Raw genomic sequence first — 538,502 nt, forward strand, 5'->3', positions numbered from 1 at the left:
ATCGCTAAAGCCTGGAAAACTCATACCCTGATATTAACTGAAACTAATTGTAGAATTAATCAAGCCATGGTTCATGCCAAAACATAGGGTATAACACATGAAACAATTCCTAAATTCAAGAATATATGGCTCCCTTGGACGACACATTACCTGTCTTCTAATTTTGATGCAACCTTATTGATGCCTGGGTAAATTTCTCATGCATTTTCATTTTCTCATATTAAATATATGATTGGAAATACACCTTGTCTCGGAGATCCCTTCCCTTTCCTCTCTCCTCTCCTTTCCTTTCTTTTCTAACTCTTTCGCTATTTTACCTTTCCTTTTCCTTTCTTATATTTTTCTCTCTTTATCAGGTTAACATAGCGTTACTCATAATTGCATTTCCTGTTTTTTATGACGTTATTAACAGTTGGAATTTTCTCTTACTTGGAAAATTACTCGATAATCCCTTAAAGCCCTGTACACACGATCGGTCCATCCGATGAAAATGGTCTGATGGACCATTTTCATCGGTTAACCGATGAAGCTGACTGATGGTCAGTCGTGCCTACACACCATCGGTTAAAAAAACGATTGTGTCAGAACGCGGTGACGTAAAATACAACGATGTGCTGTAAAAAACGAAGTTCAATGCTTCCAAGCATGCGTCGACTTGATTATGAGAATGCGTGGATTTTTAACCGATGGACGTGCCTACAAACGATAGTTTTTTTTCTATCAGTTAGGTATCCATCGGTTACATTTAAAACAAGATTGCTTTTTTTTAACCTATGGATAATTAACCGATGGGGCCCACACACGATCGGTTTGGTCCAATGAAAACAGTCCATCAGACCGTTCTCATCAGTTTGACCGATCATGTGTACGCGGCATAACGCTTTGTTTATTAAAAACTTTAGATATTACTAAATTATAATTATTTTGCGACCGCGTTTATTCTACCATAGTCTGTGTTTAAACACATTTGTTTTCTTAACACAAAAGGAAATGTCTCTCTGAATTGACAATCTCTTGATTAAAGTATGAGACAACTTTATTTTTAGTCATATTATAATGTACCTTACTATTGTATATACCTGTATCGCTTTTGAACCTGTTCACTGACTTGTGAAATTTCAGTGTGGGTGACAGATTCAGGTACATACCTGTTGTACATAGGTACATAACGCTGGGGCACACACCAAGTGTGGAGGCACACTGAGAGTGCAGTGTCCAAATAAACACTTTGACAGTGCTTCCTCCCTGCTGTTGAAGCTATCACACAGATGGGGGGGGGGGGGGGGTTCTGTACACAAGGGGCAGTACCTGATGAGAATCTACAGACACTAGTTCCCATAGGCCAGCCTCCCTTGTAATTGACAACAGGGTGGATTCTTAGCCAATAGACAGTCTGCTCTGTTTTCTTTCTTTATTGAATTCTCCTCAGTGCTTGGAAAAAAATCAATTGACAGAAATGTCCTCAATAAAAGGGTTAAAGTAACAGCTTTAGCAAAAAGATTAGAGCATAGACAAACATATTTGGGCTGATTTACCAAGAAGTTAAGAATCCTTACACAATAAATTGTGTGAATATTCACTTTAACCTCTTCTCTACCGAGTCATAGTAAAATGACGTCGGCGGTAATCTCTCGTCTTTCAGACTGGACGTCATATGAAGTCCTTGCTTTTCCTGCCGCTAGGGGGCGCGAGCGTGCCGCCAACGGCGCGCGCGCCCCCACCGCATTGCTCGGGACCCGGAGCGCGTGCCTGGCGGCCGCGATGTCCGCTGGGCACCCGCGATTGCACGCAATCAAGGCAGGACCATGGATCTGTGTTTGTAAACACACAGATCCAATTCCTGTCTGCGGTGAGGAGACTGATGTGTGTTCCCAGTACAGAGGAACACACATCGATCTCCTCCCCTTGTGAGTCCCCCTCCCCCTAACAGTTAGAACACACTTTAGGGAACACATTTAACCCCTTCAGCGCCCCCTAGTGTTAACCCCTTCCCTGCCAGTCACATTTACACAGTAATCAGTGCAGTTTTATAGCACTAATCGCTGTGTAAATGTGAATGGTCCCAAAAATGTCAAAAGTGTCCGATATGTCCGCCGCAATGTCACGGTCACAATAAAAATCTCAGATCGCCGCCATTACTAGTAAAAAAATAAAAATAAATAAAAATGCCATAATTCTATTCCCTATTTTGTAGACGCTAGAACTTTTGCGCAAACCGATCAAATACGCTTATTGCGATTTTTTTACCAAAAATATGTAGAAGAATACGTATTGGTCTAAATTGAGGAAAAAAAAATTTTTTTCAAAAAAAATTATGATATTTATTAAATCAAAAAGTAAAAGATATTGTGTTTTTTTTCAAAATTGTCGCTCTTCTTTTGTTTATAGCGCAAAAAAAACCCCGCAGAGGTGATCAAATACCACCAAAAGAAAGCTCTATTTGTGGGGAAAATAGGGCGTCAATTTTGTTTGGGAGCCACGTCGCACGACCGCGTAATTGTCATTCAAAGTACGACAGCGCTGAAAACTAAAAATTGGTCTGGGCAGGAAGGGGGTGAAAATGCCCGGTATGGAAGTGGTTAATTATCCAATCAAAGGTAAACAGCAATTTGCTTTTCACAAGAATGAATAACTGAAGTGAATATTTGCACAATTTATTCTGTGAAGATTTCCAACTTTTTTAGTAAATCTGTCTCATTTTCTTTCACGTTCTATTTAATGAGTGCTGTCTGTGTCAACGACTGGAGTCTGTTCCATCCTAGTAGTTGCAGCGGCAGAGCTCTGCCAGTGCGTTCGGCTACAAAGGAAACAGAGATCATTACAAACAGTCTGGGATGGGCTGGATATCCATAGGCACTGGTGGGAGAACCCAGTGTGCCCACTTGACAGTCGAGGTGAAAGCCCCTAGAAGGGCAGAGTCTAAAAAGCCCCCTAGTTTTCACCAGAGCTCATGAATGTGGAGATGAGTTAGCAGCAGGCAAATCCCCAGGTTGCGGCCTTTTGACTCACCTGAGTAGGCAGCTACTAGGAACTAAGAGTAGGTGTGCAGGAGAGAGTCCCCTCCAGTGTGCTGAGCTCATTGATCAGTAGGTAAAACACCCCAAGCAGACAGATGCACAAAACACATGATGCTGTGTTTTATCAGCAGCTTAATCTAAACACATCTCAGCAAATGGATGACACAGTGCTTCAGTACTGAAAAATCTTTCAGTAATTATGAATGAGCAATCAGCATTGTTGAGCTGTGTTATTTACAGCATCAGCTAGACACTGGGGATCCCTCATTCATAAGTGAAACCACACACAGCATTGCAACACTATGGGGGTTATTTAATATAGGCAAGTGCAAACTACAAGTGCAAAGTGCACTTGGAAGTGCAGTCGCTGTAGATCCGAGGGGGACATGCAAGGAGAATAAAAAAACATTGCACATGATTGGATGATAAAATCAGCAGAGCTTCCCCTCATTTCAGATCTACCCCCTCAGATTTACAGCGACTTTGCACTTGTAGTTTGCACTTCTAGTGCAAAGTGGATTTGCCTTTTGTAAATAACCCCCTTTGGCCGGGTACACACGAACAAACATGTATGGTGAAAGCGGTCCGTCGGACCGTTTTCACCATACATGTCTGCCAGAGGGCTTCTGTAGGATGGTTGTACACACCATCGTACAGAAGTCCGCGCGTAAACAATACGCGGGGCGTGTCCGCGGTGTCGCCGCGTCGATGACGCGGTGTTGCCGCGACAATGACGCAGCGACGTGGGCGGCCCGCCTTTAAAATGCTTCCACGCATGCGTCGAAGTCATTCGACGCATGCGAGGGACGGCGGGCGCCTGGACATGTACGGTAGGTCTGTACTGACGACCGTACATGTCCGAGCGGGCAGGATTCCAGCGGACTGTTTTAAAACAAGTCCAGGAATATTTGTCTGCTGGGAAAAGGCCCGGCGGGCAAATGTTTGCTGGAATTCGGCCCGCTCGCGCCCACACACGACCGAACATGTCTGCTGAAACTGGCCCGCGGACCAGTTTCAGCAGACATGTTTGGTCGTGAGTATGGGGCCTTTGTGTTCCATTAGCTTTGTTGTGTAAAGTATGTGTAAAAACAGCAGCTGATGGACACACAGAGCTGCAGTGAATTGTGATTTAACTATTAGGGCTGCATGTGCATTCATAATAGTAAAATAGCACATAGAGCTGTGTAATGTATCTGTGACTGCTTGAACACATGCAGTGCATTGGCATATATTTTACACAGAGCCACAGTTCTGAGTGATGTTTTACAATCACAAATGAATCAGCAGCACTGATCATTCATTCATAACAGTGAGGCCTCGTATACACGACCAAGGAACTTGTCGGAAAAGACATATCGTTTTCCTCGACGAGTTCCTTGTTAGGCTTGTAGAGGAACTCGACAAGCTTGCTTTGCGTACACACAGGCAAGACAAAATCTCCTCGTTCTCAAACGCGGTGACGTACACAGGGCCGCTGATAGGCCAGTACAACTGGCCCAGTTGTACCGGGCCCAGCCAGCAGGGGGGCCCGGCAACCTGAACAAAATAATAGTTAAATGTAAAAAAAAAAAAACATGACCGATCAGGATCTCTTAAAAACATCCAGCTCCAAAGATCACAACCCACCCTCTCCCCCCGTACTTTTTAAGTTTTTTTTTTATTATTTGCTATGTTAATTTTTATGTGTAGCGACAGTTGCGGCCGCTGCAGGGGAGGGACTATTTCTCGTATTTCGGGCGCGGAAGAATACCACATCCGCGCCCGCTCCTAGTGCCATGCTAGCTCAAGTCTTCAAGACTTCTGTAGTGCCGTCACCTCCTGGCTCCTGGCGCGGCAGAGAGATTTTGATTCCTCTCTCACCGCGTGAAGAACGAGCAGTGAGGCAACTACGCCGTTCAGAAGCTCCAACATGTTTTCCGAATTTCTCTCTCTCCACCGGAGTTGGAATCTTATCTATAAGGTAACCTGAGGGAAAACATTTTAGCATGTGTACTCTGCCATTAGTTCTCAGATTATTGAACATGCGGTGAAGATTTGGCACTCAGCAAAACTAAATAATTGCAAAGTAGTAAAACTGTTGATTAAATGAAACCTAGAGTTCGAGTAACAGAGAAGCCTCTCCTGAAAACATTAGCTTTCTGTCTGTTTTGCTTCCATAATTTGAGTCCCAAGAATGCAGATCAAAAGTTTTAGCACCAAATTGCTGCATGCATGATCTAAGCCTGTGACAAGGAAAGTTTTAAGCCAAAACGATCAGCCTGAAAACTAGTATTTTCTGAAGCAGGTCAGCAACAAGAGCCCCATATTACTTTCAGCCTAGGTTTCCCTTGCATGCTAAGGTAGATGTACAGCACTATAAGGTTAAAAACAAAGGACAAAGTTGCCGTAAAAAGCACACACCCGGGATCACATGCAGGCTACAATCGTGAATTATAATGAACTGCAGGCAATACTGTAAATAGATAAGTGTGTGGGGGATTCCGTTTTAGTGAGATGGCATGAAATCTCAGTGTTGTTAGCCTAGATATGGCTATACAGATACACTGTGGACGTCTGCTCTCAAATAGAATGGGCTTCAAGATCTACTACCACTTTTTTTTTGTAGCATGGCACCTCTAGTAACACTGCATTACTCTGCTATTTGCTTTTTTTCTGGTAATGGCACCTATACATTGTGGCATTGGTGGCTTTATCTGCCCATAACACGTGCTGCCTGCAGAGACAGTGCCACCCATGCTGCCAAATCGCCTATGCCGTAATGTGCTGCAGACAGTGCCACCCATGATGCTAATTCCATAACGCATGTGCTGCCTGCAGAGACAGTCCCACCCATGCTGCCAATAGAATTATGCCATGGGTGGCAGCGTCTGCAGCACATTGCAGTATTGGCGGCATGGGTGGCACAGTCTGCAGCACAATATGGCATCTGGGGAGGGGCCATGGGCGGAGCCAGGGTGGGGCTGAAGGAGGGACCAGGGGTGGAGCTGAAGGGGGGCCCCATCAGGTAGGCTGTACGGGGCCCCATGATTTCTATCAGCGGCCCTGGACGTACAACACATACAACAGCAGGGGAAGTTTGATTCCACTGGCACACCTCTTGGGGCTGGTTTTGCTAATCTCATGTGTTTGCGTGTTAGATAAAAGTTTGGTAAGAGACGATTTGCACTTTTCAGCCTGTTACAGCTTTAAAAATGTGTTATCTCCATTACAAATGCTGCTTTTATTCCCGTCTCATACTTTATTCTGAGCAAGCGCGGGTTTCTTAGCATACACACGCTCAAATTTCTCGTCGAAAACCAGCCCGACTAGGAACACGACGAGCAAATTCAGACTCCCGTCGAGGAAATAGAGAACTTGCTCTTTTTTTTGGGTGCACGTGGGTAGGCACCCACCACGTGGGTACCTGCCGGAGCATGATGGGACGGTGATGCCTATATAAATGGGATGCAAGGCGCGCTTCCATCATTGCAGTGACAAGAGGCGACGAGTCAACATCGGAAGAGGGGAGAAGAAGAACCTGACGTCACAGAAGACCGCGTTGGCTGCCTGCTAGTAATTGAGCTAACACACGAAGATAGCAGGCAGCCAGCGCTGAAGAAGAGGGCACCGGACAGCTGCAGAAGAACCGGGGTTCGCCGAGTCAACAGCGGAAGAGGGGAGAAGATAGAAGAAGACCCCCGGAGAGTGGAGAAGCCCCCCCCGGAGAGCGGAAGAAGAAGCCCCCCCCCGGAGAGCGGAGAAGACCCCCGGAGAGCGGAAGAAGAAGCCCCCCCTGGTATTAGAGCTAATAAAGAAGACAGGGGGGGCCTCCGGAGCAGAATAATAAATTATTTTAAAAACCCTTGTGTTGTGTGTTTACTAACTTTAACTTTTTGCCTCCAGGTGAATGGGTAGGGGTACGATGTACCCCATATCCATTCACTTAGGGTGGTGGGCCGGTATCTGGGGGCCCCCTTATTTGAGGGGACTCCCAGATTCTGATAAGCCCCCGCCCGCAGACCCCGACAACCAACGGCAAGGGTTGTCGGGAAGAGGTCCTGTCCTCATCAACATGGGGACAGGGTGCTCTGGGGTGGGGGGGCCCGCAGTGCGCCCCCCTGCCCCAGAGCACCCAACCCCCCCATGTTGAGGGCATGCGGCCTGGCACGGCTCAGGAGGGGGGGGGGCGCTCGCTCGTCCCCACTCCCATTCCTGACCGGCCGGGTAGCGTGCTTTGGATACGGGTCTGGTATGAATTGTAGGGGGACCCCCTACGTCGATTTTTCGGCGTAGGGGGGGTCTCCTTACAACCCATACCAGACCTAGGGGCCTGGTATGCTCCTGGGGGGGAACCCATGCCGGTTTTGAATTTACAAATTGCTGTGGAGTTCTCCCTCGGGAATGCATACCAAATGCCGTCGCTTGAATGGGCCTTTACAAGGTGTGACTAACTTTCCACATTGTAAAACCAGCCCTAGTTTTGCGCAAGCAAATCAGAACTTACGCAGAAATCACAAGGATGAAAAGCTGATGAAAAGCGTTGTGGATCTGCTTAAGTCCTCATTTGCATACTCAAAGCTGCATTTCAATGAGAAATGCCCCCAGTGGCGGATGCGGTACTGCATCCTAAGATCTGACAGTGTAAGTGTCTTACACATGTCAGATTTTCTGCCTAACTTTGGAAAAAGCCTTTTGAGGATCGTTACCAAAGTTAGGCACAGACTGAACAGCAGTTCCGCCTGCGTATCTCTTTTGGGAATCAGGCCCCGTGTCCCTAATCACCACCACATCATTCATATTGTCCCTAATTACTATTATACCAGTTATAGTGTCCTTGATCACCACCACACCAGTTAGGCCGCGTACACACGATCGGTCAAAACCGATGAAAACGGACTGAAGGACAGTTTCATTGGTCCAAACCGATCATGTGTGGGCCCCATCGGTCAGTTATCCTTCGGTCAAAAAAATGAGAACTTGCTTTAACCGATGGACGCCTAACCGATAGGTCAAAACTGATCATTAGTATGCAAAAGCATCGGTTAAAAACCCGCGCATGCTCAGAATCAAGTTGACGCATGCTTGGAAGCATTGAACTTCGTTTTTTTCAGCACATCGTTGTGTTTTACATCACCGCGTTCTGACATGATCGGTTCATTAACCGATGGTGTGTAGGCACATCAGACCATTAGTCAGCTTCATTGGTTAACCCGTGACAACAGTCCTTCAGACCGTTGTCATCGGATGGACTGATCGTGTGTAACAGTATTCCTGATCACCGCCACACCATTCTCACTGTCCCTGATCACTGCCACACCAGTCCTAGTGTCCCTGATCACCACCACATCATATGGTGCCTTATCACTGCCACACTAGTTACAGTGTCACTGATCGCCACCAAACCAGTTAAAATGTCCTGGTCTTTATTAAATGCATCATTTATGCCCCTGGATAGCCTGAAGGATCTCCCTGGATATTGAGCTTCTCTACGTGGCTAGGCTGTGAAAAAGTCTCACACATATGCTGCCATTTGAGGGCCTCAAAAATTAGATAGGCAGTCAGTACATCAGGACTAATCGGGTTTTCAAATACCATAGATTGTAGACTCTGTAACTTTCACATAGACTAAATATTATACACTGATTTCAGTAATTTTTACCAAAGAAATGTAGCACAATATATTTGGCCTACATTTATGAAAAACAGGGAATATTAATTTAAGAAAATGTATAACAAAAACTAAGAAATCTATCGGAATTTTTTAATTTGTATAGCAAAAAAAAAAAAAAGTCAGTGGTGAATAAATACCACCAAAAGAAAGCTCTATTTTTTTTTTTAAATGTAAAACATTGGATGTTCTCAGGAGGGAGGGGCCTGATGAGAGAGCAGAGACGCCGCTGCTGCTGCTGAGCGTGTCCTATCCACCTCCGGGCGGCATGAAGATCTAACGCTGCCGCCGACATCCATCCAGTCCATGCGTCCTCGCGGTGCTGCACGGTGCTGCACCCTCCTCGTCCTCCACAGCGTCTGGGTTCTCGAGCTTCGGGCTTTCGGGCGGAGCGGAACAGAGGCTGATCAGAAGCTGGGAGAGCCGGGAGCCGGGAGCCAGGAGCCGCCATGCTGAAGTTGCGGTCGGGTATCGTAAGGATAAGATACCAGATAAGATAAGACAATCAGTATGATTAGCCGTAGGATAAGTAGTAGCATAAGCAGCATGATGAGCCGTGTGGTAAACTAACTCTGCCTAACGTTGTATCCCATGTACCCGCCCTACCCGAGCCCAGGCAACAGACATAGCGTTACACATACCAGCATACCAGCACGTCCTTTTTTTTTTTTTTCTGTTTTTCATCCCAAACCCGCAGCGGGCTCGCTGCAGACTCGGACTCAGGCTGTCAGAACCTGTACTCACCGAGACCGAGATGCTGAGGGCGGCTCACCTTTGCGACCCTGTGCAGACCACTCCCTGGAGTTGGGACAGAGGAGGGACGGCACAAGGAGGCACCGGCGCCGGGAGCTGGCAGGAAGACTTGGTGCAGCTGACAGAAGCAGGGCAGGTGCAGAAGACTGGAAACAAGCGTTGGTCAGGCAGGAACTGGTAGGTGAGTCTGGTAGGGTCCACAGGAGATGAGGGCAAATCCGAGTCACAAGCCGAGGGTCAAGGGTAGGAGAGTTCAGAGGGAGTCCATGAGAGCAAGCCAAGGTCAAGGGGCAGGAGACAACAGCAATCCAGGTAACGTTAGCCAAAGGGTCAGAGGTTCCAGGTGAGAGGAGAGTCGTCAGGAATTCCGGGTCAAAACAGGCAGGTACGGCAACAGGTAAACACATAGGAGCTGAAGACAAACCAGCAACCTGTTGAGGGAAGGCTGCTGGTTTAAATAGGAATGTCCGGCCTCTGATTGGCCCCAGGGTTGCCGCATACGTGCACGTGCGCGCTTCCACGCACACGGCGCGCTGCCGTACCGCACATGCGTGCGCGCAAACCACGCACAGGCATGTGCCGAAATGTCATTCTACTGGGCATGTGCGGGAATCTGTCAGAGATGGAGCTAGTACCCTGACACAGGCTCATTGTATTTGGGGTTTGCATGTTGGCACAGCTCCTGGGACCCCACACATCCACTCCGCCCGCAGTTGTTTCACCCGTCTCCGGGGGACTCTGAAAATGCCGGTATCTAGAGTATAGCGGTAGTGCCATGCGGGGTTGTGTGAGCCCTATGAGTACTACCTATCTATAGAGAACTTTAGACGGGGAGGGCAGGCGACCGGGCTGGGGGGGAGCACGGTTGGGCGCCGCCAGGTGATATTTCCTGGCCCCTCTGCCCCTTGCCGGCCGATTGCCATATTCCCATTCGCTGCTGGTTTGTTTCTGTTGATATCCCTGTCGCTATTGTAGCTATTGCTACTAAAGCCACTGGTTCACCCAGAGAGATTCATGAAGATCATGAAGATCTATTATCTCAGAGCACTAGAGAACACATTCTAAGCCAATTGTAAATTAAATAGAAGTCTTGTGCAAACTGACTGTCTGACACTGTCTGATATCTGCAACAATTTGGACTGAGCATCGCAGAGTATTGCTTAATACAAATACTAAGTTATTGCCTAAGATACGTATAGGCTCAGAATAACGTTACTGTCACCACTCCTGTTGCGATTGCAGCTATTGCTACTAAAGCCACGGGTACACCCAGAGAGACGCATGAAGAGCTACTATCTCAGAGCACTAGAGAACACGTCTAAGCCAATTGGGGAGATGGCAGAAATGCTAGCAAGTATGGAACTAAGATGGGAATCCTCTATAAAAGGGGAAATAAACAGCTTACGGGAGGACATGAAACATATGCTTGAAAGAGTGGAGGAAGTAGAAGAAAGAATGGATAGCCAAAATTCAGAATTAAAGGAGTTAAAGAAACAAGTGGAAGATTTACGTAAAGAACAGAGATATGCGAGATATAAAATCGAGGACCAGGAGAATAGGAATAGAAGAAAGAATATCAGGATCAGAGGCATACCGGAACAACAAGGAGAAGATAACTTACAAGAACAAATGGACAAGATATTTGGTCATATGCTGGGAAATAAAGATGCCCCAAGGAAAATTAAGTTTGAAAGGATACACCGGATCAGAAAGCCACCAGAAGTGGGGGCAGAGGCCCCAAGAGACGTGATAGCTAGATTTCAAAATTTTCAAGACAAGGAGCAGATAAATAGTTATATGAAAGCGAACCAACCGACCAAATATCGTGAGACCAGCTTACAGATTTTCCCAGATTTATCAGGAGAAACGCTATCGCGTAGAAGAATACTGAAGCCACTACTGGAGCTTCTTAGATCAAACAATATTCAGTATACATGGGGTTTTCCTGCCTGCTTGACTGGCCGTAAGGAGGGCCGATCGGCAACACTAAGATTTCCAGAGGAGACCCCAAATTTCTGTAGGAGATTGAATATAGATCTAATTGAGATTCCAGGATGGTGGGAGAATCAAGAGCAAATTCATAACTCAGAGGAAGCACAGGAATGGCAGCCGGTTTGGAAGAGACCACAGGGGAGAAAGAAAATGTAGGGAAAGATAGAAAGGGCATGAAAGGGTATGGGTCAACCGGGAGAAGGAAGGGAGGAAAGGGGAAAAGAAAAAAAAAAAAAAGAAAAAAGAAAAGATTAAGTCGCTTGCTTAGGGATACATAGGTGGAGGTAGCATATGTGAGGACGCTTCGGAGGGATGGAGCTGGAGGGGGTGGACACGGGTGGGCAGGGTGATCGGTTTCTGCCCTCCTTCAGAGCTCAACCTCGAGGAGGAGAAGCCGGGGGCCGGGAAAAGGAAAGGAGGGCCACGGCCAATGGTCTTAGAGAGACCAGTATTTCCTCCAAGGGAAAGGAGGGTGGGGATGGAAGAGGGGGGGGGGAAGGGGGGAGTGGGATGTAAGTAGGGGGGGTGAAGACAGGGGAGGGGGGGAGGAGGGGGGGATTGGTAGTAGGGAAGAGGGTACCCCAGAAATCCACGAAATACCAAGATTATCTTACAAAAAATGTCAGAGATAAATATAATATCTTATAATGTGAGAGGCCTAAATGCACCCATTAAGCGCGCAAATATAATGAAGGAGCTTAGCTTATTGAAGGGGGATGTGATTATGTTGCAGGAGACCCATCTTACTATAGAAGCAAATCGCAAAAATATGACACAATTTTACCAGGTATGGTATTTCGGAGACTCCCCAATTAGTCGAGCGAAAGGGGTCGATATTGGTTTTGCCAAAGAGATCAGGTTTATAATAGATGAGAGAAGGACAGATCCAGAGGGCAGATATTTGTTCCTGAGAGGAAAACTCAATGGAGTAGAGACCTCATTGGCAAACATATTCTCCCCAAACAAAAATCCTATCCGCTATGTAATGAAAATGATAACGGAGTTTATGGAATTTAAACGAGGAATCGCTATAATAGGAGGGGACTTTAATTTCCACATGGACCCAGATTTAGATAGTACGTCTCGTGCACAGGGGACCGGAATGGCATGGAGAAACAAACTGAAAAAAAAACTCCACCAGTTTTAATTAGTTGATGTATGGAGGATACAACATAATAAACAGCAGGATTATACATTTCGTTCTCCAGTGCATGAGACCTACTCGAGGATTGATTTCTTTCTGGCAGAGCATAGGTCTTTGGAAAATATAAGTGATTCCAGTATAGGTATAGCAACCTTTTCTGACCACTCGCCAGTTTTATTACGACTAAAAATAGGGGTGAAACGGGTTAATAATATGAAGTGGAGGCTAAACGAAGAACTCCTGTAGGACAAAGACATAGAAATCAAAGTAAGAAGGGAGCTGGAGGAATTTTTTGAAATAAATTTGACAGAGGATGTCTCAGAGGCTATAGTCTGGGATACACATAAGGCTTTTGTGCGCGGAGTATTAATTAAGATCGGGGCGGAAAAAAAAAGAAAAAACAATGAGAATAGATTAACTCTCACAAAAGAAACCTATAAATTAGAACAGCAATTCAAACAAGATAGAAATAAAGAAACTTTGTTAAAATTAAACATTAAGAGAGAAGAGTTAAGAGAGGAAATAGAACAAGAAACTAGAAGTACTTTTAATCAAGTAAAGAAAGAGAGGTACTTATGGGATAACAAACCAGGGAAACATCTTGCAAAATTATTAAAAAAGAAAAAAAATCTTAACTTTATTGAGAAAATACAAACAATTCGGGGGTAAGTAGTGCACAAATCTACTGAAATAGTAGAGAGCTTCAAGGAATATTACGAAAAACTTTATTCAATTAATAAACAGGAAAATATGGATGAGCAAAGATTAAAAGGAAAAAAAACATATGAATTTTTAAAGGAAATAGAGTGGGATGAAATTTCTGAAGATAATCTCAACAAGCTAGAAGCTCCGATCGCAGAAAGAGAAATCAGAGAAATAATTAAAAACATGCCAAACGGTAAGAGCCCGGGACCGGATGGCTTAACTGTGCTATATTATAAAAAGTTTATCGACATTTTGGCCCCGAAAATGTGTTCGTATTTTAATGGCTTAGGTGTGAAGTGGGACATGAGTAAAGAAGCTACTGAAGCTACTATCACCTTAATTTTGAAAGAGGGGAAGGATAGCACATTATGTGCGAATTATAGACCAATTTCTTTACTAAATTGTGACACTAAGATCTTCTCCAAAATCTTAGCAGAGAGAATGAAAGGTATAAGGAAGGATCTGATCCACCCCGACCAGGTGGGTTTTGTACCAGGACGGGAGGGGAGAGATAATGGGATAAGAACGTTGCTAGCCATTCAGAAAATAAGTGATAGCGGTGCCCCAGGCCTACTCTTATCGATAGACGCGGAAAAAGCGTTCGATAGAGTGGCCTGGGGCTTCATATACAAGACGCTAGAGAGAATAGGAATAGGCCCAAAAATGTTAAACTGGATCAAAGCACTGTATAATAAACCTGTAGCCAGGGTAAAAATTAACGGGATCCTCTCAGGGGCGTTTGAACTCCATAACGGCACAAGACAGGGCTGTCCCCTATCCCCCCTTTTGTTTGTTCTAGCATTAGAACCACGTCTTAGGAGAATAAGGAAGAATTCTGACATAAAGGGCATAGAAGTAGGAAGTGAGGAACACAAACTCGCGGCATACGCGGATGACATCCTGTTCTACCTAACACGCCCAAAAACAACGTTATCAAATTTATTAAAACTAATGAAAAAATATGGAGAGCTTTCTAATTTTAAAATGAATCCAACTAAATCTGAAACTATCTCTATCAATATAGCTAAGAATGACCAAAACACCTTTTAAAAGGAGTTTCCATTTGTGTGGGGGAAAAAGGAAATAAAATATTTAGGGGTAAAAATAGCCACTTCAAAAGACAGGATCTATAAAGAAAATTTCGCACCTTTGCTGGATGATATTAAAACAGAACTCAGTAGACTCTCTGCAGGTCAGATATCCTGGGGGGGGAGAATGAATATTTTTAAGATGGTAATCTTGCCTAAAATTATGTATAAGATACAGATGTTACCTATCGCTCTACCTCAGAAGTACTTTAAGACCCTACAAACGATTTTATTAAAATTTGTCTGGCAGGGTAAAAAAGCGCGCATCAGCTGGGCAACTTTAAAAAAAAATAAGACACAAGGGGGATGGGGAGCACCAGATATCAGAAGTTATTATGAAGCAGTAATTCTCACAAGAGTGATTGACTGGATTAGGGACACTAAGCAAAAAAGGTGGGTAAGCATGGAATACCATATGAGCAAGGCTCGTTTAGGGAGTATTATCTGGATTCCAGATAAATATAGGGAGTTAGATATACAATCACATAGCATTACACGGCATGCTATCAAAACCTGGGATAGAGTTCACAAGAGGGAAAAATGGGATTTTAACTCACCATTTATGCCATTAAATTATTCAAAATATTTTACACCAGGGTTAGAGAAAATTTCTGGGAAATGGATCAAAAAAAAATGCTCAGCTGAAGGATGTCATGACGCAAGACAAATTAGGTACCTATGAGGAATTAAAGGCCAGAGGGGAGGTAATAGAGATAAACGAATGGCGATATGGCCAGTTAAAACACTTTTTTGAGGCTCTCCCACAGCCACATAGATCTGTGGAAAACCTACGTCCCCTGGAGAAAATTTGTCAGGGGGATTCAGGGAAAGGTGTTATCTCAAAAATGTATAAATGTCTAATAGAAGTGGGTCACTTGGACAGTCCACCATATATCAAAAAATGGGAGGAAGAATTGGGATCCTCAGTGAGTCTCCTCGAATTAAAACAAATATGGAGAAGAGTGCACACCTCGTCAGCTAATAGTAAAATAATTGAACTAAATTACAAATGTATGATGCGATGGTATATCACTCCAGACAAGGCTCATAAATATAAAAAGGAAGCCTCAGAAATGTGCTGGCGAGGATGTAGACAGATCGGAGATATGGCGCATATATGGTGGCAATGTCCAAAAATTAAGTGGTTCTGGAGAAGGATTAGACAGTTAATCACTAAAATAACGGACATAGAGATTCCAGATGATCCATGGGGATGCTTGCATCAAAGGATCAGACTACCTATGAAACAATATCAAAAAAGTCTTTTACCCCATCTTTTAACAGCTGCTAAAAGCCTAATAGCTAGTCGCTGGCAAGACAAGGAAAGTCCCCCCATTAAAGAATGGTGCAACAAAATAAACCTGATTCAAAACTTAGAATCCCTAAGGCTAAGTGACACAGATGGCGTAGAGGAATATGAAAAGACATGGTCAAAGTGGTCAGAGTTCAAACATTCCATGGTATTTGCAGAGTTAATGGGTGCATAGGGCATAGGGTTTGAGTATGTAAGATTATTTAGATATCCAGGGCGGGATACAATTTAAGAAAGCAACTAGATAGAAGATAAGACTGAATAGAAGATACAGAAAGGAAACTGGAGGTACAGGGGGAGGGGAGGGGGGCGGGGTGGGGAGGGGAGGGGGTTGAAGGGCCACAAAGGCACTAAAGGGTTAAAGTGTTATTTAAAAAAAAAAAAAAAATCCTACATTAGTAATGGAGGTATCTATTTGCTCCTTGTGGATCGGGGAATAAAGGAATAAAACGAAGAACAACAAACAAAAAACAAAATATATAAACTTATAAATAAAAACTACCACATATGATGCAAAACCAGAAGGAGATTTGTTGGGCAAATGAATGGCGGGAAAATCTCGCCACCTTCCTCCGGTAAATGGTTAAGTCTGAAGTGGGAAAAAAAAAAAATTAAATGTAAAACAAAAGGCAATTTTATGCCATTGGTACCCATCAAAAATGGGTCTAGTCAGGGATACCCTCTTTCACCATATCTATATTTCCGTGCTGTTCAACACATGCCATTGTAATTGAAAGTAACCCTTCCATCCAAGGTCTATTACTGGGAGGTCCAAACCATACAATGGATCTTTATTCAGATCATGTGTTATTATATGTATCCAACCCCTATAATGCCTTCCCCACATTACTGAAGGAATTCCTGGGAATTGTAATTTTAAAGTCAATTACTCAAAAGCTGAACCGCTTGATATTTTCCTGTCCAGTGGGTAAGAATTATTCCCTGCAATGCTGATCTTGCTGATACCTGCACACTAAACACTTATAGCACAAAAACAAGAAAACCTTGAATACTTGGAAACTCATGAACTGCTCTTTCATTGCTGATTAGGGAGGGCAGGTGTTTTTGAAATTACATATTCCAAAGGTATATTTCCTTTTTTCAGACTATACCAGTGAGAATTGCTAGGTCCTTCTTTAAACAAATCTGATTGGCTATGTTATAGTAAATCAAGCCAAATAAGGCTGTATATTAAGATCTGACATATTAGTTAGGCATAAATGAGTGGGAAAGGCCTTAAAAACCTGGAACTCTACTACTAAAATAGCTTGCTCACTCATATCCTGAATTGCTCTTATAATAATGATGATAAACTATGGGTTGGTATAATCTTTGCTAACCATTTCTCTAACCTAGATAATTTTGTTAGATAGGCTTCACACTCATTCTTCCCAATATACCACGCCCTAGGAGACAATTCCTTGAAACCTTTTATATATACAATCAGTTCAGATGCCCCCTCATAAAACTTGGCTTTTTTAAATTTGCATTTCTTAGATTTTTACCACCCTACAAAGAAACGTGCCCTCTACATGAACCTCGTGTGGCTTTCAAAAAGATATGGCATAAAACAGAGAGCCCTGCCCATACAATATCTTGCTTTATGACTTACTGAGAATAACACATACATCTTGCCCATATTACAGTATATTGTTGTCTGTGAAGAGGAGTTGAGAACTGAGTTATCCCAGCATAACATTGATAAAGTCCTTATAATGGCCTATAAATTGACTAGGGTCCTGGACTACTCAAGGACTGTATTGCTTGCATTACAATATCTGAAATGTAATTTTTGCATAGTGCTATCCATCATTACCCCAATAAATGTTAAGTATGTAAAAAAGTTCAGAAAATACATACTATGGTTATTATGCAATAAAAGCCTTCTTATGTGTGCATCTCAGATAGGCAAAGATGTGGAACTGCAAAAAAAGGTAAAATTGAAATTCATTAATGTAATTTTCTAAATCAACAGTTTGAAAACACATTTATGGCTACTTCATGATACAAAGGGTATAATATATAGACATTACACTTGGTACAAATGCAGTATATTTATTACATATCATGTATGATTGGTTTTCTTTTGCCATTATGATAACTAATTGGGATCTGATTTTTAGCATTTGGTAACACATAATTTGAAATCTTGGCATGATAGCAGATGTTTCAGTTTTTAATTTCCAATGTGTCACATCTATTGAAGGTGGAAATGAAAACATTAACAGATGGAGGATTCTAAATAATTGGTGAGTCTCCATCAAAAATGACTGCTGCAACATTAAGTAATCTTACTGATTTTTCTGATTGCTAGACCAAGTATGGTGTTGTTGCAACCTATAACAACTAAAAATAAAATACTTGCCAGAATTTTGTAAGAATAAAATCCTAAAATTATGTCAACCCTAACAATGGACCTTTTTTATTTCCTCCCTTTTGGTTTGGTTATAATACCATTAAACATGTTATGCTATATTTAAAAATGAAAATGAATGCAGCCACCACAGCTATGGATTGAGAAACTGCAACATATGACAATTTTGTTCCATGGTTTAGGTAATATTCTTGTGTGTATAATTATAGTCTTTTCATGCAGCTACCTTTGTGTTTGTCTCATACTGTATTATTTTCTGTTGTAAATAAGACTAGAGCTGTTTGTTGTTTGCATGTTGTCTGAATTATATTCCCTTTACTCTTTGGCAATTAGAGTCCACCAAAGGTCTCCAGGAAATAAGTAGATGACCACAAAGTTCAGAGGGTCTTTAAACTTCAGCCACTTTCTTGCTGCTCCACTTATGTTGATTTACAAACAAAATAGATCACTCTGTGCTAACACATACAGTACAAGCAACCAGCAAATAACAACAATATATAAAGTCCTTGCATACAATCTAATGTGAAATGCAGCACTTTAAAATAGACTACTTAAATGTCACAAAATGCATTTCATATTAATTTATGTTAATTATTAATACAATCTATTAAATAATAAGCAAATTAAAACAAGCCAGCTAAACCATACAGAGGAAGCTGTCAGAAGGACTCCTGAGAGCATGTGATGTTAGTCTGCCAGAGCTCTGCAGGGGTGAAGCTTTTTTGTATGTTTTCCTTTGGATTAGGAGTGCATTTTCAATCCCTCTGCACTGGGGAACAATGGGAAGTGTGAAGTTCTGAAGCTTTTCCATGTTGGAAACAAACATGCATTGACCTCTAAATGTGAGATTCTACTGTCTGGTGAGTGTTCACCCAGATCACTTGGTGGTGTTTGGTGTCTATCATGCACTTAAAGACTTTAGTGCATTCATTTCCACATATCTTGAAGGACAGATCACCAGGCTTGGAATTTTTAGGATTGTTTTTGGTGCTCCAGGGCCTTCAAAAGTGTAATAGGTAGTCAGGAAATTAGATGTGTAATTTATGGCACTGTAGGGCACTGATGGGACTGTATTGGCACGGAGGGCACTGTAGGGCACTGATAACACTGAGGGCACTGTAGGACACTTATGTCACTGTAGGGGCACTGATGGCACTGTAGTGGCACTGACGAGAACTGTGATGGCACTCATGTGGCACTGATGATCATAAATTTGATCATAAAGGATCAGCACTCACAGCCTCATTGAATCATTCTCCAATAGGGTCATGTGTAGGAAGCAAGGGAGAGACTCATAGCGTATTACAGCAGGATAAACTTTATTTAAAAAGAGAATTCCACTTACATTTAGGCTGTGAAAATCAGGCTTCAGCCAAGGTATCTCCCAAGCAGTGACATCTCAGACACATTCCGCCCGATGCGTTTCCCGAAAATGGTGTCTTCTGGGATTGGAGGGTTTGTGTGCAATGTCAGCAGTCACCATTTAAAACAGCTGTGGCACCTGAAATGCCCGACTGACAAAAGCAGCCTCTTGAGATAGAGATCACTTGTGCAAGGCTGCGGATTACACCAGTTCCACTAAAATGATTCATGAGAACTGACTAAAAAGTACTGTATAAATAGTAAGATCTTGAAATCCAAAAATGAATAATAGAATAAATAGTAATATGCAATCTTGCATAAAAGAGCTCCCTCTTGTGGCTGTATATATTTTAACAACATTGCATGAAAAATATATATATACTACATTACATAAACAAAAACTATACAAAAAAAACATTAAATCCACATGAGCAAGGAAACCATACAAATGTACTTACAATAAAAGTAAAAGCACAATTAGAGAGACAAACAAATCCCTTCTGAATCTATTTCTAAAAAAGAAAAAATATAAATGAAAATAAAAATAAACATGAACATTAAAGATAAAAACAGTAGAGTAAAAAAGGGAATAATACTCTGATATGGTAACGAGATGTACACTAACTGTTATTAGGAAAGGTGTTCACATCTCATTCAACGTTCAACCCACACGGTTGGTAGGTTTGAGGCTGTGTTCCGACATGCTGCAGCCACGGCTCACAGCAAGGTGTTCAGTGAGTTCCTGTTCTCTGATTCATGTGTGAATCAGGTCCGAAATGTCTCCCTAAATCTGCACCTGACTAGGAGCCAAAGACACAACAGGACACTTTCCAAACCCAGACCGCAGCCGTCCCGGGGGGGGGGGGGGGCGAGGGGGGTGTGAACCGGCTCCACTGAGAGCTAAATTGACTTCTTAAATATTTGTTTATATTATTAAAAGTGCTAAATTGCCCTAAAAGACTGCATGCCATTAACCCTAATCAAAGCCCTAGGACTAGAGTATAGTAATTGAACCCATTGACAGAGTATACCCCCCAGACCAAATTTATCCAGAATGACCCAAAGATAGAGCCATTCTACACTATCGAAAGCCTTAATGGCATCCAATGCCAGGAGGGCCCGATCCGTATAGTTAATTGTTGGGATTTGCATATTAAAATAAACTTGCCTAATATTAACATCTGTTGACATGTTAGGGATAAAGCCAGCTTGATCAGGATGAATGATATGTGTTATCACCTTTTTCAATCTATTGGTTAAAACCTTGGCTAATATATTCACGTCTGTTGATAATAAGGATGCCCATCAGTGCCACCTCTCAGTGTCCCCTCTCAGTGCCCACCTCTCAGTTCCCACCAGTGCCACATATCAGTGCCCACCAGTGCCACCCTATTGGTGCCCATCAGTGTAGCCTATCAGTACCCATCAGTGTAGCCTCATCAGCGTACATCAAGAAGGAGAAAAATCACCTTTTTCCAAAATGTTATAACATAATATAAAACTGGTTTGTATTCTTTTTTTCATTTGGTCTTTTTAATTTTTTTTAACAAAAAATAAAAACCGCAGGAGTGATCAAATTTCACCAAAAGAAAGATCCCTTTGTGGGGAAAAAAATTATAAAAATTTCATTTGGGTACAGTGTTGTATGACTGCGCAATTGTCATTCAAATAGTGAGAGCGCTGAAAGCTGAAAATTGGTCTAGGCAGGAAGGAGGTTTAAGTGCCCAGTTAGCAAGTGGTTAAACTGTAATCTAAAAAAATATGGCTTCAGCCGCTAGCACTTCCCCCTTGACCTGTTCAATCTCTCTCTACGTGAGGATGTTTTTTTATAGTAAGCTTGTCACCTTACTGTTAGACATCAGCTATCTAGAAAGCAGAGTGGTGATGTTTCTAAAGATACTTGATAATGTTTTGCATGGCAAAGTGATAGGAATCGGAAGGATGTGAAAGAACTGACATTTTATTTTGACAATTGTGCCATGCATGCATTTAATTAATTAATTAATTACATGAATGATAGCAGATGTATTAGAATAACTGAACGTTAAATTATCCTGCAGCTTGAACATGGTAAAAGTCACAAATACCAAAAAAATGGTCTGGGCAAGAGGGCGGGGGGTTAAGTGCCCAGTAAGCAAGTGGTTAAACTGTAATCTAAAAAAATGGCTTCAGCCGTCATCGCCTCCCCATTGACCTCTTCAAGCTCTCTACGTGAGGATGTTTTAATAATACTGACTTGTTTATTCAAAAGTTCTCTCAAGTAATCCTTGAGAGCATCCCATACTATTCTAGCATGTGCTGACCCTGCATTCTGAGTAATAAACATTCCCAGATGGTCCAACAGGTCTCTCTCCTGAGAAAGTAAATCCAGAATGGGTTTAGATGCCAAGGGATAATATATATTGAACGGCCAAAGGTCATACTAAATATTACATGGGAGTGGTCAGAAATACCTCTTGGTTCTATTACCACATCCTTAGCCATAACAGAGTCTGAGGAGCAAAACACCAGATCTATTCTTGATAACAAACCAAATGTTTTAGAATGACAGGTATATGAGTTTTTAGTAGGATGTAACCTCCGTCACATATCATGTAGCCCTAATTCCCTAAAATATAAAGAATAAACTGCGCTGCGTATAATACAAATATAAGCCGCCACACAACTTTGGAATAGAATAAATAAGGTAAATTGGAACAATGTAGCGCTAATATCTGTGTAAAGATATGGAAAGAACCCACATCTAAAAGATAACAAACCAAATCTACATATATTAATACATGACTAAATCTTAAAGTGTCACCACGTGACCTTACTAAACATATTAGTGTGCCAACATATAGTAAAGGCTTGTAAATAATAACAATGAATTGAGAACGTGCATAAAGTGACTGGAATCCAAACAAATGGAAATAAGGGTGACTTCACCATAGGGAAGTGCATGAAGTGACTAGAGTCCAAATGATTGTGGATAAAGATGGCTTCACCATAAGGAGTTTTTGAAGATGGAACAACAACAAAGCCCCCCTAAAGAAGAGAGGCCATCTATTGGTAAAGAGCGAGGAGATGGAAATCTATCCTGTTCTGGGTTAATTACATTATTAAGATTGCCAGTCACCAATATTGCAAGTGAGGGGGAGGAAGAGGAATATAAATAGCAGAAATTATCAATTCAAAGTCAAATATCTGACAAGGAAGAAAAATAAACCTGCCATTCACGTCCACTAGCGTCCTGGTGCAGGAGAACGATATATCATTAATAATTATTATAGAACCCCCCCCCAAAAAAAAAATTAGCTGAAAAAAAAAAAGAATGGTATCCCTCCCTAACCCCCCTGCCTGACTTGCTTTTTTGTAGATATTTGGCAATCTGTACAGATTAGTTATACATGCACATGTGTGTTAATAAACTTCTGTTGCTGTCTATTCCACCATAAGATAAGGGGTTTTGCCTGAATTCTATAAAATGCCCCATGATATGTAGTTAGGCATCAGGTGTTGATTGAAAACATTTGTTTTGGAAAATATAAATATTATACTCATTTATTTATTGTACACAAAGATTCAACTTTAGTTGCTCCACATCCAGCAGAATATTAACATTTGTTTTTAAGGATCCATATTATAAACTATAGTTAATCATTTTTCCATCGATCACATTTTCCAGGATCTTATTTAGAAAAGATATGTTATTTTACATTTTTCATCTGAATATGTTTGGTCAATAACAATTAACATTTTTTTTATCTGGAAATATATTTTCACAATATTATCACTTAACAGTAACAAAGCAATCTTGGAAATTATTAATGGAATTTAACAGCAATTTTGCTTGTCATCTTACTATTAGACATCAGCTATCTAGCAAGCAGAGTGGTGATGTTTCTAAAGATACTTGATAATGTTTTGCATGGTAAAGTGATAGGAATCTGAAGGATGTGAAAGAACTGACATTTTATTTTGACAATTGTGCCATGCATGCATTTAATTAATTAATTGCAATACATGAAGACATATTAGAAAAACTGAATGTTAAAGGATCCTGCAGCTAGAACATTGTAAAAGTCACAAATACTTAATAAAAGAGACCAGTAGAAGTCGTGAAGAATGCACATATACATATGCCAAAATCCTTGGGATTAGTCCTGGACAGGATGTCATGTCCTGTCTGTGGCTTTTTCTGGACTGAGAAGTCTACCCTGGGTTTTGGCTCCTCACTGGGAGGTCATGGGTGCTCGATTGGAGTGCACACAGGATCTGTCTGTAATAGTGGAGTCAACAAAGCTCTGGAATGCTTATATGGTGCCATGTTTATGTTTAACTTGTGAAGTACCCTGTGAGGGAAGGTTTTTTGTTACTTTGTGGAAGATGCTTTAAACTCTTGAACTGACATTACTTGTGGACCTATCTTCTCCCTTTTTCACAGGTGTTTGGATTTTCATGATAATATCCCAGCATTTTGATGTTAATAACAATATTTACTCAAACAAGAATAGAAGGAAGCCAAGCTGTAAGGCCGCGTACACACGGTCGTTCCAAACCGATGAGAATGGTTCGACGGCCATTTCCATCGGTTCACCGCTGAAGTGGCCTGATGGTCTGATGTGCGTACACACCATTGTTCCAAAAAATGATCGTGTCAGAACGCGGTGACGTCAAACACATGACGTCTTGAATAAAACGAAGTTCAATGCTTCCAAGCATGCGCCGACTTGATTCTGAGCATGCGCTAGTTTTGAACCGATGCTTTCTGTACTAACCATCGGTTTGGACCGATCGGGCAGCGGGCCATCGGTTCAATTTTAAAGCATGTTTTAAAATTTTGGACCGAAGGACAACAGACCGATGGGCTATACACACGGTTGGTTTGGACCGATGAAACTGACCTCGGGCCATTCTCATTGGTTTTGTCTGACCGTGTGTACGCGGCCTGAGAGAGTTTATGGAGAAATTGTATTAAGAGAAATATAGGGACTTTTATTTATGACCTCCTAAAAATACTACGGTAATGGCCTGTGTGCTTTTAACTGCAATATAAAAGTCAGTAACCCAAAAACAAATAGTCATCTTTGTCATTTCCAAGCTTGTCAAATTGAAGTCAGATCTCCAGATTATTATACTCTTCCACGTATTGAATCCATTACATCTGCATTATACCCAGGCAGTTAGGGCCTGATCCACAAAAACCGGCAGTAACTTAACTTTTGCCATTTAAGTTACACCGCCGCAAAATCTCTACCTAAGTGCCTGATCCACAAAGCACTTACCTAGAAATTTTCAGCGGTGTAACTTAAATCCGTCCGGCGCAAGGCGTGCCTAATCTAATGGGGCGAGTCCCATTTAAATTAGGCGCGCTCCCACGCCAGACGTACTGCGCATGCTCGTGACGTTATTTTCCAGACCTGCTTTGCGCGGATTTACGTTGCGCCGGGTTTTAAGAATCTCGACGGGCGTAAAAAAAAAAAAAGAGTTGCGACGGGAAAAAAAAAAAATAAATGACAGCGACGCGGGATAGAAGGGTATACTTTTACAAGGTGTAAACAGTTTACACTTTGTAAAAGCAGCCCTAATTTTGCGACAGCAAACTAATACTTACGGAGAAAAAACGAAGCGTAAAAGCTTCGTGGATCTCCGTAAGTGCTAATTTGCATACCCGACGCTGGATTGCGACGAGAAATGCCCCCAGCGGCGGCTGCGGTACTGCATCCTAAGATCCGACAGTGTAAGTCCCTTACACATGTCGGATCTTCTGCCTATCTATGAGAAACTGATTCTGTGGATCAGTTCCATAGATAGAAACAGGGATACGATGGTGTATCAGTAGATACGCCGGCGTATCCCCTTTGTGGATCAGGCCCTAAGTCTTTTTTAAAAGGAAAGGTCAACAATGGCAGCCTCCATGCCCTGGACAAAGGTATCCATTTTCAAAGCAGTGTAAAACATCCAGTGCTCAGTTCTCCAGCATTCACAGAGATCTCTCTTCTGTGTGCCTGTTTATGAAGTGATGTAGAACGCTTCTCCTTTTGTGAAGTGAAGCAATCTACAAATGCTTGGAACAGGGGAGAACGCCCCCTGATACTGGAATCTCATGAGACATAGTGAGATTACAGTACCAGAAATTCACTGAAACACAGAGATGTTCGTTTATTAAGCAGTCTATATAATGAGATTCAGGAACTAACTTGTTTAGCTAGATTCAGGTAGGGGCGCACAACGTTAGGCAGGCGTATCGTATGGCATTTACACTACGCCGCCGTAAGTTAGATAGGCAAGTGCTGTATTCACAAAGCACTTGCCTCCTAAGTTACGGCGGCGTAAGCGTGCCTAATTCAAATGAGGATGTGGGGGGCGTGTTTTATGTATATTAACTGTGAACCGACGTGCTTGACGTTTTTTACGAACGGCGCATGTGCCGTCCGTGTACATATTCCAGTGTGCATTGCTCCAAAGTATGCCGCAAGGACGTATTGGTTTTGACGTGAATGTAAATTACGTCCAGCCCTATTCACGGACGACTTACGCAAACGTCGTAACATTTTCAAATTTCGACGCGGGAACGACAGCCATACTTAACATTGACTAGTCCAGCTATTTGATGGAATAACTTTACGCCTGAAAATGCCTTACGTAAACGGCGTATATTTACTGCGACGGGCGCACGTACGTTCGTGAATAGGCGTATCTAGGCATTTACATATTCTACGCCAAACTCAACGGAAGCGCCACCTAGCGGCCAGCCTAAATATTGCACCCTAAGAAACGACGGTGCAGGCTGTCGTATCTTAGATAGGTTTAAATGTATCTCAGTTTGAGAATACACTTAAACTTAGGACGGTGCAGATTCCGAGTTAGGTCGGCGTATCTACTGAGTGTTTTCAGTGAGCATGTGTTTAGAATTGTTGTTGTGATATTTACTTTAACCACTTAAGGACCCCTTCATGCCGATATACGTCGGCAGAATGGCACAGCTGGGCACAATCACGAACCTGTACGTGTCTCTTTAAACCCAGCCATGGGGTCGCGAGCGCGCCGGCGGCGCCGTCTGAAACTCTGTGACCGCGGAGCTTCGTACAGGGTCACGACCCACAGCTTGGCACTTAAAGAGGACGTACATGTACGTGCTTGTGCCCAGCCATGCCATTCTGCCAACGTATACGTGTAGGAGGCGGTCCTTAAGTGGTTAAAATGTTCTGACGGTTAAAAAAATGATAGAAAAAAACGATCGTCTGTGGGCATGTCCATCGGTTAAAAATCCCTGCATGCTCAGAATCAAGTCGACGCATGCTCAGAAGCATTGAACTTCATTTTTCTCAGCAAGTCGTAGTTTTACGTCACCACGTTCTGACACAATCGTTTTTTTAACCGATGGTGTGTAGGCACGACTGATGAAAGTCAGCTTCATTGGATATCTGATGAAAAAATCCATCGGTTTAGATTCCATCAGATATCCGATCATGTGTACAGGGCATAACTTTGGAAAGTATTATTTTAATGAAAGATTAGTTGATGTTTGGAAGAGACATTTAGCAGAGGTAATGAGTCAGTCAACAGTAAGTGGAATCAAACATGCTTGGGACAAACATAGCCTTATAATCCGACAAAAATAAATAAAAAAGTGTCAGACTCCATGAACCACTTTATCTTTCATTGTCATAACTCTTTATATTTCTAAACATAGCTGCCCTCATCTGCTCCTGGCTACCGAACTGGAGTGGAGAGTATTGACCCCACCTGCGACGTGCAGCCTTTTCTTCAAACATGCTGAATTTTGCTCACTTGCCCTCCTAGCTTTAAAGTTGTCCCAAACCAGTTGTAACCCCCTTGTTAATATGCTATTCTCCATTCATCTCCCCTCCCCTGTTTTTTTTTCTTTCTTTCACGGCACATAAGAATCAAGGGCCAAATCCACAAAGACCCGGCGTAACGGCGAAATTCTAATTTAAGTTACACTGCCTTAAAATTTCTACCTAAGTGCCCGATCCACAAAGCACTTACCTAGAAATTTCTGGCCGTGTAACTTAAATTCCGCCGGCGCAAGGCGTTCCTCATTTCATGGGGGCGATTCCCATTTAAATGAGGCGCGCTCCCGCGCCGGCCGTACTGCGCATGCTCGTGACGTCATTTTCCTGACGTGCATAGCGCGAAATGACGTTACGCCGGGCTTTGTGGATTGCGACGGGTCAATAAAGTTGCGTCGAAAAAAAAAAAAGATACGGCGTGAAAAAAAAAATTCAAATTCGAAAAAAAACGCGTCGCTAGACAGAAGGGTCTGCTTTTACATGGTGTACTAACTTTACACCATGTAAAAGCAGCCCTAATTTTGCGTATGCAACTTAATACTTACGGAGAAAAAACAAAGCAGAAAAGCTTTGTGAATGAATGAATGAATGAATGAAAAACTTATAAAGCGCGGCGCATGCGAACTGAATCGCTTCTGGGCGCTAGTTGTTCGTGTCTCATGACATCAAAAGAGCAGAGTTTTGATCTGTCTTCTGAAAGTCAGGTGGTTTTCCTCCAACCGAATGCTGGTTGGTAAAGCGTTCCATAGTCTAGGACCCTGAAAAGCAAACCTTCTTTCTCCTTTGGACTTGTATTTGGTTTTTGGTACCCTGACCAGATTTTGGTCGGTGGATCGCAGAACGCGATTCGAATTGTGAGGTTCTATCTTGTCGCAAAGATATTGCGGAGCCTTCCCATGGATGCACTTATGTGTCAGGCAGAGTGCTTTAAATGCAATTCTGTCTTTTACTGGCAGCCAGTGAAGGGTTCTCAACGAAGGTGAGATTGATTCCCATTTTTTTTTCCCAGTCACCAGTCTGGCGGCCGTATTCTGAACGACTTGCAGACGGGAGATTTGGTACTTTGGGAGTCCGAGGTACAGGGCGTTAGCATAGTCCAGTTTGGAATTCACGATTGTTCCCACCACGACTGCTACGTCTTCTTTGGGGATAAATGGAATAAGTCTGCGTAGTAGGCGCAACAGATGGTGCGCTCCGCTGACTACTGACCCTATTTGTGCATCCATTGTCATGAAGGTGTCGAAGATGACCCCGAGACTTTTGACTTTGGAGCTAGGGGTGATGATTTGGCCCAGAATGGGCGGCGGTGTCCAGGTTGTTGCCAGTTGACTCTTTCGGCTGGCGTGAAACATAAGGAGTTCTGTTTTTGAACTGTTGAGTTTAAGATAACTCTTTGTCATCCAGTTTTCTATCAAAGAGAGACATTTCTCTAAACTGGGATGATGATCCTTTTTGTTGCAGATGCGAAAATACAGTTGCGTATCGTCTGCATAAGAGTGATAGAGTAGTTCTTGGCTACTGATAATATCAAAGAGAGGGCGAAGATAGATGTTGAAAAGCACCGGTGACAGGGGGGATCCTTGGGGGACTCCACATGACACCGTGCGCTTTTCCGACATGAAAGAACCCAATTTAACTGTTTGTGATCGGTTTTCAAGAAAGGAAGAAAACCATGGTAAATCACCTTCTGCGACTTCTGCTACCTTGGCTAGTCGCATCAGTAACAGTTTGTGGTCTACCGTGTCAAAGGCTGCGCTTAGGTCCAGCAGAACCAGGAGACAAGATTCTCCTTCGTCTGTGGCCTCGAGGGCATCGTCCCATATTTTGAGTAAGGCCGTTTCTGTCCCGTGTCCGGGACGGAAGCCTGATTGTAATGGATCCAGTAGATTGTGGGTATCTAGATGCTGTTGCAGCTGTTGTACCACTACTTTCTCCATTATCTTGGAGAGAACATTTAGGCCTGTTATGGGACGGCGGTGAGTTGGGTCCTTGGGATCCAGGTTAGGTTTTTTCAAGATGGGCTGGATTGTGCCCTCTTTCAACAGGGATGGCACTGTGCCTTCCTTAAATGACTGGTTTATAAACTGTGTGATGGGTGGTGCCAGGATGTCGGCACATTCCTTCAGCAGTTTGGTGGGGATGATATCATTGGGCGATGTGCTGTTCCGCAAAGCACCAATGATATTTTTTGTGGTATCGATGGAGATCGGTTCCAGAGTGAACTTTGTTGATTGTAGAGCGTTTCTGTGGGTGTTTTGTGGTTGATTGACGGTGGGGTTGAGGGGGGTATTGTTTTGCAAGATGCTTTCCCGGATTCTTTCAATTTTGTTGATGAAGAAATCCGATAGTTCATTACAGAACTCTTGGGTGTCTGAGTTGGGGACTTCAAGACATCCTGGATTCATGGTCTGGGTGACCATCTTGAAGAGTTTGCGGGGGCGGTTTAGGGCGCTGTTAATCGCCATAGAAAAATGATGTTTCTTGGCTTTGAAGATTTCTTTATGATATCGTGTTGTTATTGCCTTGTAGATGATGAGGTTATCCTCTGCAGGGCTTCTTTTCCAGGCGGCTTCCGCCCTTCTGTGCTCTTGCTTCAGAAGCGACAGCTGGTTGTTGAACCAGCCAGACTTTCTTTTTCGGATTCAGGCTTTGCGTTTCGGTGCTACTAAATCGGCTGACTGTAGCAGGGCTGCGTTTATGGCATCCAGTGTATCTGCGGCTGTTTGATGTGGATGGATTGTTTTGATTCTGTTTCCCAAGGTAGATTTAAAGAGTTCCGAATGGAGCTTCTTCTGAGATCTAGCCCAGTGTATTGTCACCGACTTGGGTGCTTTTATCACTGGGGGAATTTTGGAGATTATGAAATTGATTGCATGGTGGTCTGTCCATGGCAATGGTTCATTTTCTAAAATGCTTATTTTCAGATTTTGTCTGAAAATTAGGTCGAGTGTGTGACCTGAAGCATGTGTTGGCCCGCATATAAGTTGCTGTAGCCCTAATCCCTCCAGGTGATCGATGCAGGCGTCCGCAATGGGATCCTGTGCGGAGTTGGCCCACAGATTAAAGTCCCCGAGCAGCAAAAGGTGTTTGCTGTTAAGGGTATAAGTGGATATAAACTCCGTTAAAGATGGCAAAAACTGCGATTTTGGCCCAGGTGGCCTATAGCAGAGGAGAATGTGAACAGTCTCCTGGGGGGAAGTTTGAAGTTGAAGCGTAAGGGTTTCCATGAATGGAAGAGGATTTTGAAGGGCTGGCTTAGTGATTGTAATGTGATTCTTGTGGATCACCGCCAGGCCTCCTCCTCTTTGCCCTATTCTGTTTTCCGTTATAATGCGATAGTTTTCTGGCACCAATTCTCCGAGAATGGTATTGCAGTCGTCTGAGAGCCAGCTTTCTGTAATAAAGAGGCAGTCTAGATCGTTTTGTAGTAAGAAATCGTGGATTTCTAATCGGTGTTTTACAGCCGATCTTGTGTTGATCAAAGCACATGATATGTGCTTGAGCTGGGTTAAATAGTTTACATTTTTGATGGTCGATCGTCGATCGAATCTCAAAAGTTGCTCTATTTTTAGGGCCTTTTTGGTGACGGCTGGTAATGCTGTTGCGAATTGTCTCAGACCCCGAATAGAGTCCGCAGAGTATCGCAGATTAGCCATTGTCGTCAGTCTTTCCTAATTGCGGCGGCCGCGAATGAGGCCTGGTCTGGCGCGGATGCGGGAAGAGCCGCGAGACGCCGGACGTGATGGGTGGAAGACTGTCCAAGTGAGCCGTCACTCGTTGAGTCTTCTCTCCCCGATTGGTCCAGAGGAAGGCGAAAAACCCCAGGCGTGCTGTGCCAATCTGCAGCGATCGGGGGAAAAAATTCCTTCCTGACCCCTTAACGGCGATCGGTGCAACCCTGGATCAATTGGCTAGGGGGGTGTGGGGGGGGGGGTCTTAGTCCTGTTTTTTTGAGCTGTGTCTGCAGCACCTGAGAGCTGGGAGGACCCTGCCTGGCTGCACTATCCCTGGGGAGAGCCGACTCGTTTGAGAGCGTCCTGCTCTCACTATCCCTGGGGTGAGCAGACTAAGATGAGAGCGTCTGCTGCACCGCTGAATCTATATAGCAAGAGTTCCAACTTTATTAGCTGCAATCTTGTTCTGGATCAGTGATTGAAAAAAAATAATGAAGACTCCTGTCTTACCTCCTGTTTCAAACTCCTGGTTTTTAACTCAGGCACTTTTGATCAAAGAATGCACTTCTGATCAGAGAGTCCACATGTGAAGCCACCATCATTGGGAGCCAGCTCCTCTGGGAGCTTGTACAGCCACTTTATACTCACCTGTGAAGACCTGTGAACAAACACACACCTGTGAACAATTAAACCCTCCCCTTAATTAGCAGAAAGGAAAAAGAAAAAAAGCTGTTTAAAAAGTGTCAGAGAAAAAGAGGGGGAAAAAAATCTGCAAGCAGAAGCAGATAATAGCCAACTCCTGGTTTTTAACTCAGGCACTTTTGATCAAAGAATGCACTTCTGATCAGAGTCCACATGTAAAGCCACCATCATTGTGGATCTCCGTAAGTGCTAATTTGCATACCCGAGGCGGCATTTCGACACGAAATGCCCCCAGCGGCGGATGCGGTACTGCATCCTAAGATCCGGCAGTGTAATTCAATTACACTGCCGGATTTTCTCCCTAACTATGGAAAACTGATTCTGTGGATCAGTTCCATAGTTAGGACCAGGGATACGACGGAGTAACAGCAGTTACTCCGTCGTATCTCTTTTGAGGATTTGGCCCCAAGCTCTGAATTTTACTTGTAGGTTTTTTCTTTTTTGCAGCGATCTGGATTGTTGCTATTATGGACCTAGGCAAGCTGGGCTTTTTCACAGGGCTTTATTTAATAATTAAAGTGTCATTTACCAAGGTATAGCTTTTTTGAAGTTCAGTTCATTGGTAATCCTAATTGTTGATCACTTTGTGTGTATATTACATATATATTTTCAGTATTGTATCTTGACCAGTTTAACTGTTTTAGTAGTCTTGCCTTTGCTCACTTTTTTGAAAGTTATACTTGTCAGAAGATGTGCAGTGACAATGATCACATTCTTTTTTGTTATACTTTGTATTCTTGTAAATTTATAATAAAGCTTTTATGGAATAAAAAAAACTATAGCTACCCTTATGTACATATATAATTACACACTATGCATAGAAATATTTTAAAAATATTAACATACATTGACACTATTGTCTATGTCTAGCTGATCTCCTTTACCTATCTAATACACCAAAGTGACAATTATTTAATTTTATGGGATGGCTTAATGAAAATATATAGGGTTAAATTGGGATATTTTGTTTTAAAATACTAGTACAACTTTTTCACTGTCAAGTTATAAGAGCTAGAAAGTTAGTTTCATTTTAACTTAAGGACTGTCACATTTTATATCCTGTTTGAAAAATGCTGGCACACCGGTAGTGATGAGAAGAACAATAAAAAGAATGAAAAAGAATAATGAATGACACCAGAAGGCAATTAGACATATTATAGAATTGCTGATTTATGAACGGCATGTTTTATAGCTCAATCACTAACCATTTTATAGTTCTCATTACATGTAAAAGGCACAATGATGAATATAAAGGTTAAAACAAATAATGAAAAGATTAGCAGAGCATTTACAAACAATGCTGACTATATCTAATGAAGTGTGTATTATATTTATTTTCATCAATCTATATATATTCTCATGCAAATAACCTTCTGTATGAGGCACACAGGCCAGATCAAATCATCATATTTGTAATGTCCATCTCCCTATCTTAGCCCACATGCATGTTAAGAGTGAGCGGTAGCTTTTATATTCAAAAAGATTTTATATTTACAGCCTAACTCCAACTATTGGTTTAGTTAGGGAAGAGTTAGGCCTTGTACACACGATAGGTTAACCAGAGGACAACGGTCTGAAGGACTGTTGTCCTAGGTTAACCTATGAAGCTGACTGATGGTCCGTCGTGCCTACACACCATCAGTTAAAAAAACTATCGTGTCAGAACGCGGTGACGTAAAACACAACGACGTGCTGAAAAAAATGAAGTTCAATGCCTCCAAGCATGCGTCGACTTGATTATGAGCAATTTAACCAATGGTTTTGCATACTAACGATCGGTTTTGACCTATCGGTTAGCAATCTATCGGTTAAATTTTAAAGCAAGTTTGCATTTTTTTAAACGAAGGTTAAATAACCTATGGGGCCCACACATGATCGGTTTTGACCGATGAAAATGGTCCGTCAGACCGTTGTCCTTTGGTTAACCCATTGTGTGCACGAGGCCTAAGACATTTTGGCAGGTTTTAAATGCTTTTTGTGTCCCCTTTGGAGAGATTTCTTAGTTAGATTTTGATTGCTGTTTGTGTCTCCTATGGGGACAAGGGCAGCAGAAAATAGTTGACAGATGTACTAATCCATCCACATTTTTTTTAAAACTAAGAAAAATGGAAGTGCAAAATGTCAAATAGGTAGTTTTTTTTAAAAGTGTTTTGAAGCTCTTTTTTGAAGGGGTTATACAATAGAAATGTTTAACGGTATACAATTGCACGCTCCCTCAAAATGTGCGACAGCTGTGGCATTGTGCTATGTGATAAAACTGCACATTTTAGAATGGCCTTTTTTTTGTGGCCAGCCTAAGGCACACCTCTGCAATAATCATGCTGTCTAATCAGCATCTTGATATGCCACACCTGTGAGGTGGGTGAATTATCTCAGCAAGTGCTCACTAAAACAGACTTAGACAGATTTGTGAACAATATTTGAGAGAAATAGGATTTTGTGTAAAGTTGAGCTCATGATATAGAGGGGCAAACACAAAAGTGTTGCGTTTTATAATTTTGCTCAGTGTATATATATATATATATATATATATATATATGTATATATATATAGAGATATATATATGTGTGTATACACACACTCTCTCTCTCTCTCTCTCTCTCTCTCTCTCTCTCTATATATATATATATATATATATATATATATATATATATATATATATACAGTGCCGATCCTGGCCTGTATATGTAAAATCACATTAAAGTTAAGAAGCGGGGGGGTCACATTAAACTGACATCTTACATTAAAGTGAGAAGCAGGGGGTGCTGACTTCTTACCTCTTTTCCCATGCAGCCAGCGAGTTGAGAAGCGGGGGGGGGAGTTGAAAATTACTTCTGACCAGGTGGGGCCTCTAGTAATTTGGGGTGGATCGGCCCTCTATATATATATATATATATATATATATATATATACCACACACACACTATATATATATATATATATATATATATATATATATATATATATATAGATGTATGTATGTATGTACAGTATCTCAAGTAGTAAGTATACAGCTTGTATAACAGTGTAAATTTGCTGTCCCCTCAAAATAACTCAACACACAGCAATTAATGTTTAAACTACTGGCAACAAACGTGAGTACACCCCTAAGTAAAAATGACAAAATTTGACCTAAGTAGCCATTTCCCACCCAGGTGTTATGTGACTCGTTAGTGTTACAAATTCTCAGGTGTGAATGGGGAGCAGGTGTATTAAATTTGGTGTTATCGCTCTCACTCGTACCTGTCACAGGAAGTTCAACATGGCACCTCATGGCAAAGAACTCTTTGAGGATCTGAAAAAAAATGGTGCTCTACATAAAGATGGCCTAGGCTATAAGAATATTGCCAAGTCCCTGAAACTGAGCTGAAGCACGGTGGCCAAGACCATACAGCGGTTTAACAGGACCTCACCATTGTCGACCAAAGAAGTTGAGTGCATATTCTCAGCGTCATATCCAGAGGTTGTCTTTGGGAAATAGACGTATAAGTGCTGCCAGTATTTCTGCAGAGGTTGAAGGGGTGTGGGGGTCAGCCTGTCAGTGCTCAGACCATACGCCGCACACTGCATCAAATTGGTCTGCATGGCTGTCATCCCAGGAAACCTCTTCTAAAGATGATGCACAAGAAATCCCACAGTTTGCTGAAGACAAGCTGACTAAGGACATGGATTACTGGAACCATGTCTTGTGGTCTGATGAGACCAAGATAAACTTATTTGGTACAAATAGTGTCAAGCGTGTGTGGCGGCAAGCAGGTGAGAAGTACAAAGACAAGTATGTCTTGTCTACAGTCAAGCATGGTGGTGGGAGAGTCATGGCCTGGGGCTGCATGAGTGCTGCTGGCACTGGGGAGCTACAGTTCATTGAGGGAACAAAGAATGGCAACATGTATTGTGAAAAACAGCCCATTCCCAACAAACAAGCACTCATGTGGCAGTGAAGTTCAAACAAACACACCCTAACTGGGCCTAAAAAAGGACTAAAAATGTCAATTAAGACTACAGCTGCTACCATAAAACTAGCCCAGAGGCAAGTAAAGAAATTAAAACAAAACAAAATACAACAGACCCAGGCAGCTCCATGTACACTGTGATGTTAACTATGTACTTAATAGTAATTCGTCAAGACACTTAAACATGCATTTTTGTCCATAATCTGTTTTGGAAGGGTGCTGTATAAAACACCCTTAAGCAGATGAGAATTTCCAGTAATTTTCCGATAAAATCAGACTGCTGTCGCCAACACCTCCATGCGTGCACAGAAATAGGGGGGATGTGCAAAAACCGCCCTCTTATAAAAACTCTTACTAGAGAATACTTGAACTCTTCACATAAATCTCAGAATGTTAAATGGACACTCTCCCCAGGAATTTTTCCTTTCCAAGTCTCGTTGATGCTAGACAGCTAGATCTCTCAATCATGAAGTCATTCAAAGAAAAAGGGGGAAACACCATAGCGTGATCCTGTTTAAAAACCCTTTATTTTACTTCAAACACACTTCCCCTTTAGGACTTGCACTTACAAAATATCCATAAAACATTGGCAATAATCACATAAAGACAGCAGACTTGGTAAAAGTGTCTTTAGAGGAAGGTGATGGGGTAATAAGGACCTATAAGTTATAGAGGGGTCAATGGCTTTTTAGAAGCCTCATATTTAATAGGTCACAAAGGAGAATTTTTTTGGGGCATTTGGAGGGGGGAGAGAGCTGCGGGGAATAAGTGAGGGTGGGGGGATAATTTCTCTCCCCTTTTTTTCGTTTTTTTTCCCCTTTCTTTTTTTATTTCCCCGGGGGGGGGGGGGTTATGGGATACAGATAAGGATGTTTATTGTATAATGGTGTGATATATTGTAATACATTGTTAAATGGAAATGTTGGAAAATTAATAAAAAATGTTGATAATAAAAAAAAAGACAGCAGACTCGATCGGGTATCAGTACGATGTCTCCTACCCAGCAGAACTCGTTTGAACAGCTACCCCAAACAACGTGCTGACGTCACTACTATTTGTCGTATGGCTCCACCTTGATGCGTTTAGTTCTTCACGACATCATCTGAGGGTGTAATACTATAAAGTACATAGGGCCAAATTCTCAAAAGAGATACGCAGACTTAACTGCTGTTCAGCCTGCGTATCTCTGTGCCTAACTTTGGAAACGATTCTCAAAAGGCTTTTTCCAAAGTTAGGCAGAAAATCTGACATGTGTAAGGCACTTACACGGTCAGATTTTAGGATGCAGTACCGCATCCGCCACTGGGGGCATTTCTCATTGAAATCCAGCTTTGCGTATGCAAATGAGGACTTAAGTAGATTTTCAAAGCATTTCAGCACTTTGATTTCTGCCTAAGTTCCGAATTTGCCGGCGCAAAATTAGGGCTGGTTTTACAATGTGGAAAGTTAGCCAAACCTTGTAAAGGCCCATTTCAGCGACGGCATTTGGTATGCATTCCTGAGGGAGAACTCCACGGCAATTTGTAAATTCCAAACCGGCATGGGTTCCCCCCCAGGAGCATACCAGGCCCTTAGGTCTGGTATGGGTTGTAAGGAGACCCCCCCACGCCGAAAAATTGACGTAGGGGGTCCCCCTACAATCCATACCAGACCCGTATCCAAAGCACGCTACCCGGCCGGCCAGGAATGGGAGTGGGGACGAGCGAGCGTCCCCCCCCCTCCTGAGCCGTGCCAGGCCGCATGCCCTCAACATGGGGGGGTTGGGTGCTCTGGGGCAGGGGGGCGCACTGCGGGCCCCCCCACCCCAGAGCACCCTGTCCCCATGTTGATGAGGACAGGACCTCTTCCCGACAACCCTTGCCATTGGTTGTCGGGGTATGCGGGCGGAGGCTTATCGGAATCTGGGAGTCCCCTTTAATAAGGGGGCCCCCAGATACCGGCCCCCCACCCTAAGTGGATGGATATGGGGTACATCGTACCCCTATCCATTCACCTGTAGGCAAAAAGTAAAATGTAGTAAACACACAACACAAGGCTTTTTAAAATATTTTATTATTCTGCTCCGGAGGCCCCCCCTGTCTTCGTTATTAGCTCAATTACCAGGGGGGGCTTCTTCTTCCACTCTCCGGGGGTCTTCTCCGCTCTCCGGGGGGGGGGTTTCTTCTTCCGCTCTCCGGGGGGGGGCTTCTCCGGACTCCGGGGGTCTTCTTCCATCTTCTCCCCTCTTCCGCTCTTGACTCGGCGAACCCCGGTTCTTCTGCAGCTCTCCGGTGCCTTCTTCTTCAGCGCTGGCTGCCTGCTATGTGTGTGTGTTAGCTCGATTTCAAACAGGCAGCCGGCGCGGTCTTCTGTGGCGTCAGGGTCTTCTGTTCTTCCGATGTTGCCTCGTCGCCTGTTGTCGCTGTAATGATGGAAGCGCGCCTTGCATCACATTTATATAGGCATCACCGTCCCATCATGCTCCGGTAGGTACCCACGTGGTGGGTGCACGTGGGTAGGCACCCACCACGTGGGTACCTGCCGGAGCATGATGGGACGGTGATGCCTATATAAATGTGATGCAAGGCGCGCTTCCATCATTACAGCGACAACAGGCGACGAGGCAACATCGGAAGAACAGAAGACCCTGACGCCACAGAAGACCGCGCCGGCTGCCTGTTTGAAATCGAGCTAACACACAAACATAGCAGGCAGCCAGCGCTGAAGAAGAAGGCACCGGAGAGCTGCAGAAGAACCGGGGTTCGCCGAGTCAAGAGCGGAAGAGGGGAGAAGATGGAAGAAGACCCCCGGAGTCCGGAGAAGCCCCCCCCCGGAGAGCGGAAGAAGAAACCCCCCCCCCGGAGAGCGGAGAAGACCCCCGGAGAGTGGAAGAAGAAGCCCCCCCTGGTAATTGAGCTAATAACGAAGACAGGGGGGGCCTCCGGAGCAGAATAATAAAATATTTTAAAAAGCCTTGTGTTGTGTGTTTACTACATTTTACTTTTTGCCTACAGGTGAATGGATAGGGGTACGATGTACCCCATATCCATTCACTTAGGGTGGGGGGCCGGTATCTGGGGGCCCCCTTATTAAAGGGGACTCCCAGATTCCGATAAGCCTCCGCCCGCATACCCCGACAACCAATGGCAAGGGTTGTCGGGAAGAGGTCCTGTCCTCATCAACATGGGGACAGGGTGCTCTGGGGTGGGGGGGCCCGCAGTGCGCCCCCCTGCCCCAGAGCACCCAACCCCCCCATGTTGAGGGCATGCGGCCTGGCACGGCTCAGGAGGGGGGGGGACGCTCGCTCGTCCCCACTCCCATTCCTGGCCGGCCGGGTAGCGTGCTTTGGATACGGGTCTGGTATGGATTGTAGGGGGACCCCCTACGTCAATTTTTCGGCGTGGGGGGGTCTCCTTACAACCCATACCAGACCTAAGGGCCTGGTATGCTCCTGGGGGGGAACCCATGCCGGTTTTTTCTTTGAAAATTGGCATGGAGTTCTCCCTCTCAGGAATGCATGCTGAGCGACGCTGTCATTTTTTTTTATAATTAATTGTTTTCCCGGCGCGTCTTTTTTTTTCACCCGTCGCAACTTTAGTGTCCCGTCGAAATTCTCAAAGCCGACCGGCGTTAATTACGTTCGCGCGCTGCACGTCGGGAAAATGACGTCACACGCATGCGCAGTACGGCCGGCGCGGGAGCGCGCCTCATTTAAATTTAAAACGCCCCCAGGAGAGGAGGACCGCCTTACGACGGCGGCACTTAAGTTACACAGCGTGTAATTTCTACCTAAGTGCTTTGACGATCAGGCACTTAGGTAGAAATTTTAAGTCAGTGTAACTTAACTGCTGAAATTTAAGTTACGCCGAGTTTTTGAGAATTTGGCCCATAGTTAACATCCCAGTGTGTACATAGTTAACATCACTTTGATGTTAACTATGTACTTAATAGTAATACACTATCAGATGATGTCATGAATGATGAAACGCGTCATGGTGGAGCCATACGATGAATAGTAGTGATGTTAACACGTCGTTCGGGGATACAGTAGTGACTACCACTGGACAAACGCGTTCTGCTGGGTAGGAGACATCGTACTGATACCTAATCGAGTCTTCTGACTTTATGTGAATATTGCCAATGTTTTATGCATATTTTGTAAGTGCAAGTCTTAAAGGGGGTGTGTGTTTGAAGCAAAATAAAGGGTTTTTAAACAGGAGGGGAGTTTTTGCACATCCCCCTATTTCTGTGCACGTGTGGAGGTGTTGGTGACAGCAGCCTGATTTTATCAGAAAATTACTGGACTTTCTCATCTGCTTCAGAGTGTTTTATACGGCACCCTTCCAAAACAGATCACAAGTCAGAGACTCGATCAGGTATCATTACAATGTCTCCTACCCAGCAGAATTTGTTTGTCCAGCGGTAGTCACTACCTTATCCAAACAACGTGCTGACGTCACTACTATTTGTCGTATGGCTCCACTCTGACGCGTTTCATCATTCACAACATCATCTGAGGGTGTATTACTATTAAGTACAACATCACAGTGTACATAGCGCTGCCTGGGTCTGTTGGGCTATGTACTGTGACATACTGAAGCAGAACATGACCCCCTCCGTTCGGAGACTGGGCCACAGGTCAGTATTCCAACATGATAACGACCCCAATTACACCTCCAAGAAGACCACTGCCTTGCTAAAGAATCTGAGGGTAAAGGTGATGAACTGGCCAAGCATGTGTCCAGACCTTAACCCTACTGAGCATCTGTGGGGCATATTCAAATGGAAGGTGGAGGAGCATAGGTTCTCAAACATCCACCAGCTCTGTGATGTCATCATGGAGGAGTGGAAGAGGACTCCAGTGGCAACCTGTGAAGCTCTGGTGAACTCCATTCATAAGAGGGACAAGGCAGTGCTGGAAAATAATGGCGGCCACACAAAATATTGACACTTTGGGCCCAATTTGTAAACTTTCACTTAGGGGTGTTCTCACTTTTGTTGCCAGCGGTTTAGAAATTAATGGCTGTGTGTTGAGATATTTTGAGGGGACAGCAAATTTACACGGTTATACAAGCTGTTCACTCACTACTTTACATTGTAGCAAAGTGTCAGACGACGGCACCGCGATGTACCTCTGCCACATATTACTGTGGCGGAGGTACATCGATGATGTTCTGCTCATCTGGACAGGGACAGCCAAGGAATTGGCAGAGTTTATGACTTTCATCTCTCGCAATACCTTCAATTTGAAGTTTACCATTCAATCAGACTCCTCAAATATTCCTTTTTTGGATTTAAGACTTTTCCTTGACATAAATGGCTCAATACATAGTAGCCTTTATAGAAAGGAAACAGCAGGCAATACTATCCTGCACTATTCAAGCGCCCATCCTCGCCCCCTTGTCCATTCGGGCAATACCTGGGAATACGCCGGAATTGTGCCAAGGAAGAGGATTTTGAAAGTGAAGCAAAAGCACTATACTCAAGATTGCTACTAAGAGGTTACAGTAAGAAAGTACTTAAAGCGGTGGTTCACCCTCCTTCGCATCATTAGACCATTACTTTCGGCATTGTAGCGCGAGCTACGGTATGCCGGTCTTAAATTTTTAATCCCCGTACTCACTGTGCTATCGATGATTGAAGATTCTGACTCCCGCGGGGAATGGGCGTGCCTACGGAGAGGGAGGATGATTGACGGCCGGCTCTGGCACGTCACGCTCCCCGAAGACAGCCGGAGTAGGTCTCGGCTATTCACGGCGCCTGCGCACAGGCTATGCGCAGGCGCCGTGAATAGCCAAGCCTATTTCGGCTATTTCCGGAGAAGCGTGACGTGCCAGGGCCGGCCGTCAATCACCTTCTCTCACCATAGGAACTCCCATTCCCCGGATTCTTCAATCATCGATAGCACAGTGAGTACGGGGATAAAAAATGTAAGACCGGCATACCGTAGCTCGCGCTACGATGCTGAATGTAATGGTCTTATAAAAAAAAACATTTTTTTTTTTTTTAACAGGGTGAACCCCCGCTTTAAGCAGGCATATCAAAGAGCAAAGTCTAAGACAAGGGAAACACTGATTTTCCAACCTAAAATTAAGGAGAAGATGTCCACCACTAAATATATTACAACGTTTAGCTCAAACCAGGAAATTTTCCGTAACCTTATAGCCAATAATTGCCACTTTTTGGCCGAAGATCCAATCATTTCTAAATATGTTGCAGCAAAGCCCGAAATAGTCTATAGAAGGCCACGTCTACCCCTGAACTACCCTGTCTCCATCAGAGACAGGGTAGTTCACAGTCACCTTACCCCTGATCCCCCGATTGCAGCTGCAACGGGGGGGCAAAGGAACTTTCCAATGTGGGAGATGTGATCAATGCCCCTGGGTTAAGGAGGAGACGGGATGCCCTCTGCCGAGAGGGGGTTATCATAGGTCAAAGTCATACGCTGATTGCACTACAATCGGAGTGATATACTTAGCTACATGCCTATGTGGCGCATTCTATATTGGCAAAACAAAACATCCATTTGCCAAGCGCATACAAGATCATCTATATTACCTAGATGCAGGGCTATTATATACCCCTATATGCAAACACATTGGACTACAGCACAGCTATGACCCGTCCTATATCTCCTTCTTTGTATTGGAGGTCATCCCTGAACAGGAAAGAGGAGGTGATTTTGACAAAAAAGTTCTTCAACAAGAAGCAAGGTGGATATTTAACCAACGGGCCACCTATGCACCAGGGCTCAATACAGCCCTATCATTCAAACCATTTTTGTAAACATTATGGGACTAGTTACAGCGAAAATGCTTATTTTCCAAATATGTACCAATCTAGACAATTTTCAATTACTGTTCCACGGAATGTGACCCCAGTATGCCATCTAGTGGTCATCTCTATGTTAAACAATAGTGAATATCTAATTCTAATTCCTTTTACTTTGTATGTTCACATACTAAGTTTTGTGATGTACACTAAAATATTATAATTTCGTTTTCTGCCCTTAATACATGTAAATGCAAGTATCTTTTTTTATATTTAATACATTGCTTTTGTCTTTTGTGCGGATAGGTACAGTAATAGGGCACCTGGTGCTCTTTCAATTGTGGTCGATCGACATTTGAGGACACACCGCTAGGTGGAGCTGTATAGCTAGATCCTATGGTCGGGAGATACACTTCCTCCCCACATCCTGATCCGCATTATATGCGGATTGCGACGCATGTACGTTGTGACCGGCACCTATGCTCCACCTGCGCATGCGCCGCCTAGGAATAGCCGCCAGAAGTGGTGTCAGGGGTCAGTTATGACCCTTCACTTCCGGGTGGACCATACGATTTAGGACGCCGATGCGCACGCATGATCGTCAGATGCGTCCGGTGGGCTTCCTATGAAGGCAGGAGACGGCAGGATTACACAGCGGGGAACCCTAATATAGTGCTTCTAGAAGGTAAAATGGCCACTGGGATTTTCCAGTTTTAATTAGTATTTAAATACCCTCTGTATCTTGCAATAAGCAAGCATCAGTAACGGATATGTTTGATTAGGAGAGCGGTTTGCTTTATATAGCAACACTTCCTTTCCTTCCTCTCCTTGTTTAAGGAGTTGAATTTATATACTATTTGGTTTATACTTTTTATACACCTTGTATTATTATCCTTTACTTTTAGAGCACTACCATCCGGTGGCCCCAGCCCTCCACCAGTCCTAGGCCTCCTATAAAAATATCCACCTAATTCTGGGTAAAATATCTATGTGGAACACCAACTATTTAATCAGTAGGTACTTCAAGAATTACCAAACGTAATATAGATCCCTGCGTTGGATTCAATTATCTAATGCAAACCTATATTATTATTATATTAATTATCATTATATAAATTATTTTTAGACACTGGAAACCACATATCTCGATAAGTGCTTACAAGGTCCTGCAGCTCCACAGCAACCTGATGGGTCTGGCTCCCATCAGTTGTGTGTCCTTTTGTGTATGATCGTTACTGCCTTTGATGTCCACGAGTCGCCTTATGCAGTCCCTATAAAAATCCGACAGAATAGGTGAGCATGAAATCGTAATTAGATTACTAGTATAAAAAAAATTATAATTGAAAAATGTTATTATACCCTGTAATGTGAATCTATAATAGTAACATGCCTTGTGCTTTGTTTTGTATATGACTAAATAGATGGATGCGGCGCCCTGATGACGCTTAACTGTGAAACATGTTGGTGACCAGCACTATCTCCGTCTAAATAATTCTGTCATCAGCACTATATCAGGGCAAAACTGATTTTATTATCATTTTTTTTTATTTAAATAAATTTATACTTTTGATTCAAAACTTTGTTGTTATCCTTGCTCGCCTATAATAGACACACTTTTCTCCAAAAGTGTCTATTTTTCCCCAATTTTCTTGTAGCAAAGTGTCATTTTTTCAGTGTTGTCACATGAAAAGATAAAATAAAATATTTACAAAAATGTGAGGGATGTATTCACTTTTGTGAGATACTGTGTATATATACCATATTTATCGGCGTATACCGCGCACTTTTTTGCCCTGAAAATCAGCGCAAAATCGTGGGTGCGCGATATACGCCGATACTCGCTTCCCGTGCTGTGTTTGAACCACTGCGCTGACATATGCCAAGCGCAGTACACTCGGGTATAGTCGGGCAGGCTCGGCTCCGCTCGCGGTCACGTCCTGTACGTCCTTTACACGAGAGGAGCCGAGCCTGCCCGACTATACCCGAGTGTACTGCGCTCGGTATATGTCGGCGGAGTGGTTCAAACACAGCGCGGGAAGCGGGATCGAGCGGGGAGGACACCACGATGGCCGCAGAAAGACGCCGGACCAGACAAGGCCGCCGATGGATGCGATGGTTGGTGGGCAAGACACCGACGAGGGGCATCCAAACTGTAAGTATTTTTTTCCCAGGATTTTTCCTTCTAGGTTGGGGGTGCGCGCTATACGCCGGGGCGCGTTATAGCAAAATAAATACGGTATATATATATATATATATATATATTGTGACAGGAAGTCAGGTAAATCTGTGGGTGTTGTCACAGACGGGACATACATTTCTGCCTTGTTTAGACAATACACCAATTGTTATTAGGCGTCGGCTGCAACAGTAGCCAGAAAGGGCCTAAGGGCGTTGGAGAACTTTAGCTGTTCAGAATGAGGCAATTAAGGCCTCTATAAGTAGTCCAGAGGATTACCACTGATTTGCTGCATGCTGAGGCCTTCTGAGTGAAAGAGAGCAGTAGCTGAAGGTCTTCTGAGGAGGTAATTGATTTTTCTGTGTGATAAAAATCAAAAGACTATTGTTTTTCTGCTGTATGACCAGCAGTGTCTGCCCAGCACTAGGTTGTGCCAGACTCCATAGATAGGTTCCTGTGTGGTGAAGGTAGACGCCCAAGTGGCCAGGGTTTATTGTATGTTTGATTTTGTTTATGCTGTTTGGTTGCTTGCACTTGTTTCCAGCAAGATGGAAGAATAAACCAAAATCTGTGTTTTCAACCGTCTTCGACTGCCTGTCTGTATAAATTCAGTGTGTAGTGAAACAATCCAAGGGGTCACACACCCTGCTACCGAGCTAACCCCTTACAATATATATATATATATACACACACACACAATTGTTATGACAAAGTAATGCTGCTGACATGTTTTTGCTTGTTTATATGTCAATAACTGCCGTTTCTTCAAGTCTAGCTCCTGGCCACTTTGGTTTAGGAAACTGGAGGGATTAAGCTTGAGAATGTCAGGTTTTGCAAAGTGAATATTATCCACTTATTTTGTAAATCAACTTTGTTGCATTTAGCTGTTAGCAAATCCAAGAAGCAAGTACTGTTAAAAAATGTTTTTTTTTAAAAAACAATATTACCTAATATTTATATCCCACAAAGTGGCAAAAGGCTGAAAAACGTTGTCTAGGGTACAAACATTGTGTAAAAGAATTGTCTGAGTAAAGCAGTGTTTCTCAACTGGGTTGCCTTAAAGAGTTTTCAGGGATGCGGCATAAGGAAGAAAAATTGTCCCAACCTCTGCACATTCAGATCTGATAGTGATTCTGTGTTAACTCCTGTATACAGAGAGGAGGGAGAACACAGCCCTTCTGCTATCTGTACTAAAGTCAGCAACCTAGAAAGCTGTGTGAGTAGCCCATCCACATCCTACCAACTGATGACATCATTGGTTGCTAAGGACATTTTTAGGCAGCTCACACAGCATTCTGGGTTGCCGACTTTACTACAGATAGCAGCAGGCAGGATAAGAGCACCGGGAGGAGAGCAGGCTGTGCTCTCTCCCTGCTGTCTGTATACAGGAGATAACACAGAATCACTCTGAGATCCAAATATACAGAGATTTATTACTGCCCTCTAGCTCTTCCTCACACTGCTCCTGTCCTGGCAGCAGAAATTGTGGGTGGGGGAAGTAGTAATCAGAAGTAATCAGACTCTGTACATTCAGATATGAGAGCTATCCTGGAGCAAGAGGGAGAGGAGCTTGGAGGGGCAGCCAATACCTTCTTCCAGCTATCTCCTCTTCTATGCTGCTGTCACTGGGGGTATTTTTTCTAGGAGGGGTCAGTTTGGGGGAGATTTGTGCTAGGAGGGGGGAATTTGTGCTGGCAGGGGATATTTTGGGGGAGAAGATTTACAACCTACAGACCACTCAAAAATGAAGTATAGCCAAAACGCCTATGGATCACAGGAGTGCAGTTTATTTTGCACACCTGTGACCCACTTTCAATCAACAGCAGGCTGTAGCCCATTGTCAGCTGATGTCACAGAGCTGGTCCACCCAGAACCCTGGACCAGCCCCTGGCTAAGCCTCTCAGTGATCTGCCAGCCTCTCCTGCCCCCTCCACAGCTCGGTGCTCCAGTGAGTGTTGGGGGGGGGAGCAGAGAGCCACTGACAGTCATGGCTCTCTGCTCAGAGCAGAGGCAGAGAACTGAATGACCGACAGTGTTTGATAGATCAGTTCTTACTACAGAGCCAGCAGGGGACAGATGCAGCTTCAGATCAATTCTGCATCCACCTAGGTAAGTTTAATGTTTTTATTAAAAGCTATGCTTCTCTTTCCACTCTGCCTCACAGACTACAGTTTAGGGCTTGTTCACACCAGGTGCAGTAACACATGTGAAATTGCAAGTTTTCCTGTACCATACCAAATAGTGCTTCCATTTGCTGATACACATGGGCGGCATTAATTCTTAATGCAGCAACCACACATCTAGCAAATGCACGTAAGTTTGCGCCTACTGAAAGACATGATAAAACAGTACCATGTGTTTTGGTGGAGCACAATTTTAAGAATCTTGCTGGCCTCTTTTTGTGTGTTTAACACACAGAGCAGCCCATTGAAAAATGCGATATGTGGGAACCTGCACATGCTCATATGCACCTCATGGTGTAAATGAGCCCTCAGACTGGTGTGCCTCAAGATTGTGCACAATTCTACAGAGTGCTTTGACTGAAAAAAGGTTGTGAAACACTGGTATACAGTATAGTAAGGGCTAATAGGATAGATTTGTTTTGGATTGTTTTGTTTTTGCATAAAGCAGGTTGAGGACATTTTTAAACATCTTGGTTTTGTCTGCTGTGCTGATCTGTTCCATAGGCTCTCTCTCCCAGAGGAGACAAGATCTATTCTACAGCCTCCAATATCCATGGGCAGCCTAAGCAAACCTTATGCCGCGTACACACGATTAGGCTTTTGCCTGGCCAAATCACTTGGAATACCGACGTAATTTTCTATATCTAAAGTCTGATAGAATTCATCGGAATTTCCAATGAAAAAACTTTGACGGGGCTACACACGATCGGAAAATCCGATGGAAAAAGCCCATCGGAGTTTCCGATTGTGTGTACGGGGCATTAGAATGGCTAAAGTTTTCCTCCAACATGATTGGGTATTGAAAATTAACAAAGTTCAAAATAATTTAAATAATTTACACGTTCTTATTATTTTCTTGTTGGAGTTGTACCATATATATATATATATATATATATATATATATATATATATATATATATATATATATATATATATATATACATACATTATATATATACATTAATAAGTAAAATATTCCTTTGTATGCTTTATTAACCACTTCCCGCCCGGCCTATGGCCGATTTACGTCCGGGAAGTGGTTATGAAATCCTGACAGGACGTTCTAGAACGTCCTGCAGGATTTCATGCCGCGCGCGCCCGTGGGGGCGCGCATCGCGGCGATCGGTGATGCGGGGTGTCAGTCTGACACCCTGCATCTCCGATCTCGGTAAAGAGCCTCCGGCGGAGACTCTTTACCACGTGATCAGCCGTGTCCAACCACGGCTGATCACGATGTAAACAGGAAGAGCCGTCGATGGCTCTTCCTCACTTGCGTCTGACAGACGCGAGTAGAGGATAGCCGATCGGCGGCTCTCCTGACAGGGGGGGTTAGCGCTGATTGTTTATCAGCGCAGCCCCCCCTCGGATCGCCACCCTGGAGCACCAGGGATGCCCACCCTGGAGCACCAGGGTGGGCAAAAAAAAAAAAAAATGGCAAAAAAAAAAAAAAGTCTAAAAAAAAAGTCTAAAAAAAAAAAGCATAAAGAAAAAAGATGCCAGTCAGTGCCCACAAATGGGCACTGACTGGCAACCTGGCAAAAATAAGTGCTGCCACCCCAGTGTCCATCAGCGCCACCCCAGTGTCCATCAGCGCCACCCCAGTGTCCATCAGTGCCACCCCACAGTGCCCATCCATGCCCAGTGCCCACCTATCAGTGCCCATCTGTGCCACCCATAAGTATCCATCAGTGCCGCCCATCTGTGCCGCTTATGAGTGCCCATCTGTGCCGCCCATGAGTGCCCAGTGCCGCCTATGTGTGCCCATCAGTGCCGCCTATGTGTGCCCATCAGTGCCGCCTATGTGTGCCCATCAGTGCCGCCTATGTGTGCCCATCAGTGCCGCCTATGTTTGCCCATCAGTGCCGCCTATGTGTGCCCATCAGTGTCGCATACCAGCGCCGCCAATCAGTGCCACCTCATCTGTGCCCGTCAGTACTACCTCATCGATGTCCATCAGTGCCATCTCATCGGTGCCCATTAGTGCCGCCATATCAGTGCCCGTAATTGAAAGAGAAAACGTATTTACAAAAAAATTAACAGAAAAAAATAAAAACGTAATTTTTTTTCCAAATTTTCAGCCTTTTTTTAGTTGTTGCGCAAAAAAAAAATCGCAGAGGTGATCGAATACCACCAAAAGAAAGCTCTATTTGTGGGGAAAAAAGGACGCCAATTTTGTTTGGGTACAGTGTAGCATGACCGCGCAATTGCCATTCAAAGTGCGACAGTGCTGAAAGCTGAAAATTGGCTTGGGCGGGAAGCTGCGTAAGTACCTGGTATGGAAGTGGTTAACTTACCAATCTCTAGTGTCTGCTCTGGAGCAGTAGAGACATCTGTCCCACTCAGGTCTTTTCCACTAAATATTAATTAATTCTCCATGTTGTCTCCAAGAAATTTAAAGCTCTATAAGATACATAAGATAATTGGTGTCATTACACATTGCAAGATTGATATTATTGTTAATTTTATAGGCAATGTATGGTGGTTTTGGATGTTTCTTTGTTTATGTAATTAGTTCAGGACTGCAAATATTTTATGTTTATTACTTATATTCTGTTACCTATGTAGCTAGCAAGCTCCTCGCAAGACTATCTTCTTTATGAAGGCTAAACAGATTTTGTTGTTTAACTAGAAAATGCATTCCCTGAGGAAAATGCGAGTGGGAATGCTGAATTGCTGAGCCCGCACCAAAGCCATTCACCATAACCACTACACTATCTTTAGGACACACAGCTCCTTTCTCTATCTGCAAAGTAGAGAGTATGCTGACTTCCTGGTCGCCCCTCCCCCCTCAAGAGGTTTCCCCTCCCCCCAGGTCAGTGAGGAGGAATATTGCACTGAGGTAGAAAGCTATTTATGGAAAGAAATTCCATTACAAACGCCTTTTAATTCACAGACCAATACATTAATTACGCCTCCAAACAAAACGTAATAAATCCACAACCGTACATGCGATCGATACAGCGACTTCACCGTTTGAAAGACACGGCCCTTGTGAACGCATCGATATGAAATTTATGTTGATAAACTTAAAATTGTGGCCATGCCAGCGATTTAGAAAAGAGCGTCTTTGTGTGTTTTGCAGGAAAATTTTTAAAATTTTTAACATGGACGGTCAATGAGAGTGGTTTTGTCACTCTTGTCCTTTAGAAGCTCCTGGAACTAAAACTAAAATACGTATCACAAAACTGATCACATTGCCTGAAACCAGACAAGCATACCTACGTTTTGATATATAAATTGTGTATGACAAGTAGATCTTGTGGGCGTGAGAGCAATTTGTTCGCCCTTTTTTTAAAGATAATTTTTGTTTTCAAAGATCTCCACTCTAAAGGTCACATGACACACTCTAAACCTGCTCCATAGGATTACATTATAACCGATAAAAAAATCACTAAACGTAAATTGCGTTTTCACAAAAACCGTATAAGATATCAATCTAAAAAGTCATGTTTGGATAGCTGAATATTTTGTGACCGCTTTAAAGTTTGTTTGGTGTCTGTAAGTGAAAGTATGAAGGAGCTGAAACTTTTGGCAGAACGTGTGTTTTGAAGCAGGAAAAAGGATGTTCTCATTGACTTCAATGTTAAAAAAAAGTGTCTAAAAGCTTAATATTTTAAAAAGTATAAATAGTACAAAAAAACTTGAAGAAGTCCCATCGTTAGCTGAATGAGACGAACATTTTAAAAGTTAAATGGTCTCAATAGCTGAAAGTATGCAGAAGTTACGCAGAGCCAAAAAACGTACGGAATAAAATTAAAATTAAGAAGAAGAACTAGAAAATGCATTTCCTGAGGAAAATGCGAGTGGGAATGCTGAATAGCTGAGCCCGCACCAAAGCCATTCACCATAACCACTACACTATCTTTAGGACACACAGCTCCTTTCTCTATCTGCAACGTAGAGAGTATGCTGACTTCCTGGTCGCCCCTCCCCCCTCAAGAGGTTTCCCCTCCCCCCAGGTCAGTGAGGAGGAATATTGCACTGAGGTAGAAAGCTATTTATGGAAAGAAATTCCATTACAAACGCCTTTTAATTCACAGACTAATACATGAATTACGCCTTCAAACAAAACGTAATAAATCCACAACCGTACATGCGATCGATACAGCGACTTCACCGTTTGAAAGACACGGCCCTTGTGAACGCATCGATATGAAATTTATGTTGATAAACTTAAAAATGTGGCCATGTCAGCGATTTAGAAAAGAGCGTCTTTGTGTGTTTTGCAGAAACATTTTTTAGACTTTTTAACATGACTCTTGTCCTTTAGAAGCTCCTGGAACTAAAACTAAAATACGTATCACAAAACTGATCACATTGCCTGAAACCAGACAAGCATACCTACGTTTTGATATATAAATTGTGTATGACAAGTAGATCTTGTGGGCGTGAGAGCAATTTGTTCCCCCTTTTTTTAAAGATAATATTTTTTGTGGATGATCTGCACTCTAAAGGTCACATGACACACTCTAAACCTGCTCCATAGGATTACATTATAACCGATAAAATATCACTAAACGTAAATTGCGTTTTCACAAAAACCGTATAAGATATCAATCTAAAAAGTCATGTTTGGATAGCTGAATATTTTGTGACCGCTTTAAAGTTTGTTTGGTGTCTGTAAGTGAAAGTATGAAGGAGCTGAAACTTTTGGCAGAACGTGTGTTTTGAAGCGGTAAAAAGCATGTTCTCATTGACTTCAATGTTAAAAAAAAGTGTCTAAAAGCTTAATATTTTAAAAAGTATAAATAGTACAAAAAAACTTGAAGAAGTCCCATCGTTAGCTGAACGAGACGAACATTTTAATAGTTGAATGGTCTCAATAGCTGAAAGTATGCAGAAGTTACGCAGAGCCAAAAAACGTACGGAATAAAATTAAAATTAAAATTAAGAAGAAGAATAATAACTAGAAAATGCATTTCCTGAGGAAAATGCGAGTGGGAATGCTGAATTGCTGAGCCCGCACAAAAGCCATTCACCATAACCACTACACTATCTTTAGGACACACAGCTCCTTTCTCTATCTGCAAAGTAGAGAGTATCCTGACTTCCTGGTCGCCCCTCCCCCCTCAGGAGGTTTCCCTCCCCCCCAGGTCAGTGAGGAGGAATATTGCACTGAGGTAAGGAAAGATATTTATGGAAAGAAATAACATTACAAACGCTTTTAATTCACAGACCAAATACATGAATTAAGCCTTCAAACAAAGCTTAATAAATCCTCAACCGTACATGCGATCGATACAGCGACTACACCGTTTGAAAGACACGGCCCTTGTGAACGCAGCGATATGAAATTTATGTTGATAAACTTAAAAATGTGGCCATGTCTGCGATTTAGAAAAGAGCGTCTTTGTGTGTTTTGCAGAAACATTTTTTAGATAATTTAACATGAGAGTCTATGACAGATAATTTCAGGCTGTTGTCCTTTAGAAGCTCCAAGAACTAAAACTAAAATACGTATCACAAAACTGATCACATTGCCTGAAACCAGACAAGCATACCTACGTTTTGATATATAAATTGTGTATGACAAGTAGATCTTGTGGGCGTGAGAGCAATTTGTTCCCCCTTTTTTTAAAGATAATATTTTTTGTGGATGATCTCCACTCTAAAGGTCACATGACACACTCTAAACCTGCTCCATAGGAATTCATTATAACCGATTACATTTTCTGAAAATATCACTAAACGTAAATTGCGTTTTCACAAAAACCGTAAAAGATATCAATCTAAAAAGTCATGTTTGGATAGCTGAATATTTTGTGACCGCTTTAAAGTTTGTTTGGTGTCTGTAAGTGAAAGTATGAAGGAGCTGAAACTTTTGGCAGAACGTGTGTTTTGAAGCAGGAAAAAGGATGTTCTCATTGACTTCAATGTTAAAAAAAAGTGTCTAAAAGCTTAATATTTTAAAAAGTATAAATAGTACAAAAAAACTTGAAGAAGTCCCATCGTTAGCTGAACGAGATGAACATTTTAAAAGTTGAATGGTCTCAATAGCTGAAAGTATGCAGAAGTTACGCAGAGCCAAAAAACGTACGGAATAAAATTAAAATTAAAATTAAGAATAATAAAAAACGAATATCAATACTGGGAATGCTTATTAAAGCATTCCCACTAAAAAACGAATATCAATACTGGGAATGCTTATTAAAGCATTCCCACTAATAAACCTGAATAGCATGGATATCTGATTTCACACGTTATACCACTACAAATTCTTTCTCATCAGAGTAAAGTCAGATATAACCATCTAAATAACTCATTTTCACAAGCTTGCATGTAATGCTGTTTTTTTTTATTAGAAAAACATGCTTATTTAACAAATTAATGTTTAAAAGAATAATTAAAACAATTAAATTCCCTTAAATTAAGCATACAAATTTGCCATGTTTTGTTTCATCACTTCAGCATGTTTAATACAGTTAAATTGACATATTTTTTTATTTTACAGAAATGGGATGTCAGGATTATATCAATGTATTATTTATTCCAGGCAAATCAGCTGCCATTCATTTTTTTTACAGATAGCTTGTATAAATGATCTTGTTGCCATCTGTACTTGTCTGTGGATGGGAGAAAGTGTCTGTAAAAATTTCCCATTAGACAGTGGTAACCACACTGTGCTTGCACGATTCGCCAATAAGGTGCCCATTTTGAACCCCCTGAGGAGACTTTTGCACTGTTTACTCCATTCTGTTTGGTGAACTTGTAAATGCTTGCATACTCAATTTGTTATATATAATCATGAACTTATGATTTATTGCACATCACCAGGGGAGACCAGGGCTTAATTTACATGTAGAATAAGTTGTTTTAGGCATGTGTAGCATACCCAATGTCTACAACTTGTTAAAAAAATAAACAAGTAACCCATGGTGTTTTTGATTCATTATATCCTCTTCATCTTAAAAAAAAAGATGCTTAAGGGTTCTTTATTGGAGGACCAATTATGCTCTCTTGTTACTTGAATGCAAAGTGACTACTGTTGCTTTATGGGTTCATGTGAAATATTATTCACGGTTAACACTATTGTATAATTCTCTGTTGGGAATCAATATAGTAACACTGACTTACAGGATCATGGGACATTCTCATGGTTCATTTTCTGTTCTGCCATTGTTTTTAGGTAATCAATTTAGTAGGAACTAATGCGTTTAAAATGTGTCATTATTCCTGTTGAAAGAATGGACAATTAAACAATCAGCAACTAAACTATGGGATTTTTTCACTATACCATAGTCCAATACAGCTGTAGTGCTTCCCAACATATTAAAGGAGTTGTAAAGGAAAATGTTTTTTCACCTTAATGCAATCTATGCATTAAGGTGAAAAAACATCTGATGCTGCCTCCCCCCCCCAGCCCCCGTTATACTTACCTGACACCTCGAAAGTCCTGCGCGGTCCCGATATCCTCTTCGCCGCTCAGCCTGGCCGCTGATTGGCTAGAGCGGATGGATTGAGAGCACAGTCAAGCTCTCGCATGACTGTGGTGACTAATTGCGGGGAGGACCAGAGACAGACGCCGAGGGACCCCAGAAGACATGGATCGGGGGCACTCTGTGCAAAACTAACTGCACAGTGGAGGTAAGTATAACATGTTTGTTATTTAAAAAAAAAAAATCCTTTAGTGACCCTTTAAAACATGTGGATTAGACATCGCCCATGAAAATAGACTACTGCAAATAGCTTTAGAATAGTAAAATCAGTTGTCAGTCATTAGGTACTCATACAAAAAGCATGGTATCTCTGTACTGGGTAAACATTCCATCCAAACCCTCCTCTATTTTTTTCAGCGCTTCAACTGATTGTTCACCTTCACTGTCTAAAGTACTTAGTTCAGAATAAACCCTCAGTTTAGAAAGAGTTCAATGTGACATAGTGCTGACATAAAAAATAAACATGCATGTAAAATAACAAATGCATTATTAAATTATATACATTACTTATTTTGTGATATAACATTATCATAAGGTAAACTTACTTGTTTATTAGCTTTTTCTTTTTCACTCGTTTTAACAAAGTATCTGAAATGGAGAATTAATAGTAGTGATTTTAACAAACAGTATACAACATTATTGTTTTTATTATTCTTCTTTAGTGCATTCAAATAAAATAATTATTCTAAGTGTATTTCTAGCTATTACTAAATTAGCATGCAACTCCAGCTGCAATGTGATATAGAGTACCATATATTATTTGGTATATACAAAATTATAAAAATTTGTTAACTATTCTCATCAAAAAAGTAAACCAATCACAGCAATAAAAAGCCAGCAATTAAGATTCAACGAAAATAAATATTTACAATATAGGTAATTTTGGCAGCCCTATTTCATTTTTGGTTTTCACTTTCACAAAATATTAGGTTAGATATCTGATGTTAGCAAGAGTTGCATTACTATTATGGTTAATTTAAGATCTGTTTAGTTACTTGATATTTAGAATTTTGATTTGACTAGTTAAGATTAATTATTGGTTTAATAGCCTATGGTCCTATTTGTTATAATCTTGCAGGTTTACTTTTTTAACTATAAGTAACTTAATAATTGGAAATATTTAACATTTGCTCGCATACTGAAAATTACATAGTTACTATTAGTGTTACCTGGTTATGGTTTAGTCATCCTTTGAGTCCTGCGACACTTTTCCTTAATAAGCATCAGCCATCAAGTCTGATAGTCTCAAAAGAAATATCAGCCCTTTAAACTGCTTTCAACGTTCGCGATATTTAGCACTGGAAATTACAAATAAAGTTTTTGAAGTTGAAGTTAAATAGCAACATCTGGGCAGTGACACTGATGATTATTGGTAGAGATAAATAGTTATTAAGCAAATGCAACCAACACACTCCTAAGAGTGAAAACCAAAAACCTAGACAACGGTTACATGTTAAGTAAGGTATTTAATGTTTGGGGTGATTCAAAGTTCTAGGCATTAGTACAGTCTAGCGGTTGGTTGTAAGTGATAATCTTACCTCTTTTAACTCCATTACATTTTCAGGAGAGAGAGGCTAGTAATGTAAACAAGTCAGAGTTTTTGTTTAGCAAGATGAAGCTTAAAAAATAATTTAGAAGCATTTATTGTTCTATGTCCATTTTCCCATTAATATGATATGCATTAATATTTTCTAACCGCGAATCAAATGACAGTTTAGGTTAATTTTTAGAAAATTATTTAGCCAAAGCCAAAGTTATTAAAACAAATTTTAATTCTTGCACAAAATACTTAAAACAAGCTTGGGATCATTTTGTAATTTTAATTGTGAAACATTTTAGGCATCCCTAGAAATGAAATACAAAAGTGATTGCAAGTTTAGTTTCTTAACAAAAATTTCAGCTTTATTGACAAATTTGAGCAAACATATTTGACAAGTTATAATTTCCTATTTAGAGAATGTTACACATCGACCTTTATGTGATCTTTTAAACAAATACAGATTAAAACACTGACAGATTCAGTTAGCTACATACATTACAGTAGCCATTTACTTCTCAGTCCCCTTAAAACAGCATTTTAAGTTAAATTTACAAACTTAATACTGAACATTTTGTTTCTTACAAAAATCCATTTGGAAACACCCTCTCTACACTTTGATTATATTATATTCAAAAATCATATTACAATAATTTAGCAACCCTACACAAAAAATCAAGGCCTGATATGTTGTGTATTTATCAAGACTTCAGCATTTTCACACTTTCATGCTTTTAAAAAAGGTATATACCACGATGAATAACAGCCAAGAAAACATTATCCCATTTGATGGTTTGCAACAAAATGATCCTGCAACTATTGTTTTTCAGTCCATGTTAATAAAATAAAGTTTAAAGCCAATGCTACACCGATGTCATCGCAAATAAAGGAAGTACATAAGGAAACCACAAGCAGTAATCCCAAGGTAAAAATGGACTATTACTTGTCATGTTGTTGTTTTATGCAGCGCCAAAAGGCAAATAATTGTCTGTAAGAGGAGGTCACATATGTAAAAGACCTTCAGTATCTACCATATGGATGTTCTCTATATATTCCTCTAGTTGATCTTTGAATTGATGCTTTTAAGGTGGGTCGGGATGATGAGGACCATTCTTCAGGCCCTACAATCAAAACACAAGGAAAAAAAGGGCATGTTTGAGGGCTTCCTATATGTAAAGTATGATCACTTCAGAAAACCTTTTTCTACAACTTGCACAGTATCAACAGATGGTTTTAAGTCTCAAGGACAGTTATGGTAGCTAGAACTCATCATTGTCTACTTTTTTGACTCATTAAACATGTAGCTTAGTTGAACTCTCTGCACTGGCTAAATATGAAACTTTATGGATACACTACTTGATATCACTCCTTTTCCCCTAAGATATAAGTTTACTTTCCCAGTCATAAAGGGGTTGATTTACTAAAACTGCAGAGTGCAAAATCAGGTGCAGCTTTGCATAGAAACCAATCAGCTTCCAGTTTTCCAGTCAAAGCTTAATTAAAAAAGCTGAAGTTAGAAGTTGATTGGCTACCATGCACAGCTGCACCAGATTTTGTACTCTCCAGTTTTAGTAAATCAGCCCCAAAGTGCACTTTTAAACTTAGCTCTTAACCCAAACCTTCAAACTTTAAGCATGCAATAAGCCATCTTAATCTGAGTGGTATTCCCGAGTGTGGCTTGGGGTGAATTTTTCATACCAAAAGCGGTAACCCCGAGCCACACTCGAGATTGCATCGCAGGATTCGTGTAGAGGTTACTTACCTTGTCCCCTGGATCCTGCGATGTCTCCCTGCTGTGATCTGCGAGCCGCCGTGTCTCGCTCGATTCACAGTGCCAAGCTCTGTTCCATGTGAGCGATGCGACGCACGGGGACCATGGAGATCAAATGTTAGCCATCCTCTAACAGGAAGTTGTATCACAGCATCAAAAAAAAAAAAGTAAGAAAATTGGAGATTTGAAAGAAACCGAGAGCAATAGAAGGTACTCTTTTAATAAGAATACATACTTGAATATATATTTTTTTAAACCAGAGTTTAGTGTCACAATAAAATCAACTATTAACACTGATCCTAAAAGCTAACTTTACAATTAACCATACTAAAAATAACCTTTAAAGACAATCCCTAAAAATTTACTCTATCCATACATGGATGAAAATTTGGCCAGCATGGAACAACCACATTTCAATTCATGTATAGGCAGGCTGGTTGTTAATCAACTTTTATACGACCAACATGTTAAGAAAAAAAACTTTTCTCTTGATCTGCACCACCAGCTATACCCGGCATACCCGACACTGCTAATGAGTATATTCTGACAGCAATATTCCTCTTCCATATGTCCCCCATACCTGCTGACACTATAAAGAGTATCAGAGAAGTTAAACACTGCACTGACCTCATAAACTGGGCAAATCAATCTACACTTATTTTTTTAAAAGGAGAACACTTATATTTACAGTTTGGTGGCATAGTTTTGTTATTGTGGACACAGAGTTCTTTAAAGCTATACTATACAGGCAAAGGATTTTTGAGAAGATGTGCCTATTTTCTCATAACTGTATCTATAGTTTATTTTGCAATATAGATAATTAAACATTCTTTAGTTTAAAAACATGGAGATGTAGATTTTTCAAATAATGCCTCTTTAATTGTATCTAGGTTATGAATTCTAAGGCTGCTAAATGTAAGTCTTTCCATCTCTGCATGAAATTAGCTTTTTCCTCATGCACAAACTTTCCAGTAAGGAGCTTTGTATGATTTTCACACTTCAATTTATTTTTGTATTTTCATATGTCCTTTGAGATTTGTAATCCTTTTCTTTTTCACGTGCATTCTTTTTCCTTTTCCTTTTATTTCTCAGATAGGCTTCTTAAACATTCCACTGTACTTTATTAAGTCAGATCAGAGTCTTACAACAAATATTTATAGGCTGTTTGGTCAAAGCCAATAAGCAAGCTTGTCTCTGGATTACAGAAGATTGCAGCTAGCTTGAATTAAAGGATTTGATTGTGTAGCCGGAGAATTTTACAAATTGTTCAAAACTTTAATTTGCTAGCTGCACCCTGGAGTCCAGTATAAATATTTCATGTTTCAATTACTTTGATGATGTTATTAAAATCAGGCCAGTTCATTAACACTTCAAGATAGTAATTTCACTACTTATCCACTTGAAAATATAGAAATAACATTTTAAGGTACTGCTGATGATTTGATACAAAATGTGAGTTGCTATTTCCATAATGCAGAGTTACAAGTATCACTGACAGTGGACTGTAACACAGACACTCAAAATTCACTTTTTTGTAGTGTTACTACAAACTAATTTGAATGATACAAGCTGAAAGTTGATAGGGTGCTCTGACTATGTGTGCCTTGCAAGTTTTTTTTTAATTAGTAATAATAATAATAATAATAACAACGTTTTTTTTGTTTTTTTATTATTATACTTTAAAATTATTATTGACTCTGTATATTTTACAAAAGGTAGTCTGATTTACTCTACGTTATTTATGCTTCAGCTGAAACTGTTATAGGTAAATTCTTTGACATTTTTTTTACTCTTTCCAGAAGTAAACCAAGGTACATACCAGTAGCACAAACCACAAATATTTTTTTTTAAATGAGCAGGCGTTTGTGTACAGGCTATTAATAATCATTATAAACAACAGTGGACTATAACACAGACACTCAAAATTCACTTTTTTGTAGTGTTACTACAAAACTACTTTGAATGATACAAGCTGAAAGTTGATAGGGTGCTCTGACTATGTGTGCCTTGCAAGTTTTTTTTTTAATTCGTAATAATAATAATAATAACAACGTTTTTTTTTTTATTATTATACTTTAAAATTATTATTTACTCTGTATATTTTACAAAAGGTAGTCTGATTTACTCTACAATATTTATGCTTCAGCTGAAACTGTTATAGGTAAATCCTTTGACATTTTTACTCTTTCCAGAAGTAAACCAAGGTACATACCAGTAGCACAAACCACAAATATATATTTTTTAAATGAGCAGGCTTTTGTGTACAGGCTATTAATAATCATTATAAACAAACATACATTTGTCAAGCACACTACCTTTTACATGTCACTGTTGGCCGATGTGGAGCCCACTTACCTTTGCAAACAAAGGTGTCACAGTAAATAATATAAATTAAATAGAATTTAATGAAAATTTGGTTATTTGCCAGGGTATTTTATTGCTCAAGAAGGAAAAAATAACATGTTAAATGATGAAAAACAGAATTAAGGTACAGAGTAAGTACTTGCAACTCTACAAATTGTACACCATATAAAAATATAATTCACACATGCATATGGATTCCTGGTCCTAAGCTTCCTACTGTACATATTAAAGTATAATTCACAGTATTCCAAAATAATATCTTTCTGGTAAGATGTGCTTAGTAGATACATCCTCATGGTTAGCAAGAAAGTAGATTTAATTTTAAACAAAATAATTATTAGAGTAGAAAAAAAAAGCAAATGGTGTCACTACTAAATTTCATAAATAGCTGCCCTTTTTCATTGAGCATCATCATGTTCCCAGAAAAAAATACAAAGTTACCATTCACCAAGTTATCAAAGACTGCTGCACATCACTATGAAAACTGTGATGCACATTACAAGAACAATGATCACAAAAGTTTCAAAATTACCCAAAAGACTGCCATTAGAACTGCACATTATCTGAGAGACTTATGAGAACTATACATCACCAAATGCATGTCACTATAGTGAGAGTTGCAACTCTTGAGAGTTGCACAGTTATTACCTATAATTGTGTGTCCATCTTTTTCAAACTATTTCTTATGTTTTTGAGGACTACAATATTCCTTTTCATACTGGCTGTATACTTTATATGATTTTTTATTTGTTACCAATCTTACTTGCTGCTATTAACTTACTGTATCAAGCAGAAGTGCCCTCTATGGTATACATACTACTGTTTAAGAGCACGGGGATGATCTACTAAAGACAAATAGGCTGTTCACTTTGCAAGGGAAGTTGCATTTTACAGTGAATTTCCTCCATAGCGTATTAAAAGTAATCAAATTTTACTTTGCAAAAAAAATCCAATGCAAGGAAAAGACAAAAAAAAATGAATTTTTGCTTGCACATGATTGAATGATGGAAGTCAGCAGTGTTTTGCCTTATTCACTAAGCTCTGGGGAAAATCTGCCTGTAAAGTATAACCTGCCTTGTAAAATGAACAGTCTATTTGCTTTATTAAATCAACACTCCTATGTTCCAAATATTTAATTGCTTTACACTGTTGTTTAGTTCACACCTGTTATTAAATCTGCAAATTTGCTGGGAATTTGATTGGTGTCAGGAAGACAATTGGGGTATATTGGATGGAATGGACATTAAACAAACATTCACTGTGGGTGAATCTCCCAGGTGCCTGTGTTTTCAATGACAGTGTTTGAATTACCACCAGTGAATGTTTGATGAAAGTCATATTCACTGCTGTGTGAATATGCTCCTTTATGGTAGGTGTCTGTTTAATTTAGTTTAACAGTATGGAATACAATATATATATATATATATATATATATATATATATATATATATATATATATATATATATCAATCAAAATCAGAGAGGGACTGAGAGCGCAATGCAATTATGAAGAATTTCAATACAAAAATATCCTTATGCAACACCATGAACATATATATGATGGATGGGTGTAATGTCTTAAAACATTACACGTTAGTAAAATCTAAAGCATTCATGAAAAATAAGTAGCAGCTAGTCCAAACATAGAAACATTGGCCCGGATTCACAGACACTTACGCCGACGTATCTTCTGATACGCCGCGTAAGTGCACTGATGCGGCGTCGTATCTATGCGCCTGATGCTTGAAATAAGATACGCCTGAATTTTGGCTCCACCCGACCGACGTAAGTCTCCTACGCGTCGTATCTTGGGCGCATATTTACGCTGGCCGCAAGGGGCGCTTCCATTCATTTACACTTCGAATATGCAAATGACCGAGATACGCCCATTCACGAAGTACTTCCGCCCTTCACTGTAATCTACGCCGTTTACGTAAGGCGTAGTCCGGCTTAACATTAAAGCACCATATAGGAGGCGCAGCCCATGCAAAGGTATGGACGTCAGAACAGCGGTCATATTTTACGTTGTTTACGTAAGTCGTACGTGAATGGTGCTGGGCGTAGGTTATGTTCACGTCGTAGGCATTGAGCCGTCAAATCTTAGGGAGTATATGCAACGTGATTCTAAGCATGCGCGTGCATGCGCCGTTCTTGGGCCCTTCATTTACATGGGGTCCCGCTTCATTTTAATAAATCACGCCCACTACCTTCCTACTTTGAATTAGGCGGGCTTACGCCAGCCAATTTACGTTACGCCGGCGCAAGTTTGGGAGCGATTGCTTTGTGAATACTGTTCTTGCCTCACGGATTTACGTCGGCGTATCGCATATGAGATGCGCTACGCCGGTCTAAAGATGCGCCGCTCTACGTGAATCCGGGCCATAGTACATTTTTATCCACTTTTATTTATGTTTGCAAGATCTCTTCTCATATTCTGGTATGTCTTTAGACAGTACATGAAAGAAAACCTTTCCAATTGTGTCATGGTCAGGGTTGCCAACTTTCAGTAAACTTACAGTTTGCAAAATCTGTAATTTTTGCATCTGCCCATGAATGTCCATTATGGACATGCACTCTGCATGTCCATAATGGACATTCACAGACAGATGCAACAATTACGGATTTTACAAACTGTTTATACATTTACTGAAAGTTGCCAACCCTGACCATGGTGTCATAAAAAATGTGTCAAGGCAGATATTGGTTGTTCAAAAAAACACGATGGAAAGTTTGAGAACTTGTGAAATACCCTGACCAAAAGTATTAGGGCAGACTGTACAGTGTTAAGTCATTTATTTTATTTACCATGAGCTTTTGTTCTTACATCACTGGATTACTGAGAAAAGGGGTTCCAGTGGAGTACTGCACTACAACAAGGCCTAGATGAAAAACTGAAGTAGAGCGCAAGTAAACTGTACCCCCTATATGCATCTTAAATCCTCAATTTTGATTGGAGTTTACTTTAACATTGTGCAACTTCAACTTATCTTACAGAGCTTTACAAAACCTGTTCCAGCAATCACTTAATTTCCCGAACCAGTGCAGTTACTAAATAAATTTACTTACCATAGTCAAAGAGTGAAGATTGTAATAGAAAGCTAGCTGAAGAATTAAAATTATGTGAAAGAAAAAGGTATTCTGTACTGCCAGTAAAAAGCCCTGTTTCATTTCACCATTTACATTTTTCATTTAGCAGTCCTATTTCATGCCATAAGCTGATATTAATTTATAGTGACATCCTTCAAGGGAGAAAGGGGAAAAACATCTGCAAATATCTGACATTTGCAAGATTACTCTCTGATATGAAGATTAATCATTGCAACACTACTATGTTTTCTACAATTTGCTTTATTTCATTTCTGAGGCTCAACTAATGGTGAAAGATGTTTATCAAAGATGATTTTACACTACGAGTTAGGCTGTGATTCCATGCCATATTTTCCTAGTGATATTGGATCAGTTTAGCAGTAACTTATGGAGGCTGATAGGAAATGATAAAGCAATTTTGCAGCTTTCTTGTGCCTATAATAGTATCCTTTATTTTTTACATCTACGCCCATGGAGCATAGATTAATGTAAATAGACACAGCTTTCTATTAGCATTGCATTTCTTTGGCTTGCTCAGGTATCTAAAGATTACCAGTGATTATTGCAATAAATTCTACTGAAGAACCATTAAGATCTCAGAAATGGGCTGTGGTAAGGCATGGGTGAGGTCTGGGGAAATTTTAACTATAGCTAACCTATCTTAGGCTTAAGTGGATGTTTCAGTTTTCACTAGGTATATTTAACCACTTCATTACCGACCCATTGTAATATGACGTCCACAGATGGGATCTCCCATCCCGGGTGGACGTCATATGACGTCCTGGGCTTTGTGCGGTGATATCTGAATGATACCTGCAGCTAGAGGCATCATTCAGATATCATTCTTTCGTGCCGGAGATTCTGTGCACGATGAGAATGATCATAGCAGCAGTTTTCTCGCTTGATCATTGTTATAGGCGGCAGGAGGGGACATCCCCCCTCCTGCCGCCATCCGGTGCTTCTCTGGGCTCTCCCGTGCCATCAGGGGCCAGGAGAAAGAATCGTCCTGGTGCTGCATGGGAAGCATAGAGATGACTGGAGACCAGATGGTCACCAATCATCTCTATGACCGGCGGAGGTCCGGGCGCGATGTGATGACGTCACGCCCGGGTACCCGGAAGTAAACAAAGCAGCTATCACGGTTGGTAAGCATGATATTGGTGAATTTTTTTTCACAATCTCATGCTTTCCAGCCTGGAGGAGGCCCTTATTGACCCCACATCTCTCTATAAAGAGGACCTGTCACACACCATTCCTATTACAAGGGATGTTTACATTCCATGCAATAGGAATAAAAGAGATAAAACATTTTAAAAAGTTTAAAAATAAAAAAATTATAAAAAAAAGAAGCGAACGCACACGTAAGTCCCGCCCACATATGTAAATGCCATTCAAATCACATATGTGAGGTATCGCTGCATGCATTAGAGTGCCATCAACAATTCTAGCACTAGGCTTTCTCTGTAACTCTAAACTGGTAACCTGTAAAAAAATTCAAAGCGTCGCCTATGACGTGACATGTTAGGTATCTATTTACTCGGCGTAACATCATCTTTCATATTTTACCAAAAAATTGGGCTTACTTTCCCGTTTTGTTATTTCTTTTTTCATGAAACGATTTTTTTTCCAAAAAAAGGCATTTGAAAAATGATTGCGCAAATACCATGCAAGACAAAAAGTTGCAATGACCGTCAATTTATTCCCTAGGGTGTCTGCTATAAATATATAATGTTTGGGGGTTCTGAGTCATTTTATAGCAAAAGAATGATGATTTGTACATGTAGGAGAGAAGGGCCAGAATAGGCCCGGTATTGAGGTGGGTATACAAGCCCTGTATTGAAGTGGTTAAATCTAAAATCCAGATAACAGTGAAATACATCTCTGAAATAAGTATGCCTGAAATCATTGCTGCCAAAGAATTAGTAATTTTGTTATGGTAATCCTCCAAACAGGCCCACTGCCAGTACAGTCAACCCTCCTGTATACCAGCTGTACTGCCCTATTGCTGAAACTGATCCCCCTGTGTGACCCCCCCAATGGCACTACCAGCTCCTCCTCCTCATCCACCCACCAGCTGTCAGCTACCAATGGCACACAGGAGGATTGTATTCAGCTGCTGAAGGCAAACAGGTTGATTGGGTTCAGGATGGAGAGTGGGGGGGCTGATAAATATTGAAGTTTACTATGAAAACAACTTTTTTACCTGAATGAAGTGGGCAATTGGTGCCAATTGCTTCTGTGTTCATTCATAAAAGAAGCATAGTAAACTGTGTGTATTATGCTTCAGTTTGTGAATAAACAAGAAATCTCTGCACAGAGCACTGTCTGTTGATTTACTCAAATGTGGCTTGCTCTTCAGAGAGCAGTTGACAGGTAGTGAGTAGGTGTTGTATCGGCTCCTCACCACCTGTTTTAATTCTTTTCAACTCTACACTAGTACACCACAACCACCTACATTACACACAGTAGCCTTATGCAGAGCAGAGCCATTCAATTAAATGGGTTGCATTTGACAAGGGGTATAATCTTGCTGCAGCTTCAAAGAAAAGCATTGCAGGCACAGCATGGATACACCCTTAAAATATTATAAAACATCTGCGCTCAGACCATAAAACAATAAATAAATCAGCAGCTATCACAAATTTGTGGATTTCAAATTATGGAAAAGTTGATGTACAGTGCTTAGTCCAGTACAAATTAATAACATTCAGGTAAGCCCATTGAAGATGGTTGTTTGATAGTGTAGAATCCCCACACCAGCTTCAGTTTCTTTTTTTTTCTAATTATAATAGATTGCTATACTTCCAATGTTTACACAACATGATATAAAGACATATTTTCTGTAGTTCAAATTATGTTCTTTTTGCTAATACTTTATAGAGAATTAAAAGAAGGTCAGATGGGATTTACTTTTTGATACCTATGCTATATATCCTATTTATGAACCTCCTGTATCACCAATCACATTCAAATTTTAAACATAGGTTTCCATCGAATTGGGGGCTGTAAAAAAAAAAAAACTCATTATTTTACATTACGCTTTTTTTTGTGAAAGGCTGTAAGCAAGGGGGTAGATTCAGATAGATCAGCGGATCTTTAGATCCACGTAATCTATCTGATTTACGATCCGCCGGCGCAAGTTTTAGAGGCTAGTGCTGTATTCAGAAAGCACTTACCTCAAAACTTACGGCAGCGTATTGTAAATCCCCCGGTGGAATTCAAATTCCGCGGCTAGGGGAAGTGTACTATTTAAATCAGGCGCGTCCCCCGCGCCGATTTAACTGCGCATGCGCCGCCGGCTAAATTTCCCAGCGCGCATTGCTCTAAATGACGTCGCTAGGACGTCATTGGTTTCGGCGTGAGCGGAACTTGCGTCCGGCCATATTCTGAATTGACTTATGCAAACAAAGTAAAAATTCAAAACTCGGCGCGGGAAGGACGGCCATACTTAACATAGGATACGCCGCATATAGCAGGGGTAACTATCCGCCGGAAAAAGCCGAACGCAAACAACGTAAAAAAAAAGCGACGGCCGGGCGTTAGTTTCTGAATCAGCGGAAATCCTCATTTGCATATTTGTCGCATGTAAAAAATGAAACGCCACCTAGCGGCCAGCGGGAGAATGCAGCCTAAGATCTGACGGTGTAAGTCACTTACACCTGTCGGATCTTAGGGAGATCTATGCGGAACCTGATTCTATGAATCAGCCGCATAGATCGGACCGTCGGATCTCAGAGATGCGACGGCGTATCAGGAGATACACCGTCGTATCTCTATCTGAATCTGCCCCAAGATGTTCCGAAATCACTAGATGCTTATTTCAAGATCACCAGATTACAGACACAGTGGGAAGTGAGGTGAACTGGTGCACTACAGCAATGTCTGGGTAAAAAAAATACTGAACTACTCAATAGGCAGACATGATCCCTTTATACCTCCCAAAGTTAATTTTTAAAAAAATTTACTTTTATAAAAAAAAAAACTTTTTTTTTTATAAAGTTTAGTTTACGCTTATTTTGCAACATTAACAACAACAGTCCAATACACATATCAACAGGAAAGTCAACACCTTACATAAGCCTGGTACACACTATGATTTTTTTTCTGGGTTGAACGGAAAAAAAACTGTCAGCTCCGGTCGGAGCTACTGTACAAACGATACAATGTTAGTACAGCGATCTTCCCCGCTAAGCTGTTGTGTTCTGACAGGGGCGTGGCCCCCAGCCAGAACACTCCAGTCAGCACTCTCAGCCATTGGCTGAGAGTGCTGATCTGGAGTTGACCAGCTTCTGGCTTTCCAGCATGCTAATCCGACAGACGCTTGCCAAATGGCGGGCTTCTGTCCGACTGGTTGCCATACCCATGGGCTGAATGTCACCCGACATTCGACCCGTGTGTACAGGGATTACGTTTTAGCAACTTAATTTATACTAAATAAAGACGAATAGCTCTATGATGTACCTCTTAGGTTTTAAACAACCAAGGACTGCTAACTTCTGCATGGCTCTAGGTTTCAGAAGGATATACTTTTCAGTTTGTAACCTAGAACTTTTGTGAAAATGTATTTATTTACAAATGTGTTTTATCTTTTTTTCAAGGTATGTAAATCATGTAAATGAGTCTGAAAAATATGTTTAAAAATGTTGGCCTTACCATAATTGTTGTATTTTTCTTCCTTTGTCCCAAGGCCATATTCATAATATTCTGGTACACTGCAGTAGGGAAAAACAGTTAAAGTGTACATGCAGTAACACGATGGCATTAAAATAAACTGAATAAAGAGAGGGCGTATGCTGAGATCATATAAAGATGAATCTCATGCAACCGAATGAATACACAGTTGAATTTCACAAACATGAACAATTTTATCTACCAAAAAGTTAATATTTCAACTCAACAACTTTTGCCATTTATCTCTGAAAAACAGCGCAGCTTGAAAGGTGCCAACACTATCTCCGTTGAACTTAATAAATATGGTGGTGTCACCTCCTGCTCATAGCTTGCTAACTGAATAATAAAGGACCAGAAACAAATTGATACATTGTCAACTCTGCTCACTTATTCTTCTCATATCTGCATGCTCCCTGTCAGCACATGTGCAAACAGAAGAGCCTAATGGGATCCTAATGCTGTACTTTTCAATCTAAAGGCTGCTATGCAGAGGAAGGCAAGAGTTTCACTCATAGTAAGACTTCAGGTACTTCTGTTAGTTGCATGCAAAATAAATTGAATTATTTTAAATAAAATTCACAAATTCTTTGAATGCTGTTCTACTTTAACAAAGACTTATTATGAAGGGTCTGAATTGCCTGTAAAAACATAGTTATAAGTAGAACTAAACTAATTGATTCATGTGAGTCAGGACTTGCAGTGAACAGAACCAGTTCACACTGACCGGGGTGTGCTAAGAATGAGCAAATTATTTTGCGGGTGAGCCTTATTGATAAACTTGTTCTGGATCTTTCGAACTCTGCATGCAGTAGACCCCAAAGGTGATTATGTTTTAAGGCAATAAGGAGTTATGGAATGAGATTCCTCACCCTCAGTTTTGTACATAGCCTAATAGAGTCGTATAATAATATAAGTAGTATACTTCTTATTAGGTGCCACCCTTTTAAGGAAGTACAGTATTTCTTTTTTGGGAAATTGCCTTTTTAAGGCAACATCTCAGATCTTGGAGCTGTGTCTGCCTAGTTTGCACACCTACCACCTGTCAGACCCCAATTATAGCAGCAGTGCAGAGTGGAGGAAACTGATAGACTCCTCTACAGCTCTGATGTGTTACATGACACAGGCAAAGATAAAGCCTGCAAGGACTTCCCTCAGTCTTCTGGGAACCCATGTTTCTGTGTTCTAGCCAGTAAATTTTAGGACGGGTTAGGATGGGAGGGAGCAATTTTTGCAGGAGACAATAAAGGACTGGGCTTGGGTTGGAGGAAGAGGAGATTTGCGCTGTAGGGATATTTGCTTGGGGTCAGTAAGGAAAGTGGGAGATTTTTTGTGCTGCAGAAAATGTTTGCTTCGGAGGGGGTCGACTTTTCAGGGGAGGGAGTGGGTATATGTGTGCTAAGGGGCTTTTTGCTATGGGTAAGAACATTATATTCAGAGAAACTTTTTGCGAGTTGGGGTATAAATGAGCTATCAGTGCTAAAAAAATATGCACTGCCACTGTACTAATGACACTGGCAGGAAAGGGGTTAACATCAGAAGCAATCAAAAGGTTAAATGTGTCCCTAGGGAATCCGTTCTCACTGTGTTTGTTGGGGGGGGGGGGGGGGCTTGTACTGTGAGAAGACAGAGATGTGTGTTTTTGTTAGCAGGATCTCTGTCTTACTAGTCACAGAACGGACATCTGCCTTGTTTACATAGGCAGACTGCCGTTCTGCCTCTGTCAGGAATGATCAGTGGACCCGCTGATTGGCTCCCGATATGTCCAAGCACAGTGGTAGTTGGTAGCTGGCGGCAGACATGCGAGCTGCAAACCAAGAAGTGAAAAAGACTACAGGCATGTGATTCTGCCTGTAGGAGCCGCTGCCCCACAGTACATGTACGTGGGGCAGTCGGCAAGCAGTTAATATAGGCTTTGTGCAAAAAATCATATGTAATAGAAGAGTTTATTTTTTTTTTGAAGAATAAGAAGGAGAATTGTTCTAAAGTTCAAGGTGTCTGTGAGAATTTTGCGTGTGCCACAGTAATAAAAAGAGTTGTAAAGGCAGAAGATTTTTTTTATCTTAATGCATTCTATGCATTAAGATAATCAAACTTCTGTGTGCAGCAGCCTTCCCAGCACCCCCTAATACTTATCTGAGCCCCATTGCTGTCAATCAAAGACAGTTAGCCAATCAGGAGAGAGAGGTGGCCAAATGTCTGAATGGGCATACGGAGCCACAAACAATACAGTTGCAATACAAAGTATGTGAAATATCTTGGAATGATATGGATTTCTGCACAAATTGGTCATGAATTGTGATCTGATCTTCATCTAAGTCACAACAATAGACAATCACAGTCGGCTTAAACTAATAACACACAAAGAATTAAATGTTACCATGTTTTTATTGAACACACCATGTAAACATTCACAGTGCAGGTGGAAAAAGTATGTGAACCCTTGGATTTAATAACTGGTTGAACCTCCTTTGGCAGCAATAACTTCAACCAAACGTTTCCTGTAGTTGCAGATCATACGTGCACAGCGCTCAGGAGTAGTTCTTGACCATTCCTCTTTACAGAACTGTTTCAGTTCAGCAATATTCTAGGGATGTCTGGTGTGAATCGCTTTCTTGAGGTCATGCCACAGTATCTCAATCGGGTTAAGGTAAGGACTCTGACTGGGCCACTCCAGAAGGCATATTTTCTTCTGTTTAAGCCATTCTGTTGTTGATTTACGTCTATGCTTTGGGTCGTTGTCCTGTTGCAACACCCATCTTCTGTTGAGCTTCAGCTGGTGGACAGATGGCCTTAAGTTCTCCTATAAGTCTTTAGCTGACACTCTAGGATTCTTCTTTACCTTACTGAGCAGTCTGCACTGTGCTCTTGCAGTCATCTTTACAGGACGGCCACTCCTAGGGAGAGTAGCAGCAGTGCTACACAAGCCCCAACCCGCTCAGTGAGCAGAGAGGGACTTGTCATCCGCCGGCTCAGCGGAGACCTGCGGATAGATCTCCCACTGAGCTGGCAGGAGCTGGCAGACTACGTTGAGACGTGAAAGGGGCCTAAGAGTAGAGAAATAGAGAAGAGGCTCTCTGGTGCAGTATGTTTTAAAAACTTAAGGGTGTTTATTCGACATAAAACAAACAGTCAGATACTCACATTGGGTTAAAACAGTGTATGCAGTGTATTCCACAAACGAGTAGCGAACTTGTGCTGTTACGTCACTTCCGGTGTCCTGTGTATAACGTGTATCATCGCTGTCATATGACTTCATCTGGGAATACACTGCATACACTGTTTTAACACAATGTGAGTACCTGACTGTTCGTTTTATGTTGAAGGAACAAAATCCTAGGACCAGCATTACCGTATTTGCCGGCGTATAAGACGACTGGGCGTATAAGACGACCCCCTAGTTTTCCAGGAAAAATGTTGGTTTTGGGATATACTCACCGTATAGGACTACCCCCTTCCTACTAGTCTTTCTGAAAGCTGAGGGGTAGCCAGAACAACCGCTGACAGAAACAGGCTTTTTTTCAGATCTCACTGTGCCATTACATTACATGCCTCACTGTGCCATCACATTACATGCCCCCACTGTGCCATCACTTGCCCCCACAGTGCCATCACTTGTCCTCCACTGTGCCATCACTTGCCCCCCATTGTGCCATCACTTGCCCCCACTGTGCCATCACTTGCCCCAACTGTGCTATCACTCACGTTTTGCAGCTTCTGGCTTCCAGGCCGGTGACAGTCTCCGTCTGCTGCGAGCGTCCATGATTTAAAAAGCTGCGCCTTCTCCTCAGACTGTCCTGTGATAGGCGGAACACAAATTTTTCCAGCAGGGCCTCTGTCCAGTGTTCTGCCTATCAAGGACATCCTCTCGTCCGAGGATGAGAAGGCATCTGTGATAGGAGGAACACAGAACAGAGGCGCTGCTGGGAAAATTTGTGTTCCGCCTATCACAAGACAGTCTGAGAAGAAGGCGCGGCTTTCAAATCATGGATGCTCGCAGCAGACGGAGACTGTCACCGGCGTATAAGACGACCCCCGACTTTGGATGCATTTTTTTGCTGTTGATATTTATTTGACTGTTATAATTATGAGCAAGTTGAAACTAGTCATGTGGAAGCATATGCAATCGAACTCTACTTAGGTAGGTCTGTTAAGGTTATGTGCAGCTCTTTTTGTGACACCTATTATCTGTGTGCCCGTATTTGCAGTCTTTGACTTTGTCTGACAACTGCACTTCAGGCTGAGACAAGATTCTGGATGAAATATGTTAACTGTGGTTGCATTTTATCTAACCTTTACTTAATTTGATCTATAAAAAGTAACAAGTGTATTGAACCTGTTAATAAAAGGGTCTAAAACTTGTGCAGGGAAATAAAATAGGTTAATTGCTTGCAATAAAGCATGTCTCTTTGCTGCCCAAGGGGAGCTTTGTGGTAAGGAATCTTTAGCAAGCCTGAAGCAAAAAAATTTCCTAAGTAGATGCAAAGAAAAGAAGCACATACTGAAAAGTAGATGTGTCCTGAGATTAGCTTGAACTAGTAAGTGTGAGCTGAGTTTTGTGAACCTTTTCATGAGGTTTGTGTGAAAAGTATACTCAAAATGTACAAGTATGACCAAAAACCCTTTTGGCTCATTATCTAATCAATAAATATGTGATGCAATCAAATGTGTGCTTTAAATAAAAGACTAACGAAGCCTAGGTTCACAATGATGGGATTTGGCATTCGATTTGAATGGTGTTTTTTCCTATGTTGCCCTTGAAGTCACAATGAAATATATAAAATAATCTCCCTGCTACACAGTTTTTCCTTTTTATTTCAATTTGCTACATGTCCCCAGTAGCAGTGCTCAGCATCCTGTGGCCTTTTGTGTTAACCGCTTGCTTATTAACCTGGAAAATTTCTAAAATTGTTTATTATTTTTGGTAGGGATGCATGGCGCCGATACTAGCCATTTTCATGAGTATCGGTACTTGCGAAAATGCTCCGATACCAGTAACCGATACCGAAAATGACATTGCATGGGCAGGGCCGGATTTGAGCGGCCCCAGCCCCATACTCCTGCGGCGACTTCTCAGCTCTCGCGGCCGCCCCCGGCGGCGCCGGCACGGCACTTGCTTCTTGCTACGGGAGCAACAGGCGCGCAATGACTTCCTGGTACAGGAGAAAAAAGCAAGGTAACTGGTGGAGGCGGAACCTAATTCCCTGCCTACCCTCCTCTGCGCGGCCAGCATCATCTTCTCCCCCAGGCCAGGAGCGGGGGTCTGTGACCAGTGACGTGACTCGTGAGGAGAAGGGACAAGTGTCACGAGTCACAAGAAAAAGAAGGGGAACACTACCCTCCTCTGCGCGGCCGGCATCATCTCCCCCAGGCCAGGAGCGGGGGTCTGTGACCTCACCACCAGAAAAAGAAGGGGAACCCCCAGGCAGCAGCAGCCAGCAGGGATTTGCACTGAGTGCAGCCTAACAGGTACATACTCTTGAATATGATCATCATGTTGTGCATGTGCGTGTGCCACTGTGCCAGGCCCAAGAAGAAGCAAGCAACCAGTTAAATATAGTGCTAAATATGGATTATATAAATATGCATAGCAGCCATAGATATCACAAATAAAGTGTCATAAAGTGATTTGTGCAACAGGCTGTTGCACCATTTTTTAGATTAACCCCTAGGAGTAGGAAGATGCAACCTAAAGTGCATATTTTGAAATCACATTAGATAAATTCAGGGATTGTAGAGACTGAGCCATCAATATTAACCACTTAAGGACCCGCTCACGTATATATACGTCATTTTTTTAAAGATGTATATCTCGGTAACGGCAGCAGCTGCTGCCACAACCGAGATATCCATCTTTTTTAGTGAGCAGTCCTGTAAACGATAATAGTGGTCTCCGCGGCGGATTTGCCGCAATATCACCGTTATCAGCGGCGGGAGAGTGGCCCCCCTCCCGTCGCTCTCCCGCAATCTCTGCCTCTTACTGGAGCTTTTGGCAGCGGCGGAGGCGATAGGTTCCTGTCCCCTGCTCGGCTGGGATACAAGTGAGGGCAAGATGGCCCCCACCCGTCTCCATAGCATAGCAGGGCGGAAGCAACGTCAAAATCTCACTTCCGCCCATGCTTCTTAAAGGGACATTTTCTTGTTGTCATTTTTTAAAATGACAATTTTTTTTTGCATTATAGTCTAAATATGGGATCTGAGGTCTTTTTGACCCCAGATCTCATATTTAAGAGGACCTGTCATGCTTTTTTTCTATTACAAGGGATGTTTACATTCCTTGTAATAGGAATAAAAATGAACTTTTTTTTTTTTTTTGTGTGTAAAAATGTATAAAATAAATAAAAATAAATAAGAAAACAAAAACATTTTTTTTAAATCGCCCCGTCCCGACGAGCTTGCGCACAGTAGCGAACGCCTACATGAGTAGCGCCCGCATATGAAAACGGTGTTTAAAACCACACAAGTGAGGTATCACCGCGATCGTTAGAGCGAGAGCAATAATTCTAGCCATAGATCTTCTCTGTAACTCAAAAGATGCAACCTATAGAATTTTTTAAACGTCGCCTATGGAGATTTTAAAGGGTAAAAGTTTGACGCCATTCCACGAGCGGGGGCAATTTTGAAGCGTGACATGTTGGGTATCATTTTACTCGGCGTAACATTATCTTTCACAATATAAAAAAAATTGGGCTAACTTTACTGTTGTCTCATTTTTTTAATTCAAAAAAGTTTTTTTTTTTTCAAAAAAAAGTGCGCTTGTAAGACCGCTGCGCAAATACTGTGTGACAAAAAGTATTGCAATAACCGCCATTTTATTCTCTAGGGTGTTAGAAAAAAATATATATAATGTTTGGGGGTTTTAAAGCGGGGGTTCACCCTAAAAAAAAAATGTTTTTTGTCTACCATGCCATCCAGCATACTAGCGTGAGCTACAGTATGCCTTTATTTATTTTTTTGTGCTGTACTCACAGTTTAATACGGTAGTTAAGTTTTAGACTTTAGTAGGCGTTCCTATGAAGAGGGGAACATGATTGACGGCCCGCTATGGCGCGTCACGCTTCCTGAAAATAGCCGAAATAGGACTTGGCTCTTTACGGCGCCTGCGCAGTCAGCTCCTAGTCTGTGCGCAGGCGCCGTATAGTGACGTGAAGAGCCGAGTCCTACTCCGGCTATTTTCGGGAAGCGTGACGCGCAATAGCCGGCCGTCAATCATGTTCCCCTCTTCATAGGAACGCCTACTCCCCGCCGTGAGTCTGAAACGAACTAATCGATTAAACTGTGAGTACAGCACAAAAAAATAAAATAAAGGCATACTGTAGCTCACGCTGGTATGCTGAATGGCATGGTACAACGTTGTATTTTAGGGTGAACCCCCGCTTTAAGTAATTTTCTAGCAAAAAAAATGTTTTAATCTTGTAAACACCAAATCTGAAAAACAGACAAGGTCCTTAAGCGGTTAATAGTTACCAAGAAAGGAAATTGTACTCTGCATGTAAACACTAATGATCTGCAAACTCATCCTATAAAAAATCTGACCTTTGCTTCCATGGTCAAGAATAATTCTACACTTAGCTGTCCGTTTATGAAGCAGTGAACAGCAGTGATCCTCAGTCCATAAACAGTTTATGAAACAGAGATAATCGGGGGGAGAATATGTGTGATTCCCCAATTCACCAGCTCAGAGGTGGAGAATCTGGGAGTGAAGAGAGAATCTGGGGGGATCGGAGGGGGAAGAAGGAAGATTATTAACTTCCTTCTACTTCGATCAGACCCCCCAAGACAGTAACCATGTGTATACATATATACAGTATGTATAATGTATATATATATATATATATATATATATATATATATATATATATATAGTATATACTATGTAGGGGACTCCTTTTTTTTTTGCATTAACCACACCATCTGTCCGTGTACTGAGCAGTCATAATTTACCACTGCTTAATAAACTGACATTTCAGTGTTTCTGTGAATTTCTGGTACTGTAATCTCATAAAGTCTCACAAGATTCCAGCAGAGTCTCACAAGAATTCAGCTTCCGACCGAGTTTCTGGCTGAATTCTGCCGAGAAACCCGGCCGTGTGTACACTTTCGGCCGAGGAAGCCGACGAGGACCTCGGCGAGGAAATAGAGAACATGTTCTCTATTTCCTCGTTGTTCTATGGGAGAACTCGGCCCGCCGAGGTACTCGGTGGCTCCAGGACTGAACTGGCCGAGGAACTCGATGTGTTTGGCACGTTGAGTTCCTCGGCCGTGTGTACGAGGCCTGAGAATGCCAGAGAATGAAGCAGTGACATTTTTTCCCTGCTTCATAAACAGACACTATATAGTGAATTTTTCCATTTGATACCACTGTTTCACAGTCAGATCTTTCTCAGAACAATAAATCTGTAACTCTACAATAGCAATTTACATTCTTTTTTTTTCCAATAGGAAATAGAAAACCAGATATTCTCGAATTAAGGAAGGTTAGGAATGCCCTACTTATCAAAATACTTTCATGCAGCAGATTATCTCAACTCATAAAACTTCAGTACTATAAAACACACACAACCTGGACAATAATGAAACAGCACAAATGAAATCACTGTTCCTTTGTGCCCTTGTGCTCAGTGGTTTTATAATTATAAACCAGCTGCTGCAGAATCAGGCCTCTAATGAGGAAAGTTGCAGGGTCTGCATCCCTTTAAACGTTATTTCCTATTGGGAGTTTCTTACCAAAAATGAAAAGTTAGTGCAGACTTCTGGGAAAATTAGTGAGCAAATCACACAAGCAGGAAATTATGTTTCTGGGGGGGGGGGTGTGTTCTGTACTCATTGTGTGTATAGAACACCTGCAGGTGTACAGAAAATTACAGTGCTGCAGATTGAAAAGAAAATGTATACTTTAATAACATTCTATTACAATATGACTTGTGTCGCAATTGTATATGCTATATTGTTTTCTGTTTTTTTTGCATTTTTTTTGCATTTTTTTTACCATGAAAGTGGAGTTACCCTTTAATATCAATTCATGGGGTACCTGTCTAAAAATTGCAACATAATTCCTGGACTCATCTTACAAATTTACACCTCCAACCTCTAAAACAAAATAACTATACAAGATAAATTCAGACAAAACTGAAAATAAAGTGCAGACCAAATTCACCACCACCTGAATGTGAACTGCCTGCTCACCTCCCAAGGAAACCAATTAAGTTAAATGTCACTTTAAGACACATTATAAAGGTCAGTTCATGTACATTCGGATTCCAAGCAGTGGCCCACAGTACTGACCGGAACTCTCCTCATACAAAGATTCTTAGAACGATCAGTTCACGTACGTTTGAATTCCAAGCAGTGGCCCACAGTACTGACCAGAACTCTCATCATACGAATTTTCTAAGAATGATCAGTTCACGTACGTTCGAATTCCAAGCAGTGGCCCACAATACTGTCCGGGACTCTCCGCATAAAATGATTCTCAAATAAAACAAAATAAGATCATTGCTCAGGATTGCTAAAATATCTTTGAATCTAGTTCAACAGATAATCTTACTCACATTTGTTCAGTAATAAATGCATATTGTACGATCAGTTTCACAAGCAGCTTGTTCCTCCTCACTACACATCCAGTGTATCGAGTTACCGGTAGTGTCGTCATTGGCTCCTACTGACGCGTTGCGTCACAGGTCACGTGACTTTCTCAAGGGAAATTAAACATTTCAAACGTGCGTTTATTACTGAACAAATGTGAGTGAGATTATCTGTTTAATTAAATTCAAAGATATTATTGCGCGATGATCTTATTTTGTGTCCGGGACTCTCCGCATAAAATGATTCTCAAATAAAACAGAATAAGATCATCGCGCAATAATATCTTTGAATTTAATTAAACAGATAATCTCACTCACATTTGTTCAGTAATAAACGCACGTTTGAAATGTTTAATTTCCCTTGAGAAAGTCACGTGACCTGTGACGCAATGCGTCAGTAGGAGCCAGTGACGACACTACCAGTAACTCGATACACTGGATGTGTAGTGAGGAGGAACAAGCTGCTTGTGAAACTGATCGTACAATATGCATTTATTACTGAACAAATGTGAGTAAGATTATCTGTTGAACTAGATTCAAAGATATTTTAGCAATCCTGAGCAATGATCTTATTTTGTTTTATTTGAGAATCATTTTATGCGGAGAGTCCCGGACAGTATTGTGGGCCACTGCTTGGAATTTGAACGTACGTGAACTGATCATTCTTAGAAAATTTGTATGAGGAGAGTTCTGGTCAGTACTGTGGGCCACTGCTTGGAATTTGAATGTACGTGAACTGATTGTTCTAAGAATCTTCTTATGGGGAGAGTTTCAGTCAATACTGTGGGCCACTGCTTGGTATCCGAACGTACGTGAACTGACCGATCTAAGGTGTCTTAAAGTGACATTTCACTTAATTTGTTTGCTCAGAGGTGAGCAGGCAATTCACATTCAGGTGGTGAATTTGGTTTGCACTTTATTCTCAGTTTTATCTTCACGGAGGAAGGTGTTTTTGCTTTATATATTTTTGCTCATACTTCCTGTTGCATCCCAAGGACAGAAAGCAAAGTGAAATCTCCCCACCAGGATGAAGATAGCAAAATAGAAACTGACAGGGGTTTTTGGCCTTTTTCTCCGCTATTCAAAAACAAATAAATGAATACGTTTTGGTTTTATGTACATTTTACTAGCGGTATTTGAAGAATAATGAACATGTTGAGAGTAATTTTAGCGAGACTAATACAAATGTCTAGAAGCTATGCCCTTCCAGCCTCTTCCGGCCTTTTGAAGTTATGCCGCGTACACACGATCGGTCAAACCGATGAGAACGGTCTGATGGACCATTTTCATCAGACCAAACCGATCGTGTGTAGGCCCCATCGGTTATTTATCCATCGGTTAAAAAAATTCAATCTTGTTTTAAATTTAACCGATGGATACCTAACTGATCGGAAAAAAAACGATCGTTTTTAGGCACATCCATCGGTTAAAAATCCACGCATGCTCAGAATCAAGTCGACGCATGCTTGGAAGCATTGAACTTCGTTTTTTCAGCACGTTGTTGTGTTTTACGTCACCGCGTTCTGACACGATCGTTTTTTTAACTGATGGTGTGTAGGCACGACTGACCATCAGTCAGCTTCATCGGTTAACCGATGGAAAAATCCATCAGACCGTTTTCATCGGATGGACTGATCGTGTGTACGCGGCATTACTCTCTCCTTCAATTCCATCAATAATGGTAACTAGGGTGTGGAACATGAATAAGTATGTAAGACTATTCATACACACCAGGATCTTTTCCAAACAAAGTAACCATTTTGAAAGCAAACTAAGACTATCATGACAATGTAAGCTCCCAGGCAATAAAAAGGACTGGAAAACATTGGAAGCCATCTAATAATGTTAAGTCCATTCCGTGTCCTTAGAGTAGAAAAAAAGGAATCCCCTCTGGGTGATCTATTTACATTGCAAGCATTTTAACAGGTTTAGTTACAGATTCCTATGTGTTGTTATTTTGAAGAAATAGCTGTTTGTCTGTGTCAATGGGCAAAGTGAATTTTATTATTTTCAGTCAGCTTCTGCACTTGCAGTGTTCTAATGTGGCTAGTGGCAGGGTCTGAATCCCTTTAGTCATGACTTCCCGTTGGCAGTTTCTCTCCAAAATTTAATTTTTGTTGAAGACAATGCCTCAAAATCTAACTTATATCTGAATTACATTTCTGGGAGCTTTCTCTACACCATCTGTGTACAGAACATCTTCAGGTTGTCAAATTGCATGGGATTTTACTGAAAATTACAAGGCTGCAGATTGAGAAGGAAAGGTATTTTTTTAATGACATTAAGCCCTGGTTCACACTAACGGTGTCCATGCAATCTTCTGTAAGTTTCAATGTTATCTTAACAACACCCCAAAACAGATGGCGATTGCCAGGTGCAGGGGAAAAAAGGTTCCTGCACCATTTTGTAATGTATGGCTGAAATCACACCGCAAAGACATCACATGTGATGTGCACACAAATCGCATGCAGTGTTTTCCAGGCACCAGTGTGAACCTAGGTTTAATTAAAATATTACTTAAGTAGCAACTGTAAATGCTATATTCATTTTTTTATTTGTTATTTTGTTTTTCCTACGAAAGTGGAGTTACCCTTTAATAAAAGGTCAAGATTTATGTGTATGTATTTAGCTACATTACTTACTATGTACTTGTCAACACTTTAATAAAACACATTGAACATTCTGTAATTGTTCTCCCTTCTTTGTACACATTTCAGAATTTCAAAAGCGTGTTTATCTTACCATCCAGGAAGCACAACGTGTAGGTCTTTTTGGATTCAACAATTTTATAGGGCTTAATCCATGCAAAGAGCACTTATGGACTTGCTCAGATTTGCACCTTGTTTCAACTATATTACCTTTTAATGCAGTAATTCTGCTATAATGATTTGGGCATCAGAAAATAATCAGAAAATAATAATTATGAGAACAAAATAATTAATACATTATGATCCTTGAGCATGTAACAGCTGAGATGTAAATATTTCAAATATACTGTATATTTAAACTTCAGCTAGTTATCCTAAATAAATAAACGAAAATGTTACAGGTCAACATGAACATCATTAAATTCTGTTTTATCCACAATAGAGAGAAGTGGCTAATTAAGTGCATAGACTTTCCTATTTGCTCACTACAGCTTTTATTAACCTATACCAGTCCTTAGGGATGCTGGTTTAGAGGTGACTTAGCACAATAAAACACCATTGACATAACCTAGCAACATCAGCACTTTTTATCTCCCTCGATCAAAAGTTGTATCCATTGATCACATTGTTCTTTTGTGTGATGACATCAGTTTCTAAAACAAGAAACCCGAGGTTCACTTTGTATTATAGTGATTCTATCACAAAAGCAAAGCGTTCAATATATTTATTCCCTAGTGATGTGGAGATTGTTATTAAAGCAATGTTTCAAGATTTTTGCTGAATAGCAGAATAGAAAAGCAAGAGAATGTACTGAACCAACTCACATGAATTAGCTTCCTTTGTGTTAGGTAACTGTGCTTTTGATGCACGTTGCAGATAAGAGGTGAGAAACATAGGCTTTCAGCTCTACACTGTAATTAGCATTATACACTATATTATTAAGCCTTTAATCAATTATTTCCTTTGTGTGTTCTGGGTAAGAGAACTGGCACTTAACTCTAACATAAAAAAGAAGAAAGCTAACAACTTCCGGCTTATGAGCAAGAAAAGAATAAAAATTAAATAATAGCAGCAAAATTGTCAGTTTATTACACTACTGCTGTTAAAGGTATTCCACGTACTTTAGCAATTAAAAAAAAGAAGTAAATAGAGAATTAGCTTCAAAAAAATATTACAAAAATATTTGTAAATAACAGAATCTCAGAAAAAGAAAGATGATTAAAATAATGCTGCAATCAGGAGCTAAAAAACAGGAGTCATAGCAGCTGTTATTTCATAACCATAGAGGCACTCATGGTACTAGTGTCATAGCATGGAGAAAGGTAAAAATAATGCAGAGGTAGTGGGTGGCAAACAAAAAAAAATACTGGAGCACCCAGGGAATAATACATGTAAACACAGCGGGCCAGATTCACAGCTGAGATACGACGGAGTATCTCAGATACTCCGTCGTATCTCTCAGAGTATCTATGCGACTGATTCATAGAATCAGTTACGCATAGATATCCCTAAGATCCGACAGGTGTAATTGTTTTACACTGTCGGATCTTAGGATGCAATACCGCGGCCGCCGCTGGGGGGAGTTTGCGTCGTAAACCAGCATCGGGTATGCAAATTAGCAGTTACGGCGATCCACAATGGTTTTTCGCGTTCGCTACGTCGCCGCTACTCTAGTTTCCCGTCTCAATTTTAGTCCTCGTTTGACCTGCCCTAACTTTACACAGCAATCGTATTGCTGTATAAAGTATGGCCGTCGTTCCCGCGTCGAAATTTAAAAATTAACGTCGTTTGCGTAACACGTCCGGGAATACGGAAGTACGCTGCGTGCGTCGCCGTTCGAAAAAATGACGTCACTTCGCGCAAAGCACGGTGGGAGTTACGAAACGGAGCATGTGCAGTAGGTCCGGCGCGAGAGCGCGCCTAATTTAAATGGCACACGCCCATTTAAATTACACGGGCTTACGCTGGAGGCCGCCGGCGTACTTTTCATCGCAAGTGCTTTGTGAATCAGGCACTTGCGATGAAAACTTGCGGCGGTGTAACGTATCTACGATACGTTACGCCGCCGCTAGTCTACGTGAATCTGGCCCAGCATGCCCTGCATCATACTTGATTACTATACTGTAAATAAATCTATACGTAAACTATATAAAAAAAATTACATTGTACTGCCGAGTTTTAAAGTAAAAAAGGCTTGCATTTCAAGGTTATCAGATTATAAGTAGCTTTACAGTGAACCAGTGTATTCCAACTAAATCTGCAGTGTCATAAATTATGTCTCAAAAAATGCATCTTTGTCGTTGCCCCTCACTAACAAAATGTCACCAATTTGCATTTTTGTAGTGAATTCTCAATACATAGTTCATGGGAGCTGCACAGTAGTGCTGCATGAAGAGAAATTAAAACATGAAAAAAAAAAAAAAAGATTGGCATATATTATTGATTAAAGTAACACAGCAATGTTGCATAAGGCTACCATGCATTTCCTAATTAGCCTGAGATCTTGATGTGAGTGTGCTCACTTACATCCTATATAGCAGTGGTCATCAACCCTGTCCTGCAGGGCCCACTAACAGGCCAGGTTTTATGTATTACCTTGGGGAGATGCAGTCTGGGAATACTGCAATCACTGAGGAGCAAATGATATCAGCTGTGATGTATTTCAGTTATCTTGCAAACCTGGCTTGTTAGTGGGCCCTGCAGGACAGGGTTGATGACCACTGCTATATAGTTCTAGCAATGATAGGTTTATATTCACTACCTGTCCTGTTCCATCTTTTTTATCATAAACCCCTTCATGTAGCTGTCTCCTGGCCCTTTTAGGGGTTCTAAATGCCGGGATGCAGAGGAAGGCATTTCGATCATGTGAGCGCTGTGATTAGTAGTCACAGCGATTGCATGATCAGAAAGCTCCTGATCGCAAGTATGCACTGTGAACTTTCTGGTAGCTACCAGTTACACTTCTGAGTGTGTGCAGAGAGCACCCTCTCAGCACATCACAGCACATTTATGTGTTCAAATAGGGCCACATATATGCAGCCTCTCTGCGTTAAAGTCCATCCGCCAAGAGGCTGCATATATGTGTACGGCCAGCAGGAAGGTTTTCAGAATACCAAAAGTGACACGAGTACAGTATAAATCATAAGTTACAGTACAATGTAGCCCACATAAAAGTTCAAGCTGTATATATTATATGGCTTGATGGAGGTCTTCTACATTGTATCGATTGTATAGGTCAAGGAGGTTTCTATCAAAATATGCAGATAAGAAAAGGGTGATCCAGTCCAGTGCAGTCTGGATGTAACCTCTCAAAATGTGGAAGGTCCCAGATATCCATGGAAATTGTTTGTTTCATGGGTGTTAGGACATGAGTATAATCTGATGCTTAGTAATACAATCAAGTTTTACATTTAGAAGTGCTTTTCATGGGGTTTTTGGGGACCAGTTTGTTAAAGAGAACATTCAGTAGCTAATAAACCTGTGCTTGTGCCAATCAGAATCTCAAATACCTTGTAGAATGTGTGCCACTAGGTTTACATTGCTGTGTTTCATGTATAGTATATTCATTTTTTGACTAAATAACATACCTTTGTGGTTGTGTTGTGTAGGTGCTGTCATAATCCTCATAACCTAATTCATCATAGTCATCTCCAAAATCATCATCATAACTCTGCAAATAAATATGAAAATGCAATATTAAAGCATGAAAAATAAATAGATAGAAAAGATGAGGTTATTACACATGCTTCAGAACAAGGCATTTCAGGCACAAACTCAATTTTTTTTTGACTACATAACCATTTCCAATAACTACTTCGTTTTACTCCCTGCCAAAGATCAACAAGCACCAAACAAAAACACCAGGACGCCCCATTGTGGCTATAATTCAATATTTTTGCTTCAATAAGGAATATCAAGGCATAGCTAAAAAGTCCAAAGTGGCCCCTAGCTATGCTAATCTCTTGGTAGATTTCAAGGAGAGATATCTACATGGTTATCCATAGTACATGGAACGTGTACATACATGGTTCAGGTACATAGATGATATATTCCTCAACTGCACAAAGGTAGATTTACAAGATTTTAAGGCAGAACTGGATGTACGTCACCTCATGATTTCTTTCACTTTGGAATACAGCTACCAACTTTTCAGATGTTCTTTTGACACTGGAGAATGGTGCTTTGCATACAAAAAAACACACAGATTCCAAAAGAAAAAGTTTCCACACAAAAATATAAAATATAAGTTCCCATACTGCCAATTCATCAGAATCAGTAGATTACCATTGGAAGATGGTGGCTACCAATGATGGTGGCTTCACATGTGGACTCTCTGATCAGAAGTGCATTCTTTGATCAAAAGTGCCTGAGTTAAAAACCAGGAGTTGGCTATCATCTGCTTCTGCTTGCAGATTTTTGTTCCCCTCTTTTTCTCTGACACTTTTTAAACAGCTTTTTTTCTTTTTCCTTTCTGCTAATTAAGGGGAGGGTTTAATTGTTCACAGGTGTGTGTTTGTTCACAGGTCTTTACAGGTGAGTATAAAGTGGCTGTACAAGCTCCCAGAGGAGCTGGCTCCCAATGATGGTGGCTTCACATGTGGACTCTCTGATCAGAAGTGCATTCTTTGATCAAAAGTGCCTGAGTTAAAAACCAGGAGTTGGCTATCATCTGCTTCTGCTTGCAGATTTTTGTTCCCCTCTTTTTCTCTGACACTTTTTAAACAGCTTTTTTTCTTTTTCCTTTCTGCTAATTAAGGGGAGGGTTTAATTGTTCACAGGTGTGTGTTTGTTCACAGGTCTTCACAGGTGAGTATAAAGTAGCTGTACAAGCTCCCAGAGGAGCTGGCTCCCAATGATGGTGGCTTCACATGTGGACTCTCTGATCAGAAGTGCATTCTTTGATCAAAAGTGCCTGAGTTAAAAACCAGGAGTTTGAAACAGGAGGTAAGACAGGAGTCTTCATTATTTTTTTTCAATCACTGATCCAGAACAAGCTTGCAGCTAATAAAGTTGGAACTCTTGCTATTTAGATTCAGCGGTGCAGCAGACGCCCTCATCTTAGTCTGCTCACCCCAGGGATAGTGAGAGCAGGACGCTCTCAAATGAGTCGGCTCTCCCCAGGGATAGTGCAGCCAGGCAGGGTCCTCCCAGCTCTCAGGTGCTGCAGACACAGCTCAAAAAAACAGGACTAAGACCCCCCCCACACCCCCCTAGCCAATTGATCCAGGGTTGCACCGATCGCCGTTAAGGGGTCAGGAAGAAATTTTTTCCCCCGATCGCTGCAGATTGGCACAGCACGCCTGGGGTTTTTCGCCTTCCTCTGGACCAATCGGGGAGAGAAGACTCAACGAGTGACGGCTCACTTGGACAGTCTTCCACCCATCACGTCCGGCGTCTCGCGGCTCTTCCCGCATCCGCGCCAGACCAGGCCTCATTCACGGCCGCCGCAATTAGGAAAGACTGACGACAATGTGACTGGCGACAATGGCTAATCTGCGATACTCTGCGGACTCTATTCGGGGTCTGAGACAATTCGCAACAGCATTACCAGCCGTCACCAAAAAGGCCTTAAAAATAGAGCAACTTTTGAGATTCGATTGACGATCGACCATCAAAAATGTAAACTATTTAACCCAGCTCAAGCACATATCATGTGCTTTGATCAACACAAGATCGGCAGTAAAACACTGATTAGAAATCCACGATTTCTTACTACAAAACGATCTAGACTGCCTCTTTATTACAGAAAGCTGGCTCTCAGACGACTGCAACACCATTCTCGGAGAATTGGTGCCAGAAAACTATCGCATTATAACGGAAAACAGAATAGGGCAAAGAGGAGGAGGCCTGGCGGTGATCCACAAGAATCACATTACAATCACTAAGCCAGCCCTTCAAAATCCTCTTCCATTCATGGAAACCCTTACTCTTCAACTTCAAACTTCCCCCCAGGAGACTGTTCACATTCTCCTCTGCTATAGGCCACCTGGGCCAAAATCGCAGTTTTTGCCATCTTTAACGGAGTTTATATCCACTTATACCCTTAACAGCAAACACCTTTTGCTGCTCGGGGACTTTAATCTGTGGGCCAACTCCGCAAAGGATCCCATTGCGGACGCCTGCATCGATCACCTGGAGGGATTAGGGCTACAGCAACTTATATGCGGGCCAACACATGCTTCAGGTCACACACTCGACCTAATTTTCAGACAAAATCTGAAAATAAGCATTTTAGAAAATGAACCATTGCCATGGACAGACCACCATGCAATCAATTTCATAATCTCCAAAATTCCCCCAGTGATAAAAGCACCCAAGCCGGTGACAATACACTGGGCTAGATCTCAGAAGAAGCTCCATTCGGAACTCTTTAAATCTACCTTGGGAAACAGAATCAATACAATCCATCCACATCAAACAGCCGCAGATACACTGGATGCCATAAACGCAGCCCTGCTACAGTCAGCCGATTTAGTAGCACCGAAACGCAAAGCCTGCATCCGAAAAAGAAAGTCTGGCTGGTTCAACAACCAGCTGTCGCTTCTGAAGCAAGAGCGCAGAAGGGCGGAAGCCGCCTGGAAAAGAAGCCCTGCAGAGGATAACCTCATCATCTACAAGGCAATAACAACACGATATCATAAAGAAATCTTCAAAGCCAAGAAACATCATTTTTCTATGGCGATTAACAGCGCCCTAAACTGCCCCCGCGAACTCTTCAAGATGGTCACCCAGACCATGAATCCAGGATGTCTTGAAGTCCCCAACTCAGACACCCAAGAGTTCTGTAATGAACTATCGGATTTCTTCATCAACAAAATTGAAAGAATCCGGGAAAGCATCTTGCAAAACAATACCCCCCTCAACCCCACCGTCCATCAACCACAAAACACCCACAGAAACTCGCTACAATCAACAAAGTTCACTCTGGAACCGATCTCCATCGATACCACAAAAAATATCATTGGTGCTTTGCGGAACAGCACATCGCCCAATGATATCATCCCCACCAAACTGCTGAAGGAATGTGCCGACATCCTGGCACCACCCATCACACAGCTTATAAACCAGTCATTTAAGGAAGGCACAGTGCCATCCCTGTTGAAAGAGGGCACAATCCAGCCCATCTTGAAAAAACCTAACCTGGATCCCAAGGACCCAACTCACCGCCGTCCCATAACAGGCCTAAATGTTCTCTCCAAGATAATGGAGAAAGTAGTGGTACAACAGCTGCAACAGCATCTAGATACCCACAATCTACTGGATCCATTACAATCAGGCTTCCGTCCCGGATACGGGACAGAAACGGCCTTACTCAAAATATGGGACGATGCCCTCGAGGCCGCAGACGAAGGAGAATCTTGTCTCCTGGTTCTGCTGGACCTAAGCGCAGCCTTTGACACGGTAGACCACAAACTGTTACTGATGCGACTAGCCAAGGTAGCAGAAGTCGCAGAAGGTGATTTACCATGGTTTTCTTCCTTTCTTGAAAACCGATCACAAACAGTTAAATTGGGTTCTTTCACGTCGGAAAAGCGCACGGGGTCATGTGGAGTCCCCCAAGGATCCCCCCTGTCACCGGTGCTTTTCAACATCTATCTTCGCCCTCTCTTTGATATTATCAGTAGCCAAGAACTACTCTATCACTCTTATGCAGACGATACGCAACTGTATTTTCGCATCTGCAACAAAAAGGATCATCATCCCAGTTTAGAGAAATGTCTCTCTTTGATAGAAAACTGGATGACAAAGAGTTATCTTAAACTCAACAGTTCAAAAACAGAACTCCTTATGTTTCACGCCAGCCGAAAGAGTCAACTGGCAACAACCTGGACACCGCCGCCCATTCTGGGCCAAATCATCACCCCTAGCTCCAAAGTCAAAAGTCTCGGGGTCATCTTCGACACCTTCATGACAATGGACGCACAAATAGGGTCAGTAGTCAGCGGAGCGCACCATCTGTTGCGCCTACTACGCAGACTTATTCCATTTATCCCCAAAGAAGACGTAGCAGTCGTGGTGGGAACAATCGTGAATTCCAGACTGGACTATGCTAACGCCCTGTACCTCGGACTCCCAAAGTACCAAATCTCCCGTCTGCAAGTCGTTCAGAATACGGCCGCCAGACTGGTGACTGGGAAAAAAAAATGGGAATCAATCTCACCTTCGTTGAGAACCCTTCACTGGCTGCCAGTAAAAGACAGAATTGCATTTAAAGCACTCTGCCTGACACATAAGTGCATCCATGGGAAGGCTCCGCAATATCTTTGCGACAAGATAGAACCTCACAATTCGAATCGCGTTCTGCGATCCACTGACCAAAATCTGGTCAAGGTTCCAAAAACCAAATACAAGTCCAAAGGAGAAAGAAGGTTTGCTTTTCAAGGTCCGAGACTATGGAACGCTTTACCAACCAGCATTCGGTTGGAGGAAAACCACCTGACTTTCAGAAGACAGATCAAAACTCTGCTCTTTTGATGTCATGAGACACGAACAACTAGCGCCCAGAAGCGATTCAGTTCGCATGCGCCGCGCTTTATACGTTTTTCATTCATTCATTCATTCAAGATACAATGTTCTATGAACAGGAAGATAGAAAGCTGAAATACTTTAACCACTTTATTACCGGTTCATAACCGAAAGACGATTACAGTGCGGCTCTCTTGTTCTGGTAGGGCATCCATCTAGTGAAGATTTCAGATGCGACTTGAGTCACACAGAATCACATTGCAATGGAAATCACATTATTCTCTATGGTGGTCATTCACATTTATGCTGCTCAGCATGGCACATTTTTGGGAAAAGTGTCCAGTGCTACTTTGGTGTGATTGCAAGGCAATTTTGGCCTCATAGACTTCAATGGAAACTTACAAAATTGCTGGCACATGAGTATTTGCAATGTTTTTTGCTGCATTTTTTCAGGTTGTTAAAACTCCTTAACATCCAGTCTCCCTCCCCTACCAAAAAATGCAGTATTTTGAAAATTTCATCAAAAACGCAACCAAGTCACACTGAAAACCAGATCAAATCACAGCTACACTAGAGTGAACCTAGCCTTAGTGGATTATTGATAGCTCCGCTCCCTCTATTCCTAGATCCTGCTTTATTCAGTAAGCAAAAGAACACTCATCTCAAAGCTATGTTCTTTAAACAGCTAAATTATACATATAATTGTGCACACTAGATGCATCTATTTAAGTACACTGATTTGAAAACTACAGTTGCTAGGTATTCCATGTGCACAATAAAACCTATTGTATTGCACTAAAATCATATATTATATAGCCTCTTCTCAGAAAATTATCAAGGTGTAAAAAACTGCACTTCCTACATACTGTGAAGATTGTTGACATAGGAATTGTTAAGTTGATCTGCACATACAACGTATTACAAAACAGTACTTAAAATTAAATACATGAAATTTTAAGAAAAATATGTTTCATTACATAAAGTTGACTCTTCAACAGCAACTGCAGTGCTATTGTGCCTACTAGTTGAGTAATGTCTATATATCGCATTCTATTTGCCATCACACTACAAATACATTAAAGCCACTCTGTTGCTTAAATGTTTTAATGCTAATAAGATGGTAAATACTTATCTTTCTTGAAACCCACACTGCTGAATTGAAAAGGAACAGGTGCCTGATACTTCTTCAGAAAGTGACACATTCAGGAGTACCTCTAGTGCGGTAGTAGTTAGTCACATTCAACTGATTGTGACTAGCTACAAGGTCTGGATAAATGAGATGAATAAACTACTAGACCAGGATAAAAAAGAACCTTCTCAGACATACTTCCAAGAGTATCACCAGCCCTTACTTCACTACTGGGCACTACCAGAAGTGACAGGTTGTGAGAAGTCTTCAGCTGACCGTTTCTTTTCACTATAGAGCAGATTGTCAGCACGAGCAGAAGAGGTAAGTACTTATGATCTTCTTTGCAGGGCAACATGTTTTTAGAACTTTCATTTTAGCAACAGAATTGTTTTAAAGGGAACCTGTGCTTTTCCCATGCAGAGCATAGCAACAGCTTCATTATGATAGACCTCTCCCCAGAAGAACACACTCAGATTTCCATTGCATTGCTGCTCTGTCTCTATCTTCCCACAGGACACAAAGGCAGCAGCAGGAGCCATTGGCTCTGGCTGCTGTCAATAAAATCCTGAGAGGAGGGAGTGGGGGACAGGCACAAGCTGCACTGTGTGTGTCTATGGATGCAACTCGCCATGGTAGCACACACAGGAGGAGGAGGAGGAGAGGAGGAGCCTAGAGGGCCAGCAGGGATCCCAAAAGAGGAGGTTCAGGACCACTCGGTGCAATTCCATTGCACAAAGCAGGTAAGTATAAATTGTTTATTATTTTACGAAAAAATTGCTTTTACAAGCACTCTAAGTGTACTGCAGTGTAAAGGCTTTGTTTGCCTGCACTGGGTTCACAGGTATAGGGGTAGTCCCATTCATGTCATTATTGATGCAGCTGCTGCATGGACACAGCTGCTGTTGCCAAGTTGACACCCCTGTGGTTGGGTTTTTCCCCGAATGCAGACAACGTGAGTGTCGTGACACGCCCCTGTATGCACTTGCAATCACACAAATGTCAAATTGAGAGCAGAGGCTGTGTCCATGAAGCGTCTGAGTCCCAACTGACATTAGTGGAACTGTGTGCAGGTGGATGCATAGAACACCTGGGCATCCTGTGCAAGCAAACACAGCCCTAGTATGCCTGTATAAATGAGGCCATATAGTTAATTTCCTGATACATGTCAATATTTAATTGCCATTACTTTAACTTCCAAATAGTTTTTTTTTGCCATTGAAATGCCTTCTGTGAATAAGGACTTTATTATTATTATTATTATTATTATTATTATTATTATTATTATTATTATTATTATTATTATTATTATCAGTTTTAGAATAAAAACTATACAGCATATGACTGGATATTTGTGTTAATCTTTAAATTAGTTTACAAGTCACATAGGAACTGCAAGAACAATATATCAAATTTCTACATTTTTAGTGGATAAAGTTAGCCCATGGGATGATCGTTACAACTCTGGTTTACAGATGTGGTTACAACTTGCATGCATTGATCCACTTGGTTATCCTGTTAAATGCCTTATTCTTAACAAATTCAAACCTATTGATTTGCACTGGGCTTCAGATGAAAATTATATTTCAAAACCTTTGTGGTATGCTTTAAGTCCATGTAATCTAAAAAGCAATTATTTTTTCCTGTTGATTTTGTGTGGACAAGGAAATCTACTTTTATGTTAGTGTTAATGGAAACCTGACAGAAGGGATGTAAACATTATACTGAAACATTAGGAATTGCCTTTGTTGCATCAATGCTTTCAAAACACAGGGAACTGAACGCTGTGGTTAACGCAGTTGTATGCCTCGCTTGCACATTTATACATACAGGTAAGTCTATAATAAGGCCTGTATGGCTTAGGAGATTCACCTTGCATGCAGCTGCTGACGTCAGCGGTGCATGCGTTCTGAAGGTCCAGTGGATCCTGCCGGACCTTGCCGGAAAGAGGACTCTCACATGCATTCGAGGGAGTGATGTGATCTCGGCTTCGGACACTCACAGCTCCGGAGCTTCGAACCCAGCAGAAACGCAGAGGAAACATGTCAGCTCCCCCAGCGGTGACCGGGAGGAATTTTTTCATTTTCCAATTTTACAGTTTTACCATTGCAATTCCTTACACGGTATTCTTTCTAAAGTGATTTTTCACTACATTCCCCTGCTCTACTCCTGTTGTAAATCACCTCCATTATTTCAGGTTTTCAGGAGTAGAAATCAAGACAAAAATGACTGGTAAATACTTTAAAACGTAGGTATAGGAACCCTATTTCTGTCCTGTATTTATGAATAGATTACTTGGTAGCTATTTACAGCAGCATAGTTTGTACATAAGACCATATATGAATGCTGTTGAAAATATTAATCTACATTATGCTACATTCCATGCAGGCAAAAATGTATTTTACTTTTAGGCAAAGGCTTGTGGTGCTTCAAGCTAAGTTTAGCATAAAGCATTGTATAGTGTTAGACATCAAAGCAATCAATGCATAAAATGTGGAGTTTAAGTGATACTCTTTATTGGTTAACCTAAGTCATGTATCCAGAAATATATGGTTTATAGACAAAATAGTATTTCATGATTAGATATTTCCAACTATAGAAACATAGAAACATAGAAATGTGACGTCAGAAAATGACTGAGTAGTCCATCAAGTCTGTCCATTTTTTTTTGCTTGTTTGTTTTTTGTTTTTGTTTTTTTGTTAACTTTTTTGTCTGAGTATAGATCTATGTTTGTCCCAAGCATGTTTGAAGTCATTTGCTGTTGACTTTCTAAGATTTGTTTTGATCTTTCCTCCAGTTAGTTTGAGGTCATGTTCCCGTGTTCTTGATTTTGGTTTCATATTGAAAAGACTGCCCTCCTGAACATTATTTACCCCCTTGATGTATTAAAAGTGGTTGTAAACGCTATTATTTAAAAAAAAAAAAACCTGAAAGACAAAGGCATAATGAGCTAGTATGCATAGCATACTAGCTCATTATGAATTACTTACCTTACATCGAAGCACCCGCACCGGTGCTCGTACTCCCTCCAGCTGGCGACATCTCTCCTGGAGTGAATTCTGGGTATTGAGGGCCCCGGTGCTGTGATTGACCGGAGCAACGATGACGTCACTCCCGCGCATGCGCGCAGGAGCCACCAGTAACAGCACACTGACTGAAGCAACGGCACATGCGTGCCATTGCTTCAATTTACTTTAGTGTGCATGTGCCGATGACATTGGCACATGTAGGGGACAGGGGATATCTCCTAAACTGTGCAGGTTTAGGAGATATCCTGGGTAGCTACAGGTAAGCCTTATTATAGGCTTACCTGTAGCATAAAGTGGTTGTAAAGGGTTTACAACCACTTTAAAGGTTTCAATCATGTCTCCCCTTTCCCTTCTTTACTCCAGACTATACATATTACGTTTCCTGAAGTCGCTCTCAATATGTTTTATTCCCCAGACCTTTCACCATTTTTGTTACCCAGGTCGGGACTCTTTCTATTTTATCAATATCTTTTTGTAAGTGTGGTCTCCAGAACTGGACACAGTATTCTAAATGAGGTCTTACTAAAGATCTATATAGGAGAATCAGGACTTCCTTCCTCCTGCTGATGATCCCTCTAGTGATGCATCTTAGAATTCTCTTCACTTTTCCCACTGTCTGGTCACACTTTTTGCTCATTTTGCAATCATCTGAAATAAGCACCCCCAAATCTTTTTCTTCTATAGTGCTGGCTAACACCGTACCCCCAATGTTGTACTCTTTTAAGAAATTATTTTTCACTGGGTGATTTTTTTTTACATTTAGAAACATAGAACTGCACTTTCAACTATCATACCTTCCCAATTTAATATGCATGATTCCATCTAAACCCTTTTATGTATCTAAAGCCGATTATTTGGAGAGATAAATTATGCCAGATTCAGAAACTTTACTTGAAATGGAAAGAGCCTGAGAACATGATTTGCTTACAGTGTATAACATTATAAATAGGATTTCTGCTGTGCAGGGGATTGTAAGAAGATAATATAAAGATAGATATCAGACAGCTCTACTAGCAGTATTTTAGAACACATTTAACAATTTGGAAAGAAGGCACAGCTGGATTAAAAGTATACATATATTCGCCTGGTTTTCTGACTTAATGGTTATGTTCTTTAGCACTTTGCATAAGTTGATTTTTGAGTAAGCTGAAATTTCTTTTAAACAGCCAAAGCTATTTAGAAAACCAGTAAATCCTGAAGTACTTCTTGGCATCCGAGGATAGAGTAATCCAGTGTGCTATATGCACCATCAGAGCTGTAATTTCAGATTTGCAGTGAAGTGAAGTTGTTGACTTGCATTCCATTAGCATTCAGTGACCTAAACAGCTCCTTATTTTATATCATTATTTAGATTTGTTCAGAAAGTGCATTGTGCAGTGATATTGTGAACATATTATACAGACTTCTAATGTTCCTTTTCAAGGTATAATATATAATACAAAATATACATTTAAACCCTGCTAGAACATCCTTTTTAAACCCCCCCCCCCCCCCAAAAAAAAAATTAAAAACTAAAAAAGGTTTAGAGAAACCCCTGCTTAAAGCATTTCTTGGGTCAGTGTGAAAAATGAGCCTTACATTGGTGAGTAATGGGAAGAATTAAATCCTTACAGTAATGGGCAGAATTCCACCTTACAGACAGCTAAAACAGATAATTATTGTCATGTTGCTGGCTCTGTTTAGTAGCCTTGGTGGCCAGTCAGGCACTCTAAAAACATCTGGAGGAACACTGGTTGAGAATTGCTGTTTTAAAGAAATGTGATCAATGACAGTACTATTATATTCTCTATATGGGATTCAAGTCCAGACTGGTATAGAGTAATCTATGGGTATACAAAAAAATGGATTAATAATCCACAATTAGCTGTATCCAAAAATATATACAGTAAAACCTTGGTTTGCAAGCATAATGTGTTCCAGAAACATGCTTGTAATCCAAAGCAGTTGTATATCAAAGCATTTTTTTTAGAGGGTATAGAAGAGAAGAGAGGTGCCTCTAAGTGTAGCATTAAGTTGCTAAATGTTGTACCTTCATTAAATGTAACCATATTGCTACACTTTGAGGCAACTCTTCTTTTTTATACTCAGTTGTGACATGACGCTACTTCTATATCAAGACATCGCTTGTATATCAAGGCAACAGTTCTTAAAACATTTTGCTTGTCTTGCAAATTGCTCTCAAACCAAGTTACTCTCAAACCAAGGTTTTACTGTACAATAATTATATTTAACTGCATTATATGTGTCATTGAGTTATAGCTAGAATTTACAGTCTGTACAAGAATTTCAAACTTTTTCATAATGTCTATTCAAATTTTTAGGGTAAAATGTGGACAATTTGTTTACTGGGAGTTCGCAATAAGGACTACTGGTGCCTCATTTGTACACATAAATATATGTTTTTGCACCATTATCATTCACAGTGCAATACAAACCTTCACAAAATATATTACCCATGTGACATATTGTATTTCACTGTGCAGTTTGACTTGTTTGGAAATAATTTTCTTATAAGAACCAAGCACATAATTGCCTAAATAGGCATTAATTATTCTAGTCACTTATAAGTACATTATACCACATCTCTGCTCTTCATAGTGTTTTGTTTTCTTGTTTCTTAATCATTTAATTTCCCCAATCTCCATTTTAAAGGCTGAACTGTTATGCCAGATTCAATTAGTATTCATTTAGTAGATGAAAATAATTTTCATATCGATGAAAGAGGAAATTATTGACACTTAAAGATGTTGGTTCTTGAAATGAATCTGATGAGAGCACTTAAATGAATAAACAGATCTCCTTAATTGGGGATATCTGTCTCAAAATCAAATTAAAGCTAGCTATTTTGTTCCAAATGCCAGTGTTGATGCTATTGATGTTGACACCACATAAATAACTGGCATATGTGATTTATCTACAGTATTTATAGTCTCATAAAGATATTCTAGATACCAAACCACAACAGGAATACTGTGTGCAATTAGTTTTTAGTTAGGCTCTGAGGAAGGTGGGGGGAAAACCCGAAATGCATTTGCTGTACCCCATGTTCTGTGCATGTCCATGCACTGTGTTTATGGCCTTTTGTCAGTTGTATTTTGTGAGTACCCACTTTTACAAAAACATTTCTTATTATTCAATTATCTCTGGTAATGCACTAGGTGTGCATGCCTTCCATTCCTGTTTTTCTTGATGTACCATGTACTTGTATAACAAAGTATCTTTTTCTCTTTGCAATGCTTTCTTTGTGTGGTGTTCCTGCCAGTACCTATGCTTTCAAAAACTGACCACATGAGTCATAAGAGTACAGTGTGGTCAGTTCTCTATCTGTGCTCTCCTCTAAAGAACAGACTTGTCCTGGCACCCCCTCCCCACAGCCATCCACTGGGAAGACCAGTGTGATGCTGTTTCTCCTCCTGAACCTCTTATGATACTAAGAACAGAAATCATGTGATCACGTATAAAAAAGGGAAAAATATATACTGTATAAATATATATATATATATATATATATATATATATATATATATATATATATATATATATACATATATATATATCTATATATAGATATATATATCTTTATATACATATATATATATATATATATATATATATATATATATATATATATATATATATATATATATAGATAGATATATAGATATCTATATCTATATATATATATATATATATATATATATATATACACACTGAGCAAAATTATAAACGCAACACTTTTGTGTTTGCCCTTATTTATCATGAGCTGAACTCAAAGATCTACGACTGTTTATATGTACACAAAAGGCCTATTTCTCTCAAAATATTGTTCACAAATCTGTCTAAGCCAAGGTTCACACTGGACTGCAGGAGTAAAGCCGTGCAAGTTCAGCTGTTCGCACGATTTCACTCCTGCTGGTATTCCCGATTTCGGCCGCAATTACAGAGACATCTGTACAGGTTTCTGCACAGATGTCAATATAAATCGCGGACTGGCCACAATCACAAAATGTAGTACAGAAACTACTTTTTAAAATCGGTGCAGCGCCGCACATGCCGTGTCACACCGATTAGGACAATGTCATTGCCGGCAATTGCCGGTAAATGCCGCCGATTTGAAATGCGATTTGACATGTCAAATTGCATGTCAAAACACAGCAGTGTGAACCAGGGCTAAATCTGTGATAGCCGAGATAATACCACCACCTCCCAGGTGTGGTATAACAAGATGCTAATTAGACAGCATAGTCATGCTGTCTAATCAGCATCTTGATATGCCACACCTGTGAGGTGGATAGATTATCTTAGCAAAGGATAAGTGCTCACTTAGAGCCCTTTCACACTTATACAACTTGTCTTACGATTTTGGACTGCAAAATCGTATGACAAGTCATTCTCCATTATTTTCAATGACTACCATTCATACTGGCACGACTTTAAGTAGTGCCGACTTCAAAGTAGTCCTTGTACTACTTTGGTCCGATTTTGATGCCACTTACACAGGCATTCATTGAAATTGCGGCCGCGAGTCGCGGCAAAATCGCGGTAAAATCGCGGCCGCAAAATCGTGGTAAATCGTGCGACTTTGAAGTTGTACAAGTGTGAAAGGGGGCTTACACAGATTTAGACAGATTTGTGAACAATATTTGGGAGAAATAGGCCTTTTGTGTACATTGAAAAAGTCGTAGATCTTTGAGTTCAGCTCATGATAAATAGGGGCAAACACAAAAGTGTTGTATATACAAATGTGTTTGCCTTTCATTTCTCTTTTAACCTCCCTGGCGGTCTTCCCGAGACTGACACGGGGTTAGATTTTCTTGCTACTATCGGTAACCCCGTGTCAGTCACGGGCTTGCCTCGCTAGATCCACAGGCACTTTTTACTCACCTTGTCCCTGGATCCAGCGATGCCACCGCGCTGTGTGAGCGAGCGGGACCTCGCTCGATTCACATAGTGCCTCCGTGTGACGCCGATCTCCGTTCCCTGCGACGTTACGACGCACGGGGACGGAGAACGGCGCCAAATTCAAAAACGTAAACAAACACTTTACATACAGTATACTGTAATCTTATAGATTACAGTACTGTATGTAAAAAAAACACACCCCCCTTGTCCCTAGTGGTCTGTCCTGTGTCATGCATGTCATTTTATATAATAAAAACGTTTCTTTCTCCCTGCAAACTGTAGATTGTCCATAGCAACCAAAAGTGTCCCTTTATGTCAAAAATAGTTTTAGATCAGCTAAAAAACAGCGATAATAAATTATAATCACTTGCAGAATTGTGCGATAGCGATTTGTGGGGAAATTCGTCATAAAAAAAAAAAAATAATGACAGCGACAATTCTGCAACTGAGCAAATTTCAGTGATTTTAATTTGATTACATTATTGAATAATTTTTATTATAATTATATTATTATTTGTTATAATTATTTATAATTATTTATTATATTATAATTTATAATTTTGTTTTTAAAAAAATGTCATACCCGGGATGCCTATTAGAATCTTGTTTGGTCAGATTTAAGTGAGTTATTTCTAAAAATGACAGACCTACAATATAAAACGCCAAATTTCCTTGCAAATAATGGTACCGCTTTCAGCACCTTTTTTCTGACAGAATCATACCGCCAGGGAGGTTAAACTGAATGGGTTGTTTCACAAGGTGAGAGTTTACATATACTTTAGGGCTATTCTTTATAAGGGTTCTATAAATGCCCTTGTCCAATAGTTGTATAGCCAAAAGCAGGGCCAAAGCAGCTATTTCAGGTATATTGAAGCTCATCAAGGCAAGACATGCAACAATAGTTTTTACAGATGACAACCATTACACCTTAGGTGAGCTCGACTAAAATTAACTAAATGCTCTCCACTTTAGATCATTTACAAAATTGCCTTTGTACAACATAAAGCATTCAGAGTCCCTGTCTTAAATACTAGCAACTTTGAACATAAAACCCAAATGATAATTCCACAAGAAATACCCTGATAACAAAAAAAGGAAAGAGATGGCATTAGATCTTTTTGGCTAAACAATCCTAATTGTTTTTTTGATTGTTGATAATAACAGATAGATTTTGTTAGATAGATATATCTCAATTTCTCAGCATCTAACCTCTTTCTTTCTAGTTATTTGGAATTCTATGAGAATTGGTATGAGACAATGGCCCTTAGTTAATGTGTTGTCATCCTTTCCCAGTTCACCGGTTATGGAAATAAATACTATACAGTAAGTCACCATAGGTCAAAAATTGTGCTGCTGGCTGGATCACCAGGTAAAAATAAAGGGAAAAAAGCCTGAATAATAAAGGAACACAGATAACACATCAAAGAACTGACAAGCTACAATATTCTATTTTTGTTGGGTTTGGATATGCTTTAAGAAATAGAAAAGAGTTGACTAAAACCAACATATCACTGCTTTAGGGAAGTAAAGATGGGCGCTATGGGTTAAGTGAAGACAGTTTGGTGGATGTAATATAAGATTCCATTCACATAAGCATCTCCCATGTGGTATTTAGGTGTCCGAATACATTTTCCCTAAACATCACATGCAATCCTGCAACTGTCAATTCACTATATTGTTTTGCAAGATTTACCGCAAAAACACTCAAAACTGTCAGTAAATGCCACATGAAAAGGGGTTAAACTCAATTCACAGAAGGAAATAAATAATTAAATGCATGCGGTAACTCAGCAGTTTTCCAGGCATGCAGTATTTAAGAAATGTAAAATTACAATAGCCAATTTATAGTCTATGCCTATGCCTTCTTCAAGACAGTAATGCATAGAAACCTAAATATGGAAATATGGAAATCATTGAGGTTCATTTCCTTAACCTCCCTGGCGGTATGATTCTGTCTGGAATTACGTACCAAAAGCGGTACAATTATTTTGCAAGGAAATTTGGCGTTTTATACTGTAGGCCTGTAATTTTTAGAAATAACTCACTTAAATCTGACCAAGCAAGAGTCTTGTAGGCATCCCGGGTATGATTTTTTTTAAAACAAAATGATAAATTATAATATAATAAATAAGTATAAATAATTATAACAAATAATAATATAATTATAATAAAAATTATTCAATAATGTAATCAACTCAAAATCACTGAAATTTGCTCAGTTGCAGAATTGTCGCTGTCATTATTTTTTTTTGTTATGACGAATTTCCCCACAAATCGCTATCGCACATTTCTGCAAGTGATTATAATTTATTATCGCTGTTTTCTAGCTGATCTAAAACCATTTTTGACATAAAGGGACACTTTTGGACAATCTACAGTTTTTAGGCAGAAAGAACATTTTTTATTGTATAAAAGTACATGCAGGGCACTGGGCAGACCACTAGGGACAAGGGGGGTGTGTATTTTTTACATACAGTACTGTAATCTATAAGATTACAGTATACTGTATGTAAAGTGTTTGTTTACTTTTTTGAATTTGGTGCCGTTCTCCGCCCCCGTGCGTCGTAACGTCGCAGGGAACGGAGATCGGCGGCACACGGGGAGACTGTGAATCGAGTGAGGAGGTCCCGCTCGCTCACACAGCGGGGTGGCATCGCTGGATCCAGGACAAGGTAAGTAACTTGCCTGTGGATCCAGCGAGAAGGTAAGCCGCGCCGCTGCACACTCTGCACGTCCACCCCGAGCGTGACTCGGGGATACCGATCTTATCATTGAAAACCAACCCCGAGTCACGCTCGGGGATACCGTCAAGGGGGTTAATGCAACTTTTTTTAGTTTTAGATAGAGTGGAAGTGATTTAGAACACCTGTCAGGTTTGTACTGTCTTTTACCCCATTGGGGAGATTCACTCTCTCTTATTGTCCTGTTTACTATTATCGTTGGAAGTAAAAGAAAAACCCAAATTTTGGGTTGTCCCCAGAAAGGTAATATAGGGGAAATCTTCTAATGTGAAACAGATGAAAACAAATAATAATAAAAAAAACAGGGATTATAGCCCTGCCTTACTCTATCCATAATGCAAAAAAAATTGTGCCTATAGTTCTACTTCAAGGTAAATAGACTATGCAATTTGCAAGTTGCTCCATAGCTAAGTAAATTAGGTGAAGCTTAACTTTACAAAGAATACCCAAGCAAGGGAAATAAAACAAATGAATTTTTGCTTGCACATGATTAGATGATGGAAGTCAGCAGAGCTCCCCCTCATTTACTAAGCTCTGGAGTAACTACACTTGTCGCCTGCAAAAACTGAGATTGAGCTATATATACCAAGTTCTATGTCCTTTATGAATAAATTAAACAGAATTGGTCCCAAGACAGAGCCTTGGGGTACCCCCACTTACCACTCCAGACCAGTCTGAGTACCCGTTATTTATTACCAGCCTTTGGATATGCCCCTGAAAGTTTCTATCCAAGAACAAACCCTATGGCCCATACCTACAAACTTCAATTTGTAGATTATGTGTTTATGGGGACCTGTATTGAATGCTTTTGCAAAATCCAGATACACCACATCCACAGGCCTTCCCCTATCTATATGTCTGCTCACTTCCTCGCTAACAGATTGATCTGGCAGGAATGCTGATTACTGCTAATGATACTTTTTTAATCAGCAAATTCTTGGATATAGTCCCTTATCAACCCCTCCAATAATTGTCATACCATTGATGTTAGGGTGACTGGCCTGTAATTTCTAGGTATATGCATCTGCCCTTTTTTAAATATTGGTACCACATGGGCTTTTCTCCAATCGGCTGGTACCATTCCTGTCAATATGCTGTCCATAAAGATTAGGAATAATGGTCTAGCTATAACCTGACTGAGTACTTTGAGGGCTGTTTATATATGTATTACATTTTTATACTATTGTCATTAAATATTTTACATGTTTAAAGATATTTTGTATTAACTTAATTGAACGTGTTGTTTTTGATACACCACATGTGTCTTGTGAAATCAGCTTCCCTTCAACTGTTATTCTAGTCAACTTTTTTATTTTATACATATGCTGCAGGGACCACACTGACTTAGTAAGTTGGCATATTTCTACAATTTAATCAATTGTATCTCTTTATTAGTAATATAAACTGACAGTTCTAATTCTTCCCCACTGTATTCATCCCACTGGATATTGCATGAGATAAAATACTGCATTGTTTCATGAGATAAATACGGCATATTTTGATTAAATACTGCATGCAATATTTTAGTAGCATTTTAGTTTTTGTAAATTGCTAAACATTTTTAGAAAAACGCTATTAGCTATTTTACCACAAATTTTAAGGGGGAAAACACTGCTTTGTGAATGGAGCCCATTCGTGTTTGTCAGTTTGGGGTGTGGTTTAAGATATCCTGTTAGATGCTGAACATACGGTTGTTACAACAGTATGGCTTCTGTGTCAGATGCCAAGCACAGTAACATTACAAAATCATACCCTTGAATTGTAAAGCAGCTGATACTTTTTTTGTTGTTGTTTAATAACAAATGTACTAGCATTGGATGTTATATTATCAGGATGACAGTGCTGTGTGACAGAAAGTTATTTGTGTATATTACTCTTATTTGTGCTTAAATATAATATAATATAATAATAAATAATAATAATTGTATAATAATATACTATTTAACAAGTGTGTAATACTTACTAGCTGATTTTAAGATACAATAGTGTAACAAAGATAAGAGGGACTGAATTCTCTCTCATATGAGTGGCAGTGTGCTAGATAAAACAAATGATATGTGTGTATTCGTGAAACAGGGAATCAATATAGCGCAACAAATACAAACATGTATCCCAAAATTACAGTGATATACAGTAACAAACGTATTAAACATGTTATAACTGAACAGGTGCCTAGTATTAGGCACCTGTTGCTCACCTCTTTTATGCCACAAATCTACCTGCATCCTAAGATTTGGCAGTTCTATTACCACAACACCCACAAAATTAAAGTATTTTTTTAATTTATAATACATTTCAGGGCAAATTAATATTCACCAAAACTTTCCCCATCCTTGTGTGGGAAAATTACCTTCAGAAGGCATACACAGAATCCCAATGGGTTCATGGCTACCCCATTTTTTTGTTTGAATCTCTTTTTGTTTGCATACCTGTATGTGGATCCTATATTTTATGTTTACTCTCTAGTATCCCCTGCAATTGCGTTTTTTTTTTATTTAAAATTTTCAATAAAGAATTATGAAAACAAAACATGTTATAAGAAACACAAGCCACATCTGCCTTAACTGGTTGTTGTACCAATATATGAGATTTTCAGAGTTCAAACTGTCTGTTGGTAATCTAAGTCCCAAACAATATTAATTCAACTGGTACTCTTTCTATCATAATGGGTTGTACACAGCTACAGAGGACTTGATTCCATTTATAGTTTTATTTAGCATGGGATGACTTTATTTTATGTTGCATATGACTATTCCACCCATTTCCTTTGCTTGTACACTGCAATTTCTATTTTACATTTGTTGTTCTATTGGTAATTATGCTCTACATCTCTTACTAAAGGTGTCTTCAGTAAAGAAGCAACAAATAATAGTAAAATAGAAAAGCGTGTATCTCAGATTTAAGAAAGGTTCTTTGGTAATGTACTAAATTACAATGAGTGTAAAATAAAATATTTTAGGGCAAGCATTTACTTCTATTGCATCCTCTTGATGTAAGTTTTGCCTAGAGACTGATTTGCTATTTTTTACAACTGTGATTTTTGAGTGATAATAAAGAGATTCATTTTATAAGATTAATCCCGCATGGGTATACTTGAATGAGAAAAATTACCCAACAATCTCATAAAAGAATGATTGTTGAGTAATTAATCTCCTACTTTGATTCAAGTCTATGAAGGAGTGAAGATTAATCACTAATAAATTATGCTATGCAATCAAAGTGCAGTTTTTTTTGGTGGGATAAGATCGATTGCTCAGCAGCATGTCTACAGATGTTTTGTGTAGCAGCTCCCTAGAAAAATAATGTGACACAATGAAAGTTATCGATTGTACAAAATAATATTAGCATGATTGAGCAGGTGAAAATTGCCTTGTACCCTAGACTTACCCTTTTATTTTGCAAACTGAATACACCTAACATGCCAAATAAACACAATAGAGCATTCAAGATGTAATTGGTAACAAGGAAGAAAAAAACACACTCACTCTGCTTTTGCTTAAGCAAAATATTGTTATCATTGTATCTTCTTTGGTAACTCTAAAGCCTTTCATTGTTACTTAAATCATCAATTTTGTTTAGAACTATTTGAATTAGTAGGTCTAGCTCTGGTAATTGTTTATCTATAGGTCATCTCAACATAGCTTATACAAATAATATGAGCCTGTGGGTGGATTTAACAATTGATCTGTTGACATAATTCAATAAGGCAAACCAGGGAGAAAGTGTTAAGTTACAAAAAAAAATTATCTATTGATCCTTTTGTTCAATGTCTTTGATTACAAAATGCTTTTCTCTTTACATTGTTAATACGTTGCCTGTACATGCTAATAAATTATATAGGTTCAGCAATATTAAAAGATCAGTGGACTATATGAACGACTTTAAAACCCTGCTATATCTTCTATGCAAAAAGCTTCCCTCCCCACCTCTATTATTATTATTATTATTATTATACAGGATTTATATAGCGCCAAAAGTTTACGCAGAACTTTACAATATAAAAGGGTGACAATACAGTTTTAATACAATAAAATACAAGAGGATTAAGAGGGCCCTGCTCAGAAGAGCTTACAATCTAATAGGGTGGGGCAGATGGTACAAAAGTTTGTAAATGTGGGGAATGAGCTCATGGAAGTGGTAAAAGATTAGTTGGAGTTGTGTTCAATTGTATTGCTAGCTGTGATTGGCCACAGTGATCACATGGTACATACAGGGCCAATCACAGCCTATCTGTGCCACGTGATTAGCTGTGGTCAATCACAGCTAATTACAACAATCATAATGTGTAAAAACAAAATCCTGATCACTTCCCTAGAGAACTACAGTTACAATGGTAACACTGTATTGCCAGTGTCCCTGATCACCACCACACCTATTAAACTATTATATGATAACATTGTACTGTACTGGTGACATTTCTTAATTTTCCCCCAAATTATGACAAAAATGACATCTTAAAAAAAAATCAGCATGCCTCTTACTGAATACCTTGGATTGTCTACTTTCCAAAAAGGGGTAATTTGGGGGATATTTGTACTGTCCTGGTGTTTTTGGGCCTCAAGAAATGAGCTAGGCTGTCATCAGGGTTGATTGATTTTCAGATATATACCATAGTTTACGAATGCTATTGATTTCCTACAGACTAAATAACATACACCAATTTGGGTTATTTTCACCAAAAAATGCAACAGAATACATTTTGCCCTAAACTTATGAAGAAAGAATATTTATTTGCAAAAAATTTTAACAGAAACAAAGAAAAACATACCATAGTTTTTAAAAAAAATCCGTTATTTTTAGTTTATTTAGCAAAAAATAAAAGAACCCAATGGTGAGTAAATATCACCAAAACAAAGCTGTTATAGCTGTTGTGTGATAAAAATGTTTTATTTGGGTACAGTGTTGCAGCGTGCAATTGTCAATCAAAGTGCAACAGTGCTGAAAGCTGAAAATTGGCCTGGGCAGGAAGGGGGTGAAAGTACCGGTATTGAAATGATCAATAACACTTAATTTTTAAATATTATAGTAACACTGGATTTAAAAAAAATACCAAGTGTCAAACTGGAAAAAAAGGTTTTACGTATATAGAAAACAAAATGTTTTGAAAACCAATAGCACCAAAAGAAAATCCTTGTTTGCCCCTTGAAAATTGCTGTGGTCCATAGCAGTCATACGGGTGCTAGAGTTTAACCACTTACTGCCCACCCACAGTACATTTACAGCAGGTAGGCGGCAACTCCAGGCTAAATGTCGTACTGGTACGTCGTGGCCTACTCCTTTTTTGGGGGGGACACTGTGCATGCCCCCTGCTGACCAGTGCTGTGATTGGCTATACATGAGTCTGTCAGTGATATATTTTTGGCTGGATCAGCTGTAGCAAATCACAGCAGAGACATCTGTTTGTTTGTAAACAGAACATACAGGATCTGACCAATTTCTTCCTCCCTGATCTCTTTTCTTTCAGGGATAGAAGCCAGCTGGATCCTGTGTGAGTTCAAGTAGCACATGTTCACTTGCAAAAACAAGTTTGTTAGGCACATTTAAACCCTTCATTGGCCTCCAACGTTAACCTTTTGATTGCCCTGTCACCCAGCCAGTCATTAGTACAGTGACAGTGTACAGTATTATCACTAATCACTATATTAGTGTCACTAGTGACACCAGTGTCAGTTAACCTCCCTGGCGGTATGATTATTTCAGATTTTAGCTGAAAGCGGTACAATTATTTTGCATGGAAATTAGCCTTTTTATATTGTAGGCCTGTAATTCTTAGGAATAACTTACTTAAATCTGACCAAACAGGAGTCTAGTAGACATCCCGGGTATGATAAAGTTTGAAACACAAAATCATAAATTATAATATAATAAATAACTATAAATAATTATAACAAATAATAATATAATTATAATAAAAATTATTCAATAATGTGATCAAATCAAAAACACGGAAATATGCTCAGTTGCAGAATTGTCGCTGTCATTACTTTCAGTGTTTGATGACAAATTTACCCAGAAATCACTATCGCTCAATTCTGCAAGTGATTCTAATTTATTATCGCTGTTTTCTAGCTGTAAGATTACAGTGTACTGTATGTATACTGTGTTTTTACTTTTTTTAATTTGGCGCCGATCTCCACCCCGTTTGTCACAACGTTGCAGGGAATGGAGCTCGGCTGTACTGTGTGAATCGAGAGAGGAGACAGCTCACTCACACAGCAGGGAGACATCCCAGGATCCAGGGGACAAGGTAAGTAACTCTCCCTGTATCCTGCGATGCAATCCTGAGTCTGGCTCGGGGATACCGCTAATGGTACTGAAATTTCACCCCGAGCCAGACTCGAAATACCGCCAGGGAGGGTAATACCAATCCTTATCAGTGTCAGTTATGCACGCCACACTATAAGCCACTGACCACCGCCATTACTAGTGTAGTGTCTGTATGGATCATTGTCCCCAATAGTATATTGTCCACAAAAAAATTGGTCTTTTACCAAACACGTGTAGCAGAATAAATTTTGGCCTAAATTTATGAAGAAATTTAATTTGAATAAATATGTTTTATAACAAAACATAGAAAATATTGTATTTTTCAAATTTGTCCGTATTTTTTTGTTTATATAATAATAAATAAATTACCCAGCGGTTATCAAATACCACCAAAAGAAAGCTCTATTTGTGTGAAAATAAAAAAATAAAAATTTCATTTATGTACAGTGTTGCATAACCGAGTTGCCAGTTCAGGTAGCACAGTGCTGAACAGCAAAATATAAAAACTGGTTATGAAGGGGGTAAAACATTCTGGAAGTGGTTAAAAAATGGCTGACGCATTAAATATAGGCAACACACAAAGAAATGGCACAGCATCATTTAAAAAAATAGATCGGTTGTGCACGTGTGCCGATGTACATTAAAACACAAGGATGTTATTAAGTTTTAAAGTAAACCTGTGGTTTGTTATCGCTGACTTTTTTTCTGAAATGCTAGTTGTTGGGCTGTTATGTTGATCCGTTAGTACTTTTTAAGTCATCGACCTTGAACAAGTACACATGTTAAGAAAGTCAGAGTAAAGTCAGACCTTTATAATTGCCTACTTGCTTTAGTAAGGCCCCTTTCACACTGGGGCCGGAGGTGCGGTGGCTGTAAATCGCCGCTATTTTTAGCAGCGCTTTATCATCGGAATTGCGGTGTATTGGGCCGCTAGCGGTGTGCTTTTACCCCCCACTAGCGGCCAAAAAAGGGTAAATATCGTTCGCAATGCACCTCTGCAGAGGCGCATTGCCGGTGGTATTGCCGCGGTTTGCCATTGCTTTCAATGGAAAGGAGCGGTGGAGGAGCAGTAAATACACCGCTCCTTCACCGTTTAAAAGATGTGGATAGCAGGACTTTTGGAGTGGTCCTTCTAGGCTTTCACACTGGAGAAACAGCAGCTGCTGTTTCAGGTCTGTTTGCAGGCGCAATTTTTAGCGCAATAGCGCCTGCAAACCGCCCCAGTGTGAAAGGGGTCTTAGTGACTTTAAGTGGAACATTATAGGGAATGTTATCGGGAATATTTAGAAATGTTAATGGTGCCCTAGCAGTACAGTACTCTGAAATATGTAGCTTTTGATGAACTACCTCCTGAGAATAGCAAAATAATTCCTGGTATTTGAGTATGTCTAAAATATCCTGTGCCTATAGCATCATAGCTGTATATCTGCAGTGTGAGATCTAATGCATTACTGCCTCATGATATCTGGAATGAGATTTAATGATGACATCACTCTTGTTCTTGCTGGAGGATCTGACATACGTACACAAAAGCCTTGTCTCTACTAAGATGGTCACCTCCACACAGAGACACAGTGCAGAACAAGGCATTGTTATTCATTAAAAGTGAAATATACCCTGCAAAGAGACCACTGACAATCCTGGTGACTATTCTGTTTGTCGACCTTTTTTGAGCACAGCTTCCAAAGTTCAATTCCTGTTTAAGAGTTTCAGGGGCATGTTTTAGTGGTGCAAATAGTTTAGTTATAACAGGGAAAAGCAAATTTCATGCACCTGACTCTAGATATACAACAAAGGTAGCAAACTTGGAAGAATACAGAAATTGCTTTGAAAATTAGTCCAATTGGACACTCAATATTGTCTTATAAATGAATTTGGCACTGAATAATGAAAATATAGAAGCTAATATGCATTGCCAATGTTCCTCTAAGGTATATCTTTATTATCATTCTGGTGTGAATATTTTCTATAATTGTTTGAATTCCAGGTGGTTCTCTTTAGATACCCATGGTTGTGTTAACCCAGGCTAGACTGATTGGTTAGCCATAACCATTCAAATTTTTGTTAGTATTTTAACCACTTAACGACCGCCGCACAACGATATACGTCGGCAGAATGGCACGGCTGGGCAGATCGACGTACCGGCATGTCGTTTACATCTACCCAGCCGTGGGTCGTGGGCGCGCGCCCGCGACCCGGTCCGAAGCTCTGGGTCCGGGAACGCAAGACCCGCGGACCCGATCACCGCTGGGGTCCCGCGATCGGTCCCCGGAACTGAAGAACGGGGAGAGCCGCGTGTAAACACGGCTTCCCCGTGCTTCACTGTGGCTGCTGCATCGATTGTGTCATCCCCTTTATAGGGAGACACAATTGATGAGGTCACTCCTACAGCCACACCCCCCTACAGTTGTAAACACACACTAGGTGTAACATAACCCCTTCAGCGCCCCATGTGGTTAACTCCCAAACTGCAACTGTCATTTTCATAATAAACAATGCAATTTAAATGCATTTTTTGCTGTGAAAATGACAATGGTCCCAAAAATGTGTCAAAATTGTCCGAAGTGTCCGCCATAATGTCGCAGTCACGAAAAAAATTGCTGATCGCCGCCATTAGTAGTAAAAAAAAAAAAATTAATAAAAATGCAATAAAACTATCCCCTATTTTGTAAACACTATAAATTTTGCGCAAACCAACCGATAAATGCTTATTGCGATTTTTTACCAAAAATAGGTAGAAGAATACGTATCGGCCTAAACTGAGGGAATTTTTTTTTATATATTTTTGGGGGATATTATAGAAAAAAGTAAAAAATATTGCATTTTTTTCAAAACTGTCGCTCTATTTTTGTTTATAGTGTAAAAAATAAAAACCGCAGAGGTGATCAAATACCACCAAAAAAAACCTCTATTTATGGGAAAAAAAGGACGCCAATTTTGCTTGGGAGCCACATCGCACGACCGCGCAATTGTCTGTTAAAGCAACGCAGTGCCGAATCACAAAACCTGGCCTGGGCATTTAGCTGCCTAAAGGTTCGGGGCTTAAGTGGTTAAGATCCTTTTTTCTCATGCTTGCTTTTGATATATTGTTTACTTCTGTATTTCTGTATCTCTCCCAATACAAGCACAACAATCTTTTCACAATTTTGATTATGATTATTTGCTGTATTAGCTACAGCATCCTTGTTTTCTAGCTACTCAATTTTGTAGAAGAAACTGCAAACTGTGTATGCGCTGCCATTTAACGTCTTTTATTGGTCAAACTTTAATAGAAATACAATTATTAAAAAAAAGTATATGAGCTAAAGCAGAAGCAGAAAATTAAAATGTACTAGTTTTGTAATTAGCATTATATAGCATTTTGTAGGACAGAGCAATTTGGAATGTACAGGTGTCTATAATGTGATCCTGAAACAATTCACACTATTGGCTGTCATTTGTGTAAACTTTATCACTCCATCACTTGCCAATTGTCTTACATATCTTTCCACATTGTACTCTTTCAGTCTGTGGGAATATATCAGTACAGTTAGCAAGGATTACAAGATGTGTTTTCATAATAAAAAAACACTTTTTACACATTTCTTTAAAACACTCTGAAATTGCAAGCTAAAAATAATGCATGCATGCACACTTGCAAAACTATGGAGTTTATACAAAGAGCAGAGAATTTGACTTTTACAAACATTTGCCTATGGAGAAGCAATCATTCCCATTTCAAATTCCCATTTCAAACACATGCACCTGGATAGTCTCCAGGTTTTTGAAAGTCACATTTGCTACTTTATAAACAAATCCCTAAACTCCAAAGGGGCAGATCCACAAAGGTATTACGCCGGCGTATCTCTTGATACGCCGCGTAATTTCAAATTTTGCTCGTCGTATCTTTGTTTTGTATCCTCAAAACAAGATACGACGGCATCTCGGCTAGATCCGACAGGCGTACGTCTTAGTACACCGTCGGATCTAAGCAGAAATATTTCGGTGGCCGCTAGGTTGCGTTTCTGTCGAATTCCGCATCGAGTATGCAAATTAGCTAGTTACGGTGATCCACGAACGTACGACCGGCCGGCGCATTTTTTTACGTTGTTTGCGTTCGGCTTTTTCCAGCGTATAGTTAAAGCTGCTGTTATGAGGCGTACTCAATGTTAAGTATGGCCGTCCTTCCCACGTAGAAATGTGACATTTTTACATCGTTTGCGTAAGTCGTTCGCGAATAGGGATTTGCGTAGAATGACGTCACCGCCGGAAGCATTGGCTTGTTCCGGGTTAATTTCGAGCATGCGCACTGGGATACCCCACGGACGGCGCATGCGCAGTTAAAAAAAAACTTTGTTTACGCCGGGTCACAACGTATTTACATAAAACACGTCCCCATCACAGCCATTTGAATTCCCCGCCATTACCCCGCCAAAGATACACTACGCCGCCGTAACTTACGACGTGGATTCTTTGTGGATTAAAAATAAAAGTAAGTTACGGCGGCGTAGTATATCTTAGATACGCTACGCCCGGTGCATAAATGAGCCGCTGTACGAGGATCTGCCCCAAAGTGTCTTGTGGATTTTTCAAAAGGCCTCCCAGCTACTGTACAGGTACAGTGCAGGATCTGATATTCTCTATGACCTCTGGTTTTCAGTTCTGCTCAGTGAACATGCCAGAGCTCATAGGCTTTCCACACCTCTCTCTCTCTTAGTATGTCATTATGCAACTACATTTACATGGGGCAGAGGCCCTCACTGCAAAGAACAACGTAGCTCCTCTCAGTCCTGTCTTGTGTTTTCCTTTCTCTTTGTATTTTTTAAGAGAAGTAACACATACTGTAAGTAAGTACCGTATGAGGCGGCTGGGCATATAAGACGACCCCTTAATATTCACCGTATAAGACGACCCCCTTGCGCGGTAATACCATTGTTCAAAAACTAAGAGGCGGCAGCCTGCTAGGTGCTCTGTAAAGCTGTATGTATTACCAATTCCGGCAGGCGATGCACTCTGTTGATGACTACAGAGCCTGCAAAGCCTGCTCGGATTGGAGTAACAACCTCTGCTTGGCACCCGGTGGGATGATATCCACCCGGCAGCTGCTTCACCTGTAAAATAAGGTAAATGTGAAAATAACAGGAACAGGGGGGATTAGCATGCTATAAAACTGCTTTTTTTAAACACCAAGCTTCTGGCAAAGAATATAATAAATAGTCTCCAAAAAGCATGTCCCTTTATATCCCTTTCCTCAAACAGTATCACCTCTTCCTTACCTATCTCTAATGCTGATGAACAGGCTAGGCATTATGGTATATGGAAAATATGAAATATGGATAATCCAAGGGTAACACAGATTTGCAAGAAAGTGAGCATGTTCTGCTTACATAGTGTTTATTGTGTCATATTTTGCCTGCGTAGCTACTTTATTCTACATTGATAAATACAAGAAACTTTAGGCTATCTCCCCTGTCAATCCCATTTTTATTCAATCTTCAGAATGTTTTTAGCAATTGTCTCTGCGTCTACACCCCCTACACAAAACCCCATTACAGCAAGCTTCCCTTTCAAATTTGATGATTTGCACAAGAAGCCAATGCTTTCAGTTTTGCTAACCTGTAAATGGACTCTAAACTCAGTGAAGCTTAATAACTGAAGCCTTCCTTTAATGAAGCCAGATCCTTATATTTTAACACTCATTCAAAAAACCAATTAACTCTAGCTCTATTGAACAAGTTGAACAGGAAATAAATCAAGTGTTAAAACATTGGTGAAGAGCCAGGCTTTCTGTAATTAGGTTACTGATGTAGCCAAGGCTGCCTCCGACATGCTCTTGTGGATTGACAGCTTCGACTGTCCAAAGCAATTAGAATTTATGTCCCTGGTTTCATTGGTGAAAGCTGAGCAGTGAAAATACAATACAATTACTTTACAATTTTTCTGGCCTTTTACTGTGACACATTTCAGATACATTCTAGTACTTGCCTCTGGAATGTCACACTAAATTGCACTACCTACATCACTTGGCAACTTAAGAAGATTCAAATCCTGACTATTTTGTAAGCAAATTCACTGAATTATGCAGTGGGTGACAACGCAAGCAAATTTGTAGCATATTTTATGCCCACTAAAATGACACTGTTTTTTACTTTAAAATAACAGTCTTTAGAAAACTGTTCTCAAAATGATTTCCCTTATCCCATTAAGGTTCATTAGTAGTCAAGGACATAGGCAGTATTTTATTTCATGAAGTGGCAGAAAGCTAAAAACCACTGGTTATAGCTTTTAAAAAGAACCTGTGATGACTGGGTTTTTGAAATATGAGGTAGAGTTTTAAATATGTAGTCTTTAATTGATATTTAATGAATAATTAATTAATCTCTTAATTATTTAAGTTATCTCTTAGACCATAAGCTCAAACCAGGAGGGCCCTCTGATTCCTCTTGTACCAAATTATATAGTAACTGTAATGTCTGCTTTCATTTTGTAAAATTCTGCGCAAACTCTTGGTGCTGTATAAATCGTGTATAATAATAATAATTCATATCATTTTGCACAATGTTGCCTTGCTGTACACACTATACATATATCATACCAACGGTGTACTCACAAACATAACTTAATTACTGTGCCACCAGCAAGGGTCTCACAGACACACATACATTTAAAAAAAAATATCCCCTTGAATTATATATAATTTTTGCACATGGAATATAGATGTAGACCTAACTATTTGCCAAAGCCTAATTTAAAGAAAACATTCTTTAAAATAGTTTGAGGCAATTTGGGAACCAGTAACTGTTGACAAAACAAACACTTTTGTCAGGACAGTCATGACTGTGTAGCATACAATATATGGTACCGCATGCAGTGCTCAGGAATATGTAAAGTTTGTGAACACTGTATAGAGTTCAGAGGTCAGAATTTTGTAATGTAGAACATAGTATTCAGAGTGCAAAGGCCGGCCCGTTACAATGGTGTCAGTGGGAGAAGAAATCCCTCCATATTGGGGATCAGAGGGGGAAGAGTGCCCCAACATTGGTGTTAGTGGGAGAAAGAATGCCTTTTACATTGGTGGGACTGGCAGCAGGAATATCTCAGTAGTAGGGTTAGTCAGGGGAGGACTGTCCATAACACTTGTGGCAGTTTAAGTAATGTGCAATTGGCAAACATTTCCACAGACACACTCTACACTCCATAAAATCTTGTGGAAATCCTTCACAGCAATGTAAAGGCTATTACAACTGCAAAGAGGGAAAGCAACACAATATTGCTGCCCATGCCCACAACCTTTTGGTCGTATATTTTAGTTGTACATCCTAGTAAGAAGAGACTTAAGACAATAGGATGTAGTGTATGATGGCTCTTAACCTACCCGTATAACCATGTGCACAAAAAAAGGATATAAGAATGCATTCCTTTTAAATCATTACAGTGTAACAGGAAATTAGGGGACATTGAACTTAACTGACTCCCATTTTATAATTGCTGTCCTTTAAATTTGATCACTTGCCAAAATTGTATTGCTTAAATGCTACTATGCTACTTTGGGTCAACGGTGGGATGGTGTAATTTACAATTTATGCAACTGCTAAATTGCCCTTGACTCAGCCCTGTGCATGAGGATCTGCACACTTTTCTGGATCCATATATTATGATCAAGTTAGTTCTAAATCCCAACCTGACAAAAGGAGGGTATCCCCCAAGTGGACTTTTAAGGCACTAACATGATTGGTAGAAAAAGCATATTTTATTGAACATAAGGAGCAAGATAAAAACAGAGTATATTGGAATGGTTACAATTACTGTGTACAAAGTACAGAATCACCACAAAGATTGACTGTAAAGTTCTCGCTAATTCACCCGATGCGTTTCAGAGTATCAATGTCTCCTTCGTCAGGGATGTTTATAAGAAGGTCAATCATATATCTGGATAATGCCTATAATCAATTTGGAATGTTTTTCCTAAGATATCCCTACAAAATATGTGAGTCTACACAAAATGTATCTGATTGTAACGTATATGTTATAAATAATGTTGTTTACCATATATTTTTATATAGCTTGTGTTTGATTTTTTGTTATCACTACATTGTAGATATATGATTGACCTTCTTATAAACACCCAGGTGATACCCTCCCTTTGTCTAGTTAGTTTGGATGTTGCACTTTACAGGGACACCTTCATCGATATAATTATTGAATCATACCTGATACTGAATCCCTGCAAAGCATTATTATACAAGCTATTCTCTGACCTTTCCAAATGTGAAAGGAAAGCAGTGAATTTTATATTTTTTGCTGCCAGGCAAATGTTAGCTAAAGCTTGGAAGCAACCAACCCTCAATTTTACATATGTTGAATAGAGAGTGATAGGCACTATGGTTCATGCAAAACTCAGTGCAATCCTTAAAGGCACTCGGTCTCACACCTGGTCTCCATTGCTAGAATACAACTGCCACATGAATCTAGATCATTCCCTTCTTTTACCCTAAAACTGCAACTCATGAAACCAAGGTAACCATGTTCTTGACTATACCCCATGGACCACCCTGCCGCTTATGGCCCCCAACCCCTCCCTATTCTTTTCCCCCAATCATCTTCATTGATTCCCTCTTCTTTTCTAATCCTTCTTCACTTTGTCATCCCTCAACTGGAACCCTCTTGGTCCATGCTCTTTCCTATTTTCTTCTAAACTTCTATTCTAGCAACACGAACAAATGGCAATCACTGTGCAATCCAACAACATGGAGACTGTCTCCATCTTTACAACCTCCAGCACATATAATCTTTGCATACACTACCATTTTATTCCAAAAGACAGCTGCCAGTTGTCTTCCCAATCTTCCAATTTATATTACCTTTGTCATACACTAATGTCTCTGTGACATTTATTCTCTCATTCCTTTTTGTTCTTATACTCCTTGCATTGTGCTTATTTGTAATCTTGACATCATGTTTCTGTAATACTAAAATGCTAATTTTTTAACTTTGTATACTTTTCTGAAATGCAAAAAAACTTGTGAAAGAGGATATGTATATTTGAACTTTGTTTGGGGTACCTCAGGCTTTACCTCAATGCCCATAGTGACAGTTAAACCGATGTATGCTAAACATTGCCACTCTATCATAACTAAGGATAAGATTATAGTTCAGGTCTGCTTCAGTCACCACCGTGATTCCATAGCACACTTCACTCTTCTGTGAGAGCCCACCACCACTAAGTTCAAGCAGCTTACCAGACAAACTGCAATAAACAGCATTGGGGTGTGACCCAGCCGCAGCCTTTGGGGAGAGATCCCACTCCCTGGATCCGAATCTGCACCTTTTGCTCCCACAGACGTGACAGAACACCACCGCCCGTTCATACACAAAGATAGCAAGATATAGTGTAATTATTTTATTCAAACCAAAAATAAGAGATGTACTCACATTTTTGACAGTAAAATCGAGCGTTTTAAAATTAGTTTGTTGCCGGCCGGCGAACACAAAGCGGAGCCCTTCCTCCTGAACGCGATGATGTCACTGCACGTCCTCCCAGACGCGTTTCATCATTGGACGTATATCCCTTTATACACTGCGCATGTGAGAAGCTCCGCACATTTCCCCGCACACAGGCAATACAACACGTTAGAGCACTGCAGCTAGCACAATCTACTGCCTGCCAAATAGGAATAGCTGATCTAGCTAAGCTATACAGTGTATAAATATATGTACAACTCCTAGGATGTATATATATCCTCTACACACTGTAAATTTAACTAAACTGACTAGCCTGCCTGCTCTATCTATCTATCTATCTATCTATCTATCTATCTATCTATCTATCTATCTATCTATCTGGTAGAAAAGACACTGGGCCAGATTCACAGAAGATACTCCGGCGTACTTTCAAATTTGCCGTGTCGTATCTTTAGTTTGAATCCTCAAACCAAGATACGACGGCTTTTGGCTTCAATCCGACAGACGTACGGCTTCGTACGCCTTCGGATCGTAGGTGTAATACTTCGGTGCCCGCTGGGTGAAGTTTGCGTCGTTTTCCGCGTCGGGTATGCTAATTAGCTTTTTCTGGCGATTCACAAAGGTACGCGCGGCCGTCGCATTCTCTTACGCAGTCGTCCGTGAATAGGAAAGGACGTAACTCACGTCAACGATCAAAAAATTACGTCGGTGCGGCGTCATTTCGCGCAAATCACGGAGGGAAATTTCAAAATGGAGCATGCGCAGTACGTTCGGCGTGGAAACGCGCCTAATTTAAATTATCCACGCCCCCTACCCGGATCATTTGAATTAGGCGGGCTTGCGCCGAAGGGATTTACGCTACGCCGCCGCAACTTTACAGGCAAGTACTTTGTGAATCAAGCACTTGCTAGTAAAACTTGCGGCGGTGTAACGTAAATGCGATACGTTACGCCACCGCAAATGTCTCTAAATCTGGCCCACTGTGTCTCTCTCTCTCTAACTGACTGACTGTCTGATCTGTTCTTTAACAACGCCGCAACACACTACACGCAGCCGACTTGCAAGTGGCCTTATATAGTGTGGGGCGTGTACTAAACCCCCGAGCCATAATTGGCCAAAGCCACCCTGGCTTTGGCCAATTATGGCTCTCCGTTTTTTGCGCGCTGTGATTGGCCAATCATGCAGGGTCATAGTGCATGCTTGACCAATCATCAGCGCGCAATGCCGCAGTGAATTATGGGCCGTTGCGCGTCACTCGAATTTGGCGCGAAAGACCCATTTTGTTCGAATTTCGTCGAACGTACTAACAGACGATGTTCGAGTCGAACATACGTTTGAGTCGAACACAAAGCTCATCCCTAGCTGTGATATAGAAAGCATAGGGTGTGCTTAAAATGAAGTGCATAGGGACAGATTAGTGCAGGGCTTGCAGGCACTGGCTGGTTTCTTAAAGTAAATGTAAACCCTTACTAAATGTCCTATAGATAGCAAAACGCTGTGTATCTTGTGAAATTTTTGGGTGGGGGAGGGTAATGTTTTTACATCTTAATGCAGCTTCTTAAAGCGGAGGTCCACCCAATTTTTTTAAAAAGCCAGTAGCTACAAACACCGCAGCTGCTGACTTTTAAAAAATGGACACTTACCTGTCTAGCGTGCCAGTGCAATTGCTCGTCTCTCGGCTGCCCCCACCTCCATCCTGAATGAGAGAATCAGGTAGTGAAGCATTGCGGTTTCACTGCCCGGTTCCCTACTATGCATGCACAAGCCGCGCGCCCTCACTGGTCCCCACTGACAGCGGGGGTGAAGCGATGGGGCGTTATTCCCACGGCAGTCTATTCCCAGAAGTGGGTGCAAATACCTGTATTATACAGGTATCTGCACCCCCTCCCCCCTGAAAGGTGCCAAATGTGACACCTCTGCTTTAATAGCCTGGTTTTGTGACCAATATTTGACTGCAACAAATGATGAATAGCTAGCTTTTTGATTATCAACACCCTAGCTACTAACTTGCGTTCTCTCCATTTTTTTGCATTGTTTGAAAAAAAAATTGCTAACACAGTGTGCACCTAAACTGTAATTGTCTTCTGTGGCTGTCAATCAAATTCAGTTAGCCATTTAGGAGAGAGAGGGGGTGGGGCGAACCATGGCTCTGTGTCTGAATGGACACAGGGCGCTGCAGCTTGCCTCGGGTGCCCCCATAGCAAGCTGCTTGCTGTCGGGCACTCGACAAGAGGGAGGGGCCAGGAGCAACGAAGAGGGACCCGAGAAGAGCAGAATCAGGGCTGCTTTGTGCAAAATCCTTTCACAGAACAGGTACGTATGGCATGTTTGTTATTTTTAAAGAAAGAAAATTAGACTTTAGTATCACTTTTAAAAGAAAAAATACCAATACAACAAAATTTTAATTTGAATCAAAATTATATAAATAAATAAATAATGAAAAAAAAAAAGTAATTGCTAATGGTTGGGTCTGGATCAGCATTTGGCTCTCAGCAGGTCAGGTTTCTGCCCTTTCTATCTTGTTTCTCCTTGACCAACACCTAATCTTGTTCGTCTGTGTTTCAGAAATGGCCTTTACAATACATTAGAAATATTCCTTCCTCTACTCTGACCTACAAGGTAACCATCATGTCTGTGAGGTGATTGTCTGAGCTGGCAGCTTTATCTTGCAGGAGACCCTTTATTGTTTTTACATAGATACAAGGTGGTGTTAAGACCTAGGACTTCCGTCTTACCTAAGTACCCAGTTTGCAATAATGTACTTGTCTGTGACAAGGACAGGGATGGCCTTATGAGGAACATATAAAAAAATAAAATAAAATGGCAAATTTAAGAAAAACTTAAATCTAAACATATGTTTAATAATGTTTAACAGAAATATATAATAATTAAAAAAATATTACCTATGCATGTAGCCCTTCTGCCTCTCGTTATTGACCTGCCTGACTTTTTTTATAAAGCTTTTTTTTATATATTTAATGACTTTGGCAATAGGGGGATAAATAAGCAATGAATACATAAGTATTCAGTGATCTGCTACAAACAAGGAATAACTTTTTCAGAGTCAGTAACAAGTCTACGATTTGTGTCCCCAAGGTTTAAAAAACAAATAAGATAAAATATACAACCACCATGCACTCTTTGGGAAAGGGTGGGCAGCCTCTAGCCATAGGATTTCCCTTCCAATTTAAACTTGCCTGCTATTCCACCTGCAGTATGGAAGGAGAGGCAGTATGGCCCAGATTCACAAAGACTTACGCCGACGTATCTAATGATATATTTCGAGCTCCATCCGACCGATGTAAGTCTCCTACGCCGTCGTATCTTGGGCACATATTTATGCTGGCCGCTAGGGGCGCTTCCATTGATTCCGTCGAATATGTAAATGACCTAGAAACGCCGATTCACAAACGTACTTGCGCCTGTCGCACTAAGCTACGACGTTTACGTACAGCCGTCGGATTTTACGTCGTTTGCGTGAGTCATACTTGAATGGGGCTGGGCGTTGGTTACGTTCACGTCTTATGAATTGAGCCAGCGTATCTTAGGGAGTAAATTCGACGTGATTCTGAGCATGCGCGCGCATGCGCCGTTTGTTCGGCCCTTCATTTACATGGGGTCACGGATAATTTAAATGTATCACGCCCACTACCTGCCTACTTTGAATTAGGTGGGCTTACGCCGGCTCATTTACGCTACACTGCCGTAACTTAGGGAGCAAGTGCTTTGTGAATACTGGTCTTGCCTCTCTATGTTACGTTGGCGTAGCACATATGAGCTGCGCTACGCCCGCTCAAATATACGCCTCTCTACCTGAATCCGGCTATATATGTCTGAAGTTAAAAGCTGATTGGCTACCATGCACAACTGCACCCAATTTTGCACTCTCCAGTTTTAGTAAATAAACCCCAAAGTGTTAATACAGAAAGAAAAAACAAACAAGTGTTTAGGAGACATACAACAGCTATAAACAAAGATCCCAGAAGTATGGGCTAAAGTTAATTAATATACTGCTAGCTACAGTATGTTTGGCTCTGCGAGGATGCCTTCTCAAATGAGCTGGGAACCTAGGAGCAAGTTTAGAAGTTTTCAGGCCTTGAAGTGACGCCATAGGGTCCTTTTTACGCTTTGCCTGTACTGCAGGCTAGGTGCTCTGTAATGCAGAATGGTACTGATGTCAGCTCTGCATTATTATACTCAAGGGGCAGGTCCATGGCACTCTGCACTCACAGCATATCTTCAGTTTTCCAGGGTAATTAATGCTCCATATTTGACCTAGAAAACATGTCACTGTACACCTTTACCACCTATGATTAACTCCACTGGTCTGGCATATAATTCAGGTGCAAGATCCAACAGTTCCTTTTTCTGCACTGTATAAAGTTCTTTACTCTTCATAGCTCAAACAGAAATAAAGAAAAGCCATCATCACGCTTTACCATCATTAAAACTCAAAAAAGAGAAGAGAAAAGCTAACCTATTTGTTAATGAGACAAATATATTATGTTTTATGCATAATTCTGTGTTTCCATAACTATGTATAGTCTTTCTTTAGCACCAGCCCCTTCATTGTTCCTTTGTGGTTAAGGTGGGGTTAATGTCAGGTAATTGGCAGCTTAGATTTATTCCCTAAGGTAGGGGCAGGAGTCCAACTGAGGAAGAAGGCATGGCTTGCATTTGAAACACATCTCCAAGTTGCTCCGGCATCCCTGACAGCTTACCTAATGGATCTCCTTGGTCGCTCCAGCAGCGACTCCACAGATCATTACTACAGTACCGGCCATTGCCTTGGTGGTTACAGCATTCTACATAAACAACATCTGTTGCCTCCTTGACCATGGGCACTGCTCTGCTGTGAAATGTTGTGACTAGTGGACATTTTGTGAGCAATTAATATTGTAAATGTTACTCATTCAATAAAATCCTTACTGCACCAACCCCACCTTTACAGTTTTTTTAAACTTCTGGCAAAATAACATTTGTAAGAAAACAGCTTATCAAGGTCTGGAAGCCCTATTTAAAAATAATGAGGCCCCCAGACATCACCCCCACGTGTTAATGAGTAAGGGGTACTATGCCCCCCTACCCATTTCCCAGAAAATAATATAACCTTCAAATAAAGATACCCAAACATTTGACAAGTCCTTTATTATTAAAATAAAAATATCCCAAAAAGTCCCTTAATGTAAATCCAGTGTAAATCATAATTCCCACCTCCTCCTGACCTGGCGATAGAAAAAAACACACGGACCCGACGCACGTGACTTATACCAATGCTCTTCTTTACAAAATTTTAGTTTTCAGAGCTGTCATAAACTCTATAAGGGAAAGATAGGGATAGTGGTGACATGATTTACCAAATATGGTTATGGCCATATTGGTCAGGGCCAGTGACCATATTTGGGCAGTGATGTGACCACTATCCTTGCCCTTTTGCTTATATGGGTGGGGATTCCCAGTTATGGTTTCAAATTTGCCCATGCCATCAGTTGCTAAGGACACAGCAGATGCCAGCACCTTCCCATTGAAAACGTCAACATATGACGAAATGCGTCTGTGACGGCGTGCAGTGACGTCACCGCGTTCACACAAGGAGGAAGGGCTCCTGTTACATGCCGGCCAGCATTTGTTTTTACTGTTCATATTGCACTTCTATTTTGTAAGTAGCATTTCACCTTTTTAAAAATAAACCAGTTTGTACCTACTACACCATGTTGCGGTCTCCTTCCCTACATGTTATACATCGTTGGGCTGCATGAGACGGTCAAAGGAGGAGTACTTCATATTAGATCTGGTTATATTCCGCCGTGGATTCCTTATGAGCTGTGGTCTGTGGTATATTCCTGATCCATCCTATGCTGTGATCCTACACTCTGGAGTATCCTGTTGTGGATTTTAAATAACGCTGTTATTTAATCACCCTCTGGTAAGCCTCAGTCCATGTGGTGGCAGCTCACATTATCATCAGTGCACTGGGTGTTGTCTGTCCTGGATTTCATCGTTTGGACTTTTTTTATCACTATATATATTTTTTTTTTTTACTTGTTTTTTCGCTAAGGACTTGATTGTAACAATCAAGTCCTTAGCGAAAAAACAAGTAAAAAAAAAAAATGCTGCGCGATTTTTTCTTTTTTCTATTCATGATTTCTTTATCCCATTTGGGTTAGCGCAATTTTTTCTGTTTTACAGATGCCAGCACCTACTGCTTCCTTAGGAACCTTTGACTGTGGGAAGCTGTCAATATAGAAGTGGTAGAAATACAACACCTGTATATGAATTTTGACTCCCAGTGGGTAGGGGGTTGAATGGGAAAAATGTTTGTCTGAACAACCAAACAGTTAAGTTTGACCCTAGGTTTAGACCAAACATTTGGCTCATCCCTAGTAATGGGCAATAAATCAAGTACAGGAGTTGGAAAAGGTCAGGATTGGGTTCCCAAGCCAGGAAAACTGATTGAAATTTGCATTGTAGAGATACTTAGAATACATATACCTAGGGGCTCTATGTGAAATATGACCTAGCATGTTGTTACCTGGGGGTGATTGCTAAATTGAAGCTAATAAGATTTTTGAACATATCTGCTTAACCCTACGCAGACAATCTAAGAAAAAACATCTACATTTCTTCTGATAATCTTTGAAAATCACTGCCAGGATAAATAAATTGTGTAATTTGAGTTTCTTTGTTAATTAAAATAGAAATGTGTGCATGACTTTACGGTTACATACTGCATGATACTATTCCAAATAAAGAATAATACAGGACTGGTTTACTGAAAACGTAGTTCTTCTTCAGGATTAGGGATGAGCCAAACACGCCCCCGTTCGGTTCGCACCAGAACCTGCGAACAGGTTCGTGTGAACTTTAGAACCCCGTTAAAGTCTATGGGACTTGAACGTTTGAAATCTAAAGTGCTGATTTTAATGGCTAATATGCAAGTTATTGTCCCAAAAAGTGTTTGGGGACCAGGGTCCTGCCCCAGGGGACATGTATCAATGCAAAAAAAACGTTTTCAAAATCTGCAGTTTTTTCGGGAGCAGTGATTTTAATAATGCTTAAAGTGAAACAAAAATATTCCTTTAAATTTCGTACCTGGGGGGTGTATAGTATGCCTGTTAAGTAGTGCTTGTTTCCCATGCTTACAACTGTCACAAAGTGTCATTTCTGAAGGAAAAAAGTCATTTAAAATCACTCGTGGCTATAATGAATTGTTGGCTCCCAGCAATATAGAGAAAAGTCCCCCCAAATTCAATTACCAGGCCCTTCAGGTCTGGTATGGATATTAAGGGGAACCCTGCGTCAAATTTTTTAAAAAAATGACGTGGGGTTCCCCCCAAATATCTATTCCAGACCCTTCAGGTCTGGTATGGATTTTAAGGGGAACTCCACCCCAAATAAAAAAAAAATGCCGTGGAGTTCCCCACAAAAATCCACACCAGACCCTTTATCCAAGCACACAACCTGGTAGGCCGCAGGACAAGAGGGGGGATGAGAGAGTGCCCTCCCGAACCGTACCATGCCACATGCCCTCAATATTTGGAGAATGCTTTGGGGATCTGTGACCCCTCAAAGCACCATGTCCCCATGTTGATGGGGACAAGGACCTTGGTGGTTGTGGGGGTCTTCGGGCAGGGGGCTTATCGGAATCTTTTAAGACCCCTTTAACAAAGGGGTTAGGGTTAGGGGTTAGGGGTTAGGGTTTCTCATTGAAGAATATGGCTAGGACTCAGGAATTGGAATTGGAACAGGAACCTCCCCCAGAAGTCAAAGGTCAGAAGGCGGGTTCCCAGAGGTCAATGGTCACAGGACGTGGCTGACTCTCCCCCACCAAAGTGTACCGCCTACCCTAACTAAGTCGGGGAATGAACAAGTCGGGGTAAGCAAACCTGCATTACATTAGAGGAGGCGGGGTCACCCGCACATTACTGGTAAAGCCTGGGCTTGCATCAGAGGGGGATCGGGGTCACGTGATGGGTGGACCCTCCCTCACCTACATAAGAGCTGTCACTGCTGAAGCCGCGTAATTTGCCGGGCTGTCTCCGGTGGAGACAGGTGATGCGTGCTTTGGATGGACATCTAATCGCTGGATCCTGGACCTGAATGAAGAGAAGATCACCCGTCGCAGGATACCGACACCGTTGGAGCGGAGACCGAGAGTGGATTACCACCGCTGGAATTTTTTTATTTTTTATTTTAATAAAGGACTTTCCCAACGGTGTCTGTTTTTTTGACAATTATTTACACTTTCTTTGTGAAATGGTAGAGGTACAATGTACCTCATTACCAATTCACATAAGGGGGGCGGGATTTTGGGGTCCCCTTCGTTAGAGGGGTCTTCCAGATTCTAATAAGCCCCCCTGCCCGCAGACCCCCACAACCAACGGGCAAGGGTTGTGGGGATGAGGCCCTTGTCCCCATCAACATGTGGACATGGTGCTTTGAGGATTCACAGACCCCCAAAGCATCCTCCCAATATTGAGGGCATGTGGCCTGGTACGCTTCAGGAGGGGGGCGCTCTCTTGTTCCCACCCTCTTTTCCTGCGGCCTGCCAGGTTGCATGCTCGGATAAATGGTCTGGTGTGGATTTTTGGGGGGAACTCCACCCCATTTTTTTTATTTGGGGTGGAGTTCCCCTTAATATCTATACCAGACCTGAAGGGCCTGGTAATTGAATTTGGGGGGACCCCCACGCTTTTTTTTTTTATGAATGACTTTTCTCTGTATTGCCGGGAGCCGACAATTTATTATAGCCGCGAATGATTTAAAAAAAAAATTCTTCAGAAAAGCACTACTTCAAAGGCATACTATACACCCCCCCTATGTTCGAAATTTAAAGGAATATTTCACTTTTATTGTTTCACTTTAAGCATTATTAAAATCACTGGTCCCAAAAAAACGTCTGTTTTAAAACTTTTTTTCCATTGATATATGTCCCCTGGGGCAGGACCCAGGTCCCCAACAACAAATGTTCGATGGGAGCTTTTGGTCAGAAATTCCGACCGTATGTAGGCCCCATCGGACATTTTCTGTCGGAATTTCCGTCAACAAAAATTTGACAGCTGATTCTCAAATTTTCCGACAGCAAAATCCGTTCTTGTAAATTCCAAACTTGTGTAGATAATTCCGAAGCACAAAATTTCACGCATGCTTTGAATCAAGTATGAGACATAAACGCTCGGTCTGGTAAAACTAGCGTTCGTAATGGAGATAGCACATTCGTCATGCTGTAACAGACTGAAAAGCACAAGGCTGAAAAGCGTGAATCGTCTCTCACCAAACTTCTACTAACAGGACTGGTATTGAACTTCCCTTTAATAGTGCCATCGTACGTGTTGTACGTGACCGCGCTCTTGCCGATTAGAATTTCTGACATTTGTGCGACCGTGTGTATGCAAGACAAGTTTGAGCCAACATCCGTCGGAAAAAAATCTATGGTTTTATTGTCCAAATTTCCGATTGTCTGTATGCGCCAATAGTTGTGATGTTTTTGTGGACAGTAGCATGCACAGTTATAATGGTACTAGTAAAGGATTGTGTAGCACAGAATATATTAACTGTGCCAGTTAGAAAGGATAAGTTGAGCTTACCTGGATCAGGGTTAAGTTTGCAGATAATGCTGCCCTAGGTATATATAAATGATGGTGTCCTGTACCTGATACCAATGCTTCACATCCCCCACATTGCTATCTAATATATTGAAAATTGAAACCAGCATGAGCTGAGCTGTCTTGTTTATAAGCTCAGCTACAGCTACTATTACACTGTACAGTCTATCAAAAAAAGGTCATACAGAAAAAATTGAGTCATCTTACTTAAGCTATCCATATGACTCCCCACAGAAGATATCGCTTTCCTTGTGTCCTGTTGCTGGCTTTATCCACACAGCGGTGGACAGACAAGATGCTTGTCTTAGTCACAGACTCATAATTGTTTATTGATAAAACAACAAAAAAACTGACTGTTTTAACATTGATTTTTAACAATGTAATTCTCAGTAAACTAATTATGAAAAAAAATCAAAAGTCTGTTTTTATCATGTGATTTACACAGTGGGATAATTAGCTGGTACTGTGATTTCAATTACAATCTGAGGAAAATAAACTGATTAGACACATCAAACTTTGTTGTCCTTTTGAATGAATTACTTTGGACATTGTTTGCCCGTGGGTGCAGTTTGTTCTGATTAACATAGCTAATCATTTATCAAAAAAGTTTCACAAAAGATTAAGAAAAATATGTTTTATATATAATATACCCATTGAAAGGTTTCAGAGTATTATTAATCTTTGCCATACAAAGGAATATAGAAACTTATGTAGCTATTTTTCACAAGATCATAGACATAGTACATGTCTCCAAAGACATGTAATTAGATCATTTAAAATTTTAAATTAATAACATGTACAAAAACACATCAGTACCACAATAGGAGTCCTAGGGCCAGATTCACGTAGCCCGGGCGCAGCGTAACGTAACCAATTTAGGTTACACCGCCGCAAATTTTCTGTTTAAGTGCCCGATCCACAAAGCACTTACCTGGAAATTTGCGGTGGTGTATCCTAAATCCGTCCGGCGCAAGGCGGGCCAATTCAAATGGGGCGGGTACCATTCAAATTAGGCGCGCTCCCGCGCCGGACGTACTGCGCATGCTCCCGACGCAAATTTCCCAAAGTGCTTTGCGCTAAATTACGATGCGCCGACGTTTTGTGAATCGCAACGTGAAAAAAAGACTTGCGCCGGGAAAAAAAAAAGAAAAAAAAATTCAAAAGCGACGCGGGAAAGACGGGTATACTTTTACATGGTGGAGTCATTTTGCACTTTGTAAAAGGTGCCCTATCTTTGCGACGGCAAACTAACACTTGCGGCGACGTAACGACGGGAAAAAGTTTTGTGGATCGCCGTAACTGCTAATTTGCATACCCGATGGTGGTTTACGACGCAAACTCCCCCCAGCGGCGGCCGCGGTACTGCATCCTAAGATCCGACAGTGTAAAACTATTACACCTGTCGGATCTTAGGGATATCTATGCGTAACTGATTCTCTGAATTAGTCGCATAGATAGAAACAGGGATACGACGGCGTATCAGCAGATACGCCGTCGTATCCCTTTTGTGAATCTGGCCCCATAGATCCTGGAGTAACTGCAGCATCAAAAGAGAAAACCTGCACCTTTCAGTGTATAGTATTTAGAGGTGTTCAGAACACTGTGAACATTTATCTCATATATTATAACCCAAACTGTCAGTCATTGTTTGTAAAACATAAATTCTGGAATTCTATTATATCACAGTAGAATTAATTGAATGTATAAGAATCAGGGGAAGCCAAAAGCTAATTATGGCTCCCTATTTAGTATTTTTGAAGCAATCAAAGTACTATAAGAAAACAAAGTAGTATATGTCCTTAAAACATTAAATATAAAATAGCGAAAACAGAGACAAATACTGGGGGTTATTTACGAAAGGCAAATCCACTTTGCAATACAAGTGCAAACTACAAGTGCAAAGTGCACTTCAAATTGCACTCAAAGTACACTTGGAAGTGCAGTCGCTGTAAATCTGAGGGGTAGATCTGAAATGAGGGAAAGCTCTGCTGATTTTATCATACAATCATGTGCAAACTAAAATGCTGTTTTTTATTTCCCTTGCATGTCCCCATCAGATCTACGGTGACTGAACTTCCAAGTGCACTTTCAAGTGAACTTTGCACTTGTAGTGCAAAGTGTATTTTCCTTTCGTAAAAAGCGTATTTATCGGCGTATAACATGCACAGGCGTATAACACACACCCTAACTTTAAGAGGGAAATTTCAGGAAAAAAAACTTTCCACAGCCCCCTGCGTATAACACGCAGGCACAGTTTACCCCCAATTTTCAGGGTAAAAAAGTGAGTGTTATACGCCAATAAATACAGTAACCCCCACTGTATCAGTCTTACAAAAGCAGAATAAAATGTTATGATTATTTCATTATAGAGGATTTCCCAAGAGGACATGGTACTTCACAAAAGCACCTAGAACTGATACCCAGTACAAGAACTGATAAGTGCTCACCATCACTAAGCAGTGCCACAATACCCTTAAAAAATGCTGCATATCACTTTGATGGAAATGTTGTCAAATATTGCCCTGTTGTGAAAGAGATGTAACATCATCCTGGACCTCCACTTTCTAGAAATAATTCAATTCTAAGTATTTGCAGTTTGTAGTTTCAAGATTTTACACAGTTCATCACAGAATACATAGAACCAGTGACACCAGTACCCTGAAGAAGCTTACATTCCTATGTCCCTATTACACTAATATGTTTTAGAGCCATTATGAATGAAGCAAAATATACTACTGTTATGTTTGATTTCAATTGTAGGAGGTAACTGGAGCGCAAGGAGGAAAATCAAGCAAAAACTGAAAGAACATTTATCTCAGGAGGGATCTGAACCCACTACCCATAGCTGCAAGACTATACATCTGCACAATGCCATCATACTGCTGGACAATTAGTGGGTTTCCTCACAATATAACTTCTTCCATCAGAATTAACTCATACTTCTTAATACCCCCTAAAACAGCAAACCTGAATACCTCAAATAACCTCACAGTGGACACTGACTCAGCAAGCCCTTTCGACATTAATACACTATAAATTCCAAGTAGAAGGCGACTATACCAATAGAAGTCCGTGATTAAATTAAAGGAATAAGAAGCCACAAAATGTTCAGAACTTTATTGCCGTTTCATCCATTAAACCATCTTACATTATTCTGCCAGTACAGTCAACTTAATGTGCTGTCGGTGTGAATATTTAACAGAGAGCTTTAATTAAACTTCAGTATAATTGTTTAATACGACTTTTATTTTTATCCTGCTGCTGACCATGTAAGAAAAAAAAACTATTCATACTGCTTCACCATATAAAACTATCGCAAGGAAAAGGCATTTTTGCTAGTAGCCCTTCCAGCAGTACTGTACTGTTCTAGCACTCCCGTAGTCTGCTGTAATAAAATCTTTCCACTTTATTGCTGTTACGGTAGAAATACAATTGGATTTTTCAAGTATCACCAGATGCTTGTCAGCTGAGCCTTAGCTCTTTATTTAAGTGCTTCTGGCATAATATCTAATCAGTTTTATTTAATCAATATGCTATCCAGCTGTTCAGATTCAGCTAAATATAATTTTGAATTTAATCAAATAATTTTAGATTTATATCAGGATATCTCATTTTAACAGATCTCAAAAAACCCTAATCTCATAATTTGCTTCATTCTAAAACATTTTGACATATGCAAAAAAAAAATATTCTAACATGCTAGTCTTCAAGAAAATGAACTGTGTTGTAATATGATGAAACCCTTTTCCTGTTATTAGGACTGGCCTAGGTCTGTCTTCAGTATTAATTGGACCAACAAATTATGTTAAATTAAAGCACAAGACATGTATGAATGAATGAATGAATGACTTGTATAGCGCATCCCCCACATAGACATGCACTGTAAACGGAGCTGCGCATGGGCAGCTTAGCTTACAGTGCCGGGCCAGTCTCTGAGTATGAGAATGACAAATTCCTGCACATGTGCATGAGTGACGTGATCCCCCCACTGCCTAATGAAGATGCTTGAAGACTGGCACTCAGAAGGAGATTTCAGTGCAGGACCATTGGACACATAAGCATGGAGACTTTAGGAAGAAAAAAAAAAGCTGCCACTACTAATCTCTCGAAGGGCTTGCTTACATGACAATTTCTGAGTTTCAGATGTGTTTTTAAGTACGCATTTACTTAAATTTTGTATGTGTTTTAAATGCATTTTCAGCAATTCCAGTGTGTTATTTTCATCCCCACTGATCAGTACTGTAAAGAGCACTTTTAACACTGACCACCATTACAAAACACATTCTACCCACTAAGTACTACTACTGTAACAAGACCCTTCTCCAACTTAAAACCAGTTTAAGAAGCTGGTCTCCCACTGACCACCAATATAAGGAGTCTTTCCTCATTGACACCCAGCTTAAGGGGGCCTTCTTTATATACCACCAGTGTAGGGGAATACTACATATTTCACTGCCTGGGTTTCTTTTCTTGCCACCATTATAATTATTAGTTTCATTCCATTATTGTTCCTGAAATTATTTTGTCATATACAGCTGTCCTGAGTTTAACCGCTTGCCAACCAGCCGCCGTTTTACAGCGGCAGGTCAGCTCGGCTGTGCAAGATCACGTAATATTACGTCATCTCGCGAATCAGCCAATTGAGGTGCATGTGCACCGCCGGAGGCACGCGCGTCCCCGGTCCCGACGCGTGTGCCCAGCGGGCGCGATCACTGCTGGGCACCCGCGATCGCTAATTACAGAGCGAGAACCGGGAGCTGTGTGTGTAAACACACAGCTCCCGGTCCTGTCAGGGGGAGAAATGCCTGATTGTCTGTTCATACACTGTATGAACAGCGATCAGTAATTTCCCCAAGTCAGTCCCACCCCCTCTTCAGTTAGAACACACCCAGGGAACATACTTAACCCCTTCCTCGCCCCCTAGTGTTAACCCCTTCCCTGCCAGTGGCATTTTTATAGTAATCAATGCATTTTTATAGCACTGATCGCTATAAAAATGCCAATGGTCCTAAAAATGTGTCAAAAGTGTCCGAAGTGTCCACCCTAAGGTCGCAGTACCGATAAAAATCGCTGATCGCCGCCATTACTAGTAAACAAAAATATATTCAAAATTGTCGCTCTATTTTTGTTTATAGTGCAAAAAATAAAAACCGCAGAGGTGATCAAATACTACCAAAAGAAAGCTCTATTTGTGGAAAAAAACTACGCCAATTGTGTTTGGGAGCCATGTCGCATGAACGCGCAATTGTAAGTTAAAGCGACGCAATGCCGATCGCAAAAAGGGGCCCGGTCATTGAGTAGCAATATGGTCCGGGGCTGAAGTGGTTAAGAAAAACATAAAAAAAAAAAATTATTTACTTCTTATAGCTACAAACTACTGTTCACCCTGCTGTACCATGAGGTGTAGATGTAGTAATTTTGTAGCTCGGGTTCCCTGAGACGAGAATGTTATTTAAATGCTTCTTCCATGTAGAATGGTTGGGAAAGGCTGGTCTAATAGCTTTAGCTGCTTCAAATCACTGACACTGAACAAGTATGAAGATCAGCAGATCTGACTTATTCCTCGTGTTCAATTATTAAAGCAAAATACAACTAAGTAACAAGGTCAGAAACTACAGCCTCCACATTTCCTTCAGTATGGATTTTGTTTTTCCTACCCAATAGCTCAATATATTCAAGATCAGAACTGGATCATACAGTTACAGCTGTAGAGCTTATGTTGCCCTAGACATACGAGTATATTAATGTACATACATGCATATGACTACACCAGACATGGTAAATAATTGCCATCCCAAAAAAGAACTTCTATCCAGTTAAAATTCAAAATTGTCAGTAGCCCACAGTCCACAGTAGCTTTGTCCACATAGTCCAGATATGCTCCACTGAATGCTGACCCTGCTCTTGGTATGCTTCACCTGTCACTCCTCACCATGGAGACTGCTACTGGTACATTATACATCTTACATAGGTAATGTTCCTGATATACTGGCCCTGTCTTTCCTGGCATCAGGCACCGAGCCGTCGAAGTTCTTGCAGATGGGCACAACTATTCCTGGTTTGCTTAATTTTAATTACCAAATTGTTCTCCTCCAAGACTCTGAAGCTGAGCAAAGCTACTACAAGTACACTCAATTTGCCAAACTCGGCTCCTCTGCAGCTGGGCACACTAATTCCTGGTATGCTTCATTTTCCATTACCTCTCTATTAACCAAAATATGACCCACTGAGCTTGCAGCAGGTGTAATGTCATCTCCATTTCACTTGGTTTGTGGCATAAGGTTTAACATTTGCATGTTCTAGGTGTCTATTTATTCCACAGGAACATCCCAGATGTCTAAAAAAAATTAAACCTCAAGATAGGAGATTTAGGAAACTTTTTTTTTAGCTATTTTTAAAATGCCATAAAATTAACAATGAATATTGAAGAAATGTAAAACACATATATTCCTAAATAACTGCTTAAAAGCACCAAAAGTGTCCGATGTGTCCGCCATAATGTCGCAGTCACGATAAAAATCATTGAACGCCGCCATTACTCGTAAAAAAAAAATATTAATAAAAACGCCATAAAACTATCCTTTATTTTGTAGACGCTATAACTTTTGGGCAAACCAATCAATAAACGTTTTTTTTTACCAAAATTATGTAGAAGAATACGTATTGGTATAAACTGAGGGAAAACAAATTATATATTTTTTGTGAAAATTTTTTATAGCAAAAATTGTCGCATTTTTTCGTTTATAGCGCAAAAAATAAAACCCGCAGAGGTGATCAAATACCACCAAAATAAAGCTCTATTTGTCGGGAAAAAAGGACGTTAATTATGTTTGGGAGCCACGTTGCATGACCGCACAATTGTCAGTTAAAGTGACGCAGTGCCGAATCGCAAAAAGTGCTCTGGACTTTGGGCAGCCAAATGGTCCGTGGCTGAAGTGGTTAAAAGCCCTGTCAGAATTTTTTTTCCCCATCTGTGTGCCATTGAGGATATTGCTCTTCACATTCTGTAATGTGAACAAAGTGAGGAAAATCCTTTCCCAGTGAGCTGTCCTTGCAACAAGTTCCCCATTGTAAGGCATCCCCTTTATTGCTTATCAGTTGACGACTTAAACTACTAGTTCTTCCCAGACAAGGGCTACTAGAACAAATTGAAATCTCAGATAGCAAGTAAAACCTGTCAGTGTTGCAATCCAAATGTTAAGGACTGATCTGACAACAAAAAAAGGTACCCTACCTAGCATAACATATACTGTATCTATTTCCCAACATACATTTTACAGAACTGTAAAAACTGAAAACAGAATCCCAAAAGAGTAAGTTCCACTAATGCCAATTAGTTTTATTTATAATTAACTTATTGTTTATCAGGACCTTGCCTTTACATGGCATTCAGGGTATGATGGTGCGTCATAGAACATTTTCTGACAGAGCACATCTAATACTATTTTAACCAATATCTAGGTAGTGGAATTTTTTGAGTTTTCAAGAATATGGTGAAAGCTTCTTAATAAAGCAGAATTTTATGTATTGCTTTCTTTTTGCAGTAAGGAACATTATGCATGAGAAAATAAACAAAACGCCATAAGCAAAATAAAATATAATGTCTCCTTTTTACAAACAAAGGGGATTTGTGGGGGGCGTGGCCAGGACAGGCATGTGAGAGGACGCATCTCTCACAGCTCCCAGCGCTGATCCGGTATTGATCCTCCCCCGGCCGTTATTCCGGTTCGAGACCGCCATATGCTGGAAGCCAGCACTCCCGGGACCACAGCGGTACCACCACCGGCGTTGTGCACCAGGGGAAAGACCCGCAAAGGACAGGCGGAGATCGCGGGGATGGAGGCCCAAGATGGCGCCGCCGCGCCAAATGCCAGAGGGACGCCTCGTGGAGCGGACAGAACGGGCCCCAAACAGGGTAAGCCTGCCAAGACCCAGGGAAAAGAGGCCCCCAGGGACATGCTTTACTATGCCCAAAAGATGTCTGGAATGGGGGGGCCAGAACAACCGTCCCGTTCCGGTGCCGCGCACCAGGCTAGGCCCGCAGCACAGGGCGACAGTGTCCCACTATACTGGGGGGAGGAGGAGGACAGAGAAGGAGCAGGCCAGGGACCGGAGGACGAGCAGGCCCCAGACGCACAAGCTGAGAATGCTGTGCAACCCACGCTGGCAGACATACTTAAAGCAGTTAATAAATGTACTGCATCTGTGGACACTTTGAAGGAGCAGTTTGGTTTACTAAGGCAGGATATGCAAAAGATTCGTGAACGTACTACTGCAGTGGAAAGCAGAGTCAGTGAGGTGGAGGATCAGCTGCAGCCCATGGCCCAAGACACCAGAGCTGCCCTGCAGATGGCTAGAGACGCTTATGACCGCGTGGAAGACATGGAGAACCGTCTCAGACGCAATAATGTCCGTATAGTAGGGCTGCCGGAAAGGGTGGAAGGTAAAGACCCCACCATGTTTGTAGAGAACTGGCTGATTGAACTTTTTGGCAAAAATACGTTGTCACCATTTTTTGCGGTGGAAAGAGCCCACCGAGTACCTTCGCGCCCACCGCAGCAGGGGGGCCCCCCTAGATCCATCCTGGCAAAACTACTCCACTACCGGGACAGGGAAGCGGTGCTGCGTCAGGCTCGGGAGCGAGCTAACATCCAACACAATGGCGTCCGGGTGTCATTTTACCCAGATTTTTCGCAGGAAGTACAACGGCGCCGGGCCAAATTCCTTGATGTAAAGAGGCGACTGCGACGGATACAACTCCCATATGCTATGCTCTACCCAGCGAAGCTCCGGGTGGTGGTGCGGGGTCAAGCCCAATTCTTTGAGTCTGCAAAGGAGGCCATGTCATGGCTGGATAGAAACGAGCAATCTCTACAACGCCAAGCGCAGGAGGAGGGGGAGTGAGGCATGGGCAAGTTATTTTTACTTTTTATTTCTTTGGTTTTGCCTCCAGACACTGACTATGCAAGATTGAAATGTTTCTATGCTTCACTGCTGTCCTTTTTTAGGGGGGATCCCCTACTTTTTGCCTGTTTGAGTATTTCTTTTTCACTTACCCTTTGGCCGGGGGACATTATGATTGGCAGCACATCGTGAGGAAAGCTGTTCTAAGTAAAATGATTTCTGTGACTGAAGTAAGCCGACGTTTAGTCGCACAAAGTGCTGGAGCCGCCCTGTTGGTGGACACTGATGTTTCGGGACCCGTTTGGTCCGCAAGTTATGCTAACTTTTGTTTTTCTAGCTACCATATGAAGACAGAGGTACATCTCAACAGACCTGGGCCGTTGGCCCTTACACAAGATATTGTGCAGGAGAGGACAGAGATGGGGGGTGGCCCGTTTTCCCGACAGTGGGGTCAGACTGTGCATTTTTGCCCACAAGTATATTGCTTTCTGATGTTAAAGGAAGACACCCATGGCTAAGGTACCCATTGTGTCATGGAATGTGAGGGGTATGCATTCTCCATTGAAACGCACGATGATATTTATGTGTTTAAAAAAATTTCTGCCTGGGGTGATCTGTTTTCAGGAAACACACCTGACTGCGGAAACTGTGGGCTTTTTGAAATATGTGTGGGTGGGCAAGGCATATCACTCTACACACACCTCCTTCTCTAGGGGGGTGAGTGTACTAGTGCACAATGCCCTGGATTTCCAGGAATTTGACAGTGCGGTAGACTCTGAAGGTCGCTATGTATTCATCCATTGCAAAATTGGTACATTGATTTGTGTATTGGCGTGTGTTTACATCCCCCCGCCGTTCACGGCAGCGGTGCTCAGGCTCCTCCTCTCCTTTTTAGGGGGCAGGCCGGAGGTTCCGTTGCTCGTGATCGGCGACTTTAATTGCTGTCTGGACCAGGTGGCGGATAGACATCCGTGCCCTAGACCCTCTGCCCTCGCTAGGAGTACTCCCCTGGCGCGGTTGTTGCAAGAGGTGGGCTGGACTGATATCTGGAGGCACCGTAATCCAGGGGGCAGGCAGTTCACGTGCTTTTCGAAGACGCATGGCTGCCTGTCCAGGATAGACCTGGGGGTGGGTAACGCAAGCATGCTTTCACTGATAGCAGACCTGTCGCATAGGCCCCGTAGTGTGTCGGATCACTCGGCCCTGGTGGTGCAACTCTGCGTGGCACCGCAGGGGAACCTGGTTAAGGCACCATGGAAGCTGAATGCATTTTGGTTGAAATTGATTAGATCCCATACCGAAATAGAGGAAAGTATACGGAGGTATTTTGTTGCGGAGGAGGGGGTGGAACGAAATGTGCTACAGTGGGATGCCTTTAAGGCATATCTTAGGGGCCTCCTCATACGGGAAGTGACTGGGGTGAAGAGGGCCTCTGCTGCATTACTGATAGAAGTGGAGAACAGGGTCCAGGAAATGGAGCGGGCTTACATTACAGATCCTTCTGATTTGGCCAGGGAGTCCTGGCAGGCGGCTCAATCCGCCTACCAGCAGTTGCTCTCCTCGTCAGCAGAAAAGAAGAGATTCTTTGCCAAACAGGCGTTTTTTGAGGAGGGTGAGAAAACCGGCCGTATACTGGCACGGATTGCGAACTCTCATCAACGGTCACCTGAGATAGGGGCTATTAGAGCTAGGTCAGGAGGGGTAGTCTCTCAGCCAGACCAGATTATGCAGGAACTGGCGGGTTTCTATGAAGCCCTGTACAGTTCCGGCGCGGCATATACCCAGGAGGATCTGGAGCTATATTTGACCCAATTGACCTTCCCGGGACTGTCAGCTAATCAGAGTATTTCGCTGGAGAAACCGGTTACTGTTGAGGAACTGCGAGAGGCAGTCAGTGCCTTCCCTAATTGTAAAGCCCCGGGGGAGGATGGGCTGCCCATGGAGGTATACAAACAGTATTCGGGGGTGTTGCTGCCACAGCTTTTGCAGGTTTTTAACAGCGCCAGGGAGGGAGGGACTTTGCCCCCTTCCATGTCCAAAGCAAATATAGTACTGTTACTTAAGCCAGGCAAGGATCCCGTGGACCCGGGGGCCTACCGTCCCATTTCCTTATTACAGAGTGACGTTAAGATCCTGGCCAAGGTGCTCGCCATCCGGCTAAATGGGGTGGTGACTTCTATAGTACATGGAGACCAAGCCGGGTTCATGCCTAACAAATCAACGGCGGTTAATTTGAGAAGGTTGTTCCTTAATATACAAGCGCGGGCAGACAACATGGGCAGTAGGGCTCTACTATCCTTAGACGCAACAAAAGCCTTCGATAGTATCGATTGGAATTATCTTTGGACCGTTTTGCGGAAATTCGGATTTGGCCCTATTTACATTTCCTGGGTGCGGCTGCTGTACAGCCAGCCGCAGGCAGCGATACGGACATTTGGCTCGTTGTCGGCGGGCTTTGCACTGAGGAGGGGGACACGGCAGGGTTGCCCCCTGTCCCCCCTCCTCTTTGCCCTGGCTATTGAGCCGCTGGCCATTAGTATCAGGGCTAACCCCCGCATCACCGGTTTTTGTTATGGCGACATGCAGGAAAAGGTGATGTTGTATGCTGATGATACGCTTCTTCTGCTGGGAGACACGGACTCCTCCCTTAGAGAGGCTATGATGGCAATCACAGAGTTTGGAAAATTCTCTGGCTTGCTCATAAACTGGACAAAGTCAGCACTGCTTCTGTTGGATGGTGATGACACACAAGTAATTAACGCTGTTTGCCCCTTATCCATTACTTCATCCTTTAAATATCTAGGGGTACAGGTAACGGCCCGGCCACGAGATTTCATACATCTAAATATTTCCCCCCTGTTGCTGAGGTTTAGGGATAAGGTTAAAACTTGGAAGGCCCTGCTTCTGTCGGTTGCTGGGAGGGTGAATCTAATCAAGATGATACTCATGCCGCAACTACTGTACTTTCTACACAACACCCCCATGGTCATCCCCCTGAAGGTCTTTCATACCGTGAACAGTATTTTTCGGGGACTTATCTGGAAGGATAAGAACCCTAGGATTAAGTTGGAACACCTGCAGAGACCTAAAGATAGCGGGGGATTGGCGCTGCCAAACCCCTGGCTATACTATTTGGCGGCTCAGATGCAGCAGCTGGTTGGCATGTTTCGGCCGACGGTGCGGTCCTCGGCTCAGAGGCTTATGGAGCACACCGTGGGCGGAGGTCCGATCCCTGAGGCGTTGGAGGCGCAGGCATTTGCTAGACCGCACAAGAAGCTCCCCACATTTAGTCTGATTCAGAAGGTATGGAATAAGGTTAAATATGTCCAAGGCGCAGAGGGTTACACGAAGTACAGTCCCATATGGCTAAATGACACGTACACTGAACTGGCTAAATTACAGTCCGGTGCCAGGTGGAAACACTATGGAATTACACACCTTACCCAAATATTCCGAAACGGGGTACTTCGCACGTTTCCGGAATTGCGGGAGGCGTTTGGCCTGCCACAGTCCATGTACTTCTCATACATACAGTTGAGACACGCAGTGGCGGCACAGGGTCGCTCCTCTGAGTGGTGCCTGTCGCCGACCCCTGCTTTTGATCTTCTGGGGGAGGCTGGGACGTCTAAGGGCTTTATCTCCCAATGCTATGCCATCCTGTTACAGTATGTGATGAAGCAGCATCCCCTGAAGATACGGGAAAGGTGGGAAGCAGATGCAGGGGACTTGGACGGGGAACAATGGGAGGAAATTTTTCAGGCAGTAGGCAAGTGCTCACTGAATGTCTCACAGAGGCTCACGCAACTGTACATTTTGTTACGAATCTATTATACCCCTCACAGACTCCATAGAATGAACCCACAGCTCGACCCTACCTGCACCAGGTGCAAGAGAGACCATGGAGACCTGATACATATGCTGTGGAGATGCCCAAAACTCCACACATATTGGGCGGGAGTCGTGAGTACCATCAACTCAGCATTTGGAGTGTCTCTTCCGCAGGACCCGAGGGCTTGTCTCTTGGGGGCTCTGGAGGAGTATGAATGGGAGGAGATGGACAGGGAGGCGGTGCAAAGGGTCTTGTTCCAAGCTAGGAAGCTTATTATGGTTCACTGGAAGGCCGAGGCTCCTCCGACGCTGGCTGAATGGATCAATAACATTGGGACAGTGCTGAGGATGGAGAAGGTGATATATCAACACAGGGGTAATGCCCACAAATTTGAGAAGTTATGGGCAAAGTGGCTGGATGTGCCGGGTCTGGCCCCTGTGGACCTGGTGATGGACAGGCTTCTGGGCATTAATATTGGGTGAGGTGGGCATTGAGCCAATTGTCGGGAGGGAAATGTTTGACTTGCTGGGGGGGGGGGGGTTTACCTCCTGTTCATAGATGTATTCTGAGTAAGTGGCTGTCTCGCTGCAGATCTTTATTTTCCCCGCACTGTTAAGGGGACTTTGTATACCTTGTACCTCTGTAAACTAAACTAAATAAAATTTTGTTGGATTAAAAAAACAAAAAAAACAAAGGGGATTTGTCATCTTCCTTTAAACAGAGATGATAATTCTTCAATTAAAATACTGACCCTTAAACTAAACACAAATAATGAACCGGAAGAAAGATATGCATAACAAACTTACATGGAAAAAAATGTATGCAAGCGAATGTGTACAATACAAATTTTTGCATGAATTATCTGCAATACAAGGTGAAAATCCAAAGCAACTTCCTGAAATCAAATCCTAAATCTGGCTTGGCAATATATGCCAATACATGAACACAATAAAATGTGTGAACCAGTTTAAAAAAACTTACATAGTCATCATAGGTCTCAAGGGCAAGAGGTGGTGCCCGATAGCCAGGGGCACCTGAAGCTCCTCGCCCCCGCACTGTAGGAAGACCACGAGCTACTGGTGGCAATGGTAAAGTCCCACGTGACACAGGTGAACCTCTGGGTACTGGAGTACCTCGTCCTGGCACAGAAGGTGGAATGGCACCTCCACGATTCCTAAAAAAAAGAAAAATAATGATTTGGGCCTAAATTAAAAATTAAATTAAAAGGTTAAAAAAGACACCTGAACACCCCTAATTTGATTAACATTGGTTTACATATGGTTCAACCATAACTGATAATAAATGACTCTCCACAGCCCTGATTATTATAAAAATCAGGGACATGATCATCGTTGTCATAATGCAACACGCAAATGCAAATTGCCAAAAGCTGGAGGTGATCATGAGTGTCCTAAATATCTAGATGATTTTATTATCTTTAACCACTTAACGCCCGCCGCACGACTATTTACGTCCGCAAAATGGCACTGACAGGCAGATGGGCGTATATATACGTCCTTGCCTTTCGGCGGGTTGGGGGTCCGATCGGGACCCCCCCCCCGCTGCGTGCGGCGGGCGGCTTACCTCGGGGAGCGATCCGGGACGACGGCGCGGCTATTCGTTTATAGCCGCTCCGTCGCGATCGCTCCCCGGAGCTGAAGAACGGGGAGACCTGTATGTAAACACGGCTTCCCCGTGCTCCACCTTTATAGGGGAGACACAATCGATGACATCAGACCTACAGCCACACCCCCTACTGTTGTAAACACACACTAGGTGAAGCCTAACTCCTTCAGCGCCCCCTGTGGTTAACTCCCAAACTGCAACTGTCATTTTCACAATAAAGAATGCAATTTAAATGCATTTTTTGCTGTGAAAATGACAATGGTCCCAAAAATGGGTCAAAATTGTCCGAAGTGTCCGCCATAATGTCGCAGTCACGAAAAAAATCGCTGATCGCCGCCATTACTAGTAAAAAAATGTTTTTTTATAAAAATGCAATAAAAATATCCCCTATTTTGTAAACGCTATAAATTTTGCGCAAACCAATCGATAAACGCTTATTGCGATTTTTTTTTACCAAAAATAGGTAGAAGAATACGTATCGGCCTAAACTGAGGAAAAAAAAATGATATGTTTTTGGGGGATATTTATTACAGCAAAAAGTAAAAAATATTGCATTTTTTTCAAAATTGTCGCTCTATTTTTGTTTATAGCGCAAAAAATAAAATTTGCAGAGGTGATCAAATACCACCAAAAGAAAGCTCTATTTGTGGGGAAAAAAGGACTCCAATTTTGTTTGGGAGCCACGTCGCACGACCGCACAATTGTCTGTTAAAGCGACGCAGTGCCGAATCGCAAAACCTGGCCTGGGCATTTAGCTGCCTAAAGGTCTGGGGCTTAAGTGGTTAAATGGCTGTATTATGCACTTTTGGTACCAAGCAAGCCTTTTTTGAGTTCCCTCCTAATTGTGTACTTTTGTTGATTGACACACAAGCATGTCCAACCTAATAACAATGGCTTCAGGAATTGTTTCTATACTGACAAATCACATGTATGCAAAATACTGCCTTCAAAATATTAGACAGCATCGAAACTTTAATTTGATTATTGTTTGCATTTTCTTGGCTTTGTCATATTGCTAGCAACATTTAGATAACGTACATCCAGCATATTAGAAGGAAATCTACATATAGCTAATCTCTTTACAATATTTACTTAATACGCATCAAAAATATTAAAAAGAAGAGTTTAGCAAAAACTTTTTAAAGTGCATATTTGCCTATGCAATTGCAAAACTTGCTTATAATTGCATTGTCACTAGTGACACTTAACAATTTGTGACCAATCTTTCAGGCCACTGTGGGGGGCAGAAGAGTCAGCTTGCATTTTAAAGCATTTTGAGCTGTAAATGTTTAGCTGTTGATTCACTTGCTAGATCACCTTGCCATCGTGGTTCAATAGGATATTTTACATGATCTCAGAGAACTAGTGTGTATGAGTTTTGGAAAATAGCATTTGAAAGTATACTGTAAAGACCATGCAGTTCAAATGCTAATAACATAACATAACATAAGGTATCTATATTTAGAAAGCCCAGGGGGCCACCACATGTCAAGAGGAATCCTTATTTTCCTTTTAACGTTTTAGCATTGGAAAGAGCTTGAAAGAAGCCACTTCTGGCTTACTCTTTTCTAACAAAAGAGTGAAATGTGCCGCATTGAAGTATGATGGCAAAGCAGAACACAAAATCTGAAATAGCCTGCAGTTGCTCCCACCGCCGAGCATCAGGAAAAACACATGTAAAAAGTCATACTAGTGGAACATTGTTCAGGGCTTGTAAATGATGCTGTGTAAACAGGTGTACAAATTGGCTACAGGAAGTGGTGAGTTGGGATCCTGAAGAATTTAAAACCAATTGGAATTAAAGCCATGTTCCAGTGTGTTGGAGATCAGGTCACTCACATTTATGATTTTACTATAGCTCCTGAAACTTTCTGTTATCGATGCAAACCACACAAAAATGTCAAATTGCCATGATAGCTGTTTTTTTTTCAACCAGTTAATGAAAATCTTACGGGTGCAATAGTAAAAGTAAAACAACTAAAAATAAATTGCAATGAATAAGACATTTACCTGACAGTTATAGTAGGAACTAATCGTATTGCTCTACTCCTTGTTACTTTACTTCGACTGGAGTCTTCAGAACCATTTAAATAGGAAAGCTCTCTTAACTGTTCTTGCCGAATTTCATCATTATAATCCTTAAAAATAGAAAACAGTGATGGTAATAAATAATGATGCTAAGCAGCAAAAGATCTCTCAAAAGCTTGGTGCTTTTTTGTATCATAATTTTGGTCATACTGCTTTCTTAGATAATACTTTTAAAACTTTGCGCGGTCCAATTTTCTCCAACAGGGAAACATTCCAGACTGAAAGGAGCTTCCACTGTTAGAATGCATTCAAGCAATGTCAGCAATTTGTAAACTACAGAGAGTCAAAAAGAATTTTCCAATAACCCTGACGAGCACTGAAAAAATGAAAAGCTTTATCAATTTCTATTAATATTGCATTCACAAGTAACTGTCTAGTGTTTAGTTTACAAATTTAAAAGGTTGTATATATCTAGTGAGCACAATGAGACATTTGATTATTCAGATGTATTGATTAAAATTATATTTATTTCTTGGCTCACATGTATTTTAAAAAACAAAAGGAAAGACAAGAGCACAAAACCATTCAGTGTAGAGTATTAAACAGAAAGCTTTTAATAGATGGGTAAAACTACATGTACAAAAATGGGGTGTGCTAGACATAATAGTATGACCCAGACTATTATGCCTATCACATGCCATCTTTGTGCGTGCAATTTTATCCATTTAATAAATGCTTTCTGCTTAATATACTACACTGAGGGGTTTTGCACTCTTGTCTTTCTTTTTGTTTTTCAGTGACTTAAAAGAGCAGTCACTCTGGTCCAAGAGCAGCACTCTCATAGTTAGATCATTACAAATTACGGTAGCTTTTTGGGCTACCCAAAGTATTTTTTTTCATGCAAGTGCTAGTTCCTCACTTAATCAATCTATTAACCTCAGAATCATATGTAGCATATATAGCTGTTCTTGTTTTCTTTTATCATTATAGTTATTATTATCAACATTTTCTTTTTATCTACACTGAGAAAAATTATAAATGCAGCACGTTTGTGTTTGCCCCTAATTATCATGAGCCAAACTCAAAAATCCCAGACTTTGTACACAAAAGGCCTATTTCTCGCAAATATTGTTCACAAATCTGTCTAAATCTGTGTTAGTGAGCACTTCTCCTTTTCCGAGATAATCCCTCCACCTCACAGGTGTGGCATATCAAGATGCTGATTAGACAGGGGTTGGGGGGTTCGAAAAACAGTCAGTATTTGGTATGACCACCATTTGCCTCACACAGTGCAGCAAGAGGAGATGTGCTTGATTGTGGCCTGTGGAATGTTGGTGCATTGCTCTTCAATAGCTGTGCGAAGGTGCTGGATATTGGTAGGAACTGGAACACGCTGTTGTATACACCGATCCAGAGCATCCCAAACATGCTCAATAGGTGACATGTCCGGTGAGTATGCTGGCCATGCAAGAACTGGGATGTTTTCAGCTTCCAGGAATTGTGTACAGATCTTTGCAACATGGGGCCATTCATTATCATGCTGCAACAAGAGATGTTGGTCATTAGGGATGAGCCGAACATACCCGTGTTCGGTTTGCACCAGAACTTTCGAACGGACCGAACGTTCGTGCGAACATTTAGAACCCCATTGAAGTCTATGGGACTCGAACGTTCGAATTTAAAAGTGCTCATTTTAAAGCCCAATATGCAAGTTATTGTTGGAAAACATCTTTGCGAACCTGGGTCTTGCCCCAGGGAACATGTATCAATAGAAAAAAAAGTTTTAAAAACTGTATTTTTTTCTGTAGCAGCGATTTTTATGATGCTTAAAGTGAAAAAAAAATGAAAAATTCCTTTAAATATCGTACCTGCTGGGTGTCTATAGTAGTGGCACGTGTTTAGAAATGTCCCTGCACAACATGAGATAACTATAAGAAAAAATAAATTTAATACTGCTTGCCGCTTTAATGTAATGTTTGGTCCCTGGCTGCAATATGGATAAAAATCATTGAAAAAAATAGCATGAGTTTCCCCGCCACCACTCCCCCCAGGTCATTACAAGAAGATCCTTTGGCCCTATATATTTTGAACAGCAGTATACAGGAGGTGCAAACAAGATAAGGACTGTAGGTCTGTTAAGTAGAATCTGAACCATGTCAGACTTTGCTGCTGCATAGTGCACAATTTCCTAATGAGACCCTCAACAAACTACATGACACTTGTGCCTGATGAGGCCACTGATGTTCAAGTGGTGGTGGCCCGTGAGACTGTCCATGCAGGCTTGGCCCCCCAAAGCGCACGTGCTGTGTGGCAACAATATGTCGATTATTTTAGGGTTGGGGGGGCCATTACAATGCCAGATCTTGGCTCAATAAATATTTTTTTTGGGAAAGAAAAATTGGGAAAGAAAAATTCTAGAAAAAAGGGGGGTTGCCATCCGGGGCCCCCTTTGAACAAATTCTGTGAAGAACTCCTGTTCTTTGAAGGCCTCCATTATTTCTGCAAGTCAAAATTAAGCAAAAAAAGATAATATCAGTCAAGCCTTAGCTTTCTCCCCATATCTAACCCACAAACTCATCCACTGATCATAAAGTCCAAAATCAAGTTTCGTATCGTCGTACAGCACGATCGTTTTTCCGACGTTTTCTACCGACTGTGAACGACGTTCTCACTCACGCAATATCCCTTTATACATTGCGAATGTGAGAAGCTCCGCACGTTTCCCCGCACACATGAAATACAACACGTTAGAGCACTGCAGCTAGCACAATCTACTGCCTGCCAAATAGGAATAGCTGATCTAGCTAAGCTATACAGTGTATAAATATATGTACAACTCCTAGGATGTATATATATCCTCTACACACTGTAAATTTAACAAAACTGACTAGCCTGCCTGCTCTATCTATCTATCTATCTATCTATCTATCTATCTATCTATCTATCTGGTAGAAAAGACACTGTGTCTCTCTCTCTCTCTAACTGACTGACTGTCTGATCTGTTCTTTAACAACGCCGCAACACACTACACGCGGCCAACTTGCAGGCGGCCTTATTTAGTGTGGGGCGTGTACTAAACCCCCTGAGCCATAATTGGCCAAAGCCACCCTGGCTTTGGGCAATTATGGCTCTCCGTTTTTTGCGCGCTGTGATTGGCCAAGCATGTAGGGTCATAGTGCATGCTTGACCAATCATCAGCGTGCAATGCCGCAGTGAATTATGGGCCGTTGCGCGTCACTCAAATTTGGCGCGAACGACCCATTTTGTTAGAATTTCCTCAAACGTACGAACAGACGATGTTCGAGTCGAACATACGTTCGAGACGAACACAAAGCTCATCCCTAATGGTCATGGATGAATGGCACAACAATGGGCTTCAGGATCTCATCACGGTATCTATGTGCATTCAAAATGCCATAAATAAAATGCACCTGTGTTCGTTGTCCATAGAATACACCTGCCCATACCATACCCCACCGCCACCATGGGCCACTCGATCCCCAACAATGACATCAGCAAACCGCTTACCCACACAATGCCATATTTGCCGTCTGCCATCTGCCCTGCACAGTGAAAAACGTGATTCATCTGTGAAGATAACACCTCTCCAGACACCATCAAATGTGAGCATTTTCCCACTCAAATCGGTTACGATGACAAACTGCAGTCAGGTTGAGACCCCGATAAGGGCAACGAGCATGCAGATGAGCTTCCCTGAGGTGTTTTATGACAATTTGTGCAGAAATTCTTTGGTTATTCAAACCGATTGTTGCAGCAGCTGTCCAGGTGGCTGGTCTCAGATGATCTTGGAGGTGAAGATGCTGGATGTGGAGGTCCTAGGCTGGTGTGGCTACACGTGGTCTGCGGTTGTAAGGCTGATTGGATGTACTGTCAAATTTTCTGAAACGCCTTTAGAGATGGCTTATGGTAGAGAAGTTAACATTCAATTTAAAGGCAACAGCTCTGGTGGACATTCCTGCAGTCAGCATGCCAATTGCACGCTCCTTCAAAACCTGTGACACCTGTGGCATTGTGCTGTGTGATAAAAGTGCACAATTTAGACCCCTTTAACACTGTGGCGGTGCGAGTATTAGCGGTATTAGCAGTGCTGCTAGTCTAGCTGCGCTTTACCGTTGTTATAGTGCCTGTGTTGCAGCGCTGCCCATTCATTTCAATGTTCAGGGGGCGTGTAGAAACAGTGTATACACCATTACCGCACCGCCTCAAAGATGCTGCTTGAAGGACTTTTTTTCCCGTCCTGCAAGTGCACCGCCCCAGTGTGAAAGCCCTCGAGCTTTCACACTGGGGTGTCTTGAGAGGCACTTTTCAAGCGCTTTACAGGCATATTTTTAGCACTAAAATGCCTGAAAAGCTCCTCAGTGTGAAAGTGGTCTAAGAGTGCCTTTTTATTGTGGCCAGTTGTTCAATCAGCATCTTGATATGCCATACTTGTGAGGTGGTTGGATTATCTTGACAAAGGAGAAGTGCTCACTAACATAGATTTAGACAGATTTGTGGAAAATATTTTAGAGAAATAGGCCTTTTGTGTACATAGAAAATAGAAATAGGCCTTTTGTGTACATAGAAAAAGTCATAGATCTTTGGGTTCAGATCATGATAAATAGGGGCAAACACAAAAGTGCTGTGTTTATAATTTTGCTCAGTGTATTTTGTTTGTTGGTTTGGTCACTTGCCATGAACTTTTTGATGTATTAGGGGCAGGATAAATTAAAGTGCTGTGGGTTTTTTTTTGGGCCCCCCACAGCCCAAATAATTTAGTTATAGTCACATGTATTATGGGTAATCCACATGCAAAACTGTATTGCATGGTGATTTTAGCATTCACCAATTAGTTGAAAAAAATACTAATATCTAATATCTATAATGACTATGGGCCAGATCCACAAAGAAGTTACGCTGGCGTATCTATTGATACGCCGCGTAACTTCTAGGTTGCTCCGGCGTATCCTTGTTTTGTTTCCACAAAACAAGATACGCCTGAAGCTGGGCTAGATCCGACTGGCGTACGTCTTAGTACGCCATCGGATCTAAGGTGCATATTTACGCTGGCCGCTAGGTGGCGCTTCCGTCGATTTCCGCGTCGAGTATGCAAATTAGCTAGATACGCCAATCCACAAACGTACGTCCGTCCGGCTGGCGCATTTTTTTACGTCGTTTCCGTAAGTCTTTTTTCAGCGTAACGTTACCCCTGTTATATGAGGCATAGCCAATGTTAAGTATGGACGTCGGGCCAGCATCAAATTTTCCGTTGTGTACATTGTTTGCGTAAAATGTTCGCGAATAGGGCTTTGCGTAGAATGACGTTCACGTCGAAAGCATTGGCTTGTTGCGGGTTAATTTGGAGCATGCGCACTGGGATACCCCCACGGACGGCGCATGCGCCGTTCAGAAAAAACGTCATTTACGTTGGGTCAAGACGTATTAACAAAAAACACGCCCACAACTTAGCCATTTGAATTGCGCACCCGTACGCCGACACATTTACCCTACGCCGCCGTAACTTACCGCGCAAATTCTTTGTGGATACGGGAAATACGCTGTAAGTTACGGTGGCGTAGTGTATCTGAGATATGCTACGCCGGACATAAAAAAGCGCCGCGGTACGTGCATCTGGCCCTATGTCTTTAGAAGGTTGCATTCACTACTCATTGATTCAATACAAAAATTAGATTATTGCTGACAAACATACAAAGTCTGGCCCTTACTCCTACATGACTATAATCTAAAGTATGTGCCTAACATAACCACCACTTTGGACTGTTACTAGTTACCAGTAACAGGTTAGGGATCAAATGAATTTGGCAGAGACCCTTAAACGTGGTTCTTGGTCAGTTGACTGATGCTTGAGTATAGCACTTGCAGGTAATTTTATAAGCTGAGAATAAAGCTGCCACTTTGGATATTTCCAAAGAGAAAGGAACCCAAGGAAATGCCTCTGCCAGTGAAGACCGTGGTACCATTATCAACATTTTACAGTGACTTTCACTGGCACTAGATTATTTAGAAACTACAATTGCCCCAAACACTGTAGACCAGTATTAAAGTGGAAATAAACCCTCCTATTCTTTATAGCCAGGGAAGCTGCCATCTTATCCTCTGTTTAATCTGCAGTTGCCATTGTTCTGCACATGTGATCAGTTATGACATTAGCCATTTGATGGCTTGACAGTTTGGTTAAGGGGCTAAAGTAAAAGTGACAGTTGTCATTCATGACATCCCTTGAATTTAACTGTTTTGGGAAACAGTAAGTTTAGTTCCGCTTTAGGTTCATTGGTTAAAAAGAGAGTGACAGTTACAATAACTATTAATAATCCACTAATACTAATCCTAATTTACACACACACTTACATAATCATAATTTACATCTTTAAAGTGAAACTTTAGTCCTGCTAGATCACTTCAGGCTGTCCCCTTTGGCAGATATAGCTATGTAAAAAAAAAAGTTTCTATGCTGTTTAAACTCAAGTAATACACTGTCTCACACTGATCTGCACATGCTCAGACTTACTCTATTTTAGGTACTGTCTACTCATTTGTAGAGGCCGATCTGCTGACAGCCATAAAGCGGAATTAGATCCTGCTATCCTTTACAGCCAAGAAAGCTGCTTCTGTTTGATCTGCAACTGCCATGGTGCTGCTTATGTGATCAGTTACGACACCAGTCATTTGATGGTTTGACAGTTTGGTTGAGGACAAAAGCAAATGTGTCAGTTAGCTATCCCGGCATTCCAGGAATGTAACTGTTTTTGAAACTGTTAAATTGATGGGTTTAGTTTTCCTTAATGATTTACTGCTGTTAATGGGGTTTGGGCTTTAGAAAAATGGCGGCCTCCAGCAAGAAGAAACAGGAGCAATGCTGGAGGCAATTTTTAGCACACACTAATGTTGGTAGTATGATTATTAATGTGGAACATATATATGTTCCTTGCTAAAAAAACATTATTTTGTATCAAGTTGTTTTAAAGTGGTTGTAAACCTTATACATTATTGACAGCCTCAGCTCTGTTCTGTGTGTGTCCCTTCCCTCCAATCAGCTCTCAGAGTTCTGCAGTGTTTAACTCCCCTTGTTTTCTGAAAACCCAGACAAGCTTTATAAATTCTGGGCTTTAGAGATTTAGAGAAACAGGTAGGAGGATTTGTTTAATCTCTGTGTATCACCTGAGGCCAGTCACTTCAGTGGGTATATGTATGGGGTTACAACCATTTTAAGAATTTCTACTCTAGAGAACTTAGCAGTCATTATTGAAACTGCAATGTTCACTTAAATATTTGCCTTGCAAAATAAATGTATTCCTATCTTGTATTCTTAATGAATACAATGAGGTTGTGTTCTCTTTCATAATCAAATCATGTTCAAGTAAAAATCTTTTTTTTCTGTCATACAATTTTTTGAAAAAAAAATTGTATGACAGAAACTAAAAAAAGAAAATTTTTCCCCCAAAAATTTTGGTGTCTTTTAGTTTGTTTAGCAAAAAATAAAAACCGCAGAGGTGATAAAATGGCACCAAAAGAAATCTCTATTCGTGGGGAGAAAATTATAAAACTTTAGTTTGGGTACAGTGTTGCATGACCGCGTAATTGTCATTCAAAGTGTGACAGCTCTGAAAGCTGAAATTGGTCCTGGGCAGGAAGGGACGTAAGTGCATGGTATTGAAGTGGTTAACCACCTATGTCAGTGTAAAAAAATACTAGTATGTTTTCACTAACGCATTTTATCACACTGGTCTCCATTCCCATGAAGAGTCACACCGCAGTATAAGAAATACAGACTGGAGAGGATAAACTGTCAGCAACAGGAGAGGATAGACAGGGGATGAAGGGATGTTATCAATTGTCACCTGCACACAGAAGAGGCAGCCATCCTTGCCATGTTTCATTTCCATTAAGGTCCCTAAATGTATGTCATCCTTCATTTCAGTTACATATTAATTCATTTTTGCTAACCATTTAGTAATAGCTTATTCTTATATCTGTCATCTCTATTCAAATTTCTTTAAAATTAGTTGACATGATTTGAAATGCCTAGGGATCTCACAGCTTCAGTTAATAAGACTTAAGCCTCGTACACACGGCCGAGGAACTCGACGTGCCAAACACATCGAGTTCCTCGGCCAGTTCAGCACTGAAGCCGCCGAGGAGCTCGGCGGGACGAGAGCTCCCATAGAACAACGAGGAAATAGAGAACATGTTCTCTATTTCCTCGTCGAGCTCCTCGTCGGCTTCCTCGGCCGAAAGTGTACACACGACCAGTTTCCTCGGCAGAATTCAGCCAGAAACTCGGTCGGAAGCTGAATTCTGCCGAGGAAACTGGTCGTGTGTACGGGGCCTTACAGTATGTCACTTTTGGCTTCATTATATTTGCATACCTATTAAATCATTATTATATATTTTTCTTATACTTCAGTATATAGCCCAGTTCAAATTATATTTATCAAATACAGTAAAACCTTGGTTTGCGAGCATAATTCGTTCCAGAAACATGCTTGTAATCCAAAGCACTCGTATATAAAAGCATTTTTTTTACAGGGTATAAAAGAGAAGAGAGGCGCCTCTAAGTGTAACAATAAGTTGCTAAATGGTGTACCTTCATTAACCAGTTAAGCCCCGGACCAATATGCAGCCTAAAGACCCAAGGTGTTTTTACAGTTCGGGACTGCGTCGCTTTAACAGACAATTGCGCGGTCGTGCGACGTGGCTCCCAAACAAAATTGGCGTCCTTTTTCCCCCCACAAATAGAGCTTTCTTTTGGTGGTATTTGATCACATCTGCGGTTTTTAGTTTTTGCGCTATAAACAAAAATAGAGCGACAATTTTGAAAAAAATGCAATATTTTTTACTTTTTGCTGTAATAAATATCCCCCAAAAACATATATAAAAACATTTTTTTTCCTCAGTTTAGGCCGATACGTATTCTTCTACCTATTTTTAGTAAAAAAAATCGCAATAAGCGTTTATCGATTGGTTTGCGCAAAATTTATAGTGTTTACAAAATAGGGGATAGTTTTATTGCATTTTTATTAATTTTTTTTTTTTACTACTAATGGCGGCGATCAGCAATTTTTTTCGTGACTGCGACATTATGGCAGACACTTCGGACAATTTTGACACATTTTTGGGACCATTGTCATTTTCACAGCAAAAAAATGCATTTAAATTGCATTCTTTATTGTGAAAATGACAGTTGCAGTTTGGGAGTTAACCACAGGTGGCGCTGTAGGAGTTAGGGTGCATCTAGTATGTGTTTACAACTGTAGGGGGGTGTGGCTGTAGGAATGACGTCATCGATCTTGTCTTCCCTATAAAGGGAATGACGCGATCGATGCGCCGCCATAGTGAAGGACGGGGAAGCCGTGTTTACATACGGCTCTCCCCGTTCTTCAGCTCCGGGGAGCGATCGCGACGGAGCGGCTATAAACAAATAGCCGCGCCGTGGTCCCGGATCGCTCCCCGAGCGGACCCGACCTCCGCATGTAGCGGGGGGGGTCCCGATCGGACCCCCCACCCGCTAATAGGCGAGGACGTACGTGTACGCCCATGTGCCTGTACGTGCCATATTGTGGACGTATATGTACATGCGGGGGTCGGGAACTGGTTAAATGTAACTATATTGCTACACTAAAGCCTTGTACTCACGGGCATGTATCTCGTCAGGAAAAAAACGTAGTTTTTCCCGCCGAGATTCTTGGCAAGAATCACTTGCAGCCCGAGTGTACAGACTCTCGTTTCAAAAGAATCGCGGTTCTCTTGAAAGGAAAGAACGCAATGACGTCATCGCGTAAGACAAGCATGCGCTCGTCACATTCAATGCCGTCGCCGCCATCTTGCTGCACCCCACCTAGGAAGCTACCGCACATGCGTAAAAGTCATTTCGAGCATGTGCGGGTTTCCACGGCGACCGGGTAAGTATACACACTCTCGGGTTTTTACGGCAAGAAAACTGCCGAGAATCTCACGATGAGAAAATAGAGAACATGTTCTCTATTTTTCTCATCGAGATTCTGGCCAGATTTCCAGACGAGAAACCTGAAAGCCTCGTACACACGCTCGGTTTACTCGGCAAGAAATCTCTGCCAGCAGTTTTCTTGCTGGTTCTTTCCAAGAAAAACAAGCATGTGTACGAGGCTTTAGAGACTCCTCTCTTCTCTTTTATACTCAGTTGTGACATGACTCTACTCTTATATCAAGACATCGCTTGTATATCAAGGTAAAATGTATTAAAACATTTAGCTTGTCTTTCAAAACGCTCTCAAACCAAGGTTTTACTGTACCATCAAATCAATATCAAATGGCGTACATGACTACATAGCCAGCTAGCTATCAATAGGAAGAAAAACTAACAAAGTATATGGATACAATGAGCAGAAGCACTCTAAGGCATCTGTGCAGGTTTTTGTATCAATGTTTATTTGTATGAACCTGGGGATCTTTGTGCACAAGGAAATGCATATATATATATATATATATATATATATATATATATATTTTTTTTACCACCACCTGGGCATTCACTAAAAAGAATCTTGTCTGACAGTTCTGTGCTTGGAGAGCTTGAACCTTCTCTGCATTCCTGAATACCATTGCATTTTCCTGTCCCCTGTTGCTGATTTTAGTTTGTTCTGGCTGTCTTGTTTTGTCTGTGTTCACTGGACCCTGAATTATGAATCTGTGCTGTCTGAACTATCTCTGTGGCTCATTTATGAGCCATCTACCTTTGCCACATGTCCTTCCTTGTAATAGTCTTTGTCAAGAGTACTATCTTGCTGTCTGTTTCGGAATACTTACTTTTAAGTGAGGTGCATGAAAATGTGCTTCAGGCATGCCATTTATTTATTTTGCAATTGCTGTAAATTACCTGCATTAGCCAATAATAAACGTTGATTCTTTTTCATGATTTGTATTTTTATGGTAAATGTGAGCTAGTAAATAGTTCTTCAACAACAGGGATACATTTGAATGCAGGATGGACACTGTCAGAGGGAAACATTACAGTAACTACATGGTACACACAAATTATTTGAAGATCAGACTAATATCTGGTCTTGTCTATAGACGACACTGAACAGTGGCCACTACTGTATATGTCTATGTTAAAAGGAATGTTGCGCATTTTCAGTGAGCATGTCGTTTTAATTGTTATTATTACAGAGTTTACTTGTGTTTTATATAATATATGTCTACTCCCTTATATTTGTTACTGCATTAAATGCAGAGAATGTAGATTAGAAGCTTGAGGCAAATTAATCAGCTACAACAAAAACCCTGCCTAAGTCCTTAACAGCCCCTACAGATAACATATAAGTTGGCTCGTTTACTTGCTTGTATGCAAGAAGGTCCAGTAAAGTAAAACCGCTCTGTAGCTTGCATTTTTTTTGTTGTTTTATATAATTTGTATAAATTTTCAAGTTATACAAAACATACATACGTTATTTTAAATCTCTTACACAAAAATCTAACCCTTTACCCTTCCCCCCTCCCTTTATCATCTCCTCTAAAGCCTCATACACATGATCGGATTTTCTGCGGACAAAGAGTAGGACTTTTGTCCTAAGGGCATTGGCCAGGAACTTGTTTTGCATACAAACGACGTCTTTGTGAGACGAAACGATTGTCGGGAAGTTGACGCGCTGACGTCTTCGCTCATAGGACAGGTGTCTGCTTACAGGCCGGCTGTTTGTTATTATACGTGATTTTAATTCAGATGCTTTTGTGAGTATATCTGATTTTTTTACATTAAACTTTGTGCATACAATATTATGCTATGCGAGTATTTCTTCCCTTGGTACTGTACGTGATACCTGCTGTGAGTGAGGTGATCGTTTCCACTCAGTCAGATCACTTTCCATCCACCCTCCAGCTTTCTAAACTGAGGATATCGACTTTGGATCCGCTCAGATTTTCCACGCCCATCGTCCTAACGACCTATTCCAGTCCAGAGTGTGTTTGACTTCCAGGCTCAATTAGCCTGTGTTCTGGTAAGCAGGCTTGTACTTCTGGTTAAGGGACACGTGTGATATTGGTGCCATTAGGATTTTCTTCACGTTTCTGTCATTGTGGAATCACTTTTGTTTGAAGCATATCAGGACTTTTTCTTTTTCCTTTTTGCTGCCATTTAGTTGCTGGCAATTGGACTTTTATACCATTTAACATAAATTATGTGGGTACACTCACATTTATGCACTTAGTGTGGTATTTATATTGTTTATATTTAAGATAATTTCCACTGTTTTAATTTTCATGTTGGTTTGCAGCGCAGTTTTTCGTATTTTCTTTTGCTTTATCATTTGTGTTGTCACACAATTTTGTTACTGCTGCTTTACATTCATAATATTGCACTTACTGATAAGTTAGATGCATTTTCAATATTTCACTTATTTGTAATGTGTTTAGTCACCATTAGGGAGCGCTGTATTTTCTCTTCTTTTCTATGTTATTCAGTTGCCTGGTTTTAAGTTAGTATATTAGCGTTATTACCTTTTAGGTATTAGGACACGGATCTGGGTCAAGCATACACATCAGGTAAGTCAAGTAAAAGCTCATTTCTAACTGCCATTAAAGTAACGCAAACTCATTTATTAAAACTTTCATAAGGGCTGAAAGGGAAAAATAGAGGTTCTGCATGTGGAGTCCAGTAGGGGAGGAGCAGGTTCTGCAAGACAAAACAATACTTAGGCTGCACCATCTAGAGCAGTGGTCTTTAAACTGGTCCAAGGGCCAGATGCAGCCCTTTGCTTGTTTTAATTTAGCACTTGGGGCACTATTTTGTCCACTGACATCAACCATCGGGCATAATTGCCTCATGTGTCACCAACGAAGGGGGTAATTTCTCCCAATGACATACAACAATGGGGCCCAATGACCCAAATGATGGGGCACTATCCCTTAAAATTACATCAATGACGGGGGCACAATTCTTTCAAAATACCCCAATGATGGGGCACAATTCCTTCCAATGACCCAATGATGGGGCACAATTCCTCCCATTGACACCAATAGTGGGGCACAATTCCTCCCACTGACACAAAAGATGGGACATTGTTTTATCCAACTAATGTCAGGACCCTTTTTAGTCTCAAAGGTCACTGTCCATCCCCCCGAAAGTCTGAAGGACAGTAAACTAGCCATTTGTTTAGAAAGTTTAGAGACCCCTGATCTAGAGTTAGAACATGTCTTTCCTGTCACAGAGTGGCTATGTTATACAGCCACAGCCCATGGAGGAGGTTGTTGAGTGTCTGACAAAGACTTCCTTTTCTGCTTCACAGATGGAGAGCTGCTAGTTGTTGTTGCTGCTAATGCCCCTCTTCTTCCTTCTCCTGCTCTTCAGCTAATCCAGTCATAGCCCAGACACTGGCAATGAGGAGTCAGTGGATTTATTTGATCATATGTTACCTGATTTGCTGCAGCAGGATGATCTCAGTCATGCACAAGTATTCTGTGTTTCATATATTGAGGATGAGGATGACAGTTCAAGGACCACAAAGGGAGGAGACTTTAGGCAGGGAGCAGAAAGAGGCAGTGATGTTCTAGGAGCAAGCTCTTACTGCCAAGTGAAATTAAATGATGAAGAGGGGTAGATGATACGGTGGCAGACCTTCCATGGATGCTTTTGTTTGGAGAGGAGAAAATTTCCAATAGAGATGCAAAATTGCAACAAGGTATGATTTGTCCAGGTGAAGGGATAGCTTACAGAGGACAAGAGGGAGCAGCCATCCTTAATTAACATGGTCTAGATGGCATGGACATGAGCATGTACACGCACTCGGTCAATCTTCTGGTGGCTGGAAAGGATACAGGATGGGACACACTGCTACAGCTAGTGGTGCCACCATGTATCTTTTTTCTTTTTTTTTTATCAATTTGTTTTTATTGAAAAGGTTTTACAAAACAGGTTATGGTATACAACCAAGGATCAGAAATAATGAACAAGAGAATACAAAAGGGTATAGAGATATAACAGGCCAATTTCACGATGACATTCCATATAGGGTCTACATGAGCATAAGTCCACAAACAGATCAAAGATCAAAGAAAGAAAATCAGGAACATCATTAGTCCTTTAACATAGGCCCATAAGTAGAACATTAGCCAGTCATGGAAATAAACTAAAATGAAGGAGAGAAATTAAGGAGGGGGAGGAGGGGGTAAAGGTAAGGGAAGGGAAGGGAAAGGAAGGGAGGGTCTGCCCGCCCTCAGTACAGCAATCATTTAGAAACAAATCATATCAGTCACTCGAAAAGTTCACCTATACATCACCTGGAAAGTGTGTGGTCCACACCTGCCAAACAACATCAAACCTCTGCCTGCTGCCTCTCCTGTTAGCTATTAGGGACTCATAGACATAGTGCGACCGGGTGATTACCAGAACCTCTGATGCATTGGGGGCCCTGTCTGCCTTCCAGTGTCTCGCAATGAGAGTTCTAGCCGCCAACAGGATATGAGAGATCACCACTCTAAGGTCTGGTGGAAACCTCTCAGCGCCTATATGCAGCACCGCAAGGGCAGGGTTCGGGCGGGTCAAAAATCCAGTAATCCTGGAGATGTACATAAATATAGAGTTCCAGAAACTCCTCAGGTGCTTGCACGTCCAGAACATGTGGAGCAGGTTACCTGACTCCCCACAGTTCCTCCAACACAGTGGTGAGCCAAGATGGACAAACTTGGAGAGCCTGTAGGGAGTGAGATACCACCTGAGGGCAATTTTTTGGGCCAGTTCCCAGTGGTTTATACAGCTAGACGCTTTGTAGATTGAGCGGAATGCTTGCTTCCACTGTTGTTTTGTAAAAGTCACTCCCAAGTCCTCCTCCCACTTCCTAAACGGCTGGGATTTCTTAAAATACATTTTGTGTTGGAAAAAATTGTAGAAAAATGCGATACCCTTGGGCGGTGCTGGATCAGAAGTGTAGAAGTCCCAGGCCTCCCTGTGGAAGCACATTTGATGAGAAGTTAGGGATTTCAAAAAATGGGCAATCCTAAGATAAGCATAGTGATCCCTATGGGACAATGCAAATCGACCCTGAAGAGAGGCGAACGGGCGAAGGACATTATTGTGGTAGAGGTCCTCTATGTACAGGATACCTTTGTCCCGCCAGTCCGACATCGAAAGGTTCGGGATAGCCAGAGAAAGGATCTCTATGGGAACTGAGAGCTCTACGCGTCCAGAGGGCAGGGGAGGCGCATCACGCAGCTCCCTCCAGGCCGCAATAGAGGCCCGAAGTGTGAGCGGTAAAGTAGTTAGCGGTAACGGTTTCCACGTGTCTAGTAGTAGCAGGAGCTTGAGATTTTTAATCGGGCTAAGGGACATCTCAATGTCGGTCCAGATAGAGTCAGAGTCGTCCGGGGAGGTCAGCCATGGTCTGAGTTGTGTCAGAATCGACGCCCTAAAATAGTCTTGAATGTCCACAAGCCCCATCCCCCCCACCGACCTATGTCTGACCAATAGGGTTCTGGCACAACGGGGTCTTTTTGATTTCCAAATAAATTTGGACAGGATGCCATTGAGGGCTTTAAGGTGCACCCTGGGAATGGGGATGGGAAGCGTTCTAAAGATGTAAAGCATCTGAGGCAGGATCATCATTTTAAATGTGGCTAAACGTCCAGTCCAAGATAGCTCCGTATTAGCGAATCTAGTGGTGTCTTTAGTCAGTTTGTCGATCAAAGGTAAGTAGTTGGCATCCGCAAGTTTGGATGGGTCCGCCATTATTTTAATTCCTAGATAGGAGATAGAAGATTTTCTCCAAGTGTATGGGAGGGATTTTTGGAGATGAGCTTTTGTAGGAGGTGGAATGCCCAGGTCAAGAATGATTGACTTTGAGAAGTTCACCTTGTAGTAAGAGATGTCACTGAATGCCGCTAGTGCGTCATGGGCGTGCGGCAATGAGGTCGAGGGAGAGGTGAGAAAGATGATTATGTCATCGGCAAAGAGATTAACAGTGTGGGATCTACCTTGAACAGGGAAACCTTTGATATCCGGATGGGATCTAATCCTCTCCGCTAGGGGTTCTATCAAGAGATTAAAAATTGAGGGGGAGAGGGGGCACCCCTGTCTTGTGCCATTAGAAATAGTAAATGCATCCGACAGCAGGTTTGAAGTATACACCTGAGCACAAGGGGAGGAATACAAGGCAAGTATGGCCGAAAGGATGGGTCCCGTGAAGCCAAACCTCTGTAGAGTATGTCTCATGTACCCCCAATGTATCCTGTCGAACACCTTCTCCTCGTCCAAGGACAACAGCAGAGAAGGCGTCCGACAGGACTTAGCACACTGCACCGACCCGAGCACCCTTCTAGTCGCATCCGACGCCTGTCTCCCCGGGGTAAAACCAGATTGATCAGGGCTAATGAGGGTCGGGAGGACAGGGAGAAGTCTATGGGCCAGGACCTTTGCGTACAGCTTAACGTCAGTGTTGAGCAAGCATATGGGTCTGAAGTTAGCCGGGGTGGTGGGATCCTTGCCTGGTTTGGGAATTGTAACCACATAAGCCTTCAGCATCTCGGAGGGGAACGAGGCAGAGGACACAGCTTTAGTAAACACAGCCTGTAGTGTGGGTGTCAGACTGTCCTGAAGGACCTTATAATAATCACCCGGTAGTCCGTCCGGTCCTGGGGATTTACCCAGTGGGAGTGATTTAATGGCTCTTCTGATCTCAGATTCTCCTATGGGCGCGTTCAGTGATGTGAGTTGATCCTCCGAGAGGGAGGGGAGATTAATCTTAGCAAAAAAGGCCTGGATGGCATCTTCTGAGGGTTGGGGCGTTTTAGGGTCTCTTTTTAGGTTGTATAAGGAGGAGTAATACTCCGCAAAGGAGTTCGCTATTTCCTTGGGGTTCACAATTTTAGAATTGTTGGACGAGTGGAGGAGGTATGGAACTCTAGATTTAACCCTAGCGGCTTTAAGCCTTTGGGCCAGGAATTTACCAGCACGGTTGCCCGAGGAGTAATGGGTTAGTTTTAGGGCCCGCAGGTGTTTGTCATAGTGGTGGATTAATAGAAGTCTGAGATCAGAGCGGCTCTGTGATAATTTTTGTGCAAGTTGATCTGTAGCTTTGAGCTTATTTTGGGCTTCTAAGAGTTGAATGTCCCTAAGGAGCCTGTCCACTTTCTGTGTCCTCAGCCTTTTCTCCCTCGCACATATCTGCAAAATGATTCCTCTAACAAAAGCCTTATGGGCACACCATAGTATTGCAGGATCTGAGACTGAACCTGCATTCTCAGCGAAAAAGTGGGACAAACTCTTGGATAACATAGACACATGGGATGATGACTGAAAAACACGGGAGTTAGCCCGCCACACATATGCAGGGCTCGGGGTGTGCCCCTCCACCACCGTAATCGACACAGGTTCATGGTCAGACCAAGAGATGTCGTGGATGGTGGAGGAGGACACCGCCTGCAGGAGCATTTTATCCACGAGAATCAGGTCAATCCTGGAGTAGGAGTTGTGTCTGGCAGAATGGAAAGTATAATCACGCTCATCAGCGTGCTGGCACCTCCAAACATCAAAAATGTCTTCAGCGTAAAACAGGGGTTGAAGCTGGGGTGGGGTTCGTCTCGTACCAGACGATGAGTCCAGAGCGTGGTCTGCTGTCAAATTGTGGTCCCCACATATTACCAGGGATCCCCTTTTGAGGGCAGCTATTTTACCATAAAGTCTCTTCAGAAACCGGATTTGGTGGGAGTTTGTAGCATACAAGCTGACCAGAGTGAAGGGTTTGTTGTTGAGTTCCAAAAGCAGAATAAGATACCTCCCCTCCGGGTCAGCATGGGTTTCCAACAACGTAAGGGCCACCGTGTCTCTGAAAGCAATGAGAACCCCTTTTTGTTTAGTGGGGGCTGAAGCCATGAGGATATGTGGAAAGTTCCTGTGTTGAAAGCGAGGAGGCTCAGAAGCCCGAAAGTGCGTCTCTTGTATGCAAAGAACGTCGGCCTGGAGTTTAAGCGCTTCCCTCCAGACCGAGGCCCGCTTGGCCGGGTGGTTAAGGCCGTTGACATTGAGGGACACTATTTTAAGCGCCATGGTCACAGTGTGGGTGCGGATGATAACAGTACCTTATTTCCATAAACATCAGAGGCTCCGGGCTTTCGGCATCACTGACAGGCAGGGGGAAGATGGACGATCCAGTTCGGAGCGGTGCAGGGAGAACAGCATCAACGGAGAGCAGACCATTCCAGGAAGAGGGAGGGAGGACGGGGAACAAAAAGAAAGTCAAAAAAAAGAAAAAAGCAGATAATGCAGTAAAAATGCGACTTGTCCATGCAAGAACCAGAGGGTAGGGTTTCTACCCATAACTGAGGGGGTAAACATAACGTGCGTACACGTACGCCAGGTCAAGGTGGGAACCTTGAGGTTCAGAAAAAGCTATCCATATAGGCATATTATGAACTGGATTTGTTTTTGCCACTCTTCTTCCTCACCACTGTTTGCCATTCAGATTGAGCTTTCTCCGGAGATGAGGCACTTGGTTGTGATTGTTCCGGAAGGATGTCCATAGCTCTGAGTAAAGCAAGGCCCTCATCTATACTCGTCACTACAGAGTTTTTTCCGTCATGAGTAATAGTGAGCTTTACTGGGAAACCCCAGCGGTAGGGGACATTATGGTTCCGTAGCGCTTTGGTTACAGGGATCAGAGACTTACGCTTTTGCATCGTAAATTGAGATAAGTCTGCATAGAGTTGGATGCGTTCAAATTGCTCAGGAAGTTGCTGCGTTTTGCGGAAAGTCATCATGAGCTGGTCCTTCACATGATAAAAATGCACCCGCATTAAAACATCCCGGGGGATATTATCAGGAAGGTGGGCTGGCTTGGGCAATCTGTGGATACGATCTATTTGCAGTTCGGACTCCGGGACAGAGGGGAGGATTTGGTGAATCAAGTCCCGAGCATAGTGATGAAGTTGCGCTGGGAGGACTGACTCAGGGACCCCCCTAATTTTTACATTGTTCCTCCTCGATCTGTCCTCGAGGTCAGCCACCTTTGCCCTAAGCCAAGCTAGTTCTTCTGAGTGGTCAGCATGGGCATCAATCAGGGTATTATGAGAGCTGGCAAATTCACCCATTTTTTCCTCTACGTGTGTGACTCGCTCCCCCATTTCTCCCATCTCAGCCTTGAAGTTACGCATGCATTGCATCATATCAGCGTTCATGGAGCTACGCAGGGAAACTAACATATCCTTTAAAGTTGTATCTGAAACCGCCTTACCTGAGGTAGGAAAGGCAGTGAATGGGTCAATCAGTTCCCTCGTGTCCTCCATGCAGTCCTGTCCCTGGCCCAGTATCCCTGCGTCTCCCTCCAAGCGGGGCTTAGATTTGGCAGGGCTTCTGGAGAGAGGAGTAGATGCTGGAGTGAGTGTCGCTGGAGACCTCCGTGGCAGGCCTGCTTGGTCTCCTGGGCTGGATGCGGTCGAGTGTGAGCCGCGTGAGGAGGCCGGGGAGACAGTCTCCGGAGCGGCGCCATCTTGGTGTAGGCTGCGGCCCTTCAGAGGATAAAAGTCCTCCAATTTCCGCGGCTCCCTCGATTCCTTTCGCTTGCGGGTCATACCGCTGCCGTCCGGGGTCTGATATGCGGAGGATCCGAGTGGATGCGAGCCGTGGTGATGCCTCTATCGTCGGCGGTTCCCGTGCCTGGAGCGGAGCTGTTGGATTACACGTCCATGCAGCTTCGCGCGGTAGCCACGCCCCCCTGTATCTTTTTTCTTGTCTAATGGTGAGAGTGCCGTTACCTGTACCACCTGTACTCTTCCTCACTGCCCTTATTCTTCAACCTTTTAAATTAGATGTTACCCACAAGCACCCCATAGCATATGCAATATCCTAGGCTAAATACTGCCACGCTGAGTTGCAGCTCATATGCCTTGGGGCATTTTGAAGATGGACTTTTTCCCTATTTCAATCTCAAAGCTGCATTAAAAGGGCCCTCTCTTGCTGTATGGTATATTAAAAAAGATTTGCGTTGTTAAATTGCCCCCCATGGTAGTATCCAGCTCCCCATGCCCTTTTTAGCAATAGTTTGCCCATTACATGTAAAAATAGCAAAAATTTTATATTTATCACCTGTAGACTTCAGCAGGGTTTAATTTTACATTTAGGAAGAATTTTACCCCCCCCCTGTGAATCGAACCAAATAAGATTTTCCAAACCTTATGCATTAACAATGGACATCTGCTGAATCCCAGTTCAATAACCAGAAATTCAGAAACCAGAAATACAGAGAAATATATAAGACGCTTATTTTTGTTATACAATTTTCTACCTTATATAATACATGTGATTGCAGATGTTTTACTTTGTTTAATTTTAAATCATATTCAAGTTTATTGATGCATGTAGCACATTACAGAAGAAATGCTACTGAGGATAGCATATATATTTCTTTTAATCTTTCTACGCAAGTATTTTTTTCTTGTTTTCTGATAGACAGTGTATTTCAGTTGGTCATGCTTTACTAACGTCTATTTTCTTGTTATCGTTTGTTCCTTCTTCAGGCATCTGGAAATATTTGACTGCTGTTCATGCCTGCTCCCCAGAGTTAATATGTGAAATACCTTTAAATCATGCAACACGGCTATTGAATGTACATGTTGTTTCCCCTTGCTTGCACTTGACCAAAATAATGGAGGGGAGAAACAATAAATTCTACAAGCTCCAATTACTCACGCTAAAATGTCAGAACAAGGGTGATCCTCCTGCCCTGAATAAAACACTGAAGGGCAAGGAAGATTATTTTTCAGAGAGGCATTTTTGGAGCCTTGCCACTGGAGTAGTGAGTAATGTTATCCACTTATATTCATGTTACAAAGACATTTTCTTCAGAATGCTAAAGAAGAATTGAACAACAATAGCAGAGGAAAGTTTGTTTCAAATAAGACAAACAGACAATCTGTTTACTTTTGTAATCACAACTCTAAGAAATAACATAAATAACATAAAACAATACTGTTCTATCTCCACGCTGTTTCTTTTGTTAGTAACTATTGGCATCATAATTTGGATAAAGAATCAGTTAAGAATAACACATCAAATGTGGTGTAATTGATTTTACCTGTAAATGTGTAATTTGCAACATACACTTATTCATGGTATAATAACCCTTTCACTGCCAGGTCCTCTGTTCCACTGTTAACCACCTTAGTATCATAATTTAGCCAAAATACAGCTATAGCACTTTACTATAGCGATGTACTATAGTGGCGTGCATCGGGTGCTCTTTGTGAACAGACTTTCGGACACAGATTGGGGTACAGGGCCAATCACAGCAGCCCTTTATCATGTGATCAGCTGTGTCCAATCACAGCTGATCACATGTAAGCAGACTTGCCGGTTATCTATCTATCCTTTCCTCATGTGCTATGTCTGTGTGAGGAAAGGAGTTCTGATAACCTGCAAGCCTGTTAGCACACTGTGTACATTGATAATCAGGGCGCTGATCGTCAGTGTCCTGATTATCAGTGTAGCCCCATCAGTGCCAATCGGTGCCTATCAGTGCTACCTATTAGTGTCCATCGGTGCTGCCTATCAGTGCCCATCAGTGCTGTCTCATCAGTGCAGCCTCATCAGTGCCCATCAGTTTAGCCTCATCAGTGCCCACAAGTGCTGCCTCATCAGTGCCCATCAGTTCAGCTTTATCAGTGCCCATTAGTGCAGACTATCAGTGCCCATCAGTGCACATTAGTGAAGAAGAAAAATTACTTATTTGCTAAATTTCTAACAGAAACTATGAAAAGCTTTTCTTTTTTTTCTGTTTTGTTTTTGTCTGTTTAGCAAAAAATAAAAAACCCAGTGGTTATTAAATACTACCAAATGATCCTCATGCCCCAGTTACTCTATGTGCTCCAGAACTCACCAGTAGTGGTCCCCCATAAGATATTTATAATAGTGAACTCCCTATTCCGCTTACTAATATGAGAAAAAAATGACCCCCCCCCCCCCAGGATTAAGCTTGAACATTTACAGTGCCCTAAAGACGAGTGGGGACTTGCCCTTCTGAATTCCTGGCTATATTATCTAGCAGCACAGCTTCAACACCTGATAGGAGTAATGGGTGGGGAAACGGACAGGAGGAGTGCTACCTGTATCTCTACTGAGACTGTGGTGCTACACACAGTAAAAAGTGAATCAGTGCCAGTGGCCCTTGAGGCTTTAGCCTTTGATAAACCACATAAGATATACCTGACTTATAATCTTCTTCAGAAAGTCTGCAGAAGATTTCTGCAAGGAGTGACAGTCTACACGGATTTTAGCCCGATCTGGTCCAATCGGACTTATTCTGAAATTGCTCAGTTGCAGCATGGGGCTTTATGCAAGAGATATGGGGTGATGTATATTAGAAATATTTTTCAGAATGGCATTCTGTTGTCATTTGAGGCTCTGCAGGAGAGGTACGGCTTGCCGCCTTCCATGCGGTTCTATTATATGCAACTAAGACATGCTGTGAAGGCGCAGAGCTTCTGACTGGGCTCCTTCACCGACACCATTGTTTAACCTGGTCCTGAAAGCATCCAACACCAAAAGATTTATCTCCCAATGGTATAGTATGCTATTACAGAACTTCCTGAACAAACACCCCTTGAGAATGTTGGACAAGTGGGAGGGAGGTGTAGGGCAGATGAATGGCAACCAGTGGGAAGAGGTTTTCCAGGCAGTGCAGGGAAGAGGTTTTGCAGGAAGATGTAATTTTACCCTACTTAAGATTTACTACAAGTGACTACCTCAAAACTAGCATTAAGCCCAGTAGCCAAAGTGAAAATGCTATAGAAGAGTCTATATAGTCACTTGGCTTGGGTAATGTGGAAAAAAAAATAACATGTTATATAAGATTGACAAGCTGTGCATGTAATGCCTTGTTGTGATGCTGGTAAATGATTGTATTCAACAGAAACATAACACAATCCGTTGTACATTCCCTTCATAGATACATTATGATGATGATATAAATACTATGAATTATGAACCTGACAAATACCTGACACTTACCGGAGCAAGGAATTTTTTAATCTCTTCCAAAGCATGACTCATACGTGAATAAGCTTCTCCCGGCGGAGCAAACACTTCAATTAATACATGGAGTTCATCACTCAAGTGTGTATATTTTGCCTCTCCACTCTTCCTTAATTCTTCTTCCTGAAAGATGGCATGTATACAAATGAGTTCCTCTCTTCCGAATTGATTTACAACCAAAGGACACATACAACCATAAATATACCAGCTTCAAAAAAGTATGCTATAGACAGAGAAGAGAAGAGAGTCTTTGTTGTAGGATTTTTTTATTTAGATAAATAAAATCCCCAGTGGTAATACTGTTACTTATTTGGTACTCCCCTGCATCATTAAAATATTTTCATTAAAGCACCTGCCAAAAGAAAAGGAGGTCTCCAAGGCTGCAATACCTGCTAAATGTTAGGTAAAAAAAAACAGCATATGATGTTGAAGCCTATCTCTCCTCAACTAAAATGATTGCTATATGAGAAGTGTGACGGATCTTTAATACCCCAGGTGGGCACATCCGCCAGACCTGTGTCTCCTGTCCTCTAAACGCACCCGCAGCCTGCAGATTCGCCATAACCAGCCCTTAACCCCTCAATCACGAAACAATTCACACATGTGTTGAGGGTTAAACATGCAGAGCATAAACTGTTTATTAAATACAAGACATACACTTTTACACACAGATAGGGACACTCCCCTTAGCCTTGTCATAGAGGGGAGGGGGTAGGGGACAAGGAACAACCAATGGGAACTGAACACTTGTACATTGAAACAGAAACAACAGATAAACATACAGGGATTATGGTAAGCAGGCAGCCTCTCAATACACATCCCCTGCAGAGAGATGTCTCCAGTCCAGACCATTTGTTTATGTGCCATTTACCAACACAATTAGACACAGAAACAAGAGGGGGGTAGAAGGGATGTAGCATTACATTACATTATCTCAATGCCAGCTTGTCCCCAGGTCTCCAGTCTCTTCTGGGCCATAATCTGTGGGTTAGAGGCCCACCCACAGTCCCTTCCAAAACACACAGTGACAGTGGGTTCTGTCACAAGAAGAATGGCAGAAATCACAGAGGGTGCTGGTTGGCTTTTCTAACTGGTGAAATCCAAAAAAAGCTTACATTGATTTGAAACTCAGGAAATTTAGGAAACAGGATGAGTCAGTAGTATATTTCTCTTTACAGGTGTAACTAATGAAATGACACATCGCTCATGTCTACAGTCACTAAGGAGCTCTGTAAACTGTTCAAAATCTCCCACCTCCGCACCTGTCTAGCATATCCAAACTGATGGTCTGCTAGGAGAAATGTAATAAGACCCCTAAAAGTGTGTCAACACAAATTAATAGACAAAATGGAAAGATTTTTTTTATTGAGATGTTTGCATTTCAAGATGTTGCTTGGTCATCTTCTGGTTACCTACCTTTTGAGTTACAATATGTTAGGCATCCCAGGGGATTGTTAAATGTAACAAAAGAAACATGGTGGGCGAGACCACACCCTACAAAAGCATCATCAAGTATATCTTGTTTATTCAAGACAGGAAACTCACTGTGTGTATTAGCACTATTACCCTTGTGTTTGCAAAGGCCGGCATGCTGTTTGCACACCTGCAGTCTGGGTTTATATTCTTCGATTTTTCGATTTTGAGTTGATTACATTATTGAATAATTTTTATTAGAATTATATTATTATTTGTTATAATTATTTATAATTATTTATTATATAATAATTAATAATTTTGTTTTTAAAAAAATGTCATACCCGGGATGCCTATTAGACTCTTGTTTGGTCAGATTTAAGTGAGTTATTCCTAAGAATTACAGGCCTACAGTATAAAACGCCAAATTTCCTTGCAAATAATGGTACCGCTTTCAGCACCTTTTTTTCTGAAAGAATCATACCGCCAGGGAGGTTAAGTAATATTTAATAAAATAATTTTAAAATATATATAGTTGTGGTGTATTTCATTTCTATGCATGTTTGGGTGTGCATGATGTCTGTGATCCCTTGGGGAAATAAAGGGGGTAGCCGCTTAGGCCCCCCTTTTCCTCATGGGGTCATGGCATCGGCACAAAGTTAAATGATTAAAGTACAGGTTATAGTTTATCTAGGGTCGGCTAGGTCATGTTAACAGTACAGGTTAATAGAAGGTCAGTGGGTCAATTAGAGGTCAGTAGAGGTGACGTTTTTTCAAATTACTAGTACAGGTTAGGATTGGTTATTTAGGTCAGGTAGGCTTAGAGGTTTCTGGAAGGTCTAAGGGTCAAACTGGGATTGGTTAGTGGCATCAGCTGACAGGTCAAAGGATTATTCTAGAAGGCGGTGTGGCTATTTAAGGGCCAGTTATGAGGAGGTCAGTGCCAGTTACCTGAGAAGGACCAGCAGGTGGAGCTTAAAGCCCTACCCCCCCCCCCCTCGTCGCAGTCTTTTTCATGTGGTGGCTCCCTCTGGTAAGTTTAAGTTCAAATGTAGATCAGCTCGAGTCTTAGTAGCTGGGCAGAATATTTGGTTATTGAGTTTATATTTGGTGTGCGTTTTTGATGAAATAAAGTATTATGTTGTATTGATAGATTTATTTAAACCAATGAATCAGGCCGTGGTCAATAATTCCCCCCCCCCCCAAAAAAATGTAAGATTTAATAAAATAATTTCTAAATATATATAGTTGTTGTGTATTTAATTTCTATGCATATTTGGGTGTGCATGATGTCTGTGATCCCATAATAATTATAGGTTGTATTCTTTTGATGTTTATGTTTGTCCTTTTTCAGACATTTTGCTGCATGAAAATGTATTTCAAATAGAATTCTTATTCTTTCCTTAGCTGCTGGTTCAGGTCTACCTGCTGCAGTTTAATGTGGAAGACAATGGAAAACGATATGGGACTATTCACACCTACACATGTGCATGACCATGCAAACTGCAATGTACACAGAATAATTTGAATCCAGATTGAAAGCAGTTTTCCTTTAAACATCTTAGTGAAACAAGGTACAAATAATCTCACTGTTATACAGTACAACATATAAATAAACCTATTGGTAAGAGTTAAACAGCATATTAAACTTTATAAAGCTCTATCTGTTTATGACATTCTAAAAAAATCCTTTCCAATGGAGACTGCCATTGATACTTTTCATTCTACAAATATTAGCTTCTCTGCTGTCATCCTGTCCTTTTTCCATATTTCCAATAATACATTTTTGGTTGTTCTTTGGTGGTAGGTTATGGTAGTAACAAGAAATCTAAAGCTACATTTACAAAAATATATATTTTTTTTACTATTTTGAGCCAGTTTTCCTTTGATAATAAAAACAAAAATCTGGAGATATCCATAACCATTTACTACAAAATGAAAGCCCAATTTGTCCTGAAAAAAAAAAACAAGGTATAATCCACCTGGATGTACAAATGTAATTATATGTACAGTTTTACAACACATGTCAAAATTGCAAAATTGTGCTTAGGCATTAATATTTGTTTTACCCGTAGGCGTGAAGGGGTTAAAAAAAACCACTAAACATTGTGAAAAGCCCATAGCATAATGATACAGTGAAACAAACTAAATCATGGGATGTAACAGGTTGCTGATGTTTGACATATTCATGTATTATATTGTATTATCTGTCCAGTTACAAAATGAGTGTTGCTACAGAAGTGAAAGGGAAGTAAAATTAATAAATCATGCTGTGTAAGCCATCAGATAAAACAGGTCATTGAATCATATTGTTCCTCCATTGCATTTAAATCAAGAGCAATCAAAAATTCAATTAGTTAATCAGGAGATTCAACTAAATGTAGACTAATTAGTGTAATTTATGGTGGAAGCTCTGCAATGGGTTTGCAGTGTAGTATGCGTTTTATGGAATTAATTAAATAGAGTTGTGCGCCCTGAAGCCAGGAAAAAGTCTATGACCCATTGAACGTCTCTTGTGAGCTATGGTACATTAGGACTGACATAGGATTAAGAGAAGCATGGCAAGTTTAAAGCACTCTACCAGAAATGTACTTTGGCAATAATTTAACCTGTTGCCAAAACCTAAAAGAACAAGAAAATAGTAACAACTGGAATATTTCTGGTTAGAATTTCATTTTAAAGAAGTTGCCTTTCCATTAATTCCCCACTACTTCATGAATACATTTGCAGTATACCCCCCATGTTTTTGTGCCCACAGTTAGGCTCCATGCACACTAGACGCTTAAAAAAAAGATTGATAAAAACGCTAATATTTCATTTTTTTCCCAGAGTTTATGGAGTGTTTAGGAGCGTTTTAAAAAGTGTTTAGGAGCCGTAACTTTTTTGTTAAGGTTTGGGAGGCCATCAACATCCTTAACAACCAGTGAATGGCTGGCCACCACATTCCTAACAATGGATGACTCATCGGCTGGCTGCTGGAAATAAAATGAGAAAAAAGGCCCTTAGGGTCTGATGTGGATTTTAAGGAGAACCCCACACCAATATATATTTTTGAAGATCCATACCAGACCCTTATCCAAGCATGCAGCCTGGCAGACCAAGAAAAGGGGGCACGAACAAGCGCCCCCTTCTTGAACTATACCGGGCCACATTCCCTCAACATAGGGGGGTGCTTTGGGGTAGGATGGCTAAAGGTGGCTTCCAGATTCCGATAGGTCACCCCCTGCACCTCCACAACCACCAGGCCAGGGTTGTGGGAAAGAGGCCGTTGCCTTTATCAGAATGGGGACAAAATGTTTTGGGGACATTTGGACCTGATATGCTCGCTTGCCCCTCTCTTGCCAGGCCAGGGTTGTGGGAAAGAGGCTTTTGCCTTTATCAACATGTGGTATGGTGCTTTGTGGAGGCATGTGGCCTGGTATGAAATGGTTGCTCACTTGCCCCCCCATTTTCTGGCCCGCCAGGCTACATGCTCAGATAAGGATCTAGTATGGGTTTTGGGGGATGCCACGCCATTTTAAAAACCTTTTGGCGTGGGGTTCCCTTCAAAATCAATACCAGACCTGAAATAGCCTGGTATGGAATAGGGGCGGATAAGGGGAGGGTTCACGGCTATTTTATGGCTGGCAATTGTTTTGTTTAGATTCAGCTGTCAGCAAGGAACCTGCTGACAGTTGATGAGTCATCCGTTGTTGAGGACATGACAGCCAGCCTGCTCGCCAGCTCCCTAACAACCAGCTTTACATTGGTTCTTAAGGATGCTGGTGGGCAGCTGGCTAAAGCAGGCCATACACGGCCGAATTTCGAACAAATGTTCTTTTCAAAATCAGAAAGTTCGTTTTTTTGTGATCCGATGATGCCACCATTGATTTTCGAAATTTGGCTGACCAAACCTTCATGTTGCCGGGAATATTCTTTTCTCTCCGGGAAAATTATTTTCTTGCAAATGCACATTTTATTTTCTATTACATTTCTCACACGATTCTCCCATCATTGATCAGAAAATCATTAGTTTTTCCAAAAATTTCCAACATGTCGGATTCCTCAAATTTGATTGCCGCACGAAAATCGGCTGTTACTGCAGCCCACTGACGGTGCGAAATTCGTACGAAAATTCTTTGATACGATTTTCGAAAGAAAATTATTTCGAAATTCGAACCGTGTATGGCCGCCTTAAGAAAAGAAAAAAACAGCTGGAACACGGTGGTTAGCAGTGGTTCAAAGTGTTAAGGAGATTCTAGAAGTTGTCAGTTTTTTTCTGCTGGCAAATCACTTTTTATTTTCTTGCTCCTAGAAGCTGAAGCTTGAAAAAGGCTTCTGGCTTAAAATAGTGTGCATGGACACTATTTGCTTCTAGAGACAGAAAAAAACAATCAAAGCAGCTGCTAGGAGCTTAAAATTATGCTAGTGTGCATGGGGCCTAAATGAGGACAACAATGAATGACAGTGTCTATGCTGTTTACCATAGTATTTATACACTATACGCAAAACTGAGTTTGGAGACATCAGTATCTTTAAAAGACCCAGCATCAGATATATATGTATTAAAGTAATAGTAAAGTTTTTTGTTTTTTTTCATTAAAATAAAAACAATGTTATACTTACCTGCTCTATGCAACAATATTGCACAGAGTGGCCCCTTACCTCCTCTTTTTTCAGCCCTGAGCCGGCACTGTCCTCTCCTCCTTACTCCGGGTGCCCCTCAGCAAACTGGGTGCTAAGGGGGAACCCATGCAGCTACGCTCCAGAGCCATGCTGTGTGTGCCCATAGACACACACAGCACTGGTAAGCCATGCCCTCACAGAAGTTTGACTGATAGAAGCAGGAGCCTATGGCTTTTGCTGCTCTGGGGCCCCGTACACACGAGGAAACATGTCCGATGAAATCGGTCCGCGGACCGTTTTTATCGGACATGTCTCCTGGGATATTTTGGTCTGATGTGTGTACACACCATCAGACCAAAATCCCCGCGGACAGAGAACGCGGTGACGTGGCGGTGACGGTGACACGGCGACGTGCGCAAACCAGGAAGTTCAATGCTTCCACGCATGCGTCAAATCAATTTGACGCATGCGCGGGATTTCGGTCCGCTGGTTAGACGTAATAACCAGCGGACATGTCCGATTAGGCGTACTAACCATCGGACATGTCCGACGGACATGTTTCCAGCGGACAAGTTTCTAAGCATGCTTAGAAACTTTTGTCCGCTGGAAACCTGTCCGCTAGGCCGTACACACGGTCGGACATGTCCGCGGAAACTGGTCTGTGGACCAGTTTCAGCAGACATGTCTCCTCGTGTGTACGGGGCCTTAGTGTTTCCTGTGAGTCTAGGAAGAAAGGAACGTGGTGGTGCTGCAGCCAGGACAGTTCTGGATCAGTGACTTATGGATGGGAATGATTAGATTATGTAATGGGGAGGTTTTTTTACCTTAATGGCGATAATGCATTAAGGTAAAAAAATAAGTTTAGAACCAATTAAAGCCTATGCATGCATATAAAAAAAATGGTGTCAGCTCTTAATGGTATATAAATATAGATATACAAAACCCTGTGATGATAATAATAAAAAACAAATTGTAGCGCTCAAAAGTCAAGTAACATTAACCACTTAATGACCGCCCACTGTAAATATACGTCCTGTTTTTAAAGATGGATATCTCGGTAACGGATATCCATCTCTTCAGTGAGCGGTCCTGTCAACGATAACGTCAGTCTTCGCGGTGGATTCACCGCGAGATCGCCGTTATCGTTGGCGGGAGAGGGCCCCCTCCTGCCGCTCTCCCGCGCCCTCCGCCGCTTACCGGAGCCGTCGGTAGCGACGGAGGCGATCGGGTCCTGCTGCCTGCTGTGTGGGGATGCGAGTGAGGGCAAGATGGCCCTCACCCGTCCCCATAGCATTGCTGGGCGGAAATGACGTCAAAACATCAGTCCCGCCCATGCGTCTTAAAGAGACATTTTTTTGTTGTCATTTGAAAAAATGACAACATTTCCATATTTTTTTTTGTATTTAAGTTTAAATAAGAGATCTGAGGTCTTTAAGAGGACCTGTTATTCTTTTTTTTATTACAAGGGATGTTTAAATTTTTTTTCAGTGTAAAAAATTATAAAATAAATAAAAATAAATAAGAAAACAAAAAAAAAAATTTTTTAAAGCGCCCCGTCCCGACGAGCTCGCACGCAGAAGCTCCCGCATACGCGAGTAGCTCCCGCATATGAAAACAGCGTTCAAACCACACAAATGAGGTATTGCCGCGATCGTTAGAGCGAGAGCAATAATTCTAGCCCTAGACCTCCTCTGTAGCTCAAAAAATGCAACCTATAGATTTTTTTAAACGTTGCCTATCGAGATTTTTAAGGGTAAAAGTTTGACGCCATGCCACGAGTGGGCGCAATTTTTTAAGCGTGACATGTTGGGTATCATTTTACTCGGCGTAACATTATCTTTCACAATATATAAAAAAATTGGGCCAAATTTATTGTTGTCTTATTTTTTAATTCAAAAAAGTGAATTTTTTCCAAAAAAAGTACGCTTGTAAGTTAATACGGTGTGACAAAAAGTATTGCAATGACCGCCATTTTATTCTCTAGGGTGTTAGAAAAAAATATTTATAATGTTTGGGGGTTTTAAGTAATTTTCGAGCAAAAAAACGGTTTTAGTCTTGTAAACACCAAATCTGAAAAACACCTTCTGTCCTTAAGTGGTTAAGGTGTAACACATTTATTTATTGTTCTCCCAATGATTTTTTTTTGCTCTCCCAATGAACCCAGCCCCTCAACCGGCAATGTCTTCTTCTGCTTTTCTCAGCACTTTGTGTTTTCATTTATAGTATCATCCAGGATCATATCTGGGAAATTTTGGAAATTACAGTTGAAAGATAGGAGTTGGAGTAGGGTTTGGAGCTACTTGCCAAAAACAATACAGATGTATGGCTATGATTCTAGGATACATGCCGTATGCTTACCTCTAACTATCAGGGGTATGAATGAAGTACCACAGGTATTTTGCTGATTGTAAAAAGGCAGCATGTAGCTTTCAGTTATTTATTCAATATATAGAGGCACACCTACAGTAAATGTTTCAGTATTAATGAATTTGGTAATTATTATATAGGCATTTCTTAATCATGACTGAATTGTAAATTTCCAATTTCTGAAAATTGTGCCTTGGAATTCCATTTTTTTATTAAATCCTCTGATAATGGAAACAGATTCACTTTTGACTTGTTTATATATAATAAATATTCAGTACTATGCAAATATTGCTTCTTTTCACACAATAGAAAATTCACTGTTGCAGCTTCTCATTAAGGACAATTAAAATAATTTATCACTTCCCTTGTGAGTCTTAATCAGTTTATAATTTAAAAAAGTATGCACAGATTTAAGTACTTATAAATAATTTAGAAAGAAAACTAAGAAGAAAAAACGAGTATAAAAAATAGAGTATTGGTTAAATAATGTAATGCAATATATTATTTAGAAGAAATATTGTAGTTTGATGTTCCCTTAAAAAAATAAAATAAAAAATGTACAGACGAGGGGACATGTCCGATGAAAACGGTCCGCGGACCGGTTTCATCAGACATGTCCGCTCAGGCCCCGTACTCACGACCAAACATGTCTGCTGAAACTGGTCCGCAGACCAGTTTCAGCAGACATGTTTGGCCGTGTGTTGGCCCGAGCGGACCATTTTCGGGCGGATCGGACAGGTTTCCAGCGGACAACTGTTTCCTGGACTTGCTTTAAAACAGTCCGCTGGAAACCTGTCCGGCCGGACATGTACGGTCGTCTGTACAGACCTACCGTACATGTCCTGCCGCCCGCCATCCCTCGCATGCGTCGAATGACTTCGACGCATGCGTGGAAGCATTTTTAAGGCAGGCCGCCCACGTCGCCGCGTCATCGTCGCGGCGACACCGCGTCATCGACGAGATGACACCGCGGACACGCCCCGCGTATTGTTTACGCGCGGACTTCTGTTCGATGGTGTGTATAGCCATCGAACAGAATTTCCCGGGCAGTCCCCAGCCAGACATGTCCGATGGAAACGGTCTGCAGACCGTTTTCATCGGACATGTCCTGCCGTGAGTACAAGGCCTCAGAGATTTCGGTCTGATGGTTGTACACACCTTCAAACCGAAATCCCCGCGGACAGTCAGCGCGGTGACGTGGCGGTGACGTTGACGCCGCCACGCCCGCAAACCAAGAAGTAAAATACTTCCACGCATGCGTCGAATCCATTCGACGCATGCAGGAGATTTCTGTCCGCTGGTTAGGTGTACTAACCAGCGGACATGTCGGACGGACGGGTTTCCAGCCGACAAGTTTTAAAGCCTGCTTTAAAACTTTTGTCTGCTGGAAACCTGTCTGCTAGGCTGTACACACGGTCGGATCTGTCCGCTGAAACTGGTCTGCGGACCAGTTTCAGCAGACATGTTCGGTCGTGTGTACGAGGCCTTAAAATAATAAAAAATCCCTTCTTAGACACTTGTCACTGTAACAAGTAACCCCAACACCCCTGTGTTCCTGGTTTTGTGCCAACTAAACGTTTTGGATCCTTCCTTACTTTCTGCCCCAGTGACAATGTTCTCCAGAACAAATAGAGAGAAAAAATCTTTCTAAAGGGTCAAAGACAAAACAAAATACATTAAAGGTGGTTTCCTCTTACCACTTTAATCTAAAATGACAAAAAATAGCGTTAGGACTATTTCTAGAATCAAAGCTGTTCTTTTCCATAAAAAGATTCAAGCATGTCTTATGGATAGGGTCAAAAAATACCGAGCAGTCCGGGGACCATGGATATCACGTTACATTCTGGTAAGATTTGACTAAGAACTCCTGTCCCTATAGTTGGGCCAGCAAATCTATCCACTACCCCTACCCCTACCACCTCCCCACCCCCCATTTTTTTTCCTTTTCTTTTCCTATAACCCCCATGTGGCCACATTGGTCATTTTATCCTGGTTACTTAAAGATTTCCTGCCAGTTCCTTGTGGGGGACACAATACTATATTTATTGTACACTCTGTGTACTTACATCATTATGTACCTTCAAACCTTATGTACATTTATGACATCCAATCTGCAAAGCTGAAGATGTACACATTTATTGTAATACTCAAAACTCAATAAACAAATTTGTTTTGGATATATATAGGGGGGACATTTTTCAAAACCAGAGAAGCCAGAATCTAGAGCAGCTGCGCAGGGCAACCAATGAAATTCTTAAAAGAATAAGCTAAAAATAGACACTGATTGATTGTCATGCACAGCTGCTCCAGATTCTGGCTGATCTGATTTTAGTAAATTCCCCTCTCAGACTTTAAGATTGCCATACAAACGCTAATGTTAATTTGCTTATGAAGTCTTTGGAGAGCAGCCCTCAGCCCTGGAAAATTTGCTTTTTTTTTAAATTCAAATTGCTATTGAGATACAGTGCCTTTCAAAAGTATTCACCCCCTTGGCTTTTTACCTATTTTGTTACATTACAGCCTTTAGTTCAATGTTTTTTTTTTTTATCTGAATTATATGTGATAGATCAGAACACAATAGTCTAAGTTGAAAAATATATACATAAAACAATTTTTCAGAAATAAAAAACTGATAATTGGCATGTGCATATGTATTCACCCCCTTTGTTATGAAGCCCATAAAAAGCTCTGGTGCAACCAATTACCTTCAGAAGTCACATAATTAGTGAAATAATGTCCACCTGTGTGCAATCTAAGTGTCACATGATCTGTAATTACATATACACACCTTTCTGAAAGGCCCCAGAGGCTGCAAAACCTAAGCAAGAGGCACCACTAACCAAACTACCACGAAGACCAAGGAAGGTACAATGTTGTTGAGAAGTACAAGTCAGGGTTAGGTTATAAAAAAATATCCAAATCTTTGGTGATCCCTAGGAGCATCATCAAATCTATCATAACCAAATGGAAAGAACATGGCAAAACAGCAAACCCGCCAAGCTACGGCCGCAGGCCGCACACCAAAAGTCACGGACCGGGCAAGGATGGCATTAATCAGAGAAGCAGCACAGAGACCTAAGGTAACTCTGTAGGAGCTGCAGAATTCCACAGCAGAGACTGGAGCATCTGTACATAGGACGACAATATGCCGTACGCTCCAAAGAGTTGGGCTTTATGGCAGAGTGGCCAGAGGAAAGCCTTTACTTTCAGTAAAAAACAAAATGGCACGTTTGGGGTTTGCGAAAAGGCACATAGGAGACTCCCAAAATGTATAGAGGAAGGTGCTCTGGTCTGATGAGACTAGAATTGAACTTTTTGGCCATCAAAGAAAAAGCTATGTCTGGTGCAAACCCAACACATCACATCACCCAAAGAACACCATCCTGCTGTAGGGATGTTTTTCAGCTGTCGGGACTGGGAAACTGGTCAGAAATGAGGGAAATATGAATGGTACTAAATACAAGGATTATCTTGAGCAAAACCTGTACCCCTCTGTGTGTGTCCAGAACAGGGGAGGGCTGGCAGCCTTAAGCCTGGGGGGGAAAGTCCAGTCGGGTGGCCCATTCTACCACCGAATCAGCTCACCATCCATGCCCTCTGGGTTTTATAACGGATATTGATGTTATGAAGCAAGACAAATATGAAACAGCAATGCTAGCATGACCCTGATCTTGGTAAAGAGCCGATGATGCGGCTCTTTACCCATGTGATTGGCTGTGTCCAATAACAGCCAATCACATGTAAATGACAGCCTATGAGGAGAGCTGATCAGGGGCAACTCCTCGCAGGGAACACTGTACAGATAATTAGGGCACTGATTACAGTGCAGCCCCAACAGTGCCCAGCAAATGACACCAGTCTGTGCCCATCAGTGACAATCTGTGCTGTCTTTCAGTACCACCCATTAATGCCCATCATTGGTACCCATCAGCGCCCAACAGTACCGCCTATCAGTGCCCCTATCAGTGAACTTCAGTGAAGGAGAAAAATCACTTACAGTGCCTTGAAAAAGTATTTATACCCCTTGAAATTTCCCACATTTTGTCATGTTACAACCAGAAATGTAAATGTATTTTATTGGGATTTTATGTGATAGACCAACACAAAGTGGCACATAATTGTGAAGTGGAAGGATGATAAATGATACAAATAAATATGTGAAAAGTGTGGCGTGCATTTGTATGGCTCCCCCTGAGTCAATACTTTGTAGAACCTCTTTTCTCTACAATTACAGCTGCAAGTTTTTTTGGGGATGTCTCTACCAGCTTTGCACATCTAGAGAGGGACATTTTTGCCCATTCTTCTTTGTTTAATATCTCAAGCTCTGTCAGATTGGATGGAGAACGTCTGTGAACCTCCGCACCAGTCTCAAGTCTTTTGAAGACTCTAAGGCCCTTTTCACGCGGATGTGTCCGTGTACGGTCTCCGCTTTTCTCAGTGGGGATCACTCCATTGATCCCCGCTGAGCAGGCAGATGACAGCTCCATCTCTGCACACTTTGCAGGGACAGACTTGTCAGAGCTCCGCTCTCCCCTATGGGGCAACTGGATGAAGACAGTTTTCATCCAATCCAATAGACGGATGGAAAATAAGGTTTTCACCTGTCAGACATTAGCGGATCGAAGTGGGTCAGATGTCAGCGGACATGTCACCACTGACATCCGTCGCTGCATAGACCTCCATAGACGTTCATTCAGGTCCGCCTAAAAAACTGACAGTGTAAAAGGTGCCCAACAGGTTTTCTTCTAAGATTTCCCTGTATTTGGCTCCATCCAACTTTCCATCAACACTGACCAGATTCCCTGTCCCTGCTAAAGAAAAGCGTCACCACATGATGCTGCCACCACCATGTTTCATGGTGGGGATGGTGTGTTCAGGGTGATGTGCAGTGTTAGTTTTCCACCAAACATAGCGTTTTTCTCATTAGGCCAAAAAGTTCAGGGATAATAAAGTGTAGCACTAAGTGTTAGAATAGATGGGATAACCCCACTCTATAGCATATAGAATGCAAAAAATATATATGTCATATGTGCAAATCACTGAAAACACTAATATTATATAATCATAAAGTGCATGTGCACTATATATATTTGTGGAAAACTGATAATCATATAAGTAATGAACAACACATATACAAGTGTAAAATGTGAGTGACCAAGAAAAATGCTAAATAACATAAAAAATCCCACTGCGATAAAAGAATTGAATCAAATAATCTCTGAAAAATAAATATATAAGCAAAATGAAACCTCTAGACCAGTGATGTTGAATCTTGGCACCCCAGATGTTTTCCCCTCGTGCACAACAGTGTTAACGCTCTCTGCTGTCATGGGCACTTCCTGATTTTCCTTAAATTTTGGGCTCACTCCCATGCATGTACACATGTCACATAATAATGGCATAGAGCAGTGCCATAAATGTACCCTAAGCTGTGCATCTGCAGCCCAGTGTACATCAACTCTGACAGGCAGGGAGAAGCTGTTATGACATGAGAGATCACTAAAGTATCTACTGTCATGAAAAACCTACCTGTCAGAGTTGTTTTTCTGAGTTTAAAAAGGTTGTACAGTAAATCAGGTGCCAGTAGCTATGTCATCCCTGCTTTCTTGGCTGTGCTTATATTACATAACCTGCAAATCCAAATGGCGAGTATTCTGGCTAAAGGGTAAAAGTTATACAGTACTTCCCCCCACTGCACTGCTTAGAGCAGTGGGAGTGGACTCATCCACTTTTACAAAGCTTGTGCATGTGCATAGTGACCAGTCTGCTAATCTTAAATTATTTAAGTACAACTATGACAGTCTAAACCAGTGTTTCTTCACTTATTTTTAAGTCAAGGCACCCTTTAAAATAAGGGACTTGAGGCACTTAATTCAAAAAAATTTAAAAACTAAACTAATAGTTTTGCATGATTCCAATGCATATTAATGTGTGTAAAAACATGCATACATTGCTTCAGTGTATAGACTTGAACCTTGTCACCTATGCCCAGAATTAGGGATGAGCTTTGTGTTCGAGTCGAACCCATGTTCGACTTGAACATCGAATGTTCGACCGTTCGTCGAACTACGAACGTTATGGGCCGTTCGCGCCAAATTCGATTGGCGTATTACGGCCCATAATTCACTGCGGCATCGCAGTGCATTGATGGCTGATGATTGGCCAAGCATGCACTATGACCCGCATGCTTGGCCAATCACAGCGCGCAAAAAACGGAGAGCCATAATTGGCCAAAGCCAGGGTGGCTTTGGCCAATTATGGCTCAGGGGGTTTAGTACACGCCCCACACTATAAAAGGCCGCCTGCAGGTCGGCCTTGTGTAGTGTGTTGCGGTGGTGGTTAGAGATAGAGAGAGAGAGTGTCATTTTTTCTAGGTAGATAGAGCAGACAGGCTAGTCAGTTAAAGTTACAGTGTGTAGAGGATATATATGCATCCCAGGTGTTGTATATATATTTATACACTGTATAGTTTAGCTAGATCAGCTCTTCCTAATTTACTGGCAGGCAGGTTATTGTGCTAACTGCAGTATTCTCAAGTGGTTTACTGCCTGTGTCCTCTGCAGTTTGTACCTAAAGCTACTTGGTGTGTACTGCCCGTGTCCTCTGCAGATTGCACCTAAAGCTACGTGGTGTATACTGCCTTTGTCCTCTGCAGTTCGCACCTAAAGCTGCTTGGTGTGTACTGCCCGTGTCCTCTGCAGTTTGCACCTAAAGCTACGTGGTGTGTGTACTGCCTTTGTCCTCTGCAGTTTGCACCTAAAGCTACTTGGTGTGTACTGCCCGTGTCCTCTACAGTTTGCACCTAAAGCTACTTGGTGTGTACTGCCCGTGTCCTCTGCAGTTTGCACCTAAAGCTACGTAGTGTGTACTGCCTGTGTCCTCTGCAGTGTGCACATAAATCTACATGATGTATGTACTGCCTTTGTCCTCTGCAGTTTGCACCTAAAGCTACTTGGTGTGTACTGCCCATGTCCTCTACAGTTTGCACCTAAAGCTACTTGGTGTGTACTGCCCGTGTCCTCTGCAGTTTGCACCTAAAGCTACGTAGTGTGTACTGCCGCAATGTCCGCCAGGCTCCCGCGATCAGCGGTTACAGAGACAAGGACATGGATCTGTGTGTGTAAACACACAGATCCACGTCCTGTCAGGGAGAGAGGAGATCGATCTGTGTCTCTTGTACATAGGGACACAGATCGTCACCTCCCCCAGTCAGTCCCCTTCCCCCACAGTTAGTAACACTAGGCAGGGTACACATTAACCCCTCCCTCACCCCCTAGTGTTAACCCCTTCAATGCCAATCACATTTATACAGTAATCAGTGCATATTTATAGCACTGATCGCAGTATAAATGTGAATGGTGCCAAAAATGTGTCAAAAGTGTCCGATGTGTCCGCCATAATGTCGCAGTCCCAATAAAAGTCGCAAATCACCGCCATTACTAGTAAAAAAAAAATAATAAAAAATAATAATTCTGTCCCCTATTTTGTAGGCGCTATAACTTTTGTGCAAACTGTCGCTTATTGCGATTTATTTTTATTTTTTATTTTACCAAAAATATGTAGAATACGTATCTGCCTAGACTGAGATTTTTTTTTTTTTTAAATTGAGCTATTTAATATAGCAACAAGTAAAAAATTATTTTTTTTTTTCAAAATTGTCGCTCTATTTTTGTTTATAGCCCAAAAAATAAAAACCGCAGAGGTGATCAAATACCACCAAAATAAAACTCTATTTGTGGGAAAAAAAGGATGTCAATTTTGTTTGGGAGCCACATCGCACGACTTGTCAGTTAAAGCGACACAGTGCCGAATCGCAAAAAGTCAGGAAGAGGGTATATGTGCCCAGTAAGCAAGTGGTTAAAGCCGCAAGCAGTTTTAAATTACTTTTTTCTTATAGTAATCTAATTTTGTGCAGGGACAGTTCTAAACACGTGCCACTTCACAGGCATACTATAGACACCCAGTAGGTACGATATTTAAAGGAATTTTTTTTCACTTTAAGCATCATTAAAATCACTGCTCCAGAAAAAACGACAATTTTAATTTTAATTTAATTTAATTTTTCCATTGATACATGTTCCCTGGGGCAAGACCCGGGTTCTCAAACCAGTTTTCCGACAATAACTAGCATATTAGGCTTTAAAATTAGCACTTTTGAATTCGAACGTTCGAGTCCCATTGACGTCAATGGGGTTCTAAATGTTCACACGAACGGTCGGTCCGTTCGAAGGTTCTGGTGCGAACCGAACGGGGGGGGGGGGTGTTCGGCTCATCCCTACCCAGAATCCCTTTAAGAGGTTCTAAATGTTGGGAAGCAGAGTGCTCCTTCATATGATCATTGTGTGGCAACACATGCACTGGTGTGCTTCTGCACATGTGCTGCAGTGCATTGTTGCAACACATTGCAGTGCTTAATTTTTTGTTATTTTTCCCTTTTCTTAAATTACAGTCATTCGGTTGCTAGGTTGTGATTTATTGATGCATATCATAACAAGCAATCCTTCAATTTAATGCAGTAGTGCACACCAATGCAGCACACACATCCTTGCAGAATGGCAGTACTACAAGGCATAAGTGTGAATCCAAACCACAGATTTATAGTGTTAATTGTTTATTTACAGTTTTTCATGCATTCGATTTTCACAATTTCATGTGTGTTTTAATAGTTACATAGTTACATAGTAGGTTACGCAGTGAGTGAGGTTGAAAAAAGACACAAGTCCATCAAGTCCAACCTATGTGTGTGATTATGTCAGTATTACCTTGTATATCCCTGTATGTTGCGGTCATTCAAGTGCTTGTCTAATAGTTTTTTTAAACTATTGATGCCCCCCGCTGAGATCACGTTTGTGGAAGGGAATTCCACATCCTTTACACTCTTACAGTAAAGAGCCCTCTACGTAGTTTAAGGTTAAACCACTTTTGTTCTAATTTTAATGAGTGGTCACGTGTCTTGTTAAACTGCCTTCCATGAAAACGTTTATCCCTATTGTGGGGTCACCGGTATGATATTTGTAAATTTAAATCATATCCCCTCTCAAGCATCTCTTCTCCAGAGAGAATAAGTTCAGTGCTCGCAACCTTTCTTCATAACTAATGTCCTCCAGACCCTTTATTAGCTTTGTTGCCCTATTTTGTACTCGCTCCATTTCTAGTACATCTTTCGTGAGGACTGGTGCCCAGAACTGGACAGCATACTCCAGGTGCAGCCAGACCAGAGTCTTGTAGATTAATAGAATTATCGCTTTATCCCTGGAGTTAATCCCTTTTTTAATGCATGCCGATATTCTGTTTGCTTTGTTAGCAGCAGCTTGGCATTGCATGCCATTGCTGAGCCTATCATCTACTAGGACCCCCAAGTGCTTTTCCATCCTAGATTCCCCCAGAGGCTCTCTCCCCAGTGCAGGACTCCAAATTTCAAGTCCTGAGCCACTAGCCAGGCCTCAAGGGTAACCCGCCACCAGTTGCCCCACCCAACCCCTACCCTGCCCCGCCCCTAATTCTGCCGCTAATCTAGCCCTCATAAATTGTCTCATTAAATGACACTTAAATGTTTTATGCAGAATTAAGTTACAAAAATAAATATTAACAACAACTTTATCAGTTCTTCTCAGCACAGCCTCACCAGTGCCCATCAATGCAGGCTCACCTGTGCTCATCATTGCAGCGTGACCTCTCCCCAACATTGCAGCCTCACCATGCCCACCATTCCAGCCTTAGCATGCCCAACATTGCAGCCTCACCGTGCCCACCATTGCAGCCACACCGTGCCCACCATTGCAGCTGCACCGTGCCCACCATTTACACCTCACCGTGCCCAATATTGCAGACTCATTGTGCCCCATTGCAGAATCACTGTACCTCCATTGCAGACATACTGTGCCCAACATTGCAGACTCTTTATGCCCCAATTGCAGACTCATTGTGCCCCATTGCAGACTCACTTTGCCCCATTGCAGACTTACTGTGCCCCATTGCAGACTCACTGTGCCCAACATTGCAGACTCACTGTGCCCAATATTGCAGCCTCAATGTGCTCCCATTGCAGCCTCACTGTGCCCCCATTGCAGACTCACTGTGTCCAACATTGCAGACTCATTGTGCCCCATTGCAGACTCCCTGTGCCCCATTGCAGACTCACTGTGCCCAACATTGCAGACTCACTGAGTGGAGGCAGAGGGGAGGCAATTTCAATGTAAGCTGTTACAGCATGCTATACCGATCAGTGATCCCGCGGCTCTCCTCTTGCTCCATGCTCTCTGCCACCGGGGCGATCACTGGTAGAATGGCTCTTGATCAACCCTGCCCGGTGGTGGTGCTCTACCCACTCCCAAGCAGCCCAGCTCGCAAGCCCTCATTTTCCACTCGCAAAATGCGAGTAGGCAAGTGGAAAACTTGAGGGCTGCCCTAGCGTAATGATTGCATTCAAATTTCTGCAACCCAAATGCATTATTTTACATCTTTCTACATTAAACCTCAATTGCCATATCGTTTTCCCACCCCAATAATTTGTTTAGATATTCTTGCAAGGTTTCCACATCCTTCGGACAAGTTACTGCCCTGCTTAGCTTAGTATCGTCCACAAATACAGAGATTGAACTGTTTACCCTATCCTCCAGGTCATTTTTGAACAAATTAAATAGGATTGGTCCCAGCACAGAACCCTGTGGGATCGCAATACCCACCCCTGACCATTCTGAGTATTCCCCATGTATCATCACCCTCTGAACTCACCCTTGTAGCCAGTTTTAAATCCATGTACTCACCATATGGTCCATGCCAACAGACCTTATTTTGTACAGTGAAGATTTATGGGGAACTGTGTCAAATGCTTTTCCAAAATCCAGATACACCAAGTCTACAGGCCTTCCTTTATCTAGATGGCAACTCACCTCCTCATAGAAGGTTAATATATTAGTTTGGCAAGAACGATTCTTCATGAATCCATGCTGATTATTGCTAATGATACAGTTTTCATTACTAAAATCTTGCATATAGTCCCTTATCATCCCCTCCAAGAGCTTGCATACTATTGATGTTAGGCTAATTGATCTGTAATTCCCAAGGATGTATTTTGGGCCCTTTTTAAATATTGGTGCTACACTAGCTTTTCTCCTATCCGCTGATTATATTCCAGTCAGTAGACTATCAGTAAAAATTAGGAACAATGGTCTGGAAATTACTTGACTAAGTTCCCTAAGTACCCTCGGGAGCAACCCATCCAGTCATGGTGATTTATTAATGTTAAGTTTCCTAAGTATAATTATAATTCTTACCTCTGTCAGCCATGAGGGTGCTTCCTGTGATGTGTCACAAGGTTAAACACTGCAGTTTTGGTTACTGAAGCCCCCCGATTCCCTTGTGAAGACTGAGGAGAAGAATAAATTCAATACCTTCGCCATGTCCCCATCCTTTGTAACCAGATGTCCTTCTTCATTCTTTTTGGGGCCAATATGGTCTGTCCTCCCTTTTTTACTGTTTGCATACTTAAAGAATTTCTTGGGATTTTGTTTTGCTATCCTCCGCTATGTGTCTTTCGTGTTCTATCTTAGCCGCCCTAAGTGCACCCTTACATTTCTTATTGCATTCTTATTATTGTTGCAATAATGGTTTTAGAATATCTGAAAACATTAGCAAAATCTTTTTATTCAATGGGTCCTTTGCTTTTAGAAACCTGAAGTTAAAAGTGGAGGGCAGGGCCTAGCAGTGAAAGGGTTAAAGCATATTTTGTAGGTACAAGGACTGTGGCCTATGTGTGCTGTGTTTAGTAAGTCCTTTTTACCAATATCTCTTTAAACCATTCCCACCGTTAGCACAATGTGACCTCACCCTCTATTCATCAAGGTGTACGTAGTACAACACAACTTACATTTGGTTGCAGTCCCCAGGAGTGCTTCAGGTCTTTTACATTCCTATCAATGCCCCCAGTGCCCTGCCTTTTATTTCTGTCCCCACTAGTCTGGCACGATTCACATTCAGTGCAAGAAGATTAGCAGTGGCAGAGAACACAGGAGCAGAAAAATTCCACATCATTGTGCACTTTGGGTCCACATAAAACCTGATTGGTGGATCTGGAGGTGTGCACTGCGTAGTGACACTGAGATAAGCATGGTGAAAGCTGGGAGTGGGCTCAGCTGCAGAAAATTATTGGGTGCACACACTGGGGGGAGGGTGGCACAGTTTACTATTTTTGTCCTGGACACTTATCAGTGAGGTCATGTTTTTTTAACTATTTACACATTTTTAAGAATATATCGAAATGTTAATGTTCATAGTGTTAGTAAATCCATGTGTTTCTCCAAGTACAAATGAAGCGTCACAACAATGTTAATTTATTTAATATCCGTGACTCAAACTGGCCATCACTGAGAAGCAAATAATATATGTAAAATACTAGGTAAGGATTTTAGAGCTTTTTGAAATGAATTAATTTGTAGTGCAGCAGAAGCTTTAGGTTGCAGTTACAATAAAGGGGATAATACGCAGAATGATTTGTGCCAGTGATATGATTAAGTCTTTCAATATAAGCTTTTTAGAACATCAGCAGAAAAGCTGGAACCTTTTAAAATCTACTCCAGCAATTCTAATATCATTTCACCGTAATTGTTCCCATGGAACGTAGCAATTTAGAAGGAATAAGGTCTTGATTATTTCTTCCCTCATCAGAGCTGGATTTCTAACTATTCAACTCTGATGTTGCCATGGTGTTAAAAAAAGACTGCTGATTCACAAAGTTAAGACAACCTTTCATCCTTCCTTATACACATGCAACTATGTTTTAATGATTTTAGAATAAAATGATTAAATACATTTTAACAATGGAATACATTAGAATTTTTCTTTATAACAAACTTGTGCGCCAATAAATTCAGTAAGTTGTGCTTCATTCATTTTGTCTAACCCTAATCACCCATATTTATTTTACAGTATGTTTTTATGATATTTAAATTGCAGTCAAACACATATAAACAAAATTTTAAGCTCTAGAGCGCTCTGCTGGAGTCCAGCAGATACGGAATTATTTTACTAATGGTGCGTGTGCTTTTATAACCATGAAGCACCATTCATCCTTGGTTGTCAACTTCATATAGAATAAAAAAAACTAAATTTTTGTACTTACCATAACATCTGTGTCTTGGAGTTCATTCAGAGGCACAGTATCAGTGTTACAAATCAGCTTCAAATCTGTTATTTGTGGTTCCTCAAACGTTTGGTTGTTTGTCCTACAAGCATTTGTTCTTGCTTCCTTGCTTCAAAGATCTGGTAGAAATGGGTGTTGTCCACCTCACCTGCTGATTAATTTATCTTGCCTCCCAATCTTTCTCATTATTAAAATTTGTTAGAGGGTATAGGGGGTACGGGGCTGATGGTTGATAATTCCTCCATGTTTCCCTCTTTATTGGTCGCCAAGTGTGGGTCAGAGGCCTATCCCAGTGTGGGTTCTTTGGGGCTATGCTAGGCACCTTGGATAGGGTCACTGCCTTACACATGGGGTAACTTTACATGAACAAATGACAGAACTGAAATAAAAGTGACATTAAAGCTTATTTTTTTTTTCACATTAAAATAACAAACATGGTATACTTACCTGCTCTGTGCAATGGTTTTGCACAGAGCAGCCCTGATCCTTTTTTTCAAGGGTCCCCCTGCCAGTTCTCTGGGCTTCTCCTCTTTGACAAGTGTCCCCATGGAAATCAGTTTTCCATGGGGGCACCCATGCATGCTTGCTCCCAAGCTGCTCTAGCTGTGTCTATTGACACAGAACAGGGATCTCTGAACCGCCCCCGCTCAACCCAGCACAGCATTTGATTGACAGCAGAGGGAGTCAATGGCTCCCACTGCTAGTAATCTGCCGAGGTAAAAGGGAAACAGCCGCTACTGTTGTGCACATCGCTGAAGTGGATCTGGCTCAGGTGGGGGCTATGGGGGGATTTTGCAGCACAGAAGGTTTTTCACCCTAATGCATAGAACTTTAATTCTTGCGATGTAATGTACACCATCACAGTTACTGTTGGATTTAGGAGAGAAATGCTGAGCCAATGCTTTCTCCACCGTTTTAGTGTATCTCCACTCCTTCACTACCAGTAATGAAGTTGGGGCCCTGTCGAGATCCTAGCTTGGGCTCCATGCACACACTCACTTCCATACCTGTACACAGGCCGAGGACATCTGCGGTGCTGATCTGCTCTCGTTGCAATGGGAGACAGACCAGTCATGGAGAGAGTGCTGACAACAACATATCCTGCAAGAGGTTATCACACCTGCCCCATGTACACACTTACGGCAGGCTGAATGTGGCACCTAGCTCCACGCTCCTAAACTCCTGTGAACCTATTCCTTCCTGCAATCCTGGTGGCTGCAGCCATGTGTGTAAAACCTCTCACGGTCAGGTCCATATGACGTATGGACCTGGCAACGAAAGGGTTAAACCCAAAAACAAAAATGTATTCTATGTTACAGTGTACCAGGCCTAAGCAATGGTGGCTGCATTTGTTTTCATTTTTTAGGCTTAGAACATTTGCAGCCAGTACAGAAGATACTTTTTGATCTTGGCAATTATGCATTGTCTCTATCACTTTTTGTGAGCTGAACATTATAAATATATATACATATATTTATTAAGGCAATGTGTGTTTGATTTATTAAAGCTAGAGAGGGAAAAATCTGACGCAGCTGTGCATGGTAGCCAATCAGCTTCTAACTTCAGCTTGTTCAATTAAGCTTTGATATAAAACCTGGAAGCTGGGGGGGCGTGGCCTGGACGGAGACCGAGATGGCAGCTTAAGTCTTGAGCTCCTGCGATCCGGGGATTGAAACTAGCCTTTTGGGGAACCTACGCCTCGCCCTTCGCCATGAGCAGAGCCACCCGAAGCTCCTCTACGTCCCGAGCAACGGGCGATTCCAACTCGCAGCTGAGCAGGAACATCCCGGAGATATTCCGAACACAACGCATGGTGGCACACGCGGCCTTGCAGGCCCAAACCCCGAGCCCGCTTAGCCTGGAACCCGGCCTGCAGCCCATGGAGTCGGCCTCATCTGCGGGACATACACTTCCCCCCAGCCTGTTTGACCTGGAGACGATGACCGCGGATATTAAAAATGCCGTTAATGCAGCGGTGGCTGATCTTAAAACGGAAATCCGTGCAGTGGCTCATAGGATCGAGGAGGTGGAACAAACTACCCAGGCGCACGCGGCCGCGATTCGCCAGGTGCAGAGCACCTATGACTCTCAGCTCCCTCACCTCTTGGAGCTCCACAGACATGTCGAGGACCTCGACAATAGAGGCCGAAGGCACAACATCCGTGTGCGGGGACTCCCCGAGAGTGTGGAACCGGGAAACCTGCAGCAGACGCTCCATACAATTTTCAATGACCTGATGGAACGCCCGGCGGATTCGCCCGTTGAGATGGAGAGAGCACACCGGGCATTGCGCCCCCCTCCCAGGGACAACGAACCCCCCAGGGACGTGATTTGCTTTATTGTTAACTTTCAACTCAAGGAGGAGATCCTCCGCAAAGCGAGAGCGAGAGGACGAATCCTCCATAATGGCGCGGAGGTGAAACTCTTTCAGGATCTGTCCCAGATTACACTCCAGAACAGACGCGCCCTGCGCCCCCTGCTGGAGGCCTTGCGAGCAAGAAACATACAATATTGGTGGAAATTCCCCTTCGCGCTGTCGGCGTCCTCCAGGGGGCGCTCCGCTCTCCTCCGCACACCTGAAGACCTTCATGACTTCTGCCAGCAACTTGATCTCCCGCCCGTAGAGCTCCCGGAGTGAATCTCCATGAATCCGTCCCCGAAAGCTCAGCGTCACAGATCCCGCAGAAACAGGGCTGGTCCATCCTCCCCAGGTAACCATGCATCTCGACGCGACCTCTACCACCACCAGGGCCGGACTGGCCTACCGGGATAGCGGGAAAATTCCCGGTAGGCCGCCTGCTGTCAGTCAAATTTATCAGCTGTGTGGGCTACGGCGGCGGCCGCCGGCCGCCATTGCGGCCGCACTTTGCAATTGTGCAGGGCTGGATGGCTGCCCTATGCCTAGCTGCAGTCACTCCAGTGTCATGCATGTCACATTATGTCAGTGAAGCAGCGGCGGGCCGGCCGCCGGTGAGTTGCGGCCGCCATGCTCGCCGCCGCACTTTCCTTCCCAGCATCTAACCCGCTGTGTGGACTGACTCACTCACTGGACTGGAGCGATCATGTGACTGAGGGAGGGGAGGAGCCGAGCAGGAGAACTGAACGTCAGATCAGTTCCATCTTCCCGTGCGGCGCCAGCACCGCCCACTATTTCTCCTGCAGGGTCACGTGGCAGAGGAGGCAGAGGAGAAGACCACCACCCTTGGAGCACAAGGTAAATAAATTGATTTTTATGAAATCCTGCCCTGAGGCTGCTTTGGGCGAAGCTGTGGCTGCAGCACTCTGCTCCCTCGTCCTCCTCCACTACACTGTGTACATCACACTCACAGTCAGCGGGTATCTCCCTCTGTGTGTCTGCAAGCTGTGAGTGTGAAAACTTTAGCGCTTCTGATTGAAAAGTCCCCCCTCCTCCTCCTAGACCAGCTTGTGTCTGCAGAGAGGGGGGGGGGGCAAAAGCTAGTGTAATGTGGCTTCAGTTCTGAGCAGAGTGTCTATTCTCTGTCACTCTGCTCGGACCCCGCACTGACAGCCCGCCCTCCCCTCCTCGCACATTGGACAGGAGAGAAAAGAAAATACAGAGAGCAGGATCTTCTCTTCTCAACCCCCCCCCCCCCCGTGTGTGTCCTCGTGGCCCCGCCCACATTCCAATCCTCAGCAGCTCCTCCATGCTTCCCAAAGAGAAACGAGCAGCCTGCAGGTAGATAGATAGTGGAGGGAAGGACAACTTGTATTATGGATGCTGCCTGCAACCCCCCACAGAGGATCCACAGCTCCAGGTCAGCTAAAATCCTTGCTTGCTAATTAAACTTTCCAGTGAGTGAAAAGAAAGCAGCACACAGGTGGGTCAGTCATTGATGGGGCTGAACAGAGTGTGTTGTCACCTCCAGAGTCCCTCAACCAACACAGCAGCCCACTAGGGTTTCCATTGTGTGGTGCACTACAAGCCCCAGCATTGTCTGCCAGCCTATGTATAACACAGGCTAGTAGGCCTTGTTTGCTGACCAATCCAGGGCCCAAGCCTTCATCTTTGGTAAGGGAAATATCCCCCCCCCCCCCATCTCGCCAACCTCTGAGCACACTTATGTAAGGGAGAGCTCTGTGGACTGTGATGTAAAGGGGGACTCTGATGTACGTGGGGGCTTTGGTGATCAGATACCCCCTTACATCAGGATTCCAAGAGTACCTCTTTGGGCCAGTTCACTCCAGACACAGTTCCATGTGCTTTTTTTCTGCACAAAATGCATGCACAGTGTTTTCCATGTATTCCAATGGATCTTGATGGCTCTAGTTCACACCATGCAGTCAGTTTTCGGTCAGTTTCTGCACCAGAAACTGACTGCATGGTGTGAACTAGAGCCATCAAGATCCATTGGAATACATGGAAAACACTGTGCATGCATTTTTAGCGCAGTGAAAATGCGCACAAAACTGTATGGAACTGCGTCTGGTGTGAACTGGCCCTTACATCGGTTTCCCTTTACATTACAGTCCACAGATCTCTCCCTTAGAGCCTTTTCACATGGGCAGACTCTGCCAAGCAAATCCACCTGCTCAGTGGGGGAACTTTCCGCTGATCCCTGCTGAGCAGGCGGATGACGGGTCCATGTCTGCTTCACTTGTGCACAGTGGACACAGTCACAGACTGCTGTTCTCTATGGACCGGTCTGACTGTCATCCAATCTGCAAGACGGATGGGGAATCTCCATCCATCTTTTTTCATTGGAGCGGATGCAGGCAGGTGTAAATGGACACGTCTGTTTACATCCACCTCCCCATACAAAACAATGGGTAGTCCAATCAGTTCAATTGTGTAAAAGGGGTCCTTCTGCAGGACCAAAATCAAGGGCCCCGTGATGGGAGAAAAGGACACCAGGGGCCCTTCATGGTTTCTTGTGGGCCCTGAAGGTTCTAGTTACGCCTCTGGGCACAGACACTGACTGCAGTGAGATTGCATTATGGGCAGGGTGACACTGCATTATGGGAACGGTCAGGCTGCAATGATGGGCACGGTCAGGCTGTAATGATGGGCACGGTCAGGCTTCAATGATGGGCACAGTCAGGCTGCAATGATGGGCACAGTCAGGCTGCAATGATGGGCACAGTCAGGCTGCAATGATGGGCACTGTTGGCTGCCTCTCTTGCTGATCTCTTGTACCATGCCCGCAGCTCCTGAAATCTCCTGTACCATGCCTGCAGCCCCTGATATCTCCTGTACCATGCCCACAGCCTCTGCCATCTTGACATCTTCTGTACCATGCCCATAGCCTCTGACATCTCCTGTACCATGCCCACAGCCTCTGCCATCTTGACATTTTGTGTACCATGCCCAAAGCCTCTGACATCTTCTCTACCATGCCCAAAGCCTCTGACATCTTCTGTACCATGCCCAAAGCCTTTGACATCTTCTGTACTATACCCACAGCCTCTGACATCTCCTGTACCATGACCACAGCCTCTGACATCTCCTGTATCATGCCCACAGCCTCTGCCATCTTGACATCTTCTGTACCATGCCCATAGCCTCTGACATCTCCTGCACCATGCCCACAGCCTCTGACATCTTGACATCTCCTGCACCATGCCCACAGTCTCTGAATCTTCTGTACCATGCCCACAGCCTCTGACATCTCCTGTACCATGCCCACAGCCTCTGACATCTCCTGTACCATGCCCACAGCCTCTGACATCTCCTGTATCATGTCTGCAACCTCTAACCATCTCTTGTTTTATATCATGTCTGCAGTCTGGAGAGGAGTCAACGGTTGGGGTCACGGGAGAAGTCAGACGTGTGTGGACTGTGGAGAGGAGACAATAGGAAAACCAGAGCCACCAACTGGGAGCCGACTGACTGATCCCTGCACAGTGCACCTGAGAGGTGGTCAGTGACAGCGCTGCCAGGCCAGTCTGAGAGGGGGGGGGGTCATTGATGCAAGGGGGGGTTGATGTAAGGTGTCCCCCTTGATGATTGCTCCACTTTTACCACTTTTAACTGTAATTTGCTGTTATATATCCCTAGCCCTATGTGCTTTCATATCGGTCTTATCTATATATAATACACTCTTCAACTGTGCTTTACAATGCATAATTTTCCCTTTTATGAACAAGAAAATAATGATGTTATGTTGTTGGGCCGGTATAATAATGCTATGGGGCTGGTATGACATTTTTTCCAGGGCTGGTTTTTACTCCCAGTCCGGCCCTGACCACCACGGCTCGGGCTCCCCCTCGACTCCATCCAGGGGTAGAGACCGGGTCGATGCCTGATGCAGCGGACCTGTTTCCCTCCCTGTCATGTATCGCCATTCCTGTTTCTTCTTTGGGACCCAGTTCTAGCCCCCCGTGGTGTAGCACAGCATGAGTGACTATCTAACGAGATGCTGCTATTGACTTGATACGCCAGGCAGCCGAATCCGACCTTCACCCGATGTTACTGTTGCCAGTGGGATGATCGAATCGTGTGCTCTTGTCCCCCCTTCATTCTCTATTTTTATTTTTCCTATTTATTTTTACTGTGAGCAGACGGGGGTGTGCTGCGGGACCTATTTACCTGTTTTTGCTTTGCCCTCCCCCCTTTTTTTTTTTTTGGGCCCTTCATAAACTCTGACTGTCCTCAGGATTGGGGCCTTTCGTTGCTACGTCTTTGACATCTGACTTCTTTAGGGCATAAGCAGATGCAAATCTAGCCGACCCCTTTTTTTTTTTTTTCTCTCTCCCCCTCTTTTTTTTTTTTTGTATATCGGACTGCTACACACACTTTCATGTATGCCCCTCTTTTTCTATTAAGCTAAGTGTTTATGGTTGGCGTGTGTGTGTGGTGAAACATGGGGGGGGTTGGCTCCTACGGCACTTAAAAAGCACAGCCAGTTGGCAGTCCATGTAGCATCCCGGGACTCCAAAGGTTTGGGGTGCTTTGTACTGCACATGGGATACCTTCCTAATTGGTTCTAGCCTTATGCATTCCTGATGAGCTTTGGGTTCTTTCACACCAGCACAGTGTGCTAGTGCACTGTATGTGGTATTGATGCATTGCCATTCATTTTTAATGCCATCCTATTGCACCACGTAAGTGCTAACTGGTATGGGCTGCCACTTTTCCCACTCCCCCACCCCCAACCATCATGCACGGGCCCAGTAGATTGAGATCCCATATACACATATGCTCTGATGTAGCCTGATATAATGATGTTTTTGGATTTTGGGGGGTGTTTTTTTTTTTTTTTTTTTTTTTTTTTTCACTTCAAAACATTGAAATGACTGCTTGGTAAAATTGCTTATGTAATCTATCCTTAAATTCCCCCGGGGGCTGGCTCAGACGTAGGTTTGACGGCCCCCGGGGCTCCCTCTCAGCTCTTACGTTCCCACATGGGTAGTGATGATGTGTTGCTGCCGTTTTGTGATGTTCCTTTTTGTTTTTACCCGCTGTGCTCCACTCATGATTCTGCATGCCCTCTCCGCCATTCGGCACCTACCTCCCCCCTCCCTCCCCCCTTTCCCTCCCCCTCCCTTCCCCCCCTTCCCTCCCCCCCTCCTTCCTTTCCTCACCTCCCCCCTCCTTTATTCCCTCCTCCCTTCCCCGTCGCCCCCCCTCTCCTCTCGCTCCTCGTCCCCCACCCCCCCCTTTTTTTTTTTTTATCCTTTTTTTATCTTTTTTGCGGTACTTGGCCCTCCAGGCATTCACTCCATCCCATTCCACCACGCAGGTCTATTGTATGTTAATAGGTTGTTTTGGTGTCCCTCGGTTGATTTACGCCCATCCGGGCGCTGTTGAATAGATATGCGATACTTGATGTTTCCATGTGGCTCCTTTAGGGGCTTGTTTTGCACTTGTTCAAACTGTTTGCAATATGTTTCGTACCTCGCATAGGTGATGCAACTGTTTTATATGTTAATTGCTACTCACCCCAGCCCCTGAGCTGCGCATACTGTATTGGCTGCTCTGTGCTTCCTATCCCCAACCTTAGCAGGTTCCCCACAATACTCTTCTTATTTCTCGCTCATTTCTGTTTCACTCCCTGGATCGCTCCCTCTTTGAGTCTTCTGTCCCTCGTTTCGTTCCCACACAGCGGTCCCATTGGGATTTTTGCTGACCCTCCAGACCTTCCCCCCTTCTTAGGTGATTTAGCAGGCCTACTATCACCTCTGGTGCATATCTTCCCCGCCTAGTGCTTTTCTTTCTCTTCCCTGTCCTGACCTTCTCCCTGACCCTCCTTCTCCCTACCTTGACCTCTCTGTCCTCATCACCCCTCTTTCCCCTCCTCCCCTTCTTCTCATCTTTTTCTCCCTTCTTTTCTTCTTACTCTCCTTTCTCCCTGTACCTTTGAGTGGGTCCGTGCCGGTCCTCCTGGTGGGCTTGCCCGCCATTTCCCCCCCCCTTCTAGCTCTTTGCTCCTCAAGCCCAGCATTCTCAACCTTATCCCCCTGATACCGGACTCTGCAGCGCTGATCATAGGCTATGCCTCCCTTAACCTTGAAGTGCGTGTCTCTTAACGCAAAGGGCCTCAACTTGCCGGAGAAAAGGTCTCAGGTTTTGTCTTCCCTCTCCAAGCATAAAGCCCATTTCATTTTTTTACAGGAAACCCATTTTCGTTCGGACGCCGTCCCCAAGCTTTCTAACCACATCTATCGGTCCGCATTCCATGCTACTAATCCTGACTCTAAGACGAAGGGTGTCTCTGTCCTGGTGTCTAAGCGTGCGAACTTCATTTTGACTGATTCTCTCATTGACCCGAAGGGTAGGTACATTTTTCTTAAGGGTTCCTATGAATCTAAACCTATCACACTTGCTAACATTTATGGCCCCAACGACCGCCAGGTGGCCTTTTTCAAGACTACTTGTGAACTCTTAGCCTCCTTCAAGTCGGGTCTCTTGCTCCTGGGGGGAGACTTTAATGTCCCCTTAAACCCTCTGTTGGATTCCTCCACCGGTACCTCCACCTTGAACTACAAAGCATTGAGGCAGATTAATCTAAGCCTCCAGTCCCTATCATTACATGATGCTTGGCGCACACTGTATCCCTCGGACAGGGACTACACTTTCTTTTCGGCCCCACACCAAAAGTATTCCAGGATCGATTATTTCTTTCTTTCCCAATCAGACCTGACTCTTCTCCAGCAATCCATGATTGAACCGATGTTCCTGTCGGACCACCACCCAATAAGTATTACTTTAACTTTTCCCGAATCGTCCTCTAAAACGAAGACTTGGCGTCTGAACCCCTCCCTGCTTACGGATCTATCCGTTACTGATCAAATCCGCACACGCATCCAACAATACTTTACCGAGAACTCCAGCCCGGAGATCTCGCCGGTTTCCCTATGGGAAGCTCATAAATGCGTGATCCGGGGGGAACTAATCGCCCTGGCTACAAAAGCCAAGAGACAGAATCAGGAATACATTCATTCCCTGACAGCGAAGATCAAATCTCTCGAAGCGTCCCATAAGAGGTCTCGTGCCCTTTCCACCCTGCAAGAATTGACGCAAGCCCGGATGTCTCTAATGGAGGAGCTGGGCAAACGCTCTAAGAGGCGTTATATTCTCGGGCAGAGGATCTTTTATGAGCAGGGCAACAAAAGTGGGTGCCTTTTGGCGTGCACGGTGCAAAATTCTAAGCCTACTTCCACGATTCATCACATTCACAACCGGGGGGGTGTTCGCCTGGTTAAGAATGAAGACATAGCCAAGGAATTTGAGGACTTTTACTTTAAGCTATATAATCTCCACCCCCAGGCTCCTTCTCAATCCAAGCTTGCCTTGAGGAAGTCGCAGATTAAGGAATTCCTGTCTCGGTACAGCCCCAAACCAATCTCTCCACAACAATCGCTTGCCTTGGAAAGCCCCATGACAACTGCGGAAGTGAATCTGGCGGTAAAACAAATGAAGTCTGGGAAGGCCCCGGGCCCGGATGGCTTCTCCCTACAGTATTACAAATCCTTTGGCGATGTACTCACCCCTAGACTCCTGAACATATTCACTGCCCTGTCCGAACCTCAGAACAAACCAGGAAACATGTTAACAGCCCACATAGCGGTGATCCCCAAAGAGGGTAAGGATCCCTCTGCGGTGGCCAATTACCGTCCAATTTCGCTCTTAAATGTGGACATTAAAATATATGCGAAAATCCTTGCAAATAGGTTAGCGCCCTTGGTCACTGGACTTGTCACACTGGATCAGGTGGGTTTTGTCCCTGGACGTGAGGCCAGGGACAACACCATCCGTACTCTGAATTTGCATCATTGGCTCACGTCTTCAGAGACGCAGGGGTTTTTTCTTTCTCTCGACGCTGAGAAGGCGTTCGACAGAGTGGCCTGGGACTACATGCAGGAGGTACTACTTGCTTTGGGCCTGGGGCCCCGGTTGCTGTCGCACATTATGGCCCTGTATGCGAGCCCTTCGGCCGCAGTTAAAGTCAATGGCCACCTGTCGAACGCCTTTCCTATTAGCAACGGGACGCGTCAGGGCTGCCCCCTATCGCCTCTGATATACATTCTGACCCTGGAACCCCTCCTTAATAGGCTGAGGGATAACCCAGATATTCTGGGGATCACTGTGGGAGGGAAGGAGTTCAAGGTAGCTGCTTTTGCAGATGATGTTCTTTTGTCCTTGCGCTCCCCCAGGATCTCCCTTCCCAACCTTCTCAAGGATTTAGATCACTTTGGCTCCCTCTCGAACCTGAAAATCAATCATGCAAAATCACAGGCGCTGAATGTATCCCTCCCCCCCATGGAAGTATCGCACTGTCGGGAATTTTTTCCTTTTAAATGGACACGGGACTCGCTTACTTATCTCGGTATCCGCATTCCTCCCAATCTGGCAGATCTGTATTCTAAGAACTTCCATCCAGCCCTTATTCAAGCTCAGGCATGTCTCAGAGACTGGATGGGTCTGAATGTTTCTTGGTTCGGCCGCTCGGCCCTGATTAAAATGATCATTTTGCCTCGCCTGCTCTATCTTATGCAATCAGTCCCCATCTCCTTGCCCCCAGGATTCTTCACGTCATACAGGAAGGCCTGCTCAACATTCCTTTGGAGAGGGTCTCAACCACGTATAAAATACTCTAGACTCACATTGCCTAAATCCAGGGGTGGTCTCGGTCTTCCGGACCTTCAGAAGTACCATAGTGCGTGCCATCTCACGAGGATTGCGGATTGGAATATCCATGCTTCCAGGAAGCTATGGGTTCCGCTGGAGAGAAGCTTCTCACCGGGCCCCTTGCATCTACTCCCATGGTTGCCCTCAAGGAATTGGCCCCAATCCTTACTGGCCCACCCTTTCATTTACCCCTCACTTTTGGCTTTTAAAAAAGCTTCGACTTTGGGGACCCCGTCTTCCCAACCGAGCCCCTTGACGTCCTTGCGGGGGAACCTAGACTTTCCACCTGGCTTGTCGCGGGAATTCTTAAGCCAGGATTGGCCCTATGAAGACGTACTTGCCCTCCAGTTTTACTCGGCCGGGAGACCCTTGTCGTTTGAAGCCGTAAAATCTAGCTCTAAGACATCCTCTTTCTCTTTTTGGACCTTCAGATTCAACATTTTCTCACTTCCGTAGCTGACCAAACACTTTGGACGCGGCAACTCACGCCCTTTGAGTCTCTGTGTCATCGTAAGTTGCCACAGAGACATCTGATCTCCCTCCTGTACACCCTTTTGGTGGAGGGCCAGTCGCAAACGCCCACTCCGCCGCAGCTCTATTGGAACAAAGACCTCCAGACGTCCCTGACAGTTGAGGACTGGCACACCATATATGAATATGCCCATAAGGGATCAGCGAATGTGGCTGTCCAGGAAAACGGCTACAAAGTGATTACTAAATGGTACAGAACCCCGTCGCGCCTCCATAAATTCTCCCCGAATATCCCTGACACCTGCTGGAGATGTGGAGCGGGAGTGGGGACTATGCTTCATGTGTGGTGGGATTGTGGCGCCCTCCAGCCGTTTTGGAGGGAGGTCCACGATCTCATCTCACATGTCACTACCTACACCCTGGATTACACTCCTTCTCAATTCCTTTTACATCATACTTCGCTCCCCAAGGGAGACTACTTCAAATCCCTGGCCATGCACATGGTCAGTGCTGCAAGAGTCTGTGTCCCCAGGCATTGGCGTTCTACCACCATCCCGACAATCAGAGAATGGCTGGCCCGGATCTCTTTCATAAAAGAAATGGAAGAGTTGATTCACATTTCCCAGGATAGAGTGCAGAAGTTCTCCTCTACCTGGGCATGCTGGAACCATTTTGTTACTACTGACCGCTACCGTCAATATGTGTCCTGAGTCGTTTGAGGCAGCGGAAGACCCCCCCCCCTCTGTGTGCTGGGGGGGTGGGAGGGTGGGCGGGCATGGATCCACTCCCCCTCATCTTGTTTCTTCCCCCACTATGCTTCTGCTTTTGCTCTTTTCATCTCTTTTCATCTTTCTCTCCTTCTCCCCCTCCCCCCTCTTCTTTGTCCTTTCCTTCCTTTTCACGTGGGCATTTGCCCCTGTTGATTGCATGTTACGACACACTTTGAATACTGCCCGAAAGTGAGGCCTTGCACCTCCTTCCCTCTTTGCACTTTGCGGGGGGCAGGTGTGGGGGGAGGGGAAAAGTAGAAATTTAAGATCCTCCGCCCTCCTACACTTTATTTAACCTCATACGCCTCATGTACGGTCTGAACATGTTGTTAAATGCTTTCCTGTAGTGTTTTGTGATATGCGGTCGCCATTCTTTTCTGTCCTGTGATAATAACCTTGTCCTGGGCGTGGCTTGGCGCGCGACGAGGATGGCAGCTTGTTGAGACGGCTCTCCGGCACACACGGCCCGTTAGCAAACTATACCCGACCACAGGCTCCCAGATGCCTGGTAAAAAGCTCCATTCTACGCCCTCATCCCGCCCGAAGCGGAACCCAGCGCCTTCATCGGCTAAAAACATTGCAGAGCTCTTCAAGCCGAGAACAACAGGCCGTGGTGTCGCCGCCAGCTCCAAGATGGCGCCGACACGCCATGAAGAGGACTATAGTGACGACTCGCAGTCTGCTCCTGAGGGCTCCGTGCACAGTAAGTCCTCCCCTGATCACCCACTGACCCTGGCGGACATGTCAGTGATTGCTGCTGACATTAAAGCCACTTTCTCAGCGGCCCTAACCGACCTGAAAACGAGCATGATAGTGCTCAATGAGAAAATGGTGGCCACGGAATCGGCGGGGAAACGCAGAGACAGAGCGATTCACAAGATAGAAAGGGTCACTATGATGCATGCCCAACATCTGATAGACATGAACCGCCATATTGAGGACCTCGACAATAGAGGACGAAGATGTAATGTACGTGTACGGGGCATCCCAGAATCAGTGAACCCAGACCAAATTGTTGTCACATTGAGGAGTGTTTTTAACAGTTTGCTGGAGAGGCAAGAAGACACTGAGATAGGCTTCGTAAGGGCGCACAGAGCGCTGCGGCCTAGAGGCCCTGATACAGCACCGCCGAGAGATATAATCTGCTGCCTGGAGAGCTATGCCCTCAAAGAGGACATTATGCACAAAGCCAGAAGGAACGACAACATTATCTTTACCGGCTCTACCATCATGTTGTTCCAAGACCTCTCACAAATTACACTGCGCAACAGGAGAGCCCTACGCCCCCTGCTGGAGAAGCTGCGGGAGTAGGATCTTAGATACACATGGCGCTTCCCTTTTGCTTTGAATATCTCCCATAATGGAAGACAATATACACTACGCACTCCAGATGAGCTTCCTGAGTTCTGCGAGGCCCTTGACCTAGGTCAGATCGACCTACCCGATTGGTATGCGGATTTTTTGCTACCGCCAGCAACGCGCAGCCCACCGGACTCGCCGTTCTCCACCCCTGACAAGAGACCGGTGAAGCGGTCCAAACAGGCTCGCAATGGAGGCCCAAGAAATGACACCCCAAATCGCTCCGCTGATGCTTCCGGGAGACGAGCCGAGGACTGACCGTGAGTTTTGACTGATCGTTCCCTTTGTCTCTACACTGCTCCTGTTCTTGTTATTTTTCTTTTTTTTTTATCGTTATGCTGCTTTTTGCCTCATATGCCGGGACCATAACTCCCCAGAGGACTACTCCGCGCAACTGATGTACCTCTGCACCCCACCCACTGCTCACAATCGATTACAACGATCACTTCCAGCCATTAACCTACTTTCGCCTGATCGAACACACCCCTGACTTAAACCCTGTATACCTGAACCTCTATAGCAAATTTTGAGCTGTCTGTTGGATATTTGAGAACTGACACGGTCACCATTGCCGCTCGTGCGAGCTGCCCAATCTAGTACCCTGCCCTGGACGTGGCTCTCTTCTAGGTACGAAAACACACCTCCATGTTAGGATCTATGCAACACTAGACTGCATGAGAGGGATCCCATGTATATAACACGATGCTTTACAGGCGGGGTTGGGGGACCAGTGACCCAGGATGTCCCATGTCCTTTTTGCTAGCTGGTCAATGGAATCATCAAAACTGTTTAGTGCCTGAGTTCTTTTCATGTTTAACTTTTTTCTTTTTCTAAACTTAAGGCAAGCTACTACGAATGTGCTGGAGGGTGGGAGAGAGAACGTTTTACAGGTCAACTACTGATTGTGCTGATCTGGGGGTTATGATACAGCTTTTCCCAAGATCTCTATCCTAACAACCTGGCAGATCTGTTCACACTTAGGTTGAGTATTTGTTGAATAACCTGCATGTTTGATCATGTTTGATCATGTTCTATAGGGCTGTGTGTGCCGCCCGCTGCTTGGCAATGTCTGTCTGAAATTTTACACCTTTGGTTTTGCCTTTCTCTTGTTTTTTTTTTATTTTGCTGTGCCTGTATGTTCAGACAGTTACTTGCCTGAGGTACTGACATTCCGCTGTCGTTGCCTCCCTAATACCCCACAAAGTGTCCTGACATCCTTTTGGAGTCGCAGGACACAACATTCACTGCAAACAGACTCACCCCAGCGGAACCGATTTCGGGTCCGTGGGGGAGAACCTCTGTCAGTTGATCTTCCTCTGACTCCATTGCTACTTCATTTCTTACTACTCTTCTCTCTTACTTCTGCACTACTCCCTGTCCTCTCTTACACCCTCCCTCCCATCCCACCTTACCCTTCCCACCCACATCCCTAAAGTACATTAATCTACCTGTTGCATAGCGAAACTGATAGGCTCTGGGGTTTTGTTGCTGACTTGTCTCCTGCAGTTATATCCTACCAGGTTGCCTTGCCGACCGATCACACTACCTGAGAAGATCGATATGGCCTACTCCTCGTTAGGGACCAGTCCGCTGGTGATATCGCATAACGTCAGAGGGCTGAATATACCGGAGCGTCGCTCAACCTTACTAAAAGAGCTAAAAAAAGGTAGGCCACACTTTGTATTCCTCCAGGAGACCCATTTTAGAACCAACCAGGTCCCTAGACTCTTCAATGCTCACTTCCCAAGTGTGTTCCACTCAACTAACAGTGAGTCAAAATCAAAAGGTGTGACGATACTGATTAGCAAGAATGCACCCTTTCAACCCACGAACCAATTAAGCGACCCAGGGGGTAGGTTCATCTTTGTTAAGGGCACATATGGAGGTTCACCAATGACCCTTGCGAACGTCTATTTCCCGAACAGGGCGCATGGCACCTTCTGCCAGAGACTTGTCAGGGAACTTGCCGGGTTTGCCAGTGGCTGTGTCATCCTGGGAGGGGACTTTAACGTGCCCTTGAATCCCCTGGAGGACACCTCTAATGGGAAATCATGCATCGCCCATCGACTCCTAAAACGACTCAAGGTGATGCTACAATCTCTAAATCTGATCGACACCTGGCGTTTCTCGCATCCAGGGGGACGTGACTTTACCCATTTCTCGGTCCCTCATGCGAGATACGCCAGACTAGACTATCTCTTCATCACACAACGTGACCTCACGAGATTGACGGGTGCACACATAGGCATACGGACATTCTCTGACCATGCCCCGGTGTCGCTCTCCTTAGATGCGACACACCCCACTGGACGCTCACCCACATGGAGGCTTAACGCATCCTTACTGACCGACCCGACTACACTTGCCCCATTGACCAAATCCTTGAAAGAATTCTTCATGCTTAATGTCACCCCGGGATCAGATCCACTTGCAGTTTGGGAGGCGCACAAATGCACGGTTAGAGGGATCTTGATTAGTATTGGGTCAAAACGTAAAAGAGACAGAGAGGCCTTACTGCATAAATTGTCCACCCAAATTAACAACCTGGAGGCTCTCCACAAACAGTCGCTCTCCATTGATTCAGCCAAACAGCTGCTTGAACTGAGATGCGAATTACAGCAGATCCTAGACTTTTCAGCCAAACGTATGTTGTTCTTCAAAAAACGACTCTACTACGAAGCGGGTGACAAGTCTGGTAGATTCTTGGCGAGAGCGCTCCGTGAGTGCTCCTCCGCCAACAATATTGCTGCCATACAAAGAGAAGATGGGGGATTAGACGTGACAACTGAAAAAATTGCAAACCACTTCCATAGCTTCTACATGAAGCTCTATAACCTCCCACCTCAACATAGACAACCTCACATGATGGGCGATAGACCGCAGCTCATAAGGGAATACCTAGCCAGGAGTGGCATTCCACCACTCTCAGACAATGATGTTACAAACCTGGAAAAACCTATCACGGTGGAAGAGATAGGAGTAGCGATAGGACAGCTGAAAAACAATAAAAGTCCGGGACCGGACGGATATTCAGCTATCTACTACAAGACTTTTACTGAAAGTCTTGTGGTCCCCCTTAAAAATGCCTTGAACTCACTGTCTGTACCCAGAAAGGTAACCCCAGATTTTCTCTCGGCCCACGTGGCTGTCATCCCAAAGCCGGGTAAGGACCCCACGTCATGCTCGAGCTATCGTCCCATTTCACTTCTCAACCTGGACGTGAAACTATTCGCCAAAATACTTGCCACTAGACTTAGCTCACTGCTCCCCGGGCTGATCGGTCTCGAGCAGGCGGGGTTCATGCCGAACCGAGAAGCTAAAGACAATGTTACTAAAACCCTGCTGCTGATTCATGCGGCGAGGGTGCGGAAGATCGAGGGCCTTCTCCTCTCCACTGATGCGGAGAAGGCCTTCGATCGGGTGGCGTGGGACTTCATGACGGCAGTATGCAGCAGAGTAGGATTTGGCCCCTGTATGATGGCATGGGTGGCTGCGCTATATCAACACCCATCGGCTCGTCTAAAAATTAATGGTAGTCTCTCCGAAAAAGTAGAGATTGCTAACGGGACAAGGCAGGGATGCCCGTTGTCACCCCTGCTTTTCATCCTTACGCTCGAACCCTTTATCAGACTAGTCAAATTAAACCCAGATGTGAATGGGTTTCGCGTAGGGGACAGTGAGTTCAAAGTTGCGGCATACGCCGACGACCTCCTCTTTTTCTTGTCATGCCCCCACGTCTCGCTCCCTAATTTAATGAAAGAATTCGCCCAGTACGGCTACATGTCAAACCTAAAAATAAACTACACGAAATCGGAAGCACTCAACGTCTCGCTGCCAGACAGATTATTATCCCAGACTAAGGCAAACTCGCAGTTCCGCTGGGAAGGAAACGCTCTCAGATATTTGGGGGTGTGGCTAACCCAGCATCTCAAAGACACATTCGAGCGGAATTTTACGCCGTTACTTAGGGAATGTGAGAAGGCTCTCGGTAGATGGGACCTGAAACATTTTTCCTGGTTCGGTCGCGCGGCCATAGTCAAGATGGTTATACTGCCCAGATTCTTGTATCTGACACGCACGCTTCCGATTGCGATCCCGCGTCGTTTTTTTGCTACCCTGAACTCAGTACTGCTGAGATTCCTCTGGGCCGGGAAGAAACCCAGAATCAAGCTACTTAGTTTAACGCAATCTAAAGATCAGGGAGGGATTGGCTTCCCTGATTTCAAACAGTACTATCAAGCGTCCCACTTAGCAAGGATCATAGACTGGCACTGCCATGGCCACTCAAAAGACTGGATAGCGTTAGAGAATGAACTTAGTCCCATGACCCTCCTGTACTCGCCGTGGTTATCATGGCCCAAGTGTCCACCTCACCTTCGTAAAAACCCACTTACAGGAACCACCCTGGGGATTTTTCACTCACTCGCCAAACAGGGAAAACTCTCTACCTTTCCTAGCCCGCTTACCCCTCTGACTGACAACCCTGAATTTTACACCAGGGATCGACACGCCGACTTTTAAATCGCCTCGCACCAATGGCCCTCTGCTGGCTGGGGACTGCTTTATGGGGAATACACTCAAAACATGGCCCTCATTCAAGTTAGACAATGATCTCCCTAACATGAAACAATGGGCATATTTCCAATTACGGAGCTATTTAAATGGATTTGGGAGTTCATCTAATCTGTCTAGACCACAGACGGTTCTAGAATCAACCTGTCATAAGCAGGAACCAGTGGCCAAGGCCACTTCAGTGGCCTATACATGGCTGAAAAGCACAAATGAGGAAAATTTAGACAAACAAAGACAAGACTGGTCGGAGGACCTAAACTTAGACATTACAGACAAACAGTGGCAAAAAGTATGCACATTGGCACATAAGTGCTCCATCAGCACAAAACTGCAGGAGACAAGTTACAAGTTACTGTCCAGATGGTACAATACACCGGAGAGGCTTCATAAGTGGGACCCTTCAAAACCAGACACATGTTGGAGATGTAAAGATGCAGTGGGATCACTGCTCCACATTTGGTGGACATGCCCCATGATTTCTCCCTTCTGGCAAGAGGTGTGCGATATTATCAAACAGATTACTGAGACGTCCATGGATCTGTCGGCCGCGTGCTGCCTGCTACACCTGTCCTCCTTCTCGCTTACCCGCTACAAGACTTCACTGACTAAACACCTGTTGAACGCAGCTAAATCCCTCATCCCCCTCTACTGGCTATCCACTAGGGTACCTACGGCCAAAGAGTGGCTTCGCAAAGTGGCGGAGGTCCGCGAGATGGAGGACACGTTGGCTCAAGATAGAGGGACGGCCGAGAAGTTTCTGGATACCTGGAGGCCATGGTCAGCTTTTAGGTTTTCGCAAGATTATGAATCTATAATGGAATAAATCCACTCTGGAGATTCTACCGAGCTTTGGTAGACACGCAGTGGTGATATTGGCTCCCACACTGATGGTTGATTCGATGACACAGATACAGGTAGTGTCACTGCCGCACCCCACCTACCTCCCCCCCACCTTCCCCATTTTCCTTCCCCTCCTTTTTTCCTTCTTGCTCTTTCACACTTCTTCTCGCCTACGATATCACCTCTGATATCTCCTACTGCTTTTGGCTCTCTAAACTTAAGTGTAATCCCTATGTACTGATACGTTTCTGACATGAATATGAATACTTAATTCCTTTATTATAACATTTTCCTATGCAATGTTAATGACTCCAGGTATTCTCTTGCATTGTCACCTGTTTCTCATTTTCTACCACAATCTGTGGAGTTGCTTAGTGGTATATGTATCAGGCGTGATATGCACACAGCTGCGTCTGTGTTGAGCCATTATTCGTATTTCACTTGTTTTTCTATTGACTTCAATAAACAAAACTTTTGAATGGAAAAAAAAAAAATAACCTTGTCCTGTTACTCATGTCATGTCTTGCATAAATAAAAACTTTTATGGAAAAAAAAAAAAAAAACCTGGAAGCTGATTGTTTTCTATGCAGAGCTGCAACAGATTTTGCACTCTCCAGTTTTATTAAATCAACCCCCGTGTATCATAAACAATTATTTATATTTTGAAGAGTTGCTTGTTTTCATTTTTTTCATCTATTGTTGCATCCCAGTACTGTGGTCTGTTCGCAGAAACTTCCTGTCTACATGCAGGTTTGGGCGGGGCCCTTAGCCCGGAACATGGGGGTACTTTTCTCTTGTGTGTACTTATCAATACCAGGGACCAGACAAGAACCATGTTCATGTGATAATCAAACATTATGGTGGTTCCCTGAATTGGAGATGAGCTTTACACAGTGTGTAGTAGAAAATGTACAGAGTACTCCTGTAAAGTTCTGTCCCGTGTCACTACACATACTTCCCTTCCATATATCACAATTATGAGGGACACTGCTGAACCTGTTCCATCTCCACCAGTCCAGTGTACCTCTGTCACCTCACTTACAGTGACAGAATGGGGTCCTGCTGTGCACTTAGTGCATACCTCATGTATGCACTTGTTAACCCCTTCTCTTCCTTATAATGCGACCAGGATTTGTGTCTCCGTAACACAGGTATGGTTCTTGTTGTAATGGGAAACTAACCTCTGGGGAGGTAGACAGGTCCCCCAACCTCATCATATACATTGTAATAGTTCTTAGTTTCCTATAGCAACTGCATGGCTCCTCCTGCTTCTCTTGCTGAGTAGACCGTTAGTAACGGCTCATCATCTTACCCCATGTGTGCTTTGCTGACTCTAGTTCCTTCATATGCCAGGAACCTCCATGCACCCCTTTAAAATACTTCAGACCAGGCAGTTGATGCAACTTTACTTGAACATTTTGAGGCACAGTCCAACATTATCAAGTTCAATGCAACCTTCCGTAACTGACTCAACTAGGCTGCCCAGGCATACCTCAGCAAGATGGTAGTCTATTAATGGTATTTCCCAAGGTTTGGCAGTTCTCCAGACTCCCAGTGCCTTTCAATGGCCTGCTGGGTGCATCAGTCCCTCCTTTAGTGTTCCACAGCAATCACAGCATCTTCCTGAGAAGGCTGAAGCTGCAGAACCTGTCCTTCCCTCGTATTTATCTTACAGGCCGGATAGGCTGGGTCAAAAAAGCCTGGGAATAGAAGTGTAGAACAAGAACCCCTTCCCCAGTCTGGGGCAACCAACTGCCTAACTCACATACTGTAGGCACCCTTCCTATGCAGGCACTTACTGTAAGGCATCTCTCAGTACAGTTTTTTTATTTCTAATGAGACAGGGCCACAGCACAAGACAATTCATAGACAGGGGCAGATCGGTGGAACCCTACATTAGGAAAAATGCCTACACAAGGACCTTTAGGGCAGGACCAATAGGAAAATTATTTTAATAAAAGACGTTAGTGAAATACTACACATTTAAAGTTTTCAGAGTAGTTCTTGGGTCTGGTAGGTAGAAAACCTCCAGTACTTAAATAAATATATTACCATTTTAGATATGATTTTAAATGTTATATTCCTCTGTTTGGAGATTTCTAACATTCACAGAGCATAAGTTGGTGTGAAAAATGTCATTTATGCTCTGTAATATAAGAGTGAAAAGCACCACAGCTTCTATCCATAGAGAAGATAGAACTATTTAATTGTTTCATCTAGTTTTATAAGAGAATTTTCAATCTCAAATGATCCAGCAACCTGATTCAAGAAAGAAAATCAATGAACTCAGGGTTGGCTTTAATTAAAATGTTGTTTCTTGAGAGAACACGGGTCCCCAACGTTTTTAAGTTATAGAGACCATATTAGTATGACGGGAAACTGTTTAAAACGTTAAGTTAGTCTGTTTGTTTTACAGAAATTTAAAGGATTATTTGGCAGGAGAAAAAGAAAGACCACACACACTGATATAGCACTGAGAAAGAAAAGATTTTGAAAAATAAAACCTGTTACCAGATTTATCTAAACACAAGGCAAGCTCCAACACTAAAATCAAGAAAAAAGGTAAGCTGATGATGATATAGGTCAGCATTTCCCTCTACAAAAAACAAACAAAATATATAAAATAATACTGTCAAAAACGTTAAGGTCATTAACATTAAACAAAGACAGAGGATGACATCTGTCAATCCATATTGTCACATCTCATGCCCTGTACACACGATCGGTCAATCCGATGAGAATGGTCTGATGGATTTTTCCATCAGTTAACCGATGAAGCTGACTGATGGTCAGTTGTGCCTACACACCATCTTTTAAAAAAACGATCGTGTCAGAACGTGGTCACGTAAACCACGTACGACGGCACTATAAAGGGGAAGTTCAAATCCAATGGCGCCACCCTTGGGGCTGCTTTAGCTAATTTGGTGTTAGTAAAAGACGTTTTGCGCTTTTTTTTGTCTGTTACAGTGTGATGAATGTGCTAACTCCATAACGAACGCTAGTTTTACCAGAACGAGCGCTCCCGTCCCCTAATTTAGTCTGAGCATGCGTAGATTTTTAACCGATGGACGTGCCTACAAACGATCGTTTTTTTTCTATCGGTTAGGTATCCATCGGTTAATTTTAAAACAAGTTTCAATTTTTTTAACCGATGGATAAATAACCGATGGGGCCCACACACGATCGGTTTGGTCTGATGAAAACGGTCCATCAGACCGTTCTCATCAGATTGACCGATTGTGTGTACGTGGCATTATGATTATTGGCATACCACCTACTGTATATTTGATCATGGATATTAGTGACACTACTGGTTGAGAGACCACTACGAGAAATGTCCACCAACAGCTTTCTTTCTTCATACTACAAATGTATAAATTTGGCTACCAGCAAAAAGAATAGACTGAGGGCAGTCAGGTAATGAGGTTAATTTAATAAAACTGGAGTGCAAAATCTTGTGTAGCTCTGGATAAAAACCAATCAGCTTCCAGTTTTTTTGTCAAAGCTTAAATGAACAAGCTGAAGGTAGAAGCTGAACCAGATTTTGCACTCTCCAGTTTTAGTAAATCAACCCCATTGTCGATGAACAGCCTAAAACCAAGCAATTACACACGTTATATACTAATTAGCAGGAATGATAAAATCTGTGAAGAAACCATCAGTGAATTGAATTATCAAATTTATTTCCCATGACACATGTTTCAGAGACTGCAATCAACCTGGAACATGTCTTTGCATCTGGTGAACATGTCCAAAGGTCCACCAATTTTGGATTACAATTTACTAGTTCATTTGCAATCATACCCACATAATTCTCTCTAAAACAGCTTATGTAGACATTTCTAACCACCCTTTACCTAATACTCCTAGAAACCCCAGAATTTCTAGTAGCTACAATTACAATAGTCAGGTCATGGAAGTTACTATCAATAATCATGAGACTGGAGGGTCTTCCCATGAGACCTCCACCTCTCTCTTTTTCCATCTTTTGTTCCTCTCTACAATATCATGCCTTGGTGAACCTTCTGTCCCATACTACACTTCATACAGTGATGTGTTCTATTATTTTCTTTCATTTTTCTTTTTCCTATTCCCTTTTATGTAACCTTATAGCCACCCTTCTAGTTGCCTGGGTGTTCGAGTCACATTTTATATCTCTAATGCTTTATGCACATTTACGTGACTACTTTCTATGGAGCAACAAGCATTGGATTCTTCATTTCTTCAGGGGACCAAAATATCTTCTGTTTTGAATTGTGCCCCCAATTTTTTAGATTATATAACGTGACTATATAACTTTTTTATGATATTTGAAATGACTATGTATTATTTTATTGACTTCAATAAAAATCCTTGAGCCCTGGTTCATATTGATGCTACTTTGAAATCGCGCTAGTTCACTTGAGGTAGCACGATTTCTAAGTAGCAAGGTCAGCGCGATTTCAGGTGCTACTTGACAGACATTTGTGTGGCTTCATGCACGGATGTCTATTGAAGTCGCACCTGAAATCGGCAAAAGAAGCGCAGGAACTACTTTTGCAAATCGATGCGGTGCCACAAAATCAGTGTCGCACCATTTGGAACAGTGCCATTGCCTCCAATAGGCTGCGGCTTGTCATGCAATTTCATCTCTCAAATCGCATGACAAATCGCTCCAATGTGAACCTAGGATAAAATGGAAAACTATTAGTGGACTGCCATTTTATTTTATCTCCTGAATATACACACACATAATTGTCTGTAGATAATCAATCAGTTCATTGTTCAAACAGATCTACATCCAAATAGTCATGACAATCAGATCAGGTAGAAAGAAAAAATGAAGAATCAATAAGCAAAGCAGCTCCAGGTAACAAGTAAAATCAATAAGTAGACTATTCATGCTATCCAAGAAGTCACAAGTTTCAGAGCCACTAACCAACTGCGCATAGAGAAATAGGTTTGCAGACAAAATATATACATACATATATGTGACTGACATTTTTTTTTATTTTTTTATATATTTAGATACACTGATTAAGGCCAAAAGGGAGCAAACGGCACATTTGTATTGTGATTTATTTGCTATTTTTTGCTAATTGATGGAAACTAAGTAGTTATTAACCAGTTCAGCCCCGGAAGATTTTACCCCCTTTCTGACCAGAGCTCTTTTTACAGTTTGTCGTTTTAACTGACAATTGCACGGTCGGGCGATATTGTACCCAAACAAAATGTGCGTCTTTTTTCCCCTAAAACTAGAACTTTCTTTTGGTGGTATTTGTTCACCTCTGCGTTTTTTTTTTTTTTTTGCACTATAAACAAAAGAATAGCGAACATTTTGAAAAAAAACACACAAAATCTTTTACTTTTTGCTATAATAAATATCCCACATTTTTTCTTTAAAAAAAAAAAAAAATTCTCAGTTTAGGCCGATATGTGTTTTTGGTATAAAAAAAAACGCATTAAGCATATATTGATTGGTTTGAGCAAAAGTTATAGGCCCAGATTCACAGAGAGCAAAGCGCACATTACGCTGCCGTAGAGTAACCAATGTACGCTACGCCAACGCAGCGCAGAGAGGCAAACAATGAATTCAGCAAGCCAGTGCTCCCAATGCTGCGCCAGCGTGGCGTGGGATTCGAAGGCGTACGCCGGCGTAGGTGGAAGTGGGCGTGACCCATGCAAATGAGGCGTGACCCCATGCAAATGATGGGCCGAGCGCCAGACAGATACGTATCACGAACTGCGCATGCGCCATGACGTGGACGCATCCCCCTGCGCCTGGTCACAACCACGTCGGAACAACTGCCTAAGCTACGCCGGATCACTGCGTACGGCGTGAACGTAACCTATGCCCAGCCGACGGAATTCTGATGTGAGTTTGGTCGGACAAAGGTCCGATCGTGTGTACGGGGCTTAACACTTAATGCTGAGGTGGGACGCTGATTATAAGCAGTATGTTCATTCAACCTGATTGAACTACTCATTATTATTCATGAAAGCCCTTTCAAATCCACAAACATTGTTGGAGCTGTTACAATCTATTTCTAAAGTCTGGCAAATAAACATGTTCAGCATAATTTTGTTAGAGTAAAATGTTAGGTCTTTTGTCAAAATCTTTTGCCATTTAAGTCCCAGGATCTGACAATGAATTAAAAAACTCTGTTCACTAAAAACTACAATATTTGGAACAAAAACAGAAGTTTCATTTTCCATACGCTAAAACTGATTTTTTTTTGTTGCAAAAATAGAAAGAAGCATATTTTTACAAAACATGTTGACATGCCGCATTTCCTAAAACAATGGATGCCTGACAACATATCCTTCTTTTAATTTCACAGTAGCTGACATTTACAAAACTCAATGTAGTAAACTCTGTACTTTTTAGGTATCATATTACTATTTTGGCAAAGTATATTTTTGTTTTAGTCTCAGGAGGAGCTGACAAACAGTTTCTGCACTAGATGTACTTAAAGCTGAACTGTGCACGCATGTGTGGGGGGGAGAAACAGTTATTTTTGGTACTGTGCTTTTCAATTCCCAAAAGCTCACAATATAATCCTAATATGAAGCATTTTTTTTAGAAAACAATATGTTGCTGTTTTCTACACAGGGGCTGACTATTTCCACAGTCCAGGATTTTTCTAGACAAACAAAAATAAGTCTTTGAAAAGTAATTTTTTATATATTTTGTTAAAACAGCTGACAATCTTTTTTTCAAAAGCTGCATTTTGAGTGGAAAAATTTAGCCCTGTCTTGACTGAATCTAGAATTTCAGATCCATAGTCCAGCTGATTAAGCTGTATTTTATGGGAAAATGTAAGCTTTCCTGGTCAAATGCTCCACTGCTTAGAAGAGCTGTCAGACTGTCACTTGCAAGAGATTGACCTTAATAAAAAGGTCTTGGATAAAGTGTAGCTTTTCCTTGTCTGCCCCTCATGTCTCAGAACAAACAGAGATATCACTAGTGATTAAGTGTTCCAAAATAAATTACTGTATTTTCCGGCATATAAGACAACCTTTTATACTTAAAAATATGGCTCAAAAATTGGGGGTCGTCTTATATACTGTATGCAGAGTCAACTGCGGGCATCCATTGTTCAAAAGCTGCGCCTCCTCCTCATCCTGTTCTGTGATAGGGGGAACACTCAGTTTCCCAGCAGAGCCTGTGTTCAGTGTTTTCGCCTATCATGGATGTCCTCTTGTCCTCGGCCTTGGATGAGAGGATGTCTGTGATAGGCGAAACACTGAACACAGGATCTGCTGGGAAACTGAGTGTTCCGCCTATCATGAAACAGGACGAGGAGGAGGTGCGGCTTTTGAACAATGGATGCCCGCAGTCTGACTCTGCATGTCAGGGATAAGGTATGGAGATTGTCAAAGTGAGGCATGCAATGGACACAGTGAGGTGAGGCATGCGATGGCACAGTGAGGTGAGGCATGCAATGGGCAGAGTGAGATTTGAAAAAAACTGAATAAAGCCTGTTCATGTCAGTGGTTGTTCCTGTCAGCGGTTGTTCCGGGTACCCCTCAGCTTCTAGACAGACTAGTCGGAAGGGGTCATCTTATAAGGTGAGTATATCCCAAAACCAACCTTTTAGCTGGAAAATTAGGGGTCGTCTTATAGGCCCAGTCGCCTTATACGCCGGCAAATATGGTAACACCACTGATGGCGCCACAGAAAAAATAAACTTATATGTGTCAAACTAACAAAAATCCAAGAAGGCAACGCCCTTCCAGGTGATCACACTCAAATGGATCCAGATATCCTGGGTGCAAGCCACAGCTCACCTCCGGGATAATGGGAAAAGAAGAAAGGGCTGCACACCGACAATATTGATCCAACGTAGATTTATTTGAACAAAATAAAAAATCATGACTGCCACCAAGACAAGCACAACGGAGAGGTGACACGTTTCACACTGCAATAGTGCTTCTTCAAAACCTATTGCAGTGTGAAATGCGTTACCTCTCTGTTGTTCTTGTCTTGGTGGCAGTCATGATTTATATTTTGTTCAAATAAATCTACGTTGGATCAATATTGTCAGTGTGCAGCCGTTTCTTCTTTTCCCAAACTAACAAAAATGTTAAATCACTACTGCTGCCTTTTTTTATAACTGGAGCTCACATAATGTAACTACAAAAAAATTCAATGTGGCAGTGCTGTGACACCCCCCCCCCCCATATTCCATATTTTCTTATGCACAAATATAAATTAAGTACACAAGTAAATGACTACCAAAACAATAATCTAATCAAAAATGTTCAGGACTCAAAATAACACCTGTGTCCAGTGTAAATAAAAGTCTTAAAAAGACTTAAATAGCACACTCAAAGTATATCCCTGTTACTGCCATCAACAGTAAACCAAAACCACCTCTTGCATTTATGTCGAAAAGCATCTCCATTGTCCATAACGACCACCCGCAGGTGCTGCTTTAGCAAGCCAACTCATCTTCCAGATGCAAAGTTTAGCAAATTGATAATCATGTTGCCTATACAATTCATTACCTTGACAGATAAAGCATAGCCTTAAGTATAGTCATGTGAAAAAGTGAATGCCCCCCATGGAAATTGTTGACTTTTTAAAATAGTTGAACAGGCTAACATGGAATCATTATCAAAACCGCACCTACGGATACACCAAAAAATCAAGGAAAGCATGCATTTTTCATAATTTATTTACAAAAATATCAGTAGAAGTAATAGTGTAACATGGAAAAATTAAATATACACTTTCTTCAGACACTGATGCCGCCTTCTTTAGCAGAAATTACTTCTTGTAGTGCCCACCAGTCCCTGACATTTTTGACCACTTCTCTATGCAAAATTTCTTAAAGTGATTGTGAAGATTTTTTGCCATCTGTGATCTATGCATGAAGGTAAACAACCTTCTGTGTGCTGCTCCCCCACAGCCCACTAATACTCACCTGAGCCCCCTCTCAATCTAGCTATGTGCATGAGAGACTTGGCTGTCCCGGGACTCCCTCTCTTCATTGGCTGAGACAGAAGTGGGTGTCATTGACTCCCACTGATGTCAATCACACCCAGTGAGCCAATGAGAAGTGAGCTGTGGCTCTATGTGTCCTATAGATGCATAGAGCTGGGCTTGGGAGCGAGCACGCACCAGTGCCCCCATAGCAAGCGGTTTGCCATTTGGGGGACTGTCCGGGGGGGGCAGGAGCTCCGGCGAGGGTCCCGAGAAGGGAGAGGATCAGTGCTGCTGCTCTGTGCAAAACCATTGCACAGAGCAGGCAAGTATGACATGTTTTTTTTTTTTAAATCCCAAACTTTAATGTCACTTTAAGTTGCTAAATGTTTGTTGGTTTTCTTGCATTAAATGACCACAGTATTTTAAAGGAATTCATTCATGACTAGGCCAGTTAATAACCCTTCATTTGCTTTTTGAGACATTCCTTGGGGGACTTTCTTTGGATCATTATCATATTTAAAGTTTAATTTCCAGTACAACTTCAATTTTCTGATAGATGGCTTCACATTGTCAATAAAGAAGAATTCCAAATTTGGCATTTTTTTTTTCATTTCGGATGGATCTTAAATTCTGAGAAATTGGCCTTAAATCAGGTTCAAATTCTGGAATGCTTAGGCCTTGTTATAGACACAGTCCAGGCAACAGTGTTCTTGGCAGCAGATCCCTGGTGCCATCGGAACTGCCTAGGGCTCGAAAATCCTAAGGAAGTAGCACGTGGCACCTTAAAGGAGGGCCGTGAAGCTACCTTTTTCACAGGAAGAAGGGAACTCTTTCCTCCAGATATCTTCTGAATGTACTTATCTAGATCATCCCCAAACAAATGTTCTCCATGAAAAGGAAAACCAGCTAGCCTCCTCTTACAAGGGAGCTCTGCTGACCAGCTTTTTAGCCGAAAAATTCTGCACATGTGCACAGACAAAAGTTCCATATGGGAAATTTGCTATATGGAATCTTTGAGGGCATACAAAGCAAAGCAAATAGTCTGAGGTACAGTAGATCTGCTCCATCCTGAGCATAATACTCCGCTCTATTGGGCCGTCTAATCTGATCCTTCAAGGCTTTGACAGACCCCAACTGCCGCCCCTGTGGGCTGAATAGCGGGACCTGCTTGCCCTGGTTCTTATCAGCAGGATCCTTAAAGACTTGTGCATTATCCACCAAACAAGTTAAAGTCTTGCTTAAGGAGGAAACTGCTGCATCTACAACGGGTATGCTCCACTTCTTATTAAAGCTTTCCTCCATAGGTTATAACAAGGAAAATCTCCTTGGAGGCACAAACATCCTGTCTGGGTAATCCCAGCCAGAATATACCACCTGCTTCAAGAGTGGGTAAAAAGGAAACACCTGCGTGGTTTAAAAGAACCAAGGAAAGAACAAGGTTTTTCAGGAACCTCTACAAAGGTAACTTAAAAGCTGTATGGACACTCTGCATAAGAGAAGCATAAGATCAGCTGCCTGATCGGCCATTACCTCTTCTACCTCACCAAACCAGTCTTGCTCCAATATAGGTGGAATAGTGGAAGGGGATCTGTTGCGCTTTCTACCACACTGTGTGACTGAAGTGATCATCCCAGCAATCTTGCTTTCTAAACCAGCCAAAGCTGATGATAGGAAGAAGCACCGGTAGTAGCCACAATATCGGATAGACGCAGCGGCTCAGATTGCCTGGTGTCATCCATTTTTCAGGTGAGGCTATTGCAGCAGAGTTCCCTTTAGCCTCTACAGGGGCCACTGATGAAACACATGTGCCCCTTGCTGCAGCACTCCACCCAGAACGCTTCTTGGAAGACATAGCTTGTTGAAGCAATGGTACCTGGCTTTGTGACACAATACACAAGTTCCTCAGTACCACAATTCCCCCTTGGAAGAATCCTATACAAATTACCTGTTCTTCCAGTCAATGCAACATGACTAGGCTGCACCTGCCATCACTCATAGGACTCATGTGTCACACCAGGATAGGCTGCTATGTGTCCTTCCATCAGCCAGCAACAAACTCACATTCTGTGGGTTTAAAAAAAGCTTCCATTGGCCATACAGCACCACATGGAGGAGAACACACAAAGAAGCACTCCTATGCCCTCTAGTGGGCAAAATAAATGCACAGCAAGGAAAACTTTTTTTTAAAAAACATGTCAGACATGTTGCAGGGGAATGTATGATAATTGGACCCTGATTTTTCACAGGGCCACTTACCACTCCCACTGCAGGACAATAGCATAAGCCAGAGGTCCAGCCTTCATCCATCATAGTGGATTCTGTCACCACGGACCTTCAAGGACTGGATACCCTTTTAGTATGAGGGTTTTCATCGGACCAAACCGATCGTGTGTGGGTCCCATCAGTTATTTATCCATAGGTTAAAAAAAAGCAATCTTGTTTTAAATTTAACCTATGGATACCTAACCAATAGAAAAAAAAACATCGTTAGTAGGCACAACCATCGGTTAAAAATCCACGCATGCTCAGAATCAAGTTGACACATGCTTGGAAGCATTGAACTTCGTTTTTTTCAGCACGTCGTTGTGTTTTACGTCACCGCATTCTGACACGATCGTTTTTTTAACTGAGGGTGTGTAGGCACGACTGACTATCAGTCAGCTTCATCGGTTAACCGATGAAAACGGTCCATCAGACCGTTCTCTTTGGATGGACCGATCGTGTGTACGTGGCATTACAGGAGTGAATTTCCCTTCCTATGGGCCGATCTCACTTCCTGTTGTCTCCCTCTGTTTCTGAGTCGTTTGTAAGTCGGATGTTTGTAACTTGGGGACCGCCTGTATTTACCACCATTGTAGAAATTCCTGTTTAGGATTTTAGTGGTTAGTCACTGATCTCTTGTGAAGGTATGTTTAGGAAATTTGAGCACATTTTGTGAGACTTACCTTAAACGAAGCCCTCCAGTGGTACGCTGACAGGGCTTCCATCTTCACCTGGTCTTCCTACCGGGTTTGCGACCTACAGCTACATGAGTGGCCTGAGCCCTGATGAGGTCACTCCCGTGCATGCGCATGGGAACACGCAAGCTCTGAAGGTCCTGCACAGTATGCCAGCACTTCAGAGCGCCGGTGACGTCACCGCTACTTGCAGTGTGAATATCTTCTAAACAGTGCAAGTTTAGGAGATTTTTACTGTACCTACAGGTAAGCCTTATTATATTATAAGTCTAAAAGGTGAGTTTACTACTACTTGAACAGCAATCATGTGACTGTCACCTTTGTGATCCCTAAAAATCAACTTCTGCCATGAAGATAAGTATATAAGGGTTTTGTTTTTGTGACTTTAAAGCAACTTGTACCTTTCCCATTTGAAAAATTACACAGTAATTTGTGAGGGTGTTAGGTGCTCTGCAGAGGTATCATATAGAGGGTATGCTCAGCCTTTTTAACATGGCTGATATCCAGAAAACATTTTACTGTGCCTTAAATTAGAAAAAGTATAAGTTAATTTTAAAGAGGTGGAATGGGAACAGTGCTAGAGAGTCTTGCGTTGACTTGACTATGTTGACTATGATAGATGATCTACACTAGACCTTATATCACACTTTAATGTAAGATACTTCAGAATCTTTCACATTTAATAGGAGAAAGATGCTTTTTTTCTCTTACATTAGACACTAAAAACAATACTGGTGTTCAGCTGAAGCAAAATATCTTGGGAGAAATCTGTAGCCTGTGACATCTAAATTAGAAGATCATTGTTCCAAGGTGGCTAGCTGATTCAGCAAGAATGTAGAGATCAGCAAAAATAAAGATAATTTTATCATTTTACATGCCCCATGTGTTCACAAAAAGTGCTGAAGCAAGAAACTAATTACATATAACGGGTGAAATAAATTGCTTACATGTAAAAGTTACATTGGCTTAGGATAGGTTGCTCTTTTAATGTAGTTTTTATATGCACTAAAAAGATACTAGCGCTTATTGTAAAGCCTATTTTATACATTGTACATTTACAACACTACAACTATCCAAAGAATCAGCATAAAATGCTACACTACAAACCCACTACAAACTAATACTTTTTTCCTGGCTTTCTTAACCGCTTAAGCTCCGGACCATTTTGGTGGTTAAAGACCTGGCCACTTTTTGCGATTCGGCACTGCGTCGCTTTAACTGACAATTGAGCAGCCTAACGACATGGATCCCAGACAAAATTGACATCCTTTTTTTCCCACAAATAGAGCTTTCTTTTGGTGGTATTTGATCACCTCTGCAATTTTTTTTTGCACTATAAAAATTTGCAATAAGCATTTATTGATTGGTTTGCGCAAAAGTTATAGCGTCTACAAAATAGGGGACTGTTTTATGGCATTTTTATTAATATTTTCTTTTTACTAGTTATGATTTTTATTGTGACTGCGACATTATGGCGGACACATTGGACACTTCTGACACCATTTTGGGACCATTGTAATTTTTACAGCTATCAGTGCTATAAAAATGCACTGATTACTGTAAAAATGACACTGGCATTGAAGGGGTTAACCACACCTTCAGGGGTTCAGTGTTCCCTAGTAAGTGATTCTTACTTCTTCCAATCACAGGGAACGGCCATCAGTGACAGTGTCACTAGGCAGAATAGGGAAAAGCCGCAGTCCCGCTGGGCGGCAGATTTAAATGGACACACCTGTACGCCAATCTACCTGCCCGTGCCATTCTGTTGACGGAAATAGGCGTGCGGCAGTCGGCAAGTGGTTAAAGTGATGTTAAACCCCAAAACAAAAATGTAATATACTGCAGTGTACCAATTCCTAAACGTGGTGACTGCATTCATTTTCATTTTTTTCTTTTTTTTCTTTTTCTGTCTTAAAGCGGAGGTTCCGCCGTTTTTTTTTTTAAAAGTCAGCAGCTACAAATACGGCAGCTGCTGACTTTTAAAAAATGAACACTGTCCAGCGCGCCCGCAACGTCAGCAGCCGAGGCTGAGCAATCGCTTGTTACTCGTCTGCTTCCGCCGCCATCCTTGGTGAGGGAATTAGGAAGTGAAGCCTGATGGCTTCACTGCCCGATTACCTACTGCGCATGTGCGAGGATCGCGGCGCGCCATCACTGGTCCCCACTCTCTCCTGGGAACAGTGTTTCCCAGAGGACAGCGGAGGGGGTGACGTCACAGGCTGGATTCCCCGCGGGGATCAGACCCGGTAGTGGTGCAAATACCTGTCTCAGGTATCTGCACCCCCTCCCCCCTGAAAGGTGCCAAATGTGTCACCGGAGGGGGGAGGGATCCAAAAAGCGGAGTTTCACTTTTTCTGTGAACCTCCGCTTTAAGCCTGGAACACTTATGCCCCGTACAGACGATCGGAAATTCCGACAGCAAAAGTCCAATGTAAGCTTTTGAATGGAAATTCCGACCGTGTGTATGCTCTATTGGACTTTTGCTGTCAGAATTTCTGCCAGCAAAAGACTGAGAACTGGTTTTCAAATTTTCGATCGTCTGTAGCAATTCCGATGCGCAAAATTCCAACACATGCTCAGAAACAATTTGACGCATGCTCGGAAGCATTGAACTTAATTTTCTCGGCTCGTTGTAGTGTTGTACGTCATCACGTTCTTGACGGTTAAAGTTCAGAGAACTTTTGTGTGACCGTGTGTATGCAAGCCAAGCTTGAGCCGAATTCCGTCGGAAAAAAACATCCAAGGTTTTTCCGACGGAAAATCCGATCGTGTGTACAGGGAATAATAGTTTTTTTTCATTCAATCCAGCGGGTGGTAAATGGTTTGTCTCAGCCTTATAACTCCTATTTTGCCAGTAAAGAGTTAAAAACGTACTAATGGATCGCCAGGTGAAAATAAAGGGAAGAAAACAAACAATAAAAATTAATGCAACCACCACATCTAATTGGTGAACTGTGATTCATTATATTTTTGGGCTTAAAAACAGTTGAACCACTTCAGCTCAGGAAGGATTACCCACCTTCATTACCAGGCCATTTTTTGCGAAATGGCGCTGCGTTAATTTAACTGACAATTGCACAGTCATGTGACACTGTACCCCCAAAAAAATGTACCGGTATGTCCCTTTTTGCCCACAAATAGAGCTTTCTTTTGGTGGAATTGGATCACCTCTGCGGGTTTTATTTTTTTGCACTATAAACAAAAAAAGGCAGATAATTGAAAAAAAAACTATAAATATTTGCTATTTTTGCTATTAAAAAACTTTTCCAATAACATTTAAAAAAAATCGAATTTCTTCATCAATTTCGGCCAATATGTATTCTGCTACACCTGAACCTGAAAACATGACCTGTTGGGGATATTTGAGGGCTGGAGTTGAGAAACATTGCAAAACTCTACTCTTTTGATGCTGTTACTACAGAGGATTGTTAAAATTTTCACAACCTGTCCCCTGGACCCCAGTACTCCCTCTTACTCAAATGTCCAAGATCTCTCTCTCACTAGCATCTTTTCTTTCTGTTTAAAACATGCACTCGTGTACCCCAGATGGACCCCACAAGTCTAAACAACCTAGTACCCATCTCCATGCTCCTGTTTATCTCCTAACTTCTAGAATGGCTATTCTAAAGCCTTCTGAGCTGCTACTTCACATCTAATAACCTTCTTGACACCTACAATCTAACGTTTGCTCACAGCTTTGAAAAAGCTGACTGTCTGCTCCTCCTCAAAAAACTTTACTAAATTGGCCTCCAAGATTGGCTCTTTCCTGATTGTCCTACCTATTTAGGCACTTTTTTAGTGTCACTTACAACTTTATCTCCTCTTTTACTCCTTTCATAGCTGCCCCCAAGGCTCTGTTCTCAAGCTTCTTCTATTCTCTATCCCCTACCTCAGTTGATAACCTTGCATGGCTTCCAATATCATCTCTATGCTAATGACATGCAAATGAGTGAAATACTACCCCCACTGCCCAGCACACCCATTCATTCTCTTTGTGCATCACTAGTTTAACAATTGTCATATCAGTATGGATATCACACTACTTCTTAAAACTCAATCTTTTATAAAACTGCGCTTATAATATATCCTCCCTTCCATGTTCCCTTCCCTGTTCCCTTCCCTGTTTTTTTTCCATCAAGATCAATAGCATATAATACTCTCTTTTCTTCTTGAATGCCAGGGTGCTAGGATTAATACTGGACTCTAACCTTATTTCAGTCCCACATTCTCTCTGTTCAAATCGACCACCTTCTTCTCGTACACACGATCGGTCAAACTGATGAGAATGGTCTGATGGACCGTTTTCATCGGACCAAACCGATCGCGTGTAGGCCCCATTGGTTATTTATCCATAGGTTAAAAAAAAGCAATCTTGTTTTAAATTTAACCAATGGATACCTAACCGATAGAAAAAAACGATCGTTTGTAGGTACGTCCATCGGTAAAAAATCCACGCATGCTCAGAATCAAGTCGACGCATGCTTGGAAGCATTGAACTTCATTTTTTTCAGCACGTCGTTGTGTTTTACGTCACCGTGTTCTGACACAATCGTTTTTTTAACCGATGGTGTGTAGGCATGACTGACCATCAGTCAGCTTTATCGGTTAACCGATGAAAACGGTCCATCAGACGGTTCTCATCGGATGGACCGATGCTAGCCCTCTGGCTGTTGTGTTAATCAAATGGCTTTTAACTAAGTCATTAACTTGCTGAATGCTTGTTCTGGGTCAAGGACAGAGAAATTACTAAATCCTGAAATAGCCAGGCATTTAGCATTTCAAGAATTATACAATTTTTTTTTTTATTCAAATTTCTTTTATAGTAAATTTTACTTATTACTAACCATAGCCAGGCTACAGATTTTCAAGTTTTTTAAACCTATTGTTATGTGTAGTAACTGTGGTGTAATGAAGGCCATACATTATGACATTTTCTTTCCTTCAGTTGATTCCATCAACACAGTCAGAATCCCTCCCCCTGCGCTATTGTATTCTGACAGCGAGATGTTTCCTACTCATCAGAATACAATGATCACTGCTGGAGTGGCTATATATGCCAGTAGTAATCAAGTGAAATAAACCTGACAGGCTGGTAGTACTGAATTTGATTGATAGATCAATTTCAGTAAAACCACCCTGCCCATGGACGGATCAACATTCGACTCGGTCCTTCTGAACCAGGCAAATTTAAATCAGTCTATGGCCAGCTTTATTCATCCCCAAAGATGGAAACAGTTTACAACACCTGATATTGTATACAGTAGAAGACTGGCTGTCAAATCCCTTCTGCCATTCTTAGAATGAGTTAGAATTTCACTGACTGATGAATTTTTAGGATGAAATTCTCAACATAATCTGCAATTACAGAAGTCAGTAGGGGTTTGTTTTAAAGTTAATATACAGCTTGATATTATTATCTCAATATTAGAGTGTCCAAAGCCTGATCATGTGCTCAATTTAAGTAATAAAATGCATTCACATTCAATAATAAACTGTAAAAGACAACCTTTTCTACATTACTAATTAATGACTCATTTCATGGAATGATTAATCCACCCAAGAACGTATATAATTAGATGTTTTAAAAATGTCTAAACGTAGAAAGAGAAATTAACACAGTACAATATTAATTGACAACTTAAAAAATAGCTGTATTTACTCCAGCTGTTGTAAGATATGCACATTTGTGTTTCACAATTTTAGATGTGTTGGGGTTTGCAAAATTATCTTTTCCTTTCCCGCTGAAAATGTGAACAAATTGGGTTGCTCAGAACTGTCAAGCCTGGCTCATACTCCCTTAATCCATTTAAAGAAATAATATGTATTTCCTATAAACAACCTAATAATGTGTGAATAAATGCCAATCAGGACAGAAATACTGGAAAGCTCCAGTCATGGTAACGTTTTCCTGTATACAATAAGGTTCATGTAAGGTAGGCAGAAAGAAAGCAGTTTCCAAAAGCCCTGCTTTACCTGCTATGATTTTTCCAATGGCCATGAGAGTGTAGCATGTAGACCTAAACATGAGTTGCAGTGCATCAGAGATTTGTGTTTGTGGGAGGGCACAGGAGAAAAACCTGATGGTGGGATTGCAACACGTGGATAGCTAATGTATATACCGGTACATATATATGGTGATAATTTCACACTTTGGGATCAACTTTCCTGCTTTAAAGGGATGCGCAGACTTCAAGAGGATGCATAAACAAGGCTTCCACATCATCTGCTGCTGTAATATGTTGTGGGAAATAATTCGCCCACAATGTCTTGTGTATAACAGGTACTAGCGCCATGGAGTCCTCACTTATTTTCACTAAGTACTGGACCATTTTTTTCAGGACACCCCTATCCAATAGCTAGACCTGTAAATGCGCAAACCTGGTCAGACAACATTTTTGTTATTTCTGCATGTTAGCAATTTGTGTCTTGGTGTAAAGCTGTAGCTTGAATCAATGCCTGTATTACACCCACTATTTTACAGTCTGATTAGATTGTTGCCTGCATTCTCCACCATAAGTGATAGTTTTACACTATGGGAGGGATCACCTTTCCTGGGATAAAAGGGACATGCAAACTGCAGGAGGATGCATTAACAAGCTTAAGACAGCAGGCAATTTTCTAACTGACATGTTTATTGAAAAAAAGGTTGCAGACAAAACAAAAAGAAAAAAGAAAATGAATCCCAGCACGTCAGGCCCTAGCCAAACAGATTAGGAACATCACTAATGTTTGTGGGCTAGACACTACAAACCACAAAACACTCGTTGTGCCCCAGTTCAAAACCCCACCTTTGCTACAGATCTTCCCTTTTATCTAATTTGCAGCAGTGATTAGAGTCCAGTGGGTAAAAAACCCATACTGAAGCATAAGGGACATAACATGAAGCAAACACTTTACCTACCCTAATTCCTCATATACATGACAAAAAGGAGGAGAAGTATACCTTCACTCCCCTCAATGATCTCTCCTTTCACTGTACATACAATATATATATATATATATATATATATATATATATATACTGTATATACTCGAGTATAAGCCAAGTTTTTCAGCACCTTTTTGCGCCTGATCTCCTGGACTTTGGAGACCAGGTACCGGCCGGCGGTAGGTCCCCTGGACCCCAAACTTGGCACACATGTAGCTCCACTCTTCCTCTACAAGAGTTTTTTGCCCGGGGAACCTACGGCCGGGGAGCACCAATTTTTCAAAGCCGGGCACCCCTTCCGTAGACTCCAATGTTAAACAGTCATTTCTACAGTGACTTTGGGGACCCGGGACTGGCCGGTTGTAGGTCCCCTAGAACCAGAACTTTGCACACATGTAGCCCCATTTCTCCTCTACAAGTGTGAAAAGTCTAGTCATGGACACAGTGAGGCATGCACACAGTGAGGCATGGGCACAGTGAGGCATGGGCACAGTGAGGCATGCACATGGACACAGTGAGGCAAAGTGAGGCACAGTGAGGCATGCAGATGGACACCCTAGGCTTATACTTGAGTCAATAAGTTTTCCCATTTTTTGTGGTAAAATTAGGTGCCTCGGCTTATATACGGGTCGGCTTATACTCGAGTATATATATATATATATACCGTATATATATATATATATATATATATATATATATATATATATATATATATATATATAGCACTCAAATTCTAAGGAGAATAATGTGTAATTTAACTGCGTGTTTTTACAGTACGCCAACACGACACCTGCAATTTTACTATAATAACACCATTTGGAAATACAGAATAAAACTGTTGACATTCTAAAAGAGATGCCTACTGGGCAATATCATTACATTATTACTCAAATGTATTCTAGTTTAGTATAACATCTCCAGGGAATATTTCACACTGCAGGCAGTAAAGACATGTGTTCATCCCTAGAAATTAGAAAGAGATCCCTTTCAGAACAGAAAAAATATTCAAATTTTTGTAATGTAGTATGAAGTAGTAATGTTACTTGCTTTTATTCATAAATTCTCGACATGAATAAAACTTAAACATATATACAAGAAAACTATTGCGTCTCTGACTAAAAAATATTTGACTTATACTTATCTATGCACAGGTTTATGATCAAGCATTTAATTTTCATTCTTTTCCTAAGAATACTCGAAAGTCTTACATTACTCTATTCCTTTCAACAGCCAGGCATGTTAATTTTGAATAATGTAAATGATTATAAATATTATCTATTTTTGTGGAAAACTTAAGTTGAAGAAATGCTTTTCCTTCCAGCTGCTCCGCACTGTGGCAGTGACCTACCGATGCACGGATACCAGAATTTTAAACTGTTTGATGCAAATTATATTTAAGCTGCTCAATATGAGAATTAAAGAGTCAAGACAGGGAATTCCCTGTGTGACTTCACAAGTAGGGTAACTTAACTATAGCTTAACTATAGATTTTACATTTTTCTACAGTAATATTGGAGTAACAATTAGAATAAAACCCAATTCTAAATGTACTCAACTAAAGTGTGCATAAACTAAGATGTCTAAGTATATACTGTATCTTGAAAACAGGCCAATTGGACCTGTTTAAAAAACATACACATTTGTGCCAAATAAAAAACTGTAAGTTTACACGATAGTCATACACTTAATAAAATAACATGTATGTTGCCTTACTATTACCCAGACATTCTCATGCAGCCACACACAGCTTCATAATTAATTATTAAAATATTAATACATTTGATTTTGGAATGATCATTATTTTAATACTCTATAACAATATTGAAATAATTACATTATAATCTTACAAAAAAGCAAAAGAAACTGTAATGCTTACATATGAAATGTATAACATTAAATCAGTGCTTACTTCATTTTGTTCTTAGTATCAGACATCAAGATAACTTGTCCTCAGTATCAGATAACTTGTCACAATATATATGTAATTAATAAATATAAATAAATATAACTGTTTGTATTAAACATTTAAATATGTCAAATAAAAATAATATTTCATGACTGGGGACCTTTTACTACTCTATTTGCCTCTCTTCTCTATTCACACTAGAGGGGTCAGTAGTAGGACAACGGAGGTCCTAATTCCCCTATATTATCCAGATTGGGAAAAGGAGTTTCTGAGGATGGGAGAGGATATGGAGGATAAGTCCTGGAGTTGAGCATGGACAGAGGCGGCAAAGAATCTAGACAGAGCTCTTGCAAGGAGCAAATAAAATGGTTTACAATACAGAGGAACATTTGAATTAACTTTCTGGTCTCTGGGAACCTCTGATAAAACTTACTATAGCTACAACTCATGATACATTAGTGTGATGGTCAGTAAGAAGAATGTTCATATTACAGACACCTAAATGAATAAATGGTGTCAGTAGGAACTTATTTGAGAGGCAGAAATTATCCATTGCTCAAGAAACCCCTAGCAACCTCTGGAGGTACCATATGGTTGCATGAAACACTGGTTGAGAAACCCTGGTGTAGACCCTTTGTGTCACAAAGGATAGACAAAAGCTCTTTAGAAACACCTGTGAGGTGGCACTGTACATACTTTCTAATATCATACTCCAAGATTGTCATTGGGATTTATTTCATCCCATTCTTGTGATTGGTGAGTCACTTAAATTCCATGTTATATATATTAAAAGCTAATGATCTGTGTATATACAAAAAATAGATTTCACGTATTTCTCTTGCAAAATAAAACTATATTGACTGTATCGTAGTTCATTTGATTCTATAGTCATTCAAAAGATGGATAAATATCATTACTATTATTTCATAAAACTGACACTGTAACTAATATATTTGCCTGAAGTTCTTCTTTAATTTAAAATGTTTTATTTATTCATAGTCTATACATGTCCAACTTCTGTCAAATATGCTAACATTCACTGGTAGTATGAAAGGTACAATAAGAATAAGTTGTTAACAGCTATTATAAAAAATTAAAAAAATTGGGAAGACATTAGAATATTTCACAGGAAAGCCTAGTTAATACAGATGGGTTCAGTTCAGTGCTGAAGATCTTTTTATTTTACTAAAATGCCAAATGCCCAGCAAAACTGTAATCTATAGAGAAAAGTGCTACAAAATCATACTAAAAGCCACAAGTTTTCAATAGTAAAAAACAATAATTCTCATCTATCTATCTGTCTGTCTGTCTGTCTGTCTGTCTGTCTGTCTGTCTATCTATCTATCTATCTATCTATCTATCTATCTATCTATCTGTCTATACATATATATATATATATATATATATATATATATATATATATATATATATATATATATATATATATATATATATATATATATATATATATATATATATATATATATATACACACACACAGTATCTCACAAAAGTGAGTACGCCCCTCACATTTTTGTAAATATTTTATTATATCTGTTAATGTGTGACAACACTGAAGAAATTACTCTTTGCTACAAGGTAGTGAGTGCACAGCTTGTATAAAAGTGTAAATTTGCTGCCCCCTCAAAATAATTCAACACACAGCCATTAATGTCTAAACTGCTGGCAACAAATGTGAGTACATACCAAAGTGAAAATGTCAAGCCATTTTTTCATCCCCGGTGTCATGTGACTCGTTAGTGTTACAAGGTCTCAAGTGTGAACGGGGAGCAGGTGTGTTAAATTTGGTGTTATTGCTCTCACTCTCTCATACTTGTCACTGGAAGTTCAACATGGCACCTCATGGCAAAGAACTCTCTGAGGATCTGAAAAAAATAATTGTTGCTCTACATAAATATGGCCTAGGCTATAAGAAGATTGCCAAGACCGTGAAACTGAGCTGCAGCACGGTGGCCAAGACCATACAGTGGTTTAACAGGACAACTCAGAACAGGCCTTGCCATGGTAGACCAAAGAAGTTGAATGCATGTGCTCAACTTAATATCCAGAGGTTGTCTTTGGGAAGTAGACTGCGCTGCCAGCATTACTGCAGAGGTTGAAGGGGTGAGGGGTCATCCTGTCAGTGATCAGACCATATGCCACACACTGCATCAAATTGATCTGCATGGCTGTCGTCCCAGAAGGAAGACCCTTCTAAAGGTGATGCACAAGAAAGCCCGCAAACAGTTTGCTGAAGACAAGCAGACTAAGGTCATAGATTACTGGAACCATGTCCTGTGGTCTGATGAGACCAAGATAAACTTATTTGGTTCAGACAAGTGTGTCTTGCCTACAGTCAAGCATGGTGGTGGGAGTGTCATGGGGCTGCATTAGTGCTGCCAGCACTGGGGAGCTACAATTCATTGAGGTAACCATGAATGCCAACATGTACTGTGACATACTGAAGCAGAGCATTATCCCCTGCCTTCGGAGACTGGGCCACAGGGCAGTATTCCAACATGATAACGACCCCAAACACACCTCCAAGACGACCACTGCCTTGCTAAAGAAGCTGAGGGTAAATGTGATGGACTGGCCAAGCATGTCTCCAGATAAACCCTATTGAGCATCTGTGGGGCATCCTCAAACAGAAGGTGGAGGAGCGCAAGGTCTGTAACATCCACCAGCTCCAAGATGTCATCATGGAGGAGTGGTAAAGGACTCCAGTAGCAACCTGTGAAGCTCTGGGGAATTCCATGCCCAAGAGGGTTAAGGCAGTGCTAGAAAATAATGGTGGTCGCAAAAAATATTGACACTTTGGGCCCAATTTGGACATTTTCACTTAGGGTGTATTCATATTTCTTGCCAGCCGTTTAATGGCTGTGTGTTGAGTTATTTTGAGGGGACAGGAAATATACACTGTTATAAAATCGGTACACTAGCTACTTTGCATGATAACAAAGTGCCATTTTTTCAGTGTTGTCATATGAAAAGATATAATACAATATTTACAAAAATGTGAGATAATGTATATATATATATATATATATATATATATATATATATATATATATATATATATATATATATATATATATATATATATATATATATATATATATACATATATATATATATATATATATCAGTCTAGTTTCAATAATTATTTGTGCATTTTTTTATTCCACAGTATCTAAACGTATATCAGCTTTTGTCAACCTATTGCAATAATACACCATTTTTGCATCATTACAAAGTGTTATTTTAACAAATAACTTTTACACTAAACTTACTATGAAATCACAATTACCTTTGACTTGTCTCTCATTGAGCCTTTTCCCAAAATTGACATTTTTGCACTAGTTTCTTCTTGTAATCGTTTTAAGGAGTTTCCTCTTGGTCCAAGTAACTTGCCCACAAAATTAAACTGAAAATTAAAGATTATTGTTAGAAATGTGCAATCAATTTGTGACTTAATATACTGTATTTAGTGTTGTTTGCTAATAATGCGCTCCTATAAAGATAGCTTTTAATGCATTATATATTGAACAGATACATTGTCCAAGTTCTTAAAGCACTTCAAATATGTGCCTAGTAGTTATTAGAGTAACTGGGAACCATGGCTTTGATATTAAGATATGAGGTTAACACAAATGGTCTCTTTACAATGTATAGTAGGCAAACCACACTAAAGAATGACATACATCCTCATTTCACGTATGGTAATTTACACTGACATTAAAGAAGATTTTCAGGCTAGTTGCACAATTTAGTGACAATCAAAAGAATATAGGGCCAGATCCAGAGAGAGAGTACGCCGGCGAATCTACTGATACGCCGGCGTACTTTCAAATTACCTGCGTCGTATCTTTAGTTTGAATCCTCAAACCAAGATACGACGGCATTTGGGTTTGATCCGACAGGCGTACGGCTTCGTACGCCTTCGGATCGTAGATGCAATACTTCGGCGTCCGATGGGTGGAGTTCGCGTCGTTTTCTGCGTCGGGTATGCAAATTAGCTTTTTCCGACAATCCACGAACGTACGCGCGCCCGTCACATTCTCTTACGTCGTCTCTAGTCGGCTTTTTTCGGCGTATAGTTAAAGCTGGTATTTTGCGGCGTATAGTTAGATTTGCCATGTTAAGTATGGCCGTTGTTCCCGCGTCAAAATTAGAATTTTTTTTTTGGCGTAAGTCGTCCGTGAATCGGGATGGACGTAAGTCACGTCTAAGTTTAAAAGATGACGTTGTTGCGACGTCATTTTGCGCAATGCACGGCGGGAAATTTAGAAACGGAGCATGCACAGTTCATTTGGCGCGGGGACACGCTTCATTTAAATGAATCACGCCCCCTAATCGCCGATTTGAATTCCGCCGCCAGAAATACACTACGCCGCCGTAACTTATGGCGGATTTGAAAGAACACCAGGTAAGGTACGGCGGCGTAGCGTATCTCTGATACGCTGCGCCTATCCATTTCTATGTGGTTCTGGCCCAAAGCTTTTTTACCTACTTTTTTTTGTTTTGTGCAAGAGAAATAAAGCTCTGTGATGTTTTGGTGCTGTGGATTCAATTGTTTCAAATGACATGTTCGTGACTGCATACTTATTACATGCCTGAAAATGTAATTTGACAGTAAACCTTTCACACATTTCCTTTCTCAGAAATGAACCGCCCCCCCCCCCCCCCAGCTGCAGGAAAGTAGATTGTAACTGCTGCTTTGGATAATGCATTCACATGAGTTCACAGGAAGCATATATAGTTTGATAGTATGTAAATGTGTCAGTGTGGAGTTTTTTAGGTGTGATACACAGGACACCCTATCCTGCCATAGTATAACTAAAAACCACAGGGTCATAATGCATTTTTTTTCTGATACATGCTAAAACTGTAAATAACACAATAGAGAAGAAGAGTGAAAATAAAATAAAATGTCTTATGATCTACAGAATGTAACGGGAACACAAAACATAAGGGTGTAATTATCATGGTTGGGTTTCTTAGACTGTTTGGACAAAGAATAATTGTGCCTTGCATATTTTTCTGAAATTAAATCTGCATTATATTTAAACTTGAATACAGGTTTGGATTACTGTCTGTTTCCCCAATGAGGATATTTTCTTGCCCTATTTACCCCTGGGATAATCATCCTGGAGACAAAAACCAATGGAAAATTCTAAATTGTTGTGTTTTCACCAGAACTAGAGAGGAAAGAAAGGGACACCATTTGGGACACCAGGTCTAGTGACAACTGTCTAAGAGGGGAATTCCCTTCATTTAATGAAGATTTCCTCATAGCAATGGCAACAGGTTTGCTTTGATCCCCACCTCGCAAGCAGCATGTATCTTTCCTTTGCTTCGGAAATTAACAGCAATCCTGGCTATGGAGAAGCACAATACTTGCTACATGTAACCAGTGCCGATCCTGACCTCCCTGGGGCCCTAAGCAAAATGACATGTCACATTAAAGTTTAGAAGCGGGGGGGGGGGGACACTGCCAATAGTGACATGTCACATTAAAGATTACCTCTTCTTCCATGCAGCCAGCGAGTTGAGAAGCGGGGTGAGGGGCCGAAAATGACTTCTCACCAGGTGGGGCCTCTAGTAATTTGGGAGGCTCTTCGCAGCTTTGCGGGGCCGGAAGGGCTTGCATAGTAAGCCTATAGGGCGGATCGGCCCTGCATGTAACAGTTCTGGACAATGGATGGTATCTAACACAGAATATTCCTTACTACTGGTGACTGAATGGAGTGATGTGGAGTAGAACAAAAGTAAATATACCGTAGGCAGTTTGGGAGCAATAAAAACCTGTTGCTTTGCCCTACATGGCAAATCAGACATTTACTTTAAAATTATGGCAACAAAAAACATAAATAATCTAGACAGACAATTTCCACTCTTCTACCTAAAATGCTTGGTACATGTTCTCATTTAAGAAATGCAAGCTGATATGCAAAACATTTTTCTAAAATAGAACATTAGCATTGTGTTAAGCTCTGTATTTACATTTTTCCCAGAAGAAAAATACATTTTACTAATAATATCAGATTTTGTTCAGTAAAAAAAAAAAAAAAAAGTAATTAGGAAACGCTATCACAACACCTTTCCATTATCCCAGCCTTGGGCCACTGCAGAACATGTATTTACAATACAGAAATGAAGTCAAAGTCTGTGCCTAACATAACAAGTGGATGGATTAAAGTTTTAAAAGGCTTCATTTTTAATGAAATGAGACAAAAACATAACACACAAAAGTAAGGCCTGTGGTTCATGGCATGAGGTTATCTTATTATGAATGGTTTGTGCATTAAGAACCACTGGAAAAACTAAAGTAAGAGCCATGACACTCTGATTAGAGAGGGTCTGAATAAATGCAATATTGGTGAGATGTTACTTAAACAAGAAAAGGTGAGGAAGACTAAAGAGAAACTAAGTAGAAGAGACTTTTGAGCAGCACGCACACAGTTAATTATTTATATACCTGCTAGGAACAATAGTAGTTTATAATTGAAGTTTCAGGCTTACTTCTGCAGTTCCACTGAAGAAAACAGCACATGAATGTAGCATTTGATTTTGTAGGAAACAATGGGCTGTAGTCAGCCTGTCTGTGTGATCTCTAAGCATGGATTGTACAGTCTCAACAATTTGGTATTTGGTCTTTCTCCAGCAGGGTGTGCTGGAAAGGTGTCTCTCTATGTTATGTTTAGTGACTCAGTGGGCTTGGGGGGCCTGGGGAGCTAACTGAGAAAGTGTTAAAGTTTATATTACAACACAAACAACATGCGTGAATGGGAAAGGGAGTTGGGCCTCAAATTTACAGCGGATCAATCGAATAGGTTGATGGAAATAAAACACCAGTCCTCAATAAGTTCATATATACAGGAGATGTCGTATAAGTTTCTGACTAGATGGTACCATACACCGACCCGTCTGGCTCAGATCTATCCATCAATGAAAGCCAACTGCTGGAGGGGGTGCAATCAAAGAGGGTCATTTCTTCATATATGGTGGCAGTGTCCCAAGATCAGGAGATTTTGAGAGGAGATATCCCCGTGGATAAAAAAATTGACATTAAGACCTATTGAGCAATCCCCATTGCATTTCCTGTTTCACGGATTGCCATCATCTATGAAGTTCTATAAAAGGAGTGTCACACCACACCTATTAAATGCAGCGAAGGCATTGATACCTAGATACTGGAAACAATCTAAAGTCCCCAATATAATGGAATGGAAAATCGAGGTAGAGAGGATAATGGAGGCGGAGAGATGGGTACACACGGTCAAGGACCAACAGGACAAATTTAAGGATGTATGGGCCGGGTGGATATATTATTCTCCCGAAATAGGGAAGGATTAGTTTGGGGCGGGGAGGCTCAGGGGCGGGTGGAGAGGGAAGGGTGAGACAGCGGATACATATTTTTTTTTTTAGGTGTTGTTTTAGTTTTTGTTTTTTTCTCCCTACCTTGGGGGCGCCAGAGGGGGAGGAGATGGGGAGAGGGGAGACGTGGGCATTCCCCCTCCTTTCTTTTTTTTTTTCTCTTTTTTCTCACAGCACTAATTCGGATCACTAAAGAGGAGGAAATAATTAATTAAGTCAACATAGGAGGGTAAGTACAGAGGGCTCCCCTTAAGGGATTGTATTTGGGAGTCATAAGAATGGGAATTGTTTTTTTTTTAAAGGAAGGTTACAGTCACAAAAATAAGGTCACTAAATCACAAAGAAAATATACACTAAAATTGTTTTTTTTTTTTCTCTCTCTCTTTTGTCTTTTTGAGGAGATTATGGAACTTCTCCCCTCCGCATTGTAGGGGGGGAGATAAGGTGATGGCACTAAAGTCACGAAATCAAGGACTATTAAGTTCTGCACAAAGTCTTTTTTGGTATTGAGTTCCTCTTTTCTGTGCCGTGGGGAGGTCATAAGGGGACGGGATCTAGGGGATCACGGGGGAGGAAGGGGAGGGGAGGGGTTTTTTTTTGTCTTTCCTCTCTCTTTCTTTCCTTTCCTTTCCCCCCTCCTTCTTTCTCTCCCTAGTGTCCCCCTTGCCTCTTGGAGGTGGGGGGCGGGACGGGGGGGATTGGAGGAGGGGGAGACCGATGGTGCTCATGGGGGGGGGGGGGGATGTAATGTATGTAGATACTTTTATTTAAATATGTAAGGAGATGTCTTTTTACATTTTTTCTTGTTATTGTTATTTGTTTTTGTGTACGTGGTGTAATTTGGAAAAAATAAAGAAAAGAAGCAATTATAAAAAAAAAGATTCAACATATGTATTTTTGTATACATATAATTATTTTTATAATTAGCCTTAATTTTTTTTTTATCTATTATGTTGGTGTAATGTACCTGGTGATTGTGTCAGTTCACCCTTGTTGCTGTTCACACTTACTCCATGCTGGTATAGTCAGTCTGAATTCCTGTGACTGAAGCTGGAACTTAGAGATGCACAGGCACCTGTATCTACCCCTGTCAGATAACCTGCCCTGGGCGCTCATGCCCTGGGTGGTGACATCATAAAGGGCGGGGTCACTGGATGACATCACCTGGTGACCCCTGCCCCATGCCCATATATAAGTCATTGCACACCACGCACACGGGATTACAGCAGGAGAGAGCCTCGAGTCAACATCGGAAGAAGAGCAGGGGGAAGAAGACAACAGAGAAGACTGGTCAAGAGCTAGCAAACTAACAGGCAAAAGAGCAGAAGAAAGCAGAGGCGACCCAGCAGAAGACACCAGACAGCGAGAGAAGAACCCGAGAGGGGAGAAGGCGGAAGATACCCCCGGAGCTGCCTAATAAATTACTTTAAAAACCAATGTTTTATTGTTGACACTTTTTTCAGGTGAATGGATAGGGGTACAATGTACCCCATACTCATTCACATAGGGTGGGGGCCGGGATCTGGGGCCCCTTTATTAAAGGGGGCTCCCAGATTCCAATAAGCCCCCCGCCCACAGATCCCGACAAACAATGGCCAGGGTTGTCAGAAAGAGGTCCTTGTCCTCATCAACATGGGGACAAGGTGCTTTGGGGTGGGGGGCGCACAAGTGTGGAAGACTTTGGAATCGCACAAGTGTGAAAGGGCATTAGACTATTTGAGTGAAATAGGCCTTTTGTATAGAAAAAGTCATAGATCTTTGAGTTTAGCTCATGATAAATAGGGGCAAACACAAAAGTGTTGCGTTTATAATTTTTCTCAGTGTAGTTTAGTTACATTCAGGTTGATTTGTTCAATTCGTATTCGAAATTCGTATTCGGAATTCGTATTCGGAATTTTTTGAATTTTATTCAAATTTACTGAATTCTTTCTTTCTAAATGTGCATATCGATAAATATAGAATCGGTCTAAATGAAAATTTTATATTTTTTTAGATTCAAATGTGACAAAGTGAACAAACAAAAAAAATCTTCATCAAATTAAAACACACAGTCTTTGATTTCAGAACTATGTTTACAGTTCGAAATCAAATGGAATTTGATGTAAAATTTGATTCGAATTTCAATTGGAATTTCAGAAATTTGGACACATTTTGTTTAGTTATTCGGAGCATTCGGTAAACTTTGTTTGTACTGTAATTCAGATATTCGGATATATCTGAATCTCCGAATAACAAAAAATTGTGTCATATTTTTGATTCAAAACGAAACGAGCGGCACATTTCTAATTCTCTTTATATGCATGCTTTTAATCAAGGAATGATGCTATACTATTATCCTGTTGTTGAGAGAGAATGAATAATGGCCACCCCTTAAGGTAGTGCTTTTCTTGTTTGTTATTAAATAATTTTCAGTACTAAATAAAATCATCTTTCCATCCTCATATATTAGTCTGTCAATTTAAAGATAAAGTGTCACAATACAGCAAATAAACAACAGCATAAAAGATCAAAATAATATGAAAATACTATTAAAGTGATTGTAAAGGTTGTTTCTTATATACATAAATAACAAACATGCTATACTTACCTGCTCTGTACAAGGGCTTTGCACAGAGCAGCCCCTAACCTCCTTTTATGGGGTTCCCCGCTGGCGCTCCTGGCTCCTCCTCTTCATCGGATGCCGCTTTCCATGGGTACACTCGTGCGGGCGTGCTCCTGAGTCCTGGTGCTGCATCCACTGACACAGACAGCACGACTCAGCCCCGCCCCCAGTTCACTGTCACTGGATTTGATTGACAGCAGCAGGAGCCAATGGCTCCCACTGCAATCAATCTATCCTATGAGGACATGAGAAAGCAGCTGGAGATAAGATGCAAAACTATCAAGAGATAAGTGCAAAATTATCAAGATATTGAGGGAATTTTCAGTGTCAAGCTTCAGTATTTCACCACCAAGACCACTCAATAACAGCTTACCAGAAATTCAGACCCCAAACAATAAAAGGTCAAATAAAGCATATTGGCACTCTTGGGGTAGTATGCACTGTATTGTAACTTGGTTTCTCGCAACCCAAAAGGAATCAGACCAGAGAGTACCCGGCATGGGAAATAAAGCAAGGGATCTCCAAAGTGTAGAATGTACAGTTAAATAAACTATTTATAAAATAGGGGTGCTGACATATACATGTAAAAAAAACAGCGTATTGGCAAAACAATACACTGCTGCATGCTCGATTGAGTAGACATGATGACATCACTGCTAATCTCTATTCGACGCATTTTGTCACAACAGATGACATAATATGATATGCTGAATGTATAAGAGGTTTCATATCATAGAAAAGCCTGGGAAAATTAAGGCTATGAGTTGTGATGGGTGTATTTGCTAAGTTTATAGGACTGCATGGTAAGGTGTGCTGAGTATTTTGGGTTAGATTGTGGGGTGACCCCTCCATAAACGTGCTGTACATACTCCAGACTGCCTCATTCTGTATACTGTGCAGGGTGTAATATACATACCACTCCACCTCCACTATAATTGTACTCTAAGCTATAAAAGTCATACAATCATCGTAGTATTGTCCCATTACTAGACAGAAGTTTTTTGTACAACTAGAACTTACAAATTGTATTCAGTTCTACAAACAGGCACACTTTTGCTAACAATTCTCTTTTGTTTTGTGAAGTGGGTCAAATCTCAAATTGATCTTCTCTAGGAGCCTAGTCTAGAGTTCTTCTAACCAGTGTGGTTGCAACCTGATGAGATCCTAGCTGGGAAGCCAGACTACGTTTTGTCTATAATCAAAATGTTTTCCTACATAGGGTACATTAGAAATAACTGTACCCTCCTCTGTACACGGGGGTGTGGTGATCTCCCTGTCATGCTCTCAGACATAATAGATGATTAAGTGTCCCCTACTACACTGACAAAAGATTTTACAATACACTGTTCCGTTCTTTTCCCAGTCTCTGTAAGTGTATGTATTCAATATATCTCAGAACCAAATATTTTGTGCCATATTAGGCCATAAACTATGAAACATGTTTCCCTTTGCACTTGTAAAAGGTTTTAAAGTGCCGTGGCATGAAATGCCAAATTACATGCTTTAGAGGCAATCAATACTTCTTCCATTTGCTACTAAGAAAAGAACATGCCAATCTGTCATTTTGTGGCTTGTTGATATGTATGTTGTGTATATGCTTTTAAAATATTTTTTATCTCTCAGACCTATACAGCAATATCTTGCATTTCACTGTAAGCAGATTGCAATCCCAAATGACTTGCAAAATACAAGCAATCAATGTGAGAGCTTCTGCTAGCAGAATGGACTGTATCTCGCCAAATATGAAAAGAAATGTAAATAAAGAGTTACAGAGAGCAATTTAAAATGAATAACTATATCAAATAAGGCAATCTAGCTACAAATGTATTTTACAAAAGTATTTTTTCTTTATCTACAGTATGTACAAAACACCAAAAAAAGTTGGGATTATAAAAGTCCTATTTTCTGATCAGTGATAGAAAAATGCTAACTTACTGTTTACTGTCAAACAAATCAGTTTTTTTTTTATAAGACAATAAGATAAAGTAGTTATGGTAAAAAATAATTTTATATTGCTAACAAGCTAATCAATAATCCTCTAAAAAAATCCCTGTAATTGGTATTATTATTGGTTGGGAAGTTGATTTTGGTAAATATGAGGAATTTGTGATAAAGCAGATTATCTCAGGCAGTGTAAAGGGCTTTCCACACAACTACAGAACTGGAGTAGGCACTCGCTTTAGAGGTACCAAATATAAAGGTCATAGATTTATGCGGAAACATTTTTGACTGAATAAATGGCCAAATATAAACAAATAAATATATATATATATATATATATATATATATATATATATATATATATATATATATATATATATATATATATATATACTGTATTTCCATTGGAATTATGACAAGCTAGAACACCTTTACAGGTAGATCTGTTGATGTGTTGGTTTATAATCCATAATACCTTTTGATTTATTATATTTATTTTTACTATGTTTGTTACATTTTATTGTACAGGTATATTGTATATTCTTTTGCTGTGGATGCTCTATTGTGAACAAGAGACTGCATGTCAATTCTGATCGACTGTAGTTTTTGCAGATAGATACATTGGGCCGGATTCACAGACAGCGGCGCATATTTCTGCCGGCATAGCGCATCTCATATGCGCTACGCCGACGTAACACAGAGAGGCAAGCACAGTATTCACAAAGCACTTGCTCTTAACATTGCGCCGGCGTAACGTAAAATCATAGGTGTAAGCCGGCCTAATTCAAAGTAGATGGAAGTGGGCATGATTCATTTAAATGAAGCGTGACCCCATGCAAATGATGGGCCGAACGAACGGCGCATGCGCCGTTCCGTGGACGTATCCCAGTGCGCATGCTCAGAATCACGTTGAATATACTCCCTAAGATATGATGGCTCAATGCTTACGACGTGAACGTAACCTACGCCCAGCCCTATTCACGTACTACTATGTAAACAACGTAAAATACAACGGCTGTTCCCTGGTCCATACCTTTGCATGAGTTGCGCCTCATAGATGGGGAATAACTATATGCCGGACGTAAGACTTACGCAAACCACGTATATTATGCGCCGGGCGCAACTACGTTTGTGAATAGCCGTATCTCCCTCGAGATACATTGGCGTAAGTGCTACGTGAATCTGGGCCATTGTTTATTTCCCCCCATTCAATATATTTGCTTATATGGGGAATTTTAAGGGATCTGTGCTTAATCACTTCCATACAGGGCACTTCCTGCCCAGACCAATTTTCAGTTTTCAGTGCTGTTTCACTTTGAATGACAATTGCGTGGTAATGCTACACTGTACCCTAACTAAATTTGTATTATTTTGTTCCCACAAATAGAGATTTCTTTTGGTGGTATTTGATCACCTCTGGGATATTTTTTTCTGGAAAAAAAAAAAAGACCGAAAATTTTGAAAAACAAATGCTTTTTTTTGTTTCCGTTGCAAAACTTTGTAAATAAGTAAGTTTTCTCCTTCACTGATGGGCACTGATCGGGCTGCACTGATGGGCACTGATAAGGCGGCACTTATGGGCGCGCAGCGGCTTAATATCCTGGGGACGTCATATGACGTCCAGTCAGGATATTGAAACCACTTTGCTGACGTCTTTTTGCAATAGGGCGGGCGGCAAGTGGTTAATGCACTTTTTTACTTGCACTGTAGGCACTAGGATATGAGCCTGTGTATTTATCAGCATAAGCTTAGTATAGATGAAGTCTTTTAGAGCAGTGCTTTTGCACACGAGGCCTGTGCTTCATACTGAGTTTTGTAGGTAGGGTAGGTTAGGTACAGCTGACACCTGCAAGCCCTTGTTCGAGTTTGGGGGAAATTATGTACCCATCAATTAAACATGGGTTAAAGTGGTTGTAAACAATCACCTTGTAAGACAATCCATTATGTTTAAAACAGAAATATAAGGCAAAACATTTGTGTATAGATTTAATTTTTTTTTTTATAAATACCTTGTTCCCCCTTTATTATAAGTGATCATGTTCCCTCTATTCTCAGCTGCATAAGAGCAGGGGTAGGAGAAGCAACAGAACACTGAGCTTCCCAGTGAAAGGTTGTGCAGGGAGGCATGTCAGGAAAAGCCTGATTATTGGAGGAGAGCAGGCTAAGTTCCTAGGGCCAAATCTTCAAAGGAGATTCGCAGGCGGAACTGCTGTTCAGCCTGCGTATCCCTGTGGCTATCTTTGGAAACGAGCCTCAGAAGGATTTTTCCAAAGATAGTCAGAAGATCCGACATCTGTAAGACACTTACACTGTCGGATCTTAGGATGCAGTACCGCATCCGCCGCTGGGGGCATTTCGAGTCGAAATGCCGGCTAGCGTATGCAAATGAGGACTTAAGCAGATCCACAAAGCTTTTAAGCTTTGTGTTTTCTGCGTAAGTTACGATTTGCACGCGTTAAATTAGGGCTGGTTTTACAATGTGTAAAGTTAGTACACCATGTAAAACCAGACCTTTTTTTCGATCGCCGCGATTTTTTTTTAAATTTGAATTTTTTTTCCCGGCGCATATTTTTTTTTCACCCGTCGCAACTTTATTGTCCCGTCACAATCCACAAAGCCCGGCGTAAATTACGTTTGCGCGCTGCACGTCGGGAAAAATGACGTCACACGCATGCGCAGTACGTCCGGCGCGGGAGCGCGCCTCATTTGAATAGGAATCGCCCCCTCGAGGAGACGACCGCCTTGCGACGGAGGCACTTAGGTTACACGGCGTGTAATTTCTAGGTAAGTGCTTTGTGGATCGGGCACTTAGGTAGAAATTTAACGCCTGTGTAACTTAACTGCTGAAAGTTAAGTTAGGCAGCGTTTTTGAGAATTTGGCCCCTAGTTCTTTAAATGCATCAGCGGTGATGTATGCTAGAGATGCCTACTGCTTGCTGTCTCACAGGACCAGCTACAGGGATTTCTTCAAGCATGTCTTTTCCAGGATGTTTTTACATGAGTTTTAAGAAAAGTTTATGAATTATTTTGGGAATACCAGTCTTTACTATTGTTTAACAAAGGTTTTTTGAAGGTGTTGCTGGATGCTGGTGAACTCTCAGTTTGTACTATAGCGTTTTATAAAGATTCCCAGTTTGGAGGATACAGAAAATCCATGTCTCTTTAAGCCTAATATGGCAGCTTGCAAATGAAAATATCAAATTTTATATGCAATTATGGGTATTTTACATATGAGACTGTTAATGTGACAATCATATATTTTACAGAGTAACCTTTCTTTGTTTTGTGTTTAATACTAGTAATTTATGAAATGAGATTATGTGTCTTTATATGCTCAAGGTAAGATAAATTCCTTTGATGAAGTCAAAACGCTACCAAATATAACCTTGAATAGGTAAGCTCTCACACAAATAAAATTATAGGGTTCAAGATTTAATGTCTTAACTTGTTTTGAATCTAACCCATTTCAAAGAACCTGTATCAATCCTATCTGCTCAAATGATAAAATCCTCTTTATTATCCAGGCTCTGTTATTATCATTGTATGAAAGCGAATTCTATGTAGAGGGTAAACACCTCTTTGTTAGAAGATTACTGTTAGCTTGTCTCCGAGCGCGTAGCCTGTTTCTAGTCTCACCTTCCTTCCAGTGCTCTTCCTGGTCCCGCTCTCTGGTAACGTCATCATCTGTGTCTCCACGCTGAACTTGGCTGTTTTCTGGTGTCCACAGAGTGGATTTCTCTCCCTGCCTGCAGATCCGTGGACCAAGATGGACCTGAGATCGGACCGCACCGCACATCATGAGACCCTGGTGAGCCTGTTTTGTAATTGTGTATTGTAAGTGCATTTCTTTTGAGATTAAACATAGTATCTGACATATTGCACTTAGGTGGCGCTTCCCTTTTTTGTTTCCTTGTCTTCAGATCCATACACACTGGGCTTAAAAAAAAGTCTGTTCTCTTGGGAGTAAAAACGCTAACAGAGATTTTTTTTTACAAATTCTAGACGAGTTTAGGAGAGTTTTACGTTTTTTTCTGCCAGTGAGCTCCAATCAGAAACGCAAACCAGATTATTTTTTTCGCTGCCCCTAAACTTTGAGCTCAAAATATGTCTGTAATCGTCCTAATGTACATGGACACATAGGATAACATTGAGCTGCTTCTATAGGCAGAACACAAAACTACTGTAGAAGCAAAGTTTTTTATGCCAGTGTAAAGGAAATTTGTAAGTTCTCTTTATAATTGTATTCTGTTTTATATATTTTGCACACTACCCTCACTGTGTACACAGCACTAATAATGTTTTTAGTACTTGTTTGCATTCTTTTGAGTCCTGATTAGAATTAGTCTGCCTATGTTACGCCCCATGTTACCATAAAAGTACAATCGTAATATTAATGTGATACCTACGTAATCATGTGTATAAAAACCTTCAATTGCGTCATAATAAAGCAGAACAGTTATTTGGAAAATGCTGAGTATATATTTTGTGTCTGTTCCCTACTGCAGTAGTTATTACTTAATTTGTAACCACTAATCAATATGAGGATAGGAGTTGCCTATCTATACAATGTCCAGCACACCAGTGTGCATAGAGCCTTCATGTAATCCCAGACAGATAGTAATGCCAAGGTAGTTTTAGCATTATACATTAATATATGTCTATTAAAAAAAATACTTCATAAAAACACTTCAGCAAATAATAATAAATTAAACGTATTTATTCATGAAAAAAATTATAGAAATGTTTTAATAAAAAATATATTCATTTCAACTATATAAAAGACTTACACATATTTTGGGAAAAGGTAAAAATGCATGTAGTGCACCGAACTTATTAGTAGTCAGCCAAACAGCCTCCAATTTATCCACTGAAGTAGGTTACATGTTGAGTTAGCATTAAGAAATGGATGAGCCACTGAATAAATAATGTACAATGTTGAAAACCACTCAGCTCTTTAACAGCGGGAATACAAATATGTAAGAAAGATGCACAGAAAAATAGGACACAGTAGTTGTTAAGTCTCATTTTTGGTTACATATAAGTCTTATGGTTCAAAAGCCTCTCATATATATATATATATATATATATATATATATATATATATATATATATATATATATATATATATATATATATTCTACTTCCCACCTTGATTTAAAACGTGTTTGATAGGATCAATTCACCCATGTGGATCTAGAAAGGGGCTGCTGAATCTTATCTGCATTCGTACACATAGATAAGTGCTTAGCAACAAGTTGTACTAGTAAAATCCTGTGTATTGCTTGAAACTATTAAAGTTATTACAGCTACAGTGAGGTTGCATCCTGGGAGATGAAGTCCAATTTAACAATATTCAATCAGTAAAATAAAGAAATATGGAGGTAGGGCAATGACTCCCCATTTACCATTATAAGCTGTTTCCTTGTTTATGTTCAGCCTGAAAATGGTCTTGTAATGATTTTACATAATGCTAGGAATAATCCTTTAACCACTTGACCACTGGGCACTTAAACCCCCTTCCTAACCAGATCAATTTTCAGCTTTCGGTGCTCTCACAATTTGAATGACGATTACTCAGTCATACAACATTGTGCCCATCTGAATTTTTTGTCCTTTTTTTCCCCACAAATAGAGCTTTCTTTTGGTGGTATTTGATCACCTCTGGGTTTTTTATTTTTTGCGCTATAAAAGAAAAAACACTGAAAATTCTGTAAAAAAAAAAAAAATCTTGTTTCTGTCATATTAGCAGGTATTGTGGGGTATTGCGGAGTATTGGGGGTATTGCAGAGTATTGGGGGGTTATTGCAGAGTATGGGGGGGTTATTGCAGAGTATGGGGGGGTTATTGCAGAGTAAGGGGGGTTATTGCAGAGTATGGGGGGGTTATTGCAGAGTATGGGGGGTTATTACAGAGTAAGGGGGGGTTATTGCAGAGTATGGGGGGGTTATTGCAGAGTATGGGGGGTATTGCAGAGTATGGGGGGTATTGCAGGGTATTGCTGGTATTGCAGAGTATTGCACAGGGAGGGATGGATGGCTGGATCTGTGACTGCATTTGTCACAGATCCAGCCACAGCAGCTGCTGCTGCTTCCGCCCCCCCTCTCCTCTCACACTGTACCGATCGGTACAGAGAGGAGAGGGAGGAACCGGCGTCATCACATGACGCCGGTTTGTTTACAAGTGATCGCTCCGTCATTTGACGGAGCGATCACGTGGTAAACGGCCGCTATCAGCGGCAATTTACTGCGATCTGTGATGCGCCGGGTCTTCTAGACCCGGCGCTCACAGATGATTCCGGGAGCGCGCCCCAGGGGGCGCGCGAGAGGAGGATTCTGGGAGGACGTCCCAGGGACGTCCTCCCAGAACAACTCCACCGCGCTGTAGACGTGTTTTGTCTATAGCGCGGTGGAAAAGAGGTTAAAAGTATATGCTGCTTTGACTGCAAAGAGAATTGCCACCCAGTGATATGCCAACCATAAAAAATATATACTGACTGAACATGTTTAATCTTTTTGGCACTTTTAATAGTGCATCAAAATACATAATGTAAATGATTTTTCAACTTGTTTCTACTGGTGTAACAACTGCTAATCAACTATCATGTTTGGTACCTAATTCACTGATAACATGCTATCATCCATTGAACCCACTCACATATCACCTATACATGTAGGATTTACATGCATTTTTCTTTAATAAAATTAATTGTGTCTGGGCTTTATTTACAAAAAAAAATCCAGTTTAACCACTTGCCCTCCAGAAGGATTTACTCCCTTCATGACCAGGGCATTTTCTGCTCTTCAGCACTGTGCTACTATCACTGGCATTTGCTCAGTCATGCAACAATGTATGCAAATTAACCACTTAGCAACCGCCCTATAGCAGTTTCACTGCTACAGGGTGGCAGCTGTGCACAGGATCATGTTTATTTATACGTGATCCTGCCCTTCCGGCATGGTAGGCGGGTACCGCAGACTCACCGATCATCAGCCAGAGAGACAGAACTGCAATCTGCCTATGTAAACAAGGCAGATTGCTGTTCTGGCAAGAAGGAAGGCATGGACCCTGTGTCTCTGCAAACCTAGGATCTATGTCTTCCCCTAGTAAAAGCTCCTCCCACAGTTTAGTAAAATACAGGCACGGCACACAGTTAACCCTTTGATCACCCCTGATGTTAACCACTTTCCAACCAATGCCATTAGTACAGTGACCGTGTATATTTTTAGCACTGATAACTTTATTAGTGTGCCTGGTTCCCAAAAAGTGTCAGTTGGTGTCAGAATGACCACCGCAATATAGCAGTCCCGCCATAAGTTGCTGATTGCCATTACTAGTAAAAAAATAAATACAATTATCCCACAGTTTGTAGACGCTATAAATTCAATATATGCCTATTGGGATTTTTTTTTTTCAAAACATATGTAGCAGAATACATACAGGTGCATCTAAAAAATTAGAACATCATCAAAAAGTAAATTTATTTCAGTAATTTTATTTAAAAAGAGAAGTGCATTAATTTAGATGCGTTACACATATACATATATTCCAAGCATTTTTTTTTTATTATGGCTTACAGCTAGTGAAAACCCCAAATTTGGCATCTTTGGACCAACACCAGAAATTGTCATGTCTCCCCAAATCATCATTGACTGTGAAAACTTCACACTGGACCTCATACAACTTGGATTCTGTGCCTCTCCACGCTTCCTCTAGACCGTGGGACCTTGATTTCCAAATGAAATGCAAAATTTTCCACAGTCTGTGGAATTGGGTATGTTTTATAGCAAACAGTATACATTTTTTTTTTTTCAAAATTGTCTGTCTTTTTTTTGTTTTTGGGGCAAAAAAAAAAAAAACAGAGGTGATCAAATACCGCCAAAATAAAACTCTATTTGTGGGAAAAAAACGTCATAGATTTTATTTGGGTACAGTGTCACACGACTGCCCAATTGTCAGTTAAAGTAATGCAGTGGCGTATTGCACAAAATGGCCTGGTCATGAAGGGGGGGGGGAGGAATCTTCTGGAGGTCAAGAGGTAAAATGTATATATTTTTTTCACACAAATAGAGCTTTCTTTTGGTGGCATTTAATCAATACTTTATTTTGTTTTCTATCAGGGATACTGACTGATGACAGCATGTTAAAAAAAGAAAAAAAAATTATAATTTTTTTTCTTTTTTGATTTTTCGAAAATTTCTTTATTTTTTTAATTTTTTTACATGTTTTTCTACATACTGTCATCAGAGTAGTTCAGTGTCACCATAGTGACACTGTACTACTCTGTGGAAGGGTGGGTGGGAATGTTTTCTACACTAATATTTCTTATAACAGTAATGCGTTGTTATAAGCAATAGTTTTAACTGTCATAAATGGCTTTTTTTCATGACAGCTTGCTTACGATTGTGATCTGTGATTGCCTACAGCTAATCACATGGCACAGGGTGCCAGGTACCAAGTGATAGCTGTGGGCCAATCACAGCATCACAACAGTAAGCAAGCTGTCATGCATATAAGTATTTATGAAAGTTTTGCCTATAGCAATCACATGATACTCCAGCCTCTCACAGTGGCTGGGTACCAAGCGTCTTGATCCACTGTGTAAATGTACTGTGGGTGGGCGGCAAGTGGTTAATTTAAAATACAGACTCAGTCCCACTTAAGGTACAGTCAGTTGGGTTTATTTACTGCACTACAGAGTGCTCACTTTGGAAGAGAATGTTCATTGGCCTTAGTAAATAAAGTGAATCTGAGCTCAAGAGAAATTTAAAAAAATATGTTTTTTTTTCTTGCACATGATTAGGCGATTGATTTGAATGCAGCTGTACTATATTTACTAGGTTTGGTGAACATTTACTTTGTAATGTATTTCCTACGTGAACAGCTTCTACTGTAAGTCCTCTGAATAGAAGCTGTAATTGCATGCTATAACATATCCTTTCCTTTTCCTATTGAGACAAACAAAGAAATGCTGTAAAATGAGTGTGTAATAATAAGGAAGAGAAGAAGAGAGGATAGAGAAAAACTAGTAAAAACGTGTAGAAAAAGAGTGAGAGATAGAAGCTCTTGTTTATAAATACATATATTTACATAATATGGATACAAATATTTGTATAATAGGATCTTTCTCAAAAAATAAATGTATTTTAAATCAAACATGTTAATCATAAAATGGTTAACCACTTGCCGACCAGCGCACGACTATATACGTCGGCACAATGGCTCAGCTGGGCAGATGGACACACCTGGACGTCCCCTTTAAGAAGTGCCATTATGGGCGTGTGCACGCGCCCACCTCAAGCTCCTTGAGTCAGACCGCGGGTTCCGTGGACTTGATGTCCGCAGGGATACCCGCACTCGTCTCATGGAGAGGTAACACGGGGAAATGCTGATGTAAACAAGCATTTCCCCATTCTTCCTAGTAAAAGGACACTGATCACAGCTCCCTGTAATCGGGAGCGGTGATCATGTCACTCACAGCTCATCCCCCCTACAGTTAGAAGCAGTCCCTAGGACACACTTAACGCCTTCAGCAACCCCCTACTGGTTAATCCCTTCAATACCAGTGTAATTTTTACAGTAATCAGTGCATTTTTATAGCACTGATCGCTGTATCAATGACAATGGTCCCAAAATGGTGTCAAAAATGTCTGATGTGTCCGCCATAATGTCGCAGTCACGATAAAAATCGCTGATCGCTGCCATTACTAGTAAAAAAAATATATATTAATAAAAATGCCATAAAACTATCCCCTATTTTGTAGACGCTATAACTTTTGCGCAAACCAATTGTAGCGCTACCCCCTCAGGGGTCGCTGATTGTTTTGGGATCAGCGTATTAAGTTACCTCTATGTGTTGTCTAGGGGTGAAGGTAGTGAGTAGAGCAATAATCGAATGTCCAATCTGCAGATAAGGTTTTCTGAATGCTTTATTTCTTGGCCCAACACGACCAACATCAACTTGAGGTAGACAGAAAAGGTTGATGAAGTAAAGGAACTTTGCGGTATCAGGCTTTGGATAGTAGGAAAGCAATCCTGCTTTCTGCAGTAACATAGTTCGTCGCCACTCTAGCCAGAATGGGTGATGTGCCCCCGGACAGACCCCTGCCACAGGCCTGGCAGCCGAAGTGCCACTTTAAGGTTGCTGGGAAGAACAGGCCTCTGCCACAGGCCTGGCTCTGATCGGATTGAGATGTCAGTTGAGGCCTCTGCCACAGGCTCAATGCTGAACAGGGTGAACAGCAGAGTCAATCTTCCCAATAAGTCACGTTAGGCTCACCGTCTGACAGTTTCAGCGTACCTGTCAGTAACCGGTAACCAGATCCCCGATGGTTCGTTCAAGCCCTTTTGGATAACCTGCCTCCGGGTTTTCCTCAAGCCGATCCCCCACCGAACGGCATACAGCCTGGGATTTTCTCAGTAGAAGGAGGACCCAGTAAGTCACTGGGGCCCCTTGGCAGCATCAGTTGCTCCAGACCAGGAGGGCCCAGAGTCTGGAACTCCGCGTTGCGCGCGGCCCCAGGCCTGGTAGATTATAGTGGTGGGACCCGCGATGTGCGCACACCCTAAAGGTGGGTGCCGCACCTGGAACCTGGAACCCGTGAAGAACCAAGAACAATGGCCTCCGCCACAGAAATACCCCCTCCCAGCATGCACAGCGATGCGCAACTCCTCTCATTGGCTGCTGGAAAGAAGTGGCTCCGCCTGGATCCCCTATGGCGCCATCTGCCGTCCAGAGATGAGACCATATCCCTGGACACACAGACTGACCCACAGGACAATCCAGAATTTGGCGACAGCCAAATTTAACACAATCAAGAATGAGAGCAACTTACCTCTTTCTTTCTCCCACTAACTTTAGCGTAGTGCCCTTACTGAAAGTAAAGGGGGCGCTACATAATCAATAAACACTTATTGCGATTTTTTTACCAAAAATATGTAGAAGAATACATATCGGCCTAAACTGAGGAAAACATTTATTTTTTAGATATTTTTTGGGGATATTTATTATAGCAAAAAGTAAAAAATATTGCTTTTTTTCAAAATTGTTGCTCTATTTTTGTTTATAGCGCAAAAAATAAAAACTGCAGAGGTGATCAAATACTACCAAAAGAAAGCTCTATTTGTGGGAAAAAAGGGCATAAATTTTGTTTGGGAGCCACGTTGCACGACCGCGCAATTGTCAGTTAAATCGGCGTAGTGCTGAATCGCAAAAAGTGGCTTTGGCCAGCCAAATGGTCTGGGTCTTAAGTGGTTAAAAACCCATTAAAATTTGTATTTAAAAAAAAAATCTATAGGCTTCCCTGTCTGCCTGTCAATATTTCAAAGTGACAAGATTGGAAGCTCCATATAAGTCTATATAAGTCTAGGGGCAGGTGGGTGTAAATGGATGCTTACCTCCAAGTCTGACTGCTGCAGGCACGTCTGTTTTCATCAGAGTGCCCATAGATCCAAGATTGATTTGGAAAGTACCACTGTCAAAATGCAAAAAATGAACGGGCACAGATGTCACAAAAGTCACATCCGAGGTTAATACATACCTTGTGTGTCGCTATGCATTGGATAAAAGCTTACCAGTGGAAGTCATTATCATTACCATTTACTAAAATTGTTTCCAGAATGGATGCTATTATGTTGATGGAACACCATTTTCATACGATTCACAAATGAAAACCCTGTTTTGTGTATTATCTTCCTTCAGTAGAATGATCTTATTTAATTTTTGTAGTAGGTTTTTCTATTACTGGATGTTGATTATGACATGTAGACTACATATACCTCCATTTATTTTTAGCTGTTTGATGCATTCGAATCCATGCTATATTTACAATAAGATTTGAAAGTGCCTTATGCTATGCTTCCTTTTTGTGATGTATTTTAGTTGTTTATTTTTTCGTGTTCTTTAGTATTCTGTACACTCATAGGATACGATAGAGACATATTGTGTATTGCTATCTCTGACCAAACCTTATTGACTGCATCCTATTTACTCTGGTTTTGTACCATTTTTTATTTGCAATAAACGTTTGTAAACTACAAAAAAACAAAAGTGACAATCCTCCTGTTCTGTTCTAATTTAGCATATGTTGCCATGTAGCTACAGCTTTAGTTTGGATGTCCAAATTGTAACACAGGATTCCTAAGATGTGGGATATATGAAAAAAGCCAGGCAGCAATTCAGTTTGTAAGTATATAAAAGTTCAGACAATAAAAAGCTAGCATAACAGATATCAAACCCTGTCATTATTTGAAGGGCATTCTACTAGAAGTTTCAATGGTTTGACTTTAATCTTTTTCTTACTCAAAGGACTTCTCTTAAATTAGAAGCAGCATTTCAAATTAAAATAAAACCAGTCTTGTGCAGCTTTAAAGTTCATTAACCACATTATAATGCACATAAATTCTCCATGACCAATTCCAGTTTTGACATTTATGTTCAATTGTTGCACTAAACTGCTGAATAAAAAACTTGTATTATAAGTTCTGCTACATTAGGAGTTCAATTGAACAAAAAACTATTGCTTATAACTTATGTATCTTTGAAACAATTATTAAAGAGTGACTCAAGCCAGACAGTTAAATATATAGGTAAACCTGTTTTATGTGTCAAAACATGTGTAAAATAATGTATATGTTCTTATGGCCCATCCCGTAGAGGCTCAACAGTATTCCTACTGCATAAATTGTGTAATTAGCCAGATTGTAAAAACTGGACCATGGAAACGTATCAAGGTTGAAGGGCCAAGTGCAGGTTAGGATGAAGGAAAAAAGCTGGGACAGCCGCACTCCAAAAAAACTCCTCCTTTAATTAAAAATCACAAAATACATGCCACAGCAAAAAACAGCACAACAAAAGAAAAGCTGACATTTCGCACTATGCCTTAGTGCTTCTTCATAGCTATGAAGAAGCACTAAGGCATAGTGCGAAACGTCAGCTTTTCTTTTGTTGTGCTGTTTTTTGCTGTGGCATGTATTTTGTGATTTTTAATTAAAGGAGGAGTTTTTTTGGAGTGCGGCTGTCCCAGCTTTTTTCCTTCATCCTAACCTGCATTTTGATTGCACTGCCTGCACCCTTGGCTCGGACCACAGCAATCAGATTACCTGGTTCTCTTTGAGCGGTTACCCACTCTCTCGTTGAAGGGCCAAGTGCTGTTGTTATGATTCTCAATAGCAACTAGACTTGTGCACGGTGGAAAATGTTGTTTCATTTAATTTTGTTTTCATTTGTAAAATACATCATTTCATTCTGTTATAATCGTTATGTTACGTTACTTCATTTTCAGATACTTGCTTATTTCTCTAGAGTATAGATTTATGTTATATAGAATCGATTCGTTTTATTGTTTAATTGTTTCGTTTTTGGATAATTTGTTATTTATGTATATATATTTGTGATAACGAATCATAATTCTGAAAGTCGTTTGTTTAGTGAATCCGTTAACACACACACACACACACACACACACACACACACTCACACACACACACAATGTCAATGTCTCTTCTGCTGCTTCTCAAAACGTGTCTCCTCTGGTCAAATGCAATACAACAAACACCCTTCTCAGGAATGCACTTTGTCAGTGGTTGTGCTGTGTCACTGCTGCTGGTACCAGGAGAAACCTGACGTTTAGAGCTTGAATTCATTAGTATACACACACACTGGGGGTTATTTATGAAAGGCAAATTCACTTTGCACTACAAGTGCAAACTACAAGTGCAAAGTGCACTTGTACAGTCTCTGTAGTGCAGTCGCTGTAGATCCAAGAGGGACATGCAAGGAAAATAAAAAACAGCATTTTAGCTTGCACATGATTGTATGATAAAATTAGCAGAGCTTCCTCTCATTTCAGATCTACACCTCAGATTTACAGTGACTGCACTTTGCACTTGTAGTTTGCACTTGTAGTGTAAAGTGAATTTGCCTTTTGTAAATACCCCCCCCCCAATATCTCTTCTGCTGCTTCTCAAAACTTGTCTCCTCCATTTGTCAGTGGTTGTGCTGTGTCACTGCTGCTGGTACCAGGAGAAACCTGACATTTAGAGCTTGAATCCATTAGTATACACACACACAATACCTCTTCTGCTGCTTCTCAAAACTCGTCTCCTCTGCTCAAATACAACACACTGCTCACTTAGTTTTCAGGAATGCACTTTGACAGTAATATTAATCCAACCGCCAGAACAAAATGAAACAGCTGATTGGGCTGTAGGATTTACTCCGAGTTACCCTGTTGTTTAATTAGACCTGTAACAAATTAACGAATCATGCCCAATTAATTTGTTATTTTCCTTATAATTTCTTTCGTATTGGTTGTGATTCGTTATTTTTTTCTTTGGACATTCGGATGCATTCCGAATGTCGGAAAGATGCAAAATTCTGTTGAATTTTGATTTGTTACGAAACACATTGCATATGTCTAATAGCAACCACACAAGGGATCTTTGCTGTGGGACAGGGAAGCAACAATACTATTTTTAATTATAAATTGGTAGACAGTATTTGTTAATTTATCAGTTTATAATTCTTTTAAATAAGTTCCTGTTTGTATTTCTGAACCATTGCTGTGCTGCGGTAAACATGCAATGAGTGTTGGCATCACATTCTCCTTTACCAGTGTCAGAACAGGAAGAAATTAATGTATTTACCTGCCATAAGGTTCTACAGTTCGCATCCTGGTCAGAGAATATTCATATGAAGGCAAGGGTTAGTAAGAGAGTATCCATATACAAATAAGACCCCATACACACGACCGAGTTTCTCGGCAGAATTCAGCCAGAAACTCGATCGGAGCTGAATTCTGCCGAGAAACCCGGCGTGTGTACACTTTCGGCCGAGGAAGCTCGTCGAGCCAAATAGAGAACATGTTCTCTATTTCCTCGTTGTTCAATGAGGAAAGTTGGCTCGCCGAGATCCTCGGCAGCTTCACACAGAACTCGACGAGCAAAACAAAGAGTTTTGCCCGTCGAGTTCCTCGGACGTGTGTAGGAGCCAGGTAGTTAATGCTATTGCAGATGGCCTCTATGACCAAATCTCACATTTCAACCCCAACCTAGCCACATCTGTCTACAACAGTATGGTCTCCTTCCCTGGAAACACTAACTAAACACAAGAGCAGACACTGACTACTACAACCTTGGCAAACAGATGACACCAGTCAAGAGACATAGCCACACTCTTGATTGTCTGTAATGTAAAACTAAATCCCAGCAGGACTTCAACCTCACCCATTATAAATCTGCCCTCCAAAAAGATAAGTCTTGCCTCCTACTGCCAAACAGACCTTCTTTATCTGTGAAACCAAAAGTTCAGCACCTAAATGATCAAGAATGAATATAAGATTCTTATCATTAAAAACCAAAGTGTAAATAGTATCCAAAAATTTCCAATAAAAAAGTGACTTTAAAATGTGCATAAAAAGTCCCACAAACATGTGACTCTTCTTAGTGGTAATTAATAGCTCCAACAGTTGTCTGTGTGTAGAATTCATCCAAAAGCCCAAAGATATCCCCACATGTTGCGCCAAACCACTACCTTTGCACATTTACCAGCTATTAAGCTGCATTACAGAGGCAGCAGACTACGTTTGTAAGCACTGATATGGCATCCCATTATAGGAATCTATCTGCATTGTAATCCTTTACTCTAACAGGGGGCCGCCAGCACCACAGATGTATCAAGCCTAAGATGAACACTCAGGGGATACTAGAGTGCTGACCCATCCTTTAGCCTGCTAAACAAGCTCATTGTGTTTAATGTTGGCACTATTCTCCTAGAGTTCAAATAGAAGACCTATTTTATCACTCACTCGTGCAGCTCCGCAGCGTTAGATCTTGTAGAGTGTCCTTTGTGCTACACCCCTGTGAGATTTCCTGATCTCTGCTATCTGTGATGCTTGTGTGGTCCTTTCTGACCTAGTGGTTATGTACCTTGCCCCCCGACTGCATTTGTGAGTGTATATTAATTGTTTTTTATAATATACAATCTGTTTTTAAACATACTATACTATTAGCATTTGCACTGGTTTCCACTGTTTATCTTCTGCATGCTCTGGAGGTCCTTCTGTGGCCACCATGCAGCTTTGGATTTTTTTCTGTGTAGCTCAGCTGTCATTTGTTTAGTGCCTGGGTAACATAGTGACCTATACACCAATTTAACGGTAATTTGTACATAGCCTGTGAGTTATTGTTCTCCTGCATTTGTGGAACCCCTTACCTTAATATGTGTGACTATCTCCTACTTTATCTCCCACGTTATCCCTGAAAACCCATCTCTTCAGAGAGGTCTATCCTGCCTCCAACTAATAAACTGTACGTTCACTTTTTTTGTCACCTTATCCTTAATAGTTATTACCTTGTTCACTTCACCATTTCCTTCAGATTGTAAGCTCTTATGAGCAGGAACCTCTCATCCCTCTTGTATTGAATTGTATTGTAACTGTATTGTTTCCCAACATTTTGTAAAGCGCTGCACAACCTGTTGGCACTATTTAAATCCTGTATATTAATAATAATAGTGCTCCATAACCCCTGCCGGTCAATTGGGGTGAAGATGTGGAACATGCAGATCAGGGTCACTTGGCCGATCAAGGCAGAGGAGGTGTAACAAGCAGCCCCGGGCATCTGCTTAGTATTTGCAAAGTCTCGAACCAGTCAATCAGGACAGAGGCGCGTAGCCATCATTGTAGGGCCATTGCTTGGAATCTGCCAACACTCAGGTTTGGAGAGAGCAGTTAAGATATTGCTACAGCAAGAATTGGTGACTGAGAGTTAGTTTCATACTCCTAATTCCCGTCATAGATGGAGAGAATGTAAACTGCACATATGCCCTTCTTCAATCTACTTGCACTTTTTTTTAAAGAAACACCCATCTGCTGTTTTTGAGATGGGATGCTTTATATTTTTAGGAGGCAAAGACAGGGAGCAAAGCTAATTAATGCTCTACATTGAACACTAGGTAATTGAATAGGCAGGTTCATCATAGCAGTTTCTGTAGTTTTCTCATTAACCAAAGTCGTAGACTACATTTTAGGTCTGATGATATAGAATATAGGATAATGCCAGAATATATAAGGGCTCACTTGCTCACAGCAATTCCTTTATCTGGTGTGCTCAGTAATGATCTTAAAGTGGTTGTAAACCCTTACAGACCACTTAGAACTACATGTAAGCCTAGATTAAGGCTTACCTGTAGGTGCAAGAAATATCTCCTAAACTTACACGGTTTAGGAGATATGTCCAAAAGACACTCAGGGAAAGATAGCGGCGATGGAGGAGAGGAACGAGCACTGCTGTGGGGGCTTCAATCTCAGGAAAGTAATACATAATGAGCTAGTATGCTATGCACACTAGCTCATTATGCCTTTTTCTTTCAGGTTTTTTTTTAAGAGGGTTTACTTCCTCTTTAAAGTATAATAGAGGCAAAACTTTTTTTTACGTTTTTGGTAAAAAGGGATTACATCATCTGTCAGTTTTTATTGTTTTCTTTGCCCCTGTGGGGGAGATTCACCATCTCTATTTTGTCATGTTTACAATTATCACCCACAATAAAAATGAAAGAATTTCCCAAATTTTGGGTTGTTGTCACAACAGAAATAAGCAGACATCTTCTAATTGGGACACTAGTTCTGATGACCCTAATGACAACAACCAGGAAGGGAATGGTTTTGGCTTTGTGACAGGAAATGAGGGGTAATCTTCCTTTTAGGACACAGATGGCAAAAAAACTGGCAGGGGTTAAAACTCTCCAATGCATTAATGAAAAAAACAGTTTTTCCTTCAGTTCTATTGCAAAGAAGCAGACATTTTTTTTTTAATTCCTATTGAAAAAAACAACTGCAGTTTAGAAATTACAGTCTCTATAGTTATATCATGACAGATTTCCTTTACCAGAGAAAGAGGCTGCATTTGAGACCCTCAAATTATGTCTGTCCGTGCTATTCAAATACCTTATAATACACATGCATTTTCTTTAAGCCTAAAATGTAATGCCCATCTGCAGGGCAAAAGGCACACTATCAACAAATTATTCCATAAAACAAACCATTTTGTGTAACCATAGCAAAATCAGTTAAGTGACATTGCAAAGGGAAGGAAATGGATAGCCCTTGTTTTTATATACATATTAGTGTCTCCATTTTGTATATATACTGTTTAACAATATTGCACTAAAGGAAATAAAAGTTTAAAAGTGACATACAACATATACAGCGCTCAAATAAAATAGTGCCACTGGCTACTTGATAATGAATCCTGCAACTTATCAATTAAACTTTCTTGATGTCTGGGATCAGGCATACAGCGGAATCTATTTCAATAATTGGAAAGTTCAGTACTTCCACTCTTCTAAAGCCTGAAGCGCTGCAGACACAATTTGGACAGACTCTTGTGTGAAATGCACATTTACATTTTGTAAATCAAGAAAGCATAAAGCATGAAAAAGCTCCTTTTACATTCAGCTTAAATGCCAGCATATCACATAAGCTGTGATGGTTACATATTCTCAAATGTGTATTACAGAAATATGATGTTGTTTATTTGTCAACAGAGCAAATTATATAGATCAAGGCTCAACAGTCTGCTGTTTGAAAGATAAATTAAATGGTGCCCTTGTCACTCCTTACACAAACTAAAGGAGATGTTGTATTAGCATAGTTGACTATGTAACGTGTAATGTTGTCTCTGTAATCATCATTGGATTTACCAACAAGACATTAAACCAGACATTTGCTACAAAAAAAAATTCACATTTTTGCATATCATACTTTGGAAGTGCAGCTCCCAAGTTACCTTTGCCTAATTACAGCTCTAGTCCTGAATGTCCAAATTATAATTAGGCACAAAAGACACATTAAGCACAAGTTATCACCAGTTAAGCTGCTCCCACTTATTTAATTAGGTGAGAGATGAGATCTCTAAATTTTTAATGCAGACCTACTGAAGTTTATTAATAGTGTAGAGTGTAGATCACAGAAAATAATGAACTAGGAGCAAAGTGGTTGACAATAGGTTTCTGTCTTAAAAAATAGTTGTCTCACCTTTGACCTAAAATTGTCATTTAAACTTTGTATGATTGCTTTTCAGTTTTATACTTTCCATGTGTACTGATTGCTGGCATGTGGGATGAGCTTGAAACAATTTCAGAAAAAAGGAAAACTAATCATTGAACTGTTTCCGTACTACAAATAAATACGTTTTCAAACCCACGTAATTTTCCTAAAAGTTCTTTGCAATCTACCACAGACTGATTCCACATATATATATATATATATATATATATATATATATATATATATATATATATATATATATATATATATATATTGTAATAGTTAGAGTCCCTATATCTGGAAAAATGGGGTTAAAATGGACACAGCGTCTGCATACCGGCTGGGTGCAGAGCTACATAGTATAGTTTTGAAATGGAGAAGACTCTGGCAACTTTTTTCCGGATATAGTTATTTCCGGGTGGGGCTTTGTAGTTTGGAGATCCCTTATGCCCTGTACACACGATCGGTTCATCCGATGAAAACGATCTGATGGATTTTTTCATCAGATATGCGATGAAGCTGACTTTCATCAGTCTTGCCTACACACCACCAGTTAAAAAAATTATCGTGTCAGAACGCGGTGACGTAAAACACAATGACGTGCTGAGAAAAATGAAGTTCACTGCTTCCGAGCATGCGTCGACTTGATTCTGAGCATGCGTTGATTTTTAACGGATGGATTTTCCCACGGACAATGTTTTTTTTCTATCGTTTTTTTAACCATCAGATAATTTTAAAACAGGTTCTACGTTTTTTTACCGATGGAAAAAAAAATGATGGGGCCCACACGTGGCATTAGAGTCTTGGGTGGGATAGGATCTCCAACACTGTGTACGGGTCTTGTGGATAGCCAACAGGTTGTGTGCCCAGGTGCACACAGCACATATAAGGAGGGGCTGGTGAGAACAGAAGGTGGTGGAAGGAGTGTGAGCAGCTTGCTGTTTGAAGACAAACCTGTGTTTGGAAAGCTGCCTGCCCTGTGCGAGACTGCAGCCCCTGTAAGAGGGATTCTATGCCCAGGGACTGGGAAAGGCTGGCCAGCTTTGAGAGTCGAGGAGACTAAGGTAGCCAGTGAGTCCAGGGGGCTGGAAAGAATCATGAAGTCTGCTGGGAACAAGCAGAGGAACTGCTGACAAGAGAGAGCCAGGTATATGTTTTCATTTATGAGTGCCAAATTAAGTTAAACCCCTGTGTGGGATTCCTGGATGGACTTGTTTTGTTTTTTCCCTTAAATAAACATGGGATATCCAGGCCCTTAATTATAAATGCCTGTCTGACGTGGACTCACTGCACAAAGAATGCATCTATCACTTGAGCTAAACACCCCCGGTAACACAAGTTGTTGTCGGATGGGGGGCATATGGACAGTGAAATCCGGGTCCCTGCGTCAGTGGTGAGTCATGTCAGGAACTGCTGCTAGCTGTGTGTGGCAGCCAGGCGAACAACATTGCGCAGGAGTTTAATTGATGGACTGTGTTGCATACAGGTGGTGTACCTGTAGAAGTGAGCTCATCGTGGCCTGGGAAGATGTCTCCACCAGGTAGAGAAAGTCCAGAGGGTCCAGTGGTATATGAGACAGTGAGTGAATGGTTCAAGCGGAACCAGAATAGAGAGTGTGGCGCTCTATAAGGGGTACTAGAGTTCCCGGTCGATTTACTATTTGATGGATTGAGACCAGGATGACTACCGCAAGTTTAAAGAGGAAATCCTTCTTAGAGGATTGATCCAGCAAATTATGGTCTGCCAGCAATGCTCCAGGATGAGAGAGTTGTCACCGGGAGTCCAAGGGGTCCGAAAGTCTGAGAAGCACAAGGTTTTGTCTCATGGCTGCTCATCAGTCAGCCCAGAAAGGAGGGCACAACAGCCAGCATCCTGCATGAGGTATAGCCAAACATGGTTGGAGTGCAGGTCTGCTGTTACCCCTAGCAACAGAGATCTTGTGTTACCTGCTGTGGGTCCAGAAAGGCTGTAGTATTGCTCCATGACCACATGGGGGAGTATACATCCATACCCCATGAGAGCTGTTCAACAGTTTCTTAATGATGACCCATTTCTGAACCCACGCCAAGCCCATTTTATCTTAGAAGCTACTAATTACTGTCTGACACATAACCACTTCAAGTTCAATGGGGAATTCTACATACAAACCCGTGGCACAGCTGTGGGGGAAAATGTTGCCCCCAACTATTCCAACCCCACTATGGGGTTATGGGAGAATCACTACATTTGGCATAACAACCCTTCCACCTCACACCTAGTGTTCTACGGGCGATACATCGACGATGTGGTTATCATCTGGGATGGTCCCAAATCTCTGGTTAAGCATTTTGTGGAACATTGTAACACCAATGACATGTGCCTGTCCTTCACATAAGTCTGCAACAAGAACACACTGGCCTTCCTGGATTTACTACTGGACTACGAGAACCAAATTGTCCAAGCCCAATATATACAATAAACCAGGGCTCAAAATTTCAAGTCCTGAGCCACTAGCCAGACCTCAAGGGTTACTCGCCACCAGTAGCCCCACACAACCCCTACCCTGCCCCGCCCCTAATTCTGCCGCTAATCACGCCCTCATAACTTATCTCATGAAATGACACTTACAAGTTTTGTGCAGAATCAAGTTACAAAAAAATAAATATTAACAACAACAACTATATCAGTTGCTCTCAGCACAGCCTCACCAGTGCCCATCAATACAGGCTCACCTGTGCCCATCAATGCAGCGTGACCTGTGCCCACCATTGCAGCCTCACCATGCCCACCATTGCAGCCACAAAATGCCCGCCTTTGCAGCCTCACCATGCCCACCATTGCAGCCTCACTGTGCCCCCATTGCAGCCCTCCCAGGCAACACAGCTCGCAAGGCCTCATTTTCCACTCGCAAAATGCGAGTAGGCGAGTGGAAAATTTGAGGGCTGCAATAAACCCACGGCAGGCAACTCCTACTTACATTCCTCCCCCATCACATATCAACCTCTCATTTCTTACAGTTGTGCCAGGAACCTAAAAACTCAGATTGCACCCAGTAAAGTCAAATCTAAATCCATCACCGTCGGCACCCCATTAACATTCTTTAACATCAGAGTCATGTATCAATGCCGTAAGGCACTTTGCCTTACATGTAAACATGTTACCAATGGGCAAAAATCCGTTAATTTAAAAGGAAAATGCTACACTGTATCGGTCTTCCAAACATGCTCATCTGAGTTTGTTGTGTACAGAATGTCTTGCCCGTTTGGCGAGCATAGTCGCTTAGTTGAAGCCGGACCAGCACAGATTTTCCAAACATTTCTTTGTACATCTTCCTAGGAACACAAACAATGTTTGGGTGATCATAGCCATGACCAAAAATCTCCCCACAGTGGAACGTTTTAAATGTCTTTGTGCCCGAGAATCCTATTGGATTTATCGGCTGGATACTCTGGCACCTGGTGGGTTAAATGAAGACCTTAGGGTCAGCCCTTTACTTTAACTGACCCAAACTCTGCCCACTCCCCAACCACACTTTATTGCATATGGTCCTCATATACCTATCATTTTTTACTCCTGGAGTTGCCTGTGGTGATGTCAGCATATCGTCCCTTATTTAAATATACATGAGTGTACGGTTCTATGCTGACACTCTCAGTGTCCTCATCCCAGACACGCTAAAATATCTTTATATTCCAGTATTCCTATTCATCATCGGTCTACATACTGTACGTCTTAGATATAAAATATCTTGTGCTTCCCAGATACATTTCATTGTTTAATGTTTAATGTATTGCATTCATCGTTGTAGATTAAAGATAATATTGTATTATTTATTCATGTGTTCACTAATACATATGTTTATGAGCCTCTTTTTATTTTTATTTAATGTGCTATTTTCTATTTTTTATTTCTTATTTAGTACAACTGTAGGCCAGTAGTAGCTTTTATTGTACATATTGTATATATATATTTTATACACATCGCTTATTCGTTTCCGTAAGTCCCCTTCCCCCCAGTGCTTTTAGCTATATCCTTTGGAGACCGTTTGCTGTTTGGAGCCGTTTTCATGGTGCTATCCCCACCCACTCCAGCTCCTTACTTAAACCTCATCCAAATTCATGGCTCCATGAATTGCCTGATGAAGGAGCATTCATGCTCCGAACGCGCACACTGCCCACCACCAGTAGTGAAGCACTGTGAGCCACCAACACGGCTGAGACTAGTGGACATCCACCAACACACTGCACCACATCCTCCCCGAGAGAGGATGAACTTTGTACTGATACATGCGCTGATGTTCTACCACATTGTGAGTTTCATTCTTTTAGTGTATTAAACGTACCTGATTTCTGCAATTAGATGGCGCTGCTCTTTTTTCCTCTTCTATCTCCCTGCAGAGTTTCTTCTAGCACTTTGAGTCAGCAGCCATCTGACTAAAGCATCTAGACCCCCAGAGACTGTCATCTCACTCTGTGGACTCTTACCCTTTAGACTTTAAAAACAGCCTGTGCCCCCTTTTCACCCAGCTTACAATACGCCTATAATGTTTGCCTTTTTTTGGTTAGAAGTTTTTTCGTTTGAGAAAAATATTCTATACTGCTCCTTTGAACTTTCTCATTACTGTGGTTGAAAACAAACATTGATTTGACCAAACTAATGATCAGGAGAACAAACAATCTTTCTTGGAACATTCTTTTCCTAAGAATTTTCATAAAAAATTACAGTATACCCATCTATGGCCAGATTTTACCCCCAGAAAATATCTGTGACAGAACTTAAAGAATAAACTCATAACAGGGAAACAGATAATAAAAACCTAGACATAAAAACAAAATAGACAAAGCATTTAACTAGAATTCAACTTAAATAAAGAAATCCTATTGAATTGTTGTCTCTAGATCCATGTTGACAGGCTACATTTAAAATCTCATTTCATGGCTTTAGCTTTCCACATTATTGGCACCTGTCTAACAAATTTTCAAATGACTGAAATTTGTAAAGAAGCTATGCAAACAAAACAAATGTGACATGCTTACTAAGATTTGCCCTGATGTGTCATAACCAAAGGCATATGCTGTTTTTGGTCTGGAGTTTCAGGCCTCGTACTCACGACCAAACATGTCTGCTGAAACTGGTCCGCGGACCAGTTTCAGCGGACATGTTCGTTCGTGTGTAGGCAGTAACGTACAGAATTCCAGCAAACAATCGTCGGCCAGACCGTTTTCCAACGAACAACTGTTTCCTGGTCTTGCTTTAAAACAGTCTGCTGGAATCGTGTCCGTCAGACATGTTCGCTCGTCTGTACACAAAAGCAGCGTACAAAAACCCCGCGCATGCTCAGTCCAAATGAGGAGACGGGAGCGCTCGTTCAGGTAAAACTCGCGTTTCTTTGGGATATGGCACATTCGTCATTAGAAACCTTTTATTCTAGCAAGAGAACAATGTCTTAAAAAGGCGCACTAAACCACATTTTAAAGCCTCGTTTTCTTAATTCTTCTCTTGCTAGAATAACCCCGTTCTCTTGCTGATGCAATTTCATTAGAGTTGTCCCATACTGAAATGTCACATTTCTTGCTTGTGATGTAATCCTTTAATAATGTTTTCTATGCCAGACGTGTGTTTTGGTTGGTGGTCCTCCATAATTTAGAGTAGTCATTTTTGTAAAGGAATGTGCATTTTTTTATTTTTTTTTTTTGTTTCTAGTTATGTCACCAGTTAAACTATTTTTTTTTTACATGTTTTTTTCATTTTTTTTTTTTTTTTTGGTGTTTCATTAGAGAATATTAAACCATGTTGGCACACCAAATGTCCCCCCCCCCCCCAAGGAGTGTGTCCTTTGTAAATTACCCATTGTATATTTATTAAAGGTTTGCTGCCTAATAATCCCCACAGTATATCAAACAATAGACATGTTTTCAAATGAAAGCAAAAAGCCTTTTATTCAGGCAAATGTCATCACAAAAAATAAAAAGAACGGCAGCACTAGAATAGATAGCAAACTATATGCAAACTTGCATTTCCAACATGGTGAAGGATAAACTTCCAAGCCTCAGGAGCCAAACACAAAAATATGAAGCAGCAGCACACAAACAAAGGAACCCAAACTGTGGTAGTACAAACAAGATGTCCTTTATGTGGAAGGAAATGGAAGGCAGAAAATCAACGTTTCCTCCTCTTTCCAGCCTTCCCTCCAGGCAGCCTTCCAGCGGATCGAACACGGGGTCTTGCAGGTGGGGTTGATGTGGCAGCAGGAGGATGGTGTTCCGCAAGCCGGGCCGGGTCACATAGCCCAGTGTCTGGGGTCAGCAGGCCCCTCTGCATCCACCAAAGGACCTGGTTCATCAGGGCCTTTGCCAGTCTTCTCTGGTCCTCCTCCCCTTCATTTAAATCATGGGCCAATGAGGCACTGAAGGCCTCTGTGGGGTTGAGGGGGGCCCTCATGATGGCGCTTGCCTCCTGGATCATGCGGAGGCTTGCCTCCTCCACAGGCCTCAACTGCCTCCTTCGGCCTGATGGCCTCACCTGGGGGGGAGAAGACTGGCTGGTGGTGGTTGTCCTGGGCGGGGGGACCTGCTGCAGGCCACTGGGCCCAGCCTCCTCCTGGCTGCCACTGACCCCGGCCTCCTCCTGGCTGCCACTGACCCCGGCCTCCTCCTGGCTGCCACTGACCCCGGCCTCCTCCTGGCTGACAGACACCTGAGGATCTGCCACCTCCTGGCTGATCTCTTCTTCCTGTGTGGAAAAAAATGCAATTTTTTTACAATTTCGCTAAATAAAACCACACTCATTTTCATGTTTTTCGTTTAGTATTTTCTGTTCATTATTACTTGAATACACTCTACTTCTGACCCCTGCAGTTGTCATCCCTGACACCTATTTGTCTGAACACCTTTTTTTTTGCTTTTTCCCAGCTTGGTTTTTTTTTTACAATATCTAATCATTAATCCACCAAGAATTCTTTACGCCATAAATATAGAGGAAACTACTATACCTCCTCATCGAAGGGTGGCAGATCTGCATCTCTGTCAGCCAGGCCCTCTTCCTCCGACTCTGCAGGGCTGTGGTCATCTGGGGAAGGTCCGCTGGAAGGTAGCATGGAGGAAAGGTTGGAAGAAAGACTGGACATCGTTTTCCTGCCTTCCATTTCGTCCCGCAAAAAAGCCATCTGTTTATAATACCACAGTTTGGGTTCCTTTGCTTGTCTTGCTGCTGCTCCCGATTTTTTGATTTTATTAGCTTTGTATGCTCTCCTGTATGTGCTTCTGAGGTTGGCAAGTTTATCCTTCACCATGTTGGCAGTGCATCCTGGCACCCAAGTTTGCATATAATTTGCTAGCTCTTCTAGTGCTGCCGCTCGTACCTCTTTATTGCAATATAAAGAGTGTTTTGAATTCCACAGGATGGGCGTGTCCTGGTATTTTTGAAGTAAGGCCTCTATAGATTCCTTGCTTTGTAGGAGGTCCATTGTAATTTTTCCTAAATTAGATTTCTTTTTGAGTCTAGATTCCAAAAACATAAACCACAGAAAAATAAATATTCCAAAGGATCAGCGTTGACCTTGATCTAATATGTGTCTTCAAATTTATTACCTATATCTAATTCCAAACACAGTCTCTCTTGTTTCAACAATGATTGGCAGCTCGGCCGCATTGCTTGTACCAAACATTGATTTGCTAGATGCAGAGCCATTGTTCACATTGCAGTAAATATGTTAAATATATAAAATTAAACAATGCTTACAAATGACAGTTTTCATCTAGGCACTCTTTCATGTGTAAATCTCATGCCCCTGACAATGGATGACATAAAAGACACTTCCTAATGACCTCTGTACAACCAACACTTGAACAATACTTTGCCTGATCTGAATACACCATTCAAAAACTTGTCAATGAGGTACAGCATTGTTCACATCTCTATTTTGTGAGGTGTCCAAAAGCATTTGGATACCAAAATAACATTGTGGTACCCCATAGACAGAATAGCTTAAAAAGGGTGCAACCAACAGCCCAAACCCCCATCCCATGTGTCTACATTTTCAAGGCCTCTGCTGATCACATTTTTAATTTCCTTACCTTCCTGTCTCTCGCTCCTCGTTTCTCACGCTCGCCTAATTACCGCGTAAGATGCGTAATCACGGCGTAAACCTTTTAAACACTCCGCGTATTTATGAAACCCCGCCCTCGTCACCTTTGCGAGGCCCCTAATCAATGAGTTTAGGAAATATGGCGTTAACTGTGTATGTTCTGGATGCGCTCGAAGATTCTCCGCGTAACGGACGTAAACACGTTGTTTGCATTCTCTACACTCCGCGTATGTATTAAACGCCGCCCTCTTCTCCGCCCATGGCGTAAGAATTCATCTTTTCCACGCCCATAATCTCTGTGGGAAAGGAAAGATGGCGATGTCACACGAGCGGGCACGATGCTCTCATGCCACAAGTGAAGGGACAGAGGCAGGGACGTCCCGATCAAGGAAAAGAAGATATAAAGCCACTAATATGCGGTTCCAGGAAATGGTGGAGTTAGTTTACATCATGCGAAAGAAGGACTATGATGGTGAATTAGGGCCATACAAGACCCCTAACCGCCGAAAGGCACATATTATGGACAAGGTGGCGAGGAGAATGCAGAGGATGTTTGGGATCACCAGGTCCAAGGAACAGCTGAGGAAACGATGGTCAGACTTAAAATTGAGGGAGCCACATCAGATGAAGAAAATACTTAAAATTCTGCGTAAAAGTAAGTAAATATATATTGGGGTTGGGGGGGGGGGTGATTGTCTGCAATAATGTGTTGCCATGTATATTTCACCATCTGCCTCCTTGGCCTGCTTGTAATTTTAAAGACATGTTGTCATTTATTTTTTAGGACATAAATAACTACATATTTACAAACAGTGTTCTTAGTAAACAACGTAACATCACATAGTTTATCATAAAGGCTCGGTTAGTCCAGGAACAACACACCTGGACATGGCTCACTGGCCAAAAACGTTGTTTGTAAACATTGTGTAAAAGCTAGTTCAAGAAAAAAAAAGTATGAGAATGGGAAAGGCAAACAGGATTCATTCTAAAAACAGTGGTAATAAAGCAGATGTTTTCACATCTGCAATGCAGAGCACCTGTGTCTCCCCAAATCAAAAATGGGTTTTGGTAGGGTCTCCCAGAAATACAGTTTAGGGGGGACATCCATGTGTGTCACTTTGCTAAAAAGGGGCAGGATCAGAGCTTGCCATATAGAAGTAATTGCAAAATGTAGGTTTGGTGAAAGATAAAAGTAACTAAATGAAAGCATCTTCTAAGCAATGTGTGCGATTTATGCTCTCCAATATCTGTGTGCTGATGAGTCTACATTTTTTTTGTTGATTTCAGGGGAAAGAAGTCGCCAGCATTTGGAGGAGGCAGAGAGGGCCAGACAAGGCCAAAATCTGCCATCTCAACATGTGGAGGAGGAGGAGGATGTGGAAGGAGAAGAGGATGTGGAAGGAGAAGAGGATGTGGAAGGAGAAGAGGATGTGGAAGGAGAGGAGGATGTGGAAGGAGAGGAGGATGTGGAAGGAGAGGAGGAAGGAAGAAAGGAGGAAGGAAGAGAGGAGGAAGAAGTAATTTTGGACTTAGAAGTCATAGCAGATGAAGGGCAAGTGGCGGAAGAACAATTTGGCGAATTGAAAGAAGGTGGATTGATGGATGAAGGAGGAGTCCAAGATGATGGGGAAGTGGTGGAAGAAGGAGGAGTGATTGAAGATGATGGGGAGGTGGTGGAAGAAGGAGGAGTGATAGAAGATGTCGAAGAGGTGGAAAGGAGAAGCCCATCAGGTCAGTGTCACCCTAGCTTGATTCAAAAAAACATATGTAGATAGGCCTCATCGAAAAATAAAGTTGTAAATGCCTTTTTTTTTGTTGGTTTTAGGGGAGGAGGATGGTGTGCCAATATTTTCACGTGCAAGTGCTGCTATAATTATTCAGCAGGTAATGGAGTGCAGCACTGAAATGCACAATATGCGTGAAAGGATGTTTCTCATGGAACAGAATGTAACAAATGTGCTTTTGGAATGCAGCACGGAAATGGACAATATGCGGCAAAGAATGATGGTGATCGAATCTAATTTTAAGAACATTATTGACATGATGGGCCGTGTCAAAGACTGAAACACCCCCCGCCCATCCCCCGCCCCCACAAACATTTTTACAGTTTGAATAATGAATACGCAAAAATTTGAAGATACACACACAGTGTGCCAACATGTGCTATCTGCCATCACAGAATATCTAGTGTCTGTGCTTTGTGGGTCCAACCCCCTCCTCCATCCTCAAGTAGTTGAGAGGAAGGGTTTGCTCCCACAAAACACAGACATTGATCACCCATGATGTCAGATAGCACATGTGGCCATTTGTCTGTTGAACCAATGACATTTGGCGAGTTTGCACTGAATGTGTGTATCTTCCAATTTTGGCGTGTTCCAGTGTGAAAGCACACCATGACTGACTGCTGTTGTGAGTTTTTATATTTTTGGAATTGGATTTTGTTACTTTTTGACCATGTTGAACATTTTGGGATACTATAAAGTTTAGACCATAAAGAATAAACAACGGTAAAAAAAATTAAAAATATATATATAGAATTATAAATCTCTCTAATCACTGAATTTAGTGAAGTAGAGATTTGACTCCAAATTCTCACCTAAAAATTTTGTTTTAGAAAAACACACCAAAAACAAAAAAAATGTTAAAAAAATTATTGTTTTTTGTGCATAAAAAATATGCACAAAAAAAAAATTAAGGCGCTAAACACCCCACCAAATATAATCTATATATATATATATATATATGTAAACAATAAATCTAACTATATTTGAGAAAAAAAAAAGTGAACTTGTTAATAAATGTATAATCTGCATAATATTTTTGGTTGAATTACCTGAAAAAAAAAAAAAGTTTAAAAAAATTTTTTTTACTCCTAAGTACAAAAGCAGGGAGTAATGAAAAAAATATAAAATAATTTTTGGGGTCATGAACAAGCAAAAATTAAAATACTTGACCTCAAAATTTACAAATGGAGTTGCTTCTTATTTCTAGACTCAATACCCTGTTTGTAGATGAGTGAATACTGTGCAAAATGTGGTTAGTTACTAAAAGTGGAGAAATCAATTATGCATTACAATTGAAGAAGTTAGCTAGAGAACCAGGAAGACAGAGAAAAAGAGAAAAAGCATTAATGACAAACAACTGTATAAAGTCCAATGGTCTAATTATTTTTTATTTTTGAGAATATTCCTTTCTTTGGGGGCCGAATTAGAAAGAAATATGATCTGGCATAGCAATGGCCCCCCGACCCATGAAGTACTCAACATATTTGTCGCGTACCTCACGAGCTGATTGGGGGGCCAAGCCAGCGCGACCAGTGTCCAGCCCGGGAAGGGGATCTGAGGGTAGTCTTGCCTCAGAACCGATGTCGGGTAGGTACGTCTGGGAGTGCCTGCGTAAAAAGTTGTGCAAAATGCAGCAGGCAAATACAACGGTGTCCAATTTATATTCCGCCAGATGTATCGATGTCCTGAACAGGCGGAACCGGTTGGTGAGTATCCCAAAGGCATTCTCGACTACCCTCCGAGCCCTGCCCAACCGAAAATTAAACACACTCCTCTCTGAGGTGAGGGTCCTCTGGGGAAAAGGCCGCATGAGGTGAGGACCAAGCCCGAAAGCCTCGTCCGCTAGGAACACAAACGGAAGTCCTTCCACATTATCTTCATCTGGTGGCAATGCCAGACCACCAGCTTGGAGACGATCATAGAAATCAGTCCGTGCGAACACTCCCCCATCAGACATCCGGCCGTTCTTCCCCACGTCCACATATAGAAACTCATACTGTGCCGACACCACCGCCATCAACACAATACTATGATAACCCTTGTAATTATAATAGTAGGACCCCGAGCGGGGTGGGGGCACAATGCGGACGTGTTTCCCATCTATTGCTCCACCGCAGTTTGGAAAATCCCACCGCTGGGCAAATTGGGAAGCCACAGACTGCCATTCCTGTGGTGTGGAGGGTAGCTGTGGGGACAAACAAAAAAAGAGATTTAGTACTTTGGAACAAAAACATCCTACAAGCATCCTTGTGACAGTTCACAGTATTAAAATTGCATTAGAAAAATGTGCATGGAGAATTTGGGAAATGAAATATATAGGGCCACTTCATTAAGAGACTCCACAGCCCTCTGATGGGGACAATAAAAGTTTGAAGGGGGGGGGGGGGACACAAAAAACAAAAAGTCCTGTTTGAAAAAATGGCAAGGTGGGTTTGTCCCTAGGATAGCATGCTGGACAGGTTAATATTGGGTAAGGGACAAATATGCAGGTAGGCCAAGAATAAAACATGTAAAGCTGATATCAACATGCATAGGGAGAAAAGGTAACGTTAGTTAAACACACAGCATATCTGGGAAAATAAAAATAAAGTTAGTTGGCCACATTATTAGAGCCAGGAAACTTACCTTAATATACTCCTCATGCATAACTTTGATGATGGCAGCACACGTGTCCGGTATGATGACCCCAAGCGCCTGCGGAGAGATGCCTGTCGAGAACTTGAGGTCCTGCAGGCTCCTCCCAGTCGCCAGGTACCGCAACGTGGCAATAAGCCTCTGCTCGGCCGTGATGGCTTGGCGCATCACAGTGTCCTGCCTCGTGATATAGGGGGACAGAAGATCCAGCAGACGGTTGAATACGGGGTCCGTCATGCGGAGAAAATTCCTAAAGTCATTAGGATTATTCTCCTGGAGTTCCCTAAGCAGAGGCATATGTGAGAACTGGTCACGCTGGCGCAACCAATTCTTGGTCCAGAAACGCCTCCGCCCCCTGTTTCTGGCCAAAGTACTGGACAAATGAACATATCCAGCAGCCATCCCATAAACAGCACCAACTCGCGAAAATTGACGCTGCTGCTCCATCATGGCTTCAAACCGGCCGGCTGGTCAGTCAAGAACACACTGAAACAGAAAGCACTCGCAAATCCAGCACTACCTGCGACAAACGCGTGACAAACAGATACGAGCGCACAGGATGCCACTGCTAAAGCAGAAACAACCTGCTTGCCTATAGCCGAATGACAACTACGTTACCGCAAGCACACGCACTGAACCCGTGAATACACGCTGTCAAAGCCTGGAGACCGAGAAGCGCGAATCAGCTCTAACCAAACCTTCACTAACACGAGCAAACCCGTAACTAGCAAAAGAGGAACAGAGGGCGGCGCCATTAAGTTTGGTCTTCCCCTTTATAGTGACGTCGTACGTAGTTTACGTGCACGCGTTCCGGTACGACGGGAATTTGGTCCGCTGGTGTGTACACGCCAGCGGAACAAAACACAAATCAGCCTTGTACGCCGGAAACTGTCGGGCAGACAGTTTCCAGCGCACAGATCCGGTCGTGAGTACAAGGCCTCAAAGTCATTTTTTTCTGCTTCCATGTTTATTTTCAGTTCAGCTCCTCCTATGCTGACCCATCATTGTCCACACTTCAATTGTTCAAAAAAAATGTATTCCACAATATATATATATACAGGTGAAATATACATGTTAAAGAAAGTACACTATGGCAATGGAAACAGAAAACAGACATGGATAAAGTAATAAATAGGAACCAGGTCAGATATCTGAATACATTTGTTTCTTCAGACTGTGCATCCCAAGGTTGCATGTGTGCAATACCTCTAAGCAGTCTAAGACCAATCATGTGAAGGTATTCAACCAGTGATCCCATATTTTTTTGTATTTGGTAGGGCAACCCCTATTAATGTAGAGAAATGTATTTTATGGGAGACTACCATTGACCTAATTTTTCCATTCAGCCAGGGTGGGAGGGGGCGGTCTCATCCATTTCCGTGTAACCACTTTTCTGGCTAGAAAGAGTGTTTCTTGCAAGAATATTATCATAAATTTATCCAGTTCAGAATCAGGGAATATTCCCAGTAAGCATGGCTTTGGGTGCAAAGTAAGGGGTGGGCCCATGGTATCATGAGGAAAGTCGACAATTTGCTTCCAGAATCCCTGGATCACAGGACAGGACCAAATTAGATGATGAAACACATCAGGCAGGAGTTGGGGGTGATCCCTCTTAAATCGGGAGAATCTGAGAGGTGTAAGGTATGACCTATGTAGGATATATATTTGTGTTAGTATATCAGAAAGTTTAGGGGACACCGCCTTACACGTGTCTAGGGCCTCACTCCATTTTTTTATCCTCCATTTCCCATATCTCCTTCTACCAGCGTGGTTTAATGTTATAAGCTAGCTTTGTGGAAGTAGGAGTAATAAGCATGCTGTAGGTTTTTGGGGGTGCATACTTTTAACTATGGCTATGATAGAGTTAGGAGAGGGTTGTGGGGTTGCATTCGGGAATTGTGCAGTCAGCGCATGACGGACCTGGAGGTATATGAAAAGCATGGTACTTGGGAGTGTGAATTCTTCTTGAAGGATGTGAAAGGCCTTAAGTTCTCCACCCGACAAGAAATGGTGTAGGTAATATATCCCTTGTGTGCTCCAGATCTCTGAATTAGGGATCCGGGCCAATTCAGGTAAGTTTTTATTGTGCCACAGTGGGGTGTAATGATTTAAAGGTGCTATCTCTAATTTATCCATAGCAATATCCCAAATCCTCCTGTAATGGTACAAGAGGGAGGTCTTCTCGACTGCTAGGGTACCCCGTGTTCCCACAGCTATCGCAATGATAGGGTCCATCGTATTTTGCGCCCAACGTGGACATAGGAGAGTGCTGAATCTCTCTTTATCAGTCTTATCAATGTGGAAGAGTTGGGACAATTGAGACGCTACATAGTAGAGGTTTCGATCTGGCATGGCATTTTCTCCCAAATGCATGGGATTTTTGAGAGAGCGCCAGGCCAATTTGTGCCTGTTGCTGCCCCAGACAAAGGATTTAAGCAGGATCTCAAAGCATTTAAAGTGTTTAAGGGGAAGGTACACTGGAGAGTGCCAAAGGATATATAATATTTTGGGGAGTAAAACCATTTTTATTAAATTGATGCGACCCCAGACGCCCAAAGGTAAGTGGGACCAAATTTGAATTTTAGTTTTAATTAATGTGTACAGGGGTTCAATATTGAGGGCAATGTAATCTGCCGGTGACCTAGAAATGTGAATCCCAAGGTACTTCATAACACTCAACCAGACCGCCTGGATTGTGGTTTCCGGGACATGTACGCGAAACCTTCCAAAATAATTGTGGCACTAAAAGGAGGTGGAACATAACATTCTAGTATTAGGAAGGGCTCTCCATATATTTTGACATGTAGGAAGACATACCGTCCCTGGGGGTCGGAGGAAACATCACACAATTCAAAATGCAGTGACTTGGCCACCAAAATCAAGACTCCATGAGCGTGAGACATGTGGGTGGAATGAAGGGCCCATCCAACCCATGGTCGATGGAGTGCCATCTGGAGCCGTCCCTCCACATGAGTCTCAACCACCACCACAACATCCGCTCTTTGCTTCTTAAGGAAGGTGAGAACCATTTGACTTTGTCTTGGAGGCCCCTCACATTCCATGTAAGAAATGTTATACTAGCCATAGTCTAGGTAAGGACATACTGTATATGACGGAGTTTAGGCATGCACACATCACAGTGGGTTAAAAGTACACCCTGATATCCACCCTGACCTCCTCGATCTGTGCCGTTAATGCTGTCCGGCATAAAGTAATGGCTTCAAGGAGTTTAGCAGTATCCCCACTAGCCGGAGGCTGAGTCTCACACTTGGTGCCGCCATCTTCCCCCGCGTCTTCCCTGTCCTTTCTGCAAAACTGAGCGAGTTTAGCTGCGGCTGTCTTCTGGGCTTTGGTCAGGGACATAGCGTAGTGAACCCTGGAGGACTTCCTAGCCTGGTCAGAGGTGATTAGGATGATGCAGGGTCATAGGATAAGTTCGTTTTCAGGATTAATGGGCGGAGCTCCTACTCAGTGCCACCTACTCCATGCCGCGTCAGGCCACGCCCTGTGCACACTCCAATTGTAGTTGTAATCTGTGTATAGTCTCCTTTACAATTGCCCAAAACTCTGAAATGTGAAAGCTCATTTAAGATGTTCATTCAATTTGTAGACCCTTGTACTATATAGGTCATGACTCTGTGCAGGCCAATCAAGTTCCTCCACCCCAAACTCACTCATCCATTTCTATATGGACCTTGCTTTGTGCACTGGTATGCAGTCATGTTGTAACAGGAAGGGGCCATCCCCAAACTGTTCCCACAAAGTTGAGAGCATGAAATTGTCCAAAATGTCTTGGTATGCTGACACCTTAAAGTGATACTAAGTCTTGTTTTTTTTCTTTAAAAATAACAAACATGTTATACTTACCTGCTCTGTGTAGTAATTTTGCAGAGCCTGGATACTGCTCTTCTTGGGACTTGGCACTTCTGGCCCCTCCCTCTTGCCCCCATAATAGCTCACTATGGGGGCACTGTGCCAAGCTGCAGCTCTGTGTGTCCATTCAGACACAGAGCTGCAGTTCAACCCCCCTCGCCTATATTCTCATTGGCTAACTGATTTTGATTGACAAAAGCATGAGCCAATGGCACCACTTCTGTGTCTCAGCCAATCAAGAGGAAGAGTACCGGATGGCCGAGGTACTCGTGTACATCACTGGATCAAGATGGGGCTCTGGTAAGTATTAGGGAGTCTGGGGGGGGGGGGGGCGCTGCTGCACATAGAAGGCTTTTCATCTTAATGCATTAGGATAAAAAACATTGAGCCTCTACAACCACTTTAAGAGTTCCTTTCAATGGAACTAAGGGGGCAAGCCCAACCCCTGAAAAACAGACCCACGCCATAATCCCCCCTCCACCAACTTATTTGGACCAGTGCACAAAGAAAGGCCCATAAAGACATGGATGAATGGGTTTGGGGAGGAGATACTCGATTGGCCTTCTGACCTCAACCCGATAGAACACCTTTGGAGTGAATTAGAGTGGAGACTGCGAGCCAGGCCTTTTCGTCCAAATTAGTGCCTGGCCTCACAGATGCACTTCTGGAAAAATGGTCAAACATTCTCATAGACACACTCCTAAACTTTGTGGACAGCCTTCCCAGAAGAGTTGAAGCTGTTATAGCTGCATAGGGTGGACCAACTCAATATTGAAGACTGGGATGGCATTAAATTTCATGTGCGTGTAAAGGCAGGCGTCACAATACTTTTAACTGTGTGTATGTATATATATATATATATATATATATATATATATATATATATATATGAAATGTTTTCTTTTTTTCTTTTAAGCAAATTGCTACATGCATGGTCAGCTTTAGAGACTAGTGGTCTGACCCAGTCATCTAGCTGCTCCAGGTTTCCTTCAGATTTTTATTTTAAGAGGGCCAGGCAATATAATTGTTTGTTTGCAATTAACCTGGTGTAAGCACCTATCTACAGTATACCTCTGCCTGCAAACATCTTTGGATTTACTCTAATATTACTATGTCTGCAAAATAATTGTATTATTTTGACAAATATATATAATAGGATAATCAAAATATTTTTCTATGTTATTATAGGAGATTTCCTTAGCAATTTTGTGATTACGCAGTAAAGTGCATCTTGACCCTAGTACAAAAATTTTATACTTTGCAGTTTGCCAGTCCTTAGATGTGATGGCTACATTATTTTTCTTTTTTTCAAGCAGTTTTCTAACTTTGTTTTCATCAGGTGGTTCTGCCAGTACACACTTTTTGTCCTAGAGTGACACCATGGAACAGAATGCAACTAAACATCTTACCCACTCTCCTCTCCTCTTCTCTATAACAGAGGAGAGGGGTTCTGTAGAACAATGTAACTACCTACTGTGGAGCACAGGCAAAGAACACATGAAGTTACAAGCTGACAAGATTTCAGAAAATATTAAAAGGTATTTAGGTGCTTTTTAAACAGATATAACACTTTCAAAGTTAATCTTTGGGGTTTTAATACACTTCAAAAAATGTCTCTAAATAAATATTGTATTGAACTACACCCAATAATGCAGTCGTATGCAAAAGTTTAGGAACCCCTGACAATTTGCTTGATTATCATTTATAAATATTTGGGTGTTTGGATCAGCAATTTCATTTTGATCTATCAAATAACTGAAGGACAATATTAGGAGTAATATTTCAGTAGTGAAAATTAGGTTTACTGGATTAACAGAAAATGCGCAATATGCATCAAAATGAAATTAGGCAGGTGCATAAATTTGGGCACCCCAACTGAAAAAACACATCAATATTTAGTAGAGCAGAAATAACAGCCTCTAGATGCTTCCCATCGCCTGTATTGAGTGTCTGGATTCTGGATTAATATATTTTGGACCATTCCTTCTTACAAAACATCTCCAGCTCAGTTAGGTTTGATGGTTGCCGAGCATGGACAGCCCGCTTCAAATCAACCCACAGATGTTCAATAATATTCAGGTCTGGGGACTGGGATGGCTATTCCAGTACTTGTTCCGCTGCATAAAGAGGAGTAGATTTTGAGCAGTGTTTTGGGTTGTTGTCTTGTTAAAATATCCAGCCCTGGAGTAACTTCAACTTTGTGACTGATTCCTCAACATTATTCTCAAGAATCTGCTGATATTGAGTGGAACCCTCAATTTTAACCAGATTCCCAGTACCGACACTGGCCACACAGCATGATGGAATCTCCACCAAATTTTACTGTGGGTAGCAAGTGTTTTTCTTGGAATGCTGTGTTCTTTTGCCTCCATGCATAACACCCTTGTTATGACCAAATAACTCAATCTTTGTTTCATCAGTCCACAGCACCTTATTCCAAAATTAAGCTGGCTTGTCCAAATGTGCGTCTGCATACCTCAAGCGACTCAATTTGTGGTGTGCAGAAAAGGCTTCTTTTGCATTACTCTCCCATACAGCTTCTCCCTGTGCTAAGTGCGTGGAATTGTTGAAGGATGCACAATGACACCATCTGCAGCAAGTTGATGTTGTAGGTCTTTGGAGGTGGCTCGTGGGCTGTTTTTGATCATTCTCACCATCCTTTGCCTTGGCCTCTCCCATATTTTATGTGCCTGCCACTTCTAGCCTTAACAAGAACTGTGCCTGTTGTCTTCCATTTCCTCACTATGTTCCTCACAGTGAACACTGACAGCTTATATCTCTGTGATAACTTTTTTGTAGGCTTCCCCTAAACCATAATGTAAAACAATCTTTGTTTTCAGGTCATTTGAGAGTTGTTTTGAGGCCCCCATGTTGCCACTCTTCAGTGGAGAGTCAAAGAGAACAACAACTTGCAATTGGCCACCATAAATACCCTTTCTCATGATTGGATGCACCTGTCTATGAAGTTCAAGGCTTGATGAACTCACCAAACCAATTGTGTGTTCCAATTAATCAGTGCTAAGTAGTTAAAGGTATTCAAATCAACAAAATGACATGGGTGCCCAAATGTATGCACCTGTCTAATTTAGTTTTGATGCATATTGCACATTTTCTGTTAATCCAATAAACCTAATTTCACTACTGAAATATTACTGTGACCTTCAGTTATTTGATAGATCAAAATGAAATTCAAATCCAAACACTCAAATATTTATAAATGACAATCTTGGAAATTGTCAGGAGTTCCTAAACGTTTGCATACGACTGTATGTATGGAATGCATCCGCTGAAATATAATTACTGTATATACTTGTATAAGCCGACCCGAGTATAAGCCGAGGTACCTAATTTTACCCCCAAAAAATGGGAAAACGTATTGAAAACGTATTGACTCGAGTATAAGCCTAGGGTGAGAATGCAGCAGCTACTGTAAGCGGAAAAGAGGGTCAACAATGCCCATTTGCACACCTCACTGTGTCCATTGCAGCCTCACTGTGCCCATTGCAGTCTCACTGTGCTCAACCTCACTGTGCCCATTGCCACCTCACTGTGCCCAACCTCACTGTGCCCATTGCCACCTCACTGTGCCCAACCTCACTGTGCCTATTGCCACTGTGCCCATTGCCACCTCACTGTGCCCATTGCAGCCTCCTTGTGCCCGAGTCAGTGTACCTGAAATTTTGACAGGCTGCCGGTGTCAATTCATTGTTTAAAAGTCGCGGTCTCCTCCTGGTCCCATACCGTGATAGGCGTTTCCCAGCAGCCTATCACGGATGTCCTCTCATCCTCGGACTCGATTTCCCAGCAGACAATGTGTCCAGTGTTCCGCCTATCATGGACGTTCTCTTGAAAAGACGAAAAGATGTCCATGATTGGCGGATCACTGAACACAGTGTCTGCTGGGAAACCGAATCCGAGGATGAGAGGACATCCGTGATAGGCGGAACACTGAACACAGTTTCTGCTGGGAAAAGCTTATCACGGAAGGGACCAGGGGGAAGCCGCGACTTTTAAACAATGGACGCTCGCAACCCTTCAGGTAGACTGACTCGAGTATAAGCAGAGGGGTGTATTTTCAGCCCTAAAAAAAGTGCTGAAAACTCAGCTTATACTCGAGTATATACGGTATATTATTATTATTATGTGTATTATTATTATTATTATTATTATTATTATTATACACAATTTATATAGAGCCAACAGTTTGTGCAGCGCTTATATGAACCATGCACTTGTACAAAATCACAAGCAGAAATATTTATAATATTTGTAATATTGTATGATCATTTTAATTTTCTAGGAGTGCGCTGACTAATATTATGTAGAGTCTTTATAGATAGGAATAATACAAAACTACATTTGTCTTCTAATTCATACTAGTAATACAAAGCATGACATTTAAATTAGTGCCCTATTTTTTAATGAGTCTATAAAAGCTTTAATGATTTTTCAAATGCCATTACCATCTTAACTACCCCAAACTGCAAAACAAGCTTATTGTAATTTTACGGTTAGGATGCCAGGCTTAGCCTACACTACTGTATTATGAAAAAATAAGTTATTTTTTTTTTCACATTCAAACTGTTGCTCTGTTCTGCTGGAAAGCCCTGGAGCAGTTTAGATCCCAAAAGATAAAAAAATGGTAGCAGCAAGTACATAACAATTGTCATTTTTAGGATTAGAAAAAAATTAGACACTTGGATGTTAATGGGTATTCAAATATGAGATAACTATTACAGTAACAATTAAAATGCAATATAACAAAATAAATATTGGCAAATGTACTTCAAAAATATGCATCCAATGTGTATGGTTGTTGTTTCTTAGCAAACAGTCTAACTGAAATTATGCACATGGACTTGTACATGAGCTTGTATCCTGCAGCTAACACATGATTTTGGGCTTATCTTTGTGAACCAATGACAAACTGCGGGTGCTGCTCGAGATTCCAGTGGGTTCTCCTCTATAATAAACCACTGGGAGTGCAGGCGAGTACAGAGCTTATCCCAGCTCTGTATATACCAATGCAAAGAGAGTCCTAAGTCACATATCACCACAAATACCTGTATGTGAGAAATGGAAACAGCCTCAGCCTGGGCTCCAACCAGGCCACCCCCAATGTCTTTTGTCCCACCCACAGGGCTTAATCATGGGGATCCTTGAAACTAACTCATCACTTTGCTTCTTCTCATTTCAGGGGTCAAATGATACTAAATATATAAGCTGGATATGCACGTTCAGACAAATTCCATTATCTACAAAATGATATGTGATGCAGGGATTTCTCCCACTCTGCAATTGTATTTATACAAGGGGACTCCCCCCTCCCTCCAGAATACACTGATCAGTGCTTGTAACCATTGGCTGCATGTGCTGATGGAATGTTGGTTTTCCGGCAAGACTGTTCAACAGAAAGTGGGCGTTAGACCAGCTTCTATTGAACAGGCAGTAGTACCAATGTACCGAAAGTTGGCCAGTTCCTGTTTACCTGGTCGACATTCTGCACATGTGTACCACGCTTAAATACCTCTAGTTGCAAAAAAGAAGAGTATGGTGAGGGACAGCTCTGAATTAATGGTAAATAGAGCATCAAAGGATGATTTTTTTATCTTTTTATTAACTAGTAATATATGTTTTATTATCTTTGTCTGGTGTTCATCTTTTTCTAAGCATACATTTTACCCCCATACACATTTGGCAAGTCAAGGAAACTAGAAGAAATCACCAAATAACTAAATCTACTTTACTTTTTACAACTGCATTTCCATTCCTGAAAAGTGTTAGACCTTTGTTCTCACAAAACACAATCTATTTTGGTAAAGCCAGCATTTGTAAACCCATTACATACATACAGTACCGTGTTCTGAAACATACAGGATGTGGTTCGCAAAGATACATAACCATTACCACCAAAGCTTACGTAGTAAGGAAATAAACCACATAAAATGTGCAATAACCATTATTATTATTGGGCCAAATTCTCAAAAAAGCTGCGTAACTTAAATTTCAGCAGTTAAGTTACACTGACTTAAAATTTCTACCTAAGTGCCTGATCGTCAAAGCACTTACATAGAAATTACACGCCGTGTAACTTAAGTGCCACCATCGTAAGGCGGTCCTCCTCTCCTGGGGGCGTTTAAAATTTAAATGAGGCGCGCTCCCGCGCCGGCCGTACTGCGCATGCGTGTGACGTCATTTTCCCGACGTGCAGCGCGCGAACGTAATTAACGCCGGGCGGCTTTGAGAATTTCGACGGGACACTAAAGTTGCGACGGGTGAAAAAAAAAAGACGCGCCGGGAAAACAAATAATTATAAAAAAAAATGACAGCATCGCTCAGCATGCATTCCTGAGAGGGAGAACTCCATGCCAATTTTCAAAGAAAAAACCGTCATGGGTTCCCCCCCCCCAGGAGCATACCAGGCCCTTAGGTCTGGTATGGGTTGTAAGGAGACCCCCCCACGCCGAAAAATTGACGTAGGGGGTCCCCCTACAATCCATACCAGACCCGTATGCAAAGCACGCTACCCGGCCGGCCAGGAAGGGAGTGGGGACGAGCGAGCGCCCCCCCCTTCCTGAGCCGTGCCAGGCCGCATGCCCTCAACATGGGGGGGTTGGGTGCTCTGGGGCAGGGGGGCGCACTGCGGGCCCCCCCACCCCAGAGCACCCTGTCCCCATGTTGATGAGGACAGGACCTCTTCCCGACAACCCTTGCCGTTGGTTGTCGGGGTCTGCGGGCGGGGGGCTTATCGGAATCTGGGAGTCCCCTTTAATAAGGGGGCCCCCAGATACCGGCCCCCCACCCTAAGTGAATGGATATGGGGTACATCGTACCCCTACCCATTCACCTGGAGGCAAAAAGTAAAAGTTAGTAAACACACAACACAAGGCTTTTTAAAATAATTTATTATTCTGCTCCGGATGCCCCCCCTGTCTTCGTTATTAGCTCAATTACCAGGGGGGGCTTCTTCTTCCACTCTCCGGGGGTCTTCTCCGCTCTCCGGGGGGGTTTCTTCTTCCGCTCTCCGGGGGGGGCTTCTCCGGACTCCGGGGGGCTTCTTCCATCTTCTCCCCTCTTCCGCTGTTGACTCGGCGAACCCCGGTTCTTCTGCAGCTGTCCGGTGCCTTCTTCTTCAGCGCTGGCTGCCTGCTATGTTTGTGTGTTAGCTCAATTAGTAACAGGCAGCCGGCGCGGTCTTCTGTGACGTCAGGGTCTTCTGTTCTTCTCCCCTCTTCCGATGTTGACTCGTCGCCTGTTGTCGCTGTAATGATGGAAGCGCGCATTGCATCCCATTTATATAGGCATCACCGTCCCATCATGCTCCGGTAGGTACCCACGTGGTGGGTGCCTACCCACGTGCACCCACCACGTGGGTACCTGCCGGAGCATGATGGGATGGTGATGCCTATATAAATGGGATGCAAGGCGCGCTTCCATCATTACAGCGACAACAGGCGACGAGGCAACATCGGAAGAGGGGAGAAGAACAGAAGACCCTGACGTCACAGAAGACCGCGCCGGCTGCCTGTTACTAATTGAGCTAACACACAAACATAGCAGGCAGCCAGCGCTGAAGAAGAAGGCACCGGACAGCTGCAGAAGAACCGGGGTTCGCCGAGTCAACAGCGGAAGAGGGGAGAAGATGGAAGAAGCCCCCCGGAGTCCGGAGAAGCCCCCCCCCGGAGAGCGGAAGAAGAAACCCCCCCGGAGAGCGGAGAAGACCCCCGGAGAGTGGAAGAAGAAGCCCCCCCTGGTAATTGAGCTAATAAAGAAGACAGGGGGGGGGCATCCGGAGCAGAATAATAAATTATTTTAAAAAGCCTTGTGTTGTGTGTTTACTAACTTTTACTTTTTGCCTCCAGGTGAATGGATACGATGTACCCCATATCCATTCACTTAGGGTGGGGGGCCGGTATCTGGGGACCCCCTTATTAAAGGGGACTCCCAGATTCCGATAAGCCCCTGCCCGCAGACCCTGACAACCAACGGCAAGGGTTGTCGGGAAGAGGTCCTGTCCTCATCAACATGGGGACAGGGTGCTCTGGGGTGGGGGGGCCCGCAGTGCGCCCCCCCTGCCCCAGAGCACCCAACCCCCCCATGTTGAGGGCATGCGGCCTGGCACGGCTCAGGAGGGGGGGCGCTCGCTCGTCCCCACTCCCTTCCTGGCCGGCCGGGTAGCGTGCTTTGGATACGGGTCTGGTATGGATTGTAGGGGGACCCCCTACGTCAATTTTTCGGCGTGGGGGGGTCTCCTTACAACCCATACCAGACCTAAGGGCCTGGTATGCTCCTGGGGGGGAACCCATGCCGGTTTTGAATTTTAAAATTGCCGTGGAGTTCTCCCTCGGGAATGCATACCAAATGCCGTCGCTGGAATGGGCCTTTACAATGTGTGACTAACTTTCCACATTATAAAACCAGCCCTAGTTTTGCGCAGGCAAATTCGGAACTTACGCAGAAATCACAGTGATGAAATGCTTTGAAAATCTGCTTAAGTCCTCATTTGCATACGCAAAGCTGCATTTCAATGAGAAATGCCCCCAGTGGCGGATGCGGTACTGCATCCTAAAATCTGACCGTGTAAGTGTCTTACACATGTCAGATTTTCTGCCTAACTTTGGAAAAAGCCTTTTGAGAATCGTTTCCAAAGTTAGGCACAGGGATACGCAGGCTGAACAGCAGTTAAGTCTGCGTATCTCTTTTGAGAATCAGGCCCATTATTAATATTATTATTATTATTATTATTATTATTATTATTATTATTATTATTATACGGGTACACGATTTATATAGTGCCAACAGTTTAAGCATCGCTTTACAATGTAGAGGGGGGGGGGTAGCACAATTACAGTACAGTTAAATACAGAAGGTACAGGAGGACCCTTATATTATACCATTATATAACAATCAAAATTCATCATTTAATGATTAAGCTATTTTTAATTGATGACAATGGAAATCTGGTTGCAACATTGCCATTGCTCTGTGTACAATGACTTACTAGATATTCAAGACACCATAAATGCCCTATACTGCATAAATGCATTGCCTGCCATAAAAAAGTTTTAATCAGTATGAGGACTACAATTACAATTCAACCAGATTTATGCCTTGATTTATTTGAGCTGTTAATAAACAGTTTTAACTGCTTGCTGACCGCACACCGTCATTTTACAGCGGCAAGTCCGCTCCCCTGCTCGAGAGCCCGTAGTATAACATTGGCTCTCGTGCAGGCCACTAGGGGCGCGCAAGCACCCCCCGCTCGCCCCCGACTCCCGTGCGCGTGCCTGGCGGGCGCGATCGCCGCCGGGCACACGCGATCGCTCGTTACAGAGTCGGGACTGGGAGCTGTGTGTGTAACAGCGTACTGACAGGGGGGGAAATGCTGATGTGTGTAACAGCGTCCTGTCAGGGGGGGAAATGCTGATCCTCTGTTCATACAATGCATGAACAGAAGATCAGTCATTTCCCCTAGTGAGGCCACCCCCCCTACAGTTGGAACACACCCAGGGAACATACTTAACCCCTTCCTCGCCCCCTAGTGTTAACCCCTTCACTGCCAGTGGCATTTTTATAGTAATCCAATGCATTTTTATAGCACTGATCACAATAAAAATGCCAATGGTCCCAAAAATGTGTCAAAAGTGTCCGAAGTGTCCGCCATAATGTCGCAGTACCGGAAAAAAAATGCTGATCGCCGCCATTACTAGTTAAGAAATTTTTTTAATAAAAATGCCATAAAAATACCCCCTATGTTGTAAACGCTATAACTTTTGCACAAACCAATGAATAAACGCTTATTGCGAAAAAAAATTTAACGAAAAATATGTAGAAGAATACATATCGGCCTAAACTGAGGAAAAAAATGTTTTAATATATTTTTGGGGGATATTTATTATAGCAAAAAGTAAAAAATATTCATTTTTTTTCAAAAGTGTCGCTATATTTTTGTTTATAGCGCAAAAACTAAATAAAATGCAGAGGTGATCAAATACCACCAAAAGAAAGCTCTATTTGTGGGGAAAAAAGGACGCCAATTTTGTTTGGGAGCCACGTCGCATGACCGCGCAATTGTCAGTTAAAGCGAAACAGTGCCGAATCGCAAAAAGTGCTCTGGTCTTTGGGCAGCAATATGGTCCGGGGGTTAAGTGGTTAAACATATGAGCTAAGCTGCCATCAACCAATCAAGAAATAAAGACAACGAATAAAAGCAATGTAATACTTTTTCTAACCCTTTTTCCAATACACCATTGTTAACTAATGTCATGTTTAAATACAAGTGTCCTTAAACAGAAACATCAGTGTAAACACTGATAAAATATATATAAATGATCTGCTGGCATTTTAAAAATGTATTTATTCAGTGCTGCATTTTAAATAAGCAGTATCATAACATGACACATCAGGGAAGACTTTGCCTTCTGTAAGTGATAAATAAGTGATATGCAGTGCTATCAGCTCATGATTAATAGGGTTTTTGCTATTCATGAAGTGATATCTGTTGCCATAGCAAAAATGCACCGTATCAAAACTGTATTTGTTGAGAATCGTTAACATTGCTTCATATGCAACACTTACAGATGGGTCGATTGATCGATCTGCTGTTGTAATGGGTACAATGAAACAGATGCAGTTTGATGGATTGCCATATTATACAAGGCAAACATGTACCACTTTATTTTCTTTTTGAAATAAATTGTGTTTACTCTTTCAGACATCAGTGATTATATTCCGTTCACTACAAGCTATGTGTTTAAGAAAAGAAAACAAATTTGCCATATTTTCTGCACATAAATAGTCTGGGCCAAATTCTCAAAACCATGTGTAAATTTAGGATTATCTAACTTATGTCATTTAAGTTAGGGCGCCCTAAGTTGGTGTCGTAACTACCGTATTCTCAGTGCATTTGCGCTCAAAACTGCGCCATCCTTAACTTAAGTTTCAATGCCTAAGGCGTGGTTATGGCAAGTGGGATTGAAGTGGGCGTGCTTCATTGTAATGAGCCGTGACCCCATGCAAATGAAGTGCCGGCCGTACTGCGCATGCGCGCACGAATCTGGACCTCAATGCGCATGTGCAGAACTTTGGTCAGCGCAATCAGTGAGATAGGTAAAAGGCCAAGCGTACTTAGTTTGAAGATCGCCCTGTGGCTAAATAGCCCCAGTCAAACACACTTCAATTGCAAAAGTATTTCCCTGTGTTCCCTTCCTAAAGCAAGTTGCTTCTGCTTTGAACGTTTGTCAGTGTTTGTTGGTAAGATTGTTTTGTGAGAAAAGTGTTTGTGGAGTTGGAGGGTATAGTTGGTGTTTGTTTTTGCTAATTTGTTTTATGTTTTGATTGTTTGCCTGTTTGTTTTTACTAATAGTTTTTTTTGGGTTTTGTTTCTATTTTTTGTTTTTCTTTTTTGCCTGTTTGTTTTCGAATTAATAGTAGCTGTCTGTCTATTTTTTATTTTGGCTTGTTTGTATTTTCTTTGGTGTGTGTGTGTATTGTTGTTTGTTTGTTGGCTGAGTTCCCTGTTGCTGGGTGTTGTCTGTCATGGCTCCCAAGCGCAGGAAGCTAAATTTTTCACCGGCAGAGAAGCATATACTTGCTCAGGGCGTCCTTAAATTTGGGCGATTTCTCCATGGCCCTGAGAGCCACACCACCACCCCGGCCAGGAGGAAGGAGATCCTTCAAAAGATCACCGATCGGATCAATGCGGCGGGGGGGGGGAGACCAGGACCATCGCTGGAGTTAAAAAAAAAATAAATGACTTGAGGAGCGTGTCCCAGAACAAGCTGGCAACGCTGCATGCCCATACCAGGGGCACTGGAGGAGGGGGACCCTGCCCAGTCAGGATGAGTGAGGAGGAATGGGCAGTGGCCCAGTGTTTCCACCCACAGCAGGTGGTGGGCCTGCCTGGCTTTGACAATGATCCTCTTATGAGGACAGGTAATTTTTTGGAATTTCTATCTGGTGATTAGCATGTGTGGGTGGGGGAAGGGAAGATGTGCCAAGTTTGTGGATACAACAACCTGTGATTGTTTTGTGTCCTCCCCAGATGGCCAGGAGGTGGCAGCCCCATCAGCCCAGGAGGTGGCAGCCCCATCAGCCCAGGAGGTGGCAGCCCCATCAGCCCAGGAGGTGGCAGCCCCATCAGGTCACGAGGTTGCTGGCCCATCAGGTCAGGAGTTTGCTGGCCCATCAGGTCAGGAGTTTGCTGGCCCATCAGGTCAGGAGGTTGCTGGCCCATCAGGTCAGGAGGTTGCTGGCCCATCAGGGCAGGCTGCTGCACCACCCCCAAGACAGGCTCATGCAGAGTCCCAAGAAGGGCAGGATTCGCCATGGGAGGATAATTTGGATGTTGAGTGGGAGGAGGATGAGGGGGAGGAAGATGACAATATTCTGATTGGGCAGGAAATAATGATGGGCCAAGATATGACCTTTGAATCATCCCCTGAGGGAACCCCACAGGCGCCCAGAAGTCAGGCCACCATCATGGGTCGCCCCTTCCAACCCTCCTCCAACATGCAGCAGCACCCATGGCTCACTCCAACTCCTCCTCCAAGGCCACAAGCCTCAGGGGCAAGTAGGATGCCGACCCCTGAAAACAGGGGGGGGTTGGTGCGTCTGCCGGTCAGTCTGTTGAGGGACAATGTCCGGCAGACCCGCAGTCTGTCTGCAATACAAAAAACTATCAGCAAGGTGGAGCGCAGCCTGGGTGCAATGAGGGAGTCACTGGGTGACGTGGCCACCAACTCCGTGGGGGTCATCACCTGTTTGTGGGACATGAGGAACGCCACAACAGGTGTGGCCCAGGAGGTGACTGCCCTCACCCAGGCTGTGCAGGCCAATACCCGGGCTGTGCAGGCCAATACGGCTGCCATAACTTCCTGTCTGACAAGGATAGCCGTTGCCTTGGAGGGAAGGCCAGCAGGAGGACAGACACCAGGGGAGGCTGCTTCCTCCCCTGTACAGTCCCCCCGCCCTCAAAATACTCCCTCCCCTGCACAGTCCCCCCCCCCTGAGAATACTCCCTCCCCTGCACATTCCCCCCCCCCTGAAAATACTCCCTCCCCTGCACAGACCCCCCCCCGTGAAGATCCCCCAGTTGGCCGTGCCCGTCCCCGTGGCCGTCCCCGTGCCCGTCCCCGTGACCGTGCCCGTGCCCGTGGGCAGCCCAGAAGGAGCACTCGGCAACATCCCTAATTTGCAGGGGTACTTTTTTATTTTTTGTTTTACACTGTACTTATGATTTGGTATATGTGTGTGAATGATGTGTGAATGTGGGGGGATGGCATTCCTGAAAACATAAGGGTGTCACCCTCAGTTTTGGTGGAGTAGGGATCCCCAGGACCAGGGAGAAGTCATCCTAGGTTCCTGAATGGTGTATGAATGCACAGTGACATAATTGGAGCCGTGGCGGGGCGTTACTGCTCCCAAGTACCAAAGGGGGGGGGGGGTACTTGGATCTAATCCAATTCTATGTGCATGTGATGTGTCTGTGCTAGGGACCACAGTGACGTGCATTCATGCATTCTCATTGTGAGATAATTAATGTGCGTTTTGTAAATCAAAATAAACATTCTGTTTGGCATATAAGTAATGTGCATTTATTTAACAAAATAAAGATTTAAAGGTCACATAATCTCTGTGATTTGGTCTTGGCAAATCAAAAACAAAAATTGTATTAGGATGCATTTACTGGGCAAAGATGCCTTCAGACAGTTGTCTCCTGATTGCCTGGCCCTCAGCAGACCGGGTAGAGGGGTTTGGGGGGGGGGGGTTGCCTGGGTGGGGGGTCAGGTCAGGAGATATGTCCACATGCATGCCCTTTCTTAATGCAAAATTGTGCAGTATGCAACATGCACCAATAATTTTGCAGACAAAGTCTGGGGAATACAATAGTGTACCCCCAGTCTTGTCCAGGCATCGGAATCGTGACTTTAGCATGCCAAAAGTCCGCTCAACTATAGCCCGGGTCTGGACGTGCACCTCATTGTATTTTCGTTCTCCTGGTGTTTGGGGGTTTCTAAAGGGGGTCATCAGGTGGGGTCCCAATGCATATCCTGAGTCACCTGTAAGGGAAAAGACAGGAGGATATTAGTCATGCATGTGCCCCTTGTGATGTCTCCATCATGGGGGGGGCATACCTGACACCAATGTCACTCACCAATCAGCCAGCTGTCTCCATAAACGTTCATCTCCAAGTCTTGGTAGATCTTGGTCTGCCGTAGAATAAAACTGTCGTGGCACGACCCTGGAAACTTGGCACAAACGTGCCAGATGAGGCCATGGGCATCTACAATCATCTGGACGTTGATGGAATGCCACCCTTTTCTGTTTCTGAACAGGTGTTCAGTTTCATGGGGGGGCTGGAGTGCCACATGGGTGCAGTCAATCGCACCGATGATCTTAGGAAAGCCAGCAATATTGTAGAAGTCTGTCATGGCTTGCACACGCTGGTCCTCCTGGGTGGGCATGACAAACTGATGGCTCATGCGCCGCAGTATGGCAGGGACCACCTGATGTAGGCATTTACTCATGGTGGACTGCACCATCCCAGCCACACCTCCAGATGCTCGCTGGAAGGAGCCACTCGCTAGAAAATGCAGTGTTGCCATAACTTTTTCCAGAGGTGTCAGGGCATGGGAACGTAGGGTTGGGGCGATTAGATCCTCATGAAGGAGTTGGGTAATCTCCAGGATGGCCTCCCGATCAAATCGGTAGTTGCCAATGACCTCATAAACTGGCATTTGCCAAATATCACGGCGTGGCCGATAAACACGCGCCTGTGCCCTCATCCTCCTCCTCTGTGCCCTCCTCCTCCTTTGTGCCTGTAAGGCAGCAAGTGCCGTCAAAATCATTGCTGGTCCTGGCATTTTTCTGCAACAAACTTCACAACTAGAGCTGTAACTCCCTTCTGCAAACCCTTCCACAGCATGTGTAAAATTAGGGCTGGTTTTATAATGTGGAAATTTAGTCAGAAAAACTAACAGGTGCGCACAGGGCGGAAAATACGGCACACACACTTAATTCTGAGAATCGCCCTAACTCCCTCATTTGCATCTTTGCCTATCAAAAACAGCGGCGAGCCTAGCGTAATTTGCGCCCGGGAATGCGCAGGTGTAACTACTTTAAGTACGGCTGAAAATACGGAAATCTTTGCTTAAGTCATTTTGACGATCGCGCGCAAATATACGCGCCGTGTAAAATTAGAAAAATGGAGTTAAGTCTGCGTATCTCTTTTGAGAATTTGGCCCTCTGTTTCTATGTTAAAACTTGTGAATAAAACGTAAATATTGTAATTCAACGTTAATCTGGGGACACTGGAAAAAGTGTCCGATTGTGATAGAGGTGAGTGACTGTGAAACAACAAATCCAGGGGTAGGATGAGAACTCAGTCTCCAGTGAACAACTCATGAAGCAAGGGTGCAAATAATAAACATAAAAAATAAGATCTCTGGCCAGATTCAGGTAGATCGGCGCATCTTTGTTCCAGCGTATCGCATCTTATATGCGCTACACCGACGTAAATTAGTGAGGCAAAAACAGTATTCACAAAGCACTCGCCCCCAACGTTGTGCCGGCGTAACGTAAATTGGCCGGCGTAAGCCCGCCTAATTCAAAGTAGGAAGGAAGTGGGCATGACCCATGTAAATGAACTGTGACCCCATGCAAATGAATGGCCAAACGAACGGCGCATGTGCCATCCCGTGGTCGCTTCCCAGTGCGCATGCTCAGAATCACGTCGGACCTAACGCCTAAGATTCGTCGAATCACTGAACGTAACCTACGCCCAGCCCTATTCACGTAGTCCTACGTAAGCGACGTAAAATACGACGGCTGTTCCGTCGTCCATACCTTTGCATAGGATGCGTCTCCTATAGGTGGAATAACTTTACGCCTTACATAAACGGCGTAGAATACAGCGACGGGCGCAAGTACGTTCGTGAATCGGCGTATCTTGGTCATTTGCATATTCGACACGTAAATCAATGGAAGCGCCCCTTGTGGCCAACGTAAATATGCGCCCAGGCTCCGATGGTGTAGGAAACTTACGTCGGTCGGATGAAGCCACAATTCAGGCGTATCTAGCTTTAGGAATCAGGCACATAGATAAGACGGCGCATCAGTGCACTTACGCGGCGTATATAAAGATACGTCGGTGTAAGTGCTTTTAGAATCCGGGCCAATATGTGTAAACATCATAGACAGTCAATAGTCAATCCACTGGGGTCTGTAGCTGGTATTGATCTTAATGTAATGCAGATATTGTCAGCACTATACACTCGTGAAGCCACCACTGGAAAGGAGAAGATTGGTACTCTTACCATGAGGTGTGGACTCTCCCACAACAGTGGTGAGTCTAAACAGCGTGTAAGTAGTGCTTGTTTCTTCGGACGATCCTCCAAAGGACAGCTGAGACGAATCTCCAGGTGGTAATCCAGCCAGTGCTCGATATCACAGGTAGTTACGTGGTAAACGAAATGAGGCAATGGGTGGCCCCTCGCATTGGTAGCGACAAGGATGTTAGGGCATGGATCAAAGAAAAAAAGAGAGAGAATGCCTCCACATAGTGTAGGTCAAAAAATTATTTAATAAAAAACGGTTGTACAGCAAACACCCTTCGGTGTGTACAAAAATTAAAAAAGTGATCACAAAGTAAAATTGGGGTTAAGCGCAGTGATGCGCAAAGAGACCCGACATGTTTCGTTCTATTGAAACAAGCACTACTTACACGCTGTTTAGACTCACCACTGTTGTGGGAGAGTCCACACCTCATGGTAAGAGTACCCATCTTCTCCTTTCCGGTGGTGGCTTCACGAGTGTATAGTGGTGACAATATCAGCATTACATTGGATTGGATTGGAATAAATACTTATAGAGTGCCGAATGCGAGTTGTGAAACTCGCATCTAAGCGCTTACCAACAAGCTGGGGGCATCCAGTTCCCAGGAGCAATAAGAAGAAACTAGGACATCTAAGTAAAAGAGGGGAACATACAAGAAATAAACATAAATATAAAAAGAGGGGGGGGTGTCAGGGCACAAAAAGCTTATCCCTACTCCCTGACCATGGACCGCAGCCTGGGATTAAGGCAGCGTCCTGCTAAGGGCTTGGAAGGCCAAGTGTCTATCTGTAGGCTTGTGAAAAAATACGTGTTTTCAAGCCCTTTGGAAGGCCATCAAGGAGGAGGATGCTCGGAGCTGATGAGGGAGCTGGTTCCAAAGAGAATTCCCCAGTGTTTGGAGCCGGCGGCCACCTTTTGAAGCTGATCGACTAGATTGAATAATCGCTAACAGGGCGTCAGTCGAACAAAGCTCTCTGGGTGGACAGTAGTGTTGTGTCATATTCGATAAGTACATCGGACCTAGTTGCCAATAGGCCCGAAACACCAGACAGAGTGCCTTGAACTCAACCCGTTTTGCTATCGGGAGCCAGTGTAGATTCTTAAGCACCGGGGAGATGTGATTCCGCCTTGGGCAGTTTGTGACTAGTCTTGCGGCATGATTCTGTGTAATCTGCAATCGTTTTATCCACTTCTGTGGGAGCCCTAGGAAGAAACGTTAGAACAATCTAACCTTGAGTGGATAAGTCCATTAACTAAGATCATACGGTTGTGCTGAGTGAAGAGATTCTTAATTTTCCGTAATAATTGCGGATGATAGTTGGCTGATTTTATGCAATATTTTGCGTGAGGTATGAAGCTTAGTTCAGCATCAAAAATGATACCTAGATTTTTAACCTGCTTAGCTGGAGTTGGGGCAGGGCCGAACGAGGATGGCCAGGCAGGTAAAAAGGTAGAGTTGGCCTGTGGGCCGATCAGCAAAAGCTCAGTTTTGTCGGCATTAAGGCCTAGCCTGCTTGTGTCCATCCATTGTTGGATGTTAGATAGTCCCTTATTCAGCTGCTCAGGCATATTAGGTCCACTTGCAAGGTCTGCCAAGATCTGTGTGTCATCCGCATAGATCTGGCAGCCTAGACCATAGCTGGTAATGAGGTTGGCAAGTGGGCGCATGTAGCAGTTAAAGAATAAGGGAGAAAGGGCAGAGCCCTGAGGTACCCCGCAGGTCAATGACTGGGTGTTTGAGCCGTACAACTCCATTTTTATGGAGTGCGTTCTTTCGGACAGGAAGGATCTAATCCAATTTAACACTGCGTCCTCACAGCCAAATAAGGATTGCATTCTAGAGAGAAGGATAGAATGGTCAATGGTGTCAAACGCCGCGGAGAGGTCCAGTAGCACCAAGGTCAATACCAGATACAGACCCCAGTGGATTGATTATTGACTGTCTATGATGTTTACACATGAGATCTCATTTTTTATGTTTATTATTTGCACCTTTGCTTCATGAGTTGTTCACTGGAGACTGAGTTCTCATCCTACCCCTGGATTTGTTGTTTCACAGTCACTCACCTTTATTACAATCGGACACTTTTTCCAGTGTCCCCAGATTCACGTTTAATTGCAATATTTACATTTTTTCACAAGTTTTATATTGTTTATTCTCTGTCGTTATTCCAACATTGTACATCAGTAGCACTGCACCTGTTTGTCCCTTTATACTTTGTTACAAATCCACCTGTTTGTTGGTGCTGGCAGCTTTTTTTTTTCATTACACACTTTATAGGCAGCGAAGTATTATACTTTTTCCATTTGTTTCTATGTTAGCATAGGGGATTCTGCATATTTTACATAGGTAATAAGAACTTTTATTCATTATAATTTAAAATGCCAAAGTGTTTTTATGTTTTTACAGTATGCTCTGCATATTATTGTCAAGTCAACTTTTTTTTCAGCACGTCGTTGTGTTTTACGTCACCGCGTTCTGACACGATCGTTTTTTTAACTGATGGTATGTAGGCACGACTGACCATCAGTCAGCTTCATCGGTTAACCGATGAAAACGGTCCATCGGTCCGTTCTCATCGGATGGACTGATCGTGTGTACGCGGCATAAGGCAAAAAGATAAAAAGATGTGTATTGATGATAAAAACGTATACAAGGTAAAATAAATAGTTAGGGTGTGAAGACTTTGCATACTATCAATAATCATGCTATGTATGCTCAGCTTTGAAGCTAGAATCTATATAATCCTTAAAGAACTAAAACATCATTACAGTATTCAGATTCAGATGGGACAACATCCTGTACATGTAGCACTTTGTCCCATCTTCCTAGGTGGCCTGCATTGCTAACTGTAATGTCAGTTAGGGTGCCATTTCTTTGGTGTACAGGCACCAGATACCACAGCTAGCTAGGTTGCTTTGCTTATCAGCGCCTGTTTCTGACTTCCAGAAATTGTCTGAAGCAAGTACCAATAAGAAGTATGTAGAGGGAGATGAGGTGTATCAACCAATGAAGGTCCACCTGTCTGGAATCACAGCTAGCATTACAGGGCACATATAAACTTGGGACAAAGTTCTACATGGACTTTGTCCCATTGGAAACCCTAATACTGTGAAAAAAGTGATGCTTCTTTTAGGGTTGAAAGCTGTACAATAGGCTGAGGAGTGAGGAACTTAATGTGAAAAGTACAAGACAATAAACTAGATTTTGTGTGCTATATGTGTTTGCAGTGCAGTCCAGATCACAATGCACTGCCCAAAACACAAGTCTGGGACATGCTTTTATATTCTTTATTGCTCATGTACAAATAGATGATACAGCACATATTATTACCTAATCAAAAAAAGAACACAATCCTACTGATATAAAAAAAAAATCTGTCATTTTCAATGAGAAACAATATTTAATGTATAATTAGAGCAGTGGTGGTCAAATAAAAAAATACAAAGAGCCCCACTTGTGGCTTTCGTCGTGTCCAAAGACCTCCATAATAACATTATTTTTGTAAAGGTATGTCAATGACAAACATTCAACCTGAAACATGAACATCTCTGGACCTTGGAATTATAAGTCTGTGGGGGACCACATGGGGGAAAACATGAGTAATGAAGTAAATGCTGCTTTTGTTTTTTACTTTTAAGATGCAGTTTTATACCCTTAGATTTGAATAAATGAAGTATAAAAATGGGGGAAAAGATAGTTGCTTTTGCATTTGTGTTTAAATCTCTTTAAAAAGTAATTTTTGGGATTTATTTTTATTGTGTAAAATACCTCAAATAATACAATAAACTATTCTGACATTGGAAAGTCCATATAATTATATTATTTATTTCATAATCTATGCCTAAGTGTCTATCTAGTGCTGGGTTCACACATATGCGAACATTGAAGATGTGCTGTTTGTATTCTGGGTGCCAATTAAACATTCCAGGCCACTGTTTCACTTTCTTGATATGACTAGATAGGCATGTGGCACCTTGAAACTACTTTGGGTTAAATTAAGACTATCAATAAGCTAAAAAAAAGTTTTGGATTCATCAATACCATGATTTTGAGCAGAATCCTGCAAGCTCAAGATTTACAGCATGTAAAAAATAGCTAATTATAGTAGTGCACACTGAATGACTGGATGTCCTTCATAGAAAATGGTTGCCTATAACAGTGATTATTACAATTATAAGCAATAATAGTGTGTAAAAAAAATCACTATTCTCTTCTCAGGGCAGTACAGTGTTACTGTATTGCTCTGGTCACAGTATGTAAAAAAAAAAGAAAGAAAAGAAAAACAATTGTAATAAAAAAGATATGTTAAAAAAATGTCACCAGACAGTGTCCCTGATTACTGTCACATCAGTTATTTGAATATGCTGGATTATTCGGTGGCTGCAGGTAAAAAAAAAAAAAAAGTGTAAAAAAAATAATTATTTCTTAATCTTCCAAAAAATGTGGACATAAAAATGACAAGTAATGACAAAAAACTTGTAATGCCTCTTACTAAATACCCTGTCTGCTTTTAAAAAAGAGATCATTTGGGGGTTTTTGTACTGTCCTGGCATTTTTTTGCCTCAACAAATGAGATAGGCCTTCAGTACATCATGTTTGATCGATTTTCAGATAAACTGTATATACCACAGTATGTGGAATCTATAACTTTCCTAGTGACTATGTAATGTACACTAAAATCGCTGATCGCTGCCATTACTAGTAAAAAAATATTAATAAAAATGCCATAAAACTATCCCATATTTTGTAAACGCTATAACTTTTGCGCAAAGCAATCAATAAACGCTTATTACGATTTTTTTTTTACCAAAAATATGTAGAAGAATACGTATCGGCCTAAAATGAGGGGAAACAATGTTATATATATTTTTGGGGGATATTTATTATTGGAAAAAGTAAAAAATATTGAATTTATTTCAAAATTGTCGCTCTATTGTTTATAGCACAAAAAATAAAAAACGCAGAGGTGATAAAATACCATCAAAAGAAAGCTCTATCTGTGGGAAAAAAAGGACGTCAATTTTGTTTGGAAGCCACGTCGCACGACCGCGCAATTGTCAGTTAAAACGACGCAGTGCCGAATCGCAAAAAGGGGCCAGGTCCTTTAGCTGCATAATGGTCCGGGGCTTAAGTGGTTAAGAAAGATTATTTATTTACAAAATTGTATAACAGAAACAAAGAAAAACTTTTTTTTGTTTATTTAGCAAAAAATAAAAATAAAACAATAGTGATTAAATACCACCAAAAGAAATCTGTATTTGTGTGAAAAAAAATATTATTATTATTTTTTTATTTGGGTATAGTGTTGCATGGCGGCACAATTGTCATTCAACGTGTGACAGTTCTGAAAGCTGAAAATTGCCCTTGGCAGGAAGGGAGAGAAAATGTCTGGTATTGAAGTGGTTAGTGAAAATGCTGCTAAAACTACCTGAAAAATGCATTTTTTTGCAAACTTAATTGAATCAGTTTGGGTGCTGCTGATCTATGTGAACTAATTGTAAAAGAAAAGAAAAAACAATCCCACAGCAAAATATGCACTCCCAGTGTACGCTGTCACTGAGACTGTTAAATTATACTGTTCCATAACACCATGTACAGCTTTAAGGCATCCACTAAGCATGATATTTAATGGATATGTGTATTTTCAGTATTGTCCTCTAAATTGCATGAATACAGTGTATACCCTCTTAGGGTTGCCACCTGCCCAGGATTCACCTGGACAGTTCGGGTTTGGAATCATGTTTCCGGGTTTAACCACTTACCCCCCCGGACCATATTGCTGCCCAAAGACCAGAGTACTTTTTGCGATTCGGGACTCTGTCGCTTTAACAGACAATTGCGCGGTCGTGCGACGTGGCTCCCAAACAAAATTGGCGTCCTTTTTTTCCCACAAATAGAGCTTTCTTTTGGTGGTATTTGATCACCTCTGCGGTTTTTAGTTTTTGCGCTATAAACAAAAATAGAGCGACAATTTTGAAAAAAATGAATATTTTTTACATTTTGCTATAATAAATATCCCCCAAAAATATATAAAAAAAAATTTTTTTTCCTCAGTTTAGGCCGATTTTCTTCTACATATTTTTCGCAAAAAAAATCGCAATAAGCGTTTATTGATTGGTTTGCGCAAAAGTTATAGCGTTTACAAAATAGGGGGTAGTTTTATGTCATTTATATTATATTTTTTTTACTAGTAATGGTGGCGATCAGCGATTTTTTTTTCGGTACTGCGACATTATGGCGGACACTTCGGACACATTTTTGGTACCATTGGCATTTTTATAGCAGTCAGTGCTATAAAAATGCATTGGATTACTATAAAAATGCCACTGGCAGTGAAGGGGTTAACACTAGGGGGCGGGGAAGGGGTTAAGTATGCCTGGGTGTGTTCTTACTGTGGGGGGGGGTGGCCTCACTAGGGGAAACACTGATCCTCGGTTCATACATTGTATGAACCGAAGATCAGCATTTCCCCTGCTGACAGGACCGGGAGCTGTGTGTTTACACACACAGCTCCCGGTCCCCGCTCTGTACCGAGCGATCGCGTGTGCCCGGCGGCGATCGCGCCCGCCAGGCACACGCACGGGAGTCGGGGGCGAGCGGGGGACGCGCGCGCGCCCCTAGTGGCGGCTGGGAGAGAGGACGTCATATTACGTGCTCTCGCCCAGCAGAGCCACCTTGTGGACGTATTTCGACGGTGCGCGGTCGGCAAGTGGTTAAGAATGCCTGAAACCCACACACATTATTCAGACTGGACTATGGCTTCCCAGCAGGGTTGCTGGCTGCAGTTGGCTAAGCTGAGAGTGTTTGTTACACTTGTTTCACATTGCCCAAAGCCAGCACTAACAAAATCAACAATCCCCCCCCCCACACACTCACACACGCAGATAGGAGAGGAGAGAGGGCTTGATCTGCACCTTTTTCTCCCACCCCTACCCCTCTGTGTCTACCCACACTTCAATCCCAGGCACTGCGCCTCAGAAAAGGAAAGTAGGGGCCAGAAATTGGAATTCTAGCACCCCCAGATACATCTGAATGAGAGGCTCTGACTGGCGAGAGGTGAGTGAGCTCACCATCCATCCCTGTCTGTGACTGAAGTCTCTCCCTTCTCTCTCCTGCCTCTGAGTGAGTACACTAAGGTAAATCGGAGTTCTCAGAGCACGCCTTACATCAGAGTTCCCCTTTACACCAGAGGCCACGGTGTTCCCACTTACAGCAGAGTCTTGTTTGTACCTCAGAGTGCTCAGTGTTCCCCCTTACATCAGGGTTTTCAGAGCATTGCTGGAGTTCCCAGAGTTCTCCCTTACATCAGTGTCTGCAGAGTCACCCCTTACAGTGTAAGGAAACTCTGCAAGTTCAGATGTAAAGGGGGAACTCTGTGGATTCAGATGTAAAGAGGGACTCTTGTTATTATGGTCATAAGATTGGAAATGTTATTTAATAGAAAATATATGTATAGTTTATACTATAAAAAAAAATTGCTGTGCACCGCTAAAGTGTTCGGGTTTGATTTGAAGAAAAGGTGGCAACCCTATACCCTCTCCTTTTTGCATTAATACATGTTTTCCATGGCAGTGCCTAGCTTCCCATACCTTCATATCCTACAAGATACCCATCCCTCTCACCCAAAAAAATTCTGTACGATTGTTCGTTAAGTTTGGGTTCACTGACTTTTTAACAGGATTTGTCAAATCCTCTGCAAATCACACCTGAGCATATTTGCCTATCCTTGGATGCAGAAGCTGAGAATACTGATACCTTCTGAGCCCAGGGAGTCTATGCTATTCAGTGCGTCTTTTGGGTGGATAAGAGTTACAAAAACAGGAACTGTGCCTACTGCAAAACCCATTAAAAACATTGAAGGCACATAGAGGGGAGGTAAAGGAAAAGCCTTCTTGTTTTGCTGTGCCATGTTCTGGTTTTCGTTCTCAGCAGCAACACAACACCAATGTTTTTTTTTTATTGTTCTTACCATATTTATCAGAGTAGCCAAATACACCGACCTGACGGTATGAATATGTCAGATTTTAGGTGCTGAAAGCGGTACCATTATTTTGCATGTAAATTTGGCGTTTTATATTGTAGGCCTGTAATTCTTACGAATAACACACTTAAATCTGTCCAAACAAGAGTCTAGTAGACATCCCCGGTATGATAAAGTTTGAAAAACAAAACATAAATTATAATATAATAAATAACTATAAATAATTATAACAAATAATAATGTAATTATAATAAACATTATTAAATAATGTAATCAAATCAAAAACACTGAAATTTGCTCAGTTGCAGAATTGTCACAGAATTGTCACTGTCATTACTTGTATTGTTTGATGACGAATTTCCCCACAAATCGCTATCGCTCAATTCAAGTGATTCTAATTTATTATCGCTGTTTTCTAGCTGGTCTAAAACCACTTTTGATGTAAAGGGACACTTTTTGGTTTCCAGGCAGAAAGAACAGCATTTATAATATAAAAGTGCATGTAGGACACTGGACAGACCACCACCATCTATAAGATTACAGTATACTGTATGCATTGTGTGTATTTACTTTTTTAAATTTGGCGCCGATCTCTGCCGCCCCCGTAACAGGGCTTGGGGTTACTGCTATTGGTGCTGAAATTCCACATTGAGCCAGACTCGGGAATACCGCTCAGGGGGTTAAGGGGTAACCCTAATTTTAACAACAACAAATTAACCAATTAAAATTCTAGAGATTTTGACCACATGCTTACTGGGCACTTATGACCCCTTCCTGCCCAGGCTAATTTTCAGCTTTCAGTGCTGTCACACTTTGAATGGCATTTGCGCAGTCATAATGCCCTGTACACATGATCGGGCTTTAGCCCGGCCAAACTCACATCGGAATTTCCGAAGGGATTCCATCGGAGGAAAAGAGAACATGTTCTCTATGTAATCTCCGATTAAATTCATTGGAATTTCCGATGGAATTTCTCCAATGGGGCATACACACCGTCGGAATTTCCGATGGAAAAAGTCAATCAGAAATTCCGATCGTGTGTACGAGGCCTTTCACTTTAAAATACGTATGCGAATTGTCTTCAATCCACCTTCCCGGAATGTGTGTAAATGTCTACCAAGCAGCAACTTTAAAGAAACCTTTAGAAGTTGAAGTTGAAAACATACTAAACTGCAATTTAATATTCATTATCTATTTTCGTTTGGCATATATGGCACTGCACATGACCATTATTTCATTCCATTATGGTATTAAAGTCCATTATTTGTATAAGTAATTACTGCACTGTGTGTGCAAATAAAATTGATTGTGGACTGTTATTGAATTATAAGTCCTGAGCTACTGCAGGCTGCAAGTTTCTCCTAAATGACTGCCTTGCCTGTTTAGGCATCCTCCTCCAGAATGTACATAGCGCTTCTCCTCACTAACATTACAGGTTTAATGGAGCATCAGTAAGTCAAGGCTTTGAATGATTTTACATTGGAAAAATTATGAATGATTCTCAGCAATCAGTCTTTTTTTCTAATATTTTCTGTCAGTAGATCTACATAAATCTGTTCTACTGTATCCAGTGGCTTCATATGCCTGTGTCTTGTTCTATTTCCCCAAAGGAGTTTATCCCTCAGATTTATTACACAGTTCAATAAAAATGTTCACTGGAAAAGTCAACTGAGATTGATCATTAAAAGCATAAATCTTAGGGATTTCTGCTTCTCACCTCCACCTACTCATTTACACAATTCATCAAGTTCCCTGCATATGATATTCTGAGAAGTAACGACTTGGTTTCATACTCTGGTAAAATCTATTAGGAAATAGAGTATGCTATGTTTTAAATCTTTATCAGTAAATGTAGATTTAATGACCATATTTCCTTATTTTTTATTATCACCAGGATGCATTTCACTAAAAATGGGAACAGTTATATGCTCCACAAAAGCAATTTGCTGTATCTCAAATCCTGTCACACTCTATTGTTCTGCACAATAAATGTGTCTGTGCTTGCCTGATTATACAGTACATAGCATGCTGAGGTTTTCTATGTCCCCCTGGAAAACCGGCAGAGCTCAATTTAACCACTTAAGGACCAGAAGATTTGCCCCATTAATGATCAGGCCATTTTTTGCGATACGGCACTGCGTCGCTTTAACTGACAATTGCGTGGTCGTGCAACAATGTACCCAAACCAAATTGACGTCCCTTTTTTCCCACAAATATAACTTTCTTTTGGTGGTATTTGATCACCTCTGCAGTTTAATTTTTTTTCGCTATAAACCAAAAAAAAACTACAATTTTGAAAAAGAAAAAACAATATTTTATAATATATACTTATTACGTTTTGCTATAATAAATATCCAAAAAATGAATTTCTTCATCAGTTTAGGCCAATATGTATTCTTCTACATGTTTTTGAAAAATCATAATAAGCATATATTGATTGGTTTGCGCAAAAGTTTTAGTGCCTGCAAAATATTGAATAGATTTATGGCATTTTTATTATCATTTTTTGTTACTGGTTATGTCGCTAATCTGTGATTTTTAGTGGGACTGCAACATTGCGGTGGACAGAGCAGACACTTTTGACACTTTTTTTGGACCATTGACATTTATACAGCAATCAGAGATAAAAATAGCCACTAATAAATACAAAGAGTCTGATGCTCAAATAAACCAAAAATTAAAATGACAAAAATGGTGATAAATAAAGTGAAAATAATGCAAATAAAGTGAGTGTAGTGTACACATACTAAAAGAATCAAAGTAAAAAAATATATATTCAACAGTAATCCAAGTATATGAAAGTGCAAATGGTGCAAATGCAGCACAGTTTGGAAGTAATGTAATCTTCCAATCAAAAGAAGGTGCAGAGTGTAGACCAAAAGGTGCTAGCTGACATCAACACGTGGCGATGTGCAAAATGACACCCGCAGGTGTACTGACTTTTTACCTTACTACTGCAAGGTAAGCAGCATTCAAAGACAACAGTGGAATCACTCTGGGGGAAGAGGGGGGTCTTCCTATCAATTCATCCTGGTAGATTTCCAGTGTATGCAGCACCTAAGGGGTAAGCCTCTCTCCAGGACTAGGTAGATAACAAGGCAAAACTCTCCATATGTTTCAAATCAAGCAGGTTAGATAAATGCAAGAAGAAGCTCTATAGTGTAGTATGTCTTCAAAACTCAATGCATTTTATTGTGCATACAGAAAAAGTTCAGGTACTCACATTTAAAACATGTGTACAATGTATTCCAGCGAGCAGTGAGCTTGCGGTCTGGACGTCACTTCCGGTGTCCTATGTCCAATGCATGTTGTCACCATCACGTGCCTTCATTGGGGATAGATTATATAATGGAAGTGTCTTTAAATAGCTAATGGATAATTACTGGTCGGCCATTTTCTTGAAGCCCGCCTATTGAAAGAATAGGGTTGGCCTTTTTCTATGGGATTGGCTCTATAAGGCTACAACCGCGGCCATTTTGTTGTGGTTTAATGAAGACATTAGAGCACCATGGCACGGTGCCCCATGTCATAGCAATTCTATTCAAATAGAAATAAGTAGAAATGAATGTGATGATGGGCATTTTATTGCGCGCCAGGGATGAGATATATCAGCTTGAAATTGTGGATAAGGCGCAAAATGGACACAAATTCCAAATAGAGCATGGTGATATAGCGAATGGGTGAGCAAATTGAAAACAGAATGCAAATAAGTTAAAAGGGAGAGGGGAAATAAAATGATCGATCTGGTGGAAGGGGTAGAGGGCAAATAGAGGAACATAGGTATATGTCAAAGAGATAAGTTACATAACATTGGACTCCAAAAATGGTGTCAAAAGGAGAAGGTTATATGGTAAAATTAATAAAATCACGATAAAATATATCTAACTTAAAATATGATGCATAAGTATATGGTGTTTCTGACAATAAGAGATATGGAGAACTATATATAAAAATTTTATATATAAAAAAAGACAAATAAAATTAATCATAATAAAGGGGTAAGAATCCTAAAAGTCACCAATAAAACAATTCAGGTCAAATTCTATATTAAGACCCCAAGGCGTAAAAGTATCTAAAATGAAAATCCACTTTTACTATAACTGGCTAAGGGTTCTGACTTTGTGCCCTCCTCTCCAGTGTTTCTTATAAGGTTCAATGCCCCAGAATCTAAGATGTGTGGGGTCTTGGTTGTGGTGTGTGGGGAAGTGTTTAGAGACACTGTGGCCCAGATTCACAGAGGGCAGGGCGCACATTACGCCACCGTAGGGCAAACAATGTACGCTAAGCCAACGCAGCGCAGAGAGGCAAGCACTGCATTCAGCAAGCCAGTGCTCCCAACGGTGCGCCAGCGTGGCGTGGGTTTTGAAGGCGTACATCGGCGTAGGTGGAAGTGGGCATGAACCCATGCAAATGATGGGCCGAGCGCCAGACAGGTACGTATTACGAACTGCGCATGCTCCGTGATGACAGCACCCCCCATGCACCTGCTCACAACCACACCGGCACAACTGCCTAAGCTACGCTGATCACTGCGTACGCCGTGAACATAACGTACGCCCAGTCAGACACACGTCCAACGCAAAATACGTTGGCTTGTGTTCCCTGGTGCAGACCTGTGCATGTCTGTTGCCGGGTTGCACCTCCTTTATGGGGCATAACTTTATGCCGGACTTACAACTTACGCGCATCTCGCGTAGCATGCGCCGGGCACACGCACGATCGTGAATCGCTGTATTTTCCTCATTTGCATATTTGAATGGCTGATCAATGGGAGCGCCACCATGCATCCAGACTAAATGTGCGCCCACCCTACGCCGGCGTAGGCAAGTTACGTTGGCGGGGTGAAGCCTGTTTTTAGGCGCATATTAGTTTGTGGGTCTGGCGCACAGATACGATGGCGCATATTTGCACTTACGTCGGCGTAACTTGTTATATGTCGGCGTAAGTGCTTTGTGAATTTGGGCCTATGTTTGTCGAATCCCAATGTTTTGTATGTGTTCCTTGATTTGCACTTTCAGTATATAGACTATGGGCCAGATCCACATAGCGATTACGCCGGCGTATCTACTGATACGTAGCCTTACTTTCAAATTACCTGCGTCGTATCTTTAGTTTGAATCCTCAAACCAAGATACGATGGCTTCTGGGTTCGATGCGACAGGCGTACGGCTTTGTACGCCTTCGGATTGTAGGTGCAATACTTCGGCGCCTGCTGGGTGGAGTTTGCGTCGTTTTCCGTGTCGGGTATGCAAATTAGCTTTTTCCGACGATCCACAAACGTACGCTCGGCCGTCGCATTCTCTTACATCGTCTCTAGTCGGCTTTTTCCGGCGTATAGTTAAAGCTGCTATTTTGCGGCGTATAGATAGACTTGCCATGTTAAAGTATGGCCGTCGTTCCCGCGTCGAAATTTGAATTTTTTTTTTGCGTAAGTCGTCCGTGAATAGGGATGGACGTAAGTCATGTCTAAGTTCAAAAAATTACGTCGTTGCGACGCCATTTCTCGCAAAGCACGGCGGGAAATTTCGAAATGGAGCATGCACAGTTCAATCGGCGCGGGGACGCGCTTCATTTAAATGAATCACGCCCCTACCCGCCGATTTGAATTCCGCCGCCAGAAATACACTACGCCGCCGTAACTTAGGGCACAAAATCTTCCTGGATTTGACTTAAAGCCAGGTAAGATACGGCGGCGTAGCGTATCTCTGATACGCTGCGCCTATCCAATTATATGTGGATCTGGCCCTATATTTTTATCTTGTGAAAACGAGAAGAAACACGATTGGTAAAATTTCTGGAAAATTTTAACGTAAACAATAGGATTATCACTCTAACATGGGATATAAGTAAACACAATGTGACTTTTTTAGATTCAGAAATAATACAGGAAGACCACACGATTAGTACTAAAACACATTTTAAAAATTTTGACAAGTCTAGCTACTTACCAATGGAGAGCTGCCATTACCTAAACTGGCTCTGCAATATCCCTTAAGGACAACTTATGCGACTACGAAGGAACTGCATGAACAATGAGGATTTCCTAACTCAAGCAGAAAAGATAGGCCACATATTCATCAACAAAGGTTACAATCATGACCACATTAAGGAAAAAATACAAGAAGTGGAAAAAATAGACCGAATCACATTAATTAAAGATAAACAAAAACAAGATAACAGAACCAATTTAGTACCAATCATCCTTGATTACAATGCCCTACACAAAAATGTCGAGAAAATAATCAAGCGCCATTGGCATATTTTATTAACAGACACACACTTGAAACAACTTCCACACACACCGAAATTTGTGTACAAAAGAGCTCCAACATTTATGGTCAAAGTAGTTAAAAACATTCCAGACCCCTCTAAAATTGGCTAGACGTTTTTCACAGGCAAAGGATTCTACCCATGCAGATGGTGCTACGCCTGCACCAAGTCCAAAAGACCAGCAGAAAAAACATTTAGGTTTTCCTCCACAAGCACTGGCAACACATATGAGGTCAAGGATTTTATCTGTTGTAATACAGAAGGAGGCGTCTATGCTCTCGAATGCAGTTGTGGTTTCCAATACGTCAGACGCACAAAGAGACCACTGAGAGTGCGAATCAAGTAACACATACAAAACATTATTAAAGGATTCAACAAACATATGGTCTCTAAGCACTTCATCACACACCACAACCAAGACCCCACATATCTTAGAATCTGGGGCATTGACCCTTATAAGAAACACTGGAGAGTAGGGCACAAAGTCAGAACCCTTAGCAAGTTAGAGTCATAGTGGATTTTCATTTTAGATACTTTTACACCTCGTGGTCTTAATATAGAATTTTACCTGAATTGTTTTATTAGCGACTTTTAGGATTCTTACACCTTTATTATGATTAATTTTATTTGTCGGTTTTAACAGAGTTTATATATATATATATATATATATATATATATATATATATATATATATATATATATATATGTATATATATATATATATATATATATAATTTTTATCTATAGTTCTCCATCTCTCTTATTGTCAGCAACACCAAATACTTATGCATCGTATTTTAATTTACATATATTTTATCATGATTTTATTCATTTTACCATATGTCTTCTCCTTCCAACACCATTTCTGGAGTCCAATGTTATGTAACGTATCTCTTTGACATCTACCTATGTTTCTCTATTTGCCCTCTACACCTTCCACCAGATCGATCATTTTATTTTCCCTCTTTCTTTTAACTTATTTGCATTCTGTTTTCGATTTGCTCACCCATTCGCTAAATCACCATTCTCTATTTGTTATTTATGTGTCCATTTTGTGCCTTATATCCGCTATTTCAAGCTGATATATCTCATCCCTGGCGCGCAATAATATGCCCATTATCACAATCATTTTTACTTATTTCTATTTACCTATCCTCTAGAATTGCTATTACACTTTTTGGTCTGCACTCTGCACCTTCTTTTGATTGGAAGGTTACATTACTTCCAAACTGTGTTGCATTTGCACCATTTGCACTTTCATATACTTGGATTACTGTTGAATATATATATTTTTTTTTTACTGTGATTCTTTTAGTATTTATACACTACAGTCACTTTATTTGCATTATTTTGACTTTATTCATCACCATTTTTGTCATTTACATTTTTGGTTTATTTGAGCATCGGACTCTTTGGGCCAGATTCTCGTACATCTGCGCAATTTTGTGCGGGCGTAACGTATCTGATTTATGTTTTGCCTCCGCAACTTAGACAGGCAAGTGCTGTATTCTCAAAGCACTTGCTCCGTAAGTTGCGGTGGCGCAGCGTAAATCGTCCAGCGTAAGCCCGCCTAATTCAAATTTGGATCAGGGGCGTGTTTTATGTAAATCTACTGTGATCCGACGTGATTGACGTTTTGGCGCATGCGCCGTCCGTGGAATTTCCCAGTGTGCATTGCTCCAAAGTACGCCGCAAGGACGTCATTGGTTTCGACGTGAAAGTCAATGACGTCCAGCCCCATTCACGGACGACTTACGCAAATGACGTAACTTTTTCAAATTTCGACGCGAGAACGACGGCCATACTTAACATTGGTATGCCGCACTAATGCCTCATATAGCAGGGGCAACTATTCGCCGGGAAAAGCCTAACGTAAACGTCGTAACTTTACTGCGTCAGTCGGGCCTACGTTCATGAATTTGCGTATCTAGCTGATTTACATATTTCGACGCGTAAATCAGCTTACACGCCCCTAGCGGTCAGCGGAAAAATGCAGTTACGATCCGACAGCGTAAGAGACTTACGCCTGTCGGATCTAATAGATATCTATGCGTAACTGATTCTAAGAATCAGACGCATAGATTAGGACTTACGACGGCGTACATGGCGCTGCGCCGTCGTAAGTCCTTTCAGAATCTGGCCCTTTGTATTTATTAGTACATTTAAGTCTATCACTGAAAATGTATGTATATTTTCACCTCACTTCAGCACTTTATATTTATATTGTTTATATTTGAGCGCAACGCCTTCCTTTGATCTTTTCCTTATAATTCATCGTGGGTAGTGTTTGACCCACACGGTGGCTGCTGCACCATTGGAATTGTTACAATAGACCCCATAGGAGCACGGGAATACTTACTTTACCAACTAAAAATAGCCACTGATTACTGTATAAATGTCACTGGCAGGGAAGGGGTTAACACTAGGGGGTGAATAAATGATGCAGTAAAATGGGTGGAGCCCCACATGGCTGAGCTCTTTTCAAAATGTGACAGCTGCTACGGGGAATTTTTTCTCGTATTGCTCTCACGCATAGGGCTCGGATCGCACAGGGCATGGTGAAATAAACTGTTATTTCTTAAGAGCAAATTAAGGTAGGAATTTGCTAAGCTTGGTCAAATCCCTGAAACGTGCATTAATTATCCATTGATTTTTTTTCTCACTAAAAGTGGAGTTTGTCATTCAGGCAGAGAGAGGTAAGAATTTTAGGTGTATAGTTTCCCAAGGTGTTTACATGGTGGACATGATACGTTTACTTTAAATACAGAGGCTGGGATTCAGAAAGAAATGCCTATCTTTAGGCGGGCGTAGTGTATTTCTCATATATGCTACGCCGCCGTAACTTTGAGAGGCAAGTCCCGTATTAAGAAAGAACTTGCGCCCGAAGTTACGGCGGCGTAGCGTATATGGGCCGGCGTAAGCCTGCCTAATTCAAAATAGGCTGGTAATGGGCGTGTTGTATGCAAATTAATCGTGACCCCAATGATTGACACTCCTAACGAACGGTACATGCGCTGTCCGTGAAAGTATGCCAGTGCGCATGCTCCAAATTACGCCGCAAATAGTCAATGCTTTAGACGTGAAAGTAACTTACGCACAGCCCTATTCGCATACGACTTACGCAAACGACGTAAACAACGCAAAATTCGACGCTGTCCCGATGTCCATACTTAACATTGGCTACGCCTCATATAGCAGGGGTAACTTTACGCCGGAAAAAACCTTATGTAAACGACGTGAATCAATCCGTCAGGCGCACGTACGTTTCTGAATCGGCGTATCTAGCTCATTTGCATATTCTACAAGTAAATCTACGGAAGCGCCCCTAGCGGCCAGCGTAAATATGCACTCCAAGATACGACGGCATAGGAGACTTTCACCGCTCGTATCTAGGCAACAGTGAGGCGTATCTGATTCTATGAATCAGCCGCAGAGATGCGACGCCTCACACTCAGAGTTACGACGGCATATCTGGAGATACGCCGACGTAACTCCTTTCTGAATCCGGGCCAATATCTTTCTGTGGGTTATGAAATCCCATGCAGAGAAATTAATTGTTTTTTCAGTTTTACTGCTTCAGAAATACTATGAAAGAGCACGCAACCCAGGTTTCAGAAAACATTGCTGCAATAAATATATTGCACAATCAGCTCTTTTTGTTTTCCCAATTCCACTTCCCATGATTTTGTATTGTGAAGTAACAACTGGATAAATGTATATGTTAGTAACAATCATTCTATGCTATTTTCCTAAATAGATTTGAGCAAAACATTTGCACCAATGTTCTAAACTTCAAAACATAGCAGAAGCTGCTTCTAATTAACAAAAGGGATGCAAGCCTCTTTGTTAATTAGGAGTGACCTGCTTAAAGCTCTATGCCATGACTGTGATAGACACAGCACAGGACAGTACAGCTGCCTACAGATCCGTCTGCCTGTCCCTGCCCTCCTGCTCAGCTAAGTGCAGGGTGGAGAAGGAGGGCTGTGCATGCTCTTCTCATATGAGCAAACAGAAGTCTGTGAGCTGTCTGCTAATAATTAACATCTTGTACACTAGGTCTGACCTGGAGGAGATCCGTGTGCACTTTTCTATACTGAAAACTAGTGCTGTCTCATTGTTAATTAGTAGCAGAACCCAGAAAAATGTGTTCAAGTATTTCTTAATGGGAATATTGCAGTTGTAATCCTATAGGGCAGGGGTGTCAAACTCAATTTAATCTCGAGCAGCATTAGCATTATGGTTGCCGCCAAAGGGCCAGTTGCATCTGTAAGACTAGATGTCTAGAGTACCCCACTCCCCTTACATTAGATGCCAAGGACCCCCCACCATTAGAAGTCAATAGTCCTCCATCCTCCCTTACATGACAGTGCATCCCCTTACTGTGTACTGCTGCCAGAAAGAAGCTGAAAGCGAAGCTGGAAAGCAGAAAGTTCAGAGTCTGGAGGAGGGCCAAAGGAGGACTGGAGTCTGCTAAATGCTGAGACCAGTGGAGGTGGAGAGAAGAGGGTGCTTCGGCTGCACAGAGAGGTGCGGGATCTGTAGGAGGAGTTCTGTCCTCTTATCTGCTACCGACCGCTGAGATGAGGAAAGCTGAGAGGGCAGATAGGAGCCTGCATGTAGAAGTGCAGGATCTGGTGGTGTTGTTCTGTCCTCCTCTCTGCTGCTAACTGCTGAGACAAGGTGGGGGCAACAATGAGGGGGCTTGCTGCATCTGCCGGAGAGGTGCAAGGGCCACATAAAATGGGCTAGAGGGCTGGATTTGGGCCCCAGGCCTTGTGTTTGACACGTGTGCTATAGGGTGTTACAGGCTACATAGAATATAGTTAACCTCGACTCTCTAATAAATGATGCTTGTTTACATGTATTTATTCCCTGTATCAACTAAAAGAATCATATATGATTGGCTAGTTTCACCTCACAAACAAAAGCACACATACACAATTTGAAAGCCACACATATGACCTGTTTTTGTATAGAAAGAGTTACCTTTGGATACTGTTTCACTGGTATCAAGACTCGTTCTGACAGCTTAATGTTTTTGTTACTGATTATGTCTAAGTATTTCTTGTCTTCCTCTTCCTTATCTCCCACAGATTCTTTAAACTTTTGTATTTCTGTGGGGAAAAAAAAAGAAAAAAAAACTTTATGTTCACCAGCTCCAACAGATCTAGTTAACAATTAACAATGTAATTCTGTTCTGTATATCTGCATATTCATATCTCCATTGCTGTTGCTGTGTTGAATTGATAATGCCATTTATGTTGGTACTAGCCAAAAGCCATAGAGCTCTCTGACAGAGCAAATGTTCAGAAACTAATGTACATTAGGTTTAAATTAAATTACATTATATATTTAAAGCAGAACTTCAGTCATGTTTTCATCTTTCCACCTATTAAATCTTCTGCCCTTGTTGTTTTACCTTTGGATAGTAAAGCATTTTTTTTCTGCCAGTAAATACCTTATACAGCCCACTTCCTGTGTCTTGTCTGGTAAAAAGCCTAGGCTTATGACATCAAGTACAGCTCTCTCTTTCTAACTCTCGTGAGAGGGGGGATGAGTCATAAGAGGGTCAATGAGCTGCAGTGCAGAGCTGGAGGTGTGCCTCTGTGTGCCTGTGTAAATCCAGGAAGTGAACAGGCAGCAGCTTCAGCTGCCCACAGTTAAAATGGTTGCAGCCAGACTTCATGAAGGGAGCATATTTGGCAAGTACAGAATCACAGTATATATATATATATATAAAATAATATGCTAAGTGGTTGGAGGGAAGCTTCAGAATGTCAAAGATGTTTGTATTACAAATTATGTGAGCAGACTGCAGTTCCTCTTTCATAATAAAAGTTAACTCATACCAAAATAAAAAGTATACCTTAAAAAGCATGCAGGCATTACTGCAGCTCTCAAGCCCATCCACTTCCATTAGTCAGTAATCTGATAACCTAGAAACACCTTTCACTGACCTCTTTGTTAGGAAGCATTCCCAAACACACCCAGTGTAAACAGCTTGAAAACATTGCTTCCTAAGGCTTGGTTTACACCTATGCGTTTTTTAATGCTTTTTGCAGAAATGCACCACAGTACATTTAACATGGTTTCCTATGGGGCACGTTTACAGTTTTTTTCATTGTGTTTTTGGAAAGGGTCAGGGACTTTTTAAGTCCCATAATGCATGTATTTTAAAAGTTGCTTCCAAGCCTATATACTGTACTGTCAGTTTACCAGCATTATTTGAAATGTTATATGGATACCAGTCAAAATACCAAAGAAAAAGGAAAATCACCTCTTAAAATTGGATCCCCATAGGGTAGTTGAAAAGAGACTATGCTAAAAGACTACCAGTAGCAATAACGTGTGTTACCCTAACATTTCATATTCCTTATATGTGCATGCTGTTTCATATGTTTCATACTTGTATGAAAACGTTTCCTGTTCTCTTTGTATTGCTTCCTTTGTGTGAAATCCTTGGTGTTCCTGCCAGTCTCTCTGCTTATCTATTAAAAACTGACCACACCAAGCAGGAGAACACAGCATTGTAAGTTTTCTAGCTATGCTGGGAACTCAGCCTGTTCTCCTCCAATGATTAGACTTGTCCTGACATGCCTCCCCTGCACAGCCATTCACTGGGAAAGTTGGTGTGCTGTTGCTGCTTCTCCCCACAGCTCCTATGCAGCTGAGAACAGAGGAAACACAGGGAATGCAATCACTTATAAAAAAGGGAAAAAAATAATGATAATGTTTTTTTAACCAGTTCCATACCAGGCTAATGTAAAATTACGCCAGCAGGAACACATTCCTCCCTCCGGGTGGACGTCATATGATGTCCGCCCAGTATTGCTGCTCCTGCGTGCCCCCGAGGGCACACAGCGCAGTGATCGGTAATGAGGCATGTCCCTCAGGACACAGCCCACCCCCAATTGGGGTAAAGATCCAATAAAGTACCTATTTACAGCTCACCTGAGTACCAGATTACCTGTCACCAGCTCATCAGAGTACCTGTCACCAGCTCATCAGAGTACCCGAGTACTTGTCACTAGCTCATCAGAGTATTCAAGTACCTGTAACCAGGTACTCGAGTATCTGTCATCGGCCTATCAGAGTACCCGAGTACCTATCTCCAGCCCATCAGAGTACCTGGGTATCTGTCTCTGGCCCAGTGTAACCGAATACCTATCTTCAGCCCATCAGAGTACCTGAGTACTAGGGATGAGCTGAACACCCCCCCCCCCGTTTGGTTCGCACCAGAACCTGCGAACACACCAAAAGTTTGTGTGAACTTTAGAACCCTGTTAAAGTCTATGGAACTCGAATGTTTAAAATCTAAAGTGCTAATTTTAAAGGCTAATATGCAAGTTATTGTCCTAAAAAGTTAGGGGACCCTGGTCCTGCCCCAGGGGACTTGTATCAATGCAATTTTTTTTTTTTAACAGAAGTTTTTTCAGGAGCAGTTATTTTAATAATGCTTAAAGTGAACCATAAAAAGTGAAATCCTTTAAATTTTGTACCTGGGGGGGGGGGGGTGTATAGTATGCCTTTAAAGTAGCGCTTGTTTTACCATGCTTAGAACTGTCCCTGCACAAAGTGTCACCTGCAAGTCACTGGGAAAGCCTGGATTTTCCCTTGCTTCAGAGGGGGACAGGGTCACGTGATGGGTGGCCCTGCCCTCACCTACATAAGAGCTGTCACTGGCTCCCGCCGCATCATTCCCAGAGTGTCTCCGGTGGTGACAGGTGATGCGCTGCGCTGCAGACATCGCATCGCTGGATCCTGGACCTGGATGAAGAAGAGATCTTCTCATCACTGGACCCCGGAGAGGAGAGCACCCATCGCAGGATACCGACAGCATTGGAGCGGAGACCGAGAGTGACTTACCACTGCTGGAATCTTTTTATTATTTTTATTTGTTTATTTTTAATAAAGGACTTTCCCAATGGTGTCTGTGGTTTTTTTCACAATTTGTTACACTTTCTTTGTGAAATGGTAGGGGTACAATGTACCCCATTACCAATTCACATAGGGGGGGCCGGGATCTGGGGGTCCCCTTTGTTAAAGTGGTCTTCCAGATTCCGATAAGCCCCCCACCCACAGACCCTCACAACCACTGGGCAAAGGTTGTGGGGATGAGGTCCTTGTCACAGATCCCCAAAGCATCCTCCCCATGTTGAGGGCCTGTGGCCTAGTACGGTTCAGGGGGGGCGCTCTCTCGTTCCCCCCTCTTTTCCTGCAGCCTGCCAGGTTGCATGCTTGGATAAAGGGTCTGGTATGGATTTTTGGGGGGAACTCCATGTCATTTCTTTTTTATTTGGGGTGGAGTTCCCCTTAAAATCCATACCAGACCTGAAGGGTCTAGTATGGATATTTGGGGGAACCCCACGTCATTTTTTTCTATTTAGGGTGGAGTTCCCCTTAATATCCATATCAGACCTGAAGGGCCTGGTATCTGAATTTGGGGGGACCCCCAAACATTTTTTTTTTTATCAATGACTTTTCTCTGTATTGCCGACAATTCATTATAGCCGCAAGTGGTTTTAAGTGACTTTTTTTCCTTCAGAAATTACACTTTGTGCACGGACAGTTCTAAGCATGGGAAACAAGCGCTGCTTTACATGCATACTATACACACACCCTAGGTTCGAAATTGAAAGGAATATTTCACTTTTATTGTTTCACTTTAAGCATTATTAAAATCACTGCTCCTGAAAAAAACGCATTAAAAAAAAAATTGCATTGATACATGTCCCATGGAGCAGGACCCAGGTCCCCAAACACTTTTTATGACAATAACTTGCATATAAGCCTTTAAAATTGACACTTTAGATTTCTCCCATAGATTTTTACAGGGTGTTCCGCGGCTTTTTGAATTTGCCGTGAACACCCAAAATAGTTTGCTGTTCGGCGAACAGGCAATGTTCGAGTCGAACATGAGTTCGACTCGAACTCGAAGCTCATTCCTACTAATGATAAAGTCCATTAGAGTACTGGAGTACCTATCTGCAGCCCATAAGAGTACCCGAGTATCTATCTGCAGCCCATGCCTCATAGAATGTATGTCAGGGTGTTTCCTTTTCAAAATAGGGTTGTTTTGTGGGTAATTCCACTGTCCTGGTGCTCCAAAACCTTCAAGGGTGGGATAGGTCATCAGGAAATTAGATGTATGCTCCTAGAACACCTGATGGTGCTCTTTGCATATTGGGCCTCTGTATGTGGCCAGGCAGTGTAAAAGCCTCACACATGTGGTATCACTGTACTCGGGGGCAGTAGCAGAATATATTTTGGGGTGTAATTTTTGCTATGTACATGTTATGTGTTACAAATATCTTATGAATTGATAAAAAAATGGTTTTCATTTTCTTTCCACATTTTCCAAAAGCTTTTGGAAAAAAATGGCACGTTCAAAAGACTCATAATGCCTCATAGAATATACGCGGGGGTGTTTGCTTTCAAAAATGATGTTATTTTGTGGGTAATTCCACTGTCCTGGTGCTCCAGGGCCTTCAAAAGTGTGATAGGTCATCAGGAAATTTGATGTGTAATTTATGCTCCTCGAACGCCTGATGGTGCTCCCTGCATGTTGGGCCTCTCTATGTGACCAGGCTGTGAAATAGTCTTACACATGTGGTATAGCCAGGAGTAGAAGAATGTATTTTGGGCTGTAATTGGAAGTATGCACATACTGTGTGTGAGAAATACCTTTTTACTATGACAATTTTGTGTATAAAAATAAACTAAAAATGGCTTAATTTTCCCAAGAATTGTGGTAAAAAATTACAACTTCAAAAAACTCACTATGCCTCTTACTAAATACCTTGGACTGTAAAAAAAGGGGTCGTTTGAGGGGTATTTGTATTGTCCTGGAATTTCAGGGACTCAAGAATTGAGGCTGCCAGTACACCGGGTGTGATCAAATTTTAATCATTTGCACCATAGCTTGTAGACTCTAACTCTAACTTTTACACAGACTAAATAATATCCACTAATTTGGGATATTTTTACCAAAGATGTGTAGCAGTGTACTTTTTGGCCCAAATTTATGAACAAAAATTACTTATTTACAAAATTTTATATAGAAGCTAAACAAAGTTTTTTTTTTATTTACATTTTTTTTTTACTCATATCGCAAAAAATAAAAAACACAGTGGTGGAAAAAATTATAAAAATTTTGTTTGGGTACAATGTTGCATGACTTAGTAATTGGCATTCAAAGCTGAAAATTTGTCTGGGCAGGAAGGGGGTGTAAGTCCCCTTTATTGAAGTGGTTAATATCTACACAGGTGTTTTGCCTTTCATTTCTATTTTAATTGAATGGACTGTTTTACAAGGTGATCATTTACAATCACTTTAAGGTATATGCTTCCCTAAGTGCTCATATATGCAGGACCATTTGACTCTTGACATAAGCATCAAGACTAGTTACAGAAGAAATTCGGCAGGATTTCGGGTCAACTAATCCTATTTATGCAGGGCTTGCATTATCATATATATTATTACTTTTTTTTGGACCATAAGACGCACTTTTTTCCTCCAAAAATGTGGAGGAAAATGTCCCTGCGTCTTATGGAAAGAATATTCATTAGGCCCCGCCCTACGTCACTACCGGTCCCACCCCCCGCCGCCATACGTCATGAGAAGTAAGTGAGGGGCACAGAAATAAGTTCCTGTGTGTGGAAAACCCATCCACCTGCTCCTCTCCTCCCTCCTCCGTTTGAAGCTTCGTCCTCTGCTCTTTCACTGTGTGCAGATGATGGCTCGTGAAATGTAGCTGTCCTACATGGAGAGGATCCAATCATCACACTGCTCCATCCAACTCCACCCCCAGCAAGCCTGCCGCCTGTCCCGTGTGAGCATCTTCACACATCCCTTCTCTAGCCCCTCCCTCCTTGCTTGTGTGTTCTGTATGTGAAGGAGGTGGGCGGGAAGATTAAAAAGAAGCAGACAAACACTTCTATACTACTGAATGAGCCAGAGAGCCCCCAGGAGACTGTGAGTGTGTGCACTTCTCACCAACCCCTTCTATCCTCTCTCTCCCCCTAACCCCAGCTCAGCATAAAGAACATCTTTTAGAAAATCACCTTTTGCAGGGATAATGAATTTAGCTCTCATTTCCAGGAGCACATATTCAGGGACAATCTCTCCTTCCTTCTTTGTGCATGTTTCCAACCTTTTCCTCCACTCTTCATCACTGAGGAGTAGCACCGTTTTACCTTGAAATCATTTGAAACAATGCATTTCCCTGTGCTGTACAGAGCACACTGATCTGTAATTTCTCTTCCTGCAGGCAGCCAGTGACTATCTTTGCAGCAAAGTGGACTGTGTTTTTAATTAAATTAAATGTCATTCATTAATGTTCAGGCTGCATTAATGGCACAGGTCAGGCTGCATTAATGGCAATGTTCATTCTGAATTTCATGGGCACTGGTAAATATTTTGGTACATCATTTGGTTCTGAATTTTTTTTTCTTGTTTTCCTCCTCCAAAACCTAGGTGCGTCTTATGGTTAGGTGCGTCTTATGGTGCGAAAAATACGGTACTTACATCTATATTGTACATTTGCATCATTCCCTGCCCTTAAGGAGCTTACAATCTAAGGCCCTTAACTCACATTCATATTTACATACTAGGGCCAATTTAGTCAGGAGCCAATTAACCTACCAGCATGTCTTTGGAGAGTGGGAGGAAACCCCCACAGGTAGAACATGAAAACTCCAGGCAGGTAGTGCCATGGTTGCGACACAAATCAATGACCCTTACTCACACTGCCACGACCTACAGTGTGACTTTGGCGTGACTTTGAAGCCATTTTAGCGAACGCCTGTGTAATCTTCCTGTAATGTCAGATCCAAATCGCATCAATTAAGATGAGGATCCGACTTGGAGGCAACTCCCATTAAAGTCTATGGGCACAAGTTGGATAGAAGTCACCTTGAAGTAGTACAGGAACCTTTTCTAAAGTCGGAGCAACTTCAATAGTGCTAATTAAAGTGGAGGTCCACACAAAAATGGAACCTCCGCTTTTCGGAACCCTCCCCCCTCCGGTGTCACATTTGGCACCTTTCAGGGGGAGGGGGTGCAGATACCTGTATAATACAGGTATTTCAACCCACTTCCACGGGGGTCACAACACTTCCCCCCGCTGTCTTCTGAGAAACACACAGGTCCCAGGAGACCAGTTAGGATTCGCAGCGTGACTCGTGCATGCGCAGTAGGGAACTGGGAAGTGAAACCGCAATGCTTCACTTCCTGATTCCCTCACCGAGGATGGCAGTGGGGGCAGCCGAGAGCTGAGCAATTGATTGGCTTCGGCTGCCGATATTGCGGGCACCCTGGACAGGTAAGTGTCCATTTATTAAAAGTTAGCAGCTGCAGTATTTGTAGCTGTTGGCTTTTAATTAAAAAAAATTAGGCGGACCACCACTTTAAGACAACTCTCATTGACTAACATGGGATTTCACATGTCACGTGACTTGGGGTCTCGCCATTCGGATACCAAGTTGTGGCAATGTGAACCAAGCCTGAAGCTGTCAGGCAGAAGTGCTAACCACTTAGCCACGGTGCTGCCCCACAAAAAAAGGAGTTGAAAATATGTACAAGTGGATAATTTATGATGGAAAAAATTAAGTGAAAGTTCACACAAATTATTGTGTGAAGATTCTCATTTCCTTAAGTAAACACGCCAACATGAGTTCTGTCTTCTAGGCAGTTCTTTCAATCTCTTCCCTCAGTATGTCCTGATTGTGTCTACTTCACAGTGGGATGTCATGCTCAGAATGGTATAACCAGCAAATATTAAAACTGATAGGCCCTGTTATAAAACTGTAAAATGTATAGTTAGCATTTTCCAGCTCAGAAACTGCAGAGTATACTGTCTGTACATTTGTACTGTTAAATTCTCAAATTAATATCATCTTACCTTGTGATAAGAATACAATATATTACTATTACTGTAAACTTTGAAAACCTACAATGTTTCCATCAAATGATGTGCCATCCTTTCATTCCTAACACATTACCTATGTCCATATCAGTATAGATATCCAGCATGAGATTTTTGCCCATTGAGATCTGATATGTTTTCAAAGTGTTCCTTTAATTTTTTATTTTTTTTTAAGGTGAAACATATGCTTGTAATTGTAATGTATTCCACAAAGTGGAAATCCATATTACGCTTTCTTTCCAGTAATAAAGTGTTCCTTTAATTTTTTTGAGCAGTGTGTGTATGTGTATATATATATATATATATATATATATATATATATATATATATATATATATATATATATATATTTTATCCACCTACAGAGGGCTGAATTCAAAGACACCTTGAAAATCAAAGTGAAAAAATTATGCAGCAAGCTAGTCCATTTTGCTGAAATTTCATTGGAACAACTCAAAATGGTCCTCAGTAGTTTGTATGGCCCCCAAGTGCTTGTATGCATGCCTGACAACATCAGGGCATGCTCCTAATGAGACGACGGATGGTGTCCTGGGGTATTTCCTCACAGATCTGGACCAAAGCATCACTGATCTCCTGAACAGACTGAGGTGCAACCTGGCGGCACCGGATGGACTGAAACATAATGTCCCATAAGGTCAGGTGAGCGTGGGGGCCATTCAATGGTATCAATTTCTTCATCCTCCATTTGCTGCGAAAACCCCAAATTGTTCGCTATTCGGCGAACACCCGATGTTCGAGTCAAACTTATGTTCGACTCGAACATCAGGCTCATCCCTACTTATGAACTCCTATATAAGGCATTTACATTTTTACAATTATACAGTTTAATCAGAATGTAAAAGCGTTAATTGCAATTCGTCTTTCAACAAATTAATTTATATTATATCTTTCTCTCTAACCTAAACTTCCACATAATTACATAAATATGTTATTTTAATTAAAAAAACATGTACAGTAAAGAAAATAATGTCATTCCAAACATAATACTTCAATTAAGCTTGTTCAACAAATATTGTCTAAGAGCATTGAGGGAAAGATATATAGCAAAAATTTTATTTAATTTACATTTATAGCTGGACCTCAGATTATTTAATGACTTTATTGTTATACTATTACATTATAATGGTATGTTAAATATTGTTAATATTTTAACATTCTGTGGAGAAAAGAAAGTGACAAGCAGAATTACTTGATACCCCAAAAGCATTTCTATCATACATTTGTCAATGCAAATCAGCAGAATACTACTGATTTTGCTAAACATAAAGATATTAAAACAATTATTGTATTTGGGAAAGCCTTGACTTGTCCAACCAGAGTGACAAAAATCTCTCACACATATTTACTTAATTGATAATAACTATTAAATTACATGAATACAAAATGTTTTGAATACAGTAATGGTTATGACTTTGGCAGTTCCTTTTAGGGGAGATTCCCTTCACTTCCTGTCCTAGAAAGAGAGGGAGAGAGGCTGTAAGAGGAGTTCCCTCCAAAGTGAGGGGGTACCCTCTCCTATACGTTTGTCTTCAAAATAAGTGCCCCTAATGGAACAGTTTTTTTATCTTCTCGTTTCTGTGGCAACTCAGAAATAGGAACCAGGCATGTGTTCTAACCCTTCCACATTCCACATCCCATTCAAAATATCTGGCTTTTTATACACTTCAAATGAAAACCTCTGAAAATGCATGCTGCCTTACGTTCTGTATTATTTTCAAGATAATGAGCAGAAACCAGCATGCAGAATAGGATAGTAAATGAATGAATGAAATAATGAATAATTTCACGTTAAATGCAGCTACTGAGATCAGGAATGGCTTGTTTTAAAGAACTTTTACTGCTTGTTAAGTATATGTAATTTATTGTTCATAGTAAGGGCAAGGGTGCATTTAAGGAATAATTTGACTTTTCCTTGGAAAAGACTGCTAAAGCTTGATTACATAGGTATGTGTGTCACAGATCAGCTCCACAGCTGTAGGTCGGCTGGCACCTGTTGTTTCACTAGCTGCACTCAGCAGCTATGGGTGTCGCAGGCTTCACCTGTTGCTTGATATATCCTTCCTTCTTGCTACTTCCTGTCCAGCCCCCCATTTGCCTCGCTATTTATATTCCACTCAGACTAGTTTCTGGTTGCTTGAGCAACACTTGTTTCTGAGCACCCTTCTTGTAACCTGCTTAACCTGGCTTCTCGTGAACTGATCTCTTGTGTACCGACTCGACTAGTTCTCCTGATTATGTTGTCTGCTGCCCGCCCCGACCTTGGCTCGATATCTGGCTCTCCTTTTGCTTCATCCATCCATCTGTGTCTGACTGTGTCTCCTGGTACTCTCCTCGCCTCACGAGTGAACCTTGAGGTTGTGACCTGGGGTCAGCACGCAGCTAAGCCCAAACCCTCGTGAGGGTGTCCCTGGCAGAATACCAGCTGGCCCTTAGATTCCACGCCCTGGGGGATACTGTGTCACCTGCTCGCCTGTTGGCTAACATCAGTACCATTGTGACAATGTGCTTAAAAATGTAAAAGCATATAAATAGAAAATTCTGTAAAAAAAATGGTCATATTTTGAAGCACCAATGTAGTTCCATTTTTAAGCACTTGCAGTCTAATTGAGTAATGGAAATATTGCAAATGTTGCAAATATAAACTTGATAGGTTAACCTGTAAGCATCAAAATAAAGAACACAACAACAGCATGTACCTACTTTAATTTAATTAAATGTAATTGATCCTGTCAACACTGTTAGTTCTCCTTTCTGCACTGATACTTGTTACATATAAAATAGGTTTCATTAAACTATAACTAAATGCAAAACTTGTTTTCATGGTTTTGAATCAGGTTTTTATTACTGTCTGTGCCCCTGTTAGGAAGAATCACCCTCTCAATTCGTCCTGTTTACCACTGAACATAAAAGAAAATCCTAAATTTGGGGTTGTCTCCAGAACAGGAATGTGGATATCTTCCAAAGGGGACATTGGTGCTGATGACCCTGGTGACCACCAGAGATTTCCTCACTTTAGAGGGATTTTCTCTTACTTCCTGTTTTGACTATGGGATAGGAAATGAATCTTTTCAATGTGACACAGTATTTGCGCAGAGGTTTTCCAAATGCAAATGAATTTTAGTGAACACAAGCCGCAACATACGTTCGACTCATCCCTAGTAAAGAACAGTAAATAGCTGGTCTGCAGAGCAGCCATTGCCAACTTGTATGGGGTGGAAGTTATCCGCCTCCTTCTCCCCACAGGCCAGTAACTGGTAGAAAAACATATGCCAACCGGGCACCAACAAAAATGTCCCTGCAACTCGGACATAGTGATACAGAGTAGAAGCTTATGAGCTTGACTCACACACTGTGACATAGAACTGAACTTGGTGCTTAGAGCTGTGTCAGAAGCTATTCAAAGCGCTGTTCTAGGCAAACTGTAAAGTGTCCCACTGTGTAAGTACTGAATTTGAATTGTCAGCAGACATCATACCAGCCATGCCAAAGTGGGTCTTTAGGTGTCAGTCTCCCCTGTCGGCGTCATGACGTCTCTGGAGGTCCTGATCAATGTGGTCCAGCCATGCAGCTGCATCAGAGAAAGAATTCAAAGAAAGTAGACTGCCCTCTGGCGGTGACACGCAGTTTGGCCAGAAACAGCATCGCATACGTTACTTGGATTTTTTGTAGGCATTTCTTCACCTCAGCTCTCTTTCGTTGTACCCCGGCCAAGAAATCAGGATACAATTAAACTTTAGTCCCATTATAATGCCCGTGAGTCGCTGGAGACACTCCCAGGTCACTTTGGGTACGGAATGAGTTGATGCCAGTCTGGATCGTCAGTGGGAAAAGGATCAAAGTAGGATATGCAGCGGGAGCTCTGTGTAATGCGTCTGCTCACATGCAGGCCACACCCCCTGTCTGGCCCTATTATCTTTAGATGGCTTTCTGGACCCTACATTTATTAAATTTTGTCCAGTTCAAGTTACAACTGCATTCATATCTCAGGAATTCACATCACTCAGGAATTCACATTGTTGAACATTAAGCCTTTATTCTCCCCTTTTTCCATGATAAGGTTATACCCTGGAATAACTTATACCCATCGTTAATTAGTAGAAGTGATCTAATTAAAATGATCTTAATGTCACAATTATCAAATTTTCTGCATAATACACCGGTTGTAATTCCTTTAAAGAATTTCCATGAAATGAATACTATTTTTAGATCATTTTCATTGCAGCCACCAAGAAGCAAACTAGAAAAACTGCAGAACTCTAAAGATATAGGTGGTATAGCTATCCCCAATCCCTGGTTTTATTATAAAGCAGCCCAACTGCAACACATGACAGGAGGGATGGTGGTGGTGACTGACCCCGATTCTAGCCTGTTCAGTGATTACACTCTTGCAACTAATAAACACTTGACTAAAGCCTGGGATTTAGCTGAGGGCCTAAAATCCCAACTACTATACAAGCCTAACAAATGCCTACCTACAAATGGATGCACACAATTTTGGCTGAACTAAGCAGTTACAAACTTTAACAGGATTAAAGAATTATAGCTTTAATACAGTATATAGCAAAATGGCAAGCGTCGGTTCCTTCACTTTGCTACTTTACACTCCCGATATGGCCTACCAGATACAGATATGTATTTTTTTCATCTCAAACTTGTCCATGCAATCTGGCACCTTTCTCCCACCCCTATAAATATATGCAATCCATCAAATATAACAAGGGATTTATCTCCAAATGTTATGCAATGCTTCTAAACATATATTTGGAGGACCATCCCTGTTGGTGATGCAATACTAGGAAAAGGACGTGGGCATAATGGTGGAGGACCAGTGGGAAGCTGTGCTTCAATCTGTACAATTGAGTTCTTTAAATGTATCCCACAGGCTCTCCTAACTATACTATAGTTCTCAGAGCTAATCGCTCCCTCACCAAATTACATTACATCACATTTTGCTTAAAGGGGTTGTAAAGGTTCGTCTTTTATTTTCTAAATAGGTTCCTTTAAGCTAGTGCATTGTTGGTTCACTAACCTTTTCTTTCGATTTCCCTTCTAAATGTTTTTTTTCTTTGTTTGAATTTCTCACTTCCTGTTTGTCCTCAGTAAGCTTTCCACCATCATCCGAGCAGTGGAAAGTCATTTAGAACAGCTTACTGAACAGCTTACTGAGGAGAAACAGGAAGTGAGAAAGTCAGACAAAGAAAACAAAGGAAAAAAAACATTTAGAAGGGAAATTAAAGGAAAAGGTAAGTGAACCAACAATGCACTAGCTTAAAGGCGCCTATTTAGAAAATAAAAAAACAAACCTTTACAACCCCTTTAAGTACAGACCCCACTTGTAGAAAATGCAAAAGGGATCATGGAGACCTAATACATATGCTTTGGCATTGTCTCACAAACTACAACCTACAAACGACAATGCAGATGGCCCCCAAACAATACATATTGGGTATAATTTGATCATTGGTCCAACAATCACATTTAAAAGAGGTGCTCTCCAAGGTCTTATTCTAAGTGCGTAAGCTAATGCTCCAGAGTTGGAAGTTAAAACCCCCCGACCCTGGAATACATAGTATAAGTGTATTTTTTTGTTATGAACATCTGATATACCAGCACTATGGCTGCCTAGCTAATTTTAAAAAGCTCTGAAACAATTGGTTGAATACACCTGGTCTCGCCCCATTTGATCTGGTACTACACGGACTGCTATAAAATCCCAACTTCACTCCATCTGACTGACGTCTCCCCTATATTTAGTTCAGTAGGGCACTTTTTCTATCTGATGACTAATTTTTAGATATTTTATGCTATACCATCATCACCTTGGAATGTAAAAATATTCCTATTGAACATGCAGAGATTGTTCTGTTACATTAGTGATTAATGTTATGTAGGCTGTAACCTTTTATACATAATTGGTCACATCTGCTGGAAATTGCTGTTTGTTTACACAGTTGTTTTCTGTGTTTGTTCAATATAAAAAAGTGCATAATAAGGTGCTTCAGGTTTTGAGGTTCCTACATCATTCTGCAAAATAGCTAAAAGGACAGGTTCCAAGGTACCAATGTCACCTTTATTAGGTCTGTTAGAATGTATTACAACATGGTGCATTGATTTGCACATTTTTGAGTATACAGCATTTTAGTATACCCATTATGGGCCAGATTCTCCAAGAATGGGCGTTGGCGTAGTGTAAGCCATTTACACCACGCCACCGCAACTTACTGGAGCAAGTGCCGTATTCCTAAAGCACTTGCTCCGTAATTTGCGGTGGCGTAGTGTAAATGGGCCAGCGTATGGCCGCGTAATTCAAAGGGGGCAGCCTGTATTCAAATTAAGCGCGCCCCCGCGACGATCGAACTGCGCATGCGCAGGCCGGAAAAAAAGCCCAGTGCGCATGCTCCAGCTCACGACGGAAAACGTCAATGACGCCGACGTGAGCGTCATTGACGTAAAGTCGTATTTGCGGACGACTTAGTAAAACGACATACCCGACGGAAAAAGCCGACGCTGACCTGACGCCATACTTAACATGGCATACGGCAGACTGGCGTAAGGTTACCCCTCATATAGCAGGGGTAACCTTACGCTTACGGAAACGATGTAAACGACGACTACGCATTCGTTCGGGAATAGGCGTATCAGGCTCATTTGCATAGTCAAATGAGAACTGAACGTAAACGCCACCTAGCGGCCGGCGGTGCATTACATCTAAGATCCGACGTTGTAAGTTACTTACACCTGTTGGATCTTGGCCGTATCTATGCGAAAATTATTCTAGGAATCACTCGCATAGATACCCGGGCTCAGAAACAGAGATACAACGGTGTTTCCTGAGATACACCGTCATAACTCTTCTGAGAATCTGGCCCTATGTCTTCATGACTTTCATTTGGAGATTTTGATCTACTCATTTCCATAGCATACATTTCAGAACAAGTTTTTTTAAGCAACACATTGGGCCAGATTCAGAGAGAACTTACGCCAACGTATCTGTTGATACGCCGCGTAAGTTCTAGGATGCGCCGTCGTATCTATGCGCCTAATTCACAGTACAAGATACGCCTGAATTTTGACTTCCTACGACCGACGTAAGTCTCCTACGTCGTCGTATCTTGGGTGCATATTTACGCTGGCCGCTAGGGGCTCTTCCATTGATTTACGCGTCGAATATGTAAATGAGCAAGATACGCCGAGTCACGAACGTACTTACGCCCATCGCAGTAATCTACGCCGTTTACGTAAGGCGTACGTCCGGCGTAAGTTTACCCCTCATAAAGCAGGGGTAAGTCATGTTAAGGTATGGACGTCGGAAACGTCGGAACAGCCGTCGTATTTTACGTTGTTTACGTAAGTCGTACGTGAATGGGGCTGGGCGTAGGTTACATTCAAGTCTAAAGCATTGAGCCGACTTATCTTAGGGAGTATATGCGACGTAATTCTGAGCATGCGTGCGCATGCGCCGTTCGTTCGGGAATTCATTTACATGGGGTCACAGCTAATTTTAATACAACACGCCCACTACCTTCCTAGTTTGAATTAGGCGGGCTTACGCCAGCCCATTTACGCTACGCCGACGTAACTTAGGAAGCAAGTGCTTTGTGAATACTGCTCTTGCCTCTCAGAGTTACGTCGGCGTAGCGCATATGAGATGCGCTACGCCCGCACAAAAATACGCTGCTGTCTCTGAATCTGGCCCATTGTATTTCTATCTTATTGATATATTTACTCATTTTGAGCAGGTATGGTATCAAAGCCTGGGGTTATATCATCCTGTGATATTTTGGAACCTTGGAGTGCTGCAACAAACTAATGTAACTCTGTTTGGCATTATGCCAAGCAATGCTAACATATAACCACTTCTGCCACACACTGTTGTGAATGAAAATGAAAGTGACATGGGTCAGACAATGGATTCATTTTTTGTTTGCATATGAATATTGTGTAGTCCATGTTCACCACTACGGAATATGTTTTGTTTTCTTATAGCCCTTGTGACTTACCATCTACATTTGGTGTTAAAAAAGAGCTGTGTATATTATTCTACAACAGACACTACCATAAACAATAACTTGTGTCACTGTTTTAATCCCATTTTGTTAAAAAATGACTTTACCTTTGTACAGTAGACATTCACATACCAAACACTGTTTTTACAACTGATCTTTCACTAGCAAGCATTAAACTTGCTTTTTCTTCATCAGTTGAAATTTAGCACTAGATATCCCCTGACTCCTATTCACATCTTGGTTGATATGTTTGTGAACCTGAATAGTTTATCTTGATGTCTTGTAATGTTTTCTGTTGGCTTTCCCTGGAGCACATTTTCAGCTGTTTAATCTGCTGTAGTATTTAGCTTAGCAATTCGGATAGTGATAGTGACATTTTACCACTAGACACTGTACCATGGAACAAGTCTATAGGAAGCTGTGAAACGAGAACATATGGTTTGGAGGCTTGGCAGCCTGGGTTTGCATCTGGAAACCACACATTTATTTGTGCTGCGGCTTGATATGTATGGTAAAATGTTTTCAAAGTGTGTTTGAGGAATTCAGTGTTTCATGAACATTTGGCTGTGTTGGTCTGCAATGTTGTCTACATATTCAGATCCATCTGTATGCCTAGGAAGTCTGCCCAGTTTTGGATTATTAGAGATTTTTTTTTTTTTTTTACATTGAATAATCTCATGATAAGCAGTAAAAATTAGAGGCTTCTAGTAATCCATATTACATATATTTGGGAGTAGTATATACTTTTTTTGCTTCATTTATGTCCCTAAAGTTGTAAAAGTAATGTCTCTGTATATGTTTTAGACAAGACAAAGAACAAATCGTTGTTAAATACCTTTTGCTTTATTTGTGTCCCTTAAAGATGTATAAAATATTTTTTGTATATATTTCAAAGCACCTTAGAATTGTTGCCTGTTTTACAATTGTACAGAAGGAATATGGAGTTAAATCTTGGATCCACCACTTCCTAGTGCAATAAATTGACTCCTCTTCCCTAACCCAGTGTTTGGTTCTTAGCCTGTGGGAGGCCACCAGGGCAGGAAAATCCCTTGTGCTGATGTGAGGATAAGCCAGTAAAGGAAAATTATAGTATGTATTTGATAACAATTCTATGTATTCCTGGCCCCCCTCACATCTGCAAACAACAGGACATAACTAGAAGAACCATTGGCAGGAAAACAGATAATATTGACAACATAAAATTGCTGCTAAGACCAAAGGAAATGTATTTATTTTGCAAAGCAGCAAACACTACCAACATTCCAAATTTTGCAGAAGCTACCGACCATAAATTTAGCTTGTAATGCCACGCAAAGGTCACACACAAGCTCCATCTAGCTATCTTACATATGTCATCAATCCAAATTTTGACATAAGCTGCCCAATAGGCTGCCACCCCTCTGGTTAAATAGGCGTGCACCTGCTCTGGTGGGCAAAGCAATTGCTTTTTGTATGCCCAACTTTTGCAGTTGCAGTCTCACCTTTACTCTGGTTTGATGGTAGAATGAAAAGATTGTCCACCTTTCTCACCTTCTCCAATAATTGTAGGTAAACAGCTTTTAGCTTGACCATGTCAAGAGCACTAAAGTCCTTCTGCTGTAGTTCGCAAAATCGTGTGGAAAGCCCAGAAGAACTGCCTTCCAACTCTCGTGGAAACTTGCACTTTAATGGAGTTATAGGCCAAACTAACATCCAAAACTGATTGCAAAAAAACTAAGATTTTCGGGTAGAGTCAGAACAACTGAAGAGAACTGTCTTTTCTGGACAAATATCAAAAACCTCCTCAAAATTCTCTCATAAGTACATTTCATGAAAGGTCTTCTGGCCTTCACCAGAGTTTAAATAACTTCACATGAAAAACCCTAAGGCCCAGATTCACAAAGCACTTACGCCGACGTATAACAAGTTACGCCGACGTAAGTGCAAATGTGCGCTGTCGTATCTGTGCGCAAGACCCACAAACAGAGATGCGCCTAAAAATAGGCTTCACCCTGCTGACGTAACTTGCTTACACCGGCGTAGGGTGGGCGCACATTTAGGCTGGGCGCATAGTGCCGCACCCATTGATTAGCCATTCAAACATGCAAATGAGGGAAATACAGCCATTCACGAACCTGCGTGCGCCCGACGCAGGCTACGAGAGGTGCGCGTAAGTTGTACGTCCGGAGTAAAGTTATGCCCCATAAAGGAGGTGCAACCCAGCAGCAGACATGCAAAGGTCTGCACTAGGGAATACAAGCCGGCATATTTTACGTCGGACGTGTGTCTGGCTGGGCGTAGGTTACGTTCATGGCATACGCAGTGATCCGGCGTATCTTAGGCAGTTGTTCCGACGTGGTTGTGAGCAGGTGCAGGGGGATGCGTCCACGTCACGGTGCATGCGCAGTTCGTTATAAGTACTTGTCTGGCGCTCGGCCCATCATTTGCATTGGGTCACGCCTCATTTGCATGGGTCACGCCCACTTCCACCTACGCCGGCCTGCGCCTTTGAAACCCACGCCACGCTGGTGCAACGTTGGGAGCACTGGCTTGGTGAATTCTATGCTTGCCTCTCTGCACTGCGTTGGCGTAGCGTACATGGGTTACTCTACGGCGGCGTAATGTGCGCCATGCTCTCTGTGAATCTGGGCCTAAGTTTTTAGTCTGGCCAATTCAGTAGCCAATAACCAATCCGCCAACTGATTTTTTTCTTTCCTGACAAACTGCTGTCAGGGCTTCCAAGTGGGTCGCCACCCATTAAAAAGTTTCCATCCAATGAGTAGCAAGGACAGACTCTTGATGGGCTATGTAGACTATTATTATTCAGAATTTATATAGCGCCAACAGTCTGTGCAGCACTTTACAACATGGGGTCAGACAGTACAGTTAAAATACAATTCAGTACAGGAGGGATCAGAGGGCCCTGCTCATTAGAGCTTACAATCTAGAAGAGAGGGTCAAGTGGAACAAAAGGTAATAGCTGTGCGGGATGATCAGATAGAGAAAATAAAAATACAGTTGTTAGGTGTGGGTAGGATAGGCGTCTCTGATGAAGAGGGTTTTCAAGGATCGTCTAAAAGCTAATAGAGTATGAGATAATCGGACAGATTGAGGTAAGGAGTTCCATAGGATAGGAGAGGCTCTGGAAAAGTCCTGGAGGCAACCATGAAGATCCTAGAAGTGTGGCGTGTCAGTCTGACACCCTGCATCTCCGATTGTGATAAGACGCCTCTGTCAGAGGCTTCTTACCATGTGGTCAGCTGTGACCAATCACAGCTGATCCTCGCGTGAACCAGGTAGTGCCGGTAAACGGCATTGCTTGGTTCGCGCTGACAGGGAGAGCCGATTGGCGGCTCTCCCTGTCAAAGGCGGGGGGTCTGTGCTGATAATTAGCACATTGATTATCAGCACAGCCCCTTCAGATGTGCCAATCGCCTGCCAACCAGTGCCCAGCAGTGTCCCAAGATTAAAATCTGCCAGTGCCCACCACAGCACCAATAACTGCCCACTACAGTGCCAATCATTGCCCAGCAGTAACACCTGTCAGTACTTATCAGTACCTCATCATCAGTGCTGCCTATCAGTGCCACTTGTCAGTGCCACCTGTCAGTGCCAATCAGTACCGCCTATCAGTGGCAATTAGTGCTGCCTGTCAGTGCCCATCACAGCTGCCTGTCAGTGCCCAACAGTGCCCATCAGTGCTGCATATCAGTGCCACCTATTGGTGCCCATCAGTGCTGCATATCAGACGGAACCGAGGCTTGGAGCGCACGCCAGCCGCAGGGATTCACATGCTGCAGAGTAGTATAGTACTGCTGGAAAGACTTGGTGCCGGTCTGGAGGCACTTAAAAATGTGAGTGAACATTAATACCACTGTTTATTTATACTTTTATAATAAAAAGCTCAATATATATATATATATATATGATTGGTTCTTTGCTTTTTATGAGAGCTTGAGAAATACTAATAAGGAAATCCATGAGATGAATATTGGCATATCGGTTGAACAAACGGCAGATTGTTTCCTAGGTGTGGAGTGATTAACCCTAAGGCCCCGTACACACGAGAGGATTTATCCGCAGATACGGTCCAGCGGACCGTTTCCACGGATAAATCCTATCAAAGATTTCCGCTGATTTCGATGGGATGGAGTGTACACACCATCGCATTGAAATCCGCGCGGAAATCCTCTGCCGATGACGTGTCGCGCTGTCGCCGCGATTATGACGCGGCGACGGGCGCGACGCTGTCATATAAGGAATTCCACGCATGCGTCAATTCATTACGACGCGTGCGGGGAATCCCTTTGGACGAATGGATCCGGTAAGTCTGTACAGACGAGCGGATCCATCCGTTGGAATGGATTCCAGCAGATGGATTTGTTGTGCAGCACAGCAAATATCCGATCTGCTGGAATCCATCCCAGAGGAGATTTCTCCACGGAAACAGATCCGCTGGCGTGTACACACCATAGGATCTATCCGCAGAAACCCATTTGCTGGGATTTATCTGCGGATGGATTCTATCGTGTGTACGGGGCCTTAGATCAAAGGCATTTATACAACCTAGTTCTGGTGAGTGCCTACTTCAGAAGTTGGTGGTGGCAGCACAAATTGGTGGATTAGCAGCTACTTCTTTTCAGCACGGAGTTGCACACATGAGGATTTTACCAAATACCTTTGAAGAGGTTCACTGGGACTTTGCACATTCTAATGATTTATACATGTTAGCACTTATGTTATGGGATTTTGTTATGAACACAGTCTAATGATCCATGTATGATTTTTTCTTTTCACACACACACATATATATATATATATATATATATATATATATATATATATATATATATATATATATATATATATATTTATCTTTCTCAGTATTTTCTTGTATTGATTTTGGGTACATGTGAATGAGCACAGGGAGAGATTCTTGCTTGCTCTAAAGTTTTGTTCACTATAAATACTACTATTGGTTACACAGTAGCACTACACTAATAATTTATTGTAGGGTTGGCGCAGTTACCATCCCCCCTTTTTTCACTGCATATCAGTGCCGCCTATCAGTGCCCATCAGTTCTACATTTCAGTGCCTGCTCATCAGTGCCACTTTATCAGTGCCAACTCATTAGTGCCGCCTCATCAGTGCCCATCAGTGCCACCTCATCAGTGACCGTCAGTGAAGGGGAAAACTACATTTTATGACAGAAACTAAGAAAAACTATATTTTTTTCCAAAATGTTGGTCTTTCTTAGTTTTAGAAAAAGATAAAAACCCCAGAGGGGATCAAATACCACCAAAAGAAAGCTCTATTTGTGGGAAGAAAGTGATACATATTTTATTTGTGCACAGTGTTGCGCATTTGTCATTCAAAGTGTGACAACGCTGAAAGCTGAAAATTGTCCTGGGCAGGAAGGGGCATAAGTGCCTGGTATTGAAGTGGTTAATATTGCCTTTGGGAAAAAGTAACTTGCAAACAATAAACCAATATTAGCTATGAAATAACACTTGTATTGGAAATATCTGTTTACCTACAAATATTCAATTGCTTTGAATCACCGTCTATTTTTCCACTGTGAGTCCACCATTTAGAATGATGATAACAATTACCGGCATGGGGGCAGATGCTATATAACAAGCAACATGCAATGGCATAGAAAAAGAAACATGGTCAATTACTTTTCCTCAGCTGTAACCAGTAAATGGTCTGTAGAAAATAATTGTTGCAGAGTTTACAACCCCCCTAGGCTTCTCTAAAATATCAGTTACAGCAAAATGTGGAAATAACAAGATATATATTTCTGTTATTGCTTATTGTATCAAACAGCCTGGCCTTTGTATTTTTATTAAACACACTAGCTTTTCTCTCCATACTTTCCCACTGAGACATGTTCACCTAAAAAATTTGGGTAGCTAGTTTGTAGTTAATGTATAAACATATTGCACAGAAATAAGTATAACTGATGTGTTCCTGCAATTTCCGTTTTTATCGGCATATAACACGCACAGGCGTATAACACGCACGATCATTTTAAGAGGGAAGTTTCAGGAAAAAAACATACATTTTAAATAAAGAAATTTGAAGCAAAATAAAGGTCAGTGCCCATCAATGCAGCCTGATCAATGCCCATCTGTAGCCTCAAAATTGCCCATCAATGCAGCTTGATCAATGGCTATCTGCAGCTTCACAATTGAGCATTAATGCAGCTTGATCAATGGCCATCCGCAACCTCACAATTGCACATCAATGCAGCTTCATCAATGCCCATCTGCAGCCTCACCATTGCCCATTAATGCAGCTTGATCAATGCTCATCCGCAGCCTCACAATTGCACATCAATGCAGCTTGATCAATGCCCATCTGCAGCCTCACCATTGCCCATTAATGCAGCTTGATCAATGCTCATACGCAGCCTCACAATTGCACATCAATGCAGCTTGATCAATGCCCATCTGCAGCCTCACCATTGCCCATTAATGCAGCTTGATCAATGCTCATCCACAGCCTTACAATTGCACATCAATGCAGCTTGATCAATGCCCATCTGTAGCCTCACCATTGCCCATTAATGCAGCTTAATCAATGTCCATCTGTAGCCTCATAATTGTCCATCAATGCAGCTTGATTAATGCCCATCTGCAGCCTCCCCATTTCCATGAATGCAGCCTGATCAATGCCCATCTCAGGGAGGGGGGCGGGATGAGCGCATTGAGATTACATACAGCGAGAACCTCCTGTTTACTCGGCGGCCTCTTTAATACAAAGTACCAACTCCTGGGCCGGCTTCTATGATAGACAGAACCTTGGTCCAATGCCGGCCCAGGAGACGGGTCTTCCTATTACAGAGGCTGCTGAGTAAACAGGAGATTCTCACTGTATGTAATATGACAACGCTCGTCCCGCCCTCCCCGTTCTCTCAGAGGCAGCCCAAATTGCAGTATAAACGTATAATACGCACACAATATTTGCAACAGATTTGCAGGGTGAAAAACGGAGTGTTGTACGCCAATAAATACAGTAAATAAAATACAGTATTTGACTTCACACACTTGAGAAAGTTTATGGGCACCATTTGCCTACAGTGATTTTGTTGACAGTCATGGCAATTTTGAACTGAACATCACATTTAATTACCTGTATGTTGTAAATTAGGCATTATTTTATTAAAGTCTACATTATTAATTATTTTGTATTATTACAAATTGTTTATGTGTACTAACTTTACTTTTTTACATTTATTTACTAACTGTGCATTTTAAATGGATGAAATAAAAAAATAAAGAAATAAACCAATTTTAGACCAATACTAACACCCTCTCCCTGGTTGTCCTAAAACATTTACCTTTCCAGGGTTCAGTGGTTCAGTGGAATGATGCTTTTGGGCCCACCAGGGATTAGCATCACTTTCTGTGAACCTAGGCTGTCATTGAGACACTCCTTAGTTGTGCATCACCACATTAACCACTTCAGCCCCAGACTATTTTGCTGGTCAATGACCGGGCCACTTTTTGCGATTCGGCACTGCGTTGCTTTAACTGACAATTGCACAGTCGTGTGACGTGGCTCCCAAACAAAATTGGCGTCCTTTTTTCCCCTTAAATAGAGCTTTCTTTTGGTGGTATTTTATCACCTCTGCTGTTTTCATTTTTTGCGCTATAAATAGAAATAAAGCGAATTTTGGAAAAAAATTATATTTTTTACTTTTTGCTGTAATAACTATCCCCCAAAAATATATTAAAAAATTTTTTTTTTCTCAGTTTAGGCCGATACGTATTCTTCTACATATTTTTCGTAAAAAAAAGTCGCAATAAGGGTTTATTGATCTGTTTGCGCAAAAGTTATAGCGTCTACAAAATAGGGGATAGTTTTATGGCATTTTTATTAATATTTTTTTTTTTTACTACTATTGACAGCGGTCTGCGATTTTTATCGGTACTGTGACCTTATGGCTTACACTTCGGGCACTTTTGACACATTTTTTGGACCATTGGCATTTTTATAGCAATCAGTGCTATAAAAATGCATTGATTACTGTAAAAATTTCACTGGCAGTGAAGGGGTTAACACTAGGGGGCAAGGAAGGGGTTAATTATGTTCCCTAGGTGTGTTCTAACTGAAGGGGGGTGGGACTGACTAGGGGAAATGACAGATCGCTGTTCATACATTGTATGAACATGCGATCAGTCATTTCTCCCCCTGACAGGACCGGGAGCTGTGTGTTTACACACACAGCTCCCGTTTCTCGCTCTGTAATGAGTGATCGTGGGTGCCCAGCGGCAATTGCGCCCGCCGGGCACGCGCGTTGGCACCAGGTGCGAGCAGGGGGCACGCACCCCTAGTGGCTGAAATGCAAAATCACGTAATATTACCCGCTCCCACTTCTGGCTGAGTTTGTCACAGTGAACTTAGCCAGAAGTTCAGTCCCCTCTCCTGCTTTCCCCACAGGAGCCCTCTCCTGCTTTCCCCACGGAGCACAGCAAGCTTCACGCATGTGCAGTAGGGCAGTGGTAAGTAACCCTGTCCTCAGGGCCCACTAACAGGCCAGGTTTTATGTATTACCTTGGGGAGATGCAAACTAGAATACTGCAATCACTGAGCAGCAAATTATATCACCTGTGATGTATTTCAGTTATCTTGCGAACCTGGCCGGTTAGTGGGCCCTGAGGACAGGAGTTGATGATCACTGCAGTAGGGAACCAGTTGCTTCACTGACTGATCATTTCCCTAAGGAGATGGTCATGGCAACACCCGATTGAAAAATTAGTTCAGGTGCTGACATCACTGGATCCCTGGTAAGGTAAGTTCCCTAATACTAAAAGTCAGCAGTTACAGTATTTGTGGCTGCTGAATTTTATTTTTAGCCTAGAGCTCATCTTTAATATTTTTTTAAATCATGTGACCACTGATCGCTACCCGTTTTACTCACATAGACAAATGATAGTAACAATATTAAAAAACACAGCAAGGAGGAAGTGCTGTTCTGACAATCATGAACCTTGGACATGACATGCAGGAGTGTCACATGGGATGGTCAAAGTAAAAGGAAGTTCACACAGGTTCCTCACAATGATTTAGGAGCATGTGCAGACTGAGTGGCAGTGCAAAAGAGTACAGATCACCAGAGTACAGATCACCAGCAATAGTATTGCCACTCTAAATAGGTAACTGCCAGGATCATCAGGCAATTGCAACCAAATAATAGAATATAATTTAAAAAGAAAAGAAAAGCACAGATAGTCAGATAGCTTCCAATCGGGTAAGATGTCCTAGCGACAACTGGCTAAGGAGGGGTTTACCTATCCTTCAAGAAAAGTTATTTTTACTTTTGTCTGCAGGAAATGAAGTGAAGGCAAATCTTTTACAAAAAGAAAATATGTGCCTACTAAGTGCAGTATGTTTGATAATATGGAATGTATTAATTAAAATGGCTACTCACTAAAAAGTAGTACAAAATGCGCTCATAAAAAGGGAAGTGTAGTCACTGTGGATCGTCAGCTGATGGTGGCTTCTCTGGTGAAAGTTTTGTTAATTGCTGTCCAGGGAAGAAGCGAGGCAGAGCACTGCGGGTACAGCCAAACCCGGAAATAACTGTTCGGCGGCGTTGCTTTTATGTCTCAATAAAATGTATATGTTAAAAAACAATAATACTAAGAATAATACTAAGAATTCTTAAAAATTCTTAAAAATTCTCAAAAATTATTTTCCATTTTATTCTTAGTATTATTCTTATGCCCTGTACACACGATCGATCCATCCGATGAAAACGGTCTGATGGATTTTTCCATCAGTTATCCGATGAAGCTGACTGATGATCAGCCGTGCCTACACACCATTGGTTAAAAAAACGATCGTGTCAGAACGCGGTGAAGTAAAACACAACGACATGCTGAGAAAAATGAAGTTTAATGCTTCCGAGCATACGTCGACTTGATTCTGAGCATGCGTGGATTTTTAACCGATGGATGTGCCCACAGACAATAGTTTTTTTCTATCGGTTAGTTAACCATCAGATAATTTTAAAACAAGTTCCTAGTTTTTTAACCGATGGTTAAAAAAACAATGGGGCCCACACACGATCGGTTAGTCTGATGAAAACGGTCCATCAGACCGTTTTCATCAGACAAACCGATCGTGTGTACGCGGCATTAGTATTATTATTTTTTAACATATACATTTTATTGAAATATAAAAGCAAAAATACAGGGCTTATTCTTCAGTATGTATTCCACAGTATGTATGTAGGTACATGGACTTGCATATATACATACATAACATTGTAATAATTATGGTTGTCCATTTCTCTATTTTTTATCATTTTTTTATAATTTTCCCCCTTTTTTCTTCCTTTTCTTTTCCCCATTTTTATTATTTGATTCATATATGAGATTTTTTTTTATATATAGCTGATATTTGCATTAATAGTTATTTATTTTCATCTTTGTAATTTTGTATTTTTGTCCATTATGGCCATTTCCTGGTATTTTGAGTTGGGAAGCCACCATCATCGGCTGATGATCCACAGTGACTACACTTCCCTTTTTATGAGCGCATTTTGTACTACTTTTTAGTGAGTAGCCAGTTGGCTGTTTTAATTAATAAATTCCATATTATCAGACATACTGCACTTAGTAGGCGCATTTTTTCTTTTTGTTTTTGCTTACAGAGTCTTGCTTCACTCTCCAAAGTGCTGCCACGGTGTATATGTTATCTTGAACTGTTTATATATGAACTTTAAATATTGGGACTTTCATTACCATCCTCTTTATTATCATCCAGTCACTGGTCTTTTCGTTTCCCTTCCTCCCCTTCCCTTTTTATAACTATTTATTTATCCACTTTTTGTGGTATTGTGGTTTAAATTTCCCTCCTCCGCGCCATCGTTGTGTTTGTTTTTTCAAGACAAATCTTTTAAATGAGACACGGATGGGGAAAATCCTGAGAGAGGTTTTAACTTTTCCCTAACATATACAAAATGGACAAAAATGTTGGTCTTAAGATTCACTTTGAGTACATTGAACAATGATGTGTGACTCTCTTATCTTCTGCTATGGAATCAACCAACCATATTGTATTGGCTGGATTATTTAACAATCTTCTTGATTAAAATAAACCAGTAAAATGGCCTTCCAACATCATTAATACATTGTTGCCCTTGTTTGGACTTATAAGTCCAAATTAAGAATTATAGCATAGCTACATATAATGTTGATGATGCAGTGATGAAACTGAACACTCATAGCTTTACATGACTCACTCTAAATGGCCCTCAGTGATTAATGCTCCATAAAATCACTATTTCAATACTGAAGGTGCCTGAAATTCTGTGCATCATGGGGTGCCCAGCAGTAACAGATTGTGAAGTTATTTCAATTGACTGGAACTTGGCAGTACCTATGTTTCTTGTAAGATTAGTTGTGGAAGGTCATCAAGGTGACAGGTATACTTCACACTAATGAAATCTACTTTCCAACCTCTGGTTATGAAGTAAAGTGCTACACTGTTCATTGGGCCATGTTACTGTCTAAAGCCACTAATGTCAAATGTCCAAGTAGAAAATTGTAAACGCAGATTAAATATGTACCACTCTTAAATAATTGCAAATAATACTGCAGTAAATCATATACTCTTTTTGAAACATTTAACCATGTGCCGACCAGGCTTTTTCTGGTACTTTTTGTGTCCAAGTTTTGCTGTATTTTTTGCCCAAACATTATACATTTTTTTTAAGCAGAGACCCTAGGGAGTAAAATGATAATTGTTGCAATATTTTTATGTCACACGGTATTTGCACAACAGTTTTGCAAACGCATTTTTTTTAAAATACACCTAAATACACGTAAAAAAATATATGTATAAGAGTGCCATTTAAGATTGCTTAAAAAAAAAGATTTACTTTCAGAAATCCATGATGTTGCTCCGGTCCTCCAAGGCCATAGAGGTGATCAAAGAGTATCTACTCTTTGATCGCCTATGGAAGCAGCTGCCCACAGATCCTTTGTCTTTTTTTTCAATGATACATGTCCCCGAGGGCAGTACCCTGGACCCCCATAACCATTGCATGCCACATTACTTGCATATAACCCTTCAAAATGGACACTTTTGATTTTTCACGTTCGGGTCCCATAGACTTCAATGGTGTTCGTTATTCGGTTCCAAACTTTCCCGATCTTTGAAAGTTCTGGTGCGAATTGAACAGGGGTTTGTTTGGCCCATCCCTAATGGCTAATATCTACAGCCCTAATCCCAGTAAACCACATACAAACCGTAATGTATATATACGTATTGCAGTCGGCAAGTGGTTAAAGTGGACCTGAAATGAAAAAGTGCAAATTTTCTGTTATAGAGAGCATTTAGAAATGTAAAGCATTGCTAAGCATTACCCTGAAAAATGTATATCTATTATCTTGAATTCCTCTAGTACAATCACAATGGTTTGTAGTGCTTCTAGGAATTCCAATACACAGATGCAGTCCTGCTTTTGACTGCTAATCTCATGAGATTTGGTAATGTCACTGTTTCTTGCTGGAGGTTTTGGTGGTTATGACATGGGGAAGCAAACCCCTGCCTCTACCCTATGCAGAACATGGTAATACTGGTGCCCTTTGCCTGAGTTTTTGGGCGCAGCTTCCATAGTTCAGTTCCTCCTTAAGAAATTGTAATTGATTTTACACATGCAATTACTGCATCTTAAAAATGTTTAGCTTTGATAAAGCACAAAAACATTTCTGGAGTACTAAATTTCAAAAGCAAAGCCATATTTATCTAAAAGCAGTTTTAGCAGAGGCCTCATTCCATTTAAAACTGAACTCCCAGCAACTAAATGCACAGTTGAAATACATTTTGGCCTCATTTACGGAGGCGATGAGGCCCGTACAGGGTGTCTTGTGCAGAAAGCCTAGGTAACAGTGTTACAGCTGCTCAACCACCCTTGAATGCCTGTCATATTAAGTCGAGTGGTTACGTCTGTACAGCCAGTGCCAACCCACAGAGTTACGTAGGCAACTATGCCAAACAAAAAAACCAAACCGTTTTCTTCTCTGTAGTTAAAGTGGACCTTCCCCTCTTTTACTAACAGTGATTAAAAAATAAACAGTTTCTGGTTTACCTACCTTTTTTGCATCTACTTCCTAGTTCCTAGTTCCCCTTAAGGGAGATCCCATACTGAGCAGACAAATCTAGTGGTATTCTGATGCTGCACATGCATGACATGAAGTGTATGTCATCATGCATTTCTTCTCTTAATTGAGCTGTACAGCATTAGAGTCATTTTCTGTTAAAAAAAACCTTCTCACCAAGATCTCATTAAAAACCTCAGGGGAAGGTTTCCTTTTTTAAAGATGAGTCTAATATTGTACTGCACATGTGTGAAATGAGGCACACAATGTCATTTGTTCCATTTCAAGCATATGCAAGATTATATCATTTTGAAAATGGTGGCACAGGAGCAGAGACACTGGGTGCACAAAGGCAGTCTGAAAAAGGATCCACAAGATGGAAAGGCAGCGTGGGCATTATTTTCAGTAGGATGGGGTGAGGGTAATCTTTAAGAAATACTATCACTGACCCACCACCAACTTACTGCTTGGACTATGAGGTCCCTACTCTATGAGGTCTCTACTCTGCTAACTTTGCTTTCTCATTATGTTCACAAACTCCCAATGTTAGACTGAGTCCTGCAATACAGGGGCTTACATGATGCTAATATTAAAACAAATATGTATTCATTCTATCTGTAGTTAAAAAAAATAACGCATTTGATGCTGTTTAAATGTTCTTAACATACATAACATGAATAATCAGGGCTTTTTATTTCTGCCTTTAGTTCAGCTTTACATTCTTAAACTGGTCAACAAGGAGGGAGATCATTTGCAACCCAAAAACACCAGTTTTAAATATGTACAATATAGGCTTTAAGCCTTTCTATATCCATTTCACAATGGCTAAACATGTATACAAGAGCATTATTAATTGAATTTATTTGTCAAAGCAGTTGGCATTGAGTTTTTGCTTTTTGCTATTTTTTGATATTTCATAAATCTTAAGGCAATCTCTAAATAAACTTCAAAAGTATTATGAAGGCACATAGTAATATTCTGAGTACAATAAATAAAAGACAACATTATCTTTCCAATAAATACTTGTTCATTTCAAGAGGGAATGCATTAAAACGTCTATTTATAACTATTTTCTACACTGATAAATTCTTTTGATGGCAATTTTCCATTAAAATGCTTTAACATTTTCAAACTCTGTTCTCTTCTTTTTTTCCACACAGTTTTTGTAAAGCCCTAGGCCAGGGCACCCTGCTATGCTTTCCAGGGAGAATTTAGAAAGCAAGATAGGCCAATTATTTTCATACCTATCGTGTCTTAGTGCAAAAGAATATCTAAAACAAGCATTCATGTAGCCACAAGACGTGTCATTACATTTACCTTTAGCGGAAACGCACACATCTACATTCATAAATAATCTATAATCTGCAAGTGTCTGAAATGTAATGCAGCAGTTACAAAACAGAAGTTCCTAATAAACACTTCTACGATCTGCTTCATCCTTCTGAATTACTATCTTTGATCTCTTCTTAATTTCCCTTTCACAGTCATGTTGACTTGGCTTTGATCTATCACATTCTAAGGGTTTTCTTTAAAATAAAGAACAGACTCCTGGATTGTGTGATGAAAGAAATTAATGTTTTAGTTTCTCCTTTTCTCTTTGGTCTCCAAAATGGGCAAAATGAAAAATGACACAGCTACAGAACTATTAGTTATTGCACTGAACATTGAAACATTGCTATGTATGCCATAGAAAGTCTATGTCAGCTATTAATATTCTCAGGGGTTTATTATCATTAGCTATTATCTAAAAATGGTATATACATGTATTATGTCCTTGCCACACCTTAAATACCAAACCCCAGCTGCTGTACAAATAAACATCCCCTGATATTTATAATACAAGATTGATAGAGATTAGACAGCGCTGATTTCCCAAACAAATTATCTGTGAACTTGTTAATATGCACTGTCCTTCTAAATTAAAGTGCTGCAACTCTTAAAATGATAACATAATAAAAAAATAATAATAATAATAATAATTTCAATAAATATCTCTAATTTCCAAAAATACACACCTTTAGCCAGTAAAGAGTCAACGTCATATATACAGAACTGTTAGATTTTGGTTGTACAGAACATAATGATAGAACCTATCTGTACCATATTAAAGCCAAATCGACCAAACAAGTGTTATTCTGTTTGCAGGAAGACAAACCGCCATGGATGGCACAGAATTAAGCAGTTAACTTTTAAGGCACATACTTGTAACATTGTTCCAATGCAATTTCTAATATATTCTATCTTCTCTTAAAGTTTATTGATACTCATTTTCACAAAATGAACAGAGGAAGGTGTGGAACCTATTTTTAACACTATTTGTACTCCCAGTGTGCTTGGCTTGCGCTTCAAGTGATTGTAAACCGGATAAAAAAATGTGACATACTCACCATGATTGGTCCAGCCTGGTCATATGAAATTTGAAAAGTGATCCCTAGCCCCATGTAAGGTCTGATAAGCTGGTTTGGAGCTTACATAGGACTTTGTTTCCATGTTCCAGTGGCTGAATGTAGAGGCGGGGAAGTGGGGTAAGGTATATTAAGAATGCTTTCAGAAATAAAAGCGTTGATAGTTTATTTTTATCAGTTAACAAAATTAAACAAATGGATGAAACATCTTGAAACCCCAGTCTGCTGTGAAATCTTTGGCTGGAAGAGACCATGCTGATGCAGTAATACTACCTCCTGTCTTGTTGCTGTGCTCAGTCTTGCCATGGTGTATAAAACATAAAACTTTCTTTTACAACCTCACCTTAGTAGCAGTTTGCCTGTTCCTCACCCAGTTTCTGTTATAGTCAATGACTGTTTCAACCTACATATGATATGAAATTGATGATCATTAGCCCCTGCTTGGTGCAGTATAATTAGTTACTCCTACACCTGACTCTAATCCTACAAAATCCCTGACTTTGTACAAGTGTTAGTTTGAAGCTTAAAGGTAGTACACCAAATATTAATTTGATTTTGATTTTCCTTCTGTTCCCTCACATTTGCATTTTGTAAATTGATAAAAACAAACAATTAAAATATATTTTTTTGAAATCATTCTTACTTTACAGCATTTCTTCACACCTGTATGGGCACATGATTATTCACTTTAAATATATACCCTGTACATCCCTATGGACTGGAGAAATGTTCACCTTTCTACTAAAAACCTATTGATTTGGCAATATCTTTGTCATTACTTAAGGTTTCAAAGTATGTTGCAGCACATGCACTTTCAAGGACATAATATTTTTTTTTTTTATTATTATCTTCCAAAATGTTTTTCTTTTTAACTAGCGAAAAAGTAAAAAATCTAAAAGAAACACACAATTTGTGCTATTTTTACATTTCTGTTTTATTATTTTAATTGTGTTACTGTAGAATAAAAGTATACATTTTATTATATAGTTTTTTCCTGTTTAAAATAACACTAAAATACTGATTCTGGTAAAAAAAAAAAAAAAAAAAAAAAGTTATTTCCAAATTAATATATTTTTTTTTTAGGCTCACCATTGGGTTCACAATGGTGCGCTGTGTGAGATTGCATGTGATTTGCCCCGCACAGCAGTGCAAATCACATACAATGGGCCAGATCCACGTACCTCGGCTCATTGTTCCGTCCGGCGTAGCGTATCTCAGATACACTACGCCGCCGTAACTTTCAGCGTATTTTCCGTATACTGAAAGAATTTGCGCCGTAAGTTACGGCGGCGTAGTGTCAGGCCCCATACACACGAGAGGATTTATCCGCGGATACGGTCCAGCGGACCGTATCCGCGGATAAATCCTCTCGAGGATTTCAGAAGATTTCTATGCGATGGCGTGTACACACCATCGCATTGAAATCCGCGCGGAAATCCTCTGGCGATGACGCGTCGCGCCGTCGCCGCGATTATGACGCGCCGACGGGCGCGACGCTGTCATATAAGGAATTCCACGCATGCGTCAAATCATTACGACGCGTGCGGGGAATCCCTTTGGACAGATGGATCCGGTGAGTCTGTACAGACGAGCGGATCCATCCGTTGGGATGGATTCCAGCAGATGGATTTGTTGAGCATGTCAGCAAATATCCATCTGCTGGAAATCCATCCCAGGGGAGATTTATCCGCGGATAAATATCCGACGGAGTGTACACACCATAGAATCTATCCGCAGAAACCCATTTGATGGGATTTATCTGCGGATAGATTCTATGGTGTGTATGGGGCCTCACTGTGTCGGCGTAAGGGCGCGCAATTCAAATAGGATGAGATGGGAGCGTGTTTTATGTTAATACGTCTTGACCTGAAGTTTTTTCTGAACGGCGCATGCGCCATCCGTGGGAGTATCCCAGTGCGCATGCTCCAAATTAACCTGCAACAAGCCAATGCTTTCGACGTGAACGCCATTCTATGCAAAGCCCTATTCGTGAACGTTTTACGCAAACTACGTACACAACGGAAAATTCGACGCTGGCCCGACGTCCATACTTAACATTGGCTACGCCTCATATAGCAGGGGTAACGTTACGCCGAAAAAAGCCTTACGAAAATGGCGTAAAAAAATGTGCCGGCCGGACGTACGTTTGTGGATTCGCGTATCTAGCTAATTTGCATACTCAACGCGGAAATCGACGGAAGTGCCACCTAGTGGCCAGCGTAAATATGCACCTTAGATCGACGGCGTACTAAGACGTATGCCAGTCGGATCTAGCCCAGCTTCAGGCGTATCTTGTTTTGTGGATACAAAACAAAGATACGCTGGACCAACCTAGCAGTTACCCGGCGTATCAATAGATACACCAGCGTAACTGCTTTGTGGATCTGGCCCAATGTCTGTGCAATGAGATTTCAGCCATACAGATAGTATGGCTGAATTTGCATTGCATTCGGGCCAAACTTGCAGAGGACCCTTTTTTTAGTCTGCAGCAGAATTGGATCAAATTCCTGTCCTGTCCAGTTTACACTGCCATATGCAAACTGAAATAGGGTGTCATTAACATTGTATTGACACTCCCATCAGTTAGCATATGGCAGTGTGAACTGCCTTGGATTAATAAATATAGGCCTGGCTGAAAGAAAAATACTGAGATAGTAGACCACGCCCCCAGTAGGCGTTCTGATGTTTAATTATTATTTTGACTCAATTGTACCTTTAAAGATTATCTATTTTTTTATAAAAAAAAGACCCCTTTCACACTGAGGTAGTTTTCATGTGCTTTAGCACTAGAAATAGCCTCTGAAAAGTGCCTGAAAAACGCCTCCCATTCATTTCAGAGTATCTTTTCACATGGGGGCGGGGTGCTTGTGGGAAGTTATGAAAAGTCCTGCAAGCAGCTTCTTTGGGGCGGGTTGGGAGCGCTGTAAGTATTGCTCCCAAAACACCCTGACCATTGCAATTAATCCAAAGCGCCTTAAAAGCATTTTGAAAGCGCTGCCAAACAGGACTTTTTACCTTGTTTTTAAGGTAAAAAAAAGCCCCGCTAGCGACCGAAAAAAGTGACGCTAAAGCGCCGAAAAAACAAGCTGGGTGCTGCAGTGTGAAATTGGTCTTAATTGTGTGTGCATGAACTGCATGGAAATATTTTATTGTATGAAAATGAGTAAAATTTGAAAATGTCAATTGATAGACTACCTAAGTACTTTTTAGGGTCAAGATATTTAAAATATGTGTAAGTTCATACTGGACATAATTTGTAAAAAAAAATCTAACATTTAACACCCAATTACCGGAGCATTAAACAAAAAGTCAATGTCTGAGGGGCAACCATTTGAGTGAAATGTTACATCTTCCTGATCACTTTATAAAAGCAATTGTGATACTCTTTTTTTTTCTCAAAAAAGGATGTTTATTGAAAAATATGACAGACATACAGAGTACAGACAATATATGCATTACATGACATATCCACTTTTTGTACATCCAACTAAGTCAGCTAAATGATATAATAACACACAAAAACAAAAAGAAAACAAAAAAAAACAAAAGAACGAAACCACACAACATTTCTGGTATGCTGCCTCCTCCTCCCACTAAGCAATTGTGATACTCTACTCCTTCCTGTGGTTAGGCTTTGCTTACATTTGAGATTGTGTCCTAGATTCTATCTATTTTTGGAAGAGTCTTTTAAAATGTGCTTTTCTATTTCTCATTCTTGCTTAAAAAGAAAGGGCCAGATTCACAGTGAGAGTACGCTGGCGTATCTACTGATACGCCGGCGTACTTTCATATTTGCCGCGTCGTATCTTTATTTTGAATTCTCAAACAAAGATACGACGGCATTTGGCTAAGATCCGACAGGCGTACGGCTTCGTACGCCTTCGGATCTTAGGATGCAATACTTCGGCGCCCGCTGGGTGGAGTTTGCGTCATTTTCCGCGTCGGGTATGCTAATTAGCTGTTTACGGCGATCCACGAAGCTATGCGCGCTCGTTGCATTCTCTTACGTCGGCTTTTCCTGTCGTAAAGTTACGCATGCTATTTCAATGGCTTATATTTAGACTAGCCATGTTAAAGTATGGTCGTCGTTCCCGCATCGAACTTTGAATTTTTTTTTTGCGTAAGTCATAGGGGAATAGGAGAGGACGTAACGCACGTCGCCGTTCAAAAAATTACGTCGGTGCGACGTCATTTCGCGCAAAGCAGGACGGGAAATTACAAAACAGAGCATGCGCAGTACGTTTGGCGCGGGAACGCGCCTAATTTAAATGATACACGCCCCATTTGAATTAGGCGGGCTTGCGCCAGACGGATTTACGTTACGCCGCCGCAAGTTTACAGGCAAGTGCTTTGTGAATCAAGCACTTGCGCTGAAAACTTGTGGCGGTGTAACGTAAATGGGATACGTTACGCCGCCGGAGTTCTACGTGAATCTGGCCCAAAGTGTTCAAATGCAGATTTGCACCATAGCCATGGGTAGACGAAGGTGTTAATATCTTATTAATTCTTAAATAGGATATATTATATTTGTAGGTTTATCCTTACCCACAATGATTGAGCCTTAGCGTGTACATTATTGCTCTACACCTAATATTCTTGATTTTATCAGGTATCTGTCCTGATCTAAATGGTAGTAATTCTCACAATTCCGAGGGCTACTATGTCTCAAGCCTCGTACACACGACCAGTTTTCCCATCGGGAAAACTGCCATGAGAGCTTTTGGCCAGGAAAACCGGCCTCTCTATTTGTCCTGTTTACCATTATCACAGAAAGTGAAGGTAAAAGAAATTCCCAAATTTTGGGTTGCCCCTAGAACAGGAATAAAGAGGAAATCTTCCAATTGGGGGAATAGTTCTAATGACCCTGGGAACAACCAGGGTTTCCCTCACTTTAGGGGGATTTTCACTCCACTCCTTTCCTTGTAGGTATGGGTATGGGGCAGGAAGTGAAGAGAAATCTACCCACTGAGACAAAGCGGACAGGGGTTATAACCCTCCCTTAATTATCCTTTATTTCTGCTTTTAAGCCTTGTACACACGATCGGATTTCCATCGGACAAAGCCGTGGAATTTTGTCCGAAGGACTTTGGCTGTGAACTTGTTCTGCATACAAACGGTAAAACTTTGTCGGCTAACAAACAGAAACTATGTGGTTTTTCTGCTCTTTAGCGCCACCCTTTGGGCAACTACTGATAATGTTGTCTTATGGTTAGCATTGCTTCTGAGCATGCAGGTTTGTACTTTGGATTTTTTCCGATTTTTTGGCCGTGAACTTGAAGAAAAGATGATCCGCACTCTGGTCGTTGCTCTTAAACAATTGACATATTTATTGACAAGCCACAGTAGACAAACGCAATAGGAAAGGTTGACATGTTTCATCCTATAAGGCCTTAGTCATAGCCACATTACAAACATGAAACTTGTGAAATAAATAGTAGCTCTAAGGATCACTGGTTCCACCCATTAATTGGCCGTGAACTTGTTCTGCATACAAACTGCAAAACTGTGTTGGCCAACATACACAAAACTACTTAGTTTTTCAGCTCTTTAGCGCCACCCTTTGGGCAACTTCTGCTAATGTTGTCTTATGGTTAGCATTGCTTCTGAGCATGCGTGTTTGCACTTTTTGGGATTTTCTTCCAACGGACTTGTGTACACACAATCTGAAAATCCGACAAGACACATTTAAACCACTTTAAAACCCGCTGTCATATGACGTCCAAAAAGGGGATCTGTTATCCCAGGTGGACGTCATATGACGTCCTGTACTTTGTGCGGGGAAATCTGAATGATGCCTGCACCTAGATGCATCATTCAGATATAATTTTCTTCCGGCGGCGATCCTGCGCACCGTAAGAATGATCATAGTGGACATCCCCCCTCCCGCCACCATCCGGTGCTTCTCCGGGCTTTCCCGTCCCATTGGGGGCCCGGAGAGATGATCGCCGTCCGCTGGATGTGCAGCATAGAGATGACTGGTGACCAGATAGTCACCAGTCATCTCTATGACCGTCTGAGGCCCGGGCGCGATGTAATGATGTCATGCCTGGGTACCCGTAAGTAAACAAATCGCAATTGCGGCTAGTAAGAATAATATCTGTGAATTTTTTCAGCCTGGAGGAGAGATGTGGGGTCTTATTGACCCCGCATCTCTCCTTAAAGAGGACCTGTCACACACTTTTCCTATTACAAGGGATGTTTACATTCCTTGTAATAGGAATAAAAGCTAACGAAAAAAAAAATGTAAAAACAGTGTAAAAAATAAATAAATAAGTAAAATAATAAATAAATACATAAATAAATAAATAAAATTAAAACGCCCCTGTCCCCGGTAGCTCGCGCTCATACGTTTACGTATGTAAACGTCGTTCAAACCACACATGTGAGGTGTCGCCGCGTGCGTTAGAGCATGTGCAACAATTCTAGACCTCCTCTGTAACTCTAAACTGGTCGCCTATGGAGATTTTTAAGTAATGAAGTTTGGCGCCATTCCATGAGTGTGCGCAATTTTAAAGCATGACATATTTTACAAAAAAATTGGGCTAACTTTACTGTTTTGTTATTTTTTAATTCATGAAAATTATTGGGCAAATACCGTGCAAGATAAAATGTTGCAATGACCGCCATTTTATTCCCTAGGGTGTCTGATAAAAAAACATATATAATGTTTGGGGGTTCTGAGTAATTTTCTAACAAAAGAATGATGATTTGTACATGTAGGAGAGAAGTGCCAGAATAGGCCCGGTATGGAGGTGGTGTTTTAAAGCCCTGTATTGAATTTGTTGTCGGAAACTCCAACAACAACTATCCAATGGAGCATACAAACCATCGGATTATCCTTCAAAACCCTGCCATCACACAATTCCCGTTGGAAAATCCTATTGTATGTACAAGGCATAACATGTATTTTTTAGGTGAAGAACTTAATGCATGTATTGGGGGAGGATAGTGCCTCCTCTGAACTACATTTTATTTTGGTGCCTAGACTTCTGCTTTGTAGATTATTGTATTAATACTGGAGCTGGTAATATTTAATGTATTTTTATTAGTCCCTATACATACAGTGGTAATGGGCCTGCTTATATGTTTTATTTAAATAGCATATGCCTGGTGGCAGTGGCGGTATTTGTCTTCCCTTACTGTTTATGATTTAGCAAAAGGAGAATTAAAGTTAGCAAAAGGAGAATTAAAGTTAATACTATCATTAGTATACTGGAGCGCAGAATAACCATATTTGTTCTCCTGGGTTACTGTTTGCATTCTTATTGTATCAATGTAATAATTAAACATAGAGAAAGGCATGGAGACAGTTGCTAAGACTGTTAACCACTAAAAGGGAGACAATTGACTATCTCGGTACTGAAACGCACAATGCAGTTTAGAGTAAAAAAAATATAATATTTATTATACAAATAAAACACAAACACAGTTACAGAAATTAATGCATAAAAACAGGGAAAAGAACGTTTATACAGTGTCTAAATACTTGTAGACTTCATTGTGATTTCAAAGATTGGAGATTCCTCTACAAGTTTCACGATCAAAGGACCGCTTCATCAGAAGGATAAATCTAGGAGTCCAAGGCCAGGGGGTGGTTGAGCCACCAAAAAATCCCTCCACGGCGGACATGGGGGATTTGCATGGAAAGGTAGTGTATCTGGTATAGTGTACTGAAACAGTGTGCAGGAATCCACATAATCTGGGGGGGGCAAAAGGAGGGGAGAGGAATGGAGAATGAGTTAGCTACACCAATATATATGGCAGGTTCATAGGTAGCCAAAGGCTTCCTCCAGTGTTCTCGCAATAGAGGAGGGCTGGTGGGTGGAGGATATTTCAAGACACAGCAGTGTGTGTCTAAGCAAATACTGATCCAGCCGGCAAGATCTAAGCAGGTCCGGGGGGAAAGAATATCCACAAATCAAATACACCATATTTATTGGTGTAGCTAACTCCTTCTCTATCCCCCCCCCCACCCGAGTTATGTGGATTCTTGCACACTGTTTTAGTGCACTATATCAGATACACTACCTTTCCGTGTAAATCCCCCATGTCCACCGTGGGGGTATTTTGTGGTGGCTTGACCACGCCCCTGGGCTTGGACTTATATATTTATCCTCCTAATATGGCGGTCCTTTGATCATGAAATTTGTAGAGGATTATACAATCTGTGAGGAATCTCCAAACTTTGAATTGATCATGTAGTCTACAAGTATTTAGATACTGTATCGACTTTCTTTTCCCTGTTTTTATGCATTGATTTCTGTAACTGTGTTTGTGTTTTATATGTGTAGCGGCCTGCTACTTTTTATAGCTGGCGCTGCCTTACATTTAGAGGGTAGTCAGAGATTTAACTACCTCTGACTGTATTATTTTACCAAATTTGGGCCTCTGCTCCAGCCGTGGCTGTACTGTGAGTGGCCACTATTGTCGTCTGGGGTGTTGGTACCACCCCAGGCCAAGGGTGGCAGCAGTAGAGTCAGGGTGTATTGGGTGTTCTTCCTTGGCAGCCAATCAGTGGGAGTTGATCGCCTTGCTGTGCATGCTGGGGGAGAGTACTTAAGGGACAGACATCATTAGATCTGGGTCGTCATGGTCCATCCCTAGTCAGTCGTCCCACCACCCCCCGTAAGTGGCCCTCCTGGACGGGGGTGTGTGTTCAAGTGTTCCTGGCTTCGGGACCAGGTTGGTCCGGAGCTGTGATCTATCAAGTAGGCCCGGTAGTTAGGCTGGGTCTCTGCTTGCAGAGTGGTCCTGTTGCCTAGAGGGAGGAAGCTACCGAATGAAGCACCTATTCTGGAGAGCACAGAGTAGAAGGCTGGTACGCTCAGGAGAGGCCTTGAAGTTTATTGAAGGACGCACTAATACTGAGAGGCAAAGTGAAGGTCGCCTGTCAGTTCTGAGTTCACAAGAACCTATTTCAAGAAGAGATCTGGGTGCTTAAATCCTGAGAGGATTGTGGACCGAATATAACACCACCTTTGGGAAGGTCTGTGGCAGAGACTTTAGCAAGTTTCCGTGCGACACTCTGGCTGCTAGGCTAGTGAGAGAGGCCTATCCAGGTGCGCAATACCCGCTCTGGCTAGAGTGGCGACGAAAGCTGTGTTTTCTGGAAGTAAGAGTGCTTCTGAACAAAAGTTATACACCTGAACCTACTACCTATTACCCTTCCACCTCTTCAACTTCTACTTTTATTCTTTTGCCACGTTTGGTAAATAAAGCAAAGAAAAAGAAGCGCAACGTGTGGACATTGAAATCTCTTTTCAGCTCTCATCAAGTACCCTGGACGGCGAAGAAATAGAGGTAATATGCCACCCAAAACAAACCATCAGCTCCTTCGGGGGTAGTGCTAGATATGTATAATAAATATTATATTTTTTTACTGTAAACTGTATTGTGCGTATCGGTACCGAGATAGTCCCTCTTCTCCCTTTTAGTGGTAAACAGCCTTAGCAACTAACAATATTCAGATGATAGTACCCATTTTTTGTTTATTATTTCCCATTTGGGGACCCTAACCCTGAGGCAAACTCGCCATTTTTCATAATAGTTAAACTCTTGGAACCTCAATAAAAAAATTAGGCATTGTGACTTGGGGAAAAAAAGATATTGTAGCTTGGAAAAACAAAACAAAAGATACAGTCAGGATAAAGGCAGAGCAAAGCTGTTGTAGGAAGTGAAAAACTCAGCAGCACAACATATTTTAATGTAAGAGCTGCAACATTTTATAGTCTTGGTTACTATTTAAGCAGTGGCGGCTGGTGCTCAAAAATTTGGGGGGGGGAGCAAACGTAAAAAAAAAAAAAGAAAAAAAAAATTGCAGCCTCACTGTGCCCATCAAATGCAGCCACTGTGCCATCAATTGTCACCACTGTGCCATGCCATCAAATGCAGTCACTGTGCCATGCCATCAAACGCAGCCACTGTGGCATCAATTGTCACCACTGTGCCATGCCATCAAACGCAGCCATTGTGCCATCAATTGTCACCACTGTGCCATGCCATCAAACGCAGCCACTGTGCCATCAATTATCACCACTGTGCTATGCCATCAAATGCAGTCACTATGCCATCAATTCGCACCACTGTGCCATGCCATAAAATGCAGTCACTGTGCCATGCCATCAAACGCAGCCACTGTGCCATCAATTATCACCACTGTGCCATGCCATCAAATGCAGTCACTATGCCATCAATTCGCACCACTGTGCCATGCCATCAAATGCAGTCACTGTGCAAAGCCATCAAACGCAGCTGCTGTGCCATGCCATCAAACGCAGTCACTGTGCCATGCCATCAAGCGCAGCCATTGTGCCATGCCATCAAACGCAGTCACTGTGCCATGACATCAAACGCAGTCACTGTGCCATGCCATCAAACGCAGTCGATGTGCCATGCCAAACGCAGTCACTGTGCTATGCCATCAAACGCAGTCACTGTGCCATGCCATCAAACACAGCCACTGTGCCATCAATTGTCACCACTGTGCCATGCCATCAAACCTAGCCACTGTGCCCCTCAATTGTCACCACTGTGCCAATTATCACCACTATGCCCCTCAATTGTCGCCACTGTGCCAATTGTCACCATTGTGCCCTTTAATTGTTGCCACTGTGCCAATTGTCACTACTGTGCCCATTGATGCCACTGTGCCCTTTAATTGTTGCCACTGTGCCCATTGTCACTACTGTGCCCATTGATGCCACTGTGCCCTTTGTCGCCTCTGTGCCCATTGTCACTACTGTGCCCATTGATGCCACTGTGCCCTTTGTCGCCTCTGTGCCCATTGTCGCCGATGTGCCCTGTAAAATGCACTTACCTTAATCCTTCGACATCCCTCGATGTCTTCTCCCGCCTTGGTGACGCTTCAGCCAATCAGGTTACCGATAACCAGAATCGGCGAACCTGATTGGCTGAGACGGCCGTTAGTCTTATCCAAGGATTGCACCCCATACATTCCCTGGATAAGACAAACCCGGGAGACGAGGGCTGGCTCTGATAGGCACTTCCGCACAGCCAACCAGCTGCCGTTATTCAGGTGGTCGGCGCTCAATTTCCGGCCACCTGAATAGACCAGCAGCAGCTGGCAACAATAACATACATTCATGCAATGCATGAATGTATGTTATTTTCAATGGCAGTGCAGAGCCAGAGGGGGCGGCGCTCCAGCGCCCTCTATAGACGGACCGCCACTGTATTTAAGCTGTGTAGAGGTTACCAACAAAGCTATAATGACCATGTATAAATGTCATACATGTTTGTTATTGAATACAGAGATCTCAACAGTGTAAACTAACCTGTACTATATCTATACTGTATATTGGAAAAAATTTAAGAACCTCTAGATCAGGGATATGCAATTAGCGGACCTCCAGCTGTTGCAGAACTACAAGTCCCATGAGGCATAGCAAGACTCTGACAGCCACAAGCATGACACCCAAAGGCAGAGGCATGATGGGAATTGTAGTTTTGAAACATCTGGAGGTCCGCTAATTGCATATCCCTGCTCTAGATTTACTCAAAGGGATGCAATTGTTCAGAGCTTGCATATAGCATAGAACCTCGAGTTACAAAGCTATGTCATTGCAAGTATGGACAGTCAAGAAAGAATACCTTGTACAGGTCCAATGCAGAGACCCAATGAGAATAAATAGTGGGCCAGTGTAACTTCACTTTTATCAACCTATCAATCAGGACGCTAGCTGCAGAGAGGATTGATAGCACTGGGTCCCACTGACACAAGCTAGAGTTGGATGGAGAGATGCTGCATCCTATTACTTAGAAACTGGGAACCAAGCAACCACTTGAATAGCCAGGAGCAGACAGCAAGACCATCAGCAGAATGCAAGTGAGCAAGCTGCCTAACTTTCCTTTAGCAAAATGTTCAGAAATGTAAAGCTAAACTAATTTAACTTCTCCCTGACATTGCAATGGTCTCTTGCGGGTGCTGGCATGTTCGCCTTGTCTTCTGGTTCTGTGTCTTCGGCCAGATTAATTGGCTGGCCTAAGATGATGTAATTTCCAACATGTGCACAAGAGTCAATATATTTCAGCACCAGAGCATTCCAAGACAGCAGTGTACAGCTTAGTGTGCTAATGAAATGGTTTGATAGCAGGCAGGTTAGAAGCATTTATTGCAGAAGAGACATAGGGATTGGTTTACTAAAACTGGGGGGTAAAAAAATCTGATGCAGCTCTGCATGGTAGTCAATCAGCTTCTAACTTCATCTTGTTCAATTAAGTTTTGACAAAAAAAAATGGAAGCTGATTAATTACTATGCAGAACTGCCCCACATTTTGCACTCTCCAATTTTAGTAAATCAACCCCATAGTATATCTCATTTAAATCTAAAAACCTTACTTCTCACTTTTTTTGGGGCATAAATAAAATGTCACTTAAGGGAAAAAGAAGTGACATTCATTAATATTTATATTATATGGGGGGGGGGGGACACAGCCTTTACCCCTGTGTTAATTTTCTAAGTCTAAAGTGGTGGAAAGTAAAAAAACACAGAGTAAATATGAACAATGTTAAAGCTTGGTAAAAGCATATGATAATCTACATGCATATATGTGACAGGAATTAAAGCGGAGGTTCACCCTAAAACATCTATGTACCATCCCATCCAGCATACTTGCGTCAGCTATAGTATGCTGGGTTTTTTTTTTCTCGCTGTACTTACCGTTTAATTGTTCATTTTCTTTTCATCCTCCCGCGGGGAAAGGGCGTTCCTATGAGGAGGCGTAGATGATTGACGTGCGGCTAAGACACGTCACACATACCGAAAATACCCGAACTAGGACTCGGCTATATACGGCGCCTGCGCAGTCAGCTCCTAGTCTGTGCGCCATATAGCGCCGTGAATAGCCGAGTCCTAGTCCAGCTATTTTCGGAACGGGTGACGTGCCTTAGCCGCACGTCAATCATCTACGCCTCTTCGTAGGAACGCCTATTCCCCGCGGGAGGATGAAAAGAAAATGAACGATTAAACGGTAAGTACAGCAAAAAAAAAAAAACAGCATACTTTAGCTGGATGGGATGGTACAAAGATGTTTTTTAGGGTGAACCTCCGCTTTAACAACTACTAAACTAAGTTAGAAAGTAAGTAAATATTTTAGCTATAGGCATGAGGTTCCGGATCACCGAAGACTTCCCTGTCCGACAGTAGGAACGATCCAAAAAAGTGGAGTTGATTTACTAAAGGCAAATAGGCTTGTCACTTTGCAAGTGAGGCCCCGTACACACGACCAGTTTCCTAGGCAGAATTCAGCTTCCGACCGAGTTTCTGGCTGAATTCTGCCGAGAAACCCGGCCGTGTGTACAATTTCGCCGAGGAAGCCGACGAGGACCTCGGCGAGGAAATAGAGAACATGTTCTCTATTTCCTCGTTGTTCAATGGGAGCTCTCGGCCCGCCGAGCTCCTCGGCGGCTTCAGGGCTGAACTGGCCGAGGAACTCGATGTGTTTGGCACGTCGAGTTCCTCGGCCGTGTGTATGGGGCCTAAAGCTTTTTTTTGCAAGGGAATTTGCATCAGAGTTTAATGATTGAGATTGAGCTCTGCTGACTTAAATAATGAAATCAAATGCAAGTAATGGATAACTCAGCCTCCTTTCAAGGGAAATTAGACAATTCTATGGGAGATGAACTTTTATTTTCCTACAGAGCCCAGCTTTCCATGCATGTTGTTTCAGAATAGCTTGCATATTAGAACTACAAGTGGCCAGAATTGAATAACAAGATCCCCCTATACACTTCAACAGGGTTTGCCAAAAGGTTTACACATTAAAACTTCAAGCAAGATTTGCAATACCGTTTATTAACTAAACCCAGGCAGAGTCACTCATCCTTGATCCAGCTAGCTTGTTTAAAGTACCGGTATATGAATTTCTGACGAATATAGATCAGTTAATATTACTCACCAGTGATATTTTCACAATTTGAGAGTTTGAATACTGGAGCTGACCTAATGTATTTATTTTTAATATGCTAGTGGAGAATATTGACCCTCAGGATCAGAACATTGCCAGCTTGTGGTAAATAAGAAGAAATTTACATTGATTGTAACAGACCACCAGGACCCTTGGGTACTAATAATGTGGTTTCTACTCATTTACAGAAAATTGGATGCATTTGGTTTTCAACTAAGTCTGTGTTGTCATGGATATACAAGTAAAATGTTTAGTATATTAATCAACTGGAAAACCAAATCTGCTCAAAATGTCAATTTGTCAACATGGATAACATTTAAATAAAAGTTGGTATTGTTAAAGCATCAAAAATAAATCTGTGTACTGTGTCAGAAAAGAACTGTGATAAATAAAGCGCACAAGGCATTTGGAGATTGCTGCAGGCTTTACCCGCATTAATTTCTCAGTTCTGCCCTGGGCTTTTCAACATTACCAAATTCGTTGTTACAGTTATAGCTGAAATCTACAATAGCCTCAATCGAGTACATACTGGTTTATTCACAAGGGCAGTGTAAAGGAATATAATAACACACTAATTGCAGCACCCAATCACGCATTGACTGTGTATGTTAAAATCTAATTAGCTTTATACTTTACCAAAATGCCTAGATTATCACTGTTTCTTGCACTACCTTATTTATTAAGCCCATAAATTTAGAGGCTTTACAAATGTCTTGGTACCTTTGTATTCAAACCTTCATAGCAAAGCAGGGGTGGATCAAATGTAGAGACAGTCAAAGAGTAGGTGAAAAAATTCCAAAGACGATGCCAATGTTTCCAAAAGGGTCTAGTTTCCAATGTGACCACTGCAACCCCCTTTTGCTACACCAGTTTTGCCTTAGCATCAATATTTTTTACACCAAAATTATTAGAACTAATACATTCCAAGTCTTGCCATTTCATAACAGAAAAATGAAATGCGTAGATAGATGTTAGGAAACAACCTGAGCAAGAAACACTTTTGTGAATGGTGTTTTACACAGTTTTATCTTGCTTTTTAAAATATTTTACAAACCCCAAGAATCAACTCCAGCTTTTCCACAAAACGAAATACGCAAGTGAATCTGAATTGCAACACAATCCAGGTGATTTCAGCAGGTTTGAACATCTAGCCATTTCAGTGTTGATTTACTAGAACTGGAGAGAGCAAAATTTGGTGCAGCTGTGCATGGTAGCCAACCAGCTTCTAAGTGTAGCTTGTTCAATTAAGCTTTGACAAAAAAGCCTGGACGCTGATTGGTTTCTATGCCGAGCTGCATCAGATTGCACTAACTAGTTTTAGTAAATCAACCACTTTGGGTTCATTGGTACACTACTCAAAACATTTTAGATTCTAAAAAACAACAAACATAATCTCCGGCTGTCAGGCCCTGTTCACATCTTTACATAGCGGAAACTCATGTTCTTGCGTGCATTTCATTTTTGGCAGAAGTGAGGAGTGTTTCTGCTTCTCATTCATAGGGCAGCCCATTCACTTGAATGAGCTGCCCTATGTGTGATAGATACCCTAAAGAAGCTCCAAATCTTTTTTTAGAGTGGAGCATGGTGTGTTTTTTACTGTGTTTTTTGTGCACTTATAGCAAGTTTGTCACATGACAGATGCATGCCTGCTACCTGCACCTTGGGGTGCCATTACCACTTAATTGTGCTGCAATTGTGATGCGTGTTTGCAACATGTTTCCAAAGCGCGTGTTTTCTGTGCAGTTTGCTGTGCGGTTGGAAAGGCACAGATGTGAATAGAGCCTCATTGTGTAAAGCAAACAAAATCACCTTCAGGCTCCAGTCACACCTGACGTAGTAGAAGCGCATGTTTTTGGCTCATTTTTCCCTCAACATGCATAGCATGATTTCAATGGGCTGCCTACCTGTGGCAAAGAAGCTTATGGGATATCTTGGCGTTTTGGGTTTGTCCATTTTTTACTGTGTTTTTTTGCTGTGTTTGTCACTTTGTTTTTTTTTCACTTGTCAAAATGTGTGTCTGCTTCTGTCTTTGGGGTGTCATTAACAATTAATGGCCGAAAGTGCCTTTAGAGTTACCAAAACTATATATACTCTGCTAAATGAACGTTCTATGCTAGATGAACATAAAGTAGGAACAAAAATGATGGCTGTATATTCAGTGAGAACAGTGATCATTGATTGCATTGGATAAGCATGCACATGCAGAGGTGGGTGGGAGCAATCTCCTGGAGGGGGGGCAGGTGCAGGGTGTGTCTTAATGAGGTCAGCTGATACACTACTTCATTCTACTGGGTCTCCCATCTGGAATACCAAATTCAGGAGGGCCAATGGAGGAATTTGCAATAGGACACTGAGGCTGAAGTAATGCCTGGTGTAGAAGAAATTGATTTATTTTTTCTGCCAAAAAGGTACATTAATGGTATGTTGGTACATAGGGGAGCTTGAATTTGAAAAAAAAAAGGGAACTTTGCCTTTGGGAATTGCAGATTTTTCCATTAGCAGCACCTCCTTAATATAGCTGAGCTAGATCAGTGGCATGGGCAGCAGGAGAAGTGAGTATTAATTCTGAACTCTGGGCTAAGCTAATTTTGTCTAAATATATAAGGCATGTGACATATGACTGGAATATCGGTGTGCCTTGTGTATTTCTTCCAGGTCTGTGCAATAATCAAGCATGAAACTTGCCTCTGTACAGGAGATCCCTGTAACAAAGACCAGCCACTGCTCTATCTCTCCCTTAGCAGAGTAATTCCTCTTGTATCCCCCTCCTCCTTTAGTGCCGGTTCACACTGATGAGAAATTTGCTGCGAATTCTGTGCAGATTCGGCACTGCATAAAAATTGCACCCCATTAATGCAAACTTCTGCGGGTGTGTATGTTAAGTTAAAGACAGCCCGATATCGGTACGCAAAACGCAATGCAGAATCAAATTGCATTGGTCTGAACACCAATGCGGTCTGATTCTGGTGCGGCCAACAAAAAAGATCCTGCAAAATTTTGGTGAAGGTGAGGTGTGATTTGATCAATACAGAATTATGGCTCAAATTGCACTGCTAAAGAATCACTGTGCGATTCCTATTCAAAATTGCATGTGGTTCCAGCACCGCACAAGTGTGAACTGACATTAAATCTCCTGCAGGCAGCTTGTAGTGGGAAGACTTTCTAGATCAAGTTATGTACAGCACAATGATGATGTCACAGCTAATTTTATATTGTAATATTTGGGTTTGCAAAGGCATTTGGTGAACACAATATTTATATTCTCTGTGGTTATTGAGGAATATACAATGCTGTGAAAAAGTATTTACCCTCTTTTAATTTTTTTTTTCATATTTGTAACACTTAACCACTTGCTTACTGGGCACTTAGGGGCAGATTCACAGAGCAAGTACACCGGCGTATCTACTGATACGCCGGCGTACTTTCAAATTTCCCACGTGAATCCTCAAACCAAGATACGACGGCATCTGGGTAAGATCCGACAGGCGTACGGCTTCGTACGCCTTCGGATCGCAGATGCAATACTTTGGCATCCACTGGGTGGAGTTTGCGTCGTTTTCCGCGTCGGGTATGCAAATTAGCTTTTTCCGACGATCCACGAACGTACGCGCGGTCGTCGCATTCTCTTACGTCGTCTGTAGTCGGCTTTTTCCGGCGTATAGTTAAAGCTGCTATTTTGTGGCGTATAGATAGACTTGCCATGTTAAAGTATGGCCGTTGTTCCCGCGTCGAAATTTGAATTTTTTTTTTTGCGGAAGTCGTCCGTGAATAGGGATGGATGTAAGTCACGTCTAAGTTAAAAAAATTACGTTGTTGCGACGTCATTTACCGCAATGCACGGTGGGAAATTTAGGAACGGCGCATGCGCATTTCATTTGGCGCGGGGATGCGCTTTATTTAAATTAAACCCACCCACAACCCGACCAATTTCAAATACGCCGCCAGAAAAACACTACGCAGCCGTAACTTACGGCGCAAATTCTTCCTGGATTCGAATTTACGCCAGGTAAGATACGGCGGCGTAGCGTATCTCTAATTTAAAAAGACAGAGAATTTTGGAAAAAAATACAAAACTGTTTTATATTTTGCTATAACATTTTGCAAACAGGTAATTTTTTTTCCTTCATTGATGTAAGCGGATGAGGCTGCACTGATGGGCATTGATAGGCTGCACTGATAGGCTGCATTGATGGGCATTGATAGGGCGGCACTGATAGGCGGCACTGGTGAGAGCTGATGAGGCGTCACTAGTGGGCACTGATGAGGCAGCACTGGTGGGCACTGAGAGGTGGCAATGATGGGTGGCACTGATGAGCACTGATGAGTGGCACTGAAGGGTATTGATAGGTGGCACTGAAGGGCACTAATAGGTGGCACTGATAGGTGGCAGTGATGGGCACTGATGGGTGGCAGTGATGGACAGTGATGGGCACTGGTAGGTGACACTGATAGGCAGGACTGCTAGGTGGTACTGATGAGGCATTGATTGGCACCCCTGGTGGAAATTGATAGGTGGAACTCCTGGGTATTGGTAAAAAAAAGTGGTAAAAAGTCTACCGAGAAAACCGAGGGGAAAGCCGAGAACCTGGTAGGAAAACTGCCATGGAACTTTGGCTGGGAATCCCGGCCGTGTGTATGCTCCATTGGCACTGCCTCGCAGTGTTTCCCAAGGGTAAGTAGTAGATCTGTCGGAAAACAAAACGGAATCCCAACGGGAAAATAGAGAGCAGGTTCTCTATTTTCCCGCCTGGATTCATGGCTGTTTTCCTGATGGGAAAACTGCAAGGAAACATACACACGTCCAGTTTTCACGGCCAAAAGCTCTCCTGGCAGTTTTCCTGCCAGGAAAACCAGTCGTGTGTACGAGGCTTTGAAACCCTTCCTAGAATAATACATGTACATTACTTTGTTTCTAATCTGTTCTTGATTTTTTTTAGATTACGGCATGATGTGTGGCTTTCTGTGATCTGTTAGCGTGCTTCACTTTGTCAGACAGCTTATACTTATGTGATTTCTTTATTCAACAGGTCTGGCAGTAATCAGGCCTGAGTGTGGGAAGTGAAATTTAACTCAGTTTCCAAAAAATTGTGGTTAATCACAGTTTATTTATGATTCAGCATGGGAGGGGGCAATTACTTTTTCACATTGGGCCAGGCAGGTTTGAACAGCTTTTTTCCCTTAATAAAGGAAATAACCATTTAAAAACTGCATCTTGGATGTACTCGGGTTATCTTTGTGTAATATATTTTTTTTTAATGATCTGAATCATTTAAGTGTGAGAAATATGCAAAACATTTTTTTCCCCCAGCACTGTATTTAAATGAAGCTTTTGTTTCAAAAGTTTAGCTTTAAATGTCTTCTTTGCTGGGAACCCTTTATATTGAGAGGCCAACACAAAACAATATGTTATAATACCACAATACTGTATATCAGAAAAAACATGCACCAATGGAAGGAACACCAGACCAAATGATAGAAGAGTCCAAACGAATTTATTAAAAAACATCCAATGCATTTCAGGGGCCAAAAAATATCCCCCCCCCCCAATCAGTCCTTCATCTGGATATATATACACACACACACACACACACACACACACACACACACACACACATATATACACATAGAGGGTACATACACATATGCATACAAATAAATAAATGATAGTGTGTAATAAGTTAATTATTATTATCAAATGCTATTATCAAAAACACATGTCTTTTATAATATGTGGTGCAACAAAACCCATAGTGCCCCATTAAAGAGATATGTTGTTTATAACCTGTGGGCCCAATTTTTCACACATCTGTGCAATGATACATTGCATTACATTTATTTATTTATTTATTTATTATTTTTGATTGTTTTATCTCATAAGCATTAATTTTAGTTATATGTACAATTGTAGAATGGTCTGTATGATCCAAGTATCGTTTGATAATAATAATTTCACTATCATTTACCGCCTGATATTCTTTTGTATTTATTTATATGCATATGTATGTATATATGTATCATGTTACCTATACCCTTTTATGTAGTCAATCTTATGATTGTACCAATTACATCTATTAACCACTTACCCCCCGACCATATTGCTGCCCAAAGACCAGAGACCTTTTTGCGATTCGGGACTGCGTCGCTTTAACAGACAATTGCGCGGTCGTGCGACGTGGCTCCCAAACAAAATTGGCGTCCTTTTTTTCCCACAAATAGAGCTTTCTTTTGGTGGTATTTGATCACCTCTGCGGTTTTTATTTTTTGCGCTATAAACAAAAATATAGCGACAATTTTGAAAAAAATGAATATTTTTTACTTTTTGCCATAATAAATATCCCCCAAAAATATATAAAAAAACATTTTTTTTCCTCAGTTTAGGCCGATACGTATTCTTCTATTTATTTTTCGTAAAAAAAAACCGCAATAAGCGTTAATTGATTGGTTTGCGCAAAAGTTATAGCGTTTACAAAATAGGGGGTATTTTTATGGCATTTTTATTACCGTAATATTTTTTTTTACTAGTAATGGCGGCGATCAGCGATTTTTTTTTCGGTACTGCGACATTATGGCGGACACTTCGGACACTTTTGACACATTTTTGGGACCATTGGCATTTTTATAGCGATCAGTGTTATAAAAATGCATTGGATTACTATAAAAATGCCACTGGCAGTGAAGGGGTTAACACTAGGGGGCGGGGAAGGGGTTAAGTATGCCTGGGTGTGTTCTTACTGTGGGGGGGGGGTGTGGCCTCACTAGGGGAAACACTGATCCTCTGTTCATACATTGTATGAACAGAAGATCAGCATTACCCCCGCTGACAGGACCGAGAGCTGTGTGTTTACACACACAGCTCCCGGTCCCCGCTCTGTAACGAGCGATCGCTCACGCCCCTAGTGGCGGCTCAAAGACCCGCCGTATAGCTACGGGCTCTCGCCCAGCAGAGCCGACCTGCCGCCGTAGAATGACGGCGGCTGGTCGGCAAGCAGTTAATCTACATTTATATTATAGTCTGTTTAGTTGTAGTCCTCATGAAGAGCTGCTGTGAGCAGCCTAACCTAAGCCAATGAGCTCTCAGAATGTCATTATTGTAAATATCTCCAAAACCTTGGAGGTTTAGGAGATTTTTCAAACACCTACAGGTAAGCCTTAATCTAGGCTCATCTGTAGGTAAAAGTGGTTCTAAAACCACTTTAAATCACTGATATAACTTACCACAATAACATCATTGCTCTAAATTAATGAACAAATGATATGGATTGTTCTACATTGTATGTTAATTGTCTGCCTACAGCCCTTTTTTACACATTTCAATATATTTTTTTCAAGGAGTCAGTTCCTGATAATTGGGAGAAAGATGCATTCTGAATACAAATCAAATTTGAAGAACCTTTTAGAGCTCCGGAGAATAAAAAATATATACTGCAGGAGGAAGGGGACAAAAAAAAAAAAGGGAAAATACTGGTATAATTATTTTATAACACTCCTGGATACAACATTCCTACATTTCCATAATGTTAAGGCTTTTGGAAAAGGGTTCTGCAGCTTTATACATCTCAGAGTTTATTCTGGAAGACAACCAGGACTAAAAATGTTCCCATTACACAGGCCATCAAAACATGACCCTTCTGCACTATCTGATACAATACACACTCCATAAAAAGATGAATTTGAAATAAAATACGCTTGTTCTGTCTGCTCCCTTTACCTGTAATTGCATGTAATACATTCGACAAAAGTGAAGCGATTTTTGGATACTATAATAATCTCCATGTACTGACATATTTACAGTGTTGCTGGAAAAAATATGCCTCTTGCACTCATTTCTGAAATAAAGTTATCTTTTTTTTTGGCTGCCCGTTGGGCATTTTTGGCGAATTATGCAAGCCAACCCTTCACATTGAGGTTCATTTACTAAAGGTATAGAGTCTGCTTATATAAAAGTGTTTTTTTTTTAATACAGTTTATTAAAAAGTTATAACTAATCTTATTGAATAATGCAAAATTGGTTGATTTGATGACTGAATTCATCTTTGAGAAAAAAACCTTGAAGCTGATTGGTTTCTATGCAGAGCTGTACCAGATTTTGCACTCCAGTTTATCAATACCACTGTCTTTTGGAAATTCACAGGGCATTGGATGTCTACCAGGTTACACAGGTGAATTTCACTGGTATTAATGAGGAGCATGTCATGTTCATCAAAATGGTATAAATAAAATGTAATTAACTTCTCTTTTGCTGTTAAAGGGGTTGTAAAGGTACAAATTGTTTTTCCTAAATAGCTTCCTTTTCCTTAGTGCAGTCCTCCTTCACTTACCTCATCCTTCGATTTTGCTTTTAAATGTCCTTATTTCTTCTGAGAAATTCTCACTTCCTGTTCTTCTGTCTGTAACTACACGCAGTAATGCAAGGCTTTCTCCCTGGTGTGGAGTGTCGTGCTCGCCCCCTCCCTTGGACTACTGGAGTGTCAGGACGCTCTCTAAGTTGCAGATAGAAAAAGGAGCTGTGTGTTAGTGGGTGTCCTGACTCTCCTGTAGTCCAAGGGAGGGGGCGAGCACGACACTGACAAAACTTGTAAGGAGATAAATAACCTTATTTAAGCAATGACCAATAATACAGTTGAAAACAAAAAGTTTATTCGCTCTAAAATGGTAAATGGACTGCACTGCAAAATGGCATGAATATGTATTGTTTTGTGGAACCGGTAGTTCGTAAATATGGTTTTCTATCTAACTATTTCATGCTGAAGATACAATATTAATTATGAACCTTGCAAAGACTCATGGATATGGTATTAGCATGTGGTCTTTGGAAAGTAAAACTCTCAAAACTGTTTGCAATTCCCAACAAATACTCTGTTGGTCATCCAATCCTAAGTTATAGGCATCTATCAGGCGTCTAAGACCTACAGAACTTGGATAGATATTTTTTGGTTGAGGTACATGCATCACACACAATAACCATTCTATCTAGGTAATAATTAGGCCTTGTACATACGACCAAGTTTCTCTGCAAAAACCAGCAAGAACCTTGCTGGGAGATATTTTTTTGCCGAGGAAACTGGTCGTGTGTACATTTTCGTCGAGGAAACTGTCGGGAACCTGGACGAGCCAAAAAGAGAGCAAGTTCTCTATTTTCTCGACAGGAGTCTGATTAGGCTCGTTGAGTTTCTGGTCGGGCTGGTTTTCAACGAGAAACTCGGACGTCTGTATGCTAAGAAAACCGCGCTTGCTCAGATTAAAGTATGAGACGGGAATAAAAGTAGCATTTGTAATGGAAATAACACATTTTTAAAGCTGTAACAGACTGAAAAGTGCAAATGTCTCTTACCAAACTTTTATTTAACACGCAAACACATGAAATTAGCAAAAGCACCCCCAAGAGTTTAGCCAGTGGAATCGAACTTCCCCTGCCGTTGTATGTGTTGTATGTCACCGCGCTTGAGAACAAGGAGATTTTGGCTTGACTGTGTGTACGCAAAGCAAGCTTGTTGAGTTCCTCGACAAGCCTAGCAAGGAACTCGACGAGGAACTCGATGGGTTACACCCGTCGAGTTTCTCGGTCGTGTGTACGAGGCCTAAGAGGCAATAAGGAATAAAATCATTTAACATTTTACAAATGTTCCCTAGACAATAAAACTGTTGTTAAATAAAAAATGGGGGGAAAAAACAACTGTGGTTTGTCTTCAACACCTCACCTTTAGGCAAAAAATAATAAATGTATATTTTGCAAGAAAAAAATGTGCATTTAATATTTTTTTCCCACAAGAGACTGCAAATCAGATTCACTTAGCAGATTGCAAGTACAATGTCACCTCCATATGATCTATCAGTTAGAAGGCTGGAGGAAGAGTGAATTGACTATTGGTGCGCTGATCGGCACACTTGTAGTCCATTGAGAACTAGAAGCCGTCTGCTGCAGAGAGGAACCCCTGTCCATTGTCAAAGCAGGGAATCAAGGGATGAGGGGTGCTGAAACATATTTGGGGTGTAATATGCAACATGTTCTATAAGGTGAACGTATCTTTTAAAGGATAAGCATACATCAGTGTGTGAAATGAAACTTCTATTCATGTGTGGCCAGCATTGTATGTCAACACACCTCGCAATTTATACTTTTATGATGGCTCAGTTTTTGTACATGAATATATTTTTTGTCAAATTATCTGCTAAAAAACATTCTTGAACAGGTAAAAAAAAATATTGCAATCCCTATAATATCACTTTTGATATTTTAATCTATTGTAAAATATTCGATTTTAAAGCCTGTATACAATTGGCTAATATGAACTTGTGTGCTGTTTTAGCACTCATATGTGTTCATTTGTTAGATGGTGTGTATGTGTTTGTTTGCATGAATGAGTACATAATATGTGCTCAAAACAATTGGCTATTATGGATGACAACTCCATTTACCTATCATTCCCTCCAGTGCATAATATTTCTACAAACACCTAATAAGAAATTGCAGATGTAACCCGATTAGGAACAGTATATCATATAAGCAGTTTTGGCTAGGCAAATGCTTAAATGAAAAACGATAATCATTTGAAATTGCTAAAGCTATCTGTCAGCTTTTCAAGGTTCACATTTGTAAAAAAAAATCCCATGATCACATAAGGGCTATTGAGAAAGACATTTGTAGTCGCATGGCAATTCTTAATTAGTCTTCCACTGTGATTAACATACTGTTCTTTGACAAAAGGCCCCTCAGCCATTGTGCTAGAATAGAAATACAAGGATCAGAATGTTCACAAACGCAAAAGGAGCTGTTACTTAAAAAATGTGCATGATATGCCTAAGTTTTCAGGTAATTGATAGAGAATGTGAAATGTATACTTTGAGATAAGCCGTGGGTGGTAGGTTATATATGTCAGAGGACGTATGGCGTTATTTTAGCATTCAGGCATATGTCTCTGGTATTATACAAAATAATGCAAAATGGATTAAAACCTTCATCCCCTCAGCTGAATAGTCTTTTAAATTATTAAAATGTTCTTTGACAGATCCTGGGCCACGTTTTGTTAAAATGTTGAAAGTACCAGCATTAATAACCTTATTTTAAGCAGCTCCCTCAGTTTTGCAGGCATTTCCTACAGTGCCTCAATTATCGCTCTGCTAGGCATGCCCTTTTCTTCTAGTTACTCTATTTATAACTTACAGGACTTGCAAGATCACACCTCTATCACATCAGTTCTAAGAAGATGCAAAGCTGCCCATCTATCAAAAGAGAAGAATATACATATTACTAGATTTTCTCATCTTGAATTTAGATGTGTTACCATAGAAAAAGAAGTCATGAAGCTATGTGACTGTCATCTATTATTTTAATGAGATAACAACAAGGGAACTATTTAGGAAATTATTACATGTAAGACACAGAACCCTTTAAAAACTATAGTGTTTCTTACACACTGGGCCTTTAGCCCTGATGCTTGGGACTCAAGCCTTGAGGTGCAGGTGAAAGGCACAGATGCACCATCCAGCTTTGCTGCTGGCAACCTGTAAAATCTATAAGAAGCTGAAAGCTGCAAGGGCTAAATTAGGCTGGACAGCACACTGAGTGCTACTAATGTTTAACCGCTTAACCGTTAAATGACGGCGGGAGGCAGACCCTATTGTTCTGGGTAGACGTCATATGACGTTGCGCCTTGTTAATCCACTGGGGACCAGGTGCACGTGCCCGGTGGTCGCGATGGCCGCCGGGCACCCGCGATTGCCCAGTAATTGAGCAGGACCGTGGATCTGTGTGTGTAAACACACAGACTTATGTCCTGTCAGGGAGAGGGGACCGATGGTGTGTCCCTTGTACACAGGGACAACCATCGGTCACCTCCCCCAGTCACTCCCCTCCCCCCACAATAAGAATGACTCCCTAGGGAATACATTAACCCCTTGATCACCCCCTAGTGTTAACCCGGGCAAAACTCATCGTTTTGCTCGTCGAGTTCTGTGTGAAGCCGCAGAGGATCTCGGCGAGCCAACTTTCCTCATTGAACAACGAGGAAATAGAGAACATGTTCTCTATTTGGCTCGACGAGGAACTCGTCGGCTTCCTCAGCCGAAAGTGTACACACGCCGGGTTTCTCGGCAGAATTCAGCTCCGATCGAGTTTCTGGCTGAATTCTGCCGAGAAACTCGGTCATGTGTACGGGGCCTAAGATGTATTTATTTTTTAATTCTGAATGCACTGTCTGTGAAAAATAACATACACTTTGCTTTTCAGATTTGTGTCAGCAAATCAGTCAGCACAAAGTAATATCATTTATCAGTCAACTTTCCTGTCAGAAATGTTAAAATGTTTACATTCATCCCAATTGTGGTTTATGGAACAAATGATATGCATTAACTAGTAATTCCATATTTTATCTTTCAGTGAGTTCTTTGTCACTTTGTAAGATTTTCTGCACAGTTGTAGCCCATTCTAATCTATTCTTTGTTCTCAATCTCCTACATATGATTTGCAGCTCTCTTAGGTCTTGCCCTTCACATATTTGTTCCATCACTTCTTTGGTCTTTATCTCTACTTTCTGGATTTCCCTCGCATATTTCTTTCAGGATTCCTTCTACTGTCCTCATCTCATTGTTAGGCTTTATAAAACATGAGTTTTTAATACATGCTTGAATGTTTTATACTTCTTTATTTGACCATATTTTTTATCCGTTATCTATCAGCTTCTATCAATACATCATCCTCAAATGCCTTTGCTTTTGTTAGTATTCATGTCTCGGCTGCACACTGAACAATATCCTTGAGAATAGTTCCATACATTTATATTGATTCGTTTTGGGGTTGATTTACGAAAGGCAAAGAGACTGTGCACTTTGCAAGTGCAGTTGCACATATTTTCTTTAGTAAATGTAATGTGGTGAAGCTTCACTTTGTAAAGAACACCCAGTCAGGTGCAAGAAAAACAAAATTTAAAAAACAGCATTTTTGCTTGCACATAATTGGATTGATGGAAATCTGCAGTGCTTTAGCACATGTACTAAGCTCTAGGAAAAATGGCCCGGATTCACATACATTGACGCATATTTATGCCGGCGTAGCGTATCTAACATACGCTATGCCTACGTAGCGCAGAGAGGCAAGCACTGGATTCACAAAGCCAGTGCTGCCAAATCTGCCCTTGGCGTAAGCCATCGTTAGTGGAAGTGGGCGTGAGCCATGCTAATGAGGCGTGACCCCATGCAAATGATGGGCCAAGCATCATAGAAGTACTTAAAACGAATGGCGCATGCGCCGTCCCGTGGACGCATCCTAGTGCGCATGCGCAGAATCACGTCGGAACTACTCCCTAAGATACGACGGAACACTGCCTACGACGTGAACGTAACTTACGCCCAGCCCTATTCACGTACTACGTAAACAACGTAAAATACGATGGCTGTGTTCCCTGGTTCAATACGTTTGCATGAGTTGCGCCTCATATATAGGGAATAACTTTACGCCGGGTGTACGACTTACGTAAACCGCATATATTATGCGCCGGGCGCATGTACGTTCGTGAATCGACGTATCTCCCTCATTAGCATATGTGAATAGGAAATCAATGGGAGCGCCACTTGCGGCCAGCGTAAATATGCGCCCAAGATACGCCAGGGTAGGAAAGTTACGTCGGCCGGATGAAGGCTATTTTCAGGCGTATCTTGGTTTCAGAGTCCGGCGCATAGATACGACGGCGCATATTTACACTTACGTGGCGTATCTCAAGATACGTCGGCCTAAGTGCTTTGTGAATCCGGGCCAATGTGTGCAACTGCACTTGCAGAGTCCACAGTCTATGGCCTTTGGTAAATTAACCCCTCACTTTAACCTTTGGTAAATCTACCCCATTATATCACCTATAGGGTGAAAAGCAACATTCATACTACTGCTACTACATATAAATGATTTCTTTATTCTGCTCTGTGTTGTCCTTTGTTGCCTGCATTCTCCCTTTCTAGCTCTATCTTTTCACACTGTAATAACTGTAACTAATTGACATAACCTATTTTTCTTTACAACTGAATCCTTTCAGCAAAATTTAAGGTTGGTAAGGGTGTAAAACTGATTTGCATATGCTTTAAAAGAAAACATATTTATTTGTTCAATACATCTATGTCAAGGGGCGCAGATAAGGGGAGGGGGGTCACAGGGGTTCAGCCCCCCCCAGATCATCAATCAATATCCCAGCAGCATGGGTAGTGTAGCCTTTCAGCTGCAAAAGCCACTCTGCCATACACCAGCCTGTCTCCTTCTCACTGCTGATAGGCAGAGCGGCCAGGCCGAAAGTCTGTACATAAATTTTGCCACCCTCCTGTGTATCAAATAGTAAACATACATCCCGGGATGGGGGGGGATCCTCTGTGATGTCAGGAGGGGGGACTTATGAAAGAGCTACCTATTGGCTAAGAAGGCAGCAGGGGGCGGTGCCACTGCCTCCACTTCCAATGGTTAAGTAAGCTGTTCAAATCTTCATCCCACAGGCTTCCTGTGTTTAGTGTTGTGTGCAATGGAGTGGCTCTAATGCGGGGAGAAAACAGACAAGCTGATGAAGTGCATGCAGTAAAGCAGTTGGGGTGATCTAGGTGATGGAGGAGACAAGAGGAAAGTGTTGTACCCCAACAGAAATTAAAGAGATCTGCTAGAAGTGCCTGTGCTAGAATAGCCTGTGCATCTCCTTGTAATAACACTCAGTTTATTGCCACTCATTTTTCTGTCTTGTTACAAAGGTGCAATGTGAAAATAAAAATATGTGCGCTACCCGAAAACAAAAATAGATGTATCAAAGAATGAACCCTGAACGTGAGTGAAGCAGCTACACAGGAATATGACAAAGTTCAGACAAATGTGGATGGTAATGTAGCGATACGTGTGAGCCCAATGGCAATAACTGTATGCACCTAGTGAGGTGTGACCATATAATGTGACACAAAAGATGTAATGGCTAAAATTGCACAACAACAAAATGTGAAATACGAATCAATAAAGTGAACAATAGAAACAAAAATGTAATATAGTGTCCATAACAAAATATAGAAACAATGAAGATGTCATGAGATAGTAAGGAACTTCCCAACAGAAATCTTCAAATATGAGGTGGAATACATGTGCGCTTACCGCAATCGTTGGACCCAAATGTCTACGCCAGTGGATCGATCGAGCTTCGGATGTCCCACAAAGATGTCGCCGGAAGTCCAGAAGAAAATGGAGTCTGCCTCATAGGCAGTCAGATGTTGTCAACCCAGGAAGCGGCAGGAAGACCAGATGTTCATCGGCCACCGACTACTCCAATACTGAAGATCCTAGTAAACCATGGGTATGGCAATCATAAAGATCCTCCAAGCATCCAAACACGATCTGGTTCAGGTAAGTGAGAACCGTGGCATGGGTACTAGAAACCAACTGGAGAGGGCTCAAAAAAACGTATCTTCCACAAATACATGTAAAGAGAAGAAAAAAATGGGGGCTCCAATGGTGTAGGTCATAAAAAGGTTTTAATGATAAAAACTAATATACATAATAAAATATAAAAAAGGTGATCACAATTCATGAGTATTAAAAGCAATATGGGGAGCAAAATCAATAGCCTGACACGTTTTCGATCCAATAGGACGTCTACAGGGGCATGCCGTCGGGCCATGCATTTTGATCCCCACATTGCTTTTAATACTAATGAATTGTGATCACCTTTTTTATATTTTATTATGTATATTGGTTTTTATCATTAAAACCTTTTTATGACCTACACCATTGGAGCCCCCATTTTTTTCTTCTCTTTACATGTGTTTGTGGAAAATACGTTTTTTTAAGCCCTCTCCAGTTGGTTTCTAGTACCCATGCCAGGGTTTTCACTTTCCTGAACCAGGTCGTGTTTGGATGCTTGGAGGATCTTTATGATTGCCATACCCACGGTTTACTAGGATCTTCAGTATTGGAGTAATCGCTGGCCGATGAACATCTGGTCTTCCTGCCCCTTCCTGGGTTGACAACATCTGACTGCCTATGAGGCAGACTCCATTTTCTTCTGGACTTCCGGCGACATCTTTGTGGGACATCCCAAGCTCGATCGATCCACTGTCGTACGACATTTGGGTCCAATGGTTGCGGTAAGCGCATATGTATTCCACCTCATATTTGAAGATTTCTGTTGGGAAGTTCCTTACCATCTCATGACATCTTCATCGTTTCTATATTTTGTTATGGACACTATATTACATTTTTGTTTCTATTGTTCACTTTATTGATTCGTATTTCACATTTTGTTGTTGTGCAATTTTTGCCATTACATCTTTTGTGTCACATTATATGGTCACACCTCACTAGGTGCATACAGTTATTGCCATTGGGCTCATACGTATCGCTACATTACCATCCACATTTGTTACAATGATGACAGCAACCTGATACCTGTGCAGCATATCTGTCAGCTTACTGTCAACATGTTTAAAGGACAGGCATATGGGTGGCATTAAACTGAGTGTCATTAGGCTGTACAGCTGCACTCCTGTAGCCATCTTTATTTTCCAAAAAGTCCTAACCCTGCGCACTATGAATTGCCCAGGAATGTGCACTGCATTCCTGCACAAATTCACAAGTGATGTTGTGTGCTGCGGTTTGACCCTTTTCATTTTAAATGGGCTCAAATTGAATGGCATCGCATCCAAGTAGTGCATGCATTACTTTTGGAAACACACTGCAACTGGACTGCATGGTACTTTTGTTTAACCTCCTGGGCAGTGTTCCAGAGTCTGACTCGGGGTGAGATTTTTGGGCTAGGATCGGTAACCCCGAGTCAGACTCGGGCTCGCCTCGCTGAATCCACAGGCACTTTTTACTTACCTTGTCCCTGGATCCAGCGATGCCACCGCGCTGTGTGAGCGAGCGGGACCTCGCTCGATTCACACAGCGTCCTCCTGTGCTGCCGATCTCCGTTCCCTGCGACGTTACGACGCACGGGGACGGAGAACGGCGCCAAATTTCAAAAAGTAAACAAACACATTACATACAGTATACTGTAATCTTATAGATTACAGTACTGTATGTAAAAAACACACACCCCCCTTGTCCCTAGTGGTCTGCCCAGTGTCCTGCATGTCATTTTATATAATAAAAAAACTTTTTTTCTCCCTGCAAACTGTAGATTGTCCATAGCAACCAAAAGTGTTCCTTTATGTCAAAAATAGTTTTAGATCAGCTAGAAAACAGCGATAATAAATTATAATCACTTGCAGAATTGTGCGATAGCGATTTGTGGGGAAATTTGTCATAAAAAATAATGACAACGACAATTCTGCAACTGAGCAAATTTCAGTGATTTTGATTTGATTACATTATTGAATAATTTTTATTATAATTATATTATTATTTGTTATAATTATTTATAGTTATTTATTATATTATAATTTATAATTTTGTTTTTAAAAAAATGTCATACCCGGGATGCCTATTAGAATCTTGTTTGGTCAGATTTAAGTGAGTTATTTCTAAAAATTACAGGCCTACAATATAAAACGCCAAATTTCCTTGCAAATAATGGTACCGCTTTCAGCATGTTTTTTCTGAAAGAATCATACCGCCAGGGGGGTTAACGCAATCCAGTGAAGACATATTCACTGCATTTGCGACCTGCGTTTGGGGTGTCGTTAACATTGCATTGACACCCACTGCAGATCTCAAGGGCAGCGTGTTTTAAATGCGGCTTGGGAAATGCACAGAGATCGCGGCTTTCCTGTATGGCGTTCTAGTGTGAACTGGGGCTAAAAAAAACAGCAAAACGAAAAAGTGGGTATACTGCGCTGCTTATAAAAGTGAGACCAGCTGCTAACACAGCTAATAAAGACAAATCAGCTAAGCAAAGACAGAAAACAAAAATGTGTAGCGCTACGGTCAAAGGCATATATAATAATATGAAATAGTGATTTTTCCTGTAAAAATAATAAATCACATGGAAATTCCTGTGTGGAATTTCATAAATGAAATAAGTGGAAAGAAAAGTCCAATATGTGCAATAAAGTCCATAAAAACAAATCACCACGTGCAAAGTGGAGCAAATCTTGATGATACTCCAAGTATATATATTCAAATGTGATTAATCACCGCCACCAATAGGGATAAATGGAGGCTTACCAGAGCTGATGGACTTGAGCTGACATACGTCACTACAAGTCTAATTAGGCTTAAAGTACTAGGTAGAGTACACGGGATCAGACGATAGAAACATCCAGGGCCTTGGTTAGAAGTCAGATGCTGTCAATTCATGTATACCAATGTAACGAGGAAGCCTTTGATCCATAGAGCTCCGCAGTGAGCCGGGTAGTTTAGAGAAGGCAAGGGAAGAAAGATAGCCACATAGCGTAATCCAATAAAAAACTATGTAATTTATTTAAAATAGTCAAGTACACTCACATGTATCCTGAATTAAAATCGCATGATAAAAATGGTTTGAGGCGGCAGTGGATCAAAGGCTTTCTCGTTACATTGGTATACATGAATTGACAGCATCTGACTTTTAACCAAGGCCCTGGATGTTTGTATCGTCTGATCCTGTGTACTCTACCTAGTACTTTAAGCCTAATTAGACTTGTAGTGACGTATGTCAGCTCAAGTCCATCAGCTCTAATAAGCCTCCATTTATCCCTATTGGTGGCGGTGATTAATCACATTTAAATATATATACTTGGAGTATCATCAAGATTCGCTCCACTTTGCACGTGGTGATTTGTTTTTATGGACTTTATTGCACATATTGGACTTTTCTTTCCACTTATTTCATTTTTGAAATTCCACACAGGAATTTCCATGTGATTTATTATTTTTACAGGAAAAATCACTATTTCATATTATTATATATGCCTTTGACCATAGCGCTACACATTTTTGTTTTCTAAAAAAAACAGCAACCATAATGAAAGCAGGAGGAAAAAATTGTTCACACTGAACCAGCGCTTAACAATGTGCTATGAATGTGTTAAGTAATCACTAGTTCAACTAGTTTTTCTCCGTACTTTCACTGTGATTACTGTGTTTTTAAAGTAGAACTCTGAGGGAAATTTGTTTTCCCATGCTGTGGGGCTGTGTCCGCATGGTATGGGATAACTGCTCACTTTTGTCTAGGGGATCAGATATCAGAGATATACTTACCTACCGGTCCCTGACGCTCCTGCCCCCCAACACACTAGAGGTCTTGTGCATGGACTGTTTCTGACGTCATCACATCCATAGACTGGCTCTGGACATGAAGACAGCACGAACAGTCCATCATTGGACATGGCGAAGCTCTGTTTTCTGTAGAATCGAGCAATTGGCTAAGTATAGCCATTCTGTGTGCCCCTTGACAAAACGAGCAGTTAACCTATTCAGTGGGGGCACGGCCCCCTGCATGGAAATTTTTTTTTTTCATGGAGTTCTGCTTTAAGGACTTTTTGTAAAATAAAGGTGGCTACTGGAGTGCAGCTGTCCAGAGTCTCTTTTGGCTTGGCCCAAATTAACTATTTAAAGACACAGTAAACATGGTGTTAGGCTTTACTCCCTCCATTGTGCTATAGGGATAGTGTTGGTCTATCAAATCTATCCCGCCTACAGGATTGACTATCAGGGGATGGACTGCTGAACCAAAGAACCAAGTGGACACCAGGTTTGAGAGGGAGAACCAGAGCATTGCTGACTACTGGTTATGACAGATTATGTGAGATTGCCATCAAGAGGTCATCTGCAACATTAAAGTGGTGAGAGGCCTTTGACCACCCTTATTTGATTCATACTTGTTTGTTGTCACAGGAATTTTCTGCTGTCAGTAGAGTTCTGTCCAAAGGAGACTGCATACACTAAGCTGTATATGTCATACTTCTGATTCCTGCACTGTTTATGCTATATTGTACAACACCTCCTGGTTGCTCAATAGTCACCATTAATGAAGTTCTTCTTAACCTCCCTGGCGTTATGATTCTGTCTGGAATTACGTACCAAAAGCGGTACAATTATTTTAAGGAAATTTGGCATTTTATACTGTAGGCCTGTAATTTTTAGGAATAACTCACTTAAATCTGACCAAACAAGAGTCTTGTAGGCATCCCGGGTATGATTTTTTTTTAAAAAACAAAATTATAAATGATAATATAATAAATAATTATAAATAATTATAACAAATAATAATATAATTCTAATAAAAATTATTCAATAATGTAATCAACTCAAAATCACTGAAATTTGCTCAGTTGCAGAATTGTCGCTGTCATTATTTAAATTTTTTTATGACGTATTTCCCCACAAATCGCTATCGCACAATTCTGCAAGTGATTATAATTTATTATCGCTGTTTTCTAGCTGATCTAAAACCATTTTTGACATAAAGGGACACGTTTGGACAATCTACAGTTTGCAGGGAGAAAGAACAGTTTTTATTATATTTTTATATAATAAAAACTGTGTTGGCCTCATTGATGCATGTTATACATGTAGGGCACTGGGAAGACCACTAGGGACAAGGGGGGTGTGTATTTTTTACATACAGTACTGTAATCTATAAGATTACAGTATACTGTATGTATAGTGTTTGTTTACTTTTTTGAATTAGGCGCCGTTCTCCGCCCCCGTGCGTCGTAACGTCGCAGGGAACGGAGATCGGCGGCACACGGGGACACTGTGAATCGAGCGAGGACCCGCTCGCTCACACAGCGGGGTGGCATCGCTGGATCCAGGGACAAGGTAAGTAACTTGCCTGTGGATTCAGCGAGCAGGTAAGCCACGCCGCTGCACACTCTGCACGTCCACCCCGAGCGTGACTCGGGGATACCAATCCTAACATTAAAAATCCACCCCGAGTCACGCTCGGGTTTACCGCTAAGGGGGTTAAAGGTACATGTGTGCAGGAAAGGCTATGTGAGGGTAGACTTTTCATTTTTTACAAATAAATGTGCTGAGGTTTGCACATGTCTGTTAGACTCTTGTTTGTAGCACAGCAATTACAGCACAAAGACATATGTTACCGTGTACACAATGGCGTTGATTTACTAAAGACAAACAGACTGTTCAGATTTCAAGTGCAGTTGCTCCAGAGCTTAGCAAATGAGGTAAACTTTACAAAAAATATCCAATCACATGCAAGGAAAATAAAAAACAGCATTTTTGCTTGAACATGATTGGATGATAAAAGTCAGCAGAGTTTCTCCTAATTTACTAAGCTCTGAACCAATTGCAGTTACCTTTATTAAATCAACCCCAATGAGTAGGGGCAAGTTTAAAGCCCCTCCCACTGTTAACCCACAACGCTTCACATTGTGGCAGGCATGTTGTCTAATTATTGTTCCGTGGGTATGCAAGACTGAACCCCCCCCCAGGAAAAAAAATTATCAACAGCCCTGATCTACGCAACATTGATGCTGTTTTAAATACATTTTTGTCAATTTGTGAATAGTTCCCTCTTGTTGCAAAAATACTTGCAGTAAAATAGGCAGTTGAGCCATGGGGCCCCTTAACCTTACACAGCAATCAGTGGGGGCTGTACACACGCCACACTAAAAACTCGACCCTTGTCACATTTAGCAATACTGCAGTCAAATGCCACCCATTCGAGTGAATGGAGCCACGCCACAACCACTCTGCAACTGTGGCATGGTAGTTCATGCGTTTGAAGGTTAAAACAGGCAATGAGGAAGTGACATATGTGTCCTTGAGTAGTATTAAATTTGCTTTCATATTAAAAAGTTTTTGACTGAACCACAATTTATAGTTTTATAATTGGGTTTCCTTTAAAAAAGGAATTAAAGTGGATTTAAACCCACCACGCACTGTCAGGGACCTGCCAATAGGCTCCGGCGTGCACGCATGCGCACACTTACTGATGGTCAGAATCAGCACCAATCGCCTATTCATGTGCGCAGGCGCATCCCACATGCACACGGATATGAGCCAAATGCGCGCATCTGTGCGCCAAATGTGCACGCTCGTATGCGCGCGCATGCGCCTACTACACGCGCACGTGCACGATGGTGGGAACGCGCGCATGCGCGTTAATGCGCGATTGGCGCCACTCAGCCTTTAAAAAGCAAGCAGCTGCAGTGACACTTTGCTGTCTGATCTGCAGCATTGTATCTGTGAAACTTGTGACCTGTTATAACCTGTTACCTCAAACCGACCCGGCTCCGTCTGACCATCCGACCCTCTCCATTCCGACCCCTGGCTTGCTCTGACTCCGCTCTGCTCTCCTGCCCATCGTTACCAGACCCTGTGCCTGAATCTGACTACGCTTGCCTAACCCACCTGATTATCTGCTAACCCGGTTTTGCTTCACCAGCTCCTGCTATCCAGTGCCTGTGCCAGCTCCAGAGACGCTGTCTCCTACAACCACCGTCCCGAAGGACCACCACTGGTGCCGAGCTGCTATCATCACCAGGCACTCCTACCTCGCCGTGCTCCCGAGCTTGCTGTCCCAACTCCAGCAGCTCCAGAGCCGGGGCTGTAAGAGAGGCCTCCTCCTGCACACTAGGCTCTGGCTACAAGGTACGTTCCAGTACATAACACGCACCCAGTATAAACTAATGGCACCGTATTAATGTATGTATGCATGTATTAATGCAAGCCTCCTGCATGTATCCCTACCTTGCAAATGTCACCTCCTACAGCAGAAGGTGTCCCACAAAACTCTGGAATCGGTGGGTGGGTCTCTTTGCCAGAGCTCAGTGAGCAGAGTCATGATGTCACAAGACTCCCAGCCCACCTCTACACTCTCCTACTCTTTCTGCTGGCTCTGGGAGCTGACTGCACCATGAATATCCTCCTCAGTCACACTGATCTTCTGCTGATCTTGAGGATCATGCCCCATGATGAGTAACATCCAGTCAAAACTCAGGAAAGGCACCACATGACTTCAGCATGCCCAATCATGCTGAGACGTGGAGCAGCAAATAGACTGTGCACTTTGCAAGTGCAGTTGCACTCATTTTCCCAGAGCTTAGTGAATATGGTAAAGCTCTGCTGATTTCCATCATCCAATTATGTTCATGCCCCTGATTGGGTAATCTTTACAGAGTCAAGCTTTACCACATTTCATTTACTAAGGAAAATTATTCCATTTGCACTTACAAAGTGAGCAGCCTAATTGCCTTTAGTAAATCAGCCTCAATATGTCATGAACAGCATGTGCAGATATAGGCAATAGGTCAAATAGAAAGTTAAATGCGAAGGATGAGACTTTAGCATTAGACATGTGCACACTGAAATATTTTGTTTCGTAATTTCGTTTTCGCCTGAAAAATACATTTATTTAGTTATTCCCGAAATTCGCTTTTATTTTTTTCGTTTTTTGTTAAAAAAATGCATTTGTCTGAAAATCCAAATTAAGGTCGAATCTGTCATTAATGGCTTATGGTGTCTGTTGAATGTTCTAAGAAGAAGAAGAAGAAGAAGGGAAAAAAAAACAGATTTAACAGAATCTTTAAAAAAAATTGACTCTTCATGTCTCTCTATGTCGAATCTTCATGTCTCTCTATGTCGAATCTTAATGTCTCTCTATGTCGAATCTTCATGTCTCTCTATGTCAAATATTTTCTCTCTATGTCTAATCTTTTCTCTCTATGTCGAATCTTTTCTCTTTATGTAGAATAATATTGGACTAATAGAGTTAAGGTTAGGCACAATTAAGGTCGAATCTGTCATTGAAGGCTTATAGTGTCTGTCGAATGTTCTAAGAAGAAGAAGAAGAAGAAGAAAAAAAAAAAGAAGAAGATTCGACAAAATCTTAAAAAAAAAAAAAATTGACTCTTCATGTCTCTCTATGTCGAATCTTCATGTCTCTCTATGTCGAATCTTCATGTCTCTCTATGTCGAATCTTCATGTCTCTCTATGTCGAATCTTCATGTCTCTCTATGTCGAATCTTTTCTCTCTATGTCAAATCGTTTCTCTCTATGTCAAATCTTTTCTCTCTATGTCGACTCTTCTTCATGTCTCTATAATGTCGAATCTTTTCTCTCTATGTCGAATCTTTTCTCTTTATGTAGAATAATATTGGACTAATATAGTTAAGGTTAGGCACATTCGACCGCAACAAAAATGAAAATAAAGCATTTGTTTATGTCGGATCTTTCGTTTTTCGATTTCTATGCTTTCGTTATCGTTTGTTAAAACGATAACAAAAATACCTGAAACTCGGATGAAAATGCATTCGGACGAAAATGAATGCACATGTCTATTAAGCATATATGGACATGACATGGCGAAAGAGAAAATGAATGTGAACATGAGAAACATACGAGTTTACAGAGGGTAAGCAGCAAAATCTGTTTAAAAAAAGTGAACAAACTTGGCTGCACTGTTAAAGGAAATGTATCACCAGAGGAAAAAAAAAACGTGTTAAATCCTCCAGAGGATCCTGTGCACGTAACACTTATCCCCAATAGGATGCTAAAGTGGATGCTAAATAAAATGTATCTTTATTTTCCATCATTGCTGGCTGTAGCTCCAACGCTCCCGTAGCCTAAAAATATGGGTGCACCCAAGGATGTCACTTGACCTGTAATGTAATGCAATACTTTCATATTAAAAAAGTATTGTAATAGCAATACAAACAATATTTACAATTGAAAAATATAAGATTATTAATTTCATGATGTGATTGCTATCTGTATACTGACCCCCTCTTTCCATAACTTCCTGAATTCCCTGCATGCTTTGCAGCTTCTCCTCTGCTGTTTACTTTCAGTTCCTAAGAACTACATCCCATGGTACCTTTATGCTTGCAGGTAGTGACAGGTAGTGACTCTGCCACCTGACACTCCTCTCAGCACCTATGTAGTGCAGAAGAAGACAGAGTATAGTGAATAAGTATCACAACATTCAGGGAAGTACATGTGTGGGATTCTTCAAAAAGTAAGTTTGAAAACACCAAGACCATTCTTATTAAAGTGTTTGTAAAGGTTAAAAAAAGTCATGATCCTTGTTCTTTAAAGCAGCGGTTCACCCTAATAACATGTATATCTGACCAACTCCCTTATAACAAGTACTGTCCGCAATTATTATTTTTTTTTTATGCTGTACGTACCTTGTAATCAATTTTTTCAAAATATTTCTCCCCGTGGGAGTAGGCGTTTCTATGCCTAGGGGGATTGTCATCTGGGAGGTCGCCCAGATGATTGACGTCTGTTACCCACGGCGGATAAGGCCCCGCCCCCCGTATTGCGTAGGCACGCATGAGTTATGGGGTTTCCGAAAGAAGCCGAACATGCAGAGCGCAGGCGCCGTATAGAGCTGACACACATCTCTGCATGTTACGAATATAAGGGAGTTGGTCAGATATACATGCTATTAGGGTGAACCTCTGCTTTAAGGCAAGATAGACTGTATAGTGATCTTGCAATCCTATGTATTCTTTTACATATAGTATAAATACCTGGTTGATCCTGCCTTTTCCTGTGCTCCTGTTACTAAACTTACCACGTTATTCATAGCAGAGTGGTCAGTTTACATATAGCTCTCTGTGCAGGATCTCTGAATCTCCCCTCTCTCCCTGGCCTGTGTCAAGCCAATCCTCTCCCTGTCCCTCCCCTCTGGTGGGGAGGGAGGGAGGGGGAGTGAGGAAGAAACACAGATAATTCCTCTGCTGATGTAATGACATATGTCAGTAAGGATCCTACCGGAGTCCCTCTGCTTGGGAATGACAAGGGGAAAAAAAACACGCGACTGCACAGAATCAGTGCTTTATAAGGATATTTAGCAAAGTTTTTGGGGAAAAAAGACAGTGCTATTACTATTACCCTAAAAGAGAAAGCATAATGTGAGCTTACTGTTGAGACTTTAAAATTACTTTAATAGGATTAGGCTACACGATATTTTAAATACTCTACAATGTGCAAATAAATATACGATTTTACATTCTCACCATAGATACACACTAAGGCCGGGATTCAGAAAGGACTTACGACGACGTATCTCCAGATACGCCTTTGTAAGTCGTAAATGTGCGCCGTTGTATCTTTACGCGTATTCTGGAAACCATATACGCCTGACTTTGGCCACGATACGACCGATGTAAAACTCCTACGCCGTCGTATCTTGGGTGCATATTTACTCTGGCCGCAAGGGGGCGCTTCCGTAGATTTATGAGTCTTATATGCAAATGACCTAAATACGCCGATTCACAAACGTACTTGTGCCCGTCGGATTTACCTACGCCGTTTACGTAAGGCTTACGTCCGGCGTAAAGTTACCCCTGCTATATGAGGCGCAGGTAATGCAAAGTATGAATGTCGGAACAAGCGTATATTTTTACGCCGTTTACGTAAGTCGTACGTGAATGGGGCTGGGCGTAGGTTACGTTCACGTCACAGGCATTGAGCCGGCGTATGTTATGGAGTAAATTAGACGTGATTGTGAGCATGCGCGCGCATGCGCCGTTCGTTCGGCCACTCATTTACATGGGGTCACGGTTAATTTAAATACAACACGCCCACAGCCTTGCTACTTTGAATTAGGCGGGCTTATGCCGGCCATTTTACGTTATGCCGGCGTAAGAAAGGGAGCAAGTCCTTTCTGAATACAGTACGAGCCACTCTATGTTACGTCGGCGTAGCGCATAGCAGATGCGCTACGCCGCACTAAAGATACGACAATCTCTCTGAATCCCGGCCTAAGTCTTTTTAACGCAATCATTCAGTGAGACATACCATCTAGAAATTCTCATTGTTTAATTAAGAATTTACACTATGTAATTCATAGACCAACATATTTCACTTAGGAAATAAAGAAATCAATTACTAGGAAACCACATAAGAAAGAAATGTCAGCACAGGGAAATAAAGAGAATAATAAATGCATCAGATCCACTGTAGGCAAGTGTTTATGTGGGTGGATGCTGAAGCAGAAGTTATAAGAGGAATCTGTCTGACCTTGTGTACCAGCAATCATTTGATGAAGATGTGATCTCTAGTACGGTATTGTGAATCAAAAGGTTGCAGAGCACAACCACTACTTTTAATCAGTGCTACCATCATCCAGTAAATGACATCTCATGACATTTCAGTCAATTATAATAATTTCCTGTGGCTAGTTTAAAATTTAATTTTCACCTTTGGCCTAAATTCTATAATATAATGCCTTTTAGTTAAAACTTGCAAAATACATACTAAAGATTAGTCTTATTGTAAAAAGTTTCACACTACAAAAATGGAAAAGCAATTTGACTAATTTATGTGACTTCATTCTGACATTTATATAAATAAGACCCTTTGCTGCCATTTTTTTGTTATTTTTCCCCCTGTAGACTTGTTTAAAATAATAATTTTAGGCCCGAAGATTATAAAAAACAAAAACAAAATATGTTTTCTGAAAGCAGACACACTGGAAAATAAAATGTTAGTAGTGCCAATGTTTAAAATCACACAATATTAGTGCAATGAATTTTCAAGAGCACAATATCATTTAAAAATACGCCAAAGTAATTTTTAGGCCACACAGATATAATATACTGATAGGTAGATTCAGAAAGAGTTAGGCCGGCTTATCTACAGATAAGCCGACCTAACTCTGAATCTGCACCGGCCTATGTTTAAGTGTATTCTCTAACAGAGATACACTTAAACATATCTAAGATACGACGGCTTGCGCCGTCCTATCTTAGATTGCAATGTTGCTGATGGCCGCTAGATGGCGCTTCCATTGCGGCCGGCGTAGATTATGTAAATGAGGGGATACGCCGATTCACGAACGAATGCCAGGCCGACGCAGTACTTTTACGCCGTTTACGTAAGAGATAGGCCGTCTAAAGTTAGTGCTATGCTCTAGTGGAATAGTAATGTTAAGTATGGCCGCCGTTCCCGCCGCGAAATTCGAAATTTTTACGTCGTTTGCGTAAGTCGTACTTAGCCGCAATGCGCACTGGGAAATGTAGTCGCCCGGCGCATGTGCAGTGACAAAAAACGTCAAAAACATGAGGTCAAGCCTCATTATCATGATACACGCCCCCCTCCAAGTCATTTGAATTAGGCGCCCTTACGCCCGCTCGTTTGAGGCTACACCGCCGTAGATTAGCAGGTAAGTAGATTGAAAATCACTACTAGCCTAGCTAATTTACGGCGGTGTAGCCTAAACAGGCTAGGCTACGCCGCCCTAAACTTAATCCTATGTACCTGAATCTACCTATGTGTACCCAATTTTCTGGTAAAATATAAAAGAAGAGGTTGCACCGAGTAAATAGATACCCAACTTGTCTAGGCTTAAAATTGTGTGCACCTGTGAAATAGAAATACATTTTTGTACCCTAAATTTCTCCATAGTCAACACTCAAAAAAGGGGCTTTTTAAGTGTTGACTATGGAAAATTTAGGGTACTAAAATGTTTTGCTATTTCACAGATGCATACAATTGTAGGATCATTATTCATAGTTAACTCTAAACCAGGGGCACAGGCAGTGGCGTCACTAGGGTTGGTGTCACCTGGTGCGGTAAAACATGGTGTCACCCCCCCCCCCCCAATAAAAAAAATCCCATATAACACTGCCCTGGGGACAGCAGACAATGACATCCTTGGCATTGATGATTTTATTTCTGAACTGACCTGCTGACTCAGTGTGTTGCTTGCTGGACGGAATCTGAAGGCCGCAGGGAAGATGGCAAGATGCTGTGACCTGCCGACAACAAGATGAGTTGCTTGCTGGGCTGTGGGCATGATGGATGCAGCCAGGGAAGATGGCAAGATGCTGCTGTGACCTTATGCTCGCTGGATGTATCTGATGTGGGTGTGGGTCACTATCTATCTACACTTGGGCTGTGGACACCCCACCCACACCACTTAACAGACCAGCTGAGGGTATGCCTTTTTTTTTAATTAAAAACTTTTAAACGATACTGCACTATTGGTGCTTTTTACCTCCCTGGGTGAGGGTCATTGTTGTCCATTGGACGTGACTCCTGAGGGGGACTTTATCCACAGAGAAAGATTACAGTTCACTGGGACACACTACTGGAACATACATAATATACATTCTGTTACCTTACAGCAGTAAGGTAAGGGGACACCCTCACTAAAACTTCATAAGGATATTGGAATTCCTTCCCTGCACCATCTTCACGCTGAATATTTCGGCATAAGCACCAGCACTTTATTGTTGATTGTTCCTTTGATATTTTGATCTTTTAAACAGCATTGGTTTTTGCTGTTTTTCTGCATGGACACTGATGCAATTTCTTATTATCACTTATGTGTGTTGCTTTAGGTTTGCTACTATATAGCAGTGCATGCTTCATTATCACTGAGCACTCTGTATTTTTGTATTTTTGTTTGGATGTCATTTGTATCACCAATATCAGCGATTAATATTTTTTGATGTTCACATATCAGTTATAGCAACTGTCTTTTCTTTCATTCATCTACCCTATCACACAGCGCAGCACTATTTATTTATTTTTTATATATATATATATATATATATATATATATATATATATATATATATATATATATATACATATTCTATATAGCTAATTATAGCTGTACAGCATCAAAAACTAACATCTCATCATCAAGCCACTAGCTCCCCCCCCCCACACACACACACAAACCAGAACAGGGCACCGGAGTCGAACAGAAACACTGCACTTATCCCAACTCCGAGCAGCTCAACCCAACCATCACAACACCTCGGCTCCGGCGGCGTAAGACAGGTCAGGACACCTCACCCATCACAAGCTGACCCCCGCCCGTTACTGCACCAGGTACACAGAACGCCCGGGCGGCAGCTGTAGAGGACACACAGTGTGCAGCCGTGCCGCCTGGGCGGATGAATAGATAGTTACACGGGCTCAGGCATCAGTGTAGGAGTGAAGAGAGGAGGAGGAAGACACAGGCTGTGGCGCTGGAGGTGTGTTCCGGGCTAAATAAGCACTAACTAAGTGTGAAACACGTCGGCTGTTTTTGATTTCTGCTGTGTATTTGCGGTGTTTGCTCATGTTCCTTCAATAAAGACAACTCAAGAGTTCTTTGGTGTGCGGCCGTCCATCCGTCCTTTGCTACTTTCCATTGCCTAGTGCATTGCCAGCACCCACATCTACCTAGACTTATCCACAATTGCACTTGGGATTTCCCTGGAGCGGTGAACCCAACCTCGCTGTGTTCCAGGACTGGCTGAAAAAAACTGCCTAAGGGAGCCTGGGCTTTTGTGATGGTGTCACCCCTCCAGCGGGTGTCACCCGAGTGCGGACCGCACCCCCCGCACCCGCCTAGCAACGCCTCTGGGCACAGGTCACTGGTTTGGAGTTAACCATGAATAATGGTCCTACAGTTATTGCTCTTGCTCAGGCGTTAATGGCGATATGTAACATGTGTAGTGCAATTGACATTTTCATGTGTAGGCATTCCTGACACATATATTTATGTTTATATGTGCGTGTATGGGGGGGCTCAAAATTTTTCAGGGATTTAAATGGTTAAGTGTTATTTTTTATTATACTTTTCTTGAACAAACTTTATTCTATATCACATAGGGGACAACAATGTCCCCTATTTGATACTTTTAATGTTAATAAAGTTTTCTTTAATGAGACCAGGGATCTATTAGACCCCTGATGTCTCACCTGTCCTCCATTGAAGCAACACAGATCAGCCACAGTGGCCGGGAAATGTGGTAGCAGAACCAGGAAATTACATTTTACACATTGCTTCTGGATATTTAGTAGGAAGGAACCCACTATGCCGGTCCATTTATTGGAGCACAGAGCCCAGGGAACATGGCAGGGGTGAAAGGTAAGCATTCCGGGGGGTACTTCAAAGTGATTGAGCAGCTGTACAGCTCCCTGATCGCTTCCCCCCAATAGCCATGACATCTAGTACATCCATGGCTTAAATCCTGTGTGCCATGAACAATTGCAATGTTTTTTTCTTTTAGAAAATACTGCTCTAACCTTTCTTTTATCCTTTTTTACATCTAAGAGCTGCTGATATTCTCCAGGCTCTTTGCTATTTAGATACTTTCATAGATACAGTAGAGAAACAAAGCCACCACATCTAAGGCCTGGTAAGCTGCAGTGTATTATATTTTTTGTTGGGGTTTATATATGCTATAAATATAGCATTGAAAGCATTTTGTTAAATCTGTTTGATAACTGCAAAAAAAAAATACCTGTTGATCTTTCCAGATGTCTAGTAATTCTGTAACGTTGGCTGTACTGTAATGCTATCTCAAGCAATATTAGCCTTGCCTTTTTCACCTATGTGAAAATGTTCTGCAGTCCCGTCCTAGGGTGACAGTGTTTTTCCTCCATTGGCACAGTATGACGAGTGAGTCTTGTCACCCTAGGGCAGGAAATGTGATACTGACAGGATCACCAGGTGAAAATAAAAGAAAACAGGCCAGAAAAAAAAGCTAATGCAACCACCACAAGCCACAAGATGGCAAGCTGCAATATTTTAAATGTTCACTCTTAAGACATAATATAAGTTAAATAGATCACAGAGAGGGGAACTTACTCTACAATACTCTGCATCTTTTTTATACAATAAAGCAAGGACCAAATGGATCCCTCTCAGTTGTGGACAGAGGTTAGTAAGAAAGTTGGCAGTGATCATAAATCCCAGTGTCACTGTCACTTACCCTCCATTCTCAAATGCTGGTGGCTCTTCTGCAACCCGCAGATACTGACATGTCCCAGTATTACCTGGAGTGTCAAAGCTCTGTCAGTTGACCAGGAAACCTTTTGAAACTGTAGCAAGAGATGCTGTTCCTGCTCAAGTACTGTATCCTGATATCACCTGACAGCGTACCCAAGCTCCATCTAACATACAAGTCTGCCTACTACAGTCACTACCAGTTAGTCCACTACAGTCTGCTACCAGTCTTGCCTGATACAGTCATGACCAATCAGTCCTGTTATAGTCACTCTGCTGCCAGTCAGTCCTGCTGCAGGTTGCTACAGCCCAGCTAAAATCTAGTACCAGTTAGTCCTGCTATTGCCTTATAAGGTCTCCTTTCAGTATGCAACCATGCAACCAAATACTTGCTCTACACAGCCACCTCTTCAGTTCCACAGGCACCTACTCACCTATGCGTCCATGAGTGTCTGTTGGGTGAAATGGGGGTAGCTTGCAGCTGAACCCAAACTCCCATGACGGTGTCCTAGCACAACACCAGCTATCAACTCCACCCTCTGAGAAGATGGTTGTAGCAAGGTTGGGGTTGTCTTCCATGCATTGTGATCCGTGAGGTAAGGGTCTACACTCCTGAAACCCAGGTTCTAGGATAGAGTCTGGGTTTAGAGTGAGCTAATATGCAGTCCAAATAACGCTTTTACTTATTTCAAGATACATGCCACCTGCCAGGTGAATTTCTAACTTCTACCTAGTGCTGTGAATTGCAGCTTCTGCTGTATACATATATACTCATGACTTGCAGGGGAAGAAGACTTCGAAAACAAAGCTAGGGATTTCAATAATTGAAAATAATGCAAGATGCCTCTCTTTCAAACGTATTTTTTTTTATAGCATACTGTTGGTTTAAAATACATAGGTGTGTTTAAATAACTAGGTCTGTCTAAAATTACACATTTCAATTTTTGCATAAGTGAAACTAAACTGTGGGGTTTATTTACTAAAGCTGGAGAGTGCAAAATCAGGCTTATTTCTGCATAGAAAACAATCAGCTTCTAACTTCACCTTGTTAAATTAACCTTTGGCAATAAAACCTGGAAGCTTATTGCTTTCTGTGCAGAAGTAAGCCTGATTTTGCACTCTCCATATCATTTTTTTAGTAGTAGAGAATGTGTACAGTGTATGTCTTACCTGCCAAAAAAAAAATGTTTTTACATTTTGCAAGTAATCTTGTTTGTTTGTTTTTTTCAGGTTTAGGTAATACATTTATTAATATCCACAAGAATGCAAAGTGCAAAGAACAACTCAGTTACAGGATAGTCCATATCTTGGTAGTATTCAGATGATCCAAATGGTCGGCCACGTATTTGTGAGGAGGGAATTTGGCCCGTTTTTGGGCCTTCACCTCCTCGAACCGTCTGTGCCTCCTCTCTTCGGCATGCCGGAACTCCTGATCCTTGGTCATGTAGGGTCGGCTGATCCAATACTTCGTCTTTGCTTCTATTTCTAGCCTCCTTATCATATTGTTCTTCATGCACCATGTGACCTTCCGAGGCCGTCTGTACTTGCCAATCCATTGGCGACCACCTATGCCTTTCCGCAGGAGGATATTCATCAGGAACATGGTCAAGTTATTCCTCTGACCTCCAGCTCACACGAAAAGTACCTCCTGATGCTGACAGGTCACCGGGCCAGCCGCACTCTGTCAATCTTGTTTTTTTTAACACCAAGTGTGCAGTGCAATGTATATTCCTTATATCTGTCTGATGCCAACAAGTGGTGCCTAGTGCCAGGATGGTACAACCTCATTGAAAAATGCATTGAAGTTGCAGCATGTCCTTTTTATAAATAAGGAAGATGCCAGCAGCAAGAGAGGCCTTCAAGAAGATGAAACTGGTGGCTGTTGAGTGGCATCCATCGCCCCATCCCTGAGGACCCTTCATTGGCTAACCGTAAAGGATCGGTTCACTTGCAAGACCCACTTCCTCACCCACAAATGCACACAAGCAAAAGCTCCTCAATATTTATGCGTGAAAATAAAACACTACTCACCCAATCTCATCCTCCGATCAACTAACCGAAACCTCCTCAACATCCCCAAGTCCCGCTACAAATCGAAAGGGAGAACAAAGATTTGCAGTCCAAGGACCACGGCTATGAAACGCTCTACCCACAAACATCCACATGGAAGAAAACCACCGGGCCTTCAGGAAAAAACTTAAGACCCACCTCTTCTGAAGGATCAGGACGACGCTGAATGGAAAAAGTGCCTTGAGATGATTTTGTTCGCATTTGTAGCGCTATATAAGTTACTCACTCACTCACTCAAGGAAGAGCACATAGTTGTCAATGCTGAAACAAGGAATATCTTAAAAATATATTTCCAGTTCATATACCACAACCCCTCCTGCCCATTATATTCCACTTTAAGAACTTTCTGCAATTTATGTTCATCAAACCAAGAGAAAACTTCCTATATTCCTATATATTGATTTCAAACTGATTAGGGCTATCAGGCATCCCTTCTGAATGCTCCATAATGGGACATAGATGAGAACCCAAAGGGTAACTTGAAGTTGGGTGGGTTAAGAGAAGTGGAAGCCCCTGTTTTCAAAATTTCAATCTTGATTATATGTATAATTTACAATGCCTGCTGAATAGATAACAAAGTAAAACAAATTGCTATTCAGTATTAAAACTTTACATTTAAAAAGCTTTATGTGATTGTTCTACAAACTCCTGATAGCCAACTTTGCTACTGATTATTTCTTACTCCTCAGGTTATAAATATACGTGACTAAATTATTGTATGTCTCTAGACAAGATTTTTTTGCAGACAATGGGAGAACAGTTAGAACTTCTGTCTGTTTTCCTCCAAGTGTCAACCATGTGGGCATATATACAGTGGTAAATTACACTCCCCTCCCTCCCTCCTCTTCCATACCTCCTCCTCCATGTCCTCCTATTGCTAAAGAATATGGGGGTGGGGTATGCTGACTGATTACATTCACTAAGAAACATATAAAAGAGCTTAATTTTTAATATAAATCAGTATTTAGTATATCTATTGTAATTTCTAATAACTGTAAAGTAAAAAAAAGAGTCTTGGATGCAGATGCCATCTGAACAAAATTAAAGCTAATGTCAATATACTTTGACTCTGCCTACACAACATTAATGCGCAAAAAATACACACTTAGGGCCAGATTCATAGTAGAAATACGCCGGCGTATCTACTGATACTCCGGCTTATTTTCAAATTTGCTGCGTCGTATCTTTAGTTTGAATTCTCAAACCAAGATACGACGGCTTCTGCCTTTTGATCCGACAGGCGTACGGCTTCGTACGCCTTCGGATCGTAGGTGTAATACTTCGGCGCCCGCTGGGTGGAGTTTGCATTGTTTTCCGCGTTGGGTATGCTAATTAGCTGTTTACAGCGATCCACGAAGGTACGCGCGTTTGTCGCATTCTTCTACGTCGTCGTTAGTCGGCTTTTCCCAGCGTAAAGTTACGGCTGCTATTTCGTGGCTTATATTTAGACTTGCCATGTTAAAGTATGGCCGTCGTTCCCGCGTCGAATTTAAATATTTTTTTTTTTTGCGTAAGTCGTCCGTGAATAGGAAAGGACGTAACGCACGTCGCCGTTCAAAAGATAACGTCGGTGCAACGTCATTTCGCGCAAAGCACAGCGGGAAATTTCAAAACGGAGCATGCGCAGTACGTTCGGAAGCGGGAACGCGCCTAATTTAAATGGAACACGCCCCATTTGAATTAGGCGGGCTTGCGCCAGACGGATTTACACTACGCCGCCGCAAGTTTACAGGCAAGTGCTTTGTGAATCAAGCACTTGCCCGTAAAACTTGTGGCGGTGTAACGTAAATGCGATACGTTACGCCGCCGCAATTGTATGTGAATCTGGCCCTTAATGTTCAATGCCGACTTATAGAGAGCTGTAAAGCAGGTTTTCGATATTTATAATTTTATTTGAATTGCTTTCCTTAAATAGTTTTAGGGCTGGCCAGACACAGACTCACACTGTAGAGAGCATACATCATCAGAATAATAGAAGATCCTTTACAGTCCCAATGATCTTTTTCTGCAGATGCCAAAGAACAGGGGAAGATCATGTGACCACACAACAGTACTGCAGAAATAAGATACTTGGAGGATTAAAAAAAAAAACACATGAATTATGGCAATTAACACTTCTCTGTTTAGTATCACCTTTCAAAAATACCCTAAGCTTATGCTAGCCAGCATCCTGTACAGAAAGAAGTTGGCGCCTAAAGCAAAATGTCGCCAAGGAATACAGTGGCACCGAGTGCTTAGGAGTCACTAGTAGAAGTAAACTAATTTAGAAAGTAGCGAAATAAAGTGAATTTATTTTAACAGTACTAAGATTTTATTTACTAAGCAAAAAAGTATACTTTAAATGAAAACTAGAATGTTTCTTGGTCAATTAGATTTTTTCATGGTTGCAGGTCTATAATTTTATCTGTAATGTAAAGTTTTAATTACATGTATAAAGTAAACATTTATTTCACCGCGCTTCCATTAAACTGTAATCACAGAATATTTTTACTTTCTAATAGGAAATAACTGCTGACTTCCTCTGCAGATGGTTCTCCTTTTTTACTACATTTAGTAAAAATGTACTGTATCTAAAAAAGAAAGTGTTTTGTGCTGTTTCTTTAATGAATAAAACTAATAATTAATTAATCCAAAGTAAATATAACCATGTACATGAACAATTTGTGCAATCCTAAAAGTGACATAAAAAGGCCCCATCAAATGAAAAATACGTTTTGTCTTCAGTGTCACAATAACTCATGTGCTTCTGTGCTCCAACATTGGCAAAACTAAATCAAGTGTTCCAATACCTCCACACAAAGCCAGTTACCAGAAGCCTAGACCTCACTACATAGGAGGTCTAATAGCGTTTCACGAAGAACAACATTTAGATCCTTGATGGATGGATTTCTCACTCATCTCACATGTCAATGATAGCTTGCAATATGGCTCAATGGCACACACAGAGAAAGCACAAGAGGAACCGCATAGTGTAGGACTTTTTATATCATTTTTAAGTCATTTAATATTTTGTAGCAGTGGTATGCAAACTGTGGCCCGAGTGCCAGATGTGGCCCTTTGCTTGCCTTTATCTGGCCCTTGGGGCACTATTCTCCCACTGATACAAGACACAATTTTTCCAACTAACATCAACAATTGGGCACCATTTCTCCCATTGACACTAAAAATGGGGTACTATTCCTCCCAATGATGGGGCACAATTCTTTCACCTTTTACCAAATGTGGCAATTTTTACTCCCACTGATGCCAGGAAAATGTACACTCCCGCTTGCCACAGTTCAGCCCCCCTAAAGTCTGAAGGACAATAAACTGGCCCTTTGTGTAGAAAGCTTGGAGAAGAAAGTTTGGAGATCCCTGTTTTATAGGATTGCACAAATTGTAAAATACAAAAGTTATATATATATATATATATATATATATATATATATATAGTTTCTGATATTATTGAAGTCTGGTGTCAGTGAGTGCTGCTGTTTGTGCCCACTTTTATAATTGAATTTTTTGCTATTTAAACATTTACTTTGTGAAGTGAACACCCTCTACTTTCTATAATAAACCACCCCTTATATGTCTTACAACATTTTTAGTATCTCAACTTACATACTCTTTGCAATGTCATACTGTACTTGTGATACCAGACCAGTGATACCATTAAAAGTGTGTGATTGCTTGTCCCCAATGGGGTAAACAGGTAATATAAAGTTGTTCATGGATAAAACTTACGCTGCTTTGTATGATGGGAATTATTGGTTATGGATACAACTATCACAAAATATATGGTTAACTGTTATGAATCTAACTACTAACTCTTATTTGGTTCAGATCCATTCCCTTTGTTGTTTCTGCTATTTTGAAAAACGTAATAAAAAAATTCAATGGTTAAAAAAAAGTGTGTGATGGCCTGTAGCATAACTATTACTGATCTATTCAGTTACAGCTCTGAATTGTAATGCCAGCCCTGAAGTATATCCTGTTTATAGTGAATATATCATCAGTATATTTCCAGAAAATCTAGGAATTTGGAAGGGTTTACTTATATATATATATATATATATATATATATATATATATATATATATATATATATATATATATATATATATATATATATATATATATATATATATATATGTACTATTAAAGTTTGGCTGTATGTTTTTGTGTTTTATATGGGGGATGAAAATACATAGCAATGCTTTTCATTTGTCATCCTTGAAATAATCTATGAAAATCAAAATATCTTAATAATATTGTATGGACTGCAGTCAGCAGCTGCAAAAGACAACAGTAGCGTAATGCAATTTTTTGGAACTCGTGACTCACAAGGATTGCCAGTTTCTAACAGTATATGCCAATAAATCAGCATTTTTCAACAGTATATATAAAGCCATGTTTAAATAAAAATTGCAGTCTCATTTTAAAAGAAACATAATACAATAAATGCACTATTGTTGTCTGTAAAACAGGGTATAACATGCACTATGTATAAATGTTTACTAGCCATATATTTAGACGACTGTTGTCATACTGAACTGGAAAATAGTTTTATGTGTATTATAAAACATGATCCCCTCATGTTTCTAGTGTTTACATCTTTACGTTTTGTGTAGAGAATCATCTGCTCTGCCTAAAGTGACAAGTGCATGTGTATGGTTTGCAGATAGCACATGCTCCCCCTGCTGGTATTATAAAAAACATGATCAAATTTCCACCTTGATACAAACACAAACAGATGCGGGTAAGCCATATACAATGATCAGATAGTAGACGCCTTTTGAACCCTTTTTTACGCATGAGATGCAAGGGAAATCTATCATGTTATCAATGTATATGAAGTTTACTTATTCTTTGATATATGTTTGGTGTGTTTTCCTTTTTCATTCACAATGACTTTCAAACAGAACATTAGTATATATTAAATAAGTTAGCAAGAACAGACAATTTTGGTGGGATATGCTATATAAAAGTTAAGTTGAATATACGTTTTCAATAAACAGGTCCAAAGCACAAGTAAAACACAGTAACACAAGGCAACCAACCAAATTTTATTGTACTGCAACCACACACAGTATGTAACAAAATAAGCCTTTGATGATTGCTATGAACAAATGCACTTTATAAAGCCATTTTACTTTGCACATCGCCTAACATACACATTCAATAAAGAGAAGCACAATTAATCAGAAATCCTCATTCATTGTACTGACCCTTGGATTGTGAATTTTGATTATTATTCATTATAAGTAGGTTATTTCACTTGGTGCATCATCATTTCTCTTGGAGTTTTGTCATAGAGGATTACAAAATTTCAGATCCAGATAATACTCAAAGCACAAAAATAAGAACATACCAACAGTAAACTGGCCCTTTCTTTAGAGAGTTTGAAGACCCCTGCTCTAAAGTAATGAAACTTTTGTGTCTGAAGTAGAAGAATAAAATCATTGCCTCATGTACTATTTTAAAGGTCTCATCTAAAATATTTAAACAAAATCTGGATACTAGATAATTAGAACTTTCTTTCTGCAGCTTGGGTCATTACTTAACCCATTTAACTTTGCAAATACAAAATAGCTCCAATCAACAAGTTGTACAAGGGTTATTAACATAATAGAGTATTCATCTGCAATGAAGATTACCTAGTCGCCAAATCCCCAAGGGTACATACCTACCTGGGCAGCCTTTAGGATTTTTTTTAAAGATGAACATAATCAAAGCACATAGGTCTGGCCTGTAATACTAACAATTATATTACAGACCTCTCCATATGCTTTAGATGCAAGCAAGAAAGTGTGCCTAGGCACTCTGGTGTGAATGGGCCATTAAGATTTGTTGCAGGCGCTGCATTCACATCAAAGGAGTGCATCCTCATTTTTCCTGCATGGGGACCTAATAGTGTGTACTAACTGGACCCCAAAAAACTGTGTCAGCGGTGAGATCTGTTAGCAGATCCACAGGAATGTTTACATGCTATGTCTAGGCAATAACTGGGACATGCTTGTGCCTGTGGTCTTGGCCACACAATGAATACACTGTGCATAACTGTTCCTTTATTCTGAAACAGTCCCCAATATTACCATTGTACAACTGTCTCTTATAAGCCCCTTAATCATTTACAGCAAAGTAAGAGGAGACAATAACAATTCCATACAGCATCCAAGTCAAAGCCCTAATGGGTACTTTGTTAGACTTAAATCCTGCAAAGATAATTCATTAGAGCAAAGCTTCAAAACCTTGGACTGTCCCTGAAAAGGAGACGTCAAAAACAACTAGGCAAAATGGTATATACAGTCTATTTCATGCTCTTAGAGAGATGTATGTAAAAACAAAGGACAATCACAAAACACAGTTTAAAAAATAAAATATTTGCAGGTTATCTAGAGAAGAATGGATGAGTTTTTGATACAACAGGATTAAATGTGGGTTGCTTCAATTTGTGAAACAATGACCAAGTGATTTTTTTTAGAACTTTGCCAGTCTTTAATAATGCGGATGGCATGTTCTCTTCAATTACCTGCATTCTATATATCAGACTGGTGACCTAGCTCTCTAGAAATGCTGTACCTCTCTATACAATTCCTCAGTCTCTAGCAGAAGACTTTCATCTGTACAGTTATCAGTATCATTGCATTAAGGCAGATATGCAGGCAGTGATGACACCACAGGTAGACCTCTTACCTTCAGCCAGAAGGCGCATTGCATGAACAAAAGATGGATCCAGGCTATCTTTCTCAACCATCAGCTCTGGCAAGTATTTCTCCTGCTCCATAACACTGCTTACAACTGACAGCGTTAGGCTGAACCGCAAAGCTCTCAGCTTAGCCGGTTACAACGCCCTTGATATATGAGAAGTCCTAGTGCTTTGTATGAAATAGGACAAGCAGTGCCAGAGCACTGAGACTCTTGGACCAACAATACTCCAGATTGTACACACAATGTCACACGATGTTCAGGAGCAATTCTAACACTTTCCTGTCTTCTCTCCCCTTCCAATGTGTTATATGAAAGAATGCATCCTCTGCATCCCTTTAGATGAGTACAGTCCTTGCTGATCCCCGCCTGCACTTAATGTTCTATCAGTCAAGATCTCATTGCAAAAAAAAGCTTCATAGTCACCTTGGTAATGATTATGCATTATTATGAAACAGACATTTGACCTATGTCGTATCTGTAGCAACATGGTAATCAGCCCATGGAGTAACTGCATAGCTCCCAACTGTCCCTGATTTCGAGGGACTGTCCCTCATATAGAGCAATGTCCCTCTGTCCATCTTTCCTCCTCATTTGTCCCTCATTTTGGTCTGCTCTATATATATATATATATATATATATATATATATATATATATATATATATATATATATATATATATATATGCACTTTTTATCTATCAAAAAGTGTTATCCAGCCCTAAAACTTTCATCTGACTTCAAAATGTCTGCATTTGTAAATTCCAAAAGCCAATATAAAGGAATAGTAGTGGTAAAAAAAGCAACCGATCTTGTTTTTTTGTACAATTCTCCTTTAAGGGGGTGTGACAAGGGGTGTATCCTATGCCTGCATACTTTTGTTGATAGGTGTCCCTCATTCCCATCTCAAAAAGTTGGGAGATATGAGTAACTGTAACTTAACAGTTAACTACTAAAAAGTGCAAAGTTAGAATTGTTAATGCAAAACAGGCTCAGAATGTTAAACTACATGCATATACTGCAGAATAATACAAAACAGATTATGAAAGCTGCACAAACAGGGACTCCTCACAACAATGTCTCAGGCTCATTCCGGGTAACATGTGGCTGCACAGGAAAGACTCCATGTGGTTGATTATAGGCAAATAGACTTTTGCAAGAGCAGTTGCACTCTGCAAGTGCAGTTGCTCCAGACCTTAGTGAATGAGGTAAAGCTTCACTTTGTAAAGAATACCCAATCACATGCAAGGAACATAAAAAACAGCATTTTCGCTTGCATGTGATTGGATGATGGAAGTCAGCAGTGCTCCCACTCATTTACTAAGCTCTGGAGCAACTGTGCTTGCAGAGTGCAATTGCACTTTCGGGGGGATGGATACCTTGTTTTTACAGGTGCCCACTCCCACTTGCCGGTAAGTTTGCCATGGGGAACTCAGCTGGAAGCTCAGCCCCCCTCCTCCTTCCCCCCGCCGCTGGGCCATGCACAAAGCACCTTGTGCTTCATGCATGCACAGTAGGAAACCAGCTGTGTAGCCACAATGCTTCACTGCCAGTTTCCCTAAGCCGAGAAGGCAGCAGCAGCACCCAAGAGCCTATTGAAAAATCGACTCAGGTGAGGACACAGCTGGATTCCTGGACAGGTAAATTTCCTAATATTAAAAGTCAGCAGCTACAGTATTGTAATTGCTGAATTTTAATTATTTCTGAAGGAGCCTGGAGCTCCACTTTAAGACACTATAACAGTGATGGCGAACCTTGGCACACCAGATAATTTGGAACTACATTTCCCATGATGTACATGCACTCTGCAGTGTAGTTGAGCATCATGGGAAACATTTGGGGTGCCAAGGTTTGCCATCACTGCACTATAACAACAATAAAAATGGTGCGCTTTTCTTTTAAAAATTATGTGACCTAGTACTACAATACCTGGTGAAGTACTGTAAATGAGATTAACCAAATTAGTTAAATATGAATTAAATATAGTGACTTCACTTATAAATACATGTGTATGTGCATAAAGTAATTTACTTCAAATCAATAAACTATAAAGTGCACAAATTAGACTTGGAACAAATGCATAATGTGTAAACACAAATATATGAAAAAATAATAAATCTCAGTGAAAAAAATTCCATATATCACGTCCACACGCTTTGGAAAATTGCATATATCACTAAAGGTGCGTAAATATCAGACATTCTACTGCTGTGATCACCCATGCTCCAAAGTAAAAATACTCCATCCATCAATTGAGAAAAATGGTCTCCTACCAGATAAGATGGATCACTATTACAGAGATCAAGACAGCTTGTGAGGAAATAATCACAAGTATGGTTGTCTCAGGTGTGGATATTTCACATGCCGTGTATCCAAATGCTTGTAAACTCCATGGGCCAGATTCAGAAAGAATGGCTTAAGTTTCGGCGGGCGTAGCGTATCTCATATACGCTACGCCGCCGTAACTTAGAGAGGCGAGTACCGTATTCACAAAGAACTTGCGCAAGCCCGCGTAATTCAAAGTAGGCTGGAGATACGCGGTCGTAAGTCCTTTGTGAATCTGGCCCCCATATGTTCAGGGACCATATATAGAGAAGGGAGAAGCCTCATAGTGTAAAACAGCCAGACATTTTATTAAAAAGGTAAAAGTTACACTTACATGCAGGTTAAGAAATTCAAGCATGAACAATATCACTTGTGGCGGTATCGCTCGTCCAACCAGTTCAAATGATGTTGCGTGTATTCTCCAGGCCGATGTGTTTCCACAAAACTGTCGTCAACTGGGAATGCAGGATGTCAGGTAACGTCAGCCAATCATCTTTTAAGAGGAAGTGACACCAGAAATAGGTTTGAGACAAAACGTATCACCATGGGCAAAAGCGTGCTTACAAAACAAGATCAAATCTTAGCTTGATTTAAGTACTGCACCTACCTCTTGTTTAGCCTCTTGCTGGCTGACAGGGATACTATGGGTAGTAGTAACAGCTTTTTTCATTCCATACTAGGTCTGTGTGAATGTTCACTTCCTCTCTGTTTAAAACTCAATTTCTTTTTAATAACTGCAAACAGCACATGCTGGGACAATCTAATGGAGAATAAATAAATATTTGTGTCCAGCTACAGTGGTGTCATAAAACATCTGACTGTTTTTTGCTGAAAGACAATACATTTTTAGGGAATTTTGATAGTTAGTTAAAAAGTAATACCAGGTAAAAAGGAAAACAGCCAATCAGCTATTCCTGCTGCTTAGCAATCTCTCTCCCCATCTCTTTCTCTCTCTCTCTTTCTCTCCCCCCCCTCAGCATCTTTATCCTCAATCGCCCCCCCCTCTCTCTCTCTCTCTCTCTCTCTATACCCCCCTCTCTCTCCCCTCTCTCTCTCTCTCTCTTTTTCCCTCTCCCCTCCATCTCCCCCTCCCCCTCTCTTCCCCCTCTCTCTCTATAAATAAATAATTACATTATTTCCAGGGCTGATTTTTATTCCCAGTCTGGCCCTGGCTGGAGGAGATCAGCACTGCAGAGATAGAAAAAAAAGAATGAATAAAAGGTAAAAACAGTATTTTATGGAGAAATCATAGCGTTTTTTTATGATACAAATTGCTTTAGCAAACTAAATGTTATCCAGCAAGCATTTTCAGATGTACTTTCACCTTATGAATAACTGTGCTTAGGAATAGAAAACCATCATAGCAAAACTGTTGTATCTACTGAATACAATATGATAACTATTTTCTTGCAGCCTATTCTATCTAGTTCTATTATATTTGCACAGGGATTCATCATTGCTTTTGTATAAAATATTCTTTGACATTAAAGGCATAGTTAACATTTTGATTTGTTTTTTTATAAATACACCCATACAATGATAACAAATGTATATGCAATTATAAAATGTTTGCATTGAAGACTGCAGAGCATTGTACAGTAACTGTGATCAGTGCATTTTAGATGCAATGTACAGGCTCCTATGTTGTTATTTTCAGCCCCAAGTTTGTATGAGGGTAATGATCCTCTTTTATAGGGATGGAGTTAGTAAACAATGGACTCTAAGTGCTGTGAGTTCCTCTACTATAGTGGCAGATAAGACTTGTAGCTTTTCCCTTCACAGTTCCATGTGAAAGGATGACACAGCTGTGTGTCACTCACAGTATAAACATCTGACAAATTTAGCCAGTCAAAAAAGGCCACAAAATATCCATAGCATACATCTTCTTTACATCACCTATACTAAGCTGACACATGCTATTCCATTTTAGTATTAAAGCGGAACTATACTCACCTTCTCCCCAGTGTTGTGGTGTCCCAGAGCCAACCACTGGCCACTGCCATCTTCGGCCAGGTCAGCTTCTGGGTATCGATTTTCGGCCACTTTCATTGGCTTGGCCAACACAATGTTACTCCTGCGTATGCCCAGGAGTTCATTTATGTTGGCATTCCTGAAAGGTGTACACTGAGCTGTGCATTCACAGGGCGTACAGGCAGGTAATGGTACTTTAATGCAGGAGAGACATAGGGTATGATTTACTAAAACTGGTGCAGCTGTGCATGGTATCCAATCAGCTTCTAACTTCAGCTTGTTCAATTAAGCTTTTAAAAAAAAAAAATGGAAGCGGATTGGTTTCTATGCACAGCTGCACCATATTTTGCACTCTCCGATTTTAGTAAATCAACCTTATAGTATGTCTCATTTGCACTAAAAATCCTGCCTGTTTGCCAAATGTTTTTTCTTGCTTTAAGTGATCCTGTAAATCCTCACATATACCCAGTGAAGTGAACAGTGTCAGATGAAACACAGAGATGAAACAAATCCTCCTACACAGGTTTTACTTGTTTATCTGCAAAATCTGCAGCCCTCTCTTCCCTAAACCCCTTCAAAAGGGCAGAATCATGTGAAAATCTTTCTCCATCTACTAGGAGCACAGAGGAGGGGGCGGAGAGGCTGAAGTTACAGTGTGTGAGAGCTGATTGGAGGAAAGGAACACAGAGCTGTGTTTTGAATAGACAAGTTGTGTGCTGAGCTTCCTCCCCGACACAAATTTTATCTCATGTGCCGGAAAAACTTCTTAGAAGTGACACGTGCTGATAACAAAGGAACAAAGCACTAGAGACAAACAACACTTAAAGCTTTGGAGAGAGATAAGTAAACACTACATATATATGTGCTTTGTTAAGATATCATGACTGAGGTTTGCAACCACTTTAAATTATACTTTACGTTCCATGCAGACTTTGTCCCTGCCAACCGAGTGGGCATTTCTGCAAAAAGCAATTTACTGAGGATGTTATCAACCACAGGAGATGCAATAAGATGCCATAAATCACAAGATCAACAATATTTCACAAGGAAAGGTAGACATCTCCTTTACCAATTGACATTTGTTTGGAATGACCCATCATGTGTACAAATCTTACAGTCCTAGTCCATCTCGGGAGTGAAAGAAAAAAAGGGTGGCTAGATATTTACTTTACTGTGGGACCATGCAGAATGAACATAACCACCCTCTAAATTGAAGTTGGATCACAGCTGGAAAAAAATGGTACCTGGTGATTTGGAGGTGGTTGAGAGCGAAAGAAGGTCCTTTTTTAAATTATAATTCTTTTAAACCAAAGTTTAGCGTTAATTTAAATTTGGCACATTAAAGAACCCATGTTTTCGGACTATTTATTTTAACAACAAGCTTCCTATAAGATTATTTTTGCATTTAACATATTTTAGGTATGCTATTTCTTTACCTGTAAAAGTCTCTTTTGTGAAGACATCCAACAGCTGTCATTTAAGTGGCACCCTACAATATTTTCCTTTGCTTCACCCCTGTCTGCTACATAAAATGTCACATTGGGTATGGAATAGCAGATGAGATAAGCCAGCACAGACAGCAATTAGACACTCCCAAAAGAGGAGAGGGCTATGAAGTGCAAGGAGGGAGGGGGCTGTGAAAGGGAATTGACTCTTTCGAAAATAGTCAAGTTTTATAGCAAGTTCAGAGACAAGTAAATAAAAAAATAAAAATAAATAAAAAAGAAAGCACTGTAAATAAGCATTCAAAACACTAGGGAATATGTCCATTTCTGACTCTAAAATGCAGATGTGTGTGGAATGCCATATATTGTGCAATGCAAGAACTTTTGGCAGATGCTTTATATTACAGAGGAAGATATAAATCACAAGAAATATCATACATCTTTGGAATGACATATTCTACTGCTTGTCCTTGCCTTTGCTTCCCAGGGATGCAGTATATCAAAGGGACACACTACATATGCATTTCCATAAATCACAAGAGAATTTCATGTAATGTACACCTTGGGCTGGATTTATGATAAGTAATAATATGCGTGTGCTTGTTGTAACCGTTGTTAAAACCTGCCCATGGGTCCCCTCTTCAAACCTCAAATTTAGTTCATTGTGTCAGTTTACCATCCAGCAGTATACTCAGCAGTTACCAGCAGTTAATATCTCATAATTCCTTTGAGTACTGTATAACTGTACATACACCAGGGAATGGGATTGGTAGCTCCAACTCAACTCATATTCGGAGATTAAAAGAGGTTTACGATCACAGACAGCATACATGTTCATTTTTTTAATACCAGCATTGCAAAATTAATGCAAATAATAGTTATATTTGACAATCCAATATACTGTAAGCTTACTTGAGTGCTGCTTGTCTGCTGGCCATCTCTTTCTAAAACTTCCTGAACTCCCTACATGCTTAGCAGCATCTCCACTGCTCTTTACTTTCAATTTCTAAGAACTACATGTCCCATGGTACCTTTCTACCTACAAGCTGTGATTCCTCTACTGACTCCTCCTGAAACTCATTCTCTCAACCCCTCTGTAGTTTAGAAGGCAGGCTCTGTGAAATGTGCGACAGAGCCTTCTCACTGGGCATATTTAATATGTCTCAGAATTCAAGAAAGGTAATGTGGAGAGATCTTCACAAAATAAGGTTACAAACTTCAGGATCATTCAGGGTAATAGGAGTAGGCTATAATTAATTGAAATAAGTGCAGCACTCTCTACCTTAGGTAGGTTGCTAGAGGTAGTTGTGTTTTTTTTTGTTATAGCCAGTGCAGGCGAATTTAGGCAGGCCTAGCTTTTCTAGGCCTATTTGCTTTGATCTGGGGGCTGGGAGTGGTTTGAGAGTAGCAACAGGTGACTGACATATGGCTTCATCCCTCTGGTGCCTCCCTCTGGTTTTCAGAAGGTTATGGAAAAAAGGTGGGGAGAGAGGATTGGAGTGACATGGGGTGTATCTGGGAGCCCTGACCAATCTCTTGGCAGGGGGCAGGCATTATATATATATCCAGCCTGCTGGGGAAGGAGTTGTCGGGTAAAAGAACTGATTGTGGCCTTTGAGGGAGCCCCCCTTCTGCAAGGGGGGGTGATCTTGGGCCTGGAGTTCGGGAGCTGGGAGAGAACCTCTCCATACAACCCAAATGAGAGGTGTCCTGAACAGGAGCAGGAACGAATCCTGAACTTTTAGGGTTTATTCGGAGTGGGGCCTAACCACGTGCTAGCAGTGCCAGGAATCAAGCATTGCAGTAGAGAAAGCAGCGTTGACTCATAAGTGATGTGCTGGAGAAGTATAAAGACTGCAAGTGCAGATTCCAAAAATCTTTCATTTATTTGAATTCATTTATCTGGGCATCCCATGTTCCCTTTACCCCATACAAGTTAAATTCCTCAATAAACAAAAAAAAAACAAGCTGATGGACTGTTCATTGTCTAGCAAAGTGTGCCTGCAGGTGAATGCTATTACATTTCCACAAACTATGATATATATACATTTGAAAATTGATCAGCCCGAAGTACTCATGGCATATCTAATTTCTTGAGGCCTAAAACGTCTAGGGTAGTACGAATAAGCCACCCCCACATCCAAAGACACCCTTTTGAAAAGTAGACAAAGACTTTTAGTAAGGGGCATGGAAAGTGGTAATTTTTTGGAAGATGAAGGAATGAACTTGCACAAGTGCAATACAGTATCATCATATAATGGGTGTGTTTGTCTCATACAACACTGCATAAAGATTTGCGCTGCATTCAGAGCCATAAAATCAAAATAGAAAGGTTTGTATCCATGGTTTACATATATAATGTATTTTATGCTGTACGCATGCAAACATTTGTTCTAAAGTTTATATATACAGTATATATCTATATATATATATATAGATATAGATATAAATATATAAATATATATATATATGTATACACAACGGCCAGTGCAAATGTTTTCTGTTGGAGTACAGAGAAAGAAACAGCCTAGCAATGAGGGACACTAGGCAGCAGTTGCCCCTGCATCCTAGCAGCAAAGATCACTATAAAATAAGAGATGTCTGCATTCTAGCAATAAAGGATGCTAGGTGGCAATGGCAGCCTGCTTCCTAGAAACCAATAGATTGCATTAATTCTGTACACATGTGCTCATGTAAATGATGCACCACAAATGTTACATGTATACAGTACAAACAAATGGCAACCACCCCAGCCTATAACTGGCATTTGCTGCAAGGAGCACATAGAAGGGCAATGCATGATAAAAAACAAACAAAAATCCCAAGCTCACTCACTAGTCAGCCTGCAACAAACCAAATTGACCCTGTCTAACAGTTCACATTAAAAAACAAGGGGTTGTGTTTGCACATGTTTGCAAATATATGTGTAAGCTGCAGAGGCCACATCACGACACCCCAGTGCACTGAAGTCCTAACGCTATAATTTGAGAGTCTCTAAAGTTGGAGCATATATATAATAGATAGTTTAGGTGCAGAAATGCCTGGAGGGAGCCCACCCCTCTTTAGAAGGTACAGAGATGCACTAGAAACCCAGCAAGAGCACAATGGCAGCAAAGATATCCAGTGCGTCCCTGCACTGCATACAGTGGGGTGGATTTATTAAAACTGATGCACTCAGCTCATCTGGTGCAGCTGTGTATGGTAGCCAATCAGAGTTTAACCTCAGCTTGTTCAATTAAGCTTTGGCAATAAAACCTGAAAGCTGATGGGATTCTATGCAGAGTTTCACCAGATTTTGCACTCTCTAGCTCTAGTAAAAATTAGTTTAGTTTGGAGAATTTAAAACACAGAATCGTTCAGTTAACAAGATCCTGTGTTTTTTTTTTTCCAAAAGATTTTTTGAGAAATATAAAAACAGTACAAATCAATAAAGCATTTTCTTTGCTACAGAGTAGTTTAGATAAAGAACATGTAATCAAAGGTTATTGGATACCTAACTATGAAATACAGCAGGGCAGTATCTTTTGTCAATAAGGAAACAACTGGATTGATCTTGTTTATCAGTTCTCCTAGGATTACAAGATGAAACAAAAGGAGGAATCAAAAAGAAGAAAAAAAAATCATGGAGAGAGGCTAATGGGAATATGGGAGGAGGGGGAGGGGCATCATTGCTGAATAGTCAGTGTGATCAATCGTTTCCTTCATGGTATTAGTAGAGAGGGTCTTGTGATGGATAGTAAAGACAATGGGAAGAGGCTGATGAGGTAAGTTGAATAAAGATGACCGTTAGAGTCCCCTGGTGGTATATTATCCGTCAGAGGAGACTGCCTCCTCTGGGCTCGAGAGGTGAGAGGGCCCAAAATAAGAGAATGAAAATTGGTCAAAGTTGGAAATATCCTCTGGAGAGAGAGCTGAGAGCATGAAGGGTTGCCACATGGAGAAAAAACTTGATTTAGATCTTTTATGTCTGAAATCAGCGTTGAAACGATCTTTAAATAGTAGGAGTAGGAGTTCCCGTTTGATTTGGGCGATCAGAAGGCAAATCAATGACCAGTCCCTGTGGGAGGGGAATTTTTTTGAGCTTTCAGTGGCAGTTATAGATGTAGTCCCAGTGGCCAAAGATGAGAAGCAGTGGGTCCTTTGGGAGTTTTAATAGTGTTACTTCAAAAATTTAGGATAGTACCTGATCCCAAAAGGTGGAGATCTAGGAGCATGCCCAGAAATGAGACAGGGACGGTTTCGGTTGCCGGCAGAGAGGGCAAAAGGCAGCATTCGGATCCAGTTTGGAAGAGAGGAAAGGTATATAGGCTCGGTGTATGATCTTTAGCTGGGTTTCCCTCCACGTTTCACTGGGAGTCAGTCGGTGTACCGTGTTGAGTCCTTGAAGGATTTTGTCCACTAGATCCGCATCCGGGAAGTCTTTTCCCCAATTGGTGACAGAGGAGGATGTCAGAGGGGATGTGTTTTTTTGCAGCAAAGATTTAGAAATGTTCAAGATTCTAAAGGAGCCTTTGGTGGTTCAAATCTTTTAGACTCTTTTTAAAAAACTGAAGCACTGTCCGACATGTATTGCATGTGATTGCAGGAGTGAAAAAGTTCTAGCAATGGTCGAGAAGGTTAAAGGTCACCCAGTCGCTACGTCACACAAGAAGGCAAATTTTGTGAGGCCCTTTTCCAGCCAGATGGTGAACGGCTTATTATCCAGTTTAGGGAGAAAGCTGGGGTTCCCCTGTATTGGCAGGTGGATTGACATATAAGGAGAGAGCATGGGGCTCTTCCGGTCTTCCCTCCAGGCAATAGCAGTGTCTCTCAGCAGGAGGTTGTGTTGGTACAAAGGGGGGACTGATTTCCACTTGCAGTGGAGAAGGGCCGCTAGTGAATATGGATGGGCCATTGCAGCCTCCATGGAGTAGTTGGAATAGCAGGAGGTCGTCACTGCACACGATGAGGACGTGACGCGCGTGAGGTGGGAGGTGCCGGACAGCTCCGTGGTTGCTGGAGACACCCGCCGCTTCGAGGCTCCGAAGTCTCCGATGTTACCACCGTAGGACCCGCAGACACCAGCGTGAGAGGCTGGGGCGCTGCGAGGATCGAGCGGGAGCTCCATCCCCGCCCAGGACCCGACATCCCCAGGGGACAAAGTTGAACGAGTCCCCACGAGACACGCTAGCCAGCCAGCCAGGGGAAAAAAATAAAAATTTGAACCGCTGGGTCTCAGGAGCGAGCTCCCAACGCCGTATGGCTGGGAGTGTGCCAGCAACCTGAGCGGAGGACACGCTGGGTGTCCGGAGGAAACCTAAGGGTCTGGTGAGGCGCTCAGCAGAGCCGAGATTGATCGGGTCTCCCTCCCCCCCCCCCGACCACCCCCCCTGTTGTCTTATTACAGCTTATTAGGCAATCCTCTGTGTAATGTTGCCCATACCTACTGTATCTGCAAGTTTCTCATAGGTAACGTTTGGTGTTAGAAAAACAGCTGAACTCTGTAATCTGACATGCGATCTATGAAGTTACTGGTAAAATAACCGGGGGGTATGATATCCGGATCAATTAAGTGATCCACTTGCTTCTACACTACTATTTATCTCTCTCGCCTAAAAGACATATCAAAGAGATTGACCTCTCTTCTATTTTTCTTCTCCTTTGCTTTATGAATTGAACTGTATTGAACTGTATTGTACCGCATGATTGGCTATGGGCTAATCTGCAGACAAATAGTGCTGATGGAGTGGTAGCGCTGTACTAAAGCTGTATACGCCAGATGGGCCTCCCTGCACAATATAATATAAGACAATACGATAACACAATGCAAAATTCTTAAACAGCAAAATCTTGTAAAGACCTAGGAACATACCAAAATAGCAAGGGTTAGTCTAAGTCATTACACCTGACAGATATCAATCTCTTTGGAATATCACAGGTAGCATCGATAGCCCCACAACCCAAAGCTATACAGACTAAAACGGGAAGCTGTGCTTTGACTAGGGGGAAATAAGTTGATTAACGCCCTCTTACAAGCGGTTTAAATAGAGACTGACGGGTACTCCGCTACTACCTCTTTAGGATCCTCTTAACGGCCCTCCCCATAATTGAGTGAATGACAAATTCCACAACCTGAGTACCAGGAGGTGGGAAAAAAAAACACATACTGGGCCTCATTAACTCCCGCGTAGGCAACAGAATTAGGGACGGAATTAAACGCCAGAACACCCTCAAACTGGGGAAGAGAATTAGACCTACAAATAAAAATAGGATGAATAGGTCCACGAGAGGTGCCGCCCCAAAGGCGCCTAAAAGTAGCGCCGGGACCAGCTCAATACAGCATTACATGACCCAAGAGGGCAATATCAAAAGTCCTGGAATAGCAAAGAAAAAACGGGAAAAAAAGAACGAGACTAAAACAGGGGAAGGCAGCTCGGACCGTTCTAAAGGGGAAACGACTTTAGAAAGTGAACATGAGCAAAGCAGACTAGAAGAGATGGGCCAGGAGACACTGCCGCCATCAAAGGCCGAGATGAACGCGATGATGCTGAGGATGGAAAATGTTATAAAAACAGAAATTGACAGGATAAGAGCGGGAGGACTTTTAGAGAGAGTGGTGGAGACGGAAAAAAGAATAGATGAACAAGATCACTAAATAAATAAATTAAAAATACAAGTCCAAGTTATGACAGACAATCAAAGAATGTTAGCATACCGGTTAGAAGATCAGGAAAAACGCAACATGCGACAGAACCTTAGAATCCGTGCGATAATTGAAGAGAAAGGAGAAGACTTAAGAAAGATAATGAATATACTATTCAACCCCTGTTAGACAAATCCGCAGAAGCAAAGCCCCTCAAAATTGAACAGGCACACCGGATAGGGAACCCCAAACAGACAGAAAGAAAGGGACCAAGAGATGTCCTAGTTCAGTTTCGGAACTATGAAGATAAAGCTGAGATCTGGGGAAGGCTGAGGGGGAAACCCCCCATTAGATATAAAGAGAATGAGATTCAAATTTTCGCGGACTTATCGAAAGAAACATTAACAAGGAGAAGGCATCTGAAACCCCTATTGGATCTAATGTGTACGCAGAATGTAAAATATCAGTGGGGGTTCCCTGCATGCCTTATTGGCCTAAAGGAGGGGAAAACCGCACAGTTAAGATTTCCAGAAGAGTTGACAGGGTTCTGTCAAAAAATGGACTTAATAGTTCCGGGCCTGCCGGACTGGATAGCTTAAAAAAATAAAGGTTGCCTAGACGGTGAATGGGGGGTGGGGTAGGGGAGGGACGGGTGGGAGGGACGGGTGGGAGGGCAGCCACGGGGCACTCTTGAGCATCACCACCATGAGGGGAGCCGATGGTAAAGGAGAGGAGGTTACCAATAGCGGCTCCTAAGCCAAGAATGGGCCAAAGGGAGAGAGGGGAGGGGGGGTCAGGGGAGAGAGGGAGGGCACCGGGGGAGGGGGTGGGGGGGCAGGGAAGGGTCGGGGGAGGGGGGGAGGGGACCATCTCGGAGACTCCACAAGAAAGATATAACTACACTCAAACTACCCTGACTGAAATTAGTTTTCTCTCATATAATGTGAGAGGGTTGAACTCTTATGTTAAGAGACTCAAAGTTCTTAGTGAACTGAAGCACTATAAGGCAGATGTTGTCTTCTTACAAGAGACCCACTTGACATCAGAGTCCAACATTAAGATGTATTCCCCTAATTACCCCACATGGTTCTATGGAGACACAATATCAAAGAGGTCCCGCGGGGTCGCTATAGGAATTGCTAGCGGTGTACGGTTCACAATGGGGGATAGACTGACTGATCCCGAAGGTAGATTCTTATTTTTGAAAGTAAAATTAGGAGGGGTGGATTACACCCTGGCTAACGTTTACGCCCCCAATGTGATACGATGGATGCGACCGTCGGAAGCCTGGCGGAAGACTGTCAATCAAGAAGGAACGCCCATCCCCGAAGACCAAACCCGGAAGCGGCGGAGAAGATCGCTCTCTACAACGGTAAGTACAGCGTCGATTTTAAAACAACTAGCCGATTCCCCTAGACAAAATGAGCATCAGACTAAGGGCAAACATTTTTTGGAGGGGGAACTACCGCTTTAACTGCCTTCTCCACAGATGTGGCAATCATAGTGTACAGGAGAGCAGCCACAGCCTGTGCTATGCGCTCTATATTATTGTGTCCAACGTGCTGCAATGGAGAGGCAGGTGGAAGGGCTTGAGGGGAGGCATGTGAAGAAGCATGTGCGGAGGGGGAGGAGGTTGTGCAGCTCACCTCCATAGCCACCGCCTGCACGTTAGTCGTCACATCGGAGTAGGCCAAGACCGGGGGCCTCGATTTGCAGTTGGGCCGGCGGCGCCATCCGGGCCGTATGTGTGCGGGCGCCGGTTTTCTCCACAAAGTGGTCCATCCAGTGGAGGATGATGCCCGGAGGAAGGTGGGGGTGCTCGGGGGGCTTCGGGCTGGCTATGTAGGCAGAATTTTGGGCCTGTTGCAGGAGCCGAGGAGAGGAGCAGCTACTCCATGCGGTGCCGGAACCGGAAGTTGGACCTGTGTTTTAAGTTGTAAAACCCAGTACATCCATGTGCATGAGTCCAAAAATCATCCAGTAGGGGCACTTGTTTTAGTGACCATGATCTCAGAAAGGATTTTTTTCTGCTTCTTGTAGTACCCTAAAGACAGGAAGTAATGGAAAATCTCCCCAATGGGACATATATTGCAAAAACTAAAACAACAATAACTGCAGTTTTGACCCTTACCTGCAATATACAAAATCCTAAAAGAAAACATTTGGCTTTTACAAGGAGTATAAAAGAATTGATTGGAAAGGTGGATCAGACTCGCCTAATGTGTCTCCAGTTTATGAATATCTCCTGAAACATGTCAGTGGTCTCTGACCATCTCCTGCCACCTGTTTGCATTCTCTGGCCACCTCCTACAGCATATCCACAGTCTCTGACCAATGTCCTGCAGCATGTTTCCAAACTTTGACCATCTCCTGCAGCATGTTTGCAGTCTCTGATCATCTCCTGAAGCAAGTTTGCAGTCCCTGACCATCTTCTGCAGTGTGTTCATTGTATTTGATCATCTCCTGTAGCAGCCCATAGACTTTGACCATCTCCTGGTGCATGTGTGGCTCCTTGGTGATATCAGATATCACACTTGAGACCCCCTGTATCATGACAGTCACTACTTAAGATATACATTACTTTGACCATCTCCTGCAGCATGTTTTCAGTCTCTGATCATCTTCTGCAGTGTGTTCACTGTCTTTGGTAATCTCCTGTAGCAGCCCATAGACTTTGAACATCTTCTGCAGCATGTTTGCAGTCTCTGATCATCTCCTGAAGCAAGTTTGCAGTCCCTGACCATGTTCTGCAGTGTGTTCACTGTCTTTGGTCATCTCCTGTAGCAGCCCATAGACTTTGACCATCTCCTGGTGCATGTGTGGCTCCTTGGTGATGTCAGATATCACACTTGAGACCCCCTGTATCATGACAGTCACTACTTAAGATATAAATTACTTTCACTGGCAGCAGTAAAAGGGTTAACAGACATTGTGGAAGTCTCTGTCAAGTAACAGTACCAAAACATGTAGCAGTATAAGTATTTTCCCTGGCACTCCTTTGTTTAGCTTTTCTAAATACATAAGAAATTTGGAAAGTATTCCCAGATAATTTTTTCTTGTGTTTAGATGTGTATGTGTTGGAAAATCTATACATGCATTTATATACATTTACAAGTATCCAGTCTAAATGCATAAAAATGCCGGCGTGAAAAAGGCCTCAGATTTATAGAAGAAGATGTGAATAATAGTGCCCTGTATATGCAAAGAAAGCAAGCCAGGATTAAGAAGGAGATGACAAGATATGACACTGTAGGGGAGATTCACTAAAACTGGAGCACTCAAAAAAAAACCTGGGGCACTTAAATCTGGTGCAGATGTGCACAGTAGCCAATCAGCTTCTAACTTTAGATTGTTTAATTAAGCTTTGGCTATAAAACCTGGAAGCTGATTGGTTTCTATGCAGAGTTGAACCAGATTTTGCACCCTCCAGTTTTAGTAAACAACCCTCTGTGATCTCTGTGGCCAGCAGAGAAGTACAAGGACCTTGTACATCTAAAGGGATGCCGATGATGCCTTGTTGAGTGGAACCACTTCTCTACCAACTATACACAGTGTACAGCAGCAGCCTTCTCTATAGAAAGGCGGCAAGACAAGGGTCCCGCCTCTCTCCATACTAATTGGAGATTTGGGTGTGAGTGTGAGCTGGTATTGGTTGTACTGTCTCGTCACGTCCTCAGACTGACAGAAATAGATGAGCCTTTCTCCAGGAGCTGTCCGAGGTGCTGCGAGGAACACAAAGTGGCTAAGACGCAGATAGCTGGCTGACAATAAGGACAGGGACCGACACATCAGCTACTATTCATGGTCAAGAGAAGTCACAAAGAGGCAATTACTGAACAGCAAATGTCAAAAAGATTGCAGAATATTCCAAATGACCCTGAAATGATTTAAGGACAGCAAGAAGTGCTAAGGAGATATTAAAGATAAATTCAAGGCACACTTTGATGTAGCTTGATTGTGATTAAAAAATAATTATTTCTTTAAGCCTAGGATCAAATTGGTACGACTTGGCATGTGATTAGACATGTCAAATCCCATGCCAAATCAACGGCTATTGCTGGCAATGGCAACGTCCGAATCGGTGCAACGCAGACTTTGCGGGTCAGCACCGATTTCCAAAAGCAGTTCCTGTACTACTTTTGGCGACTTTGGGGGGTGAATTGTATAGATATGTGTGCAGGAACCCACACAGGTGTCTGTCAAATCGCAGCGAAAGTCGGACTGCATTCCTGGGTTGAAATGATGCAAATTATGCAAATTCAGCTGAACTCGCACAATTTATAACCAGCAATGTGAACCTAGGCTTTAAATACAATTAGCATAAGCACCTGACTTCGACATGATAGCAGCCTCTTGTAACCCCCCTTGTATAGCAGCGCTCAGACTGGGAGAGGGAAAGTCTAAAAAATAGGAGCCAATCAACTACATTGCATGTAAATGTGTTGACAAGGAACATGCAGATATGAGAGGGAAAGGTGAGCAGTCTCTGTCCTGTCCAATGAGGACACTATGGGTGGAAAGGAGATATCACTGTGGGCTTATTTACACCATAACATGCTTAAATACTCATGAAAAAAAATGTGTGCGTTGATATGTATTGGCATGCATTTTTCAATGCATTCCTCTATTTAATGTGCCATCAAATGACTTTACTTACTGTATACTTGCATTGTTTTCATGTGCATTTTAAATGTGTTCATGTTTCTTGCTGAAAAATGCATGCATTCTGCATTTTTCCACACCACGTATCTGTGCTATTGTGTGAACCTGGCACACAGAAAACAGTTGTTTTCTCAGTGCCCTTGCAGAGTCCTGCTCTGATCATGTAAAGAGAAATGCAGGTCCCTGCACATGATGTGAACAAGCCTTAGATGGTGTAATTCACACGGCTGTGGAGTATTAGGGAGCTGTGTAAGGGCCCATTCATACCATTTGTGTTGGGATTACTATTCCCAATGCAAAGACAGGGCAATTTTCTTTGGTTTCTGTGGTGTTGTGGTAGTGTGCTGTATACAGTACTTTTTTTCAATGCAGTAGGTTGCAACTCAAACCACCACAACACAACTTCATTGTAATGAATTTAACTTAATGAAATGTGTTGTTTTAATAATGTTCTACAAAAAAAAAAAAAAAGAGGAGAGTGGTGCACACCAGCATCCATGGTATCAACATGGCAGCCGGAGGGAACAAGCCTTCAATCTGGTCTAGAAAGACAGACATTGAATTCATTTGGAAGGTAAACCTCTTTAATGTATGTATTTAACTTTTTGACTGAAATTCAGCTTTAGATCCCTTTTACACTGAGGCGGTTTTCATACATTTTAGTACTAGAAATAGAACCTGTAAAGTGCCTGAAAACTGCCTTTCATTCATTTTAATCCCTTTTTGGGGTTTTAGAGCGCCCCACATGCTGCCAAAAAGCGCCACTTAACCTCCTTGGCGGTTTTCCCGAGCGTGACTCGGGATGGTTTTTCCATGTTATTATCGGTATTCCCGAGTCACGCTCGAGGTAGATGAGCAGAGCGTGCAGCGGCGCGGCTTACCTTCTCGCTGAAACCACAGGCTTGGTTTACTTACCTTGTCCCAGGATCCTGCGATGCATCCCCGCTGTGTGAGCGAGCGGCGTCCTCGCTCGATTCACAGTGTCCCCGTGTGCCGCCGATCTCCGTTCCTTACGACGCACAGGGGCAGAGAATGGCGCCAAATTCAAAAAAGTAAACAAACACATTACATACAGTATACTGTAATCTTATAGATTACAGTACTGTATGTAAAAAATACCCCCCCCCCTTGTCCCTAGTGGTCTGCCCAGTGCCCTACATGTTCTTTTATATAATAAAAACTGTTCTTTCTGCCTGCAAACTGTAGATTGTCCATAGCAACCAAAAGTGTCCCTTTATTTCAAAAATGGTTTTAGAGCAGCTAGAAAACAGCGATAATAAATTATAATCACTTGCAGAATTGAGCGATATCGATTTGTGGGGAAATTCGTCATAAAAAAATAAAAGTAATGACAGCGACAATTCTGCAACTGAGCAAATTTCAGTGATTTGGAGTTGATTACATTATTGAATAATTTTTATTATAATTATATTATTATTTGTTATAATTATTTATAATTATTTATTATATTATAATTTATAATTTTGTTTTTAAAAAAAAATCATACCCGGGATGCCTACTAGACTCTTGTTTGGTCAGATTTAAATGAGTTATTCCTAAGAATTACAGGCCTACAGTATAAAACGCCAAATTTCCTTGCAAATAATTGTACCGCTTTTGGTACGTAATTCCAGACAGAATTATACCGCCAGGGAGGTTAAACAGCGTTAAAGCTTCACTAAAACGAGTGGTTCTTTAGCGCGTTAGCAGAAATGCAGTGGCCCTAGTGTGAAAAAGATCTTAAAGATATGATTTTTGAATCTAAAACAGATATTAGGACTTCCCTTCCGATTTCTAGTTGTATTTTTGATCTAAGAAAAGAACATTACTAAGCACTTGGGGTCCAAGGAATGCCTCTAGTATTGGGCACAGAGGCTTTCAAGCATGCTTGCAATTGCTGCAAGCAAAAGGTTTCATTCTCTTATACCTCGTACACATGAACGGATTTTCCGTTGGAAAAAAATCGGATGGTTTTTCATGCTTGGCTTGCATACACACGGTCACACCAAATTCTGACTGTCAAGAACGCAGTGACGTACAATACTACGACGAGCCGAGAAAAATTAAGTTCAATGCTTCCAAGCATGCGTCGAATTGTTTCCGAGCATTCGTTCCTCCCCCCCCCCCCCTGTCGGAATTCCATACAGACGAACAGATTTTCCGATAGGAGTTTTTTCCATCTGAAAAATTGAGAACCTGCTCTCTATCTAAGTCCATCGGAAATTCGAACGGAAAAAGTCAGTCGGAAATGTGTACGCGACATTAGTGTCTGAATTTGTTTCCCCTTGTTCCTAATTTCATGTAACCAAAAGTTTATCATGAAATTGTTTATGAAATTACCAATTGTACTCTTTCCTTTCCCCTTAGTTATATTTGGTCATAAATCCTTATTTTTATCTCCAAGGAGTGAAAATGAGTGTCATAGTGTTAATTGATTTTCATATACAAATACCCAAAGATGAATTAACATGTATGCAGTAAATTCAGCTTCTCATGATTATAATTACCAAGTGTAAAAATGAGCATGAACACATTGGAAGAGGGGGGGCTTCCCCTTCTATTTCCTTTTGGAAACAACTAATTAACAATAACCTTCTGCTCTACAAGGATACTTATGCCAACCATGGCTGTCCAAAAAAATATGATAAAGTTTGGCCTGAGTGGCTAGCAGATCCTTCTACTGCCTCCTTATGATATAGCATGGCTTATGGTACTGGTATCCACTAGACTTTTATCTTTAACAGAGCCTCCTATATATATTTATTTTTTAGTGTGGTTTCTGTATTAATGGATGATGTATGAGTATCACTCGCCCCCCTTTTCTTAATATGCTGTTTTAACGCTGTATAATTCCACCTGGAAGTTGCATCAACTTCGTCTTGATGTTACTCACACTCATGTGAAATGTATAATTACATCATTTATTATACACCCCTGCATGGGTAACAAAGCAATGATTTATTGTTTTTAGATGTATGCTTGTACTGTTGTACTTTAAAAATGTATTAAAAATATTTATAAAAATAAAATAAAAATTAGCATTGACGCATTGTAATATAAACAATGCACATGTTCTGGTTTACTGAACTGACCCCAAGGACTGTGAAGGATTTTTCACCTTAAAAGAGACAATGGGCCAGATTCACAAAAGGGATACGACGTTTCTCCTGATACGCCGTCGTATCCCTGTTTCTATCTATGCGACTGATTCATAGAATCAGTTACGCATAGATATCCCTAAGATCCGACAGGTGTAATAGTTTTACACTGTCGGATCTTAGGATGCAGTACCGCGGCCGTCGCTGGGGGAGTTTGCGTCGTAAACCAGCGTTGGGTATGCAAATTAGGAATTACGGCGGATCCCCGACGAATTTTCGCGTTCGCTACGTCGCCGCTAGTCTAGTTTCCCGTCGCAAAGTTAGTCGTCATTTTAGGTGCCCTAACTTTAGTCAGCAATCGTATTGCTGTCTAAAGTATGGCCGTCGTTCCCGCGTCGAAATTTAAAATTTAACGTTGTTTGCGTAACACGTCCGGGAATACGTAAGTACGCTACGCAAAGCACATCATGGCACGCAAAGCACGGCGGGAGTTAGGAAACGGAGCATGCGCAGTAGGTCCGGCGCGGGAGCGCGCCTAATTTAAATGGCACACGCCCATTTGAATTGGCCCACCTTGCGCCGGAGGCCGCGGGCATACTTTTCATCGCAAGTGCTTTGTGAATCAGGCACTTGCGATGAAAACTTGCGGCGGTGTAACGTATCTACGTGAATCTGGCCCAATGATCTTTTCATTGCACATGTACCTGGAAAATAGCAGTAATAATGCTGCACTGTTTGTAAGGCATAGTAGATTTTTCATCTAAGTAGATCTGTCTAAAGCCCTGTACACACGATCGGATATCTGATGGAATTTAATCCGATGGATTTTTTCATCGGATATCCGATGAAGCTGACTTTCAAGAGTCTTGCATACACACCATCAGACTAAATTCCGACCATGCCAAAAAGTGGTGACGTAAAACACTATGACAAGCCGAAAAAAAAGAAGTTCAATGCTTCCGAGCATGCGTCGACTTGATTCTGAGCATGCATGGATTTTTCTCTGATGGAGTTCGACACAGACGATCTGATTTTTCTATCGTTTTTTTATTCATAGGAAAAATGTAAAACATGTTCTATTTTTTAACACCGATGGAAAAAAAATGATGGGGCCCACACACGATCGGTTTGTCCGAAGAAAACAGTCCATCGGTATGGCTGCACTAATACTGATATATAAATATTTGAGGGGAAAAAAACTGGAACATGAGTAACGCCATTTCTCGATTATATTTAGGCCCCTTTCACATTGAGGAGTTTTTCAGGCGGTAAAGCGCTGAAAATAGCGCTGCTATCCCGCCTGAAAAACTCCTGCACTGCAGACTCAATGTGAAAGCCCGAGGGCTTTCACACTGAGGCGATGCGCTGGCGGGAGACAAAAAAATCTCCTGTCAGCAGCATCTTTGGAGCGGTGAGAGGAGCGGCATGTATACCGTTCCTTCACCGCTCCTTCCCATTGAAAACAATGGGAACCGCGGCAATACCGCCCGCAATGCGCCTCTATAGAGGCGCATTGCGGGCGGTATTAACTCTTTATCGGCCGCTAGCGGGGGTTAATACCGCACCGCTAGCGGCCGAATCCCGTGGTAATCCCGGCGGTATAGCGCCGCTATATTTAGCGGCGTTATACCGCAACCGCAGCTCCTGCCTCAGTCTGAAAGGGGCCTTAGTGTTTCATTTTCCTAGAGCTTTTCTTTTTGGATGCAATTTTCTTTGCCCCTGTTTTTATACATCAGCCCTAGAGAGATCCAGATGATATAAAATTTAGACTGCATGTACAAAGAAATGTTTAATTTTCTACTGTATTCCTCAGCTCTTGTTTTTTCATCGTTATTTTATCTTCTAATTGGGCTGTTAGGTTTCAATCTGCCTGTAGCAGACTTGGACCCTGGAAATTGGTTATTAAACAATTTGGTTGATTGTCTGTTCAAAAATAATTACAGTAAAACCACATGCATTGGCATAATAATATTGCAATTGTTTTAACTATAATTCCTAAAAAGAAAAAAAATTTGAAAATTGATTTCTTTAGTTTTACTACTGGATGTGGATGCATGTGTATTTGTGCGTAAAAAACAATGGGCCAGATTCAGGTACATCTGCGTCGGCGTAACGTATTACATTTACGTTACACCGCCGCAAGTTTTCCGCGCAAGTGCTTGATTCACAAAGCACTTGCCTGTAAACTTGCGGCGGCGTAGCGTAAAGCCATCCGGCGCAAGCCCACCTAATTCAAATGGGGCGTGTATCATTTAAATTAGGCACGTTCCCACGCCGAACGTACTGCGCATGCTCCCTTTTGAAATTTCCCGCCGTGCTTTGCGCGAAATGACGTCGCACTGACGTAATTTTTTGAACGGCGACGTGCGTTACGTCCTTTCCTATTCACGGACAACTTACGCAAAAAAAAAAAAATCAAAATCGACGCGGGAACGACGCCCATACTTTAACATGGCTAGTCTAAATATAAGCCATTGAAATAGCACTCGCAACTTTACGACGGGAAAAGCCGACTAGCGACGACGTAAGAGAATGCGAGGACCACGCGTACCTTCGTGGATCGCCATAAACAGCTAATTAGCATACCCGACGTGGAAAACGACGCGAACTCCACCCAGCGGGCGCCAAAGTATTGCATCCTAATATCCGAAGGCGTACGAAGCCATACGCCTGTCGGATCTTAGCCAAATGCCGTCGTATCTTTGTTTGAGAATTCAAAATAAAGATACGACGCGGCAAATTTGAAAGTACGTTGGCGTATCAGTAGATACGCCGGCGTACTCTCACTGTGAATCTGGCCCAATATATATATATATGCACACCCCTTTTTTACATATTTTCCATCAAACATGCCAGTGTTTCTAGAAATATCTCTGTATCCCCATCCATAGATCAGCAGCACAATGTAAATCTCTACATTCCCAATCAATGACACAGCAGAGTCTCTGCCTCATGTCTAGCACAGAATCCCTGGAATGTATGGTTGCCATTCCTTGACTAATCTCTTCATCCCCTCCTCAGAAACACATATGGGGGAAATCATTAAAACCCTAATGACACCTTTCTGGTGATTTAGCCCTTTAAAATTCCCTGTGCCAGATTAAAAAATCCCTGCCACCCATTTTGTTAGCTTTACCAACATGTGCTTCAGATTCGGGTAGTTCTTAATAGCGCCATTTTTAAAAAGTGAAGTTATTAATACATCCAAATTTAAAGTAATTATCTCCAGTTTGTAGATGATGAAACTGGAGGTATATAAGTTAGCATACAGAGACAGGCAGAGTAGACATGTGCACAGAATTTTTTTTCTCTTTTTTTTGTTCTGTTTCGTATCGTTCCGTAGGTTCGTTTCCGTTCGTTTTTCGTAAGACGCCCGTTTTCCTGTTCGTTCCCGTTCGTTTTTCGTACGCCGAAATTTTTTCGTATTCTGATCGTTTCGTATTTTCGTTACCGTTTTATTTTCATACATGCGGGATGGTTCGTTATTCTGTTTAATTCATGTTCGTTACCTGTTAGACAATAATTTTCGTGAATTTTCGTCAATGATTTGCATTCTGTGTTTTGGATTCCTTTTTCTGTTCGTGTTTTCGGTCGTGTGTTCATATGACATCTATGACAATTTGTTGTGGATGTCATGTGGGCATGCGACTGAAGATACGAACAGAAAAAGGATTTTCGTCATTTTGTACTTTCGTAAATATATCGCGGGGATTCGCGGCACTTTCAACACGCGGCTCATCCATATTAACGATTGTTAAGCCCCATACACTTGGTCAGACTTTTTTAACAACAAACATAAAAACGATCGTTTTCCGTTCATTCTCAGAAAATTTGTTCGTTTTTAAACTACATCAGAAAACCATTTTTGGGTTCAAAAGTCTGGCCAACTGATCTCCCTTCAGATGAAAATCCACAGAAAAGTTTATTTGGCTTTACTGTACTACTCAGCACAAAAGAGAAGCTGCTTCACTAACTACAGTACACTCACTGCCCATTCAAAAAAAACGAAAATGACATCTATAATAAAAGATTTCTATTCTGTATTTTGGGTCCTTTTTCTTTTGGTGTTTTCGGTTGTGTGTTCGTGTGACATCTGTGGCAAAAGATTTGCATTCTGTTGAATCCAAAATACAAACAGAAAAAAGGAATTCAAAATACAGGGTGTGGGTCTTTTGTTGTGGATATCGTGTGAGCATACGACTGAGGGTGCGAACAGAGAAGGGATTCAAACAGGATACAGAATGCAAATCTTTTGTTGTGGATGTCGTGTGAGCATACGACTGAGGATGCGAACAGAGAAGGGATTCAAACAGGATACAGAATGCAAATCTTTTGTTGTGGATGTCGTGTGAGCATACGACTGGGGATGCGAACAGAGAGGGGATTCAAACAGGATACAGAATGCAAATCTTTTGTTATAGATGTAATTTTTGTTCTTTTGCCGTTTTCGTTTTGTCGTATTTTCGTCAGATCGTTCGTTCGTATTTGCGGTTGTTCATTATGCGGCTCATTCGTAATCCTGTCGTTTTCGTATTTTGGTGCTTTATTTTTTTCGTATGTACACATTATTCTGCGGGTACGAAAATGAACATTTTCGTATGAAAATAACATTCGTACGAACGGGAATGCACATATCTAAGGCAGAGCACCTGTCTCTGTATGATGAGTAGCAGGTAGCATACTTGACACTTTTACCTCCTCCCCTCCCCACCTGACACTGTTTGAAGCCTGATGGGGAGCTTGGACACTAGTTTCCAATCAGGTCTGCTCTTTCATTGTGGTTGATAACAGGCAGTGGGTGGTTTCTATAATGCAGGCTGTCTTTTGGCTAAAGATCTATCCACTGCTCACTGTCATTTACAAAGGGAGCGGACCTGTTGGAAAACTAGTGTCTCTGAAATTCGCAGCTGCTTTGCTGTCTTATGACAGCTGCAGCAACAGGAGGAAGTACAACTGCACTAAAGATGGAATGTCCAACACTCCAGCCTCAGTGTGCATTCACATGTGGTGCATACACTAGATACATACACCTGTTTGCAACAGGTGCATGAATCCATCACCTGCACCAACATTTGTAGTGGGGAGTCATGTTGTAATTCTATAGTGTCTTAGATACGTTTTATAAATTCCCCTGATTGTACATTATTGTATCAATTTATAATCCCCATTTCACAAAAACTGATGCTTTCTATGGGTTACCAGAGCTTACTTCTATATTGTACAGAGGCGACATACTAAAAATACAGAAACTAGGGAATTCAATTGTGGTTGCAAAATATACAAACAAAACAACTAGAAGCCTAACCTAATCTAAAGGCAGGTGAGCATATATAAACTTTGAAAGCATCCATTAACATGCTTAACATGCTTCCCAAATGACTAAAACACACATGCAGCACCTTCCTAGTAGAATATAACAGAGAGACTGGCAGTTTCAGTTACCCCTATCGCACCTACACAGAAGGAGCTGGATACCACATTCACAAAAGGTGAGCCATTGGGAAGTAATAGTGAGGGAGAAACTGATCCTGTCAAAGTTCATGGCAGAGTTTGAATAGTTAGAGGAAGAAGTGGGGGACTGGCTCCACAGGTGCATCAGAGATAGAGTGAGACTGGAAGGATTCCCGAGATGCCCAAGCGTCCCACAGTGTTTGGGGTGGTGGCTAGATACACAGCTGATCCTGAAACTGTAGAAGAGAGAACGTCTGCTGTCCAGCTGTTGAAATGCACCTGGAGGTTTCACTTATGGAGAGATTGATGTATCATACTGGACACAGGCTACAGCACAGAATCAGGCCAACAAGGATCTCACAAGGGAAGGTCCACCCAGAGAAGGTGGACATCAAAGAATTGCCCTGTTTTCTCACCTTCAGCAGCTGATACAAAGAAATTTAGCCTTTGTATATAAGTATGAATACCCCTATGTACCAAGTCAGGTCATGAAGGAAGTCAAAGAAGATTGCCAGAGGTGGTGTGACGAGTAAATATGGGAGTTCCTAAACATCCCAAAGCCCTGCAGAAGCCCCCAGTTCCCGAAGTTCTTGGAAAGATTTCAAGACTAAAAAAATTGTGAAGCTTGGGGCACTTCATCAGTTAAAATTGTGTAGTCATCAAGAGGACCAGGCAATGGGACCAAGTCCGGTCAGCCAATATCTGGAGTCCAGATGGCAAAATGATCCAGATTCCAGACACGCACTTTTACCGAAGAGCTGGATATTGGTCTCATTGCTTTGTCGATCTAACGGAGTAGTCAGTGAACTGACATTCAAAAGGAAGAGCAGCAGAGTTTGTTTATAGTGGAAATCCTCCACTTGTTCCTGCTCTGGTTGGCTCTTTCTGAAGGAAACTGAACTGTTGCTCAACATAGGGACCAACCCACAGGTAAAGTTCTGCTCATTGTTGAATATTGCAGAAAGGATCTTCTGTGTTGTTTTTTTTTGTGAACAATATTGGAATCACCAGGAAGCTAAGTAATTTGTTCCTATGGACGGGTCCCTTTGCCCCTGTTTCAGATTTTCTGGATCTTTTGGGCTCTGCAGAGGTGGGATTTTCTGAAGATGGAACATATTGGCCGTGGGTAACGTTTTTTTTTTCTTTCCCTCTGCTGTTACTTGAACTCTGGGCTTGCAGAGTCAACAATTGGTCATAATGTTTATGGACAATTACGTATTACTTCAGAAACATTCTTTGCCTTTAAGTAAGGATTAGCACTGTTTATGTAGGAAACGTAGATCTTGTACATAGTTTGGTAGAATGTGTAGGATGTATCTCTCTGCGTTTTATTACAGGGCTCTGGAAGAAGGATGACATTGACATGTCAATATTTATTGTACCCATTGTGATTATTTTAAAATAGCACGTTAGCCACCAGGTGGCGATTCAACACGCAAAAGCTAATGGACTTCAACATTACAATCAACATTACATTTTAGGATGTTATATATTATTAATTCTATTAGAGGACCATCATTGAGGAGATAATGCTCCAATCTTGTATTGTACTGCTTGAAATGCTCTACTAACTTTTACAGAATGAGCAGCAATGAAGATTCTCACTTTGGTTAAATTTTATATACTAACCATCTATGATTAGTTAGTGGTAGGGCAGACTGTATGATTGTATATACTATATATTTATTGTAAGCGTGCTGACGCCTTGATGGTTACTTATTTGGGCTGGCGCCAGTCTCCTATTATGTTCTCTCACACTTCTTTTGTACTTGAGTTTTGCACTTTGACTAAGAGAAGGTTTAGTATGGGGAATGACACATATATTTCTTACTTTGTTATTTCCCTAGTCCCATCTTTGTTGTTATGTGATACTCCGCTTATGGTAACCAGAGCTATTTTTTTGTTACGGCCTATGAGGACAGGGTCTATGTCTGTAACACCCTCCTGGTTAGGTTGCTAGAATATTAGATACATTTTTTTCTGCTCCTCTGTAATCAATAGAACATTTGTTGATTGCTTTTAGCTGTTCTGATTCTCAAAGGCTGAAGATATGATTGCTCTCTCCTTTTCTTCTGGAAACTAGAGGATTGAGCAAGGCAAATGGACAGCCTGAATATTTATTGTGCTCCGGTCAATCTCTGGGAAGGTGTGTCCAGACGTTTTTGGAGAGGCATATAAATAGTCTGAGAAATGAAGCAGCAAGATCTTGCTTTTGTTGGAGGGAATCCACCCATCTGGTTGGGGGTGGCTACCCCACCGCCAGTAGCTATCCTGATTTTAGCTGCCATTCATTGAAGGCCCAGCTGTGCCAGAGCTGGAGGGCCTATATTTTAGGATCCCTTTTGGAGCTAATCAAGGGACTCCTCACTTGGGAACCTGGTCTGGAGAGCTCACTGGGATACTGGAAGGGGGCATCCGGTGGTCCTTTGACTTTGTGAGTACTGACCTGAGCTCCTGGTTCTAATGACTGTATGCTGTATTCTCTGGGTTACAAGCCAAGAGTATTCTTGCCTGGAATAGCGTCTAAGAAGGGCTCAGTCTCTGACAAAATTTGTTTCTGCTTTGAGACTGTTCAGAGAGAGACCTAGTGAAGTGGAGTGTCCTCATGCTTATAAAGCAATAAATATCCTCAAAACATCCCTTAGACTGAGGGATGGGAAAGAACTGGTTAACTGACAGCGGCTCCTATGGGGTACTGCAACACATATAATAATAAAATATTAGGACACATTTTGGCTAAAATGTGTTATGCCGGGTACACACGAGAGGATTTATCTGCGGATACGGTCCTCCGGACCGTTTCCGCGGATAAATCCTCTGAGGATTTCGATCCGCTGGATTGTACTCACCATCGGATCGAAATCCGTGCCGAATTGACACCGCGGTGACGTGTCGCGCCGTCGCCGCGATGATGACGCGGCGGCGTGCGCGACGCTGTCATATAAGCTATTCTACGCATGCGTCGAATCATTACGACGCATGCGAGGGATGGGTTCGGACGGATCGATCCGGTGAGTCTGTACAGACCACCAGATCGATCCGCTGGAACCGATTCCAGCGGATAGATTTCTTAGCATGCTAAGACATTTTTATCCGCTGGAAATCGGTCGGCCCGAAATATATCCGCGGATAAATATCCGTTGGATCGTACACACCAGCGGATCTATCCGCTGAAACCGATCCGCGGATCAATTTCAGCGGATCGATCCTCTCGTGTGTACGGGGCCAAAGGCTTCCACTTGCACCAAGGATCCTAATTTCTGGTAAGTTCCACAGTAACATTTTGCAGACTACTGGAAGTATGTTCTATGCATCAGCTACTCTTTTGGTAAAATAATACTTTCTAAGATTAGTTTTGAACTTTCCTTGTGCTAGTTTGAGGTCATATCCCCATGTTCTTGATTTTAACTTCATATTGAAAATACTGCCCTTTGAACCCTATTCAAAACCTTAATATATTTAAAGGTTATTGTCTCTCCTTTCCTTTCCTTCCTCCTGACTGTATATATTAGGTTCCTGAAATCTCTCCTGATTTGTATTATCCTGGAAGGAAGCAAATAAATACATAAATAAATAGAAGCTGTTTATATGCCTTTTACCAAAACATTACGTTTAATAGATCTGGATAGCCATCAATCTGTAGATGACAACACACAACTGGATTGACTAGAATCACCTGCAAAAGGTTTGACAGTCAAGCACTACACCTGAACACTGTCATGGGGAGAATTATTCTTGGTAAGCTCTGACACAAGCTCAAAGCCCCTCGACCCAAGCCCTAAAAATCAAGATTAGTTGAAGAGTTTTCTGTAGAAAGAGACATATATCTGTGTGTACAGATCAAAAGACACATCTTGAAAAGGCAGCCAGGCGCCAGGAAAAGAATGATGAAAAGTCAGATTTAAAAAATCGTCAAATCCCTTACTATTATACAAAAATGATTTCTGAATATGGAAATAGAAGGGTGCGGGCACATCCTTGTTGATACCCATAAATAAAAATCTAATTATTAGAAACCTGTAACTGTGTAGGTTCATATGATTGTATGAAACAACAATTAGATATAGTAACATTTTTCATAGTGGCATGGGTCACCATGTCCACAAGTCATTGAAGTGTACCTTATTGTTTGTTTTGATGGAGGATTGTGATTGAGGAATAATCAACTTTGCTGGCGTCATGATGATTGATATTGGATTTACACTGGGAGACAGCATTTTCTTGTTTATTTTAACCCCTTCACACCAAGCCTTGGCATCCCTTCAATAGGGTCTGTAAGTCCAGGGGGCAGGAAAGATCAGTGATCATGTGATCACTGTCATTAGCTGTCACCATGGTCATATGATAAGGAGTCGGTCCAGCCAGCTACCAATCATTAGTGGTGATCAAAATCTCACTTTGACAGCTTTGTCTCTGTGCTGTCAGCACACAGTGAAACATTGTGCACACATGGTCCAATAGATGTGGTGGCTTATCAGAATGTGGGACTCACTGGCCTAGGCCATGGGTGCTCAACCTGTGGCCCTCCAGCTAATGTGGAACTACAAGTCCCATCATGCCTCTGCCTTTTAGGAGTCATGGGTTTTCCATTTTTTCAATGGGTCTGTTAAGGTGCAGGTGGATAAAACGATGTGGACACAGTTGTCACAAAAGCCTACCCCTCTACCGCTGCACATATGTGTTACATGGGTGGCAAAAGGTTAAAAAGATGTATTGCAGTGTGTTAATTTATTATTTTAGTTTCACACACAGCTACCGCTCTGTCACGAGCGATCGCGGGTGACCGGTGGTCATCACGCCCACCGGGCACTCGCATCGGCACCAGGGGCAAACAGCAGATGCACGCGCATTGCCTCGTGCCCTTAGTGGCCACAGGGCGAAGCGACGTAACATAACGTTGTTTCACCCAGCCAAAACTGCGGCGGCTGGTCAGCAAGTGGTTAAAGGGTAACTCCAAGGTTTGTTATTAAAAAAAATGCACATTTTAGTTGCTAAAACGCCTTTTTTGTAATGAAGTACAGTAGGTGCCACCGATTTTGTGTCAATCTCGCCTCTGCTAGTGGCGAGATTGACCACCCGCGATCCCCGTCGCGGAAGCCAAGCGCCGAGCTATGTCGCTCCTCCCGCTCGCCACCCCCAATGGATTCCTATGGATGCGCGGCATATTGTGGGGGCAGCAAAAGCAAGAAGCACAGCCTCCAGCGGCGATATCCAGGGTGATCCCATCGCGCTGGATATACAAAATCGGAGGCACCTACTGTAATAATAAAAAAACATTCCCTTCTAGCTCTGATCTGTATTCAGATTTAATTCTATAAAACTTGCAGAAAATGCACATATGGCTTCTTGCATGCAGCTCTTCTGTATGCTGTTGTAGTACAGAACTCCCCAAGAAATGTAATTTCCTGTTCAAATACTTGGTTCGCTGCTGTTTCCATAAGTCTTTTCACTTTTTACAACATTGGAATTGATCATGTAACTATAGTTCTCAGCGTTCTCAGCACTTAGAAAGAAGTGGCTGCAAAAAAATACGACGTGAGGTGAATCAAAGTGTGAGCTTCAATACAAAAAGCAGCAGGTAGGGTTCTGCAATGACATCGCAAAAAAAAAACATTGGACGTGTATATTTAATTTAAGGCACATGTGCACAAAATCTTAAAACTCTGTGTGCACAACATTCAATGTAGTGACCACTAGGGTCCCCTAAAGTTTTTATAGTGTGTGCCTAATAAATGTAAACCTGCTGAATGGCTGCTGCTTAGAAAGAGGGATCCCCCAAGGGAGGCACAGAAAGAAAATATGGGGTTATTGTAAAGCCTATTAACAACGCCACATCCTTAAACTGTTTTAAAACATCCTGCACTTGAAGTGGTAAAAACAAGCTCATGGCTGCAGCTGTAGCTAAGAACATGGTGTCATTTTTTTCATCCGGCAACCAGCTGTTTAGTGAAAGTGATCAATTTACCTCAGACCTAGCAGAGAGCTGCTGCACATCTGGGCACTTGTGGGGCATTTCCACATGTGGGAACACTCTCATGTGTAGAGATGTGTCACATGTCTCTGCCATATCCTAAACACCTGCAGTACATGCGCAAAATCTCATCAAAGAGGATCCCAGGAGGGGGCAGGTGCCAGTGCTACACAGAAAATTGTAGTAAACCATTTTGTTTAAAAGGAAACAACACCTAATTCTTTAGGGGGGGATGAGGAAGGCTAAAGGTGTTTTTATGGGTGAAGTTCCACTTAAATAGCCTAGAAATGCCATGGTGAGATAAATATACACAGTGGGTATGTAATAAAGTAATAGTATATGAGAAGGCTAACCTTACACTGTTAAAAACAGGATAAAAATGTCATAACTGAAAAAAACAAAGATAGTACTTACCTTGCACATCCGTGTTCTGCATAGCACACTGTTGTAGTTTGGTAGCCAGTCTTTTAAAAAAAAGGACCCTTTTTATCAAATGTAGTGTATTCCGTGCATATCAGCTTTTATATATATATATACCATATTACCAAAAGTATTGGGATGCCTGCCTTTACACGCACGTGAACTTTAATGGCATCCCTGTCTTAGTTCGAAGGGTTTAATATTGAGTTGGCCCCCCATTTGTTATAACAGATTTAACTCTTCTGGGAAGGCTGTCCACAAGTTTTACGAGTGTGTCTGTGGGAATGTTTGACCATTCTATCAGAAGCACATTTGTGGGGGCAGGCACTGATGTGAGCGAGAAGACCTGATTTGCAGTCTCCGCTCCAATTAATTCCAAAGGTGTTATATCAGGGTGAGGTCAGAATGCTGAGCAGGCCAGTCAAGTTCCTCCACCCAAGTTCCCTCATCCATGTCTTTATGAACCTTGCTTTTTGCACCTTTCCAAATCATTTGGTGGATGGGGGATTATGGTGTGGGGTTGTTTTTCAGGGGTTGGTCTTGGCTCCTTAGTTCCAGTGAAGGGAACTCTTAAAGTGTCAGCAAACCAAGAATTTTATCCAACATGACTGGACACCAGTGCACAAACAAGGTCCATAAAAACATGGTCAAGTAACTTGACTGGACTGCACAGAGTCTTGACCTGACCCAATAGAACACCTTTTGGGTGAATTAGAGTGGAGACTGCAAGCCAGGCCTTTTTGTCCACATCAGTGCCTGACCTCACAAAAGCACTTTTGGAAGAATGGTCAAACATTCCCATACCTCCTAAACCTTGTAGACGGCCTTCCCAGAAGAGTTCAAACTGTAAAAGCTACAAAGGGTGGGCCAACTCAATATTGAAGCCTACTGTCAGGGCCTGGACTTGAACCTGGGACCTCAGCTGTGTCTGGCAATGAATCTTCTCACTGAGCTTTCTGAGATGCTATACAGTACCTTGTCAGATCCTTTGGACAACCCTGCCTTGTACCTTGATTTCAGCTAAACCTTGAACTCTTTGCTCCTCCCACAAACTTCCTGATATAAGCCATGTCTCTGCACTTCCTCCTTGCCAGAATATTGTGCTATCTCGCCTTTATCTCGCGCCTGTCTTCTCTGCTACCATTCATTTTTGCTACTGCTCATTATCGACCCTTGGCTTGTTCCTCGACTACGCTTCTGCCTGATCCCTACCAGCAACTACACGTTACTGACCTTTTGGCTTGTTTACTGCTTATGTTTCATACTTACCTGCTTATCCTCTACTGAACCCCAGCTTGCTCACCTCCTGGTGGGGCGATCCTGAGAACCGCGACTTGGTACTAACATGCAGCAAAATCCATCTCCACCATTAGGAGCTCTGGTGAACATTGGTTAGTACTTAGACTCTACATCTCAGGTGAGCTTGTGTCATCTGCCAGGGTGACTGCCTGTGTACCTATCCTGCTGGTCAGTGGTAGTCCTGCAACTGTTATAACAATTGGTCTTCGAGCCTGAACCCTGATCGTGACACCTACAGACTAAGACTGGGATGCCATTAAAGTTTATGTGCATGTAAAGGCAGTCATCCTAATTACTTTTTGGTAATAAATGGCCAGATTCACAGCGTAGATACGACGGAGTATCTCAGATACTCCGTCGTATCTCTCAGAGTATCTATGCGACTGATTCATAGAATCAGTTACGCATAGATAGCCCTAAGATCCAACAGGTGTAATTGTTTTACACTGTCGGATCTTAGGATGCAGTACAGCGGCCGCCGCTGGGGGGAGTTTGCGTCGTAAACCAGCGTCGGGTATGCAAATTAGGAGTTACGGCGATCCACAACAGTTTTTCGCGTTCGCTACGTCGCTGCTAGTCTAGTTTCCCGTCGCAAATTTAGTCGTCGTTTTGGGTGCCCTAACTTTACACAGCACACGTATGTGCTGTATAAAGTATGGCCGTCGTTCCCGCGTCGAAATTGAAAAATTCACGTCGTTTGCGTAAGACGTCCGGGAATACGGAAGTACGATACGCACGTCGCCGTTCGAAAAAATTACGTCACTTCGCGCAAAGCACGAAACGGAGCATGCACAGTAGGTCCGGCGCGGGAGCGCGCCTAATTTAAATGGCACACACCCATTTAAATTACGTGGGCTTACGCCGGAGGCCACCAGCGTAGGTTTTCATTGCAAGTGCTTTGTGAATCAGGCACTTGCGATGAAAACTTGCGGCGGTGTAACGTATCTACGTTACGCCGCCGCTAGTCTACGTGAATCTGGCCCATAGTGTATATATAGCAAATACAGAAGCAAAATAAACAATTCCTTCCAATTTGTTAACTTCACGGTGCAACAAAAATAAACTGATCATACAAATCAGTGTACATCATCAGAAAAAATCCAGGACCACAATAAAAGTGAACATTATTAAAGTTTATATATAATGATCCATGAATACATGATGAAAACATAATATATTCAGAGTAATGGAAATGTACCCTGGAATTCTGCACTTTAAGTAAACAAAAGCAATCTCATGTCATGGTTCTTTAATACTCATGCCATTTAAGCAATTTTCATATTCATGGTATGCTCTGCTAATTCTTGTTCCACCATTTTAATGTGAATTGGCAGTTTCTTTTTTCAATAAAGACATTTGAAAAAATAATACAAATAATAATAAAAGCAATAATATTTATATAGAGCGTTCCTCTCTGTGGACTCAAAGCACTTATCAAATTGGTGTTCGGATCTTTCAAGAGAAGAGTTTTTCAGATGTTGTTGTAATCCTGGGTGAACAGATCAATGGGCAATGATAATAACAAAGATAATGACAATAGCAGTAAGTTCCCTATTGTTGGTGCTGCAAGATAGAATGCATCAGATCCAAAAGATTTTAAGTTAACTCTGTATAATGTATAATATTAATTTCTCTGAGTAAGACCCCTTTCACATTGAGGAGTTTTTCAGGCGCTACAGCGCTAAAAATAGCGCTGCTATCCCGCCTGAAAAACTCCTTCACTGAAGACTCAATGTGAAAGCCAGAGGGCTTTCACACTGAGGCGATGCGCTGGCGGGAGACCAAAAAATCTCCTGTCAGCAGCATATTTGGAGCGGTGAGAGGAGCGGCATGTATACCGTTCCTTCACCGCTCCTTCCCATTGAAAACAATGGGAAACCGCGGCAATACCGCCCTCAATGCACCTCTATAAAGGTGCATTGTGGGCGGTATTAACCCTTTATCAGCCGCTAGCGGGGGTTAATACCGCACCGCTAGCAGCTGATTCCCGCGGCAATCCCAGCGGTATAGCGCCGCTATTTTTAGCTGCGTTATACCGCCACCGCGGCTCCCGCCCCAGTCTGAAAGGGGCCTAAAGCAGAGAACTTGTGGGAGTACGTATAAGTAGCCACTTTTAACTGATAAACTCTATTTGATTGAAAGACAGTGAAGGGAACAAAGAACTGGGGTGATATAGAAGTGACAGGGTTTATCAGAGAGTAGCTACAATTTCTACCAGCTGTAAGTTCATTTTCAGACCACTGTAGAGGGGGCTGCAGTAATCCAATCTGGATGATATAATGCATGGATTTATGTTGGAATATCCGCTACTCCATTGATTTATTTCTGTTCAGGAGACAATTATTCCATCTTTTCCTGAAGAAGTGGACATTGACCTGACAAACACATTGAAGTTTGGTATCCCCATATGCACCTGTTAAGGAAATAAGGATTAATAAATAATTTGTGGTAAAATATTACATTTTGAACATGAAATATACATTATCTTGGATTTTTTAATGGAAGAATAAACACTTTGAACTTTTTATATAATTAGCTTGTGACCTGGTACCCTTCAAGTCTTGTAGCTTTTTTGCGCAGTTAGGGAGTTTTACACAGGCTTTTTATTGCTAGACCTTTTTTGCAATACAATAAATGTTCCTTCCTGTTCACAACTTTCCTTAAAATGTACACTGAGCTGCACATTTTTGATCCCTGTGATAACCTGATGGAAATTCTAATACTTTTTCGAGTCTATACTTTCACTTCCATACTTTGTGGAGAAAGGAGGTTTTTGAAAAATGAAGGGGGGGGGGCTCTGTAACTAAAATAAAATGGGGAGGGGGGTTTATCTGTATAAGGAGGGTTTGTATTGTTGTATTATGTGGCTAATAATAAAACTCAGCTCTATTCATCTTTGTGATGTGTGAAGATTTTTGTGGGTGCACACCATGTTAGTGCAGGTACCCACACATATAGATGAATAAGACACACAGCTGCATTTTTGGTTGACTGATATGTGGTCCTGCACTGACATCCCATGTTCCCTGCACTAACCTCCATTCATACTAAGAACTGCACATCTTGAAACTTCACGCCCATTTCCTAGTTTATTGTCTACTATACATAGCAATAAAGTAGAACAAAAATCCTACTTTGTGGCCTTTGAATATACAGCAATATCATTTAACAGCATGTGCCTGCTGATCCAGATAGCAAATATCCCACGAGTAAACATTTATGTTCTTTTAATGGGTTTGATCTGCGAAACACAGTGATGACACAGCATGATAAGATTTAACAGACAAAGCTTATTATTTGCTAATTCATTTATTTTGTTATAGCAGTTATTTCCTTTAAAAGGAGTAAAAAAAACTTTTTAAAGCATTTTCATATTTTAAAAACAGCACTATACATTACAATTTACTGTTTTAACAAATAGTTTTGTTATTCCTAAAATATAGTTATTATTTCTTTTTGCCATGGTGCCTTAAACAGGAATTAAATATGAGACTGCAAAAGCCTATTTAGTCAAACATTTAAACTAACAATTATTCCCTTATAACAAATCTTACTTTTAATGTATAATTTTGGATAAAGTGGGTAGTGGTTAGAACCCCTGTAAGGTATTAATTTCTGTTTGTGTACCACTGGGGAAATTTACTTATTTTTGTATTAGGCAAAAAATATGCACTCTCCTTTACACCACCACACTTTTTTACATCATTTACACTGCACTCATTGGGCACACAGCACTAATAATGTTTTCATTACATGTTTGCATTCTTTCGAGTCCTGAAATAGCCTGCCTATGTTACGCCCCTTTTTAATATAAAAGTAAAATTGTAATATCAATGTGATACCTACGTAAACATGTGTATAAAAACCTTAAATTGCGTCAAATAAAACAGAACAGTTATTTTGGAAAGATGCTGAGTGTATCTTTTGTGTCTGTTCCCTACTGAAGTAGTTATTATTAATTTAGAACCACTAATCAATATGACGATAGGAGTTGCGTATCTATAAAATTTCCAGTTGGCGAGCTTTACCTAGGAGGGGATTTACAGGTGACCCTGAGGATCTGAAACAAGGAGCTTATTCAGGAATTTCTGATAATGATTTATCATACTTCCTTGATTGACAAGGCATTTTCACGACAAAGGATACCTTTTTAACTCTCCTTAATCAAATCGTATTGATGGTGGTTATATGTTATGTCGTCACTGTCTACTGTACATCAGAGTGGAATAGATAAGAGAAGGAAGAATAGTGCTGTTAAGAGGTTATACGAAGCACACATCTGCTGTTATAGTAGTTTAGGGGCAAGAGGGTATAGGCACAAGTAGAGAGGAGAAAACGTCTGGACAGTCATTATGGGCATTAAATTAAGTAAGGGAATAAATGGTAAGAGACCCTTAAAAATTGCGTTGCAAGGGATATCAGAGAACAAAATAAGGAAAGCAAAATTTAGAAAGGAAAAACTAACTTAAGCAAGGAAATTTTGAAGAGCTTTAAAAGAAAGTAAAAGTATGATATGCATGCGTTGTATACAAATGGGAAAAATGTAAGCGATTTTAAAGAGATAATCAGGTGTGTAAATGCTGGAACCCTATCCTTCCAATGGCCGGCACCACATTTTCCTACTTTTTCATAAGTGGCCCCCCTAATCATTTACAATTGTTGTTAACTATGCACTCTACTTTAATGCAATGCTTATGTCTCTCAAGATCCCTGTACACTGCCCAGTTTCCTAAAGTGATGCACACTGCATACAAAGTTGGATAAAGGCCATGCATACCCTGGCCATCCCATACCTAATCACAAATCAAATAAAACTTCCACTAGAAAAAATAAATAGAAGTAACCAGGGCTTTTTTTCTCAGACAATACAGTAGGTGCAGGAACTCCCCCTTTCGGAGTTACCCCTTTTCTCCACCCCTACCCACCTCCCAGTACCGTCCCTTTTAGACAATATAGAACCAAGTATCATTTTGTGGTGCTAAGTAATTTGTATGGAATTTGGTAATGATATCAAGAAAAGCAGTAAAATAGATCCCCTGCAGCCAACAGCAATAGATCCCCTAACAACAATGGACCACACACAACAAAATTTCCCCCCGCCGGCAACAATAGACTCCCGACATTATCAGATCTCCACATAGCCAGCATTAATAGACTACGACAAAAGAAAAGGAAGAAAGGCGCACCAGCCTAGTGTGTTACCGTTGACGGGTTTAATCAAATAAAATGATAGTAGAAACTACTTACAAGAGAACTGACATGAAACAGCCTTTGTCGCTTTCTACTAGGACATTCCCCTTCCACGAAAGGCAGCAAGGCCTGTGCTACCGGTCTTTGACACTGTTGGTGCGTTCCATGTGGAATATTGAATAACTTTGGACATTTCACCCGTGCGCAGGAGTTTGTTCTTGTTTTGTGCAGCATTAATAGACTCTATGGCTGCCATCAACAATAGACCCCTCCCCCAACAGTAGATCTCTTTCAGGAACAACTGGCCCTCCAGCAACATAAGACCCCCCCAGCAACAATAGGTCCCCCACCAGCAACAATAGACCGTCTCAGCAACAATAGACCCTCCCTGCAAAAATAGATCCCAGGCAGTGAGCATCAATACCCTGCAGCATACCCCAGTACCCCTTGCCATTACATACAGTCAGTCCAGGAGGTGTCGGAACTGCGTTCCCGCTGAAAAAAGCCCTGGAAAAAAACATAAGGCCTCGTACACACGATAGGATAGCCAGAGGACAATTGTCTGGAGGAGCGTTTTCATCGGTCAAAACCGATCGCGTGTGGGCCCCATAGGTTATTTAACCTTCGGTTAAAAAAATAGGAACTTGCTTTAAAATTTACCAGATGGACGCCTAACCGATAGGTCAAAAACGATCGTTAGTATGCAAAAGCATCAGTTAAAAACCCGCGCATTGCTCAGAATCAAGTCGATGCATGCTTGGAAGCATTGAACTTCATTTTTTTCAGCACGTCGTTGTGTTTTACGTCACCGCGTTCTGACACGATCGTTTTTTTTAACTGATGGTGTGTACGCACGACGAACCATCAGTCAGCTTCATAGGTTAACCCAAGACAACTGTCCTTCAGACTGTTTTCATCGGATGGACTGATCGTGTGTACGAGGCTTTACAGTTTACTTTTAGTATACAGTGGCTCTTTGCACTGGAGTATATTTTGTAGATGCAAAGTAAAAGAAAAAGCAGCAACAGATACTGTATCTTTTGTGGTGCTAAATAATTTGTATGGAATTTGGTAATGATATCAAGAAAAGCAGTAAAATAGATCCCCTGCAGCCAACAGAAATAGATCCCCTAACAACAATGGACCACCCACAACAAAATTTCCCCCCGCCGGCAACAATAGACTCCCGACAGCATCAACAGATCTCCACACAGCCAGCATTAATAGACTCTCTGGCTGCCATCAACAATAGACCCCTCCCCAACAGTAGATCTCTTTCAGGAACAACTGGCCCTCCAGCAACATAAGACCCCCCCCAGCAACAATAGGTCCCCCACCAGCAACAATAGACCTCCTCAGCAACAATAGACCCTCCCTGCAAAAATAGATCCCCAGCAGTGAGCATCAATACCCTGCAGCATACCCCAGTACCCCTTGCCATTACATACAGTCAGTCCAGGAGGTGTCGGAACTGCGTTCCCGCTGAAAAAAGTCCTGGAAAAAAACATAAGGCCTCATACACACGATAGGATAGCCAGAGGACAATGGTCTGAAGGACCGTTTTCATCGGTCAAAACCGATCCTGTGAGGGCCCCATAGGTTATTTAACCTTCGGTTAAAAATATAGGAACTTGCTTTAAAATTTAACCGATGGATGCCTAACCGATAGGTCAAAACCGATCATTAGTATGCAAAAGCATCGGGTTAAAAATCCGCGCATGCTCAGAATCAAGTCGATGCATGCTCGGAAGCATTGAACTTCGTTTTTTCAGCACGTTGTTGTGTTTTACGTCACCGCGTTCTGACACGATCGGTTTTTTAACTGATGGTGTGTACGCACGACGAACCATCAGTCAGCTTCATAGGTTAACCTAAGACAACTGTCCTTCAGAACGTTTTCATCGGATGGACTGATCGTGTGTACGAGGCTTTACAGTTTGCTTTTAGTATACAGTGGCTCTTTGCACTGGAGGATATTTTGTAGATGCAAAGTAAAAGAAAAAGCAGCAACAGATACTGTATCTTTGGTGCAGTGTCCTTAAAGTATATGAGCAATAGACTTGTAGAAATTATTTTTCTGTATAGCCCTAAATAATTATCATGATACAAAAGAATACCCTGACTTCAATAAATCATACATCAGCTAAAACGTTTGCCTGTAAATTTATCCAGCCTATATCAGTATTATAAATCAGTTTTTTTCTCATGCATATAAGCAGAACAAAATGTTGTAGCTGGAAAAACCAAAGATAGATTGTAAAAGTCAAATATAAACATATTCATGAAACAGGAAACAAACATGCAGCGTAATGACTTCATCAAAAAATGAAATGTCCCTCAGCTGCATTAGGTTTGCCTTTTATACATTATTTAAAACAAATATCAATAAACCTTTGCCAGTGGTGATTATTGCTGACATCTTTTCAGCTATATTTTCTATCAGGGGTTTGCATGATATGGCTGTTCCAGTTTCTAGGAATCAGCTTTCAAACTAAACTGAATTTCAATACATCAAATTTTCCATTCAGTCAGTTTTACTAATCAATAATTCATTCCGAACTATATATATTACATTAGTACATTGTCTCATTTTTTTCAGAGACTAAATTGGGCAGTTTCTTCACTGAGCAACAGTCATAGGGCATATGTGAAAGAAATACAATACCACATAAGAAATAAGTATCAAGTAAAATAAAAAAAATCAGCAAAATATAGCATCAGGACATTTAGAGATTTATTTGGAGGACTGAATGTAGACTACTAATGTAAAAAGCATGAGCTGTTTATTTCAAATTCCCAGCCAGAATCAAGAAAAATTATAAAAACAATATTGAACATGGGTATTTAAAGTCAACAAAATTAAGATATAGGTTATTGGCCTGGAATACATGTCTAAATACTATGCATGTGAATACACCACTGCTTATACTGTATATAGTTATGTATATGAGAGTTGCTAGGATTGTATTTTTGGTAACCGGTTCAAAAACTTTGAAGGTTACTACTGTCATAAAAACTTTTTTTTACTTGGTAAACTTAAGAAAAAAAAAAAAAACATGGCCTGTGTCCAAAGGAATGTGCTATGCCACAGCAATCTTTATACAGTTGTGATATGTATTGAAGATTGCTGAGAGCTGTGTTTCGGGATCTGTACATTGGTTTTGGAATCTTCAGTAAACATTCCAGCTGTATAAAGATTGCTGTGGTATAGTACAGCCCTTTTTTACAAGCAGTGCCCCTCTTGACAGAGTGGGGCATCTCTCACGTGTTTCGTCTCATGCATATACACACAGGATGCTGTGATATCTCTACATTGTCAAGTGAACAGCCTATTATTTCTACTTGATGAAGACTATAGCAAGCACCCAGAAGCACCTTATTTCCCTCTATTTTCATTACTGTCTATGTTCCAACTGGGTGAATTCATTTTTTCTATTTATCCTGGTGGCCATTATCACTGTGACAGAAGGTCTTCAGCAATCCAAACCTTGCAGTTGTCATCAAAACAAGGGGTGAGAGTATATCTTCCATTGGAGACACCTGTTCTAGTGATAACTGTCTAATACTAAAATGTTCAACCCTTCTGTAATCAAAAACTAACAAAAATACATTCACTTCAAAGTAGAAGAAAATCTTTAGTGAATGAATGTATGTTTTTTAGAACACTGGGTGTAATAAACAATTTCCATTTTTCTTTTCAATAAAATAGTCTTCATCTTTTATTAACCTCATATTTCTGGTTGGGCTTTCTAATGGTGACACAACAGTGAACCATGCATGGTTAACCATCTCATCCTCACTTTGTGTGTGACATATATGCCCTGTATCTAGCGTGCCATTACCCCCTTAATATCAGCATGTCCAAATTTTCAAAAGATTTTGGCAAAAAAAAAATAGACTTTGCATTTTTGATTTAATAGAAAATAAAGGAACAGTTTTTTTTAATTCAAAGTTATAATTATCTAAAATTAAAATATATAAATATTTATACTGTATATAAAAATAATTTGCCTACAGAATTGAATGACAAGTATTGCTCAGTCAAAGTATCCTAGCACTGGAAACTAAAAAAAATGGCTTGGTAATAAAGGGGTGTTGCTCAAGTGGTAAATCAAGCAGGGTCCTGCTATAATGGTCTATACATTTTGTTGTACAAAAAAACACTTACAATAGTAATGCAGTATACTATAGTACCTAAAGTGGATCTAAAGGCTACATATAAGTATGCTTAGGGTGCATTCACACCACGATTTTGTCATCCGTTTTTTTACTCACGATTTTAGCTTTAAAATCGTACAAATCTGTATGGCAAAACGGATCCATTCACTGCCATTCATTAATTTAGGTCCCCAAGTGCATCCGATTTGATCCGCATACGATTTAATACGATTTAAAATCGTATCAAAAAACGTGTCTGCCCACGATTTTTGGTCCTGATTTGAAATCGTATTACAATCGTGTCCGTTTTTTTTTTATATTGTGGTCAATGTAAATCGTACTAAATCGGATGACTGTGCGATAAATCGTACCCGATTTTTTATTGCTAGGGTTGAGCGAACCCGAACGGAGGTCCTCGCAAATTCAATAACCAGACCCTTCAGGTCTGGTATGGATATTCAGGGGAAAAAGTAGATTTTTGAAGTTATGGATATTCAGGGGAACCCCGCCGGCAATTTAAAACAAAAATGATGTGCGGTTCCCCCTAAATATCCATAACCAGACCCTTCAGGTCTGGTATGGATATTCAGGGGAACCCCGCCGTCAATTTAAAACAAAAATGACGTGCGGTTCCCCCTAAATATCCATAACCAGACCCTTCAGGTCTGGTATGGATATTCAGGGGAACCCCGCCGTCAATTTAAAACAAAAATGACGTGCGGTTCCCCCTAAATATCCATAACCAGACCCGTTATCCGAGCACGTTGACCTGGCCGGCCGCAGAAAAGAGGGGGGGACAGAGTGCGGCCCCCCCTCTCTCCTGAACCGCACCAGGCCACATGCCCTCAACATGGGGAGGATGTCCCCATGTTGATGGGGACAAGGGTCTCATCCCCACAACCCTTGCCCGGTGGTTGTGGGGGTATGCGGGCGGGAGGTTTATCAGAATCTGGAAGACCCCTTTAACAAAGGGGACCCCCAGATCCTGACCCCCCCCCTGTGTGAAATGGTAATGGGGTACACTGTACCTCTACCATTTCATGAAGGAAGTAAAAAGTATTGTAAAAAAAACACACTGACACAAAAGAATAAAGTCCTTTATTAAAAAAAAAAAAAACTCCAGCGCTGAAAAATCCACTCGTTCCCGGCTTCCAGCGTTGTCCTGATCCTGCGACGGGTGATCTCCCACGATGAGAAGATCCAGCGTCGGGTGATCTCCGCTCCGGCGATGTGAAGATCCATCCATCCGGCGCAGCAGCATCCCGGACCTCCTCTCACCGCTGGGCACAGCCCAGCGAATGAGCGGTTGAAGCTGTGACATTTCTTATATAGAGGAGGCAGAGCCACCCGTCACGTGACCCTGCCCCCTCTGACATACCTCTGCTACGTCACTGGGGAAGACCAAGAAGAGGAAAGACCCTGGTCTTCCCCAGTGACGTAGCAGAGGTACGTCAGAGGGGGCAGGGTCACGTGACAGGTGGCTCTGCCTCCTCTATATAAGAAATGTCACAGCTTCAGCCGCTCATTCGCTGGGCTGTGCCCAGCGGTGAGAGGAGGTCCGGGATGCTGCTGCGCCGGATGGATGGATCTTCACATCGCCGGAGCGGAGATCACCCGACGCTGGATCTTCTCATCGCGGGAGATCACCCGCACCCGTCGCAGGATCAGGACAACGCTGGAAGCCGGGAACGAGTGGATTTTTCAGCGCTGGAGTTTTTTTTTTTTAATAAAGGACTTTATTCTTTTGTGTCAGTGTGTTTTTTTTACAATACTTTTTACTTCCTTCATGAAATGGTAGAGGTACAGTGTACCCCATTACCATTTCACACAGGGGGGGGGTCAGGATCTGGGGGTCCCCTTTGTTAAAGGGGTCTTCCAGATTCTGATAAACCTCCCGCCCGCATACCCCCACAACCACCGGGCAAGGGTTGTGAGGATGAGACCCTTGTCCCCATCAACATGGGGACATCCTCCCCATGTTGAGGGCATGTGGCCTGGTGCGGTTCAGGAGAGAGGGGGGGCCGCACTCTGTCCCCCCCTCTTTTCTGCGGCCGGCCAGGTCAACGTGCTCGGATAACGGGTCTGGTTATGGATATTTAGGGGGAACCGCACGTCATTTTTGTTTTAAATTGACGGCGGGGTTCCCCTGAATATCCATACCAGACCTGAAGGGTCTGGTTATGGATATTTAGGGGGAACCGCACGTAATTTTTGTTTTAAATTGATGGCGGGGTTCCCCTGAATATCCATACCAGACCTGAAGGGTCTGGTTATGGATATTTAGGGGGAACCGCACATCATTTTTGTTTTAAATTGCCGGCGGGGTTCCCCTGAATATCCATAACTTCAAAAATCTACTTTTTCCCAGACATTATTTAAAATCAGGATCCGATTTTTTAGTGAAAATTTTGACATACGATTACATACGATTTTGTCACATACGATTACATCCGATTTAACAGTCCGTTTATCGGATGGTAAAATCGTGGTGTGAACCTAGCCTTAAGAACACTGCTTCCACTTGCTCCTACCTATGCTGTATAATGCAAGTAGAAAAGTCCTGTGTAAACACCTTATTTCAATTTGCTCTGATGCAGTCAAGTTCAGCAGAAGCTCTGACTCTCCTCTCATGGAGCAGTGGACAACAGGGCTGAATTCCATAAGCCGTGACATCAACTGTAGGTTTCCACTATCCATCTGTGGTTGGTGCTATCTCCTCTCCCCTGTAGCTGCCTCTCCGTGACACAACAGACTGGGAGCTTCTGCATCATGTGACTGGACAGGAGTGGATTGAAATAAGGTATTTACACAGAAATTTCTTTTTTTTTTCATTCAAATTTAAGTTTATTTTCAATAAAATAAATACATACATTTGTATTAAATTAGCAAGAAATAAGTCAATAGCACGCAGAAATATAATAATTTAAATACATTTCAATTCATAATAATCATTCCTGTCTTATTAACTGCCACTTATATCTATCCATCCTATATGCTCTACACCATGTGGTGAAAGTAAGGCAGTTCACATAAGCTAAATTAAAAGACTATTTCAAAGTAATACTTTAAACTTGAAAGAGAAACAGAATATTTTCATATATCATACACAGAAATTTCTTATCAGCACTATATAGCATATGTAGGTAGATGGTGGAAGCAGTGGTTTTAAGCATATTTATATGTTACAGGATACACAACTGTTTAACAAATCTGTATTTTCACCCAAAAAAATACACTAAAATTACTTTTATTGCACAAAAACACAATGTAATTCCATATTTGTTTGTAAAAATTAAACTATGGGATAGTGTAGCGTAAATAGATACCAAATATTTCAAGCCTCAAAACTGTGTGCACATGAAATAAGGCAAAAAAGTATGGTACCCACAATGATCAATAGGCAACACTTTGGGGTTTATTTACTAAAATTGTAGCACTCCGAATCTGGTGCAGCTGTGTATGGTAGCCAATCAGCTTCTAACTTCAGCTTGTTCAACTAAGCTTTGGTAATAAAACCTGGAAGCTGATTGGTTTTCTATGCAGAGCTGCACTAGATTTTTCACTCTTCAGTTTTAGTAAATAACCCCATTTAAATGCATTTGCAGCTCATTTGTTTGGAGTAAGGCCAAGCAAGGAGGAACTGGACAAATTTTATCAGTGGGCAGGCTGGCTGTACTAAAGTTTCTCTACTGATTAACTTCAATACATGCAGCCTGGTGAGTTTTTCTTGTGTGATCACTGCCAGCAGCTATAGCCACCATCGGAGCAGCTATAGCCACCATCAGTGATCATTGTATTTTGAAGCTAGGAAAACCTCCCATTGTCAGAATACAATAGCCCAGTTGGAGAGATTCCTCCATCAACACTGACTATGTTGATGAGAAAATCATGTGATTTTCTTACCTTCAACCTGTGGCTGAAGGAAAGAAATTTGTATAATTTTTGGCTTGCTTTAACCATAAGGGGACCTAGTATTATTCCTCTCACTCAGATGTTCTTTGTAATACCTCACATGTGTGATGCACACCCTGTGGTATTTGTATGTATCTATTTATGCAGTTAAGGAAGACTGAAAATGTCTGCAGATGAAAGGTTGCCACAAGTTTGTTCTGTGTTGCTGCTAGTGATAAACTAATTTGAAAGTTTTTGCTTTTAGTCTATTAAAGTCTTTGGGCTTGATTCAGAAACAAATGCCTATCTTTAGGCGGGCGTAGCGTATATCATATACGCTACGCCGCCATAACTTTGAGAGGCAAGTCCCGTATTCAGAAAGAACTTGCGCCCGAACTTACGGCGGCGTAGCGTATATGGGCCGGCGTAAGCCCGCCTAATTCAAAATAGGCTGGTAGGGGGAGTGTTGTATGCTAATTAATCGTGACCCCACGTAATTGACGTTACTAACGAACGGCGCATGCGCCGTCCGTGAAAGTATCCCAGTGCGCATGCTCCAAATTACGCCACAAATAGTCATTGCTTTAGACGGGAACGTAACTTACGCACAGCCCTATTCGCGTACGACTTACGCAAATTACATAAACGACGCAAAATTCGACGCTGGCCCGACGTCCATACTTAACATTGGCTACGCCTCATATAGCAGGGGTAACTTTTACGCCGGAAAAAGCCTAACGTAAACGACGTAAATCAATGCGCCGGGTGGACGCACGTTTCTGAATCGGCGTATCTATCTCATTTGCATATTCTATGTGAAAATCTACGAAAGCGCCCCTAGCGGCCAGCGTAAATATGCACCCTAAGATACGACGGCGTGGGAGACTTACGCCGCTCGTATCTAGGCAACACTAAGGTGTATCTGATCCGAATGCGACAGCCCTCATTCGGAGTTACGACGGCGTATCTGGAGATACGCCGACGTAACTCCTTTCTGAATATCTAACAAAGCTTTCAAATAAAAATGTAAGTTAACCAGCCAATCTATGTTCGTACCTTATCTTAAGGGCAAACATTCTGGATTATGATGACCAAAAGGGAAAGAGAAAAATCTGCTAATTTTTAAGTTGCCCATGAGACATTAGTGGTTGTCCAAAAGACTCCATGATGATCTGGATTTCTGTAGCATAGTGACTGAAAAAATCTTCAGGCTGGGTTTACATTTTTAACCATCTATCCTTTGGATATTAGTGGGATTATGTGCATGACCATTTTATTAACTATTGTTGGAAAGGGACATGACTATTTGTAGTAATCTTAAATTGAAAATCACAAACTTTGGGCAACTGAATTGTTTAAAGCCAGAGCTCTCCAGAATGAAGTTAGTATGTTTTGTTTTGTTGATATAGCAGGTTATTGCAGTGCTGAGGTGACAAAGAAGAACGGAGATGTTAGACAATGCCAGAGCAAAGAACTAGAGATAACACATGTTGGGCTACACATTAAAGATTGTTCAAAACTGCAAAATGTATTTTCATAAAATAAATCATGAGCAAATACAAATGCACTCTACTGAACAAATACTAAATACAAACATGAATAACATCCAAACTCCTGTAAAAATACAAGACCCCCCCAGTAAATAAGCTATGTTGTGCATCACAATATGCCTTGTTTCAGTTCCAAACACAGGAAACATAATTGATCTCAAAGTGTTACTAAACCCACAACAGTAAAATCAGTCTGTATGTAGCGCCCCCTTACTTTCAGTATGGGCACTACGCTAAAGTTAGTGGGGAATGGGTGAGTTATTTTGCTCCCATTCACAATTTTCAAAATTTGGGCTGCTGTCATTCCGGAACTGTCCTGTAGGTCGGTATGCTCTCCAGGGATGCAATCCCATCCCTGGGCGACAGTTGGCACTAGAGGGGTTCTGGCAGAGCCGCTTTTCCCCAGCAGCCAATTAGAGGGGTTTTTCCCTCGCAGGGCATGCTGGGGGAGAGTATATCTGTGGCGGACACCATTTTGTGTGGTTCTTCGCGGGTTCCAGGTTCCAGGTGCGGCACCCACCTTCAGTGTGTGCGCATCCAACGGACCCCGGCGATGGGCTTCCAGGCCGGGGTCGCATGCTACGCAGAGCTCCATGTTCCTGATAGGGCCCCAGTGACTTACTGGGTTCCCAGCTCTACTGAGGAGATCCCAGGCTGTGTGCCGTTCGATTGGGGGGTCGGCTTGAGGAGAACTCAGAGGCAGGTTATCCAACAGTATTGAACGAACCATCGCGGATCTGGTGACCGGGACATTGACAGGTACACTTCAACTGTAACCCGGTGACCCTAACTTTATCTACTGGGAGGATTCGCTGAATCCGTTCACCTCATTCAAGTGTTAGGCCTGTGGCAGAGGCCCTAGAGCCAGGCCTGTGGCAGGGGCCTGTTCCTCCCAGCAACCTAAAGTGACACTTCGGCTGCCAGGCTTGTGGCAGAAGTCTGTCCGGAGGCACTTCACCCACTCTGAGTAGAGTGGCGATGAACTGTATCTACTACTATTGTACTACTGAGAGCAGGATTGCTCTTTCTCATATTCAGGCCTGAAGGTTCTCTCTCTCGCTTCATCAACCTTCTTGCTCTACCTCATATTGATGTTGGCCATGTTGGGACTGGAAATAAAGCATTTGAAAACCTTTATTCATTGACTGGACATTCGCTCACTACTCTACTCATCAATTACACCCTTAGACAACACTGAAAGGTAACTTAATATGCCGATCCCAACAACAGGTATATACACGTATATACAGTAAAGCATGCTTGTTATACTCACTGTGAAACCTAATGCCTAGTACACACGATCGGTTTTCCCGGCGGTCAAAAGACCGCCGGAAAAACCGGGGGGAAAGCCAAGAACCGGCTCGGTTCCTTTTGCCCTGTACACATGTCCGGTTTTCGCGACAGGAAAACTACCAGGGGAGCTTTTGTCGGGAAAACAGGCCATGTGTATGCTCCCTCGCAGTGTTTCCCATAGGAAAACTGCAGGGGAAAAAAACGCAGCGTTTTGCCGTGAGAAAAAAGAAAACATGTTCTAATTTTTTAAACCGCAGTTTTCCTCTCAGGAGCATACACGGCCGGTTTTCCCAGTCAAAGGAAAACACAGCAGTTTAATCCTCTGCATTGTGTAAGAAGGCTGCTTGATTTTCTATGCACAGAACCTCCCCTCCCTGTCCCCCTGGACAAGTCCGGATAACACAGAGCCTTTGGAGTCAGGCTGCACATGGTCAGTTTGGTGTGTATTGCTAGAGAGGTTTTTTTTTTCCTTGGGAGAGTGCATGTGATCAGCACAGGGCCAATCAGCACTGTCAAAACAGAGGGCCAGGAGCTCTGTAGCCTCACAGGACAGCTCAATGCAGTATGAAAATTCCTCCTACAAGCTTCACCAGGAACTGATAGAAATCACAAGACTGCTATATACTGTACTGCTGATGAAAAAAGGTAATTAGCCGTTTATATTTACTAAAATAATTGCATTTCCATGTTCTGTGTACTGTGGGGGACAATATATATAATAGAAAATCCCACTGAAGTCTATGGGGGACCCTGGTACTTAAGGGGCTTGTAAACTCTCGTGTTTTTTTACCTTAAGGCATCTTATGACCACGGTTTATCATGGCTGCTAAGCCCTGACACCATGATCAGTTTACGTTCCTCCGTCATCGGCAGCTCTCCTCTGTCCTCCTCTCCCCCCTCCCTGCATGTCAACTAGTGACAGTGTCTGCCCCGCCCTTCTCCTCCTGCTGCTGAAATAACTCATTGTATCTAATTTATTTAAATAATGCTGTTGTTTACCTTATTTACTAGTGCCACTTGGCGCTCACGTGAACGGCCACCTCTCTCCTCTCCTTCTCCTGGCTGACGTTAGCAGGGGATTCTCTGCCTCTCCCACTGTAGCTGTCAGATTGGGAAAGATGGCCGGTCACGTGAGCATCGAGTGGCACTTGGAAATAAGTTATACAGAGGCATTTTTTTAATATGGCACATACACTGAGGCACATTGTATGAAAAGGACAAAGTAGGGCTACAACCACTTTAACCATTAAAATCTCATATAGGCTTTAACATCATATTATCACTTGAAAAGCCTGTTTTATGTTATTCACTAGCCTTCCTGGAAATAACAGTTGGTAATACTGATATAAAAGTCCTTGTTTGTGCACTTTGGGGTTGATTTACTAAAGCTGGAGAGTGCAAAATCAAGCTCACATTTGCATAGAAACCAATCAGCTTCCAGGTTTCATTGGCAAAGTTTAGTTCAACAACCTGAAGTTAGAAGCTGATTGGTTTAATATTACAACACCACCATGCACAGCTGCACCAGATTCTGAGCTCACCAGTTTTTGTAAATATACCCCTTTGTGACATGGTGTGACAATGCTCTGCCCCAGTCTCCCATAATTGCCTGACTGTAAATAATGCTGCCACATGCTCTCTTAAATGAAATTAAAGCCTTATGTGTTGATGGCCATTACCCAGGCATATTCAACTGTTGTCAACAATTAAAAAAGACATTTTGAATTGCAGCCAGCAACAATAAGGAAATGGGCCCTGTGAAAATATTCATGCTGGCTGTTATCACTGTAGTTCATGCGGGCATGGATAGGCTGTAAATAGGCTGCAGGACATCAGCAATATATAAGATGTAACAAACGATAAAAAAAAAGAGGTAAAACCCTTTTCCTTTCCCTAACCCCCAATTCTCTAAGATAGCATTTTCCTACGTATATTGCCTCGTACACACGACCGAGTTTCTCGGCAAAAACCAGCAAGAAACTTGCTGGGAGATATTTTTTTGCAGAGGAAACCGGTCGTGTGTACATTTTCATAGAGGAAACTGTCGAGAAACTCGACAAGCCAAAAAGAGATCAAGTTCTCTATTTCCTCGACTGGAGTCTCAAATTAGCTCGTCGAGTTCCTGGTCGGGCTGATTTCCGACAAGAAACTCGAGCGTGTGTTTGCTAAGAAACCCGCGCTTGCTCAGAATAAAGTATGAGACGGGAGTAAAAGTAGCATTTGTAATGGAGATAACACATTTTTCAAGCTGTAACAGACTGAAAAAAGTGCAAATCGTCTCTTAACAAACTTTTACTTAAGACGCAAACACATGAGATTAGCAAAACCAGCCCCAAGAGTTTGGCCAGTGGAATCGAACTTCCCCTGCCGTTGTATGTGTTGTATGTCACCGCGTTTGAGAACAAGGAGATTTTGGCTTGACTGTGTGTACGCAAAGCAAGCTTGTCGAGTCCCTCGACAATCCTAACAAGGAACTCGACGAGGAAAACGATGTGTTTCGCCCGTCGAGTTCCTCGGTCGTGTGTACGAGGCCTATGACATTCAATTGGGATTTACATCTACTTTATGCTTTCCCATTCATAGATAAACACATTGACAATATAATGTGGTGACCTTATCTTTTAAAAGTAGAGTGTGGGCTGGGTTATCCAAAACTTCCTTATTGGCCCTGGTAAATCAGCTGACCTGGGTTTGAAAGCCACACAGTGCATTATGACTCAAAAATAAAAAACGCGTGGCTCTAGGCTGGAATGTTTTTATGACTTTGTGGATCAATAAAGTAAAAGATTTATTATGGGTAGTGCGGGATTACTTTCTTTCATTGTATTCACAGATAGGTAATGACAGCCTGTTTATATTTCTGTCTAGCAACCCTCTTTAAGATCAAAGGAATGGAAATGATGATGATGATGATGATGATGATGATGATGCTTATATACTTACAGTACAGTGCAAGAAATAAGATATGGAAACCTATCCAAATTTCTGCATTAGACCTTTTCTTGTTTCCAAACAGCTACCAATCAGAAACTTTTAGTTTCGAATTACTATTTTTTGCTATTTGGTTGTTGGACTACAACGGCAGAAATGTTACTTTGATTACATCATAAAAACTTAAAAACTGATATTATATCTGAATATATATATATATATATATATATATATATATATATATATATATATATATATATATATATATATATATATATATATATTACAATATTTAAAAGAGCATCTGACTTTTTTGTATTCATGCGATAAGGGATGGAAAAAATATATTAGAGATGCTATACAATATGTTTTTACACCTTAATTGCTTCTTCAGCACTTTCTTATCCCAATTTTAGGATATCATGCATGCTAAATTAACTGAGAGAAAAGAAACACTTTTGAGATTTTATCTAATAGAAAAGATCAATAACGTTGTTGTCATGCTTTCACTGGCTAAGATTGATTAGATGCTGATGACATACAGTCTAGGCAAAACAAAATTAATGAATCGCTTTTTAAAACTGAAAATAGGTTAAAACTTTTCAGGTGCTGCACAGGATTAACAATTATTGTTGTAAAGAACAGCATTACTTCCCTTGACTGAAAATTATATTTGCCTTAAAAGGGATATAATGGACAGAGCAACCTTATGATTCATATATCTTTCAGGGGCTTCAGTGGTGACATCTCCTTGACATTGTCCATTGCTCTGCTCACACACAAATGGGAATGTCAGTCTTTTACTCTTCCAGAAGAGGTTTCTTACAACGCCTATTGTAAGGCCCCATACACACGATAGAATCCATCCGCAGATAAATCCCAGCAAATGGGTTTCCCAGCGGATCTGCGGATCTGTTTCCGCGGAGAAATCTCCTCTGGGATGGATTCCAGCAGATCGGATATTTGCTGACATGCACAACAAATCCATCTGCTGGAATCCATTCCAACGGATGGATCCGCTCGTCTGTACAGACTTACCGGATCCATCCGTCCAAAGGGATTCCCCGCACGCGTCGTAATGATTTGACGCATGCGTGGAATTCCTTATATGACAGCGTCACGCCCGTCGCCGCGTCATAATAGCGGCGACGGCGCGACACGTCATCGCCAGAGGATTTCAGCGCGGATTTCAATGCGATGGTGTGTACACGCCATCGCATAGAAATCTTCTGAAATCCTCGAGAGGATTTATCCGCGGATACGGTCCGCTGGACCGTATCTGCGGATAAATCCTCTCGTGTGTATGGGGTCTTACTGTCTATTATATGAAAAAGTAAAAATCCAACACGTAGGAGTAAAAATGCATTCAGTTTATGCTCTAGCAGGTAAATTCCTTACCAGCAATGGCCAACTTGACATTACATTCCCTTCTAACAGATTTGAGGATACTTGAAACAACAAGGACTTTCTGCCTACATCTATACCAAGGTGGTATAGCCCCTGTGCTATATTATGCAATTTACAGGGCATGAAAACAACACCCACCAACCACATTTAAAAGGCCATTTATTGCTCACAATAAACTTCTTTAACCACTTGCCGACCGCCCGCCATCAAACGGCAGAATGGTTCCCCTGCACAAATCGCCGTAGCTTTAAGGCGGCCGCTTTAAGGGGTATAGGAGTGTGCACCCACGGCTTCACTAAGGAGCCAATGCGTGTGCCCGTCGGTTGCTCGTGACAGAGCAGGAATGTGGATCTGTGTGTGTAAACACACAAATCCACGTTCTGTCAGGGGAAAGGGGACAGATTGTGTGTTCCTAGTATATAGGAACACAACCGGTCTCCTTCCCCAGTCGGTCTTATCCCCCCACAGTTAGAACACACAGTGAGGGAACACATTTAACCCATTGATCGCCCCCTAATGTTAACCCCTTCCCTGCCAGTAACATTTATACAGTAATCAATGGCTATTTTTAGCTCTGATCGCTGTATAAATGTCAATGGTTTAAAAAAAATGTCAAAAGTGTCCGATCTGTCTGCCGCAATGTCGGAGTTCCAATAAAAATCGCAGATCGCTACCATTACTAGTAAAAAAAATACATAAAAATGCCATAAATCAATAACCTATTTTGTAGATGCTATAACTTTTGCGCAAACCAATCAATATATGCTTATTGCGATTTTTTTACCAAAAATTTCTAGATGAATACATATCGGCCTAAACTGTTTTTTTTTTCTTATTGGGATATTTATTATAGCAAAAAGTAAAAACTAGTGTTTTTTTTCAAAACCATCAGCCTTTTTTTGTTTATAGCGCAAAAAATAAAAAATGCAGAGGTGATCAAATACCACCAAATGAAAGCTCTATTTGTGGGAAAAAAAGGACATAAATTTTGTTTGGGTACAGCATCACACGACCGCGCCGTTGCATCACAAATAATGGCACGATCAGGAAGGGAGTAAATTCTTCCGGGGCTGAAGTGGTTAAACACATTGTGAATCCATTATAGAAATGACAATGATAAGTGAAATTAAAGTATTACTGGATCTGGCGGTGACATTGACATGCACCATGACATGCACAGGCATCAAAACATTCCATATCACTATTGTGCAAATTAACAATGTGGGAATCAGTAGATGCTCAGTAGGGTTTAGGTCTGGAGATATGCTTGACCAGTCCATCACTTTTACTCTCAGCTTCTTTAACAAGGCATGGGTTGTCATGGAGGTGTATTTGGGGTCATTATCATGTTAAGTCTTGCCCTGTGGCCCAGTCTCCGAAGGGAGGGGACTGCTCCAGTATGTCACAGTACACGTTGACATTCATGGTTCCCTCAATGAACTGTAGCTCCCCAGTGCCAGCAGCACTCATGCAGCCCCAGACCATGAAACTCCCACCACCATGCTTGACTATAGGCAAGACACACTTGTCTTTATACTCCTCACCTCGTTGCCGCCACACCATCTGAACCAAATAAGTTTATCTTGGTCTCATAAGACCACAGAACATGGTGCCAATAATCCTTGTCCTTAGTCTGCTTGTCTTCAGCAAACTGTTTGCAGGCTGACTTGTGCATCATCTTCAGAAGAGGCTTCCTTCTGGGACGAAAGCCATGCAGACCAAAATACAGTATGGCCGACGCGTTTCGCACTGGCAGTCAGTGCTTAGTCATGGCTCTTTTTTTCAGATCCTCAGAGAGTTCTTTGCCAGGGGGTGCCATGTTGAACTTCTAGTGGCCAGTATAAGAGAGTGAGAGCGATAACACCAAATTTAACACACCTGCTCCCCATTCACACCTGAGACCTTGTATCACTAATAAGTTACATGACACTGGGGAGGGAAAATGGCTAATTGGGCCCAATTTAGGCATTTTCACTTAGGGGTGTACTCACTTTTGTTGCCAGTGGTTTAGACATGAATAGTCCTTTCTATAGTTTGGCTTATATATCCCAGGAGTTTATCATTTTTGCTACTACAGAGGTCTACTCTTATCTTCATTCTCCTTTAATGTTTCTTCTACTGTAGACTACCATTTTGACATTTGTCATCATACCAGTTCTATCTTCCTACCTTGCCTTTGCAATAGCAGTTTTGCAGGCTCTACAGCTGATTTCTTAATTTGTCTTCATTTATCTTCTACATCTTAACCTTTTTGAAGTACTTTTTGATCTCATTGCAATTCTGGTGGAAAATGTAGTTGCCTTTTGTGTTTTAAGAATACTCTTTTTGCATAGTTCTGTATGGTCAGAATATTTGTTCTTACTCAGCCAAAGCATTCCAATCAGTAGTTAATATGTTCACCTTTTTTCTAGTAACTATGTTAAATTGTACGTATTGTAGCTTGCAGTTTCTCAGAAAACAAATTCTGAGTTTTACCTTAACCATTTTCTAAGTGCAGGCACAGTAATCATATAGGTACTAAAAATGTATGGTTTATAATCACTATGTACTACAAAACAATATTGCCTATTCCAGATTTCCTTATATTTTCTCCTTTCCATCTGATTTCCTTTTAAGCTAAGATTCCTATATCTGACTTTTACTATGTGCTGGTTTCTGAACAATTCCTTTTTGTATGATGTAATGTAGCCTTTCAACTACACTACACTGTTGAAGTGTATAGGAATTTGCTGACCTGCCCTTGATGCTTTTTCAAATCAATGTCAAATTCAATAGAACAATTGTGTACACAAGCACCAACTCTCTCAATTTCCATAGGCTCCTGTGCCCTGCTATCCTTGCTGCCTTGCTTGCCAGTGGTGGCTATTTCACTATAATATACTATCTATATTTACACTCGCCACCCAGTCGCTTTATTAGATACACCTGTTCAATTACTTGGTAACACAATTGCTAATTAGTCAATCACATGGTAGCAGCTCAATGCATTTAGGTATCTAGATATGGTGAAGACAATTTGCTGAAGTTCAAACTGAGCATCAGAATTGGGAAGAAAGGTGATTTTAGTGACTTTGCTTTGAACGTGGCATGGTTGTTGGTGCCAGACGGGCTGGTCTGAATATTTCAAAAACTGCTGATCTACTGGAATTTTCACGCACAACCATCTCTAGGGTTTACAGAGAATGGTCCGAAAAAGGGAAAGTATCCAGTGAGTGGCAGTTGTGTGGACGAAAATGCCTTGTTGATGTCAGAGGTATGGGCAGACTGGTTTGAGATGATAGAAAGGCAACAGTAACTCAAATAACCACTCGTTACAATTAGGGTATGCAGAATACCATCTCTGAATGCACAACACATTGGACCTTAAAGAAGATTGGCTACAGCAGCAGAAGACCACACTGGTGCCACTCCTGTCAGCTAAGAACAGGAAACTGAGGCTACAATTCGCACAGGCTCACCAAAATTGGACAATAGAAGACTGGAAAAATGTTGCCTGGTCTCTATTTCAGCTACAGCATTTAGATGGTAGGGTCAGAATTTAGTGGATCCATCCTGCTTTGTACCAACAGTTGTGGTGGTGGTATAATGGTGTGGGGGATATTTTCTTGGCACATGTTGGGCCCCTTAGTACCAAATGAACATTGTTTAAATGTCACGGCCTACCTGAGTATTGTTTTTGACCATGTCCATCCCTTTATGACTACAGTGTACCCATCTTCTGATGGCTAATTCCAGCAGGATAATGCATCATGTCACAAAGCTCAAATGATCTCACAACTGGTTTCTTGAACATGGAATTAGTTCACTGCACTCTAAGTCATACTCTTTATTAATTTTCTTCTTTATTACAAAAAGAACAGGTTACATCCAACTTAATGCATATAATTAAAATTTCTTATCTCACATATATAATAACCTTTTCATTTTCCCCTGTTAATTCTATTTTCTTACCACCTCCCTCCATTCCCTTCACCTTTCCGGATTAATGGATTTACATTTCACATATGATATCCCATTTTTCCCAACCAGGGATTCCATATTTTATCAAATTCCCTGATATTCCTCCTCTTATGCCACACACACACGATCGGTCAAACCGATGAGAACGGTCTGATGGACCGTTTTCATCAGACCAAACTGTTCGTGTGTGGTATCCATCGATTAATTATCCATAGGTTAAAAAAAAGCAATCTTGTTTTGAATTCAACAGATGGATACCTAACCGATAGAAAAAAAACGATCGTTTGTAGGCACGTCCATCGGTTAAAAATCCACGCATGCTCAGGATCAAGTCGACGCATGCTTGGAAGCATTGAACTTCGTTTTTTTCAGCACGTTGTTGTGTTTTATGTCACAGCGTTCTGACACGATCGTTTTTTTAACTGATGGTGTGTAGGCGCGACGGACCATCAGTCAGCTTCATCGGTTAACCGATGAAAGCGGTCCATCAGATCGTTTTCATCGGATGGATGAAATGTGTACAGGGCTTAAATGTATACTACTTTCTCCTTCCAGATTGTTTCTGTGACTGCATTGACCCATTCTCTTACTGAAGGGGGATTCTCTGCCTGCCATCTTTGAGCAATTCATTTTCTTGCCTGAAAGAGGCACCTTAATATTGCTTTTATTGTACTGGCTGCTCTATTTCTTTCTTCCCATAGACCCAGTATGTATGTTCTGGGGTCCATCTCCAACTTTGTTTTATATGTCGTGTTTTTGAAATTAAGGATCCCTTACCAATACCTGGACAATTTCGAGCACCTCCATAGCATGTGTATCAGATCTCCCGTATCCTGGCGTATCCTGGCACCTAGGGCATCTCGCATCTACTCTCCACTTTTTGGAGTATAATACGTCCTGTGTATCATCTTCAAAAATGAAAACTTTTGTGCCGGCGAGACTTTCACCATATGTCCTCTCTCCAATATCTTCCTCCATTGCCCATCTGTTATAGTCCCTAGATCTTCCTCCCATTTCCCTCTGCTTTTAAGCTGTTCTGGACCCCCTATACTCCCCTCACACATATATGAATACATTTCAGAGATATAACCCCTCTTCTCCCTCCCACCACCCAATTCTTGGGAGATAGGGGTTCTATCCCATGATGGTCCCTACCCCTCAAACTGAGCATTTAGAGCATGTCTAATTTGAAGATATCTATAAAACGTGTGATTGGGCACATCATTTTCCTCTCTTAGAGAAGCAAATGTTTTTTGGGTCCTTCCTTCGTATAGCTGAGCCAATCTAACTATCCATTTTACTATCATTCCTTAATTTACCCAACTGTCTCCAACTCCGGCAGGTTCCTGTTATTCCACAGGGGCGCATGTTCTGTCATGCCTCCCTGACCTCCAATCGACCTTGCTGCTTTCCATACTTTGATAGCCATCTTGACTGTTGGGGTTTTATTAATAAATGAATTGGCCTCCAGCACCTCTAAAACTGTTTTGTGAGGTGCCCCCTGGCTCTATTCTTCCTCCTATATGCTGTAATTGTGCTGCCAGAAAGTAGCAGCGTGGGTGTGGTGTTGCCTTCCCCTCTTCCCTTATTGGCAGCTGCAGGGTTTGCAACTTAATTCTAGCTTGTCCTCCTTTCCATATTAATTCTCTAAACAATGTGTCTATTTTCCTAAACCATTTTTATGTATCCATGTAGGTGCATTGTGCAGCACATATAATAGTTGTGGCATCCACAGCATTTTAATCAAGTTGCATCTCCCTGCGACTGACAACGGGAGGTGCCACCAAATTTGAATTTCATTTTTAAATTTAGTCAAGAGGGGAGATAGATTATTCCCTATGTTTTTTTTAGGTTGTTTGTTATATCTATCCCTAGATAGTTCATTGTCCTGACTATCTCCAGCTGTGGGATTTCTACTAGAGTCTGACTCCTCATTGGATCTACCGGTATTAATGCTGATTTCTCCCAGTTTATAACCAATCCTGAGATTCTTCCGAATTCTCTAAAGATGGTCATTACCTGCTTAATGGAGTGGTCCGTGTCACCGAGGAAGAGGAGAACATCGTCCGCATAGAGAGCGATTCTCTCCTCCCCGATCGGCCTCATGAACCCCTCCATCTTTTTATCCATTCTTATTGCAGTAGCCAATGGCTCCATTGCTATGGCAGAAAGCAGGGGTGACAATGGACACCCCTGCCTTGTTCCCCTCTCTAGCCAAACCCTCGCTGAGTAGTCATTGTTGACTCTTATTCTTGCACTGAGGTCATTATACAATATTTTAATCCATCTGATAAATTTATGACCAAACCCAAAAACTTCCAACACATGCCATATATAGCCCCATTCCAAGCTATAAAAAGCTTTAACCATATCTAAAGCCATTACCGCTCTTGTACCATTGTTCTCTGTTGGCATTTGCAGGTTAAGAAATACCCTCCTGATGTTCATGCTAGTTGATCTCCCTTGAATAAATCCCATTTGACCCTGATGTATAAGTCTCACGGCTATTTTGTTTACTCTACCCGCCATTATTTTTGCCAATATTTTGGCATTGGCGCACAGAAGGGAGATGGGGCGATATGATGCAGTCTCTAGTGGATCCTTCCCTTCCTTATGCAGTACTATTATTGTAGCTTCAGTCATTGAGGTGGGTAACCTTCCCTCTTCCATCGCCCAATTCAGTACTTTAATAAGTTCTGGTAGTAGCACTTTCCCATAATATTTGTAAGTCTCCACCGAAAGCCCGTCTGGTCCTGGGGACTTCTGATTAGCCATCTCAGTGACTGCTAGCTGTACCTCTTCAAGAGTTATTGGGGCCTCCATTTGCTCTTTCTCTATCTCCGTAAGAGTTGGTAATTCTAAATACTTAAAGAACCCTTCCAATTCCCCCCCCCCCCTTATGACCTATATAATTTATCATAGTATTCTCTAAATGTGTCTGTAATAACTGACACCTGTGTTGAAATATCTCAATTATGTGTTTTAATCGCAGGTAAACCTGAGCTTATCGTTTCTAAAATGGATTGTATATAAAAAATCTACTTGCAGCTGCACATGAGCTCAGCAAAGGAAAGCACTAGCTATTTTAGAATGATTATCGATTAATGCACAATATAAAGGGGTAAGGGGGTTTGCACCTTGGTTGTCTCTTTGTTATGTATTAGTTAGGATTTTGCTTTTTACCATATACAGTGGGGAAAATTATTATTTGATCCCCTGTAGATTTTGTACGTTTGCCCACTTACAAACAAATGAAGGGTCTATCATTTTTATCGTAGGTGCACTTTAAATAATAGAGACAGAATTTCAACTAGAAATCCAGAAAAAACACATAAAACAAATGCTATAAATTTAGTTGTAGTTTAGTGAGTAAACAAAAGTATTTGATCCCCGAAGCAAAACATGACTTAGTATTTGGTGGAGAAACTATTAAGCCAAAGTTAAAAGCAAACACCTGGATCAACCGTTTTAATTATTTCAGACAGTAGTATCTAAAATAACTTTCCCTGCTGTGTGACCTTTTACTTAACAATAATAAAGTAATAAAGTGCAGTTTCAGTAACTTAAATCAAAATATGCAAAAAAGTCCCAAACAAGTCACATAAGAGGACACAACGGTTAATTAAATCAGCTTTATATGAAAAACACATTGTCCAAAAAATGATGTGCAATAAATTGAGCCTCCACCCATCATAAAATCATTAAAAAAGACAACATTGTCTGTCCCATGAATTAAGCAACTGCACATGCACCCATACAAGCCTATGATCCAAAAAAGTGTCCATCGATAGTAATAACTAAAGTGGATATTTGTACTTAAAAATCTGAGGCTAACAAGCCAGAGTTGTTTCATCTATGCTGAATAGATCCATCAGGCCCAGTTAGAGTCAGTCTGCAGCGTGTCAGGTAGAGTTGGCAATGAAAGTATTGATAATCAGAAGTCCCTAATGACCAGTTGGATATTAAGGATATTAAGGTAAACCTTATTCACAAGCCACAGTCTATGTCAAGTTAAACCTGTATAAACAATCAAATCTGATGGAATTGTGGCCAATGACTGAACTCAGGAACTCTATGAGCAGTGTATGAAGGCTGCTTTCCAGTCACTGAGGGGGGGGGGGGGGTGCAAAGTGGCCTGGGTGCAAGGTACAACCACTACCGCACCATAAGGTCTTGGAGTGGCCTAGCCAGCCTCCAGACCTTAATCATATAGAAAATGTATTGCCAAGAGACAGCCAAGAGTGAAACAAAATCCCTTCTGAGATGTGTGCAAACCTGGTCACCAACTATAAGAAATGTCTTACCACTGCGATTGCCAACAAGTGTTTCTCCACCAAGTACTAAGTCATGTTTTTCTTGGGGTTCAAATACTTATTTTACTCACTGAAGTGCAACTTCATTTATAGTATTTGTTTTATGTGTTTTTTTTCTGGATTTTTGGTTGCTATTCTGTCAAAAAAGTTGTAACTGTTTTCAAATGTTTCTAAATGCAAGGTAATGCACTTGAAGCACTTTTACAGGCTATACAATTTTATGGGGCTGCTGTATTGCACATTGCTTTTAAAACACCTGAAAACAATGCAAAATATAGATCTATACTCAGAAAAAAAGTGTAAAAAAAGAAAAGAAACAAAAACAAGCAAAAAATAAAAAGAAGGGACAAACACTTTGGTCCACTCGGACTTCATTTGCCATTATTCTTCTATATTTCTATATAATTCCAAACTTATGAATGTGGATAAGTGTTTCTTTAAAAGCAACACTAATGTCACAAATGCTAAATGTTATTTATGTGCAGAAACACTTCCATTATATAGAAGCACATTTTAAAGTTGTAAGTTGTGTTTTAATCTTGTTACACTGAATTAAAGCTACCTTTTTTCTGCCTAAAATTTACATAATTATAGAATCTTTTGATAAGTGCATGAAAAATGCAATCTATTTTACTGAAACACACACTGTGGTAAGGCAGCTTGTAGCCATAAAAGAAAAACAATTTGTCACCAAATTAGACTACCTTAGCAGAAGGAAAGATTGGATTTTAAATAGATGAACTGCAGTTAGCTAGGGTACCATCCTAAGGAAGAAATACAATAGTTCTTTATAGCTTTCTGTGAATAAAGTAAAACAAATAAATCAATCATAAATGTTAAATTTGTGCTTAAAAGCTTATAGTGAAATTGGTTATTTTAGGCAAGATAGTTTCATTCATGCACTGTAAAAATATTATTATGTGTGTATTGCTCATAATCTTTCAAAACTATCAAACTATTTTTTTAATTAATTGTTTTTTTATTTGATTTTAAAATGACTTAGTACAGCAGGCACATATTACATCAGGTAACAGTGTTACATCGTATAGGAATACATACAATACGCAAGAGCCAAGGAAAAAAAAAAAAAAAGAGAGACAGCTTCTACAGCCAATACTGCCCGTACTCCTAACATATATACCCTTGAGTACCTGATGCCTGCTATATCTCCTAGCCATACATCTATTCTTGCCCCTTCCCCGTCCCCCCACCCTACCCCTATCTAAGGAAGCGTATTACCCCTTTAATTGATCTGCTGTATAGGACAACAAGAAGAGAAGGGAGGAGGGCCCTGCACTTTTCTGTTAACAGAGTCCCCTTGTGTTAATATGAGAAGGCAAGTTCCCCCGGGTGGTTTACCCTATCAGCGCTCCCGGCAATCCCACCCCGGCAACGAAGGAAAACAACCATCGATGCCGGGGGGGGGGATGACGTTCTGGAATCGTTTACGCGGGTTCCTCTAAACTAGGTTTCCCGTCGTCCTCAACCACGGCCCCCAAATTCTTTCAAATTTCCCATAGTTCCCCTGTCTGGTAAAGTACACTCTTTCATTTGAGATTGTTAATTTCATGGATGCTAGCCAGTTGACTACTGACGGGGGGGTCTGCGCCTGCCATTTTTGGGCTATCGTCTTAAGTGCCTGGAAGAGGCATCTCAGTATAGCTTCCCCGCTGTCTTGAGGGACTCCTGTGTCTTCTATGCTCCCCAGGAGGCAGGTCCTAGCCACTGGATCAAGGGATGTTCCAAATGCCTTATTTATCCTCTCTACTATTTCCCTCCAGTAGCTATAGAGTTTGGGGCACTTCCAGACCATATGTATTAGGTCCCCTTTATTTTTACATCTCGGGCATTCGTTGTTTTGTCTCCACCCCATTTTAAACATTTTGTGCGGGGTAAAATATACCCTGTGTAGTAAGAACAAGTGGGAGAGTCTTTGCGCTGGAGCAATTGAGACCAATGCGCCTTGTTGAAGAATCCTATCCCACTGTTCAAGTGATATTATTCCCAAGTCTCTTTCCCACGCTGCTTTACTCTTGGCCGGTCCTGCTCTGCTTATCGCACTAGCACTCAAACAATTGTATGTTAGTGATATTAGGCCCTTGGCCCTACTTGCTTTGCTTATCTTCAGAAGGACAGGGATCTGGGTCCATATAATTGGTTTGGAGCTAAATTGTGCTTGAATAGCATGGCGGACCTGTAGGTATTTGTAGAATGTTTTGTTTGAGATATTAAATTCCCTAGTTAGGTCTAGAAATGTTTTTAGGGTATTGCCCTCAAATATGTGCTTTAAGCGGGTTATGCCTTGTCTCTTCCACTCACTTGATTCTTCTATACTTGTTACTTCCTGCAAGTTGTTATTTTTCCATAAAGGTGAAAACTCTGTTAGGCCAATGTATCCCAATAGGGTCTTTGTGGTGTGCCATACTTTGATAGCTAATTTTACTGTTAGGTGTTTATAGGGGAAGAAATATGCCTCTAGGGCTTCCACCAGCAGTTTGTGAGGGTTGTTTGTTAACATCAAACGGCTGATGGAGCCATCGCTCTCAGTGGTTCCACACCCTGCCAGATGTTGCAATTGTGACGCAATGAAATATAGCTTCGGGTGTGGAACCGCCATGCCCCCTTCTTTTACTGGTAGTTGGAGTGTTTGCAAGCTTATCCTAGCTTGGCCACCTATCCATATAAGTTCTCTAAATAGTGATTCTACTTTCTTGAACCATGTAAATCCTAACCATAAGGGTGCATTGTGGAGGACGTATAGTAATTGTGGCAGCCACAACATTTTTATTAGGTTGCATCGTCCTGCTACTGACAAGGGAAGTCTTTTCCAAATATCACATTTATTTTTCCACTTTAATAACAATGGGGCGAGATTTAAGTTTGCATATTGGGTGACGTCTTTCGTTATCCAAATCCCTAAGTATTTAAATTTTGTGACCACACTTAATCGGGAGGTGCCTGGCAAGAGCTGGAAGTTGGCTGGATCATCCAGTGGTAGGAGGGCAGATTTTTCCCAGTTAATCGTCAAACCTGAGAAATTACCAAAGTCAACTACTAATTGCATCACTTTGTCTAGAGTGGTTTCAACATCCCCTAGGAAGAACAAGATGTCATCTGCAAATAATGCAATCTTGTCTTCTCCTTGGTGTCTCCTGAACCCCATTATGTCCGCCCTCGCCCTGGCTGCTATTGCAAGTGGTTCCATAGCGAGGGCGAACAGAAGGGGGGACAGAGGACACCCCTGCCTCGTCCCTCGTTCCAACTGGAAAACTTCCGACGTCTCGTTATTAATTTTAATTTGGGCTCTTGGCTCGCTATACAGCAGTTTAACCCATCCTATGTAGCGGGGTCCAATGCCAAATTTCTCTAATACTTCCCATAAGTAGCTCCATTCCAAGCTTTCGAATGCCTTAGCGGCGTCAAGAGATAGCACTGCTCTATGTCTTTCATTGTCCGTTGGTATTTAAATTTAGAAACGTTCTTTTTATATTGGTAGTTGTTGCCCTGCCTGGTATGAACCCTGACTGGTCTGGGTAAATGAGGCTACTAATGAATCTGTTTAGGCGTTTTGCTAGAATTTTAGCTAGGATCTTAACATCGGTGGTTAACAAAGAAATTGGGCGGTAAGATGAGGGCGTCAATTTTTCTTTCCCCTCCTTATGAATTACTATAATCGTTGCTTCCGACATTGAACGGGGAAGTGTACCTCCATGTTCAGCCCACTCCAGAGCCTTTAACAGCTCTGGAAGCAAAATATCGCCGAATTTCTTGTATAACTCGATAGGTAACCCATCCGGGCCAGGGGATTTCTGGTTTGGCATCTCAGTTACAGCTTGTTGGATTTCGCTTAAGGTGATTGGTGCTTCTAAGACCTGTCTGTCCTCGTCAGGCAACGTGGGAACTACTATATTCTGAAAGAAAATTTGCATAGCTTCACTCCCAGCCCCCCCTTTAGATCTATACAGTTCCTTGTAATATTCGCAAAACGTTTGTAGAATCACTTGACCATCCGTAGAGATTTCACCCGCTGTTGTCCTTATTGCTAGGATGTTTGACGGGGGGGAGTTAGTCCTTTGTACATTTGTACATTGTCTTTCCAACATTTTCTGTGCATGGCTGTTAATTCCTGGGTAGTTTCACAATCTGAGTGTTACAGAACAAGTACCTTAGGTACAGAAAGCTAGAAAATTAGTTATGGAAACCGTTCTCTATAAAGTGTACTGCTTTATTTATAAATATTTTATGTGCCCAGATTTACATGATATTCCCATATACAATAAAATAAATATATATCAATTTTTATTTAATAAATTATTTTTCTGTTTAATCAGACTTTATTTTTTGAAAATATATAACAGGAAACAAAAAGTAAAAAAAAAAGAAGAACATAACATACAAACACAGAAAAAAACAGAAAATACATATTTTTTTAAAATAAACAAATACATTTTTTTTTTATCGTTTGTTCCCTCAAAATATGTTCAAGAGAGAGAGGGGAGAGAAGCAGAGAAAAAAAAAAAGGGGGGGGACTTCCCTTTCTCTCTCTGCTCCCCCACCTCCTCTTGTCACATACTCAATTTTAAAGTACAGTATCCTGGAGCAACCGCTACAGTCCTAGTGTTAATAGTATATTTAATTTAAGGAAAAGAGAGGCAGAAAAATAATTTTTTTTTCTTTTTAAAACTTAAGACAGATATTCCCCACTCTCCATTTTCAGTCCAAGTTAGAACATGTGGCATCTACCCATTTTCTCCATATTTTCTCGAATTTCCAAGATGCATTACGTCGAAGATAAGTATGCTTCTCAAATAGAACATGTTTATTTGTTTCCTGTACCCAATCTCCAAGGGTAGGAGGGTTAGTTGATACCCATCGGGAGGCTATTAGTTTATGCACCAGGAAAAGCATTCTCATTATGGCCATTGTCTCATCGTATTCCAAATTATTACAGTTTATATACCCAAGGAGACAAAGGACAGGATCGAAAATCAGTAAAATACTATCACATCCTGCCAGTACCAATGCAATTTTGGACATCTACAAAACAGGTGTATAAAAGAACCAGGAGATTTCAGACATTTTTGGAAATGTGTGTAGCGATTCAGATAGTAATTTCATATAGACTTTTGAAAGAAGTCCCTTTTCAGTTATTTGCATTGACTATACTATCCAAGATAGGAACTTTATGGAAAAGAACAGTCGGACCATACCTTGTTTTTTTAAAGCATGTCTTAGTTGTAAATACTGGAAAAAAAAGACACCTTTTATCCAAACCATACTCCGTACAGAGCTGCTGAAAAGTTTTCAGCCTTCCTTTAGAGTACCGTTGCATCAAGGTATTAATCCCCACACTGTTCCATGTCAAAAATCTTTTCAAATGGGAAATTTCAGAAAACGCTCTATTTGACCATAACGGTGTATATTTTGTATAACCTGAAATACCCAATATTGTTTTAGTGGACTGCCAGACCTTATATGTGATATAGAAGGTGGGATGTGTATATTAATTAAAGGGTGAAGTAGATGAATCCAAAGATAGTGGGGAATTACAATTATTGAAAAAAGAGCAAAATACTCCAAAGGAGGATGTATCTAAGCCCCCCAAGTTGGGCTGCTAGGAAGTAGATCCAAGGATATGGAACCAACAGCCCTACTTGAGCATTAGGATATTGCAAATATTCATATTTAATTCTAGCTGGGACAGGAAACTCAACCGCTAACAAAGGCAGAGATGAATGCTATGCTACTAAGGATGGAAAACGTGATAAAAACAGAGATCAATAGGATAAGAACGGACCTAGGAGGGCTCTTGGACAGAGTGGAAGAGACAGAAAAAAAAAGTAGAAGAACAAGACCATGAATTAAACAAATTAAAACTGCAAGTTAAGGTTATGACCGACAACCAAAGAATGTTAGCATACCGGTTAGAAGACCAGGAAAATCGCAACAGGTGACAGAATCTGAGAATTCGTGCGATAGTGGAAGAAAAAGGCGAAGATTTAAGAGAAATTATGAATACAATATTTAATCCCCTGCTAGAGAAGACAGCAGAAGCGAAGCCCCTCAAAATTGAAATGGTACACTGAGTGGGAAATCCCAAACAGACAGAAAGAAACGGGCCAAGAGATGTCATAGTCCGGTTTAGGAACTATGAGGATAAAGCGGACATTTGGGGAAAGTTAAGGGGGAAATCCCCTCTGAGATATAGAGAGTCTGAGTTACAAATATTCTCCGACCTATCGAAAGAAACGTTAGCAAGGAGAAGACATTTGAAACCTCTACTAGAGCTGATGCGCTCGCAAAATATAAAATATCAATGGGGCTTCCCTGCTTGCCTTATCAGCCTAAAGGGGGGGAAAACCACGCGATTAAGACATCCAGAAGAACTGACGGGTTTTTGTCACAAAATGGACTTAATAATACCGGATCTGCCGGATTGGGTGGAATAATCTAAATTAATTGGTTTGGTGGGGGGGCGGGGGGTAAGGGGGGGTAAGGGGGGCAGCTGAGGGGCAGTCCGAGTATCACCATCAGAGAGGAGCCGATGGTGAAGGAGTGGAGGCAACCAATAGCGGCTCCTAGGCCAAGAATGGGCCAGGGGGAGGGAGGGGTGAAGGGTTGGGAGGGGGGGTTGTAGGGAGGGCATCGGGGGGGACCATCTCAGAGACTCCACAAGATAGCTATAACTACACTCAAACTACCTATAGATGACAGAAATTAGTTTTCTGTCATATAATGTGAGAGGTTTGAACTCCCATATTAAGAGACTCAAAGTCCTCAGTGAACTGAAGCATTACAAGGCAGAGGTTGTCTTCTTACAAGAGACCCACTTAACATCAGAGTCCAACATTAAGATGTATTCCCCGAATTACCCTACATGGTTCTATGGAGACACAATATCAAAGAGGTCACGCGGGGTCGCTATAGGATTTGCTAGAGGTGTCCGGTTCACATTGGGGGATAGATTGACTGACCCCGAAGGTAGATTCTTATTTCTGAAAGGAAAATTAGGAGGGGTGGATTACACCTTGGCAAATGTTTATGCCCCCATTGCGAACCCGGTCAAATATGTAAGCAAAATTCTAAGAAAATTAAAAGACTTTGAAGTAGGACATGTGGTGTTAATGGGGGATTTTAATTTTTGTATGAATCCTGTTCTTGATAGTTCGTCCCGGGCACAGGGGACTAGTAGTGAGCAGTTAAAAGAATTGAAACAACAAATAATACATAATCAAATGATAGATGTATGGCGAACCCTCCATCCCAAAACCTGCGACTACACTTTCTACTCCCCTGTGCACGGGACGTACTCAAGGATAGATTATATCCTCATAGACCATAGATTACTAGAGAGGGTAATGGATACGAGAATTGAGATTATGACAATATCAGATCATGCTCCTATAACTATAAAAATTAGTACATCACTACAGAAAACAAATCCACCGGTGTGGAGACTGGACGAAAGTTTACTCGAGGATGAAGAAGTGGTAGGGAGAGTCCAAAAGGAACTGGAATTCTATTTCCGGGAGAAGGACATAGAGGGGATCTCGGGGGCAACCCTATGGGATGCTCACAAAGCATATATAAGAGGAATCTTTGTTGCTGAGGGTGCAAGGAAAAAAAAAGAAAGCACCAGAAATTTAAAACTTTAATAGAAGAAATTTATAAGCTGGTACAAGACCATAAAACACAGGGCCAAAAGAGAGGAACACTCCATGAATTGACTCTAAAAAGAGATGAATATAGAGCATTCTCAGAGCAAGAAACAAGGAGACTACTAAATAGAAGGGACAGAGAAAGATACATCTGGGGGAACAAATCTAGCAAGAACTTAGCCAGAATGGTCCAAAAAAAGAAAATTAGAAACTTTATTGAAAAGATCAAAAGAATGGGGAACTAGCCAATTCAACTAGGGATATAGCTGAAGTCTTTAGAAACTATTATGAAGGCCTATACGACGTACAACAAAAGAATTGGAACCCTGGTGAGAAAGAGGCCAAAATAAGGGCAGTGTTACAGAAAGCAAACTTGACTAAGGTAGATGACCAAGTAACCATAAAAATAGAGGAGCCTATAACGGAGGAGGAAATAGGCTACGCCCTAAAAAACTCAGCTAAGGGGAAAAGCCCAGGGCCGGACGGCTTCACGACCTTATATTTGCAAAAGTTTAGTTCCACCCTGATACCTAGACTCTGCCGTTATTTCAACGGGCTGGGGACCGTTTATGAGATGAGTCATGAGGCACTGGAAGCAACAATTACCGTAATAAAAAAAGAGGGAAAAGATAACACACTTTGCTCAGGCTTTCGGCCTATTTCATTATTAAATGCAGATACAAAACTGTATGCCAAAATTCTAGCCGAACGCATGAAGGGGATAATGACAACCATGGTACATCAGCACCAGGTGGGCTTCATACCCGGCAGGGAAGGTAAGGACAATGGGGTCAGGGCTCTCCTTCAGCAAATTAAAGAAAGTGGGTCCCCCGGTCTACTCCTGTCAGTGGACGCCGAAAAAGCGTTTGACAGGGTAGACTGGGGGCTTATGACTCAAATGCTAGAAAACATAGGAATTGGCCCGAGGATTATAGGGAGGTTCAAAACTCTGTACTATCACCCTTGCGCCAGGATAAAAATCAATGGGACCCTATCTGCACCTTTGGAGATGAGGAATGGGACCAGGCAGGGGTGCCCCCTGTCCCGTCTCCTTTTTGTTCTCTCGCTGGAGCCTCTTCTGGCAATGATACGGAACAACCCCGATATTACAGGAGTCAAAGTTGGAGAAAAGGAGCACAAAATAGCCGCCTTCGCGGATGATATTTTATTCTTCATAAATAGCCCCAGAACTACACTTCCCAATCTAATGGCAAACGTAAAACTGTACGGCGAGGTCTCAAATTTTAAAATGAATATTTCTAAGACGGAGATTTTGAACGTCAACATTTCTAAGGAGGAAAAACGATACCTTCAAACGGTGTTCAATTTCTCATGGCAAAAAGAGATAAATTACCTGGGTATAAAACTAGCACACTCCCTAAAGAAAATGTATAGAATCAACTACATTCCCCTGTTAAATGAAATTAAACGAGAAATTAAAATGATCTACAACCGACCAATTTCATGGTTCGGAAGGGTTAATGTTGTAAAAATGGTCTTAGTTCCAAAAATATTATATACATTTCAAATGGTCCCAGTAGCATTGCCACAGACGTACATTAAAATAATAAACTCTCTGCTGATGAATTACATTTGGAAAAATAAAAAACAGGATCTCTGCCCAAGTATTGAAACAGAATAAGAAAATGGGTAGATTGGCGGTCCCAGACATCAGAAAATATTACTATGCAACGGTCCTCTCACGGGTTATAGAGTGGGCCAAAGAAAACCATGACAAAAGATGGATTAATATTGAATGCGCACTCGCAAGGGCACAATTGGGGAGAATAATTTGGAACCCACCACAATACAGAACTTTATACACTTCCACACACACAATTACATTTAACGCACTTCGGGTCTGGGATAGACTACACAAACAATTGAAATCGAAATTTAACTCACCACTGATGGATCTTAAAGATAATGAATACTTTGCACCAGGGACTAAAGAGGTAGGTGGAAATTGGATTAGAAATAGAATTCAGGTTAGGGATATAATTCAAAAGGGTAAAATTCTGACACGTCACGAGATTATAGCCAAGATTGAATTTATGAAGTTAGATGAATGGCGATACTCACAGCTTTCACTTTTTATTAAGCATCTACCCCAACCCCTGCGCCCAGCTGAGGAATATACACCGATCGAAAAACTTTGTACTATTGATAGTTCAAAAGGTAATATTTCTAAAATATATAGGTTTCTGTTGAAAGGGGAAGAGTCAGAGATCCCAAAATACATCTTAAAATGGGAAAGAGAATTAGATGCACCTAGAGGGAAAACGTCAGCAGCAAGAATTATCATTATGACTCATACCTCCGCAATAGATGTAAGGACCGCCGAGATGAACTTTAAATGCCTAACGGGGTGGTACGCTACCCCAGACAAAACCAGCAACTACAGTGAAGGGCATTTAGCAGACTGCTGGAGAGGATGTGCCGTAAGGGGGACGATGGCTCACCTGTGGTGGGACTGCCCAAAAATAAAAAACTATTGGAAAAAAATTCTGTCACTGATCAAGGTAATAATCAAAAAAGAGATAAAAAAAGATCCATGGGTAGTTCTGTTCCACGGGGGGGAAGAGACCATTAAAGAATATAAAAGATCCCTGACTCCCCACCTGCTCAACTCAGCTAAACGATTAATACCTAAAAAGTGGAGGGGAGTAGAAAGCCCACAAGTGTGGGAGTGGATGGAATCTGTGGAGGATACCTATAGGAGGGAGGGGTGGAAGGACGGGGTTGATGAGGAGAGCGTAGATCACAGGGATAAATGGGCAAATTGGAAAGAGTTAAAAAAAACTAGGGAGTACGCGGAAAACTTGAGAGAGTTATAGAAAGGTTAAGTATTATTAGGTCTATATTAGTGAAGGAAGGGAAGTGGAGTCACGAGATGGCGGGGTGGGGGGCTGAGGGGGTAGGGAGGGGGGATAGCCGGCTCAATTAATGTATTTCTTTATTTCTTTTCCTAAACGTTAACTTACTTTTTACCTAAATTGACCATAAGAAAAAAAAAAGTGATTAGCAAGTAAACTAAGAAAAAGCAATTATATATCCGCATATGATGCTAAAACTTCTACGGAGACGATGGGGGCCCATCTTCCATGAGACAGTCACCAAGAAAGTTAAGACTGAGCGAAAAAAAAAAAAAAATTCTAGCAGGCTTGTTCTTCCATATCAAGCTATGAAAGATTGTGACACATGTCTTGAAATATTTCTGTGGAATCCAGCAAAGCGAGTTATGTAGAAAAATACAATAACTGTGACATCCATATAATTTTCAAGAGATTGGTACGACCTGCCACGGAAAGTGGCAGCCTGCACCTAACTTCCTTTTGAAGTGGTAGCAGGTTTTGGGGAATATATTCCTTAGGATGGGCAGAGATAACTACCCCCAAGGTATTTCATCTTTGCATCCAACATAAGAGAGAGTCCCAGAGAGGGTCTAATGGGAGTAATACTGACTTATTCCAGTTAATCCTAAAACCAGAAGAGGTGCCAAATTTCTCTATAGCAGACATTGCGGCAACCAGTGATGCCTGAGTATCAGCTAAATACAGCAAGGTGTCATCTGCATACAGAGCTAATTTGTCCTCATATTTACCTCTGCAAAAACCTCTCACCCCTGCCATTTGCCTAAGAATAGCTGCAAGGGGTTCTATCACTACTGCAAACAAGAGTGGTGATAGTGGACACCCTTGTCTAGTGCCTCGAGAAAGAGTAATGGGGTCTGAAAGGCTCATGCTGTGTATAGGAGCTTGACCCAATTGAAAAAAGTATCGCCAAAGCCAAAATGTTTAAGCACTTCCCATATGTTGCACCAATCTATGCTGTCAAACCTCCACCTGAATAACTGTACTTGAGTCACCTCTATCAGATCTCCATGTGCAGTTATTGCCTTTTGTACCACCTTCCCCTCCCTTTAGATTGTAAGCTACACAAACAAGGCCCCCCTATACCTTCTGTATTAAACTGTGTTGTAATTGTACAGTCCCCCTTTTTATTGTAAGGTGCTGCGCAAACTGTTGGCGCTATATAAATCCTGTATAATAATAATAATAATAATATTATCCGTCAATATGTACCAATAAGAAGGGATATATATATACACTCTATTACCAAAAGTATTGGGACGCCTTCATTTACATGCACATGAACTTTAATAGCATCCCAGTCTTAGTCCGTAGGGTTTCAATATTGATTTGGCCCACCCTTTTCAGCTATAACAGCTTCAACTCTTCCAGAAGCGCATTTGTGAAGTCAGGCAATAATGTGGACGAGAAGGCCTGGCTTGCAGTCTCCACTCATTCATCCCAAAGGTGTTCTATCGGGTTGAGGTCAGGACTATGTGCAGGCCAGTCAAGTTCCTCCACCCTCAACTCGGTCATCCATGCCTTTATGGAACTTGTTTGTGCAATGGTGCACAGTCATGTTGGAAAAGGAAGGGACCATCCCCAAACTGTTCCCTGTTGGGAGCTTAAAATTGTCCAAAATGTCTTGGTAGACCACTTTAACAAAGGGAACCCCCATATCCTGGCCACCTCCCCTATGTGAATTGGTAATGGGGTACATTGTACCCCTACCATTTCACGAAGGAAGTGTAAATAGTTGTAAAAAAACACACACACACACTGTGGAAAAAAATCCTTTATAAAAAAAAACTCCAGCGGTGGTAATCCACTCGGTCCCGGGTCCCCGCTCCAACGTTGTTGGTATCCAGCGACGGGTGATCTCCTCTCCGGTCCAGCGGTGAGAAGATCGTCTGGGATCCAGAGCGCAGCATCGCTGGCCGCCTCTCTCCACCGGAGATAGCCCGGTGAATGACGCTGCTGAAGCTGTGACATTTATTTTATAAGTGAGGTGGGGTCACCCGTCACGTGACCCCGTCCCCCTTTGATGCACCCTCTGCTACGTCACTGGGATTACCACCGCTGGATTTTTTATTTTTTTAATAAAGGACTTTTTTCCACGGTGTGTGTGTTTTTTTACAACTATTTACACCTCCTTCGTGAAATGGTAGGGGTACAATGTACCCCATTACCAATTCACATAGGGGGGGCCAGGTTCTGGGGTCCCCTTTGTTAAAGGGGTCTTCCAGATTCTGATAAGCCCCCCACCCGCAGACCCCCACAACCACCGGCCAGGGTTGTGGGGATGAGGCCCTTGTCCCCATCAACATGGGGACATCCTCCCCATGTTGAGGGCATGTGGCATGGTACGGTTCAGGAGAGGGGGGCGCTCTCTGTCCCCCCTTTTTTCTGCGGCCGGCCAGGTTACTTGCTCGGGTTTGGTGTGGATTTTTGGGGGAACTCCACGCCATTTTTTTTTAATTTGGGGTGGAGTTCCCCTTAAAATCCACACCAGACCTGAAGGGTCTGGAATGGATATTTGGGGGAACCCCACGTTGTTATTTTTTTTTAAAATTGACAGTGGGGTTTTCACTTAATATCCATACCAGACCTGAAGGGCCTGGTAATTGAATTTGGGGGGACCAAATTCATTATATGGGGAGCCGACAATTCATTATAGCCGCAAGTCCGGTTTAAATGACTTTTTTTCTTTCAGAAATGACACTTTGTGCAGAGACAGTTCTAAGTATGGAAAACATGCACTATTTCACATGCTTACTTTACACCCCCCCCCCCCTTCGGTACGAAATTTAAAGGAATATTTCACTTTTATTGTTTCACTTTAAGCATTATTAAATTCACTGCTCCCGAAAAAACGGACGTTTTAAAAACTTTTTTTTGCATTGATACATGTCCCCTGGGGGAGGACCCAGGTCCCCAAACACTTTTTAGGACAATAACTTGCATATTAGCCTTTAAAATTAGCACTTTAGATTTCAAACGTTCGAGTCCCATAGACTTTAACGGGGTTTTAAAGTTCACACAAACATTTGGTGTGTTCGCAGGTTCTGGTGCGAACCGAACAGGGGGGGTGTTCGGCTCATCCCTATCCCCCAGTTACTACACTCCCCCCACAGTTAGAAACACCTCCCTAGGGAACACTTAATCCCTCGATCACCCCCTAGTGTTAACCCTTTCCCTGCCAGTGACATTTATACAGTAATCAGTGGCTATTTTTAGCACTTATAGCTGTATAAATGTCACTGGTGTAATCAACGCTTTTTTTGCCGTATTGCATTCTACGCTGGAACGCATACGGCGACCACACAATGACGTCATCGCCCGGCGCCGAGTGTGTTCCAGCCTGGAACCCGCGTTGTGTGCCGAGCGTAATCAATGCTCTATTCGGCACACATGCCTCTCTGCTATAAACAGAACAGCGTGCAGTATACACGCTGTTCTATTATTGTCAGCCATAGCCGGCCACGCTACAAAACTACTGGTACTACCTATCCCTAAGCATGCCACGCCGGATCCCTGCCACAATCAAGCTAATCCCCTATCTGGATCCACGCTGCCATGCATACTGCCATTGCTGGGGACACCTTAAGATATCTTCCTCCAGCAGACCCTGCACTATAGAATCCCATTTCTGCTACGATACCCTGCTTATCGGACAACACTCATCCTCTGCAAACGGATAAGTAGCATCACTACGTTACTTATACTGCTCTAGAATTACCTACTTCACATATAGCCTTTACAAAGTACTGTATTTAAATCTGGCTTATTTAATACTATCCCGCTGCTTGGGATTACTTAGTGTGCCTTCAGCTGACCGCTGTGGAATATCTTAAAGGGACATACACTCTCAAATCAATTAAGCTAAAGTTGCCTTTCTTAAGTAAATTGCTAATTGCATACAGTATTTTCATATGCTACGTGCTTGACATTCATTGTTACTTGTATACGGGCTTCCGCCCTAAAATACTGAACATGTTCGTTATACCTTTTTTTGGCTAAGGATAGAAGGTGTGTTATACCTCCTCCCTTAGTAGCTCAATGCATTCACGTATGTGAGTGATATGGTGTAGAGAACCCCCAAACTAGTATTCTCTGATTAGAGTGAGGCCTGGGATCCAGTACTGATAATCACTTGACATACTGAAGTTCATTAAAATCTTTTCCTTGATGCAGTTGTGCTTCGCTCACCGTAACCTTTCTAGGCTAGGAATAGAAGGTATGTTGTAATACCTCCACCCTTAGTAGCTCAATGCATTCCTGTATGTGAGTGATATGATGTAGAGAACCCCCAAACTCTTATTCTCTGATTAGAGTGACGCTTGGGGTCCAATACTGATAATCACTTGGCATACAGACGTGCATTGAAATCTTTCCTTAACCGCAGTTGTGGTTCACTCTCGTTCACCGTAGTTTGTGACAACTGGTCACAAAAAAGTGTCAAAAGTGTCCGATCTGTCTGCTGCAATGTTGCAGTCCCACTAAAAATTGCTGATCACCACCATTACAAGTAAAAAAAAAATGATCATAAAAATAATAAAAAACTCTATAACTTTTGTGCAAACCAATCAATATACGCTTATTGCGATTTTTACCAAAAATATGTAGAAGAATACATATTGGCCTAAACTGATGAAGAGATTATTTTTTTTCCTTTTTTTGGGGATATTTATTGTAGCGAAACATATTGTTTTTTTTTCAAATGACTTTTTGGGTTTATAGCGTAAAAAAAAAAAAATACTGCAGAGATGATCAAATACCACTGAAATTAAGCTCTATTTGTGGGGAAAGAAACTCATCAATTTTGTTTGGGTAAAATGTCGCACGACCGCACAATTGTCAGTTAAAGTGACGCAGTGCCGTATAGCAAAAAATGGCCTGGTCTTTAAGGGGGCAAACCCTTCCGATCTTTAAACTAGTTAAGGTGATGTTGTATTTTTAAAGAATGTTCCCAAGCAGCAATTGGTTTATAAGACAGACAAATTGTAAATAACTTTATTCTCCCAAATATGTTCATTTATGTTTAGTTCATGAATTGTGATTGCCTGAATTCCAAGCTGTATAGTTCATCAAAGATCATACAGATCTATATAAATATTCAGAAGGATCAAAAAGTGAAGAATTGGTAATTCTACAGATGTGATCATCCTTATTCCCAAGCAAAAGGTATCTTAATTTCAAGCGTACTCAAGTATTAGATCATAAAATAAAACATAAAAGGCACTGCTTTTAATTCATAACAATCTGTCTCAGACACACCGGTAACAATAGTAGTCAACAGCAGCATTTCCATAGGGTAATATTTGTTGGAAAAATACAAAGCAAAAAAAAAAAAAGTGCATTTTATTTTTGTATTTTTATTTTTACATCATGTAAGAAGCAATGACCAAAATACAATGTTTAACTCTTAGCATAATGCTTGCTACTTGCATGACATCTATGAAATGCATATCTGAAAAAAATAAAAAGCAAATTGGTTTCAGCAGCTAGCATTTACTGCAAAATTCTTTATAGTTGCTATGGTGATTTCTGATAGCTGCAAGCAGATGCTGTGAGCAATAGTTATATTCCTACATCATACCTGTCAAGTGGGTGCCAAACCAGCATGCCTTTTGTTACACACTGCTGTTTTTCTTACTTTGAAGTATAGTTCTCATTACAGTTCAAGTAGAATAATTACAATATTTACGCTGTATATCCATCCTTTTCTAATGACCTCTAGAATTTATGTTAAACTCCTTTATTTATTATACCATAAATCATGTCCAGACTGGTGTGCCCTATGTGTTTGCTGCAGTGTATTTTGCTTGAAGCAAATGTATGGTAAAAAGAAATAACATTAACCCCCCACAAAAAAAAAACTATAGAATAAAATAATAAAAAAAAATACTTTGGTGTAGGTGATAGTATGGTGTATAGTGCTACATAAATAAATAGCTAAACATTTACGGTAATTTGTTATTGTAATTAAAGACATTTTTCCATAGACTTTATTACCATTAATTATTCCTAGACATAATTGGCTTTGCAAATACTGATCAGTGCTTTCAGCAACACAACTATTAGCTGAAATGACTTTGCATTACTAGTGAAAGACATATCAGTTGGCTATAACTTACATTGAGACACACACATGTGCACGCATAGGCACACTGTCTGATAAGTAAAAAAATATATACATATATTAATTTATCAGTATGTATACTTTGGAAGGAAACCAAAGCTTAAAACTTGTAGTAAAACATAAAAAGTTCATGAAAAAAGTTTTTGTTATGTGAACCTGAATCCAAAACTACAATGCTAATATAGGCTACAGTCTATATTCTAATAACTATACTTGTTGGCTTTATGGGATACTACAGGGCATTATCAGTAGTTTACATGGCAATACATTTCTATTAATGCACACTGTTTTAAAGGGGTTGTAAAGGTTTGTTTTTTATTTTCTAAATAGGGTCCTTTAAGCTAGTGCACTGTTGGCTCACTTACCTTTTCCTTCGATTTCCCTTCTAAATGTTTTTTTCTTTGTCTGAATTTCTCACTTCCTGTTTCTTGCCCCCTCCCTTGGGACTACATCCCTGCGGGCAGACGCTGTGTTCATACGAATACGAATTTATACGAAGTTACTAAAATAACGAATGCCGCATAATTCGTAACTTTGGATAAATTCGTATTCGTTACGTTCACTAACAGCAAAATTTGAAAGGAAATTCCAATACCTATAATTTAATAGTTTATAACTATTATTACAGTTTTTATTATTATTTATTATTAATTATTAATAAATAATAATAATAATATAAAAACTATAATAATGGTTAATAAACTCAGTATTTGAATTATAAAATAAATGATCTGACTGTTCTTTGTCCTTTCGGATTTTTGAATTTTGGATTTTCGTTCCTTTAAAAAAGTATTTGTAAAAATTTGCTAAACGGTCTTTCGTTAATTCAGATTTTTCTGAATTAACATATATGCAGAATTTTGACGAAGAGCGAATTTGTAACGAAACTAATTGCACATGTCTAGTGGTTCATAAAGTGGGGTCCATTTTTTGTTTGGCTTGGTGAGTATTAAACTCACTGGCAAGTTAGTGGCAGAATAGGACGCTCTAAAGAGCTAGTTTGTCATGATCTGGGTCCTGGGATGAGGATCAGAGAGTAGATGCTGAACTAGGAAAGTGCAATGTGCAGTTAGTTTTGCACAGAGTGGCCCCGATCCTCCTCTTCTGGGGTCCCACAGCGGCTCTCGCAGCTCTTCCCCACAAGAGCTAACCCCTCTGGGAAGCTCTCTCCCCAGGGGGTTACTTTGCATGCTCGCTCCCGTGTCATACACTCGGTGGCCATAGCCGCCGAGTGTATGATTCGACCTCGCCCCCGGCCACGCCACGTCATTGGATTTTATTGATAGCAACGGGAGCCAATGGCTGTGCTGCTATCAATCTAACCAATGAAGAGCCGACAAGCCATTTGAAAAGCGACGCGGGATCACGCCCACTAAAGTTCGGGGCTCAGGTAAGTAAAACGGGGGCTCGAAGAGTACAGGGTGTTTTTTCACCTAAATGCATAGGATGCATTAGGTGAAAAAAACACAAAGGTTTACAACCCCTTTAAGAGCAGGCTGGTTATACAGGTAGTATCAGGATTTATGGTAGCAAAGCAGATGCACAGTTAGCAGTTAAGCTAAAGTTGTTGTCCAGTAGCATTAGATACGTGGATGTGGAGGACAAGAATAAGTAGCCAGCAAGTAATTGTACATTGTACAAATATATAAGAGGTCCATACAGTGAACTTGGTGTTGAGTTATTCACTTTACGGTCAACACTGAGGACAAGGGGGCACTCTTTACGTCTAGAGGAAAAGAGATTTCACCTCCAAATACAGAAAGGTTTTTTCAGAGTAAGAGCTGTGAAAATGTGGAACAGACTCCCTCCAGAGGTGGTTCTGGCCAGCTCAGTAGATTGCTTTAAGAAAGGCCTGGATTCTTTCCTAAATGTACATAAAATAACTGAGTCCTAAGATTTGTAGGTAAAGTTGATCCAGGGTAAATCCGATTGCCCCTCGGGGGATCAGGAAGGAATTTTTTCCCCTGCTGTAGCAAATTGGATCATGCTCTGCTGGGGTTTTTTGCCTTCCTCTGGATCAACTGTGGGTATGGAGTTGGGGGTATAGGATTTTACTGTGTTTTTTTTTTTTTTTTGTGGTTGAACTGGATGGACTTGTGTCTTTTTTCAACCTGACTAACTATGTAACTATGTAACTATGTAACTATGTAATTTGGTACATGTGTAGTGGTAGTTAAAATGTAGCAGCTAACAAAATTATTTGGAGTAATATATTAGCACAGGAGCAAAAATTTGGAAAACAGAAAGTGCAGAGGCATGGCTTAAAGCGGGGGTTCACCCTTAGAGGGCACTTTTCCCCCTTAGATTCCTGCTCGTTATTACTAGGGGAATCGGCTATTTATTTTAAAATATGTGCAGTACTTACCCGTTTACGAGACGCATCCTCTCCGTCGCTTCCGGGTATGGGCTTCGGGAATGGGCGTTCCTTCTTGATTGACAGGTTTCCGAGAGGCTTCCGACGGTCGCATCCATCGCGTCACGATTTTCCGAAAGAAGCCGAACGTCGGTGCGCAGGCGCAGTATAGAGCCGCACCGACGTTCGGCTTCTTTCGGCTACGAGTGACGCGATGGATGCGACCGTCGGAAGCCTCTCGGAAGAATGTCAATCAAGAAGGAACGCCCGCTCCCGAAGACCCATACCCGGAAGCGACGGAAGAAGATGCAGCTCGAAAACGGGTAAGTACTGCACATATTTTAATATAAATAGCCAAATCCCCTAGACCGAACGAGCAGGAAGCTAAGGGGAGATTTTATTTATTTTTTTAAATGGGTGAACTCCCGCTTTAAATAGTCAGTCAATAGGTGCATGGAGCAAAGAGTTTAGTGTTCAGCAAGAAATCAGGTATCCATTAAATTTGACGTACAGATCAGAAAGGCAGCCAACAAGGATTACAAGTGGCTTTAAACCTGTGCTCAGCGACAACACGAACACCCTTCCCATAGACATCCATTGGGGATCACATTTTTCATTTCCCATGGTATGTGGTATGAAACTGCATAAAAAGGTAGTAATACTTCTTATATTTTATTAAGTAGAGGGAAGAGAATACAAATAGCAATTTGTTATAGTTTTCTCTGCCAATGTTGGGAAACATTCCCTCACTTTCTTCCTGCAGACCACATTATATGTCATAGTATGATATGGTGCTACAGAGACAGGAGGTATATAGAAATTTCTCTCATTTCACTCTATCCTAAAAATAATTAAGACATATTCTTTTTTTTAACATACATATAATATGGCAACATGAAACATTTATCCATTTGGATGTTAAATAATAAGCAAAAAAGTGTCCTACGTTTTCAAGCTTACTATCAGACAGGGGCTGTTGTAGTCTACTTTTTATAGAGAAATTTACAATGATGAAGGAAATTAATGACTACGTTTCTGGTAAATAGAAAGTCTATTTGGGAACGCAGACAACAGTTTCCGCCTCAGTGCATTATGTTCTTCTTTCCTCAATCAGTTGAGAAGGAAAAACTAAAACGCATACATCTCTCTAGGTTTAAGCACTGGTATATACTGTATATTATAGATAACAAACAAAGGTGATAGAAGTAATACAGAGTCATATTTATATTAGATAACAGGAATAATACTACTACAGCTTGATGATATTGCTGATGATATTGCTTGAAGATGTGGAGCTGCTATAGGCCATAGCTGCTTAATGTTAGAGGTAAGCTTCTCATGTAATTTAATAACTAGACAGTTAATCCTCTTCAGTTTATTTAACCAAAATGTTCCAGTTGCTTTCACTGTTTGGAAATGGCAAAATATTTTTCAATCCAGGGTATTAGTTCCATATGTTACAATATAAATGAGGCTGGAAAAATTCATCATAATTCTTTAACTTCTCACTAGCATAAATCCAATCTGATATTACGATATCAAAATAATTAATTTTTCCATTTTGTTGCGAAAAGGATGCAATTTTATATCCAAGAAGTGCCCTTTTTCGGAAAAATGCAATACAACATTGCATTTTTGCCACAAATATTTTTATTTAAATGTGGAAGCGTTGTATACATTAAAGCAGTATTAAGCCCAAAAGCAAACATTTATTATATTGCAGATCACAAATTCTTAGATGTGGTGGCTGCATAAATTCTCTTTCATAGGCTTTTTATTTTTTTGCTTTATTTTCATCTGGTGATCCAACCAGTAATTCTGTTGGCTCTCAAAAGAACAAGCTCCCTTGCAAATGTTGTAGTAGAGCATTGAGACAAACAATTTATTCATGTAAAACCTTTATCGCAAAAGGAAAAAAATATTTGCTTAGGAAACTGCAGTGTGAGTTGGAGTTTGGCTTCAATTTTATAGTGTATATAAATATGGTAGTGCATCTTAGGCCCCGTACACACGACCGAACATGTCTGCTGAAACTGGTCCGCTGACCAGTTTCAGCAGACATGTTCGGTCGTGTGTAGGCCTGAGCGGACAGGATTCCAGCATACATTTGCCCGCCGGGCCTTTTTCCAGCGGGCAAATATTTCTGGACTTGTTTTAAAACAGCCCTGCTGGAATCCTGTCCGCTCGGACATGTTCGGTCGTCTGTACAGACCTACCGTACATGTCCGAGCGCCCGCCATCCCTCGCATGCGTCGAATGACTTTGACCCATGCGTGGAAGCATTGAACTGGCAGGGCCGCCCACGTCGCTGCGTCATCGTCGCGGCGACGGCGCGGACACGCCCCGCGTATTGTTTACGCGCGGATTTCTGTATGATGGTGAGTACAGCCACCATACAGAAATCCCTGGGCAGACATGTACGGTGAAAACGGTCCGGCGAACCGGTTTCATAGTACATGTTTGGTCGTCTGTACACGGCCTAACACTCTCTTCTCCCTAAATTAACAATGCTGCTGTCCAAAGGTACCCTGTGCTCATTAATCCAGACTGGGGGCACTATATTACAGGAGGTGTGTTATTGGACTGATCATCAGGGGGAAAAAAAAAAAGAATACTACAGCAGCCACTGCATTTAAGGATTGGTAAGCGGCCATATATTACATTTTTGGTTTTGGGTTACAGACCACTTTGCATAAATGAGAAAATTTAGAAGCATCAGTATTCATTAGTAAACTTCACAATAACACTAATTTGCTTACCTAAATAATTCGTATATTTTGGATGGGTGAATGCAAAAAAAAAAATAGATTTTAATACTTAATTATTATTTTTAATACTGTCATTGTAACAGATAATTGCTGTATTAACCACTTCAATACCGGCCCATTGTCATTTGACGTCCACAGATGGGATCTCCCATCCTGGGTGGACGTCAAATGACGTCCTGGGCTTTGCGGGTGGATATCTGAATGATGCCTGCACCTAGAGGCATCATCCAGATATCCTTTTGTTCTGCCGGCGATCCTGCGCACCATAAGAACGATCATAGCGGCGATTCCGCCGCTAGATCGTTCTTACAGGCGGCGGGAGGGGACATCCCCCCCTCCCGCCGCCATCCGGTGCTTCTCCGGGCTCTCCCGTGCCATCGGGGGCCCGGAAAAAGAATCGTCCGGCGCTCGGAGGAAGCATAGAGATGACTAGTGACCAGATAGTCACCAGTCATCTCTATGACCGTCGGAGGACCCGGGCGCGATGTGATGACGTCACGCCCGGGTCCCGTAAGTAAACAAAGCCGCGTTTGCGGCTGCTAAGCAACTGTATTCATGAGATCGGTGAATTTTTTTTCACCGATCTCATGATTTCCAGCCTGGAGGAGAGATGCAGGGTCTTATTGACCCCGCATCTCTCCATAAAGAGGACCTGTCACACACATTCCTATTACAAGGGATGTTTACATTCCTTGTAATAGGAATAAAAGTAAAAAAATAAATAAAAAAAATTAGAAAAGTGTTTAAAAAAGAAAAAAATAAGTAAAAAAATAAATAAAAGAATAAAAAATAAAATTAAAACGCCCCTGTCCCCGGTAGCTTGCGCGCAGTAGCGAACGCACACGTAAGTCCCGCCGACATATGTGAACGCCGTTTAAACCACATATGTGAGGTATCGCCGCGTGCGTTAGAGTGCCAGCAACAAATCTAGAACTAGATCTCCTCTGTAAATCTAAACTGGTAACCTGTAAAAAAAAATTAAAGCGTTGCCTATGGAGATTTTTAAGTACCAAAGTTTGGCGCCATTCCATGACTATGCGCAATTTTAAAGCGTGACATGTTGGGTATCTATTTACTCGGTGTAACATAATCTTTCACATTATACAAAAAAATTGGGCTAACTTTACTGTTTTGTTGTTTTTTTAATTCATGTAACAATTTTTTTCCAAAAAAAGGGCGTTTGAAAAATTATTGCGCGAATACCGTGCAAGATAAAACGTTGCAATGACCGTCGTTTTATTCCCTAGGGTGTCTGCTAAAAAAACATATATAATATTTGGGGGTTCTGCGTAATTTTCTAGCAAAAGAATGATGATTTTTACATGTAGGAGAGAAGTGCCAGAATAGGCCCGGTAATGAGGTGTGTATAAAAGCCCTGTATTGAAGTGGTTAAACAAATACACTATGCCCATTTCAGGCTGCTGTAGCACCTGCAATCTCATATGTAAGCTGAAGGTCTACTTTTCTAATGAAGCCTCTACCTGCATGTGACCACTCATAGCAGCTCAATGCGAAAAGTCACCAGCAAGAGCTTCACACTCCTCCTCTTCCTCATATCTCCCTTTCTGTGGCCACTGCAATACATAAGGCCTCTAGTGACAGATAGGGAGGTCTCAAAAGGTGTTTCAGAGGCTTACATTATGCCACTTAAAGCAGGGAAATGGGTCATGGGGTCATGCAGAGACAGTACAGGAAGTTGCATTAAATACTCCACACTTTGACTTCCAGTGCAATTATGCAGTGCAACTTGAATGTTATTTTGAAATGGTTTACATTTTTTTTATGGGGCCAAACTTGTGCTGGAATCACACCAGAATCGTGCTGTGCTGCATTGCATTAATGTGAATGGGTACCATTGAAAACAATGAGATTTCCATTGTCATGTAACCTTATGAGACACAAGTCTGCAATTGCACTAGTGTGAATGGATCCCTAATACTTAAGAGGTGAGCCTTGTGACGTGACTTGCCAAATTCACGTTACAGTATTTTTGCTCCCCCAGCACTTTTTGTTCCCCCAATTTATTAAAACAAATGGTTCTTTGCTTTCTTCACAAAATAAGTGAAGCGTAAAGCACATTTATAAATTACACAACTATTTTTTGTCTGCTTGTTTTAATTAATGGAAGCCATGGTTATGGGATTCTAAATCTATATCAAACAGAGCAGATATAACAAAGTTCTTGGCAATTTTGTTGCATTCCAGACAATTTCCATCATTCAAAAGAACAATCATATTAGAACAGTCCACTACAGTCTGGCAGCCATAGTTAATTGTTTCCCAGATTTCTGCAACCAGAAAGTGGCATTGTTACCGTTATAATAGTTTTTGTGTAGTTTCTGGAAACTGCAAAGCTTCCATTTCATAACCAGCCAACATTTTCTGTTAAGCTTAAAAAATTGGTGGGCCGTTCTGGGCAGTCACATGAGCGCGGCATATACAAACACTGAGATCACTCCTGTATCATGTCTGCAGTCTCTGACCATCTCCTGTACTATGTCTTCAGTCTCTGACCTTCTCCTGTACTATGTCTGCAGTCTCTGATCATCTCCTGTACTATGTCTGCAGTCTCTGACCTTCTCCTGTACTATGTCTGCAGTCTCTGACCTTCCCCTGCACTATGTCTGCAGTCTCTGACCATCTCCTGTACTATGTCTGCAGTATCTGACCTACTCCTGTACTATGTCTGCAGTCTCTTACCATCTCCTGTACTATGTCTGCAGTCTCTGATTATCTCCTGTACCACGTCAGCAGTCTCTGATCATGTCATGTACCACATCTGCAGTCTCTGATCATCTCCTTTAGTATTTTGGGGGGAGAGCCATGCGCACTTGCGCTGCAATCATGATGCATCGTGATGCATGGCGCAATCGAATCGAATCGTGGACTTGATAATCGTAATCGCATCGTGAGACCGGTGAAGATGCGCAGCCCTACTAGATACAACGGCGTACTAAGACTTACGTTGGTCGGATGAAGCAGAAATTCAGGCGTATCTTGTTCCCTGAGTACCACGCATAGATACGACGGCGCATCCTTTATCTTATGCGGCGTATCAATAGATACGCCGGCGTAAAATGTCTCTGAATCTACCTCAAAATGTCTGATTTGATTTGCTCTCCATAAAGATATTTGTGGGATTGTCAGAGCCTGAATTTTGGATTCTGTTTTCCAGCCACCAGAATGTACAAAGTGTTGTATTCTAAACGTGTGTAACAGAGGCTGAAATGCAACGATCAGTAGTTCTGGAAGGGAAAGAATAGTGGCAGAGAATCAAGGAGTAGAGGGAAGGGTTGAACCTACTCTGGAATATGCACTTAGGGTTAAAGTTCATAGGTCAAAAGACAGTTAGGGTTAGGGTTTGGGTTAGGGTTTAGGGTTAGGGTTAGGGGTTAGGGTTAGGGCTTAGGGTTAGGGTTTCCCATTGAAGAGTATGGCTAGGAGTCAGAAATTGGAACAGGGACCTCCCCCAGAGGTCAAAAGTCAGAAGGTGGGTCCCCAGAGGTCAAAGGTTAAAGTTCACATGGCGTGGCTGACCCACCCCCACCAAAGTGTACCGCCTACCCCACCTACTCTGGAAGAGCCCATTGACATGTGCCAAGGTCGGGAGGTCAATAAGCTATAGATAACAACAAATATGGCAGCCACATTAAAGTTTGTATTGGGCACCACACTTGATCCTTTTATAGTTGCAACCTTAACCCCCCTGGCGGTGTTCCCGAGTCTGACTCGGGGTTACATTTTTTTGCTGTGATCGGTAAACCAGAGTCAGACTCGGGCTCGCCTCGCTGAATCCACAGGCAGTGTCTACTTACCTTGTCCCTGGATCCAGCGATGCCACCGCGCTGTGTGAGCGAGCGGGTGCTCGCTCGATTCACACAGTGCCTCTGTGTGCCGCCGATCTCCGTTCCCTGCGACGTTACGACGCATGGGGGCGGAGAACGGCGCCAAATTCAAAATTGTAAACAAACACATTACATACAGTATACTGTAATCTTATAGATTACAGTACTGTATGTAAAAAAATACACACCCCCCTTGTCCCCCTAGTGGTCTGCCCAGTGCCCTACAAGTACTTTTATAAAATAAAAACTGTTCTTTCTGCCTGCAAACTGTAGACTGTTCATAGCAACCAAAAGTGTCCCTTTTTCAAAAATGGGTTTAGAGCAGCTAGAAAACAGCGATAATAAATTACAATCACTTGCAGAATTGTGCGATAGCGTTTTGTGGGGAAATTCGTCATAAAAAAATAAAAGTAATGACAGCGACAATTCTGCAACTGAGCACATTTCAGTGATTTTGATTTGATTATATTATTGAATAATTGTTATCATAATTATATTATTATTTGTTATAATTATTTATTATATTATAATTTATCATTTTGTTTTTTTTTAAAAATCATACCCGGGATGCCTACTAGACTCTTGTTCGGACAGATTTAAGTGAGTTATTCCTCAGAATTACAGGCCTACAATGTAAAACGCCAAATTTCCTTGCAAATAATGGTACCGCTTTCAGCACCTAAAATCTGAAATAATCATACCACTAGGGAGGTTAATTCAGTAGCTGCATTCATATACCACTCTATGGCTCTAGCCATGTGGACAACTTTTTTTAAAATATTTTAATAATATTAATATTCTAATTCATGTTTGTGAATTGTTTTAAAATATCTGGGTTGAGGTTAAGAATTTCTTTTTTTTGGGGGGGGGGGGGATTGTATTTTATTTTCTGTTGATAGGGTATTTTTTCATTTTGAAGTGAACAGCATACACATGTTGCTGATACAGTCAAAGCTACCCTTTGTTGTTTAGCATGTCACTGCCTACTTGAGCAGTAAAGAAACGTGCAAAAAAACACCACATATGTATCTCCATTATTGCTATAGTGCTCATTAAATGTTCAAATCCCCTTTATTAAAAAAAATGGCAGGCAGGCCTTAAGTGAGGTAGTAGAGGGCGAGAAGGTTCTGCAGGACAAAGCAGTTGTCAAGTTGCACAACTTGGAGGAAGGACACATGTGCCATTTCTTTCTGTGCTATACAGCCACAGCATTTATGTATGTATGGAGATGTAAACAAGGCATTTTTCTGTTCTGTCTAGTGACAGGACAGAGATCTACTGCTCCCTGTCATCGGGATCAGTGATCTCTGTCATGTCACTGGTATGCCATCCCCCCGCACAGATAGAATCACTCCCTAGGACACACTTAACCCCTTGATCGTCCCCTAGCGTTTGACCCCTTCCCTGCCAGTGTCATTTACACAGTAATCTGTGCATTTGTATAGCTCTGATTGCTGTATAAATGACAATGGTCCAAAAATAGTGTCAAAACTGTCAGATGTGTCCACCCTAATGTCCCAGTCACGATAAAAATCTCAGATTGCCGCAATTACTAATAAAAACTAAATTATAATAAAAAATGCCATAAATCTATCCCCTATTTTGAAGATGCTATAACGTTTGCGCAAACCAACAAATATACGCTTATTGCGATTTTTTTACCAAAAATATGTAGAAGGATACATATCGGCCTAAACTGAGGATTTTTTTTTTATATATAGTTCTTTGATGATATTTATTATAGCAAAAAGTCGCTCTTGTTTTGTTTATAGTGCAAAAAATAAAAACCGCAGCTCTATTTGTGGGGAAAAAAAATACGTCAATTTTGTTTGGGTGCAGCGTCACACAACTGCGTAATTGTCAGTTAAAGCGACACTGTGATGTGCTCTGGTCAGGAAGAGGGTAAATTCTTCTGGGGCTGAATTTATTGCATTTTAGTGTAAATATGAGATATGAGGTCTTTTTGACCCCAGATCTCATGTTTAAAGGGGAGTTCCACCCACAATTTCACTTTTTAAATATAAATACCCCTGTAATACACAAGCTTAATGTATTCTAGTAAAGTTAGTCTGTAAACTAAGGTCCGTTTTGTTAGGTTGTTACAGCATTTAGATAGTTTATAATCTAGAAATAGAACGTGGCCATCTTAAGTGTGGGCATCATGAAGCCAGACTGTATGACTTCCTGGATTTCAGCTTTGCATATCTAGCACATGCTCAGTGCACAAGAAATGTAATAGGTTTCAGTCAGGTTTGCAAGGACTACTGGGAAACATGATGCCTATCCCAGAAACCCTTGCAAATAGCCTAGGCAAATAAGGAGGAGGAAGTAATGAAGGACTACAAAATAAAGGTATTTACAAGCAACAAATTAAATAAAAATTGTCCATTCTGAACACTATGAGATTAGAGCATGCAGCACAGACAAACATAAAAAAATGGGTGGAACTCCACTTTAAGAGGTCCTGTCATGCTTTTTTTTTTATTACAAGAGATGTTTACATTCCTTGTAATAGGAATAAAAGTGACACATTTTTTTTTAAACTACAGTGTAAAACTAAAAACTAAAAGGTAAAATAAATAAGAAAAAATAAAAAATAAATGTAAACGCACCCCGTCCCGCCGAGCTCACGTGCAAAAGTGAACGCATACGTGATCAGCGCCTGCATATGAAAACGGAGTTCAAACCACACATGTGAGGTATCGACACGATCGTTAGAGTAAGAGCAATAATTCTATCCCTAGATCTCTGTTAGTCAAAACATGAAACCTGTAGAATTTTTGAAACTTCTCCAATGGAGATTTTTAAGGGTAAAAGTTTGTCGCCATTCCACAAACGGGCACGATTTTGAAGTGTGACATGTTGGGTATCAATTTACACAGCACACATCTGCTTGTTTTCTCTTTTTTTTTATTCAATGGTACAGCAATAGTTAATGACCTCTACAGTAAATCTACGCAAAACAGAAATTATTTTCCAGAAGCAGATTTGACAAAGTTATTGCCAAAGCTGACTATACACTTGGCAATTTTGGCAATTCCAGAGGATTTTCATCATTCCAAAGAATTAGCACATTGGAACTGTCTGGTGCATTATTGCAGCCAGAGGGGCAGATCCACAAAGAAAGTACGCGGGCGTATCTATTGATACGCCGGCGTACTTTCAAATTTCCCGCATCGTATCTTTGTTTTGAATCCTCAAAACAAGATACAACGCCATCTGGGTTTGATCCGACAGGTGTACGTCTTTGTACACCTTCGGATCTTAGATGCAATTCTTCGGCGTCCGCTGGGTGGCGTTCCCGTCGTAATCCGAATCGAGTATGCAAATTAGCTATTTCCGACGATCCACGAACGTACAAGCGGCCGTCGGATTCTTTTACGTCGTTTCCGTTCTGCTGTTTTCGGCGTATAGTTAAAGATGCTATCTGGTGGCGTACGCAATTTTAAGTATGGCCGTCGTTCCCGCGTCAAATTTGAAAATGTTTAAGTCGTCCGTTAATGGGGCTGGACGCCATTTACGTTCACGTCAAAACCAATGAGGTCCTTGCGACATCATTTGGAGCAATGCACCCTGGGAGTTTTGACGGACGGGGCATGCGCAGTTCGTTCGGCACGGGGACGCGCTTCATTTAAATGAAACACGCCCCCTACTCGGCGCATTTGAATTCCGCGCCCTTACGCCGCAAGAGATACACTACGCCGCCGTAACTTACGGCGCAAATTATTTCTGGATTCAAAGATTTGCCAAGTAAGTTACAGCGGCGTAGCGTATCTCAGATACGCTGCGCGGGTGCAGATCTTTGTGAATCTGCCCCATAGTTTACATAATTTTCCAATACTCTGCAACCAGGCAGTGGCAATATGGTGGTTTTATCATTTTTTTTTTTTGCATGGATGATGGAAATAGCAAAGCTTTCAATAATGCCAAATACAGTACATGGCCAGCCCAATGCTGCCTAGACATGCCTGTTCAACTGTAGCATTACGAATATTTTTTACCACACATTATGTTTTAGTTATGTAAGTATATACTGTATCAGTATATATTTTTCTTTAATCACAGTATACTTAAACATGAAAAATTTATGAAATAGACACGGCTATTAAAGTAGACACACATTATATTTACAAGAAATGTCAACATCTGCTTTTTAATTCAGTGCATATGGACAAAGCAGAAGGCAAAATTATGAGTCACCCCAGTAGAGAATTCAGAAAGTGGAGTTTCTCTACCAAATTGATCAAATATGAGTAACATTGGTGATGTGGGAATAGCCTAGAGACTGCAGGCTTCTGTTCTCACTACCAAAAGCCTTGTGGCATGCAAGCAGCCTCTATGCACCCACGCAAAACTGACTTTGAATGCCAAGGACCATTTCGGCCCATTCTTCCCATGGTATTGTGGATTGATGTAAAGCAGTTTTCTCCCTGGCTGCAACATCTGACTTCAAAACAAACCTGGTTAGCCTGTGCCTAGCGGCATTTCTAATCTGCCATCTTTTATTCTCTGTCCACATTTCTGCTGAAGCCAAAAGAAAAATATTCTGACAATAGCTATAACAGATAGCAAAAACATGTCCTTTAACAACTTTAATTTATAGCGAGAGAAGTTGCACTGTAACTGTTAAAATGTGAGTGAAACTTGCAGTCACTAATGAATAAAAGTATCCTTTGCAGATTACCTGAGTTTCTCTGCTGAGGAAATTAATACAGACAATAAAAAGGCCACAGAAAGAGCAACCTTTCGTTATAATGACAGAATGAATCACCCACAGCCAAAAGCAACTTGCTTTATTTTTAAAGACTTGCACTTTTGCCAGTATGATTAAAAAAGTGATTGATTAATCTACCCTGTGGTATGCAAGTCTTCACTGTATGTTTTGGAGTTTATTCCGCACCAAACAATCACTCTTGCCTTTTTTTTTTATTTGCTGTTTTGTTTTTAAATGCAAGAGAGAATATGAAAGATTTATAGGAGCTGCTTTCTACAGGGGTTTATATGCTGTTTATGGCAGGAACAAATTTGAGTTAATTATGTATATTTCATTCTGGTTTAGAAGACATAATAAGTACAAGGGCAGAAGCTAGGAAGTGTTGAATTGAGTTCTTTGAAAAAAGACAGATGAAACAACAAAATAAATGTATATTTAATGGTGTATTTGTGATGATAGTGAGGTCTGAGGGAATCCAAAAAATGAAGAACATGGAGGAGTCATATAATATAATATGGCCCAACTGGGATAGTAGGGACTTGCATGTACAATGATGTTTAACTACACTTTCCTGTGCGGGCTGGTACTCCCCCTCCCCTCCTTTCCTACCCTCTTCTTATCTTTTCCTTCCCTCTATCTACTTATTTCTGGCTCTCTGTTTCTCTTTCTTGAAGGTACAGTGATTTGTTTTTATTTGTATGTTGTTCAGACATGCCCCAGTATCTGAGGCGGGTTACGCCTTGATGCTACACATAGTGGTACAGTGGTACTATTTTTTAGGCTGTTAATTTTTTTGGAGAGTTTGGTGTAATGACCGGCTCGAAGACCTACCAGTTATACTTACATATACTTATATAAACATATTTGCACATAAGCATCATGACAATGTTATGTATCTGCCTACAGGGTGCCTTTTTGATGTTGTCACTTTGTTTGCTTTGTACTGTGGCATTGCTATGCCTCAATGTCCTCTGATGGGAATTGTCTATTTGTGTTATTTGTATTGTACCATATACTGCTTTTTGTCATAAAAACGTATTGAACAATATTGCGCACAATGCCATGTTCAATTTCCCTATATTCGAAAAACAGTAGCAAATACGCTCACATTTAAACCTCATGTTTGTATTAGGCATCCATGTATGGTGACACATTTGACTAAATAAAGCAATCAAGTAAATAGAAGGAATGGATAGGTATCATATACCTCCACTAGCATGGTCTCCAAAAGGCTCCTAATGTGGCCTATCATAAATGGCCTTATTGTAAACAATCTGCAGACCAGATCAGGAATAGACATCTGTGAGTCTGTAATTTTTTCACCCCAAGTTGATCTTTCAGAGCCAAAGTTTATACATAATCCATTATTCCTGCTCTGATGCTCTGATGGAGGTACCTTCATAAAAAGTGGTTGGAAAATATACCATTCAGTCAGACATCAAACTCATCTAAATTAAACAAGTTCAAGGAGGCTAATAAAACACATTAGATCTGTTAGGAGAAACATGCATCAGATATATATCCAGATTAATATCTAACAAATAGTAATTACATTCTGCTAAATAATATGGTGTTTTTTAGTTTGTTAATGGAAATATATGTGTATTTAGGATATTTTGAATTACTGTGTTTCCGCTGGAGCATAATAGCACACTCCAGCACATCCACATCACCTCCTTAGATCTTTTGTTTGGGTGGGAGAGTTCTGTAACACTCAACAAGTGGACAAGCACAAATGTCTGCTCCAGCAGCTCAGAGCATCGGAATGCTAGGAGACATTTATTACATCCAGTGACTTTCCATATCAGATTGAATTTAGTCTGCAAGCAAAATAAACTCTGTAAGAAATCAAACAGGCTTCACTCCATGTAATCCCTTTTATTTAACTGTTGTGTATGACTGTTTTGTAATATCTTTACTGTAAATATTTCCTACACAATTTTTTAGTTAAAAACATCCTAATGTTCTAATTAGAAGTCAAACAACTCTGAAGCAAGAAGACAAGCTTCTTCTGCAAGGTACTTACCCTTATGTGTGGAATGACGAAGCGATTGATTACTTAGGGATCCATCTCACTGCTTTTCCGGAGCAACTATTCAATGCCAACTACCTACCACTAATAGATAAGGTCAAAGAGGGAACAAAAGCATTGAGTAAACACATATTATCATGGTTGGGCAGATTAGCTGCCTTTAAAATGCAGATATTACCGCAAGTGTTATATGTGTTCAGACCGGTACCAATACCAGTTCCCAAGAAATTTTTTGGGGAACTACAGGGTGCTCTAGCAAGGTATATTTGGGTAGGTAAGAGAGCACGCAGCGCCTTTCATAAACTCTGCAAAACCAAATCGGCAGGGGGCATGGGAGTTCCTTCCTTCACTGACTACCATCTAGCGGCTGTTTTGACACAGGCTAAAGGCTGGTTCTCAGGGCAGCCTACTCCGATATGGGGTCCCCTAGAACAACATCAAGTCTCTGGGGGCGACCTGGAGGCACTTCTGCTGGCAGGTCCCTTCCTTAAAGACACACACATGAATTACGCATCACCTATGGTGGCCACTCTAAGAGCTTGGAGGGATTTCACCTCGGTGGAGTTGCTCTCAAAGCCTACAGTTGACTTAGATATCCCTATCTCATCTTTAACTCTAATAATGCCCAACCTAAATCTGCAGAAATGGAAAGTGGGAGGCGTGAATTGGGTCTCGGACATTCAGGAGGAGGGGCACATGAGGTCTTTTCAGCAACTGCAATCCACATTTGATCTTCCTGACTCGGAACTATTTAATTTACTCAGGGTGCAATCATTCCTCAGAAGCAAACAATATAAACCCTACAAAATATTCTGGAAAGCAAAAAAAATTTTCACATCTCACGGTAATAAGAGGAAAGGTATATCACTAATCTACAACTTGCTCAATAACAAATCCCTTTTTGAAAAAAACAACGCTTTACTGGCCTGGGAAAAAGATCTAGATGACTCCTACACAGACGACCAGTGGGTGAAAGCACTACAATGCACACACTCAGCCACCAAAAGTGCCAACTTATGGGAGCTATATCACAAAGTTACTCAGAGGTGGTACCTCACTCCATCTAGACTTGCAAAGTTTGGTCAAGGAGTATCCCCTCTCTGCTGGAGACAATGCTCACAAGTGGGATCACTGTTCCATATCTTATGTGGGGGCATGTGGGATGTTGGCTAGGTTTTGGAGCAGCATTTTTGCAATTATAGGACAGGTCACAGGTCTCCCGATAATCCCCTCCCCTTCCCTAGCTATACTACACTTGGGTTTAGAAGTTATTCCTGCCCCGTTTAGGAAGATTATCATTCACTTGTTACTAGCAGCAAAATTGGTCATACTAAGGCTCTGTAGATCAGGTGAAAGCCCCAAAGTGGCTGAGGTGGTCAGAACCATCTCTCTACACTTTACTTATGAACGTATGTTGGCCCACTCAGAAGGCAAGTATGCCACATTTATTACTCATTGGCAGGCATGGGTGGAGTGGTATGACAATAACAAGACCCTATACTGATGGGTTAAATAACTATTGAAATAGAATGCTTAACGGTTAGGTGCTGGTTCCTTCTTTTTCCTTTTCCTTTTCCTTTGTCTTCATTATTTTTGGCTTTTTGTTTATGATACGCAATATGGAGCATGCAGCTCATGCTCAACATCAAAGTTTATTCCCCTTTCCCACATGGAACACACTTATATATGCAAGACACTACCGCATAATACTGTATTGCATTATTTCTGAGAACATATGCAGCGGAGGTGACATTGGTCTGGCTCTGGGGGTCACAGTTAGTACCCATGGGGGTGGCCCTTGGAAATTAAGACCTCAACGATATGTTTGCTTGTTAATTTCTCTGAAGAAATGAAAGACTGTACCTCCTGTGATGCATTATTGCTGTATTGTCGTGTAGTGGGAATGTCTGTTGTTCTTTTGACACCCACCTACATTGGTTGATGGATGTATAACTGTGATATGTTTTCCATGTATGTTTATATCTTTGAAAACAATAAAAAAAACATTGAAATTAGAAGTCAAACAACTTTGCTTCTGGAAGAAGCTACCATAGTGTGGGTGCTCAATCTGTGGCCCTGCAGCTGTTGCAGAACTACTAGTCCCATTATGCCTCTTCCTTTGGGAACAATTATTGTAACTGTCAGCCTTTGAAATGCCTCTTGGGATTTGTAGTTCCGCAACAGCTGGAGGGCCACAGGTTGAGCACCCAGGGTAAATGTAATGTTACATTTCTGTCTGGGTGTGACAGTGAATGAGACAAAAATTTTCTTTAAGAGCCGGTTCACACTTCCACGGCACGACTTCGGGGGCGACTCTGCAAGTCGTCCTGAAGACGACTTCAGAGGCGACCTGCCAAACGACTTATATAAAGAAGTCAATGCAGGTTGCCCCGAGCCTCCCCCGAAGTCGTGCAAGAACCTTTTTCTAAGTTGGAGCGACTTGCGTCGCTTCTATTAGAACGGTTCCATTGCATTGAATGGGACACGACTCGTCAGGTGGCTGAGCCGCCTGACGAGTCGCCCCAGTGTGAACTGGCTCTAAAAGTCAGAATTGCAAGAGCACATGCTGTGAGTCATGCAGGTTTTCATTAAAGCATGTGGTGGCAACTACCATGTACATGGGGAACTGCTCAGTTAACCTGTTCCAGTAAAAACCACTCTCAGTTTGCCAGCACTTAGACTTCTGTCTCAGAGCAGGAAACACTCTGGACAGGGTGAGGATGAGTATGTAATATCATAGTAATTTTCCTATTTCTTTTGAATAAAGAGGTCAGCTTTTTAAAATGCCAACCTCGAGCCAATGAGGCTGATGGATCCTCAAGCCAGCTAATGAATTCATATAGTGTATCAAAAATGCAATATATTGCAACTCAACAGTCATTAATTGTGGTGGCTGCATTACGTTTCAGTTTATTCACTTTTATTTTTGTCAGGGAATCCCGCTGGTAATGCACTTCCTGTCCTAGGGTAACAACACACAATAAGTACACTGTATCTCGGAGCAGCATTGTCACTCTATGACAGAAAGTGTGTAAGGACTGTAGAACACCTCCCTTTCTCCTCAGTTCCATAACATAGGGGGTTGTTCACATAGGTGAAATAGGCATGGCTAACCTAATGGCTTCAGATAACACTGCTGAGTGCATGAGACATGGGGTACCACTGGTTCTATAGGAGAACCCATCCAATTTGTGGGCTTATTAAACAGATATAACAAAGCATATTTAATGCTACAGTATATTTAACACATGAAATGGGAGTAAATAATGGACAATCATTGTTAGGATTTGTGTATATTTTAACAGTAAGCACCTAAACTGCATCAGCACAAGACTAGCAGCACAGAAGAAATTTCCAAAATGACCCCCAACAAGCAATAGAGAAATAATATCAAATAGTAAAGCTCAAGGTGGACTTGTGGCTTCACAACTGTCTATGGGTGCTACAGCTCATGGGATCTGTCCCCTCCTAGAACAACTAGAGTCACAACATGATGAGCATTACTTCTGTCAAAACCTTTTTTTCTAAATTGACTAAGCCCCATCCTGTGTGAAACATGTTAGAGAAGAAGATGTAGGGTTTAGTAAGGTGGGATTTGATGTATCTTTAATACAAAATGGAATAAAGCTTATTGAAAAAAAAAGGATTTAGTGGAAGTGTTTTTTTTTATGTTGTTACAACTCTGATGCCAGAGAGAGATCAACTCATAGATGGTACGGTTTTTGTCTAATACAAATATGAGTGATTTTTACTGAAACTGTTGCTCTAATATTAGGTTGTCTATGATTTTAACAATTTTAAAGAATGTCGCCAGTGCGAAACGTTGGCCATACTGATTTTTGTGGGCTTGCAGTGACTGTATGCACAGTTGAAATAAAGACATCTCTTTTAAAGAAAATTTTGGAGTGCGGCTGTCCAGCTTTTGTTCTTTTTTCTTTCTTGCTATATTCTTACATAGTTAAGAATAGCTTAGCACAGCTTGGGCCAATCTAACTATGTGTATGCCATACCTGGGTTATGCTCTGGAAACTGGAAACCACTGAAGTAGACACCTACTTCACTGATCTTCATGTGCCTCCTGGTCACATGGTAAGTGGCTTGCCTGATGCACTGTGAATAAAGGAGGCTGGCTGCTTGATGTGGGCTTCACTTTTAGAGCGCTTTGCATTTTCAGAATAAATACAACACATTCTTTGATTAGATGAAGCGATGCAAAGATTTCCCCTCATCTGGAGAACTCTTTGCATTTATTTAGAAAATACAAATCATTCTCAAAATTGCACCCATGCTGAGTGGCCAGCCTACTGTATTCACAATGCATCAGGCCAGCTCAGCATGGGACACAGAGCTTTCAGGGCCATCAGCCAAGTATGGTATATAGTGTACATAGCATGCAGGTATATCAACACACTGGGCCAGATTCAAGAAGCAATGCGCCTGTGTAACCATAGGTTACACAGCGCAATTGCTTACTTGCTCCGGCGTAGCGAATGCTCCTGATTCAGGAACATCGCTACGCCGACTGCAGCCTAAAATCTGCGTGGCATAAGGCTCTTATGCCACGCAGATTTTAGGCTGCATTCTTGCGTTGGCCGCTAGGGGGCGCTCCCATTGTGATCTGTGTATAGTATGCAAATTGCATACTAACACCGATTCACAACGTTGCGCGAGCCCTGCGTACGCAAATTACGTAGTTTGCGTACGTCGGGTTTCGCGTAAGGTTACACATCCTAATAGCAGGCGCAGCCAATGCTATAGGGTACCCACGTTCCCGCGTCGCGATATTTAAAATCGACGTCGTTTGCGTAAGTGAATCGTGAATGGCGCTGGACGCCATTCACGTTCACTTTGAAGCAAATTACGTCCTTGCGACATCATTTGCCGCAATGCACGTCGGGAAAGTTTCCCGACGGAGCATGCACTCTACGCTCGGCGCGGGAGCGCGCCTAATTTAAATGATTCCCGCCCCCGGCGGGATCATTTACATTGCGCGCGCTTACGCCGGGCAATTTTGCCGGCGCGCCCTCGCAATTTACGGAGCTACTGCTCCGTGAATCGAGGGCAGCGCAAAATATTTGCGGGGGCGCAGGGCAAAATCGTTGCCCTGTGCCTCCGCAAATAAAGCGCAAATGTACCTGAATCTGGGCCACTGTATTCAGCTGCAATGTAAGGTGAATGAAAAACTGGCATCAGCTCAAATCTCAACCCATAGGTCATGTTTTAACCACATTGGGCTTAATTGTGGTAAAGAATTGGCAAAGAAATTATATGCACACTAAATATAATATGGTCGCACTGCTACAAATTACAACGGGTAAAATAAATAATATTGAAGATGAGTAAAAATATATACCTTAAAAATGATACACACTGTGAATAAGACTCATATAAATGTAAAAATAAATGTAAATAAACTCCTAATCATCAACATGAGATGTCCATAAAAAAGAATAAGTCCCAAAGGTCCATATAAAGTGCTATAATAGTGCATTTTCTCCTTTAACTCTTCAATAATTCAATCACCAGAGTGATTCACCTCTGTGAACCACATCTTGGAAAAATGCTTCATAAGGGATTGAATCGGATCATACAGGATCTACTCTTGTAACATCCTTAAATCCCTTACCAATAGGATCACATATGGGAAGCAAGCAGAGAGAGACTCATAGCGTAATGCAGCAGGAAATGTTTTATTAAAACAGTTAATTCCACTTACATTTAAGCAGTGAATATCAGGCTTCACATTGAAAAAACACGCAGGCCGCGGTGTCTCCCAAATCACTGGCAAACACTCTCCGTCCGGGCGTCCATCTCTGTCCTCATTTTGGACTGAAGTGTTTCGGATGCTATGCGTTCTCCTTGAAACCTGATCCCACTGCAGCATTACTGAGTAAATGTTCCCTGGAGCTTACGCCCTTACAATTTAAACTGTTTCTGTATGTGACCAAGGCTTCCAAGCAAACTATTTTTTAAGTCTGGAAGACTTCTAATCTGTGTATCTTGGAGGCCAAAAATAGAATAATGCAATTAATGATTCATAGAAAAATTGAGGCTACCTTGCTTAACCTTGTGGCATCCTTGGGTTGATTACTTTTTGCCCCCTAATTTTAAACAGTCCTTGATGGAACCCTAAATGAGCCTTTTGCGGACTGCAGGCCTTTCTTCGTTATTAAGGTGATAAGTGCTACTTGAACTTTGACAGTCCCCAACCCTTCCCTCTTTCCATCCACTCCTTATCTCCCTTCTTTTGAAAAGAGTGTGTTTTCCCCTGGTGGATCACCATCACCTTGATGGTGTGAAGCACCTCAGATAGTGTAGGCCCAGGCCCCCTAACCGTGCCGACCGCACCATCTGCGTCAGCCCCCTCATGTTCAGGAGGGGATAATTGAGAAGATGTATGTGGAGGCTCCGGGACATCAGGGGAGGACTGCAGAGAGGAATCCAGGGCTTCTCTGAAGAGATTCGGGGTAGATGCAGGCGGGACATCTTGGCCGGAGCGAGTAGTGACACTCATCTTCAGCAGTGGTTGCTTCTTTTGGCTGCCCATCCACCAGAGATACACACCTCACAATGAAGCTGGGACTCTCGGCATCAGGGTGGGCTGTGTGTTTCTTCAATTCGGCCAGTTACGGCCGAAGGATTACTGCAGGAGAAACCGAAGCTGCTCTGAGATGCGTCCGCTCACATGTTCCATTAGGCCACGCCCCCGGGTCCCATTGACTTAAATGGGGTTCGTTATTCGGGTCCGAACTTTCGCGGTGTTCGAATGTTTGTGTGCGAACCGAACAGGGGTCCATTCAGCCCATCCCTAATCATAAGAACATGTGTCCCTGTGCTTGTGTAATATAAAATATCCTATAATCTGTAACAATATAAGCCCCGCTCCAGGCGCACAGCTGGTTGCTCTCCTCTCTTATGTCTCGGCTCACAGCTGCAGTGGGCGGGGCTAAGCTATCCTGCTGATGTTGGCTCGGCATGTAAGGGAGAGAGGAGAGAGAGAAAGGAGAGAGAGTCAATATTAGCTGGGTGTCAGGAGCCATTTTTACATTACACAGGCAAAGGGACATATTTTCTAATGGTACAGAGGGGATAAGAAGATGTATGATAGGTAATAGATGAGCAGGAGCAGGGGGGTGGCCCAGGTACGAGCAGGGAGGGGAGGGCGGAGGAGGGGGAGAACACAGACAGGGAGAGCTGCAGATAGGAGCGCTGCGGCTGACGGAATCACACAAATAGACCACGATATCAGGGGATTAGCAGTCATGATTATCATAGTCTGTTTACAGGGAGGAGGGTATAGCCAGGCAGAATCAGCCAGGTTTTTTAGGATATACAGGGGGCCAAATGTCACAGCACAAGCACTGTGCTGTAGAACATGCTTGAAGGTAACAGGATCAGGTTGTTTTATTTGGGTTAACAAACACTTTCAATTTCACTTGCCACACCCTGGCCTGATTACTACCAGACCTTTTGAATCAATAAATCACATTAATAGAAGCTGTCTGACAAAGTGAAGCACGCTAAAAGATCACAAAAAGCCACACATCATGCCACAATCTAAAAAAATCAAGAACAGATTAGAAACAAAGTAATGTACATGTATCGGTCTAGGAAGGGATTCAAAGCCATTTCTAAGGCTTTGGAACTCTAGTGAACCACTGGATAGTCATTATCCACAAATAGAGATAACTTGGAGCTTGGGATGTATAACTGTTTAGCAACTGCCTATCACCCCCATGATATCAAAGCCCATTCTGGGGGTAACTTAAAGTGTCTGCTTTCTTCAAACTGTATCAATTCCTCATAAAACATTAGGTATCCTATAATTAGTACTTTATGTACTACATTATCATTCAACATTAATAGTCATTCATTTCATTATTTCTGCTTTTTCCAGAGCGCTGATTTCATAACTTATATGTATTCTGTTGGACTTTCTTGGAAAGGCAAATGTGCATCACTGCTTGTACTGAGAGTTGACTGTAAGGTCAGCTAGCTTCAGGCTCCAGCTATGCATATATATTGCTCTTACCTCTGGTGACCTCCTTCGTCATCCTTATGTGTTTAGAAAAGGATCAAACTCATGGCACAGATATTTTTGATTGCTATGATAATTAAAAATGGATTGCTCAGAAAATACCTTTTCAAAAATGGTAACTGACAGGTAACTAGGGGTAATATCTATAAATACCACCATGCTTGTGTGTAAATTAAAGCTGCAGAAAAGGAATTCAGTCAGCCACAATATTGGGTTGGGGTTAGGTGTTTCAGGTTCTTTTTATATTTTTTTTGGGTGGGGGGTATTTTTTTTTTCTGTTGCTAGGGCCTATTATTAATTCATTTTGGTGATCATAACATTCGCTTGCCATTAAAAAATGTCAAGAAGGCTTAAGGTGAAAGGCAGAGGTTCTGCACGTGGAGATGGTTCAGGAGCGAGCAGGTTCTGCAGGACCCAGTGGTGGTTATGATGCACCACTAGTAGCAAGGAACATCTATCTGCCTTTTTTATACAGTGGCTGTGCTATGGAGCACCACACTGGCAGAAAATAGTAGACAGCCCTATTTTATTTCTCTAACTCTTCTGCTAATACTGTCACAGCCCAATCTGTCAATGAGGCATTGGCAGAGTAATTTGATCACATGATTAGAGACTTGCTGCAAAATAAAGATCTTGGTCATGTGCAACCATTCCTCCTTTCAGATATTGAGGATGAGGAAGGTAATGTCATGGTCAGGGAGGAAGAAGAGGGTTTAACCACACAGCAGTTAAGGCGAAATCAGGGAGGGAGCATCAAGGAGGAGTGATGTTCCAGCAGCTGTAGCCTACTGCCAAGTGGGCTGTCACAATGAGAAGGGGATATACCTTATAATGACGTGGCAGATCAATTGTGAGTCGCATTAATTTAAAAGAAAGTTCTGAGGATGAGGCATAATAGCAGCAAGAAGGAATTTATCATGGCGCAGACACAGCTTTTTGAGGACAGGAGAGAGCAGCTGTTCTGAATGAATGAATGACTTGTATAGTGCTACACATGCGAACTGAATCACCTCTAGGCTCTTTTTGCAGCCAGTGTGTTCCTGGCTGGTGTGGTCATTTTACCCCGTAGGATCTTGACACGCTTGGGACACACACATATATACATATATACTGGGCCAATTTGGCCAGGATCCAATTAACCTACCAGCATGTCTTTGGATGGTGGGAGGAAACCGGAGGACCCGGAGGAAACCCACGCAGACACGGGGAGAACATGCAAACTCCAAGCAGATGGTGTCTTGGTCGGGATTTGAACCAGTGACCCTTTTGCTGCTAGGTGAAAGTGATAACCACTACACCACTGTGCTGCCCCATCTCATGACACTTTTATCCCCAGGGCTGATCCACAGAGCTTCGCAGTGTGTGGGCCTTTAATGCATCTTCCATTGACAGCACTGTTGCGGTCTTTAGTCCTTGCCTGAACATGCCTCAGCCATGTTGCTAGTACCAGTGTAAAACACCACAGAGTTTGTTAGGAGCAGTACCTCAATACGACAAGTTGGCACTTTTTGCTTCTCTGCCCCTCTCCACTATATTATCTGCAAAGATACGAAGGAAACTTGGACAGCCGCACTCCAAAAATGTTCTTTTAATTAAAATCAATCACAAAATGAACATGTTTGAAAGAGAGAGTATTGCCTCTATTAGGCTATTGATAAAATTAAACATATGTGCCAGCATCCCGGTTGTTTGTAAATAGTGGGATCTAGTGGATAGAATCAAGAAGGGCTGCTTGAGGCCGATTGGTAATTCATACCACAGATCAAAGGGGAAAAAAGGAATTAGGATTTTCGAGGCACTGATAGGTAAACAAGGTTTGTAAAAATATATGAAAATGTATTTAACAATATACAAAAATACAAGGATAAAAGTCATTTGGGACAAACCCCACAAATCAGATGGGTAACAAGACCATTGTTATCTAATCGGTGGAGCCATTGATCTCGACCGGTTTCGCGGTATAAAACCGCTTCTTCAGGAGAATTTCTAGAAAATACAGGTAAGATATATAATGAAAAACAAGCAATATGTGCTATAAAGTTACAAGAGAAAATATATAATAATCAGCATTGCATTCTGCAGGGGAGTCAGGAAAAGCTTGCTCACCTTTACTGGCCAAAACGATCACGTGCTGGGTTGGGCAGTCCCCCTGTGGCGCATGTGGGGGATAATGCAGACGAGCTCTATAGGGTAAGGTCATTTAATTAATTATGGTGGGTATTATTAATAGAATGGGACACCAGGTGCAAGTGGGGGGACTAGTAGGTAAATGGTTGGGATGTGTGACAAGGATGAAGAAGGAGGAGGGAGGGAAGGAGGGAGGGGGAGAGGGAAAGGGGGAGTGTTGGTGAGGGATAAGTGACAAGGTTGAAAAAAGGGGGGGGAGAGGAAGGGGGGAGGTGGGGGGGGATCTGATTTGTGGGGTTTGTCCAAAATGACTTTTATCCTTGTATTTTTGTATATTGTTAAATAAATTTTCATATATTTTTACAAACCTTGTTTACCTATCAGTGCCTCGAAAATCCTAATTCCTTTTTTCCCCTTTGATCTGTGGTATGAATTACCAAACGGCCTCAAGCAGCCCTTCTTGATTCTATCCACTAGATCCCACTATTTACAAAATGAACATGCCACAGCAAAAAGATTGGAACTGTAGCTTCAGTGCTTAGTCATAGCTAGTAACATATTATCTTCTGCTTTCACTGCAGCATTTTCAGTCTCTAGTGATAGTGATTTTTTTTTTTTACAAGGGGTCTCGGAGTCTTAAGATACAGCACCCAAAGCAGGTAAAGGGGTCATGTGGCCAAATCAGGGATGGCCAACAAAGGCTTGCACCTCTGCAGATTACTCCTGCACCCACCCCACTGTCTCCAGCTGCATCCCTTCCAAAGCAGGTGTCTCCTTTACAGTTCCTGGAGTGGAAATAAAATATTATCAACCTGATGCCCAGCATCTTCATGCCAGTTTGGCAAAACTGTTGGCTTTGTATATGCCTCAGTTCCATCTTTTAAAATCATTCCCCTTCCATGAGATTATGGACTGCACTACACCACAGTGGTGGGTTTATTTTGCCCAGAAAACATTCCTTCCCCTCCACCAGCATGAAGAATATAATGGGTCTGTGTCCCCAGAATATGGCAGGCTGTGCACTACTTCGGCAGACGGCTTGTAGTTATGAATGCTGATAAGCACCCCATGTGGTTCATTCACATGTCCTGCATCTTTCAAACTGACAGTCTGTATTGAGGTATGGGTTGTAAGCTACAGGGCTTATCATTATACAGGTTACTTACAGGTACAATTACAGGTACAATTCTTCCAAAGCTCCTGCAGGAAAAAATTATAAATGTACATTTTTGTTTTCTGCAAAGATATGTGCATTTAATAATTTAGGGATCCCCCCTTCTCCTTAGACCTTTGGGTCGCTGAAATTCGGAATTATATGTGAAGAACACTCAGTGAAAAAAAACAGAGCACATTTGCCTATCACTACTGACTTGCTCATTAAACTGTATTTTAAAAGTAGAACTAAATGCATTTTTTTTATTTTTATTTTGGATAGCGTAATGAAGGGTTTAAAACGCTTTCAGTTTTTTTGCCATCTGTGTCTCATTGGGGAGATTTTCCTTCACTTCCTGCCCCATAGCCCCCCTCTTTTCTGCGGTTGGCCAGGTTGCGTGCTCGGATAAGTGGTCTGGTGTGGGTTTTTGGAGGAACTCCACGCAATTTTTTTTTTTACATTTGGGGTGGAGTTCCCCTTAAAATCCACACCAGACCTGAAGGGTCTGGAATGGATATTTGGGGGGAACCCCATGTCATTTTTTTTAAATTGACGGCGGGGGTTCACCTTAATATCCATACCAGACCTGAAGGGCCTGGTAATTGAATTTGGGGGGACCACCACGCTTTTTTTTATGAATGAATTCTCTCTGAATCGCCGGGAGCCGACAATTCATTATAGCCTCATGTCTCTCTATGTCAAATCTTTTCTCTCTATGTCGAATCTTTTCTCTCTATGTCGAATCTTCTTCATGTCTCTATAATGTCGAATCTTTTCTCTCTATGTCGAATCTTCTTCATGTCTCTATAATGTCGAATCTTTTCTCTCTATGTCGACTCTTCTTCATGTCTCTATAATGTCGAATCTTTTCTCTCAATGTCAAATCTTTTCTCTTTATGTAGAATAATATGTAGAATAATATTGGACTAATAGAGTTAAGGTTAGGCACATTCGACCGCAACAAAAACTAAAATAAAGCATTTGTTTGTGTTGGATCTTTCGGTTTTAGTTTTCTGTGCTTTCGTTATTATTTGTTAAAACAATAATGAAAATACCTGAAATTCGGACGAAAATGCATTTGGAGGAAAACGAATGCACATGTCTAATATTCATAATAGTGACAAAGATGGACCATGTCTGAGCAGTGTGTTTGCCCTTTCCCTGCTAGTCTTAACCATGGTATTTATTATAGTCTATGCAATGCAGTAACACGGTTAAGAGACAGTTGTTACACCATAACAAAACTGAAGAAGGACCATCATGACAGAATCATCAGGCATTGGTTTACTGAAATCTGCAGATATTTTTTTTTTAAAACAACTTTTAAAACTAGATTAACATGTTAAAGCTTATTCAAGGTTTTTAATGGTTAGGTTTCAATCTACTTTAATCCATGCTAGTTCCCTGTAAGAAGGGATCCTGTAATGTAAAATCCCCTAAAAAAATGTTGTGGGGTCCCCCGCCAAATCCATACCAGGCCCTTTGAGTTTGGTATAGATGGATCTTGAAGGGGAACCCCATGCCAAAACTTTAAAGTAAACTTTAAAATAAAAATGGCGTATGGTCTGCCAAGATTATAACCGACCCTTCGGTCTGGTATGGATTTTGAGGGTAAACCCAAGCCCAAAAAAATTGAAAAACGGCGTGGGCCCCTCCAAAATCTATACCAGACCGACTCCTGAACCATACCGGCCACATGCCTTCAACATGGGGGGTGCTTTGTCGATGGGAACAAGGGCCTCTTCCCCATAACTCTGGCCTGGTGTTGTGGGAGTCAGCGGGCAGGGGCCTTATCAGAATCTGGAAGTCCCCTTTAAGAAAGGGGGCCCCAGATCCTATCCCTCCCATGTGAATGAGTATGGAGTACATTGTACCCCTACCCATTTACCAAAAAAAAAAACAGTGTGGTGTTACAAAAGACAGTTTTTGACATGTACTTCATTAAAAATTAAGAATTTTCCCAGTCGTAGCTCCATCGTGAATCACAATATATTCTTTCTCTAATTACTCCACCGATGTCTTCTTTCTTTGGTTCCTCCACCAATGTTTTCTCTCTCGGCCTCCTCTGCCGATGTCTTCTTCCTCCAGCACTGACCCATTAAAAAAAACACGTCTCCTCCGACGCTGGCTCCCACCGTTCTGTGAGCTCCGGTGTCTGACAGTTCTTATATAGCTATGGGGCCTGGCCATGCAGTGACATTACCCTGAGACCCCACCCCCCCCTTGTGACTTCATGGACCCATAATGCTCAGGAAATTGCAAGGGGGTGGGGTCTCAGGGTGACATCCCTGTATGGCCACACCCAATAGCTATGTAATAACTGTCAGACACCGGAGTTCACAGAACGGTGGGAGCCAGCTTCGGAGGAAGGGCGCTTTTTTTAATGTGAGCAGGCCGGCGGCAGCAGCAGCAGCGGAGGAGGAAGAGGTTGTGGAGAAACAGGAGAGAGAAGACATCGGTGGAGGAATCGGAAGAAGAAGACATCGGTGGAGAAAGCGGAGAGAGAAGACATCATGATTCACATTGGAGCTACGACGGGATACAGTCTTTATTTTTAATAAAAGAACTTGTCAAAAAAACATATCTTGTTTTTTTGTAAACCTACACTGCTTTTTTTTGGTGAATGGGTAGGTAGGAATTTCTTAAAGGGGGCTTCCAGATTCTGATAAGGTCAGGGTTGTGGGGCAAAGCCCCCGCCGCCCCAAAGCACCCACCACCACATGTTGAGGGCATGTAACCTGGTATGGTTCTGGAGGGGGGGGCTCTCGCTCATCCCCCTGCTTTCCTGACCTGCTGGGCTGCACGCTCGGATAAGGGTGCGGTATGGATTTTGGGGGTGGCCCCACGTCGTTTTGTCTTATAAATTTGGCGTGAAGTTTCATCAGCACCAGTGCCAAAGAAATTGTTTTGATTAGTCAAAGTACAAGTCGCAATCATCTCAAAGTCGGATCAATATTAGATCGTGTTCATTGAAGTTGCATTAAGGTGTCAGACCTGAATTCGCAGGGCAAAGTCGGATCGGAAGTTGTTTGACTTCTGTGTCGGATCAGTGTGAACATAAACTGAACTGGAAAGCCATTTGGATCGTTTTTGCTGTTTGTTCACTGCTGAAGCAAATTTAAATAAAAAAGAAAGGAATATATAGTGCTTTGGAGTATTACATTTTTGCTTTATTATGGTTGGGTATAAAACAAATTTTTATTTTGCTTAATCAAATAAATATGAAATATTGCATATGAATGTTTAGTATTTATATTTCAATTAAAGTAAAACTAAACTAAACTAAAGAAAATTGTATCCCAGTCTGTTTTCTCAACTCAAAGAAGTAACTTCTATTGAGCTCCAAATCTTCAAATTCCTCTTTTTTTTTTTACTGTTGTGATCTGACTTTCTTTATAGAATGGCTACATTTATTGTTCATGGTCCTACAGTGTGCAGGAACATACTCACACTCTCTTGCTCGCCCCCGAGATGTACTATGGGGTTTGTAGTGTGCATAGTGCAGTGTACATTAACATGCACTGCTTGTTGCAAACAAATGGAAGTGAGGGTGAAAAATAATAAGTTTGGGAGTCCATGGACGACTTTACAAGGAGGCAGAAAAACACAGTAAGAAATTATTTAAAGAAAATTGGATTACAGTGTCCTTAAATAATGGATGTGTATGGGATATTTTTGGGAGAAAGGGGATATTATTTAGCATCACTTTCAGAAGTTGAAGCCTTTTATTCTTATATTATAACATTTTCTAGGCTCTTTTCTTGTTTTCCCGAAAGTCCAGAGCTCAGAAGCTCAAGCTGAAATTAGCAAACATACATGAGTGAGTCAGGTCAATGATTAATTGCCCTATCTTTATCTGTCGGCCTTCTGTGTTCATGTGACACTGTCCAATATTTCAATTAGCGACAGAGAGAAATGTATTCCTGTGCGGTTAGAGTCATTGTCAGCTCTTTACAACTGATATACAAAGAGATAACATGGTTCATTAAACCCTTCATGACATAAGGTAAAACAAATCTTACCACTTGAACACAGTTTTACAACTTTGACATGTGATAGTAAAACTGTATGTATCTTTGCAACTACTTGTATATCCAGGTGAATAATACCTTGTTTTTTTTCAGGACCAATTGTACTTTTATCTGGTGATAAATGGTAATGGTATATCTCCTGATTTTGTTTATCAGCAAAAGAAAACTGGTACAAAACAGTAAAAAAAGTATAATTTTTTATTTTATTTAGCTGTATATTCCCTGTGTAGCGCCGGGTTACTTCCAAGTACCGGTGCTTGTCAAAATTTAAGGGATAATCAGAGTGTAAGTGACTCTGATTTAAATTTCAATTCTGAAAGGGGTCTCTGTTTCGGCTTGGCTGTACTGTGGGCTAATTCTGTAGTTGCTGGGGTGTTATACCACGCCAGGGGCGACAGGTGGCACCAGTGGAGTCGAGGCTTGGGTGCCTCTTACCAGTAGCCAATCAGGAGGGAGTGTTCTCTTGCGGGGCATGCTGGGAGAGGGTACTTCTGGAACAGAAGCCATTGAGGCGGGGTCTTCTTCTGGTGTGGCACCCACCTTTAGGGTGACCACATATCACGGCCCCCGGCAAAACGGCCTACCAGGCCAGGGTGCGCGTGCCACGCGGTGCTCCTGGTTCCGGGACCACGTTGGTTGGGAATGTCTAAGTTGTGGCAGGGCCCCAGTGATCGACTGGGTCCCCAATCCTGAGAAGATCCCAAGCATTGTTCCTTTGAGAGGAAGCTGTTGGATGGGGAGTCCGCCTGAGGAGAGTCAAGAGAGAGCCAAGAGAGGCTGGCAATCCAATAGGGCCTCAACAATCCATCGGGGATCAAGGTAACCGGACACTGAAAGGCTGGACGTTAGTCACCTGTCAGTCGGTACCTAACTGCAAACTACCTGAAGGAGATCCAGGCACAAAGTCTATTGAGGAGAATTGTCTCCGTGATCTAAATTCTAGGGAGGGTCTGTGGCAGAGACTTTCTTCCCTTAATGTTCCGAGTGATACTCCGGCTGCCAGGTCAGTGAGAGAGGCCTGTCCGGGTACACTAAACCTACTCCGGAGTGGCGACGAAAACAAAGTGTTGTTGGAGACAGGACTGTTTCCGTATCGTTATGCCTGAATCTGCTGTTTCTTCTCCTACTGCCTCTTTACCCTTCACCGAAAGTTTTATTGTTTTTACCTTGTTGGGTAAATAAAAGCACAAGAAAAAGACACCTGCTGCGTGGACATTCTATTACTATGGCTCTCATCAACTACCCTAGACGGCGGAGTCACAGAGGTAACATGCCACCCAAAATTAATCACAGGCTCCTTCGGGGGTCAGTGCTACACCTATTATTACCATAACCTACTACCAAAGAACAATCCAATTAAAATTATTCTGCTCTGATGAACACAGCGATACCACATATGTGTTTGTTTAGACCCATAGTAGGGTGCATTTTGCATTTTTTTTAATCCTATCCACAACTAAAAATCCTTTACCACATTGAACATACCCATCAGATGAGGAGCTAAATCATCTGCCATTTTCTATAATAAAGCGCTGTAAAACCATCCGGGCCTGGCCTCTTGCCTACTTTCAGCTCTTGTATACTTTGTAGAACTTCAGTGGTCTGTATATCTCGGTCCATAAAATAGGTATGAGTTTCAGGCCCCATACTCACGACCAAACATGTCTGCTGAAACTGGTCCGCGGACCAGTTTCAGCGGACATGTCCGTTCGTGTGTAGGCAGTAACGGACAGGATTCCAGCAAACATTCGTCGGCCAGACCGTTTTCCAACGAACAACTGTTTCCTGGTCTTGCTTTAAAACAGTCTGCTGGAATCGTGTCCGTCAGACATGTTCGGTCGTCTGTACACAAAAGCAGCGTACAAAAACCCCGCGCATGCTCAGTCCAAATGAGGAGACGGGAGCGCTCGTTCAGGTAAAACTCGCGTTTGTTTGGGATATGGCACATTCGTCATTAGTAACCTTTTATTCTCGCAAAAGAACAATGTCTTAAAAAGGCGCACTAAACCACATTTTCTTGCCTCGTTTTATTAATTCTTCTCTTGCTAGAATAACCCCGTTCTCTTGCTGATGCAATTTCAATAGAGTTGTCCCATACTGAAATGTCACATTTCTTGCTTGTGATGTAATCCTTTAATAAGGTTTTCTATGCCAGACGTGTGTTTTGGTTGGTGGTCCTCCATAATTTATAGTAGTAATTTTTGTAAATGAATGTGCATCTATTTATTTATTTTTGTTCTTTCTAGTTATGTCACCATTTTGTTTAATATATTTTTACATGTTTTTTTTTTAAATTCTTTTTTTTTTTTTTTTTTTTGTGTTTCATTTGAGAATATTGAACCATGTTGGCACACCAAATGTCCCCCCCCCCCAAGGAGTGTGTCCTTTGTAAATGACCCATTGTATATTTATTAAAGGTTTGCTGCCTAATAATCCCCACAGTATAACTAACAAACAATAGACTTGTTTTCAAATGAAAGCAAAAAGCCTTTTATTTAGGCAAATGTCATCTCTAAAAATAAACAGAACGGCAGCACTAGAATAGATAGCAAACTATATGCAAGCTTGCATTTCCAACATGGTGAAGGATAAACTTCCAAGCCTCAGGAGCCAAACCCAAAAATATGAAGCAGCAGCACAGAAACAAAGGAACCCAAACTGTGGTAGTCCAAACAATATGTCCTTTATGTGGAAGGAAATGGAAGGCAGAGAATCAACGTTTCCTCCTCTTTCCAGCCTTCCCTCCAGGCAGCCTTCCAGCGGATCTAACACGGGGTCTTGCAGGTGGGGTCGATGTGGCAGCAGGAGGATGGTGTTCCGCAAGCCGGGCCGGGTCACATAGCCCAGTGTCTGGGGTCAGCAGGCCCTTCTGCATCCACCAAAGGACCTGGTTCATCAGGGCCTTTGCCAGTCTTCTCTGGCCCTCCTCCCCTTCATTCAAATCGTGGGCCAATGAGGCACTAAAGGCCTCTGTGGGGTTGAGGGGGGCCCTCATGATGGTGCTTGCCTCCTGTATCATGCGGAGGCTTGCCTCCTCCACAGGCCTCAACTGCCTCCTTCGGCCTGATGGCCTCACCTGGGGGGGAGAAGACTGGCTGGTGGTGGTTCTCCTGGCCTGGGGGACCTGCTGCAGGCCACTGGGCCCAGCCTCCTCCTGGCTGCCACTGACCCCGGCCTCCTCCTGGCTGCCACTGACCCCGGCCTCCTCCTGGCTGCCACTGACCCCGGCCTCCTCCTGGCTGACAGAGACGTGAGGATCTGCCACCTCCTGGCTGATCTCTTCTTCCTGTGTGCAAAAAAAAGGACATTTTTTACAATTTCGCTAAATAAAACCACACTCATTTTCATGTTTTTCGTTTAGTATTTTCTGTTCATTATTACTTGAATACACTCTACTTCTGACCCCTGCAGTTGTCATCCCTGACACCTATTTGTCTGTACACCTTTTTTTGTGCTTTTTCCCAGCTTGGCTTTTCTTTTACAATATCAAATCATTAATCCACCAATAATAATTTACGCCAGAAATATAGAGGAAACTACTATACCTCCTCATCAAAGGGTGGCAGATCTGCATCTCTGTCAGCCAGGCCCTCTTCCTCCGACTCTGCAGGGCTGTGGTCATCTGGGGAATGTCCGCTGGAAGGTAGCATGGAGGAAAGGTTGGAAGAAAGACTCGACATCGTTTTCCTGCCTTCCATTTCGTCCCGCAAAAAAGCCATCTGTTTGTAATACCACAGTTTGGGTTCCTTTGCTTGTGTTGCTGCTGCTCCCGATTTTTTGCTTTTATTAGCTTTATATGCTCTTCTGTATGTGCTTCTCAGGTTGGCAAGTTTATCCTTCACCATGTTGCCAGTGCATCCTGGCACCCATGTTTGCATATAGTTTGCTAGCTCTTCTAGTGCTGCCGCTCGTACCTCTTTATTGCAATATAACGCGTGTTTGGAATTCCACAGGATGGGCGTGTCCTGATATTTTTGGAGTAAGGCCTCTATAGCTTCCTTGGTTTGTAGTTGGTCCATTTCCCGTTATGAAATATGATATTTCTTTTTGAGTCTACATTCGCAAAACATAAACCAAAAAAAAAAAAAGATTCAAAAGGATCAGCGTTGACCTTGATATAATATGTGTCTTCAAATTTATTACCTATATCTAATTACAAACACAGTCTCTCTTGTTTAAAGAATGATTGGCAGCTCGGCCGCATTGGTTGTACCAAACATTGATTTGCTAGATGCAGAGCCATTGTTAACATTGCAGTAACAATTTTTAAGATAGAAAAATAAACAATGATTACAAATGACAGTATTCATCTAGGCACTCTTTCATGTGTAAATCTCATGCCCCTGACAATGGATGACATAAAAGACACTTCCTAATGACCTCTGTACAACCAACACTTGAACAATACTTTGCCTGATCTGAATACACCATTCAAAAACTTGTCAAGGAGGTACAGCATTGTTCACATCTCTATTTTGTGAGTTGTCCAAAAGCATTTGGATACCAAAATAACATTGTGGTACCCCATAGACAGAATAGCTTAAAACGGGTGCAACCAACAGCCCAAACCCCCATCCCATGTGTCTACATTTTATAGGCCTCTGCTGATCCCATTTTTAATTTCCTTACCTTCCTGTCTCTCGCTCCTCGTTTCTCACGCTCGCCTAATTACCGCGTAAGATGCGTAATCACGGCGTGCACCTTTTAAACACTCCGCATATTTATTAAACCCCGCCCTCGTCACCTTTGCTAGGCCCCTAATCAATGTGTTTAGGAAATATGGCGTTAACTGTGTATGTTCTGGATGCGCTCGAAGATTCTCCGCGTAACCTACGTAAACACGTTGTTTGCATTCTCTACACTCCGCGTATGTATTAAACGCCGCCCTCTTCTCCGCCCATGGCGTAACAATTCATCTTTTCCCCGCCCATAATCTCTGTGGGAAAGGAAAGATGGCGATGTCACACGAGCGGGCACGATGCTCTCATGCCACAAGTGAAGGGACAGAGGCAGGGACGTCCCGATCAAGGCAAAGAAGATATAAAGCCACTAATATGCGGTTCCAGGAAATGGTGGAGTTAGTTTACATCATGCGAAAGAAGGACTATGATGGTGAATTAGGGCCATACAAGACCCCTAACCGCCGAAAGGCACATATTATGGACAAGGTGGCGAGGAGAATGCAGAGGATGTTTGGGATCACCAGGTCCAAGGAACAGCTGAGGAAACGCTGGTCAGACTTAAAATTGAGGGAGCCACATCAGATGAAGAAGATCCTTAAAATTCTGCGTAAAAGTAAGTAAATATATTTTGGGGTTGGGGGGGGGGTTGATAGTCTGCAATAATGTGTTGCCATGTATATTTCACCATCTGCCTCCTTGGCCTGCTTGTAATTTTAAAGACATGTTGTCATTTTTTTTTTATGACATAAATAACTACATATTTACAAATAGTGTTCTTAGTAAACCACGTAACATCACATAGTTTCTCAGAAAGGCTCGGTTATTCCAGGAACAACACACCTGGACATGGCTCACTGGCCAAAAACTTTGTTTGTAAACATTGTGTAAAAGCTAGTTCTAAAAAATAGAATTAGGAGAATGGGAAAGGCAAAAAGGATTCATTCTAAAAACAGTGGTAATACAGCAGATGTTTTCACATCTGCAATGCAGAGCACCTGTGTCTCCCCAAATCAAAAATGGGTTTTGGTAGGGTCTCCAAAAATACAGTTTAGGGGGGACATCCATGTGTGTCACTTTGCTAAAAAGGGGCAGGATCAGAGCTTGCCATAGAAGTAATTGCAAAATGTAGGTTTGGTGAAAGATAAAAGTAACTAAATGAAAGCCTCTTCTAAGCAATGTGTGCGATTTATGCTCTCCAATATCTGTGTGCTGATGAGTCTACATTTTTTTTCTTGTTATTTAAGGGGAAAGAAGTCGCCAGCATTTGGAGGAGGCAGAGAGGGCCAGACAAGGCCAAAATCTTCCATCTCAACATGTGGAGGAGGAGGAGGATGTGGAAGGAGAAGAGGATGTGGAAGGAGAAGAGGATGTGGAAGGAGAAGAGGATGTGGAAGGAGAGGAGGAAGGAAGAAAGGATGAAGGAAGAGAGGAGGAAGAAGTAATTTTGGACTTAGAATTTATAGCAGATGAAGGGCAAGTGGCGGAAGAACAATTTGGCGAATTGAAAGAAGGTGGATTGATGGATGAAGGAGGAGTCGAAGATGATGGGGAAGTGGTGGAAGAAGGAGGAGTGATAGAAGATGATGGGGAGGTGGTGGAAGAAGGAGGAGTGATAGAAGATGTCGAAGAGGTGGAAAGGAGAAGCCCATCAGGTCAGTGTCACCCTAGCTTGATTAAAAAAAACATATGTAGATAGGCCTCATCCAAAAATAATTTTGTAAATGACCATTTTTTTTGTTTTTAGGGGAGGAGGATGGTGTGTCAATATTTTCACGTGCAAGTGCTGCTATAATTATTCAACAGGTAATGGAGTGCAGCACTGAAATGCACAATATGCGTGAAAGGATGGTTGTCATGGAACAGAATGTAACAAATGTCCTTTTGGAATGCAGCACGGAAATGGACAATATGCGGCAAAGAATGATGGTCATCGAATCTAATTTCAAAAATATTATTGACATGATGGGCCGTGTCAAAGACTGAAACACCCCCCGCCCATCCCCCGCCCCCACAAACATTTTTACTGTTTTAATAATGAATACGCCAAAATTTGAAGATACACACACAGTGTGCCAACATGTGCTATCTGCCATCACAGAATATCTAGTGTCTGTGCTTTGTGGGTCCAACCCCCTCCTCCATCCTCAAGTAGTTGAGAGGAAGGGTTTGCTCCCACAAAACACAGACATTGATCACCCATGATGTCAGATAGCACATGTGGCCATTTGTCTGTTGAACCAATGACATTTGGCGAGTTTGCACTGAATGTGTGTATCTTCAAATTTTGGCGTGTTCCAGTGTGAAAGCACACCATGACTGACTGCTGTTGTGAATTTTTATATTTTTATATTTTTATTTTTTTACTTTTTGACCATGTTGTACATTTTTGGCTACTATAAAGTTTAGACCATAAAGAATAAACACCGATAAAAATTCAAAATATATATATATAGAATTATAAATCTCTCTAATCACTGAATTTAGTGAAGTCGAGATTTGACTCCTAAATCTCCACAACAAATATTCGTATTTAAAAACACACCAAAAAATAAAAAAACAAAAATAAAAAATAAAAAATAATTATATGTTTTTGGGCATAAAAAATATGCCGAGAAGAAAAAATACAAAGGCGGTAAACACCCCACCAAAAATATTCTATATATATATATATATATGTAAACAATAAATCAAACTATATTTGATAAACAAAACTGTGAACTTGTTAAAAAATGTATAATCTTCATACTATTTTTTGTTGAATTACCTGAAAAAAAAATATAAAAAAAAAAAATTATTGTAGACTCCTAAGTACAAAAGCAGGGAGTAATGAAAAAAATATAAACTAATTTTTGGGGTCATGAACAAGCAAAAATTAAAAAAATTGACCTACAAATTTTCTAATGGAGTTGCTTCTTATTTCTAGACTCAATACCCTGTTTGTAGATGAGTGAATACTGTGCAAAATGTGGTTAATTACTAAAAGTGGAGAAATAAATTATGCAGTAAAATGGCAGAAGTTAGTTAGAGAACCAGGAAGACAGATAAAAAGAGAAAAAGCATTAATGACAAACAACTGTATAAAGTCCAATGGTCTAATTATTTATTATTTGTGAGAATATTCCTTTCTTTGGGGGCCGAATTAGAAAGAAATATGATCTGGCATAGCAATGGCCCCCCGACCCATGAAGTACTCAACATATTTGTCGCGTACCTCACGAGCTGATTGGGGGGCCAAGCCAGCGCGACCAGTGTCCAGCCCGGGAAGGGGATCTGAGGGTAGTCTTGCCTCAGAACCGATGTCGGGCAGGTACGTCTGGGAGTGCCTGCGTAAAAAGTTGTGCAAAATGCAGCAGGCAAATACAACGGTGTCCAATTTATATTCCGCCAGATGTATCGATGTCCTGAACAGGCGGAACTGGTTGGTGAGTATCCCAAAGGCATTCTCGACTACCCTCCGAGCCCTGGCCAACCGAAAATTAAACACACTCCTCTCTGAGGTGAGGGTCCTCTGGGGAAAAGGCCGCATGAGGTGAGGACCAAGCCCAAAAGCCTCGTCCGCTAGGAACACAAACGGAAGTCCTTCCACATTATCTTCATCTGGTGGCAATGCCAGACCACCAGTTTGGAGACGATCATAGAAATCAGTCCGTGAGAACACTCCCCCATCAGACATCCGGCCGTTCTTCCCCACGTCCACATATAGAAACTCATACTGTGCCGACACCACCGCCATCAACACGATACTATGATAACCCTTGTAATTATAATAGTAGGACCCCGAGTGGGGTGGGGGCACAATGCGGACGTGTTTCCCATCTATTGCTCCACCGCAGTTAGGAAAATCCCACCGCTGGGCAAATTGGGAAGCCACAGACTGCCATTCCTGTGGTGTGGAGGGTAGCTGTGGGGACAAACAAAAAAAGAGATTTAGTACTTTGGCACAAAAACATCCTACAAGCATCCTTGTGAAAATTCACAGTATTAAAATTGCATTTGAAAAATGTGCATGGAGAATTTGGGGAATGAAATATATAGGGCCACTTAATTAAGAGACTCCACAGCCCTCTGATGGGGACTAAAAAAGTTTGAAGGGGGGGGGGACACAAAAACCAAAAATTCTAGTTTTAAAAAATGGAAAGGTGGGTTTGTCCCTAGGATAGCATGCTAGACAGGTTAATATTGGGTAAGGGACAAATATGCAGGTAGGTCAAGAATAAAACATGTAAAGCTTATATCAACATGCATAGGGAGAAAAGGGAACGTTAGTTAAACACACAGCATATCTGGGAAATTAAAAATAAAGTTAGTTGGCCACATTATTAGAGCCAGGAAACTTACCTTAATATACTCCTCATGCAGAACTTTAATGATGACAGCACACGTGTCCGGTATGATGACCCCAAGCGCCTGCGGAGAGATGCCTGTCGAGAACTTGAGGTCCTGCAGGCTCCTCCCAGTCGCCAGGTACCGCAACGTGGCAATAAGCCTCTGCTCGGCCGTGATGGCTTGGCGCATCACAGTGTCCTGCCTCGTGATATAGGGGGACAGAAGTTCCAGCAGACTGTTGAATACGGGGTCCGTCATGCGGAGAAAATTCCTAAAGTCATTAGGATTATTCTCCTGGAGTTCCCTAAGCAGAGGCATATGTGAGAACTGGTCACGCTGGCGCAACCAATTCTTGGTCCAGAAACGCCTCCGCCCCCTGTTTCTGGCCAAAGTACTGGAAAAATGAACATATCCAGCAGCCATCCCATAAACAGCACCAACTCGCGAAAATTGACGCTGCTGCTCCATCATGGCTTCAAACCGGCCGGCTGGTCAGTCAAGAACACACTCAAACAGAAAGCACTCGCAAATCCAGCACTACCTGCGACAAACGCGTGACAAACAGATACGAGCGCACAGGATGCAACTGCAAAAGCAGAAACAACCTGCTAGCCTATAGCCGAATGACAACTACGTTAACGCAAGCACACGCACTGAACCCGTGAATACACGCTGTCAAAGCCTGGAGACCGAGAAGCGCGAATCAGCTCTAACCAAACCTTCACTAACACGAGCAAACCCGTAACTAGCAAAAGAGGAACAGAGGGCGGCGCCATTAAGTTTGGTCTTCCCCTTTATAGTGACGTTGTACGTAGTTTACGTGCACGCGTTCCGGTACGACGGTAATTTGGTCCGCTGGTGTGTACAAGCCAGCGGAACCAAACAAAAATCAGCCTTGTACGCCGGAAACTGTCCGGCAGACAGTTTTCAGCGCACAGATCCGGTCGTGAGTACAAGGCCTCAGACAACGTGGGCAAACCATTCAAAAACTAGTCCAGGAAGTGGAAGACTGATTGAGGGGCAAAATAAAGATTAGTAAGGCGATGAAGAAATTTGTCTAAAATCCGCAATGGATTGCCTGTTAGAACATTATGTAGAGTGCGTTGGGTGATAGGGGTGTATTTTGGAGTGAAGGTATGCAACCTATTAGCCAGTATCAAGTTAGGTTTATTTGCCTTGGCATACCATTTCTAGCGTGCCCAGCGCAGTGTACGTTCTGCCTCGTCCGTTAAACCCTAATCCAACTCTGTGTGAGCTTGGTCTAACAGTTTGCGATTAGCAGAAGTTGGGGACTGTTTAAAAGTTGTAGATAGAGACTCTAGGCGTCCCTCCAGGGTGTGCTGTGCTAATAAGCGCTTCCATTTATATTTCCACCAGTTAATTAACAGTTAAATAACAGGACAGCTTTATATGCTTCCCATAGGGTCACAGAAAAAGAGACTGATCAGGCATTAAGATGGAAGTAATACATTTTTTCTATAGTTTTTATTTGATGTGGGTTTAATGACACTTTGAGGGTTATTTACGAAACGCAACTCCACTTTGCACTACAAGTGCAAACTACGAGTATAAATTGCACTTGAAATTGCACTTAAAGTGCATTTGGAAGTGCAGTCGCTGTAGATCTGAGGGGGACATGCATGGAAAATAAAAAACAGCAGAGCTTTCCCTCATTTCAGATCTACCCCTCAGAGCAATTTCAAGTGCAAAGTGGATTTGTCTTTCATAAAAAACCCCCTTTAAACGTATCTCCTCTTGGATACGTTTAAAGTGTTACTAAATCCACAACAGTAAAATCCGTCTGTGTATGCAGAATATACACTCAGGCAAACCCTGCAGTTTATCATGTGACTGTGGTATACAGATAAGCCAAAAGGTTAAATAGTGGCAGTATTTTCATGTAAAAAGAAGATTTATAAGCTGCGGGCAGCAGATGAACTATTTTCATATTAATGGGTTTAGTAACACTTTAAGGAGAAAAATATATCATATATTTTTGGTCTTGATTCAAGAGGAGAAAAAACACACACTGGTGGGCGGTACAGTAACTGATCACTGTGTTTGTCAATCAGAGGCCAACACAGTGGTGCGGTGATCGGGAACCGGGCCTTCTGGTTCCAGATTTTTAGTGGGAGATCTGCTTGTGTAGCACAAACACAGCAGTGCACATATGTGCCCCATGGATTAAGACCCACTTCTATGAGGCAGGGGGTTAAACATATTTAGTAACTTCGTAACAATAGATTTTTATTGAAAAAAAATATATCATTCTTCCAAAGTATTAGGCCGTGTACACACGGGCAAACATGTACGATGAAACCGGTCCGCCGGGATTTCTGCGCTCGGACATGTACGGTAGGTCTGTACAGACGACCGAACATGTCCGAGCGGGCAGGATTCCAGCGGACTGTTTTAAAACAAGTCCAGGAATATTTGTCCGCTGGGAAAAGGCCAAATGTTTGCTGGAATTCTGTCCACTCGGTCCTACACACGACCGAACATGTCTGCTGAAACTGGCCCGCGGACCAGTTTCAGCAGACATGTTTGGTCGTGTGTACGGGGCCTTAGAGTCTTTATTTAAAAAAGTAAAAAGAGTCTGGTCATAAGTACAAGCTTTAACAATAAAAAAAGAAGATTTAAGAAATGTCAATGAATGGTAATGAGTGTAACCAGTGGTGTCATAGTTTGTTCCATCTCCTGACTCTTAAACAGTTCTCTCTGCTGTAAACTGAGTGCACCAGTTTTAGTAAATCTCTGCCATTGTGTCACTTTAGCGTAACATTGGCTACTTTGACATTTAAAGTGATCCTGTGCTAGCCTATGCAGGGCAAAGCAGTATGCTCGCTTAAAGTGTTACTAAACCCAGAACCTACATTCACTATATCTGGTCTCCCACAGAACATGCAAATGCAATTATTTTAGTAAATATAAACTGCTAAATACCTTTGCTCATCAGCAGTATATAGCCAACTTGTGACTTGTATCAATTCCTAGTAAACCCTGTAGGAGAAATTTTCATTCTCCCCTGACCCTTTGTCTGGACAGTGATGATTGGCTCTGTGCTGATCACATGTACTCTCTCAAGAAAAAGAAAAACTCTCTAGCAATACTCATCAAACTGAGCATGTGTGACTTGTCCCGAGCTCTGCATTATCAGGAAATAATTAGGGGGCAGTGGAAAAAGAGGCAGATCAGAGAGACAGGATCACACAGCCTTTTTACACAATGTTGAGGATTAATCCCTTAGGTTCCACAGTGAGTATAACAAGCATTCTTTACTGCATATACAGGCTTATTTTACTATTGTGGGTTTAGAAACACTTTAACTTTTGTTGTCCCCATCTGCACCTACATATCTTCAGGTTAGTCTCCAATCCTCCATTCACTCACTGAAAGCAAACAGAGAACCCATGACTTGGAGCTTAAAAAGGGCTAAGGACTTTCTACTAGTGACTGTTCTTGGACCCTGGGTACCAAATTACCAGCATTCTCTGAAAAGCAAGTCACATGCTCCCCATATGTGGAAGAACAAGCGTATCCTTCTTTAGTCTTGGTGGCTGTTCAGAGTGGTAGGGAAGCAGTAGGAAGATGAGTATGTGTAAATGGGTAGAGTAGCAGTTAAAGTAAACTGTTATTACATCCTTCATTGCCTAAGCACAGGTTTACATTAGGGCCCCTTTCACACATGCGGACAGTATCTCCGTATTTAATCCATTCGCTTTCGGATGAAATACGGACATACATGTATCCCTATAGGATAGCTAGTGTCAGCGGATGAACATCCGCTGACACCCGATCTCATTGGTCCCCCCTATGGTCCGATTCTGCAGACAGAAGAAAATCCTATTTTTCCATCCGTCTGCAGAGCGGATCGGATGAACACCGACAGAGGATCCATGTTTATCAGATCCCCCATAGAGGAGAAAGCAGATCTGACAGGGCAGTCCCTGTCCCTGCAGGGACCGCCCTGTCATCTGCTGGCTCAGCGGGGATCAACGGAGTGAACCCCGCTGAGAAAGGTATGAATCCTTAACGGGATCCGTACTACTGAAAGGGCCCTAAGTTGACCATATCATTAGGTAATTAGTTTCCCATTATGGTCTTGTTTTAGTTGGATCAAATGAAAATCGAATATATAAACAGCACCCTCGCACAGTAATGTATGACCTTTGTATAAAGTGATCAGAAAGGATAGAAGAACTGTTGTCTCTCCTTAAGAAAAATCAGCTCTAAGACTGTCTGCACTACCTCTCTCTCTCTATCTCTCTCTCTCTCTTTCTCTCTCTTCTCACTCTCTTGTTTAGGGCAGAACCTGTTTCTGCAGACATCTATGGCTATCTATATGGCTAGGTATACTCACTGCAAAGAAAAGGATTGTATCCTAACATTTTTTAGCATTCAATACAATTCTCTTGCTGTAGGCTGTTATTAATTTAGATTAAATGTTAGATAGCTCACATAGGACTTTTAGACATCATGTGAGTGTGTCCCAACTGTCATAATTTCATTCAGAGCGTTTTGTAATAATAAGTTACTTGATCGCTGCTTAATAAGCATTATGAAAAACATACAGCACTTGAGTATTACCGAATATTTAATAGAGTAATTGCTTATTTCTGAATGGAAATTGTAGGTTTCAAGGCTGACTGATTTAGTTAGTGTATTATGAAACACTTCCATTTCAGTTCTAAATATGAGTTTAGCTATGCAAACAAAGTATTGAACAATGCAGATTACATAGCTCTGAATTTTAGTTGCTATGAAAATAAGGTCTTTTATATTCCTTTTCTTTTTTCAAAATTGGAAAATTACTTTTCATTATATATCAAGTACACTAGATTGTTATGTTGCTTGAAATAAAACTGACTGTAATTTTTAAAGAAAGGGTTTTCAACTGCGTTTACCAATTGTGGATTTGAGAGTATGCAGGCAGAAATTAACATATTTGTTATTTTTGTGTTTTTATGATTTTGTTTTCTTACACAGCTCCAAAACTTTTAAATGGTACATTTTATAAACATATAACTCTAAACTGAAAAAGTATTATTTTGGATTGACACTGACAATGTATATTAAGATTGATGCTTCATAGAACTTTCACTGTCTTTAGTTCCCACAGCTCAAATTCCAATTTCAAATATTGGTCAGTATGAGTGGGCGACCTGATCTCTTTCATTTTCAAGGTTGCATACTCTTTGTATTACAGTTTAAACTGGCAGACCCTGATAGTATTTCTTTCTGATCTTCCAAATGTGTTACTTAAAGTGATATTTTCTTTACTATTTTTACATTTACAAGATTCATTTTTACAAACTTTTTAATTTCTTGATTCATATACCATAGTTTTTTTTTTGTTGTTGTTGTTTTAGCTGTGCACTTTTTGGGTTCTCTTTTTGTATTATTCCCCTGTATGCATTTTGAGTTCCTTTATATAAAATATTGCATATGTACAAGCAAATCTATACATCATTAAACAAAAACTTTTAAAAAGTTCAATATTTAATAGGATAGATTCTGATCCTTAGTAATTCCTATGTTTGTATTGCCCCCTTTCATTTTCAAAGTTAGCTAAATTGTCATAGTGTTGAGTTGTATTGATTATCTATCGCTTCACAATCCTTTATTGCTTGCTATGTTTGTGTACACGTGTAAGTGACAAATTTAACCTTTTGACTTTTAAGTAAGATGCATAATCAATGAGTTAATTATTCTATTGATTTCTTTCTCATGCTGCTTGTTTGTATGCTAGCTCCTTGACTAAATGGTGACAGTACAACCACTCAAGAGCTACTTAATTATAGTCAAGACTATTTCTACTCTATCTATAATTAAAGCTATAGACAGCATCTTTGCGTAAATTGATAAATATGGTATACTAGTTCACAAATACTACCAGTCATACAAGCTTATTTTGCAATTGCAGAGTTGTGGTACAATAATTCCAGAAAGATTAATATTTTCCCTTTGCTATACTGTTGTTTCTACGCCTTTCTAGTAGTCACCATATGATAAAATTTAGCACTTAAAGAGGAGGTCCGCCCCCCCCCCCCCAAAAAAAAGGAAAAGCAAGCAGCTGCAATATGTGTATAATAATAATAATAGGACACTTACCTGTCCTGGTATCCAATGATGTTGGCATTACAGGTGATGTTTCCATCAGCTGTCAGGTGCTGCCACGGCGATTGTGTGTAAGGGAACCCAGCAGTGTAGCCTTACGGCTTCATGCCGGGAACCCTAGTGTGCATGCGCGAGGCCCCGTTCCTCTCTCCTACTGGACCGGCGACAGGGGGAAGAGGAGGGAGCCCCGCTGTGATGTCATGGGCTGTGACGCGGACTCCCGGAAGTGGGAACAGGATACCTGTCAACGACAGGTATCCTGTCACCCCTCCCCCTGAAAGGTGACAATTGTGGCACCAGAGGGGGAGAGGAGACAAATGAGCGTAAGTTCCACTTTTGGGTGGAACTCTGCTTTAAGGTAGTACTGTGGGCATTATCATTTTGAAAAGAATAATGGAGAGTTATAAGCCCTGTCCATTTTTTTTTTTTGCTATCCGTGTCCTACTGGGGATGGGAAGATTCCCATCACTTCCTGTCCCATGGCTAAATCAGGAAACGAGAGGGGATTCCTCCAAGTTTCCTAAAACAAAAGAAATAGATTTGCCTTTAGGAATACTTTGATAAATATAATCAGTGGTATACTAAGGGGGATCTGGTTTGGTGCGGTCTGCACCGGCTGTGGACTCGACTGGGGATGCTGTGGCAATCTGAGATTTATTTTTTGAGTTGCACCGTGCTGTGACGCTCTCTCCTCCACCACAGTACCATGCAAATCAAATGAAGAAAAATGAGCCAGCCACAGCCCTCACAGCAGAGTCTTTAGCTCAGAGTGAGAGGAAGTCTCTTCTTCTCCATGCTCAGATGAGAACGCCGAGAGTGGGACTTCCACTCACTGTAAATTCCCATCCTGTCTGGTGAGAGAGTTTAGGAAAAGGAGAAATCTGTACTTGGGGGGATGGGAAAGGGATGATGGGGGGGGGGTATTTGTACTAAAGATTCTGTATGAAATGGGGGGTTTATCAGGGCTGTCTGTACTGAGGATTCTGCTTGGGATGGGGAAAGTGTCTTTACTGAAGATTCGGTATGAGGGCCATAGGGGTGTCTGTACTGATGATTCTGTATGGGATCGGGGTATGGGGAGGTATCTATACTGAGGATTCTGCGTTGGATGGGGAAAGTGTCTTTACTGAAGATTCGGTATGAGATGGGGGCATGGGGGTGTCTGTACTGATGATTCTGTATGGGAAGGGGGGTATGGGGAGGTGTCTGTACTGAGGATTCTGTATGGGATAGAGGGGTAAGGGAGGTATCTGTACTGAGGATGCTGTATGGGATAGGGTATGGGGGTATCTATATTGAGGATTCTGTATGCAATGGGATTATGCAAGGTATCTGTACTAAAGGTCCTGTATGTGTTCAGTGTATGCAAGATGTCTGTACTGAGCATTCTGTGTGAGATGGTGGTGTATGCACTGAGGATTTTTTATGGGATAGAAAGGTTATGGGGGTGTCCGTACTGAAGATTCTGTATGGGATGGGGGGGTATGTAGGGGGTCTGTACTGAGTATTCTGTATTGGAGAGTGTGGGGGATCTGTACTAAGGATTCTGTACTTGGGGAGGGGGAATTGGAGATGTCTGCACTGAGGATTCTGTACTTGGGCAAGGGGGAATTGGAGATGTCTGCACTGAGGATTCTGTACTTGGGCAAGGGGATGGAGGTTTTCTGCACTGAGGGCTCTGTACTTGGGAGGGCATCTGTACTAAAGGGTTTGTACTGGGGGAGGGGGGTTCGGAGGATATATTTAGAAATGTTAGGAGATCAGTCTGTACTGAGGGGTTTGTGCAGGGGGTGTCTGTTCTGAGGGGTTCATGCCGGGGGGTTGTCTGTACTAAGGAATCTGTGCTTGGGGGGGTTTGTCTGTATAGAGGGATGAGGATCTGAACTGGGGAAGGGTCCTGGACAGGGGATTTAGGAATGTTAGGGGGGTAAATCTGTACTGAGGGTCTGTGCTGGGGGGCATGTGTATGAGGAGTTTATGTTTATGGCCTTTTGTAGTGAGGGATCTCTGCTGGGGATCGGTCTGTACTGAGGGGTCTGTCAGGTCCATATTATACTGATGGGGTTTGTCCTGGAAGGGGTCTGTCTGTACTTAGGTGTGTGTGCTGGGCAGGTTGGTGTATGTTAAAGGGTCTGTGCTTGAGGTTCGGTCTGTACTGGCGAGGTAAGCCTGTACTGAAAGGTCTGTGTTCATGGGGTTAGTCTTTATTGAGAGGTCTGTGTTGGGGGCCCGGTCCATGCTGGGGCAAACTGGTCTGTTCTGATGGATCCATGCTGAGGGGGACAGTCTGTGCTGGGGAGGGGAGTCTGTGCTGAGGGGTTTGTGCTGGGGAGGTCTGTACTGAAGGAGTAGGCTAAACAGGGGTTTAGGGATGTTAGTGGAGATCAGTGCTGGGGGGAGGGGGGTGATTTGTATTTGGAAGAGGGGGAAATTTTGGTTGTTGTACTCTGTAAAGTGGCCTATGCGTTCTGCACTCCTAGGCACAATGGATACTGGAGCAGCCATGATTTAGGGCAGTTGTGCATGGCTACCAATCAGCTTTCATATTTCATTTTCAAAGCTTGACTGAGCAGGCTGTTCCAGTTTTGATCAATTACCCTCCCTGTGTTTTACATATCATACTCCTGACTAATACCTGTATACCGTATTTTCCGGCGTATAAGACGACTCGGCGTATAAGACTACCCACTAATTTTCCAGGAAAATTTTTGATTTTGGGATATACTCACTGTATAAGACTACCCCCTTCCTTCTAGTCTTTCTGGAAGCTGAGGGGGAGCCAGAACCGCTGACAGAAACAGGCTTTTTCAAATCTCACTGTGCCATTACATTCCTCACTGTGCCATTACATTCCTCACTGTGCCATTACATTACATGCCCAGACTGTGCCATTACATTACATGCCCAGACTGTGCCATTACATTACATTCCCAGACAGTGCCATTACATTACATGCCCAGACTGTGCCACTGTGCCATTACATGCCCCCACATTGCCACTGTGCCATTACATGCCCCCACATTGCCACTGTGCCATTACATGCCCCCACATTGCCACTGTGCCATTACATGCCCCCACATTGCCACTGTGCCATTACATGCCCCCACATTGCCACTGTGCCATTACATGCCCCCACATTGCCACTGTGCCATTACATGCCCCCACATTGCCATTGTGCCATTACATGCCCCCACATTGCCACTGTGCCATTACATGCCTGAACTTGTTGCCCCCCCAGTGCAATAACACTCACTTTTTTTTCCCCAGCGGTGACAGTCTCCATACGGCGAGTGCGAGCGTGAATGATTTCAAAGCCGCACCTTCACTTCAGAGTGTTCTGTGATAGGCGGCACACAAATCTTTCCAGCAGCGCCTCTGTTCTGTTTCCGCCTATCACGGACGTCTTCTCATCTCGTCCGAGGATGAGAAGGCATCTGTGATATGAGGAACACAGAACAGAGGCGCTGCTGGGAAGATTTTTGTTCCTCCTATCACAGAACACTCTGAAGAGAAGGCGCGGCTTCATTCACGCTCGCGCTCGCCGCATGGAGACTGTCACCGCTGGGGAAAAAAAGTGAGTACTGAGACCGTACCCGGCGTATAAGACGACCCCCGACTTTGGATGCATTTTTTTGCATCCAGAAAGTCGTCTTATACGCCGGAAAATACGGTACTTTAAGTACATTACTCCCAAAGTTCTTCTGTTAGGTAGGCTGTGTGTAGAAATTCCCACAATTTAACGCATTGCACAAAGTACAAAAAGTAACCTCTTTCCAATTTTGGTAAAAATACCCCAAATCAGTGTATATTATTTGGTCTTTGTGAAAGTTAAAGAGTCTCCAAAATTGATCAGACCTGATGTACTGATGGCCTATCTCATTTCTTGAGACACTAACAAGCCAGGAGAGTACAAATACTCCCCAAATGACCCCTTTTTCTAAAGTAGACATTCCAAGGTATTTAGTGATAGGCATGGTGAGTTTTTTTAAGTTGTAATTTATTCCCACAATTCTTTGCAAAATCAAGAGTTTTTTTTCATTTTTTTCACAAAATTGTCATATTAACAGGTTATTTCTCTCACATGGCAAATGCATACAACTACACCCAAAAAACACCTTTTGCTACTCCTCCTCCTGAGTATAGCGATACCACATGTGTGAGACTTTTCCACAGCCTGGCCTCATACAGAGGCCCAACATGCAGGGAACACCATCAGGTGTTATAGGGACATAAATTCCACATTTAACCACTTGCCGACCGGCTCACGCCTATATACATCGGCATAATGGCTCTGCTGAACAAAACACCCGTATGGGTACAGTGCATGCGTGCCTGCTGCTCGGCGAGGGACCCGATGCACGTGCCCAGCGGGCTTGATCGCCGCCGGCTACCCGCGATTGCGGGCACGAGTGCCAGCACAGGGATTTGTGTGTATAAACACACAAATCCCTGTTCTGTCAGGGGAGAGGAGACATCTTGTTTGTTCCTACCAAGTAGGAACAGCAATATATCTCCTCTCCCAGTCAATCCTATCCCCATACAGTTAGAAACATTAACTAGGGAACACAGTTAACCCCTTGATCCTCCCTAGTGTTATGTGTTAACCCCTTCCCTTACAATGACTTTTACACAGTAATCCGTGCATTTTTATAGCACTGATCGCTGTATACATGTCAATGGTCCCAAAAATGTGTCAACAGTGTCTGATCTGTCCGCTGCAATGTCGCAGTACCGCTAAAAATCACAGATCACTGACATTACTAGCAAAAAAAAGAATGCCATAAATTTTTCTCATAGTTTGTACACACTATAACTTTTGCGCAAACCAATTAATATACGCTTATTGCAATTTTTTACCAGCAATATGTAAAAAAGTGGATACCCTGTGCTACCAATATTAGGTAAATGGTAGCTGCTAACACGGCTCGTTTGAGAAAAGCAGAGAAAACAAAAGAAAATAAATGTGTAGCGCTTAAAGTGACTATCAATGATGAAAATCAAATACCAATAAATGTGCAAATATAAAACACAAAACAATTATAAATAGAATGTGCACCAAGGAACAAGAAATGTGCCGCTGGCACGTGATACAGGGTGAACTGTTACGCCTGTTGATTAGTAACAAAACACAAAGCTGATGTGATCGACTGCTGCTAGATGAAAAAGTTTGCATACACCAAAAAAGTCAATCAAGTGAATGAGTGAATGGATGAAATAGGTGACTTCTCCGATATGTGATAATCCCACCACTGAAAGCAATGCAGACTTACCAAAGCACGTTGACTTAAGATGACATATGCCACCGAAAGTCAAAGAAGGCTTAAAATGACTAATGTTATGAACGATCCTTGGCAGAGTCGCACGTTAGCCGGTCATTATATCTTCTGTAGGATAGGTGAATTGAGAGAAACTGGGAGCTGTGCTGGAAATTGGATCCCCAGGCTGATTTTCTCACAGCGTGTCAATTGTATATAGAGATAAGAGAAAAAAGTGGCCACATAGCGTAATCCCGTCTTGAAAAACTTAAAATTATTTATTTGCAGCTATCAAACTTACATTTGGCTGGAGATAAAAAGCGCTTGTATACAAGTGGGGCGGCAGTGGAGTTCTCCCGACGCGTTTCGTGGCATAGCACTTCATCTGGGGAACTAGGGAACACAGTTAAACCATTGATCGTCCCTAGTGTTATGTGTTAACCCCTTCCCTTACAATGACTTTTACACAGTAATCCGTGCATTTTTATAGCACTGATCGCTGTATACATGTCAATGGTCCCAAAAATGTGTCAACAGTGTCTGATCTGTCCGCTGCAATGTCGCAGTACCGCTAAAAATCACAGATCACTGACATTACTAGCAAAAAAAAGAATGCCATACATTTTTCCCATAGTTTGTAGACACAAGGGGCCAGATTCAGAAAAGAGATACGACGGCGTATCTTCTGATACACCGTCGTATCTCTGAATTCGGGAGGTCGTATCTATGCGCCTGATTCAGAGAATCAGTTACGCATAGATATCCCTAAGATCCGACAGGTGTAAGTGTCTTACACCATCGTATCTTAGGCTGCATTTTCAGGCTGGCCGCTAGGTGGCGCTTCCGTATGTTTACGCGAGGAATATGCTAATTAGGTAGATACGGCGATTCAGAAACGTACGTTCAGCCGGCGCAATTTTTTACGTCGTTTACGTTAGGCTTTTTTCGGCGTATAGTTACCCCTGCTATATGAGGCGTAGCTAATGTTAAGTATGGCTGTCGTTCCTGCGCAAAGTTTTTACATTTTACATTGTTTGTGTAAGTCGTTTGCGAATAGGGCTGGACGTAATTTACGTTCACGTCGAAAGAAATGACGTTTTGCGGCTGATTTTCGAGCATGCGCACTGGGATTTTTTCACGAACGGCGCATGCGCCGTTCAAAAATTTTTTAAAATACGCGGGGTCAAAGCAAATTTAAATAAAACACACCCCCAACATCCCCATCCCCACATACGTTACGCCGCCGTAACTTAGGGCGCAAGTTCTTTCTGAATACGGAACTTGCGCCCAAAGTTACAGCGGTGTAACGTATCTAAGATACGTTACGCCGGCCGGATAGATACGCTCAGGTATCTGAATCCGGCCCTATAACTTTTGCGCAAACCAATTAATATACGCTTATTGCAATTTTTACCAGCAATATGTAGAATAATATATATGGATGACCAGGAAAAGCCTTAACCACTTCACCACTGGGCACTTAAACCCCCTTCCTAATCAGACCAATTTTCAGCTTTCGGTGCTCTCACATTTTGAATGACAATTACTCAGTCATACAACATTGTACACATATGAACTTTTTGTCCTTTTTTTCCACATAAATACAGCTTTCTTTTGGTGGTATTTAATCACTGTTGGGTTTTTTTATTTTTTGTGCTATAAAAGAAAAAAGACTGAAAATTCAGTAAAAAAAATAATTTTTCTTCGCTTCTGTTATAAAAAATTTTTTTGAATCAAAAAGGTTTTTATTGCTCACACAACAGACAAACAGAGTATAAATGACATTATACAATCAGTACACTAACAAGCAAATCTTCAATAATACAGTTCAACCATCCGATGCACTTCATACAATTACTATGCACAATCATTATAGCATCATAGCCAACTGAACACCAACCCCTAAACTCCACCCCCGCCCCCACTCCCGTTCCACCTCCCTCCGCTCAACCTCTCAAGTAACCAGGCGAGGAGCCCTGCAGATCGGTCCCTGTCCCTACACCCCTCCAAGTAGCCTTTCTTGAACTAGCTCCAAGGGACTCAGCCCCGGCTTCGCCAGCCATGGGTCCCATAGTTTGAAAAATGTTCCTGCTTTACCTCTGTGCTGGTAGATGTACTTTTCCATCAATAGAGTCCTGCCCACATGTTGTACCCAAATCTTAACCGATGGGGGGTTCCTTGACTTCCAGTGTATGAGGATAAGCTTTCTCGCCTGAAACAAAGCCCTAGTAAACGCCACTCTAGTGCCTTCTTCCGCTATTGCCCCCTCCAAAACGCCCAGCAGGCAGCAAAATGGGTCCAATGGGACATTGGTCTGGAATACAGAGTTTAGGATCGCCAGAACCCCTGACCAGTACCTGTGAAGTCCCCCTGGGCCGCCCTGCACCGACCACACAACGGGTCCGGGGCACGGCCCATTCTGAAGAGTTTGACCGGAGTGTAGTGCACCCTAAGTAGAATGTAGAGCTGAGATATCCTTGGCAACACATTTAGCGAGCAGGCATTCACCGCCATCAGGGCTTCCTCCCACACTTCCCCCTCGATAGGCCCCAAGTCTGTCTCCTATTGCTCTGCCACCCTCATGGGGTGCCCCTCCAGGAACGATGACAGGAGCATATTGTAACATTGCGAGATCATGCCTTTGGTATCCCTCGCTTAAAACAACGCACGGAAAACCGGCGTGGGGGACTGAACCCACTCAACCGCTGCCCCCTGAGCTCTCACTGCGTGCTGTAGCTGTCTGTAGTAAAACTGCATAGTGCATGGCAGGTTAAATCTGGTTTGTAGTTCACTGAAGGGAAGTAGGGCCCCCCCCTAAAGACATGTTTAAGATGCGTGACCCCGTAGGAGCTCCACCTGTGTCCCTGCTCAATTTTGGCCAGCTCCTCATAGGAGTCGTTCCCCCAGATGGGACTAAACTCTGTGAACCCGGCTACCTCTTGGAGCTGCTTTGCCTTATTCCACACCTTCTGGACAAGAGCAAATGTGGGCATTCGCCTATTGGGTTTTTGGAATTTGCAAGCCTCCAGCCCCTCTGGTATCGTGGCTGCCCCCGATCCCCGCAGCATAAGTTGAGCCGCCGAGGCCTCGGGTTGCACCCCTGTGGTACCTATCAAGTGCTGGAGTTGGGCCGCCAAGTAATATATCCACGGATTGGGTAGTACCAGCCCTCCCCCCTCTTTCGGGCGCTGCAGCTGTTCTAGTTTAATCCTGCGGGTTTTGGTATGCCACAACAGCTGCCTAAAAAGAGAGTTGACTACTCTGAATATTTTAAGGGTGATCACCATGGGAGCGTTATGCAAGAAATACAGCAATTGAGGCATTAGTATCATTTTGATGAGGTTCGTTTTACCTGCCAGGGACATCTTTAGTTTGTTCCAGACTTGTATTTTATCTCTGAATCTAGACAACAGGGGGTGCACATTTAATTTACAGTAGTCCGTAATCGTGGGGGATATCCAGACCCCCAGATACTTAAAAGATGATACTACGGGCACAGGACACGCAAGACCATCCCCGAATGCGGGTGCCCCATCTAGAAACATCAGAGCCGATTTGGTCCAATTGTAAGCCCCGAAAAGCGGCCAAAGTCTGTAATAATGGCCATGACCTGCTGCAAGGATCCCTCCGTGTCCTCCAAGAAGAGGAGCATGTCATCAGCGTATAGCATGATTTTCTCGTGTATGGCACCATATCTAAACCCTCGAACCACCCCGCAGCTCCTCACCAGGACCGCGAGGGGCTCGATGGCCAAGGCAAAGAGCAGGGGGGACAGGGGACATCCCTGCCTGGTCCCTCTGCCCAGAGCAAAGGCGTGGGACATCCTATCTGCCATGCGTATGGCTGCCTGAGGTGTAGCGTACAGAAGCCGGACCCACCCCAGGAACCTAGGGCCGAAGCCGAATTTAGTCAGTACCTCCCATAGATACCGCCAGCCGACACTGTCGAAGGCCTTATTGGCATCAAGCGACAACAGTGCCCTACTGCCAACGGTCTCCGAGGGGGTCTGCATGTTCAAGTACAACGGCCGGAGATTTGTCGCTGTGGATTTACATGGCATGAATCCAGCCTGGTCGGGATGTATAATGGACAGAATGATTTTGTTCACGCGCATGGCCAGAACTTTCGCAAGTATTTTGACGTCGCTCTGTAGTAGAGAAATGGGCCTATATGATCCGGGATCCAAAGGATCCTTGCCCGCCTTCAGTAACACAATAATGTTCGCCCTCGTCATGGAGGGAGGCAGGGCCCCCGAGTCGAGCGAGGCGTTAAACACCTCGAGTAACTTAGGCAGCACCACCCCCCCGTATTGAGTATACACCTCCATGGGTAGACCGTCATCCCCCGGGGCTTTACATGTGGGGAACGAGGCTACCGCCTCCCCCAACTCCTCCAGAGTCAGCGGCTTTTCCAGCTCCGTCCTTGCCCCATCTTTCAAGGCCGGGAGAGCTATTGCATCCATATAGCGCTGCAGCTCCCCGTCCGTAACACAATAATGTTCGCCCTCGTCATGGAGGGAGGCAGGGCCCCCGAGTCGAGCGAGGCGTTAAACACCTCGAGTAACTTAGGCAGCACCACCCCCCCGTATTGAGTATACACCTCCATGGGTAAGCCGTCATCCCCCGGGGCTTTACATGTGGGGAACGAGGCTACCGCCTCCCCCAACTCCTCCAGAGTCAGCGGCTTTTCCAGCTCCGTCCTTGCCCCATCTTTCAAGGCTGGGAGAGCTATCGCATCCATATAGCGCTGCAGCTCCCCGTCCGTGAAATCGTCCCAAGATCTGTACAGTTCAGAGTAAAAAGCCGCTAACTCAGTCAAAATCAGCTCTGGTTCATTCACCAGCCGCCCCTGCATGTCCCGGATTACTGCTATGGCCGGGGAGGCCTGCTGCGACCGTGCAATTCTGGCCAACAAGCGGCCCGTTTTCTCCCCCTCCTCATAGTAGGCCTGCTGGGTAAAGAACCGCTTTTTCTCCGCTGTGGAGGATCTCAGCCGGTCCAGAGAGTCCTGGGCCGACATCCATGCCTCCCTCGCGGACTCCGAGGGGTCAATAACATAGGTCAGTTCTAATTGTCTCACCTGATCCTCCACCCGCTCTAAGAGAGCAGACGAGTTGTGCTTTATGGACGCAATCTCCTCAATAAACGTTCCCCTCATGCATGCCTTGAAGGCATCCCAGCCCAGGACCCTCTCCGCCCCCCCCCCCCAATTATCTAAGAAGTATTGTTCTATCCGGCGTGTAACATGGTCATGGGAAGTGAACAGTTTTAGCCAGAAGGCGTTCAGTTTCCAAGGGGCTTTGGGCAGAGAGGACACCGGACGCGTGACCAGGTGGGCCACCAGCGGAGAGTGATCAGAGACCCCCCGCGGGAAGTATTCCACCCTGGGTACCATATGGAGTACCTGAGGGGACCCGACACACAGATCAATACGGGACAGTGAGCCAATGCGTTTTGGAGAAGCATGAAAACTGCTTGGTCGTAGGGTATCTAGCTCTCCAGACATCTAGCCACCCCACCTCCCCCAGTAATCTGCTCAGAGCTGTCCCCCTACTCCCCTGGGGCATCTTGGCTGGCGGTGTCTATCCTCCCTCGGGTCAATGCACGCATTAAAGTCCCCCATGATCATTACAGGGACATCCGGCTTATCACCCAGGTATGATAGTAGGAGCTGCAACACCTCCCTCGAGAAAGGGGGAGGAATATACACAAAAGCTAGAACCATAGATACCGTAAATAATTTGCAATATAAAAAAACATATCTACCAAGCGGGTCAACCGTTGCATCTATTTCCTGGTAGGCCAAGGATCCGTGTATCAGTACACTCACCCCCCTCGAATTTGAGGTGTGAGTGGAGTGATATGCCTTGCCCACCCAGGAAAATCCCAGACACCCAACCGTGTCCTTGGTAAGGTGGGTCTCTTGTAACCCCACAATGGCAGGGAGAAATTTCTTCAGACCAGATCGTATCATAGTTCGTTTCAGCGGGTCATGTACCCCACGCACATTCCAAGTCACTATCGGGGTGGTGGCCATGGCTGAGTCAGACAATAGTTACCGTCCGAGGCACGGGGCCTCATGGTCATCACCAGCGGGCGGGGCCCCAGCCGGGGGTGGTTCGGGTCCAGCAAGCAACCGTGCATCAAGTGGCATAGTTCTGTGAGCAGTGCATCAAAAATAATCAATAACAAAAAAGAATAGTTAAACATACGTGTCCACCTCTCGGCCCCGTCCGGGGCAGAGGTCGGTCTCCTTCGCGGTCTCCCGCTGCGTGGATCCAGCAATCCTCGTGTGCCAACAGGGCACCAAAAAACAAATGTAGACTCCCCCAGCCAGGGGTCATCGCTGGTACCAAATAGCACATAGGTGCAGGCCCCCCCCTGTAGCATAAAGTCCAGAGGGGGTGCAATTCAGCTTGCGAAGCTCTGTAAACAACGCTAGCAACGTATAATCAGGTAAAGTTCCGGCTTGCAGGTAACAACTGAACTGGTCTGCGGCGAACTTAGTGGCTGTGTAAGAGGGCAGTCAGGGCCTCAATCACCTCTGTCTTCCTTGCGGCGTCTCCTCAGGTCCTGTTCATTGTGGTCCAGCCACTGCGCGGCCTCCGCGGCTGACTCAAAGAACGTAGCTTGGCCCCTCACCGTGATCCGCAGCTTGGCTGGAAACAACATAGCATAGTTGACTTGGATCCTCTGCAGACGCTTTTTAACTTCCATAAACTTGGCCCTCTTGCGTTGCACCTCTGCTGAAAAGTCGGGATAGAACGATATTCTGGCTCTGTTGTAGTGCACCGATCCCCTTTCCCTGGCCAGCCGCAGGATGGTCTCCCTGTCCCGATAATTCAGGAGTCTGGCAAGAATGGATCTGGGGGGGCTGCCAGGGGGAAGGGGTCTGGGAGGCGTTCGGTGCGCCCTCTCTACTGCATACAGTGTGGAGAATGCCTCCTTGCCAAATGTGTCTTGGAGCCAGGTCTCAATGAACGTAGTGGGGTCCCTACCTTCCACCTTCTCGGGGAGGCCCACTATGCGGACATTGTTCCTTCTCAGGCGGTTCTCAATGTCGTCTGTTTTCGCGGCGGCCTGTGCAGACTGCTGCAGTGCGGACCTAGCGTCCCTGGTGAGGGGTGGGAGCGTGTCTTCGATCTCGCTGATGCGACCCTCCACAGCCGTGGTCCTCTCCTGATCTTCTGGAGGTCATGTTGCATGAGGGACACTGTCTCGGTAAGTTCCCCAAACTGCACCGCCCGGAGAATCTCACTAAGTGTGGGTTGCGGGGCATCCTCCTGTGGCTCCCCAAATATGTCCTGCATAGTGTCCGTGGAGCTCTCAAGCGGCAGCGTGTCATCCATGTTAGGATCGCCATTTTGGCCCTGAACTCTCTGCGCCCACGTCAGTTGTGCGGGAGCCGGAGAGCTAGTAGAACCCTGCAATCTTTGGGTGTAGTAGAGCATGTCCTTGGGGGGTTCTTTCCCCTGGTGTTTAGCCGCTTTGGGTGCCTTACCGCCAGGTTCCGCATGTTTTTCAGGCCCGCGCGCTGTCCTCTGCTGCTGAGAGGCCCCAGCGCCATCTTGAATGTCCATGGCCGAACCGGCCGCGGCTCCCTTCTCAGGTTTGCGGGTCATCCGGACCCTCGCCGACCGTCCAGACACCCTCCGCTAAGGTCCGTGGAGTGTGCTGCCTCGAATGGAACGCTCGCCGATGTCGGTTTTCGCCGGTAACAGGACTGTTACAGGATCAATAGCGGGAGCTCCGTGAACTGCGACTGTTCACATGCCTGTCCAGGCCACGCCCCCCCTGTTATAAAATTTAGCAAATTTGTAATTTTCCTTCATACATTTTGGCCAAAATTTATACTGCTACATATCTTTGGTAAAACTAAGTACAAATTGGTGTATATTATTTGGTCTTTGTGAAAGTTATGGTGCCAATATCTGAAAATTGATCACACCTGAAGTACTGACGGCCTCTCATTTCTTGAGACCCTAACATGCCAGAAAAGTATAAACACCCATCAAAAATGAACCCTTTTGGAAAGAAGCCATTCCAAGGTATTTAGAAAGAGGCATGGTGAGTTTTTTGATGTTGTCATTTTTTCCCACAATTCTTTGCAAAATCAAGATTTTTTATCTTTATTTTTTTTTCACTAAATTGTATTATTTGCAGGTTATTTCTCACACACAGCGTATGCATACCACAAATTACACCCCAAAACACATTCTGCAATTCCTCCCGAGTATGGCGATACCTCATGTGTGAGACTTTTACACAGCGTGCCCACATACAGAGGCCCAACATGCAGGGAGCACCTTCAGGTGTTCTGAGATTCCTCTCCTACATGTAAAAATCATGATTTATTTGCTAGAATATTACATAGAACCCCAAAACATTATATATGTTTTTTTAGCAAAGACCCTAGAGAATACAATGGCAGTTGTTGCAACTTTTTATCTCATACGGTATTTGCGCAGCAATTTTTCAAACGCATTTTTTTGGGAAAAAAAATGTTTTGTGCTTTAAAAAAAACAAAGCGGTAAAGTTAGCCAAATGTTAAAGATGAAGTTACGACGAGTAAATAGATACCTAACATGTCACCCTTCAAAATTGCACACGCTCGTGGAATGGCGCTAAACTTCGCTACTTAAAATTCCCCAAGGGCAACGTTTTTGTTTTACTGGTTACATGTTTTGAGTTACAGAGAAGGTATAGGGCCAAAATGATTGCTCTCGCTCTAACGTTCACAGCGATATGTCACATGTGTGGTTTGAACACCGTTTTCATATGTGGGCGGGACTTATGTATGCGTTGGCTTCTTCATGCTAGCACACAGGGACAAGGGCACTTTAAAAACATTTTAAAAAAATAAAATAAAATTGTTGTTCAATTTACTTTATTTATTTTAGTTTGACACTTCCCCCCCCCCCAAAAAAAATTTTGATCACTTTTATTCCTATTATAAGGAATGTAAACATCCCTTGTAATAGGAATATGGCATGACATGTCCTCTTTACAGTGAGATATGGGGTCAATAAAACCCCACATCTCACCTCTAGGCTGGGAAACCTGAAATAATAAAAAAACGATCCTGGCTTTGATCGTAGCGGTGAGTCGTTAGAAGCACCGGAGGGCGGCAGAAGGGGGGGATGCCTACCGTAAGAACAATCAAGCGGCGGAACAGCCTCTATGATCATTCTTATGGTGTAGGGAATCGCCGGCTGAAAAAACTAATATCTGAATGATGCCTGTACCCTACACGCGACTGGGTTTCTCCACAGGAAAACTGCAATGAGAGCTTTGGTCGGGAAACCCGGCCATGTGTATGCTCCACCGCAGTCTTTTCCCATAGAAAAACTTCCGGCTTAAAAAACGCCAGGGAATCCCGGCGGGAAAAACGACAGCTGGTTCTCTTTTTTTTCCGGCAGTTTTCCTGTCGGGAAGACTCCGATGGAGCATACACATGGCCGGGATTCCCGGCCAAAAGCTCTCATGGCAGTTTTCCCGACAGGAAACCCGTACGTGTGTACGAGGCTTAACAATTAGAATTGGTTGAAAAATGATTGACCAATTTGAATTCTGTGTGAAGAATAGCTAGTTGTTAAGGAGTGGGCCAGAAGGCTGGCCTTCCTGCGTCCTTAACAAGGTGGTATATTCATGGATGGGGAGGATCAATATAATGAAAATGTATATTTTTCCAAAGCTGCTGTGTGTATTTCAGGCAATTCCTTTGATCCCTTTGGTTAATTTAATGGCACAGCTACGTAAAGCTATAGGAAGTTTTATTTGGGCTCATAAAACATCACGAATAAAAAGAGAGACCCTAATTAGGACACAAAAAAAATGGAGGGTCGCCCTTCCAGACTTTACAATATATTTATGGGGAACATCCATAATTAGGATTATGGATTGGTTTCATAATGTAAAATACAAACAATGGGTAACTTTGAAGGAGGATATTACCCCCTTTGAAACTTAGTTCACTCCCATGGATTAAACCTTAATTTCAACCTGGGAAAAAAGAGCTGACACTTTTTATGTCATCAACTTTGAAGGTTTGGGATTTAGGCTTCATTTCCACTGGCGTTTTTACAGCCACTTTTCTGAGCGTTTTTTACAGCTTAAAAACGCCTGTCCATGTTATTCTATGGCATCATTCCCACATAGGCGTTTTTGAGCTGCAAATGGCATAGGCGTTTTTGAGCTGTAAAAAAAACGTGGGACCAGGGCGTTTTGTGGCTCCAGCAATAGAGCTGTAAAAACGCCAGACATTAAAAAACCCTCAAAAACACGCGAAAACGCTCAAAAACGCTACCGCGGCGTTTTTGAGCTCCAGCTCACACAAAAAAAAAAATAATAATAATGTTTTTTTTTTTTAACAAAATAAACATGGACAGGCGTTTTTAAGCTGTAAAAAAGGCTAACAACAGTGGCTGTAAAAACGCCAGTGGAAATGAAGCCTTAATGTTAAAAAAAAATGCCTCTCCACACAGATTGGGCCAATATTCCTCAGCTATCTGACATGGGGCCTGAACATAAGCACAAATAGATGCAGTCCCAGCAATTGCATACAAATATAGGATCTATGGAACAGATTTCTTTAATTAATAGATCGCTAACCAATTTTGAGCAACTGTTAGTACAGGAACAGAAACCGACTCATAATTTATCAAATGTATATTAGCTCTTGCTTCCTTCAGGTTCCCTTAAGAAATTAACAGCTATAAAATGGGAAAAGGAAATAGAAAACCTCATTTCACAAATTAGTTAGTGTGGCTAAACACCAGGAAAGAAATAAAAAAATTATGATAAGATGGTATTGGTGCCCAAGTGACCTGCATATGATAAATGGAAATAACTCAGAAACATGTTGGAGGAGTTTTGGGGGAAAAGGTACAATGGTGCATATATGGTATAAGCACCCAATGGTGAAGGACTTCTGGCTTAAAATATTTGATAATTATCAAAAGGTGTCGGGATCTGATACTCAATCTAGTTTCGACATCTCAATACTATCTATTATGCCAGGATTAGTGAAAGCCATCAGAGGAGATATCTTGTGCCATATGATAATAGCAGCTAGGACAATAATAATCTGTAATTGGCAGAAACCAAAAAGTCCTACAGTAATTGAATGGATCTGCGAGATTAGAGAAATGCAAGCTATGGCGGAAATTAATATGTTTAAAGAGAATTTGAGTAATCAAAGGCCAAAAAGTTGGCAACAGTGGGAAGAGCTGAGAACTCTGAGAATTTAGAGTGGGTGACTGGGTACAAAGAGAAGGCTAATTTATTAAATGCTTTCTTCAACTCTGTGTATACAATGGAGCATGGGGGAGCTCATGTCCAAAATGTAGTAGTGACACAGCCCCAAATCCACAATGGCTCAAAAGTGATATGGTCCAGAAATATTTGGACAGAATAAAGGTGGATAAAGCACCTGGACCAGATGGCATCCACCCACGGATCCTAAAAGAATTGAGCTCTGTAATTTCAAAGCCATTGTATCTAGTTTTAAGGGACTCATTAATGACAGGAATAGTACCACTGGATTGGCGTAGAACCAATGTGGTGCCTATATTTAAAAAGGGAACAAAGGGCCAAATCCTCAAAAATATTGCCTAACTTATCTTTTCCCATTTAAGTTACACTGACTTAAAATTTCTACCTAAGTGCCCGATCCACAAAGCACTTACCTAGAAATTTCAGGCCGTGTAACTTAAATGTCTCCGGCGCAAGGCGGTCCTCTTCTGCAGGGGGCGATGACAATTTAAATGAGGCGCGCTCCCGCGCCGGCCGTACTGCGCATGCTCGTGACGTCATTTTCCCGACGGGCAGCGCGCGAAATTACGTTACGTCAGGCTTTGTGGATTGCGACGGGACAATAAAGTTGCGTCGGGTAAAAAAAAAGTTACGCGCCGGGAAAAAAAATTCAAAATTTTAAAAAAAACGCGGCGATCGAAAAAAAGATCTGTTTTTACAAGGTGTTACTAGTTTACACTTTGTAAAAGCAGAACTAATTTTACGTATTCAAACGTAAACTTACGCAGAAAACACAAAGCTGAAAAGCTTTGTGGATCTCCGTAAGTCCTCATTTGCATACGCAAAGCGGCATTTCAATGAGAAATGCCCCCAGCGGCGGATGCGGTACTGCATCCTAAGATCTGACAGTGTAAGTGTCTTACAGATGTCAGATCTTCTGCCTATCTTTGGAAAACTGCTTCTGAGGATCAGTTCCAAAGATAGGCACAGGGATACGCAGGCTGAACAGCAGTTCCGCCTGCGTATCCCTTTTGAGGATTTGGCCCAAAGTCTTTACCAAGTAACTATAGACCTGTTAGTCTAACTTCTATAGTTGGGAAGATACTGGAACGTATAATAAAAGACCACATGGATGAGTTCTTGCTGGAAAAAAACAATTTAAACAACAGACAGCATGGATTCATGAAAGACAGAAGTTGTCAGACAAACCTGATTTCCTTTTATGAAGAGGTAAGTAAAACCCTGGACAGAGGCATGGCTGTGGACGTGATATACTTGGATTTTGCAAAAGCGTTTGATACAGTTCCCCACACACGGCTCATGTGTAAGATAAAGTCTACAGGATTGGATATATCAGTTTGTAAATGGATAAAAAACTGGCTGAAAGACAGAATTCAGAGAGTCGTGGTTAATGATTCATACTCTGAAAGGTAAAAGGTTATCAGTGGTGTACCCCAAGGTTTAGTGCTGGGACCCTTACTTTTTAATATCTTTATAAATGATATTGGGTCTGAGATCAAAAGTAACATTTCTGTCTTTGCAGATGACACCAAGCTATGCAGTGGAATAACGTCTTTATAGGATGTCGCCAATTTACAAGCCGACCTCAATGCTCTGTCTAATTGGGCGACTTAGTGGCAGATGAGGTTTAATGTTGATAAATGTAAAGTTATGCACTTGGGGGCTAAGAATATGCATGCATCATACAAACTAGGAGGTGTACAACTGGGGGGATCCGTAGTGGAGAAGGATCCGGGGGGTTTTAGTTGATCATAAGCTCAATAATGGCATGCAATGCCAAGCTGCGGTTTCCAAAGAGAGCACAGTCCTTTCTTGTATTAAAAGAGGTATGGACTCCAGAGAGAGAGATATCATTTTGCCCCTGTACAAATCATTAGTAAGACCTCATCTGGAATATGCAGTCCAATTTTGGGCACCAGTTTTCAAAAAGGATATCGGGGAACTGGAGAAAGTGCAGAGAAGGGCAACCAAACTGATAAGAGGTATGGAGGAGCTCAGCTATCAGGAAAGATTAGAAGAACTACATTTATCCACTCTTGAGAAGAGGAGAATTAGGGGGGATATGATCAACATGTACAAATATATAAGGGGTCCATATAGTGAACTTGGTGTTGAGTTATTCACTTTACAGTCAACACTGAGGACAAGGGGGCACTCTTTACGTCTAGAGGAAAAGAGATTTCATCTCCAAATATGGAAAGGTATCTCCCTCCAGAGGTGGTTCTGGCCAGCTCAGTAGATTGCTTTAAGAAAGGTCTGGATACTTTCCTAAATGTACAGAATATAACTGAGTACTAAGATTTGTAGGTAAAGTTGATCAGGGGTAAATCCGATTGCCTCTCGGGGGATCAGGAAGGAATTTTTTCCCCTGCTGTAGCAAATTGGATCATGTTCTGCTGGGGTTTTTTGCCTTCCTCTGGATCAACTGTGGGTATGGAGTTGGGTGTATGGGATTGTGCTATGTTTTTTATTATGTTTGTTTATTTTATTTTTTTGTGGTTGGACTGGATCGACTTGTGTCTTTTTT

At 41.8% G+C, this 538,502-nt stretch overlaps 2 protein-coding genes across 3 annotated transcripts; both read right to left on the bottom strand.

Moving 5' to 3' along the window:
* Positions 1-48,928: 48,928 nt before the first annotated feature.
* KHDRBS2 (KH RNA binding domain containing, signal transduction associated 2) lies at positions 48,929-394,973 on the bottom strand. 2 transcript variants are annotated; one of them, XR_005748660.1, is made up of 11 exons: positions 394,642-394,973; positions 308,927-309,054; positions 229,339-229,455; positions 164,676-164,822; positions 141,674-141,801; positions 139,019-139,211; positions 83,314-83,396; positions 67,480-67,538; positions 56,548-56,725; positions 54,613-54,655; positions 48,929-49,031 (listed from the first exon to the last, which is right to left on the bottom strand). XR_005748660.1 is itself a non-coding variant. In XM_040349894.1 (9 exons), the coding sequence occupies exons 1-9, from the start codon at positions 394,730-394,732 to the stop codon at positions 56,625-56,627; spliced, it is 1,047 nt and encodes a 348-aa protein (XP_040205828.1). In that variant the 5' UTR covers positions 394,733-394,973; the 3' UTR covers positions 55,943-56,624. The 2 variants fall into 2 exon arrangements, 1 of the variants encoding a protein (XP_040205828.1); XM_040349894.1 differs by lacking the exons at positions 48,929-49,031; positions 54,613-54,655 and having other exon boundaries at positions 55,943-56,725.
* On the bottom strand, positions 387,128-387,599 carry LOC120937005 (ribosomal protein 63, mitochondrial-like). Its single transcript, XM_040349895.1, has one exon. It carries the CDS (start codon positions 387,497-387,499, stop codon positions 387,185-387,187), a length of 315 nt encoding a protein of 104 aa, XP_040205829.1. The 5' UTR covers positions 387,500-387,599; the 3' UTR covers positions 387,128-387,184.
* Positions 394,974-538,502: the final 143,529 nt, after the last annotated feature.

Source organism: Rana temporaria, chromosome 4, assembly GCF_905171775.1.
Source record: "Rana temporaria chromosome 4, aRanTem1.1, whole genome shotgun sequence".
Taxonomy (NCBI): domain Eukaryota; kingdom Metazoa; phylum Chordata; class Amphibia; order Anura; family Ranidae; genus Rana; species Rana temporaria.

Excerpts from the sequence above, each read along its gene's own strand:
- LOC120937005 (XM_040349895.1), bottom strand. The coding sequence starts at position 387,499 with ATGTTCCTGATGAATATCCTCCTGCGGAAAGGCATAGGTGGTCGCCAA.
- KHDRBS2 (XM_040349894.1), bottom strand. The coding sequence starts at position 394,732 with ATGGAGCAGGAGAAATACTTGCCAGAGCTGATGGTTGAGAAAGATAGC. Across the intron at positions 139,212-141,673 it reads GTTCCTACTATAACTGTCAG|GAATCGTGGAGGTGCCATTC; the intron begins GTAAATGTCTTA and ends TCTTTTTTTTAG. Across the intron at positions 56,726-67,479 it reads AGAAAAATACAACAATTATG|GGCCTGAAGAATGGTCCTCA; the intron begins GTAAGGCCAACA and ends TTTTGATTGTAG.